At 41.2% G+C, this 576716-nt stretch overlaps 2 long non-coding RNA genes across 3 annotated transcripts; one reads left to right on the top strand and one right to left on the bottom strand.

Moving 5' to 3' along the window:
- Nucleotides 1-112285: 112285 nt before the first annotated feature.
- Nucleotides 112286-547811, bottom strand: LOC143688595 (uncharacterized). 2 transcript variants are annotated; one of them, XR_013178163.1, is made up of 6 exons: nt 547657-547811; nt 350844-350981; nt 259147-259302; nt 153501-153637; nt 113434-113560; nt 112286-113094 (listed from the first exon to the last, which is right to left on the bottom strand). It is a non-coding gene; the product is annotated as an uncharacterized LOC143688595 (long non-coding RNA). The 2 variants fall into 2 exon arrangements; XR_013178162.1 differs by lacking the exon at nt 350844-350981.
- A 127-nt stretch (nt 547812-547938) lies between these two features.
- On the top strand, nt 547939-573326 carry LOC143686208 (uncharacterized). The gene is made up of 4 exons (XR_013176966.1): nt 547939-548084; nt 564049-564128; nt 567399-567459; nt 572177-573326. It is a non-coding gene; the product is annotated as an uncharacterized LOC143686208 (long non-coding RNA).
- Nucleotides 573327-576716: the final 3390 nt, after the last annotated feature.

Genomic DNA, 576716 nt, shown 5'->3' with positions numbered 1-576716 from the left:
ACTCCCTTCAGTTTTGCAAATGTCTGTCTCATGTACTTAGGAGCACCTTAATTAGGAGCATAAATGTTTATGATTGTTACATCTTCTTGGCAAATTGACCCTTTAATTAGTATATAGTGTCCTTCTATGTCTCTTATGATGTCTTCACATTTAAAGTCTCTTTTGTCTGATATTAGTATAGCAACTCCTGCTTTCTTTTGGTTTCAACTTGAGTGGAAGATCTTTTTCCATCCTTTCACTTTTAATCTATTTGTATCCTTGTGTCTAAGATGAGTCTCTTGTAAGTAGCATTTGGCTGGATTATGTTTCTTAACCCATTCTGCCAAACTCTATCTTTTAATTGGTAAGTTTAGTCCATTAACATTCCAAGTTATTAATGAAAATGCGTGTCTTGATTCCACCATCTTATCTTTTAATTTTATTTGTCAGATCTATATATTCTTTTCCCTCTTTCTCTTTGCACTCTTTAAATTAGCTTTAGTGGTACTCTTCAATTCGGTGCCCTCCTCCAGACCTCCCTCTCCTGTCTCTTTTTTTCAGCTGGCAGAACTCCTTTTGGTATTTCTTATAGTGCTGTTCTCTCATTGACAAATTCTTTCAGGACTTCTTTGTCTGTAAAAGCTTTAATCTCTCCCTCAGTTTTGAGGGACAATTTGGCTGGGTACAGAATTCTTGGCTGGAAGTCTTTCTCTTTCAGGATCTTGAGTATATCTTATCGTTGCCTTCTTGCCTCCATGGTGCTAGTTGAGTTGTCTGAACTCAGTCTTCTTTGTTTCCCTTGTATGTAGTAGATTGTTTTTCTCTTGCTGCTTTCAGGATTTTCTGCTTCTCTTCGACATTTGACAGACTGATTAGTATGTGTCTTGGGGAAGGCCTATTTGGATTTATTCTTTTTGGAGTTCATTGGACTTCTTTGACTTGTATATGTATGTCCTTTGAGGGTTGGGAAGTTTTCCTCCGTTATATCTTCAACTACTCTTCCTAGTCCTTTACTCTTCTCTTCTCCTTCTGGGACACCAATGATTCTTTTATTTGTGCACTTTGTTTTGACTATCATTTCCTTGAGTTCCCATCAATTTTTTCCATCTTTTTTGCCATTTGCTGGTTTGAGTCTTCGAAGTCAATTATCCTGATCTTTATATCAATTATTCTTTCTTCTGTCTCTTCAAATCTGGTGTTGTGTGCCTCTAGTATGTTTTCTATTTGGTCAGTGAAGTCTTTAATCTCTAATCTCTGCTATTTTTCTATTTATTCTTTCAAATTCCTGTTTATGCTCTTCTACTCTCTTTTTGATCTCCTTTATGTCATTTGCTATCCCAGTTATTTTATTAAGTGGAGTTGTATGAACATCTTTGATTAGTTGTTCCAATGTCTGCATCTCCTCTGGTGTTCTAATTTGGTCATTAGGCAGGGCTATCTGTCTGCACTGTGATATGCTTAGTGATCTTCTGCTGTCCTTTTGGTATGTAAATATCTTGATTGATTATCTTTGGGAGTTGATTTCTTTCAGTAGTCTAAGGCCTTGTGTTTGCAGGATGGTTGTTCAGCAGTGAGCAGGCCACGGCGTGGGGCACTCAGTGTGGTGATTTGCTTCAGGGCAGGTATAGATGCAGGTTGGGAATGTTACACTGATGCTTGTTAATGTGGGTGCCCAGTTGCCAGGAAGGATGTAGCTGTGTGGGTGTTGGGGGGCATAATTCTGGTGTGTACTGGTCTAAGGCATGGGGCCCTTTGTGTGCATGTATAGAGCTGTGGCGGCAGGTCAACATTATGCCTTCGTGGGTTGGGGGCAGATGTAACCCAGCTGTGCAGGTCAGCAGTTTCTCAGAGCTGGGAAGTGTGGCTGAGGGCCATGTGCATGTGCAGTTCTAGGACTGCTGTCAAGTGTGGTTCCCAGAGCTGAATGACGTGATTGGGGAGCCGTGTGCATGCGTTGGCCTGGGAGTGCAGTAAATGGATGCGCAGAAGTCAGGCAGGGCAGAGTGAGGCTGTGCAACACTATGGACGTGGGGTGAGGGGGGAAAGTAGCTTAGGTATGGAGGTTAGTGCTGTAGCCTTTTTGCACTGGCAACAGCCTGGAGTGAACAGGGAGGGGGAGGTAGTACTTGGGAGGGGTGCAGGAGAAGTGGGTTGGGCTGCATTTGGGGTGGGGGTGTGGAACAGGTACATGTGCTGGAGGCTGGTGGGGTGGGGGCACCTAGAGTGCAGGGAATAGGAGCGGGTGACAGGGTTTGGGTGAGTGAGGTGTGGGGTGAGTTGCCGGTCATGGGGCTGCGCTGATGATGGTAGTGTGGGGAAGGAACACGGCCTGGCTTGCTTCCTGGTTCCAGGCTCCCATCTGTGCTCTCCCTTGGGTCCTGCAGCTCCGCCTCCATGCCAACCTCCAGCTTTCTGCCTCTCAGTTCCTCGGCCTCTGCAACCAGGGCTGTCCCATGTGGTGCAGAAGGCTCCTCCAGGTCATCCACACTCCCAAATCACCACCTCAGTCGCCCTCCTGTCCTTTCTCTAGCTTTTCCATGGAGCAGGGCTTATCTCGAGCCACTCTAGTCAACCATCTTCCCAGAAATCTCAAGGAATAGGTTCTTGCCACTTAACTGAACTCTTGCCTTGGGGAATTCTTCCCACAGTTTACATTTTGATAAAAGTGCAGCACCTTATTTTGTGAGGTAAAAATGAGTTTTGTTGTGGGGATTGCAGTCCTTTGAGAAAGAACCTTCTTGAGGAATGCAGTGGTGTCTAACACAGGGAACTGCATGTGAACAGAAGCTGGGCAATGATTTTATTTAAGAGAAAAGCAATCTCACTAGGAATTTTAAGTGAGATTACTAGGTGAGATTAAATACAAAGATCTTCATCCAAATTCCAAAGCCTAATGAGCAGAGGAAATGAGCTAGCTCACAGCTGTCAGGATTGAACAAAAGATTGCAAAGTCTAAATCCGATTAGTGAAACAAATCTACCTTGATACTGAAGGACTTTTCGGAGAGCTGTTTCTGCTGGCAGCTTAGAAGTACCGTCTCTAAAGCTAGTTGGGCAGCCTGTATGTTACTGGTGGTGAAACTTGCTGAAGATATAGGTGTGTAGGGGGTGGGCGGTGCTAACACAGAAACTAGAAGAATTTGAAAAAAAAAAAATTAAACCCAGCTTGCTTGGGAAAAGAATGAAACTTGGCTGGTATTAGGGGTTAATGATATTTATATATGCATGCTTTTTGGTGGAATGGAGGATTTAATTATAAAACTATAGAACATGTTCATTGTAATCATGAAAAAGGAAGGTCTATGTGGGATTAAATTAGGCAGCCAAAATTCTTAAAGTTCTATGGTGAGGAATTGGGGAACGCGGGTCTAAGTTCTGTATTAACCCAGCAGACTGGCTTATTTTAAAGACATTGTATCTCTCATCACTTTGATACTGGTTGACCTGTCCTTCTTTTCCAGGGTATTGTAGGTGAATTTTAGATGTGAAATTAGTGGATAGAATCCCCATTCTCTCATAGTGGCATGGGCCCTCTACTTTTGGCTTCACCTCCAGTGATTTTTTCCCCATCTCATCCTCTGGAATTTGGGGCAGGATTTAGGTATTATGGGTCATATTGTTATGTTCCAGAACTATTGCTGTGAGACAGTAGTTCTTCTTTGGGGTGATTTTCCAATGGCAGTACATTGAAGACCACTGCTTATTTTCCAGCCAGTACCGATAATCTGACCAAATTTTAGTTCAGGGCTTTGTATTCTACTTTTAGCATATAGGGGCATGTGACCACTGTTTCCCCAGATACAGAATTACCCACACAGGACACACTTGTTGGCTAAGGTCTTTCATTTGAGTTTGCCTGACTGAGGTTTTGTTCATCAGATCACTACCTCTTCGGTAGGTGCAATTTCTTGGTTGCATTCCCTTATACCCCTGCCTGGCTGTGTATTAGGCACAATACACTGCCAACTAAGCCTTTTATCCATAGGACGGTTCTATGTAAGGATTAGTGTTTTGGGTGCTGGTTCTTACAAGGAATTCAGATAAAGCTTCATTCTCCTGCTCCAGTCTCCAATTTTTAAACCTTTTGAAAACTTTTTGACTCTACAGATCCAGTGAAATACCATTAAGTCTATATTATTGACAGGTGGCTTCAACTGTTTGATATAAATTCACATTTATATCAGAGATTCAGTGAATGTAAATATCTAAAAGGAAATGGTGTATAGGGCTCTTCAGACTACATAGACTCCTTCCCAACCAAGAAATAGAACTGGAAGGTGGATAGGAAATTGGAAGATGGTTGGGACTACAGGTAGTAACAGAGAGAGAGCTGGGCCAAATAAACAATATGCCTTGTAGTGGTATGGCTCTCTCACCCCTGTTGCAGGAAACTCTTCAGTTGCTTCCTTCCTCTCTAGCAATATCTAGGGAAGAAGTTCAGATGGCAGTGAATGTTATGGCTTTGCCCAATTAGATATAAAATGTAATTCCCTGAATCCAAACATTTCTAATATTTTCCACCAAAATGTTAAAATACACCTTTCCTTTTAGGAAAATATAGGCAATGGGCCTAAGGGGATCAATGCATACATAATTTAGAACCTGTGACTCTAGGATCAGAGGTACGATATTCATGAAGCATGCCCATGGTGGACATGAGTGAGGCCTGAGCTTCTACCTGGGACCTGGTGACTGAGACAAGGGAAATAGCTACAAGAATATAATATGGAGAGTCAGTTGTGCTGGTATTGACTGAGCATCTCTAGCCTCATGGGGAAGATGGAGCTCTGATTCCCACCAGACTCCAAAGAGAACTGAGACTGAGGGAAACAGTGTTCGTACAATGTTCCATTCCCCTGGTTTGATATACCTGTGTCATCACCTAGATTTATGTTTGTCATTAATCAGGGCTTTCCTTGTAGCAGAAGCCCCCTTGCCTCTTTATCTTCATCTCTTTTTCTTTGAGTTCACACTGAGATTTTGCCCACCCTGAGATTTGAATCCCAAGATAAGTGCTTTACCTTACTGAATTATTGGACTGGAAAGTATCAGGAATGAGATATTTCTGGAGTCTCAATAAATACAGAAAGTTACCTCTAAAGGATTCCAACTGCATCTACTTCTAATTTCAGAACCACTATGTCATTTTTAACTATCTTCATTTTAATAATTTCTCTCTCATTTCTTAAACAGTTTGGTTGTAAATATGCTCTTCATACTCTTATATAATCCTTATAATATCAAATCAGTAAAGGTAGATATTGGTACATATTTCATTAACACGTGTCTTCAACATGATTCCTTGACCTAGAATTATGTAGGGAAACTACAGAGAAGAAAAACTTCCTTTGGCTTTCTTCAGACAGCTTTGTGTGCATATACTGTCATTGTGCATCAGGTCAGATTTGGTACCATTTGGATTCTAGAGATTATTCTAACAGTACCTCTATACATGCTGTGCCTCATCTGGTTAATATAAGCTCTTTTCATGGAGACAAATACTTCCCTGCTGGCTTAGACATGGAAGATTACATGCTGAGGCAACAGAAAATCTGATTTTGGAAAGTTCAGGTGATGCTTGCCAGTCTCAAGTTAGAGCACTTAACTTCAGTCCTTTTTTATGGGGAAGGATACCTGGCTATAAAGAGTATGCAGCAGATGTCAGTGATAACTTTCCTAACAAAGGACCCCATCCTCCAACGCTTAAAAATGAGCTGGTACATTTTGAGTCATCTGTGTATGGTCTGTAAAACACAGTCTGAATGGGAGGGATATTTGTTGGAGGCATGATTCAGAACCATCCCCTTTGGCCCTTCTCCAAGATGATAGTGGAGAAACTGTCTCCTTGAAATTGGTTTCAACTTAAATCCTTCCAGTGATTCAAAGTGCAGTAAGGTGTCAGAAGGAATTGTTTCTTCATCTATAGTAGTCCTCCTCTTAGGCTAAGATTAGCCTAATTAATTAGGGGATAGCACGTTGGAATTTTGCCTAAATATTAGGACATCAGAGGTTGTCTACAAGCCAATATATAGCTTTTCTAGAGCTGTGTAGGCCACTTACTGCTCCAACTTTGCCTCTCGGTCTACTTCTCTGCCTTACAAAGGAGGAACTATTCTTTTTCTTCACAGAAAGTTTAATATTTTACCCCCTAGTGTTAGTAGAAAAATACTATAAATGATACTAAGGTGTCACAGAGATCAGAAATGCTCAATCAGGTGATAGAAGCAAATGAAGATAGAACATTGCTGTTAGGTTCAAGGTATGCAACAGAAGAAAAATTACAGTGATGACGTTGAAGATGAAAAAAGTTCAGGGACAAGAAATTATCAGGTTCCTGTGTTCTCCCCAAAATTTCCCATGAGAGTTATATAGAAAAATGGTACAGATCCTGACTACCACATCCCGTAAGTAGAAAGACAGTCAGTCTAACAGGGTCTGATTTTTCTGAAATAGAAAGGCTTCATCCATTGTTTTATTTCCTCTGATGGAGATGAATTCTCTTTGGTTCAAATTTCTTAAGGCAGTGGCAATTAGGATGGCTATGGGTAGAGCTTAGGAATGCATGATTAATAAGAAAGTCCTGAGCTGGTATCAAGCACTTCCCTTGCCCTAATTAAACACAGAAGCTAGGACTGGGTCAGCTTCCTCTCTCCTTCCAGGTACCTCAGGGTAGGAGAGTCTTGCTTTTTCTTGGATTATCCTAGCTCAGGTTCCTGAAGCAGTGTGCAAGGAAAAGTACAGACACGTGTCCTTGCCCTGTGACCTAGAGATAGGGGAAACCAGAGCTCCTCTCTGGCGTCTTCGAAAATGAGAAAACTTCTGTTCTTCTGTCTCGTCTACTGTCTTTGCAACAGCTGAAGTCTTTCCATGGATTCCCTGAAGGGCTTCGTTTAGTTGTCCTTGGGGCGCACAAGGAATCAGTCCTTGGGGAGCACAAGGAATCCTAATTCCATTGAAGAAATGACAGTGAGAAACTTGTCCCTGCTGCAGCTTTTGGTGCCTTCATCCTCTAGCTTCACCATGTGCTTGTCCCTCAAGCTGACTGCGGGGAATGCCCTACTTCCAAGACCTGGATGTGCTGGAACGCTATCAACAGAAGGAAGACTAACCAGGGTATTTGTTCTTACAGCGAGTGTGGCAGTTTGAAAGAATGGGGAAGGGGGGTAGGGGGTAGTTTGGAAGAGCCAAAACTCAATGGCCTCTGAGTACAAGGTTGGAAAACTGGCCTGGGTTTGTAGAGATGATGTGAAAACTCTTTCATGTGAAGAAAATGAAGGAGAGCCCTCTTTGACCTCTGCCTCTGTGTAGTCTCTTCACATACCTTGAACCCAGCAGTCCTGGGGTATCTACAGAAATCGGCTTCCTGAGATGTTCAGCTCAGGGCAAGTTGGGGGATTGTTTTTTAACCTGAGTACTTGCCCGGATTACAGAATGTTTCCATTTATATGCTGGATGTGTGCACCCCTCTAGAAGCTGGATTATGATTTTTTAAAAAAATTCCTGAAAGGGTTGTGTTTTAGACTCTTGCAAACTCTTTCTGCATTCCAGCTCAACTGTACAAAGGGTCTCACTTTGCCATCCCGTATAGACTGAAGCCAAGTGTGGTGGGAATCTGGAGATCAGTCTCTTTGATTTGTTGACTTGAATTTAGGGCTGGCACCTCTGAAATGAAGACAAAAGAAGCTGGAATAGCTGTTGGATGCCCTAACTTCCTAATTCTTGGCCACTGTTTGTCAGTGCTGCCAGGTCTTAGAAGCAACATGTTACAATTATATTTCTATATACTATCAACAGATAATATGATACCTAAAACAAATAATACCATTTAAAACAATTAGAGTATACTTCTTAAGGATTATTCTGATGAAAGATAGATAAGACCTGTATAATGAAATCCACAAAACATTGTCCAGAGAAATTAAAGAAGAGAAAGCAGGGGTAGGAGATGGAGGATTCAGGATAAGAAGACATAATATTTTTAAGATGTCATTCTTACCAAATTTGTCCATATGTCCAGTGTAAATCCAGTCTAAGTTCTATAAGGAATTTGTAGAAGTTGACAAACTGATTCTCAAATTATTTTGGAAATTAAAAAAAACTAAAGTAGCCCAAACCACTTAAGGAAGAATAACAAATTTGTTTGAGTTACTCTTCCTGGTTTCACAGCCTGTTGTAAATCTTAAGTAATCATAACAGTGTGATATTGGTATAAAGATCAATATATCAAAAAAATATATCGCAGAGTCCTGTCTGTGAACTGATTATCAACCAAGATGCAAAGACATTTTAGTCGATGAAGGATAGTATTTTCAAAAATTATGCTGGAATAATTGGACATCCATATGCAGAAAAAATGAAAAAAAAAAGTGACCCAAATAGCAAAAAAATGAATCATAGACGGTTGTGAAAATATAAACCCTCTAGAAGAAAACAAGGCAGAAAACTTTTGCTTCCTTAGGTAAGGCAAATATTTCCTAGATATTGCACCAAAGCCATTATCTGTTTGGATAGAATTTAATAAATTGGTCTTCATTATAATTAAGAACTTTGTTTTTCTTAAAAAAAAAATACCCTCAACAGAACAAATAGAAAAGTTACAATCTGGGAGAATATATTTACATATCTTATATCTGATTAAAAAGAAAAAGACTAGTACTCATCATAGAAGCTCTCCAACTCAGTTATAAGAAAACAAGAAGTCCATTTAAAAATACAGAAAGGGGAGGGGATGTATATTTGAACAGTCACTTCAATAAGAAGATAAGAAGATGGCAAATATGCACACGTATAGATGTTCAATGTGATTGATTATTAGAGAAATGTATAATTGAAATGTCTTAAGTTAAAAATCCTGACCACTCTATGATGAGGAGGTGGAACTGGAACTCTCCTTCCTGCCTAGTGGGAACTAGGAAGGTCCAGGCATGCTGCTCTGACAGGTGCCCGCAGCAGCTCAAATCCCATTCTTCAGCCTGCTAGATGGTAGTACAAGATCCATTTTAATGCATAATCCTCTTCTGTCCAAGGAGGGAGGACAGATTTAGTGGAAAAAGCTTATACATTGCACTGGATTCTTCCTCCTCCCCCTCTCAAATTCCTAAACATGAAGTGGCCATCCAGGGAAATCATGCCATGGGCACTGTCACTCTCAGTCCCATAATGCGGGAATCTAGGTCCCACCCTGAATACTGGGGTAATGAGGACTAAAATCAGTACCCAAAATAACAGCTGAAGCAACTGGATTGACACCGACAGATTTGTAGAGCATATGTCTTCCCAGCAGCCAAAAGTGGGAGCACAAGGAAGATCATACCAGGGCAGATTCTTCTCTCATTTAATCTCATCTGGCTCCTCAAATGTGGTTGTTAAATCTCCTGAAGACTAGTAGACCTCGCTCTGTGGCTGGCAACTGCTAGAAGGACACACCAGGGAGGGTTTGGTGTCCAGGTGAAGTCAGACTAGTGTTTATAGAGTCCCCCAAATCTAGCAAAATTGAAGTAACATGGGGCATTTCACCTAATCTCAGTAGAGGAGAAGTTTTGGGTTATCTGTGGGAGCATCTTCTTTAGGTAAGGAATCAAAAATAAAAGTTCAAGGGTGATCAAACTTGCCTTAGTGATCCCATGGCTTCCTGGTTGACATACACTCTTGGGTTACAAAACCTCAGCATAAATTAAAGCACATGTCTATACTAAACTGTTTTCACTTTATTTACCACATAGTCAATATCCTTGAATGTTTAGTTCAGTTGCAGACTGAAAAGTAGGCTAAAATCAACACCTTAATGAATATGGGCAAATTAAAAGTGAAATAATTTTAAACTTTGTCAATAAAATGCCACAAATTCATCAAAATTTTAGTTACCTAAGAAAATTGTTAAATGTAATAACCATGTAACACGATGTCAAATCCTATTAATGTAATGAGGCCTAGACAATTCTTTCCCTTGAATTTTTGTCCTTTTAACAGCCCCAACACCTATCAAAATGAAAAGTTGAAATCACTTCAGCTGTCCCCTAAATACAACACACAATGGTTTTTTAATTTAAATAACCTGCTGAGCTATTGAGCCAGGTTTCCTTAGTGTTTCGGTTATACCTGGACCTCTGTGGTTCCAAGTAGTAGCCCTCTGACCTTCTGAAGGGCCTCAGCTACCCTTTTGCAGAGGAAAGTAAATCTCTGTAGGCTCAGGTGTTTGTTGCTCCTTTTAATTGTGGGGGAGGGTCAGGAAGGTATATAAGAGGAAGGTTGCCTTTCCCTCCCTCTCACTTGGCTGGGATGTGGCTAGGGTGGGCAGTACTGGAGTGGTACCTCCTATGCCTCGCCAGGGCCCCAGGGTCTCTGGGGTATACCTGGCTCTGGTGCAGGAATTCTCTTACATCTGGGTGAGCCTCCAGGGGGACCAGGAATAATGGGTCCTTATGACTTTGTTCTCATTTGGACAAAGATACTGCTCCTGCTTCCTAATCCTCTCTCTGGTTGTTTCCTCCTTGACACTGCTCTGACTTGCAGTCTCTTTCTTTCTAGCTCTCAAATCTCACTAAGAACTATAGAGGGGCGGTTGTGGAAACCTCTTGCTGGCCTCTCTCTAGGCTGGCACTGTAGAATCTACTGCTGCGTCTTCTTCCCAAAGAAGGACCCTTTCATCTGAAGCCTGTTTCTTTCTTTCTTTCTTTTTTTTCTGGTCTGGGGAAAAAAAAAAAGCAATCTTGAAACTGCATAGCCTTAGTTAGGTGAGGCAGGATGAAGTTTGGCTCATCTTTTTCAAAAGAGGGAGGCAGACAGGCCCTAATTCCTTCCAACATTCTAGGGAATAACAGGCAAAAGTCTCCGGAAGCCTCATGCTACCATGGAAACAAGATTGGGTGGAGGCACACAAAGCTGCCACAGAGGACTTAAAAGTGGGTTTGAGGAAGGACTGGGAAAGGAAGCTTTCTGCAAGAGTGGAAAGTCCATTGGGAAAGTGGCTTCCTAAGGTTGTCTGTGTCGTGGGAAGAAGCTGAGGGGGCTGGGCTATCTCTAAGAGCTTTGGTGAGTTAAAGGGAAAACAGCTAACAGTGATTCCTGAAGTGGATAACCCAGGACGGTATTTAACTCTGTGCTACATAGTAGGAATAAGCTGCCATTCCAGAGGCTTGAGAAGTGCCAAGTACTTTTTGTGTATCTTATGACGCCTCTTATAGAAGAGGTTTAAATAGGGTATGAGTTGGCTGGCTTCTCGAACTAAACCTTTACTGAGACACCACGGGGTCAAGGGAGTTTAAGATTGAGCCTATAAGGTAGTAGCTTGGAGTGGTAGTTTATCAGCTTGGTAATCCATGTAGCTTTTTAATGTGGCAGGTACCCTCCACAACTGAGAAGTTCAGGAATCTAGGAGGAGTTTGGCCTTTAACTCAAGACTGGCTCCTTTCTCAAGGATATCTTAAGAACAATATTACCCTAACCTCGGACAGGATGTTTATACAGCCAGGGCACCTGTGCTCATCCAGGTGGCTATTGGTGCTAGGGCTGTCTCCTTGGAAACTAGCAACTAAGACTACCCAGAACTCATCATATAGAATGACAAATGCCTTCTGTCACTTAAGATCAACCTGGAAACCAAACTATTACAGTCCAGTTGATTCTAAAGTAGAATATATTATTGCCACTTAAAAATGGAAAATGTGAAATTACTAGTTAGGATTTACTCTAAGTAACACACTAAGTCTGGTGTTGAGATTTTGACCCAGTTCTTTTTCAGTCTGGTGCCCTTAGTGTCCTGATGCCTATAAGTGAAAGTGATTTATCATTAATCTTTAGCTTAGGCTTCTCTCACTTGGTACCCTTGCCTTTCTATGTAAATCAAGCCAGGTGGATGACTTTTTTTGTGTGTGCATGAGCAGGCACCTGGGATGGGACCCAGGTTTCCGGCATGGCAGGAAAGATCTCTGCCTGCTGAGCCACTGTGGCCCACCCTCAGGTGGGTGACTTCTGAGGCCTTCTGAAAGGACTTGAATGTGTGTGAATCCTGTTAGAATCAGTTAGTCAATCAACCAACATCTCCTAAGTTCTGGCCTGGACCTTCTCTAGGAAAGCCATGCTAAGTGACCTATCAGTGAACCAGGCTGAAAATGGTGTCACAGGAAGAGCCACCAGCCTCTCTAGGTAGTATCCTGATCAGTGTTTACTGGAGAAAATCTCAGGTATAGGAAAGCTCTGTAATGTGACCCTCAGAGACAAACTCCATTGTGAAGAGTTTTCTATCATCCCCATTTATGTACCTCAAACCCTGTAGTAGCTATAGCTATCCCCTGAAATCCTCATGTATGCAAAGATTAAGAAACAAGAATCATGGACATTTTTAGCAAGATAAGCATTGGTATCACCAATAAGCATTGGTAAAGCATATTTAGCAAGATAAGCATTGAACACTACTGGAGTTCACCATGAGAAGGAATTGATCAGTAGGGAAATTCCCCAATGTCTGGAGGCTGAAGCAGAATTAGGGAAGGGGAAGGAACTACAGACGCATATAACAGACCAATGGCCAGCATGAAGCAGGAGGGTCTCCTGGCATCACAGTTCCTGGTGCTCAGGCCCTCCTGACCCCAAGCTGCATAGCGTGGAGACCCATAAGTTCTTGGCTGAGCCCACAGCACTAACTGCTACATGCTGCAAGCATATGTTCCCAGTTGAATCTGCACTGCTGAGGGGCCTGCTTGTCTTCTGTCAGGCTTCTATGAAGGCAGGTGTGTGTCCTGGGGATGTGGAAGCCGTGCTCTCCCTTCCTACGGCAAGCTGTGGTTAAGGTGAAAACGGAGGCACTCCCTCCTTCCTGGGCCTCCTTCCATCTCTCACACTTGCCTCCCTCTGGGACCATCCACTCTCTATTCTCCATTCTCTTCCTAAATTATGCATGACTGGGTCTTCCCTTGGCAATCTCAAAGGTCAGGCACTGTCCTAAATGCTGAGGGTACAACCTGGAAGACACCCTTTGTGCCCTAGACTCTCCGAGGGGAGAAGATAAGATGAAAACAAGGGCCCTGTGCATAGGGAAGGATAAGAGTAGCTTTCCTATCACTTCTCTCTTTCAACTTTATTTCTTTTTAAAGATGCTCTTGTCAAATCCAGGCACTCTGGCTTTCTGTACATATTCCTCAGCCTTGTTCATTCAGGTCTCTTGGTGCCTTCCTCCTTTTCTTGCTTCATCAATTAGCCTGTGGCTAATCTACCACAATAACATCCTAAATAATTCTGGCACCATGTTATGGCCTTAAGAGGTCTTTGTCTTCATGTACATTATCACAAAGCTGTGTCCTAGAAATTAGCAGTCCCTGTTATCAGACTGAGAACAAAGCAAAGAGTAGGGTGGGATCTGAAGTTGCATACAGAGGTGACAGCAACTCTGTTTAACAGAACGTGTGAGCACTCTTGGACCCTCCAGCTCATACTTGATGCGAAGTAGAAGATAATGACAGATGGGAATAAAAGTAAATGTTTAGGAAAAATTTAGAATGGCCACAGCCCAAACACCCCTACAGAGAGGGATAGAAATATCAAAGGTGATGGTGGAATTATACAGAGAAGGTAGGATTTAAGAAATGAATATGAATGCTGAATCATTAAATTGATATCTTTTAGTCTCCAGTATCTTAGAGCACCTAGAAGTAAAAACCTAAAATTGTGGAATTGTACCCCATGCCAAACTTGGAAATATATTCTACAACTAATTGTGGTGTTGTGCTTTGAAATTGCTTTTTTTGTATATGTTTTTCACACAAAGTCAATTGTGATTAAAAATATATATACATATTTAAGCCCTCTAGCCTCCTATATTCTGGAGCAGCTAGAAGGAGAAATCTTAGAGGATGGCATGGTAGCCCATGACAAACTCTGGGATCGGTCCTGTAACTACTTGTTGAAGAGTGCTTTGAAAACTATTGCTCTTTCTTTTTGCTTTGTATACATATTATAAAAAAAGCTTTTTTTAAAAAAACTTTAATATTTAAATCAGTCTCTTTACACATGTACATCAGAAATATTCCTCTGTTTTATATCTAGAGGTGTCTCTCAGTCCCAGTATCTTGAAGACAAACTCAGTGCCTGGTTTCCTCTGACAAGTCGAGGCTACCAGGTACTTTGCATGAAGTGGAGCCTTTGAACAGCATTACAGGAAAGGCATCCTGAATGCATTTTTTTGCAATGTAGCTTGATTCTGATGCGGGTACTGCAGATTGGTGAGCGATACCAGGCTCTGGACTCAGAGGCTCACACTCTGACCTATCTCGGGTTGGTGCACAGGTAACAACCCCTAATGAGGGCTGGGCAATGGTGTGCCCAAGGGACTCTGATAGGCAAGGTCTCCTCACTCTAGCCATCCTAGTACTGGCTGTGCCCACCTTAATGGTGAAAAACCTCCTTAAGTGTGGGGCCACAGTGTAAGGAGGGTCCCCAAAAGTATCTAAAAACTCCTGTTTTTAGCAAACAAGTGGCCTAATACTGATGACTAAAGACTTGACTATATAAACATTTAGCCAAGAGGCAATGTGATTCTTACTGCCTTGTGGTCCTATGGAAAATAAAGCTAGTCAGGTAGAACTGGGAGTATTAGCAATCCTATGGGCTTTCCTGGGTGAACGTCAAGCTGAAGGCTCGTTTCTGGGGTGAGTCAGCAAGTAGCTGGCTGAGGTGGGCCTGCACATAGTCTTCAGACCCTCCACCAGAAGGAATTTTGGAAAATAGCCTCAGAGCATAGGTCCTAGCCAATTCAAATAGGTGCTGACAAGTGTTTTGAGGTGGCAGTGTTGCACCCTTGGTGCTGGGACACTGCCTTCAGCCAAGTGGCTTCCAAAGCAGGACGCGACACCAGAGGTCAGGCTCGAATCATTTTATTATGCTGTGCAGCAGGGTACAAAGCTTTGCAGGTGTCGTTTCAAGTCAGGACAAAGGAGGTACAAATAGCTGCAGGCTTTATACATAGCAGGATGCAGAAACATTTGGTTAAGACATCGTGGGCCAATCCTAAGGCAAGTTAGAAATGATAACCATAATTGGAGCTAGCTGCAGGCGTGTTGTTACTGACTTACTGACATTTATAATTCACATGTGCAAAGGACTTTCCAGCTGGTGTACTTGACTGCCTCGCTTAGGGTTAATGGCTGCCGGCTGACCATGGCTTATTTTGATAGCCTATTGCAGACTCCACAGTTCGCCCCTCCTGAGGAACAGGCAGCTCTTATTTTGCTCGGGTAGCCATTATGGACATGTGTGGGGTGGTTTGGGTGGCCCTGTACATAATACCACAGCTTGAAGTGAAGTGGAACCAACAGGGTCAATGTGCATCCTTTCTACAGTGTGCATAATGAGTTGCCAAAAGCAGGGGATGAGGCAGGGTCGCACTGAAAGGACACTGAAGGTGCACAAGGCAATGAGGCCAATGTGTTTTCACCATTTAGAGTAGAACATAGGACCCAGGGAGCTATTATCCAAGTCCAGAACTCCTTTCCAGGTTTGGATGGGAACATGGGCAAACTTTTTCATTTGGGTGGTAACTTTTTTTCAATGGTCTTGCCCTGGTCATTAATTTGTAGGCAGCAGTTACTTAGGTTAAATCTGTCACAGACGCAGCCTTCTTCAGCTAACAGATAATCTAAGGTGAGGTGGTTCTGGTAAATAGCAGTACACAGTTGAGTATTTTGTTTGGCTAGCAAGTTGAGGGCAATAGAGTTTTCACTGGTTATGACTTCGAGCACCGCCTGTAAGAAAATCAGGTACCACGGATTTATGTTGGTGACTGGACGGCTTGGGTTTTTGAGTTGGATTTTCTCGGTGAACCAGGAACCAGAGGCTGTTGGTGGTGTCGGTTTCCAGGGGCTGAACCGGCCAGTGCTCTGGCTCAGGAACTTTTTTGACTCTGGAGTGGTGAAGCCAGGAGCTGTGTCTGACTACCTTGTCAGCGGAGTCTGCCTCTGGACTCTGGGGTATCAGCTTTTTGGTGGCTGGGTAGGTAAACAAGTCTGATTTCAAACTGCAGTAAGGAGGCGAGACACTGCCTTGGCATGTTTAATTGGGAATGGTCATTGATCAAGCCGTCCCTTTTCTTTCCATAACTGGGTGAAGGCGTGCAGGACTCCTCCTGCAGAGGACCACTCCATGATGGCAGATCTGATTTTTGAGTTTACATGCCTTAGGCCTTATTACCTGGGTCCTTGGAGTCTAACACTTGTATGTTCTCACATTTCCCTCCCTGGGCTGATCCATTCTATCCCTTCCTAAAGCATGCACTTCAGAATCTTCATTTCAGTCATCTGAGAAACTTGTCTGGATGCCGGGCGTAAGGCCTGCAAGGACAGGGTTCCTATTGTCCTAGATCTTCTAGTGAGGAGAGAAATGCTTTTATAAAAATAAATCAGAGCTGTGTGCAAGGGGGAGGATGGGAGTAGATATCTTTTTTTTTTTTCTTATAATTGGTCTTTTCTGTTAGGGGCCTTTCTCAACCCAGGTCCTCCTTCCTCTGTACAGATTCAACAGCCTTGTTCATCCAGGGTCTTTACATAGGCCTCTTTCTCCCCAGTTGGTTTCCTTAACAAGCCAGTGGCTGGTGGCTAATGGACCTCTTCAGCTCTCCAACATGGCATTCATAGTAGCTGTTTGTGTCTGGGAACAACTTCAGGCCACTGTCTCTGACCTTGTAAGAGCAGAACAAAGAGCAAGTATGGGATCTCTAGTCGTTTGAATGAGATGGTAACTCTCCTGTTAACAGAATGTGTGAATACTCTTTTCTCTATCCCTATTCCCCCAGCATCATCCTTGAAGCAGAGTAGGAGGCAAATAAAAATGATCGTTGGGAAAAATGCAAAACAAGCTTTAAATCATTATAGAAATGCTCTTACTCTTCTGTACCTAAAAGTATATGTTACCAAATGATCCTACACGTAAACTGAGTCCTGGTTCCACGCTGTAAGATGAGACCAATAGTTTTTTGCATGAAGCACTGGCTTGACCTCTGCCCGGAGCCTGTTCGACTATTTTCCATACTCATTAATTTCTCTTTGCAACCAGTTCTTTCCTTTGTGAAGAACCCCTCCGTGGTGGCAGACTTAACTCATAAGTTTACATGTTTCCTACATGTAAACCGTATTTGTGGGAATATAGTTTGGCCTTGCCTGGGTGTAGTGGGGGTGGGCACTACAGATTGTCAAGGGAGCCCCAGGCCCTAGACTCAGGAGCCTGTTCTCTGACCTGTCTTAGCATTGGTTTGTGCAGAGGCAGTGACGCTAGACTTGCCTCCTAATGTGGGATGAACATAGGGTGCACCAGGAACTCTGGCAAGCAGGGTCTTCTAACTATGGCCCACTTGGTGGCTCTATCTTATGGTGAAGATAGAGCCACCATCCCAAGTAGGGGGCCACCATAGCTAAATTCTTCTCCTTTTTTTTTTACTTTTTTCCCCAAGACATAATAAATTTTTAGCTGAGCCTATTTAAGCCCTCTATTTAGGGGTCCTTCTCATCTCTCTCTTCTATTTTCATGACCAGTTGTGGCTGATGGAGGCCTGTAGCTCCTGCTAGCACTTGGTCAGGCTTACTGACTCTGGGCTGTAAGTAGACAGTGCCTGAGCCTTTGGTTCTGAGTGGTCCAAACCCTTCCCTCTTCAGTGTTTGCAGGGCCTGTGTTCCGTTAAGAAACATGGGTGAGGCCTCAATTTGGACAGGGTCGGATTCATCAGTAACATTCCTTTTTTGAACTTAAGCAAACAGTTACTTATTGATTAACTGAAGAGAGATAGGAGAATAAAGTAAGTTACATCACCAGGTGGGAATTCACCAATACCTAAAGAACAATGCTGGGGAAGTCTGGAGGCAACATTGTTGGAGTCCGACTGGAAAAGTCCCAAGCAGAACATTCTCCTCTCTAAGATTCCTAAAGTCTAACTGGTTACATGCAGTTTATATGGTGTTTTTATACAGTAGTGGCCGGATTCCAATTCACATGCATGACTTGGCCCAGGTGGTCCTCTGGGATCTGGCTGGGGACCAAGATAACTTTAAGTACAGCTCCTTTGGGATGCTAGCCAGTCCTCCCAGCTGGAGTGCCCATTTTAACAATTCAGCACCAGGGTCACACAATAGCAGCATCAGTTGAGCAGAGCAAATTCCTCAAACTTAGTTTTCTTTCTTCTTTGTTTCAGCTTGTGCTTCTCTTTTTGGGCCATCGATACTCAAAGTACCCTCCTATTCACTGCGATACCCTTAGAGGGGATTTTCTTCTCTTCCCTGGACCCTGCCTAGCTGTGCTCTTTTCTAGAGAGACTGAAGGTCACAGGATAACTAGGAAATCTTGTGGCTGCTCCCTGAAGGGGTGACCTTCCAAATGACCTTCCAAATGAGCTCTTGAAGTACTGACGTCTTTCCTGGCCGCTTTCCCTTAAAAACCTATGAGGGGCGGGCCACGGTGGCTCAGCAGACAGGAATGCTTGCCTGCGATGCCAGAGGACCCGGGTTTGATTCCCGGTGCCTGCCCATGTTTATAAAAAAAAAAAACCTATGAGGGCTTTAGGACCATGGTGACAGCATGATATAAGATTATTTTTCTATGGTCATGGAGAGCCTTTGGCATTCATGTAATTTGGGGACTGAATTTGCCCTGGGGACAGTTATCTCTGTCCACTCCTCAGATACTTTTTTTCTAGATATCATCCCAGTATGTCTTGCACACTGACAAATAATTATCCGACTTTACTACCATCTATAACTGGAGGGTTCACATATGGTGACCTCAGGCTCTTTACATAGTTTGTCTGCACATAGTCTAGAGTCTATAAAATTGGAGTCTTTCCATATCATCCTAGACCTTTCTTTGGCAAGTGAATGAAATGCTACAATCAGCTCTGAGGCTAGTTTGCCTATCAAAAGACAGTAAATTTCAGGAAATAACTGAGTGGCTGCATCATCTCCATCTCCTTTATGGGCCCCCACTTCTGTTGTCCTCATGGCCCCTTTCCTGGACCCCTCTCCCTTTGTGATACCCATCGTCTTAGCAATCAATACCTGTAGGCTTACTTTCCGATCACCTATTTCCAGTGGAACCCTAGTTCTGGCCCATATTGTACTTAAATCTGGAAAGCCTGATTTTCAAATCCCTTGAATAAGAGTGAATATTTTTAGTAAATAACTGGCTGACTAAACTCTGGCTTGAACCTCCTCTTGGGCAAACCATGCTGAGTGGCCTCCTTCTAAAACAGTCTGAAAAAGGCCATCAGAAAAGCCCTGAACTTATTACGGAGTACCATGAGCAGTATGCACTGTAGAAAACCCAGCTTCTCCAGAACAGCTCTGCAAGTGGTTACTGAGGCAGTGCTGTGATGTTGGACTTGATTAGGATGGGTTATGAGGGGCCCATTGGTACCTGGCTTGTGGAGCAAGCAAAGCAGGGTTGAGGAGGTGATGTAAAGAGCCTTGATGAACAAGGCTGGGGAATGACCTGCAATATTCTGGACCACAGACTCTGAGGTCAGGAGCTCTGGGTTTCTGATGGAGGAATGTGGGGAGAGGTACACAATACAGCCCAGATGGTGGCAGGATTCACAGCTTGATGAGAGCATCTGTCCTGGCACATCACTTCTGTCTTAATTTCAAATCCTAAGAATTTTTACTGGACCTCTGATAACTCATTTTCCCAAGACGTACCTAGAGCTTCGATGAAAATTCCCATCCATCAGGGGCATGCAATTGACTACATAATTGAACTTCATTTCACAAATCTCTTAAAGCTTTTCAGATTATTTTAGAGTTAGATTGGGAGTGACCAATGACTGTCTCCTTTGTTTTGCACTGGCTGTCACCAGTTCTCTTTCTAAAGCATAAGAGAGATTCAGGTCTCCTGAGGCACTAATACCTAAATTGCATACTAGGATACTAGGCTGCCTTGGAATCTGGCTCCTGCTTTGGGTGGATGCTCGTGTCCTGGATCATGGATAGATCTTCTCCATGTAACTAGGAATTGCCAAATTGGCCTAGTGCTGGAATAAGACCAAAGTTCCAGCCTTAGGCCTCCCCCAGATACATCACAGTTGAACTGGAGGAGCCACACTCTCCTGATATGAAGACAAGTCCTGTTTTGTGACTGCTCAGATACATTTTTAGAAGATGACTGATTAGGGGTTGAATATGAAGAATTTGGACAAGGATGTGAAACTTGTCTTCTAGCATTCATTTCAGCTTATATCCAAATAGTTCTTGCTGAAGGATTGGATTGGAAGTTGTTGGGGAGTGATGGGGTACTGGACTTTGTCTAGAGCAAGACTTTTGTAGACTTTGGTCTTCATATTAGTCCTGTAGTCTCAGCCTTAGTGTTAGTACCTGAATATGAGGCTTGAGATAAGGTTTTAGGGTAATGAGAATGCAATGGAGATAGCTGCTCCACAGGGTATGGAAGGCAGTGAAAGAGAGGAAACAACCATGGATAAGATGGCCCGTTATAAGCACAAAGACTTACTATGTTAGTTCTCAGTCCATGTATACTGAACTGAATGGGACAGATATAATTGACCTGGACTGTATTGTTGCTTCCTATGGAATGGGGCTCGAAAGATATTAAGGAATGGTGAGAAAGAAAGACAGATGGGATCGGAGGTCTGAAGATCAGCCATAACAAACAGACAACTTTATTCTTAACCAGATCCAGCCTATATACTACAGGGTGACAAAAGGCATGCATGCATTTCTTGAGGAATCAGAGTGCTTAATTTTCAGTGCTCTCTTCCTTCATACTTAACATAACCATTTGGGGTAAACATTCTCTTCAAGGGAATCCAAGCCGAGGTTCTGTCATCTGCAATGACTAAGAGCCAATCCCCTATCCCACACCTTTGTCATGCCTGGTTTCCATAAATCATCCTTAACATCTTTCCAATAGATTGGCTACAGCTGCAGTTCTGTTTCGGTTGTATCAATTTTCTTTTCCAAATTACTGAAATGTTCTGCAGGAGTCTGTGATAAATTTTTTAAACACTTATGATAATTCAAAGTAAACAGTGCTTTGGCTAATGGATCTTTTGGTGTACTTATTTTTACAACATATTCCTTCTGATCATCACTGTATGGTGGCACAGGGGAGAAAAACCCAGGTGGGCTGTCCAGACTTAACTCCCCCCATTGCTTCAACAGGGCTCTGAGAAGTGGATCTGGGATGCTTGAAAATTGTCTTGGGAGTAGAGATAAGGGCTGGTACAGTCCAAGACCAACTGGAGCAAGGGCCCCAAAAACTGAGTGGGATTCTGAGAGTGTGGCTGCTCTGTCAAGCCCTCTGGTGCACACAGCATATGGACACTGGAGACAGGAAATGTCCCATAGGACAAGACCCATCCTGCATATGACTTGTTAAACAGGAGCTTTTAAAAATGTTTGCAGGGAGTAAGTAAAGCTAATCTATGAAAGCAGACAGCCAGGGGTGCAAGAGTAGTTCAGTGGTAGAACTCTCGCCTACCATTTGGGAGACCCGGGTTCGATTCCTGGCCCATGTATTTCCCAAAAAACAAGCAAAACAAACAACGACAACACTCAACAAACAGTGCTGCAATAAAGGGATACTCACATGGAAAAATAACAAAATGTAACCCCGCCAAACAGTATATAAAAAAAGCAAATAGCCCCATATTGCCTATTGCCTCTCACCTACCTCAGCTCTGTCTTTGAGAGTACCCACATGTCTTCTTATATGTATATCTAAAACTTTCTGCCTGCTTACTTTAAAAAAAAATAAAAGCAACAACAACAAATGTTGCAACGGTTTCTTCAGCCCACAATTATCAAAAATCTCAACTGGATATCTAGTAGATAAGGGGCCATAGGAGGAGAACACAGATTACTAAAGACTCGAATACCTAATCCTTTCACTTTAGCAAAGACGCTGTGATTTTAATGCTATGTGGCCCTAAGGAAAACAAGGCTACTCTGGCAGAGTCAGGAGCACAGGCAGTTCCATGAAATTTTCTCAGTGAAATTCTAGCTGAAGGATTATGTCTGGGTTGAATCAGCAAATCCTTGGTTGTGCTGGCCTTTTGATGGGGTCTCCCTGTTCTGAACCAGAAGGGACTTTGGAAAATAGCTCAAAGCATAGGTTACATCCAATTTAAATATGTTCTGATAGTTCCTAGGATGTTTTGAGACAGTTGAGGTTTTCATCCACTCTGCTGTATAAAAAGCCCATTTTATCCCCTCAAAGAAGTGTCTACTTTGTGACTGGCCAATTCTGGGAACTCTGAGTAGGTGTCATCTGCAAGAGCAGATGAAGACTCTGCAAGTTCTTCTTGAATCCCTCAACTCCTTCATCTCTCCTGGAATGAAGCTCTGTTTCTCCCTGGCCTGGCAGAGAGAGGGCTCTCCTGGTACTGGTCTCTGGTGACAAGAGATGTGGGCCGGCTTCGTGATAAGAGAGCAGGACCATGAGGAATTCCTGCTGCCTGAGAGACCTGCTGTGCTTATCTGGAGCTTCTCCAGGGACCAGAAGGAGACTTGCTGTGATACGGGGGAAGTTTATCACAGAAGGTTAATGGAATTCCAGTTGTATGCATGTTAGATCTTTATACTGCATCCCATATCTCCTATGCTATTTTTTTTTGCATTTTCTATTCAATTGTTTCAACTTGCATATTTTTACTTCTTCTACCTCATTGATACCCTGAGGTCCCTCCTTATCTAACTTACAAGATTGCATGATGATTATAGAAACTGGTGAGCAATACTTTACAGCTTGTCTTTGAGGGTCTTTGTGGTGTCAGGCCAAAAGAACAGCATCAGAAGCTAAACTAGGTACATATGCAGCCTGGAAGGGAAAAAAACTTCTTTAACACTGAATTTTTTCCTTAGGGCAGATGCAAGTCCAAGTGCAGGTAAGCATTAGAAGCTATAAAGCTTCAAGACTAAAAGCCAAGAGACGGTATACTTGCAGGATGTTTAAAGCAGGGCTGAAGTTCAGCCCGGGGGGTGCATAAGTCCCCCTGTGAATTCAGGGTAGGGCATGGAAGTAACTGTACCTGACGGAACTCTTCAGGTCTATTTGGTGGTCAATAGGTCTCTCTACAAATGAAGAATAACAGGTTCTGGGGTTCTGCCAATAATAAAGGTGAAAGAAAATTTTAGAGTCATAAGGGGCTCTGGAGCCCTGACTTGAACTTGTTGTAGCATTAGAAAGGTCTGCTAGAGGACAAGTACATGTAAACTGTCTTTTGTGGTCATACTTTTATGAGGGGAGGTGGCAATAATGGTGACTTGGGTTGTGCCTTTGGAAATCTTTTGTGTATAGTTGGAATTAAAATGTCATTTCACTGTTCTTTAAAAGAACAGGCTGAACCTTGGGAGCTGGGTTTTGCTAGAGAGCTTGACTAGTGAAAGCCCCAGAAATAAAGAGGTTTGGTAGTCTCTGCTTTCGTATCAGGAACAAATTTTCCATGGAGCTCCTCCAAACACAGAAGTACCTCTTGTGAGATGATCATGGGAACGGGCTGTGAGAGCGGAACTCAGCAAGGCAGTCAGATGGTTCAGCAAAAGGAAACCAGTAGCTGGCCTGGTCCAGCTTCCTGATCTCAGTTGCCATCTCTCATTGAGATACTGTGGACATTGTAACCAGTGATGGCCATTACTCTTCAGTGTAACCACCATGAAATTCTAATGAGTCTTGAAAAAAAAACCAAGACCAGAAAGATGTCCTACCCACCCCCCCTACTTCAGAGCATGTATAATGAATCGGTGCCTCCCAGTGACTATTGACTTCAGTATATATTAGGAATCTAGAGAACTGGAATTATGGGTCTTCTGATGCTTTAAGATTAATAGTTCTTATATATTGTCCTGTCAACTGGTCAGTTTCTCACTCCACAGAATCATAGCATCATTGTCTTGTACTGAGGCTTATTCTAGGTGCTTTGGGAAGGTTAGTGATAAATTGAGAACTTCTCTGGGCAGGAATCTGAAGGGATTCCCCCAAGGGCTGTGTAGTTCCATATCAGCTACAACCTGGGTACCATGACTTATAAGGGATGAGGTCTTCCTTATCCTCAGACTGCATGCACCATAACTGATGGGCGCTGGGGAATGAGTGTGGTCCAGGTGGCTTAGCCACTGGGCCTCTACAGCAACAAAGTCAGAAGGGGGATTGGCGTTAAAGGGGTCTTCTTAGCTCCACCCACTAGGAGCAAATACAGGCTCACTAAGATTAATGCTCGTACTGACAAAGGATCTGAAATCCACAAAACCAGGATATTCTAGGCCAGCTTGACTTTCCTTTTCTATTTATTTTAGTAGGATTTGAGATATTTTGTTAGTTTTATATTATAACAATGAGGAACAGGAAATAGGTGTAATGAAAGAAGGAACAATGCATCTTAAGGTTGAATAGGTCCTTTGTGGCTTTGGTATGAGACACTTGTCTTGATAATTACTCCTTATCTCAAAGCCCCACTACCAAGAAACTATAAATTCTCCAGTTGTCTTTTCCTTCTCCATGTAAATCATGAAAGAATATCTGGAAGACATTGAAAGCCTATTAAATGATGTAAACATCTATGACAACTCCCTTTTGAATGCCCCTAAAAAAATCCTTCAAGTCTCTGAAGTTACAGAATACCTAATCTGTATTTTGATAATGGAAGAATCCCAAGAAAACTAAATTCTTATAAAATCAAACAACTTGGTGTTGCTATCAATGATGATACTGATAGTACACCCCAATGTAGACTGGAAGGATTGCCAGCTATGTACTTGCCCTAAACTAGTGACCACCCTAGGTGGAGCCAAGTGCAGGAGAAAAATGAAGGAAGAGCTTCTAAATCGGACTTGGGTTCCTCAGCATAGAAGGGGGCTTTAATTGTCCTGACTCTTATCAGAACAGAGTCAAAGGATAGAGACGCATTTCCCAGACCACCCAGAAATCAAGTTTCTCTCTAGTAGTTTGCTTGTCATGTATGACTCCAAAGGTGACTTTTAATCGAGGGCTTGAGGGTACAGCAAGTCTGCACATGGCTATTGAATCCCCTGTTTGCCTTTAATAGAGAAGCTAACCTGGATTCCAGATGCTATATCATCTCCATGCTGGTCAGTGTCCATTAAACTCAATACGGATAGATCTTGACAGAGTGAACATTAGTAAGATAACTTAGTGAATAATGGAGTATTTTGTTCTTTCTAGATCATGGCATCTCAAAAGCATAGACCTTAAACAAGATCAAGAGACTCCTCTAGGTCATCAAAATGCATGCAATATGTTAGATGATGGGAACAGATAGCTGAGGGAGTTGGTGAGAGTAGCTAAAAGCTTTACCCACAGTCTCATTATTAGATGAGAAGAAAAGAGAGAGAAGGATTGCAGTGGTTGGGTGAAATGGTTGAGAATAGAAACTAGAATTCATAGGGACTCAGCCCAGATAAGCTTGGGCAAGGTTCAATGTACACAGGAGGAAACAGACCCTGAGAACTTTCATCCAATTTGGGGGTTGTGGCCCATAGGATAAGGAAGCAGGAAAAAAGGAAGGCAGGCCATGAGAAAAGCTCATCGATTTTGGGCCCTAATAGCTTGCTGAAAATCACTGTAGGATAGTGGGCCACGGCAGCTCAGCAGGCAGAGTTCTCGCCTGCCATGCTGAAGATTTGGAATCGATTCCCAGTACCTGCCCATGCGGGGGTGGGGGGGGAAACTCTAGGATATCTCTGACCTTTTCCAAGCTATCACTGGAAGACCTTGTTTCTGAGGCCAAAGGTGAAGTTCAAGAAAAGAAACAACATATAGAACCTTTGAAGAGATAAATGAATGATCTTGTTTAACCTTCTCTTCTGGATGCCTGAAGACTGTACAAGAAGGATTTCATTTTTAAGTATTTATGGCCCATTGACACAAGGCTAGTCTTACTGAAGTTGTTTAAGTGGATTTTATACATTATTAGCATCTTCAGAGTCTAGGAAAAAGCAGATATCAGATATGGTTTGGGACTTGATAACTAATAGGGAAAATTGTCAGTGAATGGAAGAGACAGGAAATAGGAGTCATCAGCACCAATATCCTCCCTTGATGAGACAAATCTGGGCACTGGATCTCTTCACAAAACACAACACTTCATAACTCATACAAATGTCAAACGATGCTACAACATTCCAACATTGACATGACCAGAGAACAAGATGGTGCACATGTCTCTGTAAAAATGCATACTTACCTGAGCCAAATGACTGGAAATGGCTCTGTCTTCAGGGAATGTGTCACTGGACAAGCCACGCAAATAGCAGCTCTTTCTGGGAGACAATTGAGCTGAGAGCCATGTCTAAGTAGGTGTCATTCCACTGGCTCTGGTCTTTAGCACAACTACAAAGATAAATCATGTTCAAACTTAGGAGAACAGATTTATGTTGTATGCCTGCCATGCTGTAGGACCCAGGTTCGATTCCTGGTGCCTGCCCATGCAAAAAAAAAAAAAAAAAAAGGTATGTTGTAACTAATGTGGTTTCAGTGTCTGTGATTTGATATGTTTGGTTATTTCTTCCAGCTTTGCAGGGCAATAGGATTCCTGAATACTTTTATACATGGACCTGTTGATGTCATCTTTTTCCACTTAATTTTGAGGTTCTTAGGAATGTGACGCTGAAGCACACAGGGAACATCACTGCCCAATGTAACACCAGCAGTGTGTTCCTGTAGCTGGCTGAGTCCCAGGTCAAGGTCTGTTGCCATCTTTGTTAGGATTCCAAAGGAGAACTTGAGACATATGGGGTGTGAGTTTATTTGGAGTCAATCCTTTTGAAAGCATCTATAGGGGACTATGGAAGTAAGATATGGATGGGGAAGAAACCAGTAAGGGTGTGTGATTAAGCCAGTATATTCTAAATAGCTAGAGACCAATCTGTTCTCTGGGAGACATCGGACAAACTGCCTCAATGTTAGTTAGCCTTATCAAGAATGACTTGCCTGGGTATTTATTACCCAAGGACATCATTGGTTGAGGGATGTACTGCATGTGGGGTGTAACCATAGGAAGGCCCCAGGCTCTCTGAATAAACACTGCCTGCATCAAGAAGGTGGCTAGTTGTATAGTGTCATCATGTGTTGAAGGAACAAGAGCTGGACTCTCATTTGCTCTCCTGGCGCTTGGCATACATTGGGCTAAGCAGTTCCTCCCAGCCCATCACCACCTGGCAAGGAAAAGGCTGGCTCTGTCGATACTGCCATCCAACCATGACTGCAAGATTTCAGAGTGACCACCTGAAGGAGATAGGCTGCCAATCTACCCCAAGCCTAAGTTTCCAAATCCTCAGAAATAATGAGATTGCAGTCAGTACTTGCTAATGGGACTTCGTGAAGACCTACTTTGTGCCCTACTATTACCTTCGCTTGATTCTCCCACATCAACTGCTGTCTCTGGATATGTCCTACTGTCTCTAGTGGTGGTCATGATGTTACTTTGATCTGCCAGGTTATATAATCCAATCTTAGAATTGGGCATGACTTTCTCTCAGAGAACAATGTGTCATTAAAATGTAGACCTCCTTATCAAGAAAGCTTTAAGTTTTGTTTTGCCTCTCTGATACTGACCAGCCATTGTCTTAAATTTGTTATAGGTTGTCTTGGGAAAAACTTAGTTCTTAAGTTTGCCTGTGACCACTGAGTGTTCCTAGGGTACTATATGTGCCAAAAGCTGTTGGTTAGTTCATTCAGGTCCTTAGACCTCTTACTCAAAGGATCTGCTCACACGGCCATTAGAGGAATAGGAAACCACTCCCTCCACCAGCATGCCTCTGTCTCTGACCACCTGGCTGGGCATCCCTGGCTGTGCCAGTCCCATATTGATACAACCTACCTGGGTTCCAGGCTAGCCCTCCTGCAGCAATGTGTGAATCCATCTGCGTCAGTCATACTCCTGACTTGCTGTAACAATACCCTTCCTAGCGTCTGTCCTTTCTGGTTCTTTTCTTTTTTCATGAGATCGTAGAAAATCATTTTATTCTGGATGAATGTGGCCCTCTTCCCTCTACTCTTTTTTTCTAGAGCGACAAATGCATGATTTTGAGGTTGCCAGCTCCACTGTTAGAGACACTGTAGCATTTATAGAAGGCATTTCCCATGATTCCACTGAGACAATTCAGGATCAGGTAGCGCTTTTCTTTTAATTCCTATGAAAAATCTTAGCTCCTAGACAATTCACTGAAAATCACTTGGCTTATAAAACCATCTTGGAAGAGTTCATTGTTCTGAGGCTTCTACCTATAGTCCTATCGTCTTTGCCAAAAGAAAAAATCCTTAGTATGTTCTGACTTATCCTTCAAACTGAAGTAAGAAGACCTATTCAGTTGAGATGCTTACTACTGGAGTTCCATGAAGGACATGGGTCAGGAGCTTGTGGGAGGACTCCCATGTTCTCCTCAACCCCCATTGATCCCAGGGACTTTCTGGCCAAGTTTGTTGAGGAATATTCTGCTTTAGAAGATGGCAGCATAGCCAAGTGCCTCCCTAAAATAATAGTTGAGATTAGAACAAAATGAATTTGGTCTTACCTCTTTCCTTGCTCATAACAGCCTGTTGTTGTTCTGAAGGTAGTGGTTGTGAAGCTTATACCACCCTAATCAAGCTCCCAGTTAGTGGGCATCCAACAGAGATTAAAGGAATATTCAATTAGAACTCATAAGGGAAAAGTATGCGCCTAATGCTTGAGGTTCTTCTGATATAGAAGACTTTCTTGCCATGGTGTAAAGACCTTTGCTGAACAGGAACACAGCTTGGCAGTTTCACAGAACTTAATTTTATTTAATATAGTGATCTGGGTAGCTACTTGAAGTAGCCAGGAGCGTTGGATGAAGTATCTAAGCAAATGGTTGTTCTGTGGCTTCATCTTAGGCAGTAACGTAAGGAAGAAAGCTTGGATCAGGAGTATAGGGACATGAGGGATAGACACGGTTGTTCTGTGGCTTCAAGACGGGTAGTAAAGTAAGGAAGAAAGCTGGGATCAGAATGGGAACATAAAGTACAGACGTATTATGTGTGCAGGTTTTTTGTCTGCCTCCCGAGTCGTGTTTTCACTTCCTGGCTGAGTCTTTAGATACAGTATTAGTTAGGGTTCTCTAGAGAAACAGAATCAACAGGGAACACTTGCAAATATAAAATTTATAAGTGTCTCATGTGACCACAGGAACGCAGAGTCCAAAATCTACAGGGCAGGCTGTGAAGCCAACGACTCCGATGGATGGTCTGGATGAACTCCACAGGAGAGGCTCACCAGCCGAAGCAGGAATGGAAGCTGTCTCCTCTGAGTTCTCTTTAAAAGGCTTCCCATGATTAGATTAACCATCACTCATTGTAGAAGACATTCCCCTTTGGCTAATTACAAATGGAATCAGCTGTGGATTCAGCTGACGTGATCATGATCTAATTCTATGAAATGTCCTCATTTCAACAGACAGGCCAGCACTTGCCTAACCAGGTAAACAGGTACCACAACCTGGCCAAGTTGACATATTTCCCTGACGATGACAGTCCACCCCTTGTGAACTTGGCAGCTATATGTATGTATGTATGTATATATATATATATATATATATATATATATATCTCACCTTAAACCATACTTAATTTCCACATGAAAACAATAAAGCACACTCTTTCCTTTTACCTGACAATAGTCAATTGTCCTGCATATACTGGAAACACATTAAATCTCTCCAGAATAGGGTGCAAATCCTTGGGCAACATTCATCCTTTTCTTTTTTCTTTTTTTTTTTTTTACATGGGCAGGCACCGGGAATTGAACCCAGGTCCTCTGGCATGGCAGGCAAGCATTCTTGCCTGCTGAGCCACCGTGGCCCACCCGCAACATTCATTCTTAAACTTGATATCTTACAACTTAAATAGTATAACATGAACAAAACAGCATTACAGTCCTCATTTCTGTAACTGATCATGTGGTTGAAGTTCATATTTATCACTACCTTCTTCCACTACCCATTCCATGTTCCCTTTACCCTCAGCAAGCACTTCAGCTGGCCGTGGTTCTTTGCCTGGTGGGGTGACCCAAACCTTCATTCCTGAAATTTCAGAGCCATTAGTAGTCCTTCCTGGATTGCATTGTTGCAGTTTTCCATTGATTTTTAATCACAGGGCATGGTAGTACTAAAAGACGCCCTAGGGGATCTCCTATATTCCAAGAAAACACTTCTTTACTTCCATTATGTAGTTGCAGTCCTTCTTCCTTCTGATAGTCAGGGTCAATTACCCCAGACAATAATGTAATCCCCTTCTTGGCTTGTTGATCCAGGGGCATAAGTAGCTCAAAGTGACCAGGTGGCAGTCTTAACTTCCAGTTCAGTGGAATCATTGTTGTTTCTCCTGGAGGAAGCACACCCTGTTTTGGCACTAAAACCTGTAGGCCAGCAGAGCTCAGGGTAGCAGAGACAGGAGGCAAAAATTTTCCTAGTGGATCACTAGGGGTAATAGTGAATGGTACCACACCCATTTCCACCCCTTGGATCCTGGACCCATGGATCCTGGCTATGGGAGAATCAGCACCATACAGCGGACTCTGATTCAGAGCATATACAGCTTCCTGGAGAACATTACCCCAGCCTTTCAAGGTGTTTCCACCTAGTTGGCACCATAATTAAGTTTTCAAAAGGCCATTCCACCGTTCTATCAATCCAGCTGCTTCTGGATGATGGGGAACATGGTAAGACCAGAGAATTCCATGAGCATGTGCCCATTCCCGCAGTTCATTTGCTGTGAAGTGTGTTCCTTGAGCTGAAGCAATGCTATGTGGAATATCATGATGATGGATAAGGCATTCTGTAAGACCATGGATGGTAGTTTTGGCAGAAGCATTGCTTGCAGGGAAAGCAAACCCATATCCAGAGTATGTGTCTATTCCACTTAGAACAAATAGCTGCCCCTTCTGTGATGGAAGTGGTCCAATATAACCAACCTGCCACCAGGTAGTAGGCTGATCACCTTGGTAAATGGTGCCATATCACAGACTGAGTCTGGGTCTTTACTGCTGACAGATTGGTGACTCAGCTGTGGCCATAATCTGGTCAGCCTTTGTGAGTGGAAGTCCATGTTGCTAAGCCCATGCATAACCTCCATCCCTACCACCATGACCACTGCATTCATGAACCCACTGGGCAATGTCAGGAGTGGCTGAGGAAAGACAATGACTTTTATTCACAGGACGGGTCCTCTTATCCACTTGATTACTAAAATTTTCCTCTGCTGAAGTCACTCTCAGGTGAGCATTCATGTGGGACGCAAATATCTTCAAGGTCTTTGCCCACTCAAAAAGGTCTATCCACATACCTTTTTCCCACATGTCTGTGTCATTAATTTTCCCATAATTCTCCTTCCAGGTCCCTGATAATCCAGCCAAACCATTAGCAACAGCCCATGAGTCAGTATACAAACACAACTCTGGCCAGTTCTTCCAAGCAAAATGAACAACCAGGTACACTGCTCGAAGATCCACCCACTGGAAGGATTCCCCTTTACCACATTCCTTTAAGGACATCCTAGAATGGGATTGTGGTGCAGAACCATATGTTAATCAGGCCCAAGATTTCTCTTCCTCAGTCAACTGACTGTAAGGAACTCCCCAAGAGTCCATAGCTCTGGTCTGAGAAAGAGAAGTTAATGTTGCAGGAAAGGGGGTCAATGGGCATTTGGGCCACTTCCTCATGTAACTTACTTATGCCTTCATGACCTGCTTGAGCCCTATCTCTTATATACCATTTCTGTTTTATGATGGCGTGCTGCTGTGCACACCCAGTATTATGGCTTGGTGGATCAGACAACACTCAATTCATGATAGGCAACTCAGGTCTCATGGTAACTTGGTGGCCCGTAGTTAAGTGTTCAGTCTCTACTAATGCCCAGTAGCAGGCCAAAAGCTGTTTCTCAAAAGTTATTCCAGTTAGAACAAATTGCTGCTCCTTCCATGAAGGGAGTGGTCCAATGTAATCAACCTGCCACCATGTAGCTGGCTGGTCACCTTGGGGAATGGTGCCATATCGGGGGCTGAGTGTGGGTCTCTGTTGCTGGCAGATTGGGCACTCAGCAGTGGCTGTAGTCAGGTCAGCCTCGGTGAGTCGAAGTCCATGTTGCTGAGCCCATGCATAACCTCAACCCTACCACCATGACCACTTTGTTCATGAGCCCATTGGGCAATAACAGGAGTTCCTAGGGAAAGAGGCTGACTGGTATCCACAGAACGGGTCATCTTATCCACTTCATTATTAAAATCTTCCTCTGCTGGTCACCGTCTGGTGTGCATTTACATGGGACACAAATATCTTCATGTTTTTAGCCCACTAAGAAAGGTCTATCCACATACTTCTTCCCCAGACCTCTTTGTCACCAATTTTCCAATTATGGTCTTTCCAAGTCCCTGACCATCAAGCCAAACCATTAGCAACATCCCATGAGTCAGTATACAAATGCACCTCTAGCCAGTTTTCCTTCCAAGCAAAATGAACAACCGGGTGCACTGCTTGAAGTTCTGCCCACTGGGAGGATTTCCCTTCACCACTGTCCTTCAAGGGACACTCCAGAAAGGGGTTGTAATGCTGCAGCTGTCCACTTTTGGGTGGTACCTACATATCATGCTGAACCATCTGTAAACCAGGCCCGAGTTTTCTCTTCCTCAGTCAATTCACTGTAAGGAACTCCCCAAGAGGCCATAGCTCTGGTCTGGGAAAGAGAAGGTAATGTGGCAGCAGGAGTGGAAACCATGGGCATTTGTGCTACTTCTTCTTGTAACTTACTTGTGCCTTCAAGACCTGCTCTGGCTCTGTCTCATATATACCATTTCCATTTTACAATAGAGTGCTGCTGTGCACACCCAACTTTATGGCTTGGTGGGTCAGATAACACCCAGCTCATGATAGGCCACTCAGGTCTCATGGTAACTTGGTGGCCCATGGTTAAGCGTTCAGTCTCTATTAAGGCCCAGTAACAGGCCAAAAGCTGTTTCTCAAAAGGAGAGTAGTTATCTGCAGCAGATGGTAAAGCTTTGCTCCAAAATCCTAAGGGTCTGTGTTGTGATTCTCCTGTAGGGGCCTGCCAAAGGCTCCAGACAGCATCCCTATTTGCCACTGACACTTCCAGCACCATTGGATATGGCCCAAGTGGCAGAGCAGCCTGGACCTGTCGCAGAGCCTCCTCTTGTTCAGGTCCCCACTCAAAATTAGCAGCTTTTCTGGTCACTCAATAAATGAGCTGGAGTAGCACACCCAAATGAGGAATATGTTGTCGCCAAAGTCCAAAAAGACCAACTAGGCATTTTGCCTCTTTTTTGGTTGTAGTAGGGGCCAGATGCAGCAACTTATCCTTCACCTTAGAAGGGATATCTCGACCTACCACACACCACTGGACACCTAGAAATTTTACTGAGATGGAAGGCCCCTGTATTTCTGTTGGATTTATCTCCCATCCTCTGACATGCAAATGCCTTATTGGTAAATCTAGAGTAGTTGCTACTTCTTGCTCACTAGGTCCAATCAACATGATATCATCAATATAATGGACCAGTGTGGGAGGCAGAAATGATCAAGGTCTCTGTGAACAAGATTATGACATAGGGCTGGAGAGTTGATATACCCCTGAGGTAGGACAGTGAAAGTATATTGCTGACCTTTCCAGCTGAAAGCAAACTGTTTCTTGTGGTCCTTACTAATAGCTATTGAGAAAAAAGTATTTGCCATATCAATAGCTGCATACCAGGTACCAGGGGATGTATTGATTTGCTCAAGCAATGATACCACATCTGGAACAGCAGCTGCAATTGGAGTTACCTCCTGGTTGAGCTTACGATAATCCACTGTCATTCTCCAAGACCCATCTGTTTTCTGCACAGGCCAAATAGGAGAGTTGAACAAGGATGTGGTGGGAATCACCACCCCTGCATGTTTCAACTCCTTAAGAGTGGTAGTAATCTCTGCAATCCCTCCAGGAATCCGATATTGCTTCTGATTCACTATTTGGCTTGGTATGGGCAGTTCTAGTGGCTTCCACTTGGCCTTTCCCACCATAATAGCTCTCACTGCACGAGTTAGAGAGCCAACATGGGGATTCTGCCAGTTGCTCGGTATGTCTATGCCAATTATACATTCCGGAACTGGGGAAATAACTACAGGATGGGTCCGGGGGCCCACTGGACCCACTGTGAGACAGACCTGCGCTAAAATTCCATTGATCACCTGGCCTCCATAAGCCCCCACTCTGACTGGTGGTCCAGAGTGACATGTTGGGTCCCCTGGAATTAATGTCACTTCTGAACCAGTGTTTAATAATCCCCGAAATATCTGATCATTTCCTTTTCCCCAATGCACAGTTACCCTGGTAAAAGGCCATCAGTCTCCTTGGGGAAGACTTGGAGGAAGATTAACAGTATAAATTTGTGGCAATGTAACAGGTTTCTCCCCCAAAGGGACCTGGCCTCCCCTTCATTCAAGGGGCTCTGGGTCTGTAAACTGTTTCAAGTCTGGAAATTGATTAAGGGGCCGTGATTCTGTGTTTTTGTTATTCAGGGTAGACTTCTGTTCACTTGACCTAGAACCCTTTTGCTTATACAGCTCAAACAAGAATTTAGTAGACTGCCCTTCTTTTGTATTTCTAGGTACCCCATGATTTACTAGCCAATGCCGCAAATCTCTGCATGTCATATAATTTTGACTCCTGCTTTGAGTTTGCTATCTATTATAATAGCCACATCTACCCTGTCTTTGGCAATTAAGTGCTGCCACCTGGCTTCTGCCAACTCGGGATCCTGTCATCCCCATTGTGTTTAAGGATTCCAGCTCAGTGACAGCAGTTCCTATGGTAATATCTGACCTACAGAGAAGTGCAAACACAGAGCTCTTGAGGGATGATGGTGCTAGTCTCACAAACTTATTTCTCACTGTTCTGGTAAAAGGTGCATGTTCTGGACATTCCTGGGTTGTAAGAGCAGGCTTTGCATGATAAATCCACTCTTAATCTCTCTAAGCCTCTGGATCCCCTCATCTACATTATACCAGGGCAGTTCTGGCATTTCAACCTCAGATAATATTGGCCACATTTTGATCCATGTTTCAACCAACCATCCAAACAAACTGTTATCACCTTTTCTAACAGCTCGAGCTATAACATTGAATGCAGAATCGCTGCTTAGTGGGCCCATATCAATAAATTCAGCCTGATCAAGCCTTATATTCCTCCCACCATTATCCTATGCTCTTAAAATCCATTGCCACACATATTCCCCTGATTTGTCTATATAAATTGGAAAACTCACACAGTTCTTTTGGAGTATAACTTACCTCCTCATGTGTGATACTTTGTACCTCACCTTTAGGGGCCTGTTGGGACTTTAGTCTGGTTATAGGTCTGGAAGAAATGAGGGATGGTGGGGGTGGGTAATGAAAAGAATTAGAAATATCTTCCAAGCCATTTGCTTCAGGGCCTTCTTTTGCAGTTTCATCTGGTGAAACAGGATTAATAACTCTAGGGCTAATCCCTTCAGGAGGAGGTTGGGTGGCCAATTTCTCAAGGCAGGCTGGAGGTGGGGCAGCTATGTCCTCAGGGCAGACTATTACAGGGTTATCTAGAGAAGACTCAGCATGATCTAGGGCTTCAACTTCACCCCCGACATCATTATCAATCTATATGTCACCATCCCATTTTTCAGGGTCCCACTCCTTTCCAATCAATGCCCTCACTTTCACGGCAGACACCATGCAAGACTGAGATTTCAGTTTATGTTGTAAAGTTGCTCCTCTAACAATAAGATTCTGATCTGATTTTCAGAGATCTCAAGTCTACGGCTACAGGAAATAAGATTTTCCTTCAGGATACTCACAGAAACGTCTACATCTTTCAGACGGCGCTTAAGCTTCTTGTTTGAAGCCTTAAGCCCATCCCTTTCACCCCTTAATGTAACCAGTGTATCTAACAACCAACCAACATCTCTATAACTCTTATTTCTACAAAACTCTGCAAAGGTGTCAAAAACATTATCCCCCAGAGTCTGGCTTCATACAAGCGAAGCATTAGGAGAATCAAATGATGATATTTTGACTATCTTTTTTGCCAACTCCCTGAATTGGGAGTGTCATTCTGATTAAGGGAATCAGAGTCCTTAGTGTCTCTGAGTCCAGTCAGAGTAGAAAACCATTCATAAAAACCCATTTTTAAGATTCTGTTTAAGAACCACTCCTGGTACCAAGATGTATTAGTTAGGGTTCTCTAGAGAAACAGAATCAACAGGGAATACTTGCAAATATAAAATTTATAAAAGTGTCTCACGTGACTGCAGGAACACAGAGTCCAAAATCCACAGGGCAGGCTGTGAAGCCGACGGCTCCGATGGATGGTCTGGATGAACTCCACAGGAGAGGCTCACCAGCCAAAGCAGGAATGGGGCCTGTCTCCTCTGAGTCCTCCTTAAAAGGCTTCCCATGATTAGATTAACCATCACTCATTGTAGAAGACATTCCCCTTTGGTTGATTACAAATGGAATCAGCTGTGGATGCAGCTGACGTGATCATGATCAAATTCTATGAAATGTCCTCATTTCAACAGACAGGGCAGCACTTGCCTAACCAGGTAAACAGGTAACACAACTTGGCCAAGTTGGCACATGTCCCTGACCATGACAGATACCTTTCCAATAGAGAAGCTGTTTGTTTAGGCGTCTGGGATTGCTAAGTAGGTGGTAACATGTTAAAAGACCCATGTTATTACTCACTTTGAAGGAGTGACTAAGAATATGGTTCTCCACAACACATCACATTTTTGAAGCATACAGTTATGAAACTGGAAGCTGTGGAATTAGGTGAGACCTGAAGGAAGAATTTAGAAGCCAAACCTTCCAGAAAGGCCAAATTAAAAAGGAAAAGCTTATAAACCATTTATGCCGATAGTTGGTCATACTTGCTTGCTCCATCCAGCTAATAGGACTGTCCGCTTGATCTTGTTGGTGATTTAGTAGACGCAAAATATCATTGCACATCCTGGGATGCTCAATTGATACACTAAAGTGGCACTTTCATACAAACTAGTAGAAATGGCAGGCTGTCAATTGAATCTCCGCTATCTTATTGGGGTATGTTAATCAAATTTTCCATCTGTGATTCCTTATTTGGCTATCTGAGACCTGCCTTTAAAACTTCTTACAGTATGGATCTGTTGGTATGACTTCATTCTGACTTTATGTAATTTTTTTAAAGACTTTTACTTAGTATAGAGTACTAAGCTGACAGGTTTTTGTTAGTGGGATCATCATACATAAGTTTTTGTTTTGTTGTGTTTTTTTTTAATTTTGGTAACATGTTTCACAGAATGCCATTTAACCTTGTGCTTTGGCTATTTTTAAGATTATCTGCATCGCTGGTTTTGAGCGTTGTGATTGTGCTGTGCCATGGTAGGATCTGTTCTTTTTGGGGGGCTTGGGATTTGTTGACCTACTTGGATCTATGAGTTCATGGTTTTCATCAAATGTGGAAAACTTGGCTATTTCTTCAAATATTTCCCTGACTCTTTCCTGTGCTTTGGTGGCTCCAATTATGCAAATATTAGGCCACTTGGAGTAGACACATGTACAGCTCACTTTCATTGTCTTCTTTGCACTTTATGGACACTTTTCTATGTTCAAGTATATTCAAGTTTTGCTAGTCTTTTCTTCAATCTTTTCTACTATTAATCCTATGTAGTGTAATTCTCATCCCAGACATCGTAACCAGTCTAGACACAGAGGCAAACAGTTATTATACCAGTTTCCATTCATACACAAAGTTAAAACATGGATAATACAAGAAAATCCAAATCAAACTTTTGGAGAGTAAAACTACAGTTGTCTTACCACGTGCACATGAAGGACTGTGGGTGGCCCCTTACGTCTGCAGGCATGAAATCCAGATTCAAACTTGGACGGTCAAAAGAAGCAGGAAAGCAGGATACTTGCCTGGTCCTCAACATACTCAAGAGAGAATTGTATTATGTTTATACTCTTTCAAATGGCATTTGCAGAATTTTTTAATCTGTGCAGCTTATTTGCACTTACTGCTTTGTTTTTCCTGTTTGATCTCTCATTCCTTGCTTCTCTGCTGCTGTGAATCCAAAGGAATTTTACCTTAGCCTGTGATTTCCAGGCTGCCATCTTAGCTCTCTTCTAGTGAGGCCCAGCCAATAGAAGGCCCTGGCATGCAACTGAGGATAGAATGGAGAAGCAGGGTACTTGTCCCCTCACTGCCTCAGGCTTCATTCTTGAGTCTGTTTCATCAGCCAATTCCATCATACAGGGCCAGTGTGACTTAGACTCCTATGGAAAACCCTGGCCCATTGTATCCTTAGCCTAGGAGGTGACACATTTGAGTCATTTTATTTGGAGGCCAAATGTACTGTCTTGTGTCCTTGGACGTTCTTGACCTACAGTGCTATAGATGACTGTCTTGACGTCATCTCTTACCAGGGCAGAGTATTTGTGTTCCACTTCCCCTAGTTCAAGGGAAATTCTTTCAAATGTTGGGGATTTCTGTGGTCAAATAGGTCATATCCCAGGACCAGATCTGGTATCCCCTCCAAGTGGCTTAAATAAATGACCAAAACAAAAGCCTCCAGTTTGGAAGTAAAATCTTTTCTCTGAACCTATGAACTATATTGAATATTGAAAACGAAATTTTACTCCAGTGCATAGTGAGAGTCTCTGATGTTCAGGGGACTTCAGCCTTCCCTATGAGAGTTTAGGGATCTAGGCCAAGTCATCTTGATAAAAATGAGCTAGAAGTGGAGCCATACAGTCCTATAACTTCCTTGAGTAGGCTGAAATCATGTAGACACTGAGGAGAACAGGGAGTCAGAAGAGGCTCTACACTGAAAGGAGGGTATGGTTAGTTTTCCTGGTCTTATCTAGTTAAAAAGAAGTCTATGGGAATTATGGCATGGGATGTTGTCTTATTAAACACTTATTATATACAAGGCAATTGTCTTGGCCCTCTCAGGTTTGTTACCTGGATTAATAGTAACACACCAAAGTCCATTGGATGTGGGGTCTAGATTCATGAATGTAAGTTCTTTTCATGATTTCCTTTCAGTAAGGCTGCTGGGACACTACATCATAGAAACTAGTTTCTACCATTCTTGCAGACATGGTGCTGGCCAGTGTTTGAAATAGTTACAAAAACAGGTGTATATGTTTGTATACTGTGGGAGATTTAGTATTTTCTATCATAATTAAAAACTAATAAATTTCTTATCTATACCAAAAACTAGAAATATTCCAATACATCATGAGCAGTGTGAGTGACTAAAATCTTTGGCCCAATGAGTGCTGACCTCACTAAACAGGTTCCAGCTTCCAATTTTTCACTTTTGTAATGAGACGTGGGGCCTTCAGTAACTTCTGGGTTTTCAGTGTAGTGCAAAGCTGCAAAGGATCTCTTCAGAGGAAGCTGGAGGGAGGCTCCTTGCTGAGGAGCACAAGGGAGAACCACAAAGCAGCACCTCCCTAGGCCACTTTCTTTACACATTGAAAGGCACCAGTGTGATAGAGAAAAAGTAGCTCCGTTGGTGTCGGCTAAGAGGGCAGCATGGGCATGGGAAGGTCCGGGGTGACAAATGCAGAGCAGTGTGGGTTTTGCCTTGTTGATAGGTTACTAGTTCCTTCCAGCAGTGATCCATTATTACAGAGCAGGGACAGAAAGAAAAGCATGTGTAGGGAGTAATGACTTTGCCACAAGAACGGTAGGTAAGAGATGAGATGTCTCAAGTCAGATCAGAAGACTATGCTGCTTGTGTCTGAAGGGCCTACCTTCTGTTCGGTCTTTGTGACTTCAGCCCGGGTGGACACCTCAAAGATAAAACCAACATGCTTGAATCGGAGCCAGCACTGGACCTCCCAGAGTATCAAATCCAACACTTTCAGAGAGTTGGGAAAGCTGATGAGGTGAAGAACTTCGGCTGGGAGCATGGTGTCCATATAGAAAGGGGTCACTCAGACTTAGGACTGGCATAAACTGAAGTATGGAACTCAGGAACCAGTCAGAAGGCATGGGTGTGGTTCCTGGGGGCCCAGGGAGATGCACCAATGGCTCTGGGACAACTCAGACTGGCCCCTGAGGACTTTTCCAAACAGATTACTGAAGTAGGATTTCTCTCCCATGTGAGTTTATGCATGTTCAGTCAAGGTGAAACTTAGTAAAGTTTTCTAGCAATTCACTATAGATAGTGATAGATGGATAATCCTTACTAGATGGCCTGAAACAACATGAGAGAATCCTAATAGACATGCAATTAAAAAGTATAATTGTCTTCATCCACTGTCCACCTGATAGAGACAAGACTGTACCAAAGGATGAAGCACCTAGAGGGAGTGCCAGATAATTCATCTTGGAGATGTTCTTCATGAAAAATCATACAAAGTAATTTATTCATATAGCAACACTTGTAGGGTGTGAATTCAAACTGTATAAAACTCTGACTGGCATCATGAATGAAGGCATATTTTCAGTGATCACACATTCCTTTGCATTACTATTCTTATGCTGAGGAAATAACAGTCTTAAAGTCAATTCAGGAAAACCTTAAGGTATATTTCACACCAAAAAATTCATAGTGGGAAACAAGAACCTTATATGGACCCTTTAGCACACAATTCTGCAAGGAGTCATATTATAAACAGGAGTTACTATTGAAGTTATGTAAGATAATGTAGAATTGTGGAGTGATGTGGGTATATTAAATGGTGACTTTAGTAAGAAACAGGAAGTGAGAATTTCACTCATCAGTTCTTGCATATATGAAAGCAACAAATATTGTTGAAAGTCTGGCCACATTTTAATTTTTTATGCAGTTCCAAACACAGATTTTAATCAATCTGAAAATAATTGTGTTAATTCAAACATTTAGAACAAAATAACTATTTTAGTATTATATCTGTTCATGGTAAGGGTGAAAGCAAACATGGATCAACAAAAACACTTTAGAAGTAGTCTTATAGTACCTAAATCCTCTTACTGAAGCAATTAAAAATAAAGTGAAATAAAACGTGTTTAATAAAATGGATGTGGCTTGGAACTACTTCAAAGCCTGATATTGCTCTGGCAAATTTTCCTCTGTTCCTGTGGCCTAGTTTTATCTGTGCCTCACTCTATCCTGCACACTGAGCCCTCATTCTCTTTCATGATTGGGGGCTGCTGAGTCTGGAAACTGTTTTGAGCTACTAAGGAGCCAGGCTGCTGCTCTGCTCAAGACAGAAAGTTAAAGCTGATACCTAAGGGTCATTTTCACAAGATGAATTGGATCAAGGAACTATTCTGTACCTATTAAATTTATAAAAAGCAAGGGGTCTCATAAAATGCCATTACTTAAAATGATAACGGCCATTATTTCCACTATTGACTACTGACGGTATTTGTTAAGAGATACCGATCTCTGTAATATATGCTCCTTTTTGGGGAGACACTTCATAACCTGAATCTTTCTTTCAATTCCCTACTCTTCTGGTGTCCTCAATGAACTTTCTTTGTCTGGTGCTAGCCATAATCCCTTTGTAACTGGGATATATAATGATCCTGGTAAAATGTTTTTATTTCTTTGTAAAAATGATTTGTGATTGCAAGAGTCTTAATGTTAGTGCCTGAAAGCACCTCCTCTGGTTCCACCTGGGGACTGGAATTGGGGTGTCCCATCCCCATAGATATGGGATGATAGCAAAGTCATGAGGAGAGGTCATTGGATTCACGGGAACAGGATCGATCTGAGGCAGTGTGACACATGGACAGGTAGAAGAATCAGAAGTTATAAAGTATAAAGTTCCAAATGACGGTGGTCTCTGGTCTTCGAAAATGATTCGGTTCTTTCCTAGAGAAATCCAATTTCTCTGGCAAATCCTTCCTGTCCAACCTAGAAAGAAAAGGGATTCTTCTATGACATTCAGATGTTTGGGTATATTAGCCCAGGTTTTGAGAGTGCCTTTGGCTTCATCTTCTGAGCTGAGCTCCTTTCCGCTGGCCTCTTAACAGGAGTGAGGATGGCTGAGTATGAGATGAGAAATACAGGGTAAAGGAGGACTGTTAGGGAAGTCTCTCTGATACATGTGTGCAGTCAGGCTGGTCTGCCTTCAGTGACACAGGAGCCCAGGTTTCCTGGATGGGGCACTTCATGCCCCAGTGGGGACGTCAGGTTCTCAGGCTCTGAGTGTTGGTTCAAATGTCCTTAGGGTAGCTTGAACAAGCTGCCTTCTTCCAAAAACTGACAAAATATAGTGTGAGGCATTGTGTCCTGTTTGGACAGGTGGCCCACAACAACCCCACTGCTGCCACCACCAATTGATCTTTCTGCCTCTGTTGGGTCATGAAATACAGATCGTTTTCAGGGCAGCTCCTATACTTAGCTGTCAGCAGGAGTGAGGGATTTAGAAAATAACTCTTTTTGTTTGGGAATCCAAAGAATTGTTAAGCTATGGGAGGTGGGAAAAGGGTTTTGTGATAGCAGTGAGCCCACTTGGAATATGAACCATCTGAAATTCGACTGAGGTTTTCCTGGATGTGCAGGGTCTAGTGAATCTATGGAGTCTGTTCTCACAATGACAATTACAGTCACTGAGGTCTTGACATTAAGGCCTTATCTGGTATGTGGCTTGCATCTATTTTATTCCAGTTGTAGGTTGTCTTTTCACTCTACTGATAATGTCCTTTGAACAAACTTTTTTTTTTAACATGGGCAGGTGCCGGGAATGGAACCCAGGTCTCCAGTATGGTAGGCAAGAATTCTGCCACTGAGTCACCGTCATACCGCCCTGAACAAACTTTTTTTAATTTTGAAGTTGAAGTTATTATTTTATTGCTCATGCATTAGATGTGATGCCTAAGAATTCATTGCTGAATTCCCCTACACTTTGTTCTAAAGGTTTTATGGTTTTAGCTCTTCTATTAGGTCCTTGATCCCTTTTTAGTTCATTTTTGCATATGGCGTGATGTTGGAGCCCAACTTCATTCTTTTGCACATGGATATCCAGTTTTCTCAGCACCATCTGCTGAAGAGACTATTCTTTCCCTTTTGAAAGTCCTTGGCAACTTTGAAAATCGACTGGCCATAGATGTGTAGGTCTATTTCTGGACTTTCAATTCTGTTCCCTTGATTTGTTTGTCTTTTCTTTTGCCAGTACAGTAGAAAGGACTTTTTGAAAGTTCTGGTTCAGCCTTGTGCCTTTAGTGACCTGATACCTGTAAATAGAAGAGTAAATTCTATTCCGTAAACCTTTCCCTTGGGTCAGGCTTCTATCACCCAGTACTTCTTGCCTGCTTCTGCAAATTCAGTCAGGTAGGTGACTTCTGAAGGCTTCTCAGCTCACATGAGTGAGCGGGAATCATTTTAGGAGATGCTGGCTAACTGGATAACTTCAATCCTGAATCTTCCCTTGGGAAGCCATGCTAGATTTGAGGCCTTATAAAATAGGCTGCAAACAGTGCTGCAAGAACGACCACCAGCTTGCCTACCTACATATCATCTTGACCTGCCTTCATTGCAGAAAACCCCAAATGCAAGAAAGTTCTGTAATGTGGCCTCAGTTCAAACCTAGAAGAAGAAAAAAAAAAACATTGTGGAGGATTTTACAGCATTTTCTAAGCCTCTTTATATGTACCTGATAACCTATAATAATTATTGCTATTCCCCAAAGTCCTCTGTCAAAAAAAGATGTGGTTTAGAATCAGTGCAAGGAAAAGTAGGTAAAGTCAATGAAATCCGCCTGGCTTTTCTGTTCTGTGTCTTTGTAGGACTGGCTGCTATTTATCCACTGTCTACTTCAGGAGAGTGGCACCTTCTAGAAATCTTTTTGTTTTTGGTTAAAGCAGTGATTTCCAAACACCAGTAAGTGGTGTTTAATAAAATGCATCTGTTTAATAAAGTGCATCTTTGAATTCATGGGAGACCTTCCGTTCCCATGAGACTTAAACTCTGCTGCCAACTTGTACTTCTTCCTATGAGAGTACTGTCTAATAATGGTCTGTTATAGTCAACTGACCCCTACTGCTGCTTTATGGAGCCCTCTATAGTGGATAACGGATGATCTGGGAAATTTGAAGCATGGCCTTTACAGATAGTTCTTTCCATTCTGATGTGCAGCACTGAAGCTCATCGCCTCACTTTTATAATAGAACTTTTAGGAAGAAATAAATCTACCTTGTGAAGATGAATGACTGTCACACAGGAATTCAAGGCAGTCTGTGCTGCTTCCATCCTCATCCCTAAACAGCATGTGACAATTAGATGATTAGAGAAGATTAGATAAGCTCTTATACTAGGCAGCAAAAAAGCAGACTTCCCATTGCTGAAATAACTTATCCAGGATGGAGTGTGTGACTCCACAGGTCTGATTGAGAAAGTGGCCACATTATGAGTCAAGATACACAAAGACTGTGGTTGTGAGAGCTATTAGGTACACAGTGTTCAGAACTAGGAAACAGACATTGTCAGCAAAGTGTTGGTACCCCAGAAGTCTCTAAACTTACTGGGGTCCACCATGAGAATGAATTGACCAGTAGAGAAATTTCCCCATGTCTGGAGGCTAAAGAAGAACCTGGGTCATCCTCTGTTAGACCTTTAGGGAAGGGGTGGGGGAAACTGAAATGTGCATAACAAATGGCTGGCGTGGGAGGGTCTCCTGGGATCACAGTTCCTGGAGCTCTGACCCCTCTGCCTATGGGTTCTCAGCTGAGCCCTGCAGGCATGTGCTCCTACTTGAATCTGCACCAGGAGGGTCCTCCTCCTCTATCCTATTGAGTTCCTCTGAAAGCAGGTGTGTGCCATAGGGGGTGCGGATGGCTGGGATATGGGCTCTGTGCTTGGAAGCCATGCTCTCCCTTCCTGAGGCAAGTTAAGGCTAAGGTGGAGATGAAGAATCTACCTCTAGTGAGGAGAGAAAGGTTGGGAGGAACACATCTCTGGGCAGTGTGCATTGTGGAGAGTGGAGGTGCCTCTGCTTTTATCATTTCCTCTTTTTTTTTTTCTTTAAGTTTGTATCTCTTCTTTTAGTTGCTCTTGTCAAATCCCAGCCTTGTGTCTCTTCGTGCATATTCCTCAGCCGTGCTCATTCAGGATGCCGATTCCTTCCCTTGGCCCCTTCCTTCCCAATCTGCCTCCTCCACAAGCTGTGGCTAATCTACTATGCTAACACATTCTAAATGTGTCTAGCACTGCAATATGGCCTTAGGAGGATGTTTTTACATCTTTATGCACATTATTACACAGCACATGTCCTAGAAAATGAGCATTCCCTATTATCAGACCAGAGAACAAAGCAGCGGACAGTGTGGGAAATTCAATATTGTAGAAGGGCAAGGATGGGGACTCCCATTTTTAGCATTGTGTGTGCATGTTCTCTCTCAACTGCAGCAGCATCCTTTATGCTGAGTAGGAGACAGATAATGACAGACAGAACAAAAAGTGAATAATATTTAAATTATTATCCTTCAAATATTTTTTGAGTTCACTTAGAAATACCCTTCTGTGTTATATCTATTGCACTATATTTAGAGGTGTCTCTAGTTCCAGGAATGATCCTAAATGTAAACCCTGAGTCCTGGTTCCTTGTGACAAGATGAAGCAAGAAGGTATTTATGTGAAGCACTGGCTTGAGCTCAGTCATGGATCAGATTCAGCTTCTCTCTCTATTCACTTTATTTCTTCATTTCTCCTTGCATGCATAGTGGAAAAACCCCCCAACATCAGACTTATTTCATTTATTTTATTACATATTCTAATTTTCTATGTACTACTTCTTGACAGTGTGCATAAAGAACCTGAGTGTGTGGCTAATTTTGACTGGAGCATGAGGAAGAGAGCACCGCGGGTTCGTGAGGGGCCTCACCATTTGGACTCTGAGGCCTGTTCTCTCTGCTCTTGTTTCAGCATTGGTGGATGACCTCATGCAGATGTGCACAGGGAATGACCTGGGGCCTACCTGTTGAGGGTTGAACAGTGGGGCATCAGGGAGGTTCTCACAGGTAGAGTCTTCTCACCATGTTACTCCTGGTGCTGGCTCTGCCTAAACCTCCCTAAGGGTGGGGCCACAATGGCTGAAGTCTCCAGAATTTTTGCTCCAAGCCTTAATAGTTTTTTGGCTGAGGCACTTTAGTTTCTTCATTTAGGACTTCTCCTCTGATCTCTCCTTTCTCTTTCTATGACCCATGGTGGCCATGGTGATCAAGGGGGGAGGCTGGCAACTTCTACATTCTGGAGTTCTGAACTTTTTGACTCTGGGCTCTAAAGTAAATATTGTGTTCTGTGCTTTTCGGTCCTGAATCATGCATACCTTTCCCTCTTCAGTGTTTGGGCTCATGCTCCCTTTTCTGTGAGGCCTGTGTGCAAGATGCTGCTTCTATTTTCTATTCCATATATTAAACTTAGATGGGATTTCCTTCTTGCTGGATCTGATTTCCCTATGGGCTCTGACCATAAGGGTCTTTGCTACCTGAGTGTTTGCTTATGCTTATTTGGAGCTTTTCTAGGGCCAAACCCATGATCCAGAGCATAGCAGTGAGGGCTGGAGTCACTTACTTGTACTGTGATTAAATTGTGGCCTTTGACATCTCACAAGGGCAACGTGAACTCCCAAAGAAACTTAGCAAGGCAAAGTGGCTTTTAACTCCTCTCATCTACAGCACATACTTGAAGATGAATTGTATCCAGACAAAAGTATGTAATAGTGTGTTCTAACACACATGGTTCCAGTATCCAACCACTGATGTGCTTAGTTATTTCCTCCAGATTTGTAGACCAATGGAATTGGAAGGCCCTGCTAGACATGGAATCATTAGGTCCAATTATTTCTCCAGTTAAGTTTTGGGTTCTACCACCTACCATGTGGGACCCACAAGAATCTTGTTTATAATCCAGCTACAAACTCAACAGCAGCTTTTAGTTCTCCTCTAATTGGCACAATCATTGTTAGCATCTCTAGTGACTAGTCTTGGATTACTGACATGGCTGGAATTTAGCCAACTAGATTCTGACTCTCAGACTTCTGGAACAGGGAGGATTCTAGGGGCTTGTGGTCTATGAAATCTTTGCTCACATATGTCATCCATGTTAACCACGGTCTACAGCCTTCAGTCAGAAGGCCTTATCTGTAGTTACAAAGTCAATTCAGTTTGCCAGAATAATCTCAATTTTCAGTATGTAAGCTTTTTCCTTCCAGTGGCTAGTTCTGAGATTGCAGAGTTTTTAGAAGAGTTGAGAGATAGAGCCCTAGGAGCCACCTTAATGACTCTTTGATATGTGACCTATCACCTGAATCTTAACTTTTATCCTTTTATCTTTGAAGATTGAGCAGATCTAGACAGAGTCTGCAGAAGTCGAAAGTTATTGACCAGGTATGATACCAAATGTACTTTTCTTGTCAAAGCTTTGAAATGATTTCTTCAGTGGTCTTGGAGAATCCTCCTAGCACCTTTTATGAAGTTCTCAAAACCCAAAACAGTTTGAACATCCTACAAACTCAAACCTGGTCATTTGCCAATGACTGAACAAGCCTTTGGAGCCATTACATCTAAACCCGGTTCTCCTTACCAAAGCAGTCTTGTCATGTTCTTGTCATACATTATAGTCAAGGAGTGTAGTCAAGGAGCGACAGATTGCCCATCTGTCGACTTTGGCACCTTGCAAAAGGATACCTCATGAATGCGTGCAGCTCCTTTCCCAGAACCGTGTTTCCATCCCCCTGTATTGCAGGTCCTAGGATGGTAATGCTACAGCACAGTGGAGGTTTTCAGCACCTCACTCACCTCAGCACTAGGCTCCTTGTAAAAAAAATCCTTTAATCCATCTTGAGAGTGAGTCCCAGTACAACTTGTTTCAAAGCAGAACTGTAGACAAAGGTAGAGGTGTAAGTTTGTTAGGAAGTGATCCTAACAAGCATATGAAAGGTAGTGGGGAAGTGAGCCATAGAAAAAGAAGCTGGAAAAGGGTATGTCGTGAACAAATTACCACATTAAGCACTTTAGAACAATCCCACTAGAAATTTACAGATATTGCCAATAAGTATCTAAATGCTTCTTGATGGGGATAACAAAAGTTAGAATTTACAACTCCCAACTTATGATGGGCTCTGAAAAACCTCTCTTACTTCTGGCCTGCACTCTTAAATCATTACTTATTGTAAGAAGGGTGTTGGAATGGACAGGGTCATTTGCTGAGGAAGAAACAACAACCAACATGGCATGCACCAAGGCTAAGGAATACTTTGTGGCACACTAATGTCTGGCAGGGATGAAAGTGGCCACATCAAGCCCACCATCCAGCCATCAGTAGAGGATTTCTGAGTAACTACCTGTGAAGAAATAGGATATCACTTCTTATCAAGACCATGATCCCAAATCCTCAGGAATAGTGAGAAATCGCTGTCAGTACCCACTAATGATGATGAGTGAAGGCCTACTTCATGCCCGATTATTTCTACATCAATTGCTGCCATCTGAATCATGCCTGACATTTTTGGTAGTAGTTATGATGTGACTTGGACCTACTGGGTGATGTACTCCTTTCTTAGAATTGAACAAGATTCATCATTCAAAGAATAAGGACTCAGGGTAATTAAAATGTAGACCCTCTTGTTTCAATTTTGTTTGTCACAGTCATTATCTGAGATGTCTTCTTATTGGGGTGTCTTGATCTTCTTGGCATGAGTTTAGATTGTGAGTTTGGCCTGGTCTAGGCTATGATCACTCAGTGTCCCTAGCAGACTGTATGACAGGAACTATTTGGGTTGGTTAGTCCAGATTCCAGACATATTTATTACTGCTGAGGACACTGTTCCTGGAAGCCATGAGAGAAGTGGCCCAAGACCCTTTCCTTGAGAATTTGTGCTTCCTGCACCCATATGCTTCTTCCTAAATTACCTTGCTGGGCATCCCTGGCTGTGCTGATCTCATCGCCCAAAAAATAGAACTTACTTGGCTTCCAGGCCAGGCCCCCAGAGCAGGATGTGGGAGACTATATATCAGACTCCTTGCTTGGGACATATGCCATATGTGTTCAGAGTCTGACAGCTGGTCTAGTCAGCTCTAGACCTGTGTTCACACTCATGCATTGATCATTCTGTGTAAATTCTTCTCCTACTGCTTGATCATTCTGTGTAAATTATTCCTTTTTGTGAGTCTGTGGCAAATCATATTTTTATATAACATGGCCACCTGACCTCTTCTGTTTCTTTTTTTTTTTTTTTCTAGAGAGAACCACATGAATGATGTTAATTTTGCCGCCTCTGTCTCTGTTGGAGCCACTGAGCTAGATTTGCTAAAGTCATTTATTATCCTACCCCTTGCCCATGGGTGGTCCTTGATTCAGAATCAGGCTCCACTGTTTCCTTTTGCCTCCCATTCAAGACATTAGATACTTGGAAACTCAACTCTGATGTGTTAAATACATCTGGAATAGAACAGTATTCTGGGACTTTTATAGATATACCCCTACGCTAAAGGAAAATCTCCTTAGAATGTCCTGGCTGAGCCCTCCAGTTGAAATGGGAATCTCTTTTGGGTTGCTAAGATGCACACTATTTAAACTTCAGACGGGATGTGCATCAAACTCATGGGAGGACTCCCATGTTCTGATCAACTCTACTGATCCTATTGACTGGAAACATTTCTGGGGAATGCTCTACTTTAGATAATGGCAACATAGTCAAGTGTTTCCCTGAATTAACTGTGAGTAGAACAGCATAGTTAATTTGCTTCCATTCCTTCCTTTCTCATGGTACTCGTTTGTTATTCTGAACTTTGATAACTTGATAACTACTACTTCTTTATGAAGTATACAAAGTCTTTACCAAGTTCCCAGCCAATGAATGGGACAAGAACAAGACAAAAATGCATGAGGCATCTGACTGAGATTAAAGAAATATTAGATCAGTATTCATAAAGATAAAATATCTGCCTAATATTATTCCCTAGAAATTATTCTAGGGAAGAGGGGCACTTAACTCACAGCTGAGTCTCCAAACACCTTTCCAATAAAAGGGGTTGTTAAGGTATCTGGAATTTTCAGGTAGATGGCAGGGTGAAAAGGAGCTCATGTGTGACTGGTTTTGACCAATGGGCTAAGAACTTAGTGTTCCAGGACACAAATCACAATATCAAAGACATGATTATGAAACTGAAAGCTGAAGAGTTGGGTGAGACTTGAGGAAGGAAGATAGAAGCCAATCCTTCCTGGAGGGCCAACTGAAAACCACCAGTGGAAAGCTTAAAGTGATGGTGCTGATAGCTGGTATTTGTTTGTACTTGGTTTTCCATCCAGCTAATAGGTTTGTCTTCTTGGTCTCATTGATTATTAATCAGGGACAAAATATCTGTCATCATAGGATACTCAATTGATATACTAAGGTGTCATTTTCAGACAAAATAGTAAATATAAAGGATCTAAAATGAGTCTACTAATTTTGATGCATAGGTCCATTTTTTTCCCATCTGGTATCATTATCCCTCTATCTGAGGCTGACCTTTTAACTTTTTTCTTGTAGTTTAGATCTGCTGGTGTTGACTTCATTCATGTTTTTGTCTGAAAAAAACTTTTTCCCTCATTTTTGTAAGATATTTCTGCTTGGTATAGAGTACTAGGCTGACAGCTTTTTGTTGGAGGTGTTGCTCAGTACTTTAATAATGTTTGCATTTTTATGTGTGTGGAAATAATTTGCAGACTTAATCTTAAAAGCACCTTCCAGAGATGATGGTTTTGTTGCTATAACTGGTTTTGATAAATGATTATGCTGTGCTACAGTGAGGTTTTCATGTTTCTTGTTCTTGGTGTTTTGATCCTTTTGAATCTCTGAGCTTATCTTCATCAAAAAGGAAAATTTGTCTATTTCTTCAACTATTTCATGCCTGTTCCCCTCTCTTTCCAGATTCCAATTATACATTCCTTAGGCCTTTTTGGGTTGGCCTGTAGTTCACCTTTATTCTCCATGTATTTTTTTTTTAACATGGGCAGGCACTGGGACTCAAACCTGGGTCTCCAGCTCCATGTATTTTTAATTCTTCTGTCTACATTTTATTTTGGACATTTTCTATTGCTCTGTCTTCAAATTCACTAGTCTTTTCCCCTGCAATGTCTAATGTTAATTCCATCCAATGTAAATTTCTTCCTGGACATCTTAGTTGTCTTCTCTAAAAGATTAATTTGGGTGCTATTTACATCTTCACTTTTTGAACATATGTAATAGAGTCATAACCGTTTTTTTTTTTTTTCAAAAAGAAAAAATCAAAGTTTATTAAACATTAAAAATAACAGATATATAAAAGTTTAGACTCAATATAAATACCACCAATATCATGGTATACAATTAAACTGACCTCATGTTAACTTGTATCTGCTTATCAGATGCAATCTTTGCGGTATTATCAAAAGGACAATAGTGAATTGTTATATTTGGTAAGGTGTTTCAAAAGTAAAGATTTTATGTCTTGACTTAAATATTGGCACATACACACTTTCCTATACACTTTTCACCCTCCAAAATGAGCTGACTCTAATAGCCTAATGCCATACATCCATCAAGATATAGGATAAGATTTTGCTCATTTTTAAAAAAAAATATCAATTATAGAGAACCTGGAGGAGAGCTTGGCCTAGGAGGTAGCAGGAAGGTGACAAACCCAAGAGCGGAAAGTGTCTTCCAGGCTTGCCTGACTTGGAATCCCTCTAATTAATTCTGACAAAGTTTGTGTTTTCCTAAAAAGGACACTGGAGGAAAGCCAAATGAACTATGTAAAAACCAAGGTATAACTTTGCATTTGACAGAATGTCTAATGTTTTACTCTGAGGGTTTTCTTTTGTTTTGTTTTGTTTTTTGTTTTCAAATAATTGTATTACAGTTAGGTAGTATTGTGCTGTCCATTTCTGAGTTTTTATATTCAGTCCCATTGCACAATCTGTATCCCTTCAACTCCAACTACCCAATATCTTACCCTATTTCTATCTCCTGAAGGTCTCTGTTACCAACAAAATATTCCAAGTTTATTCAATTGGAATGTCAGTTCATATCAGTGAAACCATACAGTATTTGTCCTTTAGTTTTTGGCTAGTTTCACTCAGCATAATGTTCTCAAGGTCCATCCATGTTGTTACATACTTCATAAGTTTATTCTGTCTTAAAGCTGCATAATATTCCATCGTATGTGTATACCACAGTTTCTTAAGCCACTCGTCTGTTGATGGACATTTTGGCTGTTTCCATCTCTTTGCAATTGTAAATAACGTTGCTATAAACATTGGTGTGCAAATGTCCGTTTGTGTCTTTGCCCTCATGTCCTTTGAGTAGATACCTAGCAATGGTATTGCCGGGTCATATGGCAATTCTATATTCAGTTTTTGAGGAAACGCCAAACTGCCTTCCACAGAGGTTGCACCATTTGACATTCCCACCAACAGTGAATAAGTGTGCCTCTTTCTCCACATCCTCTCCAGCACTTGTCATTTTCTTTTTTATTGATAATGGCCATTCTGGTGGGTGTGAGATGATATCTCATTGTGGTTTTGATTTGCATTTCTCTAATGGCCAGGGACATTGAGCATCTCTTCATGTGCCTTTTGACCATTTGTATTTCCTCTTCTGAGAAGTGTCTGTTCAAGTCTTTTTCCCACTTTGTAATTGGGTTGGCTGTCTTTTTGTTGAGTTGAACAATCTATTTATAAATTCTGCATACTAGACCTTTATCTGATATATCATTTCCAAATATTGTCTCCCATTGTGTAGGCTGTCTTTTTACTTTCTTGATGAAGTTCTTTGATGCACAAAAGTGTTTAATTTTGAGGAGTTCCCATTTCTTTCTTTCTTTCTTCAGTGCTCTTGCTTTGGGTGTAAGGTCTATAAAACCACCTCCAATTATAAGATATATAAGATATTTCCCTATATTTTCCTCTAACTGTTTTATGGTCTTAGACCTAATGTTTAAATCTTTGATCCATTTTGAGTTAACTTTTGTATAGGGTGTGAGATATGGGTCCTCTTTCATTCTTTTGCATATGGATATCCAGTTCTCTAGGCACCATTTATTGAAGAGACTCTTCTGTCCCAGGTGAGTTGGCTTGACTGCCTTATCAAAGATCAAATGTCCATAGATATGAGGTTCTATATCTGAACACTCTATTCAATTCCATTGGTCAATATATCTATCTTTATGCCAATACCATGCTGTTCTGACCACTGTGGCTTCATAATATGCCTTAAAGTCAGGCAGCATGAGACCTCCAGCTTTGTTTTTTTTCCTCAAAATACTTCTAGCTATTCGGGGCACCCTGCCCTTCCAGATAAATTTGCTTATTGGATTTTCTATTTCTGAAAAGTAAGTTCTTGGGATTTTGATTGGTATTGCATTGAATCTGTAAATCAATTTAGGTAGGATTGACATCTTAAGTATATTTAGTCTTCCAATCCATGAACACGGTATGCCCTTCCATCTATTTAGGTCTTCTGTGATTTCTTTTAACAGTTTCTTTTTTTTTTTTTTGTATAGGTCTTTTGTCTCTTTAGTTAAATTTATTCCTAAGTATATTATTCTTTTAGTTGCAGTTGTAAATGGAATTCGTTTCTTGATTTCCCCCTCAGATTGTTCATTACTAGTGTATAGAAACACTACAGATTTTTGAGTGTTGGTCTTGTAACCTGCCACTTTGCTGTACTCATTTATTAGCTCTACTAGTTTCACTGTGGATTTTTCAGGGTTTTTGACATATAGTATCATATCATCTGCAAACAGTGAGAGTATTACTTCTTCCTTTCCAATCTTTATGCCTTGTATTTCTTTTTCTTGTCTAATTGCTCTGACTAGAACTTCCAACACAATGCTGAATAACAGTGGCGATAGTGGACATCTTTGTCTTGTTCCTGATCTTAGGGGGAAAGTTTTCAGCTTTTCCCCACTGATAATAGTATTAGCTGTGGGTTTTTCATATATTCCCTTTATCATTTTAAGGAAGTTCCCTTGTATTCCTGTCCTTTGAAGTGTTTTCAACAGGCAAGGATGTTGAATTTTGTCAAATGCCTTCTCTGCATCAATCGAGATGATCATGTGGTTTTTCTGCTTTGATTTGTTGATATGGTGTATTATATTAATTGATTTTCTTATGTTGAGCCATCCTTGCATACCTGGGGTGAATCCTACTTGGTCATGATGTATAATTCTTTTAATGTGTTGCTGGATTCGATTTGCTAGAATTTTGTTGAGGATTTTTGCATCTATATTCATTAGAGAGATTGGTCTGTAGTTTTCTTTTTTTTTGTAATATCTTTGCCTGGTTTTGGTATGAGTGTGATGTTGGCTCCATAGAATGAATTAGGTAGCTTTCCCTCCACTTCAATTTTTTGAAGAGTTTGAGCAGGATTGGTACTAATTCTTTCTGGAACGTTTGGTAGAATTCACATGTGAAGCCGTCTGATCCTGGACTTTTCTTTTTGGGAAGCTTTTTAATGACTGATTCAATTTCTTTACTTGTGATTACTTTGTTGAGGTCATCTATTTCTTCTTGAGTCAAAGTTGGTTGTTCATGCCTTTCTAGGAAGTTGTCCATTTCATCTACATTGTTGTATTTGTTGGCATAAAGTTGCTCATAGTATCCTGTTATTATCTCCTTTATTTCTGTGAGGTCAGTGGTTATGTCTCCTCTTCCATTTCTGATCTTATTTATTTGCATCCTCTCTCTTTTTCTTTTTGTCAATCTTGCTAAGGGCCCATCAATCTTATTGACTTCATCATAGAACCAACTTCTGGTTTTATTGATTTTTCTATTGTTTTCATGTTCTCAATTTCATTTATTTCTGCTCTAATCTTTATTTCTTTCCTTTTGCTTGCTTTGGGGATAGTTTGCTGTTCTATCTCCACTTCTTCTAAGTGGACAGTTAATTCCTTGATTTTTACCCTTTCTTCTCTTTTGATATAGGCATTTAGGGCAATAAATTTCCCTCTTAGCACTGCCTTTGCTGCATCACATAAGTTTTGATATGTTGTGTCTTCATTTTCATTTGCCTCGAGATATTTACTGATTTCTCTTGTAATTTATTCCTTGACCCACTGGTTGTTTAAGAGTGCATTGTTGAGCTTCCACATATTTGTGAATTTCCTGGCACTCTGCCTGTTATTGATTTCCAACTTCATTCCTTTATGGTCTGAGAAAGTGTTTTGTATGATTTCAATCTTTTTATATTTATTGAGACTTGCTTTGTGACCCAGTATATGGTCTATCCTTGAGAATGATCCATGAGCACTTGAGAAAAAGGTGTATCCTGCTGTTGTGGGGTGTAATATCCTATAAATGTCTGTTAAGTCTAGCTCATTTATTGTATTATTCAAATTCTGTTTCTTTATTGATCCTCTGTCTAGATGATCTGTCCATTGATGAGAGTGGTGAATTGAAGTCTCCAACTATTATGGTAGATGTGTCAATTTCTCTTTTCAGTTTTTGCTGCATGTATTTTGGAGCGTTCTGGTTTGGTGCATAAATATTTATGATTGTTATGACTTCCTGCCAAATTGTTCCTTTTATTAATACATAGTATCCTTCTTTGTGTCTTTTAACTGTTTTACATTTGAAGGCTAATTTGTTGGATATTAGTATAGCTACTCCTGCTCTTTTCTGATTGTTATTTGCATGAAATATCTTTTCCCAACCTTTCACTTTAAACCTGTGCTTATCCTTGGGTCTAAGTTGCATTTCCTGTAGACAGCATATATATGGGTCCTGTTTTTTAATCCATTCTGCCAGTCTATGTCTTTTGATTGGTGAGTTTAATCCACTAGCATTTAGTGTTATTACTGTATCGGTAGTACTTCTACCATTTTGCCTTTTGGATTTTATATGTCATATCTAATTTTCCTTCTTTTTACCTTTACTCATAATCTTCCTTTCTACACTCTTCTCTACACCTGTCTCTTCTGTCTTTTCGTATCTCTCTAGTGCTCCCTTTAGTATTGCTTTCACAGCCGGTCTCTTGGTCACAAATTCTGTCAGTGATTTTTTTTTTGTTGTCTGAAAATGTTTTAATTTCCCCCTCATTTTTGAAGGACAATTTTGCTGGATGTAGAATTCTTGGTTGGCAGTTTTTCTCTTTTAGTAATTTAAATATATCATCCCATTGTCTTCTTGCCTCATGCTTTCTGCTGAGAAATCTATGGATAGTCTTATTGGGCTTCCCTTGTATGTGATGGACTGCTTTTCTCTTGCTGCTTTCAAGATTCTCTCTTTCTCTTTGACCTCTGATATTCTGATTAGTAAGTGTCTTGGAGTATGTCTATTTGGATCTATTCTCTTTAGGGTATGCTGCACCTCTTGGATCTGTAATTTTAAGTCTTTCATAAGAGTTGGGAAATTTGCAGTGATAAGTTCCTCCATTAGTTTTCCTCCTCCATTTCTCTTCTCCTTCTGGGACACCCACAACACATATATTTGTGCACTTAATATTGTCATTCAATTCCCTGAGTCCCGCTCATATTTTTCCATTTTTTCCCCTATATTTTCTTTTTCTTGTTGGATTTCAGACGTTCTATTCTGCAATTCACTAATCCTATCTTCTGCATCTCACAATCTACCTTTGTAGGTTTCCATTATTTTTTTTCATCTCTTCTACTGTGCCTTTCATTCCCATAAGTTCTGTGATTTGTGTCTTCAGACTTTCAATTTTTTCTTTTTGTTCATTCCTTGCCTTCTTCATATCCTCCCTCAATTCATTGATTTGGTTTTTGATGAGGTTTTCCACGTCTGTTCATATATTCTGAATTAATTGTTTCAGCTCCTGTATCTCATTTGAATTGTTGTTTTGTTCCTTTGACTGGGCCATATCTTTAACTTTCCTAGTGTGATTTGTTATTTTTTGCTGGCATCTAGGCATTTAATTACCTTAATTAGTTTATTCTGGAGATTGCTTTTACTTCTTTTACCTAGGGTTTTCTAGCTGGATTAATTTGTTGTCTATCTTTCTTTGACATTCAGTTCACCTTTATCTGGCCCTGTAGCTTTGGTTTTGTTTAACAGAGGAGAACTTTTCATTTCTTATTTTCTTGTTTCTTGCCCTGCTTGGATGGTGCCTTTCCCCCCCCCATCCTTAGGAGTGCCTACTTAGGTATTATAGACCCCAGCCAGATTTTCCCAGACCAAACTGGCCTCCTATCAGAGGAGAGTCACCTGCGTCAGTTTTCCCTGAAGGTGAGACCCAGCAGGTTGAAAGACTTTCCTGTGAAGTCTCTGGACTCTGTTTTTCTTATCCTGCCCAGTATGTGGCACTTGTCTGACTGCAGGTCCCACCAGCATAAGATGATGCAGTACCTTTAACTTTGGCAGACTCTCCGTGCTGGGGACATGGTGGAGACAGAGGAGAGGTTGTAGGCTGGTTTTAATAGCTTCAAATTACCAAGCCCTGGTGTCTGAATTCCCTGATGAAGGGATTCCACCTGAGTTGGGCTTCACTCCTCCCCTGGGGAAGGAACAGGCTCCAGACAAGCTCTCAAACGAGCTTGTTCCTGCCTATGTCTGGGGCAGTTGCAGCCTGAGAAGTCCTGCTGCTGTATCCACAGGCAGTCAAGACTTTGTAGAAACACAGCTGTTTTCTACAAAGCTGTGAAAACTGTGTAGTTTTCACAACTGTTTCCTCTTTTTTTTTTTGTCTTTTTCCGTCAGCCCTGCCCCCTTGGCACTGGGACAAAAATGAGTGACCTCCACTTTGACCAGGTTCAGCTGAGCTAGGGGCCTATTTTAATTGTTAGAATTTGTTAATTAATTCCACAGTTGGCGTTTGGTTGGACTCAGCCCCTGCTGCTGGTAAACTCCCTTTCCTTTCCCTTCTGGGAAGCAGCCTGTGGGGGAGGGGCGTTGGCCACTGCGGCTTGGGGAACTCACGGTTCTGGGGGGGCTCGCAGCCGGTCCAGCTCATCCAGACTGGGATATGCTGTGTGTCCGGTCATTGATGTGGCCCCGGGAGCTGCTCTGTACTGTTCTGGTTATTTAGTAGCTGTTCTGGAGGACAAACTAAATCACACACCTTGCTAAACCACCATCTTGGCCCCAGTCATAACTGTTTTCATACCCTCACTTCTGTGTCTGGGTTGGTTTCAAATTGATTATTTTCTCCTTCACTGTCTACATATGGAGAAATGTTGCATAGTGCCTTACTTCTATAGGTATGAAATCTGATTCCACCTAAGGCAATCTATGAATAGAATGCTTCCTCATTCTGAGCCTCAAATGGAACTGTATTCTTGTGTTTAAATGTCTCTTACAAGGCATTTGTAGTTTTTGAATCTGACCAGTTTAATTTCAATTTCCGATTTTGCTGTTTCTGGTCTTATCTGAGTTTACTGAAGAGAGATAAGGAATTGATCAGATGTCGAAGGAATTTTAACTTAGCCTGAGTGTTCCAGACCACCAGCTGGAAGCATCAGCTTTCTTCCAGCTGGGTTCAGCTGATGGGGGGGGCGGGGCTGGGGGCAGTGACAGTGGCAGGTGACTGAGAATGGGATGAAAGGAGAAGCCAGGGTACTTTATACCCTCTCACTACCTGAAGTTCATTTTTGAGTATGTTTCATGGCTTTACAATGGGGATTTATAAACTTAAAACTTACAGGTCTCTGGCTATGAAAATGTCCCAATTAAGTTTATCAGCAGGATATCTGTACTCTAAAGAAAAGCTGCCAGCATGTGGGACACCTCTGTCACTATGGGTAGACACATGGCTGATGTCTGCTGGTCTGTGGCTCCCAAGGTTCATTATTTTCAGCTTCTGGTTCCAGTGGCTTTCTCTCTGAGCTTCTGTGGTTCCTCTTAGCTTCTCTGGGGCTTTTCTCTGCAAGTTCTCTTGGGTTTTTTTTTTTTTTTTTTTTTTTTACCTTTATCTTCTCATAAAGGACTTCAGTAAAAGGATTAAGACCAAACTTGAATTGGGTGGATCACATCTCAATTGAAACCTAACCAAAAGATCACACACAAAATATGTCTGCCCCCACAAGAATGGATTAAAAGAACATGGCATTTTCTGGGGAATATACGATTTCCAAACAGGACGATGAAAATACCTCTTAAGGTATACCCAAAGGCTAGTTTCCATCATTAATAGTAAACAGATTGTATTCTTTAACTTGCCTTTACTTTGACCCTGAGTTCTTTAAATACTAAAATAATATGGATATCAAGGAAAACAAGGTGTTAGAAAAGGCTCTATACTGAATGGGAAATGTTTAGTCTTCCTAGTAATTTCCTTTTGACAAGATAGCCTGCTTCAGAAGGCAGGACTTGGGAATCACAGCACCGTCCCTGTCTGAGCACATGGATAGTGTGCCTAGTGATATATCAGTCTCTATTATCCTGGGCTTCCTCTGTTTTGTTACCTATTCTTACAGTTAATAACCCTCCAAATCACTGTGGTGTGTAGGGTCTAGATTCAGGAATCTAAGTTCTTTTTGTGATTTCCCTTCAGGAAGGGAAATGTCCTGTGGAGGGGTATTGCTATTCCTGCACATACTGGGCTGGCAGAAACTATGAATAACTATAAGAAAAGATGCTTGTGTGTTTGTATATAGACAGAGATTGAATCTCAATTTGTCTTAATTATAAATTAATATACATTTATTATAACCATACCCAAAGTTAGAAATATCCCAATGCTTCATGAGAGAGTTCAGGTAAATAAAAGGTCTTGAGCCCAGTGGGTGATGGCCTTACTGAGTCAATCATCAGAGACTGTTTCCACTTATACCCTGAAAAGTAGAAGTTAGCAAAGGCCCAAAGTCGCTTGTAAGTAATTTCAAGGGAATCCTCTCTATGACCAGGCTGCAAAGGAAACATTTGGGGGACCCTGTGGGGAGAGAGTCTTTGCTGAGGAAAGCCCAGGAATAAGGACAAAGCAGCACTTCCTGGACCATTTTCTTTATTCCTGGTCACGGTGAAGGTCACAGGTGATAGAGAAAAGGCAGCCTTAGTGATCAGCTAAGAGGACAGCAGGGGCATGGGAAAGTCAGTGAGACAAATCCAGAATAGGGCATCATTTTGTGATTGAAAGGTCACTAGTCCCTTCCAGCACTGATCCATTGTTATTTAAGCAGGATACAGAAGGAAAGGCATGTGTAGGGAGTAATGACTTTCTCACAAGAAAGATGGGTAAGAGATGCAGTGTTTCATATCTGATCAGAAGACTATACTGCCCAAATCTGAAGGACCTGCCTGCTATCTGGTCTTTGTGGCTCTAGTTCATGCTAGATGTCCCCAAGATAAAATCAACATGTTTGATCTAGAGTCAGCTGAACTTCCCAGAGCACCAACTAGGGGTATGTTCAGAGAGGTGGAAAAACTGCTAAGATAGTGACACCTGTTTCCTAGTCTCTCCTCTCAATCTTAACCTGTGTGGGTTCAAAGAAATGGCCTTCTGAACTTCTGAAAGGCCCCAGCTGCCCCTCGCAGAGGGAGCAAATGAAAAGCTCTTTAGGCTCAGGTTGTTGGTTGTTAATGGTAGGAAAGAAGGAGAGGATCTCCATAAAGGAGATGTGCTTCCTTTTTCATTTGAGTGAGATGTGGCTCCAATGAGCTTATCTTGGGGTGGTGGCTCCATTACTCACCATGGTCTCAGGGGCTCTGGGATATACTCTGCTGCAGGGGTTCTGTAGGCTCTGGATGGATTTCTAGGAAGACCAGAGCTGGTAGGTTTTTATGACTTTGTTTTCATTTGTGCTAGGTTGTCACTCTTTCTTCCTCTCTCTCCTACCCTCGCTTCATCCTTCCTCTTGCTGTCTCCTCTCTGATCTCACTAGCAGTCTCTCTCTGTTTCTCTATCTCAAGACCTACAAAAGGGCAGCTGTGGAAGTGTCTTGCTGGCCCCTCTCAGAAGTAGACTGGCATTTTGGTATCTGTTGCTGGAGACCTTTTCTTCCCAGAGAGGGCCTCCTTTCTTCAGAAGGCCCTGATTGTATTTTATAAAAGGACTTTGGGACTTTTTTTCTTTATTCTTTTGTATAGAGTGACATATTTCATCCTGTTTCATGGGACTAGGGGTAGGAAATTACCAAATTCCTCCTACCTTCTTGGAAGTAACAGGTGAAGGACTAAGGAAGACTCAACTAGCCATGGAAATTAAGGCTTGGTGGTGGCACCAAGGCTGTTACAGGGCATGGGAAAATGTTTTGGAAAAGTACTGGGAAAGGAAGCTTTGTGCAGAATTGGAATGTCCCAGTGAGGGAACTCTTCCCTGACTCTTCCCCTGAAGGGCACCTGTGGGTAGATGGCTATTAATCATCTTTCCTTTCTCCTGGAAACTCTTGTAAGTAAAATCCCTAACTCATGAAGTTGATTGGCAAATGTCTTCTGTAACTCAAATCTGTTTGCGTCTAGTTGCCAAGTTCTCAATTAATATTGGATATGGCCAGCATTATTTCATGTGACTTTAGGAATGCCCATTAGCCTTTGAGTCTGGGCAATTGGAATCTTTAGGCACAAAAGAAAGTTTCACTTTGCCTGGTCCCTCAGATGTTCTGTAATATACCTCCAATGTACTTCTGAGGTATTTCTTAACAAAATGCTTTTGTAAATTAGCTTTTTCCCCCTCTTTAACAGCAAGAATATAATCTAACTCTGAAGGTAAAGAAGGAAGAAAGGGCTTGCTGGTTGGGATTTACACAAAGTAACCCAGCTAACTTTGAAGAATGGACTTTGGCTGACTTTTCTAATTCAGTCCAGTGCCATTAGTGACCTGATGTCCAGTAAAACAGAAAAGTGAGCCCTAGTCCAGTTTCCCCTGGCTCAGACTCCTCTCAACTGGTATCTTTTGCCCTCCTTTGTAAATCAAGGCAGATGGATGGCATTTGAATGATCCCATTAGGAGATGCTGGCTAACTGACTTAAATTCAAGACCTGAACCTTCTCTTGGGAAAGTCCATGCTAGGTGGCTTTCTGAAATAAGTTGAAAATGGTGGCACAAGGGAAAACTTTCTTCAGGTACTCTCATGACCAGTAGTTCAATGTAGAACACTGTTCCTTCATTTGTTGAGCATTAATATGTCCTTCCTTTTATGAGGATTTCTAATAGTAAAGTTGGTTATCTTCTGTGCATCTGCATATCTTTGTTCTTGGATTCTGTCTAAAATGCATCTGTGAAATCATGGGAGCCTTGCTTTATTGGGTACTATACTGCCAACCCCTACCTTTTCCTATAGGATTCTGTCTCACAATAAGCTATTAAGCCCACTCACACCTGTGAAGCCCTATGAAGAATAAGGGGACCTCTGGGTTAGCAACAGAGGAGGAGTGGATAACTGCAGATCTTGGGGATTTAAATGTTTATGTCCCACTTACCTATGGTCTGAGTTGAGGAGTCTGAGAAAGGGGCTAGTTCTGACTGGGGCCTGGGAGGGCAACCCTGCAGTAATTGCAAGAGTGCCTAGGTGCTGGACTCAGACCTCTGTTCTCCAACCTCGTGTCTCAGAATTTGTGGCAAGTGAATTGTATCTCTACAAAGTCCTAAAAGAATTAGAACAAGCACATTCTTCTTAAATAATTGAAATACACAATATGAAAGAAGTTGAGTCCATACTTGAGACAAGGTCTATTCACACACACACTTCTCCTGACCCCCTTCTGTTCCCCATTGCTGCCTCCATTAAACCTCTAATGTCCTGCGAAATCACTTTCTCAGAAATTTATTCTATAATTCTGGATATCCTTGGGTTATATCTTGTTCTATTTTTTCAGTATGGAGTTTGCTTCTAGCTTTCTTTAGAATATCTCACCTTTTCTCATTTAAAAATGGGGAAAGGTGCTAATGAGTAGTGACTATGACCTTAACTCTTAGAAAGAAGCCTTTACTTGGGGGAGGCAGGGTGACTCCTCATCTCCCTGCTGTGACCCGTGGCATGAAGTTTCTGCTGTGACCCGTGACAGCAGATTTGCCATGAAGTTTCAGGTCATGTCACCAGACTCAAGCATGGTAAATAGCACAGGTTTGGAGAATGTTCTCACGGCTTTTTCACAAAGTCCTATGTGGACCTGCTTGTTGGGGCTGTTAATCTGTAAGCTTTATGTATTCAAATGTTCACCTGGACATCTGTGTGAATATTCTAAAAGCATTAAACTTTCCCTGATCCAATGGGCAGAGCCATTGGCAGGATGTACAGAGTAGGGCAGGAGTTCAGCACACATGGATGCTTGAATGTACCTGTGCATTCATCAGGAGCAGGGGAATAGTTCTACCTGGCGCAACTCTGCATGTCTATTTGGTGATCAATAGGTCTATCTCACATAATAGCTTCTGCTAATAATGAAAGTGTGATAGAAAGTTCAGCAGAGAAATAAAGGGACTCTAGGTCCCTGACCTCAAATTATTGCTGGTAGGAACTAATTAGGAAGATCTGTTTCTCAGAGAACAAGTGCATGTGAATCAACTTGTTTATGTTCAAACTTCTTGGTGTGGGAAGTGGCAGTATAGATGTTGAATTTTAAGTTTGGTTTGAAAGTCTTTTATGTATAGTCGGAAGTGAAGTTGCCTTAGTATTCATTTTACAAAGAAGAGGTTGATGCTTAGAGCTATTTGTGGCTAGAAAGCCTAACTAGTAAGATACCAAGAATTAAAACAGACTCCAGGGTTGGTTGACTGCTTCCCAGATCAAGAGAAGGTTTCCACAGATGTTCCAGGAAAAACCAGATTACTCATGCCACACAAAGTAGATTACCATCCCCTTTGGATGATCTGGAATATGGGATTGAAAGGGGGAATTCAGTTGAAAATCAGATGATTCAGAGAAAGAAATGGCTGATTGAGGCCTCAGTACAGCATTATGGATGACTTCAGTTGGCCTCCCCCACTGAGATACCATTAGTGTTGAAGAGTATTGCCTTCACTCATTAGATTGTATTAACCACAAATTGTCTCATGGATACTAAGGGGGAAAAACAGACCAGAAATGTCACTCATTATTTCTAGAGTCAATATAATGAACTATTGACTCTGATGCTATGGTTCTGTGCGTTGAGAAGCCAACCAGTTCACTGGACAATGTATAAGATCAAGTATTCTTGAAACTTCATGGGACCCCAGAATTTTAATATCCTAGTTACCCTGAATATATTGAAATCCATAGCCAATTGTCTGAGCTGCTTCAGATCGTTGTTTTGGACTGTGACTTATCCTAAGTCTTCAGAGATGTTAGGAATAAATTGAGAGCTCATCAGGATAGGAATCTGAAGGGACTCCCCATTGTGTGTCAGTATTTTTCCCCCAATCTCTAGTCACAGCCTGGGCACCATAATTAAAAAGAGACAATGTCTCCAGTTCCTCAGACATAATGCTGTCATAGTTAGTGGGAACTGAGGTTGGAGTTGCTGCTATAGACACAACTCCTAGAACTCACAAGGCTAATGAACCTCACAGTAAAGGAACCACACACCACCAAAGCTGACATTTCAACTTATTCAGTCCCTTGGGGACTCCCTATAGGACACTATAGGCACTAAAGAAATGAGTTTTTATACAAATAGGATAAGGATATTCAGTGAACTATAAACAGGTAACATTATTAAAATAATTATACATTAAAACTAATGTAGAAAAGACAATCTGGACTTCCAGGCCAAGATGACAGCTTAACAATGTGCACATTTTTGTTCGTCCTCCAGAACAACTACTAAATAACTAGACACAGTATAGAACAGCTCCTGGGGCCATGTCAGTGACCGGACACACAGCGTACCCCAATCTGGACCAGCTGGACCAGCTGCGAGCCCCCCAGAACCATGAGTTCCACAAGCTGCAGCCGCTGGCACCCCTCCCCCCACAGGCTGCTTCCCAGAGGGGAAAGGAAAGAGACTTTACCAGCAGCAGAGGCTGAGCCCAACCAAACGCCAATTGTGGAATTAATTAAGAAATTCTGACTACTAAAATAGGCCCCCAGCTCAGGTGAACCTGGTCAAAGTGGAGGTCGCTTATTTTTGCCCCAGCACCAAGGGAACAGGGCTGATGGAACAAGGAAGAAAAAAGAAGAAAACAGAGGTTTTTGTGGCTGTGTTTCTACAAAGGCTTGGCTGCCCTTGGATACAGTGGCAGGGTTCCTCAGGCTGCAACTGCCCCAGGCATTGGCAGAAACAAGCTCATTTGAGGGCTTGTCTGGAGCCTGTGCCTTCCCCAGGGGAGGGGTGAAGCCCAACTCAGGTGGAATCCCTCCCTCAAGGAATTCAGACACCATGGCTTGGTAATTTGAAGCCATTAAAACCAGCCTACAACCTCTCCATTGTCTCCACCATGCTGATAAGGGACCGCATCATCTTATGCTGGTGGGACCTGTAGACAGACAAGCACCACATACTGGGCAGGACAAGAAAAACAGAGTCCAGAGACTTCACAGGAAACTCTTCCAACCTGCTGGGTCTCACCATCAGGGAAAACTGATACAGGTGACTCTTTCCTCCTGATAGGAGGCCAGTTTGGTCTGGGAAAATCTGGCTGGAGTCTATAATACCTAAGTAGACCCTCCTAAATGTGGAGGGGGGAAAGATACCATACAAGCAGGGCAAGAAAACAAGAACTGAAAAATTCTCCTCTGTTAAACAAAATTTAAGCTAGAGGTCCAGATAAAGATGAATTGAATGTCAAAGAACAGATAGGCAACAAATTCATCCAGCAAGAAAACCCTAGGTAAAAGAAGTAAAAGCAATCTCCAGAATAAACTAATTAAGGTAATTAAATGCCTAGACACCAGCAAAAAATAATATCACACTAGAAAAATAGAAGATATGGCCCAAAGGAACAAACCAACAATTCAAATGAGATACAGGAGCTGAAACATTTAATTCAGAATATGCAAACAGACATGGAAAACCTCATCAAAAACCAAATCAATGAATTGAGGGAGGATACAAAGAAGGCAAGGAATGAACAAAAAGAAGAAATGGAAAGTCTGAAAAAACAAATCACAGAACTTATGGGAATGAAAGACACGGTAGAAGAGATGAAAAAAACAATAGAAGTCTACAATGGTAGATTTCAAGAGACAGAACATAGGATTTCTGAACTGGAGGGTGGAACATCTGAAATCCAGCAAGAAAAAGAAAATATAGGGAAAAAATGGAAAAATAAGAGCAGGGACTCAGGGAACTGAAAGACAATATGAAGTGCATGAATATACGTGTTGTGGGTGTCCCAGAAGGAGAAGAGAAGGGGAAAGGAGGAGAAAAAACAATAGAGAAAATTATCACTGAAAATTTCCCAACTCTTATGAAAGACTTAAAATTATAGATCCAAGAAGTGCAGCGTACTCCAAAGAGAATAGATCCAAACAGATGTAATCCGAGACACTTACTAATCAGAACGTCAGAGCTCAAAGAAGGAGAGAGAATCTTGAAAGCAGCAAGAGAAAAGCAAACCATCACGTACAAGTGAAGCTCAATAAGACTATGCGTAGATATCTCAGCAGAAACCATGGAGGCAAGAAGACAGTGGGATGATATATTTAAACTATTAAAAGAGAAAAACTGCCAACCAAGACTTCTATATCCAACAAAGTTGTCCTTCAAGAATAAGGGAGAAATTAAAACATTTTCAGACAGAAAAATCACTGAGAATTTGTGACCAAGAGACTGGCTCTGCAAGAAATACTAAAGGGAGCACTAGAGACAAATACAAAAAGACAGAAGAGAGAGGTGTGGAGAAGAGTGTAGAAATGAAGAATATGAGTAAAGGTAAAAAGAAGGAAAATTAGATATGACATATAAAATCCAGAAGGCAAGATAGTAGAAGAAAGTACTACCTGTGCAGTAATACCACTAAATGTTAATGGATTAAACTCCCCAATCAAAAGACATAGACTGGCAGAGTGGATTAAAAAACAAGACCCATCTATACGCTGTCTACTCAAAAGACGTGAGAGCAAGGACACAAACGGACATTTGCACACCAATGTTTATAGCAGCATTATTTACAATTACCAAGAGATGGATGGACGGGTGGCTAAACAAACTGTGGCATATACATATGATGGAATATTCAGCTATAAGACAGAATAAAGTTATGAAGTATGTAACAACATGGATGGACCTTAAGGGCACTATGCTGAGTGTGATTAGCCAAAAACAAAGGGACAAATGCTGTATGTTCTCACTGATATGAACTGACATTAGTGAATAAACTTGGAATATTTCATTGGTAACAGAGACCATCAGGACATAGAAATAGGGTAAGATATTAGGTAACTGTAACTGAAGAGATACAGATTGTGCAACAAGACTGAATGTAAAAACTCAGAAATGGGCAGCACAACACTACCTAACTGTAATACAATTATATTAAAACACTGAATGAAGCTGCATATGAGAATGATAGAGGGAGGAGGGCTGGGGACATATATGAAATCAGAAAGAAAGATAGATGATAAAGATTGAGATGGTATAATCTAGGAATGCCTACAGTCTATAATAATGACTAAATGTACAAATTTAAAAACGTTTTTGCATGAGGAAGAATAAAAGAATGTCATTACTGCAGGGTACTGAAAATAGATGGTAATATTTTAAAATTTCAACTAATGTGAGACTAAAACAAAATGTTTATTTAGTACAAAATTTATATTTTGACTAGTGCATCTCCTAATATAACTTATGTAGATAGTTGGTTGAACAACATAAGTACATGGAACCTTGGAAAGGACATTAGATTTTATTGGCTTGTCCAGAGTGATGCCCCGATGGATCCCAGAATGATTTGATCAGTGAGTGGAAAAGTATTTGCAAAGTCCCCTTCAGGGAATGGTGAGAACAGGGGAAAATTCAACCTCCCCAAGTTGAATTATTGATGTTCTCACAAGCAGTGCAGACAACCAAAGCTGTAGGCTGAGCCCCCAGTCTTGGGGTTTGTTCATATGAAACTTAACCCCACGGGGGATAGGTCAAGCCTACTTAAAATTTAGGCCTAAGAGTCACCCCCAAGAGAACCTCTTTTGTTGCTCAGATGTGGCCCTTCTCTCCAGCCAACATGACGAGCAGTCTCACCACCCTCCCCCTCTCTGTGTGGGACATGACTCCCAGGGGTGTGGACCTTCCTGGCAACGTGGGACAGAAATCTTAGAATGAGCTGAGACCCAGCATCAAGGGATTAAGAAAACCTTCTCGACCAAAAGGAGGAAGAGTGAAATGAGACAAAGTATCAATGGCTGTGAGATTCCAAACAGAGTCGAGAGGTTATCCTGGACTTATACATTAAGTAGATATCACCTTGTTATCTAAGATGTAATGGAGAAGCTGGAGGGAACTGCCTGAAAATGTATAGCTGTGTTCCAATAGCCATGTTTCTTGATGATGATTGTATAATGATAAAGCTTTCACAATGTGACTGTGTGATTGTGAAAACCTTGTGTCTGATGCTCCTTTTATCTACCTTGTCAACAGACAAGTAGAACATATGGAATAAAAATAAATAATAGGGGGTACAAACGTTAAAATAAATTAGTTTGAAATGCTACTGATCAATGAAAGGGAGGGGTAAGGGATATGGTATGTAAAATTTTTTTTTCTTCTGTTTTTGGTTTACTTTTATGTTGTCTCTATTTCTTTTTCTGAATTGATGCAACTGTTCTAAGAAATGATCATGATGATGAATATGCAACTATGTGATGATATTGTGAATTACTGATTATATATATAGAATGGAATGAGCATATATTAAGGATGTTTGTGTTTCTTTCTTGTAATTATTTTTAACTAATAAAAAATTATAAAAAAGACTAATGTAAATATTAGGTCTGAGTTCTTTTAACATAAGCAATGGGATAAGTACAGTGGTACAGGCAAAGATTTATCTAGTGAGTTGGGGAAAAAAGGAATATTTTAGGGTGAGAAGATGCTAGAAATCATGAAATCCCAGATTTGGAGATAAAAAATAGAAGTTAAATGGCTAACATTTTAGGTAAGAGCCCCAGGAGGAGAGAGTAATCCTAGAGGCAGCAGGGGAAGCTGTTGGTTGAATGGGGTCCAGGTAGTGTTAAGTTTATTGGCATTGGGGCTCTAGGGTGACATCTGCAAGGGGGATTGAAGGGATCATTCAGCTCAACCCATTAGGAGGAAATAGCGACTCAGTGAGTCAATGCTGAGAGTAAACTAGCAATGGATCTGAAATCTAATGGATCTGATATTGTAGGTCAGCCTGAATTCCTTACTCTATTAACTTTTAGAGTTTGAGATGCTTTGTTAGTCTTTAATTATAATAAGGAACAGGAAATAGGGGTATTGAAGAAAGGACAAAGTATCCAAGAGACTGGGACTAGTCCTGGAGCTTTGGTATAAGAGACATATCTTGATTACTATTCTTGTCTCAAGGCCGCAAATCCCAAGGAACTGGGAGTTCTCCAGCTGTCTTTTTATTCTCCAGGTAAAGAATGCAAGAATAACTGGTAGTCATTGCAATTCTGTTCAACTACCTAAACATTTGTAACAACTCCCTTTTGAATGCCTGTATATACCTCTTCAAATATCTAAAGTCAAGATCAATTTGGTAAAGTTGAAATGACCAGTGGATGCCTAATGAGTATTTTGTAATGAATAAGCTTTATAATTCCATTACAAAATGGTAATGGAAATCAGTTGCCATTGCCATCAATGATGACATTGATCATGTAAGAATCAAGCTAAGTTTAGCTTTCACACAAGGTGACACAGAAAGGGAAAGGGAAGGGGTTCTGATGCAAGCCTAGAACTGGCACCAAATCCTTAATGGTCAGGGTCATTAAAATACAAAACATAATCAAAGGGGGAACCTTCAGCAGGAAGTTCATATTTGTTAGACTATCCAGATAGGCTGTAACCTCTGGAGTATCTAATCAGCAGAGAAACAGGAGGGGGCTACAAGCTAGGCATAGGTATATTCATTGTGGCATTCTATTGTTTGGCACGCCAGCCACCACTTTTTGGTTAGGCACCTGTTCTTGCAAGATAGCAAATAAATTATTTTCTTCTCCACATTGGATGAGCATTTGTTGTCCTTCAGGTATAGCATTCTAACAATTTGGGGGCTCGTCTGGGATCCGAGGCTTCAGAGGAGGACCCCTGAGGAGGAAGAAGAGAAGGGATACCCTGCTGATTAAGCAGTCTCAGACACCGCTGTTGGGGTCCCGCCTCCAGCAGCCAGAAGGACCTGAGACCAGATGTTAGATCTACAGATTTTGAAAGAGAAAGGGAGAAGGGAAAACCTGCCTCATAGTGACCAGGCAACTCTGTGCATGGACCAGGGTAAGAGAAAGGCTATTAAGTATTGCCTTGGTGGTTGGGATGAATTCTGATGACACTGGTAGTGAGCAAGAAGTGTGAAGTCCCAGTCCACAGTTCCCTTCTCCTGGGAACAAGAGGTCAAGGCCCAGAGTTGGAGGAAGGGAAAAGGGATTGAGACAGAGGAACCCAGGAAAGACTCAGAATGGGTGGAGGCAGTCAGTTGGCTGGGGAAAAAGACGGGGCGGGGTACATATAGAGTCCCCTGGAACATTCTCCTGGATAGTCCATAGGGAGAATTTTGGAATATTGGCAGACCAAGGGAAAGAAAAATGTACATTTGGACAAAAGAAAGCATTGTGCCACTTGATATATTCTGGCCAAAATACAGGGCAGATAAGCATTGGCTTTCTAAGATTTTTAAGACTTCATTCTACAGGGGATGAAGTTGGCTGTACCCAAATCTCAGAACTAAATAAAGCCTTTGAAGTGGCTCAAAGAAAAGACAACTTAAACTAGCCAGTAAACTTGCCTTAAAAGGGACTTGAAGCTATCCTGAGTTACTAATATTCTGGTAATTTTCCAGTTTTGTCTCTTTGGCTCAATAGAACTATTTCAAAGTGGCATGTGACCACCTGATCCAAAGTCTGGGCTTCTCTATCATAAATCCCTTTCCAAATGCAAGAATTTCAGACTTGCTACTACTAAGAGTGAAGCGAGTGAGTAAATAAAACTATCTTGATGTGGGAGCTTTTTCTTGTAGGATTTCAGCCTTTGTGGAAGTGTCAGTGCAGGAATTGGACTCCTAGGAGGGTTATAGTGTCTTCTAATAGGACCTGCCAACTACTTAGCAAATGTTGGCATTATTTGAGGTTGTAGAAAAGACGTTTGCTTTCTAATTTATTTAGGCAAGTAGCTGAGCCAAGAAGGAGAGTTTGGATGACTAAAGAAACACAAGAGTTCTTTTTAAACTAAAGATGCATCTTTTCCAGCAAAATCTTTTTGTGTATTATTCTTTACTTTTTTTTTTTTCTTTCGGAATGAACTTGAACAAACTCCCTCTGCTCACCTACGAAAGTTGAGGGACCAAATAAAGAGATATTCAGGGACAGACCCTGATAGTTCTGTAGCCCAAGGTTGTAAAAGAGTCTTCGGCTGACATTCAGAAAAAGATCCAGAGAATATATAGGTGGAAGGATAAACCACTAGGAGAGTTATTGAGAGAGTCTCGGTGTATTTTAATTGTGATGTTTTGCTGTATTCATCTTTACTGGTGATGGCGGCCCTTAAGACCTAATTGGGCTCCTTTCTTTGCTTTACCATTTTATTTTAGATGCAGGATCCCCAGTTCCTTCTTTGGCACAGGTGTGGGCTTTTGTTTGTTTTTGTCTGCTCCAAGATGTTGTGTGAGAGGGAGGTGGGGAGCAGGTGAGAGGGGAGTGCTCGGAAAGGACATGCAGGAGCTCTCAGCTTCACATTGTAGCAAGCAGGCCCCACTTTTTCTCCCTTAATTGGGCTGCCTTTCTGTAGAAATCCCCAAACCCCCTCTCCTGACCTTCAGGACTGGGTAAAACTTCAGGCAAGTGAGATAAGACACCTGGGATGGGCACCCTCCCCTAACAGCTCATCTGCTTCTGTAAGCTGCTTCGTGCCTTAAACTGACCAATTATCTTTCCTTTAATATTGCTATTTACCGCATTAGGCTTGCCTTATCTGTAGCATGTAATAGTGTCTATAAAAACCAATGTTGTCTTTTGGTCGGGGCTCAGACTTTCGAAGTAACTCGGCTGAGCCCTGTGCGCATGAGCTAATAAATCACTTGCTTCCTGAAACTGCGGACCCCTAGTCTCAGCCTGCTCTGATTTCGCAGAACATTTCTGGAGGCCTGCAGCCTCGATTCTGGTATTTGTGCTACAACATCTGCTCTGGAAAATCCATGCAAGGATCAGGCAGTCAGCATCTCCTAAGTGCCAGTTACTGGGAGTCTTGTTTCCTCAACAGTGTAGCAGAAAAGGTGCTGAGAATAGGCCCTGCTTGCAGTGACCACAGGGCACATGCCAGCCCAAGCAGCTCTATAGTCATTAGTTGCATAGCTCTGTAGTCACTACTGCACAGAGGGACAAGCAGTCTCTGCCAAGCCCAGGAATGCAGGTAAACCAGGGCCATCTGGCAGACTGGGGGTGGGAGATAGTGGCACTGAGGCTGAGAGCATGGGCTTGGCACCCACCTGGTTCCCTCCTCTAAGCCCCAAATCCAGACTCCCAGGACCACACAGCTGCTGGCCCCTCTAAGGGTGGAGAGCAGTGCCAAGGAAGGGCTTGGCTGAGGGGCCAGTGCAAACACTGGCTGGGCATACTGCAGGCTGCCTGCCAAGTGCAGAAACCAAGTCACTTAGCTGGATGGCTTCCCCTGCCATGCCATTGGTTATAGTGGGTTGTGGAAAGGGAAGAGGAAAGCAGAAGCAGCAAGCTAATGTCAAGCATGGTCGACCACACGGTCGAGAAGGGATTAGAAAGAAAGCAGGGAGGAGATAGGCAGAGGTAAGATAGAGAAACAGTCTGGGCCAAAGGGGATAAGGAGCGAGGAGGTCACAAGACTCAATAGGGTGTTATCACTGTGGGTGGGTAAACTGGTCATTTCCAAAGGTAATGTTCAAATTTAAAGAAAGAAGTTTGGAGATATATCCCCTGATGAATTTTGAAAATTAGGGAGGTCAAAACCTCGTTGTCTCAATAGCCCACTGGGAGCCTTTGATAGGTCTAAAGGTGGCCCTATATCAGGGAGAAATTACATTTTTGGTGGACACTAGGGCAGTTCTATCTTCTGTGACCCATATCGCAAAGGGGGTCAAATTCTTGGTAGTGCCCTCACAGTTGCAGAGGTGAAAGGGTTAAAGTCCCCATTTGCAAACCTACTCATATCTATTGGGAAGATAGCCAAATTTTAAGCCCCCTGCTGTATGTTCCAGAAGCTGGTAGTAGCTTGTTGGGAAGGGATCTAATAATACTCATGGGACTAGCTAATGGACGTAACCCGAAATTGCTACATAGAGGGCCAGTGAGAGTGTTGCAGCATCTGCATAAAAACAGCCACTGCCAGTGGGGACTGGGAGAGGCAGGGAAGGGATGCATTGGAGGAAAAATGGCTTCAGAGGCAGAATTATGGAGGTTGGGGTCTGAAGTTGGGAGACCTTGGGCCAGGAGAGTGGACCCACCCAAGCACTTGGAGAGTGTGAGTTTGCTCCAAAGGCAGAGGATGGGCCTTCCACCTCCTGGTGGAGGAATAATGTCACCCCAGGCCTTGGAAGGAAGGTTGAGCACATTCCATGGAGGCTGGGGAGAGCATGGCTGCCACTACATGGAGGGGTTGAGTGTGTGCCCTGGAATTAGCAGAGAGCCCAGGTGTGGCCCCAAAGCTTGGAGAGGGTGGAAAGCCAAGAGAGGTGTGGTCTCCCAGTGTTTCCCAGGGCTATATTTGGAGATGTGGGCTGCTATATAGGCCCTTGGAAAGGGTGGGACTGCCATTTTCTAAAGCCCTAAAGATAAATGACTCAGACTTTAAAATCTAATGAAGTTTGCCCTGCATATTTTCGAAACTGCTTGGGACTGGTGACCCCTGTGTTCCTTCCAATTTCTCCTTATGTAAATGGGAATATATATCCTATGACTGTCACTGTCCCTCCTTTGCATGTTGGCAGCAAATAACTTATTCTGGATTTTACAGGTCAAGAGACAGAGGAGAATTTTGCCTTAGGACAGACCATGCCAGTAGTCTGCTTTGCAAAGGACCTCTTCCTTAAGAATTATATACTGGCTTTGTCCTCTACACTGTCATCCCTCAGGCACCTTGGCTTGCTGGCCCAGACCCCGCCTCTTGCATCTGCTGCCCATCAACACCAACCCTGCAGTTGGGGCCTCACTCAAATCGTGGAATGGGTCCAAATGTCCACCAGCCTGGGAAGGATGTTCACAACTGAAATGGCCATTCAGATGGCAGATGAAGGCTGGACTCACTACACCCAGGTGAAAGGACCAATTCCTGTGTTGGATGATAAGTACCCAAAACCACAGTCCCATTCCTAGAAAGTAATATGATTTTAAAAGATCCGAAGTTGGAGTTAAAGAGACAATAGTTGGGAGGGTAAAAGGGGTTTTGGGTTTGTAGTTTGGATTCTGTACTTTAATCTAACATAGTCAATAGTGACCCCGGCCAAAGAAAAGTCTTACTTAAGGAAGACAGGTGTGGGATCTGAGGCCCAATTTAAAAATGAGAATAATTATACTAGTCATAATGTTCCAAATTGGGGATACAACAAGGTCTGTCAAAATTGGTAATGATTTAACTGCCTCTCATCAAACTGTACAGTTTGTGACTTTAAACCTTCAAATTGGTAAATTCACCAAGAAAGAGATGGAACAAGAATTTAGGCATAGGCTTTATTTCAGGGAAAAATAGAGCTACCTGGGCAGTGTTTCACAAGAAAGAGAAAAAGGCTGCCCCAAGCTGGTGTGGTAGGTGAGGGGATAGGGCTTTTTTTTAAAGGCTTAGGATTACAAAGTTGGGGGCAAGGGTTAGGCAAGTACCAAGTTTTCAGATATAGGCGACTAAGTTTGGAGTTGGCAGCTTTACATTGATAAAGTTGAAAATTTAAACTTGCCTTAGGCATGCAGGGTTATAAATGCTGGAGGGCATGTAATAAATAAGGGGAGTTTACACAAGAGTGTATTTGCCAGATTGTGGAGGCTGAATGATGAGAAGTTACTGCAAGAAGGTAGCTGATGTAGGGTGAAGGAGATGCGGGGCTAAGGCAATTTTGGATAAGAGAAACTTTCTGAAATATTTGCCAGGGGTAGGTTGCATCCTGGGGGGAAGGGGTCCTGTCCACCAGGCCTAACATTTGATGCTTGGCAAATAGACTGTAAAGACTTAATGAATCAATGGCAATTGAGTGGGAAAAACAAATACTTAAGTCCAAAATTAATAGGGAGAGTGTTAGAATCTAGCTTCTCCTTTGCCCCTCCTGGGATGATGTATGATAGACTATCCAATTTCAAGGATGAACCTTGGATGTGGAATTAATTTCACAGACCTTTAGGCAGTGTAACCCAGTGGTGAGAACCATCAAAAAAGAGAAACGTCCAGCAGGGTCCAGCAGCAGAGATGCAGTAACAGTTGATAGAATATATGGGATGGGGGTAGATCTCACTGGCAAAGACCCTCTAGGAAGGTTCAGAATATGAGTCAGAATATGTTCTTTCCAGTTAACTCTTCAATAGCCCTAATGCGGAATAATCCCAAAGTTGTCAGGGTGAACAGAACAGAAAACTTGGAACAAACATAAGGGTAGGGGCAGGGTCAGAGATACTTTTGTGTAGACTCTGGACTGTTTATTCGATCCATTCCATCCAGGCATTTTTAACTGTTATGCTTGCACAATAGACTGACCTACTGTTCTGTTCTTGTCCTGTCCTTTCCAATGGGTATGGAGGAACATGAAAAGGAGTTCCAGTGCATGGTAGTCCTTTCTCAGAATACTACTCCTTGTGAAAATTCTAGTTCCCTCCAGTCAGGGACAGAGAAGTCAAGTCCATACCAGCTTCTTGCCTCGGTTCAGGAAACCACTCTGCCTCTCTCTCCAGATGGGAAGAAGGGCTCCAGGACTTTGTGACCGTGGTCTCACATACCCAAGCATGGGATGTGACTGAGGATAGTGTTGGCAATTTCTCCAGTTTAACCACACCATGAGCAGGCCTTTGGTGATATTGTGGAAAGGGCATCCTCTGACCAGTTTTACCAAAGTGGAAGGGGACCTGAGCTCTGGTTCAGTTGGCCATTCCATTTACCCTGGCATTTGAAAGGGAAAAGGAAGTTCTAACCCAAAGAAAAAGAAAGAAAAGAAGCTTACTTGGTTCCTTTAATGATAGGGATGCCAAGGGGAATTCTTGATGAATTAAGGTCAAGAATCAAGTAGCTACAGGATTTGAGTCATCCTTATTCTGGTGGATCACCATCAACAAAAATATGGAATGGATTAATCAGCAAAGATTTGAGGGAATAGCAGAACAGTTGGATGCCACCAGCCAAATGACATGGGAGAATAGGATGACCCTATACATGATATTAGCTGAACAAAGAAGCATTTGCGTTTTGGTTGAGGGTGGTTGTTGTACACTTATCCCCAATAATACAGCTCCAGTGGAACTATCACTGAAGCTTTACAAGGTCTGAGGGCCTTATCTGAAGAATTGGTGAAAAATTCAGGCATTGATGACCCTCTCACAAGATAGTTAGAAAACTGGTTTGGGGGATGGAAAGGGGTGGCACTGTTCATGCTAATTTCTTTAACCATTGGAGTTGAGGTACTAACAGCACTTAAGTGCTACGTTATCCCATGTGCCTGAGGGTTAGTTCAAAGACTCATCAAGAACCCCCTTAAAGAAGAAGATCCCTATGATGAAGAGTATGAAAAGGTTTTTGTCAGGTTTAGAATGAGATTAAAATGTGAAAACTAAAGGTTTGACAAGAAAGTAAGGATTTGTAAGAACCAAGCTAAGGTTTAGCTTTCACACAAGGTGACACAGGTAGGGAAAGGGGAGGGGCTCTGATGCAAGCCTAGAACTGGCACCAAATCCTTAATGGCCAGGGTCATTTAAAATATAAAGCATCATCAAAGGGGGAACCTATGGTGGGAAGTTCAAATTCATTAGACTACCCGGATAGGCTGTAACCTCTGGAGTATCCAAGCAGGGAAACTGGAGAGGGGGCTGCAAGCTCAGCATAGGTATAACCATTGTTGCATTCTATTGTCTAGCCAGCCACCATTTTTCAGTTAGGTAGCTGTTCTGCCAAGATAGTGAATAAATTCTTTTCTTCTCCACAATCAGATGAACATTTGTTCTCCTTCAGATATGGCATTCTTTCTAATAGCAGTAGACCCCAAAGGTGTGCCAAAAAGATTACCGGGTGTTTCCCTGCCCAAGAAGTGGTGACCACCCAAAGTGGAGCCATGTGAGGGAGAAAAGCTGATAAGCCTTGTGGACTGAATGTGGGTTCTCCTGCATAGAAGGAGAGAGACTGCCCTGACTCTGCCAGAACAGACTCAAAGGACAAGTTCCCATTTCTCAGACCACCCAGAAATTAAGGGATTATTTTAGCACCAGTAGTGTCTCTAAAATGTGTGAATCAGAGACCAGTTCTTTTGAGTGACTACTTAGGTTGATGCTGTAATGAGTGTAGGTATTGCTGTCGAAATCACTGTTTCCCTTTAGAAGACAAGCCAATCTAGATGCTAGGTGCCATAAGGAGTTTCAGCTTTAGGCTGATCCCAGAGTCCTTGTCTAGACAGAATGACCTGGTATGAGATCATTAGTGAACGATGAACTATTTTGATCGTCCTATCAGGGCATCTCAAAAACCCAGATCTCATAAGACTCACACTCAAGAGAACGTTCTAGGTCTTAAAACAAACAAACAAAACCCAGCATATGTTATATGCATAGCTGAAGGCATTGGTGAGAGTACTTGAATACTAACCACAGAGTTGTAACTATAGAAAGAGAAGAACAAATGGAGACTGGTTGAAATAGTTGAGAGCAGGAGCTAGAGTTGACTTGGACATGGCATAGATAAACTTGGGCAAATGAACCAGAATGAATATAAGGAGAAACCCTGAGAAATTTTATCCAATTTGACAGTCTTGGTGATGGGATTAGAGAAGCAGGGAATAAGGATGGGCTAAAGGAAAAGTTCATCTACTTTGAGACTCAATATGTTATTGAGAAAGTCTTGCTTTTCAAGATTGCTGAAGGAGCTGGTCTCCAAAGCCAGAGTCAAAATGAAGGAAAGGAAACATAACTTCCGAAAAGTTGAGTAATCTTATTTCACCTTCTCTTCTGGAGGCCCACAGAAGACAGTGCAACAAGGGTCCATTTTCAAGTCTTTAGTGAAACTAGCCTTGTTTCAGTGGATCATAAAGTTTGGGTTTTATATTTTATTAGGAGCTACAGGGTCACAGGAAAGGATCCCATACCCAGAAAACATTTGGACTGTGAAATGTGTATTAGGGAAAATGGTCGGTGAAGGGAAGGGAGAAGAAACAGGATTGGTCAGTGGACACAGCATTGGTGATACAGGCTCACCAGTCTCAGCCAACCAAACTATTGTGTGTCATTTACCCTGCAACACACCAAAATGTCTAAGCCTAAATTTCTCATCTGGCTCAGGGACAGGTGTCCCTGGGAAGGGCATCACATTTGACAAAGCAGCTCCATAGCTGAGGCCAACCCAGATGGAACAGAAAGCAGTAACTGCCTACAAGTCCTCCCTGCAGGGGCTGGGGTGCCTCTACCCATTCGCCAGGCACCACTCATATACTTCTCCCAGCAAACTCATTTCAGCAGACAAGTGAGTAGAGAAAATGATATTTTCTAAGAATTTTTTTTAAACAAATGTATTTCATCTTGAGTCAAATGACTCAAAAGCTCAAAGTATCTTTAGGGAACATATTACTTGGCATTTACTGAGCCCTTAGTAATCCCACCAGTCTTCTTGGGAGACAGATGAGCTGAGGCTCAGTCTACCCAATTCAGGAAGAACTATGCCTCCACTTCTGGTCTTTGCCACAACCTCAAAGGAATTAAGTTGTGTCCAGACATAATATAGTAAGTGTGTTTTAATTAATATAGTTCCAGTACATGACATTTGACATGCTCAGCTATTTTCCCCAGCTTTGCTGGGCAACAAGATCCCTGAAAATCCTAATATGTTTGCACCTGCTGACATTAGGGTCATTTCTGGTTAAATTTGGAGGTTTACCACCTGTAAGAGTCACGCAGCCTCCACAAGCATCTTGTAAAATAACCTGGCAGCCAGCCCCCCAGAGCAGGGTGTAGGACTGTTTATCAGGCTCCTTCTCTGGGACATACACAGTGTGTTGGACAAAAAATTTCATTCTGACAGTAGACCTGTGTTCACGCTCATGCATTGCTGTGGTGATCAGCTCTCCTTCTGCTTATCATTCCATCTAAGTTCTTCCTATTCATGAGCCTGTGGGAAATAATATTTTATATAAACATGGCCACCTGACTTTTTTTTTTTTCCACATGGGTAGGCACCAGGAATCAAACTTGGGTCTCTAGCATTACAGGCAAGAGCTCTGCCTGCTGAGCCACCATGGCCCACCCTTTTTTTCTTTTGTCTGGAGAGAACCAGATGCATGATTTTGATGTTGCCAACTCTGTCTCTGTTGGAGACATTGGGCAGGGTTTAAAGAAGCCATCTATTTTCCTACCTCTTCTTTTACAGAGGTGCTAAATTTAGAATCAGGCTCTGCTTTTACCTTTTGCATCCCATGAAAAATATTCCTGGACACTTAATTCTGATATATTAAATATATTTGGAAGATAGATGTTCTGGGATGTCTACCAATAACGCTTTGTCTTCTTTGCTAAAGAAAAAATTCCTTAGATAGTCCTGGGTGATCCATTAACTGAAATGAGGAGTTCACTACTGGAACTTCAAAAAGGATGTGTGTCGAACTCCAGGAAGGAATCCAACATTCTACTAAAATCCTGCTAATCCAGGTGACTTTCTGTCCAAGTTTCTGGGAGATTTTCTGCTTTAGAAGATGGCAGCTTCCCTGAAATGTGATTAGAGCATCACAATTTGTCCCTCCATCATTGCTTCAGGAAGCCTCTGGTTTACCTGAAGTTGGTGTTCATGAAGTATTCTATATACTTATCAAGTTCCCAGCCAATGAATGGGACAAGAACAAGGCACAGTGAATGGTAGATCCAGTAGGGATTAAAGATCAGAATTCAAAGGGAAAATGTATCTGCCTAGTATTTGAGATTCTTCTGTAAAAGAAGACCATTTTAGCTAGGGTATGAGGAACTCTACCCAATAGAGAACCAGCTTAACAGTTTCATATAGGATTTAGTTATCTTTAAGGTATATGAAGAATCCAAGCACATTAGTTGCTTTGTGGTTTCATGACACACGAGACTATTAAAGGAGACAGATGAAAATATACACATGCCTTTTATGTTCCCAATCTGTCTTTGAGTCATGTTCATTTACCTCATAGCAGAGACTTGAGACATCTTTTCAAAAGGAAGAGCTATTTAGTTAAGTATATGGGATTTCCAGATAGGTTACAGTATGAAAAAGGGTCCCATGCTATGAATCACTTTTACCAAGGGCCTAAGAACACAGTGTTCAAGGACACAGATTAAGTTTTGAAAGGAGATGATTATGAAAGTGGAAACCAGAGTTAGGTGAACCTCGAGGGAAGGAATATAGAAGCCAAACCTTCCAGGAAGGCCAAGTTAACTACCAATAGAAAATTTGTAAACCAGTGGTGCTGTAGCTGAATGGAACAGTGAGTACAGTGAACCATCACCTAATTGAATTTTTTGTTTATTCTTTGTTTAGCACTTAACGTTTTTGTGTGTATTTGTGGTGATATAACCTGCAACAGCAAATACAACCATTTCCTCTGCTACTTTAAGGATTTTTGCCCTCATATAATTGGTTTTGAGCAATATGATCATGCTGTACCATTGTAAAGTTTTCTTGTTTCTTGTGCTTGGTGTTTTTTGATCTTCTTGGAACTTTGAGTGTTAATAGCTTTCATCAAATGTGGAAATTTTCGGCCAATAGGCCACTTGAAATTGACCTACAACTTACTATTCTTCTTATATATTTATTATCTTCTGTCTATACTTCATTTAAGGCATTTTCTGTTGTTCTATATTAAAGTCTTTCCATCAGCAATGTGAAACTTGCTGTTAATCTCCTCCTGTGTAATTTTCATCCCAAACATTGTAGTTTTCCTCTCTAAAATTTGATTTGGATTTTTATTTATATCTTCCATGTCTTGCACATATAGAATACAGGTACAACTGTCTTACTGTTCTTCTCTGCTTCTGTGTCTAGGATGGTTTTAGTTGGATATTTTTCCCTTCACTGTGCATGTCGAAGAGTCTTGTGTTGGCCTCCTACTTCTACAGGTCTGAAGTCCTGTATTAGGATAGTCTATGAACTAGATGCTTTGCCTTGCCCTCAAATGCCCCCAAATATAAGTTTTTTTACATTTGAGTCTCTGAAATGGCATTTGTAGACTTTTTGAATCTATTCGGCTCAAATGTACTCATTGTCTTGTTCCTGTTTCTTTTTGATCACTGATCAATTCCTTCCCTCTGCTTTGTTGTAAATCCAAAGAAACATTTCTTTAACAGGACAAGGTACCTTAATAGGCTACCTGATCAGCTCTCTCCCAGCTCAGCCCAGCCACAGGGAGGCACTGGCAGAGACTTGCAGGGCTCATATCCAGGATACTTCATCTCCTCACTGCCTCAGGCATCACTTTTAGAGGATGCACCCTGGCTCTACCTTTGTGCTGTCTGAAACTGTTGCATACCCCAGAAAAGCTATATTCATCTAATTCAATCTTGTGAGGACAGACCTATTATTGGATGGAGCCTTTAGATTATGTTATTTCCATGGAGATGTGACCTGCCTATTTAAGGTGGATCTCAATCAGCTCGATGGAGTCCTTTAAGGGAGCCAATAGGAGCGAAAGAGCCATTTTGAAACCAACCCAGGAGAGAAGGGCCAGCAGATGTCACCATGTGCTTTCCCATTTGACAAAGGAGCCCCAGATGCCAGCTGCCTTTCCTTCAAGAAGGTATCCTCTTGTCAGTGCCTTAATTTGGACATTTTCATGGTCTTAGAAATGGATTGGCTTTTACAATGGGTATTAAGTTATACATTACAATTCTGTTATATTGCTTCTAGTAGCTTTAGCAAACTGAAACAACCTCTATCACAAAGGATCATATGGGTCAGTTTCCCAAGGAAGTCTGGGGCTTCAGGGTTCCAGTAACGGTACTTTTTCCCATTGTGTATTCTACCTTGGAGTGGTTGGAATTGAGTATTTTGCTTAGAGCAAAGTGCCCTGCTTTGTGTCCTTGTGGATTCTTGCCCAACAGTGTTATATATTACTATCATCTTTAATAAAGGCAGTTAAGGGATGTTCTGTTTCCCATGGTTGTTGATATAAAATTATCATGTCTGGCATTTCTCTAGTCACCTAGTTTATCAGTACTCCAGAGTCAGCTATGTCATCCCATCTAAGTGGATTAAATAAGACACCAGAATAACTCAGTTTTAAAAAACTCAACTTTCTTATCCCTGTGAACCTATGAATTATTTTGAACTTTGGAAATTAGGTGTTTAACTGCTCTCTCATAGTGAAAGTCTCTGAAACTCAGTGAATTGTAACCTTGCTCATAAGAGAATTTGGGGACATAAGCCTATAGTTTTCACTAGAAACTCTAGTTGGCTTCTTGAAAATGGCACACTTTGGGTGAAAGATGGGACCATATTCCTTGACCTTGACTTCTTTAACAGGCTAAAATAATTTGGACATCAAGAAAACAAGTTATTGAAATTCTGTATTAAATGGGGAAAATGCTTAGAGTTGTACCTTGGTCAGAAGACAAATCTATGGGAATTACAGCATAGTCTCTGTGTGACCACAGGGCATGTTGTGTTTAATCAGGGGGTCAATTATCTTGACCTTTCTCTCAGGTTTGTTACCTGGACTTACAGTTAATAATTCACCAAAGTATGGTTGGATATGGGGTCTGGACTCATGAGTCTAAGTTCTTTTCATGATTTCTTTTCATTATTTCCTTCCAGCAAGGTCATTGGGGCACTCCATTGTAGAAATTAGTGTCTATCATTTCTTGCATGTACAGGGCTGGCAGATGTCTGAGTAGTTATAAAAAAAAAGGCATGTGTATATGTATGCACAGAGAGGAGATTAAATATTTTCTGTCATAATTACAAATATAAACTTCTATCTATACCAAAAAGTAGAAATTTTGCCAATGTGTTGTGAGCAATGTGAGTGACTAAAATCTTTGACTTAGTTAGACCCGCACTCACTGGGTCAATCACCAGAGACAGGTTCCAGCTTTCAGTTTTCACTCATAAGGAGATTTGGTGGCTTCAGTAGCCTCTGTTTAAGAGGGTGGCATTAGTTAGGAAGCCTACTAAGTAAAGTGCCAAAGGAACTCTTCAGGAGAACTTGTAGGGAGAGGGTCCTTACCGAGGAACACAGGAAGAACCCCAAAGAAGCACTTCCCTGGACTAATTTCTTTACACATTGAAAGGCACAAATGTGATAGAGAAAAGGCAATTCTTGATATTAGCTAAGAGGACAGCATGGGAAAGCCAGGGGTAACAAATGCAGAGTAGTGTTGTTTTTGTGGTTGAAAAGTCAATAGTTCCTCCTAGCAGTGATCCATTATTACAGAATGGAAGAGAAAGGCATGTGTAGGGACTTTGACATAAAAAGGATGGGTAGGGATATGGTATCTATTCTAGTTTGCTAGCTGCCAGAATGCAACACTCCAGAGATGGATTGGCTTTTAATAAAAGGGGATTTATTTTGTCAGTTCTTCAGAGGAAAGGTAGCTAACTTTCCACTGAGGTTCTTTCTTATGTGGGAAGGCACAGGATGGTCTCTGCTGGCCTTCTCTCCAGGTCTCTAGGTTCCAATAACTTTCCCCAGGGTGATTTCTTTCTGCATCTCCAAAGGCCTGGACTGAGCTGCGAGTGCTGAGATGAGGTATGCTGAGCTGCTTAGGCTGTGCTACGCTGTGCTCTCTCATTTAAGCACCAGCCAATTAAGTCAAACATCATTCATTGCAGCAGGCACGCCTCCTAGCCAACCGCAGATGTAATGAGCAACAGATGAGGTTCACATACCATTGGCTCATGTCCCCAGCAACAAAACTAGGTGCCTTCACCTGGCCAAGTTGACAACCGAATCTAACTACTACAGTATTGCAGGTCAGGTCATAACACTATGCTGCCTGTTTTGAAGGGCCTACCTTCTACTGGATCCTTGTGACTTCAGCCCAAGTAAAGGTTCCAAGATGAAACCAACATGCTTGAATCTGAGCCAGCAATGGATGTCCCCTAGCATCAATTCCAACATTTCCAGAGAGTTGGGAAAGCTGATAAGGGGAAAATTTAGCTGGAAGCACGATATCCATCTAGAGAAGCGTGACTCAGGATTAGGGCTGGTATACACTAAAGTATGAAACTCAAGACTCTGTTTAAAAAAATAAAAAGCATGGATATGGCTTGGAACTACTTCAAAGCCTGACATTGCTCTGGGAAATTCTCCATTCCTGTGGCTTAGTCTTGTTTGTGCCTCACTCTGTACTACCCCCTGAACCTGAATACAGATCCTCATTCTCTTCCCTGGTTATGAGTTGCTGAGTTTGGAAACCGTTTTGAGCTGCTCAAATGCCAGGCAGTTGTTTTGCTTAAGACAGCAAGTTAAAGCTGACACACAAGTGTCACTCTCAGAAGACTAATTGGATCAAGAAACTATTTTGGACCTATTACATCTATAAAGAAGGTCATCATTTTCATCGTGGTTTTTTTTGTTTGTTTGTTTTTAATCACTTCACCCATGAGTTGGATGCTTTATGAAGAACTGTGTGGTGTTAGTGGAAGACACTTCCTTCTCTTCAATGTCTTCTGAAGTCTGGGTCCTGAATGGGGTTATGAAGTCTCAGGACTTGTGGAGCTAGATGTATCCTCCATTCAGTATACATCTTTACATTGGGAAGAATGAGGTCAGAAGGCAAAGAGGCTCTCTCCTGACCATATAGGGATTAGGATGTAGGAACTGCAGGTAGCATGGGGAGAAGTAATGTTTAGGAAAAAATGGATGAATCAGACACATCTGCCAAAGCCAGGTGCACCACCTGCTCTGCTGTGTTACCATAGGTGGAGAGGGGAGTATCTGCAACCTTTACCGAATTGCATTAGACTACTAGATATATTAGACTAATATAAAAGACACAGTGGAAAGTTCTGGCATACCATTGTCTGCACAGGGCAATGCACATTTGCTATTTTAAAGTTGAAATTCTCTCAGTACAAGAGACTTTGATGAAATGATCATTCGGCCCAGCCAATGCAGGCCTGCCTGGGGGAAACAGTGTAGAGTCTGTTTCCTCACAAGATGACAGCACAAACAAGGAGCTCAGATGAGTATGAAATAACGTTGTCAGTCTCACTGCTGTAAGCTCTGATCTGTAGGACTCTCCCTTGCCTGGGGGAGGTGAGTGACCAGGCTGGCCTTGTGCCTACCTGGCTAACAATATGGTAAAAGGCTGGTGAGAAGAAGCACTTGGAGCCCAGAATGTTTGTCTCAAAGGTGTACCTTGACCCAGGTACACTTTTGCTCTTGTCAGTGGTCACCTACCTATGCCATATTGTGGGTCCAAGGGAAGCTGTGTACTGGGAAAGTTTCTGGATCCCCAGTGAGATGAGCAAATTAAAGATGATATAGTTCTACCCTGTACCTTTTTGTAAAGCCAAAGAATATATAATATGAAAGCATCTTCTAAGTTGGCCAGTATGAACCTGTGATCACGGTTGTGTAGGTGCACTACTACCCTCATCAGGACTAGGCTGGTGGTGGAAGTGGGTCCCACTGCCTATATACGAGGTGCTGTTCCCATAAGCAGCAACTGATTTTCTAGCTTCTAACAAGGTGTATATACCAGGACTGGCTCTGCATCCTCTCCCCATCAAGTTACCTCAGTGTAGGAGAGTCTTCCTTGCTCTCACTCAATCTCTGCTCTGATTCCTAATGCAGAAGTGACAGCAGTGTGCAAGGAAGACTTTATGTGCCTTTCTTTTCCCCTGTGGCTCAGAGACAGGGGAGATCAAGGCTTCTGTGCCTTTCAAAATGAGGAACCTCCTGCTTTTCATGCCTTTGCAACAGCTGTAGCCTTTCCTTGGAGCTCCTGAATGGCCTTCTCTAGCTGGACCATTCCTTGAAGAGCACAAGCAGTCCTGATTCCACTAAAGAAATGACAGGGAGGACCTGGTCCTGACTGCAGCTTTTGGTGACTTTATCCTACAGATTTATATTTTGCTTGTCCCTCAGGGTGGCTGTAGGAAATGTACTGCTTCTGAAGCCTGGAGGTGCTTGAGCACTAACTGTAGGAAGAAGGACAAGCAGGCTGCTTGTTCTTGCAGCAAATGAGGCAGTTTGAAAGGATAGTGGAGCTAAAGTTTGGAAGAGCCAGAGCTGAGATGACTTCCCTGGGTTCCTCTGATAAGGGCCCCTGAGTTTGGAGAGATGATGTGAAAACTCCTTCCATGTGAAGAAAAAGGTGAAAAGCTGTCCCTGACTCTTGGTCATGTGCAGACTATTCAGAAAGCTTTATACCAAGTCATTGATTTGAATTAATGCTTTGGGCTGACATCTCTGAAATGAGGATCGAAGAAGCTAGCGTTGGGGTTTGCCCCAATTTTGATTCTCAGTTTCTATGTTGTCAGTGCTTTGAGGTCTTAGAAACAACAGGTTCATTTACATTTCTATGTAGTAGCAACAATAACAAATGTGGACCTAAGGTAGCCAAAAACCCTTAATGGGTAATATCAAATTTGGATGCCTAGCTTTACCTGACTTCAGAACTTCTTATAAATCTTAGGTAATCATGAGTGTGTGATTGGTGTAAAGAAAAACAATAGACAGATAGACAGTGTGACCATACAACAAAATGTCAAATACTATCAACTTAGTAAGGCCAAATGCGTAAATCTACTCCACCAAAGTTTTTTTCCTTTTAAAATTTTATTCATGATCTTTGTTCTTTCAACCCTTGGTCAGTATTCAAAGGATGAATCACTATTTATCTGCTCTTTAAAATAGCCACACCTTTCCCAAAAAAATGACTTTCCTATTTGAATAAGCTGTTGAGCTATTGATAACTGTTTCCTATCCTCTCCTGTCCCCTTTGACCTCTGTTGTTCAAAGCAACATCCTTCTGACCTTGGTGGGGGAGGAACAAAAAACACTCCAATCTCAGGTGTGGGCTGTTCATGTTAATTGTGGGATTGGGCAAGAGAGTACATAGGGTAAATCCGAGGAACACTTCCCTTCTCACTTGGATGCGACATGGCTAAGGTGAGGAGTTCTGGGTGATCGTTCCATCTTCGCTAGGGCCCCAGGAGTGCTCTAGTGTGCCTGGATCTGCTGCAAGGATTCTCTTAAGCTTTAGATGAACTTCCAGGCAGAGCAGAGCTAGTGAGACTTTATACTTTTATTTCATTCGGGCAAAATTTAACCTTTCATCTTAATCTTCTCTGGCTGTCTCCTCTCTGACATTGCTCTTACTAGCAGTCTCTCTCTCATCTCACTAAGACCCAGTCTACTTCTGGCTTTATGGAATAGGCCCCTTTCCACTGAAACCCTTCTTTGTCTCTTGGCAAGGAACCTTGGGAACTACATAGCCTTTAGGGAGCCAGGGTGATATTTGGATCACCTTATTCAAAAGAATAAGGCCAGGGATCCTAATTCCCCTTATCTTTTTGGAAATAACAAGTGAGGGTCTCAGGAGGCCTCGCATCACCGTGGAAACAAGGCTGGCTGGGGGTAGACAAGGCTGCTACTGAGGATGTAAAACAGTTTGGAGATGGGGTACTTGGAAAGGAGTCTGTGTAGAAGAGTTTTCCTGGTGGAACTTCCACTTCTAATGTTCTCTGCATGTGTCACAGGAGAAAGCTCACAGGGCTGGACTGTCTCTAAGATCCCTGGTAGGTTAAAGTAAAAGTGGCAACAGTGAGTCCTGGATTGAGAGACTAAGGGCAGTATTGCACTTCATGCTCTCTCTTCTGTGGGATGATAGCTGCAACCCCTGAGCCCAGTAAGTACCTGGTTGGTGTTGGAGTGGCTGTGAAAGATGGCAGTGGAGTTACTAAGGCTACAAAGAAACCATTACAGTTACATAGGGGAAGTTGGTAGCCAGCAAGAACTATGAAACAAATAACCTAACCAAGAGCCCAACATTCAAAACTAATGAAATATACATAAATTATACAAACTTAGAACCTATACTCAGGCCAAAATCCTGCACTTGCAGTTAACTACATCCTGCTTCTCTGATCAGGCAGAACAGCTAGATTGAACCGGTGCAAACACAGGTGCAGAAGCCCCAACACTGTCCTTACGGTGAGCCCTACCTTATTGGCATACTAAAACACATACCCAGAGGTGGAGATCTGCCATTTTTGAACATGCAATGAATTAAAGAGTATGTAGTCAACATAGGATTATATAACCCTAGAGACATGCTCATTAATTAGTAGTCAACAGATAATTATAGATGCAGATAACAGTAGCTTATGCGAAATGCCTGGCCCCAAGCCTATACAAAATCATATAAGCCAAGGATAGGAAAGCTTAAGGGTTCCAACTTCTGGATGAGGGTCAGATCCTTGTCTCTGCAGATACAATTAAACTCTTTGAATCGTCCATTTACTCTTTGGTTCTTTTAACTTGAGGCGGTTGCCATTAGTTTTCCTAAGAGGTTGGTGGCTTCCCAACCTAACAGTGGTATCTTCTGAAGGTTATTCTGACACCTCTTGGGGTGTTTGGATTGAAATGGGTGACAGATATAGAAGGCTTCTCAGACCAAATCTTGTACTCACTTGACCTCAACCCATGTTGACTTAAACTCTTTCCCTGAAGCGGTAGTGTATGTGGTCTTCATGTGACAGATACCCTCTAGAACTGAGAAGTTCACCTCTCTAAGAGGATTTTGGCCCTTAACTCAAGATTAGAGTCCCTAAGCATCTTGTTAAGAGTTAGTCCATGCTCATTTGGGATGTAAAGACTACAAGGGATACCTGTGGGAATACAAGTGGCTTCTAGTGGCTTCTGCTGTCCTCTTGGAACTCTTGCAATTAAGATTACCTGCAACTCATTAAATAGAATGGCAAATATTTTGTCACTTCATGCCAGCCTGCAGCCAATATGTTACAGTCCAGTTGTCTAATTCTGTTTTAAAATTAAATTTGGCAACCATTTCTTCATGCACCTTTAGTTACATTAATTAGCCCTTTAAGACTGAGTAGGGCACAAACTACAGCTAGGGCAGCTAGAATCTCAAGCCAGGACAAAAGTTTCAATTTTCCTCATTACTTCCAAGGTTGTGAAGTCCCATCTCCACTGGGTAAATAAATGATCTCAGTACTTCTGAGATGTTTATTAACAACATGCTTCTATAACTTGTTTTTCTTTGTCTACAGAATTAAGTATATTATCCCTGTTTAAGAAGGTAGAATGGCAAGCTTATTGGTGAAGATTTACACAAAGCAACACACTTAAGTTTGGTGTAGTAGAGATTTTTGACCCAGTTCTGGTTCATTCTAGTGCCTTAATGACCTATTGCTTGTAAACTGAGCAGGGGGGTTTAGCCTTGCTTCACCCTAAATTTTATCCTGAATTTAGGATAACCTGATCCCAGTTGCGCTCATCTGTGTTTCACATTCATTGTCTACTCTAGAATATAGGCACTTCTTGAAATTGTATTTCTAGTCAAATATGCATTTTCAAACACCATTGAGGATACTTCAGTTTATTGAACATTATTCCTTTTTCTTATTCCATGTTTCTAATAGAAAGTGGTTTACTTTCTACTCTAGTATCTGGTTGTTCTTTGAATCTGCTCAATAAAATGCTTGTTTAAAATCCTGTTTTATTTTGCCAAAGCTGCTGGAATGCAGTATACATAATTGGATCAGCTTTCATAAAGGATTCATTAGGTTACAAGTTTACAGTTCTAAAACATTAAAAATGTCCAGACTAAGGCATCTAGAGAAATGGCTGATGTCTGTCACATGGGAAGGCACATGGCTAGCATCTGTTTGCTTCCAGCTTCTGACTCCATCGGCTTCTTCTCTAAGTGTCTGTGGGTCCTTATGTAGCTGTTCCAGGGCAAAACTCTGTGTTTCATAGATCAACATTTCCTGGGGCTGGAGATTTCTTCTCTTCAAGTTCTGGCTGTTTTTCAGTGTGCTTGCTTAGCACCTGGGCTTTTTCTGTCTCACTCTCCAAACATCTGTGTCAGCTTCTGAGCTGTTTTTCTCTGTGTAAGGTCTCTTAAAGATTCCAGTAAACTAAGACCCACCTCAAATGGGTGGAGTCATATCTCCATCTAATCAAAAGGTCATCCCCACAATTAAGTGTATCATAGCTCCATGGAAACAATATTATAAGGTGGGACCTTTTAATTAGGCTATCAGGATTAAAAGACCATGGATCCCCCCACAAAATTAGATTAGGATGAAAAGAAAATGGCTTTTCTGGGGTACATAACAGTTTCAAACCAGCACGAATCCTATAAAACTTTCCTTCACTCGGTGCTGTGCTGCAGAGAGTTAAATTTTGCCAACATATACTTCTTCCTTAAAAGGATGTGGTCTTGCAAAGGCCTCTTATAACCAACCGATCCCTCCAGAGTCCCTCTGTAACAGGGTTAGTGGATAACAGCAGATCTGGGTAATTAAAGCCTGACCTCTACAGGTGGTGGCTAGTGTGGAAGCAGCTAACTTTTGCATTCCTGAGTTTCAGCCTTCCTGACTCTGGGCTGTAAGTAAAGATGGTGCCTGTATCTTTTGGTCCAGAATGGTCCAGACCTTTCCTTCCTCTAGTATCTGGGCTCATGTTCCCCTTTTTGGAGCTGTATTCCCTGTGCTAATCTTAGGCAGGATTTTCTTCTCACTGGACCTGACTTTGCAAGTGGATCCCAACCACAAGGTTTTGCCTTTGCACATAGCCCCAGTTTAATTTCAGGTCAAGAGAGTAACCCCAGCCCTCTGCTGTGCTCTGGCCTCAGGCCAGGTCCTGGAGATGCTCCAGAGAAGCAGTCTCATAGGCGCCCCTTAGCTTCCAGTTAGACCTCAGCAAATTAAACAGGCTCTCTTCTCTCACTTCCAGCCCCAAACCCAAACCTGCATGAGGGACACCTTTTGTTTTTCACTAGGATCCCATCCTTCTTTTGCCTTCTCTAATCTGAATGATTCCCTAATGTTAGATATACCTCTGCTCCAGGATATTTTATTTCAAAGCTCCCATTAAAGCTCAGAGAGTGCAGACAGCTGAGGTAGCATCCTGAATTTGCAGATTTGAACTCTGAATGCAGCCTCAGGCCACATCTTGGCAGCCATGACTCTTCCTGAGCCTGGGAGGTCCCTCCTAGAAGACGTCATCGTGGCCTGTGATTGGAGCAGGCAGGGATACCTTTTTTCAGCACCAGAAGTGTTAGCTTTGACCACTGGACCCAAAGTTCTTCACCTGAATGATTACTCACAATTGGTGAGAATACTTCATACATTTTATTTATTTATTTATTTATTTTTTTATGTGGGCAGGCACCAGGAATCGATCCCGGGTCCTTTGGCACGGTAGGCAAGCATTCTTGCCTGCTGAGCCACCGTGGCCTGCCCAACTTTATGCATTTTAGTTAGTTAAACAAAATTGATATGACAACTAACTGCTCAAGATAAGATTATCTAATGTGTTTCTCTGAATATCACAGCATCTGTGTTTGAAGTGTTTACTTTTACCTGACAAAGATTTTTCCTGTAGGAAACTATGTGTGATAACATCTTTGCTTCCTCTGGAAACTCCTCCAATGTTCTGGCTCATTCCTGTCTCTGTGACTCTTTACCCTCACCTCCTTTAACTGAGGCTCTCAGTCTTAGAACAATTGCCTGCTAGGAACGGCTCTGTTAATTTTCTGGCCCCAGCTCTCATTTCCCCAGGAATTCTTACCTGCTTGGGGACTTGAGGGTCCATTATCTTCCAGCCTCCTTCTCAAGGACCCTTAGGCACAGACTGGTAGGGTGGCAGCTGGGCAGTCCCTGGCAGAAGATCAATAGTGACTTAGTTTTCCTCTCAGATTCCTTCTTCCAGTGGCATCCTAACTTCCCTGCCTTCCTTCATGTACTGATCTGCAACCTGTTTCTGCAGTAGGAAACTCCTATGAATTTTGGTGCCTCTGATTTTCGGAAAGGGAAGACTGCTTAAACCCATGATTGTTTGTGAGTCAGCATGATGGTTTAGTTCAGGTATTGACTTGGCCAAGTGATGGCACCCACTTCTCTGGTCAGTCAAGTACTAGCCTAACCATTACTGCAAGAATGTTTGGTGGCTGGTTGATAAACTGGAAGGCTGTTTTATTAAATCATCAGTCAGTGGGTTGCATCTGTGACTGATTACATCTAGGGTCAACTTGGGTGTCTTCTGCAATGAGATAATCCAATCAGTTGGGTTTAATTCAATCAATTGAAGATTTTTAAGGAGGAAGAGAGAATTTTCACTTCTTTGCCAGCCAGCCTCTCCTGTAGAGTTCATTGAGGAACCTCATCAGAGTTGCCAACCTGATGGTCTGCCCTACAGATTTTGGACTCTTGCATCCCCACAGTTGAGTGGGATGCTTTTATGAATCTCATGTTTACAGATATCTGCTTTTGATTCTGTTTCTCTAGAGAACCCTGGATAACATATTCAGTTTGTGTTGGTACATACTATACCTTAATTTAGAAAACTTAACTTTAAAATATTTTCATCACCTAACCAGGTTTATTAGCCAGAAAGTATAATTGAAAGTTATAAAATAAGTAAAGCAGGAAACTGACTTACCAGGATGTGGAGGAAGCTTATCATAGGAGGCCATGAAACTCCAATTGCATGCACATTAGACTGTTTTGCCACATCTCATAACTTCAAGTTGTTTTCTATTTCTTCTCTTCTTCACTGGGGATTTGTTTGGATATTTTCTTTTGACTTCTCTTACCTCACTGATAAAGTCTTCCGATGCTCCCATTGTGCTTTAAAATTAACCATTGAGTTAATTTATAAGGTGGCAGGAAAATTATAGTTACTGGTAAGCAACATTGTATAACCTGGTGGTACTGCGGTGGTATCAGGTCAAAGGGATGTTACATTTTGGGAAATAATCAGAGCTCCAGAAGCTAGACCAGATATAAAATGTCTTGTCTGTGGCCATACTTCTTGGCAGAGAATGGCAGTACAGATGTTGAATTTGAATTGTGGTTTAGGCGGTCTCTTTTGCATAGTCAGAATTAAAATGTCACTTCAGTGTTCTCTTTTCGAGAACAAGCTAAACCTTGGAGCTATAGCTGAAGCTAGACAGACTGACTCGTAAAATTCCAAGAATTAAGATGGGCTCCCAAGTTTGGTTGTGTCTGCTCCATGATAAGTCAATTTCCCATGGAGCTGCTCCAGCAAAAACCAGAAAACTACACACAAATTGGGTTACAATTTCTAGTATGATGATCTTGGATATGAACAGAAAAGAGGAATCCAATGAGATAATTACAGGATTCAGGGAAAGCAAAAATTGATAGCTGGCCTTTATACACCAACCCTAATGATATTGTAGCTTCTCCTACTAAGATACCATCAGTATTGAAGGGCAGTTGTCATCACCCATTTGATTATAGACACCTAGAAGTTGTTTTATGGGTAGTGAGAGAGAAACATACCAATTAGTTTTAAGAGTAATTTTGGGAAGTGTCATTCTTCATTTCTAGAATGTATATAATGAACATTTTGACTCTTTGAAGCAGCTTAAATTGTTGTTTATGGATTTCAATTTATCTTGGATAACCAGGGTGCTGGAATTCTGGTATCCACTGAAGCTCTGGGAAGGGTAGCTTTTATAGATAGTCCATGAGCTGGATAGTTTCTTGCTGCATAGAATCATAGCTAGCATGTGGTAGCTTTGTATCAACTCAGTCAAGTTACAGTGTCCAGTGGTTCTGGCTAACATTGGCAAAGATGTTGATAGGTGGATACTTTTTAATGGGATTAATGTCTGCAATCATATGAGTTCAAGTGAAAGCTCTTACCCATGATAATGTAGGTGGGCCTGATTCAATCAGCTGGTGGCTTTAACAGTAAAGAACTGAAGGTTATAGAGAAGAAATTCTGCCCAAAACTATATCTAATTTGAATAATGCAATAAATGAGCTAGACTTAACAGACATTTATAGAACATTACACCCCACAACAGCAGGATATACCTTTTTCTCAAGTACTCATGAATCATTCTCAAGGATAGACCATATGCTGGGTCACAAAGCAAGTCTCAATAAATTTAAAAAGATTGAAATCCTACAAAACACTTTCTCAGATCATAAAGGAATGAAGTTGGAAATCAGTAATAGGCAGAGTGCCAGAAAATTCACAAATATATGGATAGTCAACCACACATTCTTAAACAAGCAGTGGGTCAAGGAAGAAATTATAAGAGAAATCAGTAAACATCTTGAGGCAAATGAAAATGAAAGCACAACATATTAAAACTTATGGGATGCAGCAAAGGCTGTGCCAAGAGGGAAACTTATTGCCCTAAATGCCTATATCAAAAAAAGAAGACACAGCAAAAATTGAGGATTTAACGGTCCACTTGGAAGAACTAGAGAAAGAACAGCAAACTAACCCCAAAGTAAGTAAAAGGAAAGAAATAATGAAGATTAGAGCAGAAATAAATGAAATTGAGAACATGAAAACAATCGAGAAAATCAACAAAACCAGAAGTTGGTTCTATGAAAAAATCAATAAGATTGATGGACCCTTAGTGAGATTGACAAAAAGAAGAAGACAGAGGCTACAAATAAATAAAATCAGAAATGGAAGGGGAGACATAACCACTGACCCCGCAGTAAAAAAGGAAATAATGAGAAGATACTATGAACAACTTTATGCTAATAAACTTGACAATGTAGATGAAATGGACAACTTCCTAGAAAGGCACGAACAACCAACATTGACTCAAGAAGAAATAGACAACTGCAACAAACCAATCACAAGTAAAGAAATTGAATCAGTCATTAAGAAGCCCCCCAAAAAGAAAATCCAGAACAGATGGCTTCACATGTGAATTCTACCAAACATTCATGAAAGAATTAGTACCAATCCTGCTCATACTCTTCAGAAAAAGTGAAGAGGAGGCAAGGCTACCTAACTCATTCTATGGAGCCAGCATCACCCTCATACCAAAGCCAGACAAAGATATTACAAGAAAAGAAAACTACAGACCAATCTCTCTACCGAATATAGATGCAAAAATCCTCAACAAAATTCTTGCAAATAAAATCCAGCAGCACATTAAAAGAATTATATACCATGACCAAGTAGGATTCATACCAGGTATGCAGGGATGGTTCAACATAAGAAAATCAATTAATGTAATAGGCCATATCAACAAATCAAAGCAGAAAAACCACATCATCTCGATTGATGCGGAAAAGGCATTTGACAAAATTCAACATCCTTTCTTATTGAAAACACTTCAAAGGTTAGGAATAGAAGGGAACTTCCTCAACATGATAAAGGGAATAGATGAAAAACCCACAGCTAATATCATCCTAAATGGGGAAAAACTGAAAACTTTCCATCTAAGATCAGGAACAAGACAAGGATATCCACTATCACCAGTTTTATTCAACATTGTGTTGGAGGTTCTAGCCAGAGCAATTAGACAGGAAAAAGAAATACAAGACATCAAAATTGAAAAGGAAGAAGTAAAACCCTCACTGGTTGCAAATGATATGATACTATATGTCAAAAAAACCCCAAATCCACAGAAAACTACTAGAGCTAATAAATAAGTCCAGCAAAGTGGCAGGTTAAAGATCAACACTCAAAAATTGGTAGTGTTTCTATACACTAGTAATGAACGATCTGAGGGGGAAATCAGGAAAAAAATTCAATTTACAATTGCAACTAAAATAATAAAATATTTAGGGATAAATTTAACTAAAGATATAAAAAAAACCTATACAAAGAAAACTACGAGAAATTGCTAAAAAAAAAAAAAAAATCACGGAAGACCTAAATAAATGGAGGGGAATACTGTGTTCATGGATTAGAAGACTAAATATAGTTAAGATGTCAATTCTACCTAAATTGATTTATATATTCAATGCAATACCAATTAAAATCCCAAAAACTTACTTTTCAGAAATAGAAAAACAATTAACCAAATTTATCTGGAAGGGCAGGGTACCCCAAATAGCTAAAAATATCTGAGAAAGAAAAATGAAGTCAGAGGTCTCATGCTACCTGACTTTAAGGCATATTATGATGCTACAGTGGTCAAAACAGCATAGTACTGGCATAAAAATAGATATACTGACCAATGGAATTGAACCGAGTATTCAGATATAGACCCTCTCTTCTATGGACAATTGATCTTTGTTCTATCTCAGGTGAGTTGGCTTGACTGCCTTATCAGTCTCTTCAATAAATGGTGCCTAGAGAATTGGATATCCACATGCAAAAGAATAAAAGAGGATCCATATCTCACACTGTATACAAAAATTAACTCAAAATGGATCCTAGACCTAATCATTAGATCTAAGACCATAAAACTTTTAGAAGATATGGGTAAATATCTTATAAATCTTACAATAGGAGGTGATTTCTTAGATCTTACACCCAAAGACCTTACATGAGCATTGAAGAAAAAAAGAAAGAAATGGGAACTCCTCAAAATTAAACACTTTTGTGCATCAAAGAACTTCATCGAGAAAGTAAAAAGACAGCCTACACAATGGGAGACAATATTTGGAAACAAAATATCAGATAAGGGTCTAGTATCCAGAATATATAAAGAGATTGCTCAACTCAGCAACAAAAAGACAGACAATCCAATTACAACATGGGCAAAAGACATGAACAGAAACTTCTCAGAAGAGAAAATACAAATGTCCAAAAGGCGCATGAAGAGATGCTCAACTTCCCTGGCTATTAGGGAAATGCAAATCAAAACCACAATGAGATATCATCTCACACCCACTGGAATGGCCATTATCAATAAAACAGAAAACAAGTCCAGGGGAGTATATGTAGAAAGGAAAGAGGCACGCTTATCCACTGTTGGTGGGAATGTCAAACGGTACAACTGCTGTGGAAGGCAAGCTCAGGAAGCTAAGTATAGAATTGCCATATGATCCAGCAATACCATTGCTAGGTATCTATTCAGAGGACATGAGGGTAAGGACACAAATGGACATTTGCACACCAATATTTATAGCAACATTATTTACAATTGTGAAGAGATGGAAACAACCAAAATTTCCATCAACAGAGGAGTGTCTAAACAAGCTGTGGTATATATATATACGATGGAATATTATACAGCTGTAAGACAGAATAAAGTTATGAAGTATGTAACAACATGGATGGACCTTGAGGACATTATGCTGAATGAGATTAGCCAAAAACAAAAAGACATACTGTATGTTCTCACTGATATGAATTGACATTAGTGAATGAACTTGGAGAATTTCAGTTGGGAACAGAGACCATCAGGAGATAGAAATAGGGTAGATATTGAGTATTTGGAGCGGAAGTGACACAGATTGTGCAACAAGACTGATTGTAAAAACTTCAGAAATGGATAGCACAATACTACCTAACTGTAATACAATAATGTCAGAACACTGAATGAAATTGAATGTGAGAATGATAAAGGGAGGAGGCCTGGGGGCACAAATGAAATCAGAAGGAAAGATAGACAGTAAAAAACTGAGATGGTATAATCTAGGAATGCCTAGAGTGTATAATGATAGTGACTAAATGTACAAATTTAAAAATGTTTTTGCACGAGGAAGAACAAAGGATTGTCAATATTGCAAGGTATTGAAAATAGATGGTAATTCATATTTTAAAACTTATGTGTGACACAAAAGAAAATTTGGTAAAAAAGTTATATTTTGACTAGTGCATTTCCTAATACAACTTATATGGACAGATTAATTGAATACTATAAGTACATGGAACTTTGAGTAGGGCATGAGATTTTGTAGGTTTGTCCAGAGTGATGCCCTGATAAATCCCAGGGTGATTTGAACAGTGAATAAAAAAGTATTTGCAAAGTCCCCTTGGGGAAATGGTGAGAAAGGGGGAAAATTCAACTTTCCCAAGTGGAGAATTCCTGATATTCTCACAAGCAGTGGGGACAACCAAAGCAATAGGCTGAGCTTTATTCATATGAAACTTAGTCCCACAAAGGATAGGCTAAGCCTACTTAAAATTAGGCCTAAGGATCACCCCCAGAGAACCACTTTTGTTGCTTAGATATGGTCTCTCTCTCTCTCTCAGCCAAAATGACAAGAAACTCACTGCCCTCCCCCTCGCTACATGGGACAAGATTCCCAGGGGTGTGAACCTTCCTGGCAATATAGGACAGAAATCCTAGAATGAGCTGGACTCAGCATCAAGGAATTGAGAAAACCTTCTCAACCAATAGGGGGAAGAGTGAAATGAGACAAAATAAAGTGTCAATGGCTGAGAGATTCCAAACAGAGTTGAGAGGTTATCCTGGAGGCTATTCTTATGCATTATATAGATATTACCTTTTTAGTTAAGGTGTAATGGAGAGGCTGGAGGGAACTGCCTGAAAATGTAGAGCTGTGTTCCAGTAGCCATGTTTCCTAAAGATGATTGTATAATGGTATACATTTCGCAATATGACTATGTGATTGTGAAAACCATGTGTCTGATGCTCCTTTTATCTACCTTATTGACAGACAAGTAAAACACATGGATTAAAAATAAATAAATAATAGGGAGAACAAATGTTAAAACAAATTTAGTAGATTGAAATGCTGGCAATCGGGGAAGGGGAGGGGTATGATATGTATGAAATATTTTTTTCTTTTTCTAGATTGATGCAAATGTTCTGAGAGGTGATCGTGGTGATGAATATACAACTATGTGATGATATTGTGAGTTACTGTTTATATACCAAGAATGGAGTGATCATATGAAGAATGTTCCTGTTTGTATACTGTTATGTTTAAAAAAAATTTTTTTTTAAAAACTACATCTACTCCTCTGAGTTTATAATATAGCCTACTAGTCTCCTCTGCAGATCAAAGTCCAGGTCTATTTTCCCTATCTGACTCAGGAACAAGGTGCAGGCAGATCTGGGAAGGGCATCAGCTCCAGCAAGGCAACTTATAGCTGAGGCCTACCCCAATAGCACTGAGAGCCCATGGCCACCTGCTGCCTGCACACCCCAGCAACTAGCAGCAGGCTGTCCCTCCATGGGGCCTGGGGATGCTTCTCAGTGTTCACTAGGCACAACTCATACAGTTGCCCAAGCAAACCTCACATTTCAGCAGACAAGTGACCAATGCTTTTTTTTTGAAGCAAATGACTCAAGAAGATTAAAAGTGTCCTCAGGGATATTTCACTTGATAAGAACTGGATCATGAGGATTCCTACCACTCTTCCTGGAAGACAGATGAGCTGAGTCCCATATCTATGCGATCCAGGAAGAACTGTGCCTCCATTTCTGGTCTTTGGCACAACATCAAATGTATTAAGTTGTGTCCAGACCTAAAAGAATATGCTAAGTGTATTGTAATTAATATGATTCCAGTATATGACATTTGACATGCTTGATTACTTTCTCCAGCATTGCTGGGCAATGGGATTCCTGAAGACCCTAATATATTTGCACCTGCCGACCTTAGGTCCTTCTCTGGTTAAGTCTGGGGCTTCACAAATGGGGCCATGTAGATGCCAACAAGCATCTTATGAAGTAACTGCAAACTCAGCAGTCAGTCCTCTCCTACAGTGTCAGAATGATTGTGGGCTCTTCTGGTGATAGTCTTGGAACTTTGGGTATGGTTGGATCTTGGCTATCTGAACTCTGTCTTTCCATTCCTCAGAAGTTTCTGAGGAACTTCTGGGCTTAGGATCTGTGAGGGAACTATATTTGCTTGTTTCTCACTAGTATTAACTTTGGTCCTTATGGCTATCTTGAACTCATTCCTTTGAAGTTGAGAATCATCTGGGAAACTGGATAGAGTTTATAACCAAAACTAATAGAGGCCTTTTTGATTGGAGGAGATAAACCAAAGATGGCAAATTTATTTTAGAAGAGTTGGAAAACAGAAGCCTTGGAACCATCTTAATAACTCTGTAATATAGAACAGATCCCAAATCTGAACTCTTATTTTTCTGTCCAAATTTGCAAAGGTTCAGCAATGCCAGACTGGGCAGAAGGAGAGGGTTTCTGACATGAGATATGAAATATATTTTTTAATTGAAGTTTGGGTCCTACATTCTTCAGGGGCCTTGGAGAATCTTCCCAGTATCCTTCATAAAGGCCTGAATAATCAGCGCTATTACAGGAGGAAGAGGCAGGTTAAGATGTTTTAACCCCAAGAACTGGTTCAGTCTTCAGCAAATGTCCTGGTTTGGGTCTGTAAAATGTTCAAAGTGGTGTCGCCATGTTCTTGCCATGTATTATAGTCGAGGAACAATTGCCCTTCTCGCTGCTGGGACCACCATTCTGACTACCACCTGGCCACAGGAGCCCCTGTGCATTCCCTTCCCCTAGATTGTCTCAACCTCCCTCTTTAGTGGGCCTTAGGATGTTGAGGTGGAAAAAACAGCAGGAATTATTGGCACCCACTCACCTCCAGTAGTGGGATCCTCATAGCCAATCTGCGAATCCTTTGAATGCATTAAAAAAATGCTCTCAGGTACAGAGATGAGAAGTTCTCAATATGGTCACTGTTTTTCACAAAGCTGAGGGTATCTAGCCACCCTTTGTTCCCTAAGGTTGAATACGGGCAAGCTGTAAAAGCCACTGCCTATGTATGAAGGGACAATGAGTTCAGTCCCTATAGCTTTTGGCTATGCAAAGGAAAGATTGGTTTGGAAATTCCTCTGGAAAATAGGACTCTACAGAGCTCAAATGAAAACTTTCCAGAGTTCAGAATAAGAGAAAATCAGATTCATGTCAGTTGCCTGTAACTCAGAGCATTTGAAGGTTTTCTGGAAGGTGGCCTCTTTGCCTGAAAGTTTTATTTAATCTATTCAGAACATGAGCTAATTAAGTTATGAAGAACCATGCCATGGGAGAGTGGGTGGTGCCTTGTGTTCTCCAAGTGTACTTGAAGGTTTTGGTCACAAGTGGAGCTGTCCAGAACGCATTTCTATGCCTGACCAGGTATTCAGGCCTAGGGCTCCTATGGGGCCAGATCTATCTTCCAGTCAATGTAATCCTCTGTGATGGAAAGGCTGAGGTCAGAAGGTAAAGAGGTTCTTTCATGACCACGTAGAGACCAGAATGCAAGATCTGCAGACAACTTTTAATGAAGTGACTGATTCATCCCGTCCCTCTCTAAGCATTGCATCTGCCTGTTTGGGCATGGGCAGGGAGGGGAAAGAGTTAGCAACGTTTACTGAAATGAAAACTATTAAGTTAATGTCTTGATATAAGAGAAGGGACATAAAGGTAAGTTCTGACATCTCATAGTCTAGGGCAGGATATTTCAGATATGAGAATTTCTATTCGGAGTGCCTTCATATAAGGGAGTTTGAAATGCTTTCTAGACTGTATGTTAGAATATATTTGAAAAGAATACTTGGGGCCTTAAATTTAATTATCAAACTGCCTCTGCTCTAGCCAGTAGTTTTGTTAATGGATTGGGACCCTAATTATGGGATACTTTGCAAAAGAACAATATAGTTCTATATTTTCTAGGTATTGTGAATTTATAACTTTATCCCAACACTACAAGGATAGTATCTCTAAGAAAATTAAAAGTATATAATACAAACTTACAGTATTACAATTAAGGCAATTAGAAAACCCATAAAATCTACTAAGCAACATATTAAAAATTCTCTCTCAAAGATACTTGCTGATATGGCAAGGGAAAGACCATTGGACCTGAGAATACTCAGCCTTGTAGAAAAGGAAAGAGTAGAACAAATGCTCAAACTATGAGGAATTTAAAGGCAATTGAGGGCACAAATGGGCAACTTCCTCAGAAGGGAGTCATTGTTCTCCAAATGCACAAGGGGGAAATTGTACTGCAAATTAAGGGACATCAATCACTTTAATAGATACAAGATGGGGATGGACTACTCACTCCATTGTAACTACCACCTGCTTTCTCACCAGGCTCCCTTAGCATAATGGAACCTTACCACCAGCGGGATTTGAGAACTTCATGGTTCACCCCTCTCTGAACCGCTTGCTCTCTCTATGAGCACTTTAACTACCTCTGACCCCTGGGTCTCTCCAAGACCATTAAGCACCACCAAGAGATTCTACTCTGTGAAAATATGTCTCTGCCATATCTTTCATTCCTCAAAACATTGCTGGGATGGCTCCCATTAGTAATTGGTGGCTTAACTCTTCCAGTGGCTAGCAGAAGATCTTTCTGCCCAACGGTGGCTGCCTGATCTCTAGCGTGTTGATTGACTTTGAGAACTTGTTGAGGGCCTGACTACATGTCCTGCCAGTGGCACCAGATTTCAATCCAACCAAGGTACATGGCTAAGCAAAACTGATGAGGAAACCTATTTGAACACTGTTTCTTAGGTAAAAGCCATAAAAACAGTAGCTTTTGTGAGTTTTTGTGTATTGTTCCCTATATTCTGGGGCAACTTATATGAGTCTGGTGGGCCAGGCACACTTGAGAAAAAGTCCATGGTCCTTGGGCTTTGGAGATTTTAATGTGAATGATTAGTGAAAATTAACCCCTCATCTGTGCAATCAGCGCCCAGGACTGAATTGTGTTACATCACTGAAACTTGGCTTCAGAGCTATCCAACCAGTGAAGTATTCATGGGCTGGGGGACAGTTCAGCTTCCCCATAATGCAGTCAGCGGATGGGGCCAAACCTTTCCGTTGCATTTGTAAGAATCTTACAGCAGGATTTGTCACTTTAGTTTTCATGGGTGAGAACAAACAGCCCACCCCACTTCTCTTTGTGATTGTGAGACCTAGAGCATAATACTTGTATTTGATCAGGATTGATTATCTTGGGCTGAGATGTAGGCAGTCTTCATGAAGCTTTGCGGGGAAACAAATTCTTTTTCTGGAAGGCCAGACTGTAAGATATCAATCTTAAACAGGTTAACTTTTGCCTCTCATTTCCTCTGCAGAATATTTTTAAAAATTGTTGGTTGATCATTTAGGATTTATTTCATCTGAAAATACTGAGTCAGTCTCCTGGGCTTCCTTCCAAGAATCATGTCTGTGGCCTTGGGTTAGAACAAAAAATACAAAATATCTGTATCCCAGTTTAAAAATTAGATCTGGTATATGATGTTTACTTATGTTTCGGTTTTTGCTTTGGGGATTGTACAGTATTTTGTTTCCTTAATTTGGGGACTATCCCACTCCAACACGTGAATTCCACAAAGGATTTCATTGGGAAGCTCACAGCTGTCTCTGCCCCTGCTCTGCTCAGCCCTGGTGAGCCTAACTACTTGTTGGGACAGCTCGATAATTATGCTTTTCTTTGGGGTGGCAATATGGCCAGGTGCTTCCCTGAAAGAAATGAACCCGAGAGAGGACCCATTTTAGCAGATGACTGACCCCTCCTCCCTGGTTGAAAGATGGCTGTTAGTTAAGAAATTGATGTTCTTGGATCTTATCCCCTTATTACCAAGATCTGAACCTCAGAATGGTTAGAAGACATGTCACAGTTCAGAAGAGATCAGGCGTAAAAAAAGAAATACTTTTTATATTTCTCAATCCTGAGCATACAATGATGTCCCCAGAATTCAGGGTACCCTTACAATAAAGAGTTCTACTCATGGCTGAGGGGTGTCCTGCTCAACTAGGGACACTGTTTGGCATTTCACTGAAACACATTTGATTTTCTAAAGAGAATTATTATCTCATTACCTAGATTCACTAGTTGGGAGCCTGGTCTCTATAGAAATTGGGAGTCTGATCAATAAGGTATAGGGATTTGCCGAGGAGTTTGATAACTAAGGAAGATACTCACATGTGTTGAAAGCTTTGTCATGATGTCATAGCTACTTATCTACCTGTGGGGGAAGATACTGAAAGGACTTATGACAAGGATACATGAATCTAGAGATTAGAGGCTTTCCAGATGGATGGCATTAAAAGGGGCCCTATAGTATTAGTGTAGCCAGTAGTAGAAGTGTCCATCTTTTCCTACTTTTAACTTTGACTCTTCCAAATCCTAAATTGATTCAAGTGGGGTTCTACTTTCCTTATGGGTAGTTCATATCCAAGAATCAGAACTGTTGATACCTCTATTACAGTTATTTGAGGGGCAACATAAAAGCTTTAAAAATGAAAACAGTTACCTATCTTTGGACATCTACTGATTGTATTGAACTTAAACTAAAAAAACAAACTCTTTGAAGAAAGCATAAGTGTAAACTTTCTTTTGATTAGGCAGAGATTTCTTAGATATGGCATCTAAACAACCCAAGCAACTAAAAAATAAAAATAGATAAATGGCATTTTATCAAAATTAAAGTGTATATCAAAGGATGCTATATACAAGAAAGTGAAAAACTCTTAGAATGGAAAAAAAAATACTGCCAAATGACATCTCTGGGGTGGTACAACAGTGACTCAGTAGCAGAGTTCTCACCTGCCATGCTGGAGACCCAGGTTCGATTCCCAGAGCCTGCCTATGCCAAAAAAACAAACAAAAATGAAATCTCTGACAAGAGCCTAGTATCCAGAATATATAAGGAATTCTTACAACTCAACAGTAAAGAGAAAGATGATCCAATTTTTAAAAATGAGAAAAAGATTTACAAAGATACTTCTCCAAATAATATGTAGAATTAGCCAATAAACACATGTAAAAATGTTCACTAAAAATTATTCATTAGGGAAATGCAAATCAAACCCCACGAGAACACTGCATTGCTCATTTCTTTTTAATTCTAGCCACCCTAGTAAGAACAAATGTTGGTGAGGATCTTGAGAAATTGGCAATTTTGCATTCCCACCAGCAATGTAGGAAGATTTCAAATGATTTTAGGTCCTGCATCATTCCTCACAGTTCAATATAGAGTTGACATATGACCCAGAAATGAAATTCCATTCCCAGTTATATATCCACCAGAACTGGAAATGTTTTCATACAACTTGTTCAGGAATGACTACCATTGATCACAGAAGAAGACAGCATTGACATAAGGAAAACCAGTTGTGACCATGCATGAAAGAGTATGTTCATTATGTTTTGTGGCTGGAGAGTCACTGGTCCATACTTTTCTATACTGACCCACTGACTCAATCAGAGGGAGGGTAAAGTAACGTGTAGGGAGCAATTACATTGTAGAAAGATAGAAGGGATGTGTGGGCATATACAAGGTGAGAAAAGATCCCCTGTTTGGGGAGTTTGAAGACTATATGTCAGTGATTGTGCTGATTTGAATCTGTTGCATACCCCAGAAGAGCCATATCCTTTAATCCTCATTCAGTATGGGTGGGTGGGATCTTTTTTGTTTGTTTGTTTCCATGTAGATGTGACCCACCCAATTGTGAGTGGTAACTTTTGATAGGTAGTTTCCATGGAGATGTGTCACCACCTATTCAAGTCGGGGCTTTACTGGGGCCCGTTAAGAGGGAACCATTTTGGGAAAAGCTCAGAACTAACAGACCCCACACAACCAGAAACCTTTGGAGATGAAGAAGGAAAATGCACCCTACCCCTCACCCCTGGGAGCTTTATGAAACAAAAAGCTGGAAAAGAAAGCTAGCAGACATCCATCTGTCTTTCCAGCTGAGAAAAACCCTGAACGTCATCGGCCTTCTTGAGCCAAGGTATCTTTCCCTGGATGCCTTAGTCTGGACATTTTTATAGCCTTGCCTTATTTGGGCATTTTCATGACCTTAGAACTGTAAACTTGCAACTTAATAAATTCCCCTTTTTAAAAGCTATTCCATTTCTGGTATGTTGCATTCCCTCAGCTTACAAACTAAAACGGTTATATTTCCCCAACCCCAGCCGTAGAAAGATGTTTCCACCTTAAAACCCCCTATGATAGTTGTGCTGGTTTGGAGCTACGTATATATCTCCCTGGAAAAGCATATTCTTAAATTGAATCCATTCTTGTGGGTCTGAATCCATTACAAGAAGGATCTTTTGATGAGGTTGCTTCAGTTAAGGTGTGGCCCAGTTCAATCAAGATGGGTCTTAATCCTATCACTAGAGTCTTTTATAAATGGAATGAAATTCACACAAAAGAGAGAGAAAGCCACAGGAAGTAAAAAGCTGATTAGCAGAATCCAGAAGTGAAGGGAGAGACCAGAAGATGCTGCCATGTGCCTTGCTATGTGGCAGAGGAACCATGGATTGCCAGTAGCCAGTCTTTAGGAAAAAACCATCAGCTTGATGATGACCTGACTTGGACATTTTCCTGGACTCTGTGAGCAAATAACATCCAATTGTCTAAGACACTCCATTTCATATATTTGTTGGTGAAGCCTCAGAAATTAAAACATTGGTTCTGGAACTGATGGCAGTTGTTCTCAGAAAACTAAAGAGGTTAAGAAAAATTCCAGCATGGAACAAGATTCTCTGTATACAGACATCACAGATTTTGGACTGCAATCACCTTAAATGTAATAATTTGGGCTTAGTCAAACCAAATAAATTAGGAGTGGATCATCGTCTATGCTGGACATAGTTCTAGTCAGTTCTCCTGAAGATTCATGGCTTAGGGTTCTACTTTTATTATTTGTTCTGTGTCCTTCCATAGGAACATAATATTGATCTTTCCTTTCTACTACATTCAAATATACTGTTTGGAAATTTTACCAGACAGTTCCCCTAAAACGATTCTTGTTTGCCTCAGAAGATGATAGATAATTGTGCAGACTATTCTTGATCCTCAACTGTCTTGCCCATAGTAAGCCAGTACTGGCTTACTGACTCCACTGGCACATTGAATCCTATCTTCTTGGTTGCTTAGTCCCTCTTCCATAGTGGATGTTCTCTGGTGGGTTTTAACTCGCAAAACAAAAATCTCCGTATTTCATGTCCATTTTCATAGGTGCATTCACGTGCCTATTTCTCAAACCTTCTTGTCCTTTAATTTTCAATATTCTTCCTCCAAACACAAGAACAACCTTCCTTGTAATTTGTCACACCCCATAAGTCTATTTATACTTGAACCGGGGGGTGGGGAGCAATACTGTTTCTGACTAAGCATATTGACTGGTGCTTTGTCCATCAAAAGGGCTTTCCTTCACCAATGTATCTTTTGAGGCTGAATGGGTCACAGTGTACCATTCCTGTTGGTGTGGACCCACTGAAAGTAGGACTTTTTAAGTTAAGGTGTGACTCACCTCATGTAAGATGGGTTTCAGTCCTATTACTGGAAGTTTTATAAGAGAATGAAATTCAGACAAAGAGAAAGAAAGCAAGCCATGGAAGCAATGAAGCCCAGAGGAAAAGGGAGAGCCCAGCATACACCACCATGAGCCTTGCCATGTGACAGAGAAGCCAAGGATTACAGCAGCCAGTCTTTGAGAGGAAAGCATCTCCTTGATCTTGCCTTGATTTGGACATTTTCCCCAGCTCTAACTGTATGCAAATAAGTTCCCAATGTTTAAGCCAAACCCAATTCATTGTGTCTTTCTGAGCACAGCCTAGAAAACGAAAACTAGTAGAGAGGGAAGAAAGAAGGATTGTAGCAGCATTGTCCTAAGGAAACTTTGGCCAGGCTGATGGAGCATCCTTGAGCCACAGTCACCCTTTGGAGCAGACCTGCAGGAATCGTCTTGCCCCCGTAGCCCTGCTGTGCTTAATCATTGACTGGGAACATCCTGGAGGACGTATGATCTTATCATAAACATGGTAGTGAGTCCGGGACGATGAATCAACTCTGCTCCCTGCATCTAGTGTTCTGAGTACTGCGACTCCATGGCAACCATATCTGGGGCCAAGGATCTGATTTTTAGAAATCTCAAGAGATCTAAAATCATGAGTCCAGCTAAATATCTCATTTTCAGATAAGATCAAGGCCCAACAAGGAAAATGTCTTGCTGAACTCTGTGACTCTTGGCCAACCTGTGTTCTATCAATGTTACAGAGGAAGTAGTGTTGTGGTACAGAACATAGTTCAGCATCAGAGAAACCTGGGCTGGTAGCTCACCTCTCTCAATTACTGGTCCTATGGACTTGAGCGAGATTAATCCCTCTTGCTTACCCTTTACAAAGGGACTCCTAATCTCTCCTACAATATTGAAAGACTGAAAGATGAGCTTCATATGGCATGTTTAGAATAATAACTACCCCAGGGAAAACACTTAAAAAATGGAAGCTATTTCGCCATTCAACACAATTCTTTTCAGCACTCCATACCATCATACCATCCTTTGCCAAAGAGTTGTACCACTGGTCATAGAAATTAGATATTTTCATAAGCAAATGAAAATAAACCCTTATATCTGTAAGTAAAAGCTCATAACATAATTAAATCTTGCTTGTCTTTAATTCATATTAGCCAACACAACATATATGGAATACCTTTCATGTCACAGGCTATATGCCAGGTACTTTATTGACTCTTAGTCAATATGGGTCATCCTCACCTACCACCATCATACTGACATAAAATTAACATCTAAATGCATTCCATTGGACAGTGTTTTTGTTTCCCAGGCTGCTCAAGCAAATATCATGAAATGGGTCAAGTTAAAAATAGGAATTTATTTGCTAATGTTTGAGGCTGGGAAAAAGTGTAAATCAAGGCATTGTCAAGGTGATGCTTTCTTTCCAGACTGTGGCATTCTGGGGCTTGTTGCTGGCGATCCTTGGTCCTTAGGCACAGGAAGCAAGAAGGTGATCAGCAGAACCCAGAAGAAAAGGGAGTGACCAAGAGATGCTGCCATCTGTCTTGCCGTGTGACAATCTTTCTCTCCCTTTCTGTCTCAATTGTATTCAGCTTATAAAGGACTCGAATAATAGCATTAAGACCCATCCTGATTAGACTGGGCCACACCTTAACTGAAGTAACCTCATCTAAGGTCTTACTTACAATTGGTTCATACCCACAGTAAAGGATAAAATTTAAGAATATATTTTTCTGGGGTATTTACCACTTCAAACTACCACAGATTTTTTTAAAGACCATGAAAGCAGGGAATTTTGTCTACTCATATCTGACTTCATCTCTAGTACCAAGAAAATTCCTGCATACAGCATCTTCCCAATAAATATTTGTTGACTGAATGGGTGTAGCCTATGGCACTTGTGGTGGGAATGGTGACAAGGGACCAAATGGGAGTCATTAAGAAGGAGGGTGGACAAGTCTTGGTGACTGACTGGATTTAAGTGGGAGCATGTGAGCCTCATCTGGAATTAACTGGACCTACAACACCACCCTGGGTTGGTATCTCTCTAGTATTTAGATGGTATCACTTTGTAGTGGAAGGTCTAAAAAGGTCCACATCATGAGAGTCTACATCTGTAGTCTACATGATGTAGTGGAAGGTCTAAAAAGGTCCACATCTGTTTTCAGATGGGATGTGGAATGATTCCAGCAGAAACATTGGACCTTTGCAGAAAGGGTATCCATCTAGTCCCCAGTGCTGGTTAATAAAAGCCTGGGGAGTTCACGAAAAGAAGATAAGAGTTATGTGCTCTGTGCTCCAGGGGTATGTAAAGCATTACCCCCACCACTACCACTTATACATGCTCCCTTCCACTTGCTCCCAGGTCTTCTTATAGAGAATGCCCAGTTTCTATTAAGACGGATGAATGGCTTTCCCTTGAGAATTCCATATTTAGGGTGTCCTACGAAATTACTCTCAGAATTTAGAATCTAACCAGTAGTTTCAGTTAACATTGAAATCAGGATTTAGAACTTTCAAAATAGAAAAGTGTCAGAGAAAAAAGAGGAGCTCATGTTTGTGAAAAGTAGAATTATTAAAATATCAGAGTGGTTTTGGAATGCACACTTCAATTTCCCATCTCCCAGGTGATCTAACAGCCTTCTGAAAAACGCTGTGGAGCCATGGACACTCGGCTTCCAAGCCCAGTATGACACTTTTATTTAACATTTTTATTAATGTTCTCAGTCAGAGAACATCTAAAGGCAATGAAATGTGCAGAAGTCATCAAGTTGGAATGCCTCCAAAAGCAAACAAATGACTCTGGAGGGGGAAGAAATATGGGCAGGCAGGAAAGGGGGGGGAGGGGGAGAGATATTTATACGTGACAAACACAAAATTATGACCTAGGAGCTCAAATGTGACACATCCCTGAGTTTTCAGGCAGGTCAAAAGGAGTAAACAAGAGACGTCTGAGCTGACTTGCAACATAATAAACAGGAGGGGAAAAAAGATCCTCTTCTGATTTGCCCATGAAGTTTCCCACAGAGCAATAGCAGGTTGATCTGTCTGAACAGCTTCAGGTCCTGAATTCATATTCTCTCTGCCCCACACTCATCTTGGCCTATGAATGCAGCTCCTCCAAGCCCTCCATCAGAACCCAACAGCCACACTACAGGAGCCAACACAGCACTCCTGCTGGTCCCCTCTGCTCTTCTCCCAAAATTGGCTCTTCACCTCTGGACCACTGAAACAGCAGGTGTCAGCAGATCATCTCAAAAATCTAGAGGCTATCTCTACTGGAGTCACTCCCATCTCTACTGTATTCAGTGACCTCTATTATCTACAAAATAAAGTCAGGTTCCTTTTTTGGAAATCCCTAGGCCTTTCCACTCCTATGCCCATTTCCCCCTACATGCCAGCAGAAATAGGTTTCTTAGCTTTCCCCAATGTCCCTTGAAGTTTCTAGCTTCTGTGACTGTCTATTCTGTTTGCTCCAAGTGTGATGCTCACCCTATAACCCCAAGGTGAATGCCTCCATTTCCAAGAAACTTCAGCAATAAAATGACAAACTGTCAGCACGGATCTTCACCAACTAAGTCAGAGCCTTCAATGACCAGGCAAAAGGAACAATACTGATATTGGTCTATAGTTTGTAAATCTACCCATTTTGTCCTGATGGGGTAATAGTGGATCTTTGAGACATCCCACAGATAACAAATTTGAGACTCAGCAGTAAAGAGGAGAAAGTTTTAGAGGTGTGCCCAAGACCACAGACGGGGGAGTGTGAAGGCTGAGATTTGAGGCTGGGTGTCCCCGACGCCAAGGCCTCTGCCCTGAAACCCCACCCAATCTCTGCAGAGGAGAGAGCCTAGCTTCTTCTGGCGCTCCACAGCATGGGAGTACACCTGTCCTATACAACCCGCCCCTTTCTCTCTGCTCTGTGGTGGTTTAATCCGCATGTTACGTCTCTTCCTGACATCTAAGCTCTTGACAAGCAAGAACTCTACCTAATCGCTGTCTTCCCCAAGGTTTGCCCATAGCCTGGGACATGGTAGATGCTCAGAAAAGGTGACTTTGAATTACTTGTTCAAAGTTACCTTTCTTGAAGCCTGCTATGAATTGCACTTAAGAGATTCTTTTTCAGAAAAGGGACATGAAAGAAAAGAGGAAAAAAATAAAGAAAATTCAGTAGTTTTCTCAAAGTTCTATGCAAATATACATGGCTACAGCATCTCATTGGAATTGAGGCATTCATCGGTGTATTCTTATTCTCTAGTCTTTCCTTGTGTAACATAAGCAACATAGGGAAAAGTTTCCAAATTTGAGGCAGACGTCCAACAAAGATGCATAAGGACAAGCCATTTAGTCCTGCTGAGACTTTGAATTATAACCTTCCAGGTGTAAGAGCTAATTATCTAAAAGGGTAACTGAAGAAAAAAGTTGTGAAAGCAATCTGCAAAGAATAAGAGATGAATACACAAATATAATGGACCATAGTGAAGGGCAACCATAATGATGGACAATAAATGGGTCTGTAAAGTTAGCCATTTGGCCCCTTAGGGTTTCTGTAGTGTGCTGTGTCACAGATTTGGTCTCAGGTGTATCTGGATTTGAAACCCAGAGCAGCCACTTATTGTTTGTGTGAACCTAAGTTAACTCTTCTAAGCTTGAGGTTTTTCATCAGTAAAATGGAAATGATTTAAATGAGTTACCATCTCACAGGAGTATTGTGAAGATTTGAAGAAGATGCATGCAATGTGCTCGGCACAATGTCTGGGTACATAATAAACACTTAACTGTTATAATACTCCTCGTAGACATCATAATTTTGAAAATGATAAAATGCTTGTGTTTTGACCCCCTTGGATTCCTGTAACTAGATCTTTTATTTTTGCGAAGCTTACTTTGTCTACCACTTGTCAAATCAAAACCATCTTGATGTTGAAGAGTTCATTCCTTGCCATTATTTTTTCTTATTTAATCAAACATTTTGTAAGGTGTCAGTTTAAAAGTTTGCGATTTATTATGAAGGTGTGTATTTTCATACCAACCTGATTGTCAGCATGCTAAATGGAGTTGATGGTTCCAAGGCAGGCTTCTGCACACTAAGAAAATGGAAGCGACAAATTAAAAACAGCAATTCCTTCCTAGCCAGAAGAAGTTCATGTGGTCAAGTGCAGGGTCATTATACAATGAAAAGATTGCTTGTATATAAGATTGTAACATGCCTCATATATTTTTGCTTAGTTCCCATCCTCCATACCTCCAGAAGTCATGCAACATCCTATTCTACTCAATAGAGCTGAAGCCAAGTGCTTGGGAACACCTGAAGTGTCCCTACAGAAAACCCCGGCACCATGTCATGAAATGAATCAAACATTACTCTTCATTCCAGATGATACTGTTACCACCTTGCAGAACAAGAGAAGGGAATATGCAGAGGTCTTCACATTTGAGAAGTGAAGAAAATCCAGGATAGACTGCTACTGACCTCCTGTGACTCTCCCTAAGGATCGAGGTCTCATTAATGTTGAAAGCTAGCAGACACATCAGTGATCATTTCTACGACACTGGAGGGGGATGAGCTAGAGATCAAAACAGTATGTACCCAACATATCATGGGAAATGAGTTTTGCTGGTGATCGAGGAAGGAAGTCAGTGAGGAGGAAATGACAAGGCGGGTGGAGGAGGGAGGCATTTTGCCTTTCAAATAAGACTTTTGTCTCCTGTTTCCTTGTCCAGAAGTGGGCGGCTTCCAAGCTCATGGGAGAAGTTCAGTCTGTGTTTGTGCTGTGTTGTCATTGGAGTAACCTTTGAGCCAGCCACTTCCATGGGAGTCCCTCGGTCTCAGTAGCTCTTGATCCCACAAATCAGTGATGTTCCTCTGATTCATAAATGAGTGCTCATCTTCCTTGCTCCCCTGGAGAGGACACAAGATCAAAGAGGAGACTTCCTCAGCTCACACTGCACCCTGGGCATCTACCACAAGCACACTTACCTCTCTGTCTTGGCTTACTTTCCTGCTGGATCTGCTAAGCTCTGGACCCTTTGGGGAAAGGGTTCTATCTTCTTCCATGGGACATCCCCCATGCCTGGTACAGGCGCCAGCAAAGAGGGATCACCAATGGTTTGTACTTCCCCTGCTGTTGCTGCCCCAGTCTGAGCCATCACGGCTCTCACCTAGATTGCCATAGAAGCCTCCTGACTGACTCTTTTTTTTTTTTTAGCTGTAAATATAAAATTTATTAAAGTGTCTCACATAACTGTGGGGAGGTAGCGCCCAAGGTCTACAGGACAGGCCGTGAGCTGGCAGCTCCAATGACGGTCCTCAGCGAACTCTCAGGAGAGGCTGGCTGGCTGGAGCAGGAAGAGTGATGGTTTTTCTTCTGTAAAAAAAAAAAAAAGTCCTTTTTTTCCTCCCTAAAGGACTTTCACCTTTATATTTTTGAGGAATTATAAATAGTACCTTTTTAAACTACATTTATTAAAGGATTTTAGCTTATATGCAATAGGTATTTTTATCATTTATGCATTTCTTAAGATTTATTTATTTATTTATTTATTTTTTTACGTGCTGCACTATAACATTTATTCCTGACAGGAGAGAACTTCTATTTTGACTAAGTGTACTCTGCTTACACCTTTTTTTTTTTTTTTTAGAAATCATACCATTCTACATATGCAATCAGTAATTCTTAACATCATCACATAGATGCATGATCATCGTTTCTTAGTACATTTGCATCGGTTTAGAAGAACTAGCAACACAACCGAAAAAGATATAGAATGTTAATAAAGAGAAAAAAATAAAAGTAATAATAGTAAAAACAAAACAAAACAAAACAAAAACCTATAGCTCGGATGCAGCTTCATTCAGTGTTTTAACATGATTACTTTACAATTAGGTATTATTGTGCTGTCCATTTTTGAGTTTTTGTATCTAGTCCTGTTGCACAGTCTGTATCCCATCAGCTCCTCCTGACTGACTCTTGCTTCTACTCCCTCACCACATATTCTGTTCTCAATATAGCAACCACAGACATCACTTGAAAGCATAAACCAGGTTGCCATTGTTCCAGTCAAGCAGTGCACTGGCTTCTCATGTACTCAAAGTATAAAAGCAAGTGTATTTGTTTCCTTTGGCTGTTGTAAAAAAATTACCACAAACAGTGCAAACTCATTATCTTAGTTATGGAGGTCAGAAATCCAAAATCAGACTTGCTGAGCTAATGTCAAGTGTGGCAAGGCTGTTTCCTTCTGGAGGCTCTGAAACAGAATCCATTTCCTTGCCTTTTCGGCTTCTCAAGACCACCTGCATTCTTTGACTCATGGCCTCTCCCTCCATCTTCAAAGGGCATCACTCCACCTCTGCCCTGGTCATCCCATTTCTCTCTCTGACTCTGATCCTCCTGCTTCCCTTAGAATTTACTCATTGCTCTTAGAAAATGCCATGTTGTATTAGAGTTGTGTATCTTTGCATATCAGGGTATGAGGCTGATGGAATAAAAATGTTGTTCTCAATAAAACTCAAAGCATTTAGCAGAGGGCCAAACAAATTGAAAGTATTTAGCAAACGTTTCCTTCAAGGGAGGGACAGACCTTGGAAAGAGCTCAGATGCTGGACTCAAACAGCCCAGGGTTTGAATCCCAGAGAAACTGCATATTAACTGTGCTAGCTCAGGAAAACTTGAACCCAAATTTCCCCACCTTGAAATGAAAATGCAATCTCTTTCACAGAATTGTTATTAGGGTCAATTACATGATTGAAAACAGGGGGGAGAAAATAAGTGCCTTGTATATAGAATAGCAGAGGGTGGAGAGGAGGAGGGGAGTGACTTAGGAGAGGAAATCATGTTTATTGACCTTTTACTAAGTCTCTGCAGCACTGTTTAAAACTCCTGGCCTGGTGAAATTTCCTCAGTTCACCAAATCCCAGGGACTCCCTTAGTGCAGGACTATGTGTTGGTGATATGTATTGCACAAAAAGCAAACATGCACACACATGTGCATGCACCTTGGCCAAGGATGGAGAAAAGAAAGGCCTGGGAAATAGCCCAATAAGCATAAAATTATTTCTATATATTCACCTCTGCAATTAAGCTCTGTAACCCTATTCCTCTCTTAATTTATTCTCTCTCTCAAATATTTACTTTATATGAGTTTAGATAACATTATGGCCAACTTTTGAAGAATTCCATCAACTAGATATTTTTTAATAAAAATTAATACTTGCAATAGTTCCATACAATATAAATCATGCTTCTCCCAAAACAAAATGTATGAAGATTGTTGTTTGCTAAGACTATTCATTAACAGGTTGATGGTATCAGAGCCATTTGTGAGTATTGTCTGATTTCTATGTCCCATATCTTCAGTTAAGCACTTTAACCCACAGCATCTCAGCCAAGAAGTTACCTCCTCTATTGAATCAATAAGCTGGCTCTAAGAAACAAAGTGACCTCTCAAGGTCACAGACAGCTGATTAGAAGCAGAGCTGAGTTTCAAACCCCAGAGATCATACGTTTTTCATTATTTAGAGGGGAAAGAGACCTGAAATGGTCCGATCCATCTGCCTTCTTTTGTCAAAGGGGAAATTAAGGCCAGGAGTGGTGAAATGACATGAGATTTCACCTGACCATTACCTTTAGTATGTTGACAATAGAACGGGTCTAAGAGCCAACTCTCATTCCTTCCCCCAGTGCTCTCCCACAATGCCATTCTGCCTCTTGCTATTACCATTCAACCCAGGGACCTCAGCGGAATCCTAGAATGGATGCTAGCCAAGAGACCAGACTTTGGAAAAGATATGTAAAATTTTTTCCACCTCTTCAGAACATCTTAAAACTTTAAGATTTCAGGAGGAAAAGATAATAAAGAATGAATCTTACCAGACACTTACATAGGAAGGAGCCATGTGGATGGATGAATGGCCAGTTGTTCAAATTCAGGACTGAGGGTCTGAGCCATGAACTAATGTCAGTTCTAACCCTATTAGACAAGGCCATTCTACAGCAAAACTTTCACATAATTCTTAGATTTTCTGACATTGCATTATAGTTACCTGTTTGCATGCCTGTCGCCTCAGCTAAATTGGAGAATAATAAAGTCTTCAAACATGTTTGCTAAACTGACTCAAACCCTCATCTGACATCCAAAGTTCTTTCCAGACCCCTACGGCTAGCACTCTATCCTCTGAGCTTCTGAAATGGAGGCTCTTGTGGGTGAGTTGTGGGCATTAGGAAGGGAAGGCAGTCTACTTACTTGGAGGCCTTGTAAACCAGGAAGGCCCCCTTGCCTTCCAGCCCTAGTAGACACTAGGGAATGGGGAAAAGAATAAAAAAGAAAATAAATCATGGAGAATGCAGTCATCATCCATATATTTTACCCCTTGTCTAACAAGTTAGTATTAACAGTAGATAGGTAAATATGGAGAAGATAAGGGAGAAAGAGGAGGGATGGATCACATTCTTTTCCATCTTCATAAAGCTGTAGATATTTTAAATGTATTTTATTTTTTAAGCTTTTTTATAAAATTGTGAAATATATACAAAAAAAAAATAAATTTCCAAGTATGTTTGGGGAGGGGGGAGGTGCATGGTCCAGGAAATGAGTCCAAGTACCTTTTAACAAATAGGCATAGAACAAATTTTAAGTTTGGTATGGAATACAGTGCCGTGATTTTTTAGTTTTCTTCTAGATATTCCAAGACACTGGAGACCAACAGAAATATCAATACAATAATTCAGCAGTCATACTCATCTGTTAAATCCTATCTTCTCTGTTATATTCCTCCTTCTCTTTAAATAACATATACACATAAAAGCAATAAAGTTCAAAGTACATCACAGCAATCAGTTGTAGAACAAATTTCAGAGTTTGGTATAGGTTGCAATTGTACAATTTTAGGTTTTTATTTTTAACTGCTCTAAGGTACTAAAGGCTAAAAGAAATATCAGCATAATGATTCAACATTCATACTCACTTGTTAAACCCTATATTCTCTGTATAACTCCACCATCTCCTTTGATCTTTCTCCCACTCTTTAGGGATATTTTGGGTATTCCCAGTCTACCTTTTTCATGTTGGAAGAGGCTGTCAATAATGTGGGATAAGGGGATGGAACTAGTTGATATTCTAGAAGGGCTGGCCCCTCTGTATTTCAGAACTTACCTTGTACAGGGACCCATCTGAAGGTTGTAGGTTTTGGAGAGTTACCCTACTACATGGAACATTTGTGGAATCTTATATAAGCCCTAGGTTTTCTTTAGGATTGACAAGAATGGTTTTGATTGGGGTTTATCAAGTTATGCTAGGTAGCAAAGTCTAACTGAAATATGCTGTTCTAGCTTGCTAGCTGCCAGGATGCAATATACCAGAAACAGAATGGCCTTTAAAAAAGGGAATTTAATAAGTTGCTAGTTTAGAGTTACAAGGCCAAGAAAATGTTCCAATTAAAACAAGTCTATAGAAATGTCCAAGCTAAGGCATCCAGGGAAAGATACCTAGGTTCAAGAAGGCCGATGACGTTCAGGGTTTCTCTCTCAGCTGGAAGGGTACATAGTGAAGTCTGCTAGTTTTCTCTTCTGATTTCTTATTTCATGAAGCTCCCCGGAAGGGATTTTCCTTTTTCATCTCTAAAAGTCGCTAGCTGATAGACTCTCTGCTTTGTGGTTCTGTGGTATTCTGAAGCTTTCTCCAAAATACTTCTTCTTTTATAAGATTCCAGTAAACTAATCAAGACCCACCTGGAATGGGTGGAGAGTCTCCACCTAATCAAGTTTAATACCCACACTTGATTGAGTCATATCTCCATGGAGATAATTTAGTTAAAGTTTCCAACATACAGTACCGAATAGGGATTAAGAGAAACAGCTGTCTTTACGAAATGGGATTAGTATTAAAACATGGCTTTACTAGAGTATATAAATCCTTTCAAACCAGCACACATGTGTAAAAGTGACCTCCAGTGTAGCCCCTCGACTCTATCTAGCTCTCTCAGCCACTGGTACCTTACCTGCTGTACTTCTTTTCCCCCTTTTCGTAAGGATGGAATTGTTAATTCCATGGTGCCAGGGCCAGGCTCAACCCTGGGGGTCATCTCCCATGCTGCCAGGGAGACTTCCATCCCTGGATGTAATGTCCCACATAATGGGGAGGGCAATGTTTTCACTTGCAGAGTTGGGCTTAAACAGAGAAAAGCCACATCTGAGCAACAAAACAGGTCCTCTGGAGGTGACTCTTAAGTATACCTATAGGTAGGCTAAGCTTCTTGGCTACATACATAAACTTCACAAGAGTAAGCCTCAAGATCAAGGGTTTGGCCTATTGACTTGGGTGTCTCTAATGTTTACCACCAGGGAATCCGCAGATACTGTGCCAAAGTTTAATACTTCCATAATTTTTCTTCCATTCCTCAAGGGACTTTGCCAATACTTTTTGATTATATCCTTAATATAGTCTTGGGTATATCCAGGCATTGCATTCAGCTATACAGGATTAAAGGCTCTCATTCTTATGTTGGGCTCCCCGTGTTTGGATTGTTTAAATGATCTATCCAGACAGGTTGGGTTTGATGATGTGCTAAGAAAACCTAGGTTCTGGACGTGATAAAACTTTCTTCCTTTGGTCTCAAAGAGTAGGTGAAGTTCTAAAATATGGGCGATGTCTTCCTTACCCCTGTATTCTGAATTACCTTAATCCCAACCCCATTGGCTTCATTCTTATCTCTAAATACCAGGTTATACATATATAGCACAGCCCCTCAAAATCCAGAAATAAGAATTACCACTCGCGGCTAAATGTGACTGCTATAAGAGCTTACAATCTAGGCCCCAGTTTTCTTATAAGTATTTTCTAAATGAGATCATACACTATTTGCTCTTTTGTTTCTGGCTTATTTTGCCTCAACAAATGTCCCACAGGTTCATTCACACCGTTGCATCCCTCACAACTTCATTGCTTTTTGTAGCCGCACCATGTTTACACTGTCATTATCCAATCTACTTAGTGCATCTTTCAGCCACCTCTATCTACTGGGCCTCATGCATAATGTCCAAAGTCAGCAGTCTATCAGCACTCTCAATTTTAGATAATTTCATTGACTGCAGGAGAATGATAACCAATAAACACACCCTCACCAAACAGAAAATCCAATCCTCCCCTTAACTTTTATCCCTCCCCCCATTATATATCCCTGGTATTGCTGTGGTACTGTTGATGTTTTCCTGTTAAATATACCCAGAGCATACAATATCATTTTTCCCCATATACCTCCAAATTATATACTCTTTCTACAAGACTCATAGCTTTACAGTAGTTCATGCAAGAACTTATTTATATTTGTAACATTAATTGGTGGGACACATGGGTCTATAGAACCCCTTTCATATATGTTCACCTTCAATATGGTAATATTACTTATAGACCCACTAGTGAACCGCCTTCACTTCAGTTTATTCCTCCACAATTAAGTTCAATCTCATTAGTAAACTATACACCCATCTCAAACTTCTGTGTGTCTCTAAATCCCCTATATTCTGTATTATAAGCCACTGATTTTACCTTTATCATGATCATAAAAGTGGAATCATACAATATCCGTCCATTTCTGTATAAGGTGCAAGGTAAGGGTTCTCTTTCTTCTGGCTATTGATATCCAGTACTCCCATGCCCATTTACTGAAAAGACTATTTTGTCCCAGTTCAGTGAATTTGGGGGTCTTGTCAAATATCAGTTTCCCATAGATTTGGTGGTCTATTTCTGTGCTCTCAGTTCTATTCCATTGGTCAATACTTCTATCTTTGTATCTTTGTATCTTCTATCTTTGTATCTTATTTCACTCAGCTTTATGTCCTCAAAGCTCATCCATCTTGTCATGTGGTTCAGGATGTCATTCCATCCTACTGCTACATAATATTCCATCGTGTGTATATCCCACATTTCGTTAATCCACTCATCGTTTGATGAGTACTTGGATTGTTTCCATCTTTTAGCAATTGTGAACATCAGTGTGCAAATCTCTATTTGTATCACTGCTTTCAGTTCTTCTGAGTACAAGTAGTGGTATTTTACCCTTGAGTCATAGGGCAACTCAATATTTAGTTTTCTGTGGAACAGCCAGACTGTCTTCCATAGCAGGTGTACCATTTTACATTTCCACCAGCAGCACATAAGTGTCCCAATTTCTCCACATCCTCTCCAACATTTGTAGTTTCCTGTTTGTTTAATAGCTGCCATTCTTACAGGTGTGAGGTGGTATTTCATTATAGTCTTGATATGCATTTTCCTTGTACTTAATGAGAATGAGCATCTCTTCATGTGCTTCTTAGCCATCTGCATTTGTTCTTCAGAAAAATATCTATTCATATCTTTAGTATACTTTATAATTGGGTTGTTTTTTTTCTTTTGTTGTTAAATTGTATGACTTCTCCATGTTTAGAGGATGTCAAACCTTTATCTGATATGTGATTTCTAAATGTTTTCTCCCATTGAGTTGGCTGCCTCTTCATCTTTTTGACAAAATCTTTTCAGGCTCAAAACCATTTGATTTTGAGGATTTCCCATTTATCTTTTTTTTTCTTTTCTTGCTTGTGCTTTGGGTATAAAGTTTAGGAAGCTACCTCCTCTTACTAGGTCTTGAAGATGTTTCCCTACATTTTTTTCTAGGAGCTTTATGGTACCAGTTCTTATGTTTAGGTGCTTAATCCAATTTGAGTAAATTTTTGTATAAGGTGCAAGGTAAGGGTTCTCTTTCTTCTGGCTATTGATATCCAGTACTCCCATGCCCATTTACTGAAAAGACTATTTTGTCCCAGTTCAGTGAATTTGGGGGTCTTGTCAAATATTAGTTTCCCATAGATTTGGTGGTCTATTTCTGTGCTCTCAGTTCTATTCCATTGGTCAATACTTCTATCTTTGTGCCAGTACCATGCTGTTTTTATCCACTGTGGCATGATAATACAATTTTTAAATTGGAGAGTGTTAATCCTCCCTCTTAATTCTTATTTTTTAGGATACTTTTAGCTATTCAGGGTCTCTTTCCCTTCTAGATAAATTTGGTAACTAGCTTTTCCAAGTCTTCAAAGTAGGTTGATGGAATTTTGATTGGCACTGCATTGAATCTGTAGATCCATTTGGGTAGAATTAACATCTTAACTTCATTTAGCCTTCCTATCCATGAGCAGGGAATATCTTTCCACCTATTTAGATCTTTTTTTAATTTCTTTTAACAGTGTTATATAGTTCTCTGTGTACAAGTCCTTTACCTCTCTAGTTAAGCTCATTCCTAGATACTTCGTTCTTTTAGTTGCTATTGTGAATAAAATTTTTTCCTTAATTGAATCCTCAGGTCATTGCTTGAGTATAGAAAATTACTGATTTTGGTTAATTAATTTTATATCCAGCCACCTTGCTTAAGTCGTTTATTAGCTCAAGTAACTTTGTTGTAGATTTCTTAGGATTTTCCGAGCATAGTATCATGTCATCTGCAAATAATGAAAGTTTTACTTCTTCCTTGCCTTTTATTTCTTTGTCTTGTCTGATTGCTCTCACTAGAATTTCTAGTAACAGTGTTCAATAATAGTGGTGACAAAGGACATCCTTGTTTCATCCCTGATCTTAGGGGAAAGATTTCAGCCTCTCATCATTGAGTACGATGCTGACTATGGGTTTTTCATATATGCCTTTTATCATATTGAGGAAATTACCTTTGAGTCCTACTTTTTGAAGTGCTTTTGTCAGAAAAGGATGCTGAATTTTGTTGAATGCTTCTTCAGCATCAATTGAGATCTTCTATTTCTACTTGAGTCAGTGTAGCTTGTTTGTGTGCCCAGGAATTTATCCATTTCATCTAAGTTGACTAGTTTGTTACTGTATAGTTGTTCGTAGTATCCTCTTATGATTTTTTTTTATTTCTTCAGGGCTGTGGCAATGACCCCCTCATTTCTGATTTTTTCCTTCTTTGGCTCTTATGATGTCTTTACATTTAAAGTCTATTTTGTCCAGTATTACTATAGCTACTCCTGCTTTCTTTTGATTACAGATTGCATGGAACATCTTTTTGCACCCTTCTACTTTAAAATGATTTGTATCCTTGTGTCTAAGATGAGTCTCTTGTAAGCAGCCCATATTAATGGATTATATTTCTTAATCTATTCTGCCAATCTGTGTCTTTTAATTGGTAGATTTAGTCCATTAACAAAGTTATTACTGTAAAGGCATTTCTTGAATCCAATATCTTATCCTCTGGATTTTATTTATCAGATCTACATGTTCTTGTCCCTCTTTCTCTTTTTATTTTTTAAGTTACCCTTACTGGTACTCTTCAATTCTTTGCTCTCCTCCAGACCTCCATCTCCTGTCTTTTTTTTTTGACTGGCAGAACTCCCTTTATTATTTCTTATACAGCTGGTCTCTTATTGACATATTTATTCTCTCAGCTTTTGTTTGCCTGTGAAAATTTTAATCTCTCCCTCAGTTTTGAAGGACAGTTTGGCTGGGTACAGAATTCTTGGCTGGAGGTCTTTGTCTTTCAGGATCTTAAATATATCATACCACTGCCTTCTCACCTCCATAGTGCCAGCTGAATAATCCAAACTCAGTCTTATTTGGTTTCCCTTGTATGTAGTTGATTGTTTTTCTCTTGCTGCTTTCAGGGTTTTCTGCTTCTCTTCATCAATTGACAGACTAATCAGTGTGTCTTGTGGTAGGCCTATTTGTATTTATTCTGTTTGGAGTTTTTTTGGCTTCTTTCATTTGCATGTTTATGTCTTTTGTAAAGGTTGGGAAGTTTTTCCCCATTATATCCTCCACTAATCTTCCCAGCCCTTTCTTCTTCTTCTTCTCGGATGCTGACGTTTCTTATATTTGTGAGCTTTGTTTTGTCCATCATTTCCCTGAGATCCCATTCAAGTTGTACCATCTTTGTCATTTGCTCTTTTGTGTGTTTAAAATCAGTTGTCCTGTCTTCTAGTTCACTTATTCTTTCTTTTGTCTCTTCAAATCCGCTGTTGTGTGTCTCTAGTATGTTTTTTATTTGGTCTATAGCATCTTTAATCTCTGTGATATCTGCTATTTTTCTATTTATTCTTTCAAACTCCTCTTTATGCTATTCTAGGGTCATCTGGATCCCCTTTATGTCATCCCATTAATATCATTTAGTAAAGTTATATGAACATCTTTGATTAGTTGTTCCAAAGTCTGTGTCTCTTCCAGTGTTTTAATTTGGTCATTAGACTGGGCTGTATCTGTCTGCATCTTCATATGGTTAATGATCTTCTGTTGTCTTCATGGCATATAAATATCTTGCTAGGGTTACTTTGGATATTGATTTCCTTCAGTAGTCTAAGCTTCGTATTTGCTGGACAGGCATGGAGCTGATGCGGGATGTGGGGAGGGGCACAACATTGTAGTGACAGGTTGCAGTGCAGGTGTATGCATGGATTGGCAACTCTACACTTGTGCCTGTAAGTGTGGAGTGTGGGTCACAGGGTTGTAGACATGTGGTACAGGGGCCGTGGGGACGAGGTAAAGCTCAGGCAGGCCTTGGGGCTCAGGAGCAGGGTGCCACATTGAGGACACAGAGGTAGGGCATGGCAGGAAGTGAATGGTGGTACAGAGCATCTGTGCTGGGGCTGACATGTGGGTAGGTAAGCATATGAAGCATGTGGGTCATGGGTGTCAGGGTGTGGGGTACAGGGCACAGAAGTCGAGGTACAGTGCACAGAAGTTACCGCACAGGGAGGTTGGGGCATGGATGTATCCTTGAGCCGGGGACAGGATGTGGATGCATGAGTGTGTAGGGGCGGAATGCAGGTCAGGGAGCCCTGGGACGTGTGTCAGGGGTGGGTGATAATGGGTGTGTGATGATGGGTGAGCGGGGTCCTGGCACAGGTCTGCAGGTTGGAATGGGGTGGTATAGGGGTGCCTGCTTGTGCAGGGTAGAGGCTATGTGATACAGATGTGCCTGAGAGTACCTGCCAAGTATGGAAGAAGGGTGGGGCAAGGATGTGTACGTGTGTGAAGCAAGGGTCGTAGGGTGCAGGGGTCAATAGTCCCGTGCACAGATACATGGGTGCCCGGCAAGGATGACGTGGTGGTGTTGGTACATGGATCTGGTAAGTGCATGTCTGGGACACAGGGCCCTCATTGCAAGGGTCTGGGGAGTGTGACCCTGGTGGGCAGGTGCACAGAGCTCAGGGGCAGCAGCATGGAATTGTGCCTTCATGATCTGGGCACCCAGATGCATAGGTCAGCACACGCTCAGAGCTGAGGGGTTGTGGCATGAGTGGCCACATGTGCACATCTAGGGGGTGCCCAGATGCTGATATATGCCTGAACAGAGCACAGCAGAGGACCGGACTGGGCTAAGCAACTATATGGGCTGGATGTGGGTGTGGCCTGGGTGTGAAGGTGAGCACCTGCAGCCCAGATGCACAGGTGACTGCCTACAGAGGGTAGGGAGGAAGAGATTGGGGTCAAGGAGCTAGCTGCCAGTACCCAGGTCTCTGTAAGGGCAGGGTGAGACTACACACTTGCATGGGAAAGGTGGGTTGGGTGTGGAGCATTTGCGAGAGGGAGTGTAGAGAGGGGTAGGGAGGGGTAGAGACGCATGGGGAGCAGGGAGTGAAGTTGAGATGGAGGTTCTTGTAGCACAGTGGGGGGGTGGGTAATGGGGTTCAGAAGCTTGGAGTATGGGGCAGTCACAGGTTGCGGGTGACAGGAGTGAGGGTAGTACGTTCAAGGAATGTGGCTTGGCTTACTCCTTGTCCCTGTCTCCCTGTCTCCCTGTGTGCTCCTGATGGCCCCGGGCCTCTGTCTGGAAATGGACATGCCAGGCTGCTTGCACTAGCTGGCTGGTCTCCGGTTCTCTGCATCTCAGTTCTTCTATTTTTTCAACCAGGCCCTCCCTATATGGTGTAAAAGTGACCTCCCAGGTCACTTACACCCTGGAATCACTGTCCCGGTCTTTTCTCTGTCCCTTTTCTAGTTGTTCTTTGGAGCAGGGGTGAACTGGACCTATCCTATTCCTCCATCTTCCTGGAAGTTCAAAGCTATAGACATTTTACATTTATGTCTGCCACATCTAATTAAATATCCCCAAATCCAAGCTATTAGACATTTTATATATGAGGACATTGAGGATTTGGTTGCTTGCATACATGCCTTAAATGAAGCTCATATAAAAACGTCAGCTTAATTCCAGATACTTTTAAGTTTAAGCCTGATACGCTTTTCCTGTGGCTTACTGGCTCAAAAAAAAAAATGGCTTGAATTTACTTGCCTGATAGTTTGATCAAAGACAAGAAATCACCAGAAAGAAGATGAATTTCAGTTGAGAAAAGCCCTAGGGGAAAAACATAGTTGCAGTTGTGGCTACTCGGTCTGGGAATCAGACCTAGTTAAAAGTTCTTATGGTTGTGTCAACTTGCACGCATTCCTTTCTCTTCAGCCTCAGGTTTTTAGCTATGAAGTGGGGGATAACACAACACCCTGAATGACTGCAGGGATGCCATGAAGAATAAAGAACTTTGAAATGCAACCTGAACCTCTTTATAGCAACCTGAGTTAAATTTCTGAATTGCAATGCCTGGGATAAGACATGGAATTGTGATTAGGTAAGCAAAACCCATGCCTCTGAGAATTCAGGACTTTACAGCTAAATTTGTGCCTGATGATTTAAATCTAGATGAGGAAATTAAAGTCCAGAGTGTTTGGTTCTGGTTTACATGATCTACCTCCGGCTCTGCGCCAGTGCTGTGTTGGACACTGCTCACAGACTAGAAATTTCAGATAAGCACTAATGGACAGTAATGAAACCTGAGAAGTTAAATATGGTTTCTAAGTGCACAAAGCTAGTAAGTGGTAGAACCAGAATTAGAACCAGATAATTTTATTCTCTATATAAAATGAAAAATATGTGAATTAATATGTACAGTAATAAATGAAGCACTTTGTTTCTTCTTCCCCATGAAGAATGTGCTCTGCTGAGCTCAGGATGCAGTGTGGGAAGAATCCCCATGAGAAGGTGTCCTTTGAGCAACAGGAGACTGTGCTGGTATACACGGCTGGCCCTTCTCTACTACGTTCAACCATCTAATAAAATTGCTCAAGCTCTTGTGCTTATAATGTCTCAGTGGAAGATACAGGGCTATAGGGTATCTTTGTGGAAATTATAGAATGACACCTCCCCTTCAGGAATTTTATTTGAAAATTCTGCCCAAGTGGATAGATAAACTGACAAAGACACCTGCTTTTGGTGGTGATAATCCTTTGGGCTCCACACAAAGGGGCCTGCCTGGAGGTGGGGAGGGAGCAGGGGTACTCGAATCCAGTAGTATTTTATGTGACCAAATTAAACAAACATGCCACAGCTCTGCTTCAGTAGGATCTATAAAAGAAGAGAGATTTTTACGCAGCTCAGGGAGTGGGGGAGAATGGTCACATCGTCCATAGTGAGAGGGATATGGGTTCAGATCCCAACTATACTCCCTCCTTCTTGTGCTGCTGTGGGAAAGTCACTCCAGTTCTTTGAGATCATGGCCTTATTTGTTCAAGACTCTCTTGCAGGCTTGATAGGGTAAAATGAGATAGCATATGTGAAGGTGCTTGAGACAGATCAAAGTGTGAATGTGTCACTGAAGACCTCAGAGAGATACAGAAATAGAGGCATATATACATAGATAACTCTATGGATATAAAAAGCTACATGTAGAGAAGTACTGATTTTCCAACATTATCTAGCATGCATTTCGCAATAAGGAAGAACCCACTGATAGTTACCAAATCTCTCCAATGCTCTTTCCAGTTCAGAAAACTTTTTTTTTTTTTGCAGATGTTCTTCGCACCTCATATTACACTCACATAGTACACTTCTGATTCCTGCTGCTCTGGGGTCATCCTGAGAGGTCAGACTCATGCCTACATGACTAATGCCAGGGGTGACTACATGAGCCTTTTTTCTGCCTGCTTCAGGGCCTTGGCCAGATTATAAACCTGTAAACATCCATAGCCTGGGGGGTGTTTTAGGGTTAACGATTCCTTAGAATACCCTCAATAGTGTTGACCAGAAGCCTATGAGTAAATGCCCAGCCAGACACTCGTCCTTCTGAGACTGTTCCTGAAGGCATTATGTACGTTTCCAAGTGGCCAGAGCAGAGTCCAGCCTATATTGTCTACAGCCGTAGCACTGATATTGTCAACTTTTTCACTTCACTTGCCTTTTTCCCTCCCCACTGCTCCTGCTCCCTCCCTTATGTTTCCTGAGATCACCACCCGATCAGACTCCCTGTACCAGAGGACTTGTTCCTCTGAAAAATTACACTAAAAAGGCCACCTGTAACTTCTGGTTTCTGTGTGACATGAGCAAGCTTGGAAGTTGTCATTCCCATCCTTAAAACAAGAAAAAGCTAGTGAACTGAAAATCAATGACTTGTTTTGAACCCATCAGAAAGCTTAGTCTGCAGGGAAGTCACAATCTGGGAATCAGGAAAGGTAGACATGTCCAGAGAGTCACAGCTGAGCTCTGCTTACCTGGAGCAGAACCTACCAGAATAATAAACTGGTAGGAACACTTAAATGGTGACTTTGATGAATTAGTTGAGGCTGAGTGTGGACTCAGAAGCATGAACGTGGGAAACTCCCGGGGCCACAGACTTGGGAAGGACACATTTTGATGTGCTTTACCTCCTGGAGTGCATTCAGGTTACATGGTGAAAGTCTGAGAAAGTTTCCCTTATGACTCTGGCAGGGGGAAAGAAAGAATATTTCTTGTGAAATATGCACATAGCCCTCTCCATAGCAAAGGCTTACACTCCAAGGATGATTGTGCCAGAGCTTGTCCCAGAGCACTGGGGGAATCTTCTCACTTCAGCCCCCGTAGCCTTCCTGTGTCACCTAAGTGTGGGGAAAGGGAGAGAGACTAATAAGGACAAAATACTTGTAACGATCACAGGTCGGAGGCACAAACTCAATAAAAGACTATCTGATTGGAATTTTATAGAGTGCTTCCTTCCTCCATTCCTTACCGCCATGCCTTCAGTGATCCAGTAGAACAACAATGGTCTACAGCTGAAATAATTTCAAAACACAGACTCTCTAAGGGGGAATACTCATAGAAGTCCAAAGTGAAAGGAGGAGTCAAAAACCAAGGACACTAGAGGAGTTTAAAGTCTCTGGAACCTATTGCTATAGCAGATATGAAGCAGAGCCCAACTATTAGCCAAACTAACATAAATAAATTCTCATGCTAAGTATCAGTTTACATCAGTTATTTACCTCATTCCTATTACTCAATAAAACATTCCCAGCTTTCAACAGGAAATAAGAAGGAGAGCCAAAAGGAAATAAAAAAAGAAAACAGTCTTTGAAGAGACAAAGTAAGCATCAAAATAACACTCAAATCTGACACATCTTGAAATTATCAGACAGGAAATTTTAAATAACTATGATTAATAGCTTAAAGGTTCTAATGGGAAAAATAGAGTAGACAACATGAAAAAACTGATGGCTAATGTAAGCCAAGAAATGGAAAGTCTGATAAATAATGTAAAGAAAATGCTAGAAATCAGAAACACTAAATATCTTTGGGCTCAAAAGGAGGTTCAGTTGTGCGGAGAAAAGCAGTATTAACAAGTCAACAGAAAGATTAAAAAACAGGAGAAAAAGGAAAACAGAAGACCATCCAAGAATTGTGGGGCATTTTATAGAGATGTAACATACATGTAACTGGAATATCATAAGGAGAAGAAAAAGAACAGAGCAGAAAAAAATATTAGAAATAATAATAGCCAAAAGCTTTCCAAAATTAATGATGGACACCAAACCACAACTCCAAAAAACTCAAAGAACACCAACAGAATTTAAATAGCGATTAAAAAATTATACGGAGACATTTCATATTCAAAATGCTGGCAAACTAAGATGAAGAAAATGCTGAAAGAAGTCTGAGAGAGGGGATGGGAACCTTATCCAGAGAGGAACAAAGATAAGAATTTTTCTGAACTTCTTATCAGAAATTTTGCAACAAAAAAGAGGGTGGAGTGATTATTTAAGATATTAAAATAAAAATCCCATAATCCTACGGTTCAATATCTAGGAAAAGAACCCTTCAAAAGTGGAGTAGAAAAAAAAAATTTTTCCCTATAAAGGAGAAATAGGGCGGTGCAATGGTGGCTCAGTGGCAGAGTTCTCACCTGCCATGCCGGAGACCCGAGTTGGATTCCTGATGCCTGCCCACGCAAAGATAAATAAATAAATAAATACCTTCTCAGACAAGTCAAAACCAAGGAAAACTGGCCCACTCACCCTTGCAACAGGATATCAGCCTTCCTATATTTTAGGGATACAACCCTTCTGTACACGGAAGCTCAACCGAGGCAGATAACTTACAAGAACGATGCTCGCTCTTCACAATATCTTCCCCACTTCTGCTCCTGGACTCTAGACCATTAACTCATGTCATGTCTCATCATGCTAAAAGAATATCAGAATAATTTACCAAGGAAGCTGCAAGATCTGAACAAAATGTACCATCAGGAAACAGGAGGGTGTGCCTGGAAGTAGATGCTGAAGGATACTGCACCTGAGCACGGGGAAATATAAAGCTGAATAACTGTTAACATGGAGCACACACTCAGGTCTTGGGATTCAGTGCCTTCTGAGGGGGCTGGAAGACATTTCTGGGAAGGATTTTGAAAGCTATGAGGGGGAAAACAGTGTCACAGCAAATGAGGTGACTGTCAAAACTATCTGTTTTAAGGAAGCGATCAAAAGGCTCAGCCAAGAGGCATACCAGAATGGATCTGCTATATAAGGCTAGAAGACCCATCAACTGACTTTTTCTCAGGGGAGGCAGAGAATGCTGCTTTCAAGGAAATGAAATTTTTTGGTGACGAGGGCACTGTCATTGCAGAGAAACTCAGTTGTGACTGATTTCTAGGCGGAGGCTGATATTAAAGGATACTTCCAGAGCTGGGTCCCCTAGTGTCATTGGGCTGATAAAACTACAGGACCACAGAGGCTGGGGAAGGGCTGAATATATTTGCTGTATTGGACAGCAAGTCCACAAAAGCAACTAGGAGCCTCTACCCACAACGTCTTTTGTGATGGACAGTAGACAACATTCACAATAGTGATATAAATAGGCAGCCATCCAATAAATTGTACATGTACATGTAATACAGGATAGGCAGTCAAAAAGAGGAGTGGTATGTATGTGTGTGTAAATAATGCATATACATACATACATACATACATACATACATACGACAGAGAATGACCAGAAGGCAGATGGAAAGTCTTGCTCCCTTCTCCCAACTTCCAGACCTGAGTTAGCTCATAGTCCCAGAACACACTGATTGAAAGAGAGGTAGGGTCACCTCAATGCCTTAACACCCATATATAGTAGTGATTTTTTTTTTGGCCCTTCCCCCAAAGGACCCTATAATCAGTTACTGGAATAACTGTAACTAGATGGTGAGGAGTTTTGGATACAGAGTCTGAGCTGGCACCAATTCCAGGGTTCGAAAGCCCTACTGTGCAAGGAAGGATTTATGGAGGCCACATAATGGATGGTATTTTGACTTTAGCTCAGATAAATAATAGATCTAAATGGTCCACAAACCCACCTGTTGGTTATTTCCCCAGTTCCCAAATGCATAATCAAGGTGGAAATAGTTAGCAGCTGGCAAAAATGCTTGCAGCACTCCTTTGACCAGTGGAATAAGGGAAAAGGTCCAATGGGAGTACAAGAAACTAAACCCACCTCCAGTCAAAATGGTAATAAAAACCAAGTCCACATGTGGACTGGAAGAGATTAGTGCCACCCTCAGAGATGAAAAGGCAAACTGCTGGGCCATTATTGCCCAACTTAATTCCCAAGACTACTCCACACAAAAGCTAGGTGGATCATTACAGTGGCAGTGGACTGTCTCAGAGTCAATGCCCGTGGGCTATCGGAGCTCCTCTGCCTAACAGGTAGCTGAAAGGGTCTGGCAGTTGACATCAGGTGGAGGTGACTTTTAGCCAGTGAAAGCCTCTATCACATCCTCTTGGCCCACTTCACTTCAGCCATTGTAGTGGCACTCAACTCCATGCAGGTAGAACCTGAAACACATTGCCTGGACCACACAGTACACTCTCTGCTCTAGGGCTTTGCTGCCACTCAAGGAGGGTAAGAGGAGAGCCCAATGCACAAATGTTAATTTAGTCCCTATTGGGTGAGATACTATTATCAGTTTCGTTTCGGAGATGAGCAAACTGAGATACAGAGAACTGGCTCGAATTTACATTGCTAATTAAGTGTTAGAAAGTACTTTTTAATCCTTGCATTATTTGCATCCTGCTGTTTGGGAGATACATTTTCATAATGATCATAGTTAGCCAGGGAGTCATCTCATCAAATTCTCAACACTGTATAAAAACGTGGGCAACCCAATATTTAGATCTGTGCTGCCTTGTCTTATGCAGATGAAGCTAACTTGAACCCTATGCTCTCGTCTATAAAGTTTTCCACTGGGTACCCTTGGTAAGTTCTTTTAATTTTATGTGCCTCAGTCTTTTCACCTGTAAAAGGTGGGGGTGGGAGGTGGAGGGGTGAATAGATCACCTATCTTTTCTCTAGATCTTGTGATCTCTAAGATTTTTAATTCTCTCGGAAGAAGTGAACATTGGCATTTCTAATCATTTTTATTATCACTATCCCAGACAAATAGTCCTACTCCCCTCCATCTCTGCCTGTTCTTTTATTATGTATTTATTCATTTGTTTCCCCAGTAGCAGGAGAAACATATAAGTCAATAAATTAGGGGAATTGGTTAAAGACTTAAAGATGCATATATTCATATCCGTACATACACACACACATTCAAAAGCAGCAACAAAAAACATAATCACTTTACCGCATGACTTCAAGTAAAACTATTTTTGGATTCATGACCATCTTCCCCTGTCCGTGAATGGGTTGAGTGCTTTAAAATCCTGACATGAGTTTGCAGACATATCATGAGGCTCCAGGTTTTATGAGCTATTTTTAAAATAGTAATAAAAATCACAGTACTGAAAATACCTAGAAGGAGAAAGAATATATATTCTCCCCGAGTTTAAAAGAGAGGGAAGGTATCTGGAGGGACACTAGCATCTACTGGTCCCCATTCCTAGTCTGAGATTTTCCAGCATGTACAAGCTAGTTATTTATAAGGTATACCCTGGCTGCCTACAGAAAGAGAACCAGCTTTTCTTATTTTGAGAATATGCTGATAACTAATCTGAGCCAAGCAATGAACTTCTCCTGAACTCTGTGGTGAAACTCTTAAGTAGAAGTCATGCTTCTCTGGCCTCACACATCTTAGTTTTGCTGGATCTTCCCTGCACTCAGCTCTGTCCATGTTTTAACTATTTTCTGACCCTATGGGACTGAGTATTTTAAAAATGCCTAGGAATCTGGGTGAAAATTACTCCCTTGAATGCAAACAGAGGTCGGTGTCTCATTATCTACTCCCATTATAATACTGAACACAATATTGTACTTTCTTACTATATCCTCACCCTGTAAATCGAGATTACTTAGTTTGCCACAGAAAAGCTGTGTTTTAATCCTGATTCCATCTTGTGGAGGCAGCCATTTCTTTTAATCCTGATTCAATAACGTTGGTTGGAATCTTTCGATTAAATTATCTCTGTGGAGATGTGACACACCTAATTGTGGGTATTAACTTTTGATTACATGGAGATGTTACTCCACCCATTCCAGGTGTGTCTTGATTAGTTTACTGGACTCTTTTGAAAGAGGAAACATTTTGAAGAGTCAGAAGTGACAGAAATGACAGAGCCAACTTAAGAGCAGGGCTTAAGAGCAGGGCCAACAGAAACAATAGAGCCTTGAGAAATGACAAAGCCTCAGAGTCGACGGAAACTTCACAGCAGAGCCGACACAGATGTGGACACGTGGAGGACAGAGACACAGATGTTTGGAGATGCGTGGAGCCCAGTGGATGTTGCCATGAGATTTCAAGCAAGTGAGAATCTGGAGAGGCAGAGGCCAGCCACGTAACTACCCAGATGACAAAGGTGTTCCTAACCCATGGACCTACCTTAAATTAAGGTAACCTCTTGTTGGTGCCTTAATATGGACACTTTCACTTTCTTAGAACTGTAAACTTGTAACTTATTAAATTCCCCTTCATAAAAGCTGTTCCAGTTCTAGTATATCGCATTCTGGCAGCTTACAAGTGAACACACTTAGTATTCAGGGTTGAATTGTGTTCCCCACCATAAGCGTGCTTAGATCCCAGCCCCTGGCCCTGTGGGTATGAGCTCATTTGTAAATAGAACCTTTGAAGACGTTATCATTAAGGTGACTAGGGTAGACCTTAAGCCAGTATGGCTGGAGTCCCTAAAGGCACAGGAAATTGGACACAGGAAGAGAGAATCCATGGGGACCTTCCAGCAGAAAAAGAAGATGCTGCCATGTGCATTGCTGTGTGACAGAAAAGCCAGTGGCTAAAGATCACTGGCAGTCAGCCCCAGAAAGCCACTGTCTTTGGTGAGAAAACATTGCCTTCCTGATGCCTCAGTTTTGGGCTTCTCCTAGCTTCAATACCATGAGCCAATAATTCCCGTTATTTAAGTAAACCCATTTCATGGTATTTGTTTTAGCAGCTGAGAAACTTAAAACACTAAGAATTCCAAATACTTAGGAATGTTCCAATTTTTTCAGGACCTCATTATCAAATCCTTTACATAGTGCTTTACAATTTGCAAATAGTTTTACATGAAATTATGTTAGTTCAGAACCTTTAAGTAATTAATTTATTAAGCTAAACCTTACTGAAAATGCTCTAAACTATAAGACTCAGTGTAATGGTTAGGTTCTGGTGTCAACTTAGCCAACTGAAGATGCCCAGTTGTCTTGTCAGGCAAGCATTGGCCTGACTATTGCTGCAACAATATTTCATGACTGGTTGATAAACCACAAGGCTGGTGTATTAAGTCATCAGTCATCTGATTACATCTATGGCTGATTACACCTGAAGTCCACTAAGGTGTGTTCCCAGAATGAGATACTCCCATCAAATGAAGATAGTTGAGGAAAGAGGGAGACTTTTTCACTGGTTCTTTAGCCAATGAACTTCTGCTGTGGAGTTCATCCAGACCCTTCATCAGAGTTGCCAGTTTCACTGTCTGCCCTGTGGATTTTGGACTCTTCCATTCCCACAGTTGTATGAAATACCTTTATAAATCTCATATTTACACATATCTTCTACTGGTTCTGTCACTTTTAAGAGCCCTGACTAATATACCAAGTGTGATGAGAGAGATATTTTTTTCTTTATTCACTGAGAATCTAGTAGGATTTTAGAGTTAGCATTCTTTCTGTTCAATAATTTTGAAAAATAAAACAACTGTGTAGGTTGACAAGGAGGAGGAAGAAGAGGAGGAACAGGAAAAGAGAATGATCTGGGCTGTAATTTCCTCATTTGTAACATAAGATTGAAGACAGAATTTTTCTTTCCTCATGGGATTTTTCCACAGATTAAAAGAAGTAACTCATGAGTCAGATTTATGATTGTAAAATTCTATATATATCTAACGGTTTATTACTAGCTAACAGTTATTCATCATGAGTGCAAATATACATTTTTATATGTAAAACTACGTTTTCTTATTATACAACAATATATGCTTATTGCAGAAACTATAGACAAGCCAAAATTTACCCATATCACTCTATTCAGTTAGCCCCCTTTCATTATTTTTTCTATTTGTTAACATAATAAATGTGTGTATACACAATTTTTGTCATTTAACTGGAGCTAGTTTTAAATTGCAGCTCCTTTCTTGACTAGCTGAACAAGTTACTTTACCTTCCTGAGTTTTGTTTCTTTGTGTATTAAATGGGGATGATATGCCTACCTCAGAAGTTACTTGTGGGAGCATCATTATCCCCTAACTACATGAGAACACTTACTGAGTGCCTACAGGTGCCCCTAAGCTGTAATTATGGGCACACAATTCTGTATGTCATGTACTGGTCTTCCCTAGTGGGGTGGTCGCTCATGGGAACACTATGTTCCAAGATGGTATCCTTTATTCAGTGGGCTTCTGACACGGGGCATATTAAACAAAGGCTGTCTCAGGTCGGGCTCTCCATGAAACAGACTCTCCAGTGGAGCTGAGAGTGCAGAATCTTTATTAGAAAAGGTCAAGGAATTGACACCTGAGGGCAGGAGAGGAAAGAAGCAAGGTGAGGTAGAGGGAGAAATCAAACAATTGATGAATATATGAAAAATCCTTAGCATGCTGCCTGACACATGGGTAACTAAGAATGACCTAAGAGAAAGGAGGAATATAATATTCCTGTATAAAACCAGGGATCAGATACTCCAGCATTCTGATTGACCTGACTTTCAGGGGGGAAACTTAGAAGAGGAAGGTTATTAGGAAGAAATACATCCCCCACCACTGCCACTGATCTTGAGCCTACATGGTACTCCTGGTCTCCTTCCACTACCAGTATAGTCTTCCCTCTCTCTCAGTAGTACCTCTGCTGGCATTGGTGGCTTACCTGGTTGAGTAACCAAGACTCTCATATATGAGGGGTTTGAATTGCTCATTAGCATACCCTCATAAGAGCAGACTTTGCTGCGCTTGTCCATTAACTACCGCAATTGGGCAGAGGAACACCCAGAGGTAGTCACATGGATCACTTGGATCCAACCATGTTTCTTCCAGTTTCTTCTGCATAACAGCAGCCCTTTCTCCTCCTGGTGATCAAGATGAATTACTTTAATGAAGATGGTAACTTCTCCTCTCACCTGCTCAACCCTGGACACAAGCAACCTGAAGTGCCCAGACAGTAGCTGCAGCTTATAATTCAAAAGAATACTTACTGTCTCCTGATAGAATTATTTCCCCTTTGGGGATCAGGATATCCAATCATACAAAGCGTTTGTCAAGGGGGTCATTGGGAGTGATGTTAAGTGTGTCCACACGAGCTTCTATCCCTTTATTCCCAGAACCTATACATTTTTCCTGTTGAGAAGATAGTACCATAAAATGTATGAGTCAATGCATGTACTGCATCTTGCAGGGTGGTGCTGGATTTTCCTAAAGTATTATCTCAGCTGGGGCTTGAGTATGACTGCAGCTTTATCAAGTAGGCAACATCAGGTACCACAATACATGATGGGATGTGTCATTGTCATGACAATGGGCCCACTCCCATTCCTCCTTTTATATCTAATGAGTACCTATGTCTAATTAGATATCATGTAGCATCCCAGTCCAGTGGTTAGGGATGAGATGCTGCAAGAGACCCTGTGAGTAGAAAAAGCAAGCCAGTACCTAGGATGTCCCTTCCAGGGTGAGAGGAGCCCAATATAGTTAACTTACCTGTTGGATGGTCTCTTGGAGTCACAGTCCCATTTGGGGGGCTCATCTTTGGTCTCTGTTATAGGCAGGTTGAGTAATCACAAGTCAAAATTGTTATGTTAGCCTTGGTAAATGAAAGTCCATGTTATTAAGCCTATGCATATTTTCCACCTCTGCCACCAGGGTCACTTGTTCCATCTGCTTATCCAGGCAGCACTAGGGTGGGTGACAGGCTGGCCGATGTCAGCTGGCTAAGTCATCTTGTCTGTTGGTTGTTTAGTGCTTCATCTCTGAAGGGCAATCTCTGGTGGAGGTTAACCAATGACACCAAGATTTTCTTACTCCTTATACATCTTATATATCCAACCACGTACCTCTATTCTAAAATTCCTTGTTTTGATCTTGCAATCTTTCTCCTTCCATATCTCTGAACCATTTGCAAGTACATGAGTTCTTATGTATTCTAATCTTGGATCACTGGTCTCATCACACAAATAGATAACTAGGTGCAATAGCTGAAATTCTGCTCATTGGAAGGATTGCTTTTACCCTAAATGAAATTGTAGTGCAGCTGCTGCCCATTTTCAACTTTCACCAACACAAAGAGCTGACCCATCTGTAAATCAGGCTTGGGGGTTTTACCTCCTATTTAGCTGGCCATAAGAGGTCTCTCATAAGGCCAGAAGTGTGAGCTGAGGGAGGGGCAGTGTTCAATAATGATGGATGTTGGGGTGATCTGGGCTATATGCACACACACCTCATTTGTGCCCACTGATTCTGCTCATGCTTTATCCCAGATGTACAACTTCCATATTATGACAAATTATTGCTGTAGCCACCCAAACATAATTTAGTCAAGGGTTTCAATATGAAAACTGAGTCAGGTCCAGATATTACATTACAGGAGCAACAGCCATTAGCCTCCTGACCATCTGCCTTTGATTTTTTTCTGATGGTACAACCTGGGGAGTACCTATGTCATCCCCCCATGATTGTGCCCTTATCCACACTATGTTATAGTAGCCATTCCTTAACCCTATGCAGGGCAGTTCTCTTTGGCTGGCATTTGACCTAGCACTCTTTATGATAATTGTGTTCAATGAGCTTTTGATGTTTAGGAGCCACCACCTGACCTCTATGTTCCAGGACTTATTATCCCTCATGTATCAGTAAGCCTTGTTCTGTAGTGATGTCTTCTACCATCAATCCTTTCCTTCTGAGCAGAGCCACCATTGAACTCCTTGAAAGTGCTGATGCCCCTTTCACCAGGACAGACCTTATGGCTTTGGTAAATGGTGCATCCTCTGAGTCTTCCTGTGGACCATAATCATATGACCTACATAGTCGCTCCACTTCAGCACACCCGCCTCTCTCTATCTTTTAATCCTTCTCTACTAATTCCCATTGCAAGACATGTATTTTGACATCACTTAGCCTGGACCATCACATTTTCTATATTTTAGGCTTTTACAAGCTCCAAAACTGTTTAACTATCCTCTGCCCCAATCCCCTTAATCGAGTCCCAGGTATACTCTCCAGGTGTACTCCCCAGGTGTCCTCTCCTTCCACTACATGCTGGCTACATTTTGCAGATCTTTTGGGGCAGAAGAACTGTCCTCCCTTAGCAAGTCCAGCACAACCTAACTGAGAGATGACACAACTTAAACCTTGTTCTCAGTACCAGGAGGAAAGATACCGAGGAAGGTACATGTTTTGCTAAGGAGAGGATTTTGCGTTATTTCAAGAAATGAGAGAATAGTAATAGCTCTTAATAGAAGGGAGTCGACCTCTTCTGCAAACTCAGAAGTTTCAAGTGGATCTGCTTCAATATGCCATATAATCAACTACAAAAGTAATACAAATAATTACATTTTTCCTTTTTATCCAAAATATCTTATTGATTTTTTTTCAACCAGGAACCAAACAACATCCACATGTAAAAATGCTGTATGTATCCTTTAAGAGTCACCAAATCCAGAAAATTCCCTTTTGTACTACTGACTTATTGTAAAAACTAAGTAAATTGTCCTGTAAACTGTACTACTTCTGCTTTCTGTTTGAATCCATCTGTCGTCCTATAACTTGTTCCCATAACTGTCTTTAAGTTCTTGCAAAATTCAAGGTTGGCAAACTTTTCCTGTAAATGACCAGATAGTAAATATTTTAGGCTTTGGAGGTCATATATGGCCTCTGTGGTCACACATAATCCTTTCAAAATGTAAAATCCAGTCTTAGCTTGCAGGCCATTCACAAACTCGCAGCAGTCAGAATTTGCACAACAAGCTATAGCTTGTTGAACCCTGCTTCTCAGGGGTTTCATTAGTTGGGGGGTCAACTTTTTGACATAAAGTGTGGGCTTCATTATTTCTAGCCGTAGATCACCCAATGATTTCAACAGTGTCTGATTATTGCCCGATTCAATTATCTGATTCTATCATTCATTTCATACTTAATATTGACACTTTGTAAAGAAGAATGTTTCCTTAACAACTAGGATTATCTGGTTACCTTGAAATGCAACTTGTTTAGGAATCATAGGATAAGAGCCATTGCCCTTGAATCCAGTGATTCTTAGAGTTCTTAGAGTTGTTTTCGTTCTTATTTTTAGTTTTTATTTTTCTTTCGTGTGTGTATCATTATAAATCATAATTATTGCCTTTTGTCATTTACAATCATTTTCTCTCGTGTTTTTTTATTTTTGGCCAACAGGAGCCCTCTCATGTTGGCTCGTATGCCCTTATATGGCCCATTAATCTTTGATAGCTTTGAATTCTGGTACAAGATACTCTTGGCTCATCTTGTGCATTTCCTGCTCCAGACAGACCAAGAATCATCAGTTCCTCCAAGCAGCTCTGATTCTTTCTTATCGGAAATTATTTTAGAAGACTAGAGTCTGGAGAGGGAGGGGTAGATAGGGTCATAAACTGAAATGCCTACAAGGGTCTATATCAAGAGGGGAATGATAAAGCCTGAGGCCAAAGTAGAGAGAACATGCCCCACCTAAAACTATTCATGCTCCAGTTTTTATAAAATCCTACAGTGCTACGTAAAATGCATGAGAACTTTGTGAAGGCCTGAATTGTATTCTACAGTTGCTTATCCAGGGCCAAGCACCATTCCTGGCACAAGGCAGGTGGTCACTGAATGCTCATTAAATGACCAGATGAGTAAGTCAATGAGTAAATGACGGAGAGAGGGAGAGAGGAAGAAGAATAGAGATTGAAATAGAAATGCAAGAGAGTGATGTCATGTGAGGCAAGTGGTAGGGGAAGGTGTAGTCCAAAGACCGGAGTTTTATGGTTTGCTCAATAAGTAACCCCCACCAGAAAAGCCCCACCCTTCTCTGGGCAACAGTGTCCTCAGTCTAAAGCAAGAAAGTTGGGTTATAAGATCTCAGTTATACCACGGATTCTTATACCCTTTAATTAGTGGGAAACTGTGTACTGAGGAAGTAATATAAAGGGTATTTATAAGCCTTGACACCTTCTACATGTTAGTTCTTACACTAAAAATTTGTATACATTATTTCATTTAATTCTTATGGCACTCTTATGAAGAATAATTCCTCTTTTCAGACCACAAGGAATTGACAGAGTTGGAAAAATCAATCCTGGCTCTGCTCCTTACTTGCTATGTGGACTAGAATAAATTACTTACCCCTTGAGAGCCTCACACTCCAAGTGCACTAAGCAAAGGCTCAGTGTCTTCTGCCAGCTTAGTTCCAGTAAGTCCACTCGTTGCATCTCTAAAACTTTGTCAGCAGAGGGAACTCATAAACCACTTTGAGCAATCAATCTTGGTTCCTTCATTTTAAGCTGCACATTGCCGCATTTCCCCAGATTTCTGAATTAGGAATGTACCTTACGATTGATATGAATGTTTGTTGTATGGCACCACATGTGTGGTGAGTGTTGCAAGTTCTGTGTGCATGGGTGTCTGTGTGTTTATTCCCCTGCCCCTTGAAAAACAGAAGTTAATGCAATTGATGGGCATTTAACAACCAGCTAGCATATTAGAAATGAAGAGATGCCCTAAGTCTTTTTTCCAGGAATCCACAGCAATCACTCCTCTGTCCCAAGCAAGGCTTCAGTAACACAGGGAGGCAGGTCTGGGCTCTCGTACTCCCCTTTTTCCAAGCATGTTGTCCAGTCCTAGCCCTAGTTCCAGTCCTGGTCCAGCCTCGTCCTGTCCTGTGTAAATCACCACCACAGCCTCTGAACCCACCTCCTTACCACCAGAGTGATGTTACAATAGTCCAATTCTATCCATTCCTTCTCGCAGACACTCAGTGCTCCCCATTGTGGACAGGATGATGTCCAACACCTCCGCCCGGAAGCAAGGGTCCTCTCAGGTCCGACGCAATCCCCTTTGATCCTCCCACCGCTGCAGCCCAACGTCATGATCTCCATCAAGCAGATCTAGTCTTTCCTGCCTCTGTGCTTTGGCTTATGTCCATATATCATTGGTATCAGCCAACCAAAACTGGAAGGCAACATAATACGCTGGAAGGAGCATTTGTGTAAGGGACAGATCAAACTTGGCTCCAATTCTGTCCTTTTCTCTATGAGCCCTGTGGCCTCAGACTAGTTACCTAACAGCTATGAGCTACATTCATTATGAGAATAAATGATGAGAATCCCATTATTGCATAAAAAGGGAATCAATTTAGTTACCTCCTTGAGGGTTTTGAGTTCAGAATTTGTGCAATAATAAAGAAAATTGCTGGCCACTTATTAGATAGCGAGGCATGATGTATCTGTGTTATAACCAGATTCAAATAACATCTTGAAGATGGCTATTAGCCCTATTACACATAGCCCCCATCTCATCCAGAAATAATTTATTCTAAATCTTAGTAACTCTGTCAGTTTTTCTCCTGGGTGTTTCAGTTTCCTCTGTCCTGTACTTTGGTGTCTTACCTTCTCTAGGAGACTGTGAATAGGATCCTCAGTTGATTCAACTATAACCTTCATAGGGCCTGGCATCAGGAAGGGCCCCATTCAAGCTTATGAAATGAGCAAATAAACAGAATGCTTTGTCTGATTCCAATACAGCTGAAGAATCATTCCATAAGCATATACTACACACTTTTCTCCATGTTCCATAAAATTCTCTGGGATTACAATGATAAGTTAGAGATTTCCCTGTCTTCAGAGTATACACAAACCCAATTACAGTCACAAAACGTGCAAACCAAGGGCATCTGTCTTTTCACTAAAAGGCTTCAGGACTAACCCATGGTGTTTTTTTTAACGAAATTGGGTATTAACCAGAATTATATTGGTTGGTGTTGCCCTACAGATGTCACCAAGCCAACCATGTCCATGTCCAACAAACTCCAAATAATGATATGGTGTCATAGAAATGCTTTGTTGTTCTCAGTTTAAATGATACGACCAGCTACTTACAAAATAACCATTCCCACAAACATAGCCAGAGTTTAATAACTCGTCATTGGAGATCTCAAGTTATCAGCATCTTGTTTCTTGGGGTCTAAAATCCCTAGCTCAAGTGACCAGGATTCTATTAGACTCTTCTAGACTCCATCCCCAGTGTTTTGGATGGTGGGTTCTTGAGTCAGTAAATGTTTAATAATTTCTAAATATTATTTAAAATGGACCTAGGCTCATCACCCTGCAAGCAAAAGATATTTAATAAATAGTAAATAAATTAAGACTTATTTGAAATCCCTGCCAAGGTTCAAGGAATGATATTACTTGGATGTGATTGCCTTTCTGATGGCAGCGTTAGAATCAAAATGGAAAAGGCGAAGACACCCACATGAGCAGAGCTCATCACGACGTTAGTCCCTGCAAAAGTCAAAGTGCTTTTCATTAAACATTCATGAAACATCTACCAGGTGCCAACTCCTGTGTTATTTATTTATGTATTTATTATTATTTTTATTTTATTTTGTTTTTTTTTGCATGGGCAGCCACCAGGACTCAAACCCGGGTCTCCGGCATGACAGGCAAGAATGCTCCCTGCTTAGCCACGGTTGCACCATCTGGTGTTATTTATTTTCACATTCATTTACTTTGAGCCCCAGAACTCTCAGAGATGAATAGTAGTATCCCAAATCTTAAAGGGAGGAGGCATTAAGTAGATTGGCCAAGCCATGATCTAGCACCAAACCAGGAGTCCAGTTTCTCCAACACCAAAGCCAGGGCGCTTAACATTTTCCTAGAGTTCCCTTTCACCTACATCTGCCAGGCACATGGGACAATCTCTCAGGTGTACTTGTAAGGCTATTCATCAACCACCTAAATTTTTTCAGACAGGATGAGTTTTCCTGGACAGGACTGAGGCCCACAGCATCCAATTTTAGCTATAGTAGTGAGCAGATTCCTCACTGTGTTACCAACCATATTTAAATATTCGCAAAGGCAGCTTTCAAAGTCTTCATAGTTAGCAAACTGATACAAAACCCCTGGTTCCTAGACTCCCTGACCAGGCTGCACAATCCCTTGAAAATCAAGTTATCACTGACTGTCTGGCTGAGTGGTTAGCCTGAGTTCTGCTTTTTTTTGTATGCTGTATGGCAGGGGTCACATTTCATTATTTTTCCATGTGAGAGTCCCATTATTACAGGACCACTTGTTGAATTTGTCTTTTTTGTTTGTTTATTTTGCTTATTTGTTTGTTTTTTGGCAGAAGAATATAGGCTGGAAATCGAATCCAGGTTTCCCGCATGGCAGAAAAGAATTCTACCATGTAACTAACCTTGCACCCCTAAGCTCTGCTTTTTAAAAGCCTGACATGAGCTGAGCTTTGCTTCCTTGGCAGCCAAAGTCCTGAAATGTTGCTCTTGGGATACAGACCCAGTGATGTATGCTCAGCCAACCCTCTCTTCCCAACTCAATGCCTTTTCCAGGAGAGGATGAAACCTGCATTTTTCCTGATGTATGGGCATTCAAAACTGTTTCTGAGAAAATATATACTCACAACCTCTCAGCTGGGAAGGAGCTTAAGCTCCCCAGTTGGCAGGTGGAGAAACCAAGGTACAAAGAAGAGAAAGGGTTTCCTTTCATCATTGGATGCACTAACTGCAGGGTTGAGGTTTGTGCCCAGGCCCGGAGCAGCGGAGCTCCTGTTCTATATCACTGTGGTGCCTCCTGCCTCCCAAGGGGCAAAGTGGGAGCATTAGAACTGGAAATTGCCACAAACCACCAGAGCCATGGAGCCACGCTCCTTTCTGCAGCCCAAGAGTAACCACGGCTTTTCTTCTGACTGCACACCATTTCCTGGGCAGCTGTTTCAGCTTCCCCAGGACCACTGTGGATACTGAGGCCAAAGGTAGATAATAAATATCCTGAACTACTCAGGTGTGTTCAGGGACTGACATAGGCATGGGCAAAGCCAGTCTGATGAGGAGAGGGTTGACTCTTGTGAACAATGAAAACCCAGTGGAAAAATGTGTTCAATCAACCTTTCTAATAGCACTTTGTGGTCAGATGGGGCCAGAGGGAAAAATCTAGGGTTGGGGAACAGGAGACTTGGGCAAGCCCTGCTTTCCCTTATACATCATCACACGGCACTGAGCAACAGAACTCTTTGACCCTCAGTTTCTCTATCTCCAAAGTTTGGGGTTTCAATTAGATTTTCGTTAACATCAGTACTAGCTCTATCATGATGAGATTTGTGACATCAAAACAGTATATTTGGCTATGCCAAATAACCATAAATGCATAGATTTACTTCTGCTGAAATATGAGAGGAAAAAAGGAAGGAATGTTGATTAAATTGTCATTATGTACTGGGCACTGTGTGATGAACTCTAAGAGGTGCCACCTAGACCTACCTTTCATGAAGAACTTGTTTCAGCTACTGAAAGTGTTGACAGCAACAGCCTTCAGCTTTTATCTACTACAGGGATTACATAAACTGCCAAAATCTGCATCAACATAAGGTCACATCTTTCCTTGGGGTATCCTACCTGCAAGGACTGACCATTGAAAGGATACAAAGGCTTAGCCATCCTAGCTCAAGTTGGACACCTGCAAATGGCCATTTGCTTTAGTTTTCTAGGCTGCTCAAGCAAATATCATGAAATGGGTTGACTTAAACAACAGGGATTTATTCACTCATGGTTTGAGGCTAGGCAAAAGTCTAAATCAAGGCATCATCCAGGCGATGCTTTTTTCTCGAACACTGGCATTCTGGGACTTGGCTCCTCTTCATGTGGCAAGACATGTAACAGTGAAACCTGGTCTCTTCTTTCTCTTCTAGGTTCCATTGATTTCACCTTTTAGCATTCTGTGGTTTTGTCTCTCTCTCTCTGTATTCATTCCATCTATAAAGGACTATGTCCTTGTTGGGCTGGGCCGCACACACCTTAACTGAAGTAACCTCATCAGAAGGCCCTACTTACAATGGGTTCACAGCCACAAGAATGGATTAAGTTTAAGAACATGCTTTTTTGGGGTATATACAACTTCAAACCACCACAGCATTCTGATTTGAGAGCTCCACCCAAATTGGCTGAGATTTTCTCTGAACCTACATTATATCTCAAATTCTCTTTCCGCAAATTCCTATATTTTTTCCCTTCACACTTTTTGATCCTAAGGCTCCTCTTTAACAAACATCCTGCATTCTAATGCCATTTCTAAGCCTACTTCTCAGGGACCCTAACCAGTTGCCCACATTACTTCTATCATCTGATCTCTTCCTTGTTACTACATGCATCTTATAAGTCTGTACATTTTACAGATGAGGATAAACAGTTCAGACAGGTTAAGTGACTGTCACAGCCATCAGGCTTCTAGCCAAAGTCTGTCTGCACCCAACCCTTCTGGAAAGCTGAAAATATAACCCACTCTAGTGAGCTCCTGTGTGTTCCCCCTGTCTTCTCATCCCCCTAATGGAGGCCATGGGATGTTGAAGGAGTCAGGGCCTGCCCAGGCCTGCATACTGGCTACAGAAGAAAATGCTTGTGTCTCTGACAGTTTCAAGTACTTCTCTCACTCCCAAGTGTAATTCTGCTTCAGCCTGAAATTCTTTTATAAAACTAGATGCAGCAAAATGATGAGACAAAGGGAATTAATGCTTAGTGGGCAGCTGCCCTATAGGAGGCGCTAGGTTCACTGCACAGCATTTTCTGCTCACACCACCATTCTCCCCATGTTCTAAGGGTTGATGAAGCTCAAAGGTGTAAGTGAAGTGCCCAGATACACAGTCTTTCATTCATTCATTCATTCATCATCAGTCATTCAATAAATCTTTATTAGGACATGCCATGTGCTAAGTACTGGGTTATAGATTGCCATTTGGGGCACTTTAACTCAGAAACTTGAGGCTTTGGAGTCAGAATCTTCTACTTTCAAATCCAGGATCAGCCCATCTCTTATTAGCTATATACTCATTTGGGTGTTCCTGAGTCTTACAAAGACTTAGTTGCCACATCTGTTATTTGAGACTACTGATGCCTTTCTCAGACAATCCTTGTGATTTTTAAATGAGGATCAAGTGACAAATCGTCTCTTGCTGCACATATTAATTGATGCTCTTACTTTCTTAGACTTAAACCTACATATCTTCATGCTGTGAATACCTCTCAAAATTTGTTGACAGGGAATGTTGGAGGATGTTGGAATTTGTGCTGAAGGTCAGTGGAATTTTCATTGTAAATATTCTTGGAAGAACAGCCTGCATTGGAAAATACAACATCGTTCCAAAGCCAGAACACGGTCCAAGTCTGCCATCCATGTGGATCAGAACACAGTCAAAAGAAAAGGGAACTGAGGCAGGGCTGGGTAGGGGGTGGAGGTGAGGAGTGAGGAGGAAGCATCCTCTGGACAGAAGATGCCAGATATTTATCTCCTGGCATAGGCCATCAGCTTTTAAGCTAATACCCCTAGCGAATCTGAGGCAAGAAATGGTTTCTGTGAACGCACATTCTATTTTAAGCATCTCAGATCTCTCCTGCTAAAAATAGCCAGGTCCCTGGAAAGAGACACATGTGGAGCCTGGGTTAAGATCCAGACAGTAATGTCTCCTGTGATTTGGTGTTCCACGCACTGGACCTCATTAAATTGAGCTGCAGGTGTTAGCCAAGGAGAACAGCCTGCTTGCAGGGTGACCTCACCCCTCAGGTTCAAGCCTTTGGATCTGTAAACAAATGCACTTCTGGTGTCTTTACACTGTTGGCTAAATACCCACAGATAAGAGACCCTGACCACAGAAAGCATCACTGGCTGCATTGTTTGAAATTGACCACCTAAATTCTTGAGATGACATCACATTGTTTACACGGAAACCTGCAATAGAGCTCAATCCTAAGACATCACTTATCTCCCTATCCTGAGAAGTTGCCTTGCTCCTTATGTTAATACAGGCACACCACAAGGGGTCAGGGAGATGCCATTCCTGCTTTCCAGGAACATTTGGAGTAAAGGGGATTCTTTTTTTTTTTTACCTTTTTTTATTGTGAAATATATGTACAATAAAGCAAAAAAATTCAAAATACATTATTACAAGTAGTTATAGAACAGATATAGAATTTGGTATGGGTTATAGCTCCACAATTTCAGGTTTTCCTTCTAGCTGCTCCAAGACACTGGAGACTAAAAGAAACATCAGTAGAATGATTGAGCAGACATACTCATCTGTTAAATCCTAACTTCTTTACTATAACTCCTCTTCCTCCTTTGATCCTTCTCCCAGTGGTTAGGGGTATTTGGTCTATGCCCATTCTAAATTTTTCATGTTGAAAAGGGCTGTCAATAATATAGGATAGGGGGATGGAACTGATTGATATTCTTAGAGAGGCTGGCCCCTCTAGGTTTCAGGACTTATCTGACCTAGAAACCATCTGGAGGTTGTAGGCTTCTGGAAAGTAATCTTCGTGTGTGAAACTGTTGTAGAATTTCAGATAGAGCCCTAGGTGTTCTTTAGGGTTAACAGGAATGGTTTTGGTTGGTTTTTGGCAAAATGTGGAAATTAGCAATATCTAGCTGAAGCTTGCATAAGAATAGCCTCCAGAATAGCATCTTGAGTCTATTTGAACTCTCTTAGCCACTGGTAGCTAATTTTGTTACGTTTCTTTACCCCATTTGGACAGGAAGGCATTGTCGATCCCACAGTGCCAGAACCAGGCTCACCCCTGGGAGTTATGTCCTGCATTGCCAAGGAAACTTTCACCTCTGGATGTCATGTTCCAAGTAGGGAAGTAATGATTCTCCTTGCAGAGCTGAGTTTAGAGAGAGAGAGAAGCCACATATGAGCAACTAAAGAGGTCCTCCAGAAGTAACTCCTAGGCATAACTATAAGTGGGCTTAGCTTCTCTGCTACAAAAATAAACTTTGTAAGAACAAGCCTCAAGATCAAGGGCTTGGCCTATTGACCTGGAAGTCTCTAATGTTTGAGACCATATCAGGGGTTTTCCTGGAGGTAAAGTTTTATAGGTCCATATTTTTTCTCCAGTCTCTCAAGGGACTTTGCCAATACTTTTTAATTATCTGCCCAATGTACTCTAGTATGTATCTGGGTATTACATTAAGCTACACAAAATTACAAGCCCTCATTCCCATTATGGGCTCCATATGTGTGAGTTGTTTAAATGGTCTGTCCAGACAGATTGAGTTAGATTATGTGCTATAGAAAATTTAAGTTTTGAACAAAATAAATCTCTCTTCCTTTAGTATCATACATTTGGTAAAATTCTAAAATACAGACAATGTCATCCTCACTCCTGTATTCTGATTTAACTTCATCCTGACAAGATCAGCTTCATTCCTATCTCTAATTGAAGGCTGGTTTCTTTTTCAGTTTCCTTAACAGTTGTTGTATGTAGCAATGTTGACTTTCAGAGCTGCAGACCTCTAGCTCTGAGTCTCAGGTGTCACACAGGTAACAAAAGTTCCAGGGAGATAACAGGTTATACACGTATAGCACAGCACTTCAAATTCTAGAAATAACATTTGCAGCTCCAGACTAAATGTAACTGCTGTAAGAGCTTACAATCTAGGCTCCATTTTTTTTAATAAATATTTCTAAAGAGACCATACAACATTTGCTCTTTTGTTTCTGGCTTATCTTGCACCATATAAAGTCCCCAAAGTTTATTCACCTCATTGCGTGCTTCACAAATTTGTTTCTCTGTAAATGCACTATCTTCCATCATATGTATGTACCACAGTTTGCCATTCTACTTCTCAGTCAATGCATCCTTCAGCTATGTCCCTCCATTGGGCACTGCCATCCATTTGGATAATGCCCATAACTCATATTATCCTCACTTAGTTATACAGTCATCCACACTCTTGATTTTAGACAATTTTCATTGATTCAAAGAGAAAAATAACAGATAAACACTCTCTCACAAAATAGGAAATCCAAACCTTCCCTTATCTCTTGTCTCCCCCTCTGCCATTACTTATCCTTGGTATTTCTGTGTTATTCTCGATGTTTTCCTCTTAAACATAGGCTATAGCATGCAATAGTAGTTTCCCCCCTATGCCTCTCTATCATTGACTCCTTGTGAAAGATTCATACTTTTGAAGTAGTTCGTGCAAGAACTTATTTACATTTGCAATGTTAATCAATGGGATGCATGGCTCCGTACAATCCCTTTCAATCATGTTCATCTTCAATATGGCAGTATTACTCATAGATCTACTAATGAACTGCCTTCCATTCTATCCATTTCATTACATTTAAGTTCAACCTCATTAGCTAACTGTTCACCCATACCTAGCTTCTGTTATCTCTAGGTCCTCTTTATTCTACAATACACACCTCTGAGTTTACCTTTACCAAGGTAATAATAGTGAAATCATACAGTATCTTGTGAAATCAAAAGTCCTTTTGTGTCTGACTTATTTCACTTAACATTGAATCCTGAAAGTTCATCCATCTCATCATATGGTCATTTCATCTTACTGCTGCATAACATTCCATTGTATGTATATAACACATTTTGTTAAGCTACTCATCTGTTTTGATGGGCACTGGATTATTTCCATCTTTTGACAATTGTGAATAATGCTGCTATGAACATCTGTGTGCAAATGTCTGTTTGTGTCACTACTTTCAGCTCTGCAAGAAAGGAGATTCTAATAGGATGTGGCCTCCTGCTTCTAGGGCTGCTGTTTCCATACCAGGTTCCTTCTTAGACCCTCTTTCCCACATAAGCCCTTTTACTTTGGAAGGCCTAACATGCCAGACTATCAAGAGAAAAATTAGAAATTTGGGGGAAGGGGCTCTGACCCTTCCCACCGCACCTGACCCTTGCTGCATGAGCAGTGGTGCTCCCCACCACTCTTCCCCTTGTCTGCTTGGAGCCCATGTTATCTCTTACCCAGTGTTTCACACACAAGTGCTTTGGACACAAAGGAAAAGCTGAGTCCTTGTCTCTGAGCCATTATGGGGTAAATGCAGTGTTTCCTATTTCTTTTTGCCATGTGTCCCCAATTCACTTGCCTTAGAGTTGGGCTGGGTGCAGGTAACACCACACAAGCTTGGTTCTACATCCTCAAGTCCTCATGACTCACATTTTGCCCAGAGCAGGGCTGACCACTGGAGAGAGTCTGACCAGGAGTCCAAGGTGAGTGCAGCAGACCTGAGACCTCTCAATGGCTCAGGACCCTGGATCTCCACAGCCTTCTGGGAGAATTACTTAGCAACACCTATTAAAATTAAAAGTGCAAAGTTTTCCATTTTTCAGAAAAGTACAAGTACATGCACACACACACACTGGGAGAAGTTTCTTTGTGTGTGTGTATGTGTTTGCACTGTGTCAATGCCTCTATTAGATCCAGCCCATTCTCTTTGTCTGTATTGGTAAAGATGATGTTGATTTTCTTCTAAATGGAAAAGACAATTTGCAAAGTAACAAGTATCTAGAAGGCTTGATTTTCTAACATGTAGAGAAAAACACAAGTGATTTAAGGCACACACACACAGGTGCGTTCATGTTGTCTGAGAGGTGTGGAAAGGCTCACCATTATCTGTCATTGCCCATGAAAGCATGGAAGGAAGGAAGGGCATTTTCAGAGGAACACTGGCCTTCAGGTTGACCTCCTGAGCTGCCTTCTTTCTCTGTCTCTCTGGGTAACTTCTGCAAAGCATGAGTTGCAATCACAGCCCCGCAGGATCCAGGCCACCCCTTCCTGGCACATCTGCTCTGGTGCAAAGGCTCGTGGCCCATGAGCAGCCTGGAAGTTAGGGGAATCTCACCCCACGACAATGTAGTAAACAAAAAGTGTTGAGGGGGGTGGGCCACGGTGGATCAGCAGGCAGAGTTCTCGCCTGCCATGCCAGAGACCCGCGTTTGATTCCTGGTGCCTGCCCATGCAAAAAAGAAAAAAGTGATGAGGGCCTAAGCTATCCCTTTAAGGGTTTCTACAGAAACTGGAACTGAGCTTCCTAGGTCAAGGTTTTCTTTCACCTGACACTACTCTTGCTGCCTATGAGAGGTTATCAAGGTCAGAGGGAGATGAGATGGCAGAGGCAAAGCTCAGAGTTTGACATCCAACAGACTTCATTTCAAATTCTGTATTCACCATACGTGAACCATGTGACTTTGGGGAGATGATGTAACCTCTCGGTCCCCATGCTGTAGGGGGACCTCAGAGGCTACTTGTCCCTGGCCTGGTTCTGGGAATAGCCCCTCCTACAGAAACAGAAGGCTCCAACTGACTGACCTGGCCCTGGACTGCTGCATAAGGAAGAGGATTGAAACAGATTATGTCCTAGTGTTTTCCCTGCCATCTCTTCCAAGGAGTAATTGAAGGAGCCCATACAAAGAGAGAAAAAGAAAATAAACTATAAGTAATAAAGACAAAGCCTATGGAATAAGCCAGGAGAGCCAAGAGATCCCGAGAAATTAGTTCGTGGAATATTGGAGCAATGGAAGCCGCAGGGTCTCCACATATATGAATATGCAATACACGCGCATATAGATGTGTATATATACATGCATGTATATACATATACATTTCACAATATATATATGCATGTATTTGACAATTCAAAAAATCACAGACTTATTCCACACATTGCTAGAAGCAGCAAGGAGCTAGAGGTTCAGGCCAGAACTGTGGCGCTTACAATACTCAGTCTATTCTGAAAGGGACCATTGGGCTCCTCTCTGTACACTGGAACCTTGGACATCCAACCCATGATGAGGTCAGTGACTAAAAGGAATTAATACTTCACCAGGCACAACCATAGCCAGGAAAACAATGTCTTTAGACAACAGATGTGTATCTAAAACCCTGGGGTGACAGCCAAACCAAAAAGTTTCCCAGAAGGCATCTGCTTCTGTTACTTATCTTCACATCTAAGCTAAGGAAGCATGGGACCTGTGTTCAAGTAGAATAAATATGACCTGTGGCAGCTGGGATCTTGGACATGAGACAACTAGGCTCAGAGCCTGGGGGTGAAAGAATAAAATAACACTCTGCACCTTCCCTAAATAGGGCAAGCACCTGTCCTGGCTGGCCCAGGTCAGAGGCATGGATAACTCCTGGTGTTCAAACCGGGGCATTCCAGACTCTTGGGATGAGTTGGTTCCCTGAGCCCTGGAAGCTGTCTTCCACGTGGGGGTGCAGTGAGTTCCAACTTGAGAGTGAATGCTGGCTCCACTTAAGCTGTTTCGTCAGAGGGTCAGAGAGGTAAACTTCTTATGCTTTCTAAATCTGCAGCACTAAGATGTCTGATTTTGTAACATGGAGACAATAACATCTACCTTGAAATGCTTTTTGAATATTCTAAAGTACTCCAGTGTTTCCAAACATTGGAGCACCTTACCTTGTATGGAACAGTAGTTCCATGTTTGGTTGGTGGAGCAAAAGAGGAGGAAATCTGTGGGGGCTCCTTTGATCAGAGGGTTTTGGTGAAGGCCAGGTTAAGCAAAAGAAGGCACATTTTCCACAAAAGGTTGACTTAGAAATTTCAACATGTAAGGGTAGATGGGTTCCTTCCCTCCTTGGCTAACCACAAGCCCTTTCTTTTGGGGGCACCTGAGGTGTACAGAGAGGACCCAGATTGTAGCAAATCTGGCCTAGGACAGGATGAATGCTTGGTGTCTGTGACAACTTGCTGGGCAAGATGGGGTCTTAGAAGTGTCCCCAGGGCCTTCCTGAGAAATGTGCTTATTTACTGCATTTATCAAATACTTACAAAGCACTTATTATGTGCCAGACATTGCTCTATGTTCTTTTACAAATTTTCATTCATTTATTATAACAATTTGTAGCCCAGGTACTATTATTAGCTACATATTAGAGATAAAGCCACTCAGGCTCAGAAAGGCTAAGTGACATGTCTGTGGCCATACAGGTTGTGGGGTGGAGTGTGGCTCCAAAGCCAGGTGGGCAGTGTGGCCCAGTGTCCATCAGTCCATCAGGTAGGACAGGGCAGAGGAAACCGCCCACCTCTGTGACACAGAGGTAGGAAGGGACCCCAGAGTTCACCTATACTCTTGCTACTCAGACGGTCCCCGGGCCAGCAGCCATAGCACTTCCCAGAGCTTTTTGGGAAAGAAGAACTGCAGAATCAGATTCTGCATTCCAACAAGATCCCCCTGGATTCGTGTGTGTAGTAAAGTCAGAGGCGCTGCTGCTTTACACAAACCCCTCCATGTTGATAGGTGGAAATGGAGTCCTAGCATGGAAAGTGACTGGGCTGGCATCACACAGTGTGTAAGGAAACAAAAGGAGAATTTGACTCTCAGCCCAAGTGTTTCCTCCCCCCAGAGGCCAGAGGTGATGATTGAAGTATTCATGGGTCAACGTGTTTAACCTGGAAATGCATTAGCAGGAAACACGCTCTCCAAGCTTGCTGCATGAGGCTCATTTTGGGTGTTTCCTGGGTGGGCTCAGCTTGTCATTCTTGACATATCAGGAATTCTCCAGGTGCCTTCTCCAGTAAACAAAACCAAGCTGATAGTTAAGGAAAGAGGACTAAGCTGAGCCAACACCTATCCCACATCCCTGGGACTCCAGGGGGACATACCTTCCCATGCAGGCTATTCTCCCTTTATCATCAATCCATTCATTCTTTATCCTTGCTCTGATCCATAAAAGCTGCCTCATGGACTGGAAGTCTCCACTACTCTTACTTCTTGATTGCAGTTGTCTTCAGCCAGAGATCTGATGGTGAGAACAGAGAAGGGTGCCTTAGTTGCCTGACTCCTCTTACAAACGTCACATAGCAATTGACTGAAATAAGTATTTATTAGCACTTGGTCTCAGAGTATAAAATTCCAAAATAAAAGCATTGACAAGGCAATGCTTCCTCCTTGAAATCTGCAGCACAATCCTTGGGGTTCCTTGGCTTGCATCTCTGCCTCCTGTCACATGGCAGTCTTTTACCTCCTCCTTGTATCTGCTTTTCTGGTTTGCACTGATACCTGCTTCTGCCTTCTCCCTGTGGCTTTCTCCTTATAAGGCTTCCAGCAATGTGGATTAAGGCCAATCCTGATTCACTTGGCCACGCCTTCACTGATGGTTCTTCAAGAGGTCCTATTTACAAATGCATTTGCACCCTCAGGAAAGTGGATTAAGACTGAGATTATGTTTTTCAGGGATAAATGATTCAATCCATCACAAAAAGGCTAGGGCATTTCTTACCCTGCTCTCTCCTTGCTTTAGCATCAGGTCTCTGGAGGTGGCTGCATCCATCACCATGCATGACACTGCCGGCAGCCCTAGGTCCAAAGCCCCTGATCTCAGGGCCCCAATAATATCAAGTGTTCTCCTTGCCATCTTAGCTCTCAGGGGTGGTAATAGCATCTTGCAGTTGCTAGTCTCTGGTTACATCATCATCCTGCTGGCTCCCTGACATGGGACAACCTCTGTAAATCTTCCCTCCATTGTTATGTTGACGTCAATATGATGGTTGCACAATACTTGTTTGTACACCTAGAAGCTTCTCAAAGGACATTTTGGAGAAGAACATTTTCTGACCATGTAGGATAACGATTTCCAAGGCCAATTCATTTTGAGTCTAATTTACATGGCCAAGGTAGCCAGTCCTGTTCTTCCAATAAACACATGCTGCTAAAATTTCAAGTTATCATGAGATCTAGACATTTTATTCGACGAGTTCCTGCTCTAATGAAAATTGTGTTCCCAAGTAAAAGTCAACCTCTCCCAGATGGCTCGTGCATTAGTGCCACCATAGGAACAACAAATCTCAACACTGCTCCATTCATCACCCCAGTAATACTGCTGTCCACATTCTGTCCGGGGAGCCACCATCTGGGTCTGAGATGACTGCAAAATGTGACAAATGGTATGGCCCAAGGGCTCTCCAACCTGGCATTATGTCAGAAGTACCTGGACAGGTATTTCTGAAATGTACAGATTCCTGGGCTCCATGTAAAACAATCAGTTAGGTCCAATCACCCTTCAGTAGGCTGTGGGGCAGTGGGGAGCTGGGGGAGAACATGCTTCTGAGAATAAAGGAAACTGCACACAAATTTAATGTGGGACCAGTGCCTGTACAGCCTTGGGAGGTTAAAGAACTGAGTTCCAGTTTCAGTTCTGACCTGGATAACCAGGGAGAAGTCACTTTTCTCTGCTGAGTCTCAGCTACTTTACCAGTAAAACAGAAATATAATGTGCTCCCAACCTCACTCCTGAAATCATTAGCTATGAACAAACATGACACGGGCTTTCTGCCAAGCATGGTTTTTTAATCTGCTGTTTTTGCTTTCAAAGACCTCATAGTCTAGTGGGAAACAAAACCTGTGGGGAAAAGAAAACTGTCTGTGTGTGAAGGCTGCGGTAGAGATTTGGACAGGGCGTGGGTAAGACTTCACAGAGGAGGTGGCACCTTTGTGAACAGCCTGAGAGAAAAGACAAGATGCAGAGAGGCATTTGAGGCATGACAGGCAAAGGTAAGAAACAGCAAATCCCTTTGGGGATAGCTAGAGTTTTGAAATGGTAGCTGCATTTGTTCCAAAGAGGTGCCGTAACAAATTGCCACGAACTTGGTGACTTATACCAATAGAAACTTATTCTCTCACAATTGGGAGGACAAATCTGAAATCAAGGTGTGTGGCAGGGCCATGTCCCTTCTGAAGGCTTCAGAGGAGAATCTTTCCTTGGCCCTTCCAGCTTCCAGTAGTTCTAGTCATTTGTTGGCTTGTGGTCACCACTACAACCTCTGCCTCTTTTTTCACTTGTCTTTGTCCTCTTTTCTCTGTTTCAAATGCCCCTCTGCTTCTCTCTTATAAGGATATTTGCTGTTGGATTTAGAGCCCACTTGGATAATCCAGGATGGTCTCACCTCAAGAGACTTAATTTAGTCACATTTGCAGAAGTAAGGCTGCATTTACAGTTTCCAGGAGTTTGAACTTTAGTCATTAGGGGATAAGAAACGATTGAAAGATTGGAAAACAAGGAGTGAGGAGGTCATGGAAATGTTTTAGAAAGAACATTTTGGCTGTAGTGTGGAAAATTAATTGGAGAGGGTGAGATTGGGGAAACTAGAGAACACCTTATTACTCTAGGTACAGATGACCTTCAGATAATGGGTTTTGGAAACGTGGAATAGGTAATTCAAATAAATGAGATACTGAATCAATTGATACAATGATGGACTGGGGAGGGGAAGAGAAGCAGAAGTGAAGTTTATCATTGGATGTTATTTACGTCACATAAACAGGACTGGCCAGCAGTGTGAATATAGAATGGGGGTAGGGTAATTTGTTCTTTCCACATCATTTTTACAGAAAGCCAAATAATCAAGATACAGCTGATGCTCTGGCTGAGACATTCACCCAAGAAACGCTTGAGTTTTAATATATTTCTTCAAGGAGAATCATTGACTCATTTTCAGTATATAGCATGAAGTTATATCATCACATCCCCCTTCCTGCCAACTTAGCATGGGAATGCTATCCAGCTAGTGTTATGTTTCTTTTGTCCAAGCCAGGCTCTTGTTAAGATGTCTGACCAATGTTATCGATGTGTCTCTATTCCAGGGCATTAACTCTGTTGAAAAATCTGGCCATTTTACCATTACATTGAGAAATGCATCTGTTTCCTCCATCCCCCAACCCTTCCTTGACTTCATATCTGCTTTAAATCTCACTGCAGCTATTACTGCCACTTCCTTGATGGTCTCTCTACTTCTTTTAATTCCTGCCCCTTCCTGTCTGTCCCACATGCATAGACATAACTTCAACAGCCCTTCTAGAAAGTAGTCAAATAGAGTAAAAGGATGTCAGCGTTCCTTCTAAAAGTTGCTGCATGAAGTACAAGTTGCGAGTGGAAGAAAAACATTCAAGAAAAAATATATGCGACATGGGGTGGTGTCTTTATGTGATATATGATACTTACAGCGTTTCTCAAATTTGAATGTGCAAGAAGATTTCTGCTGCGATTCTAAAAAGCATATTCCCAGATATGGCATCCTGCTGAAACAACAGTGGTTCACCCCAAAAGATGAAATAAGGGAAGACCCAGCCAGGACTTCCCCAAACTGCCCTACAACTGGGCTAGTTGTAGCTCTCAGGAAAGAGGCATTGAATACCAGTGTGATCAGTCCAAAAGTATTTATTAGGAGAACTCACTGAGAACCAAAATTACCTTGAGATGCATAGTGAGAGATCAAGAAGGTCAGTAACGTATGTCCACACCTAAGGCAGTCACCCTGCAGAATATATATGGTTGAGAAGCAAAGGGAGTCAAGTTCCAGGGGCTTCTGTGTCAATACTGGGAAGACATTTTGGTTTGTGCTCTGCTCTCAAAACAAAATGTCATCGGGGGGGCATGCGTAGCACTCAACTCAAGATTACAGCAGTCAATGCTCCGTGGGCTTTCAGGGTATTATGAGAAGGAATATCTGAGGAGAATGCTGGAAGGGGAGAGGTCAGTTCTCAGGTAGGAGATGTTATGTGTATCACACACCAGGCTCCACCCCTAAAGATCCTGATTGTTTGTTCCTTGAAGTGATCTAAAAATCAGAGCGTTTAATAAGCATCCGAAATGATTCTTTGCAGATGGTCAGTCTTTGGATTATCCTTTGAGAAACTATGATATAGAGACACATGTATTAAGAAGAATTGTGTTCAATTTAGGGCTCTTTGTGCCTTTGGATAAATCATTTAAACTCTGAATGTCAGACTCACAAGTAATAAAATGTGGTTTGCCATTGCTTTGAAATGATATACAAATGTGGATATCATTGTGGGTTATACAGCATTGTAAAGATTGCCAGGTCTATTCATAGAGGATGAAGCATGCATCTCCCTGTTGGAAGCAGGTCTGAATGGATACTGCCAGCTGGGGGCAGTTCCATGGCAGGCATAGGGCAGGGACTGGTGCATGCTTCATGATTTGATAAGGTCAGTTATCGCCAGTGGCAATGAGTGCAGATAAGAGGCAGACAAATAACTTAAACACAAACCTTTAATTAAAGGTGTTGTCTGACTGACAAAGTAAATAACAGCTCTGAGTCTGAAGAGAAAGGGCTAGGTCTTTGCTGCCTCCATCACACATTAGCTGCATGGAGTAAGTCACTTGACCTCCCAAATTTCAGGTTTACATTTGTAATAAGGGAGTCAGTGATGCTTCCAGACTCTTGGGAAAGTGTTTTGGATACTGATACTGTAAATGACTTCAGGCCATATTATTAAGGGGAGGATGTTTAGGCATCTACTTCCTCATTTGTAAAATAGAATTCAGAAGTTCTAATTTGCCTTATTTATGGGGGTGTTATGAGGATTGAATCAGATAATGAATGTGAACCATTCTGAAAACAAAAAGGAGCTGTGAAAAAGGAAAGAGAATACTCTTATTAACACCAGAGGTAATAAAAGCTCGTGGACATGTATATAACCTGTTCTCCAGGGTCACAAAGCCAGCTAGGACACACATTTAGAACTTTATTTCTTTCCTCTGCCCACACCTCTGACCTATGGCTCACATCAGAAAAAGAAATTCACTACCTACCCAACTTCCCACTGCGGGGGGGTCTGAGGACTCTGTATTAAGAGGAAACACAGATGTAGACTCCTTTTTCTCTTTCAGTTAATTATCCACTCTTATTATCAAGAGTTCATAAAGGGGTCATTTCGTTACTAGTATGCAACCATTACATTATTGTACTGGAATCTGTTTCACCTGTCTGGAAGAAGACACATTGTAGGTATGGTGTGTGAATAGGCTACAGTCCTCTATTTCATAACTGATGCATAACGCCATACTAAAGCATGGCAAAAATCTGGGGTCCAATTCTGGCCCTGATATTTGGAGATTTTACTACTACTTGCCTAAGGTTGCAGAGTTACTATTGTCCCATTTGCTTACCTGTAGAATGTTACCTCATGGCATTGCTACAAAGATTAAATTCATGGTATGATATATGGACATTCTGACAGAGAATAAGTGCTAGGAAATAGAATCTCTTATTGCTAGATTTAAAGTAAATGCTTGTGGAGCAAAGGCAGTTAAACAATGGACCAAAGAAAAATCTGCCTCTAAAACAACCCACCTAGAACATATGTTCTAATAATATTCTCTGGGCCAGTGCTTATCATCTTTTAATGTGCATACAAACCACCTGGGCATCTTGTTAAATTGCAGATTCTAACTGATCATACCGGGGCAGTGCCTGAAATTCTGCATTTCCAACAGGCTCCCATGCTATTGGCTCATAGACCACACTTTGAATAGTGAGAGCATTGTAATAAAACACCCTCATGATTGTATGTACATCAAAGCTTATGAAACTGTGCTATATCACAAGAAGCTGTGGGCATTAAAAAGGGGTTCCTTCAATGTTATTCTCTAAGGGCTATGACACTGACAGCTGTCATAGGCTGACTTCTGGGAATAAGAAGCATTGACTCAGAGATTGCTGTAGGATGTGGTTATGTGCACACAAATTTGAATACTGCTCTAGGGAAATGGTAAATAAAGCTAATGTTTCTTGAGTATTGAGTATACTTTATGCCACTTTACATAATCCTTACGTTAACTCTGAGGACTATTATAATTGCCAGTTTATACATGAAGAAACCAAGGCTTGCAGAGTTAAGCATACTCTTCAAGTTTACACAGCTAGGATTACACAAACATGTCACCTTCAGTGTCAACATCCTCAGGTTCCCTGCCTTCCTAGCTTAACACAACAAAAGCAGAGGGCCCTGCATAGCAGGCATGATACCAGTGACTTTGTGCTGGCTTCAGTCCTAGACATCGCTGGGTCATCTGTCTGTCCCCTTCACTTTTCCTTTGCTCTACTGGGTTTGAATCTTGAAACTCTCAGTCCCATTCCCCACTGAGTCAAGGGCCCAATTCCTTTTCCCTATTTTCTCCCTGGTCCACTGGACTTTGCAAGCACCTGAGTGTCAGACAGAGGTGGAGGAAAAAGTACGAACTTTCCAATTCCAGCTCTGCCTGGGGCTGTGAGATGCCGTGAACTAAAGACTTCTCCAGCATGCCCTTCAGCACCACGGACAGGGCCGGCAGCACATTTATTTGTTCTCTCAGCTCTTTATCCCCATCTAACAAGGCTATTTGAGGGCACGCAAGCAGCTAAACTTATTTTCCCCTAAACCCTTTAATTACTGCAAAAATAGAAGGTCCTCAACCACAGTTATCCAACTCGATAACCATGAATAATGCACATTAATGCACAGGCTAAGAATAGGAGATGGGGGCGCTGATTAAGCCAGCCATGAGCAAACAGGATCGGGGCAGTATATGTGTGGGACTTCTGAGTGATATTTATCCCAATACATATCATCCGTATTTTCAGACCCAGATCCCATACGATACATCATAGAGGCAGCTTAAAATCTCTTAACCAACAGCATCGGCATCGCCTGGGAACTTGTTAGGAATGAATTCTGAGGGTGGGGCTAAGCTCTCTATAGTTTAATGAATCTTTCAGGTGATTCTTATGTTTCAAGAACCAAGGTTTTATTTTAAAATGAATTTAAAGGTCTGTAATTCTCCCAGACCTCTAAAATGCGTCTCAGGGAAAGGAGAAGGAACCGGCATAGAGAGAACAGTGGCTAATTTGGAGTTGGGTAGACCTGGCCTGAGTCATACCGATGTCACCAATGTCACTCACTAGTTGTCTTGGACAAGCTGCAATTTCTCTAGAGAGTGTCTGAGAGCTTAGGAGCAAGTCTTTTGCTCATAAAGAAACTAGAATGACACATCATAACAGGTAAATGGAAGACAATTGTTAAAATTCTCTCCTCCATAAGATGCTGTCTTTTAAGCAGGAACCCACTATCACACCCCATGTGAAATCATCAAGTATTGTCCAACCAATGACTTGGTCCTGAAATCTTTGCCCTGCTATTGCCAATGCCATTTAATGCATTCAGAAAGAAGGAATAAAATGAAATGTGTGCCAGATGTCCATTCTACACCATCTACTTTACCTGTTACTTCAGGGAAGGATAAATAAATCATCTTCCAGTGATGGGAGCCTGCATATGTGAGGCTGAGAGACAGACACTCTTTGTGGAATATATTCACTTATCAGAACTTCTCCCTTCTCTTCACAGCCAATCTACTTAATACTGGACCAGATGACCTCCACTGCCCACTGATGTCCCCAAAACTTCTCTTAATCTCAGCATTTCAAATAGAGTTCGACTTTATACTGGAACTTGGATCTTCCTTTGATGCTTTTCAAAGTCCCTTTGCTCATGTGCTGTTCACTGCAGGGGAAGCCCATATCACATCAAAATCAGAAGGAAAAAAAACCTGACATCACAGAGCACTCCTAGCTAAGTAGGAGCTGCAGTAAGACCCAAGGCATTACTGAGACCATTTTGCAGGTGAGCCACCTGGGGCAGGATCAGACCGGTGGCAATTAGAAGTGTTGAATGGGGACACAACCACTAACTACTTCCTTTGCCCTATTAGCTGCACAATCCATCTGTTAAAAAAACCACAGAAAGTCTTCCTACTACCAGCAAATAAAGGGCAGATTCTCAAGTTGCTCAGACACAGTCCCACCTGCTTTCATTTAGCTAGATGAGATTTTCTCAATTGGAGATAATTTTGCCCCCCTCCTCCAATGGACATTTGGCAGTCTGGAGATATCTGTGATTGCCATAACTGGGTAGAGTCCAAGAATGCTGCAATATCCTACAATGCACAGACCAGCCCCTACAACAAAGTATTATCTAGCCCAAACTGTCAGTGGTGCTGAGGCTAGGATAACCAGTGCTAAATTCTTCAGAGCTCAAATGTTTTCTCCTCCAACCAATGTTCCTGGGCTTGCACCTTCTTTTCCAAGGGGATTTAGATGCCCTTGCACTGGATTCCCATAGAGGGAACCCAGCGAGCCATCAAAGCACTCGACCAATTAAATTCATTAACTGTTTATTTCCCCTACTACTTGCCATCCAAGCAAGAACTAAACCAGGTCCTTTTTATTTTATGTATCCCAGGTAGAGAGCATACCACTTTATTAGTAGAACTTATTTTAGTTCCTTTACAGAGCAACTAACAAAGGCTTGGAACATAGTAAATACTCCATAAACACTGGCCCAGTCAAGCATATATCTGGAATCTGACTATGTACCAGTTTTACTCTACTGCTGCAACCAGTTAGCTTGAAAAGTATATTGAGAAAGAACAATGGCCTCATGGGAGATTCCATCTCCAACCACTGGAAGGAGTGGAGTTTGGACAGGGCTAAGTGAGATGGGTGCCCAGTGCCCCTGAAGGCACTGTCTTCTCTGTTTCTGCCATTGTCTGAGCTGGGGTCACTCAACCTCTGAAATGTTGTCTGCCTCATGGTTCAGAGTTGAGTGGGGAGGATTCCACTTAGTCTCTGATTGGAGATACTGAAGTTACACTTTGGTATTGGACCAATAAGTTGTAGGGACCCCAGGGGGCCTGGATTTGGGACAAATGGGCCCAGAACTGGACTTCACAGAATTCCTGGTTTTTGCACCACATATCTTCAGCTCGGGGCTATGAGCCTGCAGCTTGTACATTCTTCCTTAACTTGAGTCTGATGACCTGGGGTTTCTTTTCCCCTATCATCATTAGCTCCCTTTTCACTTATCTGTTTGGTAAGCCACTCCCCGAGCCTCTGGTACTTTGTTGTATATTCACATACTGTACTGGGACCTCTGACACTCTGTCTATAGATATTCAGGAGCCACAAGAAAGTAGTATTGTTTAGGATACAGAGCAGCCATGGCAATTATTTTTATGACTCAAGGACTCCTCTTTCACACCTGGACCTGAAAAAAATGGAAGACAACCTTTGAAGACAATGAACTCATGTTTGTGCAACCCAAAATCCTGTCTGCTACTGAGTCAATGAACTCAATCAAATTCAACTGAATTTCTTTTATTTGCTTGCTAAACCGTTTTCAGTATCACAGTCCTGAAATCTGAGCCTAAAGCCCATCTGAAGTTGTACTTAAATAAAACTTTTTGATAGTGTGCCCACCACTACCCCCCACCCCAGCCAGACTTCTGAGGTTTTGGTCACTGATGTAAGCACATCTCTATGGCATGTATTATTTGTCTCCAGGTCTTCCCTGTGGATCTCAAAGATTCCTTTGGCATAATATCCAGACTCTGTGAGAACACTTAAAACCCTTTACAGTATTGCTCTATAACATCATCACTTACTCTCCGCTCTAAGGAAATTAGGATTACACCAGGTCTAACACTCTCCCTTTTGTATGACCTTGCCAGTGTCTGGCTAAAGGTCCCTTAAGTGGTCGAGTTCTGTCTCCCCAAAATGTAGGCTCAAGTCCTAACCCCTGGTACATGTGAATGTGACTTTATTTGGAAATAAGGTCTTTGTAGTTGTAATGACGTTAAAATGCGTTCACTGGATTATGTGGGTCCTTAAAAGAAGAGGACACACTGAGAAACTTGCGCAGAAGGAATAAGGCTATGTGAAGACAGAGACAGACATTGGTACGATGTGTCCATAAGCCAAGGATTGCAAGCAGCCACCAGAAGCTAAGAGAGAGGCAAGGGCTAGATAATTCCTCAGAGTCTCCAAAAGGAACCAATCCTGCCAACACCTTGATTTCAGATTCCTGCTGTCCAGAACTGTGCGGGAGTAAATCTTCATGGCTTAAAGCCCCCAGTTTGATTTACTTTGTGACAATGGCCCAGGACCCTGAGACAAGCCCTCTGTCTGTATCTCCCCTGACTCTAACTATAGTGATGATGGTAATGAGAATGAGGACTGAACTTTCCCTTTATTATCTAATGTAATCTTTACAAGAACCCTTTAATACAGGCCCTACAGTTCCAACTCTACCAAGGAGGACACCGAGTCAAAAAGAGTTTAAGATAACTTGCCCCAGGTTAAAGGGTAAGACAGGCACAGGTATAAATCGAGGCACTTTGGTTCTAGAATCTGCATTCCTAAACCCTGGGTTGCTCTCACTCCTGTGACTACCGAAGCTTTTTTGCCTTTTCTTATTCAGCAAATAAATCACCAACTCTGAGCTACCAGCACAAATCACCCAACCTAGAAGAGATCTCCCACCGTTCTGAAATCTTATAACATTTTGTCTTCACCCTTGCACAATTAGAACCAATTATCTTTAAATTATTTGTTTTGTATTAGGATTAAGATCTTTACAGAAAACACATATTAAAATAATATAAAAATTTAAAGTTTCTCTTGATTTCATTATAATTTACATGACATTAATGTCCCAACTCACATTATCTTAATATATTACTTGCTTTCATTGTTCATACATCATTTTAAAGTGTAAACATGTGCAATTCCAGGTGTGCAATTCCAGGAGTATTTTGCTCTGATATTTAAGTGCATATATACTTCCACCTTTTAGTGTCTTCCTAATTCAATTTTAAATGGATACCTAATGGTCCATCCTGTTTATATGTAGTACTATTGACCATTAGGTTATTTCCATTTTTTTAATGTTCTTTACAAGGTCCTGTTAATAAAAATATTTTATGCATAAAATTTTAATTTTTTATATTTTCCATCTAAGTTTTTTGCTTAGAATAATTTCTTAGAAGTTCAAATAAAAGGTCAAATCTATGGCATACTTAATTTCATTTCCTAACTATTCCCTTTGAGGTGAAGTACAATTCCAAGAATTCTAGGAAATCCCCAAAATAATCACACCTGGGTCCTTCCCTACAGAGGAAACCCAGGGCGGACACTCAGGCTCAGGGACACTAGAGGGCGCTGTGGGAGCAGGAAGAGAAGATGCTGCAGTTCCCCTCCATTTCCTCCACCACAAAGTCTTGCTGCCTCCCCTCCAAAGCAGAGGGTCCCTCAGGATTCACCCAAACAGAACTCAATGGAAACAGCCAGTTTATAAACGATGACAAAATACGCCCACATATTTTTTGTACTCATAGATTGCATAGCCCAGTGGAATCAACCTCCCACATCACCCTAAAATTGGAATGACTCAGCTGCCTGCCTAAAGGAAACCTCACACCAATGTCCATGATATGCTTATTGTTTTTGCAAAATCAAATCTAAATAAAGAGCTGAAAAGGGTCTCCTGGACTCCATTGATGCTCTGGCTCCTACCCCTGCCTCTCTGATGGACATGGTCAAATCAGCCCAGGACCACTGACCAGATTTAATCATTTGAGTACTTCATTGGATTTTAAAATTATTATACCAGTAAAAAAGCATCAACATGAGCTAGCATTGATTGACTACTTACTCTGTGTCAGGCATTTTTGCTAAATATTTTAATTCTCCGAACAACCATACAGGTAAGAACTATCATTGGGGAAACTGAGACTCAGAACAGATAAGTCACTAATACAAGTCTAAACCAGACTCTAGTCTTTCGATCCTCTGATCCCTTAGAGTACACAATCTGAATGTGTGCAAGTCATTGCTTTAAATCATTTGCTCATTTATTCCACAAATATTAAGCATCTAATGTATACCCATATGCTGTAAAGAGATCACAATATAATCTGACATGGAATCTTGACCTAAACTATGGAAAATCCATTACCAAGATTGTTCTTTGCACTCTATTCAGGGACAAAGAAGAAAGAGAGTAACTCCCAAAGACAGGCAATGAAAGAGAAGGTGACCCAAAATAATAGGATGATCAAAATTGTCAGGCTGTAAAAAAAAACAGAACCATGGGTCTTGCTTTGAACACTTGAGAAAGGAGCCTGTAACAACTGGGCATAATCACTTGGCCAAGTGGACACCAGAACCTGACCATCACAGTCCACCCCTTGTCAACTTGACAGCCTACACATCACCTTGAAACCTGCTTAACTTCCAAATAGAACACAATCACAGACATAATGTTTCACCTAACAATACTCAGCTGTCTTGCGTACAACTGGAAATGCACTACACCTCTCCAGAATAGTGTGCAAGTCCCTAGGTAACATTTATTCTTACACTTCATATCCTATGACTTAAATTCTCCAACATGTACAATTCGACTTATGTCATATAAGGGGAAAACAAGATATTTGCTTCTGTGCAAATGCAAACATACTCAAAAAAAAACAGGAAGGAAATATTAACACAAATACAGTCCTCGTTCAGGTAACTAGTCACATGGCCATAGCTCATATTTATTACTACTTTTTTCCTACTACACATTCCATGTTCCCTTTACCCTTAGCGAGCACTTCAGCTAGCTATGATTCTTTGCCATTCCTGAAGTTTCTGGGCCATTGGTAGTCCTGCCTGGATTGGGTTGTTGTAGTTTTCCATTGATTTTAATCACAGGGCGTGGGAGTACTAAGAGATATTTTAGAGCATGTATTCCAGGGAAACTCTTCTTTATCTTCATTGTGTAGTTGCAGTCCTATTTCCCCTTGATAGTCAGTATCACTCTCTCCAGGCACAACATTAATCCTCTTTCTTGCCTGTTGATTCAGTGGCATTAGAAGCCCAAAGTGGTCAGGTGACAGTCTTAATTTCCATTTCAATGGAATCGTTGTGTCTCCTAGTAGGAACACTCCTACTTCTGGAACTAAGACCTGTAGACCAGCAGAGCTTAAGGTTTGAGGGACAGGAAACAAAATTTTTTCAAGTGGATCACTAGGGATGATAGTAAGTGGTGCCATTCACATTTCCACCCCTTTGCTCCTGGACCTGTGAATCCTGTCTATGGGAGAAATAGCACCATGCTTTGTACATTGATTCAGAGCATACACAGCCTCCTGGAGAACATTGTCCCAGCCCTGCAGGGTATTGCGACCTAGTTGGCACCATAATTGGGTCATCAAAAGGCCATTTCACTGTTCTATCAACCCAGCTGCCTCTGGATGATGGGGAACATGGTAACACAAGAGAATTCCATGGGCATGTGCCCGTTCCTGCATTTCATTTTCTGTGAAGTGTGTTCCTTGATCAAAAGGAATGCTGTGTGAAATACCATGACAGTGGATAAGGCATTCTGTAAGACCACGGATGGCAGTTTTTGCAGAAGCATTGTGTGCAGGGAATGCAAACCTATATCCAGAGTATGTGTCTATTACACTTAGGACAAATAGCTGCCCCTTCCATGATGGAAGTGGTCCAATATAATCAACCTGCCACCAGGTAGTAGGCTGATCACCTTGGTAAATGGTGCCATATCACAAACTGAGTCTGAGTCTTTACTGCTGACAGATTGGTCACTCAGCAGTGGCCGTAATCTGGTCAGCCTTTGTGAGTGGAAGTCCATGTTGCTAAGCCCATGCATAACCTCCATCCCTACGACCATGACGACTTCGTTCATGAACCCACTGGGCAATGTCAGGAGTGGCTGAGGAAAGACAATGACTTTTATCCACAGGACGGGTCCTCTTATCCACTTGATTACTAAAATTTTCCTCTGCTGAAGTCACTCTCTGGTGAGCATTCACATGGGACGCAAACATCTTCAAGGTCTTTGCCCACTCAAAAAGGTCTATCCACATACCTTTTTCCCACATGTCTGTGTCATTAATTTTCCCATCATTCTCCTTCCAGGTCCCTGATCATCCAGCCAAACCATTAGCAACAGCCCATGAGTCAGTATACAGACACAACTCTGGCCAGTTCTTCTTCCAAGCAAAATGAACAACCAGGTGCACTGCTCGAAGTTTCGCCCACTGGAGGGATTTCCCTTTACCACATTCCTTTAAGGACATCCTAGAATGGGATTGTGATGTAGAACCGTCTGTAAATCAGGCCCAAGTTTTCTCTTCCTCGGTCAACTGACTGTAAGGAACTCCCCAAGAGTCCATACTCTGGTCTTGGAAAGAGAAGTTAATGCTGCAGGAGAGGGGGTCATGGGCATTTAGGCCACTTCCTCATGTAACTTATTTATGCCTTCATGACCTGCTTGAGCCCTATCTCTTATATACCATTTCCATTTTATGATGGCGTGCTGCTGTGCACACCCAACTTTATGGCTTGGTGGATCAGACAACACTCAACTCATGATAGGCAACTCAGGTCTCATGGTAACTTGGTGGCCTGTAGTTAAGTGTTCAGTCTCTACTAATGCCAAGAAGCAAGCTAAGAGCTGTTTCTCAAAAGGAGAGTAGTTATCTGCAGCAGATGGTATGGCTTTGCTCCAAAATCCTAAGAGTCTACATCGTGATTCTCCTATGGGGGCCTGACAAAAGCTACAGAGAACATCCCTATTTGCCACTGACACTTTCAACACCATTGGATCTGCTGGATCATATGGCCCAAGTTGCAGAATAGTTTACACAGAAGCCTGGACATGTTGCAGAGCCTCCTCTTGTTCCAGCCCCCACTCAAAACTAGCAGCTTTTCTGGTCACTCAGTAAATAGGCCAGATAGCACACCCAAATGAGGAATATGTTGTCTCCTAAATCTGAAGAGCCCAACTAGGCATTGGGCCTCTTTTTGGGTCATAGGCAAAGCCAGATGCAATAGCTTTTTGCTCCTCTTAGAAGGGATAGCTTGACATGCTTCATACCAGTGAACACCTAGAAATTTCACTAAGGTGGATGATCCTGTATTTTTGCTGGATTTATCTCCTATCCCCTGACCCACAAATGCCTTACCAATAAGTCTAGAATTGTTGCTACTTCTTCCTCACTAGATCCAATTAACATGATATCATCAATATAATGGACCAGTGTGATGTCTTGCAGTAGGGAGAAACGATCAAGGTCCCTGTGGACAAGATCATGGCATGGGGCTAGAGAGTGGATACACCCCTGAGACAGGACAGTGAAGGTATACTTCTGGCCTTGCTAGCTGAATGCAAACTGCTTCTGGTGGTCTTAACTGACAGCTATTGAGAAAAAAGCATCTGCTAGATCAATAGCTGCATATCGGGTACCAGGAGAAGTACTGATTTGCTCAAGGATTGATACCACATCTGGGACAGCAGCTACAATTGGAGTCACAACCTGGTAAAGTTTATGATAATCCACTTTCATCCTCCAAGACGCATCTGTTTTCTGCATGGACAAAATAGAACAGTTGAATGGAGATGTGGTGGGAATCTCCAACCTTCCGTCCTTCAAGTCCTTAAGAGTGGCATTGATCTCTGAAATCCCTCCAGGAATATGTACGGTATTGCTTCTGATTCATTATTTTGTTAGGTAGGGGCAGTTTTAGTGGCTTCCACTTGGCCTTTCCTACCATAATAGTCCTCACACCATGAGTCAGAGAACCAATGCAGGGATTCTGCCAGTTGCTGAGTATGTTGATTTCAATTATGCATTCTAGAACTGGGGAAATGACTGCAGAATAGGTCTGAGGACACACTGGGCCCACTGTGAGATGGGCCTGAGCTAAAACTCCATCAATCACTTGACCTTCATGAGCTCTACTCTGACTGGTGAACCAGATTGAAGTTTTGGGTCTCCTGAAATTACTGTTACTTCTCAGCTGGTTTCTAGTAATCCATGAAATAGCTGATCATTTCCTTTTCCCCAGTGCACAGTCAACCTGGAGCTAATCTCATAAATTTATTTCTCACAGTTCTTATAAAAGATGAGTTCTCTGGGCATTCCTAAGTTATGTGAGCAGGTCTTCCATGAAAATCCATTCTAACATTCCAATGTTTCTCAGCTTCTGGATCCCCTCATCTACATTATACCAGTGCAATTCTGGCTTTCGACCTCAAGTAATGGTCAACCACCTTTTGATTCATGTTTCAACCAACCATCCAAACAAACAGTTAATGCCTTTTCTAGCCGTCAAGCTATAACAATGAATGCAGAATGTCTGCTTAGTGGGCCCATATCAATAAATTCAGCTTGATCCAATGTTATATTCCTTCCACTATTATCCTATACCCTTAATCTCCATTCCCATAGATATTCCTCTGATTTTTGTCTATATAGATTGGAAAACTCATGCACTTCTTTTAGAGTATAGTGCACCACCTCATGGGTCACACTTCTTACCTCACCTTTCAGGGCCTGTTGGGAATTTAGTCTAGTTATAGGTCTTGAAGAAAAGACCGGTGGTGGGGATGGGTCATGAAAAGAAATAGAGTATCTTGCAAGCCAATTCCCTCAGGGCATTCCATTGCAGTTCCATCTTGTGAAACAGGATTTGTTGCTCCAGATAGGAAAGTGAGGGCTGTTTCCCCAGGGGGAGGCGATTACACAATTAGCAGGCACTGATGGGTTAATCTCATTAGGTGGAGGTTGGATGGCAGACTCCTCTGAGAAGACTGGAGGCCAAGAAGCTGTTTCCTCAAGGCAGGCTGGAGGTCAGGAAGCTCTTTCCTCAGGGCAGTCCATTATAGATCTGTCTAGCAAAGGCTCAACAGATTCCAGGGATCCTGTCTTCCCACTGCCATCATTATCAAGCCATATATCACCATCCCACATTTTAGGATCCCATTTTTTTTCCAATCAAAGCCCTTACTTTAACAGCAAATACCCTGCAAGGTTGAGATTTTAGTGTATGTTGTAAATCTGCTACTCGCACAATGAGGCTTTGTGTCTGGTTTTCAGAGATCTTAAGTCTGCAACCACAGGTAGTAAGATTTTTTTTCAGGGCACACATGCAAACGTTTACATCTTTCATATGTCATTTAAGTTGCAAATTTAATGCCTTCAGCTAATCCCTTTCCCTTATCACTGCATTTAACATATCTAACAACAACCAGTCAACATCATTATATCTATTAATTCCACAAAACTCTGTAAAGGTGTCAAAAACATTATCACCCAGAGATTTGCCTCATATAACTGTACAATTAGTAGAATCTAATGGTGATATTTTGAGTATCTCTTTTGCCAGCTCATCCCATGGACAGTCAGTGCCATCTTGATTTTTGGAAATACTCATTAGCACCTCTGAGTCTAGTCAGAGTAGAAAACCAATTATAAAAGCCCATTTTTAAGATTCGGATTCTCAAGAAATACTTCTGGTACCAAGCTGTGTTACTCAGGGTTCTCTAGAGAAACAGAACCAACAAGAGATATCTATAAATATGAGATTTATAAAGGTGTCTCATGCATCATGGGAATGGAAGAGTCCAAAATCCATAGTGCTAGCTATGAAGCTGGAGGCTCTGATGAAGGGTCTGGATGAACTCCACAGGAGATAGGCTCACCATCTGAAGAAGCAGTGAAAGAATCTCTCTTCTTCCTTAAAAAGCCTTCAACTGATTGGGTTATCTCAATGTGAGAGACATAACTTAGTTGATCACAGATGTATTCTGCCACAGACGCAATCAACTGCCTGATGACTTGATATACCAGCCTTCCTGTTTAACAACCAGCCGTGGAATATCCTTGTAGCAATGGTCAGGCCAGTGCTTGCCTGACCAGACAACTGGGTGTAATTATTGGCTAAGTTGACACCAGAACCTAACCATCACAGGCGCATTCCTTGATCTTGTAGGTATTGAAATATTGAGGCAGATTTACCCCAAGAAGCCTCAAGCTAGAACAAGGACCTCAAGCAATAATCTTGGAGCAGGTGATGAATGTTGCCAAGAAGAGGCAGAGTCTTGGACCTGAAAGAGAGAGGGAGCCAGAGGACTTAAACTGCTGTTCAAGTACATAAACATGGGCCTGTTACAGTCTCCAAACTTGTTTCCTCACCAAAAGAGGGAAAAAAATGGAATTTAATAAACTTCCAAGCTTCCTCTTATTTTAATAATAATTAGCAATTGAATTGTACAGCCTACTCACTAGCTGTGTGACAGCAGTCAAGTTTTCTAATCTCTGAAGGACAATGTCCTCATCCTTGAAATGGGGAGGGCATGAATGTTCTTGAAGTGTTGATGTAAGAATTAGGGATGAAGTATTAGCATATCTTATACTGGCTTTGCATAGAGTTGTATGCAATACAAGACAGTCATGACGGTAATTAGCAAAATGTACGTTGATAACAGACAACTAGAATCAGAAATACCAATTCCTTGTTGCATCAGAATCCATCTTGATGGCAATTCTGTTAGAGAGACTCTTCTGGCAAAGGAGCCTTATCAGGCCCCTCCATGCATTTGAGTCATCAGCTGCTTCCTCCCGGCTTGTGACACTTTCTTTTGTAATTCTGAGGAGTCTCTACTTCTCTGGGGGTGGGGGTGGGGCCAAGGTTGATCAATGAGGCTATAGAGTGATTGGGTTGGGGGTGGAATGATTATTCACTCTTCTGAAAAAATGAGGAGGAGGTTGATAGGATGATACATAAAGGCCTTCCCAGGTGGGGAGATCTCAGATTTGGCAGAGGCCCAGAGACAGGAAGTGACTCACCCCAAATTGTACAGCTAATACTAGACAGAACTGGAATTTAGCAGGGCTTAAAAAAAGTTCCCAACTGCAAGAGCATGTTGGTGAGGACTGAAATGTAAGGTACAGAGGTTGTTCTACCATCTCACAGGCCAACACTTGCTGCAGGGATTTCCATAGGTAGCACCACATTTGTTGCCATCCACCTATAGAAGGTGGGGATACAGCAGTATTTGAGGGCATCAGGAAGTTGTCCCCACAGTGAAGAGAAAAGAAAAACAAGAATGGATCAGTGCAGGGACCCCCTGGTTCATCTGCAGGAGAAAGAATGAAAGGATGGCTGCCCATTGACCCCACGACCTGACTAAAGTCACTAGCATCCACAAAGAAAGAACTTGCAGGGCAGGGGAGAGGTTGGTCCATTTAGAATATAGAAAAAGGAGGACCACAGAGCTAAATGTTCATGGTGCCCGGAAACCACCGCCAAGGGCCCAGGCACCCTGACCCAAGGGTGCCGGCCGCCCTTGATGTCAAGAAACTTTTGACTCATCCAGCCACATCCTTTACTTGGAGCTGTAGAATCTCACACCTGAAGGAACTTCCATACAGAGGGAGACCAGAGTATCATCACCATCATCACCATCATTAAACGATAATAAAAACAGCTACCTTCTTTGAGCACTGATGATACTAGGTGCTTTACATTTCATCTCACAAAAACCATTCAAGATCACTCTCATTAAGGCTCATTTTGATTATAAAGAAACTGAACTCAAAGGAAGGTAAACTGATTTTTTTAAACTTAGGTCCAAGAGCTTGAAATTGTCAGAAACTGTATTTAAACCAAATCTGTCTGACTATAAAAGCTTTTTTCTAGTAAAGTCTCCTATCTCAAATTTCTTCCATATCCACATATCATATCTTAATGTGCAATGTATAAACATACAGATTATCAAGCAAAAGCATCTTCTCTATAAGAATAAACTTATGGTCATTGTGGAATAAATGGGAAATTCAAGCAAATACAAGGAAAAGAATGAAAACTACCCAGGAATAAATAATGTTAAAATTTTAGGTATTTTTCTAGTCTCTTTCCCTCTACACACACACACACACACACCACATTTCAGTGATGATACATACTCTTTTCAGTCTCTCTTGTAAAATGACAATATATTGTCTGCTTTGCAAATATGAATTACTTTACCAAATATAAATTTAAGTCGCTGCATGCTAGTCCATTATTTATATATACCACATTTTATCAGTTTATTTCACTGCAGGACATTTTGATATTTGAAATAGAATAAGTAATTCTATTTCTGTGAATTTGTTTAAAGTTTCTGGGCATTTTTACAGCTTTTGATGGCTCTGCCTGTAGGAGAGAATGAGATGGACATATCAACATGAGTCTGCCATTGTCGCAGTGCAGCTTCTCACTGTAATTTATGAGAGTGGTATTTGGTTCACTAACCACTCCTATGCAATTAGCTAATGTGAGGGCCCTTCTGAGCCATGCATATATCCCTGGGGGTGGCTGAAATCATCCTCCTAAATCTACATGTCCCTGGGTGCTGGTGAATTAATCAAGGTGAAAGTTCCCTAGTGAGGCTTCCTGCCTGCCAGACAGTGAGCTAGGTCTCCTGAGAACACTGCACATTCACGAAGCAATGGCATCCAGACTTCAACCATCCTCAATGGTTGATCATAACGATGGTGTGAGTGAGAAATGGCATTCTTGTGAGTCCCTGCCTTTTATAAACTTTTCCCTCTTGGGAAAGAGTTGCATATGTCCCAAGATCCATATGACTCATGAATGTTATGCTGGATATAAAAGACGATGCAACATTAAGCTCAAGAAAAAAATTACAAGTTTGTCAAGGTCTCCCCACTCCTTTCTTCATCTCAAGTTTCATCAGAACCACCCTGAAGACCCAACATTAAAAATTCCATAAATTCCTGCATTAACCTCTTGACTGTTTCCCAAACTCCCCTGGCCTCTCCTGTCTCAGAGCCAGCCACTAGGCACTGCCCTATCAGAACTACCTGATGAAACAAACTGTTCTCAGAAATTCCAGCCTTGGTCAGTCAGTTCCCATGGTGAGAGGAAAATACACCCAAACTCTTGGCTTTATTATTCAACTCCCTTCAATAATGGTCACTTAACCCCTTCTCCAGCTTGATTTCCCACTCCTGACAAGTATCATTACGAGATGGCGTCTTCTCCAGCCACTCTGAACTTCTCTGTTCCCGACTCCACTCCATATTTATGCCTTTTCTCCACCTAGAATGATCTTCCTGATTCAGCCCCACTTCTAGAGTTCATCAGAAATGATACCTCCTGTATCAGAAGTTCCTCTGAGGTCTTCTGCTTCCACCCGTGAGGCCTTACCTTCAAGCAGAGCAAGGCACCTACCAAGACCAAACAGAAAAGCCTAACAAAAGGCTAAAATCTGCTTGAAGACATTGGATAGGTATAGAAGCAATCAGGATTTGGGGAGCAAGATTCTGGCAAGAAAGGGAATGCAGAGAAATAAACTTGCGTTCAGGACCTGCTTTTCCCTCAGTGTATTTGCTGAGTCATGCTTCAGGGTAAGCGTACGAGAATTCCACGTAATGGAACTGGCAGAGGGCCACTGCTAGGGAGCAGAGAAGCCAGCAAAATGTCAGCAATTTTCTCAGACAAAAGAAACGAAAGAAAAAAATGGAGTTTGGCACCGTCAAAGAGCCAGGACTTAGGGGACCAAGATTTCAGTGAAAACCAGGCACAAAGAATTGGGCCCAGTACTCAGCTGATTTCTCTATAAATCACTGATATCCTTAAAGTAAGCATAGCAAGGGTCTAAGAAGTTTGGCAAAGCAGAATAATGTCAAGCACATCTCATGGTGCTGAAAAGACAAAATTTGGAGTTCATAACTCACCAAGAAGGGTGGGTCCTAGAAAAATCCCCAGGTTATCCATTGAAATCTATGGATGAGGAGGATTGTAAGGTCCAAGAAACCTTACAAGCACTCCACATCCATCCAGGGAGATCTCATCCTCTGAATGGATTAGGGTGATTTGATTCCACTTTATCCATCTTGCAGGGCAACAGCCTCAGAGCCTCTGCCAGAGTCCACAGAAAATTTGAGACATTTAATTAAAAATATCTCCAGGTATGTCAAAAAACAACCTCAAGAGAAAAAAGAAATACAATAGGAATGGACTCAGAAAACCAACCTAATTACTGAATCTTCAGACAAGGTCTGCAAAAGAGCTAAAATTATCATGTTTAAGAAAATACATGACAAAGTGGAGAATTTCATCAGACAACTGTACAGAATAAAAATAATCAACTTGAAATTTGGAAACTGAAGAAATATAAAAGTTACCATTAAGAACACAATAGATGAGTTAACCACAGATTGTTATAGCAGATAAAAGGATTAGTAAACCTAAAGCTAGATCATTAGAAAAAGAGAGAGCAAAAAAGATGGAGAATGCAGAAAAAATAATGGAAGAGACATATGGAACACAGAACGAAGGGCTAATGGATGTAAGTGGACTCATAAAAGAAGAAAAAGAAAAGAAAACACAAATATATGTGCATTATATATAATATATGCACATACTATATGATACACATACATACACACTTACATATACACTTATAAATATACATACATACATGAATATATGAAATGTGCTATACTGTTCATTGACAGAGAGCCTCCAGATGCTATCCCTTTGGATCCACTTAGTATTCAAGTTGTGGCCACAGCCAGTGATTGTGCACAGAGGGAGTTACTAGGACTGGCTCAGTTCCTTCCCAAAGCAGAAATGGACAAACTTTGTTCATGGACTCCCCATCAGCTTGCCCAGCCTTTCTCAGAACTGTGCTCCTGTAGGAGATTCTTCCTACATGCATGCTCTTTGAAGGCTTCGTTTTTTTTTCTGTTCCCCCTTTATCCTTCACAGGCATCTCTCTCCATCCATCACTGGCATGTCCATTCTTAATATCTGCATTTTGGAGGACCTACATTGACAGAATAGATGATAATACAGAGTTATGAAGTTATGTCAGCTATTATACTCCATAGAGCATCTTAATTCTGTGGTCTATGTGGAATACATACAAATAAAACCATAACAAGGGTTTTCTGGCTTCAGTTGGGATATTTTTAAAAACTTAGACATTGTCATTTCCATTGTTACAAGACAAAGCTGGCCAGAAAATTAGTGACTTTTCTTGGATCCATCAGAGAACTGAGATTATAGAGCAAGTCATCACGATGACACCTGGAGAGACATAAGACCCTGGCATCCACTGACCTGGAGCAGGTTGCCATATGAGAGGATAGTAACATCAAGGTATAAAGGCTGGTGGATCTTTCTGGAGGCCCCATGCAGAGTGGCAGGAGAGTACCAAGCTCACAGCAGGGCCACAGTCAAAGGAGGGGCCACGGAACAATCATCACACTCTTGAAGTTTCCCCCCCCAGGGAGGATTGGAATAATCCTGATAAAATTCCCATTGTTGTGCTCCTTGGGGGAAGGGAAGGGCAGACAGAGCCAAATCTACCTAGACCCTTCTCCCTTACTCAACAAAAGGCCTAATCTACAGGGGTAAGAGGTCCCCAGAGGGCACTAGTGACAGCTCATCACAGCTATGGGGAGGAATCCCACCTAGGCCCCGCCTTCTCATTTTACCTGAGGAAAAGCAAAGCCTCCGTCTTGTAGATTGAGAATACTAGAGAATGAGGGAGGGATTAGGGATCCCAGGGAAAATAACTCTATCCCTATGGGAAGCACAGAAACTTCATCAGTAGAGCAGAGCATGTGGTCTTGCCTCCACACCATTCCACCACACTAAGGAGAGTCCAGTAGCAGTAATGGTGGTTACATCTGAGACAGCCACAAGAAATAGACTCTGTCTGAGGAGCAGCCCAAAGGAAGCCCCCATGCAGGGAGGAACAGACAGAAAACAAGGTGACTATAGGAATCTGAAGCCACTGGTATCTTCAGAACAAACCATAAAATACGTAAAGCACAGTCCAATTCCTGCCAGAATAACACAAATTCTCACACAAGAGGCTGATTTACCTCAGTATCTACTGCCCTACATAACACGTCTGGTGTTGAACAAAAAGTTACAAAGCATACTAAAAGGCAGAAAACATCTCAGACTGGAGAGACAAAGCAATCTTCAAAAGCACAATCAGATGTGATGTTGATGTTGAGGTTATCAGACAGGAAATTGAAAATAAATATGATTAATATGTTAGACAACTTGCAACTTGCAACACAGAGTGGATAATTTCAAAATAAATGCTAGAAATTAAAAGCACTTAACAGAAATGGAGAATACCTTTGACAAGCTGACTAGTAGCCTCAACATAGCTGAGGGAAGATTCAGTCAATTTGGATATGTCAATAGAAATTACTCAAACTGAAATGTAAAGAGAAAAGAGAATGGGGAAAAAAAAAGAATACAACATCCAAGAACTGTAGAACAATTTCATAAAGTGTAACATACGCATACCTATAATATCAGAAGAAGCAAAAGAGAACAGGGCATAAGGAATAGATGAAATAATGTTTGAAAATATTCCAAAATGAATGACAGACAGTAAATGACAGACTCAATAAGCTCAGAAAATATCAAGCAGGGTAAATACCAAAACAAAACAAAGCAAGAATGAATCTAAGTATATCATATTCAAAGTATAGGAAACAAAACACAAAGAGAAAATATTCAAAGTAGCCAGGGAGAAAACATTTTTCACGGAGGAACAAGGGTAAGAATTACAACAGACCTCTCCTTGGAATTCATGAACACAAGAAGAAAGTGGAATGAAATATTTAAAGTGCTGAAAGAAAAACCTGCTAATCCAGAATTTTAAATCCAGTGAAAATATCCGGAATACATAAGGAGAAATAAAGGACTCTAACATTTTTGGAAAGGAACATCTATTCAGTTTTTGTTTAAGTTTTTCAGGCAGAAGAAAGATGATATAGGTCAAACACTCAGATTTACATCAAGAAAGAGCATCAGAAAAGGAATGATGTGCAATAGGATCTTTTACTTTGTTTACTATTAATTGCTCTAAACCATAGCTGACCACTTAAAGAAACAACGTATTTAGTATTTATAGCATATGTTAAAGTGAAACTAATGACAACAAATATGTAAGGGACAGGAGGAAGGAATTAGGAGAATTGTCTCAAAGTGCTTGTACTATGTGTGAAGTGGTAGAGTATTACTTGAAGGCACACTTGGATTATTTTTTTGCTCAAGTCTAACATATTTTCCTAATGTTTTTTATTGTGAAATATACCATATATACTAAAAGCAATAAATTTCAAAGTACATTTTAACAGTTAGTTATAGAATAGATTTCAAAGATTGGTATGGGTTGCATTTCCATAATTTCAGGTTATTCTTTCTAATTGCTTCAAGACACTGGAGACTAAAAAGAAATATCAAAATATAATGATTCAGCAGTCACACTCATTTGTTAAATCCTTAACTTCTCTGTTATAACTCCTCCTCCTCCTTTGATCCTTCTCCCAATCTTTTAAGGGTATATTTGAGCAGCTTAGATTATTATTAAGTACATATTATAAACCCTAGGACGTTAATTTAATGAAGGAGTAAAACATGTGATAAGTCAAGAGAGGAGATAAAAATGAATCACATAAAAAAATCAGTCAGTTAAAATCAGATAAGCCAGAAAGAGAGGGAAACAAAAGAAATAAAAAAGAAGCACAGTGAATAGAAAACAATTACCAAGATGGTAGATATTAAACTGACAATACCAATAATTGCTTTAAGTGTGAATGGTCTAAATGCACCAATTAAGACTGATGGCCAGATTGAATAAAAATAAATATCCTGTCTATAAGAAACCCACTTTAAATATCAAGACTTAGAAAATAAATATCCTGTCTATAAGAAACCCACTTTAAATACAAAGTCTTAAATATAAAGACTTAGAAAAGCTTTTAAAAGAATGAAGAAAAATATACCAAGGTATATATTTTTTTTCTTTCTTTTCGAAAGAAAGCAGGAGTAGCTATAGTAATTTCAAATGAAGCAGACTACAGAACAAGAAATAATACCCAAGACAAAGAGGAATATTATACAGTGATAAAGAGATTGATTCTCTTAGGTGACATAACCAAGCTAAATGTATATGCACCTAACAACAGAGCATCAAAGTACATGAAGCAAAAACTTATGGGCCTAAAGAATTCTTGCCTGCCAAGCTGGAGACCTGGATTCAATTCCCAGAGCTTGCCCATGCCAAAAATAAAAAATAAAAAAAACCTGATGGATCTAAAAAGAAATAAACAAGCCCACAATTATAGGTGAACCTTTCTCTCTTAGTAGTTTCTAGATCAAGCAGGGAGAAAATAATTACAGATACAAATGATACAAAGAGTATTTCCAATCAACTTTAACTAATGGACATTTATAGTTATGACTAATGGACACTCCATTCAGCCACAGGAGAATACACATTGTTCTCAAGTGACATGGAACATTAAGGGAAATACAGCACTTTCCGGACATGTTGAGTTGATTTTTGTTGAAGTTTTAACCCCAGGTCCCTCAGAAGGTGATGTATTTGGAAATAGGATCTTGAAGATGTCATTTGTTAAGATGAGGCCAAACTGGATTATAGTGAGGACTAATTCACTATGACCAGTGAACAAGACGAAATTGGACACACAGGCAGAGAGGGAAATACTGTGTAACAACAGAGACATACACAAGTCAAGAAAATCCAAGATTTGCTAGCAAACTACTGGTAGTAAGGAAGACAGAAGGAAGTATTCTCTCTGCAGATATCAGAGGGAGCAAGCCTTATCAATACCTTCACTTAGGACTTCTTCCATCGAGAATGTGAGATGATAAATTTCTTTTGTTTTCAGACTCCTGGGTTGTGGTACTTTGTTATGTCAGTGCTAGGAATCTAAGATAGGGCCATAAAGCAAACCTTAACATATCTGAAATAGTAGCAGTCATACAGAATACATCCTCAGACTATAAAGAAATCAAACTAGGATTCAGTAACAGAATGATAGCTGAAAAATCCTAAAATATTTGGAAATAAAACAGTATACTTCTAAACATGGGTCAAAGAAGACTGAAGAGAAAATTTTAAATATGTTAAAATAAAAATGGGGAGTGCAAGGGTAGTTCAGTGGTAGAATTCTCACCTGCCATGCAGGAGAACCAGGTTCAATTCCCGCCCCATGCACGTCCCAAACAAACAAGCAAACAAACAATCAAAATTCAACAAATGGTGCTGCAATAAGGGAATACTCACATGAAAAAGGAATGAACTATGACTCCCCACCATACAGCATACAAAAAAAATTAAAATGGAGATGAAACTTATGACAGTTTGTGGGATGGAGCATGTTTTAGTTTGATAATGCAACTGCAAATGCAATACACCAGAAATGGGTTGTTGTTGTTTTTTTCATGAAATTATTTTTCTAAATATTTTATTCAACAAATAAAAATAAACTTTCAGATACTATTCCAGCCACCAAGGCCATGAGGGGAGGTGGAGTCAGTAACATTGTTCTAGTTGTTAGCTGCCCGAATGCAATATACCAGAAACTCAATGACTTTTAAAAAGGGGAACTTTAAGCTACAAGTTAACAGTTTTTAGGCCATGGAAATGTCCCAATTAAAGCAAGTCAATAGAATTGTCCAATCTAAGGGATCCAGGAAAAGATACCTTGATTTAAGAAGGCCAGTGAAGTTCAGGGTTTCTCTCTCAAGTCTAAAGCCACATGGCGAACACAGTCAGGGTTTCTCTCTTAGCTGAAAGACACATGGCAAACACGGAATCATCTGCTGGCTTTCTCTCCAGCTACCCAGGAAGCATTTCCCTTCATCTCCATCTCCAAAAGTTGCTGGCTGGTAGACTCTCTGCTTCGTGGTTCGGCAGCATTCTCTGTTGTGGCTTTTTCATTGCTCTATCGTTCTTCTCTATTCTCTCTGAATCTTCCACTTTCACCAAAATGTTTCCTGTTTTATAGGATTCCAGTAAACTAATCAAGACCCACCTGGAATCTAATCCAGTTTAACAACCACACTTGATTGAGTCACATGTCCATGGAGATAATCTAATTAAGGCTTCCAGCATACAGTGCTGAATAAGGATTAGAAGAAATGGCTGTCTTTACAAAATGGGATTAGGATTAAAATATGGCTTTTCTAGGGTACATACATCCTTTCAAAGTGGCACAAATATCCTTAATATAAATGCCTGAGATTGAAAAATAAATGTTATTACATGCCTGACTCAAAGTTTAGAAGACCAGAAACATTTTTCCTTTGTTGTGATACTTTTAATTCTCTACAAATGTTACGTGTATTTATGAGATTTGTTTTTTATGTTTTTAGAAAACTATTTTCATTCACATGCAATGGAATTCATTTAGTTTCCATATTATAAAAACACTTTGACAACTGAACATAGGGAGTAAAGATTTATTATAGAGGCTACACTGATTTACTCCCCACCATCTTTTTCAAGCCAAATAAGAGATCTAAACCAGTCATTGTCATCCATTTCCCTTGCCAATGATGGGTTGATATGAGCAAGCAACCCACTTCATACCAACACAAGACAGAGGAAATCTGCTGTAGGGCTTCTGGGAAGGGGTCATCCTAAAATAGAGGCATAATTAAAGATGGTACCTGTTCTTCCTCTGATGATATGGGTTGGATTTTACACAGGGAATTTATTAAGTTTCAAGTTTGCAGTTCTAAGGCCACAAAAATATCCAGACTATGGCATCCAAAGAAAGATACATTGACTCAAGCACATGGCTTGTGTCTGCTGGCCTTTGGCTTCTGTTTTCAAACAGCTTTCTGGAGGCATTTTCTTTCTGCATCTCCAAATGTTTCTGTGTCAGCTGTGAAGCTTTTTCCAAAATGTTTCCCTCTTAAAGGACTCCAGTAAGTGGATTAAGACCCACATCTCCATGGAAACCACCTAATCAAAAGGGCCCACCCACAACTGGGTGGGCCATATCTCCATGGAAACCACCTAATCAAAAGGTCCCACCCACAACTGGGTGGGCCATATCTCCATGGAAACCACCTAATCAAAAGGGCCTACCCTAAACATAGGTCTACCTCCACAGGATTGAATTAAGAAAAAGAACATGGCTTTTCTGGGGTAGATAGCCTCAAAAATCAGTAACCTATGTGTACATCTTAGGAAACCAAAGAAAGAAGACTGAACTAAACCTAAAGCAAACAGAAAAAAAAGGAAAAAATAAATTAAAGCAGAAATTGGTGAAATTGAAAATAGAGAAAATCAGTGAGACCAGAAGCAGGTTCTATGAAAAGTTGAAAAAAATTAATAATCCCCTAACCACACTAACAGAAAAGAAAACACACAAATTACCAGTATCTGGAATAGAAGCAAAGTCATTGCTACTGACCCCAGGGACAGTGAAAGGATACTAAGGAAATACTATGAATAACTTGATGCCCTTTAATTTGATAACTCAGATAAAATAGACTAATGCCTTGGAAGACATAAACACAGACGACAAAAGTTCACTTGAGGAGAAATAGCCTGATAGCTGTATAGCTATTAAAGAAATGAATTAACAAAATCCTTTCAGAAATTAAAAAGCCAGGCCCAGATAGTTTCACTGGTGAATTCTGCCAAACATTTAAGGAAGGAATAATGACTTCTGGAAAAGAGAAGAGGAAGAAACATCTCCCCACTCATTTGATGAGACCAGCATAACCCCAATACAAAACTCAGACAAAGCTATTACAAGAAAATGAAAATATAGCCCAATACCTTTCATGAATATAGATGTAATTTTAAATAAAATAATAGGGAATGGAATCCAGCAATAAAGGATATTACATCACGACCAAGTGGACGTCATTCCTGAAATGCAAGTCTCCTTCAACATTCATAAACCAGTGTAATTCATCATATTAACATAAGAAATAAGAAAAGCCATGTGATCATATCAATAGATACAGAAAATAATTGACCCGATTTAATACCCACTCATAATAAAAACTGTGAACTCTAAGAATAGAGGGGGTTTCCTTAACTAAGTAAAGATTAGACATGAAAACCTTGCAGCTCACATCATACTTAATCATGAGAGGCTGAAAAGTTTCCCCTAAAGTCAAAAAAAAGAAGGCAGCACTCTCTCACCGTTGCTACTCAACATTATACTAGAAGTCCTAACTACTGCAACAGTGTGTCAACGAGAAATAAGAATCATACAGATTGGAAAAGAGTACACAAAACCATCTTCATTCATAGACAATAGGTTTATCTATATAGAAACCCCAAAGAATCTACAAAAAACTTCTAGAATAATAGGCGTTTGGCAAGGTCACAGGGTATAAGGTCAAGTATGACAAAAATGAATGATTGGAATTTGAAATTTTAAAACATTATCAAGTATGATAGCTCAAAATAAAAGAGAAGTACTTCGGTATAAACGTAACAATATATGTGAGCATCTGTATTTGGGAAATGACAAAACACTGATAGAAAAAAAAATTTAAGAAGAGCTAAGTAAGTTGAGATAGAATGACAAAATGATTCTGAAAAAGAACAATTTGGAGGAGTCAAAATACCCAATTTCAAGACCTACTATAAATCCACAGGATTCAACAAAGAGTGGTATTGGCAGAAGCACACACTGATATGTCAATGAAACAAAATAGAGGCCAAATATAGACTCACATAGAGTCAGCTGATTTTTGCAAAAGTTGCTAAGACAAATCAATGGAATAAGATATTTCTTTTCTTTTCAACAAGTGGTGCTGGAACAATTGGATGTTCATATGTAATTTTTTTTTTAAAATGAACCTCAACAGATACCTCACACGTTGCACAAAATTAACTCAAAATGGATCATAGATATGAATATAAAACATAAAAATCTACAACTTCTATAAGAAAACAGGAAAAAATCTACATGACTTTGGTTCGTGAGTTTTTTGCTCGTTTTTTATTTGTTGGTGAGTTTTATATACAACAACAAAGATATAATTCACAAAAGATAAAATTAATAAATTGAACTTTATTTAAAATAAAGAAACTGTGAAAGACACTATGAAGAGAATAAAAAAACAGCCCAGATGAGCATCAGACTGGGAAAAATTAGTTGCCACACACACATATCCAATAAAGGACTTGTATCCAAAAATATATAAAGAAATCTTAAAACTCACAGTAAGAAAACAAACAACCCAATTCAAAAATGAGCAAAATATCTGAACGGACATATTACCAAAGAAGAGATACACATGGAAAATAAGTATGTGAAAAGATTCTCAGCATCATCTTTTATAGACAAATGCAAATTTAAACCATAATGTGATACCACTACACACCTACTAGAACAGCGAAAATGAAAACAAACACCCCAAACTGTGATAATACCATTTGCCAGCAAGGATGCTGAACAACAGTAACTCTTATTTTATTATCGGCAAAAATGCAAAATTGTATAGCCACTTTGGAAGATAGAAAAGGTTTATACAAAAGAGTTGGCATATGAGCAAAATGGTTTTCCTTTCTGTGGCCATTTTTCTTTTCCTTTTCTTTTTAATTCGTTACAATTTTGCTCTTATTGTTTGGCAGAGTTTAAGGATCATTATTTTATACTAAACAGAGGAACACAAGAAAGAATGTGCTCACGGTTCTGGATAAATTGAAATATTTTAAAAATTTTTAACAGAGGGCACAATGTACAGTGGGTTTTGGAGAGATTGGCAGACAGTTTGGACACAGACATTGTCTCTTAACTGGCTGGATGCTATGGCTCAGTTATATGGAGTTTGCGTGCACCATTCTTTTGTGGGAATGAAGTGAAACCAGGTACAAAAAGCAATCGATAGAGCATAGCAATTGTTGTTGCTTTATTATTGTAACTTAACTGTCATTATTACTATTTCCGCTCAAATATGATGCTGCTACGAGATTTTCTAAAACAGTCTGAAACTTCCCAGAACCGGGAACTTCCCAGAACTACCCTTGGAAAGAGCCAAGGTTCATTTCACTCTGTCTCCTGAGTATTTCTTCCCCACTAAACTCACTTCTGATGTGTGTTGGTGTTTTGGTGTGGAGAGTGCTTGATAAAGACCACGTCAACATAAAATATTATATTTTGCAGTGAAATTTGCCATGCTTAGTGTGCATTTCTGCAAGATTTGGTCTCAGGAGTTGTTTGGTGCTGCTCAGAGATGCAGAACTCAGGTCTGGTTAAAAACCTGCAGGGAGCACCTGGCTTCCACCTGGTGGTGAAGGGTCTGAGCAGCAGGACCCTGCCTGGGGTACATTCCACGTCCATCCCTTCCTGGCTGTGGCAACTTGGGCAAGTCCCCCGACTTTTCTAAGCCTCAGTTTCCACATTTTTAAAATGAGAATAATTATGATGCAAACCTCATAGGATGGATACGAAGCTTAAATCAGATGTCACACAAAAATCCCTGTATAAAATTCCCCGGAACTTAGTTAATAACCAAATTATAGTTTTTAAAATAATGACGGCTATTGCCAATATCACTGCCATTTTTATATAAATATTTTCTAATATTAAATCCTTCCCAAAACATCATTCTTCACTCATCAGTCTTTTCTGAGTGCCTTTGTGAAGATGAAGTAGGTAGCAAAAGAAAACACTGTGCTCCTGGAGCTTATGGAATCTATTTTATTTCAGAGTGATAAGTGCTATGAAGCGTGATCAGCGGGGTGGGGGTTTGGACACTGATGAGGTAAGGGTGTCGGGTAGCATGCCCCTGGGGAGGGGACACATGGGCAGAGGGCGGACCTTCTTAGGAGCAGAGCAGGTTGTGGGATGATGGGATGCAAGAGTTGACGGCTCCAGGCAGATGCAGAGCAGAGCAGGATGGAAGCTGCTAAGCCGAGTTGTAGATTGGTGCCTGCCAGCCCCTGCCAGTCTGACTTTACCTGACACTCTGAAAATGATGACATCATCTCTACTGGGTAGAGATAGTGTCCCCTCAAAATTCATGTCCACCCAGAACTTCAGAATGGGACCTTACTTGGAATTGAGGTTTTTGCAGGTGTAATCAACATAAGATGAAGTCATCCTGGGTTAGGGGGGACCCTAAATCCCATGGCTGGAGTCCGTTGTGCCCTGGTGCCTCCAAAGAGAGCATGGCCCTGCTGACAGCTGGGGTTCAATCTTTTGGCCTTCAGAAGTGAGAGAACAAATCCCTGTTGTTTTCAAGCCATCTAGCCTGTGGTACTTTGCCGCAGCAGCCCTAGGAAATGAATATAACATCATTTAAAATAGTCACATGGAAGTATTTTTCCAGATTGTTCCACTTCCTGATGGAACACATTACAGCATATTAACTAATATCTGGGCCTTAAAAAAAAAAAAAAAAACCCAAACAAAACAAAGTACGGGCTGAGAGGTAACCCTCAGCACAGATTTGGTTCTGAATATGCCCAGAGTGCTGGCCTGCAGGCAGCCGGAAAGGAGAATTTCAGGCACCTCCACTTCACCCCAGTAACATCATAAGAAATCCCCGCGTTTTTGCTAATTTCTTCTTCAACATTTTTCTGGGGCAGGGGGCAAGAAAAGCAAGCAGAAGCTATGTTTTCTGGCTGCTAAATAAAAAAGTAAATTGAAACCTGAAGAACTTTGAACAACAAGCAATTAATGAGGCAACAGAGGGCACCAAAAGAAAAGACAAATTGCCTAAAATACATAAGGGCTGGGAAGAGAGTTTTAAAGTGCTCTAGAGGTAAATGGGCTAAAATGCAAGGCACTGGGAGACAAAGGAGAAATTGTCTAACATAAAATAATGGGAAGGCATCGCATTCGGACCGCAGCCAGGGCATGTGGAGGATGACTGGACACCTCTGGCTTGCTGGTTGTCTCTCCTCTCTGTCAGCCCTTACCAGGTGCTTCTCTGTTCTTCTTTAAAAATCTGTCCTGGACGTGCATCTTTCCTGACTTCCCAGGCACGGTTAGTTCCAGGGATTGGTTTGGCCCAAGATGTGTGGAATGAAACTGTTCATTTCTCCCTCTCACTGAATAATGAGCTCTGAAGGTTGGAACAAGTCCAGTGAATCCTTTCATTCCTAAAAAAATATTTTTATTTGTTTAATTGAGGCATTCTTGGTTAAAAAATCCTGGGGCATGAGGGCATATCGGGTGGAAGCAGAAGAAAATAATTCATCTAATATTCATTAAAGACTTTACACCATTAGCTCAAATTCCAATAATGAACAAAACTAACATTTCTGCATCCCCATGAGCTCAATATCTAGAAGGAGAAACAGATACATAAATAGGTCATTTCAATGTCCTGAAGAAAATGATGAGGTGGGGGATGTTTAAGTTATTAAAAGGAGTACACAGGATACTTTCCTCACCCAGCTGAAGGGAAATGAGGGAGGGCTTCTTGGAGAAAGCAATGCCTGACATGAATTTAGGAGATAGATAAAGGTAGATGGGCAAAGGGCAGGCAACCTAGCTGTGTATACTGAATCAAAGGCCCAACGCCTGAATGTGTCATATTCCTTTTGGGAATCACAGCTAATTCTGGGTATCAGGAGCTCAGAGTGAGGTGCAGGGGTGCAGTGGGGGAGAGGATAGGGACCTGAGGACATAGCAGAGGCCAGATCAGGTTGAATTCTATTAACCACAGTGTAAGGGAGACATTTTAAGATGTCATTTTGGGAGCCAGGTCTGGAGCATGCAAGGCAAAATTTAAAAAGGGCAGGAGACTCATTATGAAGTTGTTGAAGTAGCTTGTGGTGAAACAGTGGGAGTTTTATCCCAGGCAGTGGTGGAAGGAAGAGAAATAAGTTTTTGGATTGGAGTCTATGAAAGAGTCAAATGAGAATTAGGGATCCATGCTGTGTGGGGTTGAGAGTAAAGGGAGGACTTCAAGAGGTCTGGAGCTAAATTTAAGATTTGTGCCATATCTAAATTTTTACACTGGAAATAATTGGCATTCCATGTAGGTTGTGCAACACATTTATAACTGTCATAGAATTATGAATAATTAGAGTGAATCTTCTAGCCTGCACCCCTATTTGTACCAGTAGCAGAGACAGTTACATAACTTTCAGGGCCCAATACAAAATGAAAATGTGGGACCCTGTGTTCAAAAAAACAGAAAAAAAAGTGCCAGTAAGCATCCTAAACTATAAAGGTATTTTCTTTCTTCTGCAATATGTTCAGCATAGGACTGTATCTTTTCTTTGCAATTTAATGTCATTCTTGGTGAAGAAAAATTAACATAAATTATTTTAGTATGAATTTTACCATTCATCATTATAATGCAAATACCAGAGATTTAACTTATATGCAGAATCACTGAAATTACTCAATTTGTATTTCATCGCCCACGCATGCACATATATTTCTCTTACCAGAGCTAGGGAAACACTGCAGGAAACTAATCAAATTGTGCAAAATGGATATACAGTATTTTATAGCACTCTCTACCTTAAGTTTACAGATGTGTAGGGACTGACTGAAAGGAAAAGGAACTACAGCTTATTCTATCTTTTCCTTTCCTCTTGTGTCATCATCATTTTCAATGCAAGTTATTGGCTTCTACAGGACATATCACAGATAAGAAAGGATATAATCGATTTCCTTGCTGTGCTGGTTAGAATCTATTATGTACCCCAGAAAAGTCATGTTTTAATCCTGATCCAATCTTGTGGAAACAGCCTTTTCTTTTAATCCTGATTCAATAATGTAGGTTGGAATCTTTTGATTAGATTATTTCCATAGAGATGTGACTCACTCAATTGTGGGTATTAACTTTTGATTAGATGGAGATGTGGCTCCACCCATGCCAGGTGGGTCTTGATGAGTTCACTGGAATCCTTTAAAAGAGGAAATATTTTGGAGAGAGTTGACAGAAACAACAGGAGCTTACAGAAACAACAGAAATCTCAGAGCCAGAAGAAATTTCACAGCAGAGCTAACACAGATGTGGACATGTGGAGAAAAGAGACACAGATGTTTGGAGATATTTGGAGCCAGCAGATGCTGCCACAAGATGTTAAGCAAGCCAGAACCTGGAGAGACATATGTCGGCCACGTGACTACCCAGCTGACATAGGTGTTCCTAACCCATGGACCTTCTTGAATTAAGGTAACCTTTTGCTAGTGCCTTAATTTGGGCATGTTCATTGCTTTAGAACCATAAATTTGTAACTTACTAAATTTTCCTTTTGAAAAGCCATTCCAATTCTGGTATATTGCTTTCCAGCAGCTTGCAAATGAGAACACTTGGTCCTTCATGTTTCTTAGGATGTCTCTGCCTTCTTTTTGCTGTCCACTTGGCTGGAATGGAAAGCTTGGCCTTACAGGGCTCTCAGTATTCCCAGCTCCTCCTGCTTACTCAGTCCTAGATGTAGCATGCTTACTTTGTACTCACTATGAGTCTTACTGAACTCCACCTCATTGTGGGTTGACCAGAATTCGGCGCTCAAGAAGGCTTGGTGAAAAACCATATGCCAATTGGGTGGCAAGGAACAGTGGGCCATATATTGGTCATTTCACTTCTGCTCACAAATGTGCTCCATTGTCCCTGGGACTTCATTTATGAAACATGCATTCTAAGAAAGGAATTTCAAGACCACAAAAACCAAAAAATAAACCAGAAATGGATTACTTCTGAACACTGGACAAGATGTATGCTTTTAAAGCTGGCCCTTGCTGGCAGGGAAACAAGAGGCTCAGTGACCTCATGTGATCAAACCAAGGCCAGACCCCATAGCTGGTGAGCAGCAGAGCCCAGTCCAAGTTCCCAGGCCTAGTCTTTTTCTTCCATGGAAGGCAGACTCCCACATTTTTGTTCCATGCTGGACAAATTCCAATGATAGCCTCAGCTATTTACCAGAGACAACTGAATGTGAATAATTCTCGGAATGAAGCCCCATTCAATGTATAAAAGCTGTACCCAGTACTCAATTGTATTTCTATTGACAAAGGAGGCTCTGTCTTCTTTCATCCTTTGCTCTAGCGCCAACCTGGATGGAGCTTTCTGTAGGTGATTGTAATTAGAGTAGATGGGATGTAACAGGCTCTTTGTGCATCTGGAGCGCCACTGCTATTGGGTGCCCACTAAATACCATGATTTATTACCCAGGGAGGCACATGGAGGGGAAGTGGAGACCTTAGGGCTCATCTGGGCTGGCCAGTTCGCACAAGCAGACCCAATGAGAAAGTCCCATTTCTATCCTTTTGCCAGATGGTCCCTTCATCAGGGCCTTTTCACATGCCCAAGGCTTAGGTTCAGAATTTAGATAGGGTAATTGTGAATAGTTTGAAACTTAGAAATACAGCAGACAAATTTGTATCTTGATTTGCCTATCCATTATTTGTGCATTCTTTCATTCAGGCTTACATTTATCCTTCCATTCCATGTTCTTATATATTCATTTGTGCAGGCATTCAACAAACATTTCTGAAGTGCCAGCTGCTCTGCTAGACCTTCCATCCACAGTGATGCATGTCTGCTCAAAGTGAATGCTACCTGGAACATCTGCCAAGTAAGATGGGGAGACAGGAAATGAATAATCCAAATATGGTTGATTGGGCTATCAGTTGGATCAGAGTGGTAAGAGGTGTCATCTGCGATGGGTAGCATTTGAGCTGTGAGGGTTGAATAAGAGTTCACCAGATGGGCATGTGATAAAGCATAGGAAATTAAACGAACAGAATCAAGTATTACTTCTTTTGGTCTCAGTGAGCATTAGAAACAAGATTTGCTAGCAGAGGTAGGGCCTTTTTGCTGGGCAAAGGAGTATCAGCATGGTGTGGATAGTTCTGGTGCATTAGGAAAGAGTGTTATAGTGAATCAGAGGTGGGTTTAGGAAGACACTTGGGTGGCATTGTCTGGGAGGAGAAGGCTTGTGCTTTATGAACGTACTGATTAAGAAGTTCTCATAACACTGCAGGTGAGAGACCAAGGTGGCAGCTGAGATGAAAAGAGTGCAGACATGACAGAAGTTTAGGAGGAAAACCTTAAGTTACCTCTTTAAACTCCCAGATGCAATGTTCCCAGAATGTTCCCTAGCTCACTGAGGGGCACCCTAATGGACTCTGTTTTCTAAGACAGAGGCATAGGGGCTTTTCCTTGTGATCAACGTATCACCCATTTTTATCATCTTATATCCTTGTTCAGCTTTGTCTTCTTCTGTATCCTGCTTCCTTCATGCCCTTACATGCTTTTTCTAAAGAGTTCTTCCTCAATAAATCCCTCTCTTAGGCTCTGCTTCTAGAGGACACAAACCATCAAGAGTGGTTCTAGGAGGCAGACTGTGGTTGGGTTCTGGAGTTGGGTCACGTACCACCGAGATGGCAGTAAGAAGCCATCACTGCAGAAGGAGGAAGATGGGACCTGCTAAGCCTTAGCAACATGGATGATAAGATGTTTGATGTTCACCTACCGTGAGGTAGGATGGAATGCAGGTGGGAAGGGTGCAGTGGCTGGGGAAAATAGTCATGATAAAGACTGAAAGCGTGTGACTGTTCTTGGGAAAATGGATTCATTGAAGGGAAAATGGATTCATTGAAGGGAAAATGAACAGGCTCAGGCCAGCTAATGACCAACTTGAGGCAAAGGGTGAGAATCAGAGGGTGTTCTTGGGAGCATTTAGAGACACACTCATCCTCTTCATTGGCAGCTGGAGGATGAACAAGCTGCTGATCAGGCACAGGACTTAATTTTAAGTGTGACAGAACTGCAGAGAAGCCTGAATTATCAGCCTCCTGTGGCAAAGTGAAGGCTCTGCTGGGGAGGGAATAGGTTCTGAGTTTGGGATGTGGGCGTGTGAGCAGATGCTCTTAGGGACCTTGAAAGATCAGATATCTTCCCCCGCTGCAGAAATGGCCCAGCTCCCTTGTTTGAAGACTATGCCAAAGCCTCAAATAAGAGGAAGTGCCCTACAGGACAAGGCTTGTTCTCCTCAAGATCTGCCCTCTACCACCCCTGCTGGCAGACCCACATTTGGGGTAAAATCACATGGTCCCTGAGAACCATGCAGGGCCTGCAGCCAAGGGAGCTGTGGGAAGATATGGCTATCATATTTCAGTAGGAACTGCAAGTTACTCCCAGGAGTGTGGGCACACCCTGAGAAAGTTAGATCTGGAGAGACAGATATTAGAGTTAAGAAGTAACTTGCTTATAAGGGTGCACTTTGCTGTGATTTTAATACCCTGGTGAGGGCTTTGGGACATTTTGCTGGAATACCACTTAGAAGCTTGGAAAAAATAATGGCCTACCTTCAATGAAATGGAGATGCCAAAACTGCAGCAACAGACTGGAGAGGAAGAAAGCAAAGGGCTCAGAGAAGAGGCATATTGAAAGAGATGGCTTGCATAAGATGTGAAATCCAAAGCCTGACAGTTCTCCCCAGAAAGGGTCAGAGGCCACACCATCTACCAAGGCAAGGAAGACTATGCAGGTGAGGGATACTAGCACCACTCCATACCTTGATAGTGCTGGCTGCTGTTGGCCGAGCTGACAGAGATGCTGCTATAGAACCAGTCTCCACAATGGCCAACTGAGGCCAGGGCCACACGTCACCTTCAGAAGTCAGGTGGGCATCATTGTCAAAAACAGCAGTGAGGTTGGAGTGGTACAAGGTGGCCTGACCTTCAGGGATCTATAGACATGACCACTAGGACATGCATTCCTAAAGGTGGGCAGCTAGCAAAATCATTGCTCAATATATTTTATCATAACAGACCAAGAATGGGGGAGAAGAAGACTGAGAAAGTCAAAATCCCTAGCCCAGTTTTGCACCTGAGCCATTTCTCAGCCCCAGAACCTCTCAAGTGAAGGAGATACAGGTCCTTATGAAGAAAGGACCAGCAATACCGTGGCCAGTGGTTCTGGTAATGATTTCTTCATCTTTTCTTGACATGACTTACAGCCATTTGCTAGAAACCATACACAGGCCCTTCCAGGACTATTACATTCAGGTTCCAAGATGACTCCGAAACCCAGAGACCCAAAGAACCATAAAAGATTCCCAAAGAGTAGGGGCTTCCAAGAAACCCAACCTAATACAGGAATCTGTCGTAGTATTCTGATTGGAAAACATGGAACTTGCCATAAGACTGTCTACTGGTAAGCACTAAAACCTATTCAGGAAAGTACTGAAATCATTTTATAATCATTTCTGACGAAGACAGGGATAAGAAAATTGACACTTAATCTAAGTAATATCATTGTTTGAATCTGAAAAATGATATATTATGTGCAAGTAAATAGGATACATGTTGCTGATTCTCCCTCACTTATATTTTCTTTGGTTTCTCCACTAAAATGTTTAAAGAGGTTATTCATCCAGACATTAAGACAAACATAGCTGAGAAAAGCAAGGAAGCACACACACACGGATGAACAACTTTACCCACTGCTACTCTGAAAAAAGATATCAAATTGGTCCCATCCTAACATATGGAACATGAGGACTATTTAATTCCTATAACAAGGGAAAAGGGAGCTATTGTCCCAAATTCAGGCTCACATTCAGGGAAAGGTTCCTTTCTCTGTGCATCTACCAGGAGCTCACAGGCTATTCCATTAGAGCATTCCAGAGAGGTGCGACAAGGGTGATGTCACATGTTCCATGTGTTTGCCTGAACTGCAAGCAGAGTGTATGCAAGGGGTACACAAGGAAAGCCTTACCCCAGCCTGGGGCCTGCAGGGACATCTCCCTGTTGATGACATTTATGCTTTATCTTAAAGCAAGAGTAAGTGTTGGCCATAAGATAAAGAAGAAAATATTTCAGGGAAAGATAAAGACAAAGAGAATTTCAACTAAATTGTAAAGTGTTGCTGAGATGGAAGTGGCAAGCAAAGTTGGATCTTGAAATTCATTTGCCATAAAGAGAAGCTTTTCAATTCTGAAAGCATAAGTGAAAAAAACAATCATTATAAACCATGAGTATGATTCAAATTGATATTAGAATCTTTGAAAGAGCTACAACAACTTTAAACCTTGGGGTGCTTTTAGCACTCATCATTATTCTCTATATAGGTAAGATTCTTGTTTATGGCAACTGTCTGCCCAATAAAAAGTACCATAAGCTAAATTTATCCAAATTGATCCAGATATTCCATTAGGTAAAATGTTCCAACAGTAAATTATATTCTTGTTTAAGTGTAATGACCCATTTTGTAACCATAGGGCCACAAATGGCGTTTTAAACCAGCACGACTCATATTCCCATAAAATTTTCTAAATTACACAAAGACCAATGAAGCAAATCAAAATGGTAGTCAAATACATTGAATTTACCATTTCAGAATCTTACTTCTCATGATTCCTCCCTTTAGAAATAATTGGACATCATAGAATCCCTTTCATACGCCGCATAAAATTCAGAAAGAGTGCTGACTCAAACACAGAGGCTGGAGTTCAAGTTCTAACTCTGCTTCTCATTGGGTAAGCCACCTGGATAAGTCTCCTAATCTCTTAAGCCTTAGTTTTAATACCCACAAAATGATGATCTTAGAAAATAAAAAGGTGAAAGAAACTCATGTCACAGGATCATTTTAACAATTGGGCAAGATAATGGACTTGAAGCAAATTGTGCTCTTTTAACCACTGAAGACCTTTTGGGGCAATGTGTCTCTAAGGGCAATGGCCTCTTTTTATCTGTCTTTTTCAGCATTATTTCAGTGAAGACCTGCTTGCTACTTCTTTATAAATATCCAATAGGGGAACAGAATTAGGTCATTCCTATTTTGGGAAGTGGTTTCTTCAGCCTTTACCTTAAAGGGCACCACCAGATGTGGCAAACCCAAGGAACTTGGGGGTATTTTCACAACAGCACTGAGCTGCTTGTCCAAGCCTCACAACCCAGGTGGACTTAGCCGAATTTAAACCTTGGGACACAATAGACGAACAGCTTGTGATGATCGACATAGAACCATGGCAGACTGTGGAAATGATTTGGGATCTGGTGTCACTTATAAGGCACATGGTTGAAAGGTTCTTTTCCTTGATCAGAAGCAAACCTTACAGGCTTTAGCTGGATACTTTATTTCAAGATGAGCCATGCTCTGCATACTTCCTGGGGAGAGGGCCCCAGTACCCAGACCTAGGGGGCAAAGTCAATCCACTTACCAGAAAGGCAGAGAAGCTAGAGAGTCTTCCTAACAATTCTAGACTTTATGCCAAAGCAGTTCAGTGTTTCAATTCTGCAAATCTTTTTCTGGAGCTTTGGGTAAGCTTCCTTACTTCCAGTAGCTGGTAATTTGCAGTTGCTTTGGATAAGTCCTAACACCTCCACCAGGTTTTCTCTTAGGTCCAGCTGGGTAGATATTTAGATATTTTCCAGGAAAATAGGATCGGCATACAAAGTCTCTCTTATTCTATACTTATATGCTACTTTCCTATACATTTTGGCCAAAACTTTGAAGGCAGAAATAGATCAACAAAGCTTGATAAATGATCTTTTTTTCCTTATTAATTCATTTATTCAAACATACCAAAAAAAATATTGACCTGTAGTTCTGTGCAAGACATTGAGGATACAATATAGAGGGACGCCAGGGCACAGAGATGAGCGGTAATCACAGTCTCTGCCCTCAGGAAGCTTAAGAGCTGGTTGGCAAAGAGAGACCCAAGAGATGAAAGAGTCACAAAATAGCCCAGTCATTGTGATATCTTATTCACAAATACAGAGAGGGGACACTTCTGCATAATACTCCTTCTGCTCAACCTTAGCAACTCGGCTCAGTCCATGACTTTCCCAGAGTCTTCACTGCCTTCTCTTATCAAGCTGGATTAGGGTCCCTTTTTCTGTGCACTTTAAGAAAATGACTCATTGGAGTGGTCTCCACTACTGGACCAGAAGCTCCTCCAGGATGAGCCTGGTTCTCATCCCTCTCAGTATCTTCTGTGTTTGGGTGAGGTCCAGGCACATTACTGACCTGCAGCAAATGTTTAGTTGGACAGAAATTACCTTTGTGACATCTGAGCTGAAAGGTAAATAGCTAGGCATAAGGATTAGGGATGGGCAAAGGGAAATGTGAGATGTACACTCAACATTGTCAAGATGGAGTTCAGTGAATAGTTTTCAGTGTGGAGGGAGAACTTCAGAGAAAATGCTAAGTAATTTCCACAGGAAAGCTTTCACAGAACCCCTCAATCCCTGCCACTTAGGTGTTATAGGCCAAAGCCCAAGCTAGAAAGTCACTGTGCCCATCCCCAATTGATGAGTGACGGTTTATCTATGTCTACACTAATCATGATAATTCCATTCTTCACTGCCTCAGCTTCTCTTACAGCTAAGACTGACCGTGTGATCCAGTTGTAGACAGCAAAACCTAAGCAGAAGTTTTACTTCTGGAGTTTTATTGAGAAAACTTGACAATTTCAGTGAGAGAAAATGGAAGAGACCCGGCATGTTATCCTTCCCCCTTTATTCAACCTTAAATAGAGATATGATGTCTAAAAAGAAACCAACCATTATTTGTTTAAATCACTGGAGTTGACAGGTCTGCTACTTGCAGCTGAATGCATTTGTAGTCTTGTACCCATTTACTTCCACTGGCTCTCACTTCCAAGGTAATTGAATGGATCTGGATGCAAGATTTCATCCCAGTGATGAAAGAACGGTGGCAAAATTGGAGGGTCTGTGAGTTGTGAAAATGGGAGAAGAAGTTGGTGTGGGGTTGCACAGGCCATCTCCAAGGATTTTCTAGGTTACATTACACACCCACAGTGCTTTCTGCAAAGCAGGCAACCGCTCCCAGCCTCTGACTCTTTGCTTGTCCCTGTTTCTGGGTTGCCTGGATTATCTCCCTGGAATCAGGTGGCAGTGAAAGGGGGGTGTCAATCTTTACAGAATGCTGCTGATGCAGGCACTGGTCTGGGTGGTTTCTAGATACCCAAGGAGAGGGAGCTTTCTTTTTTCATATATGAGAAAACTGATGCTCAGAAGCTAAATGACTGGAGGGTATTGATTTTAAATAAATTCTGCCAAGCAGACAGTCATATTTTAAAACCTAGGAGTAGGAATGTTGGGACCTGGGCAGAAGCCCAGCAAGCCTGGTAGAAGTGAAGGGAGGATAAGTTGGTGCCACTGGGTGCCTCAGAGAAAACAATCGGCTCCTATCCATCCCTCACTGCAGCCTCTGCTGAATGAGGCTAACCACAGACGAGATGTATGACTTTCCAAGTGGGCAGAAGAAGAGGAGGAGGAGGGCAGAGATGGATCAGACTCCTAACAGACACTTGGCTTAGCTCACCCGCCGTGCCAAGGCCAGCCCGCCCACAGAAGGATTGGCGGGAGGGTCAAGAGTGATAACAGCCCATCCCAGCCCTGCTGCATGGGGGTGGCTCTTTGGACAATACAGATGGAAAAACAGAGGCTCTGCAAGAGGACTGTCCCTGGGGCCCCCAGCCACTCCGTGGCATCGTTGTAACCCAGGTGTGGCTGCCTCCCACACTGCCCTCAAGCAGCTCCTCTGTGGTCTACAGAGATCTTTGAGAAGTTGAGCTTGTCCTCACATTCCTTTGAGGTTTTTAATCTTGTACTTCTCAAAATTAATTTATCATTGATTCAATCACTCAGTTATCCATGGAACAAGCCTGGACTGTATGTCTGTCGAGCTTCCTATAGGAAGCAGAAAACCAGTGACTTGGTGTAGAGCAAGACACACACGGCTGAGGTTCCCGGAAGGCCCAGCCTCCAGAGGGAAACAAGAAGGCAGCACACAAAAGCTAGAGGTATTTTTTTAGGGCAGGGATTTAAAGAGTCTTCATTTCTCCAGGCCCAGCCTCCCAAGCTCTCTCAGCAGTTCTCTTATACAGGATGTCAAAGAGGATGAAAGGTAAAGTCCAAATTTGATAAGATTCATACCCATGCCCCACGTAGCATGCTCCTGCCTCCCTGGTCCTGGTAGGTGCTCAAAAAATATTCTGAATAATGCATATGCACATCTTCGCTGTCTTTTTACCAAGCTGCCAGCATAACACCTGGACCAGCCCCCTCCTTTATTCCGCCCAGGGCCCCTATGTCGTGGGCCTGTTCGCACGGCCACTTCCAGGTCAGAAAGTTGAGGCCAAGACTGGTGAGCTGACTTACTCAAGGTCAATTCGTAGAAGCTGTTGAAATGAGAGCCAAACTCAGAGACTCTAACTCCAGAACTCTGGTTCATAGCTATCATGCTACTTTGGATGTAGGGAAGATTTTCCAAAATAAGTCCGAAAGGACATACTTTGAGAGTCAACAGTGGCAGCCTCTGGGATCATTTTTTCCTTTTCTTTGCTTACTTTATTCTCAGGCTGTAATGGAGAAATTAGGATTTAAGGGATGATTTTGATTACTGAATCATTATATAGCTATTCCTTTTTGCTTTCTGGTATGTTAGAGTAGACAGAGGGAAATACCTGAAATCTTTGAACTGTAATCCATCTGTCTTGATCTCTGATAAGGATTGTATAGCCTTATCTTGTACCCTTGTGATTGTTAAAACTTCATTTGTACTCATTTATTTAGGTTTTCAACTTCACAGTCTTGCAATCACTAAAGACGGCCCCTAATGTTTATTAATGAAGGGTCTTAGGTCAACCCAAAACTAAACCACCCCAAGTCCAAATTTATCTTGATAACCAAGACTGGATCTAACCAAAATGGGCCCACCTGGCACGTGCAATAGATTAGAATTTAACCTACAGGTCACCTATGCCTTGTTAATGCTAAAAATTACGTCCATCATCATATTAAGGCCACCATTTCTTACATACATTCTGTGATTCAGCATGTAATCAGACTGCACATGCTCAGTAATTAGATCGCTTCTAATTACATCATCTGGAACCACTGTGCTCATTGTCTTCAAACCTACCCATCTTTCAATGCTAAAAAACTATCAGAATTACTGCAGTTTGGGGAGATAGATTTTGGGTCAAAAGGCCATTGGCTCTCCTGCTTTGCGTCTAGTAATAGACTTTTTCTTTCTCTGAAATCCCAGTGCTTCAGGAATTGGTCAGTTAGGGTGCATCTCAAACAAAAGAATCCACCGCCTTGGTCCGTAACGAGGTTTGCTCCAAAAACATTGTACATGGGCTTGAATTTCTTTTATGATTTCTGAATATACATTCTTTAAAAAGTGGGTCTAGCTTCTTCTGGACCCTTGGTGCTGGAGCAGCAGACAGCCCTGGGAGAAGGGACTGCAGGAGGGTCAGTGCAGGGCAGTGGCCACTAGCACTCTTTGCAGAAGTGGAATTAGAGTCCTGCAGGACAGCTGGGCCTGCACCAGCTGCTGGCACCCTGGGGATGCCTGGAGTCCAGTAAAGGGATAAATGCACACTTGGAACTCAAGAGCCCAGGGTGGGAGATGGGGCCAGGGCTTCAGGGGAGCCACCACAGAGAGACAGACACCAAGGTGGACAGATGGGGGTACCCTGCACACTGGTCTGCAAACCCTGCCAAAAGTGGTGCGCAGGGGAGGGTGGGGGATCCCCGACCAGGCCAGAGCTCATTTTCTGGAATCAGATGAACCTGAGCTCTGCAGTAAGGACTCTGAGTGACCCAGCTGTGAAATGCAGCCACCACTCCTGCTTCCAGCCCCTTGGAAGGGGCCAGTGAATCAACGTGTGAAAAGTGCCCCTGATACAATAGGCACTGAAAAAAAGTTAAACTAGATTGTGAGATAGTATTCCTAAGCTGCAAAACTCTCTTAAGGAATCCATAGCACACCTTCTCTGGGGCTGCTGTGTTTTCCGTGAGTCAGTGGATCCAAAGTGCTTTGTAAGCCCCACTCGGCTCCCCACGCGCAGTTGGTGCTTAGCTGGGGAAGACTGTTGGGGCTCTCTAAGACTCACGGGCAAATCCAATGGGGTTGTGAATGTGATAGGTCTCACTGCACACATATAGTGCCCAAACAACAGGGACGGTAGGCCCGCTTGGCTGAATTGTGGGGAAATTAGATGAGAAAAGTTGGCTGTGATCCAGCACTGCGCTCTATCTGTGGCATCAGCTCTATCTGGCTTTGGGGAGTGTTTCTACAGAACTGCCTCCCTCTCGGTTAGGCCAGAAAGGAGGAGAACTTTTCAACTGAACTGCCCCCACCCTGCCCCCTTCAGACTTTGGGCCAGGTAAGGCAGGCCCATTAGTGGGCGCTAGAGATGAAAGGATGGTATATAAGGGGCCAGGCTGGGGGATTCCTGTGGGGACCCAGGGACTGGCCCTGGGGTTGGGGGGTCTGCTGAGCAGAACAGCAGTGTGTGTCTCAGAGGTCCATCTGGGGGTAATGGCTCCTCCTGTCTTTCCATCCTCCCATCCAACTGCAAAAAAGCTTCTGTAGCCTTGAGGCTGAGAGAGAGGAGCCAGGAGCCAGGCTCCTTGCTATGAATCAGAAAAGAGAAGGAGGAGGTAGGAGAATGGTAGAACAATTCTCTAGATGCAAAAAGCTCCCGGCAAGAGGGGAAGAGTACTCCCACTTCCAAATACAGACAGTGTGTCTGTGTAGCAGCCACTGAGTGATCGCAGTTGAACCCCCTTTGTCTCAAATGATTTCACAGCAGCCCTGTGAGCTCAGCATTCTCCTAGATAGGAAAACTGAGGCCAGCAGGGTTAAGTAATTTACTAAATAACACACAGCTGGAGGGACAGAGGTAGGATTTGAACCAGGCCCAGCACTGGAGGTGTGCCACTAGTGCAACCAACAGAGAATGTCTTGAGGGCAAGGACCTGCACCTCTGCATCTGTCTTAGGAGACATGCAACCCAGCACCCCGACAGTGCCTGGCACAGAATAGGTGTGTTCAAGGCACGTAGATGAGTTCTGCTGCTCGGTAGCCACCGCTAGAATGTAGAAAGCCCTTGACTGCCTTTAAGTTCACGCTGAAGGTACTGCTGCTGTCTGAGCCTCCCTGCAGGGACCACAGGGACTGCAGACCCTCTCACAGTCTGGGCCACCACAATCCCTTCAGGCTAGAGCGAGAGGGTTCATCCATGGTCTCAAGTATAATTTGGAAGTGATGGAATGTTCATATATGTTTCAGAGGCAGCCTGATGGAAGAGGGAGAATATTGCCACATTTGTTCCTCTCTCTCTATAATGTCTTTCTTAGGAAGCAAATGTCCTGACAGATCTTCATTTACACCCTTCCGTCTTTGTCACATTTGAGCAAACAGAGGCTCCTAGCACTGCCATCCCCTCCTGGCCCAGCAGGGCACCCACCTACCCACTAGGATGGAGGCAGAGGCTAGTAAGTAGCTGTAGGACAGGCCCTGACATGTGCAATCAGAAGGAGCTTTACAGTCCCAGAAGTTGTAGGTTCAAAACCAGGGCTCTCCTCTTATTTGAGCTATCTGCAAATACTGGAAAAAGTTCCTCCCCATGTAGTATCCTTGGGAAAGTGAATTAACATCTGTGAATCTCTTGGCATGTTGCCATACATGTACCATAAGCTTCATTCAGTAATTTTGCCAAAAGTATTTTCTGAGCATGAATGAAGTCCATGGTGCTGGAGATAAGTGCGAACTGGCAATAAGACCTTGAGTCTGGCTGACCCCCACCTTCCCGAGAGAATAACCTTGTAAATATCATCCTCTCAAATTCCACTTAAGAGAAACCTGGAGTGTTGAATGCTGTATTTGTACCCGAACTGTGGGTATGTACCCTTTGGTCTACATGACTAGCAAAGTATAAAAGGTTGATGAGAAATAGAGGCTGGAGCTTCTCCTGCCAAGTTGACTCCCCATCACCCTGCCTGTGCCCCCCCCACCCCCCCACCCCCCAGCTTTCTTCTGTTCTGCTACAACCAGATATGCCTGAAGGGGCAAGGAAACAGAGGAGATTGTGTCCTAGGGCAGTGGCTGGACCTCAGTGGATGAAGGTGCTGTGTTTTCTGTCTTGCTTTCCTTCACCCAGGCCAAGTGAAGGCAATAAATGAAAGTCTACTGCTGCGTCTAGGAATTCACACACCCATAACCACTGGTCAGTGCAGAGATAGACAAGGCGGGTCCCTGCCCTCTTGGGACTCTCCCTAGTGGGAGAGACAGGCTTAAATAGGCAAATCGTAACTGGTTCACATTGTGAAGGTACTATGCAAGCGACACTGGGGGTGGAGGGTACATGCCACCTGATCCCTCCAGGAAGGCCCTCTCTGGGGAGGTGAGTTGGGAGCCTGGAGCTGATGGAGGAAGAGGAGCCAGCAGGAGAGGAACTCAGGAAAGGGCTTAGCTGGTCACCAGAACAGAAAAAGATTCTGTAACTAAAGCAGAAGAAAGGGACAGAGGAAATTAATCCCAGGCACAGAGTTTGAAATTAACAGCGATTATTCTAAGTGTAAGGAGAAGCCAAGGGAGGTTTTTATGCCAAGACCATCTTTTAAATCTGATTAGTGTTTTCAAAAGATTCCTCAGGCTGCAGAAAGCAGAATGGCTTGTCTGTCGGGTGAGTGGATTAGGGGGAGCTGGCAGGAGGCGGCTGCCACCGTGGGGGAGGAATGCAGAAGCAGTGGTGGCTGCTGTCATTATCTGTACTAGTTATGAACTCCGCCCCCAATGCCCTGTGGTTTCAAATGCCCCAGGACGTCTGCCTCCTTCTGGACCAAGCACCTGTAGGTGTTGCCAGAGACTGAGCCAAATTTTCACCTTGGGGAAGATGGTGTAGAGGCTTTTGCAGAATTCCTGCTGTATACCAAGGAGTTTCAGGTGGTCTTAGCTCCAAGAAATGTGCCGAGGTGATTAAGTAGCTCCCCCTTTTCAAGGGAGAAAGCTGAGGCGCACCATGGTTTCATGAGGTACCCGACAGGAATCCAGCACATGGTGGGTTCAGAATTTAAGCAGAGGGTTGACAGATACAAAAACCACCACCTTTCTAGCACATCAGGCTCTTGTGTGGATGGAAGGCTCAAAGCAAAGCTCCAAACCAGAGTGGAGTGAAGGGGAAAGAAGAAGAGAAGAAAGCAAGCTTCTCTCTTACAAGAAGCTGAAGTCAGAAGGGACATCTGGAGGCACCATGAGGTATCTCATTGAGAAGCAAAAATTGTGGGGTTCTGTCTGCTGGCGGGCAGGTTGTAGGTAATGGCAAGTGATCACAGCATGATGACATGTGGGAATTAGAGGTGGTACCCCCAACAGGACTGTTAAACATTCATGTCCTGTTGGGATGAAAACCTCGCTAAAGAACGACAGAGAGGAAATGAACCGACATTTAATGAGAATCCACAGCATGCTGGCACACACCTCATTTGAACACTTTGTGAATTATTTATTGGCAATCCACTGTATGTAGGCACTGTCCTAGCTGCTAGGAATAAAGTAGTGGGTGGAAAGGATAGAAACCCCTGCCATCTTGACACTCACTTTCTACCTGTTGCATTTAGTCTGATTTTCTCAACAGCTTTCCAGGTGGATATAAGGATCCCCAATTTACAGATGAGCAAACTGAAGTTGAGAGGTTAGATCCTCTGCCCCAGGTATACAGCTGGGAAATGGCAGAGACATTTGACTCTCAGGAGCTGGGTTTCCCACTCTATCATCATACCCTCCTGGGGGGAAGGGAAGAGGACAGGAATCAGTGCAGGGATCAGCAACTGTTCAGAAGTCTGACCTCATTAAAACCTCAAGGAATAGCAGTTTCACCTGCTCATAGGTGGGGCCCATCCTTATGCTGCCAGTTGCGCTCTCCTTCAGCCCCTGGAGTCCACCCAACTCTTCCCTTTTCTAAGAAGTAGCCAGGTGGACTGAGTTAGTACACATAGCACTGAAAGCAAGGCGATCTGAGTTCTGACCCTGCCTTTCTGAGCCCCAGTTTCTTCAGTCACAAAACAGGCACACTGCTCACCTCAGATGGTTTTGTGAGGATATGAACCTCAGTCTTGCACTCCACTAACTATGTACCAGGCATTCAATTGCAAACTGGAAATCCATTCAATCATTTAATCTCATAAGCACTCTTTAAAGCAAATACAACTAGTCCACTATATAGGGTAAAACAGGTGTAAAGAGTAATTTGCTCAAGGTCACACAGCTGGCTAATAGCAAAGCTGGGATTTGAACCCTGTTCACTTGATTTCAGATGCAACGTTCTTTCTCTTTGGGCTCCATGGACCCTCATCTAGCTGGTGATCAGTACTGTGAGCTCCTTCGGCTGCCCTTCTCCTCCAAAGGTGGCAGAGCCTCCAATGCGTGGAGACCCGGAGCCACTGGCTGGAAGAGCCCCTAATGCACATCCAGCACCAACCCCTAAGGAGTTTTCATCCACTCCCAGTCCCCTCTTCATAACAGTTGTCTCACCTGTCCCTTGAACACCCCTAGTAATAGGGAGCTCACTGCCACTGGAGGATGGTTGTCCATCTTTCCATCTATTAGCAGCCTTGCTCCTGTTGTATTGAATCAACCCCAGTTCCACTCAGGGGATCTCCATGGAACTGGATCAATCCAGTTCCCAGATGTTTCCCTGGGGTAGCATCCTCAGCATCTCTTCCTCACAGCTGAGCTTTCTCACCCATTCCCCAAGTTGCTTATCCCATCCCCAATGCTGCCCCCACCAAATGTGGGACTCAGCCCCCTCTGATCCCCATACTTGTGCCTTTTATAGCCTTGGACACCACAGGGTGTCAGAGGCATAGATCCTTCATTACGCCTGGCAGGGGGGCCAGGGGAGGCAAGTGTGGGCACCCACACCTATCTATTGTGACTGTCTTTCTCTCTTCCCCACTTCCCTCTTCCTTCTCCTTAACCCAGTTCTCTCTATCTTCCATTCCCTCCTTGCTCTGTGTTTCTCAGTTCTCCCCCCTGTCTTTCTGCCCTCTCAAGTCTTCATCACCACCACTCTCTTTCAGAGGCTTTCCTCCACCCTCTTCCACCCTTGTCCTCCTTTCTCAGTCATCCCACGCTCCTTCCCTCTGTGAGTCACTCCCCTCTCTGCCAGCCTCTCACTTGGAGCCGGGAACTGTGCACAGGGTTTTACATATTGTGGTGGGCTGATTAATGTCCCCCCAAGATGTCCACATCTTAATCCCCAGGACCTGTGGATGTCACCTTATATGGCAGAAGGGAGTGTGCAGAGACAAGTTAAGTGCCCTGAGGTGCAGAGATGATCCTGTATTGTCCAGGAGAGCCTGATGTAATCCCAAGCCTCCTTGTAAGAGGAGGCAGAAGATCAGAGAGACAGCAGATAACATGACAATGGATGCAGAGAGATCTGAAGATCCTACACTGAAAGTTTTGAAGATGGAGGAAGGGGCCATGAGCCAAGGAATGCAGTTCAAGAGGAGAAAAAGGCAAGAAAATGGATTCTCACCTAGAACCTCCATGGATCACAGCTCTACCAATACCCTGATTTCAGCCTGGTGGAACTGATTTTGGACAACAGAGACTGATGTGGCTTATCAAATTTTCCCAAGTCTTACCAAATCATCCCAAGTACTTGTCACTACTTGGCCATCGGGTCTAATCACATGATGTCTTCCATATAGTTGACAATATCTAGATAGATCTTCCAACAGTTTTATTACAAAGAGCAGCAACAGGGGCCCTCTAGTTTTCATGCTTTGCTCTGAGTGGGTGGTTGAATGCTCTCAGTTTATCATTTGTTCTCTTCTAGCCTTCAGTGGCACTCAGCTCCTCAAGTTTGCATCCTTGTAATTACTATTGTGAGCCATCCAGCTCACAAATCTCATCCTTAGAGTCTGCTTTCTAGTGCCCCTTCTGGAACCAAATGTCTTACATTGAATTTTCTTACAATAGGGCCTGGAGCAGAGATTTGGGTATAGGAATAGATTTAGGGTATGCTTTTCAAAAACAAAGCTAAGACCTGTTAGGGCATGGGCATCTCCAGGGATCAAAAATCTATCTACCTCTGGTGATCATTACTATCAGGATTAGTATAGCTTGTTGGTTATAAAATCCCTAAGCAATGGGGAATAATGATGATGACATAATGGTAGAAAAAAGAAAAGATGCTCTCAAACTGTTTATTAAAAGCTTGCATAGGAAAAAGAATTTGAGGGATATAACAAAATGTTCATTGTGGCTGTGGGTAAATATATGTAACTAGGGGTGATATTTCTTTATTTCCTACATTAAAAAGCAACTTATTAGGTGTGCAAATAAAACTGTTTTAAAACATGGGGGAGGGAGGTTAAGGGCTGTGGATGCTTGGGGTTTTCTTTTTTATTTTTATTTCTTTTCTGGAGTAATGAAAATGTTCTAAAATTCATTATGAATACACAACTATATGATGGTACCATGAGCCATTGATTGTATACTTTGGATGGATTGTATGGTATGTGACTATATCTCAATAAAAGTGCATTAAAAAAAAACAACAAACCTATTAGGAAGTGAGAAATGTGGATGTGGAGAGGGAAAGAGCTGCGCAAGATGTGTCCTCAGGGACAAGGTAACCCTGGATGGATCTATGGGGGCTGAGGTGCATTAACCACACTATAAAGTAAACTTCTTCTCGAGGCAAAGGGCCAGCCTCTCCTAACTACCATCTGTCAGTCACAGGCTGCAGCTGCCCCCAGGGAGGGGAGCACTTAACTCCCATCTCCCCTCCATAGAAGGTAATTCCCCAGGGAAGGAGCAGCTGGGAGTCATTAACAGGCATGGCTCCCAGCAGCTGTGGCTGAGGGTCCTGGCTGGAAAAAGCCAATGTGGGTGGGCACTGGCAATCCCACTGGGCCGCAGTGAACCCTCGCCTCCCATCCTCACCCAGTCCCAGATGGGCACCCCTGGGTTAATACACTCCGCTTGAATACGTGTGGACTTGTCTGTCTCCCTGAGAACTACCTGAAGACGGGAACTGTGTCTTCTTCACTATCTGACAACAATGAACATTAATTTTCAGTTTGCAAGCTTCGTTCATGCAAGCAGGGATAGTGTCTGTGTTAGAACAATGCAGTTAAGGCTTCATACAGATATATGCACAGAATAAAGTAAAATTTTAAATTAATATGTATGGATATGGATGTGCTTCTTTTTAAAACACGCATGACTGTTGTGAGATGGGATCAAATAAAAGGGTTTCCAGGATTTAAAAAACATCTGATACAAAATGGGTTGTCATTTTTACATATATCTTTCCCACTAAAAGAGAGGAGATAAGCTATTGTAACCCAACTTGCTTATGATACTCGCTCAGGAGGCTTGCAGTCCATCTGGAAGTCCCAGTGGAATTACAGGCAGGAGCTGTCCATGCACGCTGACCCCACCAGCCCTAGACAGCCAAGTCCATGCCCTCATTACAGATGAGAACACTGCAACACTGAATAAATCACACAGTCACACAGCTCATCGGGCAGCAAATGTGAGGTCCGAGTCTGTATAATTCAATTCAAATAGTTTCTCTTTCCAGTGACAACCACTGGTAAGGCACAAAATCATTCTCTCACCTGCAAAAGAGAACTCTGTCATCTCTCAGTATCTCTTTCCATCTCTGGGTGTATGTCTGTGCATGTGTTCGGTGCACACACACACACACACACACATCTCACAGAAGCAAGTGTAACACCAAAGTGGTCAGTACTCATCAAAACAAAAATTTAGCCAGTCATGAAAATATTGTTTCCAATCACATCACAAATGACAAAGGGTGGGAGGCAGGGAGAGAGAGAGAGAGAGAGAGGTGGCCTAGTCCCCTGGGGTACAAGGACAAGTGTCCTTTTTTGCACATGCATATGCACCAGTTCAGACTAACACCCCGCAGACGTCGGGGTACCAGGAAACTCCTCTGTGCTGGGGCAGGAAGGAAAGGGCCCAGCAATACTCTGCCCGGATTGGGAACTCTGGCAGCAGGTCTCTCAGCCCAAGCGGCTGGCATTCCACAGCACATTTGTGTTGAGATAGGGAGCTACACAATGGGTTCAGTGGCCAGGGCAGAGGCTTGGGTGGAGAGAACTTGCTACAGCTGATGCCTTGAAGCAGGGCCCTGGGCCCATCCTCCCGTCAACCCCCACGATCTGCAAGAAGCCGAGGTGGGGGGCCAAACCCTGAGAACCTCCACCCACCTTCCGTGGAATGAAGAGGCGCATCATTGCAGGCGTCCCCAGAGGAGCCCCTCCATCCCTACTACAGCCACCAAATTCCAGGCAAATTGGATAGGAAACACTGCTCATTTCCAAGTTAAAAGCCCTCTCGTGGGAACGCAGCTGTGAATATCACTGGAATGTTGATTTTTGTTGTTATAAAATTTTTTTTCTTAGTACAGGCAACATATTTTCTATTAAAGAGTCAGAAGAAACACTTAAGATAAAAAAAACTTCACTTACCTATCTGGAAACCATTAACATTGATACAGAAATATGTATATGTTCAGAACATTTTCTATTTATATATGGTTATTTCTTTTTTAAAAATGGAAAATACCATATGAACCTATATATAACCTGTTCCTTTCTCCACTCAATCTATCTTGATCAGTTTTCCAGCTCAGGTAGCTCGGTCAACAGTGAGATAATGGCAACGTTTTGCTATGTGGATGGGTAGACATTATTGAGCTAATTCCCTGTTGTTGAACAGTGAAGCTGTTTCCAATTCTTCTATTAGAAAGAGTGTTACTTACAAAGCATCATGTACTTTCTTTAGAATATGCACACAACAACCCTGTGAACCGGACCTTATCACACTCAGTTTATAAATTATCTGTTACTGGAAATTGTGTTTGAACTTGTTGTTGCCCAAACAGCCAAAAAGCCTCTGGAAACATATTGCAAAAGTCATTCTATAAATAAACACACACGGTGAAATAACATGGTTAATATATGATAAAATATAGGCAAAAATTAAAATGTCTAAAGTAATCTTTGTGCTTGAGAATGAGAGGAAACTGATGCTCACATAGTCTGGAGGAAGGAAGGCAAACAGGCACAATCTTTTGGTGGGGGGGATTGTTAAAGTCCTTACGAATAGGGCGTGCCCTCTCTGAACAATTCTAAGCCATGTAATTGAGCCTAAGGAAACAATAAAATAAAGGCAAACCGATGCAAGGAGAAGTATGCTGATTGCCGCACTGCTATGGAAAAAATAAAATAATATGAAGCAACCTAATTGACCATCTAAATAGGAATGATTAAATAAACTGTATGCCTTCATGCAGTAGAATTCCAGGCAGCTCCTAAAACTGATGACCATAAATGAGTTTATTTTTATCAACATGGAAGATGCTTCCAAATATTATTGATTGAAAAGCAAACTGAAAATGGCATATTTAACATGATAACCTTTTTTATGAAGAAAAATGTACTTGTGTGTCTGCGTGTCCACATGTGAGTTTATGCCTGAAAGAACATGCAGGAGGAAATAGTGCCAGTATCCAGAAAGATAGGATTGTGGGGAATGTTTTTCTTCATACCCTTTGCCATTTGCTAAATATATTGTGCAAACAATTTACTAACTTTTAAAAAGGAAATGCAACAAAGCTACCTAGGCTTGAGCTCACACAGTGCATGTGTGTTTTTATGGATGGACTTTCGCTTCCGACATGGACAAACTCCACTCTTCACTATTTTGTTTTTCCCTCGTTTAGCAGCTCTATCAAGGTATAATTTGCATCAAATGAAATTCGCTAATTGCAACTGTGTGGTTTGAAAAGATTTGACCGATATATCCAGTCGTGTAACCACCACCACTAAATGTAAACTAGAACATTTCCATCACCACAAAAAGATGCCTCTGCTTTGTTTTCTCTCACTGTGTCATTTTGATTATTTGACAATAGGGCTTAGTTAAATCTACCATTTTGCTATTTGTTTTCTTTTTGTTCCACATGAAAACAATGGAATTCCTTTCCACCTTTTCCTGCCTTCATGTGGATCAATCTGTTTGTTGCTCTTTCATTTCATTTATAGATATCTTACATCTACCTCAGTGGGGTTTTTTTTGTTGTTGTTGTTCATTTTTAAATGGAAACTCTAGGTTTTACAATATTCATCTTTAATTTATCACCCTACTTATCTTCAAATGATATTATAGCACTTCACATATAATTTTAAAACCCTATTGCAGTATACCTCTATTTTCCCTTTCCTGACTTTTATGCTGTAGTTTATTGTTATTGTTGTTTTGTTTCTTTTTTATTCTTTGATGCTATAGTTTTTAAAAGATTTAACTTCTCCATTTATTTTAAACCCCACTATTGTTATTACTTTGCTTTAAACATTCAATAATATTTCTAAAATATTAAAATGAGAAAAATAAATTTTATCTTTACCCATATATTTGTCATTTATATTTATTTCATTCCTCTTATGTGGATCCCTATTTCCATTTGGTATCATTTTAGCAGATCATTTAACTTCTACTTCAAGAACTTCAACATTTATTCTACTGCAGGTATATCAGTGAATGCTTGTAAAAGAATCTTACTGTCACTTTTTTTTACATCACCTCCAAATACCTTATTATATATTTCCTCCAAACAAGGACATTTTCCTACCTAACCACATATACAACCATCAAACTCAGAACATTAACATTGATACCTGACTAGCATTTCATCCTCAGACCCATTTGAGTTTTGGTAGCTACACCTTCCAGGGTCTTCTCTTAGGGGCCCAGAACATGCTTCATCTCTGTATCACAAGCCACCAAGAAGAGTTTGGGATATCTCAGCCTCAAGAAGACCAGGGCACCAGTGTACTGAGGGATTCCTGTATATCCCACTGGTCACACAGACAAAACCAGGCTGTGTTACCCGGTAAACCAAGTGCAGACTATGAATCTAGACATTTTCAAAAAACAGTATAGACAGGCTGATAGGGGGGGCCATCAGGGGAGAGTCAGACTTCAACAGCACGGTGTAAATTACAGGTTGGCACATTGCAACCTTGCCTCAGTGGAGTGTTGGTGTCTTTGGAAATGAGCATACAGCTGCAAGTTGAACCTCTACTTACACAATGGCCTTGGCAGTTCTGAAGATTACAGGACGGATGTTTTGTAGAATTGCCCTCATTTGGGGTGTTTCTGTGGTTACAGGTTATGTATCTTTGGCAGGTCTCTCCCAGTGAAGCTGTGTTCTTCTTGCATGCTATCAAGTGGTGCATAATTTTCATTTGCCCCATGACTGGAAGTGCCCCCCTTGATCACTTGACTTAGGTAGAATCATGTGCTCTGCATACTCTTTCTCCTTTGTAATTAATATGTATTTTGTGCTGGGATAGTTTGAAACTATGCTAATATTCCATTATTCATAAAATGTCCATTTACATATATATATATATATGTATATATATCATCATGAACTTAGAAATTCTCATTTTGTTTAGTGGGTTATACTGTTTATTTTGATGCTGAATTTGTCAAGAGATTTGGCCAGTGGGAACCCTTGGCTTCTATGCCCTTTGAACATTCTTTAAGCTCATCCTTACTTTCTGGCACAACAAGATGTTCTAGGCTCGCCCTGCACTTTCCCTGCCGCAGTTCTGGAAGCAGCTGTTGGTTGCATAGAGTGTCCTGCTCTTTAACTTTTTAAAGACATTTTTGCTGGTTATAGAATTCCAAGTTAACAGTGATTTATTGTTTTCCTTTTTTCTGTACTTTAAGATATCACTCTATTGTATTCCGGCTTGCTTATATATGCTAGTAAAATGTCCATTGACATTTTTCCGTCTGTTATTTATTTATTTTTAATCCATATATTTTACTCATCTGTCCATACCATAGACGAAAGGAGCATGAGACACATGGTTTTCACAATCACACGTTGCGAAAGCTGTATCATTATACAATCATCGTCAAGAAACATGGCTACTGGAACACAGCTCTACAGTTTCAGGCACTTCCCTCTAGTCTCTCTAATACACCTTAAACTAAAAAGGGGATATGTATAATAACACGTAAGGATAACCTCCAGGATAACCTCTCAATTCTGTTTAAAATCTCTCAGCCACTAACACTTTATTTTCTCTCAGTTCTCTCTTCCCCCTTTTGGTTGAGAAGATTTTCTCTGGATTCTGAGTTCCAGCTCATTCCAGGATTTCTGTACCACGTTGCCAGGGAGGTTTACACTCCTGGGAGTCATGTCCCATCTAGAGAGGGGGAGGGCGATGAGTTTGTCTGCTGCGTTGACTAAGAGAGAGAGGCCACATCTGAGCAACAAAAGAGCTTCTTTGGGGGTGACTCTTAGGTTTAATTTTAAATAGGTTTAGCCTATCCTTTGTGGGGATAAGTTTCATATGAACAAACCCAAGATTGAGGGCGCAGTCGATTGATTTGGTTGCTCCCACTGCTTGCGAGAACATCAGGAATTCTCTAAATGGGAGAGTTGAATTTTCCCCTAAGGAGACTTTGAAAATACTTCTTTATTCACTGTTCAAATCACTCTGGACAAACCTACAAAATATCACACCCTATTCATGGTTCCATGTACTTTTGGTGTTCAATTAACCTGTCCATATAAGTTATATTAGGAAATGCACTAGTTAAAATATAAATTTTGTACCAAATAAACATTCTTCACAGAGAAGTTGAAGTTTTGAAATATAAATGACCATCTATTCTCAACACCCTGAAATATTGACATTCCTTTGTTCTTCCTCAAGCACAACCATTTTTTAATTTGCACATTTAGTCACTATCATTGTACACTCTAGGCATTCCTAGATTATACCATATCGGTCTTTACTGTTTTTTTCCTTCTGGTTTCTGGCTGTGCCACCAGCCCTCCTCTCTCTATTCTTCTCACATTCAGCTTCATTCAGTATAGTTACATTATTGTGCCACAATCAGGTAGTATTGTCCTATCCATTTCTGAATTTTTACAATCAGTCCTGTTGCACAATTTGTATCCCTTCAGCTCCAATTACCCTGTTTCTATCTCCTGATGACCTCTGTTCTTAACTGAAATTCTCTAAGTTCATTCATTAATGTTAGTTCATATCAGTGAGACCGTACAGTATTTGTCCTTTTCTTTCTGGCTAATCTCACTCAGCATAATGTCCTCAAGGTCCATTCATTTTGTTACATGCTTCATGACTTTATTCTGTCTTACAGCTGCATAATATTCCATTGTATGTATATACCAGAACTTGTTTAGTGACTCGTCTGATGATGAACATTTGGGTTGTTTCCATCTCTTGGCAATTGTAAATAGTCCTGCTATAAACATTGGTGTTCAAATGTCCATTTGTGTCCTTGCCCACATGTCGTCTGAATAGATACCTAGCAATGGTATTACTTGATCATATGGCAATCATAAGGAATACTTAGCTTCCTGAGGAACTGCCAAACTGCTTCCCATGGCAGTTGTACCATTTGACATTCCCATCAAAAGTGGATAAATGTGGACTTCCAGAGAAGATGGCGGCTTAGTAAGACGCGCGGGTCTTAGTTCCTCCTCCAGAAAAGCAACTAAAGAAACAGAAACAATACGAAACAGCTCCCGGAGTCACGACAGAGACCAAAAAGACAGCGTACCCCATTCTGGAACGGCTGAACGGGCAGGGAGAATCCGCTGCGGTGAGATACCCAAGGGGCGCGCGTTTTCCTGGCTGGGGCGGCTGGCAACTGGGGTCCCGTCCACGCATGTGGCTCCCCGGTCTGACTGGGAACGTTGGATAGCAGGGCCCTCCCGTCACGCTTGGCGTTTCGGGCCAGCTGGGCAATTAGGACCGGCACTCTCCCAAGCCGCGGCAGCCAGTGACCCCCGCCTCCACGCGCGGTTTCCCGGGGCCGACTGCCGTGCAGACAGACGAGCGCCATGAGCGCCACCTACTGGGCAGGAAAAGAAAAACAGAGCCCAGAGATTTCACAGAAAAAGCTTTCAACCAGCTGGGTCCCACACCCAGGGAAATCTGATCAAATGCCCAGACACCAGCAGAAAATAATGGATGACGCTCGGAAAATTGAAGATATGGCCCAGTCAAAGGAAGAAACCAATAATTCAAATGAGATACAGGAGCTGAGACAACTAATGCTGAATATACGAACAGAAATGGAAAAACTCTTCAAAAACCAAATCAATAAATTGAGGGAGGACATGAAGAAGACATGGGCTGAACAAAAAGAAGAAATAGAAAATCTGAAAAAACAAATCACAGAACTTATGGGAGTGAAGGACAAAGAAGAAAAAATGGAAAAAACGATGGATACCTACAATGGTAGATCTAAAGAGACAGAAGCTACAATTAGTGAACTGGAGGATGGAACATCTGAATTCCAAAAAGAAACAGAAACTATAGGGAAAAGAATGGAAAAACTTGAGCAGGGGATCAGGGAACTGAATGACAATATGAAGCGCACAAATATACGTGTTGTGGGTGTCCCAGAAGGAGAAGAGAAGGGAAAAGGAGGAGAAAAACTAATGGAAGAAATTATCACTGAAAATTTCCCAACTCTTATGAAAGACCTAAATTTGCAGATCCAAGAAGTGCAGCGCACCCCAAAGAGAATAGACCCAAATAAGCGTTCTCCAAGACACTTACTAGTTAGAATGTCAGAGGTCAAAGAGAAAGAGAGGATCTTGAAAGCAGCAAGAGAAAAACAATCTGTCACATACAAGGGAAACCCAATAAGACTATGTGTAGATTTCTCAGCAGAAACCATGGAAGCTAGAAGACAGTGGGATGATATATTTAAATTACTAAAAGAGAAAAACTGCCAACCAAGACTCCTATATCCAGCAAAATTGTCCTTCAAAAATGAAGGAGAAATTAAAACATTTATAGACAAAAAGTCACTGAGAGAATTTGTGACCAAGAGACCAGCTCTGCAAGAAATACTAAAGGGAGCACTAGAGTCAGATACGAAAAGACAGAAGAGAGAGGTATGGAGTAAAGTGTAGAAAGAAGGAAAATCAGATATGATATATATAATACAAAAGCCAAAATGGTAGAGGAAAATATTATCCAAATAGTAATAATACTAAAAGTTAATGGACTGAATTTCCCAATCAAAAGACATAGAATGGCAGAATGGATTACGACCCAGCAATACCACTGCTATGTATCTACTCAAGGGACTTAAGGGCAAAGACACAGATGGACATTTGCACACCAGTGTTTATAGCAGCATTATCTACAATTGCAAAGAGATGGAAACAGTCAAAATGTTCATCAACAGACGAGTGGCTAAACAAACTGTGGCGTATACCTACGATGGAATATTATGCAGCTTTAAGACAGACTAAACTTATGAAGCATGTAATAACATGGATGGACCTAGAGAACATTATGCTGAGTGAGTCTAGCCCAAAACTAAAGGACAAATACTGTAAGGTCCCACTGATGTGAACCGACATTCGAGAATCAGCTTGGAATATATCATTGGTAACAGAGACCAGCAGGAGTTAGAAACAGGGTAAGATAATGGGTAATTGGAGCTGAAGGGATACAGACTGTGCAACAGGACTAGATACAAAAACTCAAAAATGGACAGCACAATAATACCTAAGTGTAATGTAACTAGGTTGGAACACTGAATGAAGCTGCACCTGAAATATGAAAAAAAAAAAAAGTGGATAAATGTGCCTCTTTCTCCACATCCTCTCCAGCACTTGTCATTTTGTTTTATTGATAGTGGCCATTCTGGTGGGTATGAGATGATATCTCATTGTGGTTTTGATTTGTTTTTCCCTAATTGCCAGAGAAGTTGAGCATCTTTTCATGTGCCTTTTAGCCAGTTGTATTTCCTCTTCTGAGAAGTGTCTGTTCATGTCATTTGCCCATTTGTAATTGGTTGTTTGTCTTTTTGTTGCTCAGTTGAACAATCTCTTTGTATATGCTGGATACTAGACCCTTACCTGATATGTCACTTCCAAATATTGTCTTCCATTGGGTAGGCTGTCTTTTTACTTTCTTGACAAAGTTCTTTGGTGCACAAAAGTGTTTAATTTTGAGGAGTTCCCATTTATCTATTTCTTTCTTCAATGCTTTTACTTTGGGTGTAAAACCTAGAAAATGCATCCTATTACAAGTTTTATAAGATATTTCCCGATATTTTCTTCTAAAAGTCTTATAGTCTTAGATCTAATATTTAGGTCTTTGATCCATTTTGAGTTAATTTTTGCATAAGGTGTGAGATATGGATCCTCTTTGGTTCTTTTGCATATGGATATCCAGTTCTCCAAGGGCTATTTAAGAGACTGCTCTGTCCCAGGTAAGTCCATTGACATTCTTATCTTTATCCCTTTGTATGCAATGTAAAATATGCCTATTTTCTTTGTGTGCTTTAAGATTTTCACTTTATTAATTGTTTTCACTAATTTTATTATGATATGCCTTGGCATCACTGTGTGCGTGCTTTCTTTTTTCTTGCTTGGAATTTGTGGATCATCTTTGATATGTGGGTTTATGGTTTTCCTTGATTTGGAAAATTTCTAACCATTATCTCTTCAATACTATTTTTCTGGCCTCTCCCTTCTAGGACTCCAATTGCATGTCTGTTAAACAATTGATATTATGAAAAAGGCATTGGACAATCTGTTCATTTCTTTTTCCTATTTTTTCTTCTCTGTGCTTCAGGAACGCAGTGCTGAGCTTCCTATTTCCAGTGTCTGAAAACTGTTATGTGCATATATAACAATTACATATAAAAATGAACATATTTTCATTTTCCTAGTTGTTTAAGGTTGAAAGAGAAGTTAGTCCTATTTAACTCCATCCTGGTCACAAGTGGAAATCTCCTTTAATTTTTTCAAATCTGTGTTCAAATCTGCATGCTTCTAAACTGAACTAAATCTCTGCCTTACCAGTTTGATTGCTAATAGCAAGAGATAATTTTATGAAGGTTGGACTAAGAGAAAATTCTTGGGAGTTTTTCTTCTTAATGGAATTGATGGGTCATATTTAACTTTTTAAGAAACCATCAAATGCTGGTATTTCAGAACACCTACTCAATGAGACCAAAGGAAGAGACGTTTATTTTGCCCAAAATGTAAATTTTCTGCAGCACATAATCTAACTCAACCTGTCTGGACAGATCATTTAAACAACCCAAACACAGGAAGCCCAGAATGGGAATGAAGGCTTGTAATTCTGTGTAGCTTAATTTAATACCCAGATACATCCTAGAATATGTTGAGCAGATAATTAAAAGGTATTGGCAAAGTTCCTTGAGGGAAGGGAGAAAAACATGGAACTATAAAGCTTTACCACTGGTGAAACCCCTGATACCCCAAGTCAATAGCCAAGCCCTTGATCTCATGAAGCTTATTTCTGTAGTGGAGAAGCTAATCGTACCTATGGTTATGCCTAAGAGTGACTTCCAGAGGACTTCGTTATTGCTCAGATGTAGCCTCTCTCTCTCTAAGCCGAACACTGCAAGTAAAATCAGTACCCTCCCCTCTACATGGGACATGAAATCCAAGGGTGAAAGTCTCTCTGGCAATGTGGGACAGGACTCCAAGGGATGAGACTGGTCCTGGCACTGTGGGGTTGACAAGGTCTTCCTGAACAAAAGGGGGTAAAGAAATGTAACAAAACAAGGTATTAGTGGCTAAGAGGCTTCAAATAGAGTTGAGAGGCTATTCTGAAGGCTACTTGTTTTAAAGAATTTATATTGGATGGTGCAACGATGGCTCAATGGCAGAATTCTCCCCTGCTGTGCTGGAGACCTGGGTTCAATTCCCAGAAACTGCCCATGCCAAATACACACATATAAATATATATCTATATTTATATATATAATTGTATGTATTTTATATATTTTTTTTAAATTGCAAAACCTTCATATACATACAGTCCGTCCATACATGGTGTGCATTCAAAGGCTCACAATATCATCACATAGTTGTATATTCATCACTGTGATCATTTTTAGAATATTTGTATCACTCCAGAAAAATAAAGAAAATAGAGAATACACATATATCCCATACCCCTTACCCCTCCTCTCATTGACCAATTTTTTACCCTTTAACCCCCCCATTATTTATTTATTTTTATCCTTTTTTTTTACTCTTCTGTCCATATCCTAGATAAAAGGAGCATCAGACACAAGGTTTTTGTTTTGTTTTGTTTTCCACAATCACAGTCACTTTGTAAAAGCTATATTGTTATTCAATCACTTTCCAGAATCAAAGATATTGGAACACAGCTCAAAAGGTTTGAGTATTTCCCTCCAGCCACTCAAATACATGATAAACAAAAAAGGGATATCTATACAATGCATAAGAATAACCTACAAAATAACCTCTCAACTCTGTTTGAAATCTCTCAGCCACTGAAACTTTATTTAGCCTCATATCTCTCTTCCCCCTTTTGGTCAAGAAGGCTTTCTTAATCCCATGTTTCTGGGTCCTGGCTCATCCTGGGAGTTCTGTCCCATGTTGCCAGGGAGATTTATGTCCCTGGGAATCATATCCCATGTAGGGGGGAGGGCAGTGAACTAGTTCACCTGCTGAGTTGGCTTAGAGAGAGAGGCCACATTTGAGCAATTAAAGAGGTTCTCTGGGGCTGACATTAGGCCAAATTATAAGTAAGCTTAGCTTCTCCTTTACAGGAATAAGTTTCATAGGAGCAAACTCCAAGATCAAGGGCTCAGCCTATTGATTTGGTTGTCCCCACTGCTTGCGAGAATATCAGGAAATGGGGAAGTTGAATATGTCCTCCTTTCTCCCAAGACCCCCAAGGTGGCTTTGCAAATACTTCATTATGTACTGCCAAAATTATTCTGGGATGTATCAGGCATCACACTAACTTGTACAAACCAACAAAACCTCATACCCTGTTCAAGATCCCATGTACTTATGGTGTGCAACTAAACTGACCATACAAGTCAAATTATGTAATATGCTACCCAAAATATAAATTTTGCACCAAATAAACATCTCTCCCTTTGCTTTCACACAGAATCTGAAATTTCAAAATACAGACCATATCATCCTTTACCCTGATTTGCTTTAGTCTTATCCAGATCAGCTTCATTTATATCTCTAGTCGAAGTCTGATCATTTTTTCAGCTTTTTCAATAGTTCCTGTATGGGGTAATGCTGAGTTTCATAGCTTTAGACCTCTAACTCTGAGTCTTAAATGTCATAAAAATACCCGAAGTTTCTGAGAATGACCAGGTTATATACAAACAGCTCAGTATCTCAGATTTAGAAATAAGTTACAACTGCTGAATATATGGATTGCTATAATAGCTTACAACTAGGACCCTTTACAATAACCCATGCTCTCAGCTTCAATTCACTGAGTTTGTCCATTATAGTTAGTCCATATGAGTAAAGCACGATACTTTTTGTCTTTTTGTTTCTGCCATTTCATTCTACATACAGTCTTTAAAGTTCATTCACCTAGTTGCATGCCTCATGACTTCATTCCTTCCTGAGGCCACTCAGTAGTTCATTGTATATATAGACCACAGTTCCCTCTTCCTTCACTCAGTTCTTGTATCCTTAGGTGGCCTCCATCCATTGTAAATTACGAACACTGCTGTCATAAACACCAATGTACAAATGCCCATTCTTGTCCCCATACTCAGTTCCTCCAGATGTATACTAAGCAACAGAGTTCCAGGATCCTGTGGCAATCCCACCCCTAGCCTCCTATGAAGCCACCACACTGACCTCCAGAAGGACTGCATCTCTCAGCTTCCTTATCAACAACAAATAGGTACATTGGAGGCTAGTCTTATGCCAGCGTCAGCTACATATTGCTAATTACCATCATTTGCCAAAACCCAACCAAAATCATTTCTGTTAACCCTAAAGAACACCTAGAGCTCTATGTGAAATTCTACGTAAGTTCCATGCAATAAGATTACTTTCCAGAAACCTACAACCTCCAGATGAGTTTGTAGGCCAGGTAAGTTCTGAAACTCAGAGGGGTCAGCATCTCCAGAACATCAACTGTTCCCCTATCTCATATTATCAACATCCCTTTCTAACATGAAAACGTTAGAATGAGTATAGTCCAACTACTCCTAAGGATTGGGAGAAGGATCAGAGGAGAAGGAGGAGTTATAACAGAGAAAATAAGATTTAACAAATGAGCATGACAGTTGAATCATTAAATTGATATTTCTTTTAGACTCCAGCGTCTTGGAGCAGCTTGAAGGAAAATCTTAAAATTGTAGAACTGTAACCCACACCAAACTCTGACATCTTTCCTAAAACTAGTTGTTACAATATACTTCGAAATTTATTGCTTTTATAAATGTTATATTTCACAATAAAAAGTGTTAAAATAATAATAATAAAACCTAAAAAAAGAAAAGAAAAGAAACCATCAAACTATTTTTCAGAGTGGCTGTACCATTTTACTTTTCCATCAGCAGTGCATGAGACCTCCAGTTTCTCTATATTTTTACCAACATTAGTTATTGTCTGTCTTCTTTATTATAGCCATTCTAGTTGGTGGGAAATGGTATCTCATTGGGGCTTTATTTGCATTTCCTACTGACAGTGACATTGAGCATGTTTTCTTGAGTCAGTAGATTCTTGCTACATAGCAAACTTTCTAAACTTGGTGGGTTAAGACCAGCATTCATGTAGCCCACAATTTGGGTTGGGCCCCTCCAGAAGTTTCTTCTGTTTTCAGCTCCATTGACTCATGTTTCTACAGTCAGCTGCCAGTTTGGTGAAGAATGGCACCAGTAAGAGTAGCTGGTACTGCTCTGGGTGGCATCTCATTCTCCCAGGCTGGCCTGACCTTGTTCACAGAAAAGCTGGGGAGACTTCTGGGAGAATAAGCAGAAGTGAGCAAGGCACCTTAGGCCAGAGCTCAGAACTGTCACGGCCTCACTTACACCAACAAGTCAAAGCAAGTTCAAAGGCCAGCCCAGATGCAAGGGGGTGGGGGGAAGAGTCTCCACTTCTTGATTGGAGATACTGCAAAGTTACAATGCAAAAGGCATGGATGCAGGGAAAGAAGGAACTTTGTGTCCATTTCTTCAATCTATTGCAAATAGTTTTCAACCACAACAACTTAAAATGATTTCAAGTGTTCCAGAGATACAGACAAGGAACTTTAAAAACCTGGATGAGCTCTAGAGAAAATTTTAACATTACTGTGCCTGAAAATGGATACAGGTAAAACCAGCCTATTCTTCCTTCTCGCTCTAAGACACGTTTAGTTGTATCAGATGGGGAAAATCAGCTGTTAATATACTCTTTATTTCTGCCTGCAACCCGGTCTCTCCTCATTTTTAAATCTCAATTCCAGCCTCACTGATTGGTGTTCTCAGAATCCAGACATTCCCATCACCACTGAGCCTCTGCCCACATTGGCCTGTCTTCTTGGTATGTATTGACCCACAGGCAAAGGGCACAGCAGTGCCTTCAGCGCCATAGAGTGTTACACTAGTTCCATGAGCTCACTGTTGTGCCCCAATTGTACAGAGGGGGAAACTGATGCTCAACCAGCAAAGTAACTTACCAACGGACACCCTGCTAAGTGGTAGAGCCAGGATTTGGCACACCCCGCAATTCTTGTTAAGAAACCCCACTGACAGCACTGTACTGACACATGCACAATTTCAAAGAAAATCAGCCCCTAGTACTGCAAGCAGTTTTGGGCAATTTCTGCTCACCATCAAGTCCTTTGCCCCTGGAAAACCAAGTCCAGGGAGCTGCCCCTTCCTCCCATCATGCCCGTCTCCCAATCCCTAGAAATCCCTCCCATCTCAGGGCTCTGACAAGCAGATGAGAGCCTGGCCAAGGGAATCCACACTCTGTGTCTACCGAGTTCCAATTTGTAACACATTTTGTTTGGGTTCTGTTTTGTTTTGTTTGAAGTATCTCCCCAAATCCAAATTTCACACAATTGGCTGGGTACTGCATTAGACATCTAGTGATTCCAAGCTCATGGCCTCTATTATCCCACACCCCATCTGGATGGCAGCTTCGTAAGTTACATGGCTAAATTCTGCAGATTAAAAAAGAATCCTTCTCTCTTCCTACATCCTCAGTAGCTTCTGCAGGGTTGGTTCTGTGTGCTTATGGGCTTGACCATAAATGTTACAGGGAGAGTTTATCCTTAAGGTCCTACCCTGACATCTCTTCCTTCCTTACCACTGAAAATAAATAAATGGATGGATGAACCAAGTTCAAGAAGTCACGTGAGGCTTGAATTCCCTCTGATATTTGTATCTGAAATAGTCTCTTTGTACCTGGTAGAACCTCTGGTCCCAGTGCCTAGCACATCTTGTGACAATCACCCAGTTAACTTTCTGACGCCTCATGGCTTCTGATCCCCTTTATGGCTGGGACAGGGCTCCATTTCTCTTTATATCTCCAGAGCCCAATATAAAGCAGGTGTCCGGCTAATTTGTAACAAGGAAGGAAGGGAGAGAAGAGAATTGAAGAGAGGAAGACGGGGTGAGGCAGGAGGGAGGAGGGTGGAGAGAGGAAGGAACGGAAGGAAGGTAGATAATTCAGAGAAACACAGAGGGAGGGCTGGAGAGGGCATGTGTATCGAGTCTTCTGGCACACTGTGTTGTATTTTTTACTTTAGTAGACATAGTTTGTATTTATTAATTGCCTTACCAGAAACTGGACTAATATGTTTTATTTTTGCTTGTTTTATATGCATCCTGAAAATCCATTCTCAATTCTACCCTAAGAGGAAGATGCCACTATTATTCACGTTCGATAGCAGAGGAAAAGAAAGCATGCAGAGGTTGGGTAACTAGGCCAGTGAAACATAGTATTTCGAGGTACCATAAGTTGAACCCAAGAAGCTGAAAATAAAAGCCAATCTCCTTTATCAGATGAGTAGAGTACCTGTACTTTCTCATCCAGTGAATAGAATTAAGGAAAACTTGTGCACAGGAACGTTTTTCTCTAAAACATTTGTAACTTGAGGAGTTTGCAAGTCAACAATTCTATGATAGATTCCCACTCCCAGGACAATGGAGTGGATGTATTTTTCTGTCGTCCTCCCCCCTAAGTACAACGCTGTATTAAAACAAACATACGAAGACTCTGTTTGATTCCCGATGCCCGTCCATGCCAAAAAAAAAGAAGACTCTGAAAGGTGGAAAGAAGATGGCAGAGCCATAGGGGACCTCAGGAAACCCAGGATTCACAGCGGTGCGTTCCATGGGTTTTCTTTTTGCCTTTATGTCTCAAACTAGATATTGGAGAAACTGGCAATCCTGAGATACCACTGAATAGAGACAAAAATAATACCCCAACAAAAGCCTTCTCTCTCTGGCCGAAGGACTGAACAAGGGGACCCTAGAAAGACAGAAAGCCTTTAGAACATAACCACTGTTCTCTAGCCAAGAGCCACAGAAAAGCCAGTATCCCCATCACCACCCCAGTCAGCAAAATCCAGGTGGAAGACCTGAACTTCCACTCCTGCCAGGCTGCACCAAAGCAGCAACCCTCTTCCTCCACCACCTCCCTGTGGTGTCAGAGAAAGTCAAACAGGAAGCCAGGACTTCTCATCCCACTGGGCAGGCAGGAGCTCCCTCAGGGTCTCTGTGAACTTCACCCACACTTAGCTGTAATAAGGTACCTCGCTTCTCAGGGATGGATCTAGAAAAGTGTTTTTAGACATGACACCAGAAACAGATTTCATAATAGAAAAAATTAAGTTGGACTTCATCAAAATCTAAAAACTTTGCTCTGTGAAAAACCCTTTTAAGAAGATGGAAAGACAGGTCAGTACTGGGAGAAAGTATTTGCAAAGCACACATCTAACAACACTCATATCTAGAATACATAAAGAACTCTCAAAACTCAAGAGAAACAATCCAACTATAAAATGGGCAAATGACAGGAAGTAACATTTCACCAAAGAGGATATGTTGATGGCAAATAAACATGTAAAAGATGCTCAACATGACTAGCAATGATAAAAATGCAAATCTTCATTTGCATAAGATACCCCTGCACACTTATTACATAATTAAAACAAAAAATGACAGTTCCAAATGCTGCTAAGTTTGCAGAGAAACTAGATAACTCATACATTGCTGGTGGAAACGTAAGCTAGTACAGACACTCTGGAAAATTCTTTGAAAATAGTAAGCATACACTCTATGACCCATTATTTGCACTCTTGGTTATTTATCCTAGAGAAATAAAATCTTATATCCACACACACATAAAAAATTGTATATGAATGTTCATAACAGATTTATTTGTAATAGCCACAAGCCAGAAACAATCAAAATGTCCCTCAATGGATGAATGGTTAAACAAGCTGTGTGGTACACCGATACCATGGAACACTACTCATAAAAAAAAAAAAGAAACGATTGATACATGCAACATCTTGGATGGATCTCAAGGGTATTATCCTGAGTGAAGAAAGCTAATCTCAAAAGGTCACATACTACAATTCCATTTATATAGCATTCTTGAAATGGCAAAATTATAGAGATAGAATTACTGGTTGCCAGGAGTTAGGAATATGGGGACAAGGGGTAGGTGTGTCTATAAAGGGGTAACACAAAGGAGATGGGTGACACAAAGGTGATGGGATGTTCTGTGTCTTGTCTGCAGCTGTGTTACATGAATCAACATGTGAGAAAATGAAATAGAACTATGCACGCTCATTGTTTGTACTAGCATTGAATTCTTGGTTTTGATACTGTACTATAATTATTTAAGATCTACCCATAAGAAGAAACTGGGTAAAGGGTGTAGGGGGTCTCTCTCTTTGTTACCTTCGTGAATCTATAATTAATTCAGAATGAAAAGTAAAAAAGGTTCATCATTAAAGCAGCAGAACAAAAGTATCTAAGCATTCTTTGTAATTATCATTACTGGATACTTAGAAATTTTCCCAGTGACTTCGCATCATTGCCATAATCATTTTTCCATCGAGAGACATATAACTGGCTGCTAAGTTTTCTTTTTATAAAACCTGTTGCTGAGAAAACTTTTTTGAAAATGTTTTTGCCCAAATTTGATGATTTCTTAGCTTAGTTTTAGGACAATATATTGGGTCAAATATGTGTGCTTTCCAAAGGACCTGATACATATTGCCAGATTGCTTTCCAAAGAACGTGGCATCGATTTTCATGCCTTCAGCAGTGTAAGAGAGGTCTGGTCTCACCACAGTTTTGTCAGCCCTGATTGTCGCCATTCCTTTATCCTTCCTCAATGCAACAAGATGCAGTAGGATAAAATGGAGTTGTACTTTGTTTGGATTTGGTGGATTAGTAAACTTGTTAGTTATATGCATTTCTTGCTCTTTACATTTTCATTTCATGGGGATAATCATTTACAAGAGAAGAAAAAAGTATTGATTAGTGCTGAGGCCAAGTTCCAGGCATGGGAAATAGTTTGTGTATTTTACTATTGATTTGTTAATTCAATAAACATTTACCAAGGACTCATCATCATGTGCCGGGAGTTGTGCCAGGTAAAAAGTCACTGTCTGCCGAGACTGCTGTAATAAATACCTCAGGCTGGCTGGCTTAAACGGCAGGAACTGTATGGGCAAAATCCAGGGACCAGTTGGCCATGTTTCCCCCAAAGCCTGTAGCGTCCTGGGACAGCTCAATATCTGCCTCCATCACACGGCGATCTAACCCCTTCTGTCCCCTTCTCTTCCTCCCACTGTGTCAAATTTACTTTATTCCAACCACATTGGATTCAACCCCCTGCCTCTGCTTCACTGTGACCTCATCTTAGATCTTCAAGGATCCTATTTACAAATGGGTCCACATCCGCAGGAGCGGGGCTGGGATTTGACCCTGTCCTTGTGGGGATGAGGGGGCAGGAGTCCATCTAGCACAAGCTGGAATGAGGAATAAGACTCAGACTCCACCCTCGGGGAGGTCCTTGTCTCCAGGAACCACCATGTAGGGACTGCAGCCCTAGGCAGTGTACCAGGAGAGAGCACCAGGAGAGAGAAGCACAGGAAGTTACAGGAGCTGCTGGAGAATTAAAGCAAGAGCTGCAGGCACCAAACACCTCCCCACCTTTCCCTGCAGTAGAAGGGAGGTGAAGAAGGGTCTTCAGGTGATGTGAACCCGAGTCTCCAAGAAAGAGAGAGAGCAAAGGAATCATCGGAGGGAAGAGGAAGGGCTCCCCTGGGGAGGGCAATTTTGGATAATATCCCAATAAAAGAATACTGGCATCCAACTCAAGAATTAATAGTCTATTCAGAACAGCTGCAGCTTGGAGTCAGAGAAGCATGGGTCTGTGTGGTAGCTCTACTCCTCAGCAACATGCACTTGTTTCTAAGCCTCAGTTCCTTCATCTGAAAAATGCGGCAGCTGGACAACTCCATCTCTGGGATATTTCAGTGGTAACTGAAATAATGTACATAAGCATGCAACAGAAATCCTGGCACCTACTAGGCACTCGGTATTATGAATTGACTATCAACCCCTCTCCCCCCAGTTCCCTCCCTACCCTAAGTTTACAGATCCAGAAACTGTTGGGCAATATATTCCACTCCCTCCCAGGCAGGCCCCGAGCTTTTTCTAAGGATTGGCTACAAGGCTGCTGTGAAGTAGGCCACATCTTGGTCTCCTGGGAAAGAGGCTCTGGCACTGTCCCTACAAAGGCATAGAAATCATTTCCCTGGTTGCCCAGCCCATCGGCAGAGCAGCCAGCATCCACTGCATGGGGGCCAGGGCAGGGAGAGGGTGATGAACAGAAAGGAAGTTAGGCAAAGACAGTGGTTCTCAGTGCATTGCTAGGGCAGCCTGGACAGAAGATGAGCTCTGTCTGGCACGAACCCCTTCTCAGTGCATGTGGGATGGGTGGAATTAGGCACCGCTGTTGTGATTCTGGGGTGATGGGTGATGCTGAGGCCGGAATTTGGTTGTGACTTAAAAATGGGATGTGGCTGTGTCCAGACCACGGGGCTGAGTCTTTGTGTCACAGGCCTTGTCTCTGAGCCTCTCCCCAGCCCTCTGGGGCCCTCACTGTATAGGCTACATGAGCAATGTTGGAGAGGGAAAGTGGGGGCTGAGCCTGGCCAAGCTCTCTGCTTGGAATGAGCTAGAGAGTAGGGATAAGATGTCTGGATTCAAGATGTGGCTCTGTGTGACATGAATATGACACTTTTATTCAACCAACATTTATTAAGCACCTGTAATCAATATTGTAGGTACTAGACTTCTTCCAAGCAGCCTAACATGCTGATTTGGAAGCCAGAATGGCATGGACAACCCAAATCCCAGCTCGTATGCCACATACAAGCAGTGCAAAGGTGGTCAGGTCCCTCGCCTGTGAAATGGGAGTGGTAGAGGTGCTAGAAGAATTAAATGAGATATCCTGTGTCAAGCGCTTAGGCCAGTCCTACACAAAGTGAGGGCTCAATTCACTTTATTTTTATTATTCTCCAGTCCTCAGTCTCTTCCCTTATGAAGTGTGGTTAGTAAGCTCTGCCTCCCAGGTCTATGGAAAGATTACATGAGATCAGTGAGGGTGATGATGTCTTCTAAAGTAAAATCCTTTTCATAATGGTCCACTGCCATCGTCACAATGGAGCACTTGCGAGAGGAACATCCTTGTCAACCACGTTAGGGGCATGGATGGTGGTGACTGGACCTGGCTCCTGGAGATTTCATGGTTTTATCACTTATTTTCTCAAGCACTAAATATAGGCTGGGCACTTGCCATCTCAGGCACTGCCTCCATTGAGCTTCACGTTCTGGGGAGGAAGCAGAAAAGCAAAGATATTAAATATGGCAAGTCAGTGCTCTTAGGCAAGGGACCACCCAATGCACTGGAGTCCAAAAGCAGGATTAGCTCAGCCAGCTCAGGGAAATGAGGAAAACCTTCTGGGAGAGGGGTGCGGAGATGGACCTGGAAAGGTGGGTGGGATGCAGGCAGTTTGGCAAGTGTTGCCTTCACCAGGAATAATCTTCCCCTTGTGCCTAAATCTCTCATGGGGTGAGCAAGAGCACCTGGCCTATTCTAGAAGGAAGCAGAGTAAGTCAGAATTGGGAGTGAAAGGTCAGCCTGGATTGGTACGTTGGGATTCTCTGAGAAGAACAGAGCCTTTGCATTCGAGGAAAGAGCATTTCCTTGGGAAGTCTGGGGCCTCGCTTTGTGACCTTGAGGAAGATTTTCCACCCATCTGGCAGAACCCTGGGGCCAGTGGAAGTTTGTGCTCATGGGGCAGCATCACAGAAGACGGAGGAGAGCAGGGACGGGCCACTGCGGGACTGGTGCAGCCATCCCGTCAGCAGCACAGAAACTGGGGTGGGAATGAGGGCCCTGGGCCGAGACCTCTGGGTGTTACTGGACAAAGGCTGTAGATTCTTTTGCCCAATGTGCTCTATAACCAATTCCTGAGACACCAGGTTTCAAAGAGAGAAAGCATTTATTACTAGGCTCATAGGAGAGCAGATGGCCTAGCAGCCCAAAATCTGTCTCTCTGAACTGCAGTAACTCTGATAGCCTGATAGTTTTATTAGAGAAAAGATGGTCAGGGTTTAGGCTGATGAGCACAGTGGCCCCAGATGAGGTCATTAGAGGTGATCTAATTACTGAGCATGTGCAGACTGATTACATAGCATGTGTGTAAGAAAACGGCAGAATGAGGTATAGGTGACCTGTAGGTTAAAGTCCCAATGACTGCACATGTCAGGCAGGCCCACTTCAGTTAGATTCAATGGTAGCTATAAGATTACTTCAGCCTCTGAGTGCGTTAGCTCTAGACTGACCCAAGATCCGTCGTTAATAAACACCAGGGTCTGTCTTTAGTGATTACAAGACTCTAAAGTTGAAAAACTGGATAATTGGGTACAAGCAAAGGTTAGTCACAAGGTTTTTACAATAAAACGGGCAGAAAATAAGGGCCATACAGTCATTATCAGAGATCATGGCAGCTCAGTCACAATTGAGAGATTTCAGGAATTTCCCTCTCTCTGCTCCAATATACCAGAAAGCAAAAAGGGAATCCCTATATAATGATTCAGTAATCAAAATCGTTCCTTGAATCCTGATTTATGGGTTACACGGGGAGGACTGCAGGGTGTGGTGACCAAAGGGGCGCTGGGAAGTCAGCTGAGTGTCTGGCTTGTACTGCAGGGCACCAGTGAGTGAAGTGGGCACCATGGGCCTGGAGCAGGCTGGGGGCAGAAGTGAGTTCAACTTTGCACACTTTGGATTTGAGGTTTCGGTGGGATCCTAACAAAGGTGCCCAAGGGCAAGCGAAAAAGTGTATGTGCTGCTGCGGACACAGAGTTTGGGCTGAAGACAGAGATTTGAGAGGCATCGGCTTAAGAGCGGCGATAGATGTCTGGGAGCAATTGGAGCAGGAGAAAGGAAAGGGAGAAAGACAAGCCAGTCGGGCAGCATGGAGCCGCTCACTACACTTTCAAATACACACCCTATACCCCAACTAAGGGTAAGCTTACATTACGCCTCCATCATTCATTTTCCTCCCCTGATTTTCCTTTGACTTTTGTAAGAGAGTGTGCTTTGGCCAACAAAAACCACTGAATAGAACAGAGTATTCCAGAACTGAGAATTATTTCAATAATTTTGTTTTCTGGCCCTTCCCCACTTGAAGTGGTTTAAATAGGTAACCTCATTTAATAACCTGAGGATACATCTTGTAAGGGAGCCAGCATCATCCCCTTTTTTATGTCTTAGAAAACCAACACTGAGAGAGGGTAAGTAATATGTTCAAGGTCACGTAGCAGTCTAGCAACAGAGCTAAGGTTCAAAACCCCAAGCACAGGACTAGGGGAGAGGGAGGAGATACAAAATTTGTGTCTTCTATGAGCGGGACCCTTGAATATATACCACTCATTTAATCAACTGAGCTTCCCTAGAAGGAAAGGACCAACAGGGAGGTCCCAGAGGGCAAGCCTGGTGCTTATATGACCCGTGCTGCATCTCTACTGCCTGGCACAGCCACCCATAGATGCACCATAAAAATGTATTGAATGAATGAAGAGACTCGACTAGCTACAAAAGACAAGCAGAATTACTGAGCCGCCAAATCTATCACCAGTGAAAAATACAACCAAGTTAGCCTCAGGAACTAAGCTGGCTCAGACGTCTTTGTGGTCTGTTTATCCCTCACAGAGGTAAGACATGAGCAACGTCTGCACAGGGTAAAGAGAGCATCATTTATCTGCCAGGGCTCCCTCATACATCTCTATCTTACCCAGAAATAGCAACAGCCCAACGGCCCCCCAGTCATTCTGAGAAGCGTGGAAATGAATTTATATTGGGAGGCATTCAAGGGGGAAAGCGAGTGAACATGAGGGTTTTTCATTTCGTTTCATTTAACAAAAAAATATGCTTCTTCAGGATTGAGTGTGACCAGATCATCTTCTCTGAAGCCCATCAATCTCTTTCCAGAGGCTGTGGAATTGGGATGGACATTTTCAAGGAATTGTGCAGTGCCAAAGCCCTCCCCATCATCTGCCCAGGAAGTGCCTACATTTCTCATTCAGCAGCTCCTCCAGGGTTAGGACTTCCTTGGATCCACATTGCATCTCTTTGTAGAGTCCACAACACCCTCATTTTTATTATTTTATACCTCAGGAAAGCATAGGCATTGCAGCCAGAAAGGATTGGTTCAACCCCAACTAATTCTATCGGGTGAGCACCATAGAATTATGATGCAAGTCACATGTACATTTTACATTTTTCTAGAGCCCATATTTAAAAAATAAAAAACAGGTGAAGGACGAAAAAGAGATCATCAATCAAGCTTTTCAGCTGATTACCTCTGTGAACACCTGTGACACCTCCAGCACCAAGCCTTCCTTGATTGAGGGTGGCCCTGTGACTGTATCTGTATGTGGGATGAGCAAGTGCCCTGAGACCTGGAGCAAGTCTCTCTACCTTGATCTGCTTCCATCTTGTGAAGTCTTTCAGGATCCCCTACCCTTACTGCTATCCCCACCATTGGGATAGAACCCAGATTCCTCAGCCTGGCTTTTACCCATTTCTGCATTTTTACCCTGGTCCTCTGGTTAAATGACCGCTTACACAGCAAACTCTCTAACCTAGCAAGACCCCCTCCCCCCAGGCCCATCTCAACAGGGGAGATGAGACTGGAGGGAGATGTCAGGGTTAGAGAGAGCTTCTGTGGGGCACCTGCACCCCATGGTCCAGAGTGGAAACCACAGGGGAAGATGAGTCTAAGCATTCTAATGGTGCCAACCCACGATGGCTATTTGCAGAGCAAGGGAAGTTCATCAATAAGGGACTAAGAGGGGTATCCCCAGAGACAGGATCTGAGAGGGGCTTGGGAGACACCCAGCCAGAATAGATGTCCTGTGGCCAGGAGGAGATTCAGTGAGGAGGGATAGGATTCTTTGTTGGAGGATGCCCCATACTCTGCCCAGATTCAGTGATTAGCTAATGGACTTATGTAACCCAAAATGTAGTTGTACTCATAGCTAAGATGTATTACAGTAAAAGTATACAAGGCAGTATCAGCAAAGGGAAAAGGTATATGAGGTGAAGTCCAGAGGAAAGCAGGCACAAGTTTGCAGGAATCCTCCCCAGGAGGAGTTGCCCAGGACCCAGTTAATTCCTCCAGCAATGAGTTGTGACAGCACACATACAAAGTATTTTCTGTCAGGGAATCTCCACGGAACACAGAGCTTTTATTAGGGTCTTGTCATGTAGTATCATCTGTCGGGTACCAAAATCCCAGACTCCCAGAAAGAAAGTAGGTATTCGACATAAACCATATTGCTTACACAAACAGTTTAGACACACTGAGTCATTCTTGACAGTTAGGTCGCATTTGATATCAGTGTAGGGAACCATTTACTAGCCAAGTTTCCAGATGTCAGCCCAGGGCCAACTTTACAGGTAGAACTTTCTAAGGGTAGCAGTCTCAGGCCTGCCATGTTAACTCTTCTTCACAGGTTTCCATGGAAGCAGAGCCTGAGTAAAGACCAGCCTGCAGTTAGAAAGAAAAAGCTGGGCTGTACCATGTGGAATTTGATTAAAAATTTAAATATAATTATGCAATATTATCAAGTACCAAGTATAGGCCAAGTGTTTTCCTTGGAGTACACAGTTCAAAAATGAATGAAGGCACAAGTCCTGTCCTGGAAATGCTGACAGTCTAATAGCCTTAGGCAGATTTGAGGTGGAATTGCCGTGTAACTTGTATGTGGAATGGATTATTGAGGCATCTTCAAACTGGAGTTCTAAAAGCCCACTGGGGATGCGCAACAGTAGTCATCTTCCATTTTGTTCCTACAAATCACAAACTATCTCTTCCCTTTCCCACTACTTTTGCCTAGCCAGTATTCCATTTTTAAGTAATAGATCCCAACTTCTTTATTTGGGGGGACCCACTCCCAGTCTATGTGGCTCAGGAATGAGAGACCCTCTTCATTAGCTAGAGACATATGGTCCAGGGATGGCCAATCACATGCCTAGAGTCTCCCTGTGTGCTGGGATTGGTTTAACAAGGGGCACATGACCCAAAGCTGAGCCAATCAGAGAGATTTCTGAAAATGTTCCCAGAGGTCTCCGGTGGGGTGTATTTCTGCCAATGTTGCTAAATCTGTAAATGCTACTGGTCACCTATCACCCTAGAGGGAGAGCCTATTGGAGAATGAAGCCAGGAGTGAGGAAAACCAAGGTGAGATTCATCGTTTGAGCACCTTAACCAGATGTACTTATAGACAGAAGTAATTCAGAATTGTTACTTGAGCCAGATATTTTTTTGAACATCCACAAGTTTACCTTGGTTTCTGTCACTTGCAACTGACACCCTCATGTCTCCTCAACCCACAAAGCAGGCACTAGTTTTATATAATAAACCCTGAGATGTATCACTGTCTATATTGTTATTGGTTCCTCCAAAGGTAGAGCCTGAGCCAAGGAGTCATGAAGAGTCCTGAGGCAGATGATGCAAAGACACTAGGTGCAAACCTGAGGTGGGACATGACCAAAGAAAGAAGAGTCTGAGCCTGCACGACCTTGTTCAATTCAGCTGTAGCAGAAATCATGGGGAGGTGATGCATGGCTACAGAGGTGTCGACCTTACCACCTCATCACCTGAATTCATCCAGCTACCTTGGATATGGCTTTCCTGGAGCAAGATAATGAAAGGCTGAGGGGTAATTAACCGATGATTAACTATTAAGTTTGGAATCCAGTTGGCTTCCTTGGTGAAGGAACAGACTTCCATCTCCCACAGCTATGGGGATAAAAGCTAAGGATCATGTTCTGGACTTAATTATGAGCATAGCAGAGCTTCAGAGGAGATTTTCTACTCAACCTTGGAAAGTCTGCTACACCAATATCAGGGGAATAAAATGGAAATAAAGAATGCAGTATACATGTGGCGGAAATCTTGGTTGATGCACTTAAAGATCTTTAGTCTCTGCTGTTTGAAATCTTTGGGCCAGCAGACTTGTTCCACTCCTGGTCCCACTTCCCTGTTTGGAAATGATGCAGGAACCTGCACACTGCATGAAAATATACAACATATCCTACCCAGCTGGCTAGCAGATCAATTACTAGGGTTTAGTCAAAGAATAACATGACTGGAACACTGGTGGGCCTGCAGAGATTTGAGAGGAACCGTACTCTAAAGGAGCTGCAGGAGCTGCCAGCATGGACCGGCAGGAATCAGGAGAGCATCATGGAACTGGATACGTAGGGTGTTAGTGCAAGGAGGATGAAACAGAAGCTGCATAAAAAGAACTGATAACAGCATACTTTCACAATACAGGATTTAACACGTTGGAAAGGATCCCACTGCTAGGAAGTTTCTTGGAACCTTGAAGAAAGTGATGGCCACAAATGAAGTAGAGAAGCCATGGTAGGCAATGGATCAGGGATCAAAGGCTCAGAGATGTGAGCATGCTAGAGTGGATAGACCATATAAGCTTGGACAACTGACCAGCTGGCAATTCACCTTTTGTAAATGGGCCTGAGGGACCATCCATTTAACCCAACAGTGAGGCTTGCACTAGTGAGAGAGGCACCAGTGTCATGGAGAAGCTAATGACTGTACTCTAAGAGCAGACGACAGGAGGAATGCTATTACATTGAAGAGGAAACAATAGGATTCTTAAATAAGAGAGGACAGGTGGCAGTGCTTAATTGGCCATATACAAGGTGGGATGAGTTATCATGATAAGCAGCCAGGGGGCTCGATCCACAGAGAGCTATGCAGGTGGTTATTAGAAGATAGGTAAAGATAGATGGGCAGCCGACAAGGTTATTGCACAATATATTAAATCAAAAGATGTCAAGAAAAAATGACTAAATGCAGTACTCGACCCCAGATCCAATCTGGAAAAGGAGGGGTGAAATGCTACAAAGAACATTATTGGGTCAATTGGCAGAATTGGAATTAGAGCATCAAATTGGCTATTGTATCCGTGTTAACTTTACTGAAGTTGGTAAAGCACATCTTCACGAACATGGTGGGAGGCTGCTGCACCTTCCTCCAGTTCCTCAGACTGGGGAATACTTACCCTTGCTTGGTGCAGTGGTACCCTGGCTTCCAGTACCTCATCCATGCTGGGTCCTCAAACCTCCCAGAACCATTTCAACATCTGTACCCTTTGACTCAATACTCTCCACCCTTCAGGGTTTATTTAAGGGAAAAAAAAATCCCTGAGTGAGGAAACGCTGTATGCACAAGGATATTCTTATAAGAGGAGATTAAGCAAATTATGAATTACCCAACTGTTGGGATGTTATAAAGCAATATTAAACAGTTTTTGATCACTCTAAAAGCATAATTCATATTGCTAAATTATAAAGGGGTTGAAAAATTGTATCAATATCATGGAGACAATTCTATTAAAGCCGTATACACCTGCAGCCAGGAAGTGTAAAATAATGCTCAAGCAACTATTGTGTACCCAGTGCTTTAAATGGCTGATTTGCTCAAATCCTGCAGCTGCCTTCAGAGATGAGAGTTGTCAGAGGTTCACAAATGTGGAAGCCAGAATCTAGAGAAGTCAAGATGACGTTTCCAAGGCCCCTGAGGTATTACCTGGGGATTGCATAATTTGAACATGGCATCATCTGACTCGAAAGCCTATATTTTGCTTCCCAGTAGGCTGCCTTGGATGAAAATAACAGATACTTTAGAGGGGTGAGAATGTAGGTGATTTTTTAAAAATATATTAACTTTGCTCTGGTACTGTTGACTGTCAGATAGAAATAATACACTGAAGCTAATTTTCCACCTTTAATTCCAGCTTGATCCTTTAGTCCAGCTCTCTTCAGCGAATGCAGGGTTCCTCAACCTCAGCCTTTCGTCTGGATATGACTTTGCTGGGGGTGGGAAGAGCAGCCCTGAGTAGTGCAGGATGGTTAACAGCCGCCCTAGCTTGTGCTCCCTAGAGGCCAGAGCACCCCCAGTGTGACAACCAAAATGTCTCCAGACATTGACAAATGTCCCCTGAAGAGCAAAATCACTTCCATGGAGACCCACTGAGCTAATCCATATCCATCAGATGCACCTCCTCTGGCATCAGCAGCTCTCAGCACTAAGACACCCGCCGGTCCCCATGGTTGTTACTAAATGAAGCTTCTCGATTCTGCCCTCCGTTCAGGAATGAGCCAAAGGGCATCAACACAAATACGAAACCATAAGGACCATTAAACAGATGTCTTTGGGGCTCAGGAAATGCAGTATCAGGGCAAATATATCTTCCAAGTTAATGTTATTGCAGAGTAACCCAAGGAGACTGTGGAAGGAGTCTGTGTTAAAGAGATGATGATTTCTGAGGAAGGAAACACCTTGAAATCTCAGTATCATGGCATCAAATCTGCTCCAAAAACTGCCTCCCCTGGAACCGGTGAAAAGCCTACCAATATGAGACAGGCTGAGGACTCAGAGCCACAGAGTGGTCCTGTCGTGCCATTCATTCATTCACCCATCCATTCATGTATTCACTTATTTGCTCATCTTTTCCTCCTCCATTTGACAAGCTGTGCAGGGCGCTGGACACACCAATATGGGAGAAATGTAAATTTGCCCTCTGGTGGCTGAACTAGCTGCTCCAGGGACCCACACCACAATGCTGCAATGCCAGATGAGCAACCCTTCTCCATCCTGGGGTCTTAGGAGACCTGTGTGATGGTCCTGGCTCTGTTTGTGACACAGAGTTCAGGAAAACCACCCTGCCTCTGCCAAACAGGAGGGCTCTCTTTCTGGAGTCTTGGACATGGGAGTGGTTTCTACTCATGCTGCTCAGAGCTGTGGACTCATTCTGCCGCTCCAGGATGGGGCTTTGACAACCACGATTCAGCCCCTCCATTACTTTTAGGGACCCTGACCATCCCCTCCCTGAGGCATTCAATGGTGTCTTTCCTTGGCAGGATGTTAACCTCAGCTTCATATTCTTTTTTATTTTTTTAGGTTTGGGAAGTCTTCATTTTGTTCATTTACCTCTGAAAATCCCCAGCGTTCCTTTCTGCCATGATATTTCCAAATTCTCATTGGTGAACTTATATTTTGTTGCTGTTTGCTTGTTTGGATTTTTAGGCACAAGTTGTTTTCTTTTTTCCTGGGCAAAGATGGTATCGCTCAACTTTGGTGCTACCTCTGGTCCCCGTACATGCTCATGGACTGTTTGGAGACAAGACACTCAATCTCTCTGAGTCCTAGTAGCATCATCTGAAAATTGGGTATCCATTTCCACCTGAAAGGACTGCCTGGCGGCTTCAATGGGCTGGACTATGTGCCTGTCTCATGGTATCTGAACATCTGTTTTTAGTTGTTAACATTCTCATTGTTATGATTAAAGGAAGAAGAAGAGAGAGAAGTGGGAAAGGAAGCTCTTTGCAGAATCAAAGTACCTGCTTTAGAAAAAACTTTAGAAGGACACCTGGTCCAATGCCCGAGAGTAGGATCACTCACTGAATGGCCGTGGGTCATTGTCAGTTATGGGATGCTTATTGTCTTATGAGGCTGTTCCTTCAATCAACACAGTTCTTCTTGCTTCCTTTTTTATCTACTGAACTGAATCCAGTTGCCAGTAGACTCCAACACTGGCCCTGAATCTACTTGGGGTTTGAAGTGGAGATAGTTATTGCTCTGTTCAGACCCCATTTCCTTTGCCAGTGCACTCATCCCTCAGCTGCTGAGAGCACTGCAGCCTTTTTAGAAGAAGTGTTTTTGATTGATGGACGCCACCTCTCTTGGAAGTACCTGGGATGTCATGCCTCCACTCCAGGGGAGTGGGTCATCTGTAGCCAATGACTCATTGGCGTGACAATTCAAACATCTGGTCCCTTGCCACAAGTGGGACCACACTGTGGGGTCATTCATACTGAGGATGGTCTTCAGACAAAACCCATCTTAGCTAAGTCCAATTCTGTCCCTCAGAGCTCATAAGCCTCTGCTCAGAGCACTCCAGCAATCAGTCACATGCACAGGAGCCCCACCTTAGGTTCAGCTTCTAGAAAACCTGCATAAGACAGGGGGCCAAGAGAATAAACCCTCCACGTTGCAGCCCTTCTATCCCATGATGACCTTGTCCAGAGCCCCCTGAGTTTTCTCTTCCCTCTACTCATCCACCCACCTCACAAGCCATGACTCAAATCCCACATGCTATCCTGACTCCTGTCTTCCAAATACCCTCTTATTTCTGCCTCGCTTTCTAGTGAAGTCAGAGAGAAAGATAGAGCCCATATCATTTCATCTAGAGGTGGTAAGAAGACAAGCAGGACACCATCTGGGCAGGAACACACCATGGTGGGCAAAATACAAAGACAAAACAGGATTAGACTCGGTTGGAAGGGGGAAAGAAAGCTCAGGTAGATCTAAATTTATATCAGTTTTGCCAACGGTGTTGAAAATAAACCTGAAATCTAGGAGAGACCATCCTGCTGCTTTTTGGGGCATATTTCTCTGAATTTCTTACTGGAAATTTGAAAGAGGTTGGCATCTCTGACTTCTACTTCAATAAATAGTTATTTGATTCTCAGGCTTAGGAGGGGCTTGGTCTCAAGTTATCAATATGAAATGTAGCAACTCCCAAAATGGGCTTTGGCATTTGAAGCAATCCAGTCATTCCAAACTTTCCTCAGGGTCTCTGCAACCTTCTCAAGATGCTCAGCTGGGCCAGAGGCAGCAGGTGGGTTCTACCAACTTGGCCACATCTTACTTGGAACTTGACCTAAGAGGCTCATGGTTAAGCCTAGCCCAGGGATGATGGGGGAAATAGCTTGCTTTTTTTTTTTTTTTCTTGTTTCTTTAAAAAAATTTTAAAACTAAGCAAAGAAGGTAGGTTAAAATATAGAAAAGGAGACAAATACAGACAAAGCTCTAGGTAGAGAAAGAGAAAAGTGGTCCCTCTGTGGAGAAATGCAGCAGCAGCAGACCCCACTGCCTCCTGAGAACAAAGCTAGGCTCAAGTCCCTGGAGAGGGCCAGGATTCCCAGCTGAGTGCAGGGGTAGCTGGAGGGTTCAATAGGATGGAGTAAGCTGTGGCTAGAGGCAGGACCTGCAGAAAATCTGAGAAGGAGGTGGGGAGGAACTGGGAGAGAGAAGCAAGTAGCAGGCCAGGCAGAGGGCTAGTCCTGAGACTCCAAAGCAGGATCAGGTTGGGACTTCAGGAGGGAAGAAGGAAGGGGAGAAGCAGTCCAGGAGGGAGCCAGGGAAAAGGAAAGACAAGAACAGAGTTGTTCAAGATGTAGTGGAGAGGCTGGAGGGAATTGCCTGAAAATGTGGAGCTGTGTTCCAGTAGCCATGTTTCTTGATGATGATTGAACAATGATATAGCTTTCACAATGAGACTCTGTGAATGTGAAAACCTTATGTCTGATGCTCCTTTTAGCTACTATATCAACAGAAGAGTAGAACATATGGAATAAAAATAAATAATGGGGGAACAAATGTTAAAATAAATTCAGTATGAAATAGTGGTAAATGAAAGTGAGGGGTAAGGGGTATGGTACGTATAGTTTTTTTTTTTCTCTATTATCATTTTATTTCTTTTTCCGTTGTCTTTTTATTTCTTTTTCTAAATTGATGCAAATGTACTAAGAAATGATGAATATGCAACTATGTGATGATATTAAGAATTACTGATTATATATGTAGAATGGAATGATTTCTAAATGTTTTGTTTGTTAATTTTTTTTAATTAATAAAAAAAAATAAGGAAGCTTTAAAAATAAAAGAAGAGAGTTGTAGGTAGTAATGAGGCCCCAAAGCCACACAGGAAATGAGCTGACAGCTCTGTATCCAATTGTACAGCAGCATCACCAATATGTTGGCCCATTTTATAGCCTGGTGTGGGGGCTTATGGATCAGAAGCCACCAAAAAGTTTGAAGCCAGCCTAGAATGATTTGGCAGGATGGGGTCAACTCTTTGCCTAAACCTGAGAATTCCAATGCCAGCTGTTCCACAGCTTCAGTTGGAGCAGGGAACGGGAGGGACCTCCCTCCCCCATGTTCTGGGCTCATCCTCCATGCAGCCTTGTGAGGGTGGATGCAATGTCTGCTTTTGAATGAGGTGGCTGGAGGCTCAGAGAAAGACCTGAAGGCATTGGGTACCTCATGGAGCCACACAGCAGAACAAGTGAGGGCACCCTGAGTGTGTGTGAATCTGAAGCTTTTGCCTTGCTTAAGGGCTGCCCTGAAAAGGAGAAAGTTAAACGATGGCCTTAGGAAACTCTCCAATATTTGTTCTCTAACCAATATTCCTTAAATAGGGCCAGTTAGAGTGATTTTGAATGAGATGAGAACATGGCTTGATTGCAATGACTTTTCTTGCCCAGCCCACCCTCAAGCTGACTCCTAAATTCAGCAGTTGATTTTTTCAATTTTTTCTTCTTTTTCTTTTTTCTCTTTCTTTCTTTCTCCCTCCCTCCCTCCCTCATCCCCTCACTTTCTCCTTCTTTCTCTTTCTTTGTTTGACTTCTTCCTGTATAACAACAGATTCAAAACTAGACAGTGTGATGGTTAGGCTCTAAAATCAACTTTACCAAGTAATGATGTCCAGTTATCTGGTCAGGCAAACACTGGCCTCACCATTATTGCAAGGCTATTTTGTGACTGGTTAATAAACCAGAAGACTGGTGTAGTAAATCATCAGTCAGTTGACTGCATCTATGCCTGATGACATCTGATCAACTAAGGAGTGTCTCCCAGAAATGAGAAAATCCAATCCGTTGAAAGATTTTAAAAGAAGGAAGAGCGACTTTTTCACTGCTTCTTCAGCCAATGAGACTCTCCTGTAGAGTTCATTCAAATCCTTCATCAGAGCTGCCAGTTTCACAATCTGCCCTACAGATTTTGAACTTTTCCATTCCCATGGTTTCTTGAGACACCTTTTAAAGTTTCATAGTTATAGATCTCTCCTATTGGTTCTGTTTCTCTAGAGAACCCTGATGAATATAACTTGGTACCAGGAGTGGTTCTTGAGGAACAAAATCTTAAAATTAGGTTTTTACACTAAAGAGCAAATATTGTATGATCTCATTTAGAAAACATTTATAGATTGTAAGCTCTTAGAGCAGTCAACTTTAGTCTGGAGTGGTAATTGTTATTTCTGAATTTTGAAAGGGTGTTTTATATATGTATAACCTTGTATTGAAGGATAAGAATGAAGCTGATAAGGTTGGAATTAAGGTAACTCAAAATACAGGAGTAAAGGTGACATTGTCTGTACTTTAGAATTTCACCTGCTCTTTGAGACCAAAGGAAGAGAGGTTTATTTTGTCGAGAACCTAAATTTTCTGTGGCACATAATCTAACTCAACCTGTCTGGTAGATCATTTAAACAATCCAAACACAGGGAGCCCAGAATAAGAATGAGATCCATTAATCCTGTATAGTACTTGTCATAGGATATGAAGTTTAAGATTAAACGTTGCTTAAAGACTTGCACCCTATTCTGGAGAGATGTAGTGCTTTTCCAGTTGTATGCCAGACAGTTCAGTATTGTTAGGCAAAACATATGTCAGTAATCGTGTTCTATTTGGAAATTAAGCATGTTTCAAGGTCATGTGTACAGCTAGCCAAGTTGACAAGGGGTGGACTGTGATGGTTAAATTCTGGTGTCAGCTTGGGCAAGTGATGGTGCCCAGGCAAGCACTGGCCTGACTGTTATTGCAAGGATATTTCATGGCTGGGTGAGAAGCTAGAAGGTGATATATTAAATCATCAGTCAGTTGATTGCGTCTGTGGCCGATTATGTCTGTGATCATCTAAAGTGTGCCTCCCACAAATGAGATAATCAGTTGAAGACTTTTTTAAGGTAGAAGAGAGACTTTTTCACCACTTCTTCAGTCAGCGAGCCTCTCCTGTGGAGTTTATCTAGACTTTTCATTGGAGCTGCCGGCTTCACAGCCTGTCCTATGGATTTTGTACTCCTCCATTCCCACGGTTACATGAGAGATCTTTATAAATCTCATATGTACAGATATTTTCTGTTGGTTCAGTTTCTCTAGCGAATCCTAACTGATACAGACAGGATGGGACTCATTTTCTGAACAAGGAAATCTAAACCCTCCCCTGCCTTTCCCAGTCCCTCAACCTTCAGACCATCCCACACATGTTCATGGATTGCTGCATTGTGCCCAGAACGGTATCAGGACCAGCATACAGGGGTTTCCTGCCCTCAGCACATCAAGGTATGCTTGGGAGGATAGAGGTCATTGTGATGGGAGACATCAGTACCTGGCTTATCAGCCAGCAGTGGGGGTGGGATACAGAGAAGAGATGACCATGTCTACTTGCTCAAAGCTGTGTGGGCTACACATTGCTAAGCACTGTGCTGGTGAATGGCACTCGATATGTAGTGGTCATTATGGTGACAGATATGGCCCCTTCCATAATGAAGCTGACCTCCAAGGTGGGGGCATAGATTGAAAAACCAAACAATGGAAAGATCCATCCAATTAATAACCACAAGTAATGTGATGAGTGCACAAAAGGAGAGCACCTGGAGGGTCGCCAGGGTTCACCAGCGACTGGGTCCTTCCAGGCAAAGGAATGAACTTCAGCAAGGAGTTACAGATCCCTGGTGACCCTGATCTTGAAGGAGGAAGTGGCAAAGAGTTAGGCTGGAGAGACAGCAGGACCCAGTTGGGTGGGAACTGGTGAGACCTGCTGAGCAGCTTGGGTGGTTTCAGTTTGCTAAAGCTGTTGAAATGTAATAAGCTGGAAATAGATTGGCTTTTATTAATTCAGAAGTTACAATTCTCAGGCTGTAAAAATGTTCAAATTAAGACACCAGCAAGAGGGTACCTTCTCTCAAGAAAGGCTGATCAGGTCCAGGAAGGCACATTGTGATGTCTAGTGTCCTTTTCTCCCACCTTCTGGCTTCAAACAGCTCTCTCAGCTCCTTCTGCATCTCCAGACGTTTGCGTCTTGGTTTCATCTCTCTGCACTCTGTGTGAACTCTGAGTTCTCTCTATTTTCTGCTTTTTATTCTCTTCACACAGGGTTCCAATGAAAGGATTAAGACTTACCTTGAATGAGCAGGGTCACATCTCCATCTAATCAAAGGTCCCACCCGTAATTGGGTGGTTCACATCTTCATAGCAGCAAATTAATCAAAATGTCCCACCCACAACAATAGGTCTGTCCTTCCAAGATTGGATCAGGATTAAAAGGACATGGCTTGCTTTTTTTTCTCCGCCGGCGGCGCTCCCGCCACCACCCAGCCCTCCTCTCCCTCTTTCTCCACCAGCGGCGCTCCCGCCACCACCCAGCCCTCCTCTTCCCCCTTCTCCGCCAGTGGCGCTCCATCTGCCATCTTGCCCTCTTCTTTCCCCTTCTGCTACGGAGGCGCTCCATCCGCCATCTTATCCTTCCCTTTCTCCTCCTGCTCCGGCGGCTCTCCAACCACCACTGTGCCCTCCTCCGCCTTTACCTGCTCCTCCGCCACCATCCTCGACAGCCTTGCCACCCTCACCTTTCCTCCTCCAGAACAGCTACTGGGGGAGTGGAGACGATACAGAGCAGCTCCCGGAGCCACGACGGAGATCAAAGGGATGGCATACCCCATCCTGGAATGGCTGACTCTCTGGGAGAACCAGCTCCGGTGAGGTCGCCGAGGGGGGTGGGCTTTCCCGGGTGGGACAGCAAGCGGCCAGAGTCCCTCCCTTCCTCCTTCCCAGGCCAGCTGGCAGAATTGGGCAGGCGGTCCCCTCGGGCCATGGTGGCTGGTGCCCCCACCACGCGAGGCCCCCTGGACCAACTGAGAGAGTTGGGTCGGAAATCCCCAGACTGTGGAGAACGGTGACCAGGGGGGTCCCTTCCAAACACGTGACTCCCTGGTCTGGCTGGGAACAGTGCACTCTCCTGGGCTGCGGTGGCTGGCGCCCTCCCGCCACGCTTGGCGCTCCAGGCCAATTAGGAAATTCGGTCAGGCGCTCTCCCGGGCTGTGGCGGCCGGCGACCCTCCGCACGTTCGGACCCCCGGGCCGGCTTGCACTCTTCCAAGCCGCTTCGGCTGGCGAAGCTCCCCCACGGCGAGAGTTTTCCAAAGTTAAAGGACCCACAGCACCTTTTACTGGTGGAACCCGCAGACAGACATGTGCCATGAGCACCACCTACTGGGCAGGATAAGAAAAACAGAACCCAGAGATTTCACAGAAAAATTTTTCAACCTGTTGGGTCCAACACCCAGGGAAATCTGACTAAATGCCCAGACACCAGCAGAAGATAACAGATCATGCTCAGAAAATTGAAAATATGGCCCAGTCAAAGGAATAAACCATAGTTCAAATGAGATACAGGAGCTGAAACAACTAATGCTGAATACACGAACAGAAATGGAAAACCTCTTCAAAAACGAAATCAATAAATTGAGGGAGGACATGAAGAAGACATGGGCTGAACAAAAAGAAGAAATAGAAAAACTGAAAAAACAAATCACAGAGCTTATGGAAGTGAAGGGTAAAGTAGAAAAGACAGAAAAAACAATGGATACCTATAATGATAGATTTAAAGAGACAGAAGATAGAATTAGTGACTTGGAGGATGGAACATCTGAATTCCAAAAAGAAACAGAAACTATCAGGAAAAGAATGGAAAAATTTGAACAGGGTGTCAGGGAACTCAAGGACAATATGAACCGCACAAATATACATGTTGTGGGTGTCCCAGAAGGAGAAGAGAAGGGAAAAGGAGGAGAAAAACTAATGGAAGAAATTATCACTGAAAATTTCCCAACTCTTATGAAAGACCTAAAATTACAGATCCAAGAAGTACAGCGCACCCCAAAGAGATTAGACCCAAATAGGCGTTCCCCAAGACACTTACTAGTTAGAATGTCAGAGGTCAAAGAGAAACAGAGGATCTTGAAAGCAGCAAGAGAAAAACAATCCATCACATACAAGGGAAACCCAATAAGCTATGTGTAGATTTCTCAGCAGAAACCGTGGAAGCTAGAAGACAGTGGGATGATATATTTAAATTACTGAAAGAGAAAAACTGCCAACCAAGACTCCTATATCCAGCAAAATTGTCCTTCAAAAATGAGGGAGAAATTAAAACATTCTCAGACAAAAAGTCGCTGAGAGAATTTGTGACCAAGAGACCAGCTCTGCAAGAAATACTAAAGGGAGCACTAGAGTCAGAACCGAAAAGACAGAAGAGAGAGGTATGGAGAAGAGTGTAGAAAGAAGGAAAGTCAGATATGATATATATAATACAAAAGGCAAAATGGCAGAGGAAAATATTATCCAAACAGTAATAACACTAAATGTTAATGGACTGAATTCCCCAATCAAAAGACATAGACTGACAGAAAGAATTAAAAAACAGGATCCTTCTATATGCTGTCTACAGGAAACACATCTTAGACCCAAAGATAAACATAGGTTGAAAGTGAAAGGTTGGGAAAAGATATTTCATGCAAATAACAACCAGAAAAGAGCAGGAGTGGCTATACTAATATCCAACAAATTAGACTTCAAATGCAAAACAGTTAAAAGAGACAAAGAAGGACACTATCTACTAATAAAAGGAACAATTAAACAAGAAGACATAACAATCATAAATATTTACGCACCGAACCAGAATGTCCCAAAATACGTGAGGAATACACTGCAAACACTGAAAAGGGAAATAGACACATATACCATAATAGTTGGAGACTTCAATTCACCACTCTCATCAATGGACAGAACATCTACACAGAGGATCAATAAAGAAATAGAGAATCTGAATATTACTATAAATGAGCTAGACTTAACAGACATTTATAGGACGTTACATCCCACAACAGCAGGATACACCTTTTTCTCAAGTGCTCATGGATCATTCTCAAAGATAGACCATATGCTGGGTCACAAAGCAAGTCTCAACAAATTTAAAAAGATTGAAATCATACACAACACTTTCTCGGATCATAAAGGAATGAAGTTGGAAATCAATAATAGGTGGAGTGCCAGAAAATTCACAAATACGTGGTGGCTCAACAACACACTCTTAAACAACAAGTGGGTCAAAGAAGAAATTGCAAGAGAAATTAGTAAATACCTCCAGGTGAATGAAAATGAAAACACAACATATCAAAACTTATGGGGCGCAGCAAAGGCAGTGCTAAGAGGGAAATTTATTGCCCTAAATGCTTATATCAGAAAAGAAGAAAAGGCAAAAATGCAGGTATTAACTGTCCACTTGGAAGAACTGGAGAAAGAACAGCAAACTAATCCCAAAGCAAGCAAAAGGAAAGAAATAACAAAGATCAGAGCAGAAATAAATGAAATTGAAAACATGAAAACAATAGAGAAAATCAATAAGACCAGAAGTTGGTTCTATGAGAAAATCAATAAGATTGATGGGCCCTTAGCAAGATTGACAAAAAGAAGAAGAGAGAGGATGCAAATAAATAAGATCAGAAATGGAAGAGGAGACATAACTACTGACCTCACAGAAATAAAGGAGGTAATAACAGGATACTATGAACAACTTTACGCTAATAAATACAACAATTTAGATGAAATGGATGGGTTCCTGGAAAGACATGAACAACCAACTTTGACTCAAGAAGAAATAGATGACCTCAACAAACCAATCACAAGTAAAGAAATTGAATTAGTCATTCAAAAGCTTCCTAAAAAGAAAAGTCCAGGACCAGATGGCTTCACATGTGAATTCTATCAAACATTCCAGAAAGAATTAGTACCAACTCTCCTCAAACTCTTCAAAAAAATCAAAGTGGAGGGAAAACTACCTAATTCATTCTATGAAGCCAACATCACCCTCATACCAAAACCAGGCAAAGATATTACAAAAAAAGAAAACTACAGGCCAATCTCTCTAATGAATATAGATGCAAAAATCCTCAATAAAATTCTAGCAAATCGTATCCAAGAACACATTAAAAGAATTATACATCATGACCAAGTAGGATTCATCCCAGGTATGCAAGGATGGTTCAACATAAGAAAATCAATTAATGTAATACACCATATCAACAAATCAAAGCAAAAAAATCACATGATCATCTCAATTGATGCAGAGAAGGCATTTGACAAGATTCAACATCCTTTCCTGTTGAAAACACTTCAAAAGATAGGAATACAAGGGAACTTCCTTAAAATGAGAGAGGGAATATATGAAAACCCACAGCTAATATCAACCTCAATGGGGAAAAATTGAAAACTTTCCCCCTAAGATCAGGAACAAGACAAGGATGTCCACTATCACCACTATTATTCAACATTGTGTTGGAGGTTCTAGCCAGAGCAATTAGACAAGAAAAAGAAATACAAGGCATCAAAATTGGAAAGGAAGAAGTAAAACTATCACTGTTTGCAGACGATATGATACTATACATGGAAAACCCGGAAAAATCCACAACAAAACTACTAGAGCTAATAAATGAGTACATCAAAGTAGCAGGTTACAAGATCAACATTCAAAAATCTGTAGCATTTCTATACACTAATAATGAACAAGCTGAGGGGGAAATCAAGAAACGAATCCCATTTACAATTGCAACTAAAAGAATAAAATACCTAGGAATAAATTTAACTAAAGAGACAAAAAACCTATATAAAGAAAACTACAAAACACTGCTAAAAGAAATCACAGAAGACCTAAATAGATGGAAGGGCATACCGTGTTCATGGATTGGAAGACTAAATATAGTTAAGATGTCAATCTTACCTAAATTGATCTACAGATTCAATGCAATACCAATCAAAATTCCAACAACTTATTTTTCAGAAATAGAAAAACCAATAAGCAAATTTATCTGGAAGGGCAGGGTGCCCCGAATTGCTAAAAATATCTTGAGGAAAAAAAACGAAGCTGGAGGTCTCGCGCTGCCAGACTTTAAGGCATATTATGAAGCCACAGTGGTCAAAACAGCATGGTATTGGCATAAAGATAGATATATTGACCAATGGAATCGAATAGAGTGCTCAGATATAGACCCTCTCATCTATGGACATTTGATCTTTGATAAGGCAGTCAAGCCAACTCACCTGGGACAGAACAGTCTCTTCAATAAATGGTGCCTAGAGAACTGGATATCCATACGCAAAAGAATGAAAGAAGACCCATCTCTCACACCCTATACAAAAGTTAACTCAAAATGGATCAAAGATCTAAGCATTAGGTATAAGACCATAAAACAGTTAGAGGAAAATGTTGGGAGATATCTTATGAAACTTACAATTGGAGGCGGTTTTATGGACCTTATACCTAAAGCAAGAGCACTGAAGAAGGAACTAAATAAATGGGAGCTCCTCAAAATTAAACACTTTTGTGCATCAAAGAACTTCATCAAGAAAGTAGAAAGACAGCCTACACAATGGGAGATAATATTTGGAAATGACATATCAGATAAAGGTCTAGTATCCAGAATTTATAAAGAGATTGTTCAACTCAACAACAGAAACACAGCCAACCCAATTACAAAATGGGAAAAAGACTTGAACAGACACCTACCAGAAGAGGAAATACAAATGGCCAAAAGGCACATGAAGAGATGCTCAATGTCCCTGGCCATTAGAGAAATGCAAATCAAAACCACAATGAGATATCATCTCACACCCACCAGAATGGCCATTATCAACAAAACAGAAAATGACAAGTGCTGGAGAGGATGCGGAGAAAGAGGCACACTTATCCACTGTTGGTGGGAATGTCAAATGGTGCAACCACTGTGGAAGGCAGTTTGGCGGTTCCTCAAAAAGCTGAATATAGAATTGCCATACAACCCAGCAATACCATTGCTGGGTATCTACTCAAAGGACTTAAGGGCAAAGACACAAACAGACATTTGCACACCAATGTTTATAGCAGCGTTATTTACAATTGCAAAGAGATGGAAACAGCCAAAATGTCCATCAACAGAAGAATGGCTAAACAAACTGTGGTATATGCATACGATGGAATATTATGCAGCTTTAAGACAGGATAAACTTATGAAGCATGTAATAACATGGATGGACCTAGAGAACATTATGCTGAGTGAGTCCAGCCAAAAACTAGAGGACAAATACTGTATGGTCCCACTGATGTGAACGGACATTTGAGAATAAACTTGGAATATGTCATTGGTAACAGAGTCCAGCAGGAGTTAGAAACAGGGTAAGATAATGGGTGATTGGAGCTGAAGGGATACAGACTGTGCAATAGGACTAGATACAAAAACTCAAAAATGGACAGCACAATAATACCTAATTGTAAAGTAATCATGTTAAAACACTGAATGAAGCTGCATCTGAGCTATAGGTTTTTGTTTGTTTGTTTGTTTGTTTTTTACTATTATTATTACTTTTATTTTTTTCTCTATATTAACATTCTATATCTTTTTCTGTTGTGTTGCTAGTTCTTCTAAACCGATGCAAATGTACTAAGAAACGATGATCATGCATCTATGTGATGATGTTAAGAATTACTGATTGCATATGTAGAATGGTATGATTTCTAAATGTTGGGTTAATTTCTTTTTTTCCGTTAATTAATAAAAAAAAAAAAAAGGACGTGGCTTTTCTGGGTACATAACAGTTTTAAACCAGCACAGGTGGGGTCCTGAGGATGCTTCCATTTCACAAAGGAGAATTCAAGACCTAAAGAAGAGAAATTTAGGTAGAGACCTGGTAGATATTCCCAACAGATACCCTATCAATTCTCACTCTCTTTTCAAGATAAAATTTCCCTGTAGAAAATTCAAAACGAAATTCCCATGCTGTGGGATTTGAGAATACCCCAAAGTTCTAGGAGACATTTATTTTGTTCACCTCAGGGCACATCAGCCTTTCCCTTGAAAAGAGCTGATAAGACAAGAGGCAGAGGCAGAAAGTGACAAGGAGACAGTTTCCAAAAGCTCCCACTTGCCTGGTGCCAGCGGCATGTGTCTGTACCTATTAACTGGACTAGAGGAGCACAGCCACATGCCCCCTTTCCCACCAGGGCATGTAACACACAAGTCCTTCCTGCCATGGCTGCTTCTGCCTTCAGTTGAAAAATCAATTCAGCTTAGAAATTGAGAAAGAGAAGTGGGTATATGTGTGTGTACATTTAAGCAAAATGTATATATTCTTAAAGAAAAAGGAAATGTCCAACAAACTTACAGTTTTCCTGTTTCTCCCAATGTCCAGAGTAAATACATAAAAAAGTAATAGTAGTACCTGCAAGGAAAAATAGTGTTAATAAAAATGCTTCATCATTGAAAACAAGCATAAGAAAAGCCTCAGAGAGACTGTGGCTGACCACCCAGTATTGTATGTCTACGTGGCAGTAGACATCTGTGCAAATTCTTGGGTGTGCCTCTACCGTGTACATGTGTGTGAGTGTGTGTGCCCAGGTGTGCATGCATGAATAGGGGTCAGGCTTTTAAATCACTGATACCTGATATGTCTCTGAGCCATATCTCTTCCCCTGAAGTGAAGTGGGGATAATGAAACTTACTCTACAAGGTTGCTGGAAAGACAGAATGTGGCTGATTAGTCACCTGGCCTCAAGGTGATCCCCTCACACCTGCTGCTCCTCTGTGTCTCCCACTGGAGAATAGGATGTTTGGATATAATGCCACTTGGGTGTCTTCATCGGCAAGGTGCCAGTAGTGATACCTGCTTGGGGTAACTGGTCTAAGGATTAAATGGGATAACTTTTTACAGGAAGACAAATCAAGGAAACTAAAACACTGTCTGCTGGGTTAAATCAATCTCTTCCAAATCCATTTATTCAATAGCTGATGCAGAACGCCTACTAGATGCACACTCTACTTCAGGTGCTGGGAATGGAGTAGTGAACCAGATGTCAAAGGCTCTCATTTTAAAAGTGGTCACTCTTAAGTGTGGAAATCTGCATGAATAGACAATGAGTCAGGTCAGACAATAAGCCAGGATGCAGAGACATGAACTATGTTATTTCGGGTGGCAATGAGAACTGTGAGATGGCAGGGATACAGGGGACAGCCTTAGACTGGATGATCTAGGAAGCCTCTTAAAAATCATGGACACTCGCATTGAAGGAGCATAGAGTCCTTAGATGATCCCCACTGGGGAAGGTTCAGGATGGGGGTGATGAGGGGAGGGTAGTATGACCTAGACCAGGAAAGGGGCCCCAAAGATTAAGGGTCTTGCAGCAGAGACCTATGTTAAGGGAGGCTCCATAGGGAATATTCAGTGTGGGGGGCAGAATAATGACCCCCCAAAATGTCCATGTCCTGATCTCCAGAACCTGTGAATGTCTTGCCTTACATGGCAAAAGGGACTTGCAGATATGATCAAGCTGGGTGAAGGATCTTGAAATGAGTTGATTATCCTGGATTATCTGGATGGGCCTGATGTAATCAAGGAGTCCTTATGAGTGAAAGAGAGAGACAGAGGCAGGATCAAAGATGTGATGACAGATGCAGAGTCAGAGGTTGAAAGATGCTTGCTGCTGCTTTGAAAATGGAGGAAGGGACCAGGAGCCAAAGAATGTGGTATTTCTAGAAGTTGGAAAGGTCAAGGGAACAGATTCTCTCTTGGTTCCTCCAGAAGGAACAGAGCCCTGCAGTGCTTTGATTTTTGTTCAGTGTAACCAATTTTTGACATCTAACCTCCAGAACTGTATGATAATATATTCATGTTGGTTTAAGCCACTAAATCTGTAGGAATTTGCTACAGCAGCAAAAGGAAACTAATATAACTCAACTATAAAAAAAAAAACAGTCAATTGAACAGTGGGAAAGGACTTGAATAGACATTTCTCCAAAGAAGATATACAAATGTCCAATAAGTATATGAAAAGATGCTCAATATCATTAGTTATCGGGCTAGTACACATCAAAATGACAATGACAATGTTATAAAACTTTATACCTGCTAGGATGATTTTTAAAAGAACAAAAAAGGAAAAAAGAGAATGTGAAGGAATAGGAACACTCAGCCATTGCTAATGAGAATGTAAAAATGGGTTAGCTGCTGTGGAAAACAATTTGGCAGTTCCTCAGAAAGTTAAACATAGAATTACCATATGACCAGCCATTCCCCTTAAAAGTATATACTCAAAAGAATTGAAAAGAGGGAGTCAAACAGATATTTGTACCAATGTTCACAGTAACATCATTCACGATGGCCAAAGGGTAGAAGCAACCCAAATGTCCCTTAATGTAAGAATGGATAAACAAAGCATGGTACGTGCATACAATGGAATATTATTCAACCATTAAAAGGAATGAAGTTCTGACTCATGCAACAACATGGATGAACCTTGAACACAGTGGGTTGAGTGGAATGTCAGGCACAAAAACAACAAATATTGTATGATCTCACTGATATGAAATAACCCAGAATAAGAAAATGCATAAAGACAGAGAGTAGATTACAGGTTACCATGGGCTTGCTGAGATAGGGGGAGAATAAGAAGTTATTGCTTGATGGGAACAGAATTTCTGTTCAGGGTGATAAAAAGCTTTGGTAAAGGATGATGGAACAGGAAGCACAATATTGTGTGGGTGATTAATATCATGATGGTCTACATGTTAATGATTAAAATGGGAAACTTTGAATTGTATTTGTAACCATAATAAATTTTTTAATGCAGTCAAGAATACACCAAACACCTTGGTCCTAGTTTCTAAATATCATTTTCCATGAAAAAGACTCTACAGTGAAATCCTTAATTCCAAATCTGAGACAAGAATAACACGGGGTACAGCTGAAACAACATCTTGTTCCAGAAAGTAGAAAATTGCTCCTAGATTAATGAGATATATCAAAAGGACCAGGTTGAAGGAGTTCCTACTCCTAAATAAATTTGAGCATCCATGAGTCCATAGTGATACTTAAAAAAGAGAAAGAAAGAAAACATGGCAAGAAATAAAGAGCTGTTCTTTGCAAAAGAGTGCTAACAAATAAGCATAAAAACAATGAGAGAATTAGAGAATCATCATTTTGTAACCCTCAATGTAATGGCAGATTTGGTTAAAAAATCACTTAATTAAATTAAAACCTTAATGAACTTAATTGAATTTAAATCACTGAGTAAATGGGTTGTTGTGGAATAGGGCATTCTGATTGTTTCAAAGTAACAAACCATAGCTATTTATTAATTACAAAGAGAAAAAGTTGCCTTTGTAGTGGAGAGATTTGGTGGCCATCACATTTAGCAAGACATGGTATTGTCAATCGTGGAGTGGCCTGTCCGTATGGAACTTCTTAGCCAGCATGAAGTGTGAGCTTCACATTCTGGCCTATGTGAGGTTCTCAACGAATATTGACCTGAGTCTAATCTCAAGGAAACATTTGTCCAGAATGTGGGATATTCTGTCAAGGACAGCTGGTCTAGACTCTTTCAAGGATTTGGCCTGGTGAATATGAGAATGAAATGATAGAGTATTCTACACTGGGGAAAATGAGAGACATACAGCCAAGTGCAATGCCTAAGCATTGAATCCTGGATCTGAAAATACCAGCTGTGAAGGATGTTTGGGGAAATTTAGGAAATTTTAGTATGGACTCCATGCTGGATATTTGTATTTAATATGTCAGTTTTCCTAGATGTGCCAGTGGTAGTGTTATTATGCAGGAGAACATTCTTGTCTTTGGGAGATACAGACTGAAGCTTTTACAGGCAAAAGGTCATGGAATGTGAGGCCTGCTTTTGGATGGTTTAGCTAAATGGAAGTATGTGTATAAACAGAGAGAGTGAAGTAAGATGGGTATGGCAAGAACTTGTCAGTTGGTGAATCTAGGTGAGGGGGTATATGGATATTCCTTGTATTATTCATTCAACTTTTCTGCATGTTAAAAGTGTTCTAATTTTTTAAAAAAGCAAACTAATGCCCTTGGTAATTATCCTTGAGAATGGAGCATTTGGATGACTTTGAGAAGGAGGATGCCAAGGGCTCTTGATATCAGTGAGAAGAAACAGTGACAAGCTGCAGAGAATGGACAACATGTCAAGTGCAACAATGCAAGAAGTTAATGAATTGTTTCTCTCCATTTTTCCTACTGCAACACAAGAATAGGTCGAAATTTGCACAGGGAAGAAGGAAGAAAGACATGTCTATTAGGGTGGACCATGCTCTTTTTTCCGTGCTGAATTGCTAGAGACACAGACTCCCCTACTCTGGAGGATAAGAGGAAGACTTTGAATTTAATAAGAAACATGTTCTGAAATGGAATGGACTAATTATCTGTTAGGGAAGTATTTACGGCTCAAGCATTTCACTGGAGTATTTATGGCTAAAAGGATGCAATGTCTAGAAATTGCTCTGAAATACACCCACCCTGGGGGACAAAAGTAGAGGAAAGATGGTGCAAGAATGGATAATGCTGATAATTGTTGGAGCTGAGTGTTGTGTACATGGTGATACATTGTCCTATTAGCTCTACTTTTGTTTAAGAATAATAAAAGGATACAGGTTTTTCAAAAGTTAGGAATCTGAAATTCTGTGAGTTTCTCATCTAATGTGAGACACATAAAAACTAATGAAAATAGACCTACTGAAATGGGAATAAAATGAAATTATTAAAAATTTTAAAAGAACAGATCTGAACTTAAATCAGACCACAACAGATCAACACAACAAATCAACATAAGTTGTTTACGACAGTTCATGTCTCAAGTCCACAGAAGTTGAATTCACTCTTCTTTGGAGTCTTGTAATCTTGTTGGGGAAAGAGAGAAAATATCTGTGAAATTATTAGCCTTCAAAAAATAAAAACTAAAGTTCTTTATTCAGATTTTCTTAGTTTTTATCCAGGAACCCACATTCCGTTTAATTGTTGTTTCCTAAGATTCCTCTGGACTGTGATAGTTTCCCAGAATTTCCTTATTCTAGATGACCTTGACAGTCTTGAGGAGCATTGGTCAGTTACTCTGCAGGATGTCTTTGGATGGTGTTTTTTCATGATTAGATGGGATTATGGGGAGGAAGGTAACTTCCCCATAGGGTAAGGCGCCATTTTCATTACATCACATTGAGGCTCGTACACAACTTGGAACTGTCAATAATGACCTTGGCCACCTGACTAAGGTCATGTTTGTTTGGCTTCTCCACTGAAAAAGTACTGGCCCACCCTTTCCATATTATGTGCAGCCCACACCTAGGGGGTGGAGAGTTAGTGATGCTTCCCCTCCTTTAGGGTGGAGAACCTAAATAACTTATTTGGAATTCTTCTTCAGGGAATATTTGTCTCTTCTCCCCCATTAATTTATTCCACCGTTTAGATCAATGTGGACTCATGGTTTATACTTTGGGTTATAACTCAATACTGCTTCATTTAATTTGCTGTTGAAATTGTTTTAGCTTTGGCCATCAGGAGCTCTTTCAGCTGACTTCTGTGCCCCTTTGACATAACCTATCAATGTGAAGTGTTTCTTATTGTTTTTGCTTGCTTGAGCACTTCCTGACTTTCTGGCAAATTAGAGAGAATTTTTTTAAATGCATGTAATTTTGCTATGAGTATACTTAAACAAAAGCAGAAAATAAAACTTTATTTAAGGCATTGTGGAAGGTTGTCAGGCACCGTTAATGGTGCTAAGATGCATGAGAGAAAATACAATTAAATTCATTTGTAAGTGATAACACAGATTGTAAACATCTAAAAATTCTAAAATTATTTTAATTTACTTATTTACAAGTGATATGTATTCATAGCAGAAAAAGTAGAAAAATTCAAAGAGAAAAACAATCATCAAGAATGCTTTGCCAAAAGTAAATCGTTCTTTGGATTTATAATACACTCAACTGTTTCCACACATAAAATAAGTATTTAAATGATATAAATAACCTTTGTCCTTAATGGAACCCCCAACCCTTATATACTGTGGGGTTTGTTTTTCCCAAAATTGGTTGGAGAAAAGTGGCCCTTTTAAAAATATATCTTCTCTAGTATTTAGCAGAGACTCACATTTTAGCTATTCACAACTTAGTAAGAAAGGGATTCTAAGATGCATCTAAGAAACTCAGTAAGTTTCAAATGAAAAAGAACATAGGAAAAATAAATTTTGTTATGGTTTATGTAGAAGAGTTAAGCTCCACTTCTGTTCCCCTACAGTGGTTCTGATAGGAAGGCGCTGAGAAGGCAGTTTCCAAAAGCAAGAACACTGCACAAAAGAGCACATTTGAGCATGGATTGAATATAAACTTCCTAAAAAATGACAGCATGGCCATATTGGACATGGTCTTAGAAATATTTTAGTTTAATTCCTTCATTTTGCAGATGGGGAAACTGAGACCCAGAGAAGGGGTAGGAGAAGTCAAAGATCATGCAGTAAATGAGAGGGGTTGAGGGGCATGGGTCTTGAGAAGAGAGGTCTTTTTTCCCCACTCTACATTTTCTGCATGTAGTCGCCAAGTTGCTGCTATACCTCTTTCTGAAGCACTCAGAGCTGGGAAAGAAGCCAGACTTTGGGCATGGCCTCTTACCTGGATCTATACTCTCAGCTGCAGTCTGCTTGCACCAACGATCACTTGCCCGGCACCTCCCTCTCTTCCCATCACTGCCCACTTTGCCCTTCTACCTCTGTCGTTTTGTCCATTGAGGGAATATCTCCTTGACCATCCCTACCCTCAGCACTCTCTCCCTTCTTGGGCAAAGAATATTTTGACATGATCATCTGAGGAAGCATTTGATACTAGAGGGATGTTGACCCTATACTCACATACAATGGTGCATAAAACATACTTTCCCATCATTAACTTTTTATTGCTAAGGCTGATATTTGACAGAGACTCCATCCAATCTCCTTTCTTCCCTGAGTCTTACTCCATCCCTCTTCCTCACCTGAGCTTCATCACCTTAAAGGTGAGATGAAAAAGTCTACTGTATACATGACTTGGTGATTTAAAAAAAGGAAAAACGAGCCAGAAGTCTTGCTAATTTTAGGGAGCATCAAAATAGCCCTGTTGTTGAAGAAAAATGGTCATACCGGAACCATTTTCACCTTCTCCTAACTCTGACTGCTCCTTTGTGAATTCCAGAAGGCAGAATTCTTACGTTTTCTCAAGCCCACTTCCCTCACCCAGCATAGGGGCAGGCACACAGCACATGCTCAAAGGATAAATAAAATAACACCATCACCTTCATCGCTCTTTATCTACAAACCTACTTTAGTTTGTTATTGTTGTTGCTGCTGTTATTTTAGCATTTGCTAGCAATTAACATGTAGTGGACTTGTGCATTTATGAGTTTAATATCTGCCATGCATTGGACATGTGTCTATTTCCAACACTGTGCCTATAGGACCTGTGGAGTGGTTTGGTCCACTGTAGGGCCTCCTTTAAATAATGTGTGAATAGGCAGGTAAATGAGTATGTGACTGAAATGAATCAATAGCCTACCTATTTAACTCCCTATAATACCCTGCTATCTTTTATGGGTATATATTTTGTCTAGTCCAATTACTTTATAAACTACATAAAAGAAAGAAATATACATTTCCCAGAACACTTAACAAAAATCACCATGTACACAACAAGTGCTTAATAAAAGCTTGTAACTTATTACCTTTTATTGGCTTTTAGAAAGAGTTTATTAATGCATGAGTTTATTATATATTGCATAAAATTATCCCTCACACCTGTTTTACAGATTGGAGAATCAAGGAATAATTTGAATGAGCTCCTGAAGGTAGCAAGAAATGAAATGTGTCCTAACTCACAAGATGGAGGAACTATGCCAAGCCATGAGTTACAGCACAAAGCATCTTAGCATAAATGTTTTAATATCAACTTCATTTCCGTATGTTCCAGGATAAGACCCCAGTAACAGTTGTTCAGCATCATGTGTTCCAAAGATGAGACCACGCCACTGATCAGTTAACTTCCTAGTTTACAAATTCTAGCCAATCTGTTCCCAACCACTCTTTAATCTTTGCCATAAAACCCTCTAAGTCACCTCCCCCCTTCTCAGAAAGTTCAGAGCCTCTGGAGGTGCTATTCATATGGGCTCAGCACATTTAATAAGTCCTGCTTTGACTGACCACCAATTTCCCTGGTGGTCTTGTATAGAAGCTTCTACAAAGGTAATTAAGTTTTTAAACAATGTAGATTATACAAAAGAATTTGTAAGCCTTAAAAGACACATTATTTCAGTACTTTACTTGATAATAGCAGCTGCTGCTTTGCTACATTTTCTTTTCATTCCAAGGGTGGACAAAATTGCGCACACAGATGAGTTTTTTGGTCACTATTTGTTTCTTTCCACAAAACTGCACATTTCTCTTTTATTAAAACTACATCAGTGCCTAGCAAAACAAAGCAGGATTTGCAATGCTTCTTTGCTCCTGGAGCCCAGACTCTTCCAGTGTAGAGCAAATAATCACAGTTACCCCAAGCGCGTGGTCTCCGTGGAAGCAGTTCTCCTTCAACTGCCCAGCTCCTGGCTCTGGATCTGGGCCTGGGAATAAGCCTTCATGAGGTGGTCCTAGCCTGGCCCTGGGGGAACCTCCACCAGCATTTCAAGGGAGGACCCATCTGGGGCTGGTTGCGCAGACTCTCCAGATGAGAATGTCTGGGCAAGAATAGTTATGAGGGCTGCAAATTGAGTAAGCGCTTCCCCTCAGGGGCAGAGAGGTGATTTTCTGTGAGGATCAATACAATGTGTCAACGCAGCTGAGTCCTGGGGTCCAGTTGTTTGATCAAACACAGGACTAGTAGCTGCTGCAGGGCCATTTCATTGATAGGATTAACATCTACCATTAGTGGACTTTAAGCAAAGATTACCCCAAATAATGTGGTTGGGCCTCAACCAATCAGTTGGCAGTCTTAAGAGGGAGAACCGGGAGTTGGGGGTAGGGGAAGGGAATTCTGCCTCAAGACTGGAATCCCCTCCCTTCCTTGAGCTTCCAGGTGAAGGAATTCAGACTCAAGACTTCAATATCACTTTTATCAGAATTTCCAGCCTCCAGCCCGCCCTACAGAATTCAGGCTTGCCAGTCCCCGAATCACATAAGCTAATTCCTTATAAAATATTTCTTACTATGTAAGTATAAATATATATGCATCTATCCTGATGGTTCTGTTTGTTTAGAAAATGCTGACGGATACATTTTCTCTGCCTTATCTTAGCTATAGTTGCCTAAAAGACCTGTGTACCTCAATTTCCTTTTAGTGTGTGCAAGGTGGTGGGGGGAGGGGGCAGGGTTTGAAATTGATGCTGTATTCAAGGAGATTCTGGTCAACCTGCTCCCCAACACCCTATACCCTCCCTAGGTTCTTCTCCCACCAGCTGCCAAAAGGATTCTTTAAAAATGTAAACCGCATTGCAGTACCCCACTGGAAACCTTACAAAGCCTTTTTTTCTTCAAGCAGAATCAAATCTCAAGTCCTTCCCATGGCCCTATGTGCTCCTGTGAGTGAGATTAGCTAACTGGCCCCCTCTCAACCCAATCACACTCAATGTGCTCCTGTCACACTGTCCTGCAAATGCATACACCAAGCACTCCCTAATCCAGAGCGTGTTGCATGCTGCTGTCTCTCCCCTGAGATATCCTGTACTTCACTTCATTCAGCTCAAAACTCACTTCCTTGGAGAGGCCTTTCCTGATCATTCTGTGGAAGGCAGCACACTTGCTGCCCCATATACGCTCACCCCAATTTCACTTCTTCATAGCCACTGTCACTTTTTTCATTATCATCATCTAAACTCTCTGCTGGAGTCTGAGAGCCATGAGACATCACTCCCCACCCAGTGTCTGGCATAGTGCCTGGGCACAGAGGACCCTTGACAAATGCCTCTTGGAGCCATAGCAATTATCAGCCCTTGCAGTCTTGAGAGCAAGGAGAAGAAACTAATAAAACTATTCACAATCACACCCCAGTGTCGAGTGTCTCTTGGGCCTCTCACCTGCACGGTCCTGTTGCTTGGTGGACAGTGTCAGTCCAGCTTACAAAAGGAGAAACTGAAACTGAGATCTTCAGGAATTTGACCAGAGTTGCCCAGCTCCAAAGGGGCGAAAGCAGATTCTGGCAGTTCGTCTGCAGCAGAGGCTTGCACTTCTTCCTGCAGCGTGGACCAAAGGAAAATTTTTAAAGATCCTCTTCCAGTTCTAAGACCCTGATTTCTGAAAAGCTTGTTGAAACTAAATGCTTATAGATAAAATATGAGTTTCCTAGCAGATCAGAATCTCTTTCTTACAGTGTTTTTTCTTATTTTCCATTCAGTCCAATTGAGCCAAAGAAAGTCGAGTAGAAACTGGCCACATGGCCACTCCCAGGAGCAGCTCCTTTCCCCTGTGTGTATCTGGGATGCCCCAGGTTTCCCATGGCTAAGAGGATAGAAGCAATCTCAATGACATCAATAACTGAATCTCGAAATCTACGAGTCCCCTTTCTGTGCCACCCTTTACTAAGTTCCTCTCCTCCTAGATCTCGGGGCATCCTGGCAGGTGACCTGCTTATGTCTGCAGCCCAGCCCTATCCCTCTCACTCTCTCAGCCACTGCTGTAGGCCTCTGCAGCCTCTGGACTGACCTTAGTGGACTTGACAATGAGGCTTCCATGATCTCTGCCCAGGTAGGTGCTGAGCTGTTTTATGGTTTTGAAATTTGTCAAGAAACATCAAGTGTACAATGCAAATATGAAAATATATTCTAGATCTTTCCAGCACTTGGGAATATAGTCTATTTGGGCAAAGATAAATGCACAGGAATGCTCATCTTGGCACAAAATTAATTGTAAAAAAATAAATGACACTAACACTTGGGGCCTGTGCAAACAAATGATGAAAATGCTATACAATGAAATATTAGGCAGCCATTAGGACTGCTGTGATGTAGAATTATGCTTATTTTCATGTAAATGCGTCCAATGGGGATTGTTGAGTGAAAAAAGCAGATTAAAGAACAGGCCTCCCAATTTCATTTTCTAGAAGTTAATACCAATGTGTTTCTTCTGTAGCTTTGTAGATAGTTGCTGTGCATTTGGAAGCATTTAGATACATATAGCATATGGAGACACAGAAAACCTACTTTTCACAGTGGGAACAGACTATAAATCTTGGGCTGCAACTTGCCTTTGCATGTACTTTATCTTGGGCATCAATCAATTTCAGCTGATTGAGATCTACCTTATTCTTCATAACAGTCACATTACAAAGTTTGTTTATATATTTATTTATGTGTTTAGTTATTCATTATTTATTGAGAACCTCTTATATACCAGAGGCCATGCCAAGCCCAAAGAGACTATTCTCAGAATAGTTTAATATACTGTTCTCTATTTCACCGTTCCTCCATCAATGAATATCTTTTGGTTTTCCCTGCTACAAACAACATGGCAACAAACATCAGGTATTATTGCTCTGTTGTGTGTCTCTGAGATTACTTCCTAGAAATGAATTGCCTGGACAGAGGGCAAGCACAGCTCCAATTGTGATAGAATTTTTTCTCCCAACATCTTAACTGTAACTGTCCAATCAATAAAGGAATATAGATTTTCTCTGTGCAGAGTAAGGAGTCATGGGGACCTGGGAACAGAGAAGCCGGTTTATAACCTGAGGCTTTAGCAAATAAGTAGAGGCAGGGAACATACATGGACCAAGCACAAACTATGTAAATTAACAAATATTTTCCTCACAATGACTGGGATCTCCAAGGAGCAACATGACAGGTGTCAAATGTAATTTTATGTGAGTGGATGTGAGATAGACATTTCTATCACCATTCTGCAGGTGAGAAACCTGAAGCTGAAGAGGTTAAAGTCTTGGTCAATGGCTCCAGCCTGCCCAGGGCAAAGGTTCCAGCCAGAAGCCCACGTATCCACCTGTGGACAGGTCAGAGGGAGAGAAGCCTGGGGTCTAGGAGACAGGGAAGGGCAGGTTTGCAGTGCAGCTATCCCGTGATGAAAATCTGCAGAGTGAAAGCAAGGACAGACAGAGCAAGAATGGAGTCTGAGATTTCCAGAGAGACTGCTGGCTACGGAGTGGCATTATCCTTCCCTCTTGTTTGAGAAAGACAAATAAACCCACCTTCCCAAACAGTATGTCCCTCTCCCTGTTCTGGATTGCCCATCCTTCCCTGTCTACGCTGCCAGCATCCTTTGCTCTGCCCTCTGCCTGGGCAGTATCAATCATTTCGACAAACTGCATGAGCTCGTGTCCCCTGCCTGGCTGTTTGCCCACCCACCTCTGCCCAGGGAGCAAAAGGCTCAGATAAACAGAAGGGAAAGACGAATAGGAACTGGGTGTGGAAACTAATGGCGAGGGGAAGGTGGCCTGCACCTCTGGTGATGGTGTGCATTTCTTCCCAGCTCTGCCTTTAGAGATGACAATGTGTCAGGAGCTTGAAGGTGGTCCTGCAGGGAGAATGTCCAGCATGGAAACTGGCAGATGCTGCAGTGAAGTGCTTTGTCCAAACAGCAGTTGTCAGGCATTGACCAGTGGTGCAAGCCCTAGGTGAGCCTTAGCCTACAACTACTTTTAGACCCACACCAGGCCCCTTCTGCCCAAGACCAGAAAGTATTATTGGAAGGGGCCTGGTCCCAGGGCTCATTCCCTGAGCTGATCCATCTGTGAGCATCTCCTGTGGCCTGGCCAATCCAGAGGCATCTAGGTGCTTGCTGCGGGAAGTGGGGAGCAGCCATCCTCATTTAAGAGATGAGAAAACTGAGGCTCAGGGAGAAAGGCACCAGCCTAAGGCTCATTTCATCAAGAAGCACCTAATAGGGACAGGCTGAAGCTCTGCCCGAATATCTGCTTTAAGAGCCAGCATGCTGTTTTCTCAACTGTACCCCAAAATGCACCCCATCATGCTCGTTGTTCCAAAGCCGGTCACAGATCCTGGGCCAAAGGAATCCATCCCTGCCGGCTGATTCCTTTCTTCCTGAGCCAGTCTCTGGCACAGCATACAGTTTTATCTTGAATCACCAGGCTCTGCCCCAGAGCTGGGCGTGGGGTCGGCACCTCTTTAAATACCCAGGAATGTAGGGGAGCAGGCCATCTACCAACACCAAAAACTGCTGAAAGGAGGGGATAGAATAGATGCTTTCAGCACATCTGTCCTGTTTACCCAGATCAGTTTCCGGTGCACAGTAAACACTGAAACAGTGTCTGTCCCAATGTGACCCTGTCATATGCTGCTCTCTTGCTCCACTCCATCGGGTGTATCTCCATCCTAGTCCTGGCAATGGGGTGGGGCATGAGGAGCCAGGAGGGATCAACTTTGCTGTGTGGCTGTTGTTTGCCCCATGGTTAGGCATTAAGGATTTGGGACATCTGTTGGGGATCCTGGGGGAAGTGGTTCCTGGGAATCACCCTGTTCCCAGGAAGGCTTTGGCCATTACTTTCTAGTCCTAGAAACTACTGGCATCTGCAGTGGAGGCAGATGCACTCTCCAGTCCCATGAATGGGAGAGAAGAGGGAGTGATGGTGAGGAGTTTCAGCTTTGGGCTGCACTTTTTTCTCCCCAAATATCTCTCTAAAAATCTGTGTTTCTTGACAAAATACTTCTCAGGGTTTGCATAAGGGATCCATACTCTGTTGCAAATATAGCTTTGACTTTACAATGATAAAAAACATTTGTCCCACTCCAACCTCATTATCAAGCAAAGCTTTTTGCTATTTGGATAACCAGGAAGGGTGCTGTTCCCATCCTCCCTATCTAAGTAGGGGGCCTTGGCTGGGAAGGAGGGTGGGGGTGGGGTACAAGGTGAATGAATGAATTAATCAATTAACCAATAAAATCACATCTTCTACTGTTCTAGTATGCTAGCTGCTGGAATGCAATATACCAGAAATGAAACAGCTTTTAAAAAGAGGAATTTAATAAGTTGCTAGTTTATAGTTCTAAGGCCAAGAAAATGTCCCAATTGAAACAAGTCCATAGAAATGTCTAATTTAAGGCATCCGGGGAAAGATACCTTGGTTCAAGAAGGCCGACAACATTCAACGTTTCTCTTTCAGCTGGAAGGGCACATGGCAAACATGGTGGTGTCTGCTGGCTTTCTCATGGCTCTACTAAAAAAGTACTCTCTCCAAAATATTTCCTCTTTTAAAGGATTCCAGTAAGGAACTCCACCTTCAGTAGGGGGAGACACACCTCCATGGAAATCATCTGATCAAAAGTTAGCACCCACAATTGGGTGGGCTACATCTTCATGGAAACAATCAAAATGCTCCTGAATGAGGATTAAAGGCCATGGCTTTTCTGGGGTCCACCACAGATTCAAACCAGCACATCTGCCCTCAAGTTGTTCACGATCCAATGGAGTGGTTCAGAGCATCCACACTGAAATTGACTGTATTGAACACAACGACCAAAGGGGCTCCTGAGTAGGAGATCCTCCGTGCCAGGGAGCTGGAGTTAGGTGGTGTGTGCAAGGAAGGAGGTAGGGTCTGTCACTAATATGGGGTAGGGAGATGGAACTATCTGATGTTCTGGAGAGACTGGGCCTTCTAGGTTTCAGGCTTTATCTGGACCAGGGACTCATCTTGAGGTTGTAGGTTTCTGGAAAGTTATTCTCGTGCATAGAACCCTTGTGGAATCTTATATATTGCCCTAGGTCTTCTTTAAGATTGGCTGGAAGGGTCCTGGTTGGGGGTTGGCAGTTTATGGTAGGTAGCAAGGTCTACCTGAAGCTGGCATAAGAGCAACCCCCAGAGCTTGACTCAGTTTGAACTCTCTCTGAAAACCTTGGATTTTTTTATATATAATAAAAAGGACAGACAATAACAAGGGTTGTGAGGATGTGAAGAGATTGGAAACCGCATACATTGCTAGAGGGAATGTAGAACTGTGCAGTTGCTTTGGAAAGCAGTCTGAAAGTCTTCAAAAAGTTAAACATAAAACTCAGACATTCCACTTGTAGGAATATAACCTAGAGAACCGAAAACAAATGTCCTCAAAAATAACTTGTCTATAACTGTTCAAAGTTATTCAAATAGTCCAAAAGTGGAAACAACCTTCTATCCATTAACTGGCAAATCGATAAATAGAAAGTGGCATACTCACACCATGGAATATTATTAAGCCATAAAAAATGAAGTATTGATATATGTTTCAACATCAATGAACTTTGAAAGCACGCAAAGTGAAAGAAATAAGGTTATACAATGTATGAAAATGGGGAGTGACTGAAACAGATATGAGGATTCTTTCCAGGGTGATGAAAATGTTCTAAAATCAGATAGTGGTGATGGCTGCATGACCCGTAAATACACTATAAACCATTTAACTGTACAATTTAAATGGCTGGTTTGTATGGTATTTGAATTGTATCTCAATAAAGCTATATCTAAAAACTGGCAAATTGCTCGCAAGTGCAACAATACATGATTTCAAGGGAAATAGTCGGAAATAGTTATATTTGAAAACAAATGCTGAAATCTAATGAAATGAACATAGAACTTATAAAGTTAGGCAATACCACAGAGCAAGCTCAGAGAAAGTAGAGGAACGGAGATGGAAAGGTAGAGCAATTTTAACAATGCATTAAGGAGATCATGAAAATCAAAATCTGGTACTTTGAAATACGTACAAAATAGACAAGTCTCCAAGGAGACTGCTAAAGAAAAACAAACAGAATTAAAGCACTAGTAAACAATATTAAGAAAGGGAAAGGAGACGAAAATAGATAAATGAGGATTCAAAATGCTAAAAGGATGTGTAAACAACTTTGAGTCAATATTTAAAAAAAAATAGACAAAAGTCTTGAGCAAAACTTACCACACTTCGGCCAAGAAAAGATAGAAAACTGATTTGTTCTATATTAAAGAATACTAAATTTATGTTTACAGTGTCCCCTTAAAGAAAATGCCAGCTCTGATGACTTTGTAAGCAATTTAAATAAATCTTTCGAGAAACAATATAAATGTGCCAATTATATAGTGTATTCAGAGATGATACTCCTGTGCAGAGAGAGAAAGCAGGGGAGGGGAAAGTTTGTGGGAATGGTCAGTTGGAATAGAGTGGTCAGGGATGGACCCATTGGGAATATGACATTTGAACTAAAAACTGAAGGGTCGTGGTTTCATCCTGGGGTAGGATCTTCCCAGAGATTTGCAAAGGTTCTGAGGCAGGAACAGGCCTTGCTTATGTTGTTGATGATCTGTCTTCCACAATTAAAATGCAATCTCCTTTGGGGGCAGAGACTTTGTTTTATTCCTGCCCTCTCTCTGTGCTGTCACAGTGCTGACACAGTCAGTACAGGTGATCAAAAATGCATTTGCTGAATCAATGAATATTTGAGTCAGAGGTTTATTCTCCAGAATATCTAAAGAACTTTGTCTGTAAGTTCCTAGTAAAAAGACAAATTCTAAATGTGGTCAAAAGATGTACACAGGCACTTCATGAAAGGAGAAACACAGAGAGGACCTTGTTCGTGATCAGGAAAACGCAACTTAAGGTTACTCCCTGGCTTAATGAAAATGAGTGTTCTGATAATGCCAAGCACTGGCAAAGATATGGGGCAATGAGGACTTGTACGCAGCTGGTGAGTTTGAGCATCTTGCCAAACAATCTAGCATTGTCTTGTAAAGGTGAGTGTGCTCTTACCTGGTGATTCAGACACTACAGCCTAAAGCAGCGAGACCTCACACACAGGGGAAAAGGCAAGGGCAAAACCAAGGGTGGGCTGATTTGACTAGTAAAGTTGCCATGACTCATTCTTAGCATTAGACAGTCTTCTAGTTACATAGACAGTGAGATGGAAAACACACCAAAGGTGATAGCTCCCCCCATGACAAGGATGACATGGAAAGAAGAGACCAGATGACTGCAGAACAAGTTGTGTGATACCCTGTGGCTGAGGGGCCAATGCTAGGCTTTAGCTAGAAAGCCTTACATCTCATCAGAACATGGGGGATGATGAGAAATGTGATAGGGATGCAAATAGGAGGTGGCCTCATAGCAGCTCTTTCTAAGCCTTCCCAGAGAATTACAGGCCAGGACTCACTTGCTGGAATGCAAGCCTTCTCCTGTGTGGCCTGTGTGGGTATGTACAAGGTTGCCAGGATACCAAAGAGGAACCACTTCTCTACAAGCAGTGGGTCTTGAACTTTTTAAGCCATACCTACAGCAAGTTACTGAGACCACCATTTGCAACGCTTTTCTACAGCAAGAAAAGCGTATGTAACTAGAAGACTGTCTAATGCTAAGAATGAGTCATGGTAACTTTACTAGTCAAATCAGCCCACCCTTGGTTTTGCCCTTGCCTTTTCCCCTGTGTGTGAGGTCTCGCTGCTTTAGGCTGTAGTGTCTGAATCACCAGGTAAGAGCACACTCACCTTTACAAGACAATGCTAGATTGTTTGGCAAGATGCTCAAACTCACCAGCTGCGTACAAGTCCTCATTGCCCCATATCTTTGCCAGTGCTTGGCATTATCAGAGCACTCATTTTCATTAAGCCAGGGAGTAACCTTAAGTTGCGTTTTCCTGATCACGAACAAGGTCCTCTCTGTGTTTCTCCTTTCATGAAGTGCCTGTGTACATCTTTTGACCACATTTAGAATTTGTCTTTTTACTAGGAACTTACAGACAAAGTTCTTTAGATATTCTGGAGAATAAACCTCTGACTCAAATATTCATTGATTCAGCAAATGCATTTTTGATCACCTGTACTGACTGTGTCAGCACTGTGACAGCACAGAGAGAGGGCAGGAATAAAACAAAGTCTCTGCCCCCAAAGGAGATTGCATTTTAATTGTGGAAGACAGATCATCAACAACATAAGCAAGGCCTGTTCCTGCCTCAGAACCTTTGCAAATCTCTGGGAAGATCCTACCCCAGGATGAAACCACGACCCTTCAGTTTTTAGTTCAAATGTCATATTCCCAATGGGTCCATCCCTGACCACTCTATTCCAACTGACCATTCCCACAAACTTTCCCCTCCCCTGCTTTCTCTCTCTGCACAGGAGTATCATCTCTGAATACACTATATAATTGGCACATTTATATTGTTTCTCGAAAGATTTATTTAAATTGCTTACAAAGTCATCAGAGCTGGCATTTTCTTTAAGGGGACACTGTAAACATAAATTTAGTATTCTTTAATATAGAACAAATCAGTTTTCTATCTTTTCTTGGCCGAAGTGTGGTAAGTTTTGCTCAAGACTTTTGTCTATTTTTTTTTAAATATTGACTCAAAGTTGTTTACACATCCTTTTAGCATTTTGAATCCTCATTTATCTATTTTCGTCTCCTTTCCCTTTCTTAATATTGTTTACTAGTGCTTTAATTCTGTTTGTTTTTCTTTAGCAGTCTCCTTGGAGACTTGTCTATTTTGTACGTATTTCAAAGTACCAGATTTTGATTTTCATGATCTCCTTAATGCATTGTTAAAATTGCTCTACCTTTCCATCTCCGTTCCTCTACTTTCTCTGAGCTTGCTCTGTGGTATTGCCTAACTTTATAAGTTCTATGTTCATTTCATTAGATTTCAGCATTTGTTTTCAAATATAACTATTTCCGACTATTTCCCTTGAAATCATGTATTGTTGCACTTGCGAGCAATTTGCCAGTTTTTAGATATAGCTTTATTGAGATACAATTCAAATACCATACAAACCAGCCATTTAAATTGTACAGTTAAATGGTTTATAGTGTATTTACGGGTCATGCAGCCATCACCACTATCTGATTTTAGAACATTTTCATCACCCTGGAAAGAATCCTCATATCTGTTTCAGTCACTCCCCATTTTCATACATTGTATAACCTTATTTCTTTCACTTTGCGTGCTTTCAAAGTTCATTGATGTTGAAACATATATCAATACTTCATTTTTTATGGCTTAATAATATTCCATGGTGTGAGTATGCCACTTTCTATTTATCGATTTGTCAGTTAATGGATAGAAGGTTGTTTCCACTTTTGGACTATTTGAATAACTTTGAACAGTTATAGACAAGTTATTTTTGAGGACATTTGTTTTCGGTTCTCTAGGTTATATACCTACAAGTGGAATGTCTGAGTTTTATGTTTAACTTTTTGAAGACTTTCAGACTGCTTTCCAAAGCAACTGCACAGTTCTACATTCCCTCTAGCAATGTATGCGGTTTCCAATCTCTTCACATCCTCACAACCCTTGTTATTGTCTGTCCTTTTTATTATATATAAAAAAATCCAAGGTTTTCAGAGAGAGTTCAAACTGAGTCAAGCTCTGGGGGTTGCTCTTATGCCAGCTTCAGGTAGACCTTGCTACCTACCATAACCTGCCAACCCCCAACCAGGACCCTTCCAGCCAATCCTAAAGAAGACCTAGGGCAATATATAAGATTCCACAAGGGTTCTATGCACTAGAATAACTTTCAGAAACCTACAACCTCAAGATGGGTCCCTGGTCCAGATAAAGCCTGAAACCTAGAAGGCCCAGTTTCTCCAGAACATCAGATAGTTCCATCTCCTTACCCCATATTAGTGACATACCTTTCCAATATCAAAAATGTAGAATTGCCATAGCCCAAACAACCCTAAAGAGAGGTATAGATAGATCAAAGATGATAGTAGAGTTATATATATAAAATTTGACTGAACAAATGCATATGATTGCTGAATCATTAAATTAATATCTTTTAGTCTCCAGTATTTTACAGCAGCTAGAAGTAAAAACCTAAAATTGTGAAATTGCAACCCATGTCAAAGTCTGAAATACGTCCTACAACTAATTGTGGTGCTGTGCTTTGAAATTTATAGCTTTTTTTATATATATATATATTTTTCACAAAAAAAAGAAGGAAAAAAGTCAATTGTGATGATAAAAAAAAATTTAAGCCCTCTAGTCTCCCATATTCTGGAGCAGCTAGAAGGAAAAATATGAGAGGGTAGTATGGTAGCCCATGACAAACTCTGGGATCTGTCCTATAACCACTTGTTGAAGAGTGCTTTGAAAACTATTGCTTTTTTTTTTCCTTTGCTTTGTACATATGTTATACTATACAATAAAAAAAAAGTTTAAAATAATCCAATGTTTTTGGACTCGTATTTCATTGTGGTTTTCATTTGTATTTTCCTAATGTCTAATAATGTTCATTATATTTTTATGTAGTCATTTGAATAGTCTTTTATTGGTCATTTGTATAGCCTTTTTGGAGAAATGGCAAGTCCTTTTTCCATTTTTAATTGGATTATTTGTCTTTTTACTATTGAGCTGTAAGAGTGCTTTACATATTTTACATATTCTAGATACAAGTCCCTCATCAGATATATGATTGGCAAACATTTTCCCACATTCTGTGGTTTGTCTTTTCACTTTTTTGATTGTATCATTTGAAGCAAAAAATTTGAAGTTTACAAATTTTGACAAAGTACAATTTATCTATCCTTTTGTTACTGGTGCTTTCGGTATCATATCTAAGAAAGCTGTATTAGTCAGGGTGCTCTAGAGAAATAGAACCAACAGGAGACGTCAGTCAATGCGAGATTGATAAAAGTGTCACACACAACTGTGTGCACTTAAGTGTCAAAAATCTGTAGGAGAGGATGCGAGCTTTGTAATAACTTTTGAAATTGGAAAGTGAGGCCTCCAACATTGTTCTTTTTCAAGAATTTTTCAGCTATTCTCAATCCCTTGAATTTCCAAATTAATTTCAGGATACATGGTCGAGAGCTGTATACATGCACACAAATACAGAAAAGCCAGCTGGTATTTTAATCTAGCTGGCAATCTTTGCCTTTTGGTTAGATAGTTTAATCTATTCACATTAAATATTATTATTGATATAGTTGGATTTATGTCTGTCGTTTAACTTTTTGTTTTCTATAAATCTCATATTTTGTGCCTCTTCCTTTATTGCCTTCTTTTGTATCAAGTAAATTTTTTAGTGGAACACGTCAATTCCTTTAAAGATATTTTTCAGTATATATTTTTAAATTATTAGTAGTTTCCCTAGGGATTATCATATTTACCCTAATTTATCAGAATCTACTTCAGATTTATACTACTTAATTCCACTGAAATATAGAAACATTGCTCCTATAAAATGCTATTCCTTCTTTCCCACTATTTTACTATTCTGTAATACATAGTAAATCTAAATGTAATTTAAAAACCAGCAGTACATTGTTATAATTATTACTTTAATGATTTTGTGTATTTTAAAGACGCTAAGAAAAATTAAGGAGATTGTCATGGTCAGGTTCATGTGTCAACTTGGCCAGGTGGTGGTGCCCAGTTGTCTGGTCAAGCAAGCGCTGGCCCATCTGTTGCTGTGAGGACATTTCATGGACTTACGTCATGACCATGTTGGCGGCATCCACAGCTAAATGCATTTGCAACCAGCTAAGGGGACTGTCTTCTGCAATGAGTGATGCTTAATCTAATCACCAGAAGGCTTTTAAGGAGGATTCAGAAGAGGCAGTTACTCTTCCTGCTCCAACCAGCCAGCCTCTCCTGAGAGTTCATTGAGGAACTTCATTGGAGCTGCCAGCTTGTGGCCTGCCCTACAGATGTTGGACTCTACATCCTCATGGTTATTTGAGATACTCTTATAACTTTTATATTTACAGATATCTCCTGCTGATTCTGTTGCTCTAGAGAACAGTAGTTAATACAGAGATCATGTATGTATATAGAATATATTCTATTAACCTTATTTACCATCTCTCCTCTTCATAGATTTGAGTTATCATGTGGTGTCACTTCTTTACTCCAAGGCAACTTTGCTCTCACCTACTTCCTTTGTGCTGTTATTGCCAATTGAATCACATTTTAATATATTATATGCACACTAGTACAGTTATATACATATTGTTTTATGTGACTGCTTTTTAAGTCAACTAAAAAATGAGAGAATAAATTTGCATTTATACTCTTTCACAAATAAATAATCACCTTTTCCAGTGCTGTTTGTTTTATTATATGAATTCAAGTTGTGTCTGGGTTCACTTGTGTTCAGCCTGAAAATTTTTCTTTAGTATTTCTTTTAAGGCAGGCCAGCTAGCAATGAATTCTCTCAGCTTTTTAAATTTTTTTTATTTTGGTATGTCTTCTCCTCACCTTCAGTTTTTTTTTTCCTATGCTATGTGGTGGGGTCACATTTCATTATTTTTCCATGTGAATATTGCAACACCATTTGTTGAACTTTTGTTTGTTGGTTGGTTGGTTTTTTGGGAAGTGCATGGACTAGGAATAGAACCTGGGTCTCCCACATGGCAGACAAGAATTCTACCACTGAACTACCCTTGCATCTCCCCATCTGTTCAGTTTTGAACGATAGTTTTGCTGTATATAGAATTTTTGGTTGACAGGTTTTTTTCTTTCTTTCAGCAGTTTGAGCATGTCATTCCACTCCCACCTGGCTTACAATGTTTCCGATGAAAAGTCAGCTGTTACTTTTATTGGAATTCCCTTCTATGTGGTGCCATTTTTCTCATGCTGCTTTCAAGAGTTTGTCTTTATCTTTGTCTTTCAGGATTTTTATACCTCCCTGTAGATCTCTTCACAATGATCCTTACTGGAGTTTGTTGAGATTCTTGGATGTGTAGACTCATGTTTTTCAGCACATCGGGGATGGTTTCAGCCATTATTTCTTCCAATATTTTTTTCATTCCTCTCTTTGCTTTCCTTCTGGTATTTCTAGTGCATGTTGTATGTTGGTATACTTAAAGGGGTCTCATATGTCTTTGAGACTCTGTTCATTTTTCTTCATTCTATTTTATCTCAGTTCTCTTATCTATCTTCAAGTTCACTGATTTATTTTTCCTTCTGCTAGTTCAAATCTGCTGTTCAGCCCTTCTAGTGAATTTTTTCATGTTATTCTGTTTTCGACACCAGAATTCTCACTTGTTTTTAAACATACTTTCTTTTTATTTATATTCTCTATTTAATATGGCATTGTCACCATACTTTCCCAGACTTCTTTAATCATGGTTTCCTTTAGTTCCTTGATATGTTAATAATAGTGGCTTTGAAATCTTTCTACTTCTGGTATCTTGTCAGAAATTACTCCACAGGAAGTTTCTGTTGCCTGCTTTTTCCCTTGTTTATGGCTCATACCTTCCTGGTTCATTGCTTGTCCCTCAAATTTTTGTTGAGAACTTGACATTTTAAATAATGTACTATGGCAAATCTGGATATTGATTCCTCCACTCCTCCAGGGTTTGTTTTTGTTGTTGCTTGTCTCTTTGTTCAGTTATTTAACTATTTCAGTGACATCTATTTAATGACGCCTTTGATGTCACTCCTTAGAGGTGCAGGCTTGGGCATGTATGAAGTCAGCCTTGGATGGCATTGGTTTTAACAAGGTCCTCTTTGGATGTCTCTATCCCAGATCTTCCAGTTAAGCTCTCTATCCTCATAGGTTGCATATAAGTTTGTGACATTAACTGTGCAGTACCTGAGGCAGAAAGAAGCAAGATGGTATTGCCCTGCAAGGGAATCACTGAAGCCAAACTCCAGGGTAGGCTAAGGGATTATGGGTAGGATATGGAAACTTCTGCTAAATCTTTTTAGTTTTGTTCTTCCCCTGATTTTGTTTGTTTTACTTCTTTCACTTAGGTACACATTCACACTTTTACAATTTATTCATTCTTTTAGAGATCATCCTTGATGTTTTTTGTTAAAGTCACTTTACAAATTCTAAAAATCAAAAGTGTATCTCCATTACCTAAATCATACAAGTAAATTCTAGAAGTTTGATTGTGATAAATCCCTACAATTACATGCATTTTTGTATTTTATTGCATATTTTAAGGCACACATATTTTAATGATCATTATTATATACAGAAAATTCCTGCTGAGAGGTATCTACATGCTTATCAATATGTCTATTCACTGTTCTGTCTTGCTTCTTAAACCTTTTTGCAAGGGTTGTTTTCCTTCTTTTTGATATATCCTTTAGCTATTCCCTCAGTAAACTTGAGTCAAGATAAATGCTAAGATTACCTTTCTCCAAAAATTTCTTTACCATAATCTCATTCTTGAAAGATTGCTTTGTCATATCCAATTATCAGTTGACAAGATTTTTTCTCTTCTCAGCATATTTTACCACTCACTTATTGCTTCCAATTTTGCTTTTGAGAAAATTTCTGAAATCCTATTCGTAATTTCTTTATAAGTGATATGTCATATTTCTATAGATGTTTGGAACCGTTGCCTTTGGTGTTCCATGGCATTAATAAAATATGCCTAGGTATGAATTTTCCTTTATTTATGATGCTTGGTATAAATCATCCTTTCTGTATATGTGGATTTATGTCTTCCAAAATCTAATTCTATCTTTTCTAGTCCCATAAATTCCTTTTGTATTTTTTTTATCTCCTTTCTTCTTGCTGCATTGATTCTATAATACAAGTTACTAATAAATTTTTCAGCTGTGCCTAATTGGTTGCTTAATTCTAACAAATGTACTTTTTACCTCTGATAATATTATCTTGTTTTTCATCAGATTCATGATCATTTTTAAAATTCCAATTTATTGAGTTGTGGTAAAATTAACACATAATAAATCCACAAATTTTAAATGTATAATTCAATAAGTTTTGACAAATTACAAAATTTGTGTCATCACCACTGCAATCAAGATATAGAGCATTTCCATCACCCCCAAAAATTTCCATTTGCTGTTTTACTTTCAAACCCTCCTTCCTACCCTCAGTCCCTGGAAAACACTGATCGACTTTTTGTCATATAGGTCTGTCTTATCTATAATTTAATATAAATGAAATAATATAGTATGTGGTCTTCAGTGTCTGGCTTTTTGCACTTAGTGTAATGCTTTTCAGATTTAACTACGTTGTTGCATGTATCAGTAGTCCATTCCTTTTTATTGCTGACAGGTATTTCATTATTTAGACAAATCACAATTTGTTTATCCATTAACCAGTTTATGGACATTTGGGCCATTTTCACTCTTTTACTATAATGAATAAAGCTACTATGAGCATTCATGTGTGAGTATTTTGGTGGACATATGTTTTCATTTCTCTTACATAAATACCTAGAAGTAGAATTGCTAGTTCACATGGTAAGTGTATGCTTACCTATAAAAGAAACTGATTATTCTACTTTTCCTTGACTTATCTAATCTAAACACTTTGCAATTACTTCAGCTAACATTCATAAGTATTTGCTCTCTAACACAACCCTTTTTCCTTACATCTTTCCACTCTCCTGATATAGTTAAATCAATAGTGTTTATATTATATATCCTTACAATGATGCTCACTTGTAGATTTAAGTAGTATACTGTATAATGTTTTCTCTTTTATTTTTTTATGAGGTTTTTCTTACATTCATTTCTTGTAATGTCTTCCTTATAGTGAATGTCCCTTTTTATGACCCCCAAACACTATATTTTGTCAGTTACTTTTTTAGTGTCCTCATAAATACTCCTTTTTATGGAGTATTTCCATACCCCTGCTCTAAATGGTCTCCTTCGCTCGAGAATTACTGTACAGAGTTCTGTGGCTTCTCTTGATCCCTTGTATTGGGTCCACTGCTTTCTAGGTTCCTTGGCATCTCCTTTCTCCTTTCCCTCTCTCATTTTATTGGATGACATCCTTCAACAACTTTCTATGAAAAGGGATCATAAGCTGTTTTGGACGTGCACTTCCAATTAGCATCTTTGATTTTAGCTCAGTCTCATTCCTGACCTTAACTATACCTGTCACCTACGTGTCTCAGTCTTCTCTGGCTTTCTGAAGCAGTAAATCATGTCTCTTACTAACCATATTGCCTTTAGTGAGTGCTCTAAATTGTGGCTTCCCTGGCCCTATTACATTTATTACCACTTAATTCTCTGTTAGCCCTCTTCTAGAATTTTCTTAATCACAATACCTGCCATGTTTCTTTGCTTTATGGCTTTATACCATTGTACATATCATCTCTTTAGAGCCAACTCCTTTCACAGAAAAGCTAAATGAATGTGTTCATTCTGTCAAATTCAACCATAAGTCCAAAGACATCCTTCAATAGCCCAGTCTTTTTCAAAGCAAAGTCACTTAACTTCCATTCTCATCTCTAATACATTCCCTCCCTCATGCTCCTGCTGCACGCTATTGTACTGTGTTAGTCTTCATTCTCTAGGAAAACAGAAACAACAGGAGATATCTATAAATATGAGATTTTATAAAAGGTGACTCACACAACTGTGAGGATGCATTAGTCAAGTTCAGTAGGCAGGCCACGAGCTGACAGCTCCAATGAAGGCCTTCAATGAATCCCCCAGGAGGGCTGGGCTGGCTGAAGCAGAGAGAGCAATTTTCCCTTTTGGCTTCTCCTTTAAAACTTTCAGCTGATTAGATTAAATGTGAGTAATTGTGGAAAACGCTCCCCTTGTCCACCTGCAGATGTAATCAGCCATGGATGCAATCGATGTGCTGATGATTTAATAAACCAGCTTTCTGGTTTAATAACCAGCCACAAAATGTTCTTACAGAAATGCTTAGGCCAGTGCTTGCTCGACCAAACAACTGGGCACCATATCTGGCCAAATTGACATAGGAACCTAACTATAACAGTTATTAACTACAGAGATTTATTTATACTTTAAGAAACAAAGCCTGCTTCATCACATCCAGACATTTGCCAATGATGTTCTCTAAACCTAGTACTCGCCCTTTCTACCCATTGTATTGACCAGTAAACTCTAGTCTCCGGGTCTCAGCTTAGCTGCCAGTTTCTTTGGGGAGTCCCATATGACCTCCAAAATGAGTTAAGGTCTTTTCATCTCTCTTTCCACAGCATCCAGCACTTATCTTAGTCACAGCAATTATCATGTAGCTTACAATTTTATGCTTACTAGACTGAGATGCAGAAGAGATGGCAAGTGTTCCTGTAGCATTTTCTTATTTCCTCAGTTCCAGGCCTAATGCCTACCTCATAACACGTAGAAAGATGATATTTGTTGAACTAAAGGAAAACTATACATAGGTATGTAACAAAGATACTTCTTTATACTGGTTTTCTTTAAATTATGCTTTTCCCCTTTCCCTTTCTGAGTATGACCTTCACTCTTAGATTACCATTTGCTTCAGAAGAAATGCAAAGTTAAAAAGAGGTAATAATTAGCTTTGACATGGGTAAAAGGATTATAGAACCAAACAATAACCTTTTAAGTCAGGCTATTTTATTGAGAAAGCAATGTTAAAAATGTTTATATAGACATCTTAACATTTTGATAACTGAGGATGGAGTATTCAACTCTTAAAATTCCCTGTAGTATAGTGCCTTATCTCCTTCCTATCATTAAGATTTGGTTAGAAGGGGAGAAGATATGGGAGATGACGAGTGAAAGATAAGCTATCCTCCTGCCCATCTTGGGACAACTTACAAAGAAGAAATGGAAGATTTCTAGATTCATTTATATTCATTTATTTATTTGTATTTTACCAACTGAAATCATATTGTAGTCATATTTACACTGTGCTTTTTTTTTAACCTTCCAGAAGTTCATGCGTATTTTTGGATGTCATTAAGTCATTCCTGCAAGTATTATTTATTTTTGTTGTTGTTCTTCCTTTTTTGATCCCCTAAGTATGTGATGTTTTGCTTAACAATAGCTTCCTCAAAGACTCGTTCTTTTTTTTTTAAAGACTTCATAGATTTAGTCCCAATTACATATAAAGTATTTTTTTAAACAAACATTTCTGCTTCCCTCTTTCCCCAACCCTCCCTCCCCTAGTAACAACTAATCCACTTTCTATCTCTGTATATTTCCTATTTCTAATAATTTATTATAAGCAATATACAATTTTTGTCCTTACATGTCTTGTTTATTTCACTGAGCAATGTTTCCAAATTTCTTCCATGTTGCAGCATGTATCATAACTTCACTTTTTGTTATGGCCAAATATTACATTTTGCCTGTGTATCACATTTTATCTATTCATCTGCTGATGGACATTTGGGTTGTTTCTAGCTTTTGGATATGGTGACTGTTAGGTCGGGGGAGTAAGGGAGGGCTCTATGGCTGGAGTCACGATGTCACTTCAGAACGGGAGGTGAATTGTTACAACCAAGGTCTTTATGCAGCAAACATCGGCTCACTCATTGCTCAACGGACATCTGACCTCCCGCTGCTCAACCCACTAGCATAATAATCCTTTGTTTAACGTGCCAACCCTTTCATGTCATCACCTAACCCCTGCCCTTAAAAACTGCACTAGCCCAAGCCCGTGCACAGACTCACCTCACTCCACCTTGGGTTCCGTGAGCTCTGCCCAGGAGCGCAGCTGATAAAGCACACTCATTTACAATCCTTTCGTCTACTTTTCTTTTTCTCAAATACCTCATATCTTAAAACCTTTCAGTGACTAATGCTGCTATAAACATTGGTGTAAACGTATCTGTTTGTGACCCTATTTTCTCTCTTTGGATATACACCTGTAAGTGGGATTGCTGGATCAGCTGGTAATTCCATATTTAACTTTTTGCAGAACCACCATGTTGCTTTCCATAGTGACTGCACCATTATGCATTCCCACCCACAATGTCCGAGGGTTCTAATTTCTCCGCATCCTCTCCAGCACATGTTATTTTGCATTTAAGAAAGTAATAGCCATCCTTGTGGGTGTGCAGTGGTATCTCAGTGGTTTAACTTTAATCTTCCTAATGACTAATGATATTGAAAATCTTTTCATGTACTTAATTATACATTTGTTTATCTTCTTTGGAGAAACGTCTATTCAAGACCTGTGCCTTTTAATTGGGTTGTTTGCATTCTTGTTGTTGAGTTATAGGAGTTCTTCAAATATTCTGAATATTAAACTGTTATCCTATATATGGCTTGAAACTATTTTTTCTATTCTATAGGTTGTCTTTTCAGTTTCTTGATAATATCTTTAGATGCACATTTTAGAAATTGATGAAATCAAACGTATCGATTGTTTTGTTGCTCATGCTTTTGTTATTATATCCAAGAATCTATTACCAACTCCCAGGTTATTAATCTTTGCACCTATGTTATCTTCTAAGAGTTTATAGTTTTAGCTCTTCTATTTAGGTCCTTGGACCATTTTGAGTTCATTTATTACGTATTGTGAGGTAGTGATCTAACATCATTCTTCCTACATAATATCCAGTCTTCCTAACACCATTTGTCTTTTTTTCTTTATTATTATTATTATTATTATTATTATTATTATTATTATTATTATTATTATTTTGTATGCTGTATGGCAGGGTCACATTTCATTCTTTCTCCATGTGAGTAGCCTATTATTGCAGCACTATTTGCTGAATTTTGTTTGTTTTTGTGGTTTCTTTGTTTTGTTTGTTTGGAAAGTTCACGAAATAAGAATCGAACTCAGGTTTCCCACATGGCTGATGAGAATTCTACCACTGAACTACCCTCACACCCTGCTAATATCATTTGTTAAAGAGAATATTCTTTCCCCACTGCATGTACTTAGCACCCTTGTTAAAAATCAATTTCCCATAGATGTGTGGGTCTATTTCTGGACTTTCTTTTCTGATCCACTGACTGGATAGATTGATTTGTCTATCTTTGTGTCAGTACCATACTGCTTTGGTTTCTGTCACTTTATAACACAATTTCAAATTGGGAGGTGTGAATCCTCCAACCTGTTCTTCTTGTTCAAGATTGTTTTGGCTATTAAGAGTCCTTAGCATTTCCATAAAGATTTGAAGATTGATTTTACCATTTCTGCCAAAAAAAGAAAAAAAAGCTACTGGAATTTTAATAGGTATTGAATTGAATTTGTATACTGCTTTGGGTAATATTGACATATTAACAATATTAACTCCTCTAATCCATGAACATGGAATATGTTGCCATCTATTTAGGTCTTCTTTAAATTCTTTCAGAAACATGAATATTTGTTTGCTGTTTGGCACTTTGTTGCATGGTATAGTATAACTTTTGTGACAGAGATTCAAGTTTTTCATCTCTAAAATGGGGGCCCAGGTGCATGGGTGGTTCAGTGGTAGAATGCTCACCTTTCATGGGGGAGACCCGGCTTCGATTTCCTGGCCCATGCACCCCCCCAAAAAAAAATTAAAATGGGGACCAGAGATGGCTTACATAATAAGTGCAACATTCCAAGATCAAGCCCTGACTACAGCAGTAGCACAATAAACATGAATACTTCTCTCTCTCTTTCATTCTCCTTTCTTTAACCTGCTTGAATACTCTTCAAATGTTGAGCAAACTTCCAGCACATATGTTTATGGGCTCCTATAGTCTGCAGAACCTGTGAGCAAAACTCAAACATCCCTGCTCTTAGTATTCCAGAGAGTTATTAAAGCTTGTGTGTCTGAAAATGACCCTCAGATCTTTGTCTGCGGGTGAAGTTAGACAATGTTACCTTAAGCAATATGTGATGGAAAGCCAGTTATTGTCCTGCCCTCTCGCTATTTCTGCCTATTTAATGACTTGCCTTACAGTTTTAACTTCAACACCATTTCAATTACATTCAATGGCTTTTCCCAGGGGCAGCGGGAACAGAAGGTCAGATCCAATTGACATCAGCCTCAGATCAAGAACAGCTCCTGATCTGAAAGTTCCCCAAGGAGTGAAAACAAATTAGGCAGGTGGGATATGGCTATTTGCTTTCATTTCTAACTAAATCAATAGATAGATAAATAAATCGCCACCAAGCATTGGCTTTAGGCTCCCAAAGACAGCTGAGGTTTCGTAAAATGGAGGTATATACGTGTGTGTATATATATATGTATAATGTATGGTTTTAGTTCCAAAAATCAATGTTGAGATCACAGGCTTATTATCTTTAGAGATATGTGTGTGTGTGTGTGCATGTGTATAATGTGTACATATACATAATATTTTAGTTACAATATCAGTGAAACAGCTAAACAAAAAAAGGGTATCAACACAGTACTCTACTTAATTCTGCAGTGAGTAGCATTTTAAGTATATATAACATAAGCACAATTTATTGATTTAATTATGTTAGGAGACTGGGGAGAAGAAAGGAGAAAGATTTCTGTTACAGTGCCAACATTTTAGTTACCAAAATCAGGGTTGTGCATTTATGTATTTAGCTCAAATGTATATTTTCACTCTGCAATCACTTATCTGTACTTCTGTTTGTTATATACCTCCATCTCTCTCATCTTTGTTTTGAATACACATATATTTCTTTTTCTCCATACCTATGGGTGACAGTGATGTTGTTAAAAGATACTTTTCAAAATAGTAAAATCATCATTATCATGCAACTATGAAATGGATACATGGCAAAGATTTTATTTAACTCCTTAGTTAATGAGGGACTTGGTAAGATGTTAAAAATGCTCAAGAGAAAATCTTAGGGACATATATCAGGAATCAGGAATGCTGACATAAATTTACTAACAGATGCAGCTGGTCTCCATACAACAAAATGTGATGTTTAAAACAAGCTCTTCCACGGCGTGGGGAAGGGAAGGAATCAACTGTATTACCGCTTTTGATAAAATTAATTTAAATCTCTATGGAAAAGAATTATTTTCTTTACACTTAGGGTTTTGTTTGTTTTTACAATTCATAGAGTTGCAAAATAGCCAAGTTAAAGATAATGACAGACCCAGATCCATATAAAATTAGATAACCCCAAAGGGATTGCCAGATAATGCAGAGCATCCCATTGAAAGGATACCCAGTATTTTATTGCCATTTTGAAGCCTTTCACAATTTTTCCTGACAGTATAAGTGAAAAAGCATGGATCATGGAGGGAGAAGACCTGAATTCCTTGCCTGAATACCCTACTTCATCTGTATGAACTTTGAGCAAATTACTTCATTTTTTTGGAAATGTCATGGAGAACCACATAGGGGAAATGACATGACACCTTAATCATGGATGATGAGTGGGAACTTGTCAAAGATGAAATGTGGACACATGTCATTGCTCCTGCTTACTAGTAGAGTATGTTGAAGGGTACATTCAGTGGGGATTAAGGAATCCAGGAAATAGCTTTATTTTTCTTTCTTTTCTCAGACTTATGAAAATGTTTAGCCAACATATGCTTTTTTTTTTTTTTTTTTAAAGGAAAGACAGAGAGAAGGAAGGAAGGATAGAAGGAAGGAAGGAAGGAAGAAAGGGAAACATTTTTAAACATTTTCTTGTTTTTTTTATTGTATTCTGTTTCTCCGTTTTTGTTACATGGGCTGGGGCCGGGAATCGAACCGAGGTCCTCCGGCATAGCAGGCAAGCACTTTGCCCGCTGAGCCACCGCGGCCCGCCCCAACATATGCTTTTGACAACCCCTGAGTATCACATGAGCTCATGTTTGGGAAAATATTTTTATGTCTTCAAAGGACTATGAATTTTTAAGTTCTTCGGTGATGTGTACATTACACATATTATGTCCCTTAATCCTGACAATAATCCTATGAACTAGAAACCACTATGATTCTGTTCTCTGAGTCTTATAGAAATGGAAATCTCTTGCCCAAGGCCTCACAGCTACCAAACATGCGCATCTAGGAGGAAATCCTGGCAGTCTGTTAATGTTGCTCCTGAAATAGAAAAGTTGAATGTTTAATATATTTCTAGTGACCTGGAGGGAGGTCTCTAATGGGATGGTTCCTAGCTCTATCCTGGGTCCTTTCCATTTAGATTTTTCATTCATTTATTCATTAATTAATTAGCTTATTCACTTACGTGTTATTCATTCTATTTGCTTCTATTATTCCTACAGGATGTCACAGGTCCTATGTTTAGCATACATTAGATCAATTAAACTTCAAAAGCTCTATGTAGGCTCTACTAGAGTCTTTTATCAATGAGAAAGGTACCACATGAAGAATTCAAGTAACTTTCTTGAGGTCAGCCAGCCAGTGATTTTGAGCTGTGACTTGGATCCAGGGCTTCTGTTTGTCTTCTAGAACATGACTTATCCGATTCTCTACTCAAACCTAAGCCCGAATGACTCCAAATTCAAACAACACATCTCATCTGTTACCTCCTCTCCATCCCCACTGCCATCGTCCCAGGTCAGCCTCCATGGTTTCTTTCTGAAAACTGCAGCAATGAGCAATGAAGCTGCCATGGTTTCATCACTCCACACTGTTGCTGTGAAGCTAAAAAACACACTCACCCTTTCATGCAGGTCCCTCACAGTCTGTTGACCCTTGTGTAACTCTTTAGACTCATGTCACTTGGCTTTTCTTCTTTCCTTTTAGACCTAGTCTTAGCCTCATGGAAGCACTTCCCTAAATACGTCCCCTGATTTTATGGGAAGTCATACAACCTTGGCATCAAGTTCTACATTCAACTTAAATTAATTGGGTCTTTTGGGGGCTCTATTTTAACATCTCTGAGACTCAGTTTATTCTTCTCTGAAAAGGGGATAGCAAGAGCATCCATCTCATGGGGTTCTTGAGAGGACAGCTGAGATGGTGCAAGTAAGGCACCTAACTAACGTGTTGCGTGGCTCGTCATAAGCACCCAATTCACGTTCAACTTGGTTGTGTTATTATTCATGTCTCCACGTCCTTCCATGTGCTGTTCTCTCCACCTGTTGTATGATGCCTTGCTCTTCCCCATCCTCTGTTCTGAACCAACTGAAAAGTGAAACAAAAGAGTATAGCAGATGTAGAGCCCTAGCGTTCTATGATAATTCTAAGGCTGACATCGGAGAAGCTGGCCTCTCTCTCCAGGCACATGGGCTTCAGAGTCCTGCTACCCCAGGAAAGACAGGTTACCCAACCTGAGTAAACAGGTACCAGGCTACCCAACCATGGGCTGCTTCTGTATGACATGGTAAGTAAGAGGAGACTTCTGCACACAACAAACTCTTGGGAAGGAAAAGGGAAAAAGAAGCTGAGCCTCCCACCCACAGTTCCTTATCCCAGACTCCTTGGGTGCTGAGCCACCCTCTTCCCCATGGATCTAAGGTTAAGGCAAACACATCCAAATCAGAAAGGGCTGGGTCAGCTGATGGGGACCAGTGACTGTGTAGAAGTTGCTGCAGGGCCTGCAGCATGCACGGGCAGGAGCGAGGGGACCACGGTGGGGACTAGAGCCTAAGGGTACTCAACTGCAGGGACAGAACATAAAGTTGAAGAAGGGGAAAGTGATTGATAATAATTCCCACTCCTGGGATACAGATTTAACACCAAAACAAGGACCCTGGGAGATGGTGCGAACCTGCCACAGGCATGGGTCACAGAAGTGTGAAGAATGTGATGACTACACAGTGTACAGCAGAAAGGCCAGGCTGCCTTCTCAGAGGAGGGAAGAGGGCTTGCCATATATATATCTGTGTAGGTCGGGAAGAACCACCAAAGGCTATGCTCAGGGAAGGGCCTGGAAAACTCCTCGGCTATCACAGGCTGGTTCTGTGAGAGTGATGCCACAACCGCAGGGAAAGTAAGGGGTGGCCACACACTGGAGGCCAGGGCTGAGGGCTGAAGATGCAATATCAGAAACGGCCTCCCTCAAAGCATCAGGGATCCAAGAGCCTAAAAAAGAGAGTCCAGCATCAGCTCTTAACTGCCAGGAGCAAGGTGGGAGTGGGATTCGAAGGAAAGTCTCAGTAGGGGTGGCCTGCAGAGCCCTCAGGTCCTGGACTGGGCAAAGCAAGAAATCCCGGCTACAACATCCTTTTCAAGGCCTAAAGGGTGCTGGGGTGGTAGTATTATATCTCCATTTAATTCACAGTCTGTTCTCTATGAAAAGGTCCAGGATGATGACATTGGGTTCCTCTATACTCAACCAAGTAGGAGCCTCATTAGCAGCTGCTGTGCCAGGTATGAAATCTCAACTGGAGCAGATTTCAACAGAAAGGACTGGATCACTGATCTGGCAAATGCTTTGTTTCATTCCTATGAGAAAGAGGGATCAGAAATAGTTAAATTCACTTGGAACATATAGGAGTATACATTTCCAGTCTTGCCCCAGGCTTTGATAACCCCTGCTCTCCTCATATATAGTCCAAGGGCCCTAGAAGACTTAGCAGAACATCACACTGATTCCCCACAAGTATGACGTTGTCTAATTGGATCAACCGAACAAGAAGCGGCAAGTACACTGGAAGGTTTCTTAAGACACATGCATTGCAGAGGGAGGAAGACAAGCCATGTGAAGATTCAAGGGCTAGCACATCATTGAGATGGCCTTGAGAATATCCAGAGTCCCCTCCAAAGTAAAATTATTGCATCTTACACCTTCTACTAGTAAGAAGAAAGCACAACACCTGAGAGGCTTCTTAAGTAACTGGAGGGGAGGCAGCATATTCCCACAATTGGGAATATTGCTTCAACCCATGAACTGAGTGATGCACCACATGGCCGGGTTTGTGTGGGTCAGTAGCAGGTGGAGCCTGCAGTGCAAGTACACTAAGCCATGTGGCCTGGAAGACCCTGTTGATTTAGAGGTAACTGTAGTGGGGAAAACGTCTTACAGTGTGGCAAGCTCCCAGGGAGATTGCCACGTTGGTCCATGATGCGGTGCCACGCCATCTGCAGTAGACAATCACACCTTTCAGAAACACTCCCTGATAGAAGATGGGTCTTCGGTGGAGGGCTGCCGGACTATGGAACATGATGATGCACCCAAGGACACCATTGCAAGCTGCTTTCTGTCAGTCTTATCAAGTCCTGAGGTTGGGTTGAAAACATTACATCTGGTTGTAGGTATAAGCAGGGCTGAAGGCACCAGGTAGTGGCCAAGCAGGCAGCCTGCCCCCATGCCATCCATCACCAGGACCTCTCTGTCAGCTCACATCTATGGCAGCATGCAGGTCCCTTTTGACTAGGAATGGAGAAGGAAAGAGCCAATCTTGGATCATGGAGAGGTTGGCTTTGTTTGTAGGTGCACGTCAAACATGGTCTTCTCTGCAAACTGGAATTCATAACATTTCATTCTTGGGATCTTGTGAAGATTTATTATGATGACATGTGTCCAGTCCTGACCCTTAGAAGGCACCCAGTTGATGCAAGATGTTATTATTACTCCCATTGATGTTGTCAGCAGCATCATCTGAGCAGGGCAAAGCTGAAGGAAAGCTGTGCTGCTGCCTTCACCACTTTTCTTTCTTCTCCTCCATCTTGGCTCTGACCTCTGTTTCCTGCCCTGATCTCTTCTGTATATTAATCCCACTGTCACAAGGAGCCTGGGGCTATGTACTGAGCCAAAGCTACATTAGACTGTGCCAGCTCTCAGTCGTCTCTGAGACCCTCCTAACAATAGCTCAGCCAGATGCTCTCTGGAGCCAGACAGAATAATAATTAAGCATCCATTTGGAGACTGATTGTGAAGCTTCAGTAAACACAGGAGAGAGTCCATATCTCTTTAGCTTGAGTCTGTGCACCTATCTCCAGGGGAGGGCACACACATGTGCATACACTTGCTCACAGCTGCTCATAGGACAGAAACATATGAGTTTCCCAGCCCCCTTCCCACCAAGGAGAGTGGTTGGGGGTGGGGGATCATTAAGAAATCCACTGTCTCCCAAGCTGACTGGTCTTAGCTGAAGCTCATTTAATATCCTCTAGGACTGAAGTTGAAAACAAGTGGCCTGAAGGTCAAACTGGCCTCCCCAGATTATGTACCATTCGTCATGGCTATTTAAAAATAAATAGATTCAGTGGCCACTGTTTGACAATGACAAAATTTCTCATGAGAATTCACATTTCAAATTTGTCTTTGGAAGCAAGGTGACATTTTTGTAACTTCCCACGTGGCCCCCATGGCTGGCACCACTACCCCCTATAGAAAAGGCATGCCACCCCCTGTTGCCTCAGCTGCTAGCCCTCCCCACCTCAGAGCGTCACTTATACTCAACGCCTAGACCCAGGGCTGCTCCTTTCACATTTGTTACCTGTGCTGGTTTGAAAGTATTATGGACCCTAGAGAATCCATATTTTAATCCTGATCCAATCTTGTGGGATTTCCCATTTATTTTAATCCTGACTCAGTACTATAGGTTGGACTCTTTTGATTAGATGATCCTCACGGAGATGTGACACACCCAATTTTAGGTGTGACCTTTTGATTAGATGGAGATGTGGCCCCACCCATTCCAGGTGGGTCTTGATTAGTTTACTGGAAGCCTTTGAAAGAGGAGACATTTTAGAGAAATGACAGAAGCAGCAGAGACAACAGAGGGAGCAGATTAAGATGCTTGGAGAACAGTTGCTTCAGAGAAAAGAGACATGGGTGTTTGGAGATGCTTGGAGCCCAGCAGACATCACCATGAGATGTTAAGCAAGCCAGAACCTGGAGAGAGCCAAGGGAAGCCAAGAGGTGAAAGCCAGCCCCAGAGAAGCAAAGTGAGCAACCTCCACATGGACAGAAACCGAAAGCAATGGAGCCCAGGAGTAAGGGACCAGCAGATGCCAGCCACGTGACTTCCCAGCTGACAGAGTGTTCCAGATCAATCAGCCTTTCTTGAGTAAGGGTAGCCTCTTGCTGGTGCCTTAATTTGGACACTTTCACTTCCCTAGAACTGTGAACTTGTAACTTACTAAATTCTCCTTTTAAAATCCATTCCAGTTCTGGTATACCTCATTCCGGGAGCTTGCAAACTAACAGATTACCCAACTAACTTCTTTGTACATTTGAATTTGTAGTGCATTCTAAAACGATCCCCTCTTTTTTATAGATAAGGAAATCTAGGCCCAGGAATCAGTGAACTGAGACTACTGCATAAAGCACAACTTGGAAAATACTGTTTTACAAATTCTTCCTTTCCTTCAAGGCCTAGTTCCACATGATGTCTCCAAAACACTACAGCATACAAGATTCTTCTCTCCTCTAAACACCTAAGGGTTGCTATTACACAATAGCGCCTATTGTCATTTGTATTTCTGCATGTATTTACTGATGTCGATGCTATGTATGATACGGGGTTAGGCTCTGGAAGATACGACCATATGAGTCAAAAATAGCTCAATTCTTCAAGCAGGCAGTGCACTGTTGTAAAAGGAGCACAGGCTTAGGCACTGTGTGGACCTGGGTTCAAATTCTGGCTCACCTACTCACTCGCTTCAAGCAAGTTATTCCATATCTCTGAACTTGTATTTCTTCACATATAAAAATGGGGCTATAATTACAATCCTGTACAGTTGTTGTCAAGGTAAATGAAAAAAAAAATATGTGGAAATGCCCTATGCAGGTTCTGGTGTGTGAGAAGCAGCAGACAAATGAGGTTTCTCTCTTTGTAAAGAACTCAGTGTGTTGAGGAAGAAGGTACAGTGAACAATCGATGCAGGTGCAAGGTAGAGACTAGGCGGGGCCTGGAAAGAATGTCCCCAAAGTGTTTGGTGATGGATGGTGCCCTGCTATGTCCCGGCACCAAGTGGGGTTTGGCCCATGTGAGCTCACTTAACCACAGGGTCAAATCAGGGATAAGGCTTTGTCATCCACATGTACCCCAGTCTCATATTCCACGTCTGTCCATCCTGTGTGTGTCTTTCCACAGCACTCAATGCCTTCATGGAGAAGTGCAGGATCTCTGAAGCATGACCCATTATCCCTGGAGCTGACCACAGCCCTGAACCACCAAGGGCCGAGAGTCAAATAGAAATCCTCAAAGCCAAGCCAGGACGGCGCTGAGATGTCCATGAGGCTCCCCAGAAGCTCATGCAGGGTCTCCTGAGCTCTGTCCCTTCACCTTTGTCCTGGGACTCGCTTCTCCAACATGGGCGTGACATCCAACCCTGGTGCCCAAGGGGAGGGGATGCTTACTGCAATAAGGTGGCAACTGACTCAAGTTGTCCAGCTGGTTGCAAAGGTAGGGCTTGAGGAAATCAGTGAGGAGGAAAATGATCCTTGAGATGCAGGAGCAGGATGGTCTGCAGCTGCTCTCTGCTGCTCACTCTGCTGCCTGGGCAAGGGGATGGCCAGGACCCGAGCTCCCAGCCCTTCTGCACGCAGGGGTAGCTGCACTCAGGCTCAGCATCTCACAGGACCCATGGGCTTTACTGCAGCTCTTCATGAGCCCTGGCTCTGCACTTGCTGGCAGCCGTCATGCCCAGACGGCCCCTGGGAACAGATGTCACCTGGAACTAGACTCCCTTGCATCTAAGCAGGGTTTCTTTTGACTTTTCCCTGGTAAACTAGTGTCTCTTGCTCTTATAAGGAAGGAGAGCAACAGGGGCAGGGCTCTCCACAGAGACAGGGCCCCAGGCAGCGTGGCCAGCAGGTCCTGGCCCTGGGATGGCCCTGGGGCTGATGAGAGGAGCTAGGGACTCTTGCCTTCTCCTCCCTTGCTAAGTCAGGCTCTCTGCTTCTCCACTTTCAGATCAAGCCTGTTCCTTGACCTAGACCATGTAACTCTGTGGGGGTTTTCTCAAGCCCTGCCACGTGAGTGGTGGTGACCTCACAGGGAGCCACCTGGCATGAAAATCATCGTTTAATTTCTATACTTGGGGCCAAACACACTAAAATGTGCTTCACTTACTCATAATTGCATACCCAGCACAGTTCTTGGAGGTAGATCCTAGTTTCACCTTTATTTTATAGAAAAGGACACAGAGTCCTGCAGTGCCAAGCTCTCGGGCCCAACTGGAGGTGGAGGGAAGTGAACAGACAGACACGCTTCTGCCCTCAGTGCTCACAACCTCTTGAGGTGATGGACCACAGGTTCACACAGTCAAGCCACTGCTCAGCACCATCGAGGACATGGCGGGAAAGAGAGAGGCCTGGGGCAGGCACCTTAGGTTGGGTGAACAGGGCAGACCTCTCCCAGGAGGTGGCATTGGGAGCGAGGCTTGGTGCTGGAGGAGAGCTCAGGCCCAAACGGAAGGGGTGGCATCTTCAAGTCCCAAGGTGGGGGGGGGGGAGTGTGCAGGAGGTGAGGAGGGAGCAGTAAGCTGGGGGCAAGGTATCCAGGGCTCCCAGTCTCTGCAGGGTTTCTGGATCCTGAGACTGACGACTGATGGAAGGAGTTTGGAGAAGTTCAGCTCTCAGCTCCAACCAGAAGACCCCCACGGTCCAGTGCTGGAAACAGCAGAGTCCTTCACCCTGGCTGTCTAGGGGTGGGGAGGACAAGCAGGGAGGGGGATGTGCCACTGCCTGTACCCAAAGACACAGTCTGAGGTGCTCCAGAGCCTCACGCTGAGACTTCCAAGATCTGCAGAAGGACTAAGGAACAGTGCCTGTGCACCTGCATTCTCGTCTTCCCCACCCTCCCCCCATGCAGTCATTCTGATGAGAAATACAGCACAAACAGGCCACCTGTGAGAATTCTGATTCTGATGCTGCTAATCTAATCAAGATGTGGTCAGTTTGACAGCTACTTCCCAACCAAGTCCATAGCCCTATTCACCCTCTTTCTAGGACACAGGGAGCTCCTGTGAAGTAACTGTTTCCCTGGAGAGACCCTGGAGCAACAAATGTGAACTTTAGCACTATTTGCTAAGCCGAAGTTCAAGGGAGGACAGGGACTCATTTTCATTTCCAATGGTTTTAAAAAGTGGCCCTTATTTATTCTGCTGTCAGGCCACAGGGGGAGAATTTGGAAAATGTATACATAGAAACAATATGCTCCCTACCAAAGAAGGGCTGAGGCTCCCAGCTGTGAGGAACAGTTGGCAAATTCCCCATTATGAGCCTTGTTTATCCTTTCATTGTGATGCATAATCACTTGTTTCCTTAAGAAAATCTGTGTATCTTAATCAGATTTGACTTTGCAACTCTTGCACTTTCCCAGAGAAAACAGGCAAATGGGTGCCTTTACCTGGTAGCAGATTGACCCCACCCTTGCTCCTTGCAACAAGTAAGGGAAATTCAATTGAGGACCTTGAAGCATTACCAGAGAATTCCAGAATGCCAGTTAGCCTAGGGACCTCAAGAGTGTTCCACCTTAACCTCCACCTGCAGAGCCCCTCTCTCCACATCCTGGCCTGCTGGGTTGCTTTCCTGCCTTGTCTGCCATCTCCACGGAGGAGGGGCTCCCCAGTCTCCTGCAAGGCCATCCTCTCATCGAACATCCTCAGCCTCCCAGACTGTTCTTCTGTTAAGTGACGTTAGCATTTGCCAGCTCTACCCCTGTCCTCCTTGCACAGCCCTTCCCTTGCTTTTAGCAGAGACCTCCCACCCCCACAACCCTCTCTTACGATTAACATAGCCTACAAACTTGGGCAAGTCATTTAACCTCTCTGAGCTTCTATTTTTCCCCATTGATAACATTGGGGAAATGATTCTTGTCCACGGGGTGGTGTGATGATTCAATTAGATAACCCATGGGTAGAGTTTATCAACGTCCCTGGCCTAGAATGACTTCTCTGCCTTGGGAACTAAACTTCATCATTATTATCAACATCATCATCATCATCATGTTCTTATATATAGTAATGAACAACCCTGCACCCCTCTACATTTTCTCATAAGACTTGGCATCCAAAGCCCTTAGTGTCCTGGTTGCCTTAGAATGAAAACATTTCTGAGACCAGTCACTCAAACCCCTGACCCGCAGTTCTCCCTTCTTTAAATCGAGAAATGAATGTGTGAAAATATTTGTCCCATGGGCTGATCCAGAGCAGGGCCTGTCACAGCCTTCCTTCCTGATCCATTCACGGTGTAAGGAATTGCGAGTGCAGCACTGCTCGTCCCAGGCTCCCTGTCAAAGTCTTTTCTGCAAGATAGCAGGTTTTAGGGAGACATCCTTTGCCACTCCCACTACTCCAATCAGTTGCTTAAAATCACATGGACCTGGTTTAAAAATCTGCCCAAAGTATAGACATTTACTTAAGGTCTTTAAGCCTCAGTTTTCTCATCTGTAAAATAGGGTCATAATATCTATCTCATTGAGTTGTGACTATTGAATGAGATCATTTGTCTCAGGTGGGCGGCACACTACATCTTTGTAGTCTATACTCAGTAAACTGGCTGTATTTTTTTTAATCTTAACACAGGGCTAACCACATTCATATCCTAGCTTTGGAGAAAGGATTTTGCACACGTGGCCCAGAGCCTGGCATGGAGAAAGCCCCTGTCCACGACAGCTGCTGTTGCATTATTATCTCTTTACCACCACGTGGGTCCAAAGTTTCAGCCCTTCTGCCCAGCACATCTAAGATCCTGCAGGTCACTACATGTGTCCTTCTGATCGCCAGAGTTGGCAGCCACAGCAGACTCTGTTACACTTCCAAAAAAGTTTTTAAGCTGAATTCCAGACAGCAGCTCTGGCCTGGCCAAGCGGGGCCCAGAGCCACAGGCAGGCTGCTCAAGCCCGAAGCATTCTCACTGCCCAACCGCCTGAAGCTACCTCCTGCCCACCCGCCTGGCACTCCAGTGCACCAAAGCCCGGGGGCAAAAGAGTGCTCAGGTGGCGGATAATTATCGCCCATGCCACCGCCTGCATTTAGATGAGGCATGATGCAAATCCACCCTCTCTCCAAAGAGCTTTGTCATCTTCCTGGGCCCTGGGACATAGAGGCACAGAGCCACCATGCTGGGCAGTCCTGGAGGTGGATGCTCATAGGAAAAGCTGCAGAATTGATGATGTTTTTTCACTGTGGTTTTTTAGCTAATTGGGGCTCTTATTCCTGCCCAGCCTTTTTCCCATGAGCTGTCCTTCCAGTTGGTTCCTGGGAAGGAATATATAAAGGGATGGAGGAAGGAAAGAAAGAGAATGAAGAAAGAGGGAGGAAGTAAGGTAGAAAGAGTGGAAGAAGAGTGAGAGGTAGAGAAGGAGGGAGGAAAAATGGGAGACAGGGAAGAAGAAAAGAATTTTCTATATGCCAATGGATTTCTGCCTGCCCACACTTTCATTTCTGTTCTCCATAATGCATCAACAGGGGAGCAAAAGGGGCCCCAGTGCTTGGAGAACTCATGGATAGTCTTCCTTGCCTTTCTATAAACATTTGCAGCATTGCCACCAACCTCAGCTGAGACCATCAGCAAGACTTAAGCCTGCTTTCACCTGTCTTCATGGAACCGTCAGACCATACATGCCTTAGGTTCTGGACTCTGGTCCCATGATGACAGCTGATAGGTAGATAGATATAGATATGGATTGATGAGAGACAGATTAGATATATTGTATGTATATCTATATCTATACATATTTGGCAAAGAAAACTATTTTATTCGAGTATGTATTGTGATACCATGGAGAAACACCATCCAGACCTGCTTCAAGGGATGCTTCCAGCAGTGGGAATGGGGCAGCAGGAGGCCTCCAGATCTGTGTTCCCTCAGGTCCCACTCCATTGCAGAGAGCACCCTTGCCTGAGGTCACATCTTTTTGAGACAGTTGCCATCCATGACTGAGTCATGCAGATGTAAAGGTCACTCATCTTGGCTACAGGACACTCTGATGGGCAGTCCTCACTCCAGAGCTCCTACGTCATTGACTGAGGATTTTTCAGGTCTTCATTGTTATTTGACTTCTTCCTTTTCTCAGGCCTCCCTTCCATAGGTGATGATCCCTAATAAACATCTTGAACCCAAACACTGTCAGCATCTGTTTCTGTAACACTCCATGTGCACCAGTTGTTATCTGGAGTGGGTTGAGAAAGTAGGGATGAGAGTTCAGGTAGAGGAAGTGTACTAGCCGGGAGGATGCATCAGTCATTGGAGACTATGAGGTAGGGGTAAAGGTGACAGGAATGGATGGCTATTTTTGGGTGCCATTGATGTTCTGCAGAAAGACAACAAACAGCTGAGGGCAGTAACAGGCTGCTAAAGCCGTGCGTGAACACCAGAAGGCCTCATTTGGAAGCAAAGGAACTCTCATCTCCTGCAGCTGTTGGTTGGGGGACGCTAAGGACCAGCCCAGCCATTACTAGTCAGAGTAGATGAACTTCTAAGACTGCTCAGGCCAGACAATACAGGTCTGTAGTACGAAGGACAGGGCTCTCACAAGAAAACTTGTCAGAGGCCTCATAAAGATTTGAACTTCTGAACTTCTCTGAACCTTCTGAAGCTGCAGACTTGGCCCCCTTACCCTCTGAGAGATAGCATATCCTCAACTGTGGAAGACAGTGAAGAGGCCTCTTTCCCTCAGGGGAACACATTTCCCCCAAGAAACCATCACTACCACCTTTCTTGGCCACTAGACCTATAACTAGGGTTGAGCCACAGCCCAGCCCAGCAAGTATGATTCCTAGGAGCCTGGAGAAAGAGCTGGCTGTGCCAAATGGCGCTGAGAGGTCATAATGGTCCTGGCTAGTGGTGTTTGGACAAAGACCCACAAGATGTAACATTCTAAGAGCAGACATAGTGGACACATTATTAAGGCCAAATGGATAGTAAGAGGGTCACCAGTATTCCAAAAGATGTTAATGGTCAGGCCAGGGCTGATGGAAGGAGAGGCTATTACAGAACAGGTTTGCTGAGAGCAATGGGGATGATGGACACAACCCACTGCTCCCAGAGGCCAAGTGATAGCCCTTAGTCAGCAGAGGCCAAAATTACAGGACTGGAGTAGAGTGGTTACCAAGGAGGCCCAACCCTCAGAGGATTATGGAGCTGGTGGACAGAACCTGGCATCCCTGGGCCAAAAATGGAAGGGCCGCCAGAAAATGTAAAATTCAGTTCCTACTCAAAGAAGAAATCAAGGATGAATGAGCAGGAGGCTGAGGCCTGTGGCCCCAACACAAAGTCATGATACCTTACCTAGCTGCAGAACTTGTATTTCATAATCGCTCTCCCTGGACCATCACAGAGGCTTGATAGGTGGATGAAATAGAGACACAGGGAGGATCCCAGTTGCATGAGTCCCCACATCCACCAATACTCACCCCAGAACTCTCCATTGGCCTACACCAATGTTCAAATTCTACCACTGCCTAATCTTGTTTTCTCCCCCCACCTATGACAGGTGGAGATCCTTTATAAACATCTTGCCTCAAAACTGTATTGCAGCACCTGCCTCTGAAGGACTCAACCTATGACAATTATACATATAGAGCGCTGCTCAAATCTTAAATATGATCTGTTTTTAACTTTTTTATTGTATGGTATAACATATATATACAAAGCAAAAAAACAAAAAAGCAATAGTTTTCAAAGAACTCTTCCACAAGGGGTTACAGGACAGATCCCAGAGTTTGATATGTACCATACCATCCTCTCATATTTTTCCTTCTAGCTGCTCCAGAGTATAGGAGGCTAGAGGGCTTAAACATTTTTTATCATCACAATTGACTTTTTTTCCTTTTTTTAGATGTGAAAAAATAACATATGCAAAAAAGCTATACATTTCAAATACATCAAATAATACACAAAAGCTATACACAACACCACAATTAGTTGTAGAACATATTTCAGACTTTGACATGGGTTACAATTTCACAATTTTAGGTTTTTTACTTCTAGCAGCTCTGAAATACTGGAGACTTAAAGAGATATCAAGTTAATTATTCAGCATTCATATTCATTTGTTAAATCCTATCTTTACTGTATAACTCCACCATCACCTCTGATCTTTCTGTACCTCTCTTTAGGGGTGTTTGGGCTATGGCAGTTCTAAATTTTTTACATTGGAAGGGTCTGTCACTAATATGGGATAGGGAGATGTAATTATCTGATGTTCTGGAGAGGCTGGGCTAGGTGTCAGAACTCATTTGGACCAGGGACCCATCTGGGGGTTGAAGATTTCTGGAAAGTTACTCTAATGCCTGGAACCCATGTGGAATCTTATATATTGCCCTAGGTGTTCTTTAGGATTGGCTGGAATGGTCCTGGTTGGGGGTTGGCAGGTTATGATAGGTAGGAAGGTCTACCTAACTGAAGCTTGCATAAAAGCAACCTCCAGAGTAGCCTCTTGACTCTATTTGAACTCTCTCTGCCACTGATACTTTAGTAATTACACTTCTTCTCCCCCTTTTGGTCAGGATGGAATAATTGTTGATCCCATGGTGCCAGCTCTGGATTCATCCCTGGGAGTTATCTCCTACGTTGCCAGGGAGGCTTTTACCCCTGGATGTCATGTCCCACATAGTGGGGAGGGAAATTATTTCACTTGCAGAACTGGGCTTAAAGAGACTGAGGCCACATCAGAGCAACAAGAGAGGTCCTCCAGAAGTAACTCTTAGGCATGCCTGTAGGTAGTCTGAGCTTCTCTGCTACCTACATAAGCTTCACAAGAGTAAGCCTCTTGATCAAGGGCACGGCCTATTGATTTGGGTGCCCCTAAAGTTTGACACAGTATCAGGGGATTCCCTGATGGTAAGGTTTAATAGTTCCATAGTCTTTCTCCCCTCCTTCAGGGAACTTTGCCAATACTTTTTGATTATCTGCTTAATATACTCTAGGATGTTTCCAAGCATTACAATAATTTATACAGGATTAAAGGACCTCTTTCTTATTTTATGCCCCTTGTGTTTCAATTGTTCAAATACAAATAGGTTGAATTAGATTATACACTACAGAAAATTTCAGTTCCAGATCAAATAAATCTTTCTTCCATTGGTCTCAAAGAGTATGTGTGGTTCTAAAATATAGATACTGTCTTCCTTACCCCATGTTCTAGATTACTTTAACCCCAACTTCTTCGGTTTTGTTCTTATCTCTAAATATCAGGTTATATATCTAGAACAGCCTCTCAAAATCCAGAAATGATAATCACCACTTTGGACTTAATGTGTTTGCTCTAAAATTTACAACCTAGGCCCATGTTTTCTTATAAACATTTTCTAAAGGTGACCATACCATTCTTGTTCTTTTGTTTCTGGCTTATTTTGTCTTACCAAATGTCCCACATGCTCATTCACATCGTTGCATGCTTCACGACTTTGTTCCCTTTTGTAGCAGCACAACTTTTGTTCATAAGTATACACCATTGCCAATCTACTTCTCCATCAGTGCATCCTTCAGCCACCTGCATTCATCAGGCATCATATAGAAGGCCCAAAGTCCACATTCCATCAACATTCTCAATTTTAGATAATTTCATTGTTCCCAAGAGAAAGAAAACCAATAAACACATCCTCACCAAAAAGGAAATCTAAACCTCCTATTCACTCTTTTCCCTCACCCCATTATTTACCTCTGCTGTTGCTGTGGTAGTGCTTTGGTTTCCTTTTTAATGTAGCTCATAGCATGCAATAGCAGTTTTCCCACTGTACCCTGGACTTAAACACTCTTTGTACAAGAATCATATCTTTGAAGTAATTTTTACAAGAACTCATTCATATTTCTAGTGTGAATCAGTGAGACACATTGGTCTATACAACCCCTGTCAATATTGCTCATCTTCAATATGGTAATATTACTTCTAGACCCACTAGAGAATCACTTCACTCCTATCTATTCCCTTACATTGGAGTTCAACCTCATTAGCTAATAGTTCACCCATCTCTAGCTTCTATGTATCTATGTGGTAGTTAGATTCACTTGTCAACTTGGCCAGGTGAAGGAACCTAGTTCTGTTGCTGTGGCCATGAGCCAATGGTACATGAACCTCATCTGTTGCCGATTTACATCTGTAGTTGACTAGGAGGCGTGCCTGCTGCAGTGAATGACGTTTGACTTCATTGGCTAGTGCTTAAATGAGAAAGTGCAACCCAGCACAGCCTAAGCAGCTTGGCATACCTCATCTCAGCACTCGCAGCTCAGCCCAGGCCTTTGGAGAGGCAGAAAGAATTCACCCTAGGGAAAGTTGCTGGAACCCAGGGGCCTGGAGAGAAGGCCAGCAGGGACCATCCTGTGCCTTCCCATGTAAGAAAGAACCCCAGTGGAAAGTTAGCTGCCTTTCCTCTGAAGAACTAACAAAATAAATCCCTTTTTATTAAAAGCCAATCCATTTCTGGTGTGTTGCATTCCAGAAGCTAGCAAACTAGAACAGATTTGGTACCAGAGAGTGGGGCGCTGCTGCGGTTTGCAAATACCAGATATGTTGGAACGGTGTTTTGGATGGCTAAGGGGAAGATTTTGGAGGAAGTGAAAGAGAATGATGGAGAAGTCCTGGAGTGCTTGAAGTGACTGTTGGTGTAAATGGAACCACTGTCAGTCTTGGCAAAGGAGGGCACAAAAGGGAGAGATTGGAGTTTGCAGAGTGAGAACCATGGAAGCTTGGGTCTGAAGCCAAGAAAACTTGGCCAGGAGAGTAGACCCACCCATATACACGGAGAGGGTGAGTTTACCCTGAAGTGCGAAGATGAGTCTCCTCTCTCATTGCAGTGGAAGAGTTATATAGCCTCAGGCCTTGGAAAAGGTGTAGCACGCTCCTTGGGGGACTGGGAGAGCCTGGCTGCCACTACATGGAGGGGTTGAGCATGTGCCCCAGAAATGGCAGAGAGCGCAGGGGTGGCCCTGATGCCTAGAGGGAGTGGAGCCGAGAGGTGGTCTCCTCAATGTTCCCTGAGGTTGATTTGGAAAGAGGCGGGCCACTGCATAGGTCCTCGGAAAGGATGAGACTGCCACTTTCTAAAGCTGAAAGATGAATGACTTTCAGACTTTGAAATCCAATGGTGTTTACCCTGCAGGTTTTCCTTCCAGTTTCTTCCTGTGGACCCTGTGAATGTCCTTCTTTGCAAATTGGCATCAGGCAACTTGTTTTGAGATTCACAGATCCACAGCCAGAAGATCACCTTAGAATTGTTTAAGATGATGCATGAAGTTGCCAAGTTGACAAGGGGTGGACATGTGGTAGTTAGATTCAGTTGTCAACTTGGCCAGGTGAAGGAACCTAGTTCTGTTGCTGTGGACATAGGCCAATGGTACGTGAACCTCATCTGTTGCTGATTTACATCTGCACTTGGCTAGGAGGCGTGCCTGCTACAATGAATGATGTTTGACTTCATTGGCTGGTGCTTAAATGAGAGAGCGCAACCTAGCACAGCCTAAGTAACTCAGCATTCCTCATCTCAGCACTCGCAACTCAGCCCAGGCCTTTGGAGAGGCAGAAAGAAGTCACCTTAGGGAAAGTTGTTGGAACCCAGGGGCCTGGAGAGAAGGCCAGCAGAGACCATCCTGTGCCTTCCCACGTAAGAAAGAACCTCAGTGGAAAGTTAGCTGCCTTTCCTCTGAAGAACTAACAAAATAAATCCCCTTTTATTAAAAGCCAATCCATTTCTGGTGTGTTGCATTCCAGCAGCTAGCAAACTAGAATAATCGCTAAGTCCCCTGTAGTCTGTATTATAAACCTCTGATTATACTTTTTATGCTGGTCATAAAAATGGAATCATACAGTGTTTATCCTTTTGTGTATGGCTAATTTCACTCAGCATTATGTCCTCAAGGCTCATCCATCTTGTCATGAACTTCAGGATGACATTTTGTCTTACTGCTGCAAAATATTCCATCATATGTATATACCAAATTGTGTTGATCCACTCACTCATCTGTTGATGGGCATTTGGTTTGTTTCCATCTTTTGGTGATTCTGAATAATTCTACTATGAACATCGGTGTGCAAATGTCTGTTTGTGTTGTTGCTTTCAGCTCTTCTGCATATATACCAAGTGGTGCTATTGCTGGGTCATAGGGCAACTCGTTATTTAGTTTTCTAAGGAACCACCAAACAGTCTTCCATAGTGGCTGCCCCATTATACATTCCCAACAGCAGTGCATAGGTGTCCCAGTTTCTCCATGTCCTCTCTAACATTTATAGTTTCCTGTTTGTTTAACAGCAGCCATTCTTATAGGTGTGAGGTGCTATCTCATGGTAGTCTTGATCTGCATTTCCTTTATAGCCAGTGAAAATGAGCATCTCTTCATGTGCTTTTGAGCCATATGTATTTCATCTTCAGAAAAATGCCTATTCATATCTTTAGCCCATTTTATAATTGGGTTGTTTGTTCTTATGTTGAGTTGTATGATTTCTTTTTATATACAAGAAATCAAACCTTTGTCTGATATTTGATTTCCAAATATTTTCTCCTATTGAGTAGGCTGTCTCTTCACCTTTTCAACTAAGTCTTTTGAGGTGCAGAAGCATTTGATTTTGAGGAGTTCCCATTTACCTATTTTTTATTTTTTTCCTTGTGCTTTGGGTATAAAGTTTAGGAAGCTACCTCCTACTACTACATCTTCAAGATGTTTCCCTACATTTTCTTCTGGAAGCTCTATGGTGCTAGTTCTTATATTTAGGTGTTTGATCCACTTTGAGTTAATTTTTGTGTAGGATGTAAGAAAGGGGTCATCTTTCATTCTCTTGGCTATTGATATCCAGTTCTTCCATGCCCAATTATTGAAAAGACTATTTTATCCCAGTTAAGAGGATTTGGGGGCCTTGTCAAAAATCAGTTGATCATAGATTTAGTGGTCTATCTCCACATTCTCAATTCAATTCCATTGGTCAATGCTTCTGTCTTTGTGCTGGTACCATGCTGTTTTGACCACTGTGGCTTTATAATAGGTTTTAAAGTTAGGGAGTGTTAGCCCTCCCACATCGTTCTTCTTTTTTAGGATGTTTTAGCTGTTTCCCTTCCAGATGAATTTGGTAGTTAGCTTTTCCAAATCTTCAAAGTAAGTTGTTGGCATTTTGATTGGTACCACATAGAATCTGAAGATCAATTTGGGGAGAATTGATATCTTAACTATATTTAGCCTTCCTATCCATGAGCAAGGAATATCTTCCAACCTAATTTGATCTCCTTTGATTGCTTTTAGCAATTTTATGTAGCTTTCTGTGTACAAGTTCTTTATGTTCCTATTTAAGTTCTTTTCTAAGTATTTGATTCTTTTTAGTTGCTATTTTCAATGGAATTTTTCCTTAACTGACTCCTCAGCTAGATAATTGCTTATGTATAGAAATGCTACTGATTTTTGAATATTGATTTTATATCCCATCACCTTGCTGAATTTGTTTATTAACTCAAGTAACTTTGCTGTAGATTTCTCAGGATCTTCCAAGTATAGTATTATATCATCTGCAAATAATGAGAGTTTTACTTCTTCCTTTCCAATTTGTTTGCCATTTATTTCTTTGTCTTGCCTGATTGCTCTAGCTAGAACTTCTAGCATAATGTTGAATAATAGTGGTGACAGAGGGCATCCTTGTCTCATTCCTGATCTTAGGGGAAAACCTTCAGTCTCTCTCCATTGAGTACAATGCTGGTTATCAGTTTTTCATATATTCCGTTTATCATATTGAGGTAGTTACCTTTGATTCCTATCTTTTGGAGTGTTTATCAGAAAAGGATGCTGAATTTTGTCAAATGCTTTATCAGCATCAATTGAGATGATCATGTGATTTTCCCTTTCAATTTGTTAATGTGCTGTATTACATTAATTGATTTTCTTGTGTTGAAACATCCTTGCATTCCTGGTATAAACCTCACTTGGTCATGGTGTATAATTCTTTTAATGTGCTATTGGGTTCTATTTGCTAATATTTCATTGATAATTTTTGCATCTATGTTCATTAGGGAGATTGGCCTGTAGTTTTCCTTTCTTATAGCATCTTTACCCAGTTTTGTTATTAAAATGATATTAGCTCCATAAAATGAGTTAGAGACTTCTGGGTCAAGATGGCAGCTTAACAACGTGAGCGTTTTAGTTCGTCCTCCAGAACAACTACTAAATAACAAGAAACAGTACAGAACAGCTCCTGGGGCCATGTCAGTGACCAGACACACAGCGTATCACAGTCTGGACCAGTTGGACCAGGTGTGAGCACCCCCCAGAACCGTGAGTTCCCAAAGCTGCAGCGGCCAGAGCCCCTGCCCCACAGACCACTTCCCAAAGGGGAAAGGAAAGGACTTTACCAGCAGCAGGGACTGGGCACAATCAAACACCAATTGTGGAACTAATTAACAAACTCCGACTACTAAAAATAGGCCCCCAGCTTAGGTGAACCTGATCAAAGTGGAGGTTGCTCATTTTTGCCCTGGTGCCAAGGGGGCAGGACTGACAGAAAAGGGGGGGGGGGAAGAAGGAAACAGAGCTTTTTGTGGCTGTGTATCTACAAAGGCGTGACTGCCTCTGGATACAGTGGCAGGACTTTTCAGGCTGCAACTGCCCCAGGCATAGGCAGAAGTGAGGTCTTTTGGGAGCTTGTCTGGAGCCTGTGCCTTCCCCAGGGGAGGGATGAAGCCCAACTCAAGTGGAATCCCTCCATCAAGGAATTCAGACCCCAGGGCTTGGTAATTTGAAGCTATTAAAACCAGCCTACAACCTCTCCTTGTCTCCACCACACCCCCAGCAGGGAGAGTCTGCCAAACTTAATGGTACCACATCATCTTATGCTGGTGGGACCTGCAGGCAGACAAGCGCCACACACATTGCAGGATAAGAAAAACAGAGTCCAGAGACTTCACAGGAAAGTCTTTCAACCTGCTGGGTCTCACCCTCAGGGAAAACCGACACAGGTGACTCTTTTCTCCTGATAGGAGGCCAGTTTGGTCTGGGAAAATCTGGCTGGGGTCTATAATATCTAAGTAGACCCTCCTAAGTGTGTGTGTGTTGGGGAAGGGGGGAAGGCACCACACAAGCAGGGCAAGAAACAAGAAAACAAGAACTGAAAAATTCTCCTCTGTTAAACAAAACTTAGGCTAAAGGTCCAGATAAAGCTGAATGGAATGTCAAAGAACAGATAGACAACAAATTCATCCAGCAAGAAAATCCTAGATAAAAGAAGTGAAAGCAATCTCCAGAATAAACTAATTAAGGTAATTAAATGCCTAGATGCCAGCAAAAAATAATAAATCACACTAGGAAAATTGAAGATATGGCCCAGTCAAAGGAACAAACTAACAATTCAAATGACACACAGGAGCTGAAACAATTAATTCAGAATGTACGAACAGACATGGAAAACCTCATCAAAAACCAAATCAATGAACTGAGGGAGGATATAAAGAAGGCAAGGAAAGAACAAAAAGAAGAAACTGAAAGTCTGAAAAAACAAATCACAAAACTTATGGGAATGAAAGACACAGTAGAAGAGATGAAAAAAACAATGGAAACCTACAATGGTAGATTTCAAGAGACAGAACATAGGATTTCAAAACTGGAGGATGGAACATCTGAAATCTGACAACAAACAGAAACTATAGGGAAAAAATGGAAAAATATGAGCAGGGACTCAAGGAATTGAAAGACAATACGAAGTGCACGAATATACGTGCTGTGGGTGTCCCAGAAGGAGAAGAGAAGGGAAAAGGAGGAGAAAAGCTAATGGAGGAAATTATCACTGAAAATTTCCCAACTCTTATGAAAGACTTAAAATTACAGATCCAAGAAGTGCAGTGTACCCCAAAGAGAATAGATCCAAATAGACACACTCCAAGACATTTAATAATCAAAATGTCAGAGGTCAAAGAGAAAGAGAGGATCTTGAAAGCAGCAAGAGAAAAGCAATCCATCACATACAAGGGAAGCCTAATAAGACTATGCCCAGATCTCTCAGCAGAAACCATGGAGGCAAGAAGACAGTGGGATAATATATTTAAATTATTAAAAGAGAAAAACTACCAACCAAGAATTCTATATCCAGCAAAACTGTCCTTCAAAAATGAGGGAGAAATTAAAACATTTTCAGACAAAAAATCACTGAGAGAATTTGTGACCAAGAGACCAGCTCTGCAAGAAATACTAAAGGGAACACTAGAGACAGATACAAAAAGACAGAAGAGAGAGATGTGGAGAAGAGTGTAGAAAGGAAGACTATGAGTAAGGGTAAAAAGAAGGAAAATTAGATATGACATATAAAATCCAGAAGGCAAAATAGTGGAAGAAAGTACTACCCGTGCATTAATAACACTGAATGTTAATGGATTAAACTCTCCAATCAAAAGACATAGTCTGGCAGAATGGATTAAAAAACAGGACCCATCTATATGCTGTCTCTACTCAAAGGACACGAGGTCAAGGGCACAAATGGACATTTACACACCAATGTTTACAGCAGCATTATTAACAATTACCAAGAGATGGAAACAGCCAAAATGTCCATCAACAGACAGTTGACTAAACAAATTGACATTTACATAAGATGGAATATTATGCAGCTGTAAGACAGAATAAAGTTATGAAGTATGTAACAACATGCATGGACATTATGCTGAGTGTGATTAGCCAGAAACAAAAGGACAAATACTGTATGGTCTCACTGATATGAACTGACATTAGTGAATAAACTTGGAATATTTCCTTGGAAACAGAGACCATCAGGAGATACAAATAGGGTGAAATACTGGGTAATTGGAACTGAAAGGATACAGATTGTGCAATAGGACTGAATATAAAAATGCAGAAATGGACAGCACAATACTACCTAACTGTAATGTAATTATGTTAAAACACTGAATGAAGCTGCATGTGAGAATGATAGAGGGAGGAGGGCTGGGGGCACAAATGAAATCAGAAAGAAAGATAGATGGTAAAGATTGAGATGGTATAATCTAGGAATGCCTAGAGTGTATAATAAGTGAAATGTACAATGTACAAACGTTAAAAATGTTTTTGCATGAGGAAGAACAAAGGAATGTCATTATTGCAGGGTGCTGAAAATAGACGATAATTAATACTTTAAAATACCTTATGTGTGAGACTAAAACAAAAAATGTTTATTTGCTACAAAATTTATATTTTGAGTAGAGCATTTCCTAATATAACTCATGTAGATAGTTTGATTGAATATCATAAGTACTTGGAATCTCAGGTAGGACATGAGATTTTGTTGGTTTGTCCAGAGTGATGCCCCGATGAATCCCAGAGTGATTTGATCAGTGACTGGAAAAGTATTTGCAAGCTCCCTTTGGGGAATGGTGAGAGTGGGGAGAAATTCAACTTCCCCAAGTTGAATTCTTGATATTCTCACAAGCAGTGTGGACAACCAAAGTCATAGGCTGAGCCCCAAGTCTTGGGGTTTGTTCATATGAAACTTAACCCCACAAAGGATAGGACAAGTCTACTTAAAATTTAGTCCTGGGAATAACCCCCAAGAGAGCCTCTTTTGTTGCTCAGATGTGGCCCCTCTCTCCAGCCAACATGATGAGCAGTCTCACCACCCTCCCCCTCTCTGCGTGGGACTTGACTCCCAGGGGTGTAGACCTTCCTGGCAACATGGGACAGAGAACCTGGAATGAGCTGAGACTCAGCATCAAGGGGCTGAGAAAAACCCTAGAATGAGCTGAGATTTAGCATCAAGGGATTGAGAGCACCTTCTTGACCAAAGGGGGAAGAGTGAAATGAGACAAAGTATCAATGGCTGAGAGATTCCAAACAAAGTTGAGAGGTTACCCTGGAGGTTATTTTTATGCATTAAGTAGATATCACCTTGTTGTTCAAGATGTAGCAGAGAGGCTGGAGGGAACTGCCTGAAAATTTAGAGCTGTGTTCCAGTAGCCATGTTTCTTGATGATGATTGAACAATGATATAGCTTTCACAATGAGACTCTGTGAATGTGAAAACCTTGTATCTGATGCTCCTTTTAGCTACTATATCAACAGAAGAGTAGAACATATGGAATAAAAATAAATAATAGGGGAACAAATGTTAAAATAAATTTAGTTCAAAATGCTAGTGGTAAATGAAAGCAAGGGGTAAGGGTATGGTATGTATAATCTTTCTTTTCTCTGTTATCGTTTTATTTCTTTTTCTGTTGTCTTTTTATTTCTTTTTCTAAATCGATGCAAATGTTCTAAGAAATGATGAATATGCAACTATGTGATGATATTAAGAATAACTGATTGTATATGTAGAATGGAATGATATCTTAATGTTTTCTTTGTTAATTTTTTTAATTAATTAAAAGAAGTTAAAAAAATGAGTTAGAGTTCCTTTTTCCTCAATTTTTTTGAAAAGTTTGAGCAGGATTGGTATTAGTTCTTTCTGGAATGTTTGATAAAATTCCCCTGTGAAGCCATCTGGTCCTGGGCTTTTCTTTGTAGGAAGATTTTTGATGACTGATTGAATCTTTTTACTTGTGATTGGTTTGCTGAGATCTTCTATTTCTTCTTGAGTCAGTGTAGCTTGTTTGTGTGTCTCCAGGAATCTGTCCATGTCATCTAAGTTGCCTACTTTGTTGGTGTATAGTTGTTCATAGTATCCTGTCATGATTACTTTTATTTCTTCAGGGTCTGTGCAACACACCCCTTCTCATTTCTGATTTTGTTTATTTGCATCCTCTCTCTTTTTACCTTCGTCAGTCTTGTTAGTGGCCCATCAATTTTATTGATTTTCTCAAAGAACCAACTTTTGGTTTTATTGATTCTTTCTATTGTTCTATTTTTCTCCCATTCATTTAAATCTGCTTTAATCTTTGTTATTTTTCTTCTCCTGTTTGCTTTGTGGTTAGTTTGCTGTTCTATCTCAAGTTCCTCCAGGTTTGCTGTTAAGTCCTCAATTTTTGCTCTTTCTTATTTTTTAATATAGGCATTTAGGGCAATAAATTTCCCTCTCAGCACAGCCTTTGCCACATTCCATAAGTTCTGATAAGATGTGTTCTCATTTTCATTCATCTCCAGATAGCTGCTGATTTCTTTGGCCCTCTGGTTGTTTAAGAGCATGTTATTTAATCTCCATATATTTGTGAATGTTATCATTCTTTGGTGGTTACTGAGATCCACCTTCATCCAGTTGTGATCAGAGAAAGTACTTTGGATAATTTCAATATTTTAAAATTCATAAAAGACCTGTTTTGTGCCCCAGCATATGATCTATCCTGGAGAAAGTTCCATGAGCACTAGAGAAGAATGTATAACCTTGTGCTTTGGGGTGTGTCATGGTTAGGTTCAGATGTCAACTTGGCCAAGTGGTGTTACCTGTTTGTCTGGTTGGGCAAGTGCTGGCCTGTCTGTTTCGATGAGGACATTTCATAGAATTAAATCTTGATCATGTCAGCTGCATCCACAGCTGATTCCATTTGTAATTAGCCAAAGGGGAGTGTTTTGTGCAATGATGATGCTCAATCTAATCACTGGAAGCCTTTTAAGGAGGATTCAGAAGAGACAGCTCTCTTCCTGCTTTGGCTAGTGAGCCTCTCCTGTGGAATTCGTCCAGACCCTCCATCGGAACGTCAGCTTCACAGCCTGCCCTGTGGGTTTTGGACTCTGCATTCCTGCAGTCACGTGATACACTTTTATAAATTTTATATTTGCGAGTGTTCCCTGTTGATTCTGTTTCTCTAGAGAACCTTAACTAATACAGGGTGCAATAACCTATATATGTCTATTGGGTCTATTTCATTTATCAAGTTACTTAACTTCTCTATTTCCTTGTTTATCTTCCTTCTTGTTTTTCTATCTATAGAGGAGGGTGATGTATTGAAGCCTCCTACTATTATGGTTGAAACATCTATCAGTTCTTTCAGTTTTGCCAATGTCTGTCTCATGTACTTTGGAGTTACTTGATTAGTAGCACGAACATTTATTATTGTTGTATCTTTTTTGGTGACTTGACTCTTTAATTGATATATAGTGTCCTTCTTTCTCTCTTATGATGACTTTACATTTACAATCTATTTTGTCCAATATTAGTATAGCTACTCCTGCTTTCTTTTGGTTACAATTTGCATGGAAAATCTTTTTCCATCCTTTCACTTTGTTTTCTATCCTTGTGTCTAAGATCAGTCTCTTGTGAATAGCATATGACTAGATTATGTTTCTTAATCCATTCCGCCAATCTGTATCTTTTAATTGGTAAGTTTAGTTCATTAACATTCAAAGTTATTACTGAAAATGCACTTCTTGATTCCACCATCTTATCTTTTTATTTGCCATATCTATATATTCTTTCTCTTCTTTCTCTTTGTAGTCTTTAAATTACCCTTATTGGTACTCCTCAGTTCTGTGCCCCCTCCAGACCTCCCTCTCCTGTCTATTTTTTTCAGCTGGGAGAGCTCCTTTTAGTATTTCTTATAGGGCCGGTCTCTTGTTGACAAATTCTTTCAGGACTTCTCTGTCTGTGAAGATTTAATCTCTCCCTCAATTTTGAAGGACAATTTGGCTGGGTACAGGATTCTTGGCTGGAAGGCTTTCTCCTCCAGGATCTTGAATATATCGTACCACTGCCTTCTCCCCTCCAGGGTGCTAGATGAGTAGTCTTAACCCAGTCTTATTTGATTTCCCTTGTATGTAGTAGATTGTTTTTCTCTTGCTGTTTTTAGGATTTTCTGCTTCTCTTCAACATTTGACAGACTGATTAGTATGTGCCTTGGGGAAGGTCTATTTGGATTTATTCTGTTTGGAATTCATTGGACTTCTTTGACTTGTATGTTTATGTCCTTTATGAAGGCTGGGAAGTTTTTCCCCATTACATCCTCAACTACTCTTCCTAGCCCTTTACTCCTCTCTTCTCCTTCTGGGACACCAATGATTCTTATGTCTGTGTACTTTGTTTTGTCTATCATTTTCCTGAGTTCCCATCAATTTTTTCCATCTTTTTTGCCATTTGTTGTTTTGAGTCTTCGAAGTCAGTTATCCTGTCCTCCATATCACTTATTCTTTCTTCTGTCTCTTCAAATCTAGTATGTTTTTTATTTGACCAACAGAGTCTTTAATCTCCATGATTTCCGCTATTTTTCTATTAATTCTTTCAAATTCCTCTTTGTCTCTTCTACTGTCTTCTTAATCTCATTTATGTCATTTGCTATCCTGCTTATTTTCTTAAGTAGAGTTGTATGAACATCTTTGATTAGTTGTTCCAATGTCTGTGTCTTCTCTGGTGTTTTAATTTGGCCAATATGCAGGGCTATATTGGTCTGCATTGTGATATGCTTAGTGATCTTCTGCTGTCTTCATGGCATATAAATATCTTGATTGATTATCTTTGGGAATTGATTATCTTTGGGAGTTGATTTCTTTCAGTAGTCTAAGGTCTTGTGTTTGTGGAATAGTTGTACAGCAGGGAGCAGGGCCTGGAGTAGAGCACTCAGCATGGTGATTTGTTTCAGGGCAGGTATGGATGCAGGTTGGGGATGTTACACCGATGCTGGTGAACATGGATGCTCAGCAGCCAGGGAGGATGTAGCTGTGCAGGTGCACCAGTCTGGGGAGCATAACACTGGTGTGCACTGGTCTAAGGCATGGGGCCTTTTGTGAGCATGTGTAGAACTGTGGTAGCAGGTCGGCATTACACCTTCATGAATTGGGAGCAGATGTTACCTGGTCACAGGTCAGCACTTCCTCAGAGCTGGGAAGTGTGGCTGAAGGCCATGTACATGCACGGTTCTAAGACTGCTGTAAAGTGTGGTTCCCAGAGCTGAATTACATGATGGGGGCCCTGTGCATGCATGGGCCTGGGAGTGCCGTAAATGGATGTGCAGAGCTCCAGTGGGGCAGAGTGGGGCTGTGCGACACTATGGGCGGGGTGGGGTTGCAGGTAGCTTAGGTATAGAGGTTAGTGCCTGCAGCCTTTATGCACTGGCAACAGCCTGCAGGGAACAGGGAGGGGGAGGTAGTGCTTGGGAGGGGTGAAGGAGAGGTGGGTTGGGCTGCAGTTGGGGTGAGGGTGTCTGGCAGGTATGTGCACTGGGGGCCAGAGGGGTAGGGATACCTGGAATTGCAGAGAATGGGAGTGGATGACAGATTCAGGTGCATGGGGAGTGGTGTGAATCACTGGTCACTGGACTGTGCTGGTAAGGGTAGTGCCCAAGGAATGAAGCCTAGCTTACTTCCTAGTCCGGGGCTCCCATCCACGCACTCCCACAGGCTCCATGCCTCCGCGCCGCTGCGCCATTCTCCAGCTTTCTGCCTCTCAGTTCCTCAGCCTCTGCTTAAATATGATTTTAAATATGGGCGCAATCATTTTCACAATATGAACACACCTGCAAACCTTGACTCAATAGCCTGGAAGCATCCTTCATCCTCACTCAATATAATTGCTATGAAAATTTCCATGTGGTTTATTGTAGCAGAAGTTTGTTATTTGTAATTACTGTGTTGCTTTCCAACATATGAATGCACCACGATTTTTTCATTCTACTTTTGATGGACATCGCAACTGCTTCTGGAAGTTTCTCCTATAAGTGAAGCTACTATCACCATTCTTATACATCTCTTTAAATGGACATTTGCATTCACTTCTCTTGGTTACATACCTAGTAGTAATATAGCAGGGTCATATGGTAGGCGTGCATTTAGATTTAATAGATAATTACGAAACATTGTTCAAAATGGTTTTATAAACTAACACTGCCATTAGCAACATATGAAAGTTCCAGTTGCTCCAAAATCTCACCAACACCTGGAACTGTCAGTATTTTTTAAGATAGTCTCATGGATATGTAGGATATCTCACTGTAGTTTTAACTTGCATTTTCCTGAAAAATAATGGCATTTGCAACTTTTTATAATCTTATTGGTCATTTGAATATCCTATTTTTAAAGTACTAATTCATGTCTTTTGCCCATCTTTGGGTTATCTTCTTATTAATTTGAAGTCATTCTTCATATGGAATGCAAGTTCCATGTCAGATACATGTATGACGAAAATCCATCTTTGGCTTGTCTTTTTCTCTCATTTAAAACTTTAATGATAGCTTTTGATGAGCAGAGCTTTTCACTTTTAATAAACTCATATATATATGTACATACATAAAAACATAATTTGTAGATAGAAAGAGAAAGACACAGATACGCATAATTTGGGGGACTTAATTGCTTTATTGTGCTCTTTAAGTAATCCAAATATATGAAAATATTCTCTTTTGTTTTACTAATATTTTATGTAATACATGTAGGTTTATGATGCATTTCAAATTATCTTCATATATAGTGTGATGTAGTAGTCAAGTTTTATTATTTTCCATGTGGATATTGTATTAATCTTCAGGGAAACAGAACTGAGAGGAGTGTTTTATGTATATAAATTTTATGAAGTTTATTGTAGGAATTGGCTCATACAACTCTGGAGATTGACATGTCAGAGTTACATAGGGCAGGCTGCAAGCCGGGAACTCTGATGAAGGTTTCAATGAATTCTCCAGGAAAAGCTGCTGGCTGAAGTAGAGATAGAAATTCTTTCTGACTGCTGAAATCATCCTTTCTCGCTGTAAGGCCTTCAAGTGCTTAGATGAGACTTTTCTTATTGCTGAAGGCTGTCTCCTTTGTTGGATGTACGTGTATTCAGCCATAGATACAATCAACTGACTGATGACTTAAATAAAAGAAATATCCTCACACTACCAACCAGGTCAGTGCTTACTTGATCAAATAACTGGATACCATAAACTAGTCAAGTTGACATATGAACTTACCCATCACAGATATCCAGTTGTTCCAGCACAGTTTATTGGAGGAAAAACACCCACCGCATTGCTAGAGTGACTTTGTACTAAATCTAGGTGACAATATATGGCTGAGTCGATTTCTGGACAGTCATTTCTGTTCCATTTGTATATTTGATTATCCTTGGGCCAATATCATACTGCCCCACTTACTCTAGGCTTTAAATAAGTCTTGCAATAATGTAAGATCAGTCATAATCCTCCAACTTGACTTTTCTCTTCAAAGTTACATTGGTTATTCTAGACATTTTGAATTTCCAAATAAATTGTGATTTTGATGGGGATTGTATTGACTCTCTAGATCAAGTTGGAGATTGGCAATTTTGAGTTTCCCAATAATGAATATCGTATGTCTCTCCATATATTTAGATCTTTTTTTAAATTTCTTGACTGGAGTGGAAAGGTATGCTTGCTTCCCATTGCTGCAGCTGGTGTGGGAAGAGTCCCAGATTGCAGTGCAGTTCCAGGAATGGTTAGGCCCAGCAACAGGAGTTCCTGAGCCAACACTGTCCATCAGAAGAATAGAGCCTCTTGCAGGAGTGTGCCGACACTAGAATCCCTGCAATGTTCAGTCTTTGGCTAGGAGCAGCCCATGGGAAATGTGGCCTTGGCACAAATATAGAGGTCGTATTCAGAATGCAGAATTGGGGATGTCAGTAAATGGCAAAGTGAAAATTCAAACAAAGTAACCAGGCTCCAAATCAGATCTCTTCATTACTATACTAAGTAGTCTCTTAAAGGTCTAAGGTTTTAAAAAAATGAGAGTAAGATATAAAATGCTGTGTGCCTGGCATATATCATGTGCTCATCAATGGTTAACTCTTGGTCTATTATTGTTTTGTACATGTCTTTTGCATTGCTTTGTTGCAGATTTAGTTGTAATAGTATATAAAAATATCTTCAGCCCAGTTTGATCTACTTTTCACTCGATACACAAACTAAGACCAGACTCTGTGATCTAGACTTTTTCAAGTTATCATTTAGATCTCTTTTTTTTAAAGAAAGGGGGAGGGGTCCCCCTTCTTAAAAGCAAGACTAAACAAAATGAAAAAGAACAAAATTAAATTTCTTTTCCCAGCTTCCAAGTTACTCTAAGAACCAGGCCTTCTCTACCTCCCTATCCCATCTCCCATGTACTCTCAAGGGGCAATACTTGACTCCATCCAAATTGGTTTCTCTACTCTTCTTCAGTGCCCCCTTGAGTTCATTTGGATCATGATGTTCAACTATATAGGAATGGCTTTTCCCTCCTGTGACTTTTTAACTCCTTCCAACCTACCTGTAGCTCAATGAACCAACTTCTTCGGGGAATCTTCCCTGACTCTCCCTGTCCACACAGGTCTCCCACTCCTTCTCAACTTAAACATTGCCTGCATTGGTCCTTGGACAATTAATCATGCCTCATGAAAGCTCTTCAACTGCAACATTGAAACACGATTTTACTGTTTTATTTTAAGGGTTTACATCATGTCTCCTACACCAAACTAAAAACTCATTCAGATACCATGTCCATTCAAGAATATTATTCAATTCATCAAAATCCTTCTGAAGTATTTTAAGTTACAAGAAGATTTACAAAAAATATATAGATTTATCTTTTCCATCAAGGAAGTAGTATGGCCATGAGAACATCTCTGAACTAGATGAGAGTTCAGGTTTAAACCCTGCCACTCATGAACTATAATGACCTTAGACAAGTTACTTAAACTCTATGAACTTTTTGTTAAAAAGGAACTGCTTTTTCATACAAATTGTTTTTTGAGATGCTGCTATGAGAATTCCAAGCAGAGGAACAGAGTATGAACCTGGGCTGGGAACAAAGGAGCTTGATATGCTCAAGGAAATGAAAGGAAACCAGGCTGGTTATAATGATTGTTGACTATGCACTGACAGTTTCTTAGCGCTTAACATATACTATCTCATTTTAATCATTGTAACAACTATGAGAAAACCAACTTCACAATTAGGGAAACTGAGATACAGAGAAGTTAAGTAACTTAACTCCACAGCTAGTGCTTAGTGGAGCTGGGATTACAACAACAACAAAAACATGCTCTACTTTCTCTTTGAACTCCTTCTTGAATTTCTTCTGGAAATCTGAAATCCCCACCAATGCGGCCTGCCAACATAGTCAGGCAGATATGCCAATCAAGCCTCGGGTTAGTTATGATTGCCCCAAGATGTGGCACATAAATAATATTTTGTCTGACTCCAGCATACTGACTCTTCTTGCTCTAAATCTTGCTCTCCTCCACCTGCTAAAACTCCTGTTTCTGACACATACTCACACTATGGATCTGTACCTGTCACTTTCTCTGCACATGGGACAGTATGTTCTTCCAGTGGACACTATGGGGAACATATGATATGAACAAAATCAGGCACTTGAGAGGTGATTTAGAAAAGAAGGATTCTAAGACCATCCCCATCCCCAAAATGGGGAGCATCCTTTGATTGGTCTGTGAAGGCTGCTGGAGGCTGCTGGGTGACAATCTGCCTCCATATTAGTGCCATTTGAAGATTCCTTAGGGAAATAAAAGCCAAAAACAGAGTGAAGGGAAATGAACTCCAAACTAAATCTATCACTCCCCCAGCTACTCTTTACCGAACCCTTCCCTCATATCTATCAAGCAAGTTTTTCCTTTGGATTCTTTTAATACCCTGTCTTTTTTCTTCACACCCTACAAGGAAAAGTGATTTAGTCCAGGCCCCTTTAAAGAGTAAACCTTCTACCAAACCTGGCATTCCCCACTAGTACAAAATTTAATGCTGGGCTCGAGCAGAACTTAGAGCTAAACCCAAAAGAAAATCAGAACCAATTTTATGGAGGAATTTATAATTCCATTGGAAACCTATGATTCAGGTTTACCAGATTTATACCAATTGCTTCATATGTTAGTTGGTCCAAAGGTTCTAAACATTGGATGGATAAGGCTGGTTGGGAAGATTCAGAGGGTGGCCTATGAGTCGTATTTCATCATGTTAGACTGGTTAGCCTAAAAAAGGATAGGAAAATAGGCTAATTCTTATTATAAACCATCCCTGAAACATTTCCTATTAAAATTGATTGGCCCCTTATCCAAACTTGCAAACAGAAAAAAGGATAAAACCATCTCACATTACCAGGACAGATTAGAAAGCATTTTCCAGCAACACCCTGGAATTAAGTAGGGCACAGATATAAGCCCCACTCTATCCTTAAATATTTAATGGAATTAAACCAGAGGCTGGGCATTTAATAAGGAAGCAAAAGACTAAGTGAAAAATAACTCCCCTTTCTCAGCTTCAACAATTGGCAGAACCCTTGTGAAAAACCCTAGTACAAAAATGAGATTCTACTAAACTCGTGGCCTTGAAAATCAAGCAACTAAATGATGCTCTTCCTCATCTGACCAATAACTGTGTTAAAGACATATATAAGTCTTGCAAATAAAAGGACGTGGAAAAAAGATTCCCCACCCTTCAGAAGAAAAGGGAATGATGCCAATTAGATTTCCAAACACACTAGTCCTGAAGAGTCTTCGAAGAAGAATAGAACCCCTTCTCCTCAATTCAACTAGAAGAGAGAAATTCAAATTGCAATTAATGTCACACAAGAGACTTTCTTAATTGATATGGGGCCACACTTTCAACTATCAATCCCACTACAATTCCAGTACCTCTTCTTCTGAGGGACCAAACTGTTAATATGGTTTAAGAATTTCAAACAACTTACGGACTAGCCCTTTTTCTCAACCATTGAATGTAACTATAGATTCTGACAAGATACTCATCCATTTTTTGCTCTGTGAGAGAATACCAGTTAATCACTTAGGTGGAGATTTATTAAGCAAACTATGTGGCAAAATAGAATGCAAACCTGAGGACTATTCCTTGAAATTCCAGATGACTCTCTGGTTAACCGTCAATTAATAGCAGACTTTGATTACCCTGGTTTAGCTCTGCAGTTCCCCATGCAAGTCCTCCCCAAGATGCTGCAGTTACTCTTGGAAGCCTTATGTGCCAAAAATTCAATTGGATGTGAATAAATGGTTGATCTATTTGAGGTCCAGATAGCTCCAACTAACGCTTTACCAAAACTGCCTCACTATCTCCTTACATCAGAAGCTAAAGAAAGATTAAGACTGATAGTAGAGAGTTTCATCATCTGAGAGCTCATTATATCATGCCCTAGGCCGTGTAACATTTCCAAACTCTGGGTTAAGAAACCAGGAAGACATGGTTATTGTTTGGTCTAAGATTTAAGGACTATAAACAAAATAGAGATTCTAAGATTTTCAGTAATTCTTAATCCAAATACCATCTTGTCTTCTCTTCCCCTGGATCCTTCCTACTTTACTGTGATAGATTCATGCGTAGTGCTCTTTAGTGTGCTTCTTGATCCTGAAAGTCAGTACCTATTTACTTTTACCTGGGAAAACCAATATCCCCAGACTGTCATGCGTCAAGCATTTACAGAAGCTCCCTCCTATTTCTCTCAGGTTCTCAACCAAGATCTATGAGACTTAAACTTCCCACAAAATAGGTATCTCAATTATAATTTTAGTAAGACCACTTTATGAACCTCTCCTTATCCACTTTTACTTTTTTTTCTTTCTTTTTTTGCACGGGCAGGCACAGGGAATTGAACCAAGGTCTCCATCATGGCCTCCCTATCCACCTTTGATGATGCAAAAAGGGCATTTGTCCAGTGAAAGACGGATTTATCTCATAATTGGAGACTTCCAAATTATGATAAGAATTTTTTCCTATTTGTACATGAAAGAGATGAACATGTTCTGGGAGTTCTTACTCAGAAGCATGGAGACAAACACAGACTTATCACTTATTATATTCTAATCCTTGACTCAGTTGCCAAGGACTACCCATCCTGTTTTAGGGCTGTCTCCACAAGTTAGGTGAGATGTCAGCCAACATGACTGTAGGCTCTGCTCTATGTCTAAAAGTCCCCCATGCACCATAAACTCTTCTTCCAAAGGCAAACACTCAATATTTTTCTTCTAGCAGACTGAGCTCATAAGAAATCCTTTTACTAACCCTTTCCCATAAAACTATCCATCATGTAATTTCCTTAATCCAGTCATGCCCCTTCTTCTGACAGAGGGAGGTGAGCCTCATAACTGCTTAGTAAGTTTGTCAACCTCATTGACAAACTTACTACTCCTAGGATAGGTCTCAGAGACAGCTCCCCTTCAAAATACACATCCATCTATAAGATGAATCCTACCTTAGGACTGAAAATGTGAGCTATCTGGGGGACTATGCAATAACTACTTACTTGAGGTTAAGTCAGCCTAAATGGCTGAATTATTATCTTAGACCAGAGCTTGTAAACTGGCAGACTCACAGAAAGTAAACATTTATACGGATAGTAGATATGACTTAGGCATAGTCCATGACTCTAGGATGCTTTGGAAGCAAAGGGGGTTCACGACATCTGCAAGGATTCCCATAAAAGATGGCCTCTTAGTAAATGATCTCCTTGAAGCTTTAAAATACCCAAGTGAAAATAGCCATTATAAAAATAGAAGTTCCCACTAGGAGAGGAACTGAGGAACATAAAGGAAATGCTTTGGCTGATCTCTATACTAAAAGGGCAGCACAAATAACAATATCAGAGCAACAGCTTATGATTTAAACACTTGTAGTCAAGATTAGGGAGGATTTTCAAGGGTATCTGAGTACAGAAAATAAAATTGGCTCACAGATATATGTGCCATCCACTCTGATAGGCTCTGGTGGTCCAGGATGGCTGCCTGGTAGTACCCGAGTCCCTAAAATGGCCCATAGTCAACACCTTACATGAATACACACGTCAATGTCCAGAACCCTTCATTTTGACTCTAAGAAATCATTTGTGGAAGTGCTTTAAATGAGAAGCAAAGAAAGCATATGAATCATGTTCCACTTGACAATTACAAAACCCTAGTAAAAGTGTAAATGTTGCTAAGGGTCAAGTACTATTCTAGTTTGCTAGCTGCTGAATGCAACACACCAGGGATGGATTGGCTTTTAATAAAAGGGGATTTATTTTGTTAGTTCTTCAGAGGAAAGGCAGCTAACTTTCCACTGAGGGTAATCTCTGCTGGCCTTCTCTCCAGGCCTCTGGGTTCCAACAGCTTTCCCCAGGGTGATTCCTTTCTGCATCGCCAAAGGTCTGGGCTGAGCTGTGAGTACTGAGATGAAGTATGCTAAGCTGCTTGGGCTGTGCTACATTGCGCTCTCTCATTTAAGCACCAGCCAATTAAGTTAAATGTCATTCATTGCAGCAGGCACGCCTCCTAGCCAACCGCAGATGTAATTAGCAACAGAGGAGGTTCACGTACCATTGGCTCATGTCCGCAGCAACAAAACTAGGTGCCTTCACCTGGCCAAGTTAACAACTGAATCTAACTACCACAAGTAGATGGATAGGCCTTGTTGAACACCTTTGGATGGACTTAATACAACAAATCCCTTCTATGAGTGTTATAGTTTGTAAGCTGCTAGAATGCAGTATACCAGAAACTGAATGTCTTTTTAAAAGGGGGAATCTATTAAGTTGCAAGTTTACAGTTCTAAGGCCATGAAAATGTCCAAACTAAGGCATTCAGAGAAAGATACCCTGATTCAAGAAAGGCCAATGGGTCCAGAGCACCTCTGTCAGCTGGGAAGACATATGGCAACATCTGCTAGCTTTCTTTTCTGGCTTTTCATCCCATAAGGATTCCCCAGAGGTGTTCTCCTGCTGCACCTCCAAAGATCTCTGGCTGTTTGGCTTTGGCTTTGTCAACTCTCAAGCTTTTTCAAAAATAGTTACCTCTTAAAGGGCTCCAGTAAGTAACCCCACCTTGAATGGGTGAAGACACATCTCCATGGAAAACATCTAATCAAAGGTTACCACCCACAATTGGGTGGGCCATATCTCCATGGAAACAATAAAAAAGATTCCACCCAGCTATATTGAATAAAAATTAAAGAACATGGCTTTTCTGAGGTACACAACAGAGTCAAACCAGCACAATGAGATATGAAGATCTCCCTGTTATCATGTTTTTATTCTCTGGATGGATAGAACTTGTTCCTTGTCATAAGGTTTCTGCTCTCACGGTAGCTATTAAGCTATTAGATCTTGTTTGCCCCAAACAATTGAGGAACCCATTTTACTGAAACTGTAATCAAGGAGCTTTGCAATGTCCTACCCATGAACCAAAAGCTCTACTGTTTCTAACATCTTCAATCATCAGAAAAGATAGAAAGAACAAATGGTATTTTATAATTTAAATTAGCTAAATTATCTGAATCTTTTTCTCTGCTTTGGCCTAAGATTCTTCCCTTAGCCTTGAGAGCCCTAAGATCTAGCCCATCAGGAAAACACAAACTATTCCCCTTTGGAATCATAGCTGAAAGACCCATGAGGCTTATTATTTCTCTTACTATTCTAGACTCTAATCTAATACAATCTGGTATTGCTAATTATTTTTAGGGACTAATTATATATGCCTAGTTATACCATTCACTGATCCCGGCTTCCTTTCCTGAAATTCCTCTACATTAGAGTCTACATGACCTTCAACCTGGAAACTTGGTGCACTAGAAGAGACATCAAGGAAAGACTGCGTTAGAACCTAGAGGGAAGAGACCTTATCAAGTCTTATTGATCACCATTAAAGCAAAAAAAACTATAGATACTTGATGCATGCATCCATGTGTCACAAGTAAAACGTGCTCTAAGTCCTTGAAAGATCTCTTCCATTTCAAACCTCAAGCAAAACTTGACACAAGGAGTCCAAAAACAAAGACCAGCTGATGTAGACACTTCTACCCAAGATACTGGAACAAGAAGATGATGCCCAAGACCACAGGCCAAGACCCCGGCCCATCTGAATCTCCTTGTGTGATTCTCTGTCTCTTCCTTTTCTCCATCTGTCTAAACATTCAACCCATAACCCCTTACAATGCCCAACTTCCATCTTCACTAATACCCTACCTTCACCATTGTTCTCCTGTATCCTCCTCTTTACCCTATTCTGCCCTATGTATTCTTACCTTCAATACAATTCTTTTGTCCTTCTAGCACACCATATTGCAAATGAAACCAATCAGAGAAACTTCTGGTCCTGTGCCCATCCCCTACTTAGTCCCCAGACAGTATTCCTCTAATACTCATCCCTCTTACACTTGTAGACTCAGCCTTAACAGGAAACATCAATTATACCCAGCTGGATAGATATCCCTTTTGGAATGACTCTGGGATGTGCCTCAAGAGCCCCTGGCACTGGGATTAAGATGTGGCCCTTTTAACCCAAGGAACATGGTATTTACTAGAAACCAGACAGATGACAATGGCCACCCTGTAGGAGAGAGTAAATGTCTAGTCTGTATATGTGAAGACACCTTTTACTTACATGAGTCAGGGGCCTACTGTAGGGGTCAGGTACCCTTTTGAGACACAATTTTTTCCACGCACCCCAAGATTTTAATAATACAAGAATTCATTCCTTTTAGGGCACAAATTTCTGGTGGGTTGTAGGGTCCTGCTAAGGAAATTGTTGGTTAAATGGACCAAGATGTCAGATCACAATTAAGATTATGATGGTTATAATCCTCCTTTTGGAGTTTATACCCAATTAGCTTTACAAGTCAATATTCCAGTCCTTAAAGGCAATAGCTACCTTTATTATGCACTTCAGGGACATCATTTTGTATGTGGATGCAAGGCATACAAAGTACACCTGTATACCTTATGCTGTCCTCCAAATAAGCTTCCAAAAGGGATAATTAGAAATCTGAGGGCCTTAGGACCTCTTCCCATACTATCAAAACTCATGAACAGACTATTGCCAGACTAGATACAGCTCTAAATTGATAATGGAAAAACTCATTAAACCAGACTAAACTCACAGGGTGTTCTGTTCTTGGTATTATTCCCCCTTGCCACTGGGACATCTATCTCCTGCGGTAGAAGATACATTGATTACAGATGACATTAGAAAAGGCAGCTTTAGAGTTAGAAAAACCAATCTCCCACCCAAGGCAGCCTATCAGCTCACCAGCTGACAAAATACAAGAACCTGACAAAATGAATACAAAATCAATTGTCATTAGACTATAGTTTGTCTTCCCATGGAGGTGTGCGTGTGCACTCCTGGGCACCCAGTGCTGTGCAATTGCATATGACATTCAAAAGGAAGTTTACCAAGAGGTTGTGGCAGCAGAAGCCCATGCAAGAGAAGCATCCATATCATCTCACACACCTCCCAAATCTGATTGGTCTGAGTCTCTTTTTGACTGACTTCTAGGGTATGGGGACCTTGGCTCAGAGATGTCCTCACAGCCACTTCTTATCCCTGTTTAACCATAATACTCATAACATCCCTTGTTCATTCTCTGATCTCTTGACTCTTAAATGCTTCTAATCAGTCACTAAATTGACAAATGACACAACTAAGAGTGCAAAACCAGAATGAATGGGACAATGAAAATCTCAAACTTCAGCCAGCCCATGAAGTCAGTAATCAAGCACAAGAGACTTGTAGTGGTGAATGAAGACTAACAACATCTTTGGCCAAGTCCTTATAACCTCATATTTAAGGAATAACTAAAAGGGGCAAAGTTGATAAAAAAAATTATATACAGAAAGCTCTGGGAAGCCCTCAGAGCCAAAAACAAGAGTAAAAGATATGCCCTACTTCCTCTTTGGAATTTCCTTTTGAAATCTTTTGACACAAAGGTGACTGACCCAGCTAGCCAATTAAGCCTCTAGTTAGTTCATTTCACTCAATACAAAATAAAGCCCATCTACCCTAAACCCACCCTAAAATCTGAGGGGGGGGGACCATACAATCAATAGAAGCCAAGCTAACTTCTCTTTTCTGTCTATAAAAATTTCTTGTCATCTCTAGAAGCTCAGAGTTGCTTCTGGGTTTATAAGTGATCACTTCCTTGCTGCAGCAGAATTTTTGGTGTCCCAAATAAAATGCTGTGATTTGCAAACTTGACTCCAATTTGTCTTTCAATACTGTCCAAGTAGTGTTCCCATTTTCTATTGCATTCTCTTTTTTTTTATTGATTTTATGGAGGATATATATATATTTGCCAGAGATGGGCCCTTGTTAGATATATGCTTTACAAATACCTTTTCCCATTCTGTAGAATACCTTTCCACACTTTTAACCACCTTCAGGAGCTGGGATGCAACTACTGATTCTGTAAAGGCATTCTTTTCCAGTCCTATCAGTAAATACAACCAGAAACAGTTCTTATTAATTTTCCTGTTTTACAGAGGAGGAGACTGAAGCTCAGGGAGACTAAATATCTTACAGAATAGTGGAAAGACCCAACATGCATTAAAATCTGTCAAACTCCAAATCTCAGATTTGGTTTTGAATCTTAGCTAGATGGGCAAATATACAAAAATACTTAGCAAAAAAAAAAAGGCAATAAAAATGCTCCACATCTAAATGTAGGTATATATACACCCACATATATGTACATATATGCATGCATACACATACATGTCCACAAAGTAACTCTATCTTCATTCCTCATTTGCAAATTATAAATGTATAGTTATAGATAGAATACATATCTGTGTGTATATTGCATGTACTGCATCTTATTAAATTCTAATAAGTCTATTACTGTATCTACATTTTTAAAATGAGGATCATGGGTCTCAGAGAGGTTAGGTAGCCTAGTCCAGACTCTAGGGTCACTAGTTGCTATATGTCTGACCCTGAATACACATCGGCCTGATTTTTTACCATTATGCTTATTCCCATATCTTTGTAGAGAGTTTCTATATGCTGTGTTCAATCGTTCAATCAACAGGTATATGATGTGATAGGCCTGTCTTTATTTTGTGCCACACATGGATATGTTTTATATGAATCCATTATACATATATGTAGAAATGGGATTCTGCCAAGGACATACCAGGCTCATAGTTCACATATGATTACTGCAAGGGAATCTATATGATGCAGGAAGATAACTTTTGGTGTCTTAAAAGTAGAATATTTTAATAGGCTTTTAATGGGCTTTTTCATGGCTTACCTGGCATGACATTAATCACAGACTTTAAAATGACTTTAAATTCAATTTTCTTCTTTCTTGAATGCCAGCCACACCATCCTCTTTACAGGGAACATTAAACCAAAGTGGAGGAAGAGGGGATAAAAAAAGCTCAATCAATATCCTTTCTTCCTAATTCGTTATTTATTACTGGTTCATTTTCTCCTGCTGGCCAAGGAGGAGACTCACCCTTCAGTTTCTGGGCCCTGGGCTGCTAATTGGAATGTGCCTCGTGACATGAGGTTGCTGTTTTTGGCTGCCTCAACAAAGAGCTAAAGACAAAATGGTACGTCCTTGTATTATTTCCTTTCTCTGAAGGATGAGAGGAACTTCCTAACGTGTTATGGCCTTATTCTCCAGCGTGTTGAACTGGACAGAGGGGTGAATGGCTCTGCTCAGGCTGCATTTTTAGGAGAAATCTCCCAAGAACATGTGCTCAGGCATTTCCTCATCAACTCCCATTTTCATATTTTGATAAACTTTCACTGACGCCCTCCTAAGTGCGAGTGCTGGGCTGATCCCTGTGGGACACAGGACCCCTCCAGCCTTCAGGGAGCTAAGGGTGTGGAGAGAGAAATAGAGCATGAACGGGTGATGGTGGGGCAGCCTACTTAGCTTCTACTAGAGGGGATACAAAATGACCATTCTAGGGATTCTGAGAAGGTCAGTTTGCTGAGTTTTGAAGGGTGAATAGAAGTTCAAATGGTAAAGAAGAGGCAAGGACGATTTGGAGGTGCCATTTGGGGAGAAAGAGATGGCTTGAATGGCTGATGAGCCTGGATTATAATTGCCAGGATTGGGGTGTGCAGACAAGCCTCGTGGTTGATTAGTGTCCCCTCTCCCTCTGGTCTGGCCCTCAGCCTCCTTGAATTAGTCACTGATAGCATCAGCGTCAAACGCAGATGGAGTCTCGGGGGGTCACCTGAGAATAAACCCTGGTCAGTGGGCTCATACCTCACATCCAGGGGTGACCTTAAAAGGAAGTTTTAAAGACATTGCCTGGGTTTGGCTGAGGAGTGAAGTTGGAAGAGGAGGATGTGTGAAAGAAAGAGAAGCAGATCCAGAAAGTCAAAAGATGGATGCCTGCTAGGAAGGTGGGAGGATGTGAGGGGATGAGCCAAAAGTTGCTGCCTTTATAGATTGCCTGGATCTGGATGGGTACTAGCAACCTACACTTGCTGCCAGCTCAGGAGACCTGAGGCTCTGGGCCTGGTGCTGGCTCACCAACAACTTCAATAAAAAATGGCCACGCCCACTGCACTTTACAGTTTAGAAAGTGCATTCCCACAGAGAACCACATTGAAGCCTCACAACAGCCCACAGACGCAGATGTGGTGTTTGCATTTTGCAAAGACAGGCAAAAGCTGGTGCTTTTCCTCCAGTCTGCGTCCTCATCCTGGCCTGTGCACTGGGCTCCCTCCCGCTGGCCCACCGACCTCCACACCTCAGGGAGCACTGTGCTGGATGTGTGAGAACAGGGCTTTCCTGCATGTGTTCCAGGCCTTATCAGCCTCCATCTGGCCTCAACCCCTGCACAATCCGGCCCTCCCTCCCTTTTATCTTCCTGATTCATTTTCTCCATCTCCCATTGGATTCCAAATGGGCAATCTTCCAGTTACTTCATCTCTCTGCCTCAGAGTCTTCTGGTCTACCATTCCCTCTGCCTGGTCCAGAAACCTGCCAGCTGCTGACCTGGCTTACTCCCACGCACACCTTAGGCCTTCCATAGCTGAACCTTCACCCTTCCCCATTCTTGGTCTTCACCTTCATAATTTAAGTGGAATTCAGAATGCGTACATTTATTCATATGGTCTTTGTTTAGGGTCTCCTATCCTCACTAGGCTTAGGGCTGTAGGGCTATTTTTATTCTCCCTCAAAACAATATTAAATTTGAGACATAGTAGCTGATCAAAAAATATTTTAAATGAAATATACATTTTGACAAAGCTTACAGAGAATTAGGATAGAGGTGACATTTGAAAAAAGCTGCAGGCTCTAATCCTGTGCTGTTTTAATAACACCCCACTGCTTTTGCATGACCTTGAGCAAATCTCTCCCCTCTCTCTGATATTTATCAGCCCACCTGTGACTTGCAGGGGAGGTGTCTCTTTTTCACCTGGCATCTTAACAACCTGGGAGAGGCTGTCCCCTGGCAGACAGTGCAGAAAGCAGCACGGACAGAGGATATAATCTACAAACTCAGATATATTGGCCACCCAGAAAAGATACGTCTCCACATGGCCACGAGAAGCTGTCAGACCTGTTACCGAGGGCTAGAGTCATAAGTCACCCACTTCTTCAGCCTTCTTAGACAGGAAAGTTCATCTGTTTGTTCATAAATGGATCCCCAAAGTCACAGCTGATTGAGATCCCATGGATCATCTAGATTAGAGGCACCCAGCACAGGTACTTACACCACTGCCCCTGCCATGGTGTAAGTGTCTCTGATTGATCACAGTATTGTCTCCTGCTGGGCCAGGACTGAACACCCCATTTTCCAAAACCCACCACTCCAGGTAGTCATTAGCAATCAACTGGAGTAGACCTGGTAGAAGAGACCTGAAGCAGTTCGGTGGCTGGCAGGATAAAGATATCACAGTGGGCAGGGAATTTGGGAGAGAGTTGGAGTGACAGGATTCTTCAGAGAGATGTGATCAGAGTTAAGAAAACCAAAAAAGGGTGCTGAGTCACTGGGGACTGCAGCGTGGGGGAGGGAGTAGTGCAGGAGGGTCTATCCCCAAAGAAGAAAAGGTGGGGAAAGAATCAGTTCTCAGAGCTGGGGGCATGGAAGAGAGGCTGCTTGACAGAGGGTGCAAACACAGCTATGTGGGGAGCTGCAGCAGGGCAGAAGCAGGGAGACAAATCCCCCATCCCTTTCTCTTGTGCCATCTCCCCTCACCTTGCCATTGACTAATCCCCTTGGCCAGGAGGCAATGGATGCCTGATGATCCATGCCATAGGGTCAACCCCCAGAGCACAGAGCAGGGTAGAGGAAACTGAGAATAGAGACTCCTAAGTGGGGTGTGGGCAAAGGTCTTGATTTTGGAGTCTATCTTAGGTCAGACTCACTAAAAGCCGAGCTCAAGTTTGGGATTTGGATGCATACAATTTCTTCCATGTTTAGAAAAAAAAATTGAAAAGGAGTCAATGAAGCAACAAACAGAAGAAGAGCTAAGTTTGCTCCACAGGTTGCAGAGGGTCTTTGCAGAGCTCTACCCTTCCCCTTAGGCAACAGGATGGCCATTTGTGCTCCCTAATCAGCCAGCCATTGACTGAGGCCATCCACATACTTATCAAGGCAGCTTTCCTCAGCCAAAGACAAATCCCTGAGAGGGGTGGGGCAGGAGACAGCACTTGGGTGGTGAGAGGAGGGGAGGTGGAGAGGGGACAGCCAGGTGTCACCCTTGCAGCAGGCAGCTAAGCCCAGCAGTTGGCATCAGGACTGCTGTCACAAGAAGGAAAAGGGCTGTTGGAAGCAAGGATTGGGCCCCAGTGGGTAGGGCCTGGGAATCTACAGCCTTCTGGAAGGCTGAGGCATTCTTCCAGAAACCAGACAGCATTAGGAGAACTGAATCCTGAGATCCAAGGGAGGTGTAAAGAAATGCTAAGATTCTTTATATACTGTCTTGAAATCTTCCCTGATTAAGAAAATGCTATAACTCTAGCGTTTACCAAGGAACCTGAGTCATAGAAGATGTTCAATACATGGTATCAATAATAAATATAAATTTTAAGGCAAGAGTCAATTAAGTGGCTCAAGCTAATGTAGGGAAGGGTGTTGCCAGAAAAGTTCTGTGATGGAGGCAAAAGTGAGGAAGAGTGCTCCTGCACTCTGGGACCTAATCATGGTGGAAAGACTGGAGAATATCTTGCTTATCTCTTCAGCAGGATTGAGACAGGGAAGAAGGAGGGGAACTTTGCTTCTGGGTAGTGGGATGGTACAGTGGAGGTGGGGCCATTTGAGTGGGGCCCTGAAAGATCCATGAGTTTGATGCATGGAGATAGCAGTAGGAAGGCACTCCTGGAGAAAGGCACTCTTCCAGTTTGAGCAGTAGAGTGTGAGCCTATGGCTGTTGTTTCAAGACTTGCTTGTAATTCATTCATTCATAGCATAGTTACCGAGACTTCCTGTGTTCCAGCCATCTGTGAGGAGGAAACTGAAATAGCAAGAGTCATTCCAACAAAGAATAATAATGGAGTTCTAGCTTCAGGGGAACAAAGGTAGGTGTTCTAGTTTGCTAGCTGCTGGAATGCAATAGACCAGAAACAGAATGGCTTTTAAAAAGTTGTGAGTTTACAGTTCTAGGCCGTGAAAATGTCCCAATTAAAGCAAGTCTATAAAAAATGTTCAAATTTTTAAAAAAGTTCAAATTAAGGCACCAATAAGAGGTTACCTTCATTCAAGAAAGGCCGATGACATTTAGGGTTTCTCTCGCAACTGGAAAGGCATGTGGCAAACATGGCAAAGTCTGCTAGCTTTCTCTCCAGGCTTCTTGTTCCATGAAACTCCCCCGGGAACATTTTCCTTCCTCATCTCCAAAGGTCTCTGGCTGTGTAGACTCTGCAGTTCTCATGGATCTCTAAAAAAAAGGACTCTCTCCAAAATGTTTCCTCTTTTAAAGGATTCCAGTCAAGGCCTTCCTAGAATGGGTGGAGTCACATCTTCCTCTAATTAAAAGTTAATACCCACAATTGGACAAGTCATATCTCCATGAACAATTGAAAAAACTCCTACCCAGCAATACTGAATGAGGATTAAAGGACATGGCTTTTCTGGGGTCCACAAATTCATACCAGCACATTCCACCCTTTTGGACTCCCAAAAGACATGTTCTTTCCAAATACAAAATGCATTCATTCCATCACAATATCAGAAATCCTTAAGCCATTTCAGTAACAAATCAAATACAATACAAAGTCAGAAACAGTACAAAATCTCATCAAATTCTATCACAGGCATGGTCTGTTCTAAGGCAGAATTCTCCTCTGGTCTGGACCTGTAAAACAGAACAATTTACTTGCTGCCATTATACAAAGGAGGGACAATCATAGGATAAATACCCTGATTTCTATAGGAAGAAATTGGAAGGAACACAGGGGTCACTGGGCCCAAGCAGTTTTGAAAATCTGGAGGGCCAAAGTCCATTCGATTTCAAAGTCTGAGAGATATTTACCTTTGGGGCTTTAGAAAGCAGTAGCCCCAACCTTTTCAAGGGCCTATGCAGCAGCCCGCCTCTTTCCAAATGCAGCCTTGGGGGACATTGAGGAGATCACCTTTTTCTCGGCTCCATCCTCTCCAAGCATCGGGGCTGCACCCGGGCTCTCTGCTATCTCTGGGGCACATGTTCCACCCTTCCATATAGTGGCAGTCAGGCTCTCCCCAAACCTCAAGGAATGTGCTGTCCTATCTCCAAGGCCTGGGGCGACAGGACTCTTCTACTGCAATGAGGTAGAAGCCCCATCCTCTGCTTTTGGGGCAAACACCCTCTCCAAGTACTTGGGTGGGGCCGCTCTCCTGGCCCAAAGCTTCTTGACTCTAGACTAGCTTCCATAGTTCTGCCTCTGAAGTTATTTTTCCTTCACATTGTCCCTTTTCTGAGCCCCTAGTCCAGACTGGCAGCAGCTGCATTTATACAGGTCCCACAGCACTCTTGTTGGCTTTCTATGTAGTAAGCAAAGATCATGCCTTTGCTTTGTGGAAACAAAGGGTAACTCCATTTCCAATCCTGGCTTTTTCTGAAATGGCTGACTGGCTCCACATTTGGTTAAATCCTCATGTGGGACAACATTCTCTGGGGTTTCCCTTTCTGGAAGCCCAGAATTTTCCAGAATATCAGTTTCTGGTTTCTTTGCACCCAAGAGTTCAGTTCTCAGCTTGTCTCTTTGCTGTCGCATTTCACTATAAGCTGCAAGAAGAAACCAGGCTGCACTTTCCACATTTAATTTCAAAATATCTACTGCTAAATATCCAAGTTCATAGCTTTTAATATCTGCCTTCCAGCCAAATCCACTAATCAATTTTGCCAGATTATCTGTCATTTTAAAACAAGGGTCACCTGCCTTGCAATTTGCAATAACACATGCCTCATCTCTGTCTAGAGCCTTGTCAGAGATATCATTAGAATCCACATTTCTACCAACAGTCTCTTCAAAGAATTCTAGGCCTTCTATTTCAAGCTTCTCACTTGATACAGAAGTTTCTCCCAGAATCTTCCGCTTATCCACTTAAAAAGCCGTCCAACATGTTTGGAATTTTCAAACCGCAGCAGCACCCCATTCCTGGTACCAAAATCTGTTCTAGTTTGCTAGCTGCTGGAATGCAATATACCAGAATTGGAATGGCTTTTAAAAGGGGGAATTTATTAAGTTGTGAGTTTACAGTTCTAGACTGTGAAAATATCCCAATTAAAGCAAGTCTATAAAAATGTCCAAATTAAAGCACCAACGAGAGGTTACCTTCATTCAAGAAAGGCTGATGACGTTCAAGGTTTCTCTCTCAACTGAAAAGGCATGTGGCAAACATGGCGAAGTCTGCTAGCTTTCTCTCCAGGTTTTTTGTTCCATGAAGCTCCCCTGGGGACATTTTCCTTTTTCATCTCCAAAGGTCTCTAGCTGTGTGGGCTCTGCAGTTCTCATGGATCTCTGAAAAAAGGAACTCTCTCCAAAATGTTTCCTCTTTTAAAAGATTCCAGTCAAGGCCTTCCTGGAATGGGTGGACTCACATCTTCCTCTAATCAAAAATTAGTATCCACAACCAGGCAAGTCACATCTTCATGGGAACAATTAAAAAACACCCACCCAGCAATACTGAATGAGGATTAAAGGACATGGCTTTTTGGGGGTCCACAAATTCAAACCAGCACAGTAGGGGTAGAATTTTGGAGTGCATGGGGTGCAGGAACCTTACTATTCCTTGGTGAGACAGTGATCACATAAAAAAGACACCATTGTTCTTTACTGGCTCATCATCTTGTTTTCATATGTCCACTAAACTTTAGAATCAGAAGTTTTCAACCATCACCATCCTGAATAGCTCAAAAAGGCTCCTCTAGCAAAGTGATCCATTCAGGAAGAGCTTTTCCCCAGCAAGTTCTCAAAGAATCAGTGGAAGTAAGAAATAGATAAAGTACTGAAGTGCAGCATCCTCAGACTTCCAAGAGAAATTTGCAGGAGACCTGACTAGAACAGAGGAAGGATCAATCTCCCCTCATGACAGCCTTGCTCATGACCAACACAAGGGAGAAGCATTGAGGAAGAGTCCCAGAGGAATCATGTCCAAATTTAAACTTGGGCAATGGTTTGGTAACTGAGTGACATGGTGTGGGGGGAGGTTAGAGGGAACCACAGACTTGGCAGAGGGAGCTGCAAGAGTAAAGACCTGAGGAGGAAAGTGTCTTGTGCATTTTGGGACTAAGAAGAGGTCAGTGGCAAGAGAGAGTGAGGCTGGAGAGGAATCAAGGACCAGGTCAGAGGTGACCTAGATTAGAAGTTTGGACTGGACTAGAAGAATTTTGCCAGTACTTTGCTAAAGGAAGCATAACAAGGGATTCACAGGTCAGGACTACATTTTTAAAAACATCTCTTTCAGCAATGGAGGTAGAGGCAGGAATTCAGATTTTGCTCTTTGGTGGATAAAGCTCAAGCCTCCAGTTGCCTTGTGGAAAACAAGGTCAGCTTCTCTGATCTGCTCACCTCAACTTCTCAATACTTGAAAGTACAGCTAAATCCCCACCTCCCCAGACATCTTTTCTTCCTGCTGGCTGCTTTCTCAACTGAACATGGAAAGTTTGATTCATTTTCTTCAAAATCAGGAAGCGAAGAAGAGGCAGCATTGTAGGCAAAAGTCCAAATTTGTGCTATCTGCCCTTACCGGAGAACTGGTAGGATTCAATTTATGCAAAGTTTTTGCCAAAAGTGAGTCTCTGCAGGGCTTTGGCTCTGGTGCAGAGAACTCCAAAAGAGAGCAATTAGCTTGTGCACTTCTCTGGCTTAACAAGTCCGAACAACTTTTGATTCCAAAAACTCCTCTGAACCTGCTCCTTCCACCAATATCTTCATCTCAGTAAACAGCACAAACTCTAATCAAAAACTTAGGAGTCACACTTGATTTAAAATATGATCTAAAAATATGACATCCATGCTCCCATTCTCTACTCCTAACTATGATCCAATCCACTGCCAACTCTCACTTGTTCAACAGCCTCCACGCTTGCCTCAGGAGTAAGCCCATGCCATGCAAGGAGATCTTCCCCTTACTGTGGTTGCATCTCATCTTCTACCATAGCGCCTCCTTACAATACACACACACACACACACACACACCTGCACACATGCACATACCCACAATATCCCAAGAATATATAACTCTCCACAAACCATACCTTTTCGTTTCTTTCATTTCATCTCACTGTTCCTTTGCAATTTCTCCATCTAGAAAGCCTTTCCCTGCACCTACTTTCCCTGACAAGCTCATATTCATTCTCTGAACCCTGTTCAGGGATAATTCCTTTTGGGACATCTTCTCTGACCACCCCACTCCTCTTGAATTATTTACATCTGATACCCTTTATATTTTTGTGTCCGTGTTTAGCTGCGAAACCAAAGTGTGAGTCACTTGTGGCCAGAGGTGGGCTCAGGGCTTCTCTGTGTATCCAGTGACCCAGAACCCAGTAACTGATCCTCAAATGTTTATTGAATAGAGATAAACTAGTCTGAGTCAGCCACAGCCCAAACATTCTCACAGTCAAAAGAATCAATCCAGCTCCAAAGGGAGGAACGACGAGTGGTGCAATGACCTTCCCAAATTCCCACCACAAGGTAGTAGCAGGGCCTAGCTGAGAACCCCTAGGTGGACTCCTAGCACATGCTATTCCCATGCTCCCCAGAGGCCTGGGCATGATAGAAAGGTTTAAATACCAGCAGCACTCAATGGGCACAAGATATGTAAATAATGGAAAATCATTCATCACTTAGGTGATTATTTGGGACTGAAACTCTCCAAGAAATAAAGAACACAGTCCTAGGAAATCTTGGAGAAAGACTGGCACTGTTGAGCGCTGTGAATCTGCCACTCCCTCTTCATCTGAATTTCTTTGCCTTTCATTTCATTTGCATAGAAGGAAGGATAATTAAAAATGGTAAGTGGTACTTGCATCCTTGTTTTCTTCTGTTACCTGTCCTGAAAGATTTGGAGTGTTTGGGATATGAGTAAGTGTGTGTGCATTTGGAGGTTGTTTCCACTTTTCTTGCATCATTTAAATCCCTGTATGGTTAATTAAAAGCAATGGCTTCCTTTCTACTGTGACAGGGCATGATCCCATCTCCACTATCCATCATCCTAATTAGCAAGGAGAGAAGGGATTTGTCTACTTACATTTTCTATGACCTGAAGCTACTGAAATTCACAGGAGATAAGCTAGACTGAATCCAGTGTGAAATTGTGTTTGGAAAATTATTGGTAAATTTTGAAATCTGATCTTGGGTTATTAAGATCCAGGTCCCCTGTATTACTTCAACTGATAAATAATAATAAAACAATAGTACTACCAATGATGGAAATAAGAAGAACAGATACTAATTTTAGTGCCTATGGAGGCCTTGTCCATATTTCCCAAAGTGTGTTCAGAAGACACTAGTCTTCCAAGCTTGCTGTATGACCAGGTACATTTGGCATAGGTGGCTCACTATAGATTCTCCCTGGGAATTTATAAACCGTAGTAAGTCATCCAGTTACCAAATCTAAGTCAGCTCACAGACACAGAGCCACACTGGGTTCCCTTGAGGAAGTACTCTACAAAACCACTAAAACAATTGACAATATTATTCAGAACATATCCCCAAAGGGACCTGTAGTGATTTATCAAGTTATCTGTGCATGGTAAAAGAGGAAGACCCCAAATATATAAGAACTGTTTAGTATAAATTTTAGCTAACATTAATACCAGGGAATCCAAATGCCATCATGGTCGTTTGGTTACATCATGGGGCTTTGGTTATAGTGGGGGTTTACTGAGGCCAGGTGATAAATGGAGTCCTCCCCAAGTCCTATTGCAGGGCATACAGTGTATCTGTGGTTCCACATTATGGTTATTCCCACAGTTCCAAGGACATAAATGAGATAAATATACTTCACTTTATGTGTCCCTGACCTGTGTAGTAAGAGTTATTCCAGTAGGAATGGACAATGGGAGTCTATGAAGGTGTCCTCCACCCTGACCAGATTGTAAATCAGAAGCAAAGACTGAATGCCTGGAGGAATTGTGGAAATTAGCACTGCTGTCAAAAACTAAAAGATTCAGGGGTTATTGTCACCATCATATCACCATTCAAATCTCTTGTCTGATCCCTGGACACCAGATGGATCTTTGCTGATTTTGGTACATTTAAACAGGTGCTGGTCCTAATCACAATTGCCTTCCAAAAGCAGCATTTTCACTGGACCAAATAAACAGACTATGGCCCTTGGTTTGATCTGGTTGATGCTTCCCATCAGTTAGTGAAGATACAAAAACAGGTTGCCATCACACAGACAGAAGTATACATCCACTCTCTTTCCCCATGGCTCCATGAATTCCCCTGATATCTATTAGGGTGTAGTTCACAGTGAGGAGATTGTCTTGATATTCTGCAGAATTTCATACCATTCCACTCTATTAATGGCATTATTTCAACTGTACCTGGTTAGTAAATAGTAGCAAATAATCATGCTCTGATATGAAACCTGCATGCCAGAGAGTGGGAGATAAACTCAAGGAAGACTCAGATGCTTACCACATTAGCAAAATCATGTTAGGTGTATGCCAAGACACCTCTTCAAAGGTAAAAGCTAAGTTGCTGCATTTGGTACCCTCTACCACCAAGAATGAAGTATAGCTATTGGAAGTTCTTTAATTTCGGGAGCTGCACACAACCCTCTTGGAAATACTTCTCTGACCATTTAGTGGGTGATTAGGGAGGTCTCCATATTTGATTCTCTAGATATGATTCTTACAAAAATTATACCTAAAGTGATATATGGGTCCAAGGTGGATTATGCTAAATTAAGTATGCATATTAAAATCCCTAGAACAAGATTAAGAAACAATGTAGAGGTACTAACTTAAAGGCAAAGAGAGTAGATAGAATGCAATACTTGAAATAACCCGAAAGAAAATGGCGGGGGGAGTATAGGAAATCAAAGAAACAAAGCATAAAGGGAATAAATACAAACAAGTAAAATGTTGGCAAGCATAAATCCTACCATATGATTAGATTAATGTAAATATATTAAACATTTTAATTAAAGGAAAGAATTTTCAGATTAGATAGGAGAGCAAGAACCAACTACATACTATTTTTAAGAGACACACTTTAAAAATTACTCCAATAGGTTGACACAAAGCTTAAGAAAGCTTATGGCTATTTGAAAATCAGATAAAGTTGCTTTAAAACAAGTAATATTATCAAAGATAAAGGTCAGTTTATAATGACAAATGACAAATTTCTCAAGAATAGATTATAATACTAAATGTGTATTCATCTAGTTACAGAGCTACAAATATATGACAAAAATTGACAGGAAAAATAAAGGAAAAGATAAAAACAAAACCATGGTATGACACATTCACTCCATTCTCTCAGTAACAGGCAGAAAAATATAGAACAATTGGTAAAAAGGTACTTCTGCAGATTACAGATTACAGATATAGACCCACACATATATGGTCAACTGATTTTGACAAAGGTACTAAGAAAATTCAATTAGGAAAATCTCAGTTGTCTTACATATACTAAAGAAAATAAATTCATATTTCAAAATGTTCTTTTAAAAAAGTTCCAGAAAGATAATACAATTGGGAATTGATCATCTTTTCAACAAATGGCACTAGAACAACAGGATATATAAATGGTCAAGAAAGTGAATCTCAAACCCTATCTCACACTATAAAGAATATGTAATTCAAAACATATCATAAGACCCAGAGTTAGAGCTCTGAAGCCACGAAAGTCTGTAGTACCCCGTACAGGAACTGTTTAAAAAGTTGAAAAAGGCATCCGACTTCGAGTAGAGATATGAATAAAGCTGATCTTGGATAGGACTAAGATAGATCAGAATACAGGGTAAAGGGTATATCATCCATATTTTAAAACTTCAACTTCTATGTGAGAACAAAGGGAGAGATGTTTATTTGGTGCAAAATTTATATTTTGGGTAGTGCATTACATAATTTAACTTGTATGGTTAGTTTAGTTGAACACCATAATTACATGGACTCTTGGATAGGGCATGAGATTTTGTTGGTTTGTCCAGGTTAGTGTGATGCCCCAACATATTCCAGAGTAATTTGGGCAGTGAATAAAAAAGTATTCATGAAGTCCCCTTGGGGAACTGGGGAGTAAGGAAGACATATTCAACTTTCCCATTGTAGAATTCCTGATATTCTCGCAAGCAATAGGGACAACCAAATCAATAGGCAATCCCCTGATCTTGGGGTTTGCCCCTATGAAACCTATCCCTGCAAAGGGTAGGCTAAGCCTACTTAAAATTAGGCCTAAGAATTGCCTCCAGAGAACCTCTTTTGTTGCTCAAATGTCGCATGTCTCTCTAAGCCAACTTGCAGGTGAACTCACTGCCCTCCCTGCCACATAGGACATGACTCCCAGGGGTGTAAATCTCCCTGGCAACAGAGGACAGAACTCCCAGGATGAGCCAGGACCTGGAATCAAGGGATTGAGAAAGTCTTCTCGACCAAAAGGGGGAAAAGAGAAATGAGACAAAATAAATTTTCAGTGGCTGAGAGATTTCAGAGTCAAGAGGTTATCTATATGCATTATATAGATATCCCTTTTTAGTTTATGGTGTATTGGAGTCACTGGAGGGAAGTACCTGAAACTGTTGAACTGTATTCCAGTAGCCTTGATTCTTGAAGATGGTTGTATAAAGACGTAACTTTTACAATGTGACTATGTGATTGTGAAAACCTTGTGTCTGATGCTGCTTTTATCCTGGGTACGTACAGATGAGTTAAAAATGTGGCCAAAAACATAATAAATAATAGGGGAATAAGGGGTAAAATAAATTGGGTGGATGGAAATGCTAGTGGTCAATGAGAGGGAAGAGTCAAAGGGTATGGTATATATGAGTTTTTTTCTTTTTTTTATTTCTTTTTCTGGAGTGATGCAAATGTTATAAAAAATGATCCTGGTGATGAATACACAACTATGTGATGATATTGTGAGCCACTGATTGTACACCATGTATGGAATGCATGTGTGTGAAGATTTGCCATTAAAAGTATTAAAATACATATATATCATAAGCCTAACCATGAAAGCTGAAATTCCATAGCTTATGCACAACAAAATATATGGAAGCATAGAAGAATATTTTTGTGATCTTTAACTAAAAGAAAGATTTCTTTATCGGTACATAGAACACACTAGCCACATAAAAAAAAAGGAATCTATGAAAATTAGCTTTTGCACACCAGAAGACAAAGCGATATTATTCACTTTTGCAAGAAATCAGACTTCTCAAGACACAAGTGAAGGAAGGAAGCAAGCAATTGAAAACACAGCCAAAAGATACCATGTATGCTAGAAAGAACTATGGAGTCCTCTAAACCTCTATAACCTTGCTGTTGGATCCCTAATCCCTCCCATCTGAGTTAGTCACTTCCTCCCAGAAGTTCCTGCGCCTATTCTGTTTACTCAGTTTTATGCGTAAAAGCTCCTGGGCACAAAGTAGGTGCATATTAAATCTCTGTTGAGAAAAACATGAAGTCAGTGGAGAACAAGGATTTCTTTCAGACAGACAATGGTCACAGCATTAACAACCATTTTAGGTGCTGTCACCTCTAAATTGGGTAGAGGTTAGAAGCTGTGATGTCTGAGTTTCCAAGGGATTCTGATGAGCGATGATGGTGGAAAATTCCAAGCCCAAGCCTTCTAGAAATAGTGACTTACAAGGCCTCTGAATGCTAGTTTTAGCTTTGTGATGCAGGAGTACTTCATGCCAGGTGTCCCAGGAATCCTTGGAGCTTGGCCAGGGCTGCCTGGTCCTCTCTCTCCCCTTCAAGGAGAAGGAATCATTCTCTGTTGACCTGCAGCCAGCAACAGGCCAGGCCACCTGCTTGCTTTCAGCGGAGAGCAGAGGGGAAGCTCTGGGGAGGGCCCTGGGTGACAGCCGGGCCCAGTGGGGGAGCTGGTACTACAGCCACGGGGAGCAGGACTCATTGCTCAGGCTCGAATACATTCTGTGGAGCAGGGATGAGGCCAGATGCTGCCATATTTATCAAGACTGTCACTTCACTGGAAGCAATGGAGTTATTACTTCATTAATTGATTAATTCATTCACACTTTCCTTCCTTTACCAACTTTGTGTCCATTTAGCTTTTCCTTTGTCTGTAAGAAATGTGGATGATAATGCCTGTCTGGGTGGGTCAGTATAATAACTGGCAAGGTGTGGGAGGGCATTGCCGCAAGTTCTGGGACCAGAAAGCGCTTGTTCACTTTGGTGTTATTTGAGGTTTATACCTATTAGCACTCCAATTGTGACTCTCTGTCTTTGCCTCCAGCTGTCACTAAACAAACTGAATTTTCTGCAAGATTCCATCCTCTTTGCTGAAAAAGGCTATCAGAAAAATAAAAAATGCTTTATTGGTTGTCTCCATATGGGGTGATCAAAATACCAGTTTGTCCAAGACAGAGGAGGTTTCTGGGACATGGACTTTGAGTTCCAAAACAGGAGCAGCCACAGGCGAACTGGGGTCAGCTGGTCACTCTACCCCCATCATCAAATGGGCTTGTAGGAGAACCAATAATAAAAGCCGAGAATCTGCTGAAAGTCCTGGCTATGTGTAGAGAATATAATTCATTTCTCTTGATTAGCAAAAGCTTACATGCCTTTACCATCATGCAGAACCCTTTCTCTAGAAGCATAATTGTAACTATTTCCTAAATGTTTGGTAGATCCCAACTGCAAAGATATTTGAGGCTTATTCTTCTAGGAAATTTTTCACTTTGTCTATTTTTTACTTTATTGACATTACATGCACAATATACACTTGAATATTTAAAGTCTTGTTATGGCTATGTTTCGTCCTCTCTCTTCTCTTCTTGATTAGTCTTATCATGGGTTGTCTAAATTATTAGTACTTCAAAGAAACAAATATCACCTTGTTTTATATTTGGGTTCTAAGTCATTATTTTCTAGCCTGACATTTAGTTGCTTTTTTCCTGTACATTGAGAGAGGGTGGAATTATCTTGTTCTGTTTCCAAGCTTCTTGCTGCTTAACTCATCAAGTGTAAGGTTACCATTTTCCTTTTCCAACTTAGGATACCCCATTAGGTATATAACACTTTCATTATTAGCAATGTATAAACCACTGATTCTTTTCCTTTACAATTTCTTCTTCGAATTCTGAATTATTTAGAACTTTATGTAATTTAAAATTAACTTGAGAGTGTGGGAGATATCATCTGTTTGCCCTCTAGGTCTGTTCTCCAATGCCATCCACTCTGTTCTATGCCCCAGGAGGCTGACCAGTGTGGCCAGCTGCAGTCACACCCCAGCTTGAAGTTGGAAGGGGATAAGTGAGGTGAAGGAGCGTTAAGCAGATACATATCCCCCAGGCTTCTGTTTGTTTCCTTCAGAGCACATATCACATACTGAAATTGTGCGATTTAAGTCTGCTTAGTTACTCCTTTGTTGTCCTTCTCCCCATTAAGAATGTAAGCTCCATGGCAGCAAAGCTTCCCAACACCAAGCCCAGGGCCTGCCTGGCCTTGAAGTTAAGAGCTGGAAGGACATTTATAGAGCATAGAGACTGTGTTAGTTAGATTCAGTTATCAACTTGGCCAGGTGAGCATACCTAGTCTTGTTGCTGCAGACATAAGCCAATGGTGCATGAACCTCATCTGTTGCCAATTACATCTGCAGTCAGCTAGGAGGCATGTCTGCTGCAATGAGTGACGTTTGACTTAATTGGCTGGTGCTTAAATGGGAGATTCCAATGTAGCACTGCTAAGCAGCTCAGCATTCCTCATCTCAGCACTAGCAGCTCAGCCCAGGCCTTTGGAGATGCAGAAAGAAGTCACCCCGGGGAAAGTTGTTGGAACCCAGAGGCCTGGAGAGAAGACCAGCAGAGACCATCTTGTGCCTTCCATGTAAGAAAGAACCTCAGTGGAAAGTTAGTTGCCTTTCCTCTGAAGAACCAACAAAATAAATCCCCTTTTATTAAAAGCCAATCCATCTCTGGTGTGTTGCATTCCGGCAGCTAGCAAACTAGAACAGAAACCAACACCGGAGGGACCTGAAGGCCCAAGAGGAGGGCAGATGTGTGCAACGTCAAGTGTTTCATTAGAGATAGAGCCAGAACCTATGCCCAGCAGCCTCTCAATGGAAGGCGAGAAGAGGAATGAGAGAGTATGTGTCTGTATACGGACAGGGTGGGGAGAAATGGGCATGCCAGGTTTCTGATCAAAGAAGAAGACAGTACCTGTACTTCAGAACCATGGTTTCACTTTCTTCTCCTAAGCTCCAAAATAGTTCTGATTTTCATGCCCAGTGTGTCAAGCCTGCACAGAAGGTTAGTTAATCATATGAGGCCGCAACAGCCAAATGGCCAGGAAATATGTCCATTTCCCACTGCCAAACCTCTGAATACTTTATGGCAGAGATTTTAAAAATAGAATAAACAAAGTTGCCTGGGAAGCTGGGAGAAAGATACTGTCCTGAGGTCAGAGCAAATACAAAGTGACAGCCAAGGGACAAACACCCAAATCAAAGCTTCAGAGCAGCATACGGGGCCCACAGTCGGGTGTCCTCAAGGCCAGAATGTCTGGTTCCATTCTGCCTTCTTCCTCGCTAATCATTCAGGGCCCATAATCAAAACACAAAAATTACACATATTGGCATTTGGGAACAAACCACTGTGAACTGTAGGGAAGAGGGAGGTCTACCAAAATAATTGATAAGTTTGATGCAATGTGCTTGTAGAAATAATTTAAACTTGCTAAGATGGCCCTCTTCTAGAAGTAGATTTTTAAAACCCATAATTTGTTTAAAAGTGGTTATTTATAAAAGCTTTGATGCCCTTGACCTTGTAAGCCAATTCTGACCAAATCCTACCTCCCTTCATTCCAAAACACCACAACTGGGACTCTAATATGTGCAGTCTCCCCATGCCCCATCATCTCCTTTATAGGTACATATACCTAATTCTCAATAAATTCTAATGAATTAAATAATAAAATAACTCTCAAAATGAGCTCCAACCTCGGAAATCACCTTAACAATTCATAAAATCTTTTTATGAGTTTTTTCACATCCTCTCCTTCCATAATTATAAATTAAACTAGTCTCATTTTCAAAGGAGAAAAATTGAGACTCACTGAAGTTGGATCAACCTGCTCAAAATCCAACCAGGTAGTAAGTTGATAATCTTAGAATCCAAACCTCACCTGTCCTTTTTTTCACCACAGAGCATGTCATATTGTGTTTATCATTCGCCGTGTTCGTTCCTCTACCTATGTGTCTGTAAGTTTCTTGAGATAATGTCCATTGACTTTGCCAAACACCTTCACACTTGCTTGCATGAATGAGTGATTGAATGAATGAATGAATGGAAATTCACCTGTATAGGAAGTGTGGAAACTGGCCCTACTGTATGACTTTGGAAAACTCATCCTCCCTTTCTGGGTCTTGTTTATCTCAGTGGTAAAACAAATTCTTTAGATTCCACAATCTCTAATTTCCTTCTTTGGGTCAAAGGTCTTTGTGTAACACAGCAATGCAAAATGGCAAGTGAGATCTCCTATGACACTGTCCTAAACCAAATCAAAGCCACGACTAGAGAAAGAAAAGAGGAAGTCTTCAGACATGAGGAGCCTGAAGGGGCCAGGCAGCAAGACCAGTTACATAATTTGTGGGGCTCAGTGCAAAAGGAAAATGCTTGCTCAAATATCGTCCAGAATTTCTAGATGGCTACAGATGAGCATAAAGCAAGTCTTCTAAGCAGGGGGCTCTATGTGACTGCAAGATTTGTACATTATTGGGCTGGCCTTTCCAGACAACAAACAAAGCTTAAAGATACAACTCCTACTGTGAGCCCCAACAGACACGTTCCCCCTCTAAGAACCAGGACATTCAAAAACACAGGGCCCAGTCATGGCCTGGGAGTGACAGTAAGTGGAGACTCTCCCCTTCCCCTGAAGATCCCCAGGCCCATGAGTCTAGCCATTGGCAGATGACAGAGCCATCCAATGGTAATTGGTTTAGAATCTCTGTACCTGACTTGGCTCCAGCTTTGCTATAGATGGAATGGGAGAATATTGTGTGACTAGCAAGTTTTATGTGACGCTCAAGTGGGAGGGAAAAGTAAAAGTGCTTTCTAAACTGCCCATTAGTTCTTCTAACAGCTTAATGCTCACAATGCACGTTTGGATTTTAAAAGCCATTAAATGCCTTTCAGATCATGAACCTTTTATAGAGCCTGTGTTTCCTCATCTCCAATATGTCTATCATAAAGGTTAAGCCTATGGCATTGTACGGTTCATTGAGAAAGGGCTTCGAAATGTTAAAACAAAGTGCTAATGGGATGTATTTGAAAACCATTGCAAGTCACTGCTCTTGATTCTGTGCTTTTGCTCCTACAGGCAGCAGGCATCCTGAATTCCTGTTATTCATGTGTGCACTTGTCTTTCCCTAAGGGCTGCCACCCTCCTGAGACAAGGATTATATTCTTTCCAGGGCCCAGTACAGGCCCCCACAACATAGAAAGCACACTCCAAAGCAGGGGCTGAATGTCCAGCACTAGGAGGAAAAGGAAAATGTGCTAGAACCGAGTGAAATCAAGAATCAACAAGGGATGATGCATTTGGCCTGCAAGAACTGAGAAGATTGCATTGTGAAGGAAGCAATTGACTAGAAGTTTGAAAGCAGGAAAAGCTTGGACAGTAGATACTAGGAACAGAGGACATTGCAAGTGCCCAGAAAAGTAGGAGCAAAAGCACAGAATCAAGAAAATGCAGGTATATTGGTAACTAGAACCACGCTCTTTCCAGTTGATCTTGAAAATGTGCTGAAGGGCAAAATCCAACGCCTGAGTGCTTGCTGTGTACCAGAAGCTTACAGGAGTGGAAAGCAAATGGGCTCCTGGGAGTAATGGACTCAAAGTAGCAAGTGTTCTAGCTTGCTACCCCAGCTCCACTACCCATAAGAGTTTGATGTTGGACCATCTAACGAATTTCTTGTAACCTTTTGTACCACATCTGCAAAGCGGAGCTAATAGCACATATTCAGGGAGGTTGTTGTGACAGTTAAAAGATGAATTGAATAGCATTAAATATAGTAGATGCTCAGGAAGTATATGCCCCTGTTCTTTGCCCTTTCCAAGCAGGCCAGGAGGAGAAATCACCGTCCGCAGATCCCAGGCCAGCTTAGAGCACTTGGAGATCCCTCACTTCTGCTCTTCTCAGACAGAAAGGAGAAGGCAAGACCCCATTCTCATCGTGTCAAGAGCACTATTTTTCTCCTAAGTCAAGTCTCTAAGATAACCTTAAGATGGTGCAAAATTTCAGCACTCAGCTCCCTTCCCCTGCCTCTATTTTTATCTGTTCTCACTCTGTCATGTTCATGGGAGGCTGCTTCTCGCAGTGGTGACAGACATGAGGTTGGGTTGGGAGCAGTCAGAGACAGATGGGAAGGACCTGCTGGAAGAATCCGAGGCCGTAGGAGCTGGAGGGCCCTGGCATTTTCTCACTCCACGGCTTCTGCTTCCACGCACCTCCTCTGAAGCCCTGTGAGGGCAGAAGAGTGCGATCACACCCAAAGAAGTCAATTGTTTTTAAGATGAGAAGGCTACTACAGTTGAATATGCATACACTTTTCATATTTCATTCCAAATATACCGGCTCTCAGTTTCAATTCAGGGCAATATTTTAAAATCACTTGGTTTTTCTTTCCACCGAATTGTTGTGGCATGCTGATGCTCCAAGGAGGAATCCACACTTGTTGCTTATTCCCTGAGCTCTGAGCACTGCTTAGAACAAGTTCACAGATCCTCAGAGGAGAGAAGGGAGAATGGAGTTCTTATTATGTCAATTTCATAGAAGAGGGAACAGGAACCCAACAAGGGGAAGTGGCTGTGGCCTCCCAGGCTGCCACAGAGAATTCCAATCTTGGAAAGAAGACAAATGTAACAGCCCTAAGTGAAAGCATCATGGTATGAGCTACAACAGAGGTAGATGAAGGATTTGATGGGAGCAGGCAGTTAATACAGCCCGGAGATTCAGCAGGACCCTCACTGCCAGCAGTAAACTAAGCACAGAAGATGTGCTCACTACAGGTTTAGGTACCAAAATGGAGCAGCCTAATAGACAGCCAGCCACCCAGCAGTGGGCACAGCCCTAAACTCCTCTTATTGGATCTGCCTCAATCCCAAAGGAATCTGGAGCTTAGGGAAGAGCTTTTTCTAGTCCTGGAAACACCATGGGGACAGAGATGGATACTAATGTACCAGATCAGGACTTCCTTTTGAGTAGTTGTCCCTTTCCAGTGGAGTGTGAGTGGCTATGCCTCAAGGAGCTCAAAGCCCAAACTCGAAATTGATGGAGCCCTGAAGGAAGTAGCTCTCATTTCCTAAGGAGCAGATTGAATGCCTGTCCTCCTCTCCTCAGTTCCAAGAGAAGCTTTGCATGGGCTTGGAACTCTAATTTTCTCATAAATGTGGCGAGTTATCCTACATCACCAAAGAAGCCTGCCATGAGGACAGTCACATGATGTTATATGAAAGAGTCTGCTCAGTATTCAGATGGTCCCCTGAGGTAAGTGCCTGGCTCTGCCACATGAGCACCTGATTCTGCTTTGTGGGCAGAGAGGCTGTTAGCTGCGCAGATGACCCTAACTTCGGGATGAGCTCTTGCTCCGTGAGCAGCATGCCTGGGTGTTTTTTTTTTTAGCAGGTGCCCTTAAACTTAGGCTGCAGATCCTTTCCCTCTACCTAATTAAAGCAGCCCAATGTTATTTGGGGAGGAACAAGCACAGCTCTAAAATGACTCACTTCTCCAGACTCTCTGTACCAGAAGTAGCCAAGGGACTTAGTTCTGGCAAATTAAACTTGAGAAAGTCCCTGAGTTGAATCAACCTTCTCTAACGAAAAATGGCAGGCCACACCAGAAGAAACCTTTCCTCCTTTGCCATTTTCCCTCTCTGGCCTCCTAAAAACCAGCAGCCCATCCTGCAAGCATAAGGATGAAACCTAAAAGGAAAGAAATATGCTGGGTCCTTGATTGGTTAGGGGTTGGTAATCCTAGCCAACCTATCTCCAAGTAAAAATAAGCTTGCATTTGTGGAAGCATCTCTCAATCCCCTACCCCCAGCGTGGGTTTTCTGTAGCTTGCAGCTGTCCACACACTTATTTGCCATGTGGTATAAACAAAAGGCATCCTACTTTGTTGTGCTATTTGGATGCAGGACTGCAAAGGTGTCTGCAAAGCAGGCAATCCTAAGCCCTTTGGGGACGGGCCCAGAGTAAGGAGGTGAACTTGCCACATCACCTGTGAAGGCTGTGATATGAGCTGTTCCCCAAGCACTCAGCAGACTGCAATGCCAGCGCCACCTTCCAGGACCCGTGCACGCTTGCGAACTTTACTTAAGTCCATAACATACTCCATCAGTACTGTCGGTGCCAGGGAATGTGGCCCAAATGGAAAGTAGCTGCTCTGATATTAAGTGATAGTAAACATTGACCCTTTTACCAGCCCTTTGCCAGCCCAGAGGAATCTGTACCAACACTCTGATGGCAGCTGTGTGATACAGTTTTGATTGGTGGCTGCGGCCTAGCTAGGGGCTGGCTGCAGATTCGGGCTCAAGCCAGGCTCCATGCCAGCTTGTCCTGGAACCCCAGCAATCGAGTGTCCTCACTGCACCCCATTGTGACCCTCTGTGTCCCTCCTTGTGCTTTACTTTTCCCTAGCACTGTCAGCACCCACTGGCATTTATTTATCAGTTGTCTGGACATGTCATCCCCACCAAGAGTTTCTTCTTTCTTCACTGCCATAGCTCTGTGTCTGGAATGTGCCCAGAACTTAGTAGGATTCATTGGTGAATCTTTTAAAATCCAGTCAGTAGCCCGAGACCTGCAGCTCAAAAGTAGGCAATTCCAGGACTGAACCTAGTTCTTGTCTTAGATCAGCTTCCAGAGAAAGAGGCTCCGAGATAGAGATTTACAAACGGGCAGTGTATTGAGACTGTCTCTGGGGGCTCACCCTGCTTGGGGAGGGGAAGAAGCGAGACTGGGTTGAGCAAGGGGTCCCAGCCTTTGTACTGCAGCATGGACCAGTCCTGGGATGTAGCTGCCCCTGGGGAGGGCAGGACCTTGAGCAAGGCACTCTTCCTGGGGTGAGAGGCCAAGAGCTGCCCCCACCAACCGACCCTCCTTGGGCGGGGGGGGGGGGGGGGTGTTGTGAACCACAGCGGCCCCTAGAGAGCCCCTCTAGATGGCGCTGCCAGGGAAATGTTCAGGATCTGGGCAGCGTGGAAACCACCTCACCCCCTTCCCTGGAATGCTACTGCAGTTCACGTTAAGCTCTGGGGTTCGTTCTACCTAGAACCCCAGGAGTAACTTGTTTCAAAATCACAGAAGATAACATTAAGTCATCTTAAAATAACTTGTCAGATAACATCCAGTTATTTTAAAACTAATGATAATTTTTAAAGAGGGGGAGCAAAACCAAGCAGCGAAGCTTTCTGGATGAGGTGGCTCTTGCAACTATAATCGTAAAGTTAAAAAAAATTTACAGAGCAAAATTCACAGGTGCGTCCTCCGAACCCTGCTGTCCTTCCTGCTCCGAGGACTGACATGTTGGTGATGGAGTTAGGAAGCTGGGGAAGGGCTTCCAGACTCACTCCCACTTGCCCAGCCCGTTCCCTGTCCAGTAGGGAGAAGGGAGAGGGAAGCTCAAACCATAGGGTCTCTCAGGAAGATGAAAAAGTCTTTTCTCAGAAAGGCCCCACTCCACCCCTTCTGCAGCTTTCAAGGGAATGTACCATCCTGCCTGGAGACAGGGGTCCCTGCTAGGAACGGACTCTGCATTCCATGTTTATTGAATGCAACTTTACTGAGAACCTCCTATGTGCCATGCACCACACCCATTGCTGGGCTATAGAGATAAATGTGACTAGGTCTCTTCCTTAGGAGGGTCTCCAGGCTGAGAGGTGCCAGGACAAGGGAGAGAGTTACAATACAGTGTGACCAACTGCTGTACAGCTGTTCCAGGATGGTAGGGGCCAGCAGGGGCACAGAACCCCCCGTGCTTAGGAAAGTCTTTCCCTACCACCAGAGGAGCCCCGATACTCAGTACCTATTGGCAGGTGTCATGGTCAGGTTCATGTGTCAACTTGGCCAGGTGGTGGTGCCCAGTTGTCTGGTCAGGCAAGTGCTGGCCACTGTATTGGCATGAGGACATTTCATGGGCTTGGATCATGACCACGTTGGCTGCATCCACAGCTGACTGCATCTGCAATCAGCTAAGGGGAGGGTCTTCTGCAATGAATTACACTTAATCTAATCACCAGAAGCCTGTTAAGGAAGATTCAGAAGAGACAATCACTCTTTCTGCTCCAGCCAGCCTCTCTTGAGAGTTCGTTGAGAACCTTCCTTGGAGCTACCAGCTCACAGCCTGCCCTACAGACCTTGGACTCTACATCCCCATGGTTATGTGAGACACTTTTATAAATTTTATATTTACAGATATCTGCTGCTGATTCTGTTTCTCTAGAGAACACTAGCTAATACAGTAGGTAAGTCAGATCAGGCCACTTTTCTTTGGAGTACTACTACTTTGGAGTAAGACCCAAAGTCATTGCCATGGCCTAGAAAGTACTGAATTCTCTCTCTAATCTTATTTCTCACCACTGGGCCTTTTCTCAATCCTCAATCACACTGGCCCCTTCACTGGCTCTAAATATGTCTGATTGGCTCCTATAGCCGGGTTGTGCACAGGCTGCTCACTTGGGCAATTCCCTTATCTCAGTCCTGTCTTTGGTCATGAATTACTTTCTCAAAGAGACCTGCCCTGAGCACATTTTCAAATTGTATATCTCCTCCCTGCCTCCCAATAGCCCTATATGCCACTTATTTCTTCCACTGCACTCCTCACCATCTGGCTTACTATACAGTTGATTTATTTCTAATGTCTATATTTTATTGGCTAACTTTTCCACTAAAAGCATCAATTACACCTTCCAGTAAGGTGCCGCCTTCCTGTACTTGCTGGTCAAGTGGCACAAGGAATCTGAAGTGATCAAGAGGAAGCTCTGGCCCTCAGTGGAACTCTTACTGCATCCCCTAGTGGAAGATTCCCCCTCTGGAAACCAGGACTCCTGGACCCACAATGTCTAAAGGGGCGAGCAAGAAGCACCTATGTCCCACTGGAAGCGAGTGCAAGCTGAACCAGCTCCTTCTTGGACCCCGCGATGCCCTCATCCATGGATTCTACCCACTAGGGACACCACACTACATAATAGGCTGTTGTGTCAAGGGAGCCATGTCCAGGCTTGTGCCTCTGATATATCTTTAGGTCATCTCGGCGTCTGTTTACTCGACACTTAGACAATGTGGCACAAGACAGAACCAGCAGGTCCCAGGAACCATTTGCTCACTGCTGTGGAACAGGCTGCTCCACAAAGCCATGCAGGATTGGATTCACTATTCTGGGTGCTGCATGAGTTCTAGGATGGTGGTGCTAACTGAGGTGCTGAGGGCAAAAGGCAAAAACACTTAGAAAATGTGTCACCCCCATTCAAGGTGAAATATTGCCCTTTATAAGGTAGAAAGGTCCAGTGTAATCAATGTGCCACCAAGTGATTGCCCCACCTCTGTCTGCACTTTGACTGGCAGATGGCTGCAGATGAATGAGTGATTGCTCAATAAGAGCAGATGGGAAATGCCAGGAGAGGTCGAGGCAATGGCTCTGGGATTTTTAAAGCACAATTAATGTGTATTGTCTTTTGGTCTTTTTTTTTTTTTTTTTTGGTGGCTGGTGTTTGGGGCTGTTACATATGTGTTTGGAAATACAAAGAATAGGGAATAGTCAACCTATACATCCCAGGAAGGTGGCCCAAGGATCTTGAATGGACAGCCCTACTCAAATACCCATGGATGGGGAGAGAAGTTGAAGGTTGTCCTACATAACTGCCCATTACATGTGGAAATGCCCAATGGGGACCGCTACCAGGTAGTCAGGTTGTTCTAGTTTGCTAGCTGCTGGAATGCAATATACCAGAATCGGAATGGCTTTTTACAAGGGGAATTTAATAAGTTGCAAGTTTACACTTCTAAGGCCTAGAAAATGTCCCGATTAAAACAAGTCTATAGTAATGTCCAATCAAAGGCATCCAGGGAAAGATACCTTGGTTCAAGAAGGCCGATGAAGTTCAGGGTTTCTCTCTCATCTGGAAAGGCACATGGTGAACACAGTCAGGGCTCCTCTCTCAGCTGGAAGGGCACATGGCAAATACAGCATCATCTGCTAGCTTTCTCTCCTGGCTTCCTATTTCACGAAGCTCCCCGGGAGGCACTTTCCTTCTTCATCTCCAAAGGTTGCTGGCTCGTGGACTCTGCATCGTGGTGCTGCAGCATTCTCTGCTCTCTCTGAGTCTCTCATTCTCCAAAATATTTCCTCTTTTATAGGATTCCAGTAAACCAATCAAGACCCACCCATATGGGTGGAGACATGTCATCCCCTAATCCAGTTTAACAACCGTTCTTAACTAAATCTCATCAACCAGGGAGATGATCTCATTACAGTTTCAAATATACAGTATTGAATAGAGATTATTCTACCTTTAAGAAATGGGATTTATATTAAAACATGGCTTTTCTTAGGGGGCATATACCCTTTCAAACCAGCACATTCCACCCTCTGGCCCCTAAAAAAGACATGTTTTTCCCATATACAGAATACATTAATTTCATAACAATATCAGATATCCTTAAACCTTTCAGTAGCAATACAAACAAAGTATCAAATTAGAGACAGTATAAAATCTCATCAAATCAGTTACAGGCGTGGTCTATCCTAAGGCAAAATTCTCTCCATTTGCTCTAGACCTTTGAAAACTCATAACAAGTTATTTGCTGCCAACATACAAAGAAGGAACATTCACAGGATACACAGACACATTTCCATAGGGAGGAAGGAACACAGGGGTCACTGGACCCACACAGTTTCGAAAACCCGCAGGGCAAAGTCCATTAGATTTCAAAGTCTGAGAGTCATTTATCCTCAGGGCTTTAGAAAGTGGCAGTCCCACCCTTTCCAAATGCCTACGCCTGCCTCTCTCTGAATGCAACCTTGGGGGATATTGGGGAGACCACCTTTCTCTCGGCTCCACCCTCTCCAAGCATTGGGGCCACACCCGGGCTCTCTGCCATCTCCGGGGCACACGCTCAACCCCTCCATGTGGTGGCAGCCAGGCTCTCCCCAAACCCCAAGGAACGTGCTTCACTCGCTCCAAGACCTGAGGCGGCATGACTCTTCCACTGCAACGAGGTGGAAGGCCCATTCTCTGCCTTTGGGGCAAACTCACCCTCTCCACGGGCTTGGGTGGGTCCACTCTCCTGGCCTGAGGCTTCTTGACTTCAGACCTCAGCCTCCACGGTTTTGCCTCTGAAGTTATTTTTCCTCCAATGTGTCCCTTCTCTGAACCCCTCAGTCCAGACTGGCAGCGGCTCTGTTTATACAGGTCCCACAGCACTCTCGTTGGCTTTCTATGCAGTAGCCTTGGATCATGCCCATCAGACATAAGGAGTTTCCACAAATCTTTCCTGGATAACTCCATGTCCGATCCTGACTTTCTCTGAAATGGCTGGTTGGTTCCACATTTGGTTAAATCCACACTATACTCTGTAGTCTCCCTTTCTGTAGGCCCAGAATTTTCCGGGACCTCAACTTCTGGTTTCTTTTTACTCAAGAGTTCAGTTTTCAGCTTATCTCTTTCCTGTCGCATTTCACTATAAACTGTGAGGAGAAACCAGGCTGCACTTTCGACACTTAATTTGGAAATCTCTTCTGCTAAATATCCAAGTTCATGGCTTTTAAAATCTGCCTTCCAGCCAAAGCCACTAGTCAATTTTGCCAGATTATCTGCCATTTTAAAACAAGGGTCGCCTACCTTCCAGTCTCTAATAACACGTGCCTTATTTCTGTCTAAGTCCTCATCAGAGGTATCTTTAGAGTCCACATTTCTCCCAACAGTCTCTCCAAAGCATTCTAGGCCTTCTCTATCAAGCTTCTCACAACTCCTCCAGAATCTTCCCCTTATCCAATTAAAAAGCCGTTCCAACATGTTTGGTATTTGCAAACTGCAGCAGCAGCACCCCACTCTCCGGTACCAAAATCTGTTCTAGTTTGTTAGCTGCTGGAATGCAATATACCAGAATCGGAATGGCTTTTTACAAGGGGAATTTAATAAGTTGCAAGTTTACACTTCTAAGGCCTAGAAAATGTCCCGATTAAAACAAGTCTATAGTAATGTCCAATCAAAGGCATCCAGGGAAAGATACCTTGGTTCAAGAAGGCCGATGAAGTTCAGGGTTTCTCTCTCATCTGGAAAGGCACATGGTGAACACAGTCAGGGCTCCTCTCTCAGCTGGAAGGGCACATGGCAAATACAGCATCATCTGCTAGCTTTCTCTCCTGGCTTCCTATTTCACGAAGCTCCCCGGGAGGCACTTTCCTTCTTCATCTCCAAAGGTTGCTGGCTCGTGGACTCTGCATCGTGGTGCTGCAGCATTCTCTGCTCTCTCTGAGTCTCTCATTCTCCAAAATATTTCCTCTTTTATAGGATTCCAGTAAACCAATCAAGACCCACCCATATGGGTGGAGACATGTCATCCCCTAATCCAGTTTAACAACCGTTCTTAACTAAATCTCATCAACCAGGGAGATGATCTCATTACAGTTTCAAATATACAGTATTGAATAGAGATTATTCTACCTTTAAGAAATGGGATTTATATTAAAACATGGCTTTTCTTAGGGGGCATATACCCTTTCAAACCAGCACACAGGTGGTTCTCTGGTCTCTGCTGGAACGTTCCCAGTGAGAGGCAGCTCAGAATTCCTACAGCCACCCATCGTATCTTTGGAAAACCTGGTTATTAGATTTGAGTTCAAAAGAGAGAAGCATATTCCTCTTTCTTTGTAGCTTCTGTCCCTTTCTTTTGATCTTGTGCCATAAAATTTGCCCCAATCCTTTTACTGTGTAAAGGACCTTCAGTTATATGGATCAGAAATCAAATGAGCCAAAAGAAAAAAATGCCTTGTTTTTCTCAATTATTTAATTTTACTTAAAGCCAACGGAGGGCCCTCAGTACAGCCAGAACGAATTCCAAAATTCCTGCCATGGACTACCAGGCCCCCAGCCAACACCGTACCCATCTCTTTCCAAGGCTTCCCTCATTCGCCCTAATCCAGCTGCACTGCCTCCTTGCTACTCCTTGAAGCCACAGAGCTCCTCACCATTTGGAGCCCTTGACCCAACTGGCCCCTTTGCCTGGAACACTTTCCTCCCTACCACACATGTGGGCTTTCTCTCCAATTTACCCAGCTCTCAGAGGGGCTGCCTGACCACCTCCCAGATGTAGAAATTTCCCCTCCCATGCTGTTGACACATTTATCCTGATCTATTTTTCTTACCAGAACTTATTTCCACCTTATGTAGAACTCTATATGTATGCACATATGTTTGTATACATGTATATATATATATATGATCCTCTGCCTCCCTCTACGTGCACACACATATACCAGAATATAAAGTCCATGAGAGAAAGGGCTTTAGTTATTGAATGAATGAATAGGATATGCTTATCATCCACTTTTAATCTAGTTACCTTCCTCTACTGAAGCTCAAATTTGTGTCTATTATTTGGTAAATTTTTGGAACTGTAACTTTCCAATGTGGTCTTACTTCTGCTGTGAAATCAGACAAGTCAGTTGATCACTGTGGACTTCAATGTTCACACTGAAAAACTGAGTCACTAACAATACCCCAGTGTTATGTCGAAGGTTGAAGTGTTAGAGTGAGCTGGTACAATGCTTTTTAATTCATTAAGTGCAATCTTAACACAAGGGGTAGTATGAAGTATGTTTATTACCATCAGTACTGTGTCCCTAGTGGCCATTCCACGGGTTGGTGATCTGTGCCTGACCATGGGCTCTGGAATCCTGTCCATGTCTTGGAAGCTGGGAGCTCTGTGCCTGGCCCTCAGCTCCAGCCCATTAATGTAAGACCAGGCCAATGATAGAGGGAACATATAAATGGGCTTTTAAACACAAACAAGCAATGGCAAGGATGCTTCAAAGCTAGCTCAGAAAATAGCTTATTTGAGACAGTTCCCTGCTTTATTTAATCCCCTCGCTCTGATGCTTTTTTTAAAATACCCTCAGTGACCTTGAGCTGAGACAGCATAAGGTAGAGAAACTGAGTAACTGCAAGGAAGGAGGCTTACAAACTAACTTCCCCAGCCTGAATCCTCGAGAAAGTACTGACCTTGCCAAAAAATAAGAATTTGAACCATTACTACCTTCTCAGCTCTCAGAGAGGTGGCTGGGGTGGTGCAGAAAGCACTGGCTTCATTCAGCAGGTCTGAAGGCAAATTCTCCTCTACCACTCCGCGGGATGTTGGCAGAGTTTACTCAGCTCTCTGGCCCTGTTCCCCAGTCTGAAAGACAGGGATAACAAGACCTGGCGTTCATTCTGTTCCCTCTGGAAAGGTCGATGGCTGCTGATGGCTGCCATCCATTCTTATTGGTTTGTGTAATGTCATGGAGGTAGCACCCTGGGGAGCTGTTATAAGGACAAAATGAGGCCATATATGTGGAGTCCCAATCACAGACGCTGGCACAGTATCTGCTTAGCCACAGTTAGTGCCTGTCTTAAAGATGAATGGCTAACTCTACAGAGCTCACATTGGCCCTGACTAGGATAAGTGAAAGACTGTCCTTTAGGTATTAAGCGTGCTTCCCTTTCATAATGGAATTGGCAGCAAGGAGGCAGGTGAGTGATAAGGAACTACCCTAATAACAGTCTCCTGAATAAGGGACTTTGCACCATGAAATTTCACTAATGGCCCCACCTCACTGGGAAAGACAATAGCAAGCTTTTGAGTTAGTGTTGAGGCTCGTGCATTGGCTACTGTGACATGGCAGAATGAATGAGAACAAGAAAGGAAATACTTCAGCAGCCTTGAAAACTCATTTTCAATGTTCTTTGTTCAGCGCCTTTCTTTGCAGAGGTCAGTTCTTATCCTTAACACACCTAGGTTCCAAGTCAGGCTTTTCTACAAATGTGCTGTGTGATCTTTGGCAAATTGTTTACCCTCTCTATTTTCTAAACCTGAAGATGATGTGGTTGGAATAGATAGCACCTAAGAATGAGAAGGAATCTTTACAAATATTTAATCCAATTTCTAACCTTATAGATGAAGATGGAAAGTTCCAAATAACCTGGTTCCCGAAGTCATTGGGGTCTAACTCCTAAATGAATCATACAACTACGGCAGAGTTTGCTGATATTAGACCCTTACAGAGCCAGCCCAACGCGGCAGGTTTAGATTCCTCCTCTGTCATGCTTGCCAATAATAAAGACGGAGTCTAGATCAAGTGCTGCTTCAGAATCATTTTCATCATCCTTGTACATGTCTCTTGTCAGGCTACGTGGGGTGGGGAGGAAAGATAATGGAATTGAATCCAATTCCCTTCCCAGCCAGCAAAGAGGAGGCTGAAGGCAGAGATCAGCTAACGGCACGACATTCAATGGATAGAACCAGTTTCCGTTTTCCTGAGCCAGACACTGTAACTATCAAGTGGTGACATGCATTCCCTTCTGGGTTATTTATAAAAGGCAACTTTGGTTCTGGTTCTTGGAAGAGCTGTTTGAGGGATGAGAAGAGGAAAGAAGAGGCTTAAGCAGGAGAACACTGATATCAGGAAATTTAGGGACTAAAAGAGACATTTGGAGCTTGGAGGAAAAGGTATGTCTGTCTCCCAGTTCTTATGTACATAGAAATATCTTAATGAGTACCTTTGGGGCCAAACCTACTTGTCTCCTTCATAAATCATCTTTGTTCTGCCTGACCCTTCAATGGCTAATGTTTTCCAGGTTTGCAAACTTTGCATTCTTCATTCCCATTTTGGATAAATGGATTCCCCTTTGACCTAGTGGAAAGCTGTTATCCCCTTCCCAGGAAAAAACCCCATAAACACACATGTGAAAACACAGATTGCAATGGCAGGGAGCTTAGAACCCTTCTTCTATATTCTTACACCAGTGGGCTCTATGTACTCTAGTGACTTCAACTCCCTTCTATATCCTATTTACTTGCAAATCTGTATCTTAAAGCTGGAATTTTTCTTAAACATTGTCCATCTGTAACTGACAACACCCTCTTCAATGAAATGAAACATCAAGTGGAAAATGCTGTGGCACATCACAAAATGTTATACAAATATTCTCTGGGAGATGCCTGATTGTGCTCTTTAGTTATATAGCAGAAGAGTCACAAAGAACAGAACTTGTCTTTTTTGTTTTCATCCAAAAGGGCAGAATAAGGAATAGAATTTTCTATGGCAGCATATTTTAGATGGATGGAAAGGAGAATTTGTTACACTTAGGGCTATCCCCAAATAGAAACTCAGAAAGTAGCAAGATTCAAGTATCTGCTTCTTGGTTGGTGCTTTAGAGTTTATTTTGGAGGAGAGTTCTTGATTGTCAATAGCATATTTTCAAGCTCTGAGATTAACAGACGTATATTTGGAAGCAGGTTTCCCTCCCTTACTGCAACCTGTGGTAAAGCATTTCCTTAGGTTATAAGTGTGTGTGCTGTTTCAGTACAGCTTCTACGTGCCTGTGGAGTGTGTGTGAAATGGTCTACCCTAGATATTAACTCATTAAAAAATATGCTCATGACCCCCACATTTGCCAGTACTTGATTCACTAAAAAAACATTAAATTTAAACTTTCCTCACTCTGGACTGAACAGAAATCTGGGTAAGAGCCAAAGGTTTGGAGTCAAAAATATCCCAGATCTTTACATATCAGTTTAATTTTCAAGTATTTCTAGGAGTAGTATGTTTTTCTGCCACTGTTAATTCTATAAGCTCTTCATTACTGTGATGATTAGATTCATGTGTCAACTTAGCCAGGCAATGGTGCCTAGTTGTCTTGTCAGGCAAGTACTGGCCTAACCGTTACTGCAAGGACATTTTGTGGTTGATTAATAAACCAGAAGGTTGTTTATTAAATCATCAGTCAGTCGATTGTATCTGTGGCTGATTACATCTATGATTAACTAAGGGAGTATCTTCTGCAATGGGAGAATCCAATCAGCTGATTTAATACAATCCAGTTGATGACATTTAAGGGAGAAGAGAGAACTTTCATTTCTTCTTCAGCCAGACAGCCTCTCCTGGAGAGTTTATCAGTGATGTACTTTGAACTTGTCAGCTAGCAGCCTACCCTATAGAATTTGGGCTCTTGCATTCCCACAGTTGCATGAGATATTTTTATAACATCTCATATTTATAAATATCTCCTGTTGCTTCTGTTTCTCTAGAGAACCCTGACTAATACAAGTTGATACTTGGAGTGGTTCTTATGAAACAGAATCTTAAAAATGGGTTTTTACAATTGGTTTTCTACTCTGATTAGATTCAAAGGTACTAATGATCTATTTCCAATAATCAAGATGGCACTGATAGTCCATGGCATGAGTTGGCAGTACAGATACACAAATTATCACCATTTGATTCTACTAATTGTCCACTTGTATGAGGCAAGGCTCTGGGTGTGAGTGTTATTGATACCTTAACAGAGTTTTGTGGAGTTAAAAGGCGTAATAACATTGACTACTTATTCTTAGATATACTGGATACAGTCATGAGAGAATGGGATGAGATGAAGGCTTCAATTTGCAGCTTAAATGCCATATGAAAGACTTAAAAGTTTCCATGTGTGCCCTAAAAGAAAATCTTATTTCCTGTGGTCGCACACTTGAGATCTCTGAAAACCAAACCCAGAGTCTCATTGTGCAAGTAGGAGATTTACAACATAAAATAAATTATCTACTGTTAAAGTAAGGGCTTTGATTGGAAATAAATGGGATCCTGAAACTTGAGATGGGGTCACATGGATTTATAATGATAGCAGTAGGGACATGGAAACCCTGGATTCTGCTGAGACTTTGCTAGATAGACCTGTAATGGTCTTTCCTGAGGAAACAGCCACCCAATCTCTAGCATTCCTTGAGGAGAAAACTGCCTCACCTCCAGCCTGCCCTGAGGAGACAGCTACCTGATCTCCTGCCTGCCTTGAGGAAACAACTTCCTTATCTCCACCTTGCCTTGAGGAAAGAGCTTCCCAGCTTCCAGTCCACCCTGAGGAGTCTGCTATCAAAACACCACCTAAAGAGATTAACCCTTCAGTGCCTGCTAAACGTGTAACTACTTTCCCTCTGTCTGGAGAGATTAATCCTGTTTCACCTGATGAAACTGCAATGGAATGCCCTGAAGTAATTGGCTTGAAAGACACTTCTAATTCTTTTCATGACCCATACCCATCACCCATCTTTTCTTCAAGACCTATAACTAGAATAAAGTCCCAACTGGCTCCAAAAGGTGAGGTATGAAGAATGACCCAAGAGGAGGTATACTATACTCCAAAAGAATTGCATGAGTTTTACAATTTACATAGATAGAAATGGGGGGAATGGATATTAAGGATGTGGGATAATGGTGGAAGGAATATAAAATTGGGTCAGGGTGAATTTATTGATATGGGCCCACTATCAATAGTGGATGAGGGGATCCAGAGGCTTGGAAAGATTGGAATGTTAGAGTGGATTTATCATGGAAGACCTGCTTATACACCCCAGGAATGTCTAGAGGACACACCATTAACCAAGACTTTGTCCCTGAATAGCTCTGTAGTTATCTTCTCTGTACATCAGATATTACTGTGGGAACTGCTGTCACTAAGATGGAATCCTTAAACACAATGGGGATGATTTGATCTCAAATTAGGAGAAGCCATGTGGCAACAGTTGATTGTCATAAACAAGGTGGGCATGGCCACCATAATGGACAGCAGACATAAAGCAGTAGTCAAAATAATCTGACTCACAGGGACTTATGGTGTTGGCTAGTAGATCACTGGGTACCTAGAAGTAAAATAGATGGGCCATCTACTTGATTCTTGTTTGAGCTGTATAAGCAGAAGAGTTCTAGGTCAAGTAAACAGAAATCTAACTTGAATTACAAAAATGGAGTGTCACGGACCCTTAATCAGTTCCCAGACTTGAAAGACCTTACAGACCCAGATCCCCTTGAATGAGGGGAAGGCTGGGTACCTCTGGGGAAGGACTCTGATACACTCCCCAAAATTTACACTTTTAATCTTCCTCCTAGCTTTCCCTAAGGAGACTTACGAGCTCTTACAAGGATAGCTGTGCATTGGGGAAAAGGAAATGATCAGATATTTTGGGAATAACTAGACATTGGCCCAGAAGGGACACCAATTTCAGGAGACCCAAACATCATTTTGGTCTACCAGTCAGAGTAGGGACTTATGGATTTCAGGTGATTGATGGAATTTTAGCTCAGGTCTGTCTCACAGTGGGTCCAGTGGGTTCCTACGCCCATTCTGTGGTTATTTCCCAAGTTCTGGAATGCATAATTGGAATCAACATATTCATCACTTGCAGAATCTCCACACTGGCCCCCTGACTCATGGAGTGAGGGCTATTATGGTATAAGAAGCCAAGGGGAAGCCACTATAATTATCCCTACCTAGCAATATAGTCAATTGTAAGCAATGCCAGATTCCTGGAGGGAGTGCAGAAATTAGTGCCACTCTTAAGGACTTGAATGAGGTAGGGGTGGTGATTCCTACCACATCCCTTTTCAATTCTCCTATTTAGCCTGTGCAGAAAATAGATAAGTCTTGAAAGATGGCAGTGGATTATCGTAAACTTAACCAGGTGGACTGTGCTAGTTTGAAAGTATTATGTACTCAAGAAAAGCCATGCTTTAAGCCTAATCCAATCTTGTGGTATCAGCCATTTCTTTTTGTTGTTGTTGTTAGCATAGGCAGGCACCAGGAAACAAACCCGGGTCTCCAGCCTGGCAGATGAGAACTCTGACTGCTAAACCACCGTGGCCCGCAGCCATTTATTTTAATCCTGATTCAACACTGTAGATTGGAAACTTTTGATTAGATTATCTCACTGGAGATGTGACATACCCAATTGTGGTTGTGATCTTTTGGTTAAATGGAGATGTGACTTTACTTATTTCAGTGGGTCTTGATTAGACTGCTGGAATTGTTTAAAAGAGGAAACATTTTGGAAAGAGAGCCAGAAATGACAGAGTCTACAGAGAACACAGAAGCCTCAGAGCCAATGGAAAGAGCAGATGTAGATGCTTGGAGAACAGTTGCTTCAGAGAATAGGGACATGATGTTTAGAGATGCTTGGAGCCCAGCAGACATTACCATGAGATGTTAAGCAAGCCAGAACCTACAGAGAACCAAGGTAAGCCAAGAGATGAAACCAGTCACAGAGAAGCAAAGTGAGGAACCCCCACAGGAACAGAGGCTGAAAGCAATGGGGCTCAGGAGCAAGGGATCAGGAAATGCCAGCCATGTGACTTCCCAGATGATAAAGTCCTTTTGGACAGTGTCATGGTCAGGTTCATGTGTCAACCTGGCCAAGTGGTGGTACCTGTTTGGTTGGGCAAGTGCTGGCCTGTCTGTTGCAATGAGGACATTTCATAAAATTAAATCATGATCACATCAGCTGCATCCACAGCTGATTCCATTTGTAATCAGCCAAGGGAAGTGTCTTCTGCAATGAGTGATGCTCAATCTAATCACTAGAAGCCTTTTTAGGAGGATTCAGAAGAGACAGGCTCTCTTCTTGCTTCGGCTGGTGAGCCTCTCCTGTGGAGTTCATCCAGACCCTCCATCAGAATCGTCGGCTTCACAGCCTGACCAGCAGATTTTGGACTCTGTTTTCCCATGGTCATGTGAGACATTTTTATAAATTTTATATTTGCAAGTGTTCCCTGTTGATTCTGTTTCTCTAGAGAACCCTAACTAATACAGACAGTATCAGGCTTTCTTGAGTGAAGGTAACCTTTTGTTGGTGCCTTAATTTGGACACTTTCACTTCCTTAGAACTCTAAACTTGTAACTTATTAAACTCCTTTTATAAAATCCATTCCGTTACTGATATACCACATCCTGGTAGTATTTAAGAAACAAATACATGGTGACTCCAATTGCAGCTGTAGTTCCAGATATGGTATCATTGCTTGAGCAAATCAACACATCCCCTGCTATGTGGTATACAGCTATTGATCTGGCAAATGTTTTATTCCCAATAGCTGTTAGTAAGGACCACAAGAAACAATTTACTTTCAGCTGGCAAGGTTAGCAATATTCCTTCATTGTCCTACCACAGAGTTATATCAACCCTCCAGCCCAATGTCATAATCTTGTCTGTAAGGAACATGATTGTTTCTCCCTCCCACAGGAAATCACGCTGGTTCATTATATTTATGACACCATGTTGATTGGACCATGGGAGTAAGAAGAAGCAACTACTCTAAATTTGTTGTTAAGGCATTTAGTGTCAGAGAATGGGAGATAAATTCAACAAAAACACAGGGACCTTCCACCACAGGGAAATTTCTAGGTGTCCTGTAGTGTAGGGCATGTTCAGATCTCCCTTCTAAGATGAAGGATGAGCTGCTTCATCTGGCAACCAAAAAAGAGTCATAATGCCTGGTAGGCCTTTTTGGATTTTGGAGACAACATGTTACTCATTTGGGTATGCTATTCCAGCTCACTTACTGAGTGGCCAGGAAAGCTGCTAGTTCTCAATGGGACCAGAACAAGAGGAAACTTGTTAGACAGGTTAGGCTGCTGTGCAAGCTGCTCCATTACTTGGGCCATACGATCCAGCAGATCCAGTGGTGCTGGAAGTGTCAGTGGCAAATAGAGGTGCTGTCTGGAGCCTTCCGCAGATCCCTATAGGGGAATCACAATGCAGACCCTTAGAATTTTGGAGCAAAGCCTTACCATCTGCCTCAGATGACTACTCTCCTTTTGAGAAACAGCTTTTAGCCTGCTACTGGGCCTTACTAGAGACTGGACACTTAACCATGGGCCACCAAGTTACCATGAGACCTCAGTGGCCTATTATGAGCTGGATGTTGTCTGACCCACCAAGCCATAAATCTGGGCATGCACAGTAGCACTACCTCATAAAACGGAATTAGAATACCTGAGATAGGACAGGTCCTGAAGGCACAAGTGAGTTACATGAGGAAGTGGTCCAAATGCCCATGGCCCCCACTCCTGCCACATTACCCTCTATTTCCAAGCCCAGAGCTATGGCCTCCTGGGAGTTCCTGACAATCAGTTGATTGAAGAAGAGAAAACTCAGGACATGTTCACAGATGGTTTTGCACATTATGCAGGTACCATCTGAAAGCAGACAGCTGCAGCACTATAGCTCCTTTCTGTAATATCTTTGAAGGACAGTGGTGAAGGAAAAGTCTAGAACTCTGAGCAGTGCACCTGGTTGTTCATTTTTCTTGAAAGGAGAACTGGCCAGAGGTTCATTTGTGTGGGAACTCATGGGCTGTTGCTAATGGTTTGACTGAATGGCCAGGGACTTGGAGCATGATTGGAAAATTGGTGACAAAGAGGTCTGGGGAGCATGTATGTGGATAGACCTTTCTAAGCCGGCAAAAAACATGAAGATATTTGTGTCCCATGTGAATGTGCACCAGAGGGTGACTTCAGCAGAAGGACCACAGCCAGCCAAGTTTCTTCCTGAGGGTAAAGGGAACCTGGAATGGGTGGTAGAAGAAGGTAGTGATAAACATGAAGGTAGTGATAAACCATGTGGTCAGTCACAGAAATGAGGATTGTAATGGTATGAATGTTCTTCCTTGTTTTGCCAGAGTAAAATGTATTTGTGCATAAAGCAAATATTTTGTTTTCTTCTTATCATATGACATAAGTTGTATTGTTCATGTTATAGTATTTAAGTTATAGGATATCAAGTTTTAATGTTACCCAAGGACTTGCACCCTGCTCTGGAGAGATTTAATGTGTTTCTGGTAGTACACAGGACAGTTAAGTATTGTCAGGTGAAATGTATGCCTGTTATTTTGTTTTATTTAGAGTGTGGTTTAAGGCCGTGTACAGTTGCCAAATTGACAAGGGATGTAATGTGATGGTCAGGTTCATGTGTCAAATTGGCAGATGATGGTGTCCAATTGTCTGGTCAAGCAAGCACTCGCCTAATCGTGACTGTAAGGACTTGCTCTAAAAGAAAAAATCCCTGGGCAGGCCACGGTGGCTCAGTGGCAAGAACGCTTGCCTGCCTTACCAGAGGACCCAGGTTCAATTCCCAGTGCCTGCCCAAGTAAAAAAAAAAAAGTAAATTGCCCTTAAAAAAAAAAAAAAGAAAAAAGAAAAAATCCCTACTGTAAAAGCCAACCCATTTCTGGTATACTGTATTTCATCAGCTTTACCAAATCAAAGCACTGAGGAAACCAGGGGAAGAAAAGGAAACAGTTTATCTTACTTCACTGTGAAGTCCCTTGAACTGTCATCATCGACTTTTCTTCAGCTCTGAATGTGCTAATTACCGTTGTTGATACCTATTTGCTTATTATAACTTTTTTCCAAGATCTTTAGAAGTGTTTAATTTGATTGACTTTTCTGTCCCTGATTGCTGTGATACTCCATTTACTTGAGCTTAATATAATTAAGACCCTTTTACAATAGTAGATAATGGAAGATGTTGAGGGTTGAAGAGGCATCTCTGAGTGTGGGTTAGAACCACTGGATTTAGGAGAGAGAAATGTGTTTAAGCCTTGATAGAGTTACTTAAACTTCTTAACAGCTTGATTTCTTACCTGTGAAATTATATTGATAATAGTACCTGTTTGTTAGGATTGTTTTGAGAATTAAATGTGATGATGTATGTGAAGTGCTTAACATATTGCCCAGCACACAGTGATGAGTTCAAGGAATGGTTTTAATATTCAGTGTTACTAACTTCAAATTTATTGTTTAAGTGAGACAAGTTGTTTCTAAACTTACTTGGAGATGCAAAGGACCTAAAATAGCCACACACACACACACACACACACACACACAAAACCTTGATGAAGAAAAGAAGTTGGAATACTTACACTACCTGATATCAATTCATAAGATGACAGTATTTAAGACAGTGTGGTATTGGTACAACAATAGACCAATCAACAGAACAAAGGAACAGACCCGCTCATCCGCAAATAAGGCAGGAGGAAATAGCACCTCACCAAAAAACAGGTGAAAATGGCCAGTAAGCACATGAAAAGGAATTCAGCATCAAAGTGGAAATGTAAATTAAAACCACCATGTGATTTGTTTTCATACATACTAGAATGGTTAAATTTAAAACATATCACCAAATATTGGTGAGTATGTAGAGCAACTGAAACCCTCATTTAATTCTAATATTACTGTATAATAATTGTTGGAATATAAAGTAGTACAACCACTTTAGAAATCTGACACTTTCTTACAAAGTTACATATAAACCTACTCTGTGACTCAGCAATTCTACTACTTGATATCTAACTAAAAGAAAGGAAAAATTATGTCCACAAAAAGTACTTGTATAAGATGCTTATAGCAGCTTAAATTATAATGGGCAATGGTTAGAAACAAACAGAATACTCGCCAAAGGAAATGAATATTCCTACAATGGAAAACTACTTACTCAGTCATAAAAACATATTCAACTACTAATTCATATAGCAAAATGGATTAATATCACAAACACTGTTTGCAGTTAGGAGGTAGGCATTGACCAGATGCCGGAACAAGGGAATTTTCTGGAAAACTAAAAATTCTCTATATCTTGATTGGATTAGTGGTTACATAAATATATACATTCTTTGAAACTCACAGAACTGCACACTTAAGACTGGTCATTCCACTGTAGAAACGTGTTATCTCAATAAAAATTTAAAATGTTAAAAAGTAAAAGACATCTTTGAAAACTAAGGGTCCAGCCCCCTCATTTTGCAGATGAAAATATTCAAGCTGAGAAGTAAGGCAATTTCCCAAAGCCTGACAGTGAATTGAGGTAAAATAAGGAATAGTGAGATCCCCTGACTCCTTGTCCAGTGCTTCTTTGTGTTAATGTCTATCCAAAGTCAAATGGCTCATCGTGAAAGATCCAATAATAGAAACTTGGGTTTCTCATTTAAAATCTTATGTGGTTTTCATGATCACTCAATTCTTCCCTTCCCCCCAAAAATATGGTATAAAGTATCTGAGGAGAAAGCTGAGATTATAAAGAGGCCTGCTAAGGAAACTGGATTTGGGGTCAAGAAATACATTGTTCCCTTTCTGGCTCCTTCACTACCATAAGGAGCATTCTTAAGGAAGTCACTTTCCCTCTCTGGCTTCAGCTGCATCACTAAATGCTTGTTAAGGTTCCTTCCAGCTCTAGTATTCTGCAATTTTAGTGCCACAGAAGATATGCCCTTCTAAATTTGCGTAGAGCTGTTTCTTTATTGAACTGATAAATGCAAAATGCAACACTTCAATTGCTCATTCCAATTCTCCCATTGAGAATCCAACAAGGCTTCTCCAGAGCTCAGAGGATCAAATTACCTGCCATCTGTATAGAGACCAAAAATAGTCCTAGCGCTGCAGCCTGAGTTTCACCTTAACCAATAGAGAATTAATTCACAAAATGCCCCTATTCATTTTGTTTGCAAGGTAGCAAATCAAAGCATCCTTTTCTCTGGCTGCTGTGACACTGCTCTCACTCTTACCTCTTGATGAAAACACATGTGGCTCCCTCTGTCTTTGCTGGTGAACCTCTGCAGATCCAGCAGGCAAGCTACTGCTTCTGGACATGGGGTTTGGAAACTACTGAGCAGAATAATCAAGCATCAAGATGGAATTTTTTTAATGTTGAGAAAAATAAGCACTACCACTCAGAGTGCACTTACCACACTTGAAGTTGTGTGCTTAATGCTTTATATTCCTTTGGCTTTTTCCATCCTCTCAATTATCATGCAAGAAAGCCACTATCATTCCCCTCAATTTTCACATCTGGAAACAAACTGAGAAAGGTTAAGTTGCATGCTTAAGGTTATACAGCAAGAGGATGGTGGAGCCAGGATCTAATGCAAATATTTAAGCTTCAAAATCTATGTATTGAAACCGTTCCTTACACTGCTGATCCAACACTGTGATCTTCAAAGGGTCCTAATAAAATACCCAGCCAACTTTGTCAAGCTGCTTCTCAAGATCTCATTGACAAAGAATGAGAGGATGAGTTGAGATAACTTCCAAGGTAGCTTTGGTTGAAAAATCTATTGCCGTGATGGTGGACAGAAGATGGGACCCGAGAGCGTCCAACCAGAGCTCAGACCACTGGTACAACCAGACCACTGGTACAACTGTCCAGCAGTGGCCCCTACCTTGCAGCAGTCAATGAGTGCTGCCTCAGGAACTTCAGAAGCCTGGTCGTTGCAGAATGGAGATTTATCCAAAATCATCTCAAGGACTTGGCCATGCACTAGAGAAAATCTCTCTCCCTGCCCCTGAAATAAATTAGCCTACCATTTAAAATTCTGTGTAGGTCACAGCCATTCCCCAAAGTCACCAAAACATGTGATAATGATTTCATGACATGCCTACCCTCAGGCACCCTAAGGTGGTCATTCTGCCTTCCTGAGAAGTACCCTGGTACCTCTCTCACTGGCAGGTAACATACACAAATGCCCAGTTCCATTGTCAGGGATCTTCCGGCTTCTGGAAGATGCATCATATTATGTATATACTGCTATAAGAATTAACTATAAAGGCTGACTTGGCAAAGATTGACCCTTAACTCTGCAGATATCTATGAGACTGGATCCATTAGATGGGAGAAAATTAATAATTCCATAACACAAAAAAGATTCCATAATACAATGTATTCCGTGCTACTGGAAAAATGACAAAGCACCAGAGCAGATTTCCCATTGCATCCACCCACGCTTAATAAGTCAGTGATGCATGTGCGACAGAGAAGTGATTTTCCTAGAGACCGAACATCCTGGTGCAGAAGCCAGTCAAGCGCATGGAGCTTCCAAGGGAGAACACCAGGCCCCGGCCACAGGTTAGCTCTCAGGGGACAGCAGGAATGCCGTCCAGGGCTGGGGCTGATGGTGAAAGGGGCGGGAGAAATAGCACAAGCCAGCAGAGTCCAGAAACCAAAGGACGCAACGCCTCCGGAAGGCAGATACCGGACCACGGGCTGGGGAAAGCGATCATACAGCTGAGCTCTGACGGCTGGCCCACGTTTAAAATGGGAAGGAGGGAAGAAGAAGAGAAAGGTCTCTAAGGGAGGGGAAGTGCATGTGCAGCATCCTGACGATGGGATGAACCGTCAGAGGACGCCTGCGGGGCTGGAGAGCTGGGCGCTGGGCCGTGGCAAAGGTGTGTCCCTTTATCTTCAATCGATGGGAAGGCATGGAGGTTTTGAGCACAGAAAATAATGAGCAGCTTAATGTAAAATAAGAAGACAGAACTCTGACTCTCAGGAGAGGGAATCAACAAATGCTTGTTGAATATATAAAAATGGACCCATAAATATAAGCACCAAAAAATAGAGGGGAATTGGATCCCGAACTGATTAGTGTAGTTATTTCCATCTGCTAGGATTTCAAATACCTTTTCCTATTATCCATGACTGTATCTACAAATATTTTCCATCAGTATATTTTGCTTTTTCTGAGAGGAAAACAAAGTTGGTTTTGTTTTCCTTTTTTAAAAGCAGAATCTCTGCAGACGATGCCTTCTCAGACAACAAGAATAAATTGCAAAGGAAATTGCCCTAATGTGACCCAGACTGGCACTGGGCATGCTTTAAACATAAATAGGAAAGGTCTTTTGATGATGCAATTTTAAAAGTGTCCTTGACATTCTTGAAGGTTTTAGCAGTCCCAAAGAAAAGGGAAAAAAAAATAAAACCATGTTACTAAAAGGGAGCTCATGGTTCAAGCAATCCAGTTGTCTTTTGTTATCAATTGGGGAAATTAAGCACAGAGAAAAAGGCATTTTAGAGAAATTCATCCAATACTCATTAGCATTCCTGAACCCCAACAATAACCAATTATACGTTTAAATTTTAAAAACACTCCAATCATCAGTAGCATCAAAACCTAGGTTAACTAAAAATAAATGTAACCAAATACGTGCAAGCTCACCCCAAATAAGAGATGAAAATATTTAAAATATAAAATGAAGCCTGCGTAAGTGGAGATAGGTATCCCATGGGCAGGAATCGGAAGATTTCCTATCAGAACCTGCAAAAGGACTGACATATGAAGACTCCGTGTATCTTAATTCAAATAAATTCATTGGAAATATGTCAGGCTTCCCCATACACTAAACATAAACATTTGTTAGTCATTCCAATAAAAATCCCAATGGGGTTCATTGGATTTTTTTATCTTTTTATATCAATTTTTAGATATGAGTTACATTCATAAAACTCACCTGTTTTCAAGTGTACAGCTTGATGAGTTTTGACGAATATATTCATTGATGTAACCCCCAACCCAGTCAAGACAGAACAGTTCAGGAATTTGACCACCTGATCTTAAAATGCTTGCTGTAAGGCAAAAATGTCAAGAATAGCTTCGACAGCTTTGAGGAACAAGTTTGAAAATTTTCGCTAACCATCGTAAGGATTAATTTTAAAACCACAGTCACTGAGACAAACAACCCAAAGGTGAGGTTATGGACTCCAGGAACAGACAAACTCAAATATGAAAATTAATATATGTGTGTGTGTCAAAAATGACATTTCACATCAGTTTTATTGGAATGGAGTCATGGCGATTCATTTATAGATTGCCTATGGCCACCTCATGCTACAATCACAGAGTTCAATAGTCACAACAAGAGATCGAATGGCCCACAAAAGTCCAAAGTATTTACTATCAGGAACTTTCCAGAAAAAATTGGCTGACCAGTGCTGAAGACATTTGCTGAATTCTGAAGCAACAGAATTTAGGAGGCTAAAATTCGAAGTTACTTCTATTCCACTTTCCCAAAATAATAGAAACGTAACGCCCTCTAATTCTCCCTACCCCTCCTATTTTTTGTTTGGAATTCCTGTTCTACATAGATATTAAAATGTGGCCCTTTGTTCCATCCTGTATCTCCATTTTTTTATGTGGGAGCATTTTCTACTGCCTAAAGAATAGTCTTTGATATTTAGTGCAACTATGCTAACATTAAATTCTCCCCTATTTTTTTCTAAAATATTTTTATTTTGCCTTTATTTTGAAAGTTACCTTTACTAGGTATTCTAGTTTGCTAGCTACTGGAATGCAATATACCAGAAATGGAATGGCTTTTAAAAAGGGGAATTTAGTAAGTTGCTAGTTTACAGTTATAAGGCCGAGAAAATGTCCCAACTACAACAATCTATAGGAATGGCCAATCTAAGGCATCCAGGGAAAGACACCTTGGTTTAAGAAGGCCAATGACATTCACGTTTCTCTCTCATCTGGAAAGGCACATGGCAAACATGGCAGCATCTGCTGGCATTCTCTCCAGGCCTCTTGTTTCATGAAGCTCTCTGGGAGGCATTTTCCTTCTTCATCTCCAAAGGCCGCTGGCTGGTGGACTCTCTGCTTCGTGCTTCTGCAGTGTTCTGAAGCTTTCTCCAAAATAATTCTTCTTTTATAGGATTCCCATAAACTAATCAAGACCCACATAGAATGGGTGGAGACATATCTCCATCTAATCAAGTTTAATATCCACAATTGATTGAGTCACATCTCCATAGATATAACCTAATCAAGTTTCCAACCTACAGTACTGAATAGGGATTAGAAGAAACCGTTGCTCCCACAAGACTGATTAGGATTAAAACATGGCTTTTCTAGGGTACATAAATCTTGTCAAACCAGCACACTAGATATAGAATCACAGGATGGTATTTGTTTCCTCTCGGCAGGTTGGTGATTCTCCATGATCCTTGACTTATTACAAAGTTAGTACAAATTATCACTTGGAAGTTCTCTGATACTGCTAGGACCTTGGAATGTCCAAATTCTAATGATCTTCTCTACATTTTTCTGCCCTTTTAAACAACAGTAGGCCAAGCCTCCATGTTCTAATCACTTGTATACTGCTAAAAGAATAGTAGCAGCATGTGTAACTAACAAATGGATAGAAGGATAAAGGGAGCAATATTTTTGTTATTCTAAAAGAAGTCAAAAATGAAGAGAAATCAGAACTTACAATAAGTGGGTCAAACAGAAAACAAATTGTGAGAGGGTAGGTAGAATTCCAAGTATTTTAGTACTTATTTTAATCATAAATAGATTAAATATTTCAATTAAAAACACTGAGATTATCCAAGTAGATGAAAAAACAAGCCCAACAATATTTTGTCTGCAGGATTAATACTTTCATTATAAGCTCCAAGAAATATGTAAAGCTAAAGGGAAATGCATATGATACAAACCCCAATCAAAAGAAACTTGTTTAACTATATTGATATCAGCTAAAGTAGACTTTAAGGCAAAAACATTATTAAAGAAAAGGAAGAGCTCCATAATAAAAAGGGGTCAGTCCATGAGGAAAAAATAACAATTCTGAGTCATATGTAGTTTCAAAACATATACAAACATTGACAGAAACGAAAGGTGACAGAAGCTGACAATGATATTGAAAATTTTATTATACCTCACAATATCTAACAGATCAGGCAAGAAAAACATCCATACATGTACAGATATACAGAAAATCAAAACAGAACAACACACTTGAATTATCTGACACATTTTGAACATGCACCCAATGTTGACTATACATGCATACTTTGCACATGGTACATGAACTTTTAGTTACCAACACTAACCATAGAATGAATTGCAAAGCAAATCTTAACAAAGTTCAAAGAATTGTAATCATTGTTATTATATTCTCTGACCACAGTGAAAGTGTGCTAGAAATATAAATCTAAAAAATAAATTTAAAATCACCAATTCCTTGCAAATTAAGTATTATGCTTTTAAATAGCCTATGTGTCAAAGATAAAATTCACAACAAAAGTTAGAAATATTTTGAACTTAATGTTAAAGATACAACATAGCAAAACAAAAGTCCCTAGAAGGAAAAGTACAGCGTCAAATTATATTAAAAAGAGAGGAAAAAATAAAAGTATGAACCTAATTCTAGCTCAATAATCTAGAAAATAAAAATAAATGAAAAGAAAGTAAAGAGGAGGAATAAAATAATAAAAAATAGAAGTCAATGAAAAAGAAAATATATATATTTAAACAGAGAAAATTATCAAAGCAAAAGCTCATTCTTTGAACATATTAATAAAATTGGTGATTGCCTAGTAGTGCCAAGCAAAAGATAGAGAAAGAGTGAATATACATTACCAATATCAGGAAATGAAAGAGGAGACATAACTACAGATTATTGTCATTAAAAGGATAGTAAGAGGATATTTAAAATAATATGGCAACACATTTGACAGTTTGTATGAGCAGATAAATTCATTGAGAATAAAAACAGACACTGAAATAAATAGAAACTAAGAATGCTTTCTAGGTTGATTAATGAAATCTAACGTTATATATATATCACTGCCAAAAATACTTTTAGCTCAGTTGGCTTCATTTGCAAATTCTTCCAAATTTTTAAGAAAAATATGACATTAAGCATATCCAACTCTTCTGGCAAATATAAAATGTTGGGATATTTTACAATTCATATGAAACCAATATAAACTTCATATCAACACCTTGCAGTGAAGCCTATTGTAGAGGATGGACTGTAGTTCACAGTACAATCATAAAAAGGTTCTTTCATGTATTATAACAAATGTACCACACTGATGCAAGGTGTTAAAACAGGGTGGTAGACAAAAAAATACACCCTAATGAAAACTACAGACGATAGTTAATAGTACAATTAAAACATTCTTTCATCAATTGTCACAAAGGTACCACATTAATGCAAAGTGTTAATGACTGGAGGGTGTTCTAGTCTGCTAGCTGCTGGAATGCAACACACCAGAGACGGTTTGGCTTTTAATAAAAGGGGATTTATTTTGTTGGTTCTTCAGAGGAAAGGCAGCTAACTTTCCACTGAGGTTCTTCCTTATGTGGGAAGGCTCAGGGTGATCTCTGCTGGCCTTCTCTCCAGGCCTCTGGGTTCCAACAACTTTCCCCGGGGTGATTCCTTTCTGCATCGCCAAAGGCCTGGGCTGAGCTGCAAGTGCTGAGATGAGTGAGGTATGCTGAGCTGCTTGGGCTGTGCTATGTGGCACTCTCTCATTTAAGCACCAGCCGATTAAGTCAAACATCATTCATTGCAACAGGCACGCCTCCTAGCCGACCGCAGATGTAATTAGCAACAGATGAGGTTCATATACCATTGGCTCATGTTCACAGCAACAGAACTAGGTGCCTTCACCTGGCCAAGTTGACAACTGAATCTAATTACCACAGGGGGATATATGCAAACACTGTATTTTCTACATGATTTTTCTGTAAACCCACAACTTCTCTAATTAAGTTTTTAATGAAAAATAGAGACCAATCATTTTAAGGTACATAGCGACATAGATCCTAAATATTACATCACAACTTTGTGAAGTTTATTTCAGTAAAACAAGAGTGGTTTAATAGATTAAAAACAATCAATGTAATTTATCACATGAAAAAGTACAAGAGAAAAACCATGTGATTATCTTGATAAATATGAAAAACATACTTGAAATAATCTAACATTCACCAATGAAACAAAATGCTTAACAAACTAGGAACTCCATAATCTGTTCATTATTACCTTTTTAAAAGAAAAACTACTGCAAACATTTAACTTAATGATGAATTATTGAATATTTTTGCACTGAGAACAGGGATTATATAAGAATGCTCTTTTTTTCTTTAAAACAACATTGTACTCAAGATCCTTACCAGTTAAGTAAGGTAAGAAAAAAGAAATTCACTTAGGGTTTGAAAAAGAAGGAATTAGTCACTGTGTCATGATCGTGTACATGGAAAAGCCAAAACATTATATAGGAAAAATGTTAGAATTGATAAGTATATTTAGCCAGTGATTGGATAAAATATCAATAGCAAAATCAATATCATGGTCCATGCACTTCCCCCCCCCACAAAAAACAAGCAAAAACCAAACAAACAACCAAAAAGTTCAACAAATGGTGCTGTAATAACAGAATACTCACATGGAAAACTAATGAAACGTAACCCTGCCAAATAGCATGCAAGAAAAAAAAAATCAATATCAACAGTTCATGTCTATATACTGGAAGCTAACAAATAGAAAATGACATTTCAAAAATCATATGATTTACAATATAAATAATACTGATAACCTTGGAACCAGTCTGACAACTGGTGAGTGCAGTGGCCTCCGTGGGGCCTCCCCTTCCCCCGGCTGCTATGACTGTGATGGTCATGGTTGAAAGCTGTACCCTTTCCTAGAACATTGCTCTTGGCCAAATGGGACTGCCATACCCAAGAAGGTCTGCCCCCACTTCAGGTAGCCCATAGTCAAGGTCAGGTGACACAGGGGACAAAGACTGGCCCCCTTCCTGAAGATGACTCCAACTCTGTGGTCCAGGCCTGCTCCAGAGGGCCACATGGGATCTGGCTCCAGCCTGACCCCCTCCTGGCTGAGTTTTCTTCCCCTGCCTCCTTCCAGCCCTTCTCCTGAACACACGCCCAAAGCGAGGATCCTTATCTCACACCCCTCCTCCCAGGAAACCTCAGCTGAGACACAACGCAAGACCTCTATGCTGAAAATTTGAAACATCTTTCAGATTTTTAAAAATCTAAATAAATGGAGTAATATCCATATTCAAGGATTGAAAGACCAATGTTGTAAAGATGAGAATTCACCCCAGTTTGAGCTACAGATGTCATGCAATCCCAGTCAAAGTTCCAGCAGGGCTTGTTTTGTTTTGTTTTTGAATATGGTGTGTGTAAGTGAGTGTGTGTGTGTTTTGGTCAAAATAAACAAGTTATTTCCAAAATTAAAGAGAAACACAGAGGACCAAATAACCAAAGCAATTTCAAAGAAGACTACTGGAAGATTAGAACAATGGAATAGAATACAGAATTCAAAACATGCTGCTTTACTCAAACTGTAACTACAAATGGATCTAAACTTAAAAGGTAAAACAATACATCTTTTATCAGAAAACAAGAGAATAACCCCCATGAACTTGGGCTAGGTAAGTATTTCTTAAAGAAGGCACTGACTGGTACCATATTGGGAAAAATAGTGAATGGTTCTATTTTAAGATTATGAGCTGATACTCATTAAGAGAGTAAAAAGGAAAGTTACAGAGTAGGAGAAGATAGTTGCCATATAAATATTTGAGAAATGACTCCTAATCTGTGATAGAGAAGCTCTTACAGATCAACAAGAACAAGGCAAACATTCCCAACATAAAAGTGGGCAAGAGACTTAAGCAAGCACTTCACAAAACAGAATAACCATATCCAAGTGGCCAACAAACATAGAGGTTGCTCAATTGAATACTTCAACAGAAAATAAAAATAATTCCTACACTGTGGTACCCCTACCCACCCACCAGAGTAACTAGAATAAAAAAAAACAACAGAGGCAATGCCAAGTGTCAGCAAGGATATGGAACAACTTCAACTGGTTCATACTTATAAGTGTCAGTTGGTATAACCACTTCCCATACATATAACCTATGATTCAGTAACTCCACTGTTAGTTAGATACAGTTTACCAAGACGCAAGCCCAAGAATATCTGTAGCATCACTATTCATAATAGCTCAAACATGAATAACTCCTAAATGTTCATCGATGGTAAAATGGATTGATACATTTTGGAATACTAAATATACGACAAAATTCTAAAAACTAATAAAAATGAATGAACCATTGCAACATGCACTGCAAATGAACCTTACAAATATATCCTTGAGTAGGAAAATAGCCAGACACAGAAAAGTACCGAGCAAAGGATTTCAAAAGCAAGTAGGAGTAATCTACGGTGTTAAGGAATCAGATAGCGCTTATCATGTAAATAGGGTGTGGCTGGACTGTTTGGAGCATCGGGAGCGGCTGGGATGCTGGTTACGTGGCTGTGTGAACGAGCATATAATTTGTGCAGTTCTCTCTGTGTGTGTGTACTTCTATGGAAAATTTATTCAATAGAATTTGTAATTATAGTGCCAGTGGATAATGCAATTCACCACTGTGTTACCAAAAAAAGACAAACCACACATTGGGCAAAAAGTATAGTTTGCAATTTCCCATAAAAATAAAATAAGAGGAAATCCCAGAGTCCATTTAACATAAGAGAAAAAAAGATGTTCAACTTCACTAATAACCTCAGAGGTGCAGCTTTAAACCACGATGTGATAACACCGTACACCCACCAGATGGGCAAAAATGAAAAGTTTGACAATAACAAGTGTTGTGATGATAAAGAGAAACAGAAGCTCTGTGACATCACTGTTGGGGGTGTAAATTGAGAAAACTACTTTAAAGAGCTATTTGATGCTATGTACAAATTTGATGATCCTGAAATTCCCCGAGAAGGTATCTGGCTTAAGGGGGTGGTTCTGAAACCTGGATACGCATTAGAATCGCCTGCCAAGCTGAAATCAAACAAAACAAAACACACATGCAAGAGAACATATTAATGAAATTAGAATGCCTGGGGGGGGGTGCCCAAACGTGTATAAATTATTTAATTCTCCCTTAATTTACAGCCAGGATAGAGAAACACAGCCCAGGGGAAACACCCATAAATGTGCATAAGGAGACAAGAATGTTCTTTGCATTATCTGTAAGAGAGGGGGGAGGGGGGACTGTGTAAATATTCAACAGAAGGATTAATAATAAATGTGGAGATATTAACATTGGAATACAATACGATGTTTGAAAATGTATGAACAATGTCTAAATGTATTCAAATGGATGGATTTCACAAACACAGTAGAAAGAACGATTTGCATTATGATAACCACAGTATGTTACTGATTTTATAAAATTTGAAGAGATGCAAAAATCTACTTTAAAGTCAGTAGGTCAGAGTAGTTAAGAACTCAGAATGTGGTTCAGACATCAGCTTCCCTGCCGACAAATGCAACCTATGCAATTTCTGTGCACCTTTCTCTCCCCCACCCCCACCTCTGTAAAATGAAGATTCTATGACTACAGACCTACTGGGCTGACCAGTTATTACTATAGTAACACAAGAGGCTTTGACTGCATCTGTACTTCATTTCTTAAAAATCATCCATAGCAAGCATGGGAAGCTGTTGGGATTTTAAAAACTGGGTGCTGAGTGTACATCTGTTTATTTATTTATTTTGCTTTCTGTTCTTTCCCTGCATGTTTGAAATATCTTACAATAGAAGAACACTAATTTGAGACACACTCTCAGGGTCAAATCTCCTGCTGGACACCCTGCCCAAGGTCACTCACTGTCCCCTGGCAGAGACAGGTTTCATCTACAAGGATTTGAATCCAAATCAAGTGGTGTCCTAACATCCCAAAGTCATCCTGCCCCAAATATCTTGCCCCTAATTTATCAAATGTGATGTGAGAAATGAAACTCACGATGTGCGTTGGAATGGTTTCTATTGCAATCGCCGAAAGTGTTCTGTAATTAGGTTTTTGTTGCGTTGGGTGATGTTTTCACTTTGCTCACCTCTCCTTCATTGACTTTATGACCACAAAGCTCAGTGTTAAAACAAAAACAAAATAAAGCAAAACACTCCAGTGACTTCCCACCCCACTCACAAGAAAATGCCCAAACTCTGTTGGTCCCCAAGTCCACACAAAACCGGAGTGCATTTCTTACCTTATGTCCCTTGGCCTTTGCTCCTCTGTTCCACCTCGCTTGCTACACTTTTATTTTTCCTTCCCTCCTATATGCCTCCCAGCTCAGTGTCCTTTGCACCTGCCTCACCAGGGTCTCTTTCCGCAGAGGTTCTAGGGTGGGGAAGCCTGATCTTCTCATTCCATTTCCTGTCCTTTGGCAAGATTTTCCTTCCACCATGAGTCTCCTTTCCCAAGAACCATTCCTTTCCCTTGTCATGCTGCTGGCGAGGGAGCTTTTTCAAAGCACTGCCTGGAATGCTGACTGAAATCTATCCACATACAACTCAATTTTCTCATCTAATTAGAGGTTTCTAACAATACACCGATGGACGGTGGGTTCTGCCCAGATGCCATGTCGATTTCAGTCGATCCCGACAGCCCTGCCCCACTTATGCCCATATTATGTTCACTGCCTAGCAAACCCTGGTGTCCTGGAATCAACCTCATCCCAGGAGGACCTCTCTGTTCCTGGACCTCCCTCTTCATGTCCTGAGTGCTGACCTAAAGAGCAAACCAAGACTCTTAAATCCCCAAGGTGTAATTAAGAACATGTGAATCTGTTATCCCAGAACTGACTTCAGGAACAAGACAGTTTGCTTTTCAAGAGGTCTAGTGTTCAATTATGCTAGATGCACACGTGTATCACGTATGACCCTGTTGCTGCAGCATGTAGCGTTTGCCCTAAAATCTCTCAGCCCATTGCAATAGCTCTCTTCTGATAGTCATTTCTACTTGACAATGCTTCAAACCCCCAAAGCAGCTCCCATCCCGACACCCCACGGTCCCACCCCTACCCCCACCCCGTGTTCTGCGTCCACTTGGCCAGCTGGTGACTGCCGAGCACGTGGCTACACGATGCGTGCTGGGAACACAGGTTCGGAGCAATTTCAACAAATGATCCCTTTGTTATCCACACAGAGCAGAGTCCAGAGAGGACGAGTGATTTCTTTGTCACTTACTTAGCACAAAGATCTGAAAGCTCGGGGGAAGAAGTCCTGTCACAGCATGTCTCCTGGGGGACCAAAACTGCTCTAGGTTGTGGGCGGGAGATAAATGGCAGCTCCCCATGCCCCACTCTGTGCCTGCTGGAGAAGAGAGACCACCTATACTGTTCCAGTGTGGTTTCTATCCACCTCGAGGGGAGGGGCCCTGCGACTGAGAATGCCTGTTCTAACAAGCATCCCTGCAGCTGAGAATGCCTGTTCCCTGTTTTAGGTCTACGGTCTGGCTGAGCCTTTTCATTAGACTTCACATCTCCACCAGGTTGTAGAAGAAGCCTGGAGGATGCCCTCTCAGCAGGTACCCCTAACAGCGACCCAACACTTTGTTCTTCATCAGCTGCTGTCCTCACCCTCACCTTCTCCTAGGCATGCTTGTTGTGCCTGTCATTTTATCTACTACCTCGCAGTCAGTGCTTCTTAACCCCAGCACTGTGAAGTTTGGGGCCAGAGAGTTCTTCGCTCTGGGACCTGTACTGTGCATTGCAAGGTGTTTAGCAGCATCCCTGGCCTCTGCCCCCTGGATGCCAGGAGCACGGCTCCCCCCGACAATTGTGGCCACCAAAAATGGCTGTAGCAATGCCAGATTTCTCCAAAGGGCAAAAGTGCCCCCATTGAGCACCATGGAGCTAAGCTAATGACTTTCAAATCTGCACTTGCAGCTCCCAAATTAAGATGCGGTGAGTGACTCTGTGTGGAGCTCCCATTGGCCCCTCCCCACAAAGGGCTTGCAAACCAACATCCTCTCCCAGCACCTGCTTCTCCTTCTGAATCTCTGGCCTCTGAGAGGCCCCTCCAGACATGGATGGTGGATTCCAGGTCAACAGTAAACCTCAACTGCTTCCATTCAGTGACAACCAGTGGCCTGATCACATTGATTATGACAGCAATCATTTATTTCTCACTTGCCAGCCCCTAGATAATTGCAGTTCTGCTCAGTTGGGCTTAGTTGGGTTCCACTTATCTTCTCCAGCCAGGACTCAATGTGTGGGGGGCAGCCTCCTAGGTGGCCCCCCGCAACGCGTCTTCCTGATATCCCCACCTTTGTGATATCTCCTCCTGAGTGTGAGCTGCGCCCAGTGACTCAAGCTACTGAACTGAATATGGCAAAAGTCACTTCCGAGATTAGGTTTCCAAAAGACTGTCTTCCACCCTGCTCGCCCTCGCTCATTCTCTCTCAGAGAACTCGGTCTGGAGGAGGCCAACTGCCAGGTTGGGAACTGCCCAATGGAGCAGCCCATGTGACAAGGACTGACATCTCCAGCCAACAGCTAGCAAGGTTCTGACTTGCCTGGCTCAAGACAAGTCAGCAAATGAATGCCTTGTGCTCAACAGAGCAGAGGCTGAGAATGAGAAGAGCGTGAGAGTGCCTCTCCCTGGGAGGGAGGGATAAAATGCCTCCTAGAAGCTGGCTTCCTACTAGGATGGAAGAAAACATAGAAAACACATTTTTTTCACAAAATTATTCTAAGAAAATCAGATGCTGTTTTATTTCCTTTTTAGAAAGAGTGATGTGTGCTAAAGACAGGGGAGTTGTGGTTTTTTTTAAGGTTCCCTACTAAGGCGTTATTATTTTGAGTTTCTTTGCTATTTTCTACTGACCTGATATTTTGGGTGTCCTTTATTCACCATGGTTATATTATTGTATTTTTTTTTTCATGTGGAACTAAAAATATGACATTGCTATTTTTTTTTAAATCTAGTTTTTATGATTCTCTGGCGCAAGGTTAATTTTGAGATCTTTCCCTCCCTTTGAAATAAATCTCTCTTGATGGCTTTCAGAATGCCTGCTGGAGGTGGGCGAGCAGACCCTGAGAAGAGCTGAGACCGCACTTGACTGGAAGATGGCGGGATATGCTTGGGGACCCCAGAAGGTATCCCAACAAGCTGAGATTTTGGATTTACAGTAAGAGAACCCATGTTCAAGTGCCACATCTACCACTTACCATCTGTGCGGCCTTTGGCAAACACCTTCACCTCCCTCATTAAATTTGCTTACCTGAAAACAGAGAGACATTATTTTTGCATTTGCACCTCAAAGATCTGATAGACTTTGAATAATCTGGTATAGGAAGAGAACTTTGCAAATGGGAAACTAACCCAACACAGTGAAGCAGTGACTATTAAATATGAGAAGGCAGGTAAAACATCTTGAAAATTGTAAATTATTTTAAGTATGTTGGATCTTGCTAATGATTGGTGACCCCTCCCAGGGCAAACAGTAGCTGAGTGGGAAATCAGAGTTTAACTCTCGAATAATTAAAGTTGATTTAGGAGACTGACAACCTTTGAAATTAGACTGTGAGAGACTTCTGAAATACCGTATTCCTAGATCACCACTAACCCTATTCACAACCTTTATCTCTCTTCTTCCTCCTGTTCCTTATTTTTTTCTCCTCTATTATTTTGTCTGCTTCCCTCACATCTTTCTTCTCTGTGGCAAGCGTGGACCTGTACTTCTTGGATCTCCCTTTAAGAAAGAACTTGTACCCCTATCTCACACCATACAACAAAAATTAACTCAAAATGGGTCAACTATCTAAACATAAAACCTAAAACTATAAAACTCTTAGGAGAAAACATTGGGGAAAATATTTATGACCTTGGGCCTAGCAATGGATAGGATATCATTCTTAGATATGACACCAAAATCATGAGCAACAAAGAAAAAACAGATAAACTAGACTTCATAAAAATTGAAAACTTTTGTACATCAAAGGACATTTTCAAGAAAGTGAAGAGACAATTTGCAGAATGGGCGAAACTGTTTAGAAATCATACATTTCATAAAGGTTTAATATCCAGAATATATAAAGAACTGCTACAATTCAACAACAAAAACAAACAATCCAATTTAAAAATGGGCCAGGGACTTGAAAAAAGACATTTTTTTTTTTCAAAGAAGATGTCCAAATGGCCAATAACTACAAGAAAAGATGCTCTATATCATTAGCCATTAGAGAAATGCAAATCATAACCACAATGACATACCACTTTACAGAGTAGGAGGGCTAATACTTAAAAAGAAAAAGAAAGAAAATAAGAAGAATTAGCAAGGATATGGGAAAATAGGAACCCCTGTAGATTTGTTGATGGAAAAATGAAATGGTGCAGAGCTCTGGAAAATAGTGTGGTGGGTCCTTAGAAAGTTAAGTGTAAAATTACCATACAACCCACCGATTCCACTTCTACTATGCACAAAAAATTGAAAATGGGTATTTGAACAGATATTTGCACACCAACATTCATAGCAGCATTATTCACAATAGCCAAAATATGGAAACAATTAAGTGTTCGTCAAAAGGACAAATGGATAAACAAAATGTGGTACATCCATACAATGGAGTATTACTTGGCTGTGAAAAGGAATGAAGTTCTGATACATGCAACAATATGAATGAACCTTGAAGACATCATGGTGAGTAAAATAATTCAGACACAAAAGGACATGCAGTGCATACTTTCACTGATATAAAATACCTAGAATGAACAAATTCATAGAGACAGAGAGTAGATTATAGGTTACTAGGGGCTGGGGGAAGGGAGAATGCAGTTATTGCTTAATGGGTAAAGAATTTCTGTTTGAGTTTTGAAAAAGGTTTGGTAATGGATGGTGGTAATGATAGCACAACATTGTGAATGTAATTAATGTCATTGAATTTTAACATGAAATTGGTTAAATGGAAATTTTGCATTGTATGCACATTACCACAATAAAAATTTTCTAAAAATATACAAAGTAATTGCCCATTAGATATAAGGAATATAGTCAGGTGTCAGCTCCCAGCCATTTTCCCACAATGGGACACCTCACATGTACATATTTGCTCTGGAGCTCCTTTTGGACTAGTTGGGACTTTGTCTGCCTTAAAACAGAAGATGCTCCCTGCTCAGACCTTCCTCTCCTCTTGCTTTAACAAGTGTCAGATCTTGCTTTGCACTCTGAAAAATTTCCCTGCTCAATCCTGTTTTGCCCATTTATCCTTCATATGTTCTCCACCCAATAAACCTCTTGCATGCCTGACTCAGTCTCAGTGTCTGCTTATGGAACTGATGCATTTTTCTCCCCTACCTTTCTTCCTTTCCCTCTCCTTTTATTGGTCAAACACCGTGGTACCTGACATAGGTATAGGTCATGCAAAAGAATGAGTTGTAGCCCCTTACCTCAAGGACCTCACCTTTTCTTAGAGTAGATTAAAAACACACATCATATACAACCCAAAGGCCTTTTGGAGATTTTGATACAACAGCTCTGGAATGAGCCCAAGAATCTGCATTTTAAACAATGCCCCAGAGGATCATTGTAATTAAGCAATTGGGAAATTGTGGCTTAGAACAGAGCCAGCAAATGACTGCCTGCATTCCAGTTCTGGCCCTCTGAACATTTTTTTTTTGCAAATAAAGTTTTATTGGAATGCAGTCATGCCCATTCATTTACATATTGTCAATGAATGCTTTCATGCTATAATGGCAGACCTAAGTAATTATAACAGATTATATGGGCTCATGCAGCCTAAAATCTTTGCTATTTTGCCCTTTACAGAAAATGTTTACCAACCCCTGATCTAAGGCAGAAGTTGGTAACCTTGGCATTAGAATCACCTGGGTGACATTTAGAGTCCCCATGCCCAGAATTTGACCAGGCAATTAAATCAGAATCACTGCAGTTGGGACGCAGGCAAAAGTGTGTTCTTAGCTCCCAGGTTATTTCAATGTGTGGCCAAGTTGAGGACTGTGAGGCTGACGATGCAAGTGGACAGACCATATGAAAGCAGGACTCTGACCCACCACCTCTGCAGCCACCAGCTTAATAAACCAAACCACAGCCTCTGCAGCAGTTGGCTCCAAATATTCAGAACTTGGTCAAGAACTGCCATTGACTCTAATTTTTGCTCCTACTCCCAGCTCAGGACCATCAAGAGAAAGCCAAGTATACTCCCCAAGGCATGATACAGGGTGCCTCGCTTCTAGTTAGCCCACCGCCAGCCTCCCCAGCCAAACACCTCCCATCAGAGTGGACTTGAAACCTTTCCCTTTTATCCACTCTAAAGCTTTCCCACTGCCCTGACTTTCTGCCAAAGGCAAGTGATGGTGGCTGATTTCCTCACCATAGCAAGCTCTGAACAAGTAGCCTCTGCTTGTTCTCCTTTGAACAGTTTTGGTTTATTTCTGCAGACCTGCTGCTCCAAGGACAGAGATTAGCCCAGTAGTTGAGGAACTCTGTGCCAGAGATACTTTGCTTCTAGAAAGTCAGGAGGCCCTAGGATCCAGAGGAAGGAAGGGCAGGGGAAAATCTATTTAGGGATGCATCTGAGAGTGAAGTATAAAAATTAAAGGGAAGGTACGAGGTTCCCTTCCCCTTTGTCTAGCTCAGAGTTCCAGAGAACATCAGGAACCAAGCACCAGAAGATTCTCCCCACACTGCATCTTAATCTTACTGCAGAAGGCGGAGGGCGAGAAGGAGGCTGAGAGGAGAGGGGAGGGAGAGGGATTGTGAGATGGGACCTCATGGAGGTGTAGAGAGGCAATCTCAGTGCTGCAAATGAGAACCAGGCAGGCCTCTCACCCAGTAGGGATGGCTGCTGCTAGCATCCCTCAGCCAATTCCATTCTCACTTTGAGGTGATGATGATACTACTATGGGCACTGAACTCATTTTCTGAGAATTTTATCTGGTCCAGCAGGTCTCCTGTGATTGACGTGGCCTGGTGGAGGATATCAGTAGAGGGGTGGGGCGCTCCAAGGAGCAACAGCCAGGCGCTTACAGACAAGGAGGGCAACAAAGAGGTACAGAATCCTAGGTTAGGGATTCATCTCCTTTGTTTTAACTCCTTTATCAGGGCCCAACGTCCCAGTCCCTTAGGAAGTCACAATTCCACCCCCTCCTTCCCAGAAGTATCCAGTGCTTTTTGATCTCAGTTCCCCTTCTCCACCCCCAACTCAAACCAGCCCTGGAGAGAATCCAATGAACTCAACTGTGGCTGTAGTGAAAGGACTTTTAAAAGCTGAAGGAATTTTTTGAGTGACAGCTGAACTAACCCAGAGGGCACGCGCATGTTAACAAGGGTGAAAGACAATGCCTAGAGCCCAAGAAAAGAATATCAAGCAGTCTGTGCCCAGATCTCAAGAGCCTGGAAGGTTTTTGTTGGTTCTTTTTGCTGTTATCAGATCTCATCTCATATTCCCAGCACATCTCCCTACCTGCCAAGAGGGCAGGGACCGGCATATACTGACCACTGGCCGTGTGTGTGTGTGTGTGTGTGTGTGTGTGTGTGTGTGTGTGTGTGTGTGTGGCCCCTGAGCTAAGCTTTGCAACAGAGGTGATTAGCAAGCCTCACCTTATTCAAATGTCGCAAGGGGCCTCTGAAGTAAATACTAATGAAGCTCATTTTGCAGAAGAAAAGAGAGTGCTGGCGGTTAAGTGGCTTGCCAGGGGTCCTACAGAAGGAACCAGGCAGAACTAGAATGAGGACCCAGGTAGAGGTGCACCTAGTTTATGCTTTCACTAGACTTTTGCAAACCTTCATGAACACAACAATCACCAGAAGGGCATATCAGAACTATAGGGTCTGGAGGCCCCACCTCTGGAGCTTTGGGTTCAAGTTCGGGGATGATGAGAACAACCCACCTGGCCACTGGGGGCTGCCCCAGGTGCAAGAAGTGGGTCGCCGGTTGTGATAAGTTATAACAAGGCTTCTGCGAACCCCACCTGGAGCTCTGAAGCTAGGTGGCTTTTTCAGCGCTGTCCTGAGTTGGAAGGAGGGCCCTACATTCATACCACAGGCCCCTTGACCAAGCAATCACTGGATGTGAGCTCCCCCAGAAAAGTGGGAGTAATGATGCAGGCGCAGGGAGCTCTCTCAGCAGTTGGGGCAATAGCAAAAAAAGAGGTTAAGAGCTGGGAACTTTGAGCTAAATCCTTCCCCGCAGCTGGCAAAACAAACTCTTGAGTGCTGCTGGGAAATGTGGACATGCAACACAGCTTCCGTGACAGAAGCCCTGTATAAAATTCACTGAAATCGCAATACAAAGTCCCAAAAGTTAACTCTGCAGTTTTTAGGTCTGCTTCCAATAGCTCCTGAGGGCCAGTAGGGGGCAGCAAAGAGCTTTCCAGGTGCACTGGGAGGCCCAAGGCACACAGGAGCCTGGGGAGGGGCGTCTCCCAGGAAGGGTTTGGTGGGTGTCAGGAATTCAGGCTAGCCTAGGACTAGACCTGCATCAGCAGAAGCTGAGACCAGAGAGGGAGACAGGAGGACCCAGATTACAAAGGATGCTGCAGGTCATGCAAAGAGGGTGGGTGTTATCCTACAGGTGATGGGGGTCCCCTGAGTGTTTCCAAGTCAGGGAAAAGATGGATTTGATTTGTTTTAGATGCTCTGCAGGGTGGAGGCAGGCGTGGAAGAGCAGAGGAGAGATTGCTTTCTTAAGGGGCTCCACCTCTTAGCAGTTATGCAACAAGTTACTTAACCTCTTCATTAGGGTCTGAAAATTTGCAGCTGGGCAGTTATGATACCGTTATAGGGGCTACTAGGACAATTAGGAGATAAAGCATGGAAAGTACATGCACAATGCCTGCTAAATGATATATGTTCATGAAACAATGATTAGTATTCTTGTCTTCGTATATTTACAGAGATATCTGTGGTCTCATTAACAGGATATGGTGACAGTTGAGATATGAGGTGAGAAGACAGTAGGGCCATTGACAGAAGACAGGTACGGACGGAGAGGGGCAGCTTGCAGGCGGAGCAGGAGGGCTGCCTGGGAGTCGGCTGGACAAGCCTGGAGCCCATGTCCAGGTGAGGATGGAGATTTTAGGGGTGAATCAGTATTAGAAGGAACCATACTAGGGAGATGACCAGATAGGCAATCTGGGTTAGAATAAACCGAGAGAAGAGAAAGGTGGGATGGAAGTGCAGGGAGCTCCAGCCTGTGAGTGCAAAGACAGGGAGAGGCAGCCAGATAGGGGGACCGGTGAGTGCAGCAGCCGAGGAAGGCAGGCTTTCAAGGAGAAAGTAGCTGGGAAAGCAAAGTGCAGCACAGCTGTCAGGCCGGCGGGGGTTGAAGAGGGGGAGGTGAGCAGGGAGCACAGGGGAGATGCGGGGTGCTAAGGAAGGCAGCCTAAAGATTTGATTAAGTAAACAATGGGGATGGAGAGATGATAGAAACACTGCCACAAACTGTTTTCGGCTTAAGAGCAGGAATGTATTGGCTCATGGATTTGAAGCTAGAAGTCCAAAATCAAGGTATTGGGAAGGCTTGTTTTTGTTTGTTTGTTTGTTTTTGCAAAGATCTGTTGCATTCTGGTGCTGAGGGTGGGCAATACTTAGGTTCCTTGGTTTGTCTTTGCCTGCTTCTCCGCCCCCGCCACGCACCCCTGTCACCCGGTGATGTTCTTTCTTTTCTCACTTCTGTGACATCTGGGCTCTCCAGAAGGCCTCCAGTCATTCTGTTTAAGACTCACGTTTATTCAGTTGGCCACACCGTCACTAAAGAGAACATCTCCAAGAGGTCCCGTTTACCGCGGGCTCTGATCCACAGAGACACCGATTACATTTAAGAACATGTTTGTTGGGGTGCGTAATCCAACCTACCACACTCTCTACAGCCTAAGTCCCTCTTGTCAAATCACCCTTCCAAGCGCTCACCTGTATTCTCTCGGATCCCTAGTTCATAAACAAGGAAAGCCAGGGGGGTGGAAAGGTTAAGGAAGTTGCCCACCAGGAACCAGTGGAACCAGGGTTCAAAACCAGGCAGGCTGACTCTTCCAAGAGGCCTCATCGGGGTTCTGTCTCAGGGCGTGTTGCCCTGGGATGGTGTGCAGGGTGGACTCGACGGGAGACCCCCAGAGACAGGGAGATGGGGGCAGCCCACGGAAGGAAGGGGTAAAGGCCTGCGTTCAACAGGGTCAGGAGAGGAAAAAGGATGTCACTCAAGGACAGGCAGCTGGAGTGCATGAGCATCGCCGGGAAGCTGACCCTGCCTTGCTTGCACTGTTTGAAAACTGTAATGGAACAAATAAAATATTTAGGGAAACAATCAGGGTGAGAAACAGTGCATGTAGCATGACAACTTTTGTAAATAAAGATGAGTATATGTACACATAAATATGCAACCACATAGTTGCTTCTATATTCAGAGGATAGTCCCACAAAAACACAAGGAGGGGAGGTGGGGAACGGAGAGGCTGGACATCAGAGATGGGGAGGGAAGATCAGTTTCCATTGTGTTAACCTTTGTATTTTTGGATTGTTTTTTACTGTGAATGTACATTGATATTTTAACTTATAAACTTCTGAACATATAAAATACTGAAAATAATATGAAAACACTCATGTACCCACCACCCAGCCTCACCAAATATCTATATATTTGTGTGTGTATATATTTCATATTTTAAATAAAATAAAATAAATAGAATAGAAAGTTTCTATGTAGTTTCCTTTGATTACCTTCCCTCCTTACCCAGAGAGACCCTATATTAGATGCATTTTGATATTTCTCTTGCTAAATCAATATAAACATATATAACAAGTTATATGCCTGTACAACTACGTGTGTGTGTGTGTAAATATATATGTGTGTGTGCTTTCAACCTTTATAAAAATGGTGTCATATTGAGCCTATCATTCTACAATTTGCTATTTTCATTCAAAAACTGTTTTCAATATACCCAAGCAGATACATGGGTATCTAACTTTTCACTGCTTTCTCCTTCATGATCTATATTAATTTTTTTGTCTTGAGAAATCCTTTTCCAACTATAGGGCCATAAACATATTTTTCTAAATTTTGTTCTGTAATTTTTAAATGTTTTCCTTTCAACACATGCATAAATAATAATTTTCATCCCATCTTTTCTCTACTCATTTTTAATTATAGTTCTCTAGTATATCAAATATATCCCTATTCTATTCTCTTGGTCTATTTTGCTATCCCTGAGCTAAGAGAACATTGTCTCAATTACCCTATCTTTATAAGAAGACTCAATATCTGACATTTTGGTGCTTTTTTTCTCCCATATATATTTTAGAATCAGATCCTTCCAAGAGAAAAGAGAAAGATATTTCACTCTTTGGAATGGAATTCCATTAAAATATTTTAGATTAATTTAGGGTTAATCAGAATATTTATTATAATGAATCTACTCTTCCATGAACAGCCTATACATCACCATATATTCTGTCTTCTGTTATATCCTTTAATAATGTGTCATAATTGTCTACATGAAGGCCTTGTATATTTTTGTCAGATTTTTCCAAGGTATCTAAGGGTCAAATTACTAGTTCCTTTTGGTCAGTACAGTTTCTAAGTAGCTATCACTAGGGCACAGCTATACAGCCGACTTAAGGGGGCTCATGTTGTATCCAGCAAACTTTATCCAGCACCTCTTTTGGTTAGCCCTTACTTTTCTCTTAGACCGTCTATGTAGACAGCCTTATTCATTCATTTGGGCAACATTGTCTCTTCATGTCATTATTCCTCATTTTGTTATAACTCTCATTTTCTTATTCTGCCCATCTTATGTGCTGATGAGGATATCCGGAAATTTGCTCGTTTGACATGTTGATAGGATGTATTTGGTTCTGTTTTCAATATAATGGAAATGCTTCTAACAGTTCACCATAGTGTGATACTTGCTATAGATTTTTTTAAATAAATATTCTAACCAATTCATGTTATTATTTTTTTTCCTGAAGATTGTTATCATGAATAAGCATCAAAGTTGATTCAATGCTTTTTTCTCTGTGCCAAATAAGGCAACCATATTCTTTCCCTCCTTAAATATGTTAAGGTATTGAATTACTTTAATGAATGTTCTGATGTTAAACCATCTTTGCATTTCTGGGAGAAGATGCTGCTGTTTAAACTTTTGAAAAAGAGAATTAAAGTCAATTACCTTAACCTATTTTAATAGGTAGCTATGTCTAGAGCCTTCCAAGAGAAATATTTCCCCCGAAGTATCAGTTGATTTCAGGATCAAAGCACTTCCTCCTATTTAAAATCTTGCAGTGGCTCTCCATTGTCTGCTGAAATCAAGATCCTTTGCTATAATACAAAGCTCTTCATAACCTGATCTTCCAATTCCCACATTCTCTGTTTTTTCTCTGGTTTTTTCTTTACTCATCACATCTCAGTGGCATTTAAAGTCTGTTAACTTTCCCCTTAAAATGCATACTATATATCCTCCTTTTTCTATATATACAAACAATTATTTCATTTAGCCCTAAAACATCTCATCCACATTGTTACAATGAACTCCTGAGCAATCACCAGGTGTCTGGTAAAGCACAAAATTGGGTTGTGTCATTCCCATTCAAAGCCCTTCAGTTGGCCCAGTGGTGTGCTGGAATCTGCTCCTGCCAGCTTCAGAGGCTCAATCATTAATATTCAGGAGTTGAAAGCCTGTTATTAAACTGTTCTTAGCCTAAAATTAACCATGGTGGGAGTATTTACCCTACAAAAATTGGTGATTGCTACAAATCAGTGTTTTTTTTTTCCAGAATGCTAGTTTACCAACATACCACTGAATAGACCCCATTACTCACGAACAAACTTCTCTCTACCTTGTGACCTACTCTAAGTCGTGGTTCTCAGAGTTTTTATATATATATCCTTGATTTGGCATGGTGTTCCCTCTTACTGTAAAGAACTTCCTTTCCCCCACCACATGCATCTTATGTGTTATCTAAAATGGAGAAATGATAGTAATAGAGATTGATAATGAATATACCATCCAGGAAAACAATTGTTTCAAAATTTCTTAAATCCATGGCATATCCTAGTTGATATACTGAACTCAACAATACATTTTTTTTCAGGTGGAAAAAGTAAATCACATTCAAAGAAATACAAAACACTGGGCAGGACTTAGGTGTCTCCAGATCAACATCTGAAAACAACAGATTCAAAAATTTAAAAAGTTTAAGCCAAGAATATGATTGAATTAAAGGTAAGATTGTAGTCAAAGTAACAGACTCCAGATTTGTTCTGGCAACAACGTGCCCATCAGCCCAGAAAATGACTTGTAATTGATCTAAGGCAATCCTGTTATCCTTTATACGCAACTGGTAAAGTAGGGGCATGTGGCCACTTCTGGTTGCTCAAACCTGGTAGGAAATTTGAGTGAGCCTCTGAGAAAGGTTTTTCTCCAAAGACTAGCAAAGGAAAAGCCCCATTATTCTCCTTTTGATTCCTGCCTTGGAGACTGTCATGGTCAGGTTCATCTGTCAACTTGTCCAGCTGGTGGTGCCTGGTTGTCTGGTCGGGCAAGTACTAGACTGTCTGTTGCTATGAGGACATTTCATGGACTTAAATCATGACCACATTGGCTGCATCCACAGCTGATTGCTAAGGGGAGTGTCTTCTGTGAGGAATGATGTTTAATCTAATCAATGGAAGACCTTCAAGGAGTACTCAGAAGAGACAATCACACTTCCTGCTTCAGCCAGCTAACCTCTCCTGAGAGTTCGTTGGGGAACTTCATCAGAGCTGCTGGCTTGTGGCCTGCTCCACAGACCTTGGACTCTACATCCCCACGGTTATGAGACATTTTTATAAATTTTATATTTACAGATATCTCCTGCTGATTCTGTTTCTGCAGAGAACCCTAGCTAATACAGAGGCTATGATGTGAGAACACATGGCTTGGAGCTGCAGCAGCCATCCTGTAATCATGAAGGTAGACCTCACCATGCTCTGATGGCAGAGTACAAGGGCTGAAGAAGCCTCAGAGTTTGAAGATATCTTTGAAAATTGGAATCAACACTGGGACTGCCTGCTGCAGGGCTTCTGCTAAGTAAATCATAAAAGTCTGAAGATCTTAAGCTACTTTCTGTCAGGTACCCCCTGACTTGTTACTGAAATTATTTTAAGAAAAATCTTCCCCATAGCAAAATCCATTGCATTGCAGTAAAATGTAAGCTCTCAGGAATTTCTGTCAGTTTTGTTCACTGATGTCTCCCTAATGTCTAAAAGAACTCAGTGGTATAGTAGGTATAGAATAAATATTTAAAAATGAGTAAATTACAGTAAGATATTAAACAAAAGTTATATCTGACTTTAAATATCAAAAGCATCCTAACAGTGGAGTTGTCCCGAAACTGTGTTAGAGTGATATCTCTAAAAAGCATCGATTTACAAATTCAAGAACCAATCTCTATAGTCCATGAGGCATGAGTAATTAGTAAATAATGTTCCATATTAAGTGTGTGGGTCAGATCACACTGAACCAATGTGGAGTAGAGTATTCTTTCAGCTTGCATGAAAGTTGTGACTTTTCAAAATTATTTATGTTCCAGTGGACAAAAACCATTCTGAGACATTCATTTGTTGTAGTGTATGTATATGTTCTATATTTCATTTCTTAATTCCTATAGTGAAAGGGAAAAATACAAGAGCAAATATGCAGATGATGTTGTGGCTGGATTATATAATATAACCTAATTTTTAGAAAATGAAATTCTTTTTTTATTAGAGAAGTTGTGGGTTTACAGAACAATCATGCATAAAATACAGGATTCTCATATAACCCCCTAATATTAATACTTTGCATTGATGTGGTGCATTTGTTAAAACTGATAAAAGCAAATTTTTGTAATTGTACTATTAACTATGGCTCATGGTTTAACTTAGGGTTCATGTTTGTATTATTCAGTTCCATGGGTTTTTAAAAAATTTGTATTCTAGTTCTACATGTACCATCTCCAGTCCCCAAATTTTTCTCTGGACATTTCAAATCTTAACTCTCTATTTTCTACCCTAAATTCTCTTTTTAATTGATAGTTATAAGCTCCATAAACATTATTTGTCCAGAAAAGATCAGGATACAGATATTCCAGGACACTTATCTTCTGTTGCATCTTCTCAGATACTCCCTGTTGTCTAGAGCAGCAGTTCTCAAATACAGTCTCAGCTCTCTGATATATCTTAGTGAGCTAAGAGAAGTGTCACAAGTAATTTGATTTTAATAACCATTGAAGAATTGATGTTTGCAAACGATGTACTTCATAAATAACTTAGAGGAAATTCAAGGTTACCTCCATGAAAGCAACCCTCTTGCTTGCATTCTGATATGTTTTCTTAAAGTGGTATGCAGCAAATCATACACTTCCTGCATCCTGCTCTGTGCCTAGGAGGGCTGACCTGAATCCAGCGCATGAATGACATCTGTGGGAGATTGCAAGCAATGGCCACAAATTCCTCCCTTCCCCATATCTATGCTCTTTTGCAATGTGGCTTTGCTGGTCTGTGCACAGGAGATGGAGTCTGTTTCTACATCTTCCCTTATTTGCCAGACCCTGGGATCTCAGATACTGTGTGGCATACTTTGACCCAAAGAATGTAGCAAAAATACAAATGTGGGAGTTTGAACCTGGGCCTGAAGGTGCCATGCAGCTTCCTCTCTCTTTTGGAACGCTGAGTCCATTGTATAAGTCAGCTTCCTTGAGGATGAGGGGCCAGATGGAGAGAGGCCCAGCTCAGAGACAAGACCAATGTCCAGACATGTGAGTGAGGCAGTTCGTAGACCATCCAGCCCCAGCTGAACTGCTTAAGGGAACTCAGGTGAAACCAGCAGAAGAACTCTCCAGTTGAGCCCATTCCACATTGCTGACCCATAGACTCTTAATGTCCATGAAAATTCACAGCTGTGCTGGTTTGAAATGATGTATATCCCCTAGAAAAGCCATGTTTTAATCCTAATCCCATTTTGTAAAGGCAGCCATTCTTCTAATCCCTATTTAGTATTGTATGTTTGAAACTGTAATGGATCATGTCCCTAGAGACATGATTTGATCAAGAGTGGTTGTTAAACTGGATTAGGTAGAGGCATTTGGGTGGGTCTTGATGTAGTTTCTGAAGTCCTATACTGTGGCATATTTCTCAGGGACTGGAGCCTAGCCATGCTTAAAATTTTTTAATCCTTCTCTCCCTCTCTACATTCACTCTCTGCCCTCCGTACCTGTAACCCCCCTCTCTGTTCCCCCTTCCCCCTCTTGTTGTAGACCGCCCATTTCCGTAGCTCACCACTAAACCGCAAGCCTTCCTGTTATTCTCTTCACTCCTGTATACCTAACCTAAGCCCTCAGCCTAGCAACTGCCTCCTGCCTTGTGTGATTGGCTGTCCCTTCCTGACGTGTGCGCCCAAGACTCCACCCCTCCCCGAGAGTACTTAAGCCCCACGCTTACCCCGCTCTGGGTCATCCGAGCCCCGGGGGCTTCGGACCCCAGACGTCTCACTCCTCGGGTTCCCGGGTGGCCCATCCCGGAGTGTAACAATAAAAGCTTAAAACCCGCATCTGGCCTGAGTGACGACTTCTTGCGACCGCCGGCTGGGGAAAGCGCCGGCTCCAGCTTACCCAGGTTAATTCCTGCGAGCTCGCCCCAAACCCACCCAGTGTACCGGTCGCGCGGCCCGGCTGAAGCTATCAGCGGCACTATACAAGAGGAAACATTTTGGAGAATGAGAGAGATTCTGAGAGAGTGAAGAATGACACAGTCACAAGAAGCAGAGTCCATCAGGCAGCGACCTTTGGAGACGAAGAAAGAAAATGCCTCCCAGGGAGCTTCATGAAACAGGAAGCCAGGAGAAGAAGCTAGCAGATGACATTGTGTTTGCCACGTGCCCTTCCAGATGAGAAAGGAACCCTGACCGTGTCACCATGTGCCTTTCCAGATGAGAGAGAAACTCTGTGTTCACCATGTGCCTTCTCACTTGAGAGAGAAGCCCTGAACTTCATCGGCCTTCTTGAACCAAGGTATCTTTCCCTGGTTGCCTTAGATTGGACATTTCTATTGACTTGTTTTAATTGGGATTTTCTCAGCTTTAAACTGTAAACTAGCAACTGGTTAAATTCCCCTTTTAAAAAGCTCTTCTGTTTCTGGTATATTGCATTCTGATAGCTAGCAAACTAGAACAGCCTTAGTGAAATTTCTAGGGAAACAGTGGTCTGGAGTACGTTGATATATTCCACCCAAGGTGAAGTCCAGTTTGCAGAATCTGGTCTCTCTTACCGCAAAGAAAATGGCAAAATGCATAGTGGGTTTCTTTGGATATTAGAGACAACATGCGGTCAAGCAACTCTGACCCATTTATCAACTTACATAAAGAAGGCCCATTTTGTGTCAGGACCAGGGGAAGAAAAGGCACTGGCTCTAGTCAAAGCTATTATCCAAGCCATACGGTCTCCGGGGGCATGTAAAGTAGCAGCTCTGATGGTGTTTGAAGTGTCTGTGGTTGATAGAGATGCTTTGTGGACCCTTTGTTGGCCCCCTGTAGAAGTTCTGCGGGGCAAACCTTGAGGAATTTAGAGTGAACCTGTGTCATCCTCTGCAGACTCTGTTCTTTGAGAAAGAGTTTCTGGCTTGCTCTGGATTCTACTAGACACAAATGCTTGACCTTGAACTATCAAAGTGCTATGCAACCTCAGAACTCCATTCAGACCTGGATACTGTCGGATCCAATCAGCCAAAAAGCTGGGCATGGACAGCACCTTCCATCATCATGTGGAAACAGTGTCTAGGAGATAAGGTTTGAATAGAATCCAAGGGCTCAAATAAGTTGCATGGGCGAGTGGTTTAGATCTCATGACTGCTGTTATTGCTACTTTGCCTCTTCTCTCTCAATTGAGCACCCACCGCCTCATGGAGAATTCCCTGTGGCCAGTTGTGCTGGTTTGAAAGGATTTATGTACCCTAGAAAAGTCATGTTTTGGTCCTAATAATCTTGTGGGAGCAACGATTTCTTCTAATTCCTATTCAGTACTGTAGGTTGGAAACTTGATTAGGATATCTCCACGGAGATGTGACTCAATCAAAGTGTGGGTGTTAAACTTGATTAGATGGAGACATGTCTCCACCCATTTAGTTTACTGGAATCCTATAAAAGAAGAAATATTTTGGAGAAAGATTCAGAATGCCACAGAAACACAAAGTAGAGAGTCCACCAGCCAGTGATTTTTGGAGGTGAAGAAGGAAAACACCTCCTGGGGATCTTCATGAAGCAGGAAACCTGGAGAGGAAGCTAATGGATGATGCCATGTCCACCACGTGCCTTCCCAGTTGAGAGGGAAACCCTGAATGTCGTCAGACTTCTTGAATCAAGGTATCTTTCCCTGGATGCCTTAGATGGGACATTTCTATGGACTTGTTTTGATTGGAACATTTTCATGGCCTTAGAACTGTAAAACTTGTAACTTATTAAATTACCCTTTTTTTATAAAGCCATTCCATTTCTGGAATATTGCATTCCAGCAGCTAGGAAATTAGAACACTAGTTAAGTGAGGAAGAAAAAATTCAGGCCTGGTTTATAGATGGTTCTGCGCAGCATTCTGGCACTGCACAAAAAGTGGACAGCTGCAGCACCCCAGGCACATTCAGCAGTAAACCTAAAGGGCAGCGAGGGAGTCCTCTGAGCGGTCAGAACTTCAAGCAATGCACCTGGCTGTTCAATTTACCTAAAATAAGAGACAGCTGGGTAAAATGACCCATTCTTTGGATGCCAGCTCATCTTTGTCCCCAGTCGCCCCTGCCTTTGACCAATGAGCTCATAAGTGAAGGGTGTGCCAGTATGGATGGGGAATGGCATGGGCTCAGTGACATGGACTTAAACTCACTGTGGCCAGTCTGGTGAGAGCTGCTGCCCAATACCTAGACCACCAGCAACATGGACCAAGAATGAGCCCCTGACGTGACACCTTTCCCTTAGTGGAGGGGAACCAGGCAGTTACTTGCTGGCAAGTTAATTACATAGAATTTATGTCCATCATAGAAGGAGCAGTGCTTTATTCTCATTGAAAGAGAGATTTCTGTGAATTATATATTTGCCCTTTCTGTCCACAGCGTTTCTTCCAAAAGCTCCTCGGACTGAGAAGATGCCTTATTCACCATCACACTAATCCACACGTCATTCATTATGACCAAGGAATTCATTTTATAGCAAATGAAGTGTAGTAATGGATTCACATGGATGTAGTTTCCTGCTCTTACCATGGTTCCATGAATCAGTTGGCTCAGTAGAATGGTGGAACGGCCTTTGGAAGTCTCTGTTTTGGTATCAATGGAGTGGAAACCTTTGAAATGCTGGGGAAATGTCCTCCAGGAAGTGGTATATACTCAGAATCAGCAATCAGCATATGGTGGTTTCTTCCCTGCCAGGATTCAGAAGTCCAGGTATCAAGGGGTAGAAGCAGGAGTTATTTATATTTGCCCATAATGATCTACTGGCAATACTTTTGTAACTCATCTCTGCAACTCTGCACTTTTCTGGCTTAGAGATTTTAGTTCCATTGGGAGGAATGATTTCACCAGGGGATGCAGAAAGTGTTCCACTAATCTGAAAGTTGTACTGCCACCTGGCCGCTTTGACCCCTTTGAAGGCAAAAAGCTAGTGTTCTGATACTTGCTGGAATGGGTCATTCTGACTATCAAGGGGCTACTGGGTTGCTACTCTATGGTGGGAGCAAGAAGGGAGCCTGGTGTGCAAGAGGACCTCTGGGCACTTCCTAATATTCCTATGTCCAATAATAAAAGCTCATCAAATATCACAACAACACAGCACAGGCAGGACTGAAAATGGTATAGACACTTGAAGAATTAAGGTTTGGGTCAGCCTACAGTGAAGTAACCACAGCCTTTTCGGGTGCTTGCTGAGGGCGAAAGGAATGTGAAATGCATTGTGGATGAAGGAAGTCATAAATATCGGCAATCACCAGGTGACTAGTTGTGGAAATGAGAACTATACAAGTTCGGAGTATTTCTCTCTTGCATTTATATGAATAAATTGTATAATCTTAACCAAACAGGTCTTTTCTCTCCCCCCCCTCCCTCTCTCCCTCCCCCCTCCCTCCCTCCCTCCCTCCCTCCCTCTCTCTCTCTCTCTCTCTCTCTCTCTCTCTCTCTCTCTCTCCCTCCCTCCCTCCCTCCCTCTCTCTCTCTCTCTCTCTCTCTCTCCTGTTTTCAAAGTAAATAGCATCCAGATGTATTATTGGTGGTTCACCTTAGATCTCAGGAAGGGAGTAACAGGTTAGCAAAGGCGGCGCATGATTCAGCTAAAAGAGAAATGAACATCACCCGGTGGATAAAGTGAACACGTGGCACGTGGGGTGTCCTCCTTTGGGCAGAGGGTTAGCGTGTTTTCACCTGCACAGGGATAGTCACTTCCTGTCAGGCAGAAACATGGTTTTGATTATGATTATTTCAAAGGTAAATGTGTGTAAAAGAGATATGTCTGGATGTCAAATCGAAAAGGGGCCGATATTGTGGAATTGTGCAGAGTCCACCCGGCTTAGCTGGGGACTGCATTTCCCGGAATCCCCTCCCCTGAGCAACTCCATGGACCTTAGAGCTTTCCAAAAGAAGACGTATTCACGATGCGGAAGACAGCAGCGCAACGGCCACCCTACTCTCTGAAGATCGGCGGATGGGGTGACAGAGAGACCCCAAGGTGCCCGTGGGTGCCAGGCAGTCCACACTGTGCTCTGAAACGTAGCCATCCCTTTCCGGCTGCTCTGCTGACCCACCATGGTGCCACGTCCACCGCCAGAGGCTTGGCGGTGGACCCACAGGGCCAACTACTACGCAGAGGGCTCCACGCACCCCGCCACCAGGTGGCAGCACAGGCAGCCGGGCAGGGTGCATTTTCTCGGAGTCAGGGTTTAGTGCCGGCTTCCCTGCTCCATTACTCTTCCTTCTGCACTTCTGCTCCCAGCTCCTTCCACGAGTGGGGAAGGTCGGATTCCTATAATGAACCTATGATCCCTTAGTCTCACAGGAACTCAGCTCCCTGAATGAATCCTGACCCATACGGGTTTTCTGTATCCTGACTTCAGGGTGAGTTCGGCCAACAGGGAACAGCTGAAGAGCTGGGAAGAAGGAAGGAGAGGGAGAGTGGGGTGTTTATTCCTGCCCCTATCCCCGACACCCCACCCCTCTAGATCACTCTGGGTGGGCTGTGTCCCTCCAAAAGATCACAGCTCTTTTGGTCAGTTCTTTATTTCCAGTTTCTTTGGCCTGGGAATGGTCAGATCGTGAGGCCTCCTAACCCTCGGGGGCTGCACAGTTCCTTAGGGTGTTCCTTCTCCCTGCCCACACCCTTGTGAGTATACTCAGTCTAGTCTCTTTAGAGTGTGCCTCACCGATCTAAATCAAGGAACTAAATCTATCAAACTCTTTGAAGAAAACAAGTAGCTCTCCATGACCTCGAGTTAGGCTCTGGTTTCTTAGGATAGGAAACCCAAAGCACAAACAACAGAAGGGAAAGTCGATACATTGGACTTAATCCAAATAATAAACGCATTTTTCCTTCAATGCAATTTTAATTGAGATATATTCACACACCATAAAATCCATCCAAAGCATACAACCAATGGCTCACAGTACCATCACATAGTTGTTCATTCATCACCACGGAGTAATAAACTTTTGTGTTTCTAAGGACACTATCACAAAAGTGAAAAGACAACCCACAGAATGGAGGAAAAATATTCAGAAACCATATATCAAATCAGGGCATGCTCTCCAGCATGTGTAAAGAATGCATGCAAGCCAATAACAAAAAGATAACCCAATTAAAATATGGCACAGGATTTGAATAGACATTTCTCCAAAGAAGATATGCAAATGGACAATCAGCACAGGAAAAGAGGCTCAAAACTATCCTGCACAAACAGCACACCACTGCAGAGCTGCCCAGGAAGAGTAAATGAGCTCAGCGGGGGTGAGGTGCCCGTGCAGTAGCAGAACTGCTGTGGCTATCCTGTAGCCCCCCCCCCCCCCCACGGCTCCATGCCTTGGTTTCCTGGTCTCTAACATGCCGTGACCGAGATATGGTAGTGACCACTGAGCTGGTACGTGCATCAGAAAACCCAGGTCTACTGACCTGGAATGTGCAGGAAGTGAGAACCTGTATTTTCACACACACACACACCAGGTGATCCTCACACTCAGTTGGCTCTAGGAACTGGGGCTCAGAAGCTTCTGCCCGAGATGTCCACCAAAGCCCCCGGCGCCCGTCTGCCTCCGGCTGGGGGCTGAGGGGCCTCTCTGGAGGTCACCTCTGCAGATGGTTTATTTTTCAGGTGCACTCCGTGGGCCTCCGGCAGAGCCTCTGCAGATTATATTTGATGCCTCTTTTTCCTGGTCTCTCTGCTTCCTAATCGAATTATCCTAACAACCAGATGCAACAGGCTCCCTCTCAAACCCATTTAAGCATCTCCAAAGGCACCTCTCGGCAATCAGGCCTTCTTTAATTTTCCCCTCCATCCTCTAGACGGACACGTTGGCTCCCAAACGCTCTCCTTCTGTTAATGAGCAGTGTAGTTACGTCTGCCTAAGGAAAACGATCACAGGGCCCTAAAGAGCAGCTACACACTTCACAATCAAACCCTTCTTCACAGAGAAAAGAAAATTGATGCCCCCAGAATCACAGGGGGCCAGCCTCCCAGAGCATGAGCCACCCTCCTCCTTCAGCCGAGCGAGTTGGCGCCACTCTCCATGCCTTGGAAAACAGGACGGACTGAAAGGTCTCTTTCCCGGAAGAATGCACACATGCAAATTGACTTGTGTCCGACTTCTGGAGTCCCAGGTCCTCTGGAGTCCAGCCTGGAGCCCTGCCCACAGAGGCCCCTCTGCGGCTGCCTGATCCACCAAGATCTGGTTTCTCAATCGGCACAGTTTCCGCATTCCCTTGCAGAGCTTTGCCTAAGTTGGATTTTTCCTTCATTTCTAGACGTGGGGGCTCTCACTTTTCACATCCGTCCTCATTTTGCTCCCTCCATTGAACGGTATATCCTGGTCATCTTGCCACACCAGTAACATGACCCTGTCCCTTACTTTTAATGGTGTCCCAGTACCACCGTGTGGACCTTCTTAACCGCTGATGGACACTGAAGTCAGCTCCTCTGCTTTAAGGCCACTATAATGATGAATCACTGGAATATATGTGGAAAGTTAAGAGACCGTCATAAACAAAACTGATCAGGGAAGGTTCATGGGAGAGAAAACGATAGTCTAAAATACAGCCAAACACAGATCAACTCATGTTTAGTTGCACAAGCCTACCCGAGGACAGAGCTCCTCACTTCCTGGCCCTCCTTTCACTTGTCCCTGGGTGGTGTATCATTTCCAGAATACCTACTGAGTAGATGGAAATACTAGTGGTCAATGAGAGGGAGGGGTAAGGGGTATGGTAAGTGTGAATTTTTTTTCTTTTTCTTTCTTTTTCTGGAGTGATGCAAATGTTCTAAAAAATGATCATGGTGATCAATGTACTACTATGTGATGATATTGTGAGCCACTGATCATGCACCATGTATGGAATGTTTGTGTGTTAAGCATGTCTGTGTTTGTATGTTGTTTTGATTTGATAATACAAAATAAATTAACTGAAAGAAAGAAAGAAAGAAAGAAAGAAAGAAAGAAAGAAAGAAAGAAAGAAAGAAAGAAAGAAAGAAAGAAAGAAAGAAAGAAAGAAAGAAAGAAAGAAAGAAAGAAAGAAAGGAAGAAAAGGCCAAAGGAGGATGAAACCCCAAACTGGGTGTGCTGGTTTGAAAGGATGTATGTCCCCTAGAAAAGCTGTGTTTTAATCTAAATCCCATTTTGTAATGGTAGAATAATTCCTGTTCAATTCTGTATGTAATTAGATCATCTCCCTGGAGATATAACCCAATCAAGAGTGGTTGTTCAACTGGATTAGGGGAGATGTGTCTCCACCCATTTGGGTGGGTTTTGATTAGTTTCTGGAGTCCTATAAAAGAGGAAACATTTTGGAGAATGTGAGATTTTAGAGAGAGCAGAGAATGCTGCAGCACTACGAAGCAGAGAGTCCATCAGCCAGCGACCTTTGGAGATGAAGAAGGAAAACGCCTCCCAGGGAGCTTCATGAAACAGGAAGCCAGGAGAAGAAGCTAGCAGATGATGCTGTGTTCACTACGTGCCTTTGCAGATGAGAGAGGAACCTTGACTGTGTTTACCATGTGCCTTCTCACTGGAGAGAGAAACCCTGAACTTCATTGGCCTTCTGGAACCAAGGTATCTTTCCCTGGATGCCTTTGATTGGACATTTCTATAGACTTGTTTTAATTGGGACATTTTCTTAGCCTTGGAACTGTAAACTAGCATCTGATTAAATTCCCTCTTTTAAAAGCCATTCTGTTTCTGGTATATTGCATTCTGGAAGCTAGCAAACTAGAACACAGGGAATTTTGGCAATTTTCATCCCTCTTCCTCACCTCCATTCCTAACCTCCAGACCTTGCTCATAGTCAGATGAATCTTCTGGGCTTGCCAGTGATCCACCTTCCTTCCGACCTTTACCTTCCAGGTGACTTCGTTTTCTAAAACCAGAGACAGCAGATCTTGCCTTCTCAGACTTCCCATTTCCAACCTCTCTAACCTCCACTGACCTTTCTTTTACTTTCTAAAAGCTATATGAAGCCCAAACCTGAGCTTCCAGGAAATTCTCTCCCAAGAGTTGGGGCCAATGGGGCATGTGATGTTGCAGGAGCGGTTGAGCTCTCCTAAGGATAGATTGGGGAAAAAAAAAAAAAAAAGGCAGAGAGATGAGCAAGAAGAAAGGGTCTCCACTCAATACCTTTCTCTCTCATGCCTTCCGTTCACCTCACTGGGTACCAGAGATGGAGGGAACAAGGCAGGTGTGGCTCCTCCTTCCAGGCACAGTCTGAAGTGGCTGCACAGGGAGTAATCCCCTTGCTCCCGCCCCCCACCCCCAACTGGAGTGTGGGGACTTTAGATGCAATTAGTTTCTCGGTGCCCAGCAAACTTTACCATCACTCTCCCTCGGTTCCTCCTCAAACACCTATGCCCGTGGTGGGCCTTATCAAGACTAAGAACCTTATATCCTGGAAATGGTGGTGTGGCCCAGGAACGGTCACATGATCCAAAGGAGAGGGCAGTCAGTGTCCACCTGGGGGCTGGACACAGGCACTGGAGGAAAGAAGCCCCCCAGGGTAGGGGACCAGGAAGCCACTGTGTAAAGAGCAGATGAACTTCAGAGACGGACAGAGAGAAAGTGTCCTCTGGATTCAATCCTCAGATCAAGTTCCCACAGCTTGGGTCTTTGGGGTCCTCCTTGATTCTCTAAGCTGCCCCAGAAGGCTTTCCACAACAGTGGAACAGTAGATTCCCTTTTTATATATATATAAGTTATTTTGACTTGGCAGTCTGATACTTGACAATAAGTGTCATGACAAATACACACAGTTTAGCAGCTAGCCTGGCCCTTTTTAACTTAGTTAAAAGGCTAGGTCTCTGGACTCTTTCACCTCTAATCTCACCTTCCTCACTCAAATCCAGAACAAGCATCATTTTCTATTCCTCAAAATGTGCCTGAGGACTTTTGCATGCATTTTCCCTGTAACCTAAAATACTCCTTGCCCAGATCTTCCAGGACTCACTCACATCTGGGTTCCCATGTCAGCTCCTCAGGAAAACTTTCCCACCCTCAAGTCTACTATTGCTTCCAAGGTTCTTATGAGCCCCATGGCTCATAGTGATCCAAACTGATGTTATCTGTTTACGATACTTTGTATATTGGTTTGCTAAAGCTACCAAAATAAAATATACCAGAAATGGAACAGCTTTTTAAAAGGGGATTTATTGCATTATGAGTTTTCAGTTCTAGGGCCATGAAAAATGTCCAAATTAAAGCATCAACAGGAGGGTACCTTCACTCAAGAAAGGCTGATGCCATCCAGAACACCTCTCTGAGTGGGGAAGGCATGCGGCTGGCATCTGTTGGGGTCTTTGGCTTCTGGACACCTTTGTCAGCTGGGAAGACACATGGTGATGCTACTAGCTTTTGCTGCTGGCTTCTAATTTCATAAGGCTTCCCCAGGGGCATTTTCCTTCTGCACCTCCAAAGGTCTCTCTGGCTGTATGGGCTCTAAAGCTTTTTCCAAAATGTTTCCTCTTAAAGGACTCAAATAAGTAACCCCACCTTGAATGGGTGGAGACACATCTCCATGGAAACAACACAATCAAAAGGTCCCACCCAGAAACATTGAGTGCAGATTAAAGAACATAGATTTTCTGGGGTACACAACAGATTCAAACTGGCACACATTGTCTACCTCCATCAGAAGGGACACTCCATGAGAAATCTCATACATTTTTTTCACAGCCTTAGAACTGCAAACTTATAACTTAATAAATTCTCTTTTTTAAAAATATGTTTTTATTGAGATATAGTCACACATGTACAGTCCAACCATATTACACAATCAATGGCTCACAATATCATCACAGAGTTGTGTATTCTTCACCATAATCATTTTTAGAACATTTGTTTCACTACAGAAAAACAAAGAAAAAGAAAAAAAAGAACTCATACATCCCATACCCTTACTCCTCCCTCTCATTGACCCACAATATTTCAATCTACCCAATTTTTACCCTGTATCCCCCACTATTATTTTTTATCCTTATTTTTTTTACTCATCTATCCACACCTTGGATAAAAGGAACATCAGACACAAGGTTTTCACAATCACACAGTCACGTTATAAAAGCTATATAGTTATACAGTCCTCTTCAAGAATCAAGGCTACTGAAACACAGTAGCTTCAGTACTTCCCTCTAGCCATGCCAATACACCATCAACTGAAAAGAAATCTTTATATAATGTGTAAGAATAACCTCCAGGATAACCTGCCAATTCTGTTTGAAATCTCTCATCCACTGAGAGTTTATCTCTCTCGTTTCTCTCTTCCCTCTTTTGGCCAAGAAGGCTTTCTTATTCTGTTGATGCCAGGTACCAGCTCATCTCTGGGAGTTAGGTCCCACATTGCCAGGAATATTTACACTCATGGGAGTCATGTCCCACATAATGGGGAGGGCAGTGAGTTCACCTGCCCAGTTGGCTTAGAGAGAGGCTCCATCTGAGCAATAAAAGAAGCTCTCTGGAGGTGACTCTTAGGCATAATTATCAGTAGACTTAGCCTCTCCTTTGTAGGAATATGCTTCATAAGGGCAAGCCTCAAGTTGAGGGCTCAGCCTATTGAATAGGTTGTCCACACTGCTCGTGAGAATATTAAGAATTTACCAGATGGGGAAATTTAATATTTCCTCCTTTCTCCTCAGTCCCCTAAGGGGACTTTGCAAATATTCTTTTTATTCTCTGCCCAAATTACTCTGGGATAAATTGGGGCATACACTAACCTGTATATACTAAGAAGATCACACACCCTACTCAAGATTCCATGTAATTATGGTATTCAAGTAAACTGACCACACAAGTTAAATTAGATAATGTGCTACCCAAAATATAAACCTTGCACCAAATAAACATGCCTCCCTTTGTTTGATCTTGCACAGAGGTTGAAGTTTGAACATATAGGCATTATCATCCTTTACCCAGTATTCTCATTTACCATAGTCCTACCCAGATCAGCTTCATTCATCTCTCTAGACAAAGTCTGATCATTTTTTCAGCAGTTACTGTATGGGGTAATGCTGACTTTCACAGCTTCAGAGCTCTAGCTCTGAGTCTCAGGTGTCACATAAACACCCAAAGTTTCAGGGCATGACCTGTTTATATAAAAATAGCACAGTATCTCAGAATTTAGAAATATCAGTTACAACTCCTATATATATATGTGACTTCTGTAAGAGCTTACAATTTAGGACCCTTTGAATAGGCCCCAACCTGATAACCGATGCTGTTGACTTCAATTCTCTGAGCTTGTATATTATAGTTAATCCATATGAGTGAGGCATAATAATACTTCTTTTTGTTGTTGACATTTTATTTAACCTACTATTCTTGAGGGTCATTCACCTAGTTGCCTCACAACTTCATTCCTTCTTGCAGCCATTCTGTAGTCTGTTGTATGTAACCCCCACAGTTCTCCCTTCCATTCCTCAGTCATTGTACCCTTAGGCCACCTCCATCCATTGGGAATCATGAACACTGCTGCCATAAACACCAGTGTGCAAGTGTCTATTCATGTCTCCACTCTCAATTCCTCCAGGTATATACCTAGTAATGGGGTTGCAGGATCATTTAACAACCCCAGCTCTAGCCTCTTGTGGAATCACCACACTGCCCTCCAGGGGGTTGCACCTCTCAGCTTCCCTACCAGCAGTGAACAGGTACATCTCTTTCTCCACATTTTCTCCAGTACTTGCTTCTCTCTGTTTGTTTCTGACCTATTTTATTCACACACCATACAATCCAAACTAAGTAAATAGACATACCTTTGCCACCAAAATCTGTATGAAGTAATTTCCTTTTCTTCCACATAGAATCCACACACCTCCCCCATGCCCCCCCCCATTGATATTTAGTTTTGGCATAATGCCTTTGTTACATTCAGTGGAAGGATATTACAATGCTAATGTTGACTGTAGACCCTAGCTTGCATTGATTGTACCTTTTCCTGTCTGCCATCCGTTATCAACCCCTTGCAATGTTGACATTCATTTGTTCTCCCTCATGCTAAAACGTTTTATGTTTGTACATTTAATCACCATCCTTGTACACTCTAGACATTCCTAAGCTATAATGCCTCAGTCTTTATCCTCTATCTTTCCTTCTGGTGTCATATGTGCCCCCAGCTCTTTTCTCTCGATCATACTCACATTCAGTTTCATTCACTGTATTTATATTATTGTGCTACCATCAGACAGTATCATGCTATCCATTTGTGACCTTTTACAATCAGTCCTATTGCACTGTCTGTATTCCTTCAGCACCAAATGGCCAATCTCTACCCTCTTTCTATCGCCTGGTAACCTGTGTTCTTAACTTTAACTCTCGAACTTCACTCATTAATATTAATTCATATTAGTTAAATCACACAGTATTTGTCCTTTTGTTTCTGGCTAATTTCACTCAGCATAATGTCCTCAAGTCCATGCATGTTGTTACATGCTTCATGACTTTATTCTGTCTTACAACTGTGTAATATTCCATCGTATGTATACAGCACAGCATGTTTGGACACTCATTCATGGATGAACATTTGGACTTTTTCCATCTCTTGGCAATCATAAATAATGCTGTTATAAATATCAGTGTGCAAATGTCCATTTGTGTCCTTACCTTCAATTCTTCTGAATATATAACTAGTGATGGGATTGCTGTATCATATGGCAATTCCAAACTTAGCTTCCTGATGATCCACTAAACTGCCTTCCAGAACAGTTGTATCATTTTACATTCCCACCAACAGTTGATAAGTGTGTCTCTTTCTCCACATGTTCTCCAGCACTTGTCATTTTCTGTTTCTTCAATAATGGCCATTCTAATGAGTGTGAGATGTTATTTCATTGTGGTTTTGATTTGCATTTCTCTAATAGGCAGTGAAGTTGATTACCTTTTCATGTGCCTTTTAGCCATTTGTATTTTTTCTTCTGAGAATTGTCTGTTCATGTCTTTTGCCCATTTTTGAATTGGGTTATTTGTCTTTTTGTTCTTGAGTTGAAGAATCTCTTTATATGTTCTGGCTGCCAAACACTTATCTGATATGTGGCTTTCCAAATATTGTCTCCCATTGCCTAGCCTACATTTTTACTTTTTTTACATGGTTCTTTGATGCACAAAAGTGTTTAATTTTGAGGAGATCTGATTTATCGATTTCTTTTTTGATGCTAATGCTTTGGGTACAAGGTCTAGGAAACCACCTCTTATTATAAAGTTTATAAGCTATTTCCCCACATTTTCTCACAACAATTTTATGGTCTTAACTCTAATGTTTAGGTCTTTGAACCATTTGGGATTTATTTTTGTATAAGGTGTGAGATATGGATCCTCTTTCATTCTTTTGCATGTGGATATTCAGTTCTCCAAACACCATTTATTGAAGAATATGCTCTGTCCTAGGTGGGTTGACTTGACCATCTTTTCAAAAGTCACTTGTTCATAGATAAAAAGGTCTTTTTCTGAATACTCAATTCAGTTCCATTGGTCAATATATCAGTCTTATGCCAGTACCATACTGTTTTGACCACTGTAGCTTCATAATATGCTTTAAAGTCAGGTAGTGTGAGACTTCCCACTTCATTTTTCTTTCTCAAGATATTTTTAGCTATTTGGGGCACCCTTTACTTCCAAATAAGTGTGGAAGTATTCCTGCAAAGTAACTTGTTGGAATTTTAATTGGTATTGCATTGAATCTATCAATCAATTTGGGTAACATTGACATCTTAACTATATTTAACCTTCCAATCCATGAACATGGCATGCTTTTCCATTTATTTATGTTTTCTATGATTTCGTTTAGCAATTTCTTGCAGTTTTCTGTGTATAGGTCTTTTGTTATCCTCAGTTAAATTTATTCTTGAATATTTTGTTCTTTTGGTTACTATTTTAAATGGAATGCTTTTCTTGATTTCTTCCTCATATTTCTCTACTACTAATTTGGGGGTGATGATCTTGTACCCTGCTACTTTGCTGTGCTTATTTATTAGTTCTAGTAGCTTTACAGTAGATTTATAAGTATTTTTGATGAGTAATATCATGCCATCTGCAAACAATGAGAGTTTTATTACTTCCTTTCCAATTTGGATGCCTTTTATTTCTTTTTCTTGTCTAATTGCTCTGGCTAGAACTTCCAGCACAAGTTTGAATAACAGTTGTGAGAGTGGACATCCTTGTCTTGTTCCTGAGCTTACAGGGAAAACTTTCAGTCTTTCCCATTGAGTATGATGTAGCTGTGAGTTTTTCATATATTCTCTTTATCATATTGAGGAAGTTCCCTTCTAATTCTGTACTTTGAAGTATTTTCATCAAGAAAGGATGTTGAATTTTGTCAAATGTCTTTTCTGCATCAATCAAGATATCATGTGGCTCTTCCATTTTGACTTCTTGATATGGTATATTACTTTAATTGGTTTTCTTCTGTTGAACCACCCTTGTATATGTGAAATAAATCCCACTTGATTATGGTATATAATTCTTTTAATGTGTGCTGGATTCAATTTGCAAGTATTTTTTTAGGATTTTTGCATCTATATTCATTAGAAAGATTGGTCTATAATTTTCTTTTCTTGTAGGATCTTTGTCTGGCTTTGATATTAGGATGATGTTGGCTTCATAGAATGAGTTAGGCAGTTTCCCTCCTCTTCAGTTTTTTTGAAGAGTTTGAACAGGACTGGTACTAATTCTTTCTTGCATGCTTGGTCGAATTCACATGTGAAGCCATCTGGTCCTGGACTTTTCTTTGGGGCAGCTTTTTCAATTCTAATTCAATCTCAAAGCTAATTCAATCTTTTTACTTGTGATTAGTTTGTTGAGGTCATCTATTTCTTCTTGAGTCAAACTTGGTTTTTCATGCCTTTCTAGGAAGTTGTCTGTTTCATCTATGTTCTCTATTGGTTTGTTGAGGTCATCTATTTCTTCTTGAGTCAAACTTGGTTTTTCATATCTTTTTAGGAAGTTGTCTATTTCATCTACATTCTCTATTTTATTAGCATATAGTTGCCTCATAGTATCCTCTCATTACCTCCTTTATTTCTGCAGGGTCAGTGGTTATGTCACTTCTTCCATTTCTAATTTTATTTATTTGCATCCTCTCTCTTTTTTTCTCAACTTAACTAAGGGTCCATTGATTTCATTGATTTTCTCAAAGAACCAACTTCTGATTTTGTTGATTTTTTTACTGTTTTCAAAATATCAATTTCATTTATTTCTGTTCCAATCTTCATAATTTCTTTCCTTTTGTCTGCTTAGGGGTCAGTTTGCTGTTCTTTCTCCATTTCTTCTAAGTGGACAACTAATTACTCAATTTTTCTTCTTTATTCTTTTTTAAAATAGGCATTTAAAGCAAGAAATTTCCTTCTTAACACTGCCTTTGCTGCATCCCATAAATTTTTATATGTTGTGCTTTCATTTTAATTTGCCTCAAGATATTTAACTGATTTCTCTTCTGATTTCTTCCTTGACCCATTGTTTGTTTAAGAGTGTGTTGTTTAGCCTCCAAATATTTGTGAATTGTCCAGTCTATGTCTTTTGATTAGGGAGTGTAATCCATTAATATTTAATGTTATTACTCTAAAGGCAGTACTTTTTTCTACCATTTGTCTTTTGGATTTTATCTGTCATATCTAATCTTTTTTCCTCTTCTTTCCCCTTATTGATAGTCTTCATTTCTATACTCTTCTCCAGATGTCTCTCTCCTGTCTTTCCTATCTGTCTGTAGTGTTCCCTTTAGTATTTAGTATTTCTTGTAGAGCCAGTCTCTCAGTCACAAATTCTCTCAGTGATTGTCTGAAAAGATTTTAATTTCCCCTTCTTTTGAAGGAGAATTTTACTGGGTATAGAATTCTTGGTTGGCAGTTTTTCTCTTTCAGAATGTTAAATATATCATACCACTACCTTCTCACTTCCATGGTTTCTGCTGAGGAATCCACATGTACTCTTATCAAACTTCCCTTGTATGTGATGGATTACTTTTCTCTTGCTGCCTTCAAAATTCTCCTTTTCTTCGACATTTGAAAATCTAATTATCAAGTGTCTTGTAGTGTGTCTATTTGGATCTATTATGCTTGAGATATGCTTCACTTCTTGGGTCTGTGATTTTATGTCTGTCATAAGAGATGGGACATTTCCAAGTGATTGTTTCCTCCATTAGTCTGTCTCCTCCATTTCCCTTCTCTTCTCCTTCTGGAACACCCAAAGCATTTCTATTTGTATGCTTCATGTTGTCCTTCAATTCCCTGAGGCTCTGCTCGTATTTTTCCATTCTTTCCCACGTATTTTCTTTTATGTGTCATATTTCAGATGTCCATTCTGCTAGTTCACTAACCCTTTCTTCTGCCTTTTCAAATCTATTGTTGTAGGTATCCATTCTTTTTTTGAATCTCTTCTATTGTAACTTTCATTCCCAATAGTCCTGATATTTATTTTTTTCAAATTTTTGAGTTCTTCATGTTTGCCCGATGTCTTCTTTATATTCTCCCTCAACTCGTTGATTTGACTTTTGATAAGATTTTCCCTGTCTGTTCAAACATCCTGAATTAGTTGTCTCAACTCCTGTATCTCATTTGAAGTTTTGGTTCATTCCTTTGACTGGGCCATATCTTCTAGTCTGTTAGTAAGGCTTGCTAATTTTTGCTCATGTCTGGGCATTTGATTTCCTTAATTAGTTTATTCTGGAAGTTGTTTTCACTCTTGTACCTAGGGTTTTCTTGCTGGATGGCTTTGTTCTCTATATGTTCTTTGACATTCAGCTCAACTTACTCTAGACCTCTAGCATAGGTTCTGTTTAGCTGTCAGAATTTTTCAGTTCATCTTTCTGTTTCTTGCCCTACCTATATGGAGTCTTTTTTTGTATGTGTAGAGAGTCTCTTCAGATATCATAGACCCCAGTCAGATTTCCCCAGACCAGACAGGCCCATGTCTCAGGAGGAAAGAGCAGACAGCATCAGTTTTCCCTGAGGGTGAGACCCATCAGGTTGTCAGTCTTTCTTATGAAGCCTCTAGTCTCTGTACTTTTCCTATCCTGCCCAGCTGGTGGCATTTGTCTGCCTGTGGCTTGTCTCATACATTTTGTTTGAATATCTAAAATAGCGCCTTGCATATGGCATAAAGTCAATAAATATATGCCAAATGAATGAAGGAACAAAGGGACAAATGAAGGGACTAACTCAGACTTTGAAACAGATGCCCTAAGACCACACATAAGTGCTATCACTTTTAAGTTTTGCTCTGTTTTTTCCATGGAAAAATCAATTAACTTTCTAAGATGCAATATCACTACCTGTAACTGGGAAAAATATTAGTACACAAGATACTTTTTATTTATTTATTGTTTATCTCCAACAAGACTGGAGTAGGTAAACATTCCATGTACACAGTGAAAGGTTGGCCACACAAAGGTGATGATGATGACGATGCTAACAACAGCTAACAATACCTAAGCACATACTGTAGTCCAGATGCTGTGCTTTATTATATTAATTTCACCCTCACCATGATCGTTAGGGAGATTTTAAGGCATACCCATTTGGATGATGAGAAGGTGGAGCTGAATCTTAGAGGTGAAAGTATTACTCTGAGATAAACTGAAAAATGTCAGACCTGAAATTTGAACCCCAATCCACAAGAACATATGAGCAAAGTGGTCTGAGCCTCTGGTGGGAGGACTGAACTAAGTGACATTTAATGGTATATTTGAGCTCCAGGATTTTGGTGACTTCGGAGTCTACCAGCTTGCATTTATTATCTATTTCTCCAGTGCAGCTGCACTTCCTCTCAGCTGCTATTTCTTCAGCCCTTCACCCCGCTCGGACTCCAGACACCCCTGCACATGACACTGCACTGCTGGCAGGGAGACTGGTGGGGACTTATTCTGTGGGGTCTCCACCCAGATTGCCTGAGCCTGGCTCAGCTCTGCACCTGCTCTGTGATCTTGGGCAGGTCATCACCTTCTCTTTGCTTCAGTTTCCCCAGGTTAAAATGGGCAATAGCCAGATTCCTGCCTCACAGGGGGTCTAGGGAAGATTACATGAGTCAACATATCTAAAAAGGACTATAGCGGAAATGAAAAGAAAGCAAGTCAGAATTAGCAAAACATTTTGAACACACATTAGAAAAAGAAAATCTCAGGCCCAACTCACATAATACAACAACGTTTTAAGAGTCTGAATTTTAATTTCTTCTATGGCATTCATCCATCCATCCATTCATTCAGTTAGGGGAAAAAAAGCTTTCTTGAGCAGGCCCACACTCCTGCCCCTCCTTGTCTCCTGCCTGAGGCATGTTCAATTATTAGCCTGATGAATCAAGATTAAGAAAATGTTATTCAGCAGAATTCCTGTCTGGCAAGAGAGAAGTTCAGCACTGTGTATAGTCAGGAAAAGTCCTACAGTGAGCCTCCTGGGGCAGGGAATGAATCTGGAAAGATCCTCTGTAAGTAGCTTTCTAAGAAGGGGGTACCCTGCTAGGAGATGACCTCTTGGTTTGCAGAGCACTGGCTGGCTCTGGGAAGCTAAGCATGAGAGAGAAGTGCTCAGGCAGAGCTTGGTTTAATGGAGGGGAGAAAATCTTGATAATGGGGTTCGGATAGAATCTGCAAAGAAAGAGGAACACAAATGCTTGGCTGTAGCTGAGGGAGCAGGTGGAGAGGAAAACACATGCAGCTAAACAATCACAGCGGGGGCGCAGGTGCTAGAAAGACACACTCCCATGCTGCTCCGGAGGGAGGACTGGAAGGTACTGGGTGAATCTTCTAAGACGATGTTTTTATTTTTATACACTCAGATGTTCAAAAATGGAAGCAGCTGCTTTGGGAGATGCTGAGCTCTCCAGCAATGGAAGTATTTAAGCAGGGAGCGATGCTCATTGAGGGCATAATCTGCTTGTGATTCATCTATTTAGAAAAGAAAAAAAGGTTAACTGACAATTTTAAGTTATTTGCTACAGAAGGTGTACAGCTTGGGGCCCCTCCTCCTTTTCCCCTGTGAAACCTTCAAGCAAGGCTACTTTGATTCTTAAGGCTTTTCTGTAGGGAGATTAATTCAGTCCTAGGGTCCATATTAGTGATGAGATGAAAACCAGGGCAGAACATGAGGACAAAAAAAAAAAAAAGATGAGGATAAGAGAAGTGACATCTGGGTAACCTATATTTTACAGAAGAGAGTGAGATTAAGTGATCTGCCCAAAAGTAAGTGACAAAAGCAGATATTAACTCAGGTATATCTGTCTCCCATGCTTGTATTACTTCTGCTTCTCCACACTGCCCAAGTGCAGGATACCATGCTCAACACTGCACAAAATAAAAAAATAGGTGAATCACAAGCAAATTTTTCCATCAATGAATATCCCATCTCTGCTTGAATACCTCCATTGGTAGTGAGCTGACAAAAGCGGCCACTTCCATTTTTGAACATTTGAGTGTGTAAAAATACATTTTGTTCACATGGAAAGCAATTGTCTTCTTAGAAGATTTATGCAGTCCCTTACAGCTTTCCCTTTGGAGGAGCATGGAAGAAGTTTCCTTTCTCGTCCTTCAAAATTGAGCCTTCTTTTCTCAGGATAAAGCAGCTACAATGTCATGAAAGCATTACCATATGAAAATAATTCCAAATTCCCTCTTTGCTACACTCAGTCAAATTAGGTTAACTGAGACCTGTCCAGTCCAATTAGTAAAACCATCCTTAAAGAATGGACAAGCTTGATTTTACATGAGTTTAACTTGGCATCTTTACCAATTCATAGGCACAGGAAATTACTCACCAACAGTTTGCCTTCTCCCTGAGCCAAATACATATTGGAGTGTACTGGAGCAGGACTTGGGCTGCCAATGAAGGAAGCAATGAAGTGAAAACCGCCATCTGTTAAGTGGAAATGAGAGCATCTGAGAGGTACCTGAAGAAAGTATCCTGCCTCAACGTGGAAACACTGGCCTGGTGCCCACAAAAACAATAAGGAAGAGTCCAGTAAGAGACTCTACCTCTACCACGTGTTCCAGGCACACAATGCAGACATGGGAATGTGCAACACGGTGCTTCAATTCCTGGGATAGCAGACTCTAGTTGGCATGCTGGAGCAGAGGGGAGGGAAATATGGTGCTACCATTGTCTTCCTCATTCCCTGGCTGATAACCCCCAACTGCCAAGGTGCAAGTCATTCCAAATCATTGTCAAGGCCATGTCAAGACCCCCGCAAAGGAGAAGAAAGAAACAGGAAGAGGGTGCCATGAGCCACGGTGGAGCCCAAATGAAGACCAGTGATCACAGGGCCCACAGAAAAGTCACTGAAAACCTTCCTGGGGATCCACAAAAGTACTGGCAGGTACAACCCAAAACCACAGGAAAAGTTTGGATGAGTAATGTGCAGGCGTTTAAGAGGAGTGACATTAATGTGGCTGTTTGATGAGGATACCAGTGGAAAACATGCATTTAAAAATATTTTCATGATGTATGCAGTTTTTCTATTTCAAGTACATACAAATATGCAAAGGAAGCTAATGAAGGGATGCATAGTAAAAAGTCTCAGAGAGCTGGCTTTAATTAAATCACCCCATTAAGTGCTTCTTAATGGCTTCTTCTAATGTGCCTGAACAATTACTATGAAGTACATTAAAAATTCTTCTCTCATAAAAGTAACAAAAATTATGAAATACCTAGACAAACTTAAAACAAATTAACATGACTTATTTGAAAACAAACAAAATAATGAGAAAAAAAAACCCAAACCACTAGCCCACACATTAAAATTTGACTAAACTTTATTGATGGTCCTGAAGCAGATTTCAATTAAAAATTGTAACATGTTCCCAAATAGGCACACTCAATATTGTACAATTATAAGTTCTTTCCGAATTAAATTATACGTACACAATTCCAACCTAAATCTTAGTGTGATGTAGTGAAACTTCACAAAAGGTCTAAAGTTTATCTGGAAAAAAAATAATAAACATAGGAACCTAGCAAGAAGTTTTGAAAAAGTTTTGCCCTTCCAGAAAGCAAATATTATAAACCTAAAATAATTTAAACAGTGTGGTAATGTCCTAAAAATATACAGAAACCTGGAATAAAATATGTAATCCATAAATTATTTTATATTGCTTTGAATATTAAAAGGTAGCTGCTCAAATTAGCTTAAATTATACAGAGTTTCCATTTGGGTTGCTCATGAAGTTTTAATAATGGATAGTGGCGCTGGTAGTACTACATTGCGAATGAAATTAACAGCTCTGGGGATCTGGGACTGTGAAAAGGGATTACTAAGGGACATGGGGACACTTTGGGTGATAATGAGTTCGTTCATTATTTTCGTTCCTTGTATCCACCCTTATTGGTTAAACAGGCGCTGGAATATTGATAAATTAAATTGGAAGTCTTCATTGTACAACCCAAAAGAAGCCGAATCTCTCCTCTAACTGAATTTAAAGAAAAAAAATTGTAAATGGGCAAGTTTGTGGTAAAATAGGTTTTATCACTCCCCACTCTTGAAAACTTTTGCAGCATAAACGTCAATCACTCTAACATATTGCACAGTCTTCTGTGTATAAGTCTCTTGTAAGCTGAATCTTGAATGCACTTGTCTCAGTTCAGGGCCTTGAGCTAAAGGGTGGAGCCAATGGAGTGGAACTCCTCTGAGTCCAGGAGAACCAGTTCACACCTTTGCACGTGATAAATAAGAATATTAATAGATCTTGGCTTTATTTTAATAAATGTTCCAATTACTTCCAGTTAAGATAGATAGTTCATCCTCTTCTCTCTCTTAGCCTTACAGTTCGTAAGATATATGATAAACTGAAAACAAGGTGTGCTCTTCAGCAGATTGTTTCACTGGATTCCAGTCTTGAAGACATGACTAGATAGCTCCTAATCGGGGTAGCAGTACCCTGAACATCCCTGTTTGCCAAGCCAGTGATAAGAACAGATTTATGGGGTGGCAGGAGCTCAGAGGCAGCAGTTGAAGCCCTCCACCCCTGCTAAGAAAGCTTGCTGCTTGTCACTTGCCTCTACTTTACAGGGACCTACTTGGATCATTTACTGTGCAAGCCTTGCCATGTCCTTAGATGCGTCACTCATGCCTTTCTCACAAAGACATCTTCCCTTTCCAGGAACTCAGCCTGAATGCATCCAAACATAGGGAGAAAATATCTCAAGCTGCGTTCTTCTCCCACTATGAAACAAAATCAAAGGGCATCTTGAGACCAAGCATAGAAGCATCCATCCCCTTGTTTGCATTCTCCTCTTGACTATAAAATATTTGCTTATTAAATCCTTCCTGAGTTAAAGCAAATTGATGGAGGAAAAACATATTCCAAATAGCATTGTGTTTAAAACCCCCATTTTAACTATCCTAAACATGGAGAAGGGGCAAACAAGCTATATTTCATTAAGAAAATACATATTCAGCTCCTAGTATATGCATTCTACAAATATTTCTTAACTACCTAGTGTGTGCAGGTCACTTTTCCAGCCATGGTGATTTTACAGCAGTGGAAAAACAAAAAACAGAGAGAGAGAATAAACGCCTTTAGCAGAGGGATTCTAGCAGAGGCAGGAGAAGGCATGCCATAATGAAAATAAGTAAATTATAAAGTGTGTGAGAAATATGAGGTTTTAGTGGAGAACAGTGGAGTCGGGAGAGGTGTGGGGAGTGTGGGGGAGGGAGAGCCACAATCAACTAGGCCACACTGAGAAGGAAGAAGTTGAACAATGGCTTCAAGGAAGGGAGGGGTGAGCCATGAAAATACTGGAGCAAAAGGGGGCTCCTAGCCAGGGAAACAGTGTCTTCCTGGAAAGCTCGAGGGACACCATACAGGCCTGGGTGGCTGGGGAAGAGAGCGGGGCCAGAGAGTGAATGGGGCAGATCGCAGGGGGCCTTGAGGTCCATGTCAGGCTGTTGGCCTTACTTTGAGCAAAAGGCACTAGGAAGTCTTAAGTACAGTCGTGATACGATCAGAATTAAGTTTTTAGAGAAAGGCACTCTGGCTGTTGTGTTTAGGGAACGACCACGGGCAGACCTGAATAAAAGGAGGAAAATCTAGGCAGCAGAGTTTGTCCTGGGTTGTTTCACTGCCAGACTCCAAGATGGAGATGCACATGCAGGAAGTTTACTAGGGATTGCTGTGGACAGGAGAGGAGAAGGCAGGGTGTGGCAGAGGGCAGGGGTGCACAGAGGGATGGTCCCAGCAAAAGCATCTCTGATCCCTTGAGACTCTGAAGCTGGGATGGCCCTTTGGAGTTGACCCATCTTAAGACAAGAAGACTGGATTTTGATAACCCCACATGGGCCAGTCATTGCATGCACACTAATCCTTGGGTGAAGCTGTGACTTAGTGCAGGACAATCCTCGGAGAGGGATTCACCCGCTCATCAGCCACCACCCTCTAACCCTTCAGTTCTGCAGGCGCAGGTGAGTAAGAGCACACCACAGCGTCTACTGCAGAAGCTACTGCAAACATCTATGTGGTTAGCAAGGTGGCTTAGACAAGAAATGGATGGATTCTCAAACTATTTTGACAGTAGAGCAAAATCATTTGCTGTCAAATTAGGTATTTGACATAAGAGAAGTTTATACTAGAATCACTCCAGTAACTAGAAAGATCAAGTTGTCTTGAAGTAAGATGGAGAAGACTTTTAGGGGGTGAAGCTTCAGGCTTGTTAAATATGAGGGGCCCAGTAGACATCTAAGGGGAAAGGCTGAGCAGGTAGTTGAACACATAAAGGTGGGTTTCAAAGGAAAAAGTTCCAACATGAAGATACGTTGTTAGCAGATCAATGATATATGAAGCCATGAGACTGGGAAAGATCATCAAGGAATTGTAGACAGAGAAGAGGCCTGAAGATGGAATCCTGGGGTGTGTGGATCTCAGAGGTGAGGGCTGTCCAGTGAAGAAACAGAAGGGGCACTCAGCAACTTTGGAGGAACAGCAGGACAATTTAGCGTGTTGTCTCTTCTCCATTTGCTACCATCGCCCTAGATTCACCCTTTCTACCCATTCTGTGTCCTGGAAGATTCCCTCCCACACATATTTTATGCATCACCTGGGCTTCTTTGCCTTCTGGCTCCAATTGGTGATTTAATCCATGGGAGGCATCATCAGGAAACCAGAAGGTGCAGTGAAAGAGAAAAATGAGACAGCTGTGCTTCCCACTCCATCCTTCAATGTGTTATCACAGGCACTGCACACCTCTAGGGCCATACCTTATGCCTCTTGTGCACTTTTAAGGGCTCCAACTTTGGATTCAGTTCCAGTAATACCATTTCCACCATACACCCCTTCAGGCCTAGGAGGGTTAACAGCTTCCATGGTTGTCATTCCCTGGGTCCACCAACATCCCCTCAACCTGTTGTACCTCTCCAAATAGTCCGTTTATTAAAATGTCTGTAAAGATCCCTGCTGAGCATGCCATCTGCATCTGCCAAGACACGGACAAATGCTCGTGTTGTCCTGGGAAAAAAAGTGAAAAACAAAAAAGAAGTTTGAGGGAGAAGGAAGAAATCAACTGTGTCAAATGCTGCACACAGTTTAATTAAGATGTGGACTGTGAGGTGACCACAGGGTTTCACAGCATGGAAAAATTGTTGATGTTATCCGGAGCAATTTCCTTAGCAAGTGGTGGCAAAGGGATGATCAGAGTGTGCTTAGGAGAGAAAAGGAGCAGAAGCATTGAAAAAATCGAGGGTAGACAACTATTTTAGGAAGTTTTGCTGTAAACAGGAGCAGAAAATGGAGCAGTACAGAGAAGGGAAAGTGAAATCAACACTGAGAAATAAAAGCATATTTTCATGCTTATGGAAATGATCTAGTAGAGCAAGGAAAATGACGATGCAGGAAGAGAGTGGAAAATTACTGCAGCCATGCCCTTGAGTAGGTGAGAGTGAGCCTGCGGGGGGGGGGGGGGGGGGGGGCGGCTGGCCCTAAAATGTTAGAAAATCTATCTACAGGACTGGGAAAAAGGCAGAAGGTGTAGCTGCAGATGCTGACAGGTGGGGAGGTGTGGGAGTAGAAACGTGTGGATTTTCTTTTCTTATCTCTATTTTCTGAGGCAATGTCATCATCACCCGAGATTGAGAATGAGGGAGAAATTGTTGGAGGTCTGAGAAGAGTGAGCTGGTATGCAGTTGTTTAGTGTGGGAGAGTGAATGGACCAGAGGAGGCTATAATGATTGTGGGACTGCATGCAGGGCCTGTTAGTGATAGGAGAACTTACATTTAAAGACCAGTCAGTGCAATTTTCTGTTTTTCTCCTGCCATATTTAGCTATCTGAATGTAGAGTAAGGGGAGATCTATTTTATGAGGTTTAGGGCTCTGAGAAAGCACTACAAAGCAAGAGGAGGCAAGAGTATACGCAGAAAGAGAACTGTCATGATTGTCCAGAACCTTAACATGGGAAGGAGGCGGTGTGAGCAACAGCAAAAAGCTGGCCAGGTTAATGGATCAGGGGTCCTGGTAGAGTTAAAATGTATGGAGTCAGGTGCTAGAAGGAATGATCTGGAAGTGTGAGTGGTTGTATTAAATAAGCCAAGACCCACCCAAAGTACGCCAAGGGATATGAAAGGATTTTTGTACACATTCCTTGCTCTTGATGGCCTTTTAATCTGATGGGATGGCATATGTTTCTCACAATGAGAAATGGGGTCCTTTGGCTTGTTGAGAGACATTCTACCTAAGTGTAATGCTTTGCCAGCAATTTCTCATTTAATACCCTTTACACAAATGCATTAACACAGGGATTACCACATTTTACAGATGAGGAAATGCAAGATTGGTAGCTTGATTTGTGTTGGAAGAAACAGGGTAATTCAAACCAGGTCTTCTGATTCTAACGGTCTTGATCTTGTCACTTTGCAAAGAATGGTTAGGTGAAATAACAAACAAATCCACTGGACGTGTCCTTTCATGCTGGCCTCAAAATCTTTGCAGTGGTCCTCCTTATAAAGGTCTTTAATATGTTACAATCATACTAAAATTTTAGAAAGAATAAGATTTTAAAGTTTTCCATAGATATCCCCAATGGGGGTAGTGAAAAAAGAAAACCAAAGAACATCAATACCTTTTGCACAGAGTGTCCATGAATTTCTAAGTGCATAGCGCAGGGTTTGGAAAGTTCACAATAAATTAATAGCATTTGGCTTTGGGCAGGGGAATTAGTTTGGAGAAAAGGAGAAAAGGGGGAATTTTCACTTTTGATTTGATATAGGTCTTCATTATTGATTATTTACAGTGAAAATATTAAAAAGAATGAGAAGTTTAAAAAACAAACGGAAGGTTACATAACATGGGCCATTTTGCACTTCATCATGTAAGCAAAGCTCTACAGACCCAAGTTTGCCCAGTTTAACCACAAAATTGGAATGAAGACTCTGACTGAGATGATTTACAAAGACGTTTTTAGATCTCAATGTCTACATTCCATGGTCCATATAGATTGAGAGGAGCCATACAATGGAAGGAAACAACACTGAGTAGCAAGTGACTTGGTTTCTAATCCTAATTTTGACACCTGTATCACTGTGTGACTCTGGGAAATTCGGTTTCCTTCTCTGGGTCTTGGTTTCCCCACTGCTAGAATAAGAAGCTTGAAATAAATCAATAGTTCTGTGATGGTTTGGTTCTGGTGTCAACCTGGCCAAGTGATGATGCCCAGTTGTCTGGTCAGGCAAGCACTGGCCTGACCATTGCTGCAAGAAAATTTCATGGTTGATTATATCTGCAATCAACTAAAGCATGCCCCACACAAGATAATCCAATCAGTTAAATTCTTTTAAGGAAGAAGGGGTGCCTTTTCACTGTTTCCTCAACCAGTGAGTCTCTCCTGTGGAATTCATCCAGACCCTTCATTGGAGCCGCCATTGGATTTTTGGCTTTTCCACTCTACCGTTGCATGAAATGCCTTTATAAATCTCATATTTGCAGATCTCTCCTGTTGATTCTGTTTCTCTAGAGAACCCTGATTAGCACAGTTTCCTAGCTTGGTTCTGGAGCATCGTAATTAGGAGAAGCTTCACAAGCAACTTGAAGGGCCAGCAGGCTGGGGCTCTCTCCCACCCACCACAAATAGTAAACTTCATATCTGTCTGTCAAGTACTTGGCTTTTGAAGAAGTTTTCACCTAGAGAGAGGAAAGGATGCAATGCATAAAGGAAATCATTCAGAGAAAGGGATCTCAAATTTTCAGGCAGCCTGGAAGTTTAGAGACCCAGGATACCAAGGAAAGGCAGAAACATCTGATATACTCAAGCATTTATATGTAGGGGTGTGTCCTGGAGTACAGCATGTGCATGAAGATATAAAACAGGAGAGGTTATCACAGGCCAGATCACAGAGGATACTGGATGCCTTACTAATGGCCTTGGCTCTAACTGGGCTATATGGACATGGGGACTATGTTAATATGTGCATACTAATTCATTATATCTCAGAAAGCCATCCTTTTTATCATTATGTGGTATCCCTTTTCACATCTTTGATCTTAATATTTATGCGCCATTTCCCATCATTTCAATTTCAGCTAGTTTGATTTATTTTTATCTGTTGTTTCTGGATTAGATGTGACTTTTGAAAAAAAGCATATAGCATCATTTTTGTTTTGTGTTAATAAATCTCATCCCCTCTGTATAATCTAATCCACGCTGTCATAATCTATTTACTTTTATTGTGATTACTAATACATTTGATCATTTCTACAAGCATGCTTTCTCTTTCTTTGCTTGTTCTTGGATTGATAGAGGTTTATTGTTTTTTTCCTCTGCCATTATAGATTATTGATTCTATTTATCCTCCATTAGTATTTATTCTTTTTTTTCTTTTTTCTTTTTGATCCCCCTAGTATTTATTCTTAAATTTTCAACATATACTCATCTTTCTAATGACATATAAAATTGTTGCTTCACTATCTTTCTCTCTAGAAAAAATTAGAAACCTACCATGCTTTTAACTACAGACTCCCTCTATGTAAACATGTTATTAGTATTATCCAGTATTTTCCTGCTTTGCAAAAAGATGAATACTTAGATATTACTTCTTATCATGTGTTTTTAAATGCAATATTTAATTAGATTCACCAACAGAGTTTTCTAGTTTCTTTGTTGTTGTTGTTTTCTTTTCCTTGAACCCTATCCCATGACTCTGGATTTGTTTCTCTTCTGACTGAAATACATCGTTAAGGAGGTTGGTTCTTTGGGAAGAGTTCATGTGTGAGAAACTCTCTATACATCTGAACACAACTTCATTTCATCTCACTTTTGAATGATAATGTAAGTTGAGTTGAATGTTCCAGATTGATATTTATTTCTCCTTCTCAGTTTGAAGATGCTAATCTAGAGTTTATTATAGTTGATTAAAAGTTCCTTATCACTGTAAGTGTTGTTTCTTTTCACATAACATTTGTCTGTCTTTCCGCTGACTTTTAAAGCCTCCTCTTTATCCTTTATATCCTGTGCCCCACCACAACATGACTAGGTGTGCTAGTCTGCAAGCTGCCAGAACGCGATATACCAGAAACAGAAAAGCTTTTAAAAGGGGGGATTTATTACATTGCAATTTTACAGTTCTGAGGCCAAAAAAAATGTCCCTTTAAAGCTAGTCTATAAAAATGTCTAAATTAAGGCGCTGACAAGAGGTTACCCTCACTCAAGAAAGGCTGATGAAGTTCAGGGTTTCTCTCTCAGCTGGAAAGGTGCACAACTAACATGGCTAGCTTTCTCTCCAAGCTTCTTGCTTCATGATGCTCCCCCAGGGCGTTTTCTTTCTTCATCTCCAAAGGTCTCTGGCTGTGTGGGCTCTTGTGGGCCACGTGACTCTCCCCTGGCTCTGAAGCTTTTTCCAAAAGTGCTTCCTCTTTTAAAGGATTCCAGTAGACTAATCAAAACCCACCTGGAATGGATGGAGTCACAACTCCCTCTAATCAAAGGTTAATACCCACAATCGGGTGTATCATCTCTCTGTGGAGAAAATCTAATCAAGTTGCCAACCTACCATGCTGAATAAGGATTAAAAGAAATAGCTGCTACACAAAACGGATCAGGATTAAAACATGGCGTTTCTAGGGTATGTAATCCTTTCAAGCCAGCATACTAGGTTTAAGAATAAATTCTTGTTCTACTTTGCAGAATAAAATAAATACAATGTGACAAAATAAAATAAAACACAAAGAAAGACTCATGTCTCTCTTCAACTATGGAAAAGTTTATTTCAGAATATTGCTACATTACCACCCCATCTATTTTCTGCTTCTGGAAGTGATATTAGACATATGTTGGAACACCACAACCTGTCCCTGATGTCTTATAAAAATCTCTTTTATTTGTCATCCTTTACTCTTCTGTCTTACATTCTGGATTAGTTTATCACAATGATCTTCCAATTCTCAGTTCTTTCTTTGTAACCAGGTTAGAGTTATTTTGCCTATTGACTTTTCTGCCTATTGACTTTTAATTGTATCAACCTTTTTAAAACTTTCCCAGAATTTCTAAGTGTTTTGGATCCTTATCTACCTGTTTTCAGTTCGTCTCTGTTGTTTTCGTCATAATGATCCACAATTTTAGAAAATTTTTTCCTTTTTCGTTTGCTCTCATATTTCCAATTCCTACAGGAACATGTTTAGGAGTTTTAAATTTGGCTTGAAATTATGCCTTCAGTAGTTGCATCTTAGTGTTATTCTCTCTATATAAAATTTCCTTAGGGTCCACAGTTTAAAATGACTTTGAGGATTGGCTGCATGGGGTTCTCACACCCAGGCCTTGGAGCTGTACATTTTTTCCTCAACTTGGAGAGTTTTCTGGCCATTTCTGCTCATCTGGTAAAAAGCACCCTCTGGACACATGCCCTGAGCCTTGGCCACAATTCTTACCAGCTTCTTTTGAAGGGCAAGTAAAGCCCTTACTCCCTATTCTAGTTTGCTAGCTGCCAGAATGGAATATACCAGAAACAAATGGATTTTAAAAAGGGGAATTTAATCAGTTGCAAGTTTACAGTTCTAATGCTGAGATAATGTCCCAATTACAACAAGTCTTCGGTATCCAGGGAAAGATACCTTCGTTCAAGAAGACCAATGAAGTTCAGGGTTTCTCTCTCATCCAAGAAGGCACATGGTGAACACAGTCATGGTTCCTCTCTCATCTGGAAGGGCACATGGTGAACACAGTGTCATCTGCTAGCTTCTTCTCCTGGCTTCCTGTTTCATAAAGCTCCCCGGGAGGCATTTTCCTTCTTCATCTCCAAAGAAGATGGCTTGTGGGCTCTCATGGCTATGTCATTCTTCTCTGGCTCTCTCTAAATCGCCTATTCTCCAAAATGTCTCCTCTTTTATAGGACTCCAATAAACCAATCAAGACCCACCCAAATGGGTGGCGATATGTTGTCATCTAACCCAGCTTAACAACCACGCTTGACTAAATCACATCATCCAAGGAGATGATCTGATTACAGTTTCAAACATACAGTATTGAATACAGATTATTCTTTATGAAGTGGAATTTTGATTAAAGCATGGCTTTTCTAGGGTTCATACATCCTTTCAAACCAGCACGCTCCCCTTCATGCAATGATCCTGGGGGAGCTGTTGCACACACTGAGCCTGAGTCCCCATTATTTGCCCTCACAGAACTAGTTGAACACTAGCTTGCACATGGATGTTTCTGGCAGTCAGTTTACATGGTGAGCCTTATCTACAGAGAGTGATTTTGATTGCTTTCCGATCCGCAGAGACGTTTATTTTTATTTTCAGTGTGACCAAATCCAAGCATGTAAATGTACTACACACACACGTGCCCACCACCACATTCTCACTGGTTCAGAGTTGGAGCTGGGATTACATAAACTCGGCCTAATAACTCAAATTTAGCCCTTAGATCAAGGGCCACCCAGGGCAGGAGGGAACACTGTGGTTATATGTACGTAGCAATAAGATGCGCTTGTAGGAAGGAGTTGCTGATTTAGAAAAGCAGTTAGCCAACTGCTTCAGAAGTCTGGCCAGGAAGCCCAATGGGAAAAAAAAGGTAGTGAAGCCCAGAAGTACTGACTGTATCTTTGCCCCCACCATCTGCTTGCCATGTGATCCTGGATCCACTATTTAACCTCCTTCAAGCTTCACTTTCTTTATCTATAAAATGGAGATAATAATACCTTTTTTCTAGTAAAGTTTGTGAACTACAGATAAGCTCACTTCCTAGTGCCTATCACTTCTGTCTGTAGGTTATTGAGGTCTGATCAAATGCCAGGTCCTATGCTAAGTATTTGCGTATATTATTTCAATCAAAGCCTACAAAACCTTATGAGTTAGATTTCACTGCCCTAATGTGCAGATGTGAAATATGAGGTTTAAGACAGTTGCTATAACATATTTGCCTGAGGTTAAACAGCAGGTGGTGGGTTCAGCATTTGATCCTGCCTCTGTTTGGCTCTCAACCAACAGACAGATGAAAAGTTCTTATTGCACTCAGGCCAAGTCTGGAGGGATAAAGGGAAGAGGGTAATAAAAGGGAATAGAGAGTAGGGACATGTAGGGGAGACTTGGGGGGAGTCAAAGATATCTCCAGTTGTGAGTAAAAAGAGAAATGAACAAAGGACGTCAGTTTGTCTCTTACAACCAGGATCTGAAAGTTTGGTTTCAGAAAAAGAGACAGGTTTTGGACTTGGCACCACAGTTTATCAACCCTGGGACCTTGGGCAAGTCACTTGACTTTCTGAGCCTCACATTGCACGTGTGTAAAACGGAAATAACAGTACCAACTCTGCCTCCTCTGTTGGGAGGATAAAATAAAATAAAGTCATATCTATGAACAGAGCATGAGTACAACCTCTGTATATTGAGGAGTCTGTATATTGAGTTAAGTTCAGTTAATTTGGAAGCTCTTACTTCTTTTACATTCATGTTCTACTTCCTACTGAAGATGAGGCACTGACCCAGGTCTCCAAAAATGAGTAGAACTTAAAAACGCTGAAAGATCATGGGAAACTATTCCAATTGGAGAGAAGTGTGCAAGCTAAGGCAAAGCTTACTCATTTCCAGAAGATTTCAACCCGAAAATATTTCCCATGCTTTGGCAAAAAAGTCAAATTCAAAATCAATGAAAAGAGTGTAAAGGTGAGGGCTACTTATTTTTCTTTTCCTTTTTTATGAAACTCATAACTAAACATAAATCTTGAATAGTGCAAACCTATAATTCATGCAAATTAATTCCTAATGGGGTGGAAACAAGCCAGGTTTTAATTTGTTGAACTTGTGGGAAATAGTATAATGAGATGGAAAGAACAGATGCAAAAATATGTCCCCTTTCATCTAAAATGAGCCTGAACATTTCATTTCTGTGCTGTTTCGTATGCTTTTAATGCCTCCAATATGATTTAAAGGTGGATTTTTTTTTTGTTAAGTTGATGATCACTCACCTTGGACACATTGAATTACCTGTCTGGGAACTTCCCCATAGTTGCCCACATTCCTCAGGGACCTCAGTTCCTAAACTTTTAAGCCCTGGAAGAGAACTTAATCCATTAGCTTAAAAAAATCAGCAAGTACTTAAAATGAAACCTTAACTGAAGCTTCAAGGTTTTTGGTAAATGGTCAGTAACATGTTCTAATGTGTGAAAAAGGGGAAGACTCTCACAAACCCATCCTGGAGGCAATGGCATGAGCTGGAAGCCAAAAGAAAAACGGGAAAATAGTTGGAAGAACTACAGAAGCAAAAAATGGGATCATGAATATGCATGACATGTTTAGCATATAATGCCTAGATTAAGTTTCTTTTCAAAAGGAGATTAAATAGAACTTCTCAATGTACCCTTTCTTCAACTGCAATTTTCTAAGCGGTCTCCTTCCCCTTAATGGTAAATAATAATACCCACTATTTGTACAAAATATGGAAGAAATCAGGGTGACTTGGATGCAGTCTGCACTGGATAATAAGTGGAGATGCCCAAAATAGAGTTCCCAGTTACATGGACTTTACACTTTCACAGAGTCAAAGATTCCCAAGACCACTCCAGATTTAATGATTTGCCAGGACTCAGGACTCAGTGTATAGTATCACTCATTTATTACAGCATAAGCATAGAAAGCAAAATCAGCACCAAGGGGAAAAGACATATGGGGCGAAGTCTGGAAGAAACCAGACACAAGCTTCCAAAAGTCCTCTCCCAGCGGTGTCACCCAGGATGCACTTAACTCTACTAACAATGAAATTTGACAGCACGTGTGGGGTGTCATCTATCAAGAAAGCTCATTAGGGACTCAGTGCCCAGGATTTCTATTGTGAGGTGATCACATAAGCATTCTCTGTTAGCATGTACCAGAATTCCAGACTCCCAGAAGGAAAGCAGGTGTTCAGCTTAAAGCATGTTATTTATACAAATTGCCTAGGCACAGTGAGTCACTGTTCTCAGTTTTAGACCTGATGAGAACCCTCTTGGAATGCAAATTTCCTAGCACCAGCCCAAGCCCCCACCTTTTGCCAGCAGTCCGGTCCTAGGAGAGCAAATTCGAGCCTTTTATGCTACCCATTTTCTGCACAGGAGAATACAGGAAAAGTACCCAAGCAATTATCATCTGATGCAGAATGTATTAAATGATATAGGAGAATATGGAAAAATATGAATAGGAACACAGGGGAAAATGAGAAATCATTTTTAGATTGTAATAGTTATCTTTTAGAGTAGAGCCTAGTGGAGACAGTTAAGTGTTTGGGGGAACTCAGAGGAGTGAGAGAAAACTGCGAGTACTGGTATGAGAAAGAAAGGCTTTCCTGAAGGGAATTTGCTGGGAGCAGTGCAATGGGAGAAGATATGGAGGGCTTTCTTCCTTACAAGAAGAAAACATGTCTCACTGTCAGATTCAGCCTCAAAAGACACAGGTGGATATTTCAGCAATTCAGCAATTAGATGGGATGTAAGATTTTGTAGCCCTAGAACTGGCAGATTCCAGATTCACAGAAGCTAATGGTCTGGGTTGAGCAAGGGGACTATTTTAAGATTAAATCAGAGAAAATGGCCCCTGGCATCCTGACATCATACTATGGATAAACAATGCTTGAGTTTATTTTTACAGAGACTTGACCAATTTGGTTCATTGTTAATAACAAAGTTGAGAATAACTAAAATGCCTTCAAATATGTAATACTTTATTGGCAGGTCAGAAGTCCAGGATCTGATATTACCAATCAAATATCTGGAGTCTGAAATGTGGTGGGGATATGTAAGTCCTCTGGTCACATTATAAATAAAATCCTATCCATTTAGTGGGCATCTAAGATGCTCAAAATGTTGGATTGATTCATGGAATCCAACCATTAGGAGTCTACTAGAGAAGACACATACACAAATAATAATGCTCAAATCTGACCTTCAGAGAGGAAACTGAGTACAGACAAAATGCTATGGGGACAGTGGAGAAAGGGCTTAACTCTGCCTGGAAGAAATGCAGAAGATCCAAGAGGCAGCACGATTAAGTTAAGCCTTGAAAAGTGATGAGGATGATAGTCATATTGGTACTGATGATGTTAATAGTGATAATTACCTTTTGTGGTTATTCTAGTTTGCTAGCTGCTAGAATGTGATATACTAGAAACAGAATGGTTTTTTAAAGGGGGAATTTAATAGGTTGCAAGTAAATAGTTCTAAGGCCATGAAATTGTCCCAATTAAAGCAAGTCTATAATAGTGTCCAAATTAAGGCACCAACAAGAGGTTACCTTCACTCAAGAAAGGCCGATGAAGTTCAGGGTTTCTCTCTCAACTGGAAAGGCACATGGCGAACATGGCAACGTCTGCTAGCTTTCTCTCCAGGCTTTTTATTTCATGAAGCTCCCCCGGGATGTTTTCCTTCTTTATCTCAAAGGTCTCTGGCTGCATGGGGTTTCTCAGTTCTACTGGCTTTCTCTAAAATATTTCCTCTTTTATAGAATTCCAGCAAACTAATCAAGACCCACCTGGAATGGATGGAGTCACAATTCCATGAAAGTAATCTAATCAAAAGTTACCATCCACAATTGGGTGAGTCACATCTCCATGGGAGCAATCAAAAAGCTCCCAACCAGAAATATTGAATGAGGATTAAAGGACATGGCTTTTCTGGGGTCCACCACAGATTTAAACCAGCACAGTAGTCTTAATTTTTCGTTTGAGGTAAACAGACTTAAACTCCCAAAGGAAACATTCACTGCTCTAAATGCAATTGAGTTTTTGCTAATAGAAAAAAAGATCAGTTTTATGCTCATGGAGACTAAGATTCAAATGCTGGCTCTTACACAACTATCTGTGTTCATCTGAAAAACTTACTCAACTTCTGAGAGTCTCAATGTCTGCACCTGCAAAATGGAAATGTTAATAATATAGAACTTGGCACAGTTAGTTCTTTCCATTCCTCCAACCATTACTGACTTTAAGCTGGCCAATTTCTTCATCTTGCATTTCCCCAAATGCAAAATACAGATAATTTATACTATTTATTTCACAGAAATGTTGTGATAAGATAATAAAACTGTGCAAAATTCTCTTCGTAAATTATAGAGTGCTGAATAAAAGTTAATATATCCAATTTAATTTACTACTAAATGGAAAAATGTAGGTATTTAAAGATTCAAGGAATGAGAAACTAGAATAGGTTAAAGTAACAAGAATATTAAAAATCCTGTCAGGGTCCATAAAAATAATTTCTAAAACAAATGTGAAAATGGATATGGATGACAAATTTGCAAAAACTTTCCAGTTTGCAGAGCAAAAATAGAGAGATGGAAACACAAATTAAAACATCAATATAATAATGGATTCGGAGGAGATTACAAATACAAAACATTACCTTCATTAGAAAATCTGATATTTAGACAATAGAAAAAGAAAATAAAATAACTATAGGAAACACAGATAACTTGAATAGGAAAATAATCATAAAACAGACAGGGAAAAAGGTAGTTACAGAATTGCTTCTGAAAATGTGCTCAGCCAGGACAGTTTTATAAGTGAGATTTCTCCCCTTAAATTCTCATCCTTTATAAACTATGCTGGAACATTTCCATTTTACATATCGGTATATAACCTTGTTTCTGAAACCTAATGAAGATAGCATAGGGAAAAATGTGAAGTCTCACTTTGAAATATTGCCATACAATCCCATAATAAATTCTAGGCAAATAAAACCCAAGAATTTTAAAATTAAAATAATTAAGTATTATTTCAGAATAAAAATGGATTCTTAATGGAAAATACTAATATTTGTATCATTTCTGGAAGAAACACAGATTGTTTGCCTTATATCTCTGACTTGATTTGGGTAAAATTCAGCATTATTGTCTAGAATGACCATCTCCATTTTCTCACACTTGGTTTTCTTCTCAGCTAACGTCATTCGATACCGCCCTCAGTACCCTCAATGAATCCTCTCCTCCACCTTACAAAGCCCAGCCACCAACTCACACTGCTCATCTTACCCAAATTCTCAGCAGCATTTGACAAAGTTTAACATTCTGTACTCCTTGAACTTTTTTCTAGGCATTGCCCCTGGGACACCATATTCTACTGATATGTGCTCCTGCTTTCCTGGCTGCTCTTGGTATCTTTTGCTAATTCCTTCTTGCCTAATTGACCTTTAAAGGGAGTTAGATATCCTTGAGACATGCTTTATGAATATCCTTAGATGTGATCTCGGCCAGCCCCATAGCTTTAGATACCACTGCCTTACAGGCAACGTCCGTATTTATATTTACAGACAATGCTAACCTGGAAGCTCCAGTTACCCTATGCTGCTGTCAATCTCCTCAACATCTATCTAGAGTTGACTAGTCAAAACAAATTACACAGGTCCAAAATACCCCTTCTGAATCCTCCCTCCCTGGCTTGCTGCTCCCTAAAGTTTAGGCATTGGCAACCCCAATATGCTCCAGCCCAAACCTTAGGTGCCATCCTTAACTACTCCGTTCTCCTCATAATTCATGTGCAATGTCCCAGTATGTCTTGCCAGCTCGATTTTCAAAATCAATCACAAAACCTAGTGCTTCAGTTCTCACCATCTCAAACACAATCATCCAGCCCAAGCCACCATCATTGCTCTCTTGGACTGTGGCAGAAGTCTCTGATTTTGGTTGCTTCCTCTACTGTCACACAACCACTAGAGACCTTATAAAATTATAAATCAGATCAGGCCACTTCTGTGCTTAAAGCCCTTGAGTTAAGACTGCCAGATGATATATGGGATCCCAGCTGAATTTCAGATGAACAATGACATTATGATTTTTTTTTTTTTTTTTTAGTATTAGTATGTCCCCAGTATAGGGCATTCTTTTATTAAAACTTGCTTGTTATTTTTCTGAAATTCAAATTCAACTGGGCATCCTATGTTCTTATTTGCTAAATTTGGCAGCAGTATTTTCAGAAGCTCCTACCACGATATGCCACTTGTGAAAGGACAAACTCCCACCCACCATGGCCTGGAAGACCCTGTCTGGCCTACCTTTTGACAGGCTCTAAGACAGAGCTCTCCCATAATCTGCAAACTGAGCTCCAGCTCCTCTAGCTCTCTTACTTTTCGTTGGATATACCACACATGTCCCTACAATCAAAACTTGGCATTAGATTTTCCCTCCACCTAGATTGTTTTCTCTAGGATCTACCCATAACTATCTCTCGAAATCTCTTCCATATCTGCCCAAGTATCACCTCCTGATCATCCTATCTAAAATAGTCTCCAAATCAGCGTTGGTCTCCTTATTCTGCTTCATTTTTCCTTATAAAACTTAGCAATATCTGATGTTATAAATTCATTTGCTTATCATCTTTTTTCTTAACTAAATGTCAGGTCCAAGATGAAAGGGATTTGTCCCTCTTCTTCATCTCTGGTTTTCCAGTATGTAGGACAGAGTCTGACACATAGTAAGTGTTCCAAAAATGTCTGTCAATTGGTTGATTAAATGAAAAAGTCTGCACGAAGGGATCATGGGTAATTTTTAAAAATATTTTATTGCGATATCTTCACATAACATACAGTATATAATCAATGGCTCACAATGTCATCATGTAGTTGTGCATTTATCACCATGATCATTTTTAGAACATTTGAATCACTCCAGAAAAAGAAATAAAAAACAAAAAGAAAAACTCCATATATCCCATATTAACTCCCCCCTCTTATTGACCACTAGTATTTCAATTTACCCATTTTTTTTACCCCCATCCCCCCTATTATTTTTCCATCCTTGTTTTTTTTTACTTATCTGTCTATATGCTGGATAAAGGGAGCATCAGCCGCAAGATTTTCACAGCACATAGTCACACTGTAAAAACTATATGGTTATACAACTGTCGTCAAGAATCAAGTCTACTGGAACACAGTTCAACAGTTTCAGGTATTTTTTCTAGCTATTCAAAAACACTAAAAACTAAAATGTGATAACTATATAATGCATAAGAATAACCTCCAGGATAACCTCTCAATTCTGCTTGAAATCTCTCAACCACTGAAACTTTATTTTGACTCATTTCCCTCTTCCCCATTTTGGCCAAGAAGGCTTTCTCAAACCCATGATGCCTAGTGCTGGCTCATGCCAGGATTTCTGTCCCACATTGCCAGGGAGATTTACACCCCTGGAAGTCATGTCTTATTTAGCGGGGAGGGCAATGAGTTCCCCTGCTGAGTTGACTTAGAAAGAGAAGCCACATCTGAGCAACAAAAGAGGTTCTCGGGGTGATTCTTAGGCATAATTATAAATAGGCTTAGCGTCTCCTTTGCAGGAATAAGTTTCATGAGGATGAGTCCCAATGTCAAGGGCTTGGGATTATAGATAATTTTAGTTTTCTTTTTAAAATACTTATGCATGTTCTGGATTTTCATTATCAAACACGTATCACCTATCTGAACAGAAAATCAAGAAATATTACCAGGTCGCGGGGCTCATGCCCCGCCAGCCAGCCCGCCCTCCTCTCCCTCTTTGTCCGCCGGCCAAGCGCGGTGCTCACGCCCCGCCAGCCAGCCCACCCTCCTCTCCCACTTCCCCCTTCTGCTCCGGCGGCGCTCCATCCACCATCTTATCCTTCCCTTTCTCCTCCTGCTCCGGCGGCTCTCCAACCACCACTGTGCCCTCTTCCGCCTTCACCGGCTCCTCCGCCACCGGCCTCGACAGCCTTGCCACCCTCACCTTTCCTCCTCCAGAATAGCTACTGGGGGAGTGGAGACGATACAGAGCAGCTCCCGGAGCCACGACGGAAATCAAAGGGACAGCGTACCCCATCCTGGAATGGCTGACTGTCTGGGAGAACCAGCTCCAGTGAGATCGCCGAGGGGCGCAGGCTTTCCCGGGCGGGACAGCAAGCGGCCAGAGTCCCACCCTTCTTCCTTCCCAGGCCAGCTGGCAGAATTGGGCAGGCAGTCCCCTCGGGCCGCGGCGGCTGGCGCCCCCACCACACAAGGCCCCCCAGACCAACTGAGAGAGTTGGGTTGGAAATCCCCAGACCGCGGAGAACGGTGACCGGGGGATCCCTTCCAAACACATGACTCCCCAGTCCAGCTGGGAACAGTGCATTATCCCGGGCTGCGGCAGCTGGCGCCCTCCCACCACACTTGGCGCCCCATGCCGACTAGGAAATTCGGTCAGGCGCTCTCCCGGGCTGCGGCGGCCGGCAACCCTCCCCGCGTTTGGACCCCCGGGTCGGCTGGCACTCTTCCAAGCCACTTTGGCTGCCGAACCTCCCCCACGGCGAGAGTTTTCCAAAGTTAAAGGACCCACAGCAACTTTTACTGGTGGAACCTGTAGACAAACGTGTGCCACGAGTGCCACCTACTGGGCAGAATAAGAAAAACAGAACCCAGAGATTTCACAGAAAAATCTTTCAACCTGTGGGGTCCAACACACAGGGAAATCTGACTAAATGCCCAGACGCCAGCAGAAGATAACGGATCATGCTCAGAAAATTGAAAATATGGCCCAGTCATAGGAACAAACCAATAGTTCAAATGAGATACAGGAGCTGAAACAACTAATGCTGAATATACGAACAGAAATGGAAAACCTCTTCAAAAATGAAATCGATAAATTGAGGGAGGACATGAAGAAAACATGGGCTGAACAAAAAGAAGAAATAGAAAAACTGAAAAAACAAATCACAGAGCTTATGGAAGTGAAGGATAAAGTAGAAAAGATGGAAAAAACAATGGATACCAACAATGATAGATTTAAAGAGACAGAAGATAGAATTAGTGATTTGGAGGATGGAACATCTGAATTCCAAAAAGAAACAGAAACTATCCAGAAAAGAATGGAAAAATTTGAACAGGGTATCAGGGAACTCAAGGACAATAAGAACCGCACAAATATACGTGTTGTGGGTGTCCCAGAAGGAGAAGAGAAGGGAAAAGGAGGAGAATAACTAATGGAAGAAATTATCACTGAAAATTTCCCAACTCTTATGAAAGACCTAAAATTACAGATCCAAGAAGTGCAGCACACCCCAAAGAGATTAGACCCAAATAGGTGTTCTTCAAGATACTTACTAGTTAGAATGTCAGAGGTCAAAGAGAAAGAGAGGATCTTGAAAGCAGCGAGAGAGAAGCAATCCATCACATACAAGGGAAACCCAATAAGACTATGTGTAGATTTCTCAGCAGAAATCATGGAAGCTAGAAGACAGTGGGATGATATATTTAAATTACTAAAAGAGAAAAACTGCCAACCAAGACTCCTATATCCAGCAAAACTGTCCTTCAAAAATGAGGGAGAAATTAAAACATTCTCAGACAAAAAGTCACTGAGAGAATTTGTGACCAAGAGACCAGCTCTGCAAGAAATACTAAAGGGAGCACTAGAGTCAGATACGAAAAGACAGAAGAGAGAGGTATGGAGAAGAGTGTAGAAAGAAGGAAAGTCAGATATGATATATAATACAAAAGGAAAAATGGTAGAGGAAAATATTATCCAAACAGTAATAACTCTAAATGTTAACGGACTGAATCCCCCAATCAAAAGACATAGACTGGCAGAATGGATTAAAAAACAGGATCCTTCTATATGCTGTCTACAGGAAACACATCTTACACCCAAAGATAAATATAGGTTGAAAGTGAAAGGTTGGGAAAAGATATTTCATGCAAATAACAACCAGAAAAGAGCAGGAGTGGCTATACTAATATCCAACAAATTAGACTTCAAATGTAAAACAGTTAAAAGAGACAAAGAAGGACACTATATACTAATAAAAGGAACAATTCAACAAGAAGACATAACCATCATAAATATTTATGCACCAAACCAGAATGCCCCAAAATACATGAGGAATACACTGCAAACACTGAAAAGGGAAATAGACACATATACCATAATAGTTGGAGACTTCAATTCACTACTCTCATCAATGGACAGAACATCTAGACAGAAGATCAATAAAGAAATAGAGAATCTGAATATTACTATAAATGAGCTAGATTTAACAGACATTTATAGGACATTACATCCCACAACAGCAGGATACACCTTTTTTTCAAGTGCTCATGGATCATTCTCAAAGATAGACCATATGCTGGGTCACAAAGCAAGTCTTAACAAATTTAAAAAGATTGAAATTATACACAACACTTTCTCGGATCATAAAGAAATGAAGTTAGAAATCAATAATAGGCGGAGTGCCAGAAAATCCACAAATACATGGAGGCTCAACAACACACTCTTAAACAACAAGTGGGTCAAAGAAGAAATTGCAAGAAAAATTAGTAAATACCTCGAGGTGAATGAAAATGAAAACACAACATATCAAAACTTATGGGACGCAGCAAAGGCAGTGCTAAGAGGGAAATTTATTGCCCTAAATGCCTTTATCAGAAAAGAAGAAAAGGCAAAAATGCAGGAATTAACTGTCCACTTGGAAGAACTGGAGAAAGAACAGCAAACTAATCCCAAAGCAAGCAAAAGGAAAGAAATAACAAAGATTAGAGTAGAAATAAATGAAATTGAAAACATGAAAACAATAGAGAAAATCAATAAGACCAGAAGTTGGTTCTATGAGAAAATCAATAAGATTGATGGGCCCTTAGCAAGATTGACAAAAAGAAGAAGAGAGAGGATGCAAATAAATAAGATCAGAAATGGAAGAGGAAACATAACTACTGACCCCACAGAAATAAAGGAGGTAATAACAGGATACTATGAACAACTTTATGCTAATAAATACAACAATTTAGATGAAATGGACGGGTTCCTGGAAAGACATGAACAACCAACTTTGACTCAAGAAGAAATAGATGACATCAACAAACCAATCACAAGTAAAGAAATTGAATTAGTCATTCAAAAGCTTCCTAAAAAGAAAAGTCCAGGACCAGACAGCTTCACATATGAATTCTATCAAACATTCCAGAAAGAATTAGTACCAACTCTTCTCAAACTCTTCAAAAAAATCGAAGTGGAGGGAAAACTACCTAATTCATTTTACGAAGCCAACATCACCCTCATACCAAAACCAGGCAAAGATATTACAAAAAAAGAAAACTACAGACCAATCTCTCTAATGAATATAGAGGCAAAAATCCTCAATAAAATTCTAGCAAATCGTATCCAACAACACATTAAAAGAATTATACATCATGACCAAGTAGGATTCATCCCAGGTATGCAAGGATGGTTCAACATAAGAAAATCAATTAATGTAATACACCATATCAACAAATCAAAGCAGAAAAATCACATGATCATCTCAATTGATGCAGAGAAGGCATCTGACAAGATTCAACATCCTTTCCTTTTGAAAACACTTCAAAAGATAGGAATACAAGGGAACTTCCTTAAAATGATAGAGGGAATATATGAAAAACCCACAGCTAATATCATCCTCAATGGGGAAAAATTGAAAACTTTCCCCCTAAGATCAGGGACAAGACAAGGATGTCCACTATCACCACTATTATTCAACATTGTGTTGGAGGTTCTAGCCAGAGCAATTAGACAAGAAAAAGAAATACAAGGCATCAAAATGGGAAAGGAAGAAGTAAAACTATCACTGTTTGCAGACGATATGATACTATACGTCAAAAACCCGGAAAAATCCACAACAAAACTACTAGAGCTAATAAATGAGTACATCAAAGTAGCAGGTTACAAGATCAACATTCAAAAATCTGTAGCATTTCTATACACTAGTAATGAACAAGCTGAGGGGGAAATCAAGAAACGAATCCCATTTACAATTGCAACTAAAAGAATAAAATACCTAGGAATAAATTTAACTAAAGAGACAAAAAACCTATATAAAGAAAACTACAAAAAACTGCCAAAAGAAATCACATTAGACCTAAATAGATGGAAGGGCATACCGTGTTCATGAATTGGAAGACTAAATATAGTTAAGATGTCAATCTTACCTAAATTGATCTACAGATTCAATGCAATACCAATCAAAATCCCAACAAATTATTTTTCAGAAATAGAAAAATCAATAAGCAAATTTATCTGGAAGGGCAGGGTGCCCCAAATTGCAAAAAACATCTTGAGGAAAAAAAACGAAGCTGGAGGTCTCGCGCTGCCTGACTTTAAGGCATATTATGAAGCCACAGTGGTCAAAACAGCATGGTATTGGCATAAAGATAGATATATCAACCAATGGAATCGAATAGAGTGCTCAGATATAGACCCTCTCATCTATGGACATTTGATCTTTGATAAGGCAGTCAAGCCAACTCACCTGGGACAGAACAGTCTCTTCAATAAATGGTGCCTAGAGAACTGGATATCCATATGCAAAAGAATGAAAGAAGACCCATATCTCACGCCCTATACAAAAGTTAATTCAAAATGGATCAAAGATCTAAACATTAGGTCTAAGACCATAAAACAGTTAGAGGAAAATGTAGGGAGATATCTTACGAAACTTACAATTGGAGGGGGTTTTATGGACCTTAAACCTAAAGCAAGAGCACTGAAGAAGGAAATAAATAAATGGGAGCTCCTCAAAATTAAACACTTTTGTGCATCAAAGAACTTCATCAAGAAAGTAGAAAGACAGCCTACACAATGGGAGATAATATTTGGAAATGACATATCAGATAAAGGTCTAGTATCCAGAATTTATAAAGAGATTGTTCAACTCAACAACAAAAAGACAGCCAACCCAATTACAAAATGGGAAAAAGACTTGAACAGACACCTCTCAGAAGAGGAAATACAAATGGCCAAAAGGCACATGAAGATGCTCAATGTCCCTGGCCATTAGAGAAATGCAAATCAAAACCACAATGAGATATCATCTCACACCCACCAGAATGGCCATTATCAACAAAACAGAAAATGACAAGTGCTGGAGAGGATGCGGAGAAAGAGGCACACTTATCCACTGTTGGTGGGAATGTCAAATGGTGCAACCACTGTGGAAGGCAGTTTGGCGGTTCCTCAAAAAGCTGAATATAGAATTGCCATATGACCCAGCAGTACCATTGCTGGGTATCTACTCAAAGGACTTAAGGGCGAAGACACAAATGGACATTTGCACACCAATGTTTATAGCAGCGTTATTTACAATTGCAAAGAGATGGAAACAGCCAAAATGTCCATCAACAGAAGAATGGCTAAACAAACTGTGGTATATACATACAATGGAATATTATGCAGCTTTAAGACAGGATAAACTTATGAAGCATGTAATAACATGGATGGACCTAGAGAACATTATGCTGAGTGAGTCTAGCCAAAAACTAAAGGACAAATACTGTATGGGCCCACTGATGTGAACGGACATTCAAGAATAAACTTCGAATATGTCATTGGTAACAGAGTCCAGCAGGAGGTAGAAACAGGGTAAGATAATGTGTAATTGGAGCTGAAGAGATACAGACTGTGCAACAGGACTAGATACAAAAACTCAAAAATGGACAGCACAATAATACCTAATTGTAAAGTAATCATGTTAAAACACTGAATGAAGCTGCATCTGAGCTATAGGTTTTGTTCGTTTGTTTGTTTTTGTTTGTTTTTGTTTTTGTTTTTTGTGTTTTTTTTGGTTTTTTTACTGTTATTATTACTTTTATTTCTTTTCTCTATATTAACATTTTATATCTTTGTCTGGTGTGTCGCTAGTTCTTCTAAACCGATGCAAATGTACTAAGAAACTTTGATCATGCATCTATGTGATGATTTTAAGAATTACTGATTCCATATGTAGAATGGTATGATTTCTAAATGTTGGGTTAATTTCTTTTTTTTTTCCGTTAATTAATAAAAAAATAAAAAAAGAAATATTACCAAATTTAAAATAAAAATAATTATTTTTATTAAATCAGAATACAGTAGTGAAGATCTGAATAAACTGGTTCACATGCAATCTAACTATTCCCAGGTTCCATACTAGAGAATTCATAAAGGGATGTTTCAATCTGTGAGCTGGGAGCATATGAACATTCTCAGAATGTACATAAGAATAGGGGTGTTATTCAGCATCCATTTCTACTCTGCTTTCCTTCTACCCCTTCACCAGAATTAGCACTCTTACAAAAGTGGCATGGGCATCAGAAATATCACCTATTACATTGCAAGGTGTTTCTGTTTATTTAATGCCAATCTCAAACTTGGGTAATTTACCCTCCTCTGTCCTTGCTCAAACCATCTGGCACTTAACTTTTGTGGCATCAGCATTGACATGGGTATCTGTCACCTCTAGTTTTCTGTGAGTACCCTTACCTCAGTGGGAAATATTGCACTTTCCTCTCTTTGCCTCCTTAGGACTAGTGCAGTACCTAACACATAGTCAGCATTTAATTAATACTATTGAGATTAACCATTGGCACACTCAGCAGCAACTCAAAACTTGCAACACTCTCACATATATTTGCCCTCAGGTTTCTATATTATTAGTGGATTCCTGTCCTTACCCTCTATTCCCTCCATCTCTCCCTCCACAACTTGATTATAAGTATCTGTGAAAGAAGGAACTTAGAAAGGTGTGTGTGTGTTTCTGTGTGTGTGTGTATGTGTAAATCAGAGAGAGTGAGCAGTTACCTGCTCTTAAAAACAGCAACCCAATCCCTCTTAGATGGTAAAGTGTCTTTGTTCAAGAAGATGCTTTGATAAGCTGCTTGGAGTCATCAATAAGGCACTAAAGGCCCGAGTCTGAGAGGAAGAAGAAACACATGGGAAAGTTACAAAGTTTAGTACTCGAAAAGGACAGGCACTTGGGCGTGGAGGTATTGGGCATTGAGAATGGGGAATACCTGTGGTTCCTGAGAAGCATGGCTAACCAGCTAGTGGACCTCTGAATATCAGGGAATCCAGCCTTCAATTTGAACATAACAGTTGTGTCATTGGAAACAACCTCCCTCCTTCTTCCCCGACTCTCAGAAAAGTTGGCTATGCGCAAATACTCTGTAATTGTGTCTGAGTACCTGGGCATGTGGCAGTTGAGAGAAGGGACTGAGTTCTATATCTGGACCAACATGGGATTAAAAAGAGACAGGCAGGCAGTGGCATGAACTGAACTAACTCAGCAGAAACAGGAGCTTTGAGCCAGAGATGACATTGAAAATTAGGAGTCTTCCCACCCCACCCCATCATTGCAAATGTACAGAATTTTGAGTAAGTGTCCTGGGCTTCCAGAGCATTCAGAATAGAATTATAAGCCATCACATATGGACCTTAGGGGAAAGTAGACCCCAGTAGCTATGTGAACCCCAGGCATGATATATCTGCCTCCAGTAGACATTAAAAAACTTTGCAAGTAAACTTAATGCTTAAACATCAGTTGGTGTTAATAATAAGAATAGAGGAATGATTACTAAATCCTCTTACCTGATAAGATGTTTGTAACCTTGATGGAATCAGTAAAGAATCTTCTTTTGCCTCCAAGATATTGCTTTAATGGATGCTGGCAAATGTTCAATGTGGAGAAGGTGATATGCAAATAGGATTAATCTGGGCTTTATCAAAGGTATAAACAGGAGCTAAATAAATGTGCTCAAAGGAAAATCTGTTTGCTTAGAGTTGCTCATAGGTTCCATAAAATGCAGTTACAATGCAGTTGCACAAATGTTCCATAAAAAGCTTAGCCTACAAACACATGTAAAGGGGCATATCCCACAAGTTGCATGCCTGGTCTTGTTACCTCCCAGCCTGACCCCCTATTATTCAGAGTCAAGAATATCTGAGCTGCAGATGTGGCCCCTCTCTCTAAGCCATCTCAGAAGGTGAACTCACTGCCCTCCCCACTATGTACAATATGACTCCCAGGACTGTAAATCTCCCTGGCAACACAAGACAGAACTCCCAGGAGTTCTATCTCGTCAAGACTTCTTGACCAAAAAGGGGAAGAGAGAAATGAGACAAAACAAAGTTTCAGTGGCTGAGAGATTTCAGATTGTTTGCATTATTGCATTATAATTGTTTGCATTATATAAATATCCCTTTTTAGTTTATGATGTATTGGAGTGGCTGGAGGGAAGTACCTGAAACTGTTGAGCTGTGCTCCAGTGGCCTTGATTCTTGCAGATGATTGTATAATGATATCGCTTTTACAATGTGACCATGTGATTGTGACAACCTTGTGTCTGATGCTCCTTTTATTCAGGGTATGGACAGATGAGTAAGAAAATATGGATTAAAATAAATAAGTAATAGGGGGGATAAGCAGTAAAATAAATTGGGCAGATGGAAATACTAGTGGTCAATGAGAGGGAGGGGTAAGGGGATGCGATGTATGAGTTTTTTTATTTTTCCTTTTTATTTCTTTTTCTGAAGTGATGCAAATGTTCTAAGAAATGATCATCGTAATGAATACACAATTATGTGATGATATTGTGAGCCGCTTTACACCATATATGGACTGTATGTGTGCAAAGATGTGTCAATAATTTTTTTTTTTTACAGAAAGAATATCTGGGGGTAGTTCACTGGCAGAATTCTTGCCATGCCGGAGACTCAAGGTTCAATTCTTGGTGCCTGTCCATTTAAAAAAAATGAATATCTGAGCTGGAAGTCACTGTACTGATTCCCAAATGCCCTATCTTGGTGCAGTGTAGTCCATAAGTAAAATGCTCCTAGTTCATCACAGAGTGATAGAAGTGATAATATTAGATTACAAAAATCTGATTTTATTCAACTGAAAGGTTGACCATCTTCATGTCATTGAGATAAAGAGTAGAGTGGACTCTAGAACCAGGCTGCCTGGGTTCAAATCTCAGTTCCACATTAACTAGCTAATGACCCTGGCTTAATTGCATAAATCTTTGCAGCCTCAGTTTGCTCATTTGTGAAATAGGGATGATAATACTGATGTTACCACACAGAGTTGACTGTAGCTTAAATAGCATAAAGTTTGTAAAGCATCTGGCACATGTGGTAAGTGCTATGTAAGTGTTTGCCAAATAAATATGATTTTATTGATTTCTGGATGATGTCCCAACTGCTTTTCTGGTGTTTTTAATCACTTGTGAAATGCTAAAGTTAGTAGACTTTAGGGCTGTTTGTTGATCAGGTTTTGATATTCTTATTTAACAGAATAAAAAATTGGCACCCAACCTTACAGTAATTCTGTGCCCACCCACATCCATTTTCTTTTTCAATTTTTTGTGAAATCCCTAAATATGGAAACATTTTTTATCAAATCCCTCATTTTACAAACAACAAAACTGCAGTTCAAAGAAATGGTATGAATTGCCATGAACCTACAGACCGTACTGTTTCTGGCTTCTACCCACCATGACATTCCCTGTGCCCAACATACTGCCTCTCACTCCATAACTTCCAACTACACTTCTGCTTTTTTATGCCTCGACCGCTCCCAACTCATTCGCAATTTGGAGCCCATTTTCCTGCTTGGAAGGAACATCAGACGATATCCATATGTCTCCAAGCTAACACACATTAAGGAACAGCCTATTTATGTTGTTTTTTCATGAAAAAAGTTTGTGTGTATGAATTTTAATGAAATGCACCATGGAATGAAAGTTGCAAAAACTAATCAAATAATAAGGCTTAAGCCTAATTCATACCTTAGTGTGAGAACCTATCAATAGACCACAACCCATTCAAGTCAAGCCTTTTCCCAAATGGAAAACTTGGTGAAAATACGGAGTTCTGTATGAAGTCTTAATTTTTGCACCATCTGCAATTTTGAAACACCTATAAAAATAAACATTTTATAAACATTAAATATTCAACTTATTTATAATCAAATTGTAAATGTAAAGTTTATTACAACTTTAAGTGAAAGAGTTCCCTCTTCATGTTTAGAAAGAAGTTAGGAACTCATTAACTGTGGGTATGCAATTTTACAGAACTGGAATAGCTTTTAAAAAGCAGAATTTAATAAGCTGCTAGCTTACAGCTCTAAGGCCATGAAAATGTCCAAAAGCAAGTGTTTTGAAATGTCCAATCTAAGGCATCCAGGGAAATATATCTTGGTTCAAGAAGGCTGATGAAGTTCAGCGTTTCTCTCGCCACTGGAAAGGCATGTGAGGAACAGGGCTATGTTTATTAGCTTCCTCTCCAGGCCTCTTAATTCACAAAGCTCCCAGCAGCATTATCCTTCATCTCCAAAGGTCATTGGCTGGTACACTCTGTGGTTCTCTCGTCCTTCTGTTGTGGTCCTGTGGCTCTCTCCTCGTTCTCAAAAGGAACTGCCTCTAAAATGTTTTCTCTTTTATAGGATCCCAGTAAACTAATCAAGATCCATGTCGAATGGGTGGAGACACGTCTTCATCTCATTAAATTTAATACCCACAATTGATCGTGTCACATATCTGTGGAGATAATCTAATCAAGTTTCCCACCTATAGTGCTGAATAGGGTTTAGAAGAAATGGTTGCTCCCACAAGATCGATTAGGATTAAAACGTAGCTTTTCCAGGGTACACAAATCCTTTCAAACTGGTACACAGAGTAAGCATTATAACTATCAAGATATGAAAACAAACATCTTGTTTTATTTTGCCCCCAAAATAGTGTGCCTAAATAATCCAGATGCCAATGGACATATACCAAGATCTTTCCCCCAGATATTACATCCCAACCCAACTGAAAGTCTCTGCCATCCAGTATCCTCATGGCCTATTGGATATATTATAGCCAGTTGAGGTGGACACAGCACTCATTAATTGCTAGCAGTGAAAGTGAAAATGATTTAATGAATTTTATTAACTTCAAAATGGTGGTAACATCTAAAGTATATATGGTAATCAGTGTAAGTTTTAAATAAAAAACTAGTTATTTGGTTATGAGGGAGATGAGAAATGATTATACTTCTTAGCAATGTTTCCGGAAAGCATGTCTGTGTTAGTTTGCAAGCTGCCTGAATGCAATATACCAGAACTGGAATGGCTTTTAAAAAGGGGAATTTAATAAGTTACATGTTCACAGTTCTAAGCCTATATATAAAATTGTCCAAACTAAAGTATCAGGGAAAGATACCTTAATTCAAGAAAGGCAAATGGATCTAGAACAGCTCTGTCAACTAGGAAGTTACATGGCTGGTATCTGCTGGTCCTTCGCTCCTGGGCTCCATTTCTTTCAGCCTCTGTTCCTTTGGGGGTTTCTCACTTTGTTTCCCTGGGGCTGGCTTTCAGCTCTTGACTTCCTTTGGCTTTTTACATGTTCTGGCTTGCTTAACATCTCATGGGAAGGCACACAGCAATGTTTACTGGGCTCCACACATCTCCAAATATCTGTGTCTCTGCTGTCTCTGTCAGCTCTGAAGTTTCTGTTGGCTCTGTTGTTTCTATCACTTCTTACTCTCTCCAAAATTTTCCCTCTTTTAAAGGATTCCAGAAATCTAATCAAGACCCACCTGGATTGGGTGGAGTCACATCTCCATCTAATTCAATGATCACACCCACAATTGGGCACATCACATCTCCATGGAGATAATCCAATCAAAAGTTTCCAATTTATGGTGCTGAGTCAGGATTAAAAGAAATGGCTGCTCCCACAAAATTAGAGAGGATTAAAACACAGCTTTTCTGGGGCACAGGATACTTTCAAACGGGCACAAAGCCTGGAATGTCAAAGAGGCCCAAGCTTTAAAAAGTATCATCTTGGTTTGACTCCATAAGATAAAGCCAGTTGCAGATCTGTGATCTTGGATCTACAACCAAAGATCTATTTTTTCTTGTAAAACAGGAAACTGATCCCATTGTTCTTATTTTTAGTATCTAACACTGGGTTACAACAATGATGTGTTCTATTTAAGTTTATCAATCAGATGAGCTGTTCAAAATACCACAGGGGTGCATGTTTCCAAAGAAACTGGGCCAGGAATGAGATCAGAGGGGAAAATTTGTCAAGATGGTTGAGATTGGAGCTGAGGGAGCAAGTATACCAGATGCTGCCCTGCTCTCAAGTGTGTTAAATGTATCAACAGACACAGTTTGATATCAGCACTCATGGGCCCCTGAAATTTACCCTCCCAACAACATATTTGGCATTATTAAAGAAGGGAAGGCCAAAATTCTAAGACCATTAAGAAACCTGGACTATTTGGGAAATGAAAAACACATTCTTCTTTATTCAAAAACTCTGTGAATCACTGAGAAAATGATTGATGAGTTCACTCTTCATCAATACTCTGATGATGGTCCCTACCCTTCAAGGTCTAGTTCCTTCCCATGTCCATCAGAAACTTTGAAATAGATGGTTTCTAATGATCTTTCTCTGTCCTCTGAAGTAGAATAGCATAACCTGAGTTCATACCACAAAATTGACCTTATAATTTAAGCTAGTTTATCATTCACTGAAATATTTATTCATAAAACAATTATGATTTGACCACTTTCTACAGATACATCGTGGTCTCAGGAGCTTGTGAAACATTAGCTATTGTAATCCTTCACATTGACACTGTGTCCACAGAGATGGCCATCTGCTTCTCCTCTCAGGAGTGAACCACTAAGGAGGGCCCCCTACACTCTCACCTACATTCACGCCAACACCCATACATCCACAATGCCACCCCCCCAATGCCAAACCCCCTCTCTCTTTCAGATTTAAGCAGCAGATAGTGATGTCTATGATGAAATCACTTGAGAAGATAAACCTGAACACTATGACAAGTCCAAACAGCTTTTCTTACCTAAATCTCAGCATCTTCTTGAGTCCAGAGGCTGGAAGTAGAGGTACAAATGCAAATGGGTAAATGTAATCATCATCATGACCATAAATGCCCTGGATTCCATTCAAAATACATTTGTTGAGGAACAATGAATGGTTTCTCAATGGAAGTCATCAAAAATACTTGCAGTTTGAAAGTGTGGCATCAGAGTCAGATAATTTGTGTCCATGGCCCAATTCTGCCCAGTCTAGTTTGGTGGCCATGAACAGTCACATCATTTTTCTGAGCCTCAGTTTCTTCATCTGTGAAATGGAGATAATGGTAACCCACCTGTGCCATTCTGGGTCTGTTTGTGCTCAGAGGCAATTCTCTTTTTCAATTCAATTTTATTGAGACATATTCACACACCATGCAAACCACCCAAAGTATACAGTCATTGGCTCACAGTATCATCACATAGTTGTGCATACAACCCCATGATCAATTTTAGGACATTCTCATTACTCCAGAAAATAAATAAAAAGAAAAAAGAAAACCCAAATCCTCTCATTCCCCTTACCCCTCCCTATTATTGATCCATAGTATTGGTGTGGTACATTTGTTACTGTTGATAAAAGAATATTAAACTATTACTGTTAACTACAGCCCATAGTTTGCAATAGGTACATTTTCCGACAAACGCCTTTATTACTAACACCTTCTAATAGTATCAGACATTTGTTCTAGTTCACGAAAGAACTTTTTTTATATTTGTGCAATTAATCACGGGCATTATTCACTACAAGATTCACTGTATTATACATTCCCGCATTTTAACTTTCCTCCAACTTTCCTTCTAGTGAAATGCATGAATCTAAACTTCACCTTTCCACCACACTCATACACCATTCAGCACTGTTAATTAGTCTCACAATAATGTGCTACTGTCACTTCTGTCCACTTCCAAATGTTTACATTCCACCTAGTTAAACATTCTGCACATATTAAAAAACCTCTCCCCATTCTTTAGCCTCATTCTATATCCTGGTAGCCTATATTCTAGATTGTATATGAGTTTACATATTATAATCAGTATGAGATCATACAATATTTGTCCTTTTGTGTCCAACTTATTTCGCTTAACATAAAGTCTTCAAGGTTTATCCATGTTGTTATGTGCTTCAGGACTTCATTCCTTCTTGTTGCTGAATAATATTCCATCATATGTATATTCCACATTTTGTTCATCCACTCATCTGTTGATGGACACTTGGGTTGTTTCCATTTTTTGACACTTTTGAATAATGAAGCTATGAACATTGGTGTGCAGATGTCTGTCAGTGTTCCTGCTTTCAGATCTTCTGGGTATATTCCGAGTAGTGGGATTGCCGGGTAGTAAGGCAACTCTATACTTAGCTTCCTGAGGAACCGCCAAACCATCCTCCACAGCGGCTGTACCATTTTACGTTCCCACCAGCAGTGAATAAGTGTTCCAATTCCTCAGAGGCATTTCTCAGCCCTCCATCCCTCTGTAGCTGTAATACAAATGTGGTATCTTTGCATCACATTCACTATATTTGGATGTTTATCAAAGGGTATTAAATGCAGAGAATACATTCAATCAGGTAGACAAGATGGCCCATCCTGTGAGCTCTATCCAGCCACCCTGGTAGTTGATCAGAGCAGCACAGTGACAGAGATGGAGGCCGTGCACAGGAGCGAAGCCATGGTCATGTGCTCAGCAAGGCTGCTCTGGCTCCCACCCACACTGTGGGTCTGTGGATGAGTCTCCAGTTTATCTGTTTTCCTGGCAAGAGTATCCAATCACTTAGTAGCAGGTTTGAATCTAGTCTTTCAAGGAGAATGCATGAATTGGCTCTGACTGGAAAATACCCATATCCTTCAACGTTCTGTGTCTCATTTTGCAAATCTGAAAATCATAATGATAATGCTTACTGAAAGGATTGTTGTGAGGATTGATTTGGTTCGTGTGGAGCACTCTTAATAGTCCTAGTCCAAGTCCTAGGTGCAAATAAATGTGGATTATGGTGATGAGATGATCAATTTTAAAAAAAGTCAGTTGAAAGAATTCCAACAGAAAAGACAAAGAGAAATAAAAGACTTTGAGCACCTAGTGTGTGCCAGTTTGGGTTCTCATAGAATCCAAAAGTAGAATACAACTTTGAAATTAGCTGAAGAGGTATTACCCTGGGCAAATCTATAGTCTCAAACTGCACCCTTTTATTCCCCATAGAAATGTATGGTGAAGATGTGTGTGTGTGTGTGTGTGTGTGTGTGTGTGTGTGTGTGTAGTTCTCCAATGTCAGTTAGAAATGTTCCCTGTTGAGTTGTTCCTAGCTTGATTGTTATACAACTCTAGTGGAAAGAGCACTGGACTTGGAGTAAGGAATTAGAAGACTGTATATCCAGGTCTGGTTGCACCACAGACACATATGACTCAAAACAAGTTAGAACGCTCTGAATTTCATTGTACTTATCTATAAAATGGTAATGATATCTCCCTTAATAGTTTGTCATACAGACGAGATGGAATTTTACTTGTAAGATATTGGTAAACCCTGAAAGGGATTTTGGATATTTTGGGTATACTCTCATAAAAAGCAGAGGTGGGGTATCAACCTGGTGAAGCCAGGAAAACATGGTTCTGTTTGATAGTTGGTAAGTTGCAGGGCCTGGATTTGAACCCAAAGAATCTGGAACCAGAGCCCCTCTCTCCTGTCTCTAATGAGTGGTGGTGGGCTCAATCATGTTTTCGAGGGGACTGTGTGAGGCAGGAATTCCACCTGGGTGCAGTGAGAAACATTGCAAAAGCAACTCACAGTGTGGGGGAGAGGGGTGCAGCCAGGGAGAAGGAGAAATTTATGGGGTGCTTTTAAAGATCATTCTCAATAATTCCTCACATTCTCAGGAAAGTTTTCAATAACACAAATCTTGAGTGAACTTAGATTTATCAAGAAAAATAGTGAAGGGGATAGAATCTATATATCAACTCATATATAGTAACTGAGTTGACACAGTCATTTGCAGATGTGGAAAGAGGAGACCATGAGAAAGTAATGGGAAGACCTGCATATTTGGGATGGGAGTGGGGGGTGGGGCACAACACACACCTGTGCTCTGATTTCGGAGGTTCAGGCCTTCAGGGAGGCCCTAGGTCACATCTAGGCCCCAGAATTGTGCTCTAACAGAATCTGCAACAGTGTAGGAATTCCCCTGCCATCAGGCAACCAGTTGACATAGTATAGGCTCACCCACCTCTCCAGCACAGGCTTTTCACCTATAAGGTAGGGATACTGCCTGGCATATCTATGTCAGGCTCTTATGTGAAGGCAACAGACCCAATAAGTGGTTCAGTTTATATATGTGTATTGCAAAATATTTCCAAATACATCTTACAGCAATCTGATGTTACTCATAAAAGCTGGCATTTATTGAAAATGCACAATAAACCAGGCACTTGAGTAAGCACTTTGTCTATATTTTCTCATTTAATCCTCAAAACAACTCCATTTCACAGATGGGGAAACTGAGGCCAGAAAAGATAAAGTAACTTGTTCTAGGCCTCCCATCCTGCGAGTGGTGGAACATGGGTCCCAACTCAGAATGCCCATGTCCAAAAGCCATGAGGAGTGGGCCAGACAGACGTAATACTCCAACTTGCAGATGCAAAAGTGGCCAACATTTGGATTCTTTTTTGAGAAATGACTTTGAAAAATATTGCATGCTTGGCAGAGGGACCACTTTCAGCCGAACGCCAATGACAAACGTCAGCCTGGAGCGCCACCTTTCCCCCTGCAGGATCCCAGGCAGATTGCGGCCCCGCTCTGGGCATCCATTCTTGGTGAATGTTGGCTGACCAGTGCCTCCCTTGCAGGAGCCATGAAGTTGGCTTCATGTCCTCCCAAATTCTGACCACACTGGCCAAATGGCATTTTTCCAGCATCTGTTTGTTCATTCAAATTCCAGGAACAGTCAGGCCTGCTCCTTGCTAAATATTTTATATTAGTTAGGACAAAACATTTTCTTATTGTTTAATTTATATCTTAGTTTTAGTCTTTAACCACATCTCACCACCAAAAGATGGAGCCAAAATGGGGAAGAGCCTAGGACTGGATTTAGAAAGGAATTGGAGTCAATAGTAATTAATTAATGGGATCATTATGAGATTAAATAAAGTCAAATGTGTACTCAGGAACTGACTTCAACAGCATAGAATACGAATAACGCCAAATGTCTGGGAAGCCCACAATCCATTTCATCAGCATACATAGTGTCTCTTTCTTGTCCAGGGGTTAACTTAATCTAATGGAGTCAGTCCTGTTTCTAAATACAAGGTTGGAAGAAAGTGGAGACACTCTAACCACTCCGTGCTCAAGCCCCATTTTCTCGTTCTGCTGCTTCTGGCCCTGACACACAATTTTAAGGAGTGACAGTTCTTCCTTGTGCTCCATTGATGCTTTCTCTGTTCTAGTCCAACACAGGCTATAGTGGTTCTCCTAGAAAGGATAACCCCAAACCTTCTGATGCTAAAGCCCTGGACCGTACAGTCAGTTCATTTATATTTATAAACACAAACTATTTTCTCAGAGCAAATCCTTCATGCCAGGGTGGCTGGGTGGGGGCCAAGCTCTCTGGCCACAGCATTGTACTGTATCACAATGCACTCCCCACATAAGAACATCTGAATTAGTGGTTTTCAAACTGTGGAATGCATAAAATACAGATTTCCAGGCCTCATTTATTACTACTTTTAATAATACTTCAGTAAAATGCCAAATTGACACAAATGCTAAAATGAACAGGATACTGATACAATGGGAATGAACCAGGTCTGTGCAAGGCCAACAGGTCCTGTATCATCCTGGCTATGAGTAAAACAAAGAAAAGTAAATAATTCTTGCCTCCAAGTATCTTTGGCAAAAGGCTGAAGCCCTTGAACAAAAATAACTATCTATTTTATGTCATAACTGATTTATTTCTTGTATCATAAAAAAACAATGAAATGCAGAGAATAGCACTTAAATCCCATGGGTGGGACAGGAATGGAGAATCATCAAGAATGAGGTTCTATTTGTGCCAAGTCTAAAAGGCTTAGAGGATTATAATATCTCTGAGAGAGAGAATGGGTGGATTCCAGATTATGGGAAGAGCCTGTAATGGGTGCAGTAAGCTGACCTTGGCAATGGGTGTTCAGGGAAAGATGAGTCAACCGCAGTGAAGGAAGCAGAGGGGTAATGAAGGGAGAAGGGAGGGTTGGAAAAGTAGGTTGCCAAGGCCTCCAATGCACTATAGGAAGTTTAGACTTGATTCCTGGTGGAATGTAGGTCTCAGTAGGGGACTTCAGTGGAGAAGTGGCCCAATTAAAACTAGATTCAATGAAAATGTTTGCAGTCCTATATATATATATTTCTTTAGGGGGAGGAGGAACTAGAGCCAGTGAATAGTGAGGAGGCTGTCAAGATGGTCCAGCTTACAAGAAGAGCCCAAGCCATGGAGAAGGGAAATGAGAAGGGAGGAGACATTTCAGGGAAAACCAACAGAATGCAATACTCACCAGCTGGGTGAAATGAAGCCCTGTTCCCTGCCTCCTCAGAACCAGAAGATGGACGAGAGCATGAGAATAATAGAAGAAGTGTTACGTTGCTAGTGTTCATTAAAATGAACACTTTCACCATGTGCTTAAATGAAAATCCCAGTGCCAGAGATCCACTTAGGAGTGATTATCAGCAGAGGCTCAGCACAAGGAGCTCCAACTGTGTTCTCAGGCTGAATTTTAGGAGTTACGTCAGCAGTTGTGACTGGGGGAGAGGAAATATTTAGTGATGGATACCACTGGCATGGCATGATTTTTGGACAGGTTTGAGAGGGCAGTGATCTGGAGAAAGGCAGCTTCTGCCACAGCAAAACAGAGCTGAGGACATACCATGACACCACATTCTTCTTGCTCCTGTTTCTGGCAAAAATAATTGTAATTAATTTTAGGGTCTTTTTTTGGATTCCTTCAAAATAGAACATAGAAATTTTCAGCAACATTCCCATTTCATAGTATGCAAAAGCACACTCACCTCAAAAGAGAAGACTTACATGATGAGCAAAGACTCCAATTTGGGTTCTGAAGCTTTTCCTGTTCTAGTCTCATGACACTCAAAAGAATACCAGCAACGTCATGATGGTCATGGGCTGCTGATTTCTGAGTCCGTGTGAGCACTTAAGTTTTGGAAATTTACATCATAAATTCTAAATCAAGCTAAGTATTGGCGGTGCTGTTTTCAATAATAATGATGATAATTGCTATTTACTGAGCACCTACTAGTGCCAGGCCCAGTGCTAGCATTACCTCATTAAATACTTACAACCACCACTGAGGTAGAATCTGTTTTCCTCATATTACATACAAAGAAACCACGGCAAAAAGTGGTTGACCAGCTAACCAAAAGCCTCCCAAATAATAAGTGACAAGAGAGGGAACTGACCTCAGTTCCTTCTGAAGTTGAAGACTTTGCTCTTAAGTATGATATACCTAACAAAGAACTTTAACAAGCAGCAATTTGTTTCTTTGTTTTCAAGACAACACAAAGGTGTTCCTATAAATGGTCTCTACTCAAAGCCAAAGTGACCAAGGGGCAAGGAGAGTAAAGTGACTAGCTCAGAAGTTGCATGTCTTGAAAGTGGCTTCTCAGGGACCTGTGGCCAGGTCCTCTGACTCCAAAATGTATGAGCAAGTTATGTCCACTGCCCATCCCATTCTTGTCCTATACCTGTGCTTCCTCCTTTACATATTCTGTTTTGGTCCATGGCATTGCCAAGTCATCCCCGTTCAAAACCAAAATATTCTCAACTCTTTTCTCCCTCTTACCCACTGCCATCCACACAGTCACCAAAGCCTGTCTTCTTTATTTCCTAAACATTTCTTATTTTTCTTCCCTCCTTTCTGGTTTCATCTTCCCATTGGTTTCTCTCAGTATTCTCTTCATGCATCCCAGTGGTACTTAAACTTTAGTGGGCCAGAGAAGTATCTGGAGGGCTTTTTAAGACACAGATCTCTGGATCGCACCTCAAGAGATTCTGATTTGATTGTGATGGGGTGGAACCCACAAATTTGCATTTCTAAAAAGTTCCTAGATGAAGCTGTGGCTGCTGGTACAAGGACCTCACTTTGAGAATCAATCGCCCTATACCATGACCACCAAAATGGTCATGTAACCTCTGGGTCGCACAAACTTTTGATAGTTCCTCAGGATCCAGGCCAGACAGATGCCCAGGTTTTAAGATCTTTAGTCTATTTGACCCAGGTTCTGTGATAGCAGATCTAGTATAGATCAGAAGCAAAAGCTGAGGAACGCCGTTTATGCTGATGGGACCAGCACACATGTAAGGATTTCCTTTGGTCAAACAAGGAAAGTAAATCCTGAGGATAAGGATGTCTGAGTGACCGATTCAGGGAGAGCTGATCTTTGTTAAAGAATCTTTCCCAGTTTCAAGTTTTCATTTATCTTGATCATTCATTCACTATTTCAGACAATTGGATTACATCTTTGAGCAGATGGACAGAAGTTCCTGCCCTCTTTAATTAATTTTTGTGATGGGTGCACACTATGTCCAGAAATTGGAGGCACAGAGAAGAAAAAAAATTGCTGAGAGTGCATTTCCCAAATCCCAAATGGAGGTGGAAAGCACATTCCCTGCTTGAGTTGGGAGCCCCAGTCAATAAATGGGGACTTAAAAAACCCTGATGATGGGCAGTGCAACAGTCGTTCAGTGGCAGAATTCTTGCCTGCCATGCTGGAGACCCAGAGCCTGCCCATGCCAAAAATAAAGAAAGAAGGAAATTCTGATGATAACAATATTGCCTGGGCTACAACTTCAATCATTGTAATATATCACATTAATAGAATAAGAGGAAAAACTGCATGATCCATCTCAATCAATGCAGAAAAAGCATTTGACAAAAGCTTACACTCTTTCATGATAAAAACACACAGCAAACCAAGATGCAAAGGTTACTTCCTCAACCTGATAAAAGGTTATCTGTGGAAAGAGCACAACTACCAGCATATTTAATGGTGAAAGATTGAATGCTTTCCCCCTAGTATCAGAGACAAGACAAGGATGTCCTCCCTTGCCACTTCTACTCAATATTGTATTAGAAGTTGTAACTAGGGCAATTAGGTAAGAAAAAGAAATCAAGGTCATGGAAAGGAAAAAGTGAAACTATCCCTACTTGCAGATGATCTTTTATATAGAAAATCCTAAGGAATCCACTAAAAAACTGTTAAAGCTAATAAACTAGTTCAGCAATGTTGCAGTATACAAGACCAACACACACACAAAAAATTACATTTCCACACACTAGCAATGAATAATCTGAGAAGGAAACTAAGAAAACAATTTCATTTACAAGAGCATCAAAAACAAGAAGATACTTGAGAAGGCATTAAACAATAGACTTGTATACTGAAAAGTATAAATGTTGACAGACAGAAATTATATAAGATCTAAATAAATGTTAAGAAAGCCAATGATCAAGGATCAGAAGATTTAACATTGTTCAGATGACAAGAATCCCCAACTTGATCTACAGGATGATTTTAAAGTTCATTTGGAAATGCAAGGGACCAACAATAGTCTACTCAACAATACTTCAACAATATTGAAAAAGAACAAAGTTGGAGAACTCACAATTCTTGGTTTTAAAACATATTACAAAGGCACAGGAATCAAGACATTATTGCACTGGCATAAAGATAGACATGTAGATCAATGGAATAGAGTTGAGAGTCCAGAAATAAACTCTCAGATTTATGGCCTATTGATTTTCAACAGGGGTACTAGAACAATCCAATGGGAGAAAAATAGTTTCTTCAACAAATAGTACTGGAACAACTGGATATTCACATGCAAAATAATGAAGTTGAACCCTTCCCTCACACCACTAAACAAAACTAACTCAAACTGGATCACAGATCTAAAGGTAGAGCTAAAAGTACAAACCTCTTAGAAGAAAACATAGTAGTAAATCTTCAAGCCTTGTGTTACACAATTTTTTTTAGGTAGGGCACTGAAAGAAAAATAGCAAAAGAATTAATAGATAAGTTGGTCTTCAAAAAATTAAAAACTTCTGTGCTTCAAATGATACCATGAAGTGAAAAAACTCACAGAATGGAAGAAAATATTTGCAAATTATCCAGAATATACAAAACACTTACAATTCAAAAATTTAAAAAGGCAAATCACCCAACTTAAAAATGGACAAAGGATCTAAGTTGGCATTTCTCCAAAGAAGACACAGAAATGGACATCAAACCCATGAAATGATGTGAAGTATCATTAGTCATTAGGGAAATGCAAATAAAATCCCAGTGAGATACCACCACAACAAATAAGAAAGCTATAATAGCCTGACCAGAGATGCAATAAAAACCAGAGGCTGCTGCACCCTGGTCCCAGGTCAGGGCCTCTGACAACCGTCGTTGTCTCGCCAACATACCAGCCTGGAGGAGTCTCCTTGTGTGACACAACATTTCATACTCTTCACAAACCGTGCCCAGAAACAGCTTCCTAAAGAAATGTTGCCCTTTTACTCCGAAGAACTGAAGACGCTTGGACAGAATGGGGACAAATGGTGGTTTCTCACAAAATCTAGGCCACCTAAGTTGGTAGCCAAGGTCACCTGATGAGGTCCAATTGGAATCTGGTTTTTTGTCCTCTTATGGGTGATTGCAGGAGATGAGAAAGAAAGTGCCATTTGTTTCATTTTAATTTTCTTTTTTAAAAAAATTTGAAAAAAAAGAAAGTTATAATAAAAAAGTCAGAGAATACAAAAACAAGTCAGAGAGTAACAAGCGTGGGTGATGCTGTGGACAAATTGGAACCTTCATACATTGCTGGTGAGAATTTTAAATAGAGCAGACATTTGGAAAATAGTCTGTCAGGTCCTTAAAATGTTAAACATAGAGTTAGTACATGGTCCAGCAATTCCGCTTCTAGGTATATAACCAAGATAAATAAAAACAGATGTCCATACAGAAACTTGTATATGAATGTTTACAGCAGTATTACTCATAATAGCCAAAAAAGTGGAAACAACCCAAATGCCCAACTGATGAATGGATGAATTGTATGTGGCATATCCATTCAACTGAATATTATTCAGCCACATAAAGAAGGAAGGCCACATATTGTATGATTTCATTTATATGAAATGTCCAGAACAGGAAATAAATAGAGACAGAAAGTAGATTAGCAGTTGGCTAGGGCTGAGGAGATGGGAGGAATGAGGACTGATTTCTAAGGGGTATGAGATTTCTTGCTTGGAGTGATGAAAATGTTCCAATATTAAATTGTGTGATAGTTATGCAACTCTATGAATATACCCAAAAATGAAATATACACTTTAAATCAATGAAAGTTATGGTTTTTTAATTATATCTCATTAAAGTGATTTTTTTTTAATTCCAATAGGATAAACTTTTACCTAGATACAGTAGAAGAGATGGTGCATGGGAAGACAGCACTGAAGACATCACCCAGAACAGGATGCAGAGAGATGCAGAAATGAAAAAAGAAAATCAAAGACCTGGTACAAAGTATAAGGAAAGATTGGGAACTCATAACATAGAGAAGAAGAGAATAGATGGATGTTGACAAAGGAAGTGTTCTAGTTTGCTAGTTTTCTCTCCTGGCTTCCTGTTTCATGAAACTCCCCAGGAAGTGTCTTCCTTCTTCATCTCCAAAGCACTGGCTGATGGACTCTCTGCTTCATGGTGCTGCAGCATTCTCTGCTCTCTCTGAATCTCCTTCATTCTCCAAAATGTTTCCTCTTTTATAGGACTTCAGAAACTAATCAAGACCCACCCAAATGGGTGGAGACATGTCGTCATCTAATTCAGTTTAACAACCACTCTCAATTACATCACATCTCCAGGGAGATGATCTAATTACAGCTTCAAATATACAATGCTGAATAGGGATTAGAAGAAATGGCTGCCTTTACAAAATGCGATTAGGATTAAAACATGGCTTTTGTAGGGGGACACACATCCTTTCAAACCAGCACATTCCACCCTCTGCACCCTAAAAAAAGACATGTTTTCCCCATATACCAAATACATTAATTTCATAACAATATCAGAGAACCTTAAACCATTCCAGTAACATTTCAAATCCAAGATTAATACAAGATTAAAATCAGTACAAAGTCTCATCAAAGTTAGTTACAGGGCAGCCCACGGTGGCTCAGCAGTCAAGAAGGCTTGCCTGCCATGCCAGAGGACCCGATTTCAATTCCCGGTGCCTGCCCATGTTAAAAAAAAAAAAAAGTTAGTTACAGGCATGTAACTAAGGCAAAGTTCTCCTCTGGCTCCAGGACTGTAAAAACTCATAACAAGTTATTTGCTGCCAACATACAAAGGAGGAATCCTTATGGGATACATATACGCATTTCCATAGGAGGAAAGAAGACAGGGGCCACCAGACCCATACAGTTTCGAAAACCTGCAGGGCAAAGTCCATTAGATTTCAAAGTCTGAGATTCATTTATCTTTATTGGGGATTTAGAAAGCAGCAGTCACACCCTTTCCAAAGGCCTATGCTGAGGCCTGCCTCTCTCTGAACGCAACCCTGGGGGACATTGGGGAGACCACCTTTTTCTTGGCTCCACCCTCTCCAAGGATCGGGGCTGCACCCAGGCTCACTGCCATCTCCGGGGCACACACTCAACCCTTCCATGTGGTGGCAGCCAGGCTCTCCCCAAACCCCAAGGAATGTGCTTTACCCTCTCCAAGGCCTGAGGTGGCATGACTCTTGTACTGCAATGAGGTGGAAGGCCCATCCTCTGCCTTCAGGGCAAGCTCACCCTCCAAGGGCTTGGGTGGATCTGCTCTCCTAGCCTGAGGACTCTTGACTTCAGACCTCAGCCTCCATGATTCTGCCTCTGAGGTTATTCTCCTCCAGTGTGTCCCTTCTCTGTCCCTCTCAGTTTCAACTAGCAGTGGTTCTCTTTATACAGATCCCACAACACTCTCATCAGGTTTCTATGCAGTAGCCTTGGATCATGCCCATCAGACATAAGGAGTTTCTACAAATCCTTCCTGGATAACTCCATTTCCAATCCTGGCATTCTCTGAAATGGCTGACTGGTTCCACATTTGGCCAAATACTCATGTGGGGCACTTTTCTATGGGGTCTCCTTCCTGGAAGCCCAGAATTTTCCAGAATATCAATTTCTAGTTTCTTTGTGCCCAGGAGTTCAGTTCTTAACTTATCTCTTTCCTGTCACATTTCACTATAAGCTGTAAGGAGAAACCAGGCTGCATCTTCACATTTAATTTGGAGATCTCTTCTGCTAAATACCCAACTTCATGGCTTTTTAACTCTGCCTTCCAGCCAAAGCCACTGGTCAATTTCACCAGATTATCTGCTATTTTAAAACAAGGTTCACCTTCCTCCCAGTTTGCAATAACATGTGCCTCATTTCTATATAAGGCCTTATCAGAAGTATCTTTAGAGTCCACATTTCTACCAACAGTCTCTTCAAAGCATTCTATGCTTCAAATCATTCTTCTATTCTATCAAGCTTCTCACAACTCTTCCAGAATCTTCCCCTTACCCATTTAAAAAGCCATTCCAACATGTTTGGTATTTGCAAACCACAGCAGCACCCCACTCCTCAGGTACCAAAATCTGTTCTAGTTTGCTGCCTGCCAAAATGCAATATACCAGAAATGGAATTTCTTTTAAAAGAGGAATTTAATAAGTTGCTAGTTTACAGTACTAAAGCTGAGATAATGTCCCAATTAAAGCAAGCTTATAGAAATGTCCTATCAAAGGCATTGAGGGAAAGATATCTTGGTTCAAGAAGGCTGCTGAAGTTTAGGGTCTCTCTCTCAAGTGAGAAGGCATGTGGCGAACAGGGTCAGGGTTTCTCTCTCATCTGGAAAGGCATGTGGCAAACACAGCATCATTTGCTAGCTTTCTCTCCTGAAGCTCCCCGGGAGGCATTTTCCTTCTACATCTTCAAAGGTTGCTTGCTTCTGGGCTCTCTGTTTCTCATGGCTATTTCCTTCTCCTCTCTCAGAATCTCTGGCTTTCTCCAAAATGTTTCCTCTTTTACAGGATTCCAGTAAACTAATCAAGACTCACCTGAATGGGTGGAGACACATCTCCATCTAATTCAGTTTAACAACCACTCTTGATTGAGTCACATCTCCAGGAAGATGATCTAATTACAGATTCAAACATACAGTACTGAATAGGGATTAAAAGAAATGGCTGCCTTTACAAAGTGGGATTTGGATTAAAACATGGCTTTTCTAGGGTATATACATACTTTCACACTAGCACATGTGTCTTTGGGCACTGTTTGCCTAGGTTTTCTGGTCTGTAACATAAAGATAACCACCTTGTAGGGAGTGGTGAGAATTAAATGAATTTGTGTATGTTGAGGTGCTCAGAGCAATGTTTGGCACATAGAAACTATTTAAGGGTTAATTGTTCAGGAAATATAATAGTAATAAATATGAAAGTGAATATGAAAACTGACTTTTTGTATGACTTTTTAGTCATATAAATTTCCAAAGTTATTTTAGCAATATTTAGGATCAGACCCCCCACCAAAGAAACTGCATAGAACATTAAAAGAATAAAATATCAACCCAAATATGCCAGTTTGAAAGGATTTATGTACCCTAGAAAAGTCATGTTTTGATCCTGATCCAGTCTTGTGGAGGCAGGGATCTTTTAATCCCTATTCAGCACTGTAGGTTGGAGACTTGATTAGACTGTCTCCACAGAGACACGGCACACCCTGGGTATTAACCTTTGATGAGAGGGAGATGCAACTCCACCCTTTCCAGCCGGGTCTTGATTAGTTCACTGGAATCCTCTTAATAAGGAAGCATTTTGGAGAGAGCAACAGAGTCACGAGAACCATGAGAGCCCACGCAGCCAGAGACTTTTGAAGATGAAGAAGGAAAACTCCCTTGGGGGAGCTTCATGCAATAAGAAGCCTTGAGAGAAAGCTAGCAGACATCGCCACGTTCACCATGTGCTTTTCCAATTGAGAGGGAAACTCTGAACATCATTGACGTTCTTGAACCAAGGTTTCTTTCCCTGGATGCCTTAAATTGGATATTTCCAGACCCTTTACTTTAATTTGGACATTTTCACAGCTTTAGAACTGTATCCTAGCAACTTATTAAATTCCCCTTTTTAAGTCGCTCCATTTCTGGTATATTGTATTCCAGCAGCTAGTAAACTAGAACACCAAAAAAAGAAAAAAAGAAATTATCCACCAAAAATAAAACACTGGAAATATTGTTTATGTCTTTGTGCACAAAACATGACCTTAAGGTATTTACAACTGATAAAAATTACAAGAAAAGGGAAGAAATCCACAATCACAATGGGAGATTTTAATGTAAAATATTGAAACAGAAACAATGAGACAATAAATATTCACACACACATATTCTCCCCCCTCATACCCCTCTCATACATTATTTTGCAGTGCATATCAAATGTTTACAAAATTTAATCAAGGACTAAACCATAAAATGTCTCAACAAATCTCCATAAATTGACATATGACTTACAACCTTTTGCCATACAAGTAATTAAATTAGAAACCAACATAAAAAGAGTAAAAACAAAAGAGAATATAAATTTTAAAAACTTGTGCATTTAGAAATGGGAAAAATAAGAAAATAAATATGAGTCAAGTGTGCAGCAAGCTAAAAAAAATAGAGTAAAGGAATGCGGGAAAGAATAGAGAAGTCTGCTGAAAATCCAGTTTAGGACCCACCAACATTTGGCTCTCAGGTTCTCTACCTAGGTTCTCTCACTGCAAAACATTGCAACTTTCATTTTCTATGTACACGTTCAAAATTTATTAAATTCCATTAGAACTGTGAAAATAATTCCTTAAATATGATGTCTCTGCATCTTTATTGGTAAGCTTAATAGAGTCTATAAATTTCAGGAAAAGAATTATAATTTATTCACTACCTTACCCCCATCTAGGGGATAGCACCTTACATCTAGGGCAGTGATAAATATTTACGAAATGATGTGGCTGAATCTGAAGTAAAAGGAGTCAGAAGCTAACCCTGAGAGAATGTTTTAGAGTCATACAGGACTGAATTGTTATCATGGTTCTGGAACATTCTCCCTGAAATGTGGGAAAGTTTAACGTCTCTCAGCTACAATTTTCTGAGACATAAAATAGAAAAGACCACAGCTACTTTGCAAGGATTGTGTGGGAAGTAGAAGCGATGGCCACGTGACAACATGAAATCCCGCCTCCAGCGCCAGCCCCGCCCCTCCCTACCCAGTTCTCTGAGTCTAGGGCAGGGGCCGCCATCACCCTTCTACTTTGCTCCATGCTGACCTCTGCCACGAGGGGGCGCTACAGGGAGACCGAGGGGCTGCAGGAGGAAGAAGGGACACGCTCCTTCCTGTTTGCTCCCCATGCACTTCCTGTCTGTTGTCTGTTGCCTGTTTCTGCGAGCTACCCTGGCAGTGACCCATTCCTTCCCGTTAGGAGCGGCTGAATCCAGGTTGTAGTTTTCCCAGCACTCACAGAACCAGCTTCATCAGGCCACAGCAGAGCACCCACTCCTCCCAAGTGTAAATTTCAGCTCTAGGGGCCCTCCTCTAAACTTGCAAGTTCTGATACATGTCATTCATCTTCCCTTTGATCTCTGAACCCTGCAGCTGCTGTCTCTGTGATCCATTGGAGTTCCCTTTTTATCCTTAATTATTTTAGTTAACATTTCTTTATATTGAATTCTCCGTCTTCAAATAACTTGCATAGCTTCTGCCACCTAAAATCAAAGCCCTTAACATGTACTACCACTGTCGTTCGTGAAGTACTTTTGCACGTATTATCAACTTGATCTTCAGATCATTGCTGGAAAGAAATTACTGTAGGTGGTCCTCTGCTTTACAGATAAGAAAAGTAAGAGGGAACTTGAATTTTTCAAGGTAACACTCTAGGTAGTGGCTGAACCAGAACCAAGGCCAAGCTATTTCCAGGATGCTGACTTGCTCCTCATTAGATATCATTTAGAAAACTTATTGGCCACTATTTTGTTTCAAGATAACAAACTGAATTGGATATTAAATTAGTCTTCATTTATTTGTTTTAGTAGAATACTGTATCTGATCAAAACCTTTTAGTTCTTTTGATATATGTGGTAGTTAGATTTAGGTATCAACTTGGCCAGGTGAAGGTACCTAGTTCTGTTGCTGTGGACATGAGCCAATGGTCTGTGAACCTCATCTGTTGCTGGTTACATCTGCAGTCAGCTAGGAGGCGTACCTGCTGCAGTGGATGATGTCTGATTTAATTGACTGGTGCTTAAATGAGAGACTCAATGTACCACAGCCCAAGCAGCTCAGCATAGCTCATCTCAGCACTCGCAGCTCAGCCCAGGCCTTTGGAGTTGCAGAAAGGAATCACCCTGGGAAAAGTTGTTGGAACCCAGAGGCCTGGAGAGAAGGCCCGCAGAGATCACCCTGTGCCTTCCCGTGTAAGAAAGAAACTCAGTTGAAAGTTAGCTGCCTTTCCTCTGAAGAACTAACGAAATAAATCCCCTTTTATTAAAAGTCAATCCATCTCTGGTGTGTTGCATTGCAGCAGCTAGCAAACTAGAACAGTATATTTTCCCTTAAAACTCAAAAATATGCACACAGGGTGGGCCATGGTGGCTCAGCAGGTAAGAATGCTTGTCTGCCATGCCCGAGGACCTGGGTTCGGTTCCCAGTGCCTGCCCACGTAAAAAAAAAAAAAAAGAAAAAAAAAAGAGATGCACACATTTGAGAAATTGCAAATATCTGATATAAAGTGAAGAACACAGGCCTCATTTAATTCATCTAATTATCAGACAGGCTTTGGAATCGAAAAACCTGGGCTTGAAGCTGACCCCACACACACACACACACAAGTTATTAGTTGCATGAACTTGTGCAAGATACTTAAGTTCTGAGCCTAAAATCGTTCATATGTTAAATGGCTAATGGACTGTTGTAAAGAGTAAAGGTTTCTGTACAATTCCTGGTACATATTCTCAAGTATGATTGTATTTTGTAGAATACAGAGATAGAAACTATCCTCGAAGCAAACCATATCAGAGCAAAGGATGGTTGGATCATTTACACAGTTCTGTGGACCCAGGGAATAAGCTATTTTCTAACTTGTTATTTCTCTAAAAGGAGAGTTGTACTCAATCCAGGATTTCAAAATAAATTGTTGGAGTCTTAATGATCCTTGGAGGCACTTTAGGAAGTGACGTGAAAACCAGCAGCAGCAGAATGGGAGGCAGATGATCAACGGGAGATCCTCAACTAGTCATGAAGATTCTAGCTGCCAGAAGTAAAAAATAAGGGAATTTATCAGTTCATGTAATAAGTCCAGAGAGACTGTAGGTCTCAGAAACTTAAATATATCAGCAAGTTTCAAAGGTTTTGTTTGTTGTTTTTTTACCCTTCCATGTTGATTTCATCATCAGGCTGGAAGGAAGATTGCTGTAGTACTCTCAAGTTTAAAATATAATCCATTGACATCTTGTGGAAAGAGTGTCACCTTGTGGTTCTCTCTTAGGATAAAATAATATTTTCCCAGAAGGGTCTACCAGACTTTCACTAATAACTCACCAGCCAGGGTGAGGCCTTATGTTCATTCAAGAAAAAAATGAATGCATCTCCTAATGCTGGAGTGGGATCAGCTTTCCATGCGGTATCTCACTGCTTGGAAGAGAGATGGGCTCTCAGAAAAAGTCAACTTTCTGATAAAAAGGAAGAAGAGGGATTTTGCAAAAGAGGTTCCATTTCGAATGGATATAGAAAACCACTGATCCCAGTGACATTAAAGGTTCTTCTTGGTTGTTTCCCCCCTTGAAGGATGCCTGTGTGTGTCAGTTTCCTAGGGCTGCTGTTACAACTTACCATAAACTGGGCTATTTAAAACAGCAGAAATGTATTCTCTTGCAGTTTTGGTAGCCAGAAGTCTGAAATCAAAGTGTTGGCAGGGCTGCATTCCCTCTGAAGGTTCTAGGGGATAATTTATTTTTTGCCTCTTCCAGCTTCTGGCTGCTCCAGTTGTTCCTTGGTTTGTGGCTGTATCACTTTAGTCTCTGCCATCATAGTTACATTGCCTCTGCCTCTTCCTTGTGTGTTAAATCTTCCCTTGCCTCATTCTTATAAAGACATCAGTCATTGGATTTTGGGCCCACCTGGATAATCCAGAAAACTTTCATCTCAAGATCCTTAACTTAATTGCACCTGCAAAGACCCTTTTTCCAAGGAAGGTCACATTCATGGGTTCTGGAGATTAGGATGTGGACATAACCTTTTTGTGGGCCACGACTGAGCCCACTAAACCACCGAGTTGTGTGAAAGTATATTTAAAACCTCCAGCAAGGGGCTGGCACCCAGTAGGCATATGAAAAATATTGGTTGGATCTAAGTCCATTTATATGTCAGCTCATATTTTACTCCTTATGCTCTTACTTCTGGGGTTCTTGGCAAAAGGTAGCATTCCCTTGGCCTGAATAAGAAGAATGTGAGCCAACAAGACAAAGGGTCTAACGGTGGGAATGAAGAGTCAGGGCAGGGGAGAGCAGGTTGACCCAGATGGGAAGGAGAAAGAACAGGATGGCCATCGCTGCAAGAGCTGGGGCAAAGGGCATTAGAATGTGCACGGTACATGCAGAATAGCTGGCCACTCTGCCTCACTTTTGTTCTGAGACCTGGCATGAGTTGTAAATAACCTCCATGCCTCAAGTCAAGCTGCAACCCTAAAACCATATAACTCCTTTCTTTGGAAAAATTCAGAAGTTCATAAAGGAGACACTTTACAGACCCCACATCCAAGCTTGTTTTTCTCCTGGGTTAACACATGAATTTTTCCATTCCTTCATTTTTCAGATAATGAGCCAAGACAGTTTTTTCATTACTCTGTTTTCTATTTTTCAAATATGAAATGAATTATAGTATGGTGATACTTGCCCTTGCTCATGTGTGATTATGAAATTTCATACTCAGAATTTCCCAGCTGTAATCAAGGGGCCATAGTCATTATCTAGCCCAGCTCCACATCTTACAGACTGAGGAGTCCGAGGCTGGAATACTTGAAGTTACTTCCCAAGGTCACAGTCGGTGGATTGGCAGAAAAGGATCTGCTGCCAGCAGGAACAGCTTGAACCAAATTGCAGATGGGAAGAACTTTCTGGAAATCTAGGTAGTTGAGCAAGGCTGGAGTATGGAATGGTTGAAAAAGGTGACAAGCGTGTCACCTTCCTGGGTTACCAACTCAAGTCAAAAATTTCTATTTTGTCCTTTAAATCATCTCTAAGATGCCTTTTGCAGTCACAATTGCCAGGTAGAGTTAGACTCAAACTGTAAAAGGGCCATTATTCATGTTCTTAAGACTCTGAGCAAGTGAAGTGAATCCAAAGTATGAAAGAAGAGCTATAGCTCTGTCATCGATTGTATCAAATGTACCATTTATCACTGTCCACTGACAGGCAGTGACCACCCTCAAACTGGTCCTATTATATTCACTTTTTTTTAGAATACATTTCTTGCTTGGGCAAAAAGCCAAAAGTCCAGAATGACTTAAGAAATACAAGAGGTCATTGAACAAAAGAGCAACCTTGAACCGAGGAAGTGATATTGCAAAACTGCCTCTCCTTTCCCAGCACTGTTCTCTCAGAGGCTCTGACTGTACATGGTGAAGCCTGTGAGAATATTGGGGCTGGAAGAAACTTCTTGAGAACAGTTCAGCTGGCACTCTCATGCTGTCCATGAGGAAAGAGACCCAGAGAGTTTTAGTGTCTTTCTCCTGATTATATGCATTTAACTGGTAGCATTGGTAGGCTGGAAACGTCTATCTCCTGACTGCTAATTCTTTCCACAACTCCATGTTGAAAAACCCAGCAATGCTAGGTATGACTTTACCTAAAATAAAAGTAGCTGTCCAAAGCTTTTTGGAAAATTAAAATAAAACAATTGCCTTGGCAACTGAGTAATTATGTTAGCCAGCATTCAATCAGAGAAGAAGAATCAGTAGGATACATATATCTGTGTGTGTGCGCATGTGTATATAGAGAAAGAGAGGCGAGAGAGAGAGACAGAGAAAGATGTATTTATGACTAGGAATTGGCTTACTGAATTGCAAGGGCTGACTAAGCCAGTCTACAATCTGTAGAGTAGCCTGTCAGGAACGGAAGATCACAAACAGGCTGGAACAGTTATGTTGTCTACAGATAGATATCTGTTCTCTCCCCAGAGAAAGCCTGAGCCACCTTTTAAGGCTTCCAACTCATTAAGTCAGGCCTACTCAGGATAATCCCCCTAATTGAAAGTCAACTGCTTAGGAACTTTAACTACATCTGCAAAATCCCCTCATGGCTATATCTCAATCAGAGTTTTATTGAATAATTGGTTTGTTTGGCCTAGACAAATTGACATATCTAGAAGCTACCACACCGAGTCCCAGGTGTATTACTGGATGTAATTGGCTGTATTGCTGCATTCAGTTTGCTAATATTTGTTAAGATTGCACATCTTTCCATGAGAGATAGTAGCCTCTAATTTTCCTTTCTTGTGATACCTTTCTCAGGCTTTGGTATCAAAGTCATGCTGTTAAAAGCCAGGGTGATGGTTGCCCTTGGGTGGGAGTAGAAATGCAAAGGAATATAAAAGGGCTTTTTGGCACCAGTAATATTTTTCTCTTGAACTTTATGCTGCCAACATAGGTGCATCCAAATTGTGAAAACTCACTGATTTGTACACTGATGAAATAGGCACTTTTCTGTTATCTGGCTGTGACTGGATCTTTCAGGAAGCAGACACAAAGAACAAATTAAGCATGTGAGAGATGCATTGGAGGAATGCCCATCAACAGTAAAGAGGAGAGGGGCCTGATAGGTATGGAGAGCTTTCAGACTGCAGTGCAGGTCTGACATCAGTGAAAGGATAGAGGGAGGGAGGGAGATATGAAAGAGGCTTCAGAGCATCTCTGGGAAAATCTCAGCCAAGCCAACTAGGTGCTCCAGAGCAGAGACTTTCCATTAAAGAAGTCCCATGCTGGGCAAAAATGTTCCATCTCTGATAGTCCCCCTGTACTCAGTTACTGGCTGGGAGTAGCAGGGGGAGTACAGCTTTGACATGAAAAGTATAGCCTTTCCCAAAGGTGCAGAAGCTGGAGACTGACAGCTAATACACCCCTTGGCAGGTTCCCTCTGAAATGGAGATCTTGTTGACATGATTAGAGGTTGGAAGGGGAGCAGTGTTTTGAGATTTTGTAGTCCTGGTTTACAGATGAGAAAAACTGAGGCTTAGACAAGTGAAACACATGCAGTCTCCAAACCAGGAAGTGTTAAGGATGCAGAATTTTAGTCCAGTTCTTCTTGATCCCCAGGTCTTATTTTCCTTTCCATTATACCAGGCTGCCTGTTGTATCAATCCCACGCTAGACTCCACGTCACAGCACCTTTATCACTGGCCTCAAGGCGCCTTTATCAATGTCGTCATATAAAGGTGAGAAAGAGGGCTTTCCTTTAAAACGTTTCCTCTGTGTGTTATGGAAATACAGGAAACTTGAGGAAATGATGCGTTAATGAAGCCAAAGTCCTCTTGGATTATTTTGCAGAAAAATCTTCTCGGAAATAGGTGATAATTAGTATTCTGGCCATTTCTTGAAGGATGAATTCTTTAGAGGTGAAACAGTTCAACTTTGTAAAACCTGAAGCAAAAAATCAATTATAATGGGAGTTCAGGAAATAAACAAACAGCCACCCAAAGGATACCCCCTCAGAGACTTAACACCAGTCCGTTAAGACAACATAGCAAATCAATAATTGCACTCCTTCCAAAAGGGAACTAACCACCATAAACCGGGAAGTCCAAGAGAGCTTCTGGGTCTGGCTTAGGCTGCTGGTAACCATGCCTGGAAGAACCAGGCTCCGTGATTTAAGGAAAGTGTAGCAACCATTAATTTGAAGAAGCCTCCAGGAGCAGGGCAGGGTGCTGATCAAGGGCCTCAAATCTTTGCCCTTGAGTTTCATTTTTCCCTCAAGTGGGCCCACACTCTAAGGGTTCCTGTCCTCCTCATGTGTCAGTTTCCTATTGCTGCTGTAGCAATTGTCACACACTTGGTGACTTAAAACAATATGCATTGATCCTAGACTTCTGGAGATCAGAAGTTGAGATGGGTGTCACTTGACTAAAATCAAGGTGTCCGTAGGCCTGTGTTCCTTTGGGAGGTCCTAGGGGAGAATCTGTTTCCTTGCCTTTTCTGATCTCTTGAGGTTGTCTGCATTCCTTGACTTGTGGTCCCTTTCTCAATCTTTACAGTCAGCCATGTAGCATCTTCAGAACTCCCTCTCCCTCTAAACTGTATGTGTCATCAATACACATACAGTTCCTTCTCCTGACTCCTGTCCTCCTGTGTACCTCTTATGAGGACCCTTGTGATGACTTTGGTACTACCCAGATAATGAAGGATGCCCCCCCATCTCAAGGTCCTTAATAATCACATCTACACAGACTTTTGCCATGTGAGGTCACATAATCAGTTCTGGGGCCCAGGACAGAGGAAAGGGCCATGAGCCAATGGATGCAGGTGGCTACTGAAAGTTGGAAAAGGCAAGGAAACAGGTTAGGATGTGGACATTGGGGGCAAGGGGGTGTATATTTTTCTATCATACCCCCTAAAAGTTTTCTGGCCTGAGAAAAGATAAAGTGTCTATCCCTTAGTACCCCTGAGACAGGCTAACATATTTTAAACAATTTTACTCTACGAAGGAGGAAAAAGGGAAACATCACATGCAAAACTAAAGGGTAATAAAGCTCATTTTACTCAGTGTAGGGTTCCTCTGTCATGTATGCCTGAGGTTTTTTCCCTTTTTTTGGCGGGGGTGGTGCATGGTCTGGGAATACAACCTGGGTCTGCCACATGGAAGGTGGGCATTCTACCACTGAACCACCTGTGCCCCCTGCCTAAGGTTTTCAAGTCAAGCTTCATAACATATCTTTTACATTTGGATTTCCTCCTTTCTCTTCTCCTTTTAGCCTCCCTCCTCCAACTCATCCTCTCATTCCTCACCCACTGCCACCTAAGAGGTGGTGTTGACCATGGACGTGGTCCTCAGTGTGTGATGTGGGACACCAGAGAGGGGCCTTGGTGTGTATCATGGAGTTTATAGACTTCAGCAAGTACCATCTCCATACGTAAAGAAACCATCAGAAGATTCTTTTTCTTTCCACCAGAGCAAAGGTTTCTTCTGCCTCCCAGCACAGAGACCTACTTTTTTGGGTTTCCTCCCACCTCACTAACAACTCCTTCTGTTTCCTTTAATCTGTCTCTTTCTTCTTGATTCTTAATGAGAGGGTACCCAGGGAGCAATCTTTGCTCTTCTCTGTCTTCTCTCCCTCTTTGACTCCCACCGTGGGTGGTCCCAACCCACAGTGAGGCTGTAACTACTACCAGCGTGCTAAAAGCTCTCCGACTAACCCTCCAACACAGACCTCTTTCCTGAGCCTCAGATCAGTGTCCCCTTGAGTCCTGCTGAGCCCTCAGCACATCTACTTGGGTGACTTAAAGGCATTTGGTCCTAATCTTCCTCCCAGGAAACCTGTGCTTTTCCATCTGTAAATGTCAAAACTCCTGGAGTCATCCTGACCTTCCGTCTTTCACATCTCATCCAAACTCACCAGCAAATCCAGCTGACTCCATCTTCAGACTTTTCTAAAGCCAACACTTCCAATGCTACCACCCTGACCAAACCACTAGATTGCTACAGTGAAATGCTAATTTATTTCTCTGTTTCTATAATTCCTCAAGGGTCTGTACTGTCTTAGTTCAGGTGCCATAGACGCAAAGCCCAAGACAAGGGTTTGGATACAAGTGATTTATTGAGGGAGCGCTTTCAGGAAAAAAAAAATCTTGCACGGAGTGTGGGAAGCAGAATATGGAAGGAGAAAGCCCAAGTAAGCTCAAGGAAGGTCTGGCCTTGACTAGATCCATGGGAATGAGGTTTTGGAAGTATAAACCTCACAACTGAGTGGTCACTCCTGGAGTGGTGGCCTTGGCATTCTCCATCAGTCATGGACCAATGGTTGTTCTGGCCACTTGAAGGCAATTTTCCGAAAGGGGGACTCAGTTGAGAACCATTAATAGTCAACATTCAAAGAAGGTGGAGGGTGGTTACCTGCCCAAGGGGGAGGACGTCTGAGTGGGACACCAACAGCCTCTAGCATAGTGGTTCTTAAACTTCAGTGTGCATGAGAATCACCTGGAAGTCAGGTTGCCAGGTTTAGCAAATAAAAATACTAGCCATCCACTTAAATTTGAATTTCAGATAAACAATGAATAATGTTTAATCTTAGTCCACAATATTGCATGGGATGTACTTATGCTGAAGAAAATTTAGATGTTTATCTAAATTTTAAATTTGGCAGGGTATCCTGTATTTGCTCTCCTAATACCCTGCCCTTCACTCACCGATCTTCAGAAACTTTGGTCTCATAGCTGTTTCTGGAACAAACCAGGTATAATCCATTCTGAGAACCATTGCACATGCAGTCCTCTGAGTGAAGTATCCCCTAAATAGACACAGGACTCAGCCCTTTATCTCCACCCGGCCTTTGCTTAATGCCAGCTTTCACCTCATTTTAAGTTGTGCCCCTACACGGCCTCTGCCTTGCTCTGCCTTCTCTGCAGACCTGTCATCATCTAACAAGAAAATCTACCGTTCACTTATTGTCCTCCTTCCCCAGTAACGGGTAAGTTCTGTAACACAGACATTTTTTGTTTACTTTATTCACTGCTGTTAAGAACAGCTGTATCATTTCCTGGTACATAAGAGATGCTCAACAAATGTTAGAATAAGTGTATAAATACACGGAGATTGCCTGATTGGAGTCCAAGAGCCCCTCCCAACAAGTTCTTTCATTCTGCGAATGTTGGCAAAGTCACCAAGAATCATGTGCAGAAACTATCTCCTTTGCCAATGGCTATAGCCAATACATCCAAAGACAGGGCAAAAAAAAAAAAAAAATTAGAACTTTAGAAAATATATAAAATGCTATTGCAGAATGACTTGGGACAATCTGACCATTCCACAATTGTTAACTTTTTTGTGTGGTTAATGATGTTTTTGTTTTTAAAACTCGGTACTCTCAGATATTTAGAGTTAGCCTCCTAACTTATGTTATGGTCCTTTCTCCTGCAGTATCTCAGTCTGGATAGTAGGAGAGTATGTCACATGGAAGGAGACCCTCAGACTCGTTCTGATAAATGTGCAGCACTCTTTAGCAATCACATCCCCAAACAGCCATATACTCTATTTTTCTAAGTTCCAAGAAGTTCTTTCACTCTGACGTCACACATTCAGAAAACAGGGTGAAAGTCTCTTGCTACTGCAAATGCAGATGCAGCCAAACCCTCTCCAGGGGATTGGGAAGGAAGACCCAGGCCCCTGCACGTTGCTCTTCCTGCAAGGAAGCCAGTGGGCTGGTGGCTGCTTGGGTTCTTGGACAGTGCACCCACAGCAGTAGCATCCGGGTAACCTTTCAGGCCAGCCACTTGCCTTGGGCATTGCTCAGTCATGCCAAGATAAATATTTTCTAATGTCCAGGAGAAAATATTAAAAGGGTTCAGTAGTCAGTCACCTCTAGAATATGGGACATCATTAAATTACTTTGAACGTTTTAAGGGCACTTAGGATATAGGCTAAAGGTACACAAACCAGTTACAATCTTTATACTGAAATACCTTTATTTAAAGTTTACATAGACAATGTGACTAATGTTTTCAGCAAGTTTGAAGTTCTTTAGCTAAGACCATTAACACATTTATCAATACAAGTGAAGTTTTACAAACGGAATACATTTCAATGTGCTTTGATTTAACAGCAAAGCGGGCAAATGAAACAAAAACTTTTAATTAATTGCACTGAACGCGCCAGATTTCACTGAAATAAAATTAAGTAAACCCACAAAACATTCTAGAGTTCAAATTCCAAATTCTATCTCTAACCACTTACATTTCTCTGCAGAATCCTTACCTATGGAATGCTGTCTTTTGTGTGTGTGTATGTTGTGTGGTGGGGGTCACATTTCTTTTTTCCATGTGACTGTCCTGTTATTGCAGCACCATTTGTTGAGGTTTTTTTGGCAGGGGCAGTGGGGGGGCAAGGAGTGCACAGGCCGGGAATTGAACCCAGGTCTCCCACATGGCAGGTGAGAATTCTACCACTGAACTACCTTTGCACCCCCTACACAGATCGTGAGAATGCTGTCTTTTATGCTGACAGATATCTGATATTTAAAGCCTGACATTTAACTCCTCCTGAAGTAAGGGGAAAACAAACTTTTAAAAACTAGTCTCCAGGTACAAAGAAAAAAAAATTTTTTTAATTGTCTCCAGGGATACAATTGACAACTTATTCTTAACAAATAATCAGAGTTACAGACTTAACAAATCTCACAAAACTTTTACATTTCTTACCAAAAATAAAAATAATTTGAATTTCAGAGAATAACTGAAAGTTTTTGCTATCTTTAAGGAAGCAATCAAGATACATCTAAGGTGATTTTGAAAGCTCAATAGTTTAAAGAAACTCAAGAGAGTATAATTAATACAGGTGTTACCAGCAGTGCCCTATCCCCATCCTCCTGACCCTGGGCCAGTCCAGACGCACTTGTCTGGGATTTGGCTCCTACTTCTGAAGAAGGCACCCTCCTCTGCTGGGTGACAGACCTCCCTGTTTGTCCAAGGCAGTCCCAGGCAAGCGGGGATGAGCCAGGTGATGCTCCCTGAAAGCTCTCTTGGAGCTGTCCCTGACAGCCAGTGAGGCTCTCCCATGAATAGTTCTCTTACTCCAAGCAATCTGTTGAGCCTGAAAGAATGCTTTCCAAGCCTCTTCCCTCCACCTTGCTGAGCCACACTCACAGCGTCTACCCCCTGCTTTCTGAAGGCCCAGATGTCCCTTGTCAGCTCAGGAAGCCCAGGAGGAGGCTGATGCCTGGGAAAGAGCCCAGGGCCCAGGTGAATGTGGCCCCAGGTAAATGGGAGATGGAGAGTGAGGGAGGAAGGAGAGAGGAGAGCCACAGCCTGGCTGCAGGTGGCTGGAGGTGGCTGCCTGGTAGGTCGACCCATAGCCCTGGGGCTGGTCTGGCCCTTGCTAGCTCTGAGGGCCTCTGGGGAACCTCTCAGGTAGATCAGGTTAGCGGGCTTGTCACATGTTTGTTCCTAAAGTTGTGAGTTCTCACCCTCTGGGTCCTTTTTCCTGAAAACCCTCAGGTTTCTCCCTCTCTGTTCCATACTAAAAGTCTGAGGAAACTGCAGCCAACAGAAGCCTGTTGGAAGCCTCTGTCTGAGAAGACTGGCTAGTTCTCGCCTGCTGTCTGAAGCTTCCTCTTCCCACAACGGACCCTCCTTTGCTATGGGCCGTCTCTTTCTTCCTTAGGAGAGGGTACTGGGAACAGCCCTTCTTGGCTCAAGGAGCCAAGGTGAGGAATAGAAGGGGCTGGCTGGGCCCCTAACTGGCCTAGCCTCAGAAGGATGATAGACTAGGTTCTCAAAAAGCCCCAGTCACCATGCCAACCAGTGCAGCAGTGGAAGGCCATAGGCAGGGCCTCCAGAAAGCACTGACTCAGAAGTTGGGAGAGTGTTATAATGGGGCGTCTGCAGAAGAAAGGGATCCTTGCAAAAAAGCTGTTTCTTATCGCTCAGTGCCTACCTTCAGGGAGACAGGGGTCTGACCTGTCTCTGGTAAAGTCCTCTGGTTGGAGGGAAGCCAGCCTGGAGGAATTAAAGAGATTAACCCGAGACCCTAAATCGTGAGATGCAGAAGCTTCCTTAGCTTTGGATTTTTTCCACTCCTGAATAATGGGGGACAGTTAGCTGCCACCCAAGACCCCTGAGTGCCAGGCCCCGTCTTCTGGATGTTGTTTTGTTTAACACCTCTCGGGGTGATGGAGATTTCTATGGCTGGTTGGTATAGAAGATTCACTCAGATCTGTGCTGGTGATGGTTAAGGAAACCCAACCCAATCATCCTTTAGTCATTTGGTTCACAATCTTGGAATAGGGCATCTGGCCAGAAGAATTGAGATGTGCAAGGATTTCACCACCAGTTTTGCCTGAAATTCAGGCTGCTGATTCCTTTTCTAGTCAGGGAATAACTAAGCAGAGGCCCTTGTTCTCAGACCTCTTTAATAATTAGATTGAACTAACTACTCCTGCTAGGAAAGAGTTTTTAAGGGCCAAGAAGTCATCGTTGGCTGCAGTTGGCCCCTTGGAAACCCTATGGCTGTTACTTTGCCTCCTGGTAGCTGAGCCCTGTCTGGGTGCCAAGCTGTTAGCAAATGTGAACAACAGGACTTGAGTGTTCTGTATGTTTAGTAAAGGTCATTTTCTGTTAAGATTTGGCATGTCATAATTCTGCTTATGTGAACCCAAATCTTGTTCTCCCCATCTTCACCCTGGCAGGGATTCAGTGTCTTTTGTCAGTTCTCAGGCTTCTCCAGTGTCCATGTCACCAGTGGAAAGTAACTCTGGTCCCAGTCCCACAATCCTTCATGGTGCCATTCCTCACTTCCACCTCCTCCTCCTGCTCATACAAGGTGAGCAGAAGATATTATCTCTGCCTTAAAGGGAGGAAACGTCATCTTGTCACCAAGCACTCTCTCAAAGCAACATCACTAATTACTGGTGGGGAAGAAACTTAGCCCCAGTCCTGTTTAGTCACTAGATCTTATTGCCTGATACTGGGAGCCAAGTGGATTTACTTGCAGATCCACTTTCTTCCTCACTTTGTAAGCCTGGGCTTCACTGCTCTGATGCTAAGTCATCCTCAGCCATGAAACAAGGGGGATAAATAGGAGCTGCTGAGGCTTTCTGGGATCCCACTCCAGTGTGGGATGTGCCTAATCAGGGGATGCCAGCTTCAGAACTTCTGTAGGTGCAGGGATGGACATCCAGCTGGAAGTGAGATGCTAAGTGGATCGCCTGAGACAGCCCCAAATGCTGCTACAATCAGCCAAAGATGCAGCCTGCTTTAAATGCAGGTGATGTCAGTGTCCCTGGTAGAGAACTTGGGAACACAGAGAAGGATTACAAAATGGTCCATAAGCGTGCATCCTGGAGAGCATATTAACAATGTGGAGCAGTGCCTAGTTTTTGCTGTCCTGCTATAAATATTGATGTATCCTGAAGTCCCCTGTGCAGAAAATGCCGCAGTCCAGCTCTTATGGGCTTAATTAGAGGAAGCCACTGATCAGAATCTTACATTGATTCTCCATTGGTCAGAAAGCTGGCTTTCTCATCTGGTCTCTGAAGGTTGCCATCCCCTCTATGGGTGTATGCAGATAGATGACACCTACAGAGTTTTTGCTAGTCCTAACAGTAGTTTCCAAACAGAAGTATGAGCACCTGTGTCCGTAGATGACAGTTTTTAATTTTCAGTGAAATAAGAGCAATGTAACTATTATAAAGCTGAACTTTGAACTGTCTTTTATTTTACTTTGGCATTAATTCCAGCTTACAAAATGTTCAGTAGATGGCCATTCTAGTCTTCATATATCAAAATGTCTGTAATCTTATATTCTTCTCACCCACCCCCCTGCTACACGACCATCATCACCAACACAATAAAATGTTGGATGTGAAATGTTTTGAGGCCACTTACTGACTAGATAGAGTACAGCTGGGAGGTTCTCTTTATCAGCGACCTGCAGTGTCCTATGCTGGAGCCATTCAGATGCCATCCTTCAAGGGGCTGTGGTGGCCAAATGGCCCCTGCAGTTTACATTAGAAGGCACTAAGTTTCCATATTACAGACCCATTACCACTCCAGGGGAGTTGAAGCTTGATGCTGAGTAGGTGGGTTCTGCCATCGTACTGTAGAATAGTGGCTGGGTATTTTGTTAAGAGGGAATGAAAACAGGGCACCAGGATCAGCAGCGTGGTTGCATAAGGTGTAAAGATACCCCTTACTAGTCCTGTGCTCAGTTTTGAAGTGCATGGGGAGACTAGATGAGAATTAGCATGCTAGACTTTTATCTGTTCGGTTCTACGGTCAAATAAGTGCTTGAACAAAATCTCAGGGCATTTGTCTCCAGGCATATTATGTACACCTGGTTCTGTATTCCACATTCTGCCCTGAATTATACTAGGCCATTTAGCCTTGAAGAATCTGTCTTCAAGTGTATGACAAGCACAGTGCACGAAAGGGATTAGTCCAATAGTCTGCACATCAGGATGAGTGGTAAGGAATGGTTACAGCATTTCAGTTGTTTCTTCAAAATAAGGAAAAACTTAAGTAGCTGTATTGACTTGGCAATTAAAGGAAAACCTCTAATACAGGTGCTTCAGCAGCTCTTGGTTGATGGTTAGCAGTCGGAGGAAGGTAGTGGGGCTGGGGGTGCACATGATAAAACCAAAATTAAAAAATGGTTTTTGGGACTGCTTGTGATACAAAGATAATGGCATAAGTCATCCCTAGAAAAGTTTCCTCTCAGAAACAACTGGTCAAAGAGCAATTCCTACTTCCTTAGCAGTCTGGAGGATGATAGAAACTGAAATAGGACTCTCCGTAAATGCTGAATCAAAGAAAAAAAATGGTGGGAAATCTGCAGCTCAGATCTGCCTGTTTGGAGATTTCCCTCTCATCAGTCCCACAGTAGCAGCACAGCCCAGGTACCTCGTGCTGTGGCCATAGACCCCAGAACCACTCACAGCTGTGTTTTAGAACCCCCTATACGTTTAGACAAGGGAACCCAAGGCCACATAGAATGGCTTCCAAGGTTGGGATACCCGATTATGGAAGTTTCCAGAGGCAGAAAACCCTCAGGGAAAAAATGGAAAACATAACTGCTGTATGGCAGAATGGGCCCCAGGACTGAGAATTGTAATGAGAAGGGGGCACTACACTTGGGAAAGCAGCTGAGCAAAGTCACAGGGGAGAAAAATCTGCACAAAATCAAACAGAACTGCCCAGGACTGCCCTGGAGAAGTAACAGAGGAAAGGAAATCCCCTGGAGGTGAAACAATGGCACATAAAGGGACAATCTTAAAAGTTGCACTGCATACCAAGGGCAAGAAACAGGTACAGTAGACCTGAGAAAGTCTGAACAGTTAAACACGGGCTGCTTTGAAGGTTTAGTATAAGCTGGACCAACTGCTGAGGAAGAGCTTTAACCCACAGCCTATCTACAATAAAACCCTAGGCAAGAGGGAGAAACTAACATGGAGTGTCAGCATATCAAAATTATCAGATGCCCAGACATCAGCCAAAAATTAAAAACCATGCTAAGAAATAGGAAGATATGGCTCATTCAAGCAAACACAATAAAATTTCAGAGGAAATACAGGCCTTGGAACAACTACTCAAAGAAGTTCAAAAAATTTCCTAGATCAATTCAAGGAGTCGAAAGAATATGCGGATAGAAATAAACAATGGATATACAGCTAAAGGCTATAAAGAAAGCAAAAAGAATTAGAAAGTTTAAAAAGCAGAACTTATGGGAATGGAAAACACAATAATGGAGATTAAAAATAAAGGCATACAAGAGCAGGTTTGAACAGGCAGAAGAAGGAATCAGCAAACTAGACTATTGAAATCAAACAATCAGAAGATATGATAGAGAAAAGAACAGAAAAAAACTGAGCAGAGTGTGTGACGGCTTGAAGCATACCAACAGATGCCTCATAGGAGCCCCAGAAGAACAGAGAAAATGGGTAGAAAGGATTTTTGAGGAAATAATGCCCCAAATTTCCTAACTCTTATGGAAGACAAAAATATACATATCCAAGAAGTATGACAAACTGGATAAACCCTAATAGACCTACTCCGAGACACATATTAATCAATATTTCAAACGCCAAAGACAAAGAGAGAATTAAAAAAAACATCAAGAGAAAAGCAGTTCATCACACACAAGGAATCATCAATAAGACTAAATGCCAATTTCTCACCAGAAACCAAGGAGGAGAGAAGACAATGGTATGAGATATTTAAGGTATTGAAAGAGAAAATCTTCCAGCCACAAATTCTTGATGCGGCAAAACTGTCCTTCAAAATGGAGGGAGTTTAGGACTTTTACGAAGAAGCAAAAACTGAGAGCTCGTCACCAAAAGACCTGCCCTGCATGAATTGCCAAAGGGAGTTTTTTTTGCTTTTTTTTTTCTTTTTCATTTATTTTGTTAGGGAAGGAAAGGGGAAAGAAAAAGAGAAAGAGAGGAAAGGAGAAGGGAGAGGAGGGAGAGAAGAAGGAAGGAGGACAGTGGGGAATATGGCAGGAGGGCACCACATTCCCCATCTGTCCTCCAAATCTTCATCCAGATGACCCGAGAATAAAATGTCAGAGGAAGTTGCATTGACTTTCCATCTTAGAGCTGACCACTTCTTGCCCTATTATCCAGAGTAAGTATTCAGCTCGCCTGAGCCTTGACACTGTCATCTTTACCAGATCATAATATCATGAAATCGTACAGTATCTGTCCTTTTGTGTCTGGCTTATTTCACTGAGGATTATATCTTCAAGGTTCGTCCATGTTGTCATATGCCTCAGGACCTCATCTCGTCTTACTGCTGCACAATATTCCATTGTATGTATGTACCGCATTTTGTTTATCCACTTGTCTGTTGATGGGCACTTGGATTGCTTCCATCTTTTAGCGATTGTGAATAATGCCACTGTAAACACTGGTGTGCAAATATCTGTTCATGTCACTTCTTTTAGCTCTTCTGGGTATATACTGAGTAGTGGTACTGCCAAGTCAGAGGTCAACTCGATGTTTAATTTTCTAAGGAACTACCAAACTGTCTTCCATAGCAGCTGTGCCATTATACAGTCCCACCAGCAGTACATAGTTTTCCCATTTCTCCACATTCTTTCCAGCATTTGTAGTTTCCTGTTTGTTTATCTTACAGGTGTGAGATGATATTTCAATGTAGCTTTAATTTGCATTTCCCTTATAGCTAGAGAAGATGAGCAACTCTTCACATGCTTTTTAGCCATTTGTATTTGCTTTTTGGAAAAATGTCTATTCATATCTTTTGCCCATTTTATAATTGGGTTGTTTATTCTTTTGTTGTTGAGTTGCAAATTTCTTTGTGTACACAAGATGTCAAACTTTTATCTGATACATGGTTTCCAAATATTTTTCCCATTGAGTTGACTGCCTCTTCACCTTTTTGACAAAATCCTTTGAGGCACAGAAGCTTTTGATTCTGACGAGTTCCAATTCATCTGTTTTTTTCTTTTGCTGCTTGTGCTTAAGGTGTAAAGTTCAGGAAACTACTCCCTATTACTAGGTCTTGAGGATGTTTTCCAGTAACTTCTTGCAGGAATTTTATAGTACTGGCTTCTTTTTTTTTTTTTTACAGATTTTTTATTTAAGAAAACAAACAATATGCTTAGACCCACCCAAAATGGATATCTTAGCTTAATCATAGCCATATTTAAGTAAAGTGTCCATATAATCATTGTAAAGTCTGTGTTTGTTCTATAGCACTAGCTTTAATATTTAGGTCTTTGATCCACTTTGAGTTAATTAAATTTTGTATAAAGTATAAGCTATGGGTCCTCTTTTATTCTTTTGACTATTATTATTCAGTTTTCCCAAGCCCTTTTATTAAAAGCACTGTTCTCTCTCAATTCAGTAGATTTGGGAGCCTTGTCAAAGATCAATTGACCATAAATTTGGTTGTCAAGCTCTGCACTCACAATTTGGTTCCATTGTTGAGTGCTTCTATCTTTGTGCTAATGCCATGCTGTTTGATGACCCGTGGCTTTGTAGTAAACTTTAGAGTCAGAAAGTGTTAATCCTCTCACTTCCTGTTCTTTTCTAGAATATGTTTAGCTATTTGAAGTTTCCTTCCCTTCCAAATGAATTGATAACTAGCTTTTCCAAGTCTTCAAAGTCAGTTGTTGGAATTTTGATTAGTATTGCATTGAATCTATAGACCAACTTAGGTAGGATTAACATCCTAACAACATTCAACCTTCTTATCCATGAGGATCGAATAACTTTCCATCTGTTTAAATCTTTAATTTCTTTTAACAATATTTTGTAGATTTCTGTGTTCAGGTTTTTATTTCTCTGGTTAAGCTTAGCCCTGGATACACGATTCTTTTAGTGGGTATTTTGAATGGAAGTTTTTCCTTAATTATTTTCATAGTTAGGTTGTCATTAGGGTATAGAAACATTTCCTGATTTTTGTATATTAATCTTGTATCCCACCACTATACTAATTTTTTTTTATTAACTCAAATAGCTCTGTCATGGATTTATCAGGAAATCTTGTTTCTTCATGCACTTTGTGATTTTTTTTTTGCTGGTTTCTTGGCACTTGATTATCTTGATAAGGTTATTTTGAAAGTTGATTTCCCTCACTCGTCTACAGTTTTGTAGTTGCTTAGGTAGTGCTGAATTCTCTTTTGGCACTTGGTTTGTCAGTATTTCCCAGCCGAACCAAGGCCAGCGCCTTACAGGAGGTTGCAACCCTTTTCAGAAGTCGGTTAGGGGCTGGGTAGAAAAGCAGTTTGCAGCCTGTCCTTTCCTTGTCTTCCCAACAGATGGGCGCTCTTGGGCCACCTTTTCACTGTGGAAACTGGCTGGGCAGGGACCCAATTAAGTAACAGTTCAGTCAAGGTTGCAGTTCTGTGTGTGCACTGCCTCCAGGAGCAGGGGTTGGACATTGTGTACCTTGGCTGAGACCCCGCCTGTGGGCATAATGTGTCTGGTATTTCCCAAGCTCCTGCTTGGAAAGACTTCGGAGTGGGGGACTGAGAGTTTCAACTCCCTCAGCCAGCAGCTGGCCCAGGAGTGCTCTGCTCTTGGATGGCCAGCAAGACTTGGGTTTATTTTAGGTCACTGCTTTGACAGTTGGTTTGTCAGTATTTTTCAGCCAAAACAGGGCCGAGTTCCCAATGCATGGGTGTAGACCAGCTCCAGTGGTCCTGAGATAAGGTCTGAAGAGGTTCTGAAAGACCTGGCAGTTCCCCTGCACTTTTTCAGCCTGCCCAGCAGATGGTGCTGTTCAATGATATACTCGTCCTCAGAAGCTGTTTACCTCGTGGGGCTCAGGATCTGTCTAACCTAGCAGGGCTGAGACTGTGGGGCCCTGTGCCCTCACTTTGCCTGCCAAAATCTGGCTCAGTGTGGGGCTGTGTCCCCCACTTTACTTGGGGTGGAGGACTTCCCTGGTCACCCCAGTCAGCAGCTGTCCCCCAAGCAAGGACCAGGCCTCCAGATGGCATTTCCCTTAAGGACTGGGGACGGGCACCAAGACCCAGGGTGGACGCAGTCTCTGTCCATGTTTTCTCAGACTCTTTGTCCCGCACTGACCTGGGCCTTGAGTCCTCTGCTATCTCCCAGGTACCCAAACAGTTGATTTAGGTGTTTTCTCCCCAGCTTCTGCTGCTTTTAGGGAAGATTTTGTGGTTCCCTCCCTGATCCTTCATTTTGGAAATTTTCTCCTTGCTGCTCTTTTGTATTCCGTTCTCTCCCATGGCTTAAATCCTGCCGTGGATCTCTGTGGGCTTGGTTTTCTGTGTTTGAATGTAGTTGGGGAATCTGTCCCACGGCTGTGAGAGATATTGTAGTGTGCATCCCTGGTGGGAGGTGGGAAGGATCCTGGCTCCTGCTTCTTTGCACTTCCCAAGCTGGGTGGGACCAGTGAGGGGGAAGGAATTGGACTGCCTGGCCCAGGACAGAAGTTTCCTATCTGATATTTTTCTCTTTGTTTGAGTCAGCATTTGTGGAGTCCCTCTCTAGTCTGCACCTTCCTCTAGAGTTCTGAGTGAGTGAAAATTTTTGTAATGTTTTAAAATCAGAAGTGTGAACCCTCCAACTGTTCTTTTTAAACATTTTTTGCTGTATGGGTCCTCTGCTGGTTTGAAAAGCCATATTCTTTTCATTCTAATCCAGTCTTGTGGGAGAAAACCTATTGTTTGGATGGAATCTTTTGATTAGGTGGTTTCCATGGAGATTTGACCCACCCAGTTATGGGTGGGACCTTTTGATTCAATTATTTCATGGAGTTGGGACCTTGCCTCTTCAAGGTAAGTCCTAATTAGTTTACTGAAGTCTTTGAAAGAGCTAATGGAGAGAGAGAGTTCAGAACCAACATGAAGAGTAGAGAAATTAAACAAAGGCATAGATGTGTGGAGATGCTAAGCTAAGAGATAAAATCCAGAATTTGCCCCAGAGAAGCGAAGTGAGGGCCTTCAGATGCTTAGAGTAAAAGTCACTGGAATAAGTGAACCTGAAGCATTGACCAGCTGAGGTCAGCCATGTGCCTTTCCAGCTGACAGAAGTGTTCCAGACACTAGCTGCCTTTTCTCTTAGAAGGTATGCTTTTCTTGGTGCCTTAATTTGGACATTTTCATGGCCGTAGAATTGTAACTTGTAACTTAATAAATCTCCTTTTAAAAAAGCCAATCCATTTCTGGTACATTTCATTCTGGCAGTTTTAACAAACCAAAACAGGCCCCATTACCTTTCCAAATAAATCTGAGATTGACTTTTCCATTTCTGCAAAGAAGGCTGTTGGAATTTTTATTGAGATTGCATTGAATATATAAATCACTTTGAGTAGAATTGACATCTTAACAACATTAGTCTTCCAACACATGAACACAGAATGTACTTCCATTTATTAGTCTTCTTTGATTTCTTTTAGCAATGTTTTCTGTTTATAAATCCTTTACATCTTTGGTTGAATTTATGCCTAGATATTTGATTCTTTTAGTTGCTATTCTAAATGGAAATTTTTCTCAATTTCCTCTTCAGATTGCTCATTACTTGTCATAGAAATGCTACTGATTTTTGTGGGTTGATTTTGTGCCCTACCACATTGCTTGAATTCATTTATTAGCTCTAGTAGCTCTGTTGTAGATTTTTCCAATTTTTCTATATAGAGGATCATGTCATGTGCAAATAGTGAAAATTATACTTCTTCCTTTCTGTTTTAGGGGAATGCATTGGCTTTAACTATGGGAATTCATTAGCTTACAGTTTTGAAGCCATGAAAAGGTCCAATTCTAGGCATCATCAAGACGATGCTTTCCTCCTGAAAGCAGGAGGGTGCTGGATTTTGTCCAATGCCTTTCAACATCTCTTGAGATGATCATGTGTTTTTTCCCCTTCATTCTGTTAATGTGGTGTTTTATACTAATTGATTTTCTGACTTTGAACCATCCTTGCATATCTGGAATAAATCCCGCTAGGCCATAGTTTATAATTCTTTTAATGTGATATTGGACTTGGTTTGCTAGTATTTTCGTTGAGAATTTTTGCATCTATATTTTTAAGGGATTACAGACATTTTCTTTTCTTATAGTATCCTTATCTGGCTTTGGTATTAGAGTGATGTTGGCCTCATAGAATGAGTTAGGTAGTATTCCTCTTCAGGTTTTTGGACGAGTTTGAGAGGATTGGTGTTAATTCTTCTTGGAATATTTGGTAAAACTCCCCTGTGAAGCCATATGGTCTTGGGCTTTTCTTTGTTTGGAGGATTTTGAGTACTGATTCAATCTCTTTACTTCCAGTTGGTTTGTTGAGATCTTCTATTTCTTCAGAGTCAGTGTAGGCTGTTTCTAGGAACTTTTTTCCTTCATCTAGGTTTTTAAATTTTTTATCATACAGTTGTTCATAGAATCCTCTTATGACCCTTTTTATTTCTGTGGGGTCAATAGTAGTGGCCCCCCTTTCATTTCTGATTTTAATTGTTTGTGTTCTCTCTTTTTCTGTCAGTCTACCTAAAGACTTGTTAATTTTATTGAATATTTTAAAGAACCAAATTTTGATGTTTTAAATGCTATTGTTTTTATTCTCTGTTTCATTTATTTCTGCTATAATTTTGTTATTGCCTTCCTTCTATTTGCTATGGTTTTAGTTTTCTGTTCTTTTTCTAATTCCTTCAGGTATGTGACTAGATCTCTACTTTGAGTTCTTTTTTCTTTTTTTATGTAAGCACTGCCTTCACTGCATCCCATAACTTTTGATATGTTGTGTTCTCATCTTCAATTGTCTCAAGATATTTCCTGATTTTCCTTGTGATTCTTTCTTTGACCCATTGATTGTTTAAGAGAGTGTTTTTTAACTTCCATATATTTATGGATTTTCCAGTTCTCCATCTATTATTTATTTCTAGCTTCATTCCATTGGGAAAAGTAGATATTTTGTATAATTTAACTCTTTTTAAATTTACTGAGACTTGTTTTGTGACCGAACATGTGGTTATCCTGTAGTATGATCCATGTTTACTTGAGAACAATGTACTGCTGTTTTGGAGTGTACTGTTTTGAATTTGTCTCTTAGGTCTATCATTCAAGTTCACTGTTTCCTTATTGATCTTCTGTCTAGATGTTCTATTCATTAATGAAAGTGGTATATTGAAGTCTCCAACTTTCATTGTAAAAGTATCTATTTTTCTCTTCAGTTTTTCCATTGTTTGCCTTATGTATTTTGGGGCACTGTGGTTAGATGCATAAATGTTTATGACACTTATTTCTTCTTGGTGGATTGACCCTTTTATTGTATATAGTGCCCTTCTTTGTCTCTTATTGTTACTGGACAAAAGCCATAGATTCTTTTACCTGAGGCACACAGTAACCATTTCTTGAGACACTGGGGTTTCAAAGAGAGAAAGAGTTTATTGCAAGTAGTAGGAGAGTTGATAGCCTATGGGCCCAAAATCTGTCTCCCCAAACTGCGGTAATTTTAATAGTTTTATTAAGGAAAAGAATGGTCAGGGTAATTAGGATAATGAGCACAGTAGCCCCAGATGATATAATTAGAGGTGATCTAATTATTGAACATGAGCAAATTGATTACATGCTTAGTCATAGAATGTACGTAAGAAACTGGTGGGATGGGCATGATTTTTAGTATTATACTGCGATATAGTTGACTTGTGGGTTAAAGCCTAAGCTACTGCATGTGCCAGGTGGGCCCACTTTGATTAGATCCAGTCTCGGTATTCAACATAACTTTGGACTTGGGGTGGGTTAATTCTAGACTGACCCAAGACCCTTCATTATTAAACATTAAGGGTTGTCTTTAATGATTACAAGACTCTACAGTTGAAAAACTGGAAAAATGGGTACAAAGGAAGGTTAGTCGCAAAGTTTTTACAATCACAAGTACAGTAGATAAAGGCTATACAATCATTATCAGAGATCAAGGCAGATGGATTACAATTTAAAGATTTCAAGCATTTCCCTCTGTCTACTGCAATATACCAAAAAGCAAAAAGGAATATCTACATGATTCAGCAATCAAAATCATCTATTAAATCCTGATTTCTCAGTTATAATTCCTCCCTCTCATTTGACAATTATCTCTTAATCTTGAAGGATATATGGGTGACAACTCTTCCAACTGCTTCAAGGCTGAAAAGGGTGTTGTTAAGAAAGGGCAAAGGGGTGGTTAAACCAGTTGTTGTTCTTAGTGAGTCCAGTATTTCTGGATTTCAGACACTCTCTAGTATTGGAACGATCTGGAGGCTTTAAGTCTCTGAAAAAGAAACTTAATTAAAATTTTACAAAGCCCAGGATATCTTTCAGGGTGTCCAGGAATACTGTTGGTTGGGCTTTGCCATACTATGGCAGTTTGCAATATGGAGCTGAAATTTGCATAAGAGTAACCTCCAAAATGGCTTTTCAACTCAATCTGAAATCTCTTAGCTATTGAAACTCAATTTGTTTTCCCCCTTACGGTCAACTAGTCTGTGATGCCAGGGCCAGGCTCATCCTTGGGATTTATGTCTCACAATGCCAGGGAAGTTATGGTCTATGAAGCCAGAGCCAGGCTTACAGCCCCAGAAATTATATACCACATAGTAGGGGAAGGTCAGAGTTTGGCTTACAGAGAGACCACATTTGAGTAACAGCAGAAATTTTCTGGAGATGACTCTTAGACACTAATTATAAGTAGGTTCAGTTTGCTATTAGAGAAATAAGTTTCATAAGGGCAAACCTCAATATTGAAGTCTTGGCTTATTAAATTGAGAGCTCCTCTTGCTTAAGAAATGGTCAGGAATTCTGCAGGTGGGGAAGTTTAATAGTTCTATTTTTCCCAGGGACTTTTAGATACTTCTTTATTTTCTGCCCAGAATACTCTGAAATGCTTCATGGTATAACATTAATATGTACAGAATATTAAGATTTTATTTCTTCTTCTAGATTCTATATCAACTAAAACTGAATTAAGTTGTTTAAATAAACTGACTAGACAGATTACTGTGCTACAGAAAATTTAAATTTTAAAGAAAATAAGCATTTTTCTTTTTGTCTCACACAAAAGTTAAAGCGTTAAAGTACAGACAATATTAATTTTTTAACCTTGTATATTGGTTCACCTTAGTTTTAACCACATGAATTTCATCACATCTTTAATTGGAATTTGATCTTTTTCATTTTTTTTAACAGTTGTCATATGACATATCCTGATTTTCAGAACTGGAGAACTAAATCTGAGTCTCAGGTATCACACAGATTCTTAAAGTTCTAGGGAACTACTAGGTTATATGAAGAGTAAAGCATTTCAGGACATGTGTTAGGCAGTAGTTTCTTAGTCTTGACCAAAAGCATGAATAATGAAAGAGAAAAACAGATAGATAAGACCTCATCAAAATTAAAAATTTTTATGTATCAAAGGGTATCATCATGAAAATAAAAAAGACAACCTACAGAATGGGAGAAAAATATTTGGAAACCACATATCTGATAAGGGTTTAATATTCAGAACTTATAAAAAAATCCTACAACTCAACAACCAAAAGACAATGCAATAAAAACATTGAAAGACTGAAATAGACATTTCTCCAAAGAAGACATACAAATGGCCAAAATCACATGAAAAGATGCTCAGCATCATTAGCCATTAGGGAATGCAAATCACAACCACAATGAGATACCACTTCATGCCCACTAGAATAGTTACTATTAAAAATAAGAATTTTTATTTCTTTAGAAAGTTAAGTAGAGAATTACTATATGACACCCAGCAATCCCACTTATGGTTATATACTCAAAAGCATTAAAGAAGGGAATCAAATAGATATTTATACACTGATGTTCATAGCAGAATTATTCACAATTGCCTAAAATTGGAAGTAACCCAAGTGTCCATCAACAGATGAGGGGATAAGCAACATGTGGCGTATACAATGAATATTATGCAGATTCCTATAAAAATCTCTTCAAAGTATTTTTAACTTTACCAAATGAAGATGAAGTGATCAATGATTACCTACTTTATGTTATCAAAATGACATTATTTGGGGTATCACTATTCCCATATCACTTTCCAAAAACATGGTGCTAACTCACATTGTCACCAGAAGTGATATGGTTTTAACCCCGAGATAGTTCGCTGCTGTGGAACCTCAGTCATACTTTGCTTATATACTCAGGTTTTGTACAAAGGCTAGAACAAATGGACAACTGCATTTTGCCTGCCATCAAACAGGTAAATTATCAGGGAAGAAGTTGTCACAAAACAGAAAAAGGCAGAAGTCCAGGGTTCTGGTCCTGGTCCGGTTTCCCCATGATTGCGCAGAACTGGTGCAACACTTTTTGATCAGAATTACCTCATGGCTCCCGTTCATCACTCTCCAGAGATGACCCTCATGGACACGATCCATTAGAGTTCAATAAGGCTAATCTAGAAAAGGCTGTGAGACCTGCCCTCTTTGTCAAAGGTATGATGTCAGATAATTTCAGATGCCCAGTTCTGTGAAATTTCAGCTTTGTGCTGGTCTGGGTGGAAGTCTTTTTTCTCCAAAGCAAAGTTAATATGTTGCAGGGGGTCTTCTTTGAATGTTCACGACCAAGTTCTTTGGTATGTGATAGAACCATAGTTTGCCCAGGCCATGACAGGGGCCTCCTCCACATTATTACTATAATCATTTGGGAGGACTAGAGCCTTGAAAGGTTACATGAAAACAGAAAGAGCATGAAGTGAGGGACTGAGGCAAGCAATAAGCGTGTAGGTGAGAAACAAGTGACCACAGAATCTTTCCCAGAGAGGAGGAGGTAAAGGAAGGACAAAGCTAGATAAAATGGCTGCCAAGAACTTGGTTTTCAAAGACTCAGAGCAAGGGTGAGCTGGAATAGGCTCACCGTAATGGGGACAAAAGGGAGATGACTTATATCTACAGTGTAAGGATCACAGGTCCTGATACTTAGGAGGCTGGAAGAAAAGTCAGGCTGCGGATAGCATTTTCCATCCTTGGAGATCTAATAGCACCTTAAGAAAGTGGAAACAGAACTATTAAAAGTTCCTCTGAGCTGCACTTGGAGACCATCTGCTGATGCCAAAGGCCTCCAGAAAGGTTTGTCAGAGCCTGATTGGATGTGTAGAGCCGCGATCATCACAGGTGCTTGCTCTGTATTGGTTGGGTCCCAAAGCAGACTACTGTATCAAATGTAAGTGATCCACTCACTCAACTGACCAAGACAGGAAGTGTTTACCGTTCTTTCGTACTTTCAACTAGCAATGATTTCCTGAGCTCTCAAAACTGTCAAAGAACACCAATAGATTTTCAGCAAACAAGTAGTCAGAGGACAAGATTGTAGTTCCCAGAAGACTGAAATAAATAAAAGTTTCTCTTCAAGCCAGTAAAACAGAGCAGGTTTTACTGGGAAACAGAGTCTGCTGGGAAATAGAGTCACTCCATCTGATCTGCTAGCTTTTGGAATTCTGCCACACTTCTTTGAAGTAAATCTAGCTAGGACTCATTCATGCCTATGGTTCTTAAGAGATCTGGCTCTGCAACCATGTTCTTCACAACCCAACCAGATAGACCCCAATTTCTAGGAATGGGGTAGCAACCTGAAGGTCAAACTGTGCAAAGCTTGGACTGTTTAGCATTCTTCCCAATCTAACTTTATTTTATTTATTTATTATTATTATTATTATTATTTGTATGGTCAGGCTCCAGGAATCAAACGTGGGTCTCCGGCACGACAGGTGAGAATTCTGCCACTGAGCCACCATTGCACAGCCCTCTAACTTTATTTTTGTATTGAAGTGGCAAACATTGGAAAGGACAAATAATCAGTGAGTGGTGAGTTTTCAAAGTGAACATACCTATGATATCACAATCCTCTAGTTGCCACTATCCAAGGTAAAATTAATCAGTGGTGATAAGAGAGTAATGTTTGCTTGTGTTTTGAACATTGACATATTGTGATTCCATTTTTAGGTGCTTCTGTATCTTTTTACTGTCTTTTCTGTGGGTTTATACATGTTATATGTAACAGTTCATTTCTATTGCTGTTTAGTATTCATTATATGAATATACTTCAGCTTCTCCATTGTAGTATCTACAGACATTCAGGTAGCAGTTTAGGGTTATAATGTTATTAGCTGTGGCTATTGGTGTACATAAGCACATTTTCCCTGTAATGTGTGCATTTTGCAATGGAATCTGTGGATCAGCAATTTTTAATATTCAACTTTGGGACCACACCAAAATAGTTTTCCAAAAGTTGTCCCAATTTAAATTCTCAGTGTCTGAGAGTTCCATTTGCTCCACATGCTGGCCAATGCTTAGTAATTTTAGTCTTTAATTTTAGCCCTTTTGGTGGCTGGGTAGTAGTATCTTATAGTAGTATTTTGGATTGCTGATGTTTCATTCAGGCATAATTACATCACCAGTTTAAGCATCTATATATGTGCAAGGCACTTGTGTCAATATAAGACGAAAATCAAAGTATCAAAATGTTCAGCAATTTCAGATAATCATAAGATGCTTTTGCTTGTTTGCCAAAATAACAGAAAGAGTGGTCCCTATAGCAACAGCCTGAATACATTTGTAGAGGTTAGGGTTGCTGAGAGGCTAGGAGTATATCATCTGAAGTTCTTAAGCATGTCCCTTCCATCTCCATTCTGGACCTGGGACCCATTGGGTAAACAGATTCTGAATATTGTAGAGTTTGGCTGCAAGATGAAGGAATAGCCTTTTCTCACAATCCTACCCTTCTGTGGTTCATTTTCTTACATTCCCAGAGGTAGGAGTTAGATTCAGTTGTCACCTCGGCCAGGTGAAGGTGCCTAGATCTATTGCTGTGGAAATGAGCCAGTGGTACGTGAACCTCATCTATTGCTGATTACATCTACAGTCGGCTAGGAGGCATGCCTGCTGCAATGAATGAGGTTTGACTTAATTGGCTGGTGCTTAAATGAGAGAGTGCAACGTAGTACAGCCCAAGCAGCTCAGCATACCTCATCTCAGCACTCACAGCTCAGCCCAGGCCTTTGGAGATACAGAAAGAAATCACCCCAGGGAAAGTTGTTGGAACCTGGAGGCCTGGAGAGAAGGCCAGCAGAGACCACCCTGTGCCTTCCCATGTAAGAAAGAACCTCAGTTGGAAGTTAGCTGCCTTTCCTCTGAAGAACTAATGAAATAAATCACCTTTTATTAAAAGCCAATCCGTCTCTGGTGTGTTGCATTCTGGCAGCTAGCAAACTAGAACACCAGAGCTCTCAGGCCTGTTACTGTAGATTTGGGTCAAGATGGCTCTTTCTCTGACAGATCCAGAGTTGATTTCTTTCCTCTTCCAGGAAATCACTGTATCTTGCTTTGTCATCATGTGTCCTCTCTTTCTAGTCTTCCTGGGTTCATATGCTTGGAGAAGCATGGTGGCATTGGGCAGCCTGAGGTTTATTGCCTGCCAGGATTGGGTGGCTTCCTCCATCTAGTCTTCGAGTGGAGGACCAATCAACCTCCTAGGCCTTCTTTCCAATGGATGGGGAAAAAATTCCTAAGAAAATCTTCATGCCACCTCATGTGAGGATACTTGGCAAGCTTCAACAGGAAGTCTGCGCCTGTCCTCCCAGTGTACTTGGCATGGCCACTGCTGACCCTGGCCATGTCTCCTTTCTTTTCAAGTTATTTCAGCTGCTGTGGGTCGTCGCAGCTGACCTGAGAGATGAGACCCTGAGTGGGGAGGACGGAGTTGATCTGATCACTTCATCTCTTCTTTCCTTGTTCTTAAGTGAAAGTCAATGATTGACTCTGAACTTGCTGTTTTAGGAACCTACTACCTCATCTATCAATGCCTCACCTACATACGGCCAGAGTACAAGTTAGAATTTTCAGGACGTCCAAGGTGGACGAAAGGATTAAAAATGAGATGGTAAAATGGAGAACAAATAAAACCTCCATGATTGGGAGGCTCTTAGAAAGAGAACCCCAGCTGTAGCTGGAGGAACTTTTCAAACTGGGCACTAACTTGTATTTCACTAAGGTACACTTAACTCATTATGGACAAGAATATTTAGATCCTTTTTTCCCTTAAGTTAAGAATATTATACTTTAATAAGGTTGAGGCAGGGAGTTTACCTGGTGCCCCATACTGTATAGTGACTGTACAGTGATCATGGAAATACAAAACTCCAGGTAAATATATAGAGCACCATGCTTGGTCATGAGCTCACCCATTACATGTGACTATTAGACTGAGACAGAGAGATTGGATGAGAGAGGGCATGCAAGTTCTTAAAGATAAAAAAAAAACTTGATTCTTCCATGACGTTTCATGAATGATGAGGATAGGGCACAGACGATTCTCAAGCTTCCCTGTAGAATTCATTTTGTCCGAAGTATACATTGTTCACGAAAGTCATATCTCACCAGTTTGCAGCAAAGGAGGAATTCTTTTGTTTCCTAATGTCAAGGAACACTCTGTCGTTTATGGCCAAAGCATCAAACATGTTCAGACTGTCTGGTCCCAGGAATATCACTTAACATTATCTTTGATACATAAGGGTTAGGACACTTGGTCCCTGCAGAATGAAGTCCTCATTGGAACCAAAAAGGGCCAGAGATGTGTGGTGCTATTCAAGATGCTGTGAATGAAACAGCTGCAGCAACTAAGATTTCTACATAAAGTAGGCAGGAAAGGAAAGTTGTTCTGCCCTGCAAAAACTGTTAAAGCCCAGCCATGAAGGGAGAGAACCCACTCCAAGTTTACTTGTGGTCTCCTTCACTACATTCAAATTAGTGTTTAATGTCCAATATGATGTCACATAAAATATGACATCATATGAGGTTGATGTTAGAGAAAAATGAGGCTATATCCATTTGTTCTCATTCTAGTTTCAAAAGCCAGAAAGTTCTTTTCTCAGTCCCCGAAATTGAAAGGACTTGTATGTGTGTGTGTATGTGTCTGTGTGTTTAATATACATAAAAGAAAAGAGCTACTGATAAGTTCTTTAAATTTTTTCAACTCCAGCCATATTTTACTCTAGTAAGATAGATCCTAGTAAAGAATTGGTTTCTTTCTGTTTTTTTTTTTCCTCTGGATGGGCATGAAGAATGGTTTTCTTCCATGGCAGTCAAACTAAGGGAGAGAGGGACAAAAGACTTGAGAGTATTTGCAAACAAGTGGTTATTTGGATGGATCACCCAAACTAAGCTAGGAAAAAGGAAAGTTTTGTTAGGTGATAACTAGCTGTTACAAAAGTAGGATCAATATATAGGCTGTATTCCAACAGTACTCCTCAGTAAGATCAGAGAGTAAGTGATCTGCAATGTCAGAAAACATCAGAGTAAGATGATTAAAGAAAAATTATGGAGGTAATATCTAAAGGTCAACAAAGCTTGTACACATAACAGTAGGAATTGGTTAACAGGTGGGATGAAAAAAAGGGTCTTTGGAGGTGAGGTCAGAAGAAAGAGGTCAACTCCTTTGGATCATCTTTGGGTATTTTGAAGTATCTCAAAGTGATATGTGGTGGCAAGGAGAAGGAGAGAGAGAATGAGTTGTTAGCATATATATGAATGAGAGAGAGTCACCATGTGGTCAGAAGATACTTGCAAGAAGTTGGCAAAGAGGATGAAATAACTTGATTGCTTGGACTCAGAAGGAGCTGAGGTGTTTGAGGAAGAAGTGAGGAATGTTCTGGAGGAGGCAGGACTACATGGACCTGTCTCTAAGCTCTGCAGTATTGGGGATATGGAAAAAAAAAAAAAACAGTTTTCTCTATTGTCTTCACAAGCAGATGCTGTGCTCTCAAGGGACAGCCAACTTTTTATTTCACCAGACTAAAAAGAAACTATCTTAGTTTGCCCGGGCTGCTATCACAAATTCTACAAACTTGTTTGAGCTTACAAAATGAGAATTTATTGGCTCACAGTTTTGAGGCTAGTAGTAGTCCAAAATCAAGATATTTGTAAGGTTTGCTTTCTCCCAGCGTCTAGTGTTCTGCTGCTAGCTGCTGGCAGTCCTTGGGGTTCCCTGGTTTGAATCCCTGTTTCCTGTCACATGGTGGGTTTTTCTCCTTTCTCTTCAAAATCCATAGCATTCTTGCTCCTTGTGCTTGCTTCTAGGTCCTCTTTCTAAGGCCTCCAGGAATTCAGATTAAGATCCATCCTTATTCATTTGGGCCACACCTTAACTAAAAATAACACCTTCAAAGGTCCTATTTATAAGGGTTCAGGGACACAGATTGTGATTAAATGCATATGTTTGTTGTGGTACATAATTCAACCAACCACAAGAACCCTCAGAGGAGTTTGGGACTCCTTTCTTTGGCAGAATTGCCTACATCCTCAAAGAACTCAGTGAAATGTTTTGGACATTGCAAACGGAGTATGTTATTTTAGGGAATAAGAATCCAGGTAAAATATGATAAAGGCCAGGTATTTTAACCTTTTCCATTTTGGTTTCCTATACTATTTTCTTGACCACCACATTTATTTTTAAGTGGTTCTATAATTTTTATTTCTCTTTACCATCTTTATTGCCTTCTGTCTTTCCTGAGCCTGGTCTACAGCTGGAGTTTAGATCTCTTCTTACATAAACCTGGCATTAGTCATTGTAAGGAATATCTTTTAATTTTCTAATAATCTATTTATCTAACAATAAAAAATTATTTTAAAATGACACAGTAGACCTGAAATTTGAACCCCATACCAAAGACAAGAATCTAGGAATGCTGAATCTCTTCTAGAAATGAAGTGCTTACTTCAGAATCCACAACCTTGGTTGAACAGGGGGATTCTCCTTCCTTTACCTCACATGCCCAGTCTTCATGTCCTAGAACCACCAATACCCACCTCCCGAACCCCAAACAGAGGACCTCCCAAGAAGCTAAGGAAACTGATGTAAGGCTAATTTCAGGTCAGAAACAAAGAATGTTGGCCATGAAAAATGACCATGGCTTTATATTAGAATCAGACAGGACTCTGAAAAATTAAGGAGACAGAACTTGGACTCATCTTTCTGGGGTCAGTTTTGATAAAACCCTTTATGGATCTGTGGTATGTTCTTTGACCTCTGTACTTTACTTACACTGGGAAAGCATGCTGGTACTGCTTTTTCTGCTGAATTCTAGCATCCTGATTAGAAAAATCTTGTTTGCCAATAAGAACTCTATGTTACGCTGGCAAGGTCAAAGAGGTCTGCCTTACACCCATACTGTCCTTAGGAGGCTAACAGCATAATAAAGGGTCTTGGAATATCTGAGATGGTTAGATCATCGTGGTCAGAAATAAGAGTATTTTTATGAGGGCATATCAAAAATTGCTGGCATAGTTCTACAGGGAGCTAACAGAAGGGACAGCTACACAGGGCTAATGGTTCTATGGCAACAGGTAGCGTTAGCAAGGAACCGGGGAAGACTGAATAGATAGAGAAAATAGGAAGAACAGAGTGGACCTGAAGGGCGTCTCTCCATCAAGGTAACCTGTATATCTTGGAATGAGGTGGGTAGGGAGCTGAATGGCTAGGAGATGGGTAGAATTTGTCATATAAAAAGCCCAAAGAAACTTGGAAAAATTGAGACTGGCAAGCTCAGTGTCATGGAACTGAGTATAGTGAAGAGTGCCATTAATGAGCACAAAGACCCCCTCCCCTAAGGTTACAGGAGGCTGAGTCAGTTCATAGGGCTTAAAGCATCAACTTTTGGCACTCTGGCATCCAACTCAAGAGCATTCAGTGTTTCAGTTTAACTAAAGCTCATTCCTTGCTTAGTTGAAGCAGGATTCCTGGTGAGTCCGTTCAGTAGGAATTCAGTTCTACCTGGATTCCACAGCCAATGACAAGGCCAAATTTGTCAAAGACATGCACTTAGGGATGGTCACAGGATGAAATACAAAGGGAACCTCCCCCCTGGCTCTTATATGTGAGGTGCTTCTAGCTGGCTGACTCGTGATGCCCATGTACAGATTAAGGAGAGATGATATTTTGTACCCACTGGATCAGGGTTCATATCAGAACCAGATTGAAATCATGAAAATGGGTTTAGAGCCTCAGGCTCAGGAAGTTAACACAACTGAGGCTACATATACGGTAGTTATCTTGCTATTTCTTACAGCTTACACATAAATCTAGAAACTTGGGGGTACTGAGGGACACATGCTCCAAGGGTCTTAAGTTAAATGACAGGAAGAAAAGTATCTTAAAGACCATCTTTGGAGATACTGGAGGTGTCAGATCAAGATACCGTGTCTTGATCCTAGAGTATATTAAGCAGATAATTCTTAAGTATTGGCAAAGTCCCTTGAGGGATGGGAGGAAAAAAATATGGAACTATTAAACTTTACCATCAGGGAATCCCCTGATACTGTGTCAAACTTTAGGGATGCCCAAATCAATAGGCCAAGCCCTTGATCTTGGGGCTTACCCTTGTGAATCTTATGTAGGTAACAGAGAAGCTTAGACTACCTAAAGGTATGCCTGAGAGTTACTTCTGGAAGACCTCTTTTGTTGCTCAGATGTGGCCTTACTCTCTCTAAGCCCAACTCTGCAAGTGAAATCTTTGCCCTCCCCACTACGTGGGACATGATATCCAGGGGTGAATGTCTCCCTGGTGGCATGGGAGATGACTTCCAGGGATGAGTCCAGCCCTGGGGCACTGTGGGATCAATAATTCCATCCTGATCGAAAGGGGAAAAAGAAGTGTAATTAATAAAGTTTCAGTGCAGCGAGAATTCAAATAGAGTCAAGACAGTACTCTAGAGCTTGGTCTTACACAAGCTTCAGTTAGACATTGCTACCTATCATAACTTGCCAAACTCCAACCAGGACCATTCCAGCCAATCCTAAAGAACATCTATGACAATATATAAGATTCCACAAGGGTTCCATGCACAAGAGTAACTTTCCAGAAATCTACAACCTCCAGATGGGTCCCTGGACAAGATAAGTCCTGAAACCTAGAGGGCCCAGCCTCTCCAGAACATCACATAGTTCCATCTCCCTACCCTATATTACTGACAGACACTTCCAACGTGAAAAAGTTGGAATGGTCATAGCCCAAGCACCCCTAAAAAGAGGGATAGAAAGATCAAAGGTAACGGTGGAGTTATATAGAGAAGATAGGATTTAACAAATGAATATGATGGCTGAATCATTAAATTGATATCTTTTAGTCTCCAGTTTCTTAGAGCAGCTATAAGAAAAAACTAAAATGTGGAATTGTAACCCATGCTAAACTCTGAAATATGCTCTACAACTAATTGTGGTGTTGTGCTTTGAAATTTATTGCTTTTTTGTATATATATTATTTTCTACAAAATGAAAAAAAACTGTCTATTGTGATCATAAAAAAAAATTACCCCTTCTAGCCTCCTATATTCTGGAACAGCTACAAGGAAAAATCTGAGTGGATCATATGGTAGCCCATGACAAACTCTGGGATCTGTCCTGTAACCACTTGTTGAAGAGTTCTTTGAAAACTATTGCTTTTATCGTTCTTTGCTTTGTATATATGTTATATTATACAATAAAAAAGTTAAAAAATATATTGTGTCTTGAACCTCAACTTGGCCAAGTCCACCATTTTTTCCTGGGAGCAATAAGCACCTCTTCTCAGCCCAGCTTTAGCAGCCTGGAAAGATCTGCATGATGTGTATAGAGGACTTTGGCCCTCAGGCATCCTTAATGAATGGCATGATCTTGGCCTTTCTAGTGGTCAGCAGAACCATGTAAAGCTTGAATAGAGGAAAGGACTCTTGACCCTCTGTGCACAGTGGGAATGCAAAGGACAATATTGCATGGCTATAAGGACCTTATGGAGTTCCACCATAAAATCATCAACAATGGAGACTACACTGAGCTGATCTCAGGGGAGCAGAGCAAGGTTCCTTGGTGTTGACCTTGCATCTTGGATAGTTACAGCAATTGGTCCAGGTATCTGGAGATGACAGCTTTTTGTGCATGGTCAGTAACCCCACAGTGGCATTTTTATTCTGTGTATGAATAGGCTGGGCTTTAGAACCTGTTGTAGCTAGAGGTCCTGAGGTTTTCAGAGTCCCTCTAAGAGTCTCAGAGGTAAGTAGGGGAGAAGCATTCTTCAGCCAGTCCCATCTTCTTTCTGGAGTAGCCATGGATGAAGGGCTCCCTAGGGATCACTCTCCTAGTAGAGAGATGCTAGATTACACCTGGCAAAAGTACATGATGGTCTCTGCAGGGTGGTTTAAGAGAAGAAGACTAAATGGATGAACTCAGATTGGCAATGTAAAGAAAGATCAGCACATCTAAATAAACTGATAGCTGGAAGCCCTCCTCCACTCAGTCTCATCAGACCAGGTGTCATCCATTTGCTTCCTCACATCTTCCTATCATGCATCTTCCTCTCTCTTCCCCCACCTCAGCAAAGGTTTGCCAATTCCTCTGACTTCTTGTTGGATTTGGCCAATGGAAAGCTTCATATGAGGTTGGATAGAGGGATAAAGTGACTTTGGCTTTCTCCCTCAGAGGTCATCTTAGGCTGGCTGTGTCCCTTAATTGAAGGTGAATTAGAAATGCAAATTCTTGCCCTAAGCAATCTGTGCTTTCAACATGCTTTCCAGGAGATTTGGATGCTCCCCAAAGTCTGAGAACCCCTGCTCTGGATGTCATAGCCCAGATTATTGTTCTTTCTCCCACAGTGAGCCTGTATGCACATACTGAGGTACATGATCCCTTTGTAAATAAACCCTCCTTAAATCATTGAGTTTGGTGCACCATCTGTTTCCTCTTTGAATCCCGTCTGATACATCCTGCAACAATGTCGTGAAAGCACTTTAGTTATACTGGGGCTATTGATCATTTTTATGTAATGTGGGCAGTAAGGAAGGACAGGCACTTTAGAATTGAGAACAATTTTTGGAAAGATAATGTTTTCAAAATGAGTTAATTTCCAACCCTGACTAAAGCAGCTTAGGCAGTTTGACCCAAGATATAGTATGAGATGTGAATGTCTAAACACAGAAAGCCTTGGTTACAAGAAGGCTGTGGTTAGTTCTGGAGGCCAGAAATCCAAAATCAAGATACAGAAGGGCCAAGCTCCCTCCAAAGCTCTCTCTTTCCTTGCCTCTTCCAGTTTCTGGCAGCTCCAGGTGCTCCTTGGCCTTCACATTCATATGGCTGTCTTTTCCCTGTGTTTCTCCATGTGTCTGTGTTCAAATTTCTACCTTCTTTTAAGAACACCAATCATGTTGGATTTATAGCCCATCTCATCTTAAAACTAGTTATACCAACAAAGATTCCATTTCCAATAAGGCCACATTCTGAAGTTCTGGGTGGACATGAAATTTGGGAGGACACTATTCAATCCAAAGTACCATCTTTAGGCATTCATTGCTACCAAGACACAGGAACAAACCAGTTTTTTGGTTTCCACATGGTTTCCAAATTTGCTTCCAGATTTGCTGGCAGAATTAGGCATGGTTCTTCTCCAGGGGTCTGAGTTGTAATCATCCAATTGGAGCTTTCCAGTGTCTCCATATAACAACTCTTTCTGCCATAGAGACTTCCCATTTGATATCCACTGAGACCAAGTCCATTTGGCATAGAAGCACACATCATAGCCTAGACATTAAGCAAAAACTTCTCTTGCTCTAGGTCCAATTCAATAATGGCGGACTTGAGAATAACTGTTTAATGGATCTGAGCATCATACTCAAATATGTTATATGTGTCATCCATTTTCAGAGATACCTACCAAGAATTGCCTCTTTCTAAATATTAGCTAGTGCAACACCACAACTTGCCCCTCATTTTAGTGAAGACATACTGACAAGTTCCAAATCTCTGAACCCAGTAATTTCTCGGGACATGCCACTCCCTAGAAAATTCTTGTTGAATCTGTTTGAAAGCACAGGCAGTTTCTTTGCCTTGCTGACCTCTAGACACAGGATATTCTCCTGGGTTCTCATCAAAGGTATGTTTTGACCTGCTCCTCCAGGATCCAGTAGACCTGTGGTCAGAGCTGCTCTCACTACCTGGAAGTACTAGCCTCATAAAAAGTACCTGCCTAGAGAGTTAGTGACAAGGACTGGCAGTAAGGGCCTCCCACTCTCAGGGTCTCTGAAAGTATGGCTGCTCTGTCTAGCATTACCCCATTCTTTTCCCTTCAGAGTATAGGAGGGCCAGTAGTGTGCTAAGAAGAGTTCATTTACTCATCCTCATAGCTTTGATCAAAACAGTAAAAAGGGATGGCAGAGCTCAGATATTCTGCCCTATGAGATTTTTCTCCTTGAGTTTAACTAGGGTTCCCATGTGATACTCAGTCTTATTAACACTTTGAAGGAATTTTTCCAGCTGGTCTAGATCCATCAATATTTTGGGGAGATCACAGTTCAGTGTAGAAATGGTAGAAAGCAGAATCTAGAAACTCAAACCTGGTCCATTTTCCTGCATATTACTAGAGTAGGAGCACTTTAAGACAAGATGTGTCCTGATGCTCAGTTTTGCTTTGTTCTGTTTTGCAATCTGTTTTCTCTCTGTTCATATTGGACACTTTCCATTGTTCTATCTTCAAGTCCATCAATTCATCTCTCTGTCATCTCCATTCTGCTATTGAGTCTAGTCAGTGATTTTTAAATTTTGTACTGTTTCAGTTCTACAAATGCTATTTAGTTCCTCTTTATAGCTCCTATTTCCTTGAGATTTTCATTTATCTTGAGATTTATAATTGTTCACTGGAGCACTTTTTAAAATTATCTTCTGATAATTTCATTATCTGTATTTTCTTTTTTTTTTACTCTGTTGATTGTCTTTTCTCATTCAAGTTAATATTTTTCTGGCTTTGGTATAATGAATAATTTTGGATTGTATCCTGAGTGTTTGAGTATTATAAGACTCTGATTCTTATTTGTCTTCTATTTTAGCAGGTAATCAACCTCTTTAGGTCCGGAATGCATGCCACTTTCATGGACTGTGGTTCAGATGTCAGTTTAGTTTGTAAAGCTTCTGCAGTACTATTTGGGTTGATCCCACATGTGTTACCCAGAGGACAAGACTCTTCTGCAGAATCTCTTCAGTGCCAGCCAGGAAGGGGGAGAGATACCACTTTGGCACCACAGGAAGGTTGAGTGATAGAAGTCGTTTTTGCCCACAGGCTGTGGGAGAAGGGGAAACCTCATTACTGCAGGGGAGGTGGTATTTGTCCCTGATTTTTGTGACCTTTTCAAGTCATGATTGTTAACCACAAATGGGCAATTTTATCACCAAATGAGCATGGAGGCAGTCAACTGAGTCTCCCAAGTCCCAGAATCTTCCTCTGTGGCCCCATTATGTAGCAATAATCCAGTATCACATGGGAAAAAGAGAAAAAGCATCCCTAATCACTATCAGCCAGTAGCTGAACTAGGACTAACACTTAGGCTGTGGCATTGCCTACTTAATATAAAAACTTCACATAACATCTGAACAATCAGTATCAGATGTGGTCACTCTGAAGCTACAAAGGAGCAAGACAAAGACAAGACCACTTCACAATCATGTCTGAGAATAGACAAAAACAGTAATGTAGGGCAAACCACAAAAATGACTGTTTTGGTTTGCTAAAGCTGCCAGAATGCAATATACCAGAAATGGATAGGATTTTAGAAAGTGGATTTATTAAGTTACAAGTTACAATTCTAAGGCCATGAAAATGTCCAAATTAAAGCACCAACAAGAGAATACCTTCTTGGAAGAAAGACTGCTGGAATACAAGCTTCTCTGTCACATGGAAAGGCACATGGTGACATCTGCTTGTCCTTTGATCCAAAATGTCTCTGTGGGCAAAAAGAGGGGATATATTAAGTTGTAAGTGTACAGCTCTAAGGAAACATCCAATATTAAAGCAAGGCTGTAGGAATGTCCAATATAAGACACCAACAAGAGGTTACCTTCACTCAAGAAAGGCTGATGAAGTTTGGGGCTTCTCTCTCAATTGGAAAGACACATGGCAAACATAGTGATGTCTGCTAGCATTCTCTCCAGGCTTTATGCTTCATGAAGCTCTCCCAGAGGCATATTCTTCTCTCTCTCTCTCTACCCCCCACCCCCCCCACCCCAAAATGCTTCATCTTTTAAAGGACTCCATGACCCACCTGGAATGGGTAGAGTCACAATTCCATAGAAGCCATCTAATCAAAAGTTACCACCAACAGTTGGGTGGACCACATCTTCAGGGGAACAATCAAAAAGCTCCCAGCCATCAATACTGAATGAGGATTAGAGAACGTGGCTTTTCTGGGGTCCACCACAAATTCAAACCAGCACACCACCCAACAATAGACCTGCCCCCAAAACATTGTATTAAAATAACATAGTATTTTCTGGGGTACATAGCAGATTCAAACATTCCACCTTCTGGGCCCCAAAAAGAAATGTTTTTCCACATACAAAATTCATTCACAGTTATCACAAAAGCTTTAAACCATTTCAGTAATAATACAAATACACGGCAAAGTCTTATCAAAATCAGTTACAGATATGGTTTTTCCCAAGACAAAATTCTCCTTTGGCGAATTGTGGATCTGTGAAACTCAGAACAAGTTATCTGCTTCCAATATACAAAGGAGTGACAGTCATATGGGATAAACGTTCCCATTGCCAAAAGGAGAAATTGGAAGGAAAACAGGGTCAAAGTTCCCAAATAGTTCCAAGAAACAACAGGGAAAATCCATTAGATTTCAAAGTCTGAGAGTCATCTACAGAAAAACATTTTATCCTCAGGGCTTGAGAGAATGGCAGTCCCACCCTCTCCAAGGGCTTACACAGTGGCTCTTCTCTCTCCAAACACTGGGGTGAGAGTTGCAACTTTGGGGAGACTACCTATTCTTGGCCTAACCCTCCTCAAGCATCAGGGTGGCACCAGACTCTCTGATATCTCTGAAACACATGCTCAACCCCTTCAGGGCAATGCGGTGGTGGCCAGGCTCTCCCCAATAGCCAGGAAATGTACTTCACCCTCTCTGAGGCCTTGGGCACCAATACTCTTCCTAAGCACTGAGGAGGGAGGCCTAACCTCTGCCTCTGGGGAAAGCTCACTCTTTCCACGTGCATGGTGGGTCACTCTTCTGGCCTGAGATTTCTTGGCTCCAGACCTTAGCTACTATGGTTCTGCATTTCAAGCCATTTTTCTTTCAATTTGTACCTTTTATGTCCCTTTTAGTCCAGACTGGCAGTGGTTCCATTCATACAGATCTCACATGAAATTTGTTAGCTTGACATGCAACATACAGGGGTCAAAATGGTCAGAGAGTAAGACTTTCCACACATCCTTCCTGGATAACTCCATCTCCAAGCCTGGCTTATCCTGACGTGGCTGACTGGTTCCATGTTTGATTAAATCCTCATGTGGGACACCAGCCTCTGGGGTCTCACTTTATGGAAGGCCAGAATTTTTAAGATTATCAGTTTCTGGTTTCTATGTACCCAATAATTCAGTTCTCAGCTTATCCCTTTCATCTCAGATTTCACTATAAGATGCAAGGAGAAACCAAGCCACACTTTCCACATTTAATTTGGAAATTTCCTCAGCTAGATATCCCAGATCATCACTTTCAAATTCTTCCTTCTATCCAACACCAGTACTCAATTTTGCCAAATTCTCTGCCACTTTAAAACAAGGATCACCTTCCTTCCAGTTTCCAATAACACATTGCTCATTTCTGTCTAAGGCCTTCATTGTAAGTATCTTTAGAATCTGTATTTCTACCAATAGTATCTTTAAAACATTCTAGGCCTTTCCTTTTATGTTCTTCACAGTTCTTCTAGAATCTTCCCCTTATCCATTTAAAAAGCCGTTCCAACATGTTTTGTATTTGCAAACTCAGCACCACACTTCTCTGGTACCAAATATGTTTCAGCTTGCTAAAGCTCCCAGAATGCAGAATACAAGAAATGGATTGAATTTTACAAAGGGGATTCTTTAAGTTACAAGTTATAGTTCTAAGGCATGAAAATGTCCAAATTAAGGCACCAACAAGAGGATACCCTCTTGGAAGAAAGACTGCTGGCATTGGGATTCCTTTTTCACATGGGAAGGCACACGGTGACATTTGATAGTCCTTTGATCCAAAATGTCTCTGTGGGCATTTTCTTTCTCTCTTCACTTCTCTTGGCTCTGAGCTCCTTCCAAAATGCCTCTCCAAAGTGTAAAAGACTCCAGCAAGCAGATTAAGACCCACCTTGAATGGATAGGGTCACATCTCCGTGGAAACAACCTAATCAGTAATTCCCACCCAACAATAGATTTGACCCCACAAGATTGGTTTAAAAGAATATATGCTTTTCTGGGACATATAACAGATTCAAACCAGCACAATGACCAAATATCCTTGTCTCCTGCCTAATGTAACTATTGATTTTTTTTTATAAGTTACAACTTTTCCCCTCCATTCTTCCTCTCTTCTAGATGGGAAATTAGTTAATTCAGTCATAGAATTACCTCTGCTTCCCACCAGCACCCAATACAGAACAAACTGCAATTTCAATTAAACTTTAGCAAAAATACCTAATACAAATCTAAAGCCTATAAAATGACCCTCCTCTTTCTCACAGGCTCTGGAGACAACCAAATCAATGGGCTGAGCCCTCCATCCTGGGGTTCACTGTTATGAAACTTGTTCCTGCAGAGGTCTACTTAAAATTATGCCTCGTAGAGAGGCCAGCAACTAAGAGGCCCAGAGAGCCTCTTTAGTTGCTCAGATGTGGCCTCTCTCTTCTGGGCCAGCTCAGCAGGTGAGTTCACTGCCCTCCCATCTACATGGGACATGACTCTCAGGAGTGTGAATCTCCTTGGCAATGTGGAACACAACTTCTGGGATGAGCCGGGATCCAGCATCCTGGGATTGAGAGGGGGGCCTTCTTGACCTAAGAGGGGAAGGGAGAAATAAGCAAAATAATTTTCAATGGCTGAGAAATTTCAAACAGAGTCAAGAGGTTACACTGGAGGTTATTCTTATGCATTATATAGATATCCCTTTTTAGCTTGTGTATTGGAGTGGCTGAAGAGAGGTACCTTAAGCTGTTGGCCTGTGTTCCAGTAGCCTTGATTCTTGAATATGAGTGCATAAAGATACAACTTTTACAACGGGACTGTGTGGTTGTGAAAACCTTGTGTCCAATGCTTCTTTTATCCAGGGTATGGACAGATGAAGAAGAAAATAGGATAAAAATAAATAATAGGGGGGGAATAAAAAGTAAAATAAATTGGGTAGATGAAAATACTAGTGGCCATGAGAGGTAGGAGTAAAGGGTAGGGGATGTATAAGCTTTTTCTTTTTTTATTTCCTTTTCTGGAGTGATGCAAATGTTCTAAGAAATTATCATGGTGATGAATGCACAACTATGTGATGATATTGTGAACCATTGATTGTACACCATGTGTGGACTATATGTTTGCAAATACGTGTCAATAAAAATATTTTTTAAATGAAAAATATTGCTTTTAGTGAGAAGTGCTGGGAATAAAAAGTGTGAAATGCTTTTAAAATAAATGACCCTTCTCTTTATTGATTTGCCCCCACAGTTCCCCATGGTGTGCAGTATTCTTGCTGTAGCAAGCAATAAACCCAATTTTCTCTGACTATAGGAATGTTTCTGGCCAACTTTAGCCAGTGAGTGTTAGCAGACATGGAGGTGCCACCACGATTCAGCTGAGATTCTCATTGCCATGGATGTGGCATTACCTGACTCAGTAATAGTGTGCATGCCAGAGACACCTTCAATCTATACCAGGTGGAGACCACCCTGTCTGTAGCTAAGAGGTAAATTTTTGAGAACTGATTATTTTGGTGATGACCTTCAACTTTGGGTTTACTTTGAAACATTACAAGGAGCTTTATTCCTGGAAAGAGATTACCTTATCAGGTTTGTATTGTTCCTTGGCGAAATTAGCTTCTAGCTTTCTCACATCTCCTAATCCTGCTTTTCAACACTTTGCATGTTATAAGGAACATTGATAAGGAGAAAACAGCTATGGGACCTTTAAGTCCATCTTTAAACCACCCCAGAGACTGAATTCTGAAGGTCTCCTCACACTGGCACCTGCTTCACAAGTGGATCTTTCAAAAATCCATTCTATTTTTTCTGCTATATTCACTCTTCACTTACCTTTAGACAGAGATACTAACTACTATAAACAAAAGGGTCACTGGAAAATTAACACTCTCATCCTGCATAAAAAGAAAGTAAACTAAAGATCTCTTTCCTGATGACTTATTTAGGGTCTCCTAGGGAGACTTAGTGCCTAATTTCTAAGAATTCCTTTAAATCAACAAAGAGAACTATTTTAAATCATAGGACAAAAACAATTCCTGGTAGCCAAAGTTAGTACTCTCACAGCTATAAATTTCACTGATTTTTTTTTCCTTTCTCCCTCAGTGGTAGGTCTCTTGAATACCCATCAAACTCCTCATCTCACCCAACCGGTAACTGTAACTAGGCCCATTCACTAAAACAAATTTGACTGCAAAACAAGTTACTTCCAAAATCTAGTGACTTGAAACAACAAAAATCAATAGGAAGATATCAATGTAAATTGAGCTGCTAAATCTAATGGTCTTCAGACAGACTATTTTAGACATAATTAGGCCTCTCCAACACACAATCTATTGACAGTTGAGTTAGGGGCCAACTATCTAACTCAGTTAGATATCCCTGTGTGTTTAGTACAAATCCAACCTGAGAATTTATGTGAGATCCCTGATTCCATCTGGGCCAATGGTTTTACTGAATAGGAAATCATAGAAGCTAAACTCAACAGAGTAAAACCTGACTTGTCTATTCCCTTACCTTTTGCTCAAAACCCTTTCAAATCCGAAGGAAGGGATGGACTGAGGCCGTCGTGAAAGATTTCAGAAAAGGGGACTTTTTCTTCTTTCCAGTGATCCTTTGGATGACTACTTTAAATGCCCCCATAGATTTGAATATTAATTTGTACAGAGTCTTAGAGCCATAAGCAAGCTTCTGCTTCCTTACTCCCCACAGTCCCTAACAAATACTATTTTGTCTTCAATACTTCTGAAGTCACCCATTTTACTCTGGCAGATTTTATAGTCTCTTTAGTACACTCTTAGATCTGAAGTCACCATTTGTCTTCTTGTAGGAGAACTGGCAATACAACTAGACTGTTATGCCTCAAGGGTTTGCTAGACCCACTTCTTGTTCAGTCCTCAGTCAAGAACTAAAGAACATAGTTTTCTTATTATTATACTCTTATCCTATAATATATATTTTGCTTTACTCAGAACACTAGCAAAATTCTAAGTTTGACTTGATTTGACTCAGAAGGAACATAAAGCCTCCAAAGAAAAATTTCAGTTTTGCAAGGGAAAAAAGTCATTATTTAGAGCATGATATACAAGGAAAGCAAATCTCTCAATAGTGAGAGATCTAACAACTATCCAGAATTTTCTTAGACCAATTATACAATGAAATTTCTATAGCTGACTATTTTAGGCATTGGGTTTTCTAAAATCTGATCTCCTTCATATGATATAACCATGCCTTTGGTCTTTTAACATCTACCCTGGAAAACAAGTATAAACAAGCTTTTGGCAAGCTAAAAACAATGTGCTAGAGTAACCCGCAACCCTAAGGTTCCTTACTTGTCATAAATCCTTTTCCTTTTTGTTCCTGAAAAGTCTGAACAAGCCTTAGGCATAACACTGTTACACTGTGTTACAGGTTGAGTGCCTGAGGAAGCAGATGCTAAGATCACAGACAGCAAGCACTATATTTATTAAGGAGTGTCCTTGGTATTAACACCTCTGCAAGGGAGGGAAAGGAAGCAGGATTAGGCATAGGGAGGAGTTGAGCTGCAATTCAAGTCCAGTGACAGCCTCGGTAGATCCCCTGGGGAACTCGTAAGCTAAATATTCAGGCCTTCACACTTCTGCATTAGTCATTAGATGTAGGCCATCCTAGGAAGGGGCATAACCTTTGGCCAACTGGTTCTCATAGCTCAGACAATACTAATAGTTGACAGCAGTCTCAGAAACCAAGACAAGTTCTTTATTGAAATGGGATCTGGGTGGCACATCAGTGCCCACCATATGTGGAGGTCATCAGAGATGAAGTTTAATTCAGTATTTCATAAGACCCAGTAGTTGAGGCATAGAAATCTTGTCTAAAAGCTATAGTGAAATCTTCGGCTCTTTAAGTTCTAGGGTCTCCACTGTACACGCTCTTACATTCACAGAAAACACTCAGCACTTCTCATTTAGTAGCCTCCCCTCCTGTGATATATTGCTTCTTTCTTCATCACATCTGTAGAGCTCTAAACACAGCTAACCTCCTTCCCTAATCTGAAGGAGGATTCCATGATTGTCTAACCTCTATTAGTACTCTGTCCGTGTCTCACATTGATCTGTAGAGCAGGATTTCTCAACCTCAGGATGTTCCATTAGGAATTCTTAAAACTGACAGTTAAGAATCATCCAAAAACAAGTGACTGCAGGGAGTAGACTGCTTCTGGTCAAAACTGTCAGATCAAGCTGCTGACTGCAAGGAATAGACTGCTTCACCCAAAACAACGAAATGAGATTCATTTTCTGATTTTTCCCAGTATCTTTTTGTATTTTCCTTTCAACTACTAATCTTGCTTACTATTGTACTTTGACATTCCCAAGCGATCAACTAAAATGTTCTCTATATACTTGTCCTTATCTTCACCCTTTTCTTTTAGTCCCATATGGCCATCTTCTGACACTTAAACAAAAACAAAACAATCCAATGTTTCGCTCAGACTATGACAACTGCTGGGAATTTAACTGACTGCAGGAGCAGTGATCCCCATCCAGATTCCACAGCCCTGTGTAACAGCTCTTTCTTTAAACACTTCAGTAGGCAGGTTTTCTTCTACAGACTCCTTTGGGTACATGAATCCCCCTCACATCATTAATTTCAGTCTTCAGTCTTATAACTATTGGGGTGTCTTCAAAGTTCATTTCAACCCTATCAGCAAAACCCAGCGCATCAGGAATATGTACTAATGTTGGGGCCGTCTGCTACAGTGATCAGTTTGTTCTCTGCAGAGAGATTCCCGTTTGCTTTGTAAGGATTCTCTAACTCTGATCAAGGAATCTGCCTATCTGGAGGGGCAAAATAATGGCTCACTGTGCTGTGATAAATAATATGTACACTCATACTGTACATGCCCAATTCATTTGCCACCTCAAATGCAGATTCCGTTTATCCTGTGTAATGGGGTAATTGTTAGAGGCTTAATTGTTAGAAGCTTGCAGATGTTTAAAAACACCACACCACCCAGTGGACCATGCTTCCCTGAGAAGGATACCTAGAAAAACTCCACAATGAGGCAAGCATGTCCTACTCAGAATTTTCTAGAGCAATAGCTCCCTTTTCATTCATACTATGCAAGTAGGAATAACACAGATCAGAAGATGGTCTGTAAATTGTCTCCAACCCTAACCAAAGATGTAGGAGACACAAATACTCTGGAGGCCCAGTACTAGCCATAGGTGTGATGAACACTCATAAATACTTGATTCTTGCTTAGCTAGCCAAGGCAGAATTTGGGCTACAGAAAAACTACATAAATACAAATCAAGTAAAAATCTGTAAGTAAGGTAAAATAAAAAACTCCTTGGCTCTGTATAACAGACCTAGCAGAATTTTGGTGCATATTTTTAACATCTTTTCATGACCCAAATTTATTAACCTAGAATCTTGGCTCTGGGTACCTTGCATAAAGACTAATAAAACTTCTATTTCTAGTAATTGCCGTCATTATAGTTGATTCTTGAATCTTGTCCAGTGTCTTCAAAAGCTACTGCATGTCTGTTATCCAATCAGATGATTCAACAACTTATGCAATAAACGGAGCATGAGGGACTAACTATAGCCTGATTACAGATCATATTCTATAGTTAATGGTTATCCTTCTGACCATTGTAAAATTGCTGCATTGGTGAGGCTCTGGATGGCCTGATTTCATCTGCCCTTGGCTGAAAAGGGACAGTAGGAGGGAAGAGGAGCATCTTCAACAAGGTAATGGGACTGGAAAAGGGCATGGTGATCCATAGTGAACACAGTTTTACAGAATATCAAGATTAACTAAAATAAAGTCACTTTGTGACAGTGATGGAGCAAAGTAATAAAAGATCTCTCTATAAATATGTCTGAATGGAAACGAAAAGAACAGGTGCAAACCCCCAAAATGACCAACACCCTTCTGTCCTTCATTAACATATGGTTTTTCTCTGAATCTTATATTTCTGTCATCTCCATATTTTCTGGGTTGAATTCTCCAGAAACAGCTGTTGCGAAATAGGCTGGCATGAAAGATATCTAGTAGGCTTAGAAAGTAATGGGAAACAAGTGGAGGAAGTAGGATTGGGCAGGGAGATACTTAACTAAAAGGCACATCTAACAAAGCCATGGGTCGTCCAGCCAGGTCCTTATGCCCCACCTTTTTCAATCATTGGACGTTGACCACATGGAAAGGTATGATCTCAGGAAAAGCAGCTCAACAGAGGCAAACCCTGAGGAGCTGGCAGCTGGAAATGGCCTGATGACCTAATTTGCCATAGCTGGGCAGCAAGACCTTTAGAGGGAGACATCTAGAATCATGATAATTTCTGGGCTCATGGAGCTTATTTGTCTGTGCACTGGCCAGAGGACAGATTTTGGGGAGTGTGATGTTAGGTTCTGGTGTCAGCTTGGCCAAGTGATTATGTCCAATTGTCTGGTCAGGCAGTGTTTGACCATTGCTTCAAGGATATTGTGTGGCTGTTTGATAAACTGGAGGGCTGGTGCATCAAATCATCAATCAGTTTTATTGCATCTGTGGCTGATTACATCTGCGATCAACTAAGGCATGTCTCCCACAATGAGGAGAGAATTGCTTTTTAAAAAGCCTCCATTGAAGGCTTTTAAGGAAGAAGAGAGACCCTTCTGCTGCTGCTGCTGCTGCTGCTGCTGCTGCTGCTGCTTCAGCCAGCAAGCCTGTCGTGTAGAGTTAGTCCAGACACTTCATTGAAGCCACCAGCTTCACAGCATACTCTATGAATCTTGGACTCTTCCATTCCCATAGTTGCATGAGACACCTTTATAAATCTCCTATCTATAAATCTCTCCTGTTAGCTCTGTTTCTCTAGAGAAGCCTGACTAACATGGGGAGTTGTGGCTTTGAGAACTGAGACTACTTAAAGGCTGTGAGGCTCCTTGTTTTTCAAAAGTTTCCTTCTCAAAGACAAATCAGTACAGATGCCCAGTTTTATGAAGAAAGTTCTGTTGCATGCTGGTCTCAGGTACGTGTTCTTTCAAAGTGAAATTCAAATGCAAAGAGGACTTGACTGAATTCATAAGCCAATGGGATGATGGTATAGCACGATGTGCCAAGTCAGAAAAATTCTAGGGGCCAGGTCTTCTAGTAGATCAGGAGATGTCTCAGCCTTGGAATAATCACTTCTCTGCTGTTCACTTAGGAGGCTGAGGGACTGGAGGTATCGGTGGAAGAGGCTGGATCCTGAGGCTGAGTCCTCATGAGGTAGAAAGGACGGTGAAGAGGAGAGAAGTCAGGTGAAATGATGGAAGGAAAAAGCAGAATTTATATCTCTTAGCTTTCCCTAGGTCATCTATGTCCTGAGCTGAAAGGCAGACAGAAGAAAGTTGAAGGTTTCCATCCAGTGTGGGGATTGTGACTATGCAATGAGGAAGGCAAGAAGCAGAGGGGATCAGACTGTGGACCTAGCTCTCCTCTCTCAGGTTTCAAGGGGACTTTGAGGCTGGAAAGTCCATGTCACCTTCCAAAGTATATTTGGGAGAACTGGTTGCTGAAAGTGGAGCCAATCTGAAGAAAGACACATCTAGGTCAAAGTGGAATACTTACTTTATTAATTACTAACCTATTCCCAGGCTTGCATAAATAAGCTTGCATACCTAAAGTATATGAGAATTTGGATATTAAGTCTCCATGATCAGCAGGCCATATGGCCTTTCACAGGAGTTATGATGAGTTATTTTCTTTTATTGGAGCAGCAGTAAGTTTTTACCTTTGCAAAATTCTCTATGATCCCTACTAAGTTTCCAGTTTAAAACAGAGCTAGAGGATAACTTATTTATAAGAGACAAATAAAAATTTGTATCGGTCCAATGAAATTAGTTCTGGAAATAAGGACAACCTTGGAAAGGTTATAGTCATTAGTAATTCCCCCACCCTCACTGAAAGATGGCTAAACTAAAAGTCAAGTCCACAGTAATAGAGGAAGTTTGTAGAGTTATGTCGCTAGCCTGGGTTCTGTACGCCCAGCCAGGAAGTTACCCATAATCATCCTCTTGCTGTATCCTCAGAGGGAATATCATGTCTGCTGGTACAGGGCCTGGTAAATGGATTCTAACTGAAATGCCACCAGTACCCATAGTTTAAAGGGCTTGACTAGCTCTTCCAGCTCTTTTGTCCTCATGGAAACATTCTGTTCCCTGAAAATTCTGACCTTTTTATAACATACAACCTTCACGAAACTCCCTAGCTGCACCCTCAGATGCAGTTCTCCGTCCTCTTCTTAACAACATAGATAGAAGGCTGTTTTTAGAAATGGATGCTTCTTATGTTATTTGCTGAGCTAGATGAAAGGACTTATTTTTACTCCGTGGAATATCCGAAAGAAGAAATCTCAGAATGTGAGTTCCTTGGATCTCCATGAATAAACAATTTTCTTCATGTTTTTCTAAATTGCTATTTGGGGCATTCCATGCTAGAAGTTGTGGGTATGGATATATCCGTTTGATCTGGGTAGTGTGTGGGGTTTCTTCCAACCCGATAGCTCAGTTTCCTGCCCGCAGTGCCGGGCACGCTTAGATGGCCCTGCACACACCACAATGGACAGCAACCTGAGTGCGCTGTCTATTACTAGGCAAACTACTATTCCACGGCTTGAAAGGATCAAAAGAAGCTTAAATGAAGGTGAAATTATCATGTGTGCTAAATTTCAGTAGGCTTATTAGTAACTAAACTTCAACACAATATAAAACATTTATAATTTCTTCACAAAATCTGCATTTTCTGCAAGGAAAACGGTGACTTTAACTAAGAAAGGAAGGAAATACCTTTTCTATCAAGGTATTTTTTTTTCTTGGAAAAACTGTTACCTGGCTTTGCTCTTTTCATTTGCTTTTTTTGTTTTGTTTTGCATGGGCAAGCACCAGGAATCGAACCTGGCTCTCCAGCATGGCAGGCAAGAACTCTGCCTGCTGAGCCACCATGGCCCACCCTCTTTTCATTTACTTTTATACTAGGAACATGGTATATCAAGAAAATAACCTACCCCTATTTTCTCCTTCCTATAATGTAAATTCAGTAAAAAGAACTGAAAGGAAAAGAAAATGATTGCTAGAGATGCAAGAGGATATATGCATTAAGGTGACTGCCAGAGTACTTAAGAAAAGTGCCCAAAAAGAACCTTCTCTTCATGAACCTCATCCCTCCTCTCTGCCCAAAGCCTTTTCAAGTGACTCCTCCCATTTAAGGATGTTGGAAACGTAGTCAACAGCATCCAGTACTACATCCATTGCCTGCCAGTGGGAGAATTGCCACAAGACTCTTATTATCTAGCCACATCTTATTGTAATGTGCCAGCCACAACCTTTGGAAACAACAGTGAATGTATGAAGACATGAACAGTTTTGGCCATATTGGATGCATGTCACTTTCTCCAGTGGCAGAGTGATATTTTCAGATTGAAGAGCCTTTCATTGATCTCAGTTACATGATCTATGTGTTTCAAAATTACCAGTAATAGCAAGCTCAAGAGTACCTTGAAGCCGAAAACAGGAAGCTTGTCATTATTTGGAACCTCTGTATCCTCTTCAAGAAATGAGGTCCCACTTAAATCAATTGCAGTGATTCTGGTAAAGAAAGTGTTATAGAGTCTGCTAGTATCTTCAATATCTTAGAGAAGGCTGACACATTCTTGAAAGGTTCATCCAAAGGGCTGTCATGCTCTCTACTCCTTCTTTTGATGTCCTTGTGTTTGTCATGCTTCTTATGATTTTCTCACAGGCAGTGCTCTTAAGACTGTCAGCAGTGCTTCTTGTATTCCCAACTAGTTGGGTTCCCCAGTCAAGGTCATCTTTGGTATAATGCAGGGACTCATGTGACCATACTTCACATTATCACTGCCACCCAGAAGATTGTGGATAGTCCCTCTGGAAAACAAGTGTGAAGTCCTTGAGTTTCAAGAACATCATCACTTGATATTGTGAGCTATTGATTGTACACCATGTATGGACTTAGAAGGGCCCTTCTAAGGAACATTCCCTGTCCCCAAAGTGACTAAAGATGGATCCAACCAGCCATCTCTAGAAAACAGCCAAATTTAATGACACCACAAAGGTGTTAAATCAAGAGTTCAAGGGACCAGGAGTACCTTGGTGCCAGCAAAGAACTGTCCTTGCCAGGGTGCAAAAACAGATATTTAATTGGAAATGTATATCTCCTTTTCAGAGTTAGAAGTTGACAATCAGAGTCCGATTTATTCTTTGAATCCTAGGTATCAACAGAACTGAGACTCAGACCCTAGAATTCACTGAACATTGGATGAGGTGGACAACTTTGAATTGGTTCATACAGACTCAGAACCTAAGAAATGGAAAGTATGAAATGTATAGCATGGGTTTTTTTTCTCAGTGCAGAGATTAAAAACTCTAATACCTCTGAAACCAGGCAGGGGGTTTAGATCATGGAAGAGTACCTGGGTATCCTGTGGTGAATTGAGAAGTTCATGCCCTACTGAAATGAGAAAACTGCTCCTCAGCTCAAAGCTATTTTTACTATGTGAGAATTCAGACCCAGTATTGCCAGATCATTCTGTTTTTCAATGAAAGCTGGAAATTTAGATGTCTACATAAAAACTGAAAAGCTCTTGAAATAAAAACTGCAAAAAGCAACCTTATACAAAAGAGCAAATGTTATATCGTTCCACTTAAGTGAATTTCTAGAACATGCAAAATTAATCTGTAGTGGGGGTCGGGGGAGAAAGTCCTAATAGTGTGGCCTCTAAGGGAGTGGAAAAGTGGATGAGTTGGAAATCAACATCAGGGAACCTTCTAGGGCAGTGATGATTTTATTTTTTTATCTTGACAAGGGTTTGGGTTACTGATGCATGCATTTATCAAAACTCATTGAATGGTCCTCTTAAAAGTTGTCCGTTTCTTATGTGATTTTTACCTCAAAAGAGAAAGAACCATGCATAGCTAATGAATCCTATCATACATGTTATCAACTAAACTAAAGTTCTAAGGGAAAGGATGTTGATGCCTGCAAGTTAGTTTGAAATGCATCAAAAAAGTAAGAAATTGTTGGATAGATGATTGTAAAATGTTAACTATAGAATCTAGGTAGTAGATCACTATAAAATTCTTTCAAGTTTTTTTTGTAGGTTGATTTTTTTTATAATGCTAGGAATAAAACTAAAGATATCCTCAAAAAAATGTCTGGAAGTCAAACTTGATAGTTTAAAATCTTACATGGCATTTATTCACTTACAAAGAGAAGCACAATATGACAAGACAGACCATAGTTTTCTTTCTCCAACCAATTGTATTAAGCCCATGAATTATTACTGTATTACTAGAAATATGGAATTGCAGTTTGTCTAGAAGTAAATTATACTAATCATCAATCACCATAGTCATTATGGATAACAGTAAAGTGAGAATAGAGGCCATTCAAGTGGCAAATAGTTTACAGATACTGTGTCATTTAATTCTCACAACAAACCCCTATGCAATTACCCTCATAAACCCCACTCTAGTCATAGGGAAACATAGGTTTAAGTAGTTTCAGAAACTAGTCAGAGGACTCATATTAGAAATCAATCTGCAGGATTTATTTACTGGATAAGTCTGGAGTCAGGTACAATTTTGTCTTGTTATGAGACTTCTCTTTAATTTATAAAATGGTTTTGCTTAGAACAATTCTTTTAAAACTTATCACAATATTCTATGCAAATTCAAACACAATTCTAAGTTAGTAAAATGTTGTGAAATAGAAAGTAATATAGCATTAATTTATCAGTTCATTATGGCCAGAATATGGGAAATCTCAGTAGTTTTACATTGGCTTCCTTTACCATTTTTCTATCAAAGGTGATAGAAATATTCTACTAGATGTGATCATGAATAATTTGTACCAAGAAGGAAAATTTGGTACATTGCTAAATAAAACAATGTAGAGTTGTATACACTTCAGTGAAAATTAGTATGCATCATATGATAAATACATTAAAGCAAACACTAAGTTGCCAAGAAGGAAAAAGCAGAGCACTTGGTTACCCTGGAGGGGAAAGCATGGGGTAAGTAAATCAGAGGTGTGCATGGCCAGAACATTGTCTTGACAAGGCTGTGGGTTCAGGAGCCCAGGGCGTGGGTTCAGGAGCCCAGGGCATGGGCTCTGTGCTGGTTTGAAAGGATTTATGTACCCTAGAAAAGCCATGTTTTAATCCTAATCAGTCTTGTGGGAGCAACGGTTTCTTCTAATCCCCATTCAGTACTATAGGTTGGAAACTTGATTGGGTTGTCTCCTCAGAAATGTGATTCAATCAATTGTGGGTATTATATGTCATTAGATGGAGACATGTCTCCACCCATTCTAAGTGGGTCTTGATTAGTTTACTGGAATCCTATAAAAAAAGTTTTTTTGGAGAAAACTTCAGAATGCCACAGAACCATGAAGCAGAGAGTCCACCAGCCAGCGACTGCTGGAGATGAAGAAGAAATATGCCTCCAGGGGAGCTTCATGAAACACGAGGCCTGGAGAGAAGCCAGTAGATGCCATCATGTTTGCCATGTGCCCTTAGAGCTGAGAGAGAAACGGCCTTCTTAAACCAAGGTATCTTTCCCTGGATGCCTTAGATTGGACATTTCTATAGACTTGTTTTAATTGGTATATTTTCTCGGCCTAAGAACTGTAAACTAGCAACTTATTAAATTCCTTTTTTAAAAAGTCATTCCATTTTCTGGTATATTCCACTTCAGCAGCTGGAGTGGATTTACTGTTCTAGCAAACTAGAACAGGTTCAGTCAGCTTGGCTGAACTGCTTTTTCTGCTGCTATGGCTACTACCACCATAAAGACTTCTACCTAGATTTCTAAATTTAAACAGGGCTTTTATCAGTCAGAGAAGCTGAACAAAATGGAAATGATTGAGTTGCTATGGCAGATATTACATAAAGGGATGAAAAGGTCTACTGTTCCAGGTTTACTGGCAGACACAAAAGGCTGCCAAATTCCTGTGGGTCTGGGAGCAGGAAAGGGCCCTGTTGTAGGTATGGGCTGTGGGACAAACTGCCCTGCCATGTGGTCCATATGATCAGACCTTAAAGTGTTGGAGGTGTCAGTGGTGGGAAACCTCCATGGCAAAATCACATTGCAGGCCTCTGGGGTTCTAAAGCAAGCCATGCCATTTGCTTACAGCAACCCCCAGAACTGTTCTGATGGAGCAAAAGAATGACCTATGACCTGCCATTTTGTGCAGCTGAAGAGCCAGCTCAGAAGCAACACCTTAGGAAAATGAGTTGTTGTCCTGAAGGATGCTGAATGAACAGCAAATCAGAACTCTACATGGTCTTCTACCCCAACAGAAGAGCACAAAAGTCTGGGAACCAAGGGGTGGAAGTAGGTGCAGCCCCACTTAACATCTTTTCCACTAGGGGGACTTTGTGCTCATCATCTCAAACATCAGGTTCTATGGAATTGAAGGACCTAGTCCCAAGGGAGAGGTGAGGGGAATGGGTTAAAGAAGGGATCCCTCTTGCCAAGGAACACAGCAAGTGTCCCATTGAACTACAAGCTAAAACTGCAGCCTAGGGACCAGGAGGCAAGAAGAAGAATCGCTATCTTGGCAGGGGTGACTGACCCTAGGATCAAGTGGAGGAAGGGTTGCTATTACATAAGGAGGACAAAGAGAAATACATATGGCACTCAAGTGATGTACTCGGATACTTTTTGGCATGGCCTTGAACAGCTGTGGCCATGAATAGACAAATGCAGTGACTTTGGTCAGAGTAAGGTATGGTTACTGGGTGTTCAGACCCTTCAGGGATGAAGATTAGTTCAAACTGCAAAGAAGGTCAGCAAGAGCTGAGGGTTAGGGAAATTTTAAAATGGAGAATGGAGGAGGGAGAAAATGGGTACCAATTGTAGCGCTGAGACCAACTGCAGCAACATAGACTGGAGTTCATCCTGCTTGCCCTTTTTCTCTGAGTTTTCCCTTAGGAGAGGAGGCCCAGCAGAGCCCAGGAAGAGCTGCTACCTATAATTGTCTGAAACCATGAAAGTGCCACTGTGCCCTCTGCTTTAACTGCTTGAGACTGTGGCCAACCTGATTCAAAGATTTCCTGGAAGAATTTCTACCTGGCACTTCTCAAGATATTTGGAAATGATGCTCATTATCTTTTCCTTGGAAGGATTCTGGTACATCCAAATAAATGTGAAGGCCCTTGGCTCCTCTTCAGTAGTAAATAATCTACCCTACCTGTTTCCCAGAAAAGATAATGTCAATTTGTCCCATAAAATAGATCTTATGCAGCTTATGGCAAGAGATGTATTGGTGTTTCTTGCTAAGGTCAGGAGAAGTGCCTCTGTCGAGAGGTAAATTCAACGGCTCTGTAAATGGATGGATGCAATTCTGAAGGGTTTAGGTGCTCAGGGCATTAATCAAATAGATCACCTTTCCACACTTACCCAGAATTTGGAGAGAGATGTTTTCCTGTGGTATTTATGAATCTCACCACGAACAGGACTATATTAGGAGAGTCAAATGTGGAAGCTACCAATGAATGCATTAGAACAGTTTGTTCCTGGCATTTCTCATGATGACATTAGTCTGAGGAAGTGAGGCTTCTTCTGACTTACATTATTTTTCCTGTATTTTCCAGAGTTATCCACAGAAGCAGAGCCCATAGAGAAGGGCACATGTGTGGAATATATATGTGGCTGCTACAGTGGAAGGCAAAGTTCCCAGCGATCCTTGGAATGGAAAAAGATCCTTTGTGGGAGCATGTCTTCAATGATTTCCTTGCTGCCAAAGAAGGGTGGGAGTTTCTTCCTGTCACTCGCATGGCCAGATCTCCATAATCTGGAACAATCGCAAATTCCAAGCCTCCCTGAACACAGGCTAGAAGACAGCCCAAGGGGAACTACACATAAAGGAGTCTCAGAGTCAAAGGCCTCCAGACAGAGAAGGGCCATTGGAAGTTGGTGCAGAGATGCTGGCATGAGATGGAGCTCAAAGGAAATAGAATGGAGAAATATTCAAGTCAAGATTCCAGTTTAAAATAGACTAATAAGAGTTAACATTTCGCATCCATCACTTCCTATTTTGCATTCTTCTATGGGCTAAGACACTGTCCTCCTGCTCCATGTAACTGGGGCATCTCATGGAGTCACTACAGGTCTCCCTGTGGTTCCTTTCAATCTCCCATGAGCTCTCCGGAATCCAGCGCCAAAGAGCATTGACTGTTCTAGGGCTAAACCCATGGCTGCAGGTATGCTGAGAGCCCATCAGTTGAAAACTGTGGGAAGTAGGATTAACTCTTTCCCTCTGAAGAATAGGATTCCTGTTAAGGAGACTTTGATTTTGTTTGAGTTTTAGCCTGCGTCCTCTAGAAAGCAGAGCCTTGAACAAAAGATTAGAAAGCTGAAACTTTGAGAGGTCTGAAGCTCTGGGGGAACAAGCGATACAAAGAAAGATGGAAAGCAACGTGAAGCACTGTATTTCTCCTCTGGCTACCATGTCACAGGAACTGTGCGTGATGCTTAACACAGAAGGGTCACAAAGGGAATTAACACTTTCCAGTAGTGCAAAAAAAAGAGAAAGAAGGGGGGATGTATCAGCTCACTCCTTCTCATCTCCTTCTTCCTATTGGTAGAGGCTTACCCAATGAAGAACTGGACTCCATCTTCCAGCCCCTTTGGAATTTTCTCAGGAACTCAGATCACACACTCCACAACATGGTGCTTCAAGGAGGTCTGAATGTAGAAGGGCCTCCACACAAATGAAGAGGATGGTCAATGAGTCCTAAGTGATATACAAGGTTGGGTCCAATATACTTTGTGACCCTTTGCAACATTCTGGGAAGTCTCAGAAGTGGCATGTGTCTACACTGGGAACCCACAATTGCCCTGACACCACCAGCCACAGCTTTTGAAAAAAAACACAGAAACAAGTGGTCACTGTTGAATCCTACAGAAGCTAACCTTGAGATGGAGCTGGGAGTACAAGCGGTGTATTAGCTTTATTGGGATTGAGGTGGGAGTCATGCATGTGAAAGGGAAGCAGGATTTGCTGGCTAGGATCATAAAGCAGATCTGACAAAGTTTCAGTGAAACAAATAAGGAACTATGGAGCACAGATTGCCATTTAGAGGAGTCCTGCTGTGGTGGATTGAATTGTGGACCCCAGTTTGGATATGATCTTGAACTTGATCTGCATTCTGGTGGATGTGGACTCCTGAAGATGTTACTTCAGTTAAGGTGTGGCCCACCTGAATGAAGTTGCACTCTGGATTACTGGAGTTCTTTATAAGCACCATGAAATTCAAACAGAGAGAGAGAAAGCCATGGAAAGAGGTTAGAAGGCAACAGAATTGAAAGGAGAAGACATTGCCATGTGCACTGCCATGTGACAGAAAAGCCAAGGGACTAGGGTTGCGTGTAGCCAGCCCTGGAATGCCACAATCTATGGGGATAAAACATCACCTTGCTGATGCCTCCATTTGTTGCTTCTCCTACCCTCAAAACTGTGAGCCCAAAATTCCCCATTATTTAAGGTAACTCGTGATATGGAATTTGTTGTAGCAGCTACGAAACTGAGACACCTGCATTGGACAAAAATGTCCAGGCTTTAGTACCCCCTCAATTGCTCAGTCATTGGCAGGCACTGCCCAGAAAGAATATGTCCTCAGCTCAAATAATCCTGAAAGCACTACTACTGGAGGCTGTCAGGGAAGTATTCTCCTTGAAGATAGACATGTCCTTAAGGAAATATCCAAGTGGCATAGTCCACGGTGGGCAAAGTTGCTTATTTGCACCATGTGGGTCCATTTCCCCATATATGTGCAGAAGCAGTGTCTCCAGCCTGAGGTGGGTCTCTTTTCCTGGGCGAAGTCTTTAGAAGAAGGAAGTTGGAGGAATGGGCTATAGCCACATTGCTGCAGCTGATCTTGGGCCACAGTAGTACTCAGTTTCTTCCTCCTGCACTGTCCATCCTGTGTTCTCTCCCTCAGCTTCTGCCTCTGCTGGTCTCAGTGGTTTGCCTGGCATTGTGACCCAAACCCTCCTTCCTGGGATACTTGAGGCCCATGATAACCATCCCTTCTTGGGCTGGCATTGCTGAGATTGTCAGAAATGGATCACAGAGGATCCAGGTATGTCCAAGTGGAGCACCTGACTGTGACAGACTCTCCAGGTTGCCCACTTAAGGCCAGAGCCACACAGTCTCACCTTGATGATCTAGGTCAGTGCTTCTCCCAAGATGGTGAGTCCTTTTCTTGGCTGCTCATTTCTGGACACAAGGAGCCCAGTGTGCCCAGGCAACAGGCATAGCTTGAAGTTTAACAGGACTGTATCCATTTCCTAATGCTGTTGTGACAAATCACCTCAAGCCCAGTGGCTTAAAGCACACAAATGTGTTGTCTCACAATTCTGGAGGTTAGAAGTCCAAAATCAGTTTCACTAGGTTAAAGTCAAGGAGTCAGTAAGGCTGCCCTCTTTCTGGAGGCTCTGGGGGAGAATCTGTGCCCTTGCATTCCTTAGCTCATGGCCTCTTCTTCCATCTTCAAAAGCAGCAGCAGAGGCTCTTTCCTCCTTTCTGACCTCTGCTTCCATCCTAACGTCTTCTCTCTCTGACTCTGATCCTCCTACCTCCTTGTTGTAAAGACTCGTGATCACACTGGGTCCACCCACATAATTCAAGATAATCAAATCATGACCCTTGATCTCATCTGTAAAGTCCTTTTTACTGTGTAAGATAACATATTGACTGGTTCTGTATATAAGGGTGTGGGCATCTGTGGGGAGAAGGGCATTATTCAGACTACCACAGGGACCCTTGCTAGGCCCTCTGCAAGGGTATGCAACCTTTGAGGAACAGAACCTCCACCCCCTGACCCTATATACTTTTCATTTGTTTAACCACCCTCAGCTTTTCATGATCCTTCTGTAGGGCAGCGAGTCACCTTCAATAAATAATTAGCCAATTCAGCTATTGTATGTGCTACCTTCTCCTGCTCTCCCTCCCCCCATACTTTACAACTGTCTGAGTCATCACACCAGCCAAGACATTCCTTTCCACAAGAACATTTTTCCAAGTTTCCAGTAATGAAAATTTTGGAAATTGGGCCATTGCTTTATACCACGTCCCTCATGGCAACCTAAGGTAGGTTCCCCGTTATCAACCAGATATGGACTGATGTGGTCCCCAAGCCCCATCTTACCACCTGCTTTTACAGACCATGCTTGGTACCAACTGTTTCAGTTGGGTCTTCAGGAAGTAGATGTTGAGATGGAATTTGTAGAGCAGGAGGTTTTTAGGTGGAAAGGGAGGCAAACACCATGGATGATAAAAAAAAAAAAAAAGGAAAGGAAGCAGCAGTGGGTTATGAGGGCATCATACCAGAGTGAAGATCTGATAAAGTCCTAGACAGCCCAACTTGGAGCTCCAGAGCAGAGTGTCCATAGAAGTCCTGCATGTGACAGAAAGTACCAGACTCTACTGCCTCACCATGCTTGGTCTTTGGGAAGAACATGGCCTAAGCTCAAAAGCTATGTCAAGTCCTAAAGCTGTCTTGCAGCTGAATGGCAAAGTTCTTTCTTCAAGGGAAATCCAGACATCACACCTCCATGTCTGTTCTACAAGTTGTAGTGCATTAAAGCTCTGATCCTGGCTGTTTCCCACACTGCCTTACAGGGATCCCGTGGGAATTGTGCTGGTTGGGGCCTTGGGGGCAGGGAGAGGTGATCTGCATGTGCCCCGGGTTTAAAGTTGTGCTCTGTAAGGGGTGTGGGTTTGGGATGGGAGAGTCAGACACTGGCTGTCACTGGCCCTCTATTAGCTCGTGCTCTCAACGTTCAGGGCAGAATCTGTTTTATGTCGAGAAGTTTGTTTCTATGAGTATTGCAGTTAATGAAATTTCTTACCTTGCAGTTTGGAGCTATAATTGGTGTAACCTAGGTCATGTATGGCTCACATTAGTTTGCTCTCACGGTTCTGATTTTTATGGTACAGTTTGAGACTGACTGGTCTGATTGGTTGTCTGTCACATACCCCTCTTATCTCCGGAACAGAACCTAGTATATTTACCTTATGGTCAAACCCTCTCCATCCAAAGACTCTTTTTCTCACCTGTTAGAAATGGCCCAATGCTGTATCTTGCTGTGACTGTGACAGGCTACAAGTGCCCCACAGAGGAAGTCTTAGATCCAGCCAAGCCCCCAAGGTAGCTCACAATATTTTAATGTTTCACAAGATGAGGACTCATAACCCAAAAGAAGAACCATTCCCTTCAAGGCCACATTCCCCCTGATATGTGTAACAATGGGCCCAGGGTCAGGTGTGGAACTAAAAAAGTTCACTGAGAGAGTTTCTCAGCTGGAAAATCTCTAGAAGCTCCTGAAAAGGGGAAAAGGAGTCTAGGTCTCTCTCTCTCTCTCTCTCTCTCTCTCTCTCTCTCTCTCTCTCTTTCTTTCACACACACACACACACACACACACACACACACACACACTGTTCTTCCCTAGGGATGACTCCTTGGACCAATATTCTATTGTCCCAGAACTCATTTTCCTTGATCTCTGTGATGTTCAAACTTGAAACTGAGGTTTTGCCACATATTCCCCCCTGCCTCACTACCTATTCTACATCTGGACTTGATGGTAGCCTTTGAGCAAGAGGTGCCTTTCTCCTTGTCATCTGACAAAAGCACCAAAGGCCTGCAGAGCTTGTCCCCTCCTCTGCTGGAAGCCTCTCCCAAAATAAATCAAATCGAGTCTATGACCTCAGCAGCCTCTGAGTATCCTCCAAGGAAAAAGGTTACCATGAAAGTACCTTGATTTGTCACTCAAAGGCAAAAATAGGCAATTATTCTTCCATTTCCAATTGATGTCTATAAATGGAAAGGCCACAGGCTTTTGGAGCTTCCAATTAAAGGTCTTTGTACTGCAGGCCAAAGGAATCTGTTTTAGGTCACCAATAGCACCAAGTGTCCACAGGAAGGTCCAAAGTCTTTGTACAATGCCGTCAGTGGATGCTGATTCATATGGTTTAAATTCTGTTTGATCACCCCAGCCCCTTATGCTATTGGACATCTGATGATGCTTCTGACAGTGCAGAAAAGAGGCCTGGTGGTGTCTCCAGCTATGGAAGTTATTTGTCTTGCAATCAACCACAGGATGATTTTGTAAGACTAGCAGCAGATACTCTGGTTCCAATCAAATCTGGACCAGGGGTTCCTTTTTAGAATGAAGGAGTCATTGATAGGGTATTAGTAAGGAGCCTGAGAGGAAAATGTTGCTAGGCTAAGACATGTGATGAAGGCTGCAGTGTATGGCAGAAATTTTGTATGCACTAAGCCCAAAAGGCGGGTGCCATTCACAGAGCTTGGAATCTACCCCATGGGATGCTTCTGCTGGCTTCCAAAAAAGACCGATTCCTCTACCAGTGTGCCCTGGCCACAGCATTTAGCTGCTTCTAGAACTTATGGGCAATATTCTCATCCAAATCAGCTGGTGTAAGGGAATTGTCTCCAAAGAGCTGGAGCATCTGATGAAGCAGTGACTCTGGGAAGAGGAACATGCACTCGACAGAGGCGAAGAGAACATACTGAAGTGAAATGTGCCATGGCTCAGCCCAGAGCCGCCTCCTGTAGAGAGGTGAAGTTCTTACCTGATTCTGTCACCGCACATTCTCCACCACATGGTAAACAGCCTCCCTAGTGAGTTTTCTGAAGTGCTTCAAATCTTACCTGATGGTGAAGTACAAGGGGCAGCCTGGCCTGGAGGGAAGGGTCATTGCTGGAATTGGACTCTGGGGCTGCCGGGAGATTAGATTCCTCAAGCACCCACCAACTGCCTCCTCTGCTTTTGTATTCCCTCTTCTTTCTTCCATATGGTGCCTAAATAGGGAAAGGGAAGGGGCCCCAGGATGCTTTTGGTCTGTTGAACCTGGATGCCTTTTTGTTATGGCCCTGAATGCAGTAACTCTAACATCTAAAATGATAGAGCTGTTAAACACAATAAATGCTGATTGCAAAGAGACTTGAAGGACAAAGTCGTGGTTTCTTTCTTCAATCACATCCCACCTGCTTTCACTTTGATAGACTGCTTTGTGCCGATGTGGGTGTAGGAAAGGAATGTATCCACAATATAAAAGATTAAATAATAACCCATTTATTTAAAATTAATGGTTTGTTATTCCTGGTACAAATATTACATTACCGAGCACAGCACTTCTATTTGTTTCAAATACATGATTATTAATAAAAACATAATATAAATCTATTAAAATGTACCCAGTGTTCTTATTTCTCCTCCATGAATACCAGCTGAATGTGGACCATCATTGGGAAGCACCAACTTGCCAGCCCAACAGAGGTATCCTGTTTCCCACCTCATTGCTGGTGGCTGAATTCCTCTCTTCATACCCCCAATTCCCAAGAAAACTTAAGAGGCAGAGAGGCAAGACTTTCCTGCCTAAGACACATCTCGGTTCAAGTCACTTCTTCACAGGAGGAGTAAACCATCAAATCTTCATGAATGGGAAGAGGGAAAAGTGTTTTCCCAGGAGATAGAACAATATGTTTGAGGTCCTTTAGGAAATTAAGCTGGGGTGTCTTTATTCTAGTTTGCTAGCTGCCGGAAGTCAACACACCAGAGACGGATTGGCTTTCAATAAAAGGGGATTTATTTAGTTACTATATAGTTCTTCAGAGGAAAGGCAGCTAACTTTCAACTGAGGTTCTTTCTCCTGTGGGAAGGCACAAGGCAATCTCTGCTGGCCTTCTCTCCAGGCCTCTGGGTTCCAACAACTTTTCCCCAGAGTGATTCCTTTCTGCATCTCCAAAGGCCTGGGCTGAGCTGCGAGTGCTGAGATGAGGTATGCCGAGCTGCTTTGGCTGTGCTACATTGAGAGCTCTCATTTAAGCATCAGCCACTTAAATCAAACATCATTATTGCAGTAGGCACGCCTCCTAGCTGACTGCAGATGTAATCAGCAACAGATAAGGTTCACATGCCATTGGCTCATGTCCCCAGCAGTAGAACTAGGCACTTTCACCTAGCCAAGCTGACACCTGAATCTAACTACCACAGTCTTTACATCTGGAGTGCTACCAATTTTAAAAAGGGTACTGAACTTGAGGGTTTTGGGCTTTGTAGGATGGGATGCTATAGAAGCCTGAATGGCTCCCAGTGTTCCAACAGTATAAGAGGCCTGAGCCACTAGGATAGCCCAGTTGACCACTGAGTCCAGCTATGGTGCTTTCTGGTTGAGACCCAGTCTGGTAAAGCTAAGGAATGCTGGAGAACCTAGAAGGGACCTGTTCTGTCAGTGCTCTACTTGAGAGTGGTGAAGGGAAGTATTTGTTTCTTGGTTGCTTGCTGAGGGATGTAGTTCAAGATGGGTAGGACTCTTGGGTTGTGACTAGAATGAAGTTGGAGTTCTGTTGATGTGTGCTGGTTTCAGGCTGGGTACTGCAGATGAAGCTCATGTCAAGTTCTCGGACTATTGCCAGAGGTGAGAGAGACTGGACCCTGAATTAGGTATATGGATGAATTCTTCCTTGGTAGATGCAGCCCATACCAGGTCTTTGACAGTATCTTATAATCAAAGATACATCCCAGGCAAGCTTTCTTGTTAATCAGGAGAAAAGCACTGAATGTTGTGAATACTGAAGCATCTCAGAAAACCACAGACGTCTTCCAAAGAGATTATACTGCTTGCTGGTATCTGGATATTTTTGGAGTATGAACTTTCTCTAATGCTCTATCTGGCTCCTCTCTCCATCCCACCACCCAAACAAATCTAACCCATCACCATGTCTGGGTTATTCTAATCACCAGTCTCTTGAATTTTCTATATTCTTTTGTTTCTACTGCTTAGGTCCAAGTTCAAACCAGCCTCATTTTTCTTCCTTCATTATGGCAGCATCCTGACTGAATTCTTCTCTTCTTGCTTCCCCTCCCCTCCAACCCTTGCTTCTGTCTAAATTTGTCATAGCTGTGTTCCATTTAACTTAATTATTTTATGTCTACTTGCCACGTTTCTAATGTTTACATTGAGCTGTAGTATGCAGGGGCACATAAAAGCAAGGGCTTTGAAGTCAGATTGCTAAGGTTGAAATATTAGCTCTGATTTAATAGATATGGACATGGACAAATAGTTAACATTTCTGTATCTGAAAGGTTTACCTTTCATCTGAAAACTGGTGATAATCCTTGCAATAACCACCCATCCTGTGGGGTTGATGCAATTCATGTGTGAAACGAAATGAAGCCCATTGAACAGTGCCTGGTGCATGTTAAGTATAAGGCTATAAATAGTAAGCATGCTACATTTCCTTCCTTCTGATGTTCAGTGTTCTCCCTGTATATGTTTATCCCCATTAATTTCTTGAATTGTGCTAGCTTGATCTGCTGCTGGTTTAGAAGTTTGAAGTACGTTACTTGATCTTGAGAAATGTTTCAAAAGACTTCAAGAGATACACAGAGAAGTCCTCTATGTCAAGCTTTTTATGAACTCTTGACACAGGGAAATTTTATATTTTCGCAGCCCCTTTCCCTGTCAGGTTTTAAGTAAAGGACCATTTTTGGTTCCTTTCTTACAGTTAGATTTTAATGTGTTATACTTACAGCTGAGAAATCTTGGAGGACCAGAGAATGGGTTGGAGTCATCTAAATTCTCTGCTTATAATTGTGTTTCCCAGGACCCTCTGGCTATATCTGCTCCATCTCTTATCTGCCTGGCATGTTTCTTCTCCAGTTTAGGTGTCAGAATGTCATAAGGGGTCTGTTTTTCCATCTAAACCTTTCTGCTTCATCTCTCACCTTTAGTCATGACACCTAAATTATGCCCTCCACCTCCTGTAGTCTCTCACCCCATTAAGCCAGGTCATAGAGCTGAAGAAGAAACCACAAAAACAAGTGATTTCTATTACCAAGATCCCCCACTGAGGTACAGCCGCGTGACCTTCCTGTCACACCCCTCAGCACAACTCTGCTTCCAGCCCAGCAGTGGTGGGCACACATGCAGGGCTGTCTCCACCTCAAGTGCACTTCTTTCTTCCTTTGGCTCCCGAGCCTTCTCCAGTGCCCAGAAATCACGAGGTCTTCCAACCCAGAAAAGTGGGGCCACTCTTGCCTCTGGCAATGCCCCACATGCAACAGGGAAATGAGCCACTGGATAAAAGTGCCCAACTCCTGCCACTTGTGGCCTGTTCTTCAAGGTGTGCTGCAGGTTCTGTGAAGTCCTGCCACCAACGGAGGTGACCTCTGCAATGCTGCCTTATTTTGGCTTTTCCTACTTCCCTGTTCTTCCTTTTCCCTCACCCCTACTTCCTGGAATTGCCATCTAAATAAACTGCATCAGAGTCCTTGTTTCATGACAACATGAAAGTCGGGAGGGCTCCTCCAAAAGCAAATCCCGTTGATTTATAAATATATTTTATGTATATATTTATATAACACATATTTACATATTACATATACACATTTAAGCCCCTTATCATATTGTTTAGTGGATATGTATTTATATTTATACATTGTCATTCTTTATTCCTTCCTGCTTATTCAAGCGCCAATCTGTAGTCATTTACTTCTTTCTGAAGAACAGTCTTACTTTCCTCTTATGCAGGTCTGCTGGTGACACATTCTTAGGTACTTTTTTCACTGAAGGGTGTGTTTTTATCTTCATATTAAGGTCAAGTGTTTATTAAGGTAACATACATATTTAGAAAATTGCACATCATAAGTGAATTTGGAAATTTAATTGCAGCTATAAACATGCTCACGCTTATTCCATTTTCTAGTTCTTTGTTGCTGTATATAGAAATAAAATTGATTTTTTAAAATATCGACTTTGAGTCCAGCACCTTGTTAAAAACTCTCTTTATTCTTATGGATTGCTGGTAGCTTTTTTTGGATTTTGTACATAGAAAATTAGGTCATCTGTGCATAGTAACAATTTCATTTGTTCCTATAAATAATTTTTATGCCTATGTATGTTCCTCACATTCTACCTACAGTACATTGTTGAATGATATTGGACATCTTTTTCTCATCTCCAAGCTTGGAAGAAAAGTTTCCAGTATTTTCCCCTGAAGTACAGTATTTACTATCGTTTTTTCTTGTTACCTAAGAGGCATTAGTTTTTAGAACTCTTAGAACAGGATTATAATTATGTCATGCTGTTTCTGTGTATGATTTTTTCCCATTTTTTCTGTTAATGAAGTGAATTTCACTGATATTTTATGTCAAACAGCTTTGGCATTCCTGGGGCGAGGGCGGGGTGGGGAACAAATGGATCACGCTGAGTTATGTTTCTATATTACTGGATTTGACTTGCTACATTTTGTTTAGAATATTTGAAACCATATTCATGAGAAGGATTGGTGTATAGTTTCCTGTTTGGTTTCATCCTGGTTGCATTTTTAGCAGGTCTCATAAAGGTTAAGAGGTGTTCCCATACAAGAAGTAAATGAGGACCTTCTCGACTAAAAGGGGAAGAGAGAAATGACACAAAATAAAGTGTCAGTGGCTGAGAGATTTCAAATAGAGTTGAGGGGTTATCCTGGAGGTTATTCGTATGCATTATATAGATATCCCCTTTTTAGTTTAAGCTGTGTTAGAGAGGCTAGAAGGAAGTCCCTGAAACTGTAGAGCTGTGTTCCAGCAGCCTTGACTCTTGAAGACAAGTGTATAAAGCTGTAACTTTTACAATGTGACTGTGTGATTGTGAAAACCTTGTTCTGATGCTCCTTTTATCTATGGTATGGGCAGATGAGTAAAAAATATGGGTTAAAAATAAATAAATAATAGGGGGAACAAATGTGAAAATAAATTGAGTAGAGGGAAATACTAATGGTCAATGAGAGGGAGGGGAAAGGGTATGGTATGTATGAGTTTTTTCTTTTTATTTCTTTTTCCGCAGTGATATAAATGTTCTGAGAAATGATCATGGTGATGGTATACAACTATGTGATGATAATGAGAGCCACTGCTTGTACACCATGTATGGAATATTCATACACTAAGAATGTTGGCGTCGTATGTTGATTGATTTTATTAATAAAAATAAAAAAAAACAAAAAAAAACGAGGTGAATGAGGGTCTGCCCACAGAGCTAATATCTGTGGATAATCTTTTTTTCTCTTGATTCTTAGCTATCTTCTCGTTTTTGCTTGCCTAGAAATTATACTGAACCAGGCTCCATGAATAAAAATACCCAATAGCCTGCAGTGGTGGCCTCTTACCGGAGAAGATTCCGCCTTCCCCTCGATTGAGCTGAGTGGAAACCACGTGGCAGGTCTAGCAAGATTCAGTCTGTCTCTGGATTTTCCTTAATCCAAGAGTGCGGAGACTCTGCCTGTAAGAGGGACACTGCTGAGCTGTCCAGTCACCTCTCACCCAGCGCCCCAGGTGCAAGCAGTGGCAGATGTCTTCAGGGGAAAGGCAGCAGTGCCCAGAGGCAGGTCTGATTTCCGAGCATGGCAAGGCTGCTGAAGGTTTCACTCTGCTGTTGAGGAGCTTTCACTCCAAGTGCCAGCCTTCTGTGCAGCCTCAGAACTTAGCAGATGTCCCCTGGGAAAACCGGCCAGGCACTTGAAGCCCTTAAAGTTTCCAGTTTGTCACACCAACCTGGTATGACCTTTCCCCCAACATGAGACCTCTTCCCTCCGCAGCCTGGGTGAACCAAATCCTCAGCCCTTACCCAGAATTGACAGTTGTTACCAGCAAAATGTGACTGATTGTAAGCGCCTCACTACCAACAGTTTCCCTTCCCTGAAATTTTGGTATATCCAGTCTTCTCTGCTTCCATGGACCTCTGATGCTGCAAATATGATTTTTATTATTGATCTGGTTTTTCCTAGTTAAAAGCAAGAGTTACGTTCTGCTATATCCTTTCTAGAAGCAGCCATAGCGTAAGGTAATGTTTAAAGCTCAATAGTAAAGTAACTCATGAGAACCTGTGTATAACCTACTGACACTATTTAGGTCCAATTAAAATGTCACCCCCCCACCCCCATATAAATCTCCTATCCAGGACCAGCTTCCTGGATGTGTGACCCTTGCAGTCTCACAGGTGCCATGCTCAGAAGGACCTAGCACTCAACTTACTGCTCTGCTGTCAAAATCCTGAAATTCTTGGTAATTGTCTAACAAGGGACCTTGTGGTTTTATCTTGCACTGGGCCCCACAAATTAATTGGCAAGCCCCGCACTTAGTCTTCACTGAGGTTATCTTTTCTTCCTCTGAAAACCCAATCTCACCCCCAGCCAGGTCCCAAAGAATTAGACTTCTTGTTTACCTGAATTGCAAATTCACCCATGAAAACTACCATTGAATGGTTTTCTTATTCAAAATAAGTCAGAGGAAACTGTGAACCATTTCAGAGTCTCTCCTTCTACCTAACCAGAGATGATCATGGTACCCACCCTCTGAAAATTCTTAAAGGCCCCAGGATCCATCCTTAGCCTTGGAAGCCCAAGAAAAGGCAGCTGGGGGAGGGACAAGGGCTCTAGTCATTGCTCCATCCAACTGGGAAAGGAGGAAGAAGGTAAAGCAAGCAGACAGCGGGTTTGCCTCCTCATTGGCAGATCTTGTCCATTCAGCTCTCCTGGTACCCCTGAGCCCTGGGGAGGACAGGTTCTCAGAGGGTTCTGGAGTACTGTTAGTGAGACCTGTGATGAGCAGGGTTGCTGACTCCATCCTTGCTTTCACTCAGGAAACGTGTCTGCCAAGGCTGTCTGGCTGCCTCCTTCTCAAGACTTCCTCACAAACCAGCCCTCCTTGTCTTCACTATTGCTCATCCTCTGAAGATCCAAGGAGACTGTAGGCATGAATGCCCTTGTCCATGGAGACCTAGAAGCAGGCCCCAAGAAGGTCCTACCAGAACCAGACATCTTCAGACAAAGGGCCCTCCTTTCCCTCAAAGCCTTTTGCTATCCTTCATAGAGGACCTTATAAATTCAATGGCCCTAGTTCAATAAGGCAGAGTGAAGCTTGGGTTTTTTATTCAAAATCATAAGGCAGAAAAGAGAAGGCTGAGCCCTCTCTACTGGTATAACAACAGACTAGGGATTCCACATCACCATGGAAACCAAGGTCTGCCTGGTGGGGAGGGAGGTCCAAAGGAGGGGTCGCCATGGAAGGTTGCTGATACTGGAAGAATGGAACACTGTGCATGAGTGGGTGAGCCAAGCAGTGAAACTTTCCTTGATGCTTTTTATTGAATTCCTCCTCATTAATCTCTATTTAACCTGACAATTCTGTTAGAGGCAGCCAAGACCTTGTGCAGTTCTCTATTGAGTATCATCAGTCATATCGATCCCTTAATTGGAAAATATACAATGCTCCACTAATTCCTCTGCATAATAAGGAAAACAGCTCTCTTCATCAGTGCCCACTGAGAGTCATGCCCTGTCCTTGGGATGCTGGTTAATTCAACAGCTCTTGTGATTTCTGAGAACCCAGTGGGTGATGCTTCCTTTATCTACCAAGAGATATCTGTGTAAAGCTCTAGAGAATCACTCATTTGCTTCAGAATACCTATTTTGGTTTGCTAAGGCAGCTGGAATGCAATATTCCAGAAATGGGTTGGTTTTTTCAATGGGGATTTATTAGGTTACATGTTCACAGTTCTAAGGCCATGAAAATGTCCAAATTAAGACATCAAGAGAAAGATACCTTCTCTGAGGACAGACCACTGGCCTCTGGGGTTCCTCTATCACCTCGGTAAGCACATGATGACATCTGCTGGTCCTTCTCTGCTGGCACTAGTTTCAAAATGGCACACTCAGCTCCTGTGGATTCTGCTTCTCTCAGGATGTTTTCTCTCTAAACTTTTGGGGATTTCTCTGTCATTTATCCTCTTCACAGAGTACTTCAGTGAAGAATTAAGACTTACCTTGAATGGGCTGGATCACATCTCAACTGAAATAGCCCAGCTGAAAGGTCCCACCCATAATATGTCTGCTCCCACAAGAATGGATTAAAAGAATGTTGTCTTTCCTGGGGTACATAACAGATTCAAACCAGCACAATACCTATATTGTGGTAGATGGGATTTCAAAGGGCAGGATGCTTAAAATAAAACAGGGCCACATTCTGGATGCTGGTTCTTCTTTAGTAAATGAGTAAAAGTGAAGGTGTTTCTTCTAGGCCTCTGTTTAGTAATAGAACCACATTTACTGTTGCTGGGATATGAGACATGGTGGAACCTCAAGAAAAACATATTGGTCATTAGGAAATCTTTGCTGCTCCCCAGGAAACCCTTGTAACTGGACTTCTTCAATCATGAAGCTCTGAATACAAGACTTACCATATTGCTGACAAATTAAATCATAGCAGTAGAGTTGGATGAGTACAGTTCATGTGATTTCAGTAAATATTATTGGTCATTTAAGACTCAACTTGACATAAACTAACCTCTGGTTAATAATCTTCCTTAGCCAGGCACAAGGCTTCAGTATCTCTTGGAACTCCCAGTGCTTCTCTGGTTTGTCAATGCCTACAGGTACACAGACACCTATGGGGGTTCTAGGTGGCAGTGTGGAAGCACATTACTATTTTATTCTCTCCACTCCATGAGATCAACAGAAAGAAACTGTTATCCCCATTTTAGAAGGGAAAAAATGGGTCTGGTGGTTGGCTTGCTCAAAGTGACAAAATGAGTTACCATGAAGAAGGAATTGAGTCCTAAGTTTTCTATTTAGGTAGAACGCCTTTTACTGCCTGATGCTGGGAGTCAGTAGAATTGAGCTGTGAAACCTTGTGCTGGCCTGCTAAATGATCTGGTACTAATTTTCCCACACCTATAGATAACAATGATTTCCTGGGGTTTTATCAGGTCTCACTTCAAGGAGTGATATAGTCAAAGTCAAGGACACTAGAACTAGAAAGCTAACTGTAGTTTGTGATACTTGCTGAAAATGCCACTACACTGCAAACATGCCAGCTCTCTCTAAACGGTATAGATGATGTTCAATGTTCTCCCATAAACTTAACACATAAAGAGAAGCACTAGAAAATGGTTCATAAGTTCAAATCTTAGAAACAAGTTAATGTGGTGTTTCTCCCAGTCATTTTGTCCTTACATAACAGATGATGCTGCTATAACTAAAGCCCTGTTAATGGCACAGAAAATAGTGCAATCTAACCCCTTTCCTGTGGCTTAATTGGAGACATTTTCTAAACGTGCCCTGTGATGGGCACAGCCTGGCTCCTGCTCTGGCTGTGCTATCTCTGCAGTGAGCACACTAGCATTAGCTCTGTCCACAAGGGTGACATCGTAAGATGCTTGCTTGCTTGTCAAGACAGTGGTTCTCAAACAACATCACCCTGTCCTCTGCCAATAGGCAACAATCTTTTCCTAATACTCTGAAAAATGAGAAATAGGGCTAATGATGTTACTCTTTTATAAAGCAGAACAGGTTTTAATTATTCTGTGTTTTTGGCATTCTTTTTCCTTCTGAAATAAAATATTGCAAGTAGAGGGACTGACACAAAGATGTCAAGCCACCTTGAAAACAGCCATCCCTGTTCAGGGGTGAATAACGGGCTCCTAAGCCACACTCTGGCAGTGCCCAAATGAGCACTAGACCAAATGGAAAGCCTACCTGCTACAGTGCAGCATTTTCTATACCAACTCTCTGAGTACAGAAATGAATGAGATTCTCGGACCAGTGTCCTACATAAAAAACTCAAGAACTAAAGTCACTGCACCTGAAATAGCTGTTGAAATGCCCACTATAGTAGGCACAAGTACCACTTCTTGAATCTGCTTGGTACATTGATGGGTCTGCTAGTGGGCAGCCTCCCACATGGACAGCTGTGGCAGCAGAAGCCAGTACTGACACTGTATGGTGGGAGACTGGCACTGTGCAAAACAGCCAATGGGCTGAGTTCAGAGCAGTATGGATAACAGTACATGAACCAGAAGACATGCTAACTTTCTTTACCAAGACCTTATGACTTCGATGGCAACCTGGATGCAAGAATAATGGACAGTCGTAAGTCACCCCCTCTAAGGAAAAGAGTCATGGAAAGACATCTGGGATGCCTGCCAACAATGGAAATTCCAGCTGCCAGTCAGGTGCTAGCAGCCAGTGGACATCACTGGAGAGTGCCTTATCTGTTCTCAGTGTCGACCACATAAGATACCACACCAGACGAAAAACATCAGCTGGCCACAGACCCCAGTGACCTGGTGGCAAATGGATTGTAGTAATCCCCTTCTGCTCCTGGCGGGAGCGAGGTATGCTTTTACTGCCATGGACACAGCTACAGGACTGTTGTTAGCTTTCCCAGTTTGCATGGACAGACCACCATCAGATGTTTGGAGAAAGTGAAAGCTCTGTATGGAGTGCCTTCACAGATAGACAGTGATCATGGTACCCATTTCTCTAGGCAGACAGCCCAATCCTGGGCCATAGATCAGGACATCATGTGCACATTTCATTTGCCCTACAATGCCACAAATGTGGGCCTTATTAAAAGAATGAATGGTTGGTTAAAGGGACAGCTGAAAAATGATAAGAGGTCCTTGCAGCAGTGAACTAAGAGACTCTACCAGACCTTAGCTGGCTTGAATGAATACAAAGCCTGGGGCTGCAGCCCCAGCTCCTATTGAAATGTTAATGGAAGGATCAATGAAGGCTCTGAAAATACAAATTAAAGTGTCAGCTGCTCTACAGCCTTAAAGGAAGAATAATAATAATTTTTTATCGCCTGTGCCACAGACCATACAAATGGGGGAACATGAGGTCTTTCAGCCTTAGTGCTGGCCTATGAAGCCAAACTGGTTGGGAATCTTAAGCCCATTAGGAAATAGGAGTTACCCCAAATATTGTAATCCAACAAGCAAAAAAAATGCCTGTTCACCAATTGGGGGCCTCCTGTTCACACAGGAACCTTATGTATAATTATGTGGATTCTTCTTAGGCCTAGGCTAACAATGTCACAGTGGAAGGCTCTAAAAATTTGCAGGGGAAGAATACCTGGTACTTAAAACCTCCCCATGATGTTTTTTGGTCAGGTACCTTGTCAATCAAAAGAACTCCAGCATGTATATTGTTAGATATTACCCCTAATTGTTCCCCATAAATATCTTTATTTTTGCCTATAGCACTCTAGCAAACACCTTCCTACAGTGGGCTTCAGCAGTAAGCAATGCCCACAATCAATCCTAGTGTTGGGTTTCCATGGACTTGCCATCATCAGGCACTACCGGCCTTCCTTAGACTGTGACCCCTGCAAATGGACTGCATAGAACACCCTACTAGCCTGGTGGAATTCAGCCCACTGGAAAATCTGAAAAAGAATCTTCTCACAGGATATTGTATGTAGGGACAGCTCTATGTCCCCACTACCTTATATAACTCTTTACTCCATATTCCTAGTAATTGGGAAGTGGTTTAATTCCCTTTCTCAGCCATGGTGGCATCTTGTTGTGGGGTTGTTATCCCGGTGGGGGAGGGGACACCTAGTGCTCTGATGTCTATTATATTGTGGAATATGGATGCAATGTCTGTCCTCTGGTCAACATACTCTGCTGTGTGAAGGTGGACTGTGGAGAAGCAGGGCCCGAGACCCTCCTTCATATTGAGAATAAATTACTGCATGTAGCCACCTACAATAACCAGGACAGAAATTAAAGGTCATCAAATCTCCTCAGGGTAGGGGAGGTGGTGGGAGAATGTATAGATGGTGTGCTGGTTTGAAACTGTTGTGTACCCAGATAAGCCATTTTCTTTAATCCTGATTCAACATTGTCTATGGTGGGACCTTTTGATTGTGTTGTTTCCATGAAGATGTGACCCACCCCATTCAAAGTAGGGTTGCTTTCTAGAGTTCTTTAAGAGGGAAACATTTTGGGAAAAAGCTTCAGAGTTGACACAGACAAGAGACCTTCAGAGATGCCCCTGGGGAAACCATTTTGAAATGAGAAGCCAGGAAAGAAAGCCAGCAAACATCACCATGTGCCTTCTGAGCTGAAAGAGAAGCTTTAAAGTCATCGGTCCTTTGTGAGTCAAGGTATCTTTCTCTGGATGCATTAGTATGGACATTGTTATGGCCTTAGATCTGCGAACTTGAAACTTAAAAAATTCCCTTTCTAAAAGCCATTCAATTTCTGGTATATTACATTCTGGCAGCTTTAGCAAACCAAAACATATGGTACCATAAACAAAGCATTAAAACCCTGTCCCTTGATCATTGTTGATAACAAAATTGCAAACCCCTGTGTCATGAGACTGCTGAAACTCTATTCTCACACCCTTGCACAGCACCACAATTAGTTGTAGAACATATTTCAGACTTTGACATGGGTTGCAATTTCACAATCATAGGTTTTTACTTCTAGCTGCTCTGAAATATTGGAGACTAAAAGAGAATGATTCAGCATTCATATTCATTTGTTAAGTCCTATCTTCTATGGATAATTCCACCATCACCTTTGATCTTTCCAAACCTCTCATTGGGGTTGTTTGGGCTATGGCAATTCTAAATTTTTGCTATTGGAAGGGTTTGTCACTAATATGGGGTAGGGAGATGGAACTATCTGATGTCCTGGAGAGGCTGGGCTAGGTTTTAGGACATATCTGGACCAGGGACCCATCTGGAGGTTGTAGGTTTCTGGAAAGTTACTCCAGTGCCTAGAACCCTTGTGGAATCTTATAAATTGCCCTAGGTCTTCTTTAAGATTGGCTGGAATGGTCTTGGTTGAGGATTGACAGGTTATGATAGGTAGCAAGGTCTACCTGAAGCTTGCATAAGAGCAACCTCCAGAGTAGCCTCTCAGCTCTATTTGAACTCTCTCTGCCATTGATACTTTTTTTTTTTTTAAGGGAAGGAAAGACAGAGAGAGAAGGAAGGAAGGATGGAAGGAAGGAAGGGAGGAAGAAAGGGAAACATCTTTAAACATTTTCTTGTTTTTATTATATTTTGTTTGTTTGTTTGTTTTTTACATGGGCTGGGGCCGGGAATCGAACCGGGGTCCTCCGGCATGGCAGGCAAGCACTCTTGCCCGCTGAGCCACCGCGGCCCGCCCCATTGATACTTTTTGAATTACACTTCTTTACCCCATTTTGTCAGCATGGAATTGTTGATCCCATGGTGCAAGGTCTGGATTCATCCCTGGGAGTCATCTCCCACATCGCCAGGGAGACTTTCACCCCTGGATGTCATGTCCCACATGGGGGGGGCGGGCAATGATTTCACTTGCAGAGTTGGGCTTAGAGAGACTGAGGCCACATCTGAGCAACAACAGAGGTCCTCCAGAAGTATCTCTTAGGCATGCCTATAGGCAGTCTAAGCTTCTCCACTATCTACGTAAGCTTCACAAGAGTAAGCCTCATGATCGAGAGCATGACCTATTGATTTGGGTGTCCCTAAAGTTTGACAAAGTACCAGGGGATTCCCTGATGGTAAGGTTTAATAGTTCCATAGTCTTTCTCCCCTCCCTCAGGGGACTATGTCAACACTTCGTGATTATCTGCTTAATATACTCAAGGATATTTCCAAGCCTTACAATAATCTATACAGCATGAAAGGACCTCTTTCTCATTCTCTGCTCTCTGTGTTTTAGTTTTTCAAACAAGCTATACAGATAGGTTGAATTAGATTAACCATACAGAAAATTTCAGTTCCAGATCAAATAAACCTTTCTTCCATTGGTCTCAAAGAGTATGTGTGGTTCTAAAATATAGCCACTGTCTTCCTTATCCCTATGTCCTGAATGACTTCAACCCCAACCCGTTTGGCTTCGTTCTTATCTCTAAATATCGGGTTATACATATATAACAGCCTCTCAAAATCCAGAAATAGTAAGCACCACTCTGGACTTAATATTCTGCTCTAAAAGCTTACAATCTAGGCCTCTGTTTTCTTATAAGCATTTTCTAAAGGTAGCCTTACCATTGCTGTTTTTTTGTTTCTCTCTTATTTTGTTTCATCTAATATCCCACATGTTCAGTAACATCATTGCATGCCTCACAACAATATTCCTTTTTGTAGCAGCACAGCCTTCGTTCATAAGTATACACCATCATTCGCCATTCTACTTTTCCATCAGTGCATCCTTCAACTACCTGCATTCATCGGTCATCATGTAGAAGGCCCAAAGTCCACAGTCCATCAACATTTTCAATTTCAGAAAATTTCATCGTTCCCAAGAGACAGAAAACCAATAAACACACCCTCACCAAACAAGAGATCTAAATTTTCTCTTAACTCTTGTCCCTCACCCCATTACTTACCTCTGCTGTTGCTGTGGTAGTGCTGATGGTTTCCTTTTGAACACAGCTCATAGAATGCAATAGCAGTTTTCCCAATGTACCCTGGACTTAAACAATCTTTATACAAGAATCATATCTTTGAAGTAATTCCTACATGAACTCATTCATATTTCTAGTGTGAGTCAGTGGGACACATAGGACTCTACAACCCTTTTCAATCTTGTTCACCTTCAATATGGTAATATTACTTCTAGACCCACTAGAGAATCACGTTTGCTCCTTTCTATTTCCTTATATTAGAGTTCAACCTCATTGGCTAACGGTTCACCCATCTCTAGCTTCTATGTTATCTCTAAGTCCCCTGTATTTTATATTATAAGTCTCTCATTATACCTTTATACCAGTCATAAAAGTAGAATCATACAGTATCTGTCCATTTGTGTTTAGCTAATTTCACTCAGCATTACGTCCTCAATGCTAATCTGTCTTGTTATGTACTTTAGGATGTCAATTTGTCTTACTGCTGCATAATATTCCATGGTATGTATATATCACATTTTGTTGATCCACTCATCTGTTAGATGGGCATTTGGTTGGTTTCCATCTTTTGGCAGTTGTGAATAATACTGCTATGAACACTGGTGTGCAAATGCCTGTTTGTGTCATTGCTTTCAGCTCTTCTGGGTATATACCAAGTAATGCTATTGCTGGATTAAAGGGTAACTCGATATTTAGTTTCCTAAGGAACCGCCAAACAATCTTCCATAGTGGCTGCACCATTGTACATTCCTACCAACAGTGCATAAATGTCCCAGTTTCTCCACATCCTCTCCAACATTTATAGCTTCCTGATTGTTTAATAGCAGCCATTCTTATAGGTGTCAGGTGGTATCTCATTGTAGTTTTGATCTGCATTTCCCTTATAGCCAGTGAAAATGAGCATCACTTCATGTGCTTTTGAGCCATCTGTATTTGCTCTTCAGAAAAAATGCCTATTCATATCTTTAGCCCATTTTATAATTTGATTGTTTGTCTTCTGTTGTTGAGTTGTATGATTTCTTTGTATTTACAGGAAATCAAACCCTTGTCTGATATGTGATTTCCAAATATTTTCTCCTATTGAGTTGGCTGCCTCTTCACTTTTTTGACAAAGTTTTCTGAGGTGCAGAAGCATTTGATTTTGAGGAGTTCGCATTTATCTATTTTTTCCTTTGGTTGCTAGTGCTTTGGATGTAAAGTTTAGGAAGCTATCTCCTATTCCTAAGTCTTGAAAATGTTTCCCTACATTTTCTTCTAGAAGCTTTATGGTGCTAGTTCTTATATTTAGGTGTTTGATCCACTTTGAATTAATTTTTGTGTAGGGTGTAAGATAGGGGTCCTCTTTCATTCTCTTGGCTATTGATATCCAGTATCTTCCATGACCGATTATTAAAAAGACTATTTTGTCCTAAGTCAGATGATATGGGGGCCTTGTCAAAAATCAGTTGACCATAGATTTGGGGGTCTAGTTTTGCACTATGAATTCTATTCCATTCGTCAATGCTTCTGTCTTTGTGCCAGTACCTTGCTATTTTGACCACTGTGGCTTTATAACAGGTTTTGAAGTCAGGGAGTGTTAATATTTCCACTTCATTCTTCTTTTTTAGGATGTTTTTAGCTATTCGGGATCTCTTTCCTTCCAGATGAATTTGGTAGTTAATTTCCCAAATCTTCAAAGTAGGTTGTTGGGAATTTTGATTGGCACTGTGTTGAATCTGTAGATCAATTTTGGGGAGAATGGACATCTCAACTATATTTAACCTTCCTATTCATGAGCAGGGAATGTCTTTCCACTTATTTAGATCTCCTTTGGGTTCTTTTAGCAATGTTATATAGTGTTCTGTGTACAAGTACTTTATGTCCCTAGTTAAGTTCATTCCTAAGCATTTAATTCTTTTAGTTGCTATTTTGAATGGAATTTTTTCCTTAAGTGACTCTTCAGCTGCTCATTATTTGTGTAAAGAAATGTTACTGATTTTTGCATGTTAATTTTATATCCTGCCACCTTGCTGAATTTGTTTATTAGCTCAAGTAACTTTGCTGTAGATTTCTCAGGATCTTCCAAGTATAGGATCATATCATTTGCAAATAATGAGAATTTTACTTCTTCCTTTCCAATTTGGATGCCTTTTATTTCTTTGTCCTGCCTGATTGCTCTAGCTAGAACTTCTAGTACAATGTTGAATAATAGTGGTGACAGTGGGCATCCTTACCATGTACCTAATCTTAGGGGGAAAGTTTTCAGTCTCTCTTTATTGAGTATGATTCTGGCTATAAGTTTTTCATACATTCCTTTAATCATATTGAGGTAGTTATCTTTGATTCCTATCTTTTGGAGAGTTTTTTTTTCAGAAAAGGATGCTAAATTTTGTCGACTGCTTCTACAGCATCAATCAAGATGATCATGTGATTTTTCCCTTTTGATTTGTTAATGCACTGTATTACATCAATTTATTTTCTTGTGTTGAACCATCCTTGCATTCCTGGTTTAAACCCCCTTGGTCATGGTGTGTAATTCTTTTAATGTGTTGTTGGATTCGATTTGCTAATACTCTATTAAGAATTTTTGCATCTATGTTCATTTGGGAGATTGGCCTGTAGTTTTCCTTTCTTATAGCATCTTTACCCGGTTTTGGTATTAAAATGATATCAGCTTCATAAAATGAGTTAAGTAGAGTTCCTTTTTCCTCAATTTTTTGGAAAAGTTTGAGCAGGATTGGTGTTAGTTCTTTCTGGAATGTTTGATAAAATTCCCCTGTGAAGCCATCTGGTCCTAGGCTTTTCTTTGTAGGAAGATTTTTCTACAAAGTAGAATCTCTTTACTTTGACTGATTGAATCTCTTTACTAGTGATTGGTTTGTTCAGATCCTCTATGTCTTTCTGAGTCAGTGTAGCTTGTTTGTGCATCTCCAGGAATTTGTTCATTTCATCTAAGTTGTCTAGTTTGCTGGCATGTAGTTGTTCATAGTATCCTCTTATGATTTCTTTTATTTCTTCAGGGTCTGGTAATACACCCTTTCTTGTTTCTGATTTTGTTTATTTGCATCTTCTCTCTCTTTTTCTTTGTCTGTCTTGCTAGTGGCCTGTCAATTTTATTGATTTTCTCAAAGAACCAACTTTGGTTTTATTGATTCCTTCTATTGTTCTTTTTGTTTTCCCATTCATTTATCTCTGCTTTAATCTTTGTTATTTCTCTTTTCCTACTTGCTTTGAGGGTAGTTTGCTGTTCTTTCTCAAGTTCATCCAGCTTTGCTGTTAAGTTCTCGATTTTTGCTCTTCCTTGTTTTTTAATATAGGCATTTATGGCAATAAATTTCCCTCTCAGCCCAGCCTTTGCTGCATCCCATAAGTTCTAATAAGTTGTATTCTCATTTTCATTCATATCCAGATAGCTGCTGATTTGTCTAGCAATTTCTTCTTTGACCCACTGGTTGTTTAAGAATGTGTTATTTAATCTCCATGTATTTGTGAATGTTCTCATTCTTTGGTGGCTATTGAGATCCAGTTTCATTCCACTGTAATCAGAGAAAGTGCTTTGAATAATTTCAATATTTTTAAATTTATAAAGACTTGTTTTGTGCCCCAGCATATGATCTATCTTGGAGAATGTTCCATGAGCACTAGAGAAGAATGTATAACTTTGTACTTTGGGGTGCACTGACCTATATATGTCCATTGGGTCTAATGCATTTATCAAGTTATTTAACTTCTCTATTTCCTTGTTGATCTTCTGTCTGGTTGTTCTATCTATAGAGGAAAATGGTGTATTGAAGTCTCCTACTTTTATTGTTGAAACATCTATCACTCCTTTCAGTTTTGCCAATGTCTGTCTCATGTACTTTGGAGCTCCTTGATTGGGAGCATAAACATTTACGATTGTTATACCTTCTTGATGAACTGACCCTTTAATTAGTAAATAGTGTCCTTCTTTGTCTCTTATGGTGTCTTTACATTTAAAGTCTATTTTGTCCCATATTAGCATAGATACTCCTGCTTTCTTTTGGTTACAACTTGGGTGGAACATCTTTTTCCATCCTATCACTTTCAATCTATTTGTATCCTTGTGTCTAAGATGAGTCTCTTGTAAGCAGCATATAGTTGGATTACGTTTCTTAATCCATTCTGCCAATCTGTATCTTTTAATTGGTAAGTTTAGTCCATTAACATTCAAAGTTATTACTGAAAAAGTATTTCTTGATTCCACCATCTTTTCTTTTTTATTTTATTTGACAGATCTATATATTCTTTTCCCTCTCTCTCTTTGTATTCTTTAAATTACTGTTAGTGGTATTCTTCAATTCTGTGCCCTCCTCAAGACCTCCCTCCCCTGTCTTTTTTTTTTTTCAGTTGGCAGAACTCCTTTCACTATTTCTTGTACAGCCAGTCTCTTGAACACAAATTCTTTCAGGACTTCCTTGTCTGTGAAAGCTTTAATCTCTCCCTCAATTTTAAAGGACAATTTGGCTGGTTACAGAATTCTTTGCTGGAAGTCTTTCTCTTTCAGGATCGTGAATATATCATACCACTGCCTACTCACCTCCAGGATGCTAGTTGAGTAGTCTGAACTCAGTATTATCTGATTTCCCTTGTATGTAGTATATTGTTTTTCTCTTGCCGCTTTTAGGATTTTCTGCTTCTCTTCAACATTTGACAGGCTGATTAGTATGTGCCTTGGGGAAGGCCTATTTGGATTTATTCTGTTTGGAGTTCTTTGGGTTTCTTTGGTTTGTATATTTATGTCCTTTATGAGGGTCGTAAAGTTTTCCCCCATTATATCCTCAACTACTCTTCCTACCCTTTACTCCTCTCTTCTCTTTCTGGGACACCAATGATTCTTATATTTGTGCACTTTGTTTTGTCTATCATTTCCCTGAGTTCCCATTCAATTTTTTTCCATCTTTTTTGTCTTTGCTGTTTTGAGTCTTTGAAGTCAATTATCCTGTCCTCTATATCACTTATTCTTTCTTCTGTCTCTTCAAATCTGGTGCTGTGTGCCTCTAGTATGTTTTTTATTTGGTCAACAAGAATCTTTAATCTCTGTGATTTCTTCTATTTTTCTATTTATTCTTTCAAATTCCTCTTTGTGCTCTTCTACTGTCTTCCTGATCTCCTTTATGTCATTTGCTATCCTGCTTATTTTATTAAGTAGAGTTGTACGAACATTGATTAGTTGTTCCAACATCTGTGTCTCCTCAGGTGTTTTAATTTGGTCATTAGGCAGGGCTGTATCTGTCTGCATTGTGATATCTGCTGTCTTCGTAGCATGTAGATATCTTAATTGATTTACTTTAGATGCTGATTTCTTTCAGTAGTCTAAGGCTTTGTGGTTATGAGATGGTTGTATATCAGGGAGCAGGGAGCAGGGAACAGGATGGAGTACTCAGTACAGTGATTTGTTTCAGGGAAGGTATGGGTGCAGTTTGGGGATGTTACACTGATGCTTGTGAAAGTCGGCACCCAGCGGCCAGGGAGGATGTAGCTGTGCAGGTGCAGCAGTCTCAGGGACATAACCCTGTTGTGTGCTGGTCAAAGGCACAGGGCTCTTTGTGTACATGCGGAGAGCTATGGCAGGAGATAGGTGTTACGCCTTCGTGGATTGTGGGCAGATGTGACCCAGCTGTGTAGGTTGGCACTTTCTCAGAGCTGGCAAGTGAGGCTGAAGGCTGTGCACATGCGTGGTTCTAGGACAGCTATAACGTGCAGTTCTCAGCGCTGAATGACATGATTGGAGGCCCATGCACATGTGTGGGCCTGGGAATGCCATAAATGGATGCACTGAGCTCAAAAACGGTGGGGTGAGGCTGTGCAACACTACGGGCAGGGGGGCAGGAGTAGCCTAGGTATGGAGGTTAGTGCCCGCAACCTTTATGCACTGGTAACAGCCTGCAGGGAACAGGGAGGGAGAGGTAGTGTCCCGGAGGGGTGGAGGAGAGGTGGGTTGGGCTGCACTTGGGGTGGGGTTGGGGAGCAGATACACGCACTGGGGCTGGTGGGGTGGGGGCTCCTGGAGCACAGGGAATGGGAGTGGGTGACAGGGTTCAGGTGCATGGAGTGTGGGGTGAGCCACCGGTCACAGGGCTGTGCCGTGAGGGTAGCACACCCAAAGAATGCGGCTTGGCTTACTTCCCAGTCCCATGTACCCGTCCATGTGCTCCTGTGGGCTCCACCGCTCCACGCCTCCACACCAGGCTCTAGCCCTCTGCCTCTCAGATCCTCGGCCTCTGCAACCCAGGCTGCCACATGTGGTGCAGAAGGCTCTCCCAGATCAGCCGCACTCCTGAATTGCTGCCTCAGTCACCCTCCTGTCCCTTCTCGAACTTTTCCATGGAGCAGGGCTAATCTCAAGCTGCTCTACTCTGCCATTTTCCTGGAAGTTGCCTTCTTTTTTTTTCTTTTTTTTTGCCTGCCTTGGAGCTTCCCCAGGGCTGAAGTAGCTTCCCAGGTAGCATTTATCAAAAGTATTTAAAGGCAAATGTATTAGCCACAGCCACCCGGGGCAAGGGATAACAGTCAAGCAAGCATTAGACAGATCAAAAAGAGCAGGAAGGAAGAGACTGAAGAATGAAATATTGGGGGAATAAGGGCTTTGAAAACCCCCCACATATAGTGGTGAATCAAAAATGCCACACACATGCCCAGAACAGGAAACATGCTCAAGGAAGACCTGAGAAGACCCTAAGCTTTCTCCTCTGTCTGATTTTAGACTCTGCACAAGAAGGACGTGAAGGTAAGGCAGAATTCTAAACAACATGGCTAAGAGTTGAAGAAGTGCCCAACGTACAATCAATCTGCAAAGCATTAGAAAGTTTTTTGGTTTCTTGTTTGTTTTGGGTCCAGGACTTCACTACTTACAATAGTACAGAGACTTTAGTACCCCATTTTCAATAATGGATAAAACCACAGGATAGAAGATAAATAAAAAGAGGACTCAACACTCAACAAACCAACTTAATTTATATAGAATATGTGGCGCAACAACAGAACACACCTTCTTATGTGCATATAGATAATTATTCAGAATAGACCACAGATTAGGCCACATACAAGGCATGGTAAATTTTTAAAAGATTTAAGTCATATGAAGTATATTCTCTGGCCGCAGTGAAATGAAACCAGATATCAGTAACAGAAAGGAAAATGGGAAATTCAGAAATGTGGAAATTTAATTACACATTCATAACAAGTGGACTAAAGGAAGAATCACAATAGAAATTAGAAAATACTTTAAGGGGAATTAAAGATATTTTTAGGTGCATAAAAGCAGTATTTAGAAGAAATTTATAGTCATAAATGCCTACATTGAAAAAGAATAAAGATTTCAAATCAATTACCTAAAATTATACCTTAAGAAACTAGGGGAAAAAAGAGCAAACTAAACCCAAAGCTAGTAGAAGGGAGGAAATAATAGAGATTAGGGCAAAGCTACATGAAATAGAGAATAGAAAAACAATAGAATCAACAACATCAAAAGTTGATTATTTTAAAAGAGCAACAAAATTGACAACTATATTTTCTAAGAAAAAAGAGAATTTAAATTACTAACATCAGAAACAAATGCAAGGACATTGCTGACCTTATAGAATTAAAAAAAAAAAAAAGAGAGAGAGAGAGAATTCTATAAACATTTGTTCATCTACAACTTAAATAATCTATATGAAATAGACAAATACCTAGAAGTATATAAACTACCAAAACTGGTTCAAAAAGAAACAGAAAATATGAACAGACCTATAAAATATAAAGAGATTGAGTCAGTTTTCAAAATCCTCCCCAAACAAAATAAGCCTATAACCAGATGGCTTCACTAGTGAATTATACCAAATAATTTTTAAAACTTACCACCAATTCTTCTCAAAACTCTTCCAAAAAAATAGAACAATAAGGAATAAATGCTCTCATTCTATGATACTAAAGCCAGATAAAGACATACAACAACAACAAAAAAAACTGGAGCTCATATCCGTTTTGAATATAGATGCAAAATTCCTCAACAGAAACTAGCAGACTGAATCCAGCAACATATTAAACAATTATATACAATGATTAAGTGGAGCTTATCCCAGGAATGTAAGGTTTGTTCAACATATGGTAATTAATCAATGTAATACACCACATTAATAGAAAGAACGAAAATACATGATCAACTCAGTAACTGCAGGAAAACAAACATTTGATAAAATTTAATACCCCTTCATGCTGCAAAACATTTAAAAAAAAAAAACTAGGAATAGAGAACTTCTTCCATTTCATAAATACCATCTACAAAGTCTAATCGCTATCACCATATTTAATGGTGAAAACCTGAGTGATTTTCCTCTAAGTTCTTGAACAAGACCAGGATGTCTGCTCTTTGTACTCTTATTCAACATTTTACTGGAAATTCTATCCAGAACAATTAGGAAACAAAAGGAAAGAAAAGACAGTCAGATTGGAAAAGAAGAAAATCCATTTCTATTCAAAGATTACCTGATCATATGAATACAAAATACTAAAGAATCCAAACAATAAAACTGATAAAGCTAATAATCTAGTTCAGTAGGACTGCAAGATACAGGATCAATATGCAAAAATCAGTTTATTTCCATCCACTGGAATTAACAATCCAAAAATGAAAATAAGAAAATTCTATTAACAACAGGAAAATAAAAGCACTTAGGAATAATTAAACCAAGGAACTTTAAGACTTATAACAATGAAAACTAGAAAACATTGCTGAAAGAATATTTTAGTATATGTCCCTGTGATGGTTGCATTCCTTTGTCCACTTGGCCAAGTGATGATGCTCAGTTGTCTGGTTGGACAAGCACTGGCCTGACCATTGCTGTAAGGATATGGCTGGTTGATAAACTAGAAGGCTGGTGTATTAAATCATCAGTCAGTTGATGCATCCATGGCTGATTACATCTGCAATCAATGAAGGCATGTCTCCCACCAATGAGATGATCCAATCAGTTGGCCACCCTTTTTTGTGGGGTTAGGTGGGGTGGAGAAGTGTAGGGTCCAGGAATTGAATCCAGGTCTCCCACATGGCAGGCGAGAATTCTACCACACTTGCCCCGTCCCAGCTGAGGGCTTTTAAGGAATAAGAGAGACTTTTTCACTGCTTCTTCCGCCAGTGAGCCTCTCCTGTGGAATTTGTCCAGACCCTTCATCGGAGCCTCAAGCTTCACAGCCTTCCCTACGGATTTTAAACTCTTCCATTCCCACAGTTGCATGAATCTGCATATTTATAAATCTGTATATTTACAGATCTCTTCTGCTGGTTCTGTTTCTCTAGAAAACCCTGACTAATAACCGTCCCAGATGTTATATACTTACACTAAAAAAAATTTTAATTGAATTGAGCATCTCATGTTTTTATTTGCCAAATCTGACAACCATGCCTTCTAGATAAGGCAATATGAAATTCTAGATAAAAAGGCAATATGAATGATTAAGATCTCTGTGGCCTTCATAGCTACTTATGCAAATATTTTAAGTGTTCTGTATTTCACACCAATGACCTTTGTAACAAAGCAACAATAAAAGTGATCCTAGAGCCAGACTATGCTGGCAGGTACAATGACTCCATCCTTCCACATGGGGAAGCCCAGACAAGTTATCCAATTCCAGAAATTGTCTTTCCATGCCCATATTTCCAGTGGCACTGGTCACACAGGACCAGTCTGGAATGTGAAGTGGGATTCCAACTCCAGCTTTGGACATCAGCAGCTAGTATCAGAAGAGCCAGGTCTTGGGTTCCTTTCTGGAACTAAGAAATTCACCAAAAACCTCTTAATTCTCAATAATTTGGGGGTCTCAAATTTATCCTAAACCCTCATGTAGTATATACTTGAGGAGGTCCCTCTTTTCATTTGTCTCCTAGACAATTGACTAAGACGTTGCTCTTGTATGATTGCATAGGTAGGGTGTCTTTTAGCATTTTTCTTTATGAGTGTCATTCAGTGGGTTATTTTCAAACACATTTTGGAAATATTATATATTTTTTCACATTAGGACTATGTATTAGTTAGGGTTCTCTAGAGAAACAGAATCAACAGGGAACACTTGCAAATATAAAATTTATAAAAGTGTCTCACGTGACCGCAGGAACGCAGAGTCCAAAATCCACAGGGCAAGCTGTGAAGCCAATGACTCCAATGGAGGGTCTGGATGAACTCTGCAGGAGAGGCTCACCAGCCGTAGCAGGAATGGGGCCTGTCTCCTCCGAGTCCTCCTTAAAAGGCTTCCCGTGATTAGATTTAGCATCACTAATTGTAGAAGACACCCCCTTTACATGATTACAAATGGAATCAGCTGTGGATACAGCTGACGTGATCATGACCTAATCCTATGAAATGTCCTCATTGCAACAGACAGGCCAGTACTTGCCCAATCAGATAAACAGCTACCACAACTTGGCCAAGTTGACACCTGTCCCTAACCATGACAGACTATATGCTTGATTTTTATTTTCCCTAGTCTCTCCATTGCCTTTTCCCCATGCTTCTTATTTCATCACATTCCTATAAGCTAGACATGACCAAATTTACCTTGAAGTTGGTTCTCACCTGTCCCCACCACTCCTTAGTCTTGCACACCTGGGGGCCATAAATCAGAAAGTTGGCTTGTTAGGGTTTGAGTCAATGATAGTCCCAAATTGGTGCGTGAGCTTACTTCATCGCTTGTCTGTGCCTGTTGATTGCAGTCTCACAAAAAAGACTTCCCAATTTTCTAATGTGTTAGTTATTTCCAATTTTTCCATACAGAACTATAAATTGCAAAAGGAGTTCAGACATACAACAAACTGACTTTTGTTTTTCTATTTCTGCAAAGGTATTCTGGTCATTTCTGCAGTTTTGTGATGCAGTTTATACCTGCAGTCCTTTGGGATGAAATTCGAGGTGGGACAAAAGGTTGAGATACAAGGCCTCAAAGGCATCTACAAGACAGAAGTGGAGGTCACCTGGGATGATGGGTACCATGCACCCCTGCTGATTTTCTATAAACACTCAAGATCATCACCTTAAGTTACTTCCACTGAGAAATGATCCAGATGATTTTCCCTGACAGTATCATCTGAGAATAGTCAGGTTGTCTGAAAATAAAGGCATGCTAGGGTGCACCAGGGAACACAGTGGAACAAAAGATAGAGTCTATGCACTTAGATAAAACAATAAAAAAGGAGAGCACAGGAAAACACTGGCTCGGGGAATTCTGTCTAAAATTTACATCTAACTCTTTGTCCTGCAAGTCAAAATTTAGCCCTTTCATTTCTCATTAATGTTTATTTATAACTTTCATATCCCCCATTTTTTTCAAATGTCAAGGCTATAGGAAAGGTGGAAAAGAACAGTGTATCCATCACCCAGAACCACCAATTATTAGCATTTTTCTACATTTTTAATCTCTTGTTCACGTGCTTACCTGCCCTCTTCCCAATGAAGGTTTCTGCATTGCATTTGTTTATGCCTCTTTAGTCTTTCTGTTCTAACACTTTTTTTCAATAACTTTATTGAGCTATAATTCAGGTAACGTAAAATACCACCTTTTAAAGTATACAATTCAGTGGGCTTTAGTACATTCATAGATTTTGTGAACACCATTACTATCAAATTTTACAATATTTGTCATCCTAGAAAGAAAATGTAGAAGACACTCCCAGGGACGATGGTGGAGTAGGGAACACCAGGATTCAGTCCTCCCACTAACTATTAAATAAGCAGGAACCATCTAAAATAACTATTTCAAACTCCAGAATCCGAAAGGATACTGTACCTAATCCAAGGAAAAGCAGGAGGAAGAAGCAGATAAATTATGGTAAAGAACTGTAAATTGCAGCCTCCATGCAGCAACCACTCTCACAACAGGCCATAATGACCAGTCCCTGGATAGCTGCTGATGAAACAAGGGATACAAACCCTCTCCCCCAAGAACAGGAGTGGGCACAGCCAGTCACTGAGCACAGCTTTTGATTAGCGAATTCAAATCATTCTGTTAATGTGGTGCATTACTTTAAATGATTTTATGTTGAACCGACCTTGCACACCAGGGATAAGTCCCACTTGATCAAGATGCGTAATTATTTTAACATGCTTGGATTCGGGTTCCTAGTATTTTATGGAGGATTTGTACATCTGCATTCATGAGCGAGACTGATCTATAGCTTTCTTGTGGTATCTTTATCTGGCTTTGATATGAGAAACAGGTTGACCTCGTAATAGGAATTCGTGTGTGTTCCCTCCTCTTCAATCTTGGAAACAGTGTGAGCAGAATTAGAGTTGTCTTCTTGGAATGTTTGGTAGCATTCCCCTGCGAAGCTATCTCTCTTGTCCTGAACTTTTCTTTGTTGGGAGGTTTTATTACCAATTCTATGTCTTTACTAGTAATTGGATTGTTGAGAGCTTCTATTTCTTCTTCTTTTTCTCTTTTAAATTACAATTCAATGAGTTGTAGTATATTCACAGAGTTGTGCAACCATCGTCACAGTCAATTTTAGAATATTTTCATGACTCCAAAAAGGCACATGACTCCAAAAAGGCACAACTCCCTACCCTCCCCAGCTGTAAGCAAACACTAACCTATTTTTTTTTCACTAACCTATTTTTAATGGGATTTATAGTTACGTCTTAGTGTTGTTGTCTTTATAGATTTGCCTATACTGGATATTTCAAATAAATGGAATAATGTAAAATGTGTATAGAAATAGATTTTGAGGTAAAATAAAAAATACAGTTGAACACATATATCCTCTTTTGGTACTTATAGCATTTTCATTTGAAAGACCATATAATTTCGCAAAAATCTTTTTTTAACCCATTCCTTCAAAATCGTGTCTTTAAAAATAAGATTTAGTCTCATTTTCAGTAATATCTAAGTATTTTAGATCTCATTATTGCTCTTACAATTTTAAACTTGAAAAATGGAAAAATTCTTTGCATTATCATTATTATTATATTTCATTTTATTATTATTATTTCCTTTTTGCATCCGTGTGATGTAGCATGAGGATATTCAATGAAGGCAAATAGCGAAGGCCGTCTATCAAATATTCCATTATTGTGTAGATACAGTTCTGTCTGTATGTAAATAATACATTATTGTGTAGACAGCAGTTTCTACTTAGAAATTTTACCCCATGGAGCTTATTATGAAGCCATAAGTATTTTAATTTTTTAATCTAGAGAGATCAATGACCTCCGTCAGTTCCTTCGGAGAAAGGAACAGCTCCGAGACACCCGCGCCCCTCGGTGGCCACATACCTTCAACTGCCCGGTGACTTCTGTCCAGAGCTGGTGGAACCCGCTCCTCGGGCTGGCTGCGGTGGAGGCTGCGGTGGAGACTGCGGCTCTCCGGCTCTCGGTTCAGACCATGAGGACCCCGGGGCGGGGCACAGCACGGCGCAGGCCGCGTCGTTTCTGACCGTTTCCGGCTGATGAAAAGCCCTGGCCAACGAGCTCCTGAAGCCGCCCAGGGCCTCTGTGACGCGTAGGGCTGGGCTGCGCGGGCCGCGCGCGGGTGGGTGCAGGCGGGAGGCAGGCAGACCGGCTGGAGGCCAGGTGGTAAGAGGGCCCAAAGTGCCGTCACCCGGAGTAGATAATTTACCATTTCACTGAGTTGTGCTCTGAATGTCAGGAAATGTAGGTTCTGGAAATAGAGGCGTGTTCCGTGACCACTGGCAACCAGGAGGGTGTGGAGGCCTGGGGTGGAGCCTTCTATTTCTTCTTGAGTCAGTGTAGGTCGTTTGCGTGTGTCTAATCATTTGTCCGTGTCATCTAGGTTATCTAATTTATTGGCATATGGTATCATAGAGTTCATAATATCCATATAGTTCATGGTATCTTCTTACAGTCTTTCTTTCAGCGGGGTCAGTAATGTCTCCCTTTTCATTTCTGGTTTTTGTTATTTGTAGCCTCTCTCCAAACATTGAAGAGGAGAGAACACACCCACATTCATTCTGTGAGGTCGACATCACCCTCATACTGAAGTCGGATAAAGATAGCACAAGAAAAGAAAACTATTGACCAATAGCTCTTATGAAAACAGTTGAAAATCCCAGCGAGAGACTAACAAATTGAATCCAACAGCATATTAAAAGAATTATATGTCATGACAAAGGAGGACTTATCCTTGGTTTGCAAGGCTGGTTCAGTATAAAGAAATTAAGTAAAGTAATACACCACATTAACAGAATGAAGGGGAAAAACACATGATCATCTCAATTGATGCAAAAAAAAAAAAAAAGGCTTTTGACAAAATCCAGTACCCTTTCTTAATAAGAGCAGTTAGAAAATTGGGAATAGAAGGAAACTTTCTCAGCATGATAAAGGACATTTATGAAAACCCCATACGTGGCATACTGCTTAATGGTGAAAGACTGAAAGCGTTCCCTCTGAGATCAGGAACAAAACAAGGATGCCCATTATCACCACTGTTAGTCAACATTGTACTGGAAATTCTTGCCAGAGTAAGTGGGCAACAAAAAGAAATAAATGGTATCCAGATTGGAAAGGAAGAAGTAAAATTTACCCTATTAGCAGATGATATGATCCTATATACAGAAAACCCTGAAAAATCCACAATAAAGTACCACAAGATAATGAATGAATTCAGAACAGTGGTGAAGTATAAGTTCAATACCCCCAAATCAGTAGTGTTTCTATACACAAGCAATGAACTATCAGAAGAAGAAATCAAGAAAAAAGTTCTATTCACAATAGCAATTAAAAAATCACATATCTAGGAATAACTGTTACCTTGGATGTAAAGGACTTGTACGCATAACACTACAAAACATTGCTAAAAGAAATTAAAGCTCCATATAAATGGAAGGATATTCTATAGTCTAGGATTGGAAGGCTAAATATCATTAAAATGCCAAAACTTCCCAAAGAAGTTTATAGATCAAAGCAATACCAATGAAAATCCAACTGCCTTCTTTGCAGAAGTGGAGAAACCAGGCATCAAATTTATATAAGAGTAAGGAGCCATGAATGCCTAAAGCCATCTTGAAAAAGAAGAATGAAGTTCGGGGACTCACATTTGCAATCTTAAATTTTATTATAAAGCTACAGTAACCAAAACAGCATGGTACTGGCACAAGGACAGACATATACACCAATGGAATGGAATTTAGAGCTCAGAAATCAGCCCTCACCTTAATGGCCAGCTGGTTTTTGACAAGGCAGCAAAGACCACACAATTGGGAAAAAATAGCCTCTTGGTGCTGGGGAAACTGAATCTCTATTTGCAAAAAAAGAAGAATCCCTACCTCATACTATCTACAAAAATCAACTCAAAATAGATCAGACACCTTAATATACTAGAACCATCCATATCTTAGAAGAAAACACAGGGAAGTATTGTCAAGACCTTGTATTAGGTGATGGTTTCTGAGATTTACACCCAAAGCACAAACAACAAAAGAAAAAATAGATAAATGGGACCTCATAAAAATTAAAAACTTTTGTTCCTCAAAGGACTTTATCATGAAAGTAAAATGATAACTTACACAATGGGAGAAAATATTTGGAAACCACATATGCAATAAAGATTTTCTATCAAAATATGTAAATAAATCTTTCAACTTAACAAAAAGAAAAACAATTTAAAAATGTGCAAAAGTCTTGAACAGATGTCTCTCCAAAGAAGATATACCAATGGCCAGAAAGCAGATGTGAAATGTAAAATGTAAAATGGTGCAGCCACTGTGGAAGACAGTTTGGCAGTTCCTCAGAAAGCTAAATATAGAACTACGATATGACCTGGAAATCCCCCTACTAGGTATAAATCTCAAAGAATTAAAGCAGGAATTGGAACAGATATTTGTACACTGATGTTCACAGAATTATTCACAATTGCCAGAAGTTGGAAACAACCCAATTATCGATCACCTGATGAGTAGATAACAAAATGTGGTATGTCATTATAGATAAAATGGATGATTATTCAGCCATAAAAAGGAATGAAGTCTTGATACATGTGACAGCATGGATGAATCTTAAAGACATGAAGACATTATGTTGAGTGAAATAATCAGATACAAAAGGACAGATCTCATTAGATATTGTATGGTCTCAGTATTTTGAAAAATTAGAATAATCAAACTCATAAATTCAGAATCTAGAATATAGGCTACCAGGGGACAGGGTAAGGATCGGGAACGGAAAGTTACGTGTGGAATGATGGAAATGTTTTGGGTGGTGGTGATGGTAGCACAACTTTGTAAACATAATTATCAGCACTCAAGTATTTATCTGAAAGTGATTGAGAGGAAATGTTAGATTGTAGATACGGTAGCAGAATAATTTTTTTTTTAATCTTGGAACTACACTGCACAGTGAACCCTAAATTAATCCATGGACCTTAATTAATAGTACAATTATAAAAATGTGCTATCATCAATTATAACAGATGTTCCACATCAGTGCAAAGTGGAATGCAATATAGCAATCCTGTATTTTATACATGATTGTTCTGTAAGCTCACAACTTCTCTAATAAAAAAAGATAACACATACCCATTAGCAGTCAATACTTATCCACCCTACCCCCCACCAACCTCCTCAACCCTGGCAAACACTAATCTACTTTCTGTCTCTATGCATTTGCCTTTTTTAGACATTTCACTTAAACAGAGTCATGCTTAGTTGTGTCACCACGTCTGGCTTTTTCACATTTAATATCTTCAGTGTTCACCCATGTTGTATCACGTATCAGTACTTCATTCCATTTTATGGCCAAATAATATCCATTGTATGTATAACATCAATTTTTGACCATGTATCAGTTGTTTAACATGTAGGTTATTTCCATTTTTGGCTACTATGAATAATGCAGCTTTAACCATTCATGAGCAAGTTTTTGTGTGGACATGTGTTTTCATTTTCTTTGGCTATGGAATGGTTAACATGTAAATGTAAAAACACTACATTTAACATTTTGAGGAACTGTTAAACTATTTTCCAAAATGACTGCACCATTTTACAGTCTTATCACCAATGTATAGGGTTCCAATTTCTCCATATTCTCATCAGGCTTCCTAGTTTGTCTTTTTTATTTTGGCAGTTCTCCTAAGTGTGAAGTGGTATCATACTGTGGTTTTGATCTGCATTTCCCTAATGACTAATATTTAGCATCTTTTCATGTACTTTTGGCCATGTGCATATCTGCTTTGGATAAATGACTGTTCAGTTCCTTCACCTATTTTTTAATTGGATCCCTTTTTTGTGGTTGCATTGTAAGAATTCTTTATATATTCTGGGTATAAATCCCTTATCAGACATAAATTGCAAATATTTTTCCCCATTCTGTAGGAAGTCTCTTCACTGTTCACTTATGTCCTTTGAAGTACAGAAGTTTTCAATTTGAATGAAGTGCAATTTATCATCCTGTTTGTTTGTTTGTTTGTGTTTTGGTGACATACCTAAGAAGTCAGTGCACAACCCAAGGTTACAAAGATTTACACCTATGTTTTCTTCTGCATTTTACAATATTAACTCTATGACCCATTTTGAGTTTATTTTTGTATATGTAGGAGTTCAACATGATTCTTTTCATGTGGATATCCTATTGTCTCAGCAGCATTTATTGAAAATACTTTTCTTTCCCCATTGAATTTTCTTGGCACCCTTGTCAAAAGTCAATTCACCACAAATATAAGGGTTTATTTCTAGCCTATCAATTCTACTCCATTTACATATATACATGTGTGTATATATATATATATATATGTATATATAATCATCTTTATGACAGTATGACACTGTCTTGACTACTCTAACTTTGCAGTGCATTTTCAAGTTGTGAAATTAATCCTCCAGACCTGTTCTTTTTCAAGATCATTTTGGCTATTTGGGATCCGTAGCATTTTCCTATGAATTTTAGGATCAGCTTGTCAATTTCTGAAAAAAATGCCAGATGGAATTTTGATAGACATTGTGTTGAATATGCAGATCAATGTGAAGAATATTACCATATTAGCAATATTTAGTCTTCTGATCCCCATTAAATTGCGATGTTTTCTCATTATCTTCTTTAATTTCTTTCTCTACGAATGTTGCATTTCTTCTGTTATATTTATCCCAAGTATTTTATTCTTTTTGATGCTACTGTAAATGGAATTGCTTTTTTAGTATCATTTCTGGATTGTTCATCACTTGTGTGTACAAATACAATTGATTTTTGTATATTGATCTTGTATCCTGCAGCATTAATGAACTTGTTTATTAGTTCTAATAATTTGTGTCTGTGTGTACCTTCAGATATTTTATATACAAGATCATGTCATCTGTGAATAGAGATAAATTAACTACTTGCTTTCTAATCTGGATGGCTTTTTGTCCTAGTCTGCAAGCTGCCAGAATGCAATATACCAGAAATGGAATGGCTTTTATAAAGGGAAATTTAATAAGTTGCAAGTTTACAATTCTAAGGCCATGAAAATGTCCAGATTAAGGCAAGGCTGTAAAAGTGTCCAAATTAAGGCATCCAGGGAAAGATACCTTGGTTCAAGAAGGCTGATGATGTTCAGGGTCTCTCTCTTAACTGGAAAGGTGCTTGGTGACACCTGCTAGCTCTCTCTCCAGTCTTCTCTAATAGCTTCCTAGGGTTCTGTTCATTCTGTTGGCTCTGTCAGTTCTAGTGGCTCTAAAGCTTTCTTCCAAAATCATTCCCTCTTAAAAAGGCTCCTGTAAGCATTCCCACTTTGAATGGGTGGAGACAGAACTCCACAGAAACCATCTAATCAAAAGTTACCACCCACAATTAGGTGGACCACATCTCCATGGAAACATTAAAAATGCTCCTGCCCAGTGATATTGAATGAGTATTAAAGAACTTGGCTTTTCTGGGGTACAGAGCAGATTCAAACCAGCACACTTTTATATGATTTCCTTGCCCTGCCTAGAACCTCTGGTACAATACTGAGCAGAAGAGGTGAGACCAGACATCATTGTCTTGTTCCTGACCTTAGAGAAATTATTCCGTCCTTTACCATAAAGTCTGTCAATAGCTGTGGGTTTGAATTTAGGTGGCCTTTTTCAGGTTGTGGAAATTCCCTTCTGTCCTAGTTTGAGTGTTTTTATCATGAAAGGGTATTAAGCTTTTTCAAATGCTTTTTCTGTGGCTAATGAATTGATCATGTGGCTTTGTCTTTTATTCTATTAAATGCTGTATTACTTTGATTTTAGTCCTTACATTCTTGGTATAGATCCCAGTTGAGCATGACGTGTATCCTTTTTATATGCTGCTGGGTTTAGTTTATTTGGCTGTTTTTATTTTGGTTACTTTGTTCACAATTATTGTGTCTATATTGATAAAGGATATCAGTCTCTGGTTTTATTTTTTTTCTGATGTCTTGTCATCAAAATAGCATACTGGTCTAATAGAATGAGTTGGCAAGTATTCCCTCCTTGTCTATTTATTGGAAGATTTATGAAAATTTGGTATTAATTCTTTAAAAATTGTTGAAGTTATCTGGGATGAAGCTGTCATTTTGGTAAGATTTCTGATTACGGAGTTGTTATCTTTTTTGTTATACATGTATTCATATTTTCTAGTTCTTCTTAAGCCAGTGTGTGTACCTTGTATTTCTCTACTAATCTGTGAATTTCATCTAAGTTTCCTAATTTTTTGGCATACAATTTTTCATGTTATCCCTTTATAGTCCTTTTCTTAATTCCTGCAAGATCATTAGTAATATTTCCTAATTCACTTCTGATTTTAGTAATTTGAGTCTTCTCTTTGTCTTCTCTTTTATTTTTGGCCAGTCTACTTAGGATTTTCAATTTTCTTGATCTTTGGAAGGAAGTTTTGATGTCCTATCCCTGTTTTCTATTCCACTTATTTGTGTTATAATCTTTATTTCTTCCTTCCTTCATCTTGTTTGGTTTTAATTTGGTCTTCTTTTTCTAGTTTCCTAAATTGTAGAGATTAGAATATTGATTTAATATATTTCTTTTTTAATATAGGCATTCATATCTTTAAATTTCCCTTTGGGCACTGCCTTAGCTGCCTCTCATAGCTTACGATGTTTTTGCTTTCATTCATCTCAAAGTTTTTTTCTAATTTGTTATTTCTTTTTGTTGAATAAGTTGGTTTAAAGTGTTAGTCAAATTGTCTGTTTCCTTATTGATCTTCTGTTTAGTTGTTCTACCCATTAGTTGAAGTGATATTGAAATCTCCAAATACTCATCCATAATTTTCTGTTTCTCCTTTAAATTCTTTCATTTTGGGAGTCCTATTGTTAGGTGCATATATGTTTATAATTGTGATGGCTTTCTGGTAGATTGACTTTTATCACTATAAAATATTCTTTTGTCTGAAACTCTACTTTGATAATATATCTATTCTATCTTGCTTTTGAGCACTGTTTATAAGGTATATCTTTTTTCATCCTTTTACTTTCAAACTATTTGTGCCTTTGAATCGAAAGTGAGTCTCTTGTAGATAGCATATAATTGGGTCATTTAAAAATTCCATTTTGCCAGTCTCTGCCCTTTGATTGGAGTGTTTAGTCCTCTTAAATTTAATGTTAATTACTGATCAAGTTGGATTTATGTCTACCATTTTGCTAATGTCTTCTATATTTATGATTTTTGTTCCTACTTCTTTCGTTGCTGCCTTCTTTTGTGTAAATGGATTTTTTTAGTATGCCATTTGTATTCCCCTGTTCTTTCTTTTACTATATTTTAAAAAATTATTTTCTTAGTGGTAGCCTTGGGACTTACAGTTAACATCATAACTTAATCTTAGTTCAAAGTACACCAATTTAATTTTATAGTACGCAAAAACATTTCTCCAATATAATTTCATTGTCATCTTTCCTCTGTTATCAAGGACAGTTTCTTTTAATGCCTTTTCCTTATGTATGGGCCACACTTTCCTGTTTCTTTTCATTTTTCATTTTTTTGTTGTTGAAAACTTGACATTTTAAGTAAATGGCAACTGTGGAAATCAGATCTCTACCACCCACCAGGTTGTGTTATTGTTGTTGTTTGCAGCTGCTGCTGTTGTTGCCATTGTTGCCATTTGCTCTTGTAATAAGTTTCCTGGACTAATTTTGTAAAGTCTGTACTCTGTTGTGTGCAGCCACTGAAATCTCTGCAGAGCTTGCCTCTGGTCAGCTAATAATTGGACAGAAATTTCCTTATGTGCCTTGAGCCACTAAGTTTCACAGCCTTTGCCAGGAATATTCAGGTGTATTGGGACATGCCTGCAGTACTCTGGCAGGTAGTTTACAATTTTTCATCAGCCTTCACTTCCTGTTTGCATAGAGTATCATGGCCAACTAGAGAGAAATGAGTCCAAAATTCTTTCCTGGAATGCAGCAGGTCCGCACTTGCATGTGTCCTTTTAGATTCCCAGGAATATGTTGCAGCTTTTCAAATATCCCCAAAGATAGCTCCATCCCCAGGTTTTGCTTTTAAGTTTTTGGATCAGCCTCTCCTTAGCCTCAACTGGTAATACCTCCATAGGCAACTGCTACATTAAACAATGGCCTCTGATTGTTTTTGACAAACATTTGGCATATGCTAGGCATGCTGAGTCAGGTCAAATAAAGGCAAGCCTTGAGAATGGAGCTTTTCAAGTTAAATAATGACAGTTTTCTGGAGATGGGGATTTGGGAGAGCTCCAAAATGTCCTGCTCCTTCTAATGGCTTCTAGGCTGCTGGTTTTCATAGCTACTGCAGCTGTGTAAGGCTATTGGTTTTCAAGGCTACCAGGGAGATGAGGAGGGGAAGATAGGAATAGGACAAGTTAAAACATCACAAAGCTAATTGTTCTTACTGAGATTCATCAGATTTATTAACACTACAGATTGGTTAATTTCCAGAGTTCTGAAAAAGTTGATTTTGACTAATTTTACCACTGCTTTTATTGCTTTTATGGAGGACCAGGTTTTCAGAGGTCCTTACTTGTCCTTCTCTTTCTTTTCGTATTTCTCCTTAGTCTCTTTTTGTTTGTTTGTTTGCATGGGCAGGCTTTGGGCACAGCAGGCAAGAATTCTGCTGCTGAGCCACTGTTGCCCACCCTCTCCTTAGTCTCTTTTGATCTGAAACATTCCCCTCATATTTTTTAATGGCATCGGAATTTTTTGAGAGTCTGGATAGTTTATCTATAGGTTGTTCCATATTAAGAATAAATTCATATCTTTATAAGTTTAAGTATTTGATTTTTTGCACAGGAAATTCTTGTGTTAAAATAAATTTTGTCAGAGTTTTTTGTAGAAGGGGAGATAGTGATATGAAGAAATCAGAACTGTTCCAAAATTTACTTAATATAAATATTTTAGGGGAAAGTGTCAAACCTTGCAATTAAAAAAGTTATCCAATTTTCTTTAGAAATAACCCATGTACTATTTACAGTACTTAGGTCCTCAAAAGCCAAGTTGTTGCAATCCAATAGTAGTAATGTGGTATTATAACCTTGGATTTCTATAGAAAAGAAATGACAAAATTCTGAAATTACAATGATAGGAAATTACTTCCCCTTTAGTGAAAATATCTAAGTTTTGTCTTTGGTGTATATATCTAAATTTTTGTATGGTTTATAATAGAGCATACCTGCAATTCAACTTTGTATTTTTGCAATTTTACAGGTATTACAGAGATGAAATTAGTGAAAAATCCCTTAGCACTTTTTACTACAAAAATAATTTTTTCCCTAGTGCAATTAGCAACATCTGATAAGGAAATTTCTTAAATTTTAATTTTAAATTTCTTATATTTCCTACTTGCATTTACCATGTATTTTTTTCACTGTCTAATTGTTTTTTAAGTTAGTGGTAATTAATATTTTCTTAATTAGTTTTCTATAATGTTTCTAAACCATTCCCTTTTCAGTGAGAGGCAGTAGACTCAGACAAAAGTGTTAAAATTTGCAAGCATTTTCACTCGTTTTTTCACTTTGTTTTTCCTTCTTTTATGTGCTAAGCCCCAAAGCTTTTCTCTGTTGATGATTTCTAAGCCCATACACTCATATAAGCCTGATCGTTGTGTAAAATAATTTATTTTCCTAAAGGAGAAATCAAATTAGAAATAAATTTGATTATTAAATATAAAGACTATGGTTTATCTTGTATCTCTGTTTTTCAATTATTCAGAGTTTATTTTGGTCTAGCATGCATAGAAGCCATAAATCACATAGTTTCCAAGTAAATGGCTAAGGAAATAAAGGATTTATAAAACATCCTACTTGGCTAAGACACAAACATGTTTCAAATAGAATATTCTAAAATAAGCATCTCACAAATTTAGCAATGGAAATTTCATGTCTCCAATTAAGTATTACAATTGATTGTTGAGAAGGCATCTTTCTAAACAATTACTTTCAAAACTTCGCAAATGTTGAGCACTAATTTTAACCCAATTATCTCTCTATATTTTTGCATAAATCAAAGTCCAAGATCAGAGTTCTTTTCCTATCCAATTCTCTTACCAAGATAGAAATTTTTTTCACCAATTCAGAACCTCCACATTTGAAAGCCAACAAGTATAGGAACATATTTGTTATGTTTTGTGCTGGCTATTGTTAAGCTTGTTTGTTTGGGGGAGGACAATCAAAATTCATTCTCCTTTTCCCAGTAGGGGCCTAGAAGTCTAGTAGCTATATTTGTCTAGAAACCCTTACTTTCAGGGTTCTACATACAGTTCTGCTAATGAGAAGCACTCATGCAGGCTCTGAAAGGTGAAATTGAAACAGAATCCATTTCTTCATCTCTAATGCAAAGGCTTGCCAAATTTGAGCTTTTGTAGTATCTTCCAAGCTCCCTTAATATCTTGCCTGTGGAAGATCGGTGATATTCTTAGTGATTTCCTTATGGACCTAAACTCCAGTTGGCATCTACCCTCTGACTCTATAGCAATGAACTTGATTTAGAAGTTGTCCCTCTAACCTTTGCCCTTCTAGTTCTTATAGTGGTTTTGTAAGTAGGTGATTCCCTGAATTAAATCACTTATGCTTGAAGTATTTAGAATAGTTTTATGTTTTTGCATACTCAGAAGTATATGGTATTTAAGACCAAAAAATGTTTGGTGGGGGGGGGGGGGGCTGTCTAGCTATTTTTGATTGCTCGGAAGAGCTTACAAAAAGAAAATGACAACTCTAGACCTTTACATTTTCACTGCAAGGCATTGTCAGAGAATCAGAGTGCTTCTAGGACTTCCCTAAAGAATCTCTTCTCTAGTAGGTATTGGATCAATGTATTGCAAAATCAAGCTCAGATTTTGGCAGGAACATGTTGAAAGATAACCATAAAACTTAGCTTAATATCCACATCAGGACTCTTACATGAAAATAAAATTCATCCAAGTCGACTCATTCCAATTCTCAGGATACTATTATATTCAAATCAGTCATGAACCCACAAATCCCACTGAGCTCCAGAAGTAGCTCAGAATACATGCAGAAGGAGCTCCTTCTCACCTGTCTGAGGATTCACCTCTCCCCTTGATGTAAAGATCTTGTATTTTCTCCGAGGATGTTACCTTGCCAAGGGGCTCAGAAACTCCACAAATCCCACCTCCACCAACCCTCAATTCCTCAAAAACTAGACAAGGCCAAGCATACCCAGGAAACAAATGTGAAACATAGGAAGCAATAGCTTCCATCCTGTCAGAATTGCTGGTTTCTGTTGTTACAGCAGTAGAAACCTAGGCAAGTGCATGGAAACAGATTGTAAGAGTGTTGGACCAGGGAAGAAGAAATTTAAAATTGCATTGGTCCAAAATGATCAGTAATAGAGCAAGTTACTATAATAGTCCAAATTTAATCTCTCTTGAGTAGCTAGCAGTAAATCAATTGGTTGGCCTAACACACAAGTTTAATGTTGGGTTACCTTAAGTAAAATTAAGATGCCAAAACTTCTTTAATAAAGTATGAAGGAAGGAATCCAGAGATTTAAAAAGATATAAATGTTGGAGTGTGAATTTAGTAATATTTTTTGCCCCAACTCACACACCCTCATCTTGTTGATGTTGCAATTATATGGAGGCAACCTGACACCACCTTGTCTCGGTTGTGACATTTAGGTCTTGCTTTCTGCAGTTGCTCTGTGCATTTCTGTGGGAACCCACTTCTCCATTGTGGCTCTGGCACAAAAACTTGTGGTTGCGAGGTAGTTATTCTGCCTGGGAAATGGGCCATAGAATGTAATAGAATTATACTCCCCTTTTCCATGCCTCATATGGCACACCCTACGTCGTTCCTTGAAGGGTTACAGGAAGTTTTAGCCACAGTTTCCAACAGTGGGAAGGAGCCCAGTAATTCATTAAACAGAGTCTATTAGTGCCCCGACTCCCCAGTCCCTTTGGCCTCTCATTGTAGTGGAAGCGGCTCTGCCAACACCCTCATCTCCTTTAGTCTGCCAAAGCCTGTGCCTCTCCCTCCTTCTGCCAGGAATAAAATAATGGCTTTTGCTTCCTGGGCATCTTCCAAATTTTCCCGGAAGGCCTCTCGATGTGAAAAAGGGAAAGGTATTGTGAAAATACAGGCTCCAGAAACCAGTCCCTAATAAATAAGGATTAAGAATTGAAGTGGGCAGAAATGGTGCTGCATGCCACAGACCTCAAATTAAAACCAAAGTGGTATCTTTACATCCATCATTATGTCAGTCAATGGCTGGGATGTAAGGTACTGATGGCACCCAATAGATAAGGTTGATTACCTCCCGGAAAGATAGTACAGATTTATACTTTTCCCATCATGGGTCCCAGTTTGATAAATATCAACATACATTTAAAATATGTGCATAATTTGACTCACCAACCCCATTCAAGAAATTTATTGTAAGGTAATAATTACATAAATTTACTCAGCTGTATATATCCAGTTGCTCATCACACTATTGTTTAAGACAGCAAAAAGCTCACAGAGCCTTCAATATCCACTAAAAGGATTTTCATTAAATAGTTGTATATCATACAAGATGTATCATAGGGCCATTAAACATAATAAGGTATATCTATATTTATTGATATTACAATGTGAGTTCCATTGCTCTTAGCATGAAATAAAAAATCCTTTCCAGAGATCTCTGGGTGCGCTGGCCCATGCCCACCTCTCCAACCTCGTCTCATGCTAGTCACCCACCTACTAACTATGCCTCGACCACAGGCGTCTCCTTCCAGTGCTTCCTTCCCTTTCGAGGGCACTCATTCACACTGTTCCTATGCCTGGAAAATTCTCTGTGTGATGTATAGCATCCTATCCTGGCATTTATATAAAAACACTTCTGAATATATGCATAAAAAAATAGATACAAAAGGAAGATGTTCTTTTATTTCTGTATCTGTGGTTATATTTGCAACCCTATGGAAACTTATTAAATTACTTTGCAAATCTTTCGCAGTAAATTTGAAAATATGGAGGAAGTTAATTATACATACAACTTTAGGACAAATGCTAAAATCTACCAGAAACAGATGCTTTTCTAAAAAATGTTTCTAAAAAGGACTCAAGAGGTAGAAAATTTGGTCAACCCCATAACCATAGAAAACCTTTCTGTGTGGTTTCTTGAAATGTCAAAGAAAGAAATTTTAATTTTAAAGCAGTTTGAGAATCATTGTCCTTTTTTTTTGTAATGAAATACACACCATTCATATAGAAGGTGTGCTAGTTTGAAAATGTTATGTACCCCAGAAAAGCCATGTTCTTCTAATCCAATCTTGTGGGGACAGACTTACTGTGGGTGAGACCTTTAGATTAGAAGGAGATGTGATCTCGCTTCCTCAAGGTGGGTCTTAATCTTTTTCCTGGGGCCCAACATGAAGAAAATAAAAAGCAGAAACATAGAGAGAGCTCAGAGTCAACACAGAGAGCAGACACAGTTGTTTGGAAATGCTAAGCTAAGAGATGAAATTTAGAGTTTGCCCCAGGGAAGCTAAGTAAGGACCCACGGATACTTAGAGAGGAAGCCACTGGAATCAGAAGCTGAAAGCAATGAACCAGGAGCAAGGACCAGCAGATGCCAGCCACATGTCTTCCTAGCTGACTGAGGTGTTCCAGATGCCAGCAGCCTTTCTTCAAAGACAAGGACATGTCTCTTGTCTTGGACATGTTCTCTTAACTTTCTCTTAACTTGGACATGTTCACGGCCTCAGAACTTTAAATTTGTAACCTACTAAGCCCCTTTTGTAAAAGCCAGTCCACTTCTGATATATTGCATTCTGGCAGCTTTAGCAAACCAAAAAGGGTATGCCACATATATATATATTTAAAGAATAATAAAACTAATACTCGAATATCCACTACCCACATTAAAATAGAGAACATTATGTGCTGGCTAATAGCATCTCATTTTCCTGCCAGCACGCAAGAGATTAGCACAAAAGTTAGAATACTGATTATAATTTTCTTCTTTTTATTTATAAAGAGAATCTTACCTTGGAATTCCAAAACAATATATCCCATAGCTTTTAAAAAACTGAATAACAAGCACACAAACCTAGCTGTCTAAGGAAAGGGTACTATTACTCTTACTGACAAAGCCTCCTATGAGAAGATATATTAAATAAAGTCCCTTTGTCCTCATCTGACTTCAGCTTTCCTGAGCCTATTCTGGGAAGTCCGTGAACAAGCTCATGAGCAAGTCCTGGGAAACAAAGAAACCTACCATGGTTGGGGCACCTGGCAGATTGCAGGGTAGACCGTGTGCTAGATTTCAGGCAAAACTGGTCACAAGGAGAAAGCTGCTGTTGTATTTTCTGCTTCTAAGTGCTCCATCGTCCACTTCAAGTTCTAAGGCACAGCCCAAAACAGAACAATTCTGTTCAGAACTAAATGTCCTCAGGTGATCCCACTATCAGCAGCTAGAGGGGAGAGCAAGAACTTAATCCACACAAAGCTCAAGACAAATCAAATACCAGAAAAGAAGATGGACCATTACTTGGGGAGTTTTGTCCTCAGATTAATAGATGGTCCTCTTCCATTGCTTACCCTTGGAATACTCCTGGGGTCCCAGCTGCCAAGCAGTGAGATGTCCCATGTCCTATGGCTCTATGAGGAGACCATGTGTAAGCACTCCAGTACCAACACCAGTTGATAACCAAGTGCCCAGCCTACAATCAGCATCAGCTGCCAACCATGTGAGTGTGCCCTGGCCGTCTTAGCCACCCAAAGGAGCCTTCAGATGACTCCAGCCCCAAGTACTGCCTGACTATAACCACATGACAATCCCCAAGCAAGAAACACCAATGTGTGCCCAATTCGCCCACCAAACCATGGCGGATAACAGTAATTGTTGTTTTCAGCCATTAAGAACAGGATGGTTTGTTACACAGCTGGAGATAATAGGGACATAAAGCTCAAGTGGGGTTTTCCCCTCACAGTCAAAAGAATCTTCACACATATATTACCTATCCCGGTGGGTTTTTTTTTTTTTTTTTTTTTTACATTTCATAATATTTCCTCTGAGATCTTGGGTTTTCTCTCTGAGATTTTTTTATTCTCTCTAATTTTCCCTAGAAACTCTGTTCCATTGGAGAATATTTGCTTTGTTTGCTCAGACTAATCCCCTATTTTGACTTTCTGAGTCCTTCACATATCTGTAGAGGATGTCAGCTCATAGGACGGAGGCAGCAAAAGCAAGGTTCCTTTCAACACCGATGCTGCAGTGATTCCTGCTGGAACCATTTGAAGTCCAAACCAGGATTCGTCAAGATACGGGATGCACCCCAGAAAAAGGAAAGCATGTTATTAAACTTAATCCATTCCTGTGGGTGTGAGCCCATTGTAAGGTGGACCTTTTGATGAGGTCACTTCAGTTTTACGTGTGGTCCAAGACAATCAGGGTCCATCTTAATCCTAACACTGGAGTCCTTTATAAGAAGAATGAAATTCAGAAAAAGAGAAAGCCACAGAGGGAGCAGCCAGAAGCTGAAAGTCAACAGAACCCACAAGAGAAATGAGAGGCCAAGAGAGGCCACTATGTGCGTTGCCACATGGCACAGAAACCAAGGGCCCAGGATTCCAGCAGCTATCCCCAGCAGACCAATGTTTGGGAAGAATGCATCGCCATAATGATGCTTTGCTTTGGACTTCTACTCCCCTTAAAAGCATGTCCCAATAAATTCGCATTGTTTATGCCAATCGATTGCATGGTAGTTGCTCTAGCAACAAGGAAACCCAACACCAAGTATGTGCTGGCTCTAAAGTATTTTCACTATTTAATAGGCTGGTGATTTCAACAGGATTTTGGGAAAGGGAGGGAATGTATAAGAGCATAACTGGGCATGTTTAGAACTCTGAGTGTATTTGTATTATGAACCTGTTTATTGAACATATTAATATCAACAATTTTGTCTCTATTGTGAGTTGGATCATTTATCAATATATAATAACCATTCATTCTATTTCTACTGTGTCTGAAATCAGTATCTCCATCCTAGTTTACTTTCTGTTTGCATTGCTGAAAAAAATAAAAACAGAAAGTTGAAGATAGAAGAATCACATTTATTATGAAGATCAAAGAATCACATTTATTATGAGTTTCTGATAAGCACATATTGTTGAATTTTGTATTTATAGCCCAATCTGAGAGTTAGGTGTTTTTTTGTCTTGGTTTGTTTTTAATAAATACATTTAAATTATTTATATTTTCTGTCTTTCCTAATAGTGAAGGTTCTTTTAATTATCATGTTGTGCTTTCAATTCTAGATCAAATCTAGCTATTCATGTATGAATGGAAGCCACAGCATTAGAGGATACTTCCAGGAGAGCTGTCTTGAAAAAAACAGGTAAGTAGTGGTATCAAAGAACTGAATTTAAACCAACTAAGCATTGTTATATTGGGTTAATAAGGCATTCAAGTCATAGTATTGTTGGAAGGATTAAATTAGATGATGCATATAGATAACACTTGGTTCCACATTTATATACGCTAAGTCTAGCTTTAATATTTGAACTCTATATCCATTGAAAACTACATCCATTCTTAAGAGACTATATAAATGTTGGATATATTAGTTTAGTAAAAGCATTATGGTATCTAAAAAGTAATCTGGATCATATTATTACAAAAACTTGAAGAAAAATGGCATTCTAAGAGTAGAAAAAGGAAGCTATATTTTTTGGAAAGATTTCAGAGGGGGCACCTAATAAATGTCCCTGTCTCCATGTTCCACTGGTTTCTGAACATATTTAGATAGCATGAATGGAGTAGCAGGGAGAATGCCAAATATCAGCTTTATTTCTGGCGAAGGTGAAGCTAGAGGACGTAACGTCTTGGAAGAGCAAAAAGAAACTTCCAACTGAATCACAAAACTGAGCCAACAGATGACTCCCAGGGATGAATCTGGCCCTGGCACCATAGGATCAACAATTCCATCCTGACCAAAAGGGGGAAAAGAAGTGTAATTAATAAAGTACCAATGGCAGAGAGAGTTCAAATAGAGTCAAGAGGCTACTCTGGAGATTGCTCTTATGCAAGCTTTAGGTAGACCTTGATACCTATCATAATCTGCCAACCCAACCAGGACCAATCCAGCCAATCCTAAAGAACACCTAGGGCAATTTCTAAGATTTCACAAGAGTTCCAGGTACTAGAGTAACTTTCCAGAAACCTACAACCTGCAGATAAGTCCTAAAACCTAGCCTGGCCTCTCCAGACCATCAGATAGTTCCATCTCCCTACCCCATATTAGTGACAGACCCTTCCAATATAAAAAATTTAGAATTGCCATAGCCCAAACAACCCCAATGAGAAGTTTGGAAAGATCAAAGGTGATGGTGGAATTATCCATAGAAGATAGGACTTACCAAATGAATATGAATGCTGAATCATTAAATTGATATCTCTTTTCCTCTCCAGTATTTTAGAGCAGCAAGAAGTAAGAACCTAAAATTGTGGAATTGTAACCCACGTCAAAGTCTGAAATATGTTCCACACCTAATTGTAGTTCTGTGCTTTGAAATATATAGCTTTTTTGTATATATTTTATTTTTCACAAAAATAAAAGAAGGAAGAAAATGTCAATTGTGGTGCTAAAAAAATATTTAAGCCTTCGAGCCTCCTATATTCTGGAGCAGCTAGAAGGGAAAATCTGAGAGTATCATATAGTAGCCCATGATAAACTCTGGGATCTGTCCTGTAACTACTTGTTGAAGAGTGCTTTGAAAACTATTGCTTTTTTATTTCTTTGCTTTGTGTATATGTATACTATACCATAAAAAGTTTTAAAAAATAAGCCAACATGCCCACTCCACCATAAGAGTGATGAGTCCCAGCCTACTTATCAAGGAGCAGAGGCCAGTGATGTTCTCCTGTGGATGCCGGTGCCCAACAGGAGAAGAATGGACTGGGCTGATTATGCCCAGTTTAGTCTTCCCAAATTTGCTAGTAGGTCAAGTTACTCTTCCTCCCCTGATTCAAAAAATGAATAAAGAAGTGGACTGAAGCCAGATATTAACATTCCCTGAACCCCTTCCACAAAGAAAGGAACCCCTGGCATGGAGAAGAAGATTCCCCCCAACACTCATCTTACATGGGGAAAATCAAAGGAAAGTTACTGCAGAGCATCTGAAACTTTCGTACAGTAGTCTCCTGGTTTTCTCCTACCTCACCCACCTCTTCTTCTCATTTTTCTTTGCTTCCTCCTCTTCCTTCACCCAAACTCTAAATGTAAGAGACCCCAGCTAATTGGAGCTGAAGGGATGCAGATTGTGCAACAGGACTGGTTGTAAAAATTCAGAAATGGATAGCACAATACTACCTAACTGTAATATAATAATGTTAGCACACTGAATGAAGCTGGATGTGAGAATGATAGAGGGAGGAGGGCAGGAGGCATAAATGAAATCAGAAGGAAAGATAGACAATAAAGACCGAGATGGTATAATCTAGGAATGCCTAGAGTGTATAATGATAGTGACTAAATGAACAAATTAAAACATATTTTTGCATGAAGAAGAACAAAGGAATGTCAATATTGCAGGCTGTTGAAAATAGATGGTCATTCATATTTTAAAACTTTAACTTATGTGTGAGACTAAAGCAGAAAATGTTTATTTGGTACAAAATTTATATTATGACTAGTGCATTTCCTAATATAACTTATGTGGACAGCTTAAGTGAACACCATAAGTACATGGAACTTTGAGTAGGGCATGAGATTTTGTAGGTTTGTCCAGAGTGATACCCCGATAAATCCCAGAGTGATTTGAACAGTGAATAAAAAAGTATTTGCAAAGTCCCCTTGGGGGAATGGTGAGAAAGGGGGAAAATTCAACTTCCCCAAGTGGAGAATTCCTGATATTCTCACAAGCAGTGGGACCAACCAAAGCAATAGACCGAACCCTCAATGTTGGGGTTTGTTCATATGAAACTTAACCCCACAAAGGACAAGCTAAGCCTACTTAAAATTAGGCCTAAGAGTCACCCCAGAGAATGTCTTTTGTTGCTCAGATGTGACCTCTCTCTCTCAACCAACACGACAAGCAAACTCACCGCCCTCCCCCTCTCTACGTGGGACATGACTCCCAGGCAATGTGGACCATCCTGGCAATGTGGGACAGAAATCCTAGGCTGAGCTGGGACTCAGCATCAAGGGATTGAGAAAATCTTCTTGATGGAAAAGGGGAAGAGAGAAATGAGACAAAATAGTGTCAGTGACTGAGAAATTCCAAACAGAGTTGAGAGGTTAATCCTGGAGGTTATTCTTACGCATTAAATACATGCCACCTTTTAAGCTATGGTGTAATGGAGAGGCTGGAGGAAACTGCCTGAAAATGTAGAGCTGTGTTCCAGTAGCCATGTTTTTTGAAGATGATTGTATAATGATATAGCTTTCGCAATATGATTGTGTGATTGTGAAAACCTTGTGTCTGATGCTCCTTTTCTCTACCTTATCAACAGGTGAGTAAGCCAGATGGACTAAAAAATAAATAAATAATGGGGGAACAAATGTTAAAATATAGTAGATTGAAATGCTAGTGATCAGTGAAAGGGAGGGGTAAGGGGTATGGTATGTACAATTTTTTTTCTTTTTTCTTTTTATTTCTTTTTCTAGATTGATGCAAATGTTCTGAGAGGTGATCATGGTGACGAATACACAGCTATGTGATGATAATGTGAGTTATTGTTTATATACCAAAAAGGGAATGATCATTTGGTAAGAATGTTCGTGTTTATATGTTGCTACGTTTAAAAAAAATTTTTTTTAAAAACCCAGCATTTACTTCTTGAACTGCTTCTTTATTCACATTCACCTTCTGTCTTGGTTTTCCCAGCTGCTAAAACAAATACTGTGCAATGGGTTCGCTTAATCACAGCAGTTTATTGGCTCATGGTTTTGAGGTTAGAAGAAGCCCAAATTCAAGTCATCATCAAGGCAATGGTTTCTCCTTGTAGCCCACCTTGCATCCTGGGCTTTTACATCCCATGGTGATGCGCATGGCAATGCCTTCTTTCTCTTCCGGGAGAAAGCCCAACCACATTCAGTTGGGCCACACCTTAACAAAAATTAATATCTCCAGAGTGTCCTGTTTAAAGTGGGTTCAGGTTGGGCAATGGTGGCTCAGTGGCAGAGTTCTCGCCTGCCATGCCAGAGACCCAGGTTTGATTCCTGGTGCCTGCCCATGTTAAAAAAAAAAAAAAGGTAAAGTGGATTCACACCCACAGGAATGAATTAAGATTAAGACATAGTTTCCTGAGGTACATGATTCAACCTACCATACCTTCCAAGTGAGGTCATTTAGACCCCAGGCTTTAAATACCTGAAATAGATTGAAGGCTCCTCACTTAATTTTCATTTTTCAGTATAATCTTAATATCAAAATGTAATAAAATAGAACCAAAAATGTCTATTGTATTTTTTAATATAAATGCAAAACATCGAACCCAGGCACATATCAAAATACAAATTATAATGGAATGCCATAGCGAGACCCACCCCTTTCATTCTGAAACATTCCCAGCTGATGAGAATGGTGGTGGCTGACAGTTTTCAGTTTTTCTCTGGGCCTTTACTTTGGCTGTAGAAAGCTGCTTCACTCAAGGGCCAAGGCTAAAACTTGTTGCTGGGGTAGTCCCCACCCCAATGACTCGCTTAAAGATATAAAGACCCAACCACCTTGCCTCGATGCAAGACCACTCCGATGAGCCATCCCAGTTCCAGCACTCCCTGTGGCATTAGTGGTTCATCTCTTATCCAATCCTATCACGCTCAGCTGTTGCTGCACAGAAATCTCCATCTCAGAATTTGTTTCCTGGAAACAACCTGCAACATGACCAAGTCAGATTAGTCCAAGAATACTAAGATAATTCAGTGTCAGGAATTTTAACCTGTTGATGTAATGAAGCGCATGATAAAGGAGGTAAAAATAAGATTATATGAGTGGATACCAAACAGCATTAAATAGAATTACTTACTTCTGGTTCCGGGTGTTAATGAAAATACCCTCAGTATTTTCACATGTACTGTGTTTGCTCCTAGGCATTATAAAGACTATCTACCAAAATCTATTATTTAAAATTTTCTGAGATATTAGCAGGTACAGTAAATATGAAACTTAATGCTCAAAACATTTATATTATAAAGAGACAAAAGTCTTTATTTGCAGATACTGTAATTGCATAACTATAAGCCCAGAAAACCCTAGAGACTTAGGTAAAAGAAATACAAACAGATTTAATTTTTCAGGGCAAGGAATATAAAATACATATTCAAAAACCAATAGCTTTTCTCTATAGTAACATTAAGAAAGCTAGAAATGAAAAACCTCATTCACAATAGCAATGCATCTACAAAATATCTAGAAAAAAATTTACCAAGAAGGGGCCAGGATCTGAATGTAAAATATTACAAAATCTTGTTAAAGGAGATAAAACAAGACCTGAATAAATGACAAGGCACATTTGCCCCTGGATGAAAATATAACACACATACACACATATAAAATGTCTATAATTAGGGGGTGCAAAGTTTGTTCAGTGGTAGATTTCTCATCTACCATGCGGGAGACCCGGGTTTGATTCCCAGCCCATGTACTTCCCCAAAACAAACAAAGTTTCAACAAGTGGTGCTGCAATAATGGGATACTCACATGGAAAAGAGAATGAAATGTGGCCCCACCATACAGCATATAAAAAAAGAAAAGAAAAGGAAAAAAATGTCTAGGATTAAATGATTGGCTTCTAAATTACATAAATATATGAAGGCAATATAATATAAATATATGATTATAATGGATTTCCAATCACAATTCCAATGGATGCTGTAATCAAACTGTTTAAAAATTTAAATGAAGAAATAAATGTTCAAAGTATGAAAACTATGAATCGTGAAGGAGGATTTGCCCTGCCAGACAGTAAGACTGATGATGGCGCTTACTAAGAACATCGCTGTCAAAGGGACAACTGTGGAATTATCAAGACTCTACTGTAGGACAAAATTGTACTTCAGTGGAAAAGTATGCATTTTCTACAGCACACCCTTTCCCACTGTCTGATTCTGATTCTAGAGGAGCTATTTTACATACTTAAGTTGGAGAAAAGTGATAGTAATGCAAAATTATTCTCGTATATAGACATGCAAACATTAACCTCTCCCCTTCCACACTTTTGCCTCCATTTATACACTCATTTCAACAGTCCTGATCTATGAACATGCCTGTTCTTTGGAGTCTCCTTTGAGACTTTAATGCCTTACCAGTTGCCTTATGATGAATGAGTGAATGAATGAATGAATAAAGTCATGACTTTAACCTTTTCTGGGAAAATTAACTTGTGACAATTTTGGAGGTCTTCCATTGGGGTACCCAATGGGTCTGTCTGATGAAGCCAAGCCAACTTCATCACCAGAAAAGTACACCTTAAGGGCTATTTCAACCCAGGTGCAGGTTTTCTTGGCTACAAAGGTGAAGCCAAAGCAGCAGTACAACTTTGCTAACTCTTTGTCTTTCTGACTTTAGTTTTCCTCTCTACAGTTTTTTCTTTAGCTTTTTTGGCTCATTTATGGACTTCACATAATTTCTTGCTGGTGGCTGCAGCGGTTGTGGATTTGGTTTGATGATCTAACCAGCTGGTGATTTTTGTAAATAGATTAATGGTTTATAGAGATCCATCCTCTGTCGAATGAGAAATAACAGAATCTGATTGATAGTATTTTTGTTTGTCTATCCCGGCTCAATAAATTACAATTATATCTCACCAGAAAGGAGAACATCTCTGATATGTGCACTGCTGAGTTCTTGTGTTCCTGTATTTATGCTTGATTCAAGGCTGAAATTGTGGACTGAAAGCAGAACTCCCTGTCTAGCTATGGCTTTATGTCTACATGCCTGTAATTCAGAAAATCTTTACATATTGTATTGTATAAATGGGTAATGTTTTCCTATGTCCAAATGGTATAAAGAAATTAGATTACAGATCTCTTAAAAATCAAACTATTTTTTGATTGGCTTAATTCATGGAGACAGGAAATAGATTAGAGTTTGTCTAGAGCAGGTGGGAGAGATTGCTAATGCATATGAGGTTTCTTTTCGAGGTGATCAGTTATTCTAAAATTCAATTGTGATGGTTGCACAATCCTGTAACTATACTAAAAACTATTGAATTATACATTTAAAGCAGTGAATTTTATGATATGCAAATTACTCCTCAGTAGCTATTTTCAAAAACATCAACTCAGAAATATTTTAAGAATTCAACTTCACATAATTTAGGTAAACACTTGGCAAAAGAGACCAATTTAATTTAATTTAATTTAGTTCCGTTAAAATAAACTGTATCTTTCCTGATTTATAAGTTTTAAGTATAGCATGCATATATTTTTATTCTCATTGGTATGTTACTCCTAAACCAATGCAGCTTTAATGATCAAACAAACTAACATTTTTCCTACATGTTAAAGATTATGAAAAATGTGAATTTGTGTTCAACTATATTGAATCATTATTATGGTAAACTTGCATTTCATCATTATGTCTTTGGAGTTTATCAGCTGAAAGATAATTTCCAAGATCTTTAGGGAACTTAAAACCAGAAGTGATATTAAATTGAGTTAATTCATGAATATTCATTGGATGCCTAGATAATTTGCAAGTATGACAAAATAGTGAAACACTGATTACAAAGCATAATTTTAAATGTGTATGTTATTTTTCCTTATTATTTTCATGTACTACAGAGAGGCTATATATTTGGGTCTGTGAATGAATATTTTCATTTTTGCCATGTCGACATGTATAAGGGATGTATAATCACTGCAGGAAGCTATAGTCTGTATTCATGAGCTCTGACAGCCTGCCAAAATGCTGCTATGTGACAGACAGTTCTAAATTATGCACCCCTTAATTTTCTCAGGGAAATAGAGTTACCTGCTTCAGCTAAATGCAATTAATTAATAAATATAAGTGGTGGAGACTATATGTAGAAGCAGTAGATTCAGAGAAATACAGCTGTGCGTGTGCTTCTGTTTTTCAAAGGAAAAATTAGTTTTGTCCTAAGGTGGCAGTTCTCAGGGTTACTTTTGTTCACCAAGCCTCTTTATGCTCTTCAAACTTCTTGTGCTGTCATATATTAAAAGTCCAATCTAATACTTATACACAGTCTTACTTTGTCCAGGCTGCTATCACAAATACCCCACAACACGTTAGCTTAAACAATGGGAATTTATTGGCACATGGTTTTGAGGTTAGGAGAAGTCCAAAATCAAGATATCAGCCAAGTTTGCATTCTCTCCGAAGCTCTATAGCTGTCTGGGGCTGGCTGCCAGCAGGCCTTAGGGTTTCTTGGCTTTCTTGTCACATGGTAATGTCTTCCACTTTCTCCTTTTGTGACTTCCAGGTCCTCTTTATAAGACCTCCAGTAACACAGATTGAGACCCATCATTTGGTTGGGTCTCATTAACACCGCCAAGAAGCCCTCTTCACAGTGTATCATGTGCCCCCACAGGAAGAGTTGAAAAGACAAACAAATGTGATGTGTACATGCCATGGAATATTACTCCACCATGAAAAAGGAATGAAGCTGTGATACATGCGTGAACTGTGGAAACATGCCAAGTAAAACAAGCCAGACACAAAAGTGCAAACGCTAAGTGGAGAGGGAATGCTGGGGACCGGGTCTGTCTGGCCTGCCCTGCAGGGCTGCAGAATAACACCTAGTCACCTGCCTTTGCTTCCCAAGGCTTTCCCAGGAATGTGCTGAGAGAGGAGCAAGACCATAGAAATTAGAGTTCCTACTGCTTCTCTGCAGTTACAAAGGTTACAAAACAAAAAGAAACTTGCATCTACACCCTTACCATCTAGTGACCAGACAAGTATCCTGGCCTTGACTTCCTGGAATTCCAGAAATTTCCTCCTTCTTCGTACTGCCTACAGGAGCAGAGAGCACGAGAGCATTCTGAAAACCACAAAGGGCTGGTGAGCTAGATTGCAAGGCAAGCGTCTCCTTTCTGTTTGTGTTAGGACTTGAGTTCTCATCTCCTGTGAACTGGTCCTGGTGGTGGTTTCTCTTTTCAACCCTTTCGATAAGAATTCCCAAAAGGGATGAGCTGGACTCTGATGGACATCTGTCCCATACAGAGCTGGAGCTGACAGCCCCAGAAGGACTGTGCACTCCTCCAGGGCAGGAGGCCGTGGGCACCCAAACCACCCTAAGACCCTTTACAAGTAGCAGGAGAGCTGTGGGGCCTGAGCCAGAATGCGACTTCTCAGTGCTCAGTGAGATAGGACCCATGAAGATGTTTGAACTCAAGGAGGTCACACTGATTAGAAGATGCATGAAAGCAGCACCTCTCAGAGTAGCAGAAAGTTCTGTGACTCTCCAGGGGCCGTCTTCCAATTTCCAAATCATCCAAGAATGCTGGAGGCTCACTCAGCCAAGGGGTCTGACGTGGTTTTCACATGTGCTTGAAAGAGACCTGGGCATCCATCAGTCCCCTCCTGAAGCCAGGTAGGCTGTCACAATTTCTGGCTCAGCATGTCACTGTAAAACCTTGCCTTACCCCTGCAGTGGTTCCATCAACTGCTGTGCTGATGTCCAGGCCAGTCCCGCAAGTGGACCCACCTGGGTCTACTGTGGTTCCCAGTTGGGAAATGGAAATGCTTTAAGCAGAGATGTTGTCTTAAATTGGCTACCTCTTTTTGCAAAGCAGAGCTTGAGCCAAGGACTTGGACCCGAGTAGGTTATTTGGGAGGCTTATCCAGGAAGCTCGGCGAGGGCAGGTGGGGAGAAGGGCAGGTAGGGGATGGAGGGGAAGGAAGTGAGATGGGGAAGGAGAAAAGCCAAGGAACAAAAGGGGCTTGAATGAAACTCCCAGCTGTCAGGGAAATCCAAACCCACAGAACCCTCTGAGACACTTTAGAAAATTCTCAGGATCTCCGCATGATAGGCGCTTACTTAGAGGAGTCCACACCGGGGCTCTGGAGCTCCTCGGGGGAATGACCACAAGTTTGTCAGAGTTGCATCGGGATCCAAAAGTTTCTCTGCCCAGCCCTGCCTGCTCCCTGCTTTTTTGTTTGCAGACATTACACATCTCCTCCCCCCGACAAACTTCCCACCATCTTAACTTCAGCTCCTCAGTTGCTTCCTGAGATCTCTTAGCCAAGATCTGGATCCCAGGGTGAATTTGAGGCAGGGGCTGCCCCTGCAGCCATGGTCTCCCCATCTGCCTAAGCTCCATGACTCGCAGCTCGGCCATCACTGCCTTATTTCGAAAACCTTCCTCACCAGATGCTGACATGATGCTTGGCTTTAGCGTTCCAGGAAGACTTCACCCCTCAGATATACAGTTTTGCATGTTTTTTCTCCTTGCCACAGCTTTAAACCCCATGCTTGGCTTGTCCCCTCCTCCACAAGCTTCCATGGTCTTAGGTCCCATCCTGGCCATGGCAGGGATTTGTGAGACAATGGTGTAATGTTTGCCGCAGGGTTGATTTCCTCAACGGAATGAAGGTAGGAGGTGGGGGACAGGGGAGGGGGTTGAGACAAGACACTCCAGGGCCTAGAGAGAGGAAGGGACCAGGCGAAGTCACACGGCTGGCTGTGGGCAGACAAAGGGCAAAAAATGTTTATTTTTCTGAAGCTCTTTTACCTGCAACATTATGTCTCTTCAAAAGATGGCAGACTCCAGAAACATAGCTCATTTCACTCTCTCCTGCATCCCCACTAAAACTACAGAAGAAAATGGTATTTCTTAAGGCCCAAATCCAGAGACAGGATGGAGAGCAGAGCAGTGGGCCGCAACTAATTTCATAACTGGGGAGCAGGCTGGCCAGCAGCAGTTAGCTCAATCTATCTGAGAAAGCAAAAACTAAAGAGACAGTGGGGAAAGCCGAGAGCTAGCTGGATGAACCCCACAGAGTCCATGAAAGATCTAGGAATTGATAATGCCAGATTCTTCTAGAAGCGGAGGTGAAAAGGGAGGTTAAGGAAGGAAGATTCATTGGAAGCTGTTTATGAACCCTCCTCCAGCTACAGCCCTTGCTGATTCCCTTCTTCTACTCAGGCAGAAGACCAAGTGAGGGCAGCAGGGAATCCCTAGCCTGAAGGGAGCACTCGGGGGATTTTCCCCTCTTAGTTCCCAACCCCTGGCAGCCCAGGCTTAATACTTCAAAAAGCACTCTAGGAACTCTGACTGATATCATCAGGGATTACTCAAGCAAAGGAAATGTACCACTAGGCCACCCAGCTGAAGTTCACAGTCCATGAGCCCCAACAGCTACATTAGTCCCCATTTTGGACACGAGGACACATTTTAACATCTCTGCTTAAAGCATTTCCATTTCCCAACTGGGAACCACAGTGGACCCAGGTGGGTCCACTTGCGGGACTGGCCTGGGCATCAGCACAGCAGTTGATGGAACCACTGCAGGGATAGGACAAAGAGCATCAGAAATCAGAGGAAAGTCTCTGGCATGAAAAAAAAGACTAAAACAAGCAGGCAGAAGAAAGCAAAGCTGGAGATAGTTGAGATGAAACAAGAAGAAGAAACTTCAAAAATAAAACCATTAATATCCTCAGAGATACTGCATCCATGAAATGAAACAGGCACTATTTTTTAGGGAAAAATATTTTTGAGAACAAGAACTCTGGAATTAGAGAACATAAGTGCAGACATGAAAAACTGAAGAGAAGACTGTAAAAATTTTTAAGGAACTCTCCGGGAAGAAAGCAAAGAACCAAAAAGGATAATAGAAGAGGAAATTTAAGAATATTAAAAGATCAGCCTGGAAGATCCAAGACCTGAATAATAGGAGGTCAGAAAAGAGAAACCAGAGAAGAAGAAATCATTAGTGAAATATTACCAAAAAAAAAAGTTTCTCCAGAAATGAAGGACATAACTTTTTAAACTGAAAGGGTCCACCAAGTTCCCTGCATACCAAGTAACATAACCATGAAATTACAGTACAAGAGGTAAAAGGAAGATTGTGTACACTTCCAGAGATAAAACAAGCTTGCGTACACAGGATCAGGAATCAAAATGTCTTGAGGCCTCCCAACAGTAACAACGGAAGAGAGAATTCTGGGACAATGCCTTTAAGAATTAGAGAGAAGGTCATTTCCAATTCAGAATTCTATTCCCAAACAAACTAGTCACTGCCGTGTACCAAGCACCTAGGATGGATTGAGACGAACGTGTTGAGAACATCATTACTAAGAAACCATGTAATAACATGGATGGACCTAGAGAATATTATGCTGAGTGAATCCAGCCAAAAACTAAAGGACAAATACTGTATGGTCCCACTGATGTGAACGGACATTCGAGAATAAACTTGAAATATGTCATTGGTAACAGAGTTCAGCAGGAGTTAGAAACAGGGTAAGACAATGGGTAATTGAAGCTGAAGGGATACAGACTGTGCAACAGGACTAGATACAAAAACTCAAAAATGGACAGCACAATAATACCTAATTGTAAAGTAATCATGTTAAAACACTGAATGAAGCTGCATCTGAGCTATAGGGTTTTTTTTGTTTTTGTTTGCTTGTTTGTTTGTTGTTGTTGTTTTTTATTATTATTACTACTTTTATTTCTTTTCTTTATATTAACATTTTATATCTTTTTCTGTCGTGTTGCTAGTTCCTCTAAACCGATGCAAATGTACTAAGAAACAATGATCATGCATCTATGTGATGATGTTAAGAATTACTGAGTGCATATGTAGAACGGTATGATTTCTAAATGTTGTGTTAATTTCTTTTTTTTTTCTTTCCGTTAATAAAAAAAGAAAAAAAAAAAAAAAAAAGAAACCAGGAGCTATAGTTGTTAGTAAGAGCCAGGATTCATTTTGTCTGAAAGTATTTTCATTCTACCTTCCCATATGCTTATCTGTTTTGCTGGGTATAGAATTCTAAGTTGGAATTCATTTCCTTTCAC

Source organism: Tamandua tetradactyla, chromosome 6, assembly GCF_023851605.1.
Source record: "Tamandua tetradactyla isolate mTamTet1 chromosome 6, mTamTet1.pri, whole genome shotgun sequence".
Lineage (NCBI taxonomy): Eukaryota > Metazoa > Chordata > Mammalia > Pilosa > Myrmecophagidae > Tamandua > Tamandua tetradactyla.
Note: the sequence above shows the minus strand (reverse complement) of the source record. Positions and strands in the feature narration are given on the sequence as shown.